Source organism: Halichoerus grypus, chromosome 14 (genome assembly GCF_964656455.1).
Source record: "Halichoerus grypus chromosome 14, mHalGry1.hap1.1, whole genome shotgun sequence".
Lineage (NCBI taxonomy): Eukaryota > Metazoa > Chordata > Mammalia > Carnivora > Phocidae > Halichoerus > Halichoerus grypus.
In genome coordinates this window covers 33,433,000-34,009,715 of record NC_135725.1, presented here as the reverse complement: position 1 = coordinate 34,009,715, position 576,716 = coordinate 33,433,000, and the positions used below count along the sequence as shown (strand labels likewise).

Below are 576,716 nucleotides of genomic sequence, written 5' to 3'. Positions count from 1 at the left end.
TGACAAAGGAGTTTGAAATTGATGTGGTGGGAGCCAGGAAGCCTCTGAAGGTCACTAAAGCTTTATTAGTTTCATTCTCACAAGAGCACTTTTTATCTGAAGAGCAAATGGGTGTTCTTCACCCCCAAGAAGAAAATAGAAACACAAAATAGTATAGGTCCAAAGAGAACCTTAGGCAAAAGGCCAGTTCCAGAGAAGGAATTGAAACAAGACCAAATCCTATGGTTGTTGAGTCAACTGTTACTTGCTTTACAAATTTGAGGAAATTGCCAGAAGCAAGTGGCCTTCTGGTCACTGTTCCTTTGTGCAGTAAGGCTTTCTGAGGTTTGTGTAAAATTATTTGTTCTCTGCATTTTGCCAAGAGGAATGGAGTATTTTTATTAGCTCCATTATCCAGAAAGCAGAATTCCTAATAGTATAGAGACCACAAATAAATGAAATCTTAATTAATATTTAGGGTTTATCTATACATTTTCTGAATATGCCTTATGGTGAGGCTTTTCTGAGTTAGGACTGGGACCATTCTGATGCTCCACCAAATACCTTATTCCAGTAGGATACATGTAAGTTATATCTAGGTAAAATGATTGAAACATAGTTCTCTTGTGGCCCATAATACTGGATGAACAACATTTTATCAGTGTTATGATGGCCAGTTTTAAAAGCTGCCAAATCAGGGAGGCCACCCCAGTTTAGACCAGCACACACCCAGATTAAGTTAATCTTAAAGAGAGGGATGTTATAACAGAGACTGACCAAGGGGATTTTACTGTTCTTTCATTCCCTAGAGAATGCAGGGCCAAGCCACAGGACAGTCCCTCCTCTGTTTCTGTCCGCCCATCTGAAGTTGTGGTCTTCATTTTATCCAGATGGGACTAGACTCCACCCTGCAAGCAGTTCACCTGACCTTTGGGAACAGCGAAAAGAGGAAGCCCCCAGTACCTACAGCTGAGCCTCTATAAACACCGCAGAGGAAGGTGTGCGTTCCCCTAGTCTCCTCAGAGAGAGGATTACGGGTTGGCGGGCCACCTCATCGGAACACCTTTCTTCCCCAAAGCAGGTTGAAGGATGACATCCTACCACCACTCTCTTAGCTCATTGTGTGCGTTCCCCTTGTCTCCTCAGAGCAAGGATTATGGGTTGGCGGGCCACCTCATCGGAACACCTTTCCTCCCCAAAGCAGGTTGAAGGATGACATCCTACCACCACTCTCTTAGCTCATTGTGTGCATTCCCCTCGTCTCCTCAGAGCGAGGATTACGGGTTGCCGGGCCACCTAATCGGAACGCCTTTCCTCCCCAAAGCAGGTTGAAGGATGACATCCTACCACCACTCTCTTAGCTCATTTGAGACATGAAAGAGCATGTTTTTACAGAAACATAAATAGAAACAGAAAAGCAAGCAGGCAAGCATAATTTGGGAACAAAAAATGATGTTTAACAAAGATTTTCAGACAATACACATTCTCTTCATTAAAAAAAAAAAAAGTATGGCTTTCTCTCTGGGAGAGAATTCTTGCTGTATATCACTTTAAAGTTGTACTCCATAGTCAGCCTCATAACCCCACAGGTTGCCATGAGAAACAAAAGACATTACATCTGTCATAGGGTCCCTGAATGTTTCCAAAGGCATCCCTTAAACTTGATACAATCACCTGTGTTTCCCAGATAAGTCATTTTCTCCCTTTCTTGGTGACTTAAATAATTATTTATCATGTGTTTTCTGATATATAGAACACTGTGGGTGAAACAAGAAAATTGAATGTGTAATTCCCCTCCTCAAATGCTCAAGTGGCACACAGGTGTGCAAGTGAGAACAGTGTAAATGAGTAAATGGTGGGAAAGACTGCCTGCACTGCAGAAAGGAGGGATTGGGAAGGCTGATGCCTATGCCCCCTTTCCATAGAGTCTGTGATCCTCAGCAAGAGAAGGGATTCGCTGCTCAGGGGTAGAGCAACAGAGCAGGAGCATCAGCAGAAGGAAAAGAAGTTCGTAACTTCCTTTGAACCAGGCATATCTCAGGCAATCTCATAAGCATCCAATGCAGCTGCAACTCTTACTCTCTCCATTTTACAGTCTAGGTCATTGAGGCTTGGAGGGGAATAGAACCCGTCTCCACACATATAAAGTGGAGAACCAGAATTCCAGCCTAGGACTCTAGCTCTGGATCTCACACCACTGATCTCAAGATATCAGAAAATAGACATGTCACAAGTATTTTCTAGCACAACACTGTCCAATAGAAATAATGTGAGCCACATAGTAACTTTAAGTGTTCTCATGGCTACTAAAAAGTAAAAAAAAAAAAAGTTAAAATAAAGTAATATATACATTGTATACACATGAAGTTAATTTTTATAATACTTTATTTCACCTAACATATCCAAATCATTTTCATTTCTCTGTGTAATCAACATTAAAGAAAAACTACTGGTGAGATACTTTATCCTTTTCTCCATACTTCGTCTTCTAAATCTGATATTTATTTAATCCTCACATCTCAATTTGGACTGGCCACATGCCCAGTGCTCAATAGCTACATGTGACAGGTTAACAGCACAATTCTGGTGCATAAGAGAGTTAAGATATTAAGAAAACTGATTTTAGGGAGATGATAATAATACAAAGATTAGATCCAGCTAGAACAGGAAGAATCACACAAATCTAAAGTATTTTTTTATACTTGTTTTCTTTCACCCTTGTAGTGATAAATGACAAATTCTACTGAGCATAGTTGTACACAATGGACAGACACCACCTACTATTAAGATTCACAGGCTTCAGGGGTCTAGTTACTCCGTTTTAACCTGATGTCCCCTAGCAACATTGAGCACCTAGAGCTAAGGGAGGGGCATGAGACAATCACAGTTAATTAGCTGATGGCCTAAGTACTTCCTGCCCTCCTTCCAATATGCCAGATTAAACATGTGAATGAAATTAAATGTGTCCCTTTCCACTCAGACTTACTCAAGGTCCACACCCAAGCTTAAAGCCCCCTTTCTTGCCAACAATTGCCTCCATTCCTTGGCTATGATCTTGAGCTACTTAAATGAAGATGAGAAGGAATGAAAGGAAAGCTTGCTGGTTAATTTCCATTTTTTATGTCATTACAACTAGCTGAATCCTTTAAAGCAAGAAATAAATCTCACATCCATGACCTGGCAGGTTCAGTCACTATCGCCCAGGAAACTTGGAGCTTGGGATAGACTTAAATATCTCTCCGAGCCTTAGGGATGCTAAGGTTTAGGAGCTTCACTTAAGTCATGTCACCTAAATAGTGCTGTCAGGGAAATACCTTCTTAAACTAGACAAGGGCTGAGTTAGGGTTTTCTGTTCTCAGTTCTCACCCAGAATAAAGCTATTCTGCATCCCATCAAACTCACCAGATCCTTCATTCACACCAAAATGTAAATAATTATACCTCAGTGCTCTGTTCTCAAATTTGACCAAGTAGCAAAGTCCCTGAAAATCAGGGTGTCCTTCCTGGAATATCCTGAAAAATTGCCATATAAAAATTAACATCAATCATACAATTCTATATTAAATCAGATACCATCTTAGATTCTAGTACATACAAACCAAAACATACTCTGAGTATAAAAAGAATTAAATGGAGAAAAATTTACAGTTGATAAAATCCCATCCTTTGAGCTAACAGTTTTACTAGAGTTGATGAAAATGGCCATATCCAGATGAATAGCAGAACGCTCGCAGAATGAGTTTTTTCTTGGAACCTTAACGTGAAAACTTATAGGTGACAGGGTCTGCCATTTTTTGCAGTCTTTGCCTTTTAACAGTATCCAAGACTTTATGTTTGGCAGTGACGTGACACCAAGTTAGCCACTAGAAGAGAATAGTTTCTTTGACTTGTGGTCTGTGGTAACTCCCAGAATCACAGCATCAGCGATAAGAGGTATGCCGATTAAAGCCAATGCCACAACTCCTAAGAAAAAATCCTCCACAGTTTGTCTCACCCAGTTTGTTCCACTGAATCCTGTCCAGCCCAGAATAGGGCAGAAATGGGAGGAGGATCAGCAGAAACAAGATCAATACAGCATTGTGGCTGAGATCTGAAAGGCCAGGTCCTATGTATGCAATCATCATTCCCAAGGCAACCTCCGCCCAGACTTCACACAGCCATTGCTTGTCTCTGCCCTATGCCGAGGTGGCAGAAGCCAGAATTGCAATGATTCAAAAGTGGTTGACAAACGCTAATTCTTTTCTTTTCCACATTTTATTATGGAAAAGATCAAACATATGCCAAATAGAATATTAGAGTCAACTACATATACCCATCACCCAGCTTCAACAATTGTCAATACATGGCCAAACTTGTCCACCTATACCCCTGCTCATTTGCCCCACACATACACTACATTATTGTGAAACAAATCCCAGACTTTATATTATTTCAAAGGTGAATATTTCATTATGTATCAATAAAAAATATATAGCTTTAAAAAATATAACCATAATACCATATTCACATTTGAAAAAGTTAGTAATTCCTCAATATCATCAAATATTCAGTTAGTGTTCAAATTTCTCCTATTGCCTCATATATTTTTTAGTATTTGGTTTGTTTAAATCACAATCCACAAAAATGTCCATATATTATATCTATTCCTATGCCCCAATATTTCCTGTAAACTGAAAGGCTTGATTATGTTTAGGTTCAATTTTTTTGGCAAGAACGCTTCATAGGTGGTGCTGTGTACTTCCTATTGCATCCCATCAGGAGGTACATAACGCCTGATGTTACTATTGATCAACGAGTCCAGGTGTTGCCAGCCTGATTCACTGATTATAAAGTTCGCTATCAGCTTTTCAATGACTGCTCTAGCAGGCATTGATGCTAATTGCTTAGATCAATTATCTCATTAAAGATTGAAATGTTGATATTTTAAATCTAATGTTCTCCATTTCAATCCAGTTAATAAAAACTGGAATTTTTCTATAAGGAAACACTTTCTCTCCACAAATATTTGGTTGCTCTGAGATGTAAGTCATACAGGAAAAACAAGTGATAGATTGAGTTCTTTGCTCTTATTTACCCATTTTTAGAATAATGGATTCATTCCCTACCATCTCACAAAGGTAACCAATTGTGTTTCTTATCATTATAAGTTATGTATATTAATATATCATATCTTACGTACTTCAATCTATTTGTAGTTATAATTTTTTATGATTCTCAAATTGTCCCATCTTTGGCCAGTGAAAGTCCTTCAAGTTGGCTCCTAAATATTTTAACACAATCCCCAAAGTCTTTAATGGTTTTCTTGCTCTCCAGTATGAAAAGATGTTTCAGGCTTACTTTATATATTTATTCTCCCAAACCTAGAATTCACTATTTCTGCACAAACCTGGCAGGGGGTGGGGGTTGTTGTTGTTTCTTTTAGAAAAGGCTATGTTTTTACCTCTCTCCACCTCCTGCTTCTCCTTATTCCACCAGAAAACCTGATGAAGGAAGAAGGAAGTGCTACAAGGACGAATTGGCAGCCATGTGGTGATGACAGGTAGGTAGGTCTGACACTGAAAGCACTTGTGTCCAGCAGAAGTCAATTCCATAGGAATCCACGCTCCAAGGCTGGGAGGCAGCTCTGGCAGCTATACTGCTACCACCCTAGAGACGACCCAAATCCTGAAGATAGCAGAGGAGAGTGAAGAGAATTACATCCTTGATGACATGGTTGAGTCAACCTGGAATCAACCAACCTGGAAGTCACCCTACTTCTGGACCTCCTGCTGGGTGCAATAAGAAATCTCCTTGGGGCACCTGGGTGGCTCAGTGGGTTGAGCATCTGCCTTCGGCTCAGGTCCTGGTCCCAGGGTCCTGGGATCGAGCCCCATGTTGGGCTTCCTGCTCAGCAGGAGCCTGCTTCTCCCTCTCCTCCCCGCTCATGCTCTCTTCTCACTCTTCTCGCTATCTCTGTCTCTCTCTCTCTCTCTCAAATAAATAAATAAAATCTTAAAAAAGAAAGAAAAAGAAATCTCCTTACTGTGTACTTCCATTTGGAACCATGCTTTCTGTTACTTGAGGCTGAGTCCCTAAAGGAAACACATCCTCTACTTTAGAAAATAATTGATTATTACACAAGTTACCCATTGTTCCCTCTTCCCCCATGCCTTTATATGGTTCACTTCCCTTGAGCACATTTGGGGAAGGGAGTTTGTGGGGGGCTCTTCCACCTACTTCCAAGTGAGTCTAACTTCAGCTTGGTTCTCTGCTCAGACTCACTCCCAGCTCTGGCCTGAGCATCTGAACTGTTTTACGGTTAGTCACTGCCTAGAAAATCTGGCCCATATCCTCATCCTTCACTCCTACAATGCACCAGTACTAGGTTGCTTAAGTAGCAAAACTTTATTGAAGGTTTAGGCTGAACAGAGAGCAGTATGACAAATGGAGAAACAACTTCACACTGACTGTCAGCAATCCCAGTTCCAAGAAATTCACTGGTCATTCCCTCCGCAGGGGAGTTTCTCACTGACTGCACTCCTTCAAGGATCCTAACCTCTCACCATGTTACCGAGCCACTCCCTTCTCTCTCTACCATTCCTACCTTCTTCTCTTCCAGATTCTTCAACCATCTCAATGCACCAACGGACAGCTCCAAACTTCCTGTTATTTTACTGTGCAGAGCACTTACCCTCTGTTTGTTTAAACTTCTTCAATTCCACCTTGCTTTCAGCAACAAATAGGCTCATAAAGGCATTTTCCTAAATAAAAGAATAATTCTGGCTCTGAAAGAGGAATTAATTTTACTTTCCTCTTGGGTCAATCCTCTCAAATTCAGCTAACTAGAAACAATCATTGATTTTCTTATTATTAACACTTAAAATGGGAATAATGACACCCATCTTATAGCACTGCTAGAAAGCTTTGTCAGTAAGTGAGCTTAGAACGATCATTTAATCTCCCTGTGCCTCATTTTTCTCACCTGTAAAATGAAGATAAATGATAATAACTACCTCATACTCACAGGGTTGTTGAGGCGATTAAATGAGTGAATATATATAAGGGGCTTTGAACAGCGCCTGGTGCATAGTAAGTACTCGAGACATGTTACAGCTTCTGCTGCTTGTGTTGGTATTTGAGCAGACATCTTTGATCTAAAAAGATTATTTGGACATGATTCCATGGGATAGAGAAGAGCCCCTACAAGACAGGGTTATTGTGAGGCCTGAATGATGTGTACAACCTGAAACAGCACCTGGGATGTAGGGACTAATAAAGTCAGGCTCTTATGCTGACAAGATCAGTAACAGCGTATGTAAAGTTCCTGCCGGAGGCAGGAGATCAATGACGTGAGATCTTACCATTTCACTCTCAGGGAGGTTATGAAAGACGTTGTAGATGGAGGACTGAGGCAGCTGGTGTTTCTTAAGAGGTCCCATGTTCACCCCAACAGAAGACATCATTTGTTATTGTCATTACTCTAGTTAGTGCTATTATCAGGAGTAGCAGGAATGTGGAGCCATGGCCGAGCAGCGGCCTAAGCCGGGTTCCATGTTCCTGTTCTGAGGGGAGGTGGAGATATGAGCCAGCCTCTGCCCACAGGTGCAAGCAAGAAGGAAAAGCCTCAGGTCTCACTGCTCACTCCCACCCCCTGCCTCCCACCTTGCACACCAGCAGGAACCAAGCCAGCCTCTGGGAGAGTTTGCTGGGGATCAGCTTTCATCCAAACAATTGCCACCCGCCACAGTGAGTGAGTCAGCAGAAGTTTACAGCATAAGACCCCTGGGCAGGACAGCTTCCCAGAGATACAGGGATAATAAGGAAACAGAGACCAATCCTTCCCTCAGCTCTTCCCCATGTCTTTTCTAGGCGCAAGTCACCCAGCAAGCTCCCCAGCTGCCCGAGGAGTTTAGAATGGACATGGAAGTGAGACAACTAGAAAATACTGCTGAGCCCTGACCCCAGTCACTAAACATTCCCAAAGACGTAGGTCAAGTTGCCCAAAGGTGTTAGAATCACTCAGGAGCAATGACTGAGCCACAGGGGCCCAGGGTCAGAGAAAGATGTTTTCTGTCCTTCCCTTGGAAGTGCTGAGAGAATGTTTATGGCAATTCCATGGAGATTTACAAATTCAAAGGTGCTAAGAACAAGTGGGTAACAGCATCAGGTGTGCTCTGGTGTGGGCCCTGAGCAGCAAGGTGGCTCAGCTAGGGGCCAACCATGGGGCCACCGGTCTCACTTGGTAAGGCAAAGACAAGCCAGGCTCCGGGCCACCACGCAGGTGTCGGGGCATCTGAGTAGCACCAGGCTGGTCCAATCCTGCCTCCAAATACCAGAAAATAAAACATCAGGAACTTGGGTCAACTAAACACTAAAAATTGGAGTAAACCTCTTGAGCTGTGTGCTCAGAAACTCAAAGGCCCCATTTCTTAGAAACAAAGACCCTATGGAGTTAGTTCACTTCAGGAGTTTCTCAGTCATTCTGCCAAAAACAGACACAGAGGCAGGGGAGGGAAGCCTGATGCAAGGATGCTGGCTACTCAGAGGACTGACCATTATGCTGTATTAGGAGCCTCTTATGAAAGAAACCAATTAAATGCTCCTGCACTAAAACGATTGCGTGGCTATTATCTGCCCACTCAGAGAAAGTGAGAACCACAAAGTCCAAAACAGCAAGCAGTAGGCTTAATTGTCTTCTGTAAGGAATGGCTTTTGTTTTGTTCAGTGCTCCATCAAAAACACTAAGTGTTAATGTACCCTATATAATCTATTTGGCTAGCTAACTAGTTTAATCCATCACACACCATGTGAAAGAGGAAAAGCAGGTTGGTAGTGACAAGTTAATAGTAGAGGCAGGAAATAAAATGAAGAAACACACTTTGATTGATGGTACTACTATAGATGGGCTCTGTCTGGTTTTACATAGTGGCCAATCAAAGCAAAATAGATCTAGTAATTTAAAACTTTAAATATGTCTCCTCAATTAAAAATTTAAAAGGCCAGTGGATGTATTGCATTCCGATTGAACAATAAAAATTCAATTACAGCCAAGTCTCAAATATCTACAAGTAGATCTGCCACAACAAATCTTAATTTCAGCTCCTCAGTGGCCTGATTATCTGCTCTGTCAGCCCAAAGCCCTTTGTTGCCAAAATCTCTTCTTTGATTCTATCTCAACTTTCTTAGACCATGTATAGGAGGATGAAAGGGGTGCCTTGGATTAGGAACATTTAAAACCAAACATTTAACTATGCCCTTTACCCACAGAGACTACAGGAGAGTGAGAGGCACCAATCTTAGAGGATCTAAAGGGATCTATTTAGCTGATGTCTCGCTACAGTCTGAAAATAATAGTGTCATCCATCCCCAAGGCTGTGAAGAAAAATCAGCAGTCTCCTGGGGGCAAGGTGGGAAACATACATGGCTTTCTGGAACTTCTTGTTCATATCAGTGGAGATTGTTAGATTCAATTGAACCTACTAACCAAATCTGGAGCCCTAGAACAAGAGTTCTCTTTAGTAGCTGTAGGGCACAAATGATCAGACCCTTATAAATAGATCTTCACATATTGGAAAATGTGTTGTCTAGAAATTTATTCTAGCAATACACTCTCTCTCTCTCTCTCTTTCTCTCTCTCTCTCACACACACACACACATACACAAATGGTGTATATACAAGATTAATCATTGCAACACATAGGAAGCAATCAAAAATATCCACAAAGAGAGGACTGGTTAAAGTATAGTGCATCCAGCAATGGGATTTTAGCAGCTATAAAAATAAGAAAAACAAATGGCAACTCTCTCTATATTAATAGGAAATGATCTCCAAATTATATTTCAAGTTTTTTTTTAAAAAAAGCAAGATGTCGGGGCGCCTGGGTGGCTCAGAGGGTTAAGCGTCTGCCTTCGGCTCAGGTCATGATCCCAGGGTCCTGGGATCGAGCCCCGCATCGGGCTCCCTGCTCCGCAGGAAGCCTGCTTCTCCCTCTCCCACTCCCCCTGCTTGCATTCCCTCTCTCGCTGTGTCTCTCTGTCAAATAAATAAATAAAATCTTTAAAAAAAAAAAAAGCAAGATGTAAAAGGGTACATATGATATAAAACCAGTTGTATAAAAAAGTGCAGCTCCACATACATACATATACACACACACTTGCTTATATATGCATAGAATATCTCTCAAGAACTATGTAAGAGCAGGGCCTCATAACCTTGGTTGTCTCTAAGGCAGAAAACTGAGTGGATGGGGACAGCACTGGAGGCATTTTTATTATATACTTTCAAAACTTTTGGATTTGAACAATTGAGCATATTACCTATTCAAAAAAAAATTAGATTCTGTTAATCTCTGCTACTAGCTCTCCCATCCTTTGTTTCCTATCAATTTAGTCACTCGAGGCTCTCTGTGTGTACATACACCATGATCCCCAGGTGGTTCTTCTATAATCTTCATGGTGAAGACATATCTTTAATTAGTCATTCCTGATATAGATAGACAAGACAGAAATGAAGATGGTATAACCTAGGTACTTCCCATAAAATAGTCATTCGCTTCTCCTAAGCATGACTCCAGACCTGATATTAGCTCTTTGGAGCTGCAAATTGGGATTTCCTTCTTGGATTCTCATAGCCCACCCCAGAGCTCCTGGGCTCACTCAGTCCCCAGAAGAATTGTCTTGACCAAACCCCAGGCCAGCAGAGAACTGAAGAGTTTGACAGTCCACTTCTGCTGTTGTCTCCAACAGCCTCGGGATGTTACAGACGAGAATGAGTCCACCCAGTTCTGTCAGTGCTTTGCATACTATGCTGATGCCTAGTGCTCTAGTCTACACTCATTTATTCCCTCTGTTCCCCAGATTAGGATGCCCTACCAGAGATCTCCTGAATCTGCCACATGCTGCATCAGCTCTGCTCACTATCTCATACTTCCCTTGTTGGGGTTCTTTTTGATCCCTTGGTGTCTTCTGCCAGTGGAACCAATTAGTTTCCTTAAGGTGAATCTCAGGAAGCAGGAGTTAAGTTCTCAGCCCCTCCTTCCTGAAGACTCTGGACTCATGCAAACTCTCCCCAGTAATCAGTTCTGCATACCTGGCAGTCCAAACGAGGTACAAAAGGTCCTTGTGCCCTCCTTGGGCAAGGAGTGTTTCCTCATCTTCAGTTTGCACAGCTATGAGGCCCCCAGCAAATGACTCTTACCTGAACAAAGAAAGTCAAATCCAAAATGTGATACACTGTCTCTACCCCTAGACATAGCAGAGGTTAGCACAAGCCTTACCTCTCACTCAGCCACCCCAGGCACCCCCACATAACCTTTGCTTAAACAGACATACCTTTAAAAAAACAACTGCAGTTTAGAACATCTATCTAATGATGTCACAGCCCATAATGAAAAACAAAATATTATCACAAAAGAACATTGACAGTATTGAGTCAGACCTTCCATTTCACAATTATAAGGAATATCAAGACTGTGCCAGTCTACTAGAATGATCTTCATATCAAAGTGATTTGAATTATTTAATAGTCAGGGTAATAGAGTGGAGACAGATCTGTGTTTGAAAACAATCTTTTCAATTCTTTAGCTGCAACCTCAAGCATCTTAAACATATGAGCTCCAGTTTTCTCATCTGTAAAATGGGGATTGTTCTCAGGAGTAAATAATTCAGAGCATGTGGAACTCACAGGCACTCACATTAGTTCCTTTCCCTTGAAAACCTACATCAGCAAGGCTAACGCAATAATTTATAAATTGGAATATACTGAAGGGATTTTATCCATTTGAAATATCTGTGCACTGTGTTAGGACTACAGGAGATTCAGGGAAATGAAAAAGGACTCTGTGGCAAATACTGCTGTCTGGCTGAGCTAAGGACTGCTCCCAACCACTTCTGCCTTCTCTGTTTGCCCAATAAAAGCTAGTAGAGTTAAATACCCACTTTCCCAGGCTTTGTTACAGTTGTGTGGCTGAGTCATGGCTCTGGCCAAGAAGTCAGTAAGTCGAAAGTCTACTAGCAGGTTTCTGAGAAACAAAAGAGATAGAAATAACTACCACTGTCTTCCTCTTCTTTCCTGTCCCTACGTTGACTCAGTGACTGGAGGGATAGCAACCTGTTTTCAACCATGAGGCAACATGAGGCCTCAAGCATTAGGAAAAGACCAGAGAGCTACAACAAAATTTGTTCTGATATCATTAAGCCACCAAGCCAAACCCAGCAGCTGCCTGCCTCTGGACTTCTTAGCCTATGAAGTCATTCAACTTCTATTCGTTTCAGTCCCTTAGTAAAGCTTTCTTCTACTGGTAGCTAAACACAATACTGAGTGTTATACATGTCGCCCTCAAGGAACCCATATTCTAGTGGTAGAAATAAGATATGTTTTCAAATTCCTAAAATACAAAGTGGGAGTTATGAGTATGATTTGACAGAACACAATAAATTATATAAAAATCATAACCACATTTATCCAAATATTTTAGGGACTGTTGGTAGAGCCATTGTATATTTAAGCAAAGTACTTTATTCCATAGTCAGCATTCTAAAACATAAATACATTACTGCATATAGCTGAGCTCTTCAGGAACTACAAATGAAAGGCACATTGCTTGGAAAATATTCAATTTTGCATATATTTATCTTTTCAGATATATGAAAACCATAAAGCAAAGGGATTTAGAAGCACTATGTAGTGAATCTAACAATGCTCAAGGTTATAAAAAAATCAAATTTTCAAACTTACTGCATAGCATGCATTTGGTTTGCAATTTTCCCAAGCATTTCATTGTGAAACACTGCATAGATATGACTAAGCTTCATTTTTGCCTAATACTGTGGATAGAGCAAATACACAAATTGAAGAGGCTGCAGATGCCTTCACTTATGGAATTTTTCTATTGCTCTTATGTTGGCTTAAGCGAAATGTTTCGAGTACACAGCATATTGTGCATATACTGTACCAGCAGAGAGCTAAGAGTATTTTAGTGAATCTGTTTTGCAGTATGTGTACTATTAACATAATGTCTGATATATAGGCACACCTTTTTCAATGGTTTACCGCAAAATTCTTAGAACAATGGAAAACATTAACACAAGTCTCATGTTTTAAGACATTTCAATTAAGTTTGCATCCAAAATTAGCATTGCATTACCATCAGACACCTCACTAGGTCCAGAGGTGACCGAGCTGGAGGGGCTGTGTATAATAATGAAAAGAACATTGAGTGATCTTCAAAAGACTGACTGAAATCTTCAAAAGTTATCTTCAAAAGAACTTGACTGAAGCTGTAAGTCTGGCTCAGGAAATTGCTGGCTGAGCAACTCTGGGGTGTCTCTAACCTCTCTGAACACCAGTTTTCTCATCGGTAAACAGTTGAGAGTAACATTCATCTCACAGGGTTATGATTAGAAAGATCAAATAAGAGAAAAACTGCTTTAAACTACCAAGTACTCTGCGGACTGAGAATATGTACTCTTCCAGTTCCACTACTGAACTGGGACAATCTTGAGATATGTGCTGTTTTTGTGTGCATCTATTTAGTCTAAAAATTATAGGAGCATTGTCTTTTCCAGGAAAATGTGAGCTCCTCCGTTAAAGGAAACCTCAAAAACACAGTAGGAGGTAGGAAGGCTGTACACTTTCATTCAACTAACATTTATCAAGTGCTGACAATTGTAGCACTAATTAGAGCCCAAGGATATAAAGGTAAATACAATACACTTTCCTGACCTCCAGAAGCCCAGGGTCTCATAGGGGCTAAAACCACACAAACATGTGATTAAAATACACTGTGAGGTATATTAATAATCAAAGGTGTTCAGATAGTTGGTGAAAGGGAATTTGAAAAGATACGTGCATCCCTACGTTTGTAGCAGCACTATTTACAACAGCCAAGATATGGAAGCAGCCCTAGTGCCCATTGATAGATGAATGCATAAAGGTGTGGGGTATGTATATATACACAATGGAATATTACTCAGCCATAAAAAAAGGAATGAAATCTTGCCATTTGCAACAACATGAATGGACCTAGAAGGTATAATGATAAGTAAAATAAATGAATAGAGAAAGACAAATAGCATATGATTTCACTCACATGTGTAATTTAAGAAACAAAACAAATGAACAAAGAAAAAAAAAGAGACAGATGAAAAATAGACAACAAACTAGTGGTTGCCAGAGGAGAGGTGGGTGGGGGGTGGGGGAAATAAATAAAGGGATTAAGAGTACACTTATCTTGGGCGGAGCAAGATGGCAGAGGAGTAGGAGACCTGGATTTCGTCTCCTCTCAGGAATTCAGCTGGATAGGGATCAAACCATTCTGAACACCTACAAACGCAACAAGAGATCGAAGAAAAGAATAGCAACAACTCTCTGAACAGAAAAGCGACCACTTTCTGGAAGGTAGGACGGGCAGAGAAGTGAATCCGAGGCGATATTCGGGAGGATAGGCGGCGGGGGAGGGGCCTCCGTCGGCCGCTTCTGGCAAGTGATAGAGCCGCGGAGCACAGAATCGGAACTTTTAGAACTCGGCTCCGCTGAAGGACGTCACTCTGGTGGCGAAGTGGGGGGTGGAACCCTCGCGGGACAGTGTGGTCTCAGGACCCTCGGGGTCACAGAAAGACCAGGGGTGCCTGAGTGCGGCAGAGCTCCCAGGTATCGGAGCAGGGAAGCCGGCTGCAGAGACGGAGCCCAGGCGCGGGCTCTCAGCTCGGGGTTGCTATAAACCGTGATCCGCGGCACAGTCGGGCCACTGCTCCTCCAGCAGGGACCCAACAAGCGGCAGATCCGGGGAGACTCACCTTCTTCCCCCGGGAGGAGAGGTGCGGGAGCGCACCGCGGGGATCTGCTGGGTTTGGAGACTCCACCCGGGGTCGGGTGCCAGATAGAAAGGCGCGGTCACAGGCCGGGTGAGCGCGGAGTGTGGCCGGAGACCGGGGAGACGGGAGTGACTGACTGCTTTTCTCTGGGGGCTCACTGAGGAGCAGGACCCCGAGTTCTCGGCTCCGCCGGGGCGGAGACTGGGAGGCCGCCATTTTCACTCTCCGCCTCCAAAGCTGTACGGAAAGCTTGCAGGGAACAAAAGCTCCGGAGAGCAAACCCGAGCAGATTACTTAGCCCGGACCGGCAAGGGCGGGGCAATTTTGCCTCCGGCAAAGACATTTGGGAACCACGGCAACAGGCCCCTCCCCAGAAGATCAGCGAGAACAGCCAGCCAAGACCAAGTTTACCGATCAATGAGAACGACAGAACTCCAGCGCTAGGGGAACACTGCACATAGAATTCATGGCTTTTTTACCATGATTCTTTAGTCTTTCAAAGTTAATTATTTTTTTTAACTGTCTTTTTTTCTTTTTTCCTTTTTTCTTTTTTTTTGAATTTTTCTTTTTCCCTTTTTCAACCAACATCTTATCAATCCCTTTTTTAAAAAAAAAACATTTTTATTTTTCATTTTTAAAGTCATATTCTATCCCTTCATAGTAGTTACCCGTATTTTTGGCATATATATATAAGTTGTTCTCTCTTTAAAATTTTGAGATAGTTTCTTCTAACAGATCAAAATATACTCTAAATCTCTAGTGTATGGTTTTTTTCTACTCCCCTGCCTGATCACATTCTCTCCCTTTTTTCTTTCTTTCTTTTTTTTTTTTAATCCTCTTCTTTCTTTTTTCAAAGAACTTATCAAATCCTTTTTTAAAATTTTTTATAATTTCCATCTTTACAGTCATATTCCATCCCTTCATCATATCAACCCTTATTTTTGTACATATATAAGTTTTTCTTTCTTTAAAATTTTGGGAGGGACTTTCTTTTAACAGACCAAAATACACCCAAAATCTAGTGTGTGGCACTGATCTACAATCCAACCTGATCATATTTGATCACATTCTGTTTTTGTTTTGTTTTGTTTTGTTCTGCTTTTGTTTGTTTTTATCTTTATCTTTTTCTTTTTTCTTTTTTTCTTTCCTTTTCTTTTTTCTCTCTTTCCCTTTCTTTTCCCACTGCTTCAGGTCTTTTCTGATTTGTTTAGAGTATATTTTCTGGGGATGTTGTTACCCTGCTAGCATTTTGTTCTCTCATTAATCTATTCTTCTCTGCACAAAATGACAAGACGGAAAAAATCACCTCAACAAAAAGAACAAGAGGTAGTACCGACTGCCAGGGACCTACTCAATACGGACATTAGTACGATGTCGGATCTAGAGTTCAGAATCATCACTTTAAAGATACTAGCTGGGCTTGAAAAAAACATGGAAGTTATTAGAGAAACCCTTTCTGGAGAAGTAAAAGAACTAAAATCGAACCAAGTAGAAATCAAAAAGGCTATCAATGAGGTGCAATCAAATATGGGGGCGCTAACTGCTAGGATAAATGAGGCAGAAGAAAGAATCAGTGAGATAGAAGACCAAATGATGGAAAATAAAGAAGCTGAGAAAAAGAGAGATAAACAACTACTGGATCACGAGGGCAGAATTCGAGAGATAAACAATACCATAAGACGAAACAACATTAGAATAATTGGGATCCCAGAAGAAGAAGAAAGAGAGAGAGGGGCAGAAGGTATAATGGAGCAAATTATAGCAGAGAACTTCCCTAATTTGGGGAAGGAAACAGGCATCAAAATCCAGGAGGCACAGAGAACCCCTCTCAAAATCAATAAAAATAGGTCAACACCCCGACATCTAATAGTAAAACTTACGAGTCTCAGAGACAAAGAGAAAATCCTGAAAGCAGCTCGGGAGAAGAGATATGTAACCTACAATGGTAGAAACATTAGATTGGCAACAGACTTATCCACAGAGACCTGGCAGGCCAGAAAGGACTGGCAGGACATATTCAGAGCACTAAATGGGAAAAATATGCAGCCAAGAATACTATATCCAGCTAGGCTGTCATTGAAAATTGAAGGAGAGATAAAAAGCTTCCAGGACAAACAAAAACTAAAGGAATTTGCAAACACGAAACCAGCCCTACAACAAATATTGAAAGGGGTCCTCTAAGCAAAGAGAGAGCCTAAAAGCAACATAGACCAGAAAGGAACACAAACAATATACAATAACAGTCACTTTACAGGCAATACAATGGCACTGAATTCCTATCTTTCAATAGTTACCCTGAATGTAAATGGGCTAAATGCCCCAATCAAAAGACACAGGCTATCAGATTGGATTAAAAAACAAGACCCATCGATATGCTGTCTGCAAGAGACTCATTTTAGACCCAAAGACACCCCCAGATTGAAAGTGAGGGGGTGGAAAACCATTTACCATGCTAATGGACACCAAAAGAAAGCTGGGGTGGCAATCCTTATATCAGACAAATTAGATTTTAAACCAAAGACAGTAATAAGAGATGAGGAAGGACACTATATCATACTTAAAGGGTCTATCCAACAAGAAGATCTAACAATTGTAAATATCTATGCCCCTAACATGGGAGCAGCCAATTATATAAGGCAATTAATAACAAAAGCAAAGAAACACATCGACAACAATACAATAATAGTGGGGGACTTTAACACCCCCCTCACTGAAATGGACAGATCGTCTAAGCAAAAGATCAACAAGGAAATAAAGACTTTAAATGACACACTGGACCAAATGGACTTCACAGACATATTCAGAACATTCCATCCCAAAGCAATGGAATACACATTCTTCTCTAGTGCCCATGGAACATTCTCCAGAATAGATCACATCCTAGGTCATAAATCAGGTCTCAACCGGTACCAGAAGATTGGGATCATCCCCTGCCTATTTTCAGACCACAATGCTTTGAAACTAGAACTCAATCACAAGAGGAAAGTCGGAAAGAACTCAAATACATGGAGGCTAAAGAGCATCCTACTGAAGAATGAATGGGTCAACCAGGAAATTAAAGAAGAATTTTAAAAATTCATGGAAACCAATGAAAATGAAAACACAACTATTCAAAATCTTTGGGATACACCAAAGGCAGTCCTAAGAGGAAAGTATATAGCAATACAAGCCTTTCTCAAGAAACAAGAAAGGTCTCAAGTACACAACCTAACACTACACCTAAAGGAGCTGGAGAAAGAACAGCAAATAAAGCCTAAACCCAGCAGGAGAAGAGAAATAATAAAGATCAGAGCAGAAATCAATGAAATAGAAACCAAAAGAACAGTAGAACAGATCAACGAAACTAGGAGCTGGTTCTTTCAAAGAATTAACAAGATTGATAAGCCCCTGGCCAGACTTCTCAAAAAGAAAAGAGAAATGACCCAAATCAACAAAATCATGAATGAAAGAGGAGAAATCACAACCAACACCAAAGAAATACAAACAATTAAAGAACATATTATGAGCAACTCTATGCCAGCAAATTAGATAACCTGGAAGTAATGGATGCATTCCTAGAGATGTATCAACTACCAAAACTGAACCAGGAAGAAATAGAAAACCTGAACAGACCTATAACCACTAAGGAAATAGAAGCAGTCATCAAAAATCTCCCAAAACACAAAAGCCCAGGGCCAGATGGCTTCCCAGGGGAATTCTACCAAACATTTCAAGAAGAATTAATACCTATCCTTCTGAAACTGTTCCAAAAAATAGAAATGGAAGGAAAACTTCCAAACTCATTTTATGAGGCCAGCATTACCTTGATCCCAAAACCAGACAAAGACCCCATCAAAAAGGAGAATTACAGACCAATATCCCTAATGAACATGGATGCAAAAATTCTCACCAAAATACTAGCCAATAGGATCCAACAGTACATTAAAAGGATTATTCACCACGACCAAGTCGGATTTATCCCTGGGCTGCAAGGTTGGTTCAACATCTGCAAATCAATCAACGTGATACAATACATTAACAAAAGAAAGAACAAGAATCATATGATCCTCTCAATAGATGCAGAAAAAGCATTTGACAAAGTACAGCATCCTTTCTTGATCAAAACTCTTCAGAGTATAGGGATAGAGGGTACATACCTCAATATCATAAAAGCCATCTATGAAAAACCTACAGCGAATATCATTCTCAATGGGGAAAAACTGAGAGCTTTCCCCCTAAGGTCAGGAACGCGGCAGGGATGTCCACTATCACCACTGCTATTCAACATAGTATTGGAAGTCCTAGCCACAGCAATCAGACAACAGAAAGAAATCAAAGGCATCCAAATTGGCAAAGAAGAAGTCAAACTCTCACTCTTTACAGATGATATGATACTTTATTTGGAAAATCCCAAAGACTCCACCCCAAAACTGCTAGAACTCATACAGGAATTCAGTCAAGTGGCAGGATATAAAATCAATGCACAGAAGTCAGTGGCATTCCTATACACCAACAACAAGTCAGAAGAAAGAGAAATTAAGGAGTCGATCCCATTTACAATTGCACCCAAAACCATAAGATACCTAGGAATAAATCTAACCAAAGAGGCAAAGGATCTGTACTCAGAAAACTATAAAATACTCATGAAAGAAATTGAGGAAGACACAAAGAAATGGAAAAACGTGCCATGCTCATGGATTGGAAGAACAAATATTGTGAAGATGTCAATCCTACCTAGAGCAATCTACACATTCAATGCAATCCCCATCAAAATACCATCCACTTTCTTCAAAGAAATGGAACAAATAATCCTAAAATTTGTATGGAACCAGAAAAGACCCCGCATAGCCAGAGGAATGTTGAAAAAGAAAAGCAAAGCTGGCGGCATCGCAATTCCGGACTTCCAGCTCTACTACAAAGCTGTCATCATCAAGACAGTATGGTACTGGCACAAAAACAGACACATAGATCAATGGAACAGAATAGAGAGCCCAGAAATGGACCCTCAACTATATGGTCAACTCATCTTTGACAAAGCAGGAAAGAATGTCCACTGGAAAAAAGACAGTCTCTTCAACAAATGGTGTTGGGAAAATTGGACAGCCACATGCAGAAGAATGAAACTGGACCATTTCCTTACACCACACACAAAAATAGACTCCAAACGGTTGAAAGACCTCAATGTGAGACAGGAGTCCATCAAAATCCTAAAGGAGAACACAGGCAGCAACCTCTTCGACCTCAGCCGCAGCAACTTCTTCCTAGAAACATCGCCAAAGGCAAGGGAAGCAAGGGCAAAAATGAACTATTGGGACTTCATCAAGATAAAAAGCTTTTGCAAAGCAAAGGAAACAGTCAACAAAACCAAAAGACAACTGACAGAATGGGAGAAGATATTTGCAAATGACATATCAGATAAAGGGCTAGTATCCAAAATCTATAAAGAACTCATCAAACTCAACACCAAAAGAACAAAGAATCCAATCAAGAAATGGGCAGAAGACATGACCAGACATTTTTCCAAAGAAGACATCCAAATGGCCAACAGACACATGAAAAAGTGCTCAATATCGCTCGGCATCAGGGAAATCCAAATCAAAACCTCAATGAGATACCACCTCACACCAGTCAGAATGGCTAAAATTAACAAGTCAGGAAATGACAGATGTTGGCGGGGATGCGGAGAAAGGGGAACCCTCCTACACTGTTGGTGGGAATGCAAGCTGGTGCAGCCACTCTGGAAAACAGTATGGAGGTTCCTCAAAAAGTTGAAAATAGAGCTACCATATGATCCAGCAATTGCACTACTGGGTATTTACCCCAAAGATACAAAAGTAGGGATCCGAAAGGCTATGTGCACCCCGATGTTTATAGCAGCAATGTCCACAATAGCCAAACTGTGGAAAGAGCCAAGATGTCCATCAACAGATGAATGGATAAAGAAGAGGTGGTATATATATACAATGGAATATTATGCAGCCATCAAAAGGAATAAGATCTTGCCATTTGCAACGACGTGGATGGAACTGGAGGGTATTATGCTGAGCGAAATAAGTCAAACAGAGAAAGACATGTATCATATGACCTCACTGATATGAGGAATTCCTAATCTCAGGAAACAAACTGAGGGTTATTGGAGTGGGGGGTGGGGTGGGAGGGATGGGGTGACTGGGTGATGGACACTGGGGAGGGTATGTGTTCTGGTAAGCGCTGTGAATTGTGCAAGACTGTTGAATCTCAGATCTGTACCTCTGAAACAAATAATGCAATATATGTTAAGAAAGAAAAAAAGAAGAAGAAGAATGTAGCAGGAGGGGAAGAATGAAGGGGGGGAAATCGGAGGGGGAGAAGAACCATGAGAGACGATGGACTCTGAAAAACAAACTGAGGGTTCTAGAGGGGAGGGGGGTGGGAGGATGGGTTAGCCTGGTGATGGGTATTGAGGAGGGCACGTTCTGCATGGCGCACTGGGTGTTATGCACAAACAATGAATCATGGAACACTATATCTAAAACTAATGATGTAATGTATGGGGATTAACATAACAATAAAAAAATTAAAGATAAAAAAAAGAGTACACTTATCTTGATGAGCACTGAGAAATCTGTAGAATTACTGAATCATTGTACTGTATACCTGAAACTAATATAACACTGTGTGTTAATTATACTTGAATAACATTTTTTTTAAATACTGAAAACTGTATTTCTGGCATATATTTTAAAAAATAGGTGAAAGGGGGCACTCTGAATCTCTTAGTTACAATCTGAGACCAGAGGGAACACCAGACAGGAGGGAAAATTACTAAGTAAAGACAGATTTCTTCTATGTCATAGTTTTCTTAGAACCTGCCCTTTAAGCAAGTCTCCTCCAGGAGGTAATTGCAAAAGCTTCTTTGGAGCTTCTCAGATGAGGGTGTGGTCTTGGTCAACTAAATCCCTAATGGCAATAAACTCTCATAAAAGAGACCATACATAATAAATTGCAATGAAATCCTTTACCCAGTTTTGGTTGGTGAATTCTTTGCTTTATGAAATACTTCTGTGATTCAGTGGTCCCTTGGACCTAAAGTCAGGATTGGGTAGCACCCTATTCTTCCCAATCCTGAGCTGGAATCTTTCTTCTCAACACAACTACATCCAGCGAACTGGAAAAAACTTCCAGGCACCATTGTTAAACGAGCAGCACAACAAGATTTTTGCAAAAAATCAAAGCAGATTCAATTTACTCAATAAACTTTTCCTGAGGGCCTACTAGACACCAGACATTAAGAACAGCTAGCTGGGACACAGTCCTTGCCTTCAAAGTCCTTACAATCTAGAAGTGACAGCCACATGATTAGATTCCTCCAAAAAAGCACTAAAGAGGCTATAAAACAAGTCTAGCAGAGGCATGAGGGATATAGAGTTAGGATTTCTTAGAAGTTCAGGAAAGGATTCAAGGAAGGGGTAAGTGTTGAAATACAAGTAGGTATTCACCAGATGGTCAAAGGGAGAGGATATTCTGGGTAGCAGTATACACAAAAGCACAAAAATGTGGGAAAATGCTGGGTGTGTTCCATGAACCACAGGAAGGGGATTCAAGTAAGAGCTGACATCAAGGAAAAGTCAGGCTAAGACAGTCTTCAGGTGCCATGCTAAGGATTTAGGACTCAGAAGGGATCTACTGAAGGATTTTAACCTAGTTTTAAGATTAGATGACTGTTGAGGAGGGTGGCAAGCCTGGGTCTGCAGCAAAAAGGATGCTGACTGCTAGTTTCAACAGGACAGGAGAGTTATTTCCAAGCTGTTCATTACTTCCATTGCATCTAACACCTACAACTCGGAGACCATATCTAAAAAGCAAAACTGAGATAGCCAACTGATTAGATCCCCAAGTGCTAAAGAGATGGCTTTTAAAGTGTTTCCATGCAAAGGTAAAGCATCTTCCTGGCAGTTCCCTAATCCTAGAATTTGTGATAACTGGTAAGAGTTCAGTGCAATCAATCAGAAGTCCAATGAAAACGTACTACTGCTGAGCACCTATGGAGAACGCAGTCATCTCATATCTCTGAAGAAACTGGAAATTGTGCCAAGTGATGTTTAAATTGTTAGCTTCTCTGTAAGATAAGAACAATTTGTAAAAAAAAAAAAAAAAGATCTTAAAAATGAAGCATTTGCTCCTTTCAAGGGGAATCTTTCACCAAAGCTCTCTAAAAGCAAAGGCCTTCCTAATCTCACACCAAAATTTCAGTGCAAGTATAGGCTGGGTGCAAGTTTAGACTAGAACTCAGTATGACAGTTTTTTCTGCTTGGTGGCTTATAGGAGCTCTACAGAAGTGGCTACTGTGGCACTGCACGGCTGGTCTGCTGCTTTGTGGTGTCTGGTGGCCCCTAGTGGAAGCTCATCTCCTTCACCCCCCGCCACCCAGCTCACCTCCAAAGAGAACAGCGGATCAGGTATAAGGACATTTTATTAGCAGTTGAACTAATAGGTGGGGCACTTCACTCTGCCCATAAATGAAACACTTGCAACACTCAAGGATATGGTATCTTACTAGACTTTGTATAGCACATAAGAATTACTTTGGCCACAAACTGAGATGAGCAAATGGATCTTTATTTTTTTGTTTCTGTCTCAAACTCCCCCTTCCTGTTTGTAACAGAAGCTTCATCTTAGACTGGGTAAACTCAGGCAAACCAGAGCTTCTTTCTATGGCTTCATCCAGATAGCTTTTATCTATGTCACCCTGAATGTTACGGAGCTCCTTTGATAAGGAGGACTTATCTCATCTGTAGTCACCATCACCTCTGCACCTCACTGGGATGATTGTACATCAGCCCCATTCCTGGTTGCCTGTGTCTATCTTCCCTAGCATTCCTGGAGATGTCACAGCTCCTTGTGTGGTCACCACATCTGAGTCCTCTTCTGGCCCACTGGTCTTCACTCAGATAGGTGAGAGGCCTTCTCTAAGGTAGCACTGGAGGGAGGGGCTTCCAGATATTCTCCCATGCCACCCTGTGGCTGTGGGAAAGGCAGTGGGCCGTTTCATGTTCTCTTTTCAGAGAGACACACCATATACTGAGCTGCATGGTGCAAGAGAACTGCAAGGCTTAACATTTCCCTGGGCTTTCCTAAGAAGCGAGACACAGATCCTCTCTGTCCTAGGACCCCCACTGAAGTGTAGTTGCCCCGGTCATTGCCCAAAACCCAACTACCCAACTCTCTACAACTCTGTACCTCATGCCCAGGACACTTCTCCAGCCTATATGGGTGGACGAAGCTGGCCCATCTCCCCAGCCTCTTGTTTCTGGCACACCCAAACTCTAATGCTTTCTCTCACCTCCACCTCTCATGGCTCTTATCTTTGTCATGAGTTTTAAAAAGCCAAGTACTGCTTCTTTGTTCTTTTTGAGGTTCTCATCTGCTGCAGTTCTGAAGCAAGGTTAGGCACTGAATGGAAGAGACCCAAGGTCACAAGAGCTAACTGAATGAGAAACGGCAGTTGATATGTTCAAATATTACATTTTCCAGCCACATTTGTCGCTGTCATGAAGATGGAGAAGTGGGATGTTTGGGCCTGCTCCCTGCCAGGAGAGGGCTCATCCCAGTCTTTCTGTCTCTCTGTCTTTCTGTCTCTCCCCCCAGCCTCCCAGAGGCCCAGGACTCTTCTGAGGAGATGCACATTCACCACTTATTCTTCCTGCCAAGCAGCTGAGGTATGAAGGTACCAACAACTGGCCTGATAATGCCTCTGCTGGAAGTTCAACTGAGTTAGTTCAGCTCTTGATCTTACAGTCAAAAAGTAAAATCTGTCTGGCTTCCTTCCTCTAGCCCAGACAAAAGCCAGCCACCATGTAGTCCACCCTAGAGCACTAGAATTTTGCAAGTAGGTTTAAGCTCCAGGAGTTACTTTGTACTGAGGACATCAGGAGGCCTCCATGCTGGAGCTGGCAATTACCTTGGCCTTAAGGGGTGGGAAGGAGGGGCAAATGGAATTCCAGGGAGAGGGATCAGCATGAAAAAAAGGTCAAGACTCTTGAGAAACAAACTGAGGGTTTTAGAGGGGAGGGGGGTAGGGGGATGGGTTAGCCTGGTGATGGGTATTAAAGAGGACACGTATTGAATGGAGTATTGGGTATTATACGCAAATAATGAATCATGGAACACTACTTCAAAAACTAATGATGTAATGTATGGTGATTAACATAACATAATAAAATAAAATTAAAAAAAAAAAGTCAAGAATTGGGAACACATGTGGAGGGACAAGGGAAAAGGGAAGTTTAAAAATGACCCCAGGTTTCCATTCCAGGGTTATCAGGCAGATGGTGAAGCTCTGAACAGAACCACGGCTTGTCATTTGGCATTTATTTTAGGCAGCCATGTGTTCTATTTTTCTTTATATATCTGGCCTTCTTGAAAACAAAGATCACCTTTGATTCATTCATTTATTCATGTGTCTTCCTTACAACCTTAAAGAAAATAACCAGTATACACTATAATACCAGAGAATGTGCCATGGAAGATAGCCCTCAAGCTGCTCTTTGGTTTTTCTTCATTAAAAAGAATGTTGCCAAAATCGTAGGTTGCTGTTTTTCTCAAACTCTATTTTAAGCTTTGCAGATTAGGGGAAATCTATGTTATTGCTTCCCTACATATTTTAAATTATAATTTGGGTGGGATTAGTATACCTTAAATCATGAATATTTAATGGTTTAACCTTCAAGATATTATTGCAACCCTTCAAAAATATTCTTTTTCAGGGTCCTTTGACTCATTTGCTATTTACCTTGTCAACAAGGGAGCTTCTCCTAACACGAAAAAAATGGGGCTTTACCTGTTGTAAATAGATTCTAATAAATTATTTGAGTTCACCTGGAAATATAGAAATGTCTAACTGCCAAAGCACATCCTGATTCCACTTTTTATAGTCAAAAGACATACAAGAGAGAAACCAATAAAAATGCCCTTTCATTTTGTCTGAAACACAACACTACCCTCAGTTTTTCTCATCATACCAGAAAATTCCTTCTGGCCAAGCTGACTGCAGTTCAGCTCAGCAGTGTGCACTGACCTGTGTTCCCTTCAGAAGTCCTCTTTTCCCATCTTTCCCCCATTACCCAAGAGGCTGGGCTTGTTTTTTGCAAGAACTATAGCCTTCAGTTTTATCCTCCAAATCAAAGACAAGAGTATCAAGAATTAGTGCATATTCCATGCAGAGTAGTTAACTGAGAATTTGGGTAAAGAGCCCAGTGATTTCTGGAGAGTTTTGAAATCCTAACTTATGGACAGCTAAAGAAACTATCTGGAAGCATGCACTTGACCTCTGCCACTTACTTGAGAGTATCTGAAAAATTCTTGGTATCATCAGGAGGGATAAAAAAATCATCTGTCTTTCCCACTAAAGATATTTGCCTGCATGGAAGTCTAAAATCCAATACTTAAACTTTTCTTCAAGGTGTCTTTGCCTTTGCTCATTCCCTCCCAATCTCCTTTCCTAAAACCCAGAGAGAAACACCACACAAGGCTCATGCTCTTAAAAAACAGATGAGCACAGTTACTCCAACAAAGTCTCCACGGTCTTTCAGTTAGACTAACCCATGCATCTCCACCTGACAGAGAACTTTTTTCTTTGTATATCTTGAAACCAGTACTGTTTGCTCCTACTCCAGAGTCCGTGAAGTCTGTGGCCCAACCCAAGACCAGGTAGGACTAGACAGATAGGAAGCAGCAGCTCCCAGGCCAACTTACGTTTCCTAGGGATTTTTATCACCTCTTCATTCAACTTAGAATCCCAGAGTTTAGGAACTATAAGAGATGTGAACACCTTTTAGCCCTATCCAGAGAGGCTCCAACCCTTCAAGGACTTCTCCCAGATCCACAAAGTTCAGACAGAAGAGGGATGTTGGGCAAATAGGCCAACTGCATTGAATTTCTTCTTACACAGCTCATTCAGTCCTTGGGTATTTTGACTGCTAGCTACCTCAATTCCAAATTTACTTCTCCCATTTCCTCTGCAGCCTACCATCTCCAGTCCCACATGCTATTTGTCTTGCCTTGTTGGCCCTCAGCTTCTCTGTTCCATTTCCTAGCTTCCACTCAGTATTTTCCTTCTGGACAAATCTTCTCAGCACTCCTAACCTGCCAGTTAGCCCACTTTGGTTTATCCTAAAACCTCCCTATCCTTGAACCAAGGGAGCCCATGAGTTTGGGTTCTCAAAAGTCTAACTCCTTTGTTGCATAAATGAAGAAATTGAGACCAAAGGTCACATTCATGCCAAGGAAGATATGAACCCTGGCTCCAAAATTGTGAGCTCATTCTTCTATATACATTTTAGAATAAATCAATAAAATTACCACTTTATCTTAGCTTGATCTCCACTACTAGTCTTTACCCTCATCTCTCCAACCTTCAAATTCTGGGCTCTTTTTTTTTTTTCCTAACCTTGTTAAGGATGTACCCTTCTTCTTTCTCCCATTGTATTGCTTGGAACTCAAATCTGATGGCTGGGATAGCCATCCTAGACCCTGTGGATGAGGGCCCCACCCTGGGCACACCAGAGTGATAATCTAGAAGGAGACTGGTCTCTGAAGACACCAAGGAATTACCAAATTGGACTTCACTCTTCCAGACTTCATTCATGTAAAAGAAAAATTTAAAGTACATATTTTCATTTCTTACACTAGATGCAACAAATGTAGGCGCTCCTGGGTGGCTCAGTCAGTTAAGCCTCTGACTCTTGATTTTAGCTCAGGTCATGATCTCATGGTCTTGGGATCGAGCCCTGTGTTAGGCTCCACGCTCAGTGGGGAGCCTGCTTGAGGATTCTCTCTCCCTCTCCTTCTGCCCCTCCCCCCACTTGTGCATGCTCTCTCTCTCTCAAATATAAATAAATCTTTTAAAAATAAATAAAAGGGGCACCCGGGTGGCTCAGTCGGTTAAGCATCTGCCTTCAGCTCAGATCATGATCCCAGGGTCCTGGGATCCAAGCCCTGCATCAGGCTCCCTGCTCAGTGGAGAGCCTGCTTCTCCCTCTCCCTCTGCTTGTCGCTCTGCTACTTGCGCGTGCTCTTTCTGTCAAATAAATACATAAAATCTTTTTATAAATAAATAAATAAATAAATAAATAAATAAATAAATAAATAAATAAAAGCAACAAATGTAGCCCCAGCTAAAACAGGGACCACATGCTAAGGAATGGAAGAGCAGAAAAAACAAAGGGGCCTAGGTCTCTGATGCTAACATTAAGCTTCCACGTACCTGCCCTGGTCTTACTTTACTTGGAGAAAAATAAAGCTTCAAAAACTATTTAGGGCTTCATGGAGGAGGTGGGATTTGAGCCTGAGTTTTCATAGGGGGAGATGCTTCTCTACTTGGGTGGCTTCTTGAGCAACTGGCAACTCTTTCTGTGGAGTTGGGGTTGCCATGATCAAGCCTGTGTAATGCAGAGGAATTCCCACTCCCACAGATGCCCAGATTGCCTGAGCTATTTTCCAACACCAGCTTCCTAAAAGAGACTGTGAAAATGCTCACAGCTCTCAAGTTCTAAGCCTGGGCTTGATGCAGTGGTTTCTCTAGATCCCCTTTGTGAGAAAGGACAGGGAAGGACCCAGGGGAAAAGCAGAAATCTCTGTGTCTAACTCAGTGATTTACTGTAACCAACCTGGAACCGTTAAAGCAAAACACAAACACATTTCAGGGCCATTCCCCCAGCTTCTCACCCAGCGCTGGGCCTTTTCAATGTTTACTGCGCAGCCATCTGTGAATATCTTTGTGAAACTAGTCAAAGCCTTTTATGAGACCCTAAACTTCTAGTTACACTAATTTCCCCCCCCACATGAATTAGGACTTGAGTAAACAAAAGGCAGACTTGAGAATGGAGAGCAATTGTGTGGTGTTAAATGGTGCATTTAACAAGGCCTGCCCACAGATTTTTCCGTTCCCATCCCTGGGTGTGCAGGCAATGCTGAAGCCCATATAATGGACTCTTTATGTGGTACTTGGTTAGAAAAACGTATTGACAAAGAATCACAGACAAATCATGGCCATGACCTTTAGTGCTCAAACAAGATTTTCCTTGGGAGTGATTTAATTGCCCATGCAGCTCGCTGGCTGCACACATGAGTGGCCTTTCCGCCTTTCCAAAGGCCACGGCCAGGCCAGTCTGGTTTGCCTTTCCTGTGAATGTTTGGCCAAGTGCTGCTCCTATAACAAGCCTCCGTTGTGCCATATAAGGATAAACAGCGCATGGCATCCAGCTGGACTCGGCCAGCTCGAAAGACTGCTTCCCAAGCACCTGCTGCCCAAGCCGGCCTTGGATCTGACAGTGCGCCTGGCCTCAGACTCATCGTGCAGATGACTGGTGCAGATGCCCATGCCAGGCCTGTGACTTGCAGCAACATGGCAGAACCTCGACTACCAGGTGTCAGAGTGGGGCCTGGGGCTGCAGGGTGAGGCAAAATATGCTTGTTTTGCCCTTCCCAATCCCTAAGTGCACTGCCTGCCTTCCCTTCCCCTGAGCTCCCTTTGGCCTCTTCATTGCCCTGAGCTCCAAGAAAACAGAAGCCAGACACAAAAGGCCAGCTATTGTGCGATTCCATTTACATGAGTTATCCACAATGGGCAAATCCACAGCGACCAAAAGCAGGTTATAAGTTGCCAGGACCTGGGTGAAAAGGAGAATAGGGAGGGACTGTTTAATGGGTACAGGGTTTCTGTCTGAAGTAATGAGAAAGTTCTGGAACTAGAATAGAAGTGATAGTTGCACATCATTGTGAAGGTACTAAATGCCACCAAATTTTGCAGTTTAAAATGGTTAGAATGAAGTTTTATGTTATGCATATTTTACTACAATTTTTAAAATATGACTGAAGGATTGTAATGGAGGAAGAAAAAAGATGGATTTCCTTACTCCTGAGGCCCCAGAAGACAAAACTGAGACCAACAAGACGGTTTTCCGGAGGCAGATTTCAGCTCATAGTGTAAGTAGAGGGGGAAAGTGCCATTTATAACAGGCCTACTGTGAGCCAGGCACCCCTGAGACCTCATTTCCTTGAAGCCCACACTCTGTGAGGGGGGTTATTGTCCTTACTCTATAGCTAAGGAAATAATGGCTCCAGGAACTATAACTATTTTCCCACGGACACAGATCTAATAAGAAGTAGAAGTAAGTTTTGAACCCAGGCTTTCCTACTCCATAATCCATACCCTTTATAATACACTTATGCCCTGCAACTTTTCTACCGAAGTACCCCTAATGTCCCTTAGGACAAGGGAAATCATGCATCAGGGTGAATGGGCAGATTCCAAAGGAGCTGCTGTGTGTAAGCCTCATGTTTTAGCTTACAAATTCCTGTAAATTTCACATGCCTACTCTATTATTTCATCTGAAGGTTTTTCTTAAATATTAAAATAAGTTTCTGTCCAAATTTACTAGTGAAAGTATCACTCTGGGAAGATGGTCTGTGTTTATCTTAGAGCCTCCCAACTGCCTTCACATACCTCAGGGGTCAGCTTATTCCAGTTTGAGAAGTTGGTACTAAACTGGCTGCTTTCCAAAAGGGAAAGGGGAAGGAGAAGGGAGAGGTAGGGAGGTGGGGAGGGAGAGTCCTTCATGCCTTCTCCTGATGACAATTGGATTTTGCTACCTTTAAGGATGTTGTAATTTCAGCTGCTTACAGATAAATGGAAAGCAAGTGGTCTTCTTATTTCTTCTCGAATCACTCCATTTGGGTAGCTACTTACCTGATTTGTACATGAAGTCAGTGTCCAGCTAAAAGGTGTTTCTGGTGGGAGACTCAATAAAGCATGACACTACGGTTGCAGGAGTTATGTGCAAGAGTGGACTTTGCCATCACCTGCTTCTCCTGGGAGAACCTGGTGACATTAACTTGAATGATTTTAAATAATGACTGAGACTGGATAGGGAAAGAAATTTCACAGGCTTCAATAAAGTGAAAAGAATACTAAACTGACAGCCAAGAAACTTCTGCCCGGCACTCTCCCTGACTCAGCTGATTAAATAGGACAAGGCAGTCTTCCTTTTTAAGCCTTACTTATCTATACTTATCTTCCTCTTCCCATCTAGAATGCAATTTATATGAGGCAAGTATATTTAGTCAGGAACATTGGTAACAAATGACAGAAATCAAACGCAGACTAACTTCAGTAAGAAATGACTATATTGGCTCTGTTATGAGGACAGCGAGATAGCCCAGAGGATAGAAGTAGCAATCTGGCATTGGAAAGGAATCTAGAGCTGCTGTCCGGGGACTTCTGAAGAAATCTCCCTCTTTCAGCTAAGGGGAGGAGGAACACTGTGTGGAGGAGGGTCAGCCACAGCAATGGAGACAACAGGGGACGCACAGTGCTTCGTGATGAGGTTGCAGGGCCGGCAACTTGACCAAAGCAATCCAGAGCAAGGGCAGTCAGAAGAAAGTAATGCCAGCTGATTTCAGGAGAAGAGGAAAAGGCAGGTCACCATTATATAAAAACGAAGATGGGCACATTGATGAGCAACATGAAAATGACAAAGAGGATAAAGACATGGGCCAGGAGGGTGATGATATGAATCGATCTCATAGCAGTCTCAGAAGGACCAACCCACAAATAGCATCAATGTTACCTGGATTTGCCAGTCACCATCTTTGGCCCCATTAGACCAAATAATACTAAAAGAGAGCTCATTAGTCAAAAAGAGTTGATAAATGACAAATTCAGGAAAACCTAACATGAATTATAGTTCCTAGTGATTTTTAAATTTCAATTCAATCTGTGATAAAAGTCTTTAGAATAACATCACTGCACAAGGTCTCGTCTATCAAAAAATAGAGTAACATGGACAAAGATAGGGCTTGGGGTGGGGAATTTAAGTTATCTGAATTATTCAGAGTAATCAAATCAATCATGCATGACACTGTAAGTTGCCTCCCTTCCTCCTTGTTGGTGAGTCCAGATTTTTCTTTTTTTTTGTCTCTGGTCTTTTAAAGGAAGATTTTATTTTTTTAATTTTTTTATTATGTTCAGTTAGCCAACATATAGTACATCATTAGTTTTTGATGTAGTGTTCAACAATTCATTAGTTGTGTATAACACCCAGTGGTGAGTCCAGATTTTGTTCAGACATTTATCTTTCCATGTGCTCATAGAAAGGAATGATCCACAATGGGTTTATAGGTTTAATACAATTATGGTAATTCTATTCCCCCTTGATATGTGATCCAACCCTGGTCTCTGGGGTGGGAAGAGGTTTGGAAACAGTTCTCCCTGCTAATAAAAAGATCATTAGGGGACAGTCCCTTCATTGTCTAGACACTGGTAGCTATATGAGATGCCTGGAACTGAGGCAGCCATCTGGTAAAAAAGAGAATAGTGACCTAAAAACCAAGTTTATAAGCCAAACATAACATGCTAAAATTCTACCTTTCCACCTGGATCCTGATATTTGTGAGGTGGAGAATCATTCTGGAACTGTTCTGTCTTGTTTGTTTGTTTGTTTGTTTGTTTATGAGAGGGAAAGAGGTGGGGGCAGGGGCAGAGGAAGAGGGAGAGAGAGAATCTTAAGCAGGCTCCTTGCCCAGCACAGAGCCCAACGTGGGGCTTGATCTCACAACCCTGAGATCATGACCTGAGCCAAAACCAAGAGTTGGACACTTAGCTGACTAAGCCATCCAGGTGTCCTTCTGTTTTAATAATAGTAAAGATACAGTCATATTCTTATTGGCTTTGTTATCATTACAATCATCTCAGTTAATACAAGAGCAAAACACTGAACTGGCTTCCTGACTTTTACTCTTTCCTCCCTATAATTATTCTCTGTATAGTAGCCAAACTAGTGCTTTTTAAATTCAAATATTTTAGATATTTTATTTATTTATTTATTCATTCATTCATTCATTCGAGAGAGAGAGAGAGAGAGCACAGTGGGGGAGGGGAGGGCAGAGAAAGAGGGAGAAGCAGGCTTCTCACTGAGCAGGGAGCCTGATACCAGGCTGGATCCCAGGATCCTGAGATCATGACCTGAGCTGAAGGCAGATGCTTAACCGATTGGGCCTCCCTGGCATCCCTAAATTCGAGTTTAATAATGCCATTCAGATGCTAAAATCTCCAAAGTGTTCCCTGAGCACCTAGAAAAAATCATCCCCAGGCCAAGGACTGTAAGTTTTACATAGTCTCCAATCTCATCTTACTGCACTTTCTCCTTCCTACTTCCCTTGTTTCTACCATCACTTTTATTTCTGCCTTTAACACCCTAAGCTTTTTTCTCATCAGGGGTTTTGTTCTGGCTGTTTCTTCTGCTGGGCTTCTTGCTCTCCAGATCTCCACATGGTTAGTTCTTTCTTGTCCTTCAGACATCAACTCAAGCATCACCCCTCGGTGAAGTCCTCCTTGAACACTCAGGCAAAATTAGCTATCTCCTCTACCTTGAGTCAGACTTTATCACATCACCTTCGACGTTACTTCTTCATAGTACTTATACTATTTGCAGTTATCATGATTATTTATTTGCTTACTAATCTGTTTTTATTCCCTCTCCCTAGTACATAAGAACCAAAAGAACAGGACTTTGTCTTATTCCCCATAATTTTGCCCACCCTTATAAAAGTGTCTCTAACATCATCAATTCTCAATAATAATTGTTGAATGAAAGGAAGGAAGGAAAGAAAGGATAAAGAAAAAGAAGGGAGGGAAGGACCTAGAGAGAGAAAGGAAGGAAGCAAGGAAGGTAGGTAGGTCTGTGGAGCCAGGCAGGCTATAAGTACCTTAGCTTCAGGGGCTGAAATTAGGGATTTAAAAGATCTCCAGGTTTAAAACACACTGACCTCTAATTTACTGTATCAGGATGAGTCCTTGTCTACACAACCAGAGTAACAGAAGAGCCTATGTGTGCATATATTGTTTCATGTTGGGAGAGGAGAGACAGTAGACCTCAGCTACCACTTTGCTTTGGAAGCATCTCTGGCTAACTAGTGGCCAATGTCTTTCCACCATTCCATAGTATGCTCTGCCGTCTATCAAAGTCCTTTCCCCCTCAGCCATCAGGAAAAGATGGCTGCTTCTAGCATAAAGGCAGCCTCTATTTCCTCTATTCAGATAGTCTTTCAACCACATGAGCAGCCATTGTGATCACAACACCAGTACACACGATGGATGAACCATAGTTAGACTGGCAGCATAATGGCACAGCAGAGGAAGGCCTGCTTTGGTGAGGAGAGCTCTCTCATCTTCCACATAAAGGGACAGTAATTTACAAGGAAAAAAATATGTTCTTGGCTCCAAATTACTCTTTGGTGGTGTATTTTTAAGGGATAATTATATTGGTGTGTTTCCTTTCCCCTAATAAGTTTGTTTACAAAAATACTGAGCATGCATTATACATCGACATAAATAATTCCCCCCTATCTTTGTCCTCCAAATTTTTCAGTTAATTAAACTAATTTGTCTGTTTTTGTGAGTTGGAAACTCTTACTGTCATCCTTTCCAATCACTACTTATTTAAATTTCATCCTTGGCCAGTTTCATGATAATGTTTATCTGCTCCAGAGGATTTGAAATGAGAATAACACACAGGAATCCCATTTAAATTCTTTCTAGAAGCTGAAAAAAGCCAAGAATCAACTGGCCAGTTAGATAACACAATTTCCCTTGTAGGATATTTGCTTAAGATAGCTGGGAGCTAATTTAATTCCAGAGTTGCTTATTTACAGTTTTCTGTGAGGGATTCCCTGCAGTTAAGAGTGAACTGGGTAGAGAGATTCTAAAGAAGCATTCTTTGAGACCATTCTCTAAGTACATTATTTCTAAAGAAAATAAAAAGCTGTACAATTTGCTGTCAACATTCCACTCTGGCCAGTTCCCAAATAGAAAGACATCTCAAGACCACTTAGATTTATGTTTGGCATTTCATTTTCATTTGGAAAGAAATGACTCCGTGATCTTGACTCCTTTGAAGTGTTAGCTTCAAAAGCTCAATCAGCACTGGAATGCCATGGAGAGAAGAGAATCATCCAGAAGACTTATGGAGAGGAAGACTAATGTTTTACATTGTTTTGCCTTTGTGTTGTGTTGTCAGTTCCCTAGCCATGCCTGCACAGCATAATCTAGCCCCTGCCTACCTCACCTTTTCAGCTTCCCTTGAGCCCCTCTTTTCCATAGCTCTCAACCACCCACCTTACCCAATTCCCTCAACCCCTCCTCACCCATCCCACCCCTATCCAGCTACACTGATGCCTTTCAGTTCCTTCACCAAGCTAATTCTAGCTCATGCTCAGGTCTCAAACCAAAGCCACCTCTCTGGGCCGCCTTCCCCAACACTCCCGTCTACTTCAGGTCACCTGCTGTACTCACCTGCAGAGCTCTCCAAGTCTCCTTCTTGCCACTTAGCACACTCATGACTGATTAGTTATCTATGAAACACTTTGCTTAAAGGAAGCATCCTTCCCCTTCTAGGTTGTAAGTTGCACAAATAGCAAAGACTGGTCGTTATTGTTCACTGCTATATCCAATTCTTAACACAGTGACTGGCACACAGAAAGTGTTAAATAAATACTTGTTGACTCAATAATAAGTTGAAAAATGTTGAATAATTCCCTTAAACTCAATGATCCCTTCCATATTAAAGATTATATGATTCTGTAATTCTGTGCAACACAGAAATACAACTGTAACAAGCCAATACTTGAATGAGGGATCAAGGAAATTGGCCTGGTAAGGAGATAAAGGTGAGTGGGAAGCAAACAATCAGCTTTAGCAGCTACTGTTCCCAGGCACTGGATTAGGTGTTTGGGAGTAGCTTATCTCAACCCATTATCACAGAAATCCTTCAGCTTTGCTCATCATTTTTCCCACTATGTAGATTAGAAAACTGAGGCCAAACAGATAGTAAAGGGTGAGGCTGCTTGAATCCAAAACTTGATTATTTGCTACATACTGTAAGTTAGATCTGAGCTTTTAGTTTAAGGGGAGGAGGAGTGGTGTAGAGACTGAAAAGGAAGTGACAGAGTGGGAAGACATCTGGTTTTTTCCCCAATCTCTATATTTTGCCTGTTCTCTCATTTTACACAGCTCCACACCCACTCCTCCCCATACACACACACATACATAAACACACACCTAACACTGCAGATCTCCCTCTGAGAAGGCTGTTTCCTGAATTCTTGGTGCTCACTTCCACAGTTGATTTGGACCAGAAACTTTGATCCTCTCTCTGCACTGTTACCCCTTCTCCACTTTTTTCTTGGGTCTCTTTTCAAGCTTTGCATGATTTAACACTCATTTCTGTGCCTTTTAAGTCATTATTCCCATTTCATGTTCTGAACAGAATTGCACTTTTAATAAATTATAACAATCAGCTCCAATTGAGTTTGAGGATAGGCCTCACTTTTTGTTCCCACAAAGCCATCTTTGTTCCCACCTCCTGGAAAAGAGATGGACACAGTGTTCTACCCCAGCCAAAAATAAATTCAAGCAAAAACAAGACATCACAGAAAAGCAGACAGCACTCAGTGTTGCTGGCACAAGCCCAGGCAGCCTGGATAGGGATGGGAATGAGGAGGTTAATGCTGTCCTGATGTAGGAGCTGGGGCCAGATGCAAGGTCTTCCTCTACTGTTCCTAGCCCCTCCTGCCTGTGGCTTTAAGGATCTCTTGCTAGAGGCAAGTCTGTGAGCTCCTTTCCCTTGAGTCCTAGAAGTCTTCAATTTTTTCTTCCTTCTTTGTTTATTGGGTTTGTGAAGCTATATCTACTCTCCTAAAATTCTACTCACAGGGCAAGGTAACTTTGCTAAGATTTCCAGGCCATATCTAGGACAGGACACGTGAACTTCCAACATAAACTCAGAAATGAAAGCAGCTGAAGTTGAGGTCCTGTTCTCCACAGAAGAACTTCACCCTTTTGGTCAGAACTACCATCTTCCAGTAAGTCACCAAAATGACCAACACAAAGGGAAAGAGGAGAGGCACCCACAGTGCATTCTCTAGGCCTTTTAGAAACCATGGCTTTGTTCCTTCTGCCACATACATGTGAACCTATAGGAAACGTGATACTGTATATATCAAGAGAATGGGCTCTGTTCAGAAAGAAACTTCCCAAAAATGTTACCACAGCAAAACTGGAAGAGTCTACAATGTTGCCCATCATGCTGCTGGCATTGTTGTAAACAAACAAGGGCAAGATTCTTGCCAAGAGAATTAGTGAATGTATTGAGCAAACTCAGCCCTCTAAGAGCCCAGATAGCTTCCTGCAGCATGTGAAGGAAAATGATCAGAAAAAGAAAGGAGCCAAAGAGAAAGGTGCTTAGGTTCAAGTGAAGCATGGACCTGCTTTACACTGAGAACTGATAGAGGCCTGAGCTGCTGGAACCCCTTCCTATGAATTCATGATGAGCATAAAAAAAAGACCCCTGGACCATGAAAAAATTTTTGAAAAAATTCCTAAACAAGTTCACTAAAATTATGACAAATACATTTGTATTAATATTTGAATAAATAGATTAATGCTCTTTAAGATAGACAATACATTTTCAGAAACTAAAAAGATAAATGCTGAGTTTCCACTTCTGGTAATGAATGGCTAAGGATTATCCGTCAGACCAACCACCCAGAAGTGTTAAAGTCACCAAAATCTGGCAGAAATTAGAGGGATGTTAACACTGGGACGAATGGACGGGCCCTGGGTAAGTTCTGTTTTTTATACAGTCTTTTACTAGAAGGCAGTCCCCAGTAAGTGTTGCAGGGTTGCAGGGTTCTTGTCTCACAGAGTCAAAGAATGAATCTCCCAAAAAAAGAGTGAAGAGAAGTGGAAGTTTACTAAGAGAAGGTGAAAACAGGAAAGAAAAAAGTTCTCTAGAGTGAGAGGGGTCCTGAATGGGTTGCCACTGTGGGCGCTTATGGTTGGTCTTATATAGAAATCTGACCAGGGAACTTGGTAAATTTCATGTCAATAACATGATGGATTTGTAAGTATTATGAGAATATCCTGTCTATATGTAGAATGAACAAAGTGTTCTTGTAAGTATCATGAGAATAAACAAGGTATTCCTTTCTCTCTAGTTAATATCCCTTGGATTTCTTCACATCTCACTTCTGTGAGCCTGGTTTTGTAGTCCCCTGTGTGAGCCTAGTCATGTCTCTACCTGTCTCTCCCTACCTAGCCTCACCTGTCCCTTGCTCATAAGCACCACTTGGGGTGCTGAATTTGGGGCTACTACAGCATCTGAAAAGTGAAGAGGCATCAAGTGGGAAGATATGAAGGCTAGAGAGGACTCAATGGCTGGATCATCTTAATGCTCCTTTCACTCACTGCTCTGGCTCCTGGGCTGGGAGGACTCAAAAGGACTCACTGGAACACCTTCACATGATCTCCTTATGATAAGGAAAAATCTGCATCCTAAGATGGCTGACCAAGCCAGCAAGGGAGTCCCCAGCCCTGCCCCAGGCCCCTTCCGGGTTCTTCTCTCTGCTCTGCTTCCTGCGCACACGGATCCGGGTTCCTCTCCTTGCCCCACTTTGTGCATGCACCAAGAGTGCCCAGTATGCGGAAGTAGAAGTGTATAAATTACCCCCTTTGTTTGTGCTTGGGGCTCAGACCTTTGGAGATCACTCTCCTCTGAGCCTGCCAGTGTTAAATAAACCTCCTATCCTCCAAGTGCCGCTTGGTTCTTCCGTCGGGCAATCCAGTCCAGGTTCCATAACATCTACATGGCTTGGCTTTCTCACAGCATTGAGGACTCAAGGCTATTGGCCTAATTACATGAAGATTTGGATTCCAAGCATAAAATTTACAGCTAAAAAACAGAAGCTGCATTCATTTTCATAACCTAACTCAAAAGTCACATGGCATCACTTTTGCTGCATTATATTGGTTACAAGTGAATCACAAACCCTCAAAATTCAAGGGGAGGGAAATTAGACTTCACACTTGATGGAGTGTGGTAAAGTTCTAGAAAAGAGAACCCTTATGACCATTTTGGGAAAATACAATCTGTCACAAAAATCAATGACCTAAGATTCCACCATAAGAAGTTGAAAAAGAAAAGCAAAATAAACCCAAAGGAAGTAGAAAGGAGAAAATAATAAAGATAAGAGCAATTGTAAATGAAATGGAAAAAAAAAAAAAAAAACAGAAAAACCAAAAAGCAAAACTTGATTGTTTGGAAAACAATTATAAAATTGATAAATCTCTAAATTGACCAATTAAGAGAAAAGGAGAGAAAATAGAAACTACTAGTTTCAAGAATGAAGGTGACCAAAGATACAAAAGTAGGGATCCGAAAGGGTACGTGCACCATGATGTTTATAGCAGAAATGTCCACAATAGCCAAACTGTGGAAAGAGCCAAGATGTCCATCAACAGATGAATGGATAAAGAAGATGTGGTATATATATATACAATGGAATATTATGCAGCCATCAAAAGGAATGAGATCTTGCCATTTGCAACGACGTGGATGGAACTGGAGGGTATTATGCTGAGCGAAATAAGTCAAACAGAGAAAGACATGTATCATATGACCTCACTGATATGAGCAATTCTTAATCTCAGGAAACAAACTGAGGGTTGCTGGAGTGGGGGGTGGGGTGGGAGGGATGGGGTGACTGGGTGATAGACACTGGGGAGGGTATGTGCTCTGGTAAACGCTGTGAATTGTGCAAGACTATTGAATCTCAGATCTGTACCTCTGAAACAAATAATGCAATATATGTTAAGGAAAAAAAAAGAAGATAGCAGGAGGGGAAGAATGAAGGGGGGGAAATTGGAGGGGTACACGAACTATGAGAGATGATGGACTCTGAAAAACAAACTGAGGGTTCTAGAGGGGAGGGGGGTGGGAGGATGGGTTAGCCTGATGATGGGTATTGAGGAGGGCACGTTCTGCATGGAGCACTGGGTGTGATGCACAAACAATGAATCATGGAACACTACATCTAAAACTAATGATGTAATGTATGGGGATTAACATAACAATAAAAAAATTTATGGCTCAAAAAAAAAAAAGAATGAAGGTGAAAGAGGGGATATCATTACTGATTCTACAGACATTAAAAGGACAAAAAGGGAATATTATGAACGAGTTAAAATATTTTCTACAACTTAGTTGAAAGTACAAATTCCTTGAGAAATACAACTTACTAAAATGATGCAAAATAAGAAATATGAATAGCCTCCTACATATCTATTAAAGAAATTAAATCTATTATCAAAAACTTTCCCACAAAAAAACCTCCAGGCCCAAATGATTTTACTGGTGAGTTCTATCAAAGATTCATAGAAGAACTAATATAAATGTTAACACAAAGTCTTTAAGAAAATAGCAAGTAGGGCGCCTGGGTGGCTCAGTCGTTAAGCGTCTGCCTTTGGCTCAGGTCATGATGCCAGGGCCCTAGGATCGAGTCCCGCATCGGGCTCCCTGCTCGGCAGGAAGCCTGCTTCTCCCTCTCCCACTCCCCTGCTTGTGTTCCTGCTCTCGCTATCTCTCTCTCTGTCAAATAAATAAATAAAATCTTTTAAAAAAAAGAAAAAAATAGTAATAGATTGCTTCCCAATGCATGTATGAGCTTTACATAACCTTGATATAAAGTTTGACAAAGAAATTCCAAAAAAAAATTACAAAATAATATCTCTCATAGACAAAGACAAAAAAATCTCCAATGAAATATTAATAAATACAGCAATATTTAAAAATGGTAATATATACCATGATTAATTGGAGTTTATCCCAGATATGTAAGATTGGTCTAACATTGGAAAATCAATGTAATTCATCATATTAACAGATTAAGGGAGAAATACTTCAACAGACACACAAAAAAAGCATTTGATAAAATTCAATGCCCATTATGCTAGAATCTCTCAGCAAATTAGGAACAGAAGGGAACTGCCTCAATCTAATAAAGGGCATCTAAGAAAAAAAACATCATTATCATTATTCTCAATGATAAAATATTGAATACTTTACCCATAAGATCGAGAAAAGGGCATTTTTATTACTTCTTTCAAGTATTGTACTGGAGGTCCTAGCTAGTGCAGTAGGCAAGAAAGCAGAAAGGCATAATGATCAGAAAGGAAGAAGTAAAACTGTCTCTAATCACAGATTACATCATTCTTCACTTAGAAAACTCTATGGAATCTACAAATCAACATCAGAACTACTAAGAGAATTTTTCAGGGTCAATATACAAAAATCAATTGTATTTTCATATATTGGTTGGTAGCAAACAAATGGAAAATAAACAGTTTTAAAATTCTATTTAAGTTAGCTTCAAAAGTCATAAAATACTATGGAATAAATGTATCAAAAGATGTGTAAGATATAAAAACTGCAAACTACTGCTGAAAGAAACTAAGGAGAAAGACATTAATTATGTGGAAACTTTTATAATATTTAAAAAAACATGTTAAAAATATATCATATTCATCGATTGGAAGACTACATTGTTATGGTGCCATTTCTTCCAAAATCCCAGTAAAAATTCCAGTCTTTTCTGTAAAAATTAACAAGCTGTTTCTAAATTATATAGGGAAATGCAAAGGACCTCGAATAGCCAAGACAATCTTGCAAAGAGGAACAACTTTAGAGTATTTACACTAACCAACTTCAAGATTTACTCCAAAGCTATAGTAATCAAGACAGTATAGAACTGGCATATGAATAGAAAAATAAATCAATGCCAGACACTTATAAAATCATTTGAGTTTCAACCAAAGAACCAAACAATCAATGGGGAAAGAAAGTTTTTTTAACAAATGGCCCTGGAACAATTGGATATCCATATGGGAGAAAAATATAGTAGCTTCAACCCTTTCTACACACCATCCATAAAATTTAATGTGAAATAGATGATAAATCTAAACACAGATCCTAAAACTATAAATTTTCTATAAGAAAACAGGAAAATATCTTCACAAATCATAGCTAGGCAAAGATTTCTTAAACAGGAGAGAAAGCAATTGCCATAAAGGAAAAATGATAAGTTAGACTTCATCTAAATTAAAAATGTCTGCTCATCAAAGTCAATGTTATGAAAATGGATAGGCAAGCCACAGACTGGGAAAAAAAAATCATTTCAGAGCATATGTCTAACAAAGGATTTACATTCAGAATATATGAAGTACACCTAGACTTTAATAGTAAAAAGACAACGCAATTTTTCAAAGTGGAGGAAGCATAAGAAATAAAGATTAAATTTAGTACAGGATCCTAGATAGAACCTGGAGCAGAAAAAAGGACAATAGTAGGGAAACTGGTCTATTTGAATCAATTCGATAGCTTAGTTAACAGTATTGTGCCATTCATTTCCTGGTTGTGATAATTACACAGTGATTTCATGTGATGTTAACAGCAGAAGAAGCAGCTAGATGAAACATATAGAGGAACTCTGTACTATTTTTGCAACTTTCCTGTGAGTCTAAAATTAGTTCAAAATAAAAAGTTTTTTTAAATGGGTAAATGATTTGAACAGACACTTCCCAAAAGAAGATACATGAGTGGCCAATAGCACATGAAAAAGTGCTCAAGTAATTACCAGTTTAAAAAAGGCAAATTAAAGCCACAATTCCAGTTCACAACCAAGAGAATAACTAAAATGAAAAAGACTGATAACACCCAGTGATGGCAAGGATGCAGAGCAGTTGCATACACAACACTCAACACGTGTTGGTGAGAACATAAAAATGTCCAACCACTTGTGGAAAGGTCTGAAGCTTTTATAAAACAAAACATATACTTATCCTATCACCCAGTAATTTTACTCCTACATATTTATCCCCCCAAATGAAAGCATATGGCCACAAAAAGATCTGCACTGGAATGTTCACATCAGTTTCATTTGCAATGGTTCCAGACTGGACACATTTCAGATGTTCATCAACCGGAGAATAGCTAAACAAAGTGTTATAGTCATATAAGGTAAGACTATTCATAAATGAAAAGGAACAGACCTACTAATACACTCAACAACATGGATGAATCTCAAAAACATTATGCTGAGTGAAAGAAGTCTTGTACAAGAGAATAAAAAATACATCAAAATATTTATATTAAGTTTTAAAGCAGGAAAAATTAACCTATAGAAAAAACAAAATCAGAACAGTGGTTGCCTCTGGGGGTTATGGCAATGGTCATTGACTAGGGAGTGGCATGAGAAATTTTCTGGGGGGTGATAATGTTCTATTTCTTGATGGGGATTTTGGGTTATAGAGCTGTATGCATTTGTGTTGGTTCACAAACTGGCCCCCGGACATGGAGGTCAGGGAGAGACCAAAGAAAGAGGCAAGCCACTCCAGATTGGTAGGTGGCAGGTGTAACAAGCAAGGAAACTTACTTATGAGTCTTGTCTTGGGCTGCCACAAGAGAAGTAGATCTCTTCACCCACTTGCTAGAATCTTAAAAATTTATGTACAGGCCTTAACTGGGTTCAGTCATGGTCACTGTACAGGTGACCTCAGCAACACCTGACTCTCTCATGGCTCCCACTGTGGAAAGAGTGGGTGGAGCGTACATTCCAAGGACAAGGGAAGGGGGTAAGGAGCCTCATCCAGCTGGCAGGTCAACCAGAGACCTCCTCCAACAATTTGTCAAAACTTACCAAACGATACACTTAAACTTTGTATACTTCACTGCATATAAATTTCACTTTAAAAAAAGAACCATAAACAAACTGAACTCTAGCTAATGATATTCCTGCTAAAGTTTAAGAATGAAGTATACTGATACATTTAATCTACTTTGAAATGCATTTTGAAATGAATTGATAGAGGGGTAGGTAAATAGATATATGACAAAACAAATACAAAAAAATGTTTGTTTTTAAATCTAGACTGTGGGCACATGAGTATCCAATGTATAATTCTTTCAATGTTTCTGAATATTTGAAATTTTTCACTTCTGGGGGGAAAAAAGATTAAGGCAGAATTTTTTTTTTGATCGTGAGTATTTTTTTTCATTTTTTAATTTAAATTCAATTAGCCAACATATAGTACATCATTAGTTTCAGAGGTAGTGTTCAGTAATTTATTGTTGCGTATAACACCCAGTGCTCATCACATCACAAATTTATTTTTTTAATATGAAATCATTTTGTAGTTCAGAGAGTGTAATGCAAGTTTGAAGTTAATGATAACTTCATTATATAATAACTATTTCTTTGCATGCTGTCTGTGTCAGTATCACTGCATTTATAGAGAGTAATAACTAACTTAAATTGAGGTTTCTCTACATACCTGCATTATTCTAAGCACATGGGATGGGTTACCTCATTTAATCTTCACAGCAACCAGCCCCACCACTAACCCATTTGGCAACATATTGCAAATTAGAAAACAGCATTCTTTCCTTGAGATACTTTACTGCTGTCTGCCAGAAAATTGTCATTATAACTCCACACATCTACAATGGCTCCAAGGTGAATGATGTCCCTGGGGTTGAGCAATGCACGGCAGCTTACACAGTAGTAACTGGTGGCCCTGACAAGAACCCTGTGAAGTACAGTTCCTATCCCTAGGGTTAATATTTAGCCAATGCCACAAATATAGCAGTACAGGTTGCTTAAAATATTGAAATATTTACTAGTGCTAAAAACTTAAAACTTGAGCCCAACCATGTGTCTGCAGCCACTCTGATCATGTGGGCCCATTACTTAGGACCCTCTTGATTCCCCATGTTCAGCAACTAAAGGATTAGCAGAGCAGAGGGCTCCAGATCCTTGCTCCAGAGCTCTGGCCAATGTCTACTGTGATTGGTCTAAGTGTTCAGTAACTGTAAAGATTATTAAAGTTTAACAGTATGCTTGATTATCTCCAGCTTACTGCTCAGGAAACTGGGACCCACAAAGATAAATTATGAGAGCTTTCAAAGCTAACAAGCTGTAGAAAAAAGATTTGAACTCAGTGGTCTCACCTCAGACTTGGGCTACCATCCCTCATGGCCTCCATCACAAAGCTTTCACTGAGAGGTCCCCCCCCAAACTGCCCTCCTTACCTACCTCGATCAGCCCTGGTGGCCAGTTCCATGGACTGTCCTAAAACACACTGGCTTTCGGGTGACTCTAACTAGAAGAAATGCCCGTGAGAGGTGCTAAGTGAACAGTCCCCCTCAAGAAGCCTTTGGGCAGAAATGCTGGTGCACAACAACTGTCATGAGTCTGGGTTCGTTGAGGCCACATGCAGAGCTCAGGCTGTCTCTCTGACCAAGGAGGGCTGGAATGCATGCTTGCCGATTCCAACTTAACCTGGAATGGACCTGCAGCAACTTCCAGATGCCTAGGGTACATGCTGCTGTTGACAGTGTTTTGAAAATCCTGTGACTTTGCCTCCCAAGAGCTCTGGGGTCCTCAAATAAAAAAGACCCCAATGGCCCTTAGCGATCTCTTTCCTGGGAGTGGGTGGGTCTAATGAATCCTATCCTAGCTTTTCCTCACATTAAGGCCAGACCTGATCTAACAGGAGAATACAGGTGTGATTGCTTCCCTCAGGGATTGCACATTGAGCTGCAAGTGATAATTAACACAGAAAGAATAACCAACATGGGGGTTTTTCTTATCCTTCCCAAAACAAGACTAGGTCAATTTTTTTTAGAATAATCTTTGTAGTGGCTACTATTTCTTTTTAACCCACATACCATACACCTTTCTTAGAGTAACTGGCCACAGAAATGGTCTTGGGATCATCAGAATGAACCAATCAAAATCCTTCCTTGGGATCTTTTCTTTCTCTGATTACAAAGCCATAGGGTATAAGTCCAAAGCTTATATAGGTCATATTCCAACTCTACCCAATGGCCCATTAGTGTGCTCTAGGAGTGAAGAAAGACAAGCTTGGCAGAGAGAGGCAAAGCCAGAAATAAAGAGAGGAAAACAGAGGGAGCCCTGAGAGCTTTCAACTTCCTTACTCCAAGTAACTCCAAGGGTCGGCTCCTGCCCTTCCCACAATTTGGCTATGAGAGTCTATACAACCCCTTTTGGCTTAAGTAAGTTGAGTTGGGTTTCTGTCACTTACACTCAAAAGAACTCTAATTGCATCACACTCCTATAGGCATTCAGAATCGATCTGTGAATGCTGGAGGGGTGGGAGGATTAATTCCTGGTAGCATTTAAAGCAGAATTGGGCCTTGAAAGATGATAGAATTTAGATAAGTAAATTGGGGCAAGAGCAATGTACATCAACTCGAGCAATGCCACCTTGATAGTAATACAAATAATTCAGCAGCTACCACAATGCCTCGTGAATAGAAAATTCAGGGGGGGAGGGATGCCCAGGTGGCTCAGTTGGTTAAGCATGTGCCTTCAGCTCAGGTCATGATCCCAAGATCCTGGGATCGATTCCCACATCGGGGTCCTTGCTCAGCAGGGATCCTGCATCTCCCTCTGCCTGCACCTCTCTCTCAACCTCTTTCTCTCTGACAAGTAAATAAATATAATCTTTTAAAAAAATAAAAATAAATAGAAATAAATAAAAAAGAAAATTCAGGGGGGAAATGCTTGTTAGAATAATTAATAAGTGAATGAATAAAGAAATGAGTGTGGCATTGGGGCAGGAGTACATGCCTACCCAATGGCCAAGAAGAAAGACACACACATACACACATCAGAAAGCTGATAGGTGGGCGCCTGGGTGGCTCGGTCCGTTAAATGTCTGCCTTCGGCTCAGGTCATGATCCCAGGGTCCTGGAATCGAGCCCCAGATCAGGCTCCCTGCTCAGCGGGGAGTCTGCTTCTCGTTCTTCCTCTTCCCGTGCCCCTCTTCCCCCATTCATGTTCTCTCTCTCTGTCTCAAATAAATAAAATCTTTTAAAAAAATAAAAAATAAAAATAAAATAAGAAAGCTGATAGGGCTATACAAACTATATGAAATAATCCATATAAAAGACAAAATAGGCCATTATTCTACTGGGGGGTGCAAATGTTAAAACTAACAATTTTTCTCAGCAACATAAAAAAAATAAAGCTGAGGCTTGCCATCTTACAGAGAAATCTAATACTCCTTTGCCTGCATAATCTGTACCTTCATCCTCCAACCATTTTCATTGTTATGCTTATGAATAAATGGATAACTTCATGTAAAAAGAAGAAGTAGTAGAAGGGTTCTGACCAGGTGGGGAACAGAACGAAAACTATATTTAATGAAGATCTATCTGCTCTGCCCAGTGGGTAGGTTGGTTAAGATGAGTAGATACCTGTAGAATGTTAGTCGGGGTGGGAGACGGGAGGGGTCCAAACCCATTAGCAATGCAGCCAGAAAGGAAAGGATGAAGGCAGGAGATACTTGAAAGAAATAGGGAAAAAAAAAACAAAAAACAAAAAACACCAATATTATTGATTGACTGGGTATGAAGGATAAAAGAGAAGAGAGTGGGAAAGATCTTGAGCCCGTATATATGGTATTTCCCATCAGAATGTCAGTATCTTGTCCAGTTGCATCCTCCAAATAAGAGAAATGGTAAATACCATTCTATTCTGATATTCTCCAGAAGTCAGGCACCCTGAACCGTGGTACTAAGACAACTGTCATTGTGAAGGGCTTTGTGTGGCTTTGTGTTCATGCAAGAGGAGAAGAGATGAGAATTACTGCTCGGAGCCCCACAGCCTGGCAGTAATTTATCATGTGTGCCCAGCTGACAGCTGGGTTGTTTGTCTTCCATATAAACCTTCTATCTCCCACACTGGACCAAACAGAGCTTCAGAGAAGTCCCTCCTCTGGGGCAAAATATGTTCATGCCCACTAACTGACAGAATTAAAAAAAAAAATGCCAAGTTGCCATAGGAAAAATACCTACCTTCTTTTGGACAATGTCCCCCCCCACCCCCCGCCCCGCCACCTTGACCAGTACTCCCTGTACCCATTCAGGTCTGGATTGTTGCCTGTGGCAAAAAGTGCTGGGAGTCCACCCAACATCCGTCTCCTCCCACCATGCTGCCCTTACTTAGTAACAGAATATGTGCGGTCTAACTAAAAGATTACATTTCCCAGACTCCCTTGGAGCTGGCTCCATGGTGGGTATGGCTTTTTTGCTCTTCCCCACTGTCCTACCCCCTGAAAGTCAGAGAAGAGGACTGGAGTTCCAACAACTTTCCTAGACCATGAGATGACACTGGAAATGGCAACCCCATGCTAACCCCATGCTAACAAGATAGGGCAGAAAGGTAGGGGGCCCAAGTCCCTGAAGACAGTCCCATTGCCATGACAACTTGGGGCTGCCTATCATTGGTGTCTATTATCAAACATTTAGGCTAATTGCATCTGCCCCTGTTGAAAGGACCACTTCATAGATTTGGAAACTGAGTCTCAGAGAGTTTTAAGAGATTTACCCAAAGTCTTATGTCCTATTGGTGACCTGAAACCAGTCCCTGGGTCTTCAATGCTTCTGCATCAGAAGGACTTAACAGAAAAGTCCTAGAGGTAGCTTTCAGCTGCAGAACACCATGCATCAGCTTTGGTTGTTTTTCTCTCTCATCATGCCCTGAGTTCCCTCTAGAGGAGTCTTACCACCACACATAGGTGCTTCCCAGCAAACATCAAATGTCTGTTCTACCCTATGAGAAAGGAACTTATAAACTGTACCACCAAGAGGTGAGAAGCCATAAACCAGTGTTATAACCATAAAGTTCTGTGGCTAAGCTTCAGAAATCAGGGCAGACCTTCTCCATCCACACCAGAAAAATGGGAAGGCTGAGCAGTCTCTTCAGAAGGAAAAAGAAGAGATGTCATCAATAGAGTTTGTAACTGTCCCATTGACTGGGCCCTGAGGGCCTTTCACTTGTTCTTAGAAAAAGCCACAGCAACAACAAATTGAGTACCACACACCCACTGATCCATCCAAAAACAAGGACTTCAGCCTATGGTCCAAAATCCCAGACACTAAAATCTTCAGCCTTACTAATGGAATACCTCCATCTTTAAACATTTATTGTGTTGTTTTGTACAAGGCATTCTCTCTACTTGTTTGTTGTGATTATAAAACAATTATCAAAACAGCTTACATTTGTGTTTATTTTCTATTCTGTCTTCTCCCTTGACCCCGTGTTTTCCTCTCCCCCAAATTCATTCATTTCAAAAAAAAATCTGTTGAAGACATATATGTTAAAAAGGAGTAGGAGAAGAAAGAGAAGGGGAAGGAGGAAGAGGAGAAAGGAGGAGGGGGAGAATAAGGAAGAGGAGGAGGAAGGGGGAAAGGAAAAGTCCTACTCCCATTTGTGCCACGGGTTGTAGAAGATCTGGGAATTGACCCTACTTGCAAGCTAACCAGTTAGGCTGCCACCGTTTCATGGATGCTAACAGAAGACACAAGATTTGTAGGTCAGAGAGAAAGGACTTTCTTACTCAGTGCAAGCAGCATGAGCCCCATGTTTGCATTGACTCCCCTTAACCCCCAAGCCACAAGTCCCATGAGGGAGATGCAGAATAGCCCAGATGGCTACTGTGCCCGCAGTGGGTTTGCATCTTAGCTAAGGAACCCCAATCTTAGAAAACCCCCAATCTTATAACGGGGCTGCTAGCAAACCTGCCCAACCCTTGCCCAGAAGGAGACATTTTTCTTATACCGAACAGGAAACAATGCTACCCTCTGCCCCAGAGGGGGATATTGTGTCTTCTAAGGCTGTTTGCTATACAAACATTCTTGAAAAGATAGTCCAGCACAAAAGCTGTCAGAAGACATGCAGAAACATGAAGGACCCATGAAGAATCCCAACACTCTTTTGCACACTCTCTCATGAAACCATATTACTTTGCTTCTTTTAATGCTACTTTCAGTTTGGAAGTAAACCTCACAGTGATTTTTTGATGAATATCTCTCTCCATAAAACCATAAGCTCGTGAAAGTTGTCGACACTTGCTACTTTTGTTCCACCTTGCTCAGCTCCTAGTAAGTGTCTGGCACACTGTAGGAACTCAACAAATCAATGAACAGCCTTGCTAGGGGCAGCTGGCAAAATGCAAAGTGCCCCGTTTGATGTTTGTCCGTGACATAAAGCTAGAGGGGCTTAAAGCATGGATATGAAATTTGCATCATTATCTGGCAATGTCTGCACAATCCTGCCTTTCTCCCTTGGTTTTTGGTGTTCTCTCCATCAACATAGCAAAGTACAGAACAATCTTTTTTGAGGGTTACTTAGGAAACTTATTCATCTTTAATTTGAGCAAACCATCATCTAATTAAACAATTTAGATTGAATATGCTAATGCAGAAGATCTTTTTTAAAAAAGAATAATTACAAAGGGACTTCAAGAGGATAATTACAAATGAGAAATGTTGAAACTGAATGAAATTTCTATTTTCTTTAATTACTGAAACCCCCTCCTAACAAGATCCTGAAACCATCTATATTTAAGTATTGTATGCCACAAGGGTCTCTCCAGGCATCAGGGAAAATATAATTAAGTTATTGGTGAGGCATTGCCCCCACTCCTTGTCCAGGCATGCAAATTGAGGATTTTCTGGGCTTCAAAATGTTACTCAAACTATTCCACAAGACCTAGTCCTCAATTAGGTTCCCTGGAGGGAATGGCTGGACCCTCTGACCAACTGCAGTCAGCAACACAATTGCTCTGCCTTTTTTTTTTTTTTTTTTTTTTTAAAGATTTTATTTATTTATTTGACAGAGAGAGACACAGCCAGAGAGGGAACACAAGCAGGGGGAGTGGGAGAGGGAGAAGCAGGCTTCCTGCCTAGCAGGGAGCCCGATGTGGGGCTCGATCCCAGGACCCTGGCATCATGACCTGAGCCGAAGGCAGCCGCTTAACCGACTGAGCCACCCAGGCGCCCCTGCTCTGCCTTTTTTTAATAAGCTGAAAAAATTCCCAGTCTTCCGACTGGGAGTAAAATTTCTAGAGCATTGCTTCTACCCAGTCCCTAGGGATTTCCTCAGAAAGGGCACTAGGGAAATGGTCTTTCCAGAAATCCTGACTCAGTCTTATGTATCAATTTTTCTCAAAGTACAATCTGGGGCTTCTAGGGCTTTCCTAATGGCTGCAAACACATATAAAAATACAAGTCATTTGTTTAGATACCAGAATGGTGTTCAATTCAAAAAACTTCCAATATTTACTTGCATCAGAGGACTTCCTAAAAATAATCCACTGAGGGGCGCCTGGGTGGCTCAGTCGGTTAAGCATCTGCCTTCAGCTCAGGTCAAGCCCCACATGGGGCTCCCAGCTAGGAGGGGAGTCTGCTTTTTCCTCTACCTCTATCTCTGCCACTCCCCTTGCTTGTGTTTTCTCTGTCAAATAAATAAATCTTAAAAAAAATAAAAAATAAAAAAAATAATCCACTGAGTGAGTTACTGAAGGTGACTGAGGTTTGGTATTCAGAAATTTAAATTAGCAGATCACTACAGTTTATAAAACACACTAAGTCAGCATTCTGAGAAGTGTGGCTGCCATGCAACACTTGGAAATATAACGAAGACTCTGCTGTTCAATCAGTGATGAGCATGCTGTACTGTTGCCGAGGGAACTAGGGAGACCCCAAGCCTGAAGCCTCAACCCAGCCCATCGCCAAGATGTTGTGGAAGGCTCTTGGTCTCATCACAAGAAAGAATTTAAGGGTAGTCACAACACACACAGCTTACAAGCGACACAAGCAGGAAAGATTGTGAACTCTCTAGACGTGAGAGCAGGTAAGCTTGAGAGAGTGCTTCACACCCTGGGGTTTGCATTTCTATCTTTTATTGACAGTTGTTAACTAGGGGGTAGAATATTCATCACTTGGAACAGGGGTTTCTTGGGAGCAGGGTTTTGAGCCTTTTCTTCCTTATTTGGTCAGCGGTTTCCTGTCATGGCACCCACCATCTTGGCCCTGTCAAATTTGATCCGACTTCTTGTGGAATGCTGCTGAGGACAGGCCTCTGACTTTCCAGACAGCTGGTCATGACTTCCTCTTTGCTGGCCCCCAGCTATCCGTTAGAACTTAACTAACTGCCTTCAACAGTATTAGGCACCATCAATATTGCTTTTAGTTGTAGCAGAGTGTGATGAAGAGGAGCAGTCAGCTTACCTGGATTTGAAATCTGGTCTCTCCTATACTAAGAGAGCATAGGAGGTGTGTGAGCTTGAGAACTGATTTAGCTTCTCTCTGTGTCTTCATTTCCTGTGTGGAAAGTGGGAATAATAATAATACCCACCTCATGGATTTTGGGTGAAGTAAAAGACATAAACCATGCAAAATGCTCAGCAGAGTCACTAGTGATAATACTTGATAAATGGAATTGTAAATACATGACTTTTTCCCTTACTATAAGATGTGGGGTGCCTGGGTGGCTCAGTCGTTAAGCGTCTGCCTTTGGCTCAGGTCATGATCCCAGGGTCCTGAGATCGAGCCCCGCATCTGGCTCCCTGCTCAGCAGGAAGCCTGCTTCTCCCTCTCCCACTCCCCCTTCTTGTGTTCCTGCTCTTGCTGGGTCTCTCTCTGTCAAATAAATAAATAAAAATCTTTAAAAAAAAAATTACCATAAGATGTGATGTTTTTCATGCTTTTGTTGTATAATTTCTGCATTGTTGCCATTTTCCTTTTAAATAATTGCTATGTTGTTACATCTTAGTCCTGCTCATTTGTTCTACCAGGTTCTCTTTCCACTGGGAAGAGAGAAAAGTGGCTCTGAAGGCCGCTGGTCCAAGGGTACCACCCCTGTCCCATCTGCCCCACACTGATGAGCAGCACCGAGATGCCTGTGGTCTCCTTCTGTGGGCCCCAGAGGCCAGCCCAGGAGAGGGAGCAAGCTGAGCACAAAGGTGACAGGCCGGCAGCGCATACTCACAGCACATCCCATACACTCTGTCCTTAGGACTTGGAACCAAGTGCCAGACAGATGTCAGCACTGGGAGGAACCAGAGGAAGGTCCTGATAAAGGCCAGAGGCATCAGTGTGACTTTGGCTTCAGAAAGATTCTGAAAAATCATTCCTTTTTATTTTTGTTCAGGAAGATTCACTGACACAGCTTTTATTTAATTCTACTGTCATTCAAATTACCAGCTTAAAACTTGGGTTCAGAAAGGAAAAAGTCCTTAGGTTTCCTTCCCTGTCTTGCTTCCTCATGAAGACCTGCACAAGATAAGCTGGAGGCACCGCAGCTTTTAAGTTCAGGAAGATCTGGTTTCAATACTAACTATGCTACTCTCTTGTTATGAGACCTAAGGCAAGTCACCTCACCTTACCAGGCCTCCATTTCCTCATCTGCAAAAAAGGAATAATAAAGCCTGAATCATAGGATTGCCATGAGGATTCAATGGACTCATGCATGTGAAAACAACTAGCCAACACCTTGCTGGCCCACTGGAAATGTTATTTTTATGCACACACAACATGCATGTACACAACACTCACACTCATTCACTATGTCCTGTCAGTTTCATCTGATCATGTGACTGAAACTGGTTCATTCAGAGCTGATCAAGCCCATGCTGGAATAGTGTCCCAGACTACCAGGATGCTGAAAGACAGGTGAAACCGTGGATGAGATCCTCCAGAACCACATTCTTCCCTCTTACACAGAGCCATGCTAAGGTGATGAGGCTGACTGTTCAGCCAGCATAGAGCTGACCCAGGCGATGAGCAGCAATTCCCAAGAGTCCCTGAGAGGCTGCACATTGTCCTAGTCTTGCCACCCCCACACCAGGCACTTCTCTTCCTTCAGAACTGCTTTCATACCATTGAGCTCATCCTTTGGAATACTCCCAGGGGTGATAAACTTTTATCCTTCTTGGATGGGTACGATTTTTAAAATTGTTTATGTTGAGATGATTGTTGATTCACATGCTGTCATAAGAAATAAGGCAGAGATATTCTGTCTACACTTTACCCAGTTTCCCCTCAATGGTAACATCTTACAAAATCATAGCACAATATCACCACCAGAGTACTGACTTTGATATATTCAAGATACAAAACATTTCCATCAGCACAAGGATGCCTCATGGGGCCCTTTTTTTTTTTTTAAGATTTTATTTATTTATTTGACAGAGAAAGACACAGTGAGAGGGGGAACACAAGCAGGGGGAGTGGGAGAGGGAGAAACAGGCTTCCCACCGAGCAGGGAGCCCAATGCAGGGCTCGATCCCAGGACCCTGGGATCATGACCTGAGCGGAAGGCAGAAGCCTAACGACTAAGCCACCCAGGTGTCCCCATGGGGCCCTTTTATAGCCAAACCCACCTCCCTACTACACCCACCCTCTCCTTAACCCCTGACAACCACTAATTGGTTATCCATTTGTATAATTTTGTCATTTCAAGAATATTATATATATGGAAGCCTGAGACCTAAGGCTTAGAAAGGTTACAATATGTAACCTTTAAGATTGGCTTTTTTCATTCTTCAAAATTCCCTGGAGATTTACCCAACTTGTTGCATGTATCAATACTTTACTCTTTTTACTGCTGAATAATATTCTATTAAAGGGTTGTACCACAGTGTCTTTAACCATTCAGCTATTGAAGGACATCTGGGTAATTTCTAGTTATTAGCTATTATGAGTAAAACTGCAACTAACATTCATGTATAGATTTTTGTGTGAACATAAGTTACAATTTCTCTGGGATAAATGCACAAAAGTGCAAATGCTAGGTTGTATGGTAATTATATGTTTAGTTGCATTAAAAACTGCCAAGTGGTTTTTCAGAATGGCTGTACCATTTTACAGTCCCATCAGCAATATATTAGTGATCGAGTTTCCATGAATCTCCACCAGTCGCTACATTTTATTTTAGCCATTATGATAGGTGTGCAGTGATATCTCACTGTGGTTTTAATTTGCATTTCCCTAATGGCTAATGATCTTGAGCATCTCTTCCCTCTCTCACTGCGTCTCTCTCTGGCTTACTGCCATCTGTATATCTTCTTCAGTGAAATGTCTGTTCATGTCTTTTGCTCATTTTCTAAATGGATTGCTTGGGGGTTTTATTGCATATAATTTTTTATTAAGTAATTTGAGCTAAGTGTTATGAATACCTTGAGTGGTGTCTCTGAGTAGTATCATTTTGTGCTGCACCAAACACACCAATACATACATACACACATACAAACTCACACACACAACCAAAAATGTATCCATAAATCAATGAGCCTCCTTTTCTTGTAAAGATCTCAAATGGGCTCAGAGAAGTCACCAGAACATACTGCTGAGGTTCTCAACATTTTACAATCATGGATCTCCCTATGAATCTGATCAATATAAAAGACCCTCTCTCCACAAAAACACACATACATGCAGAATTTTACCTCCAATTTTATGGGATTCCTGGGGCCATTGAAGCCAGCAATGAAATCCAGGTTAAGAAAATCTAATCTAAAGAACTCCACACTCACTTAGAAATTAGAGCTTCAGAGCAGGTGTAAAACTTCCAGCAGTGGACATCAGTTTCCTGTGAGTGGAAATTATGCAGTTGCTCGTTACTGAGATGCTCAGGCCTGCCTCCACATCTGACTCAGAAAGTCTGACGTGGAACCCGGAAGTCTGTATTTCCTCCAGCTTGCAGGCTAGGGCTGGGAAGCTCAGCTGGATTTGGCAAACTTCAGTATCCACCATCCTTCCCTAATAAACATTTTCCTTTTACTTAAAGGACTCAGGAAAGGAGATTATACAATCTCCAGAGTGTAATTCCCTTTTCAGTGAAAAAGGAATTTTCCCTTTAGACTCTGACCTAAATATGTTCAGGATGTCCCTCATCTCCTATTCTCAGGACAAATGCATCTTTAAAGTGCCACCAAGGACACTTTCAAGTCCTGAAGGCTGGTTTGGAGGCAGCTCTCTAGGCCTCACTCTCCTGAACCAAATCCCTGCAAGGTGCTTCCAACTTTCGCCATAATGTTCACTTTGCAAAGTGAGCAGTTGGGTGCTCTCTGCTATATCCTGTCCTGTAAAATCCCACCCACTGGTTAGAACACCATGCCGAGCAACTCTCAGGTTACCTGCAGATATCAGTGAAGTATGCTGACTCACCTCAGATAGATATCAATGAGGTGTACTGGTTTACCTGCACAGAGCTGTGGGGTGTATTGGCTTAGGATCCATAGTCACCAGTGAGTTCTAAAGGTCAAATCCCAGCTGGTCTCAAACCCCAGTTATGCCGTTAACTAGCTGGGCATCCTTAGGTATATATCTTAACCTCTCTGAGCTTATTTCCTTATCTAAATGAGAACAATAAAATACCACTAACCTCACACAGAAAGTTGAGAAGATTGGATGAGACAATATATACACAGTTCTTGGCATAAATGGGACACTGGATAAGCATTAGTTCCCCTTCTTTTCTGTGGACATTGACTTAATGGTATCTTTCCACCTGAAGTAAGATTGCCCTAAGCTCTGGGTGGGTTAACCTGCTGCTCTGCTTCTCTCCCCACAAGGAGACCCCTTGCTCGACATACTTCTTTTTACTTCTCTGGGACACCTTGCAGTACAAGGCTGGACTCTCTTCTCCCTTAGTGTTGAACTGCATACCTCCCTTGAACAGATCGAGGGGGACTTTTGGAAATTCGTCTTCTCAGCCTTCTGCTAATAAATTCTTCAGCAGGACAGAGAGCAGAGGTTGTAGGCTGTGAGTCAGGGGGCAAGTTGGTGCATTCACAACTTAATCATGCCACTCCTCCAAATTGGCAACATCGGCTGTCCCTTTGGCCCAAAGGGCATTATTTCCCCTGACAGCGACCAAAGTAGAATCTTGAAAGACGGGAACCAGACTATTCCAGAAAGCAGAGATTACTCACACATGTGGATCCCCCAGGCACCAAAGAAAGCTCCAGCCACAGCTCCCCCGCCCCTGCCCTGTTCACGTGTCATGCCCTGCTCCAGCAATATTATTCTCCTTGACTTAAATGCAGAATAAATATTTCCTCTCCTCTGCTCATGTGTATAGCTCTTTACTGGGTACAAGGACTCCACATTCAGCAGCATCCTTGACATCTCTCAGATGGCAAGCCCCTGAAGGTGGCTTGAGAGGTTAAAGCCTTGGACTCCAGTGCTAGACTACCTGAATCAAAACCCAGCTCTGCCTCTCTCTAATTAGGTAACTTTGGGCAAGTCACTTAACCTCCCTGTGCCTCAGTCTCCTCATCTATAAAGCAGAAATGACACCTACCTCATAGGGTTATTGTCAGGATTAAGTGGTTAATATGGCAAAGCACTTAGAACAACGCTCAGCATCTAACAAAACACTATATGCATAGTAGCTTTACTACTATTACAGTATTTATTACCAGGAACTTGACACCCACAGGAAGGGCTGATGATGACAAGAATAACAGGACCAGGCTCTTTGTGGCCCAATCACTGCTTCCTGTGCTGTTGCAGCTGCTGATTCTGATTCATCTTATTCCAGGCCAGGCACTCTGAAGACTCTGGGAAAACAATCTCCTCTCCCCCACGCACCCTTCAGTAAGCAGAGAGTTTAGGGGTGGCATCATTTCTGCAGAATCTGAAATGATTCAAAGACCCAAAGGCAGTGACATTTCTCTTCACTCACTTCCACTGAACTTTCTAGGTCCTGCTTTGGTGTTCTCCTAGGGGTGTGGGCATAGTTTATCACTGTCCATTAGCAGTTGCCCACTTAAAGCACTTCTATATTTGCTGCTACCCCCTCTCCATTTTGCAGCCTGCCAACATGGTAGTGAAGAAGACAAGCTCGAAAGCGAGATTGCAGAGGTTCAAACACGGATTGTGTTGCCTCTTCTCTGTGCCTCAGTCTCTGTCTCTGAAAAAAATGCATACACACAATGTTGCCTCCATCATAGGGTGGTTAGGAAAACTAAATGAAACATTCCATATGGACACTGAGGTAAAACTCAGTGCCTGGCACATAGTGGGTACTCAACAAACGTTGGCTCTGTTATTTCCTTTCTCCCATCCTCACTCAGTCCCAGCTACATTCATGCAGAATGGGAGCTCTTTGATTTTGATGCCAATATGAGGCAGGATCATCACTCCATACCCACTCCCCCAACATACACACACACACACACACACACACACACACACACACACACACACACGCGTGCCGCCTGGGACAGCCTTCAGAGGCTGGATGACTCCAAGCAGAGACGATGCTGAAGGGGGTGCTAAGGAAGCCCAGCACTCCTCTTTTTTCTGCTCATAAGTGACTGTTTGGAGCTGGCATTTCTGGGGTGGTGGAGGGGGAGCCAGGCCCTTGCTGAATGGGCTCTCATGATAGGGTCTATATCTCACATGCCCCTCACAGGGGTCCACAGTGCACTGCGACTTAGATCAGCTGTTGTTTTCCAATTTCTTCAGTTGCCCACCTGCTGTCTAAGCTAATTTAATAGCCTCCATAGCACTGGGGAGCCGGATGTTCAGATGTTCACAGGAGTGCAGAGGATGCTCTGAGACAACCCAAGTGAGGAAAGTTAGCACTGATACAGCCATACATCCAGGCTTTAAATAAAATAAGCACATAGCTTGCAAACCCTAGAGGTTCTTCCACTAACATCCGATTAGCAAACGTTTCCCTGTAGGGAGTATCTGCCTTTCCACGCCTTCCTCTGAAGTGATCCATAACATTAGTGAGGGAATTCAAGACGGTGCTTTCTGTGCCCTGGTGGCCAGAGTTCTGTGTTCCTGACTGGGAATTGGAGGGTGTGGGGAATGAGTGTGTGTGTGTGTGTGTGTGCACATGCCCCTATTAGGGAGAGGATTGGTGACAGGGAGTACTAATAAAAGAAGCATTAAAAAACAGTAACTCTCCTTTCTAAGCACTCATCATCCCCCAGCAGTACCCCTTTCAGCAGCCCATGAAGATATTTATCCAGGACCCTGTCTCCCTCTCTTTGGGGATATAGGACAGATGATGTGGAGGAACTTTAAAATGGCTGCTCTGGCCATGAAAAATCTGTCCTGCCAGCAACATAGATTCATTTTTACTCTAATTGTCTTCACTGGGCAAATATGCCTCAGGCTTAGGCTCTACTTTATATTTCTCTATGACTTTTCTAGAGTCCTTTAGGCTTGGTTTTTCTGTGTGGAATGGTGTGTGCCCGTAGGTCCCCTCCTCTTTATTCTGACTAGATGAACTTTAAACCTAGCTCTTCTACTCATTTCCCCCTACCCCGAATCCATGGACATTTCTCCCTCTTTGGGGGGCTCCCAGCTTGCCTTGCTTGTTTGACTCTCTTCTGCACATGCCTCATCCTGCCTGTAAGACTGAGTTCCCAGAAGGCAAAGGCTGTGTCCTCACTCTTGTCTCCCTCCCAGCATCAGCACAGACCAGGACACTAAGAAGATGTTCAGTGAATTCAGTGCAATGACCAGTTTCTGTTGCTCTTGTCCTGATGCTTTTATTTCCAGAAAAGTCACTGCTCCTCCATTCCAATATACCTCTCTGACCTACCCATCCACCCAGTCATCCCACTCAGAAACTAGGCTTCATCCTTGAGGTCTCCTGATAATTCAGAATAGTCTGGGTTGTGCCATGGTGACAAATCAAAATGGCCTAATCAGAATGATTTAGTTTTCATTTATACTACATGTCCATCATGGATCAGCAGAGGGTTGATATATATTTCATATATCACTTCTAATTATAGCCCAAGAGACAGAATTAGTCACAGGCCCCACCTAACTTCAAGGAGACTGGAGAATTGTACGAACAAGACAGAATTTTGAGTGACCACCATTCACTCAAAATGTCTGCCATCAGAAATCAGTTGCATTTCTATACACCAACAAGACAGAAGAAAGAGAAATTAAGGAGCCGAAACCATTTATAATTGCACCCAAAACCATATGATACCTAGGAATAAACCTAACCAAAGAGGCAAAGAATCTGTACTCAGAAAACTATAGAATACTCATGAAAGAAATTGAAGAAGACACAAAGAAATGGAAAAACGTTCCATGCTCATGGATTGGAAGAACAAATATTGTGAAAATGTCTATGCTACCTAGAGCAATCTACACATTGAATGCAACCCCTATCAAAATACCATCAACTTTTTTCACAGAAATCCTAAAATTTATATGGAACCAGAAAAGACCCCGAATAGCCAGAGGAATGTTGAAAAAGAAAACCAAAGCTGACAGCATCACAATTCCAGACTTCCAGCTCTATTACAAAGCTGTCATCATCAAGACAGTATGGTACTGGCACAAAAACAGACACATAGATCAATGGAACAGAATAGAGAGCCCAGAAATGGACCCTCAACTCTATGGTCAACTAATCTTCGACAAAGCAGGAAAGAATGTCCAATGGAAAAAAGTGTCTTCAACAGATGGTGCTGGGAAAACTGGACAACCACATGCAGAAGAATGAAACTGGACCATTTCCTTACACCACACACAAAAATAGACTCCAAATGGTTGAAAGACCTCAATGTGAGACAGGAATCCATCAAAATCCTTGAGGAGAACACAGGCAGCAACCTCTTCTACCTCAGCCGCAGCAACTTCTTCCTAGAAACATCGCTGAAGTCAAGGGAAGCAAGGGCAAAAATGAACTATTGGGACTTCATCAAGATAAAAGTCTTTTGCACAGCAAAGGAAACAGTCAACAAAACCAAAAGACAACCGACAGAATGGGAGAAGATATTCGCAAATGACACATCAGATAAAGGGCTAGTAACCAAAATCTATAAAGAACTTATAAAACTCAACACCCAATGAACAACTAATCCAATCAAGAAATGGGCAGAAGACGTGACCAGACATTTTTCCAAAGAAGACATCCAAATGGCCAACAGACACATGAAAAAGTGCTCAGCATCACTCAACATAAGGGAAATACAAATCAAAACCTCAATGAGGGGGCGCCTGGTGGCTCAGGCATTAAGCATCTGCCTTCAGCTCAGGTCATGATCCCAGGGTCCTGGGATCCAGCCCCACATCTGGCTTCATGCACCACGGGAAGCCTGCTTCTCCCTCTCCCACTTCCCCTGCTCGTGTTCCCTCCCTCGCTGTGTCTCTCTCTGTCAAATAAAATCTTTAAAAAAATAAAAAAAACCTCAATGAGATACCACCTCACACCAGTCAGAATGGCTAAAATTAACAAGTCAGGAAACAACAGATGTTGGCAAGGATGCAGAGAAAGGAGAACCCTCCTACACTGTTGGTGGGAATGCAAGCTGGTGCAGCCACTCTGGAAAACAGTATGGAGGTTCCTCAAAAAGTTGAAAATAGAGCTACCCTATGACTCAGCAATTGCACTACTGGGTATTTACCCCAAAGATACAAATGTAGTGATCCGAAGGGGTACAAGCACCCCAATGTTTATAGCCACAATGTCCACAATAGCCAAACTATGGGAAGAGCCAAGATGTCCATCAACAGATGAATGGATAAAGAAGATGTGGTGTATATATATATATATATGTAGCAGCAAGCAAAAAATGGAATCTTGCCATTTGCAACGACGTGAGTGGAACTAGAGGGTATTATGCTAAGCGAAATAAGTCAATCAGAGAAAGATAAGTATCATATGATCTCACTGATATGAGGATTTTGAGAAACAAGACAGAGGATCATAGGGGAAGAGAGGAAAAAATGAAACAAGACGAAACCAGAGAGGGAGACAAACCATAAGAGACTCTTAATCTCAGGAAACAAACTGAGGGTTACTGGAGTGGAGGGGGGTTTCTGGAGTGGAGGGTTTGGGGTGGCTGGGTGATGGACATTGTGGAGGGTATGTACTATGGTGAGCGCTGTGAATTATGTAAGACTGATGAATCATAGACATGTAACCCTGGAACAAATAATACATTATATGTTAATAAAAAAATTTTTTTAAAAATGTCTGCCATATTTCCCTCTGCCCCCAGCTCCCCACCTCTGACCAGTCTGTCATCTCAATGCCTATCCACTCCACCTTCCCCATTTCTAGAAAATATGTCCATTACTTCCAAAGACAGTGTTTATTTCAAGATATCATCGTTGCCTTCAGTGTTGACCCCAACCCTAAGCTCCTCTCCCACAGCAGACATAAGAGTCTTAAAACACAAATCTAAAAAGAGACAGACTCTTAACTATAGAGAACCTGATGGTTACCAGAGAGGAGGTGGGTGGGGGATGGGTGAAATAGGTGATGGGGATTAAGAGTACACTTATCTTGACGAGCACTAAGTAATGTATAGAATTGTTGAATCACAATATTGTACACCTGAAACTAATATAACACTGTATGTTAACTACACTGGAATTAAAGTTAAACACACACACACAAATCTAATGATGTCAACCTTCACTTAAAACATTTTAACAGAGCCGTTTACCTACACAATACCCCAGTTAGCACAACCCAAATGCCCATCCCACAACTGCTCTGCCTACCTGTGCAGGCTCATCTCCTCCCACTGCTCAAGGTCAAGAGCAGGCCGAAATCCAGTGCAACCCGTGTGCCAAGCCTTGCTCTCTGGTGATAGGCTGCATCTCCTTGGGGGAAAAGGTGCCCCTTTCTCCCTGTACATCTATTTCTAATTCAGACAGATGTACTGTATGCTGACCAAGCTGCATTTGCCCAGAAAGCAGCACATTGTTCTGTCCTACACAAAGGGACTGGCTAGCAACACAAACTACTAACAGTTCCCCAAATTCGGCACCCCATTTCTCACCTCTAAGCATTGACACAAACTACCACTCTGCCCTCAGTGATCACCCCACCCCACCCCACCCCATCCTGCTGGCCTCGTGTATTCTTAATCCTTGAGAACCCTTCTGACATGACTTCAGATAGTCCCAGTCAGAGGTAATCATTTCCTCCTGGTCTTAATTTGGGTTCCTCCAAAAGCAAGCCCTGAGACAAGGATTTGGTGCAGGTGGTTTATTTGGAGAACGATCCCAAGAAACATAGATAATGGTGAGAGTGAGATAGTAAAATGAGAAAAGCTAGTAACATAGGTTAATGTGTAAGTTACTACCATTGACGACTGTGGCTTATTCCCACAGGGGAACCTCTGAGGAGCCACGAAGAATATGCTTACCAAAGAACATGGAAGCTGGAGTATTTGTCTACTGACTCCTGTTCCTCATGGCTTAAGGGGTGTCTTTGAGAGCACCAAGTCTCTTGCATGTCTTGGCTCTCCTGAATGAGCTGAGCAAGCTCCATGTTACTGGAAAAAGCCATCAGGCAGAGATTCAGGCATCTGAGGTGGCTCTTGGCTCTGTCCTCAGGGCTCTCAGCCACACACTGAGGCATTCTTTTCCACCACAAATGGCTTGGGTTTACAGTTGAGTAGCTTTCTCAGCCTCCTTCCAGCTTCCTTCCTTCCTGCATCCAGTTTAAAGAAGTCTCTTTTCATTTTGAATTACCTCTGTTCATTTCATTTCAAGTTAATACAATTCTTTTTTTTTTTTTAAGATTTTTTATTTATTTATTTGACAGAGAGAGACACAGCGAGAGAGGGAACACAAGCAGGGGGAGCGGGAGAGGGAGAAGCAGGCTTCCCGCGGAGCAGTGAGCCCGATGCGGGGCTCGATCCCAGGACCCTGGGATCATGACCTGAGCCGAAGGCAGACGCTTAACGACTGAGCCACCCAGGCGCCCCTCAAGTTAATAGAATTCTTTTAAAAAATATATGTTTCTTGGGGCACCTGGCTGGCTCAGTCAGTAGAGCAAGCAACTCTTGATCTTAGGGTTATGAGTTCAAGCCCCACATTGGGTGTGGAGCCTACTTTAAAAATAAATAAATAAAATATTTAAAAAAAATATGTTTCCTATGGGATGCCTGGGTGGCTCAGTAGGTTAAATGTCTGCCTTTGGCTCAGGATCAAGTCCCACTTCAGGCTCCCTGCTCTCCGTAGGGAGTTTGCTCTCCCTCTGCCCCTCCTCCCACTGGTTCTCTCAATCTGTCTTTCTCAAATAATAAATAAATAAAATCTTTAAAAATATGTGTTTCTTATGTATCAAGTTATATTCCACTCTATTGGACAAATGCCACATCCAATTTCTTTCTCTGATAAGCCCTTTTCTACCTTGTGCCAAGCTGCTATAGGATAAAGCTCATAAAAATCTTAGAAGCTCTGTCTCCAGCCAAGAACACCTAAGAGTCATACCATTAACATCTATAAGACTATAGACACACCTTTAAGTACTTCTAAATTCTTAACACCAGGTTTTAGTAACACCCTTGACTTTATTGTTAACCTAAGACAATGTTTTACTGCCCTGAGTTTGTTCCTTTCCCTAAGACCATTTCTTACTTTGAGGTCCTTCTGCAGGCTTTTGGTTGGGTCCTCTATATTTCTTCTAAATTCTGCTGAAAAACTTAACAATTCCCTCTCTACCTTATCATACACTGCTAAAAGAAGCCAGTTGGCAAATTCAGTATTCTTCCTGGGTCTCCTTAACCAAATCTACCAGTTCATTAGGTATATTTTGTGTTTTCAAATTACTGCAGACAACAATGTTGCCAAACTTCTCACCACTACATACCATGTGTTGCCTTTTCTCTATCCCCCAATATCAACTTCCTGACTGTCCAGATTTTCTCCCTGAGACCCTTTGAGCCTCTGCCAGTCCTAAAATCAATGTCGCATGAATAATGTGGAATAAGGGCTCGATATTACAGATTAGACCTTATGCAACTGTGGGAGAAACTAGTGAAGTACAAGTCCAGAAGGGGATAGGAGAATCAGAGAAAATCGCTCACAGGGACTGCAAGAAGAAGCTGGTGGAGAAGCCTATGGAGGGCTGTTGGCTGTGTATCTGGGGGGCTGGAGTTGCTGTAGGTCAGCAGGACCAGCAGGCAGAAAAGCTGGACATGAAATGGGGAGAGACGGGAAAACTTGCAACCCATAAGGACAAACCTGAACCCATAAGACAAACTAAACCCACGTGTGTCTTTCATCACCTCTTCCTCAAAGACATGGTTCCCTCACCACAAAGATGCACATACATCTGGTTCAGGAGACTAAAAGACAAGATTCTGCAGGTGCCAGAAGATCTGCAGGCTCAGCTGCTGCCCCACGTCAGCAAGGCAAGCCGCAGATCAGGACCACATGCACGACCCCCAGAGCACACCTGCTGCTGTTCAATTCTGCCTTCCAAACCTCATGCAAATTTCTCTCATCCTCAGCCACAACCCGCAACCTGCAACCCGTAACCATGCCAGGAAGGAAACCTGAGAACCACAGATCCAGCTCACCTAAGTCAACAAAGTATAAAAGCACCACAGAGGCTTGAGCTCATGGGTCCTGTCTTAAAGAAAGCACTTAATAAATGTTAAATATTCATTCGTATTCTTACCACCTAGCCCAAAGCTCAGCACATAGCAGGCTGGTTTAAAAAACTTGGTTTAAATACCAAATTGATAGCTACTCCTTGTTCTCTAAAACATTTCCCTCAATACAAATTATGTCTTTCTTTCAGTAAACAGAGAAAAATCTTCTGCATCAACCTAATATTTGATTAACCTCCCTCTTCATGGGACAGTTTATTGCTTAAAACTAAAGCCATCTGCATAGTACTTACTCCCCAAAACACCAGCATTAAAATTCATTCAAACTTAGCAATAAAAAGAAAGATGATCTCATGGTGTTACCATTTTCAATGGGGCCTGAATGAGAGGGCAGGATCCATGCTTGAACACTTTCTCTTCATTAGCACTTCTGTTCCTGCACTCATCTCTGAGCCCCACCTCTCTGACCCTACTCAGACAAGGGGAACTGAGTGATGAGGTGATAATGAGGAGAAAATGTCCTACCCGGTTCTGGGACTGGCTAGTTCAAAGCAGGACCATATGGATGAGACTATACCTGGCTGTTTTAAGAGCTTTCTTCATTTGGGAAGCAGCATGATGAAAATTCATCATCATAATGAAGAAGAGGAGGCTGCAGCAGCAGTGAACATAGGTAAGAGTATAGATAACAATGTCCTAGCTTGGGCTCACCAGACAAACTCAGATTCTTGCTACAATAGGTTCTTTAGAGAATCCTAGCATTCTCTCTGCAGCTCAACAACAATGACTACATGACTGTATTAAAAAGGAAGGAAGGAAGGAAGAGGAAGGGAAGGAGGAAGGGAGGAAGGGGAGGAAGGGAAGGGGGGAGAGAGGGAAGGGAGGAAGGAAAGGAGGGAGGGAGGAAAGGAAGGGATGGGACAGAGGGAAGGAAAGGAGGGAGGGAGGGAAGGAAAGGAAGGGATGGGACAGAGGGAAGGAAAGGAGGGAGGGAGAGAGGAAAGGAAGGGATGGGACAGAGGGAAGGAAAGGAGGGAGGGAGGGAAGGAAGGGAAGGAGGGAAGGAAGGAAGAAGAAAGGAGGAAGGAAAGAAAGAAAATAGAAGGTAAAGGCTTTCCCCAGGACACAGCAGGTGAAAGATCTTTTCATACCCTAACCCATAAAGAGGCCCCAGGCTCATGTGATTTATTTAAACTCCATTCCAAACTGTGATGTTTTTAATGAGAAAGTTCATAATTGTTCTTTGGACAGCACTGATTCTCCAAGGCATGTAGAATGTCTATAATATGTAAGTGCTTCCCTAGATTCCCAGACCTAGGCTTGAGAGAAAAGCAACACACAAAAAAACACTTGTTCTTTCCAAGGTGGCTCCCCCTAACAATATAGGGGTTCTGATAGTGAAGAGGAGGGGAGAAGGAAATTTTGGTATGGAAATAGCAGTCTGCTGTAGCCCTGAGAAACACTTTCAGAAAGACTCCCTCATGTTTTTCAGATAGAAGAGGGCCCCCTCCACCTGTAGTGCCTCTGGCCAGTTTCTGATTCCATTCTCTATGCTCCCCCCCATATTTACTGCCCCTGCTTACTACTCTCCTTCTTTCTCTCTTCCCACTGACTTCTAGCCCCATCTGCCCCTCTGCCTCCAAGATGTTCCTATTTTATTTGGCCTTTCTGCAATCAAATGAGGCAAAAACATTATCATGACTTAATTTTTAGACAAAGAAACTAAGGCCCAGAAAAGATAGATGACTTGCCCAAGGTCATTCCTCTAACTTGCAGCAGAAGCAAGACTAGAGAAAAACCTGGCTGTTTTAAGAGCTTTCTTCATTTGGGAAGCAGACTCTTAGGATCTCTTTCTTCCAACTCTTCTGAAAGGACCCTTACCCACTAATGAGTCTGTATGTGAGGGTACATGTTAAAGGAAGGACAAACCTTTTCTCTGACCCACAATTTAGCATTGAACATGCCTTGAACATGATATTCTTCCAATATCATAAGTGCATGTGTCTCTACGTTATAAGTTACACTGCTGAAGAGTTGTGATCCCATGGATGGTCCACAAGAACACCCCAATCTTGAAGCTCTAGCGAAGTTCCCATATATCTCTAAAGGAATTATTTTTTTTTTCTGTTTTGACAGATAGTGTATTATGAGCAATTCATGAATTAATTTTTGCATTGACTGTGTTGGCATCTACCATATCCAAGATTCAGTGTCAGTGACACAAGAAGAAACAAAATGAATGGTAAGACATGGTCTGGTCCTTGAGTCTACAATGTATTTGGGAAGATGTCTGAATAGAAAAATTAATTCTTAGACAAGGCATGACAGACAGATGCTCTCAATGCAGAGAGGATTTCAGTTGATGAAGCAATATTTCTGCAGGGAGTCATTAGTAAAATGTTCATTGAAGAAATGTAATTTGAATAGGGTCCTGAATGATGGGTAAGATTCTGGTAGATAGAGATGTAAGACAGATCCCTGTAAGCAGAGAGAATAGCGTTAAGTAGTGGCCAGAGTTAAAAAAAAATCAAAGAGAAAAGCAAACACTGCAATTTGGTAGTGGTGTTAGAGTATTGGGAATACAGTGGGAAAGTAGAACCAGGAAGTGAAAAGCCTTCAATACCAGAGTCTGAGGTCTGGAATTTTTCCCACAGACAACAGTAAGTCATTAAGGGTTCCTGGATAGGGTGATGGAGCTATCAGAGCAGTGTAAAAGCCACTGTCAGAATCCAGGGCATGACACTTTCTGCCTCGCATGCTCAGAAACTCGGAACTCATCAGTGGATCAGAGTGAGCTAGAATCAGGAAAACCAGAACGCCATTTATTAACTCACAGTAAGAAAAAGAAATGTTTACCCAAGTAGGTCAAGATTTTCAGGTGCAAACAACAGAACCAACTCCAGCTAGTTGAAACAAAAAGGAAAATGGTTACAGATATTGTGAAATTTACAAAACTTCCAGGAACCCAGAGCCAGTGAATCAAGCTCAGAGACTCTAGAGCCAAGATAAGAACCCACATGGCACTGCTGAACCACCCAGAGGTAAGTCCCACTGGGGGTGTGGATGCACAGCACAGCTCGCCCAGTAGACACAGAGCAACCACAGGGCGTGCCAACCACAGGATTTTACTGCAAGTAGGTTTGCTGCTGCAGCTGCTGCTAAAAAGCCCAACCACTTCCTGCCCATCTATCTAGAAAAGTAGATTCTGAATGTGATCTTCCTTTTATGTGGTCCTTTCCCCGGTGGAACCTGATTAAATGTGGCTTGGAACACAAGGATGGCTTGGAATGCAAGTTTTCCTACCTCTACTGTTGGAAGGTGCAAATCTCAATGAGAAAACCACCAAAATGTAAGAGAGGGAGTTCAAAAGATGTAGGATGGCAATGATTATGACAAATATCCTCTGCACAGCATGATTGGGAAATAGGTTTATCTTGTGCCATCAGAAAGTCCTAGTTCAACATGAGGTTAGAGAAAAGGAAGTCCTATGTATGGCTTGAATTTTTCCATTGCTCTAATAACCTGTTAAATTCAATGCCACAATTCATTCATTCAATAATGCACATTCACTCATTTGGTTTGCCCCATACCACGTGTACTCCACTGAGCTCTAAGGAGGAACACTACTACCCTCCCTTTGTCAGCCTTCTTTAGGGACATTACCTTTTCTTCCTTTTTTCTTCCCTTCCTAGTCTGCCTCCCAGGCCATGTCTGTTCTTTTATTTTCCTTCTGCAACCCACAGAGCTAGTATAATCTTTCTGAACTTGGCCTGAAGAGAAGAAAGAGCATTTTTCCTATTAGCATATACATCTCCCGGGCAAAGAACTTGAAATCACCTTCCACATGCCAGAGTGACTCCAACTTTGACCACTCCTCTCCCAAAGCACCAGTAATAACCCCAACTCCCTGCAAAAGCTATAACTTTAATAAAATACAGGTCACACATCAGACACCAGTATTGCCAGAACATGCAAACACATACGTACTCTCTGTCACTGATAACTCATAAAAGAAAATGAAATTTCCAACAGTATCCTTCCCATGGGTTTCCCAAGGAATTCCCTGGGGAGAGGGGAAGGAGCAGGTTCTTAAGCACCCTCAACACTGCTGACACAATGTGCAATGTCATGGGTATAATCCTGATCCCTGGAGAATAACCGGGACATGCAGTCTTTGTGTCATTACTGAAACACAGTTGAAGGACAGGTGATGAGAGTGGTGAAGAAGATACATATTTGGGTGGCTCCTCGTCAGGTGGCAGCCATGGTGGGTCAAGAGGATCCAGTGCAGCGGGAGATTCACCAGGACTGGGCAAACCGGGAATACATAGAAGTCATCACCAGCAGCATCAAGAAAATTGCGGACTTTCTCAACTCGTTTGATATGTCTTGTCGTTCAACACTTGCAACACTAAACGAGAAATTGACAGCCTTCGGAGAATAGAGTACATTGAAGCACGGGTGACAAAAGGCGAGACCCTCACCTGGAACTACACCATGCTGCTGCTGGGAAGCTGCTTTACGGGATACAGGCCCACGTGGGAAAGGCCCCAGCAGCCTCAGCTCCTTCCTCTCTCCTTAAAGAGCAACAGGGCTTATTCTTGTTTTTCTTTTTCAAAAGCGTGGCCTTTGGGCTCTGCCGTGTACATTGGTTTGAGATGTGGCATGTGGGAAGACGTCCAGGGGAGCTCTTGGAACCAACATTAAGCATTTTATCTTTTTAAGTAACATTTTGTAGAACTGTTCGTCAGTGTATTTGAGGCGCTCTGAGCCAAACGCCTGGGACTCTTTGTCAAGGTCCTCCCCACCTCTCTTTCTCTCTCTCTCTCTCTGACTTTCCTTACAGCTCTCATTGCCTCTGCATTGATTCTATAAACAGTCTTTGTCTCCTTTCCACCTTTGGTGGGGGATGCGAGGCAGTCCTGGCTGAGACACTTACGCCCTGGCAAGGTGGCCACCAGAGAATGTTGTTCCTAACCCACCAGTTTCTTGTCCTTTTGGGGAGGTCAAGGCCAGGCCCCCACTTGGCTTGAAGGAACATTTTCAGAATTTTCTTTTTGTCACTTGGGGTGTCTTTGCCTCTCATATTTCCCTAATAAACTCCTCAACTTTAAAAAAAAAAAAAAGATACATATTTGAAGGCCTGCTTCTGTCTTTACTGACTATATGACATAAGACCTCTTCCCGCTCAGTCTCAGTCTCCTCCTCTGTAAAATGGGCACGAGATTCCTAGCTCACAGAGTTGTTGTGAGACATAAATAAAGAGATCTAAGCAGAGCACCTTGTATAGTAGCAAGCAAATGGTACCCAGTACTATCCTTGCTGTTGCTGGTGTTTTATCACCATCACCTTTATTATTAAACCAAAGGGTCCTATTAGCTCAGAGCTGAAAACAGAGAGTCCCTCATGCCCATCCTGTGGGTTCATCTCTAACAGATAGAAAAGCCACTTCCTTCTCATTTGGGTAACGGAAGCATTCAAATTCTATTGAACATAAGGACTAGCCTGCAAGTGGACAGGTGACAACTCACAGAGGGAAAAGATAAGCACTCTTAGGAGCCCTGTGTGCAAGCTTGACCCCTTCTCACCCTTCCTCACCCCGACTCATTGCCTCCCCCCTCTCTCCTTACCCAGAGACTTGCTTTCTCATTACATGCGGTCTGGGGGTGGAGGGGACTCTCCCTCCTTCTGCAGGAAACAGGGACTGTACTTATGCATTACCCGTGTAGAAAGTGAAACTGCATGGCTGGGAGAATCCCATCATCACTCCACCCCCTAATGAGAGAGATTGTTTGCAGGCAGATGAAATTAAATTGTAAGCTCTATTGACTTCAACAACAGGTGCCATTTGGGCAAACCCAAAAGGGGCCACTGAACTGTCAAAAAGATTTAACTCTTCCTGACACCACAGCATTGGGTAATAGCCTCCCACCAGTTCTGCTGCCAGAAACCACCACTGGAGATCCATTCCACTGTGTTCTTGCCTTGAAATCCTTTTAAAAATGTTAATCTTCAGGGAGAGGAAACAGACAACTCAATCATGCTAAGGTGCCTGTGAAGAACCTGGGTCCCGATCCTGGCTAAGTTCCTTGGCCAAGTCTCTTCATCTGGAAAATGGAGGAATGCTGAGAATTATAGCCATATCCTAGGCTTTGGGAAAGATTAGATGAGAAGTTATAGGGAAGATGCTTAGCACAGGACCTGGTACAATGTGAGTGTTGCACAATTCATTCATCACATAAGGAATTTCTTGAGCTTCCTCTCTGGCAAACACTCATGTGCTTAGAAAAATGCAGACCCATGAAACTCACCCTGACGATCCCACAGCAACAGGTCTGGGCTGGGCCGGGGATCGCACACCTTTAACAACCCTCCGGCTAGTTTGTAGAGGTGGTCACACATCAGACACCAGTATTGGTGACCTGACCATCATCCTCAGAATCCATCCCACCTCCACCACAAGGCCAATCCTAGGGTTTGGCTGATAGGGGTTCAACCCCCCACCCCCACAGGAAGGGCCTGAGGAGGACTGCTGAGTGGCTAAAGGAGTGAACTCTAAAGAAGTTCAGGAAAAGAAGTGATAACGCTTCTTGGAGCCAAACTGAGCCATTTGCAGTTTGCCTCCTCCAGCCTGAGGCCTTCCTTTGGAGGAGATGGGTGAGGAGAGATTGAGGGTTAACTTGGGTAAGGAACTGAGAGAACAAATAGCAGTCTATACAAAAGAAAGCCCTTTCAGAGAACCATTGTGCGAATCCCAGACACCAGCCACAGGCCCTGAAATTCCAGTTTAAAGCAATTCAGTTCCTGTTCCATTCAGCAGGCGATGAATTGCAGGCATTTGCACTTCTGTGGTACCTTTCACGCCAGAGCTTCAAAGCCCTTTTCAAACACAAATCTGTTCAGCCTCATAACCTCTCTGAAAGATTTGGCAAAGGGATAGCGGGGATCACTTCCCTCCCTACCTCAAGGGCAGCCTTTTGGGCGGTGGGAGACAGGAGGTAGGAGGCAAAGGCAGTTTAACAGTCACTTAACCAGGCATCTTGACAGCTCGAAGGAGAAGGAGCCATGTGGGATCAGACGTCTCTGGGACACAGTCTGAGGCATGGAATTACAGAATTACCTGGATATCCACCTCTTTCTCTTTGGCTTTAGCATCTTCTCTGTTTAGCCTAAACAGTGTCTGGTGATTTGGCAGACACTGAGCATGCCTACCCAATGTCATCCTCACTTCCTCCTTGTAACTGAACCTCAACTTTTTCTGGTGTGAGACAGCCCCAGGGGGTAGACCGCGTGATTCATTTAAGCCAAATTAGCAATCCTCTTCCCATTTTTCTCAACCTTCCTTGCAGTTATGAGAGACCATATCACTTAGGTTTGGCCAATGAAATGTTAATGGGAAATCTGCTGGGGTTGTATTTGTCAGAATTTGCTATGATACTGCAGTAACAAATTACCCCTATCTCAGTGACTTAACACAACAAAAGTTTATTTTTCTTTCACATTATAATTGCAATGCGGTCGGTGGGGACACTGCTCCACACTCACCAGGGAGCCCAGGCTGAGGAAGTCTTCCGCATGTTAGAATGGAATAGTCTAAATCTGGGGTCTCTAGAGTCCCCTTGAAAGAGACAGAAAAGGTTGGATTTAAGGATACTGGGTCTCAACTGCCTATGCTGGGAAATGACACACATCATTTTGTCTCATAGTCCATTGGCCACACAGAATCATGTCATGGTCATGTGATGTTAATCTAAGGCTTGAAAGTGCAGGATTACACATAGAATGGTAGGTGACACTGTGCTACAAAGGTGACCTCATGACAAAGATTATGTCTCCTGCTACCTCACATATCCTTGTATTCTATTCCCGGAGGAAGCCCACCTTACAGATGGTAATCTGGAATGTCTCTCATTTGAAGCTAAACGTGCCTAACCTGGCCGGATTCCTGTCAGCCCAGCACCTGTGCATCTACAGAGTACCCTACAGCTGTGCTGGTAATATTGGGAATCATAATAAAAATGGCACCATGGGGAACGGGCTAGTCATTTCTTTACTCAACAAGAAAGGGACATCATTTCCATGCCTTGCTAGGCACTGGAGGCTCAGAGTAAATAAAATGGGGTCTATTCTTCCTTGAAGGTCTCATGAGATTATGAAGAAATCAGGAAGGACTTTCAAAAATCAGCCTGCTGATGTTACACATTCTAAGCAAACACTGAAAATTAATTCCATTCACAGCACAACCTCAGACCAAAGACCTGCTCAATAAGAATTTGCGGGGGGTCGAGAGAGTTGGAATTAATGGCAACTTTAATGGCAACTTTCGAGGCTATTTCAAGGAATTTAAGTCTTTGACGAAAAGGGACAATCAAAGAGAAAAAACACTAGCATTTTGATCATCGTCAAATACCCAGTTATTTGGAATCATAAAACATGGAGAAAACCTGCTTTTTTTCTTTTAAAGATTTTATTTATTTATTTCACAGAGAGAGACACAGCGAGAGAGGGAACACAAGCAGGGGGAGTGGGAGAGGGAGAAGCAGGCTCCCCACTGAGCAGAGAGCCTGATGTGGGGCTTGATCCCAGGATCCTGGGATCATGACCTGAGCCGAAGTCAGACACTTAACGACTGAGCCACCCAGGCGCCCCAGAAAACCTGCCTTAAATAAACTTACCCAGTTCACCTCCCTCATGGAAGCACTTTAAAAGGCCCCGTGGTGCCCCTGCCAGCCATACCCTCTTTCAGCTCTTGCAGATGCCCTCCTAGTGGGCCCCGCCAATCATCTCAGTCACCACTGTGTCTTCCTTAATCTGAGCTGTAACTTGGTATATCAGGAGTGTGAAGAACAATTAACCACTTGAGTATTGCATAACTTCAGAATTCTCTTGAGATGAAATGTATGCAAATGATAGTGTCTATTATTGGTCTGATAACCATTCTTTAATTCCAACTTAAAAGAGATTTCCAGACATCGTGATACATTTGATCCAATGAAACATTCAAATAAATTTATATCACTTGAGTGGTAATTTATCTTCTCTGCCTGGAGCAGAAAGAGGTTTCAGTTCAGTAATAATGAATTTATGTCATTTCTCCCAAGTTGGTTTCTTTCAGTTGGAGCATAGCCATTCAAATCTGTGCAGTCTTTTTAGCATGGAGTTGCTCTGGGCATGAAGCTGTTCAAAAGATTCCGAGATGAAGGTTGCCACCTACCCCAATAACTTTTGTGTCCAGGTTAGAAGTCACAGTTCACAAGAAAGGAAGCCATTCCTTGATCAGTGATATGCTGCGAGAGAGAGGAATGAGAGAGAGGAGAAAGGAGATGGGAAACAAATAGGTGAGCTAGTGGGACAGGTGATGGGGGCACTAAAGAGCAAGAACAGTAAGTTGACAGGCCACATTGTGCTTTCGGAAGATGGAGCCCTCCCTGTTAAAGCCACCATCTAAGCGTTTTCCATTCCTCATCACATTCCCCTGGATATATCTGCTTTTCCCATATTTGCTTTCAACCACACTGCCTCCCAGAATCTGAGCCTCAGTCAAAACCAGTCCAGGAAAGGCTGGAGTCACATGGCACCTGGTGAGATAATGCCTGTTTTATTTGAATAAGGAGGAAACTGTGTTAATAAATGCCCGTGACATTTAATGATGTGGCTTTCATTTCGAACACATCATTGCTCGATATTGAATCCATCCATTTTGATAATAAACACCAGGGCCACGGAACTCTCGCTTTTCACCCGCAAATAAATAAATAATAGGAACTTGCTCTGTGTGCTGGGAATGAGGGAGGATTGCAACTCCCCTGCATGCGTTTGCATCTTATGAACTCTATTCAGCCGCATGGCCTCCCATTCGTCTCTCTGGAAATCCAATTTCCCTCTTGCAGCTTCGTCTGCCAGTTTTCTAATTTTCACATCAAACTGCATATTACTCATTGTCAGCCTGGTTGTTCTGGAAGAATCGTTAGAGTCTTAAACCCTTTACCAGTATTTTCAGTCCTGCCGCAGACGGTTGCCAGGCATCATGTTCTCCAAAAGAGCGCTAACCACCTGCAAAAAGCTCAAAATTTCAAACCTGTATTCTCTTGGCCCAGGCCAGGGACAGTGAGAATAATACTCTCTGAAAAATAAATCCAAATTCTTTAATACAGCAAAACGGCCCCTTCCAGTGTACCCAGCATGGTGTGATTCATTTTTCCATCCAGCACTTAGCACACAATAGACCTTAATAAATCATTGATTAAAAAAATGAATAACGACTAAATAAATGGTATGTTTTATACACACACACTTCTACAAGATTACATCGATATATGTTACATATATACCAAATCAAACTTTGCTGCATCTGGTACAAGTTAATTTTTCTTTAATCTATTTATGCTAACAAAAATCTTTCTCTTTATTTTAAAAGGATCACTAATTATACTTTAAATGGTAGCTTTAATTTATATAATTAATTTTGATTTGTCATGATCTAATTCTTAACAATTTACCCACTCAGATCCTCCCCAGATCTGTAGTTTCCAAAGCTGTGCATTTAGTTCTAAGGTTCTGTTCATCCCATTTCCTAATTCTCAGGCTGATGGAAGGGTCTAACACATTTCCTCTTTAGGAATGGGTCTAACACATTTCCATGGGGTCCATCATGGAAAGGAATATCTCAGGCTCACTGCAGTCAGAAATGAAGAGGTTCGGCTGCAAATCCATCTCCCTGGGGGTCATTTGGGCACTCTCACGGTCTCCAAATGTGTAGCATTGCTGCCATATTCACAGGACGGGCACCTGTAGGAAACTGCCTTTCTAGAAACCCCATTCCATGGACATTTCTCCTGTTCCTAGAAAATTCCTCCAGGCTCTCGTAGGTGGTTGCCAGGTATAAGCACTAAAGGACCAGAGAAAATGTTGTCTTTTCCTTACAGTTTTCCAGGAGATGAACTGGAGGAAGAAAGCAAAATTCTTCCTTAACAGAATCAAACCTCAAAAGCCTGAGGTTCAGAACAGGTAAATGCAATTCCTGACCCTGAATGCTATACTGGAGGAGGGGGGAAAAAAGCTACAAAGGAAATCCTGATATCCTGATACGAACTGGAGTTGAAAATTGGTTATGAAAAGAGAAAATCCTAATTCTTAGGAAGCCTGTACATGTGCATGAACTATTCTAATGCACAGAGCTTTGAGGTATATTGATTAAATAGATTATATTTAGTTGATTAAAATATTATACATAGTATTGTTGATTAAAAATTATATATAATAAATATGATGTATAAAATATAAATATATTGTATATAGAGAGTGAGTATAAGTAATAAAGCAAATGGTGTAAAATGTTAGCCGGTGAATCTGGTAAAGGGTGTACGATATTCTTTGTATTATTCCTGAAACTTTTCTGAAGGTTTGAAATTATTTCTAAGTTAAAAGTTTAAAGTAAATATTTTAATCCACGAGCATAGATGAAATCAGGCTGGACCCTTTAAATGTGACCAGGCGAGGGCCACGGGCTGAGGATGGCACAGGGGAAATAAATGTTCTGCCAGAGCAGGACACTGCAAACTTTGTAGGGGGCCAGATAGTAGATATTTTAGCCTTTATGGGCAGAACAGGCTCTGTCACAGCTTCCTAACCCTGCCATCATAGTAGCCAAGCATCCACAGACGATATGTAAATGAACTGATGTAACTGTGTTCCCATAACATTTTATATATAAAAACAGGCAGCAGGTTGGATTTGGCCCAGGGGCCATAGTTTGCTGACCCCTGAACCAAATAATTGGGTGTATGGGATCTGGCTTACTCCCATTCCATTGGGGTCCCCTGAAAGGAAGTGTCCCTGCCTAGCTCCCTGTGGCAGACTTCATCTCTAACCCCTGCCACTCTGGAGCACCCTACCACTATCTGTTCCCAGTGATTGACATCAGTAATCTGCACTCCCTTCTGGAGAAATCGCAGAGGGAAGTCCTCTTGTTCACAGGCTTCCGCAGGTCAGCCTAGAAAATGCAGATGACAATCTCTACATTCACGTGGGAGACAGAGAGGGCTGTCATTACAAATGCCAGTCCAGAAAGGAAGCGGGCAAAGTTGCTCCTCCATACACACACAGGAGAAGCCTGCTCCTCAGAAATCACAATCCAAAACTGTACCATGAATGTTTGCTTTATTTAAAGAAAAAAAGTAAGTTTCTCCTTGGGTCCATTGTCCTATCTGGAAATGACCACATAAGAAAGGTCCCACATCAAGAAATGGAGAATAAGAGAAACAGTGGAGACAACTAAGGTTGGGAAGAAGGTTAGGGAGAGAAGAATTCCGACTGAAGTTAAAATTCCTTTTGCTCCTACAAAGTAGTCACTAGATTATTACCCTTGCACCCTCGCATCCCCCTGCTGGTACCCTCGGTGCACAGTCATCTGGCTTCTGCCCTGTCTCATTACACTTCCTGCGCTGTGTTCTGGGTTCCCGTGGAGAAGACAATGCACCTGCCCCACGACAAGCTGTCAGAAGTCCCCAGAGAGGGACACAGAGTTGGAGCTCAGCCAAACCCTGTGGCTAACACAGAGACACCACCCGTCCCCAGTCCAGCTGTCTATCCTGTCCCAGAGCGCATCCTTAAGCTAATGGTGCCTGCCCAGGACCCCAGGACCTCTGGCTTCTTGAGAGGCAATTTTATTTGGAAGATAATGAATCCCCAGGCAACGCAAAGAAGAAAGCAAGCAAGCAAACAAACAAACAAAACGGTTGGAACATCTAGTGTGGCTGACTTTGGTGGGGGGGTTGCTGGGGCAGGTGAGAGCATCAAGGTGGAGGTTAGACACTTGGCAGTTTCCTCTGATCACATCCACTCACTCACTCTTAACCTTTGTCTTTCGGATTCCACCCCCAGTGGAATTGAAAAAGCACCTACTGTGGGCTTGGCAGACACAGAGGTGAATAAGACAGGTGCAGCCCTTCCCTGGGGAGCCTACCTCCAGTGTGGGATCCAAACAGTAAACAAGCAATGCATTAGACAGCGCTGTGGTTCCCAAACTGGGTGAGCACCAGAATCATCTGGGGGGCTTGTTACAGCACAAATTTCGGGGCCCAACCCCAGAGTGTCTGGTTCAGGAGGTGTGGGTGGGGCCTGAGAGTCTGCCTTTCTAACAAATGCCCAGGGTCTGCTAATGCTGCCTGAGGACCAGACTTTGAGAACCATTGCATTATAGAGTAATTAGTGTCAGCAGGTGAAAGTTAGGGTGTGATGGGAGCATGTATGGAGGCGTCCTGCCCAGGCTCAGTCAAGGAAAGCTTCGGTGGGCATAAGCCAGGTGATATGTGTTCCAGGCAGAGAGAAAAGCACATGCTAAGGAATAACTGGAGCATTGAGGGGAGGCTAACATCAGTTCCCTGTGGCTGTAATTCAGAGGTCATCACAGGCCATGGGGAAAACAATGTTGAGGAAACAGTATCTTCTTTGGATTTACCCAAATAGCTAGTGGAAGCACAATGTAAAACTAAGAAAAGTAAATGTTCATTTCTGTGTAAGGACAGAGGCTTCTTTGCAACTAAATAAATACATAAATACATAAATAAATAAAAAGAAAAGAAAAACTCTCAGACTTTGGGCATTTCGCCTGGTTCCTTCCTGAGATTCAAAATGTGGCACCAAATTGCTCTCCCTCTTAAAATGAGACAGACTAATGTCTCACTTCTAACAAATAGAAAGTAACGTTATGCCATTTTTGAGGTTAGATCATAAAAAGGATAGCTTCCTCCTAGGTTTCTCTTTCTCTTGAATCACTCACTCTGAAGGAAGTCAACTGCCATGCTGTGCAGACACCACACAGCCTGTAGAGAGGCCCCATCTGGGAGAAACTGAGGCCTCCCACATGCAACCATCTCCAACTTACTAACCATGTGAGTGGCCACCTTGGAAGTGATCCTCTAGCTCCAGTCGAACCTTCAGATGAGAGCTGCCCTGGCTGACAGCTTGACTGCAACCTCATGAGAGATTCAAGTCAGCACCACCAAGATACCCCCAAAACCCTGACCCATGCAACTGCAAGGATAGCTAATGTTTATTGCCTGTTTTAAGTCACTAAGTTTTGGAGTAACATGCCGCAATAGATAAACTAATAAAGATAACCCTTATAGTCATATCAAAAAATATCAAGAATCTAGCAATAAATCTAACAAATCATATCTAAGAACTCGATAAGGAAAATTAAAATCATTATTAAGAGATATTAAAGAATATGTAAATGAATGGAGAGAACTATACCACATTCATAAATATGAAGACTTAATACTGTCAAGATTTTGATTCTTCTCAAATTTATCTATAGACTTAATACAGTTCCAGTTAAGCCCAGCAACGTTTATCACGGAGCTTGATAAGCTGATTGTAATGTTTATATGGACGACTAAGACCCAAGAGTAATCAGAACCTTTCTGAAGAAACAAAGCAAAGAAAGAGCCTCATCCTAGCATATATCAAGACTGAATAGGTACCTGGCTTAAAGCCAGTATAATTTGAGTACATCTCAAGTCTTCTGTCAGGAATTCCATGCTCTGTCTACGGGATGTGAATCTGGAAGGACCTAGGCTTGGTGGCTTGTGGCAGCCACTTTATGACTCTAAGAACCTGATTGAGAAAGCCCTCAATAGAGGAAAATGTGAGCCCAAAGATGAGAAGAAAGAGAAGTCATTTAAAACGGCTCCTAAAGTAGTTCTACCTCTAGATTTTCAGTTATATAAATGAAAAATTCCCTTTTGGCTTAAGCAAGCTTGGATTGTCTTCCAGCCGTTGCAACAGGTAATATTCTGACAGATATTCTCACCCACTTGTCTACTTAACAAACAACCTGAAATTCTACCATTCCTTAGCATTTCTAATGCAGGGATCATCAAACAACTGTCAGATCTGGCCCCTCGTCTATTTTTGTAAATACAGGTGTATTGGAACACAGCCATGCTCATTCATTTACACACCGCAAGCTGCTGTGCACTAAAATGGCGGAGTCGAGCAGTTGCAATGGAGTTCATGCGGCCCACAAAGTCTCTGGTCTTCACTACCTGGTCCTTCTGAAGTCCTGCTCGATACAGTATGTCAGAATCATCCTGCCTGTTTAAATTTACTCTTCCCAGTCCCACATTCTGAAGAGCTAAAGGACTATAAAATGTGGGGGGAGAAATGTTTCCTGAGGGCGACTGTGGAAATATCCCTCATAATCTTTTTAAATGAGTGCCTGTTAGTGTGGACTTTTGTCCTTCCTTTCAGGCTGGACTTCTTTAGACAAAAGTCTCTGACCTGTGTCCCTGGATACCCACTCATCCTCCACTGCCTGCTCACCCCCCTCCCCCCCAAAACACACACACTATTCCTAATTAGGAGCAACTGCTCATTTCCCCAGAGTCTAATGACTGTGGGGCAGTGAAGGTCACTAACAGGGTTGAGAGAGCAATTTGTCAGCCTTACCGTCTATCGACCGCAAATCGCCCAGAGCGGTGGAGGAGGCTGCTCAGTACATTGTGTGACTCAGGGATGACCAGACAGAGCTTCAAGATCAAACAGCCCATTCTGATCATCTGAGGCAGAACCACTTCGAGGACGCCAGCCTCCTGGGTACGTGAGATACTGAGGTGCCCGCAGCAGTCCATCTGCCCAGTGTATAAATGATGGGTGCTGAGGAAAAGCCCACAGCTGAGGACTCTTCCTCCTAGGGCAGAGCCAGCCTTTCACCCCAGCCATCACTCCCTCCTCTACCTTTCAGCACAGGCTTTTAAATCTGACAATACCAGGGAATTTCATGTTCTCAAGATGGACTTTTATGCAGAGAAAAGGATATTCAGAAGTTACTTAAGCTTTATCAAAATAATATTAAGTTTATTCAGGTTAATTGAACCTAATCCTTCCTTAGACTCTTATGTTCCACTTACAAACTTTATTATTTTATATATAATTCCAGCAAATCTGACAATCACTTTTAGGGGCCTTTGGTTAAACCCGGTCCCATTTACAAACTTAATTAAGCATCATTTTAAAGAGTATTTATAAATTTAATGTATTTTATTTTGTTAAATTATTCTTTATTTTTGTTAAAGTAACACATGCATGTAACTCACATAGTACAAAAAGCCTTGCAACAAAAAAATGGTTCCCTTGCCCCCCTACCCCCAGACCCCCCCTGCTTTTCCAGAGATGGCTATTCTTGACCCCTTCAGCCATTTCTTTTGGAATATACACTTCTCCATATATCTAAATATATGCATATACTGCTAACTTTTGGTAGCTCAATTTGACCCACTTCTCCTGATCTACAATAACAGATGAGGATTTTGCTTTCTCATGTCACCTTCCCCTTTGCTTCTCTAGACCACTATTTCACTACAGTGATATCAAGATCTTTGTTTGAAGCAATTCTCAATGGTCACATTATTTGTCTATGTAAACATTATTCTAAGCTGAGCTTTGTAGGGCACTGATTGTTTTATTTCTTATTTCTTTGCTTTCCCTGAAGTTAGCAATTGCTTGCCTTTTTAAAAAATTTGCTTAGTTTTTTGTTTGAACATTTTGTTAATCTTACCCACAATTTCCACAAATCTCTCAATATGGTATTTCATAAATTTTATCATGTCAGGATCTAACACTGTCTTACTGCCTTTTGCCCCCTTGGAGACCTCCCACCCAGAGAATTTCATTCTCCTTCAACCTGGGCTGGTTTAGGTCTGCCACATACTACCACCCTTGACTTCTCTTTACTGTTATCCCAGGAATTCCCTTTATCTTCTCATGGGTAGGAAGTCTGTTTCCTGGATCTCAAGTCTTCCTCCTTCTTGGAGGAAACAGGATCTCATGTCTCTCTCTATCCCCTATTTCGTTGGGGCATATCCTCCAGTAGTTTAGCAGATTTAGAAAGAGGGTATGCTGACCAGTGATGTGCTGATGTCAATTTGTCTACTGCTTGTGTCTCACTGCTTCGGGCTCAGGGGGTATCCTCCCACCCAGCATCTCCCTTCACTGCCATCCTGATGATTCCCTCCACTGCGTCTTGTGCTAGACCACAGTTTTCTTATCCTTGTACAATTTGTATAATAGAACACTTCAGAATTATCTCTTCCTATTTAAATCCTAACCATTCTCAAATGTCCAACATTCTAACACAGAGCTGAGTGACCCACTTTCTTACCCTAAACGAAAATCAGAATGTAGGAACTCAGCATTTCCACTTGTTTTCTGATGGGGTGGACTAATTCCCTTATTCAATGATCACGCACATTCTCCACTAGCTTCCTGAGAATGTGTGCTTAGGAGCTAAATGTGTTGATATTTCTGTGTCTGAAAATATCTCCTTTCTTCCTTCACATTTAATTTTGGTTAATCTGGAGAGAAAATTCTAAGTTGAAAATTATTTTCCCTCCAAATTTTGAAGTGATTTTTAGTTGTCTTCCAGTTTCTATTATAGATGTTGCAAAGCTTCATTCCACTTCAGTTATTAATTCGTATTCATTCTTGAAACCCTATTTATTTATTCCTAGCAGCTATGAATCTCCGTAATTCTGATAATCTACAGTGTTGTGACTCCATGTAGATTATTTTCATTGATCATGCTGGGAACCTGATGAGTGCTTTTAATCCAGAAACTCCTATCCTACAGATCTGGGAAATTTTCTTAATCATTTCTTTGATGATTAATTCAGCTATTTTTTTCTTTCTGTTTCTTTCCCTCTAGAACTTCTGTTATTTGGATGCTGGTTGTCCTAAATTGTTCCCCTATTGTTTTTCTTTTATCCTTTTTTTTCACATCTCCATTATTTTGTTCATTATCACCTTCATTTCCTAACCCTTTTGATTTCTTTCATTAGTGCTATCATATTTTTCATTTCCAAGAGCTCTTTTTTTATTCCCTGAATGTTCCTTTTATCCCACTTTGATCTTTTTTCATGGATGCAGTATCTGTGGTTATTTCCGATTATTGTAACAATTATGTTTGTGTAAGTTTTTTATCCCTGTGTAGTCTCTGCTCCATCCCACTGGCTGGTTTGTTTGTCTTGGTCTCTGTTTTTCATATTAGAGCCATTTCTCAGATGTCTGGCAAACCTTATCTGTCTGCTCATGTCTAAAAGTGAGTAAGTAAAGAGCAGATTAGAAGTCCTGAGCATATGGGTGAGGACTTGTCAACTTTGAGCTTCACTTACATGGATCTGACTGGGCCACTGATGAGGAATCCCTGATGCCACCATCCCAAGGTCCTTCCTCTTGGGCTGGTCAGATTTCCCAGAGTATACTCTTCCAATGTCCTGCCTTAGGAAGAGGTTTAGCTCTCAGTGGTTCTTGGAGCTGAGTGGGAAAGGAAGGCTGGGGAGGAGGTGGGGAGGTACAGGGTGCTGTGAGGTCATGTGCATATATTCATATATTCTTTCTTCAGTACACTCACGCTGTCACCTATGGCTTGGTGTTCTCCAATCCAGAGTCCCTCTGTTTGATCCTTCTCAGAGAAGAAACTCTATGTTTATTGTGCCAGGGAGAGAAGCACTTACCTAGAGGCTTGTGATCTCTGACTACTTTCAACCAGTGCTTCTTTTTTGGCACCTACCCCCCACCTTCCTCCCCAGTTTCTGCTCTAAGTCTTTTGAGGGTTCTGTGCTTTAGATCAGGATATTCTTGGCTTTCTTCATTTCAGGCTTAAGATTCAGATTTTTAACTTCTGCTAAGTAAATTAACAGTCATCTGTCTGCCTTTCAGCTTCCAAAATTTATTGCCATTGTTCCTTGCCTTTTCTCCCATCCTTATGGGCTTCTGTTTAAAAAAAAACAAAAAACCAAAAAAACCCTTTGCTATAGTTTTATTAGGACTTCAGGAGAGAGGAAGTTATGTGCATGTTAGAACCACCATCATTACCATCCTGTAGCCTTTTTAAGTATCCAGTTGTCTGATTTAGCTTACAAAACTAAGTGCTTAACCCTTGTCAAGCTATCAAATGAAGTCTTAATTTTAAATGTTCCAATACTATTTATAAAGTAACTTCAACTTAAAATCATAAATTTAAATAAATTAACTGAAGTATACATATTAAATTAGAATTATCAGACATGCCTTTATTCTAATAGGCTAAATTATTTTTAAGTTTTGTAAATGATAAAATATTCACAGATCCCTTAATGCAAAAATATTAATAATGTATATTTAGTTTTCTTTAAAAATTCTACTCAATTATATATCTGAAGTTAAAAGACGCTAATTTTATAATCCCAAACAATTTTGGGATTATCTTCCCAAGTACTTTTGGAGTTGCCATCTTTTTTTGCTGTGATTTATTAACTACAGAAGAGGTTCCTCATGGGATGATGACTGCATTTTTGCCACAGCATTGATGGGACACATAGATTCCCATGTGTCTATGGCAGGGATCATTTCTCAATTCTTTCATCTCCTTAGGCAAAATTTGCCATGTCTACCAAGTTGCTATATTTTTTTTTATTTTGCATTTCTTTGGCTTTTAAAAGATTTAAATTGTTTTTATGTGTATCCTTGAACACCTTTGAACTGGAAGAAATCCTACAATCTTTTCATCTTCTCACAATTAGGGCTAAGCCTCTTCTAGGAAGTAAAATGACCTCCAATTACCCTCTTGATCCTCCATTGGTTGCAGCTTCCAGAGTTATTCTGTGAATATAATTAAAGGCAAAACTAGAGGAGCTAAGGCAAAAACCAAGATTCAATATAAAACAGTGTCTGAGGGGATGTGATCTCGGTCGCATCCTTTTACATGTAACCCCTGGGGGCTCTATTACCAAATGTAAAATGTGCTTGGAGGGGTGTGAATCCACTGGGCTTCCCCCTGGAGGACTGTGGGAACACAGGAAGGGAGAAAAATGTGCCTAATTGTCGGGCTGTGACTCAGTATAGATCAAATGCACTAGTGGAACCAAAAAGAGGGAAAACAGGAACTACCCCTGATGTCATCTTCATGTAAGCCTCACAGGAGCTCGATGGAAAATAGCTTTATGAAGTCAAAGGTGGTCAGAGACGAGCAAGGCTGTCAAGACTGATTTTGAACACTGAGAATGTGTTAGTAATGTCTGCTGGAAGATTGAGTGTCCCCCCGCCCCCCGGGGACACTGATATCTCCTTTTGTATGTATTGCAGAAAAAAAAGATCTGGCAAAACTAGCTTTAGTCTCTCTACTACAAGGGAGTTTATGGAGCTGGTCAAAGTTATGACTATGAAACTATCAAACCCACAAACAATTCCATGGAGGGCAACTGATTCTGAGTAACAGTGTGTCTACTTATATCCACTCCTCTTCTAATGACCCAGCAACTGCCTCAGCACCTATAATGTATGTCTTCTCCATGTTGTGCTTTTTGTTTTCTCATAATTTTGGTTTATCCCAATTTCAGCTGGTTAATGACCCCTCGATACATACTTTCAGTCTCAGATCTTCTCCATTTCAACTTCCTGAGGGCAAAGTCTCCTCCCCTTGCTCTTTCCTGTCAGAGCAGAATCTCTTGCACCACATAAAATCATGGGCCACTGTTTTTAGCCAAGGTTTTATCTGCCTTTGGGTCAGACCTCCACTCCTGGCCCAATCAGCTGCTGCTGGCATGGGAGTGTGGTGCTGGGTTAAAGCATGGTGCTAATGTGGGGTTGATTCTTTTAGAAAAATGATAGACACATGATGGATATTTCTGGTCACATGGCTTGGAGGCCAAGGAAGGAAAAAAGCCTGCCCTCTCTCCTTTTCATCAAGAAAAGCATTCATAAGACTGAAAGATAGGATCCCTAGGAGGGCCTGTAGGTGAACCAGAAACAAAAGGCTTTCTTTATCTGCTTTTACTTATGCCTAGGGAGAAACATTTAGGGTTCAAGGCTTGGAAATAGGTATCTTTTGGATTTGAAGACACTTGGCTAACTAGAGCTTTTGCCCAATGACCTTTGTCCTCCTTTTTGCTGCTCTCATGTTTAAGGGCTCTGGAAATCCTACAGGTATGAGGATGGGCCAGAGGTCAGGGAGAGGGAGCTTCCTGCTTAAGGCTTGTTCCAGTTTTAAAGGAGAGAAAAAGAGCAATACCTCCAGGTTTCATTCCAGATTAATTTCACTGAGCTTCCCATGGTGGGATGTAGCAGGATGCAGGCCAGAAGTGTTGTCAGAGTTAACAACTGAACCATTGGCTGAAACATTTTCTGGTGGGCTCTCTGGAAGTTCAGTAGGTGAGCCACGAAGTACATCATTGTGATGGACATGAACATGAGTTTTGACCAAGATAAATATCACCATAAATCTATGACTAGCAAGTCACCCTTTGCTGTTTGAGCTAAAGGATGGCATGCTGAGATTGGAATTTGTGCCCCTCCCTCCCCAGTCTCTGGGCCAAGGCAAAGGGGTTCTCCTGGTGCTGGCGCTTGGCCCAAGGTGGGCACACTGGGCTTCTGGCAGGCTCACTGCAGGTTTTCTTCCCTCCAGCAGACCCTAGTGCTCCCATGGATTGCTCCCAGTGCCTCATTGTTCTTTCACGTGGATTTCCTCTATTACCAGACCAATGAAGAATAAAGGAGAGGGTCCCTTCCTTCTCTTCCTGCCCACTTCCCAGCCCATTTTCCTACTATAATCCACAAGACACAGATAGGGGTATAGAAGCCTTAAAAGACTTAATATCCTATTAGTGCTGGGTCTTGATGTGAATGGCACTGACCTGGCTTCTCCTTTGTTAATTCACCACACTGCACTGTCTTGGGCATCAGTCCAGCCCAGTGATTCCCTTTCACTGGCCATCAGGGAAAGACAAGTGCAGTTGAACATAGACCAGTTTGTCCTTCAAGGCTTAGAGACTTTTATTTACATCTCAATGATCTCCCCCCAAGAAGAAGAATTAAAACAATAATAATTAAAAGGAGGAGAGAGAGTCCTATTTACTAAGGCAGGTGCTGTGCATATTTGATGTACATATTTTATTTATTTTATTTAATCCTCATAATAGCCCAATTAACTAGATAGTATCTCCATTTTAAAGAGACACAGAGATGGTAATAAGTTTGCCCAAGGTTACTCAAGAAGTAAAGGGTAGAGGCAGAATTCAACCTCAGGTTTATCTAAGTCCAAAATAACTACATCTTTGTGAAAATAATATATTCTTATTAAAATATCCATGTCCTAAGGAAAGAATAAAGAAGACAGTGAAAAAATCACATGTAATTTCATTGGTCAGACATAATCACTATCTCTTTATTTCTTTTTTCCTCCTATGCATCCACATAGACAGATATTAGATCATATATCAAATAATTTCTGAGCATCTACAAGGACCTGTTGTAGGTCCTGTTCTACATGCTGGGGTATGCCAAGTCCCCCTCTTGGAACAGCTTACATTCTATTTGGGGTATCGGAAAATAAATAAATAAATGAATAAATTTATGCTACAATGTGTGCTAGATGTATGCGACATACAGCTGTGCAGGTTGTGCACTGCAGACTTCCAGGGGAACCAATCACACTGCAGTTAATGTGAATGACCTTCACAGAAGCTGGGCACAACTCCTATACTATACACAATGGATAATAACAGGAGACAAAAAGCAACATAAAGGAGGAATATTGTTTTATTGAATGAGAGGTCAGAAAACACTTCTCTGATTAAGAAATATTTAAGAGTTACCTAAAGATAATGAGAGAGCAGGCTCAGCAGGAATCTGAGAGAAGAGACTTCTAGGCAGGGGATAGCAAATGCAAAAACTCCAAAGCAGGAATGTTCTGGGCATGATCAAAGGAACAGCGAAGAGGCTGCCATAGGTGGAGAGTAGTGATCAGGAGGAAAAGGGTGGGGGAAAAAATGTCAGAGAGGTGGTGTGGGCCAGATCCCAGAGCCTTGCGGCCATGGCTAGGACTTGGGGGTTTTATTCTGTATGGTGGAAGCCACAGAGACTTGTAAGCAGGGATGTCTTAAAGGGACAAGTCTGGCTGTTCTGTAGAGAAAACAGGCAGTGAGACCAGGTAGGACTAGAAAGACAGTGATATTGGTAGCAGAGACTAGGTGAGAGCTGCGTAGTGATGAGAAGGAGTCAGATTCAGGAAGTTTTAAGATGTTGCTGGCAGTTAGAGCAGATTTCAGAAAGTATCATCAAGATTTGCTGATACATTGCTGTGGAATGTGAGAGAAACATAGGAGTCAAGATGACGTGAACGGGTAGAGGGGGGCTTTCGGGGTTGTGGGCACAAAGGGGCATATGAAGTGGGGGAAGCCACAAGTTCCACTTGAAGAATTAAGTTTCCGATGCCTATTAAGCATGCAAGCAGCGACATGTTGAAACTGGAGATATCATTCTGGAATTTACAGTGTATACGGGTGTTTAAAACCATGCATCTGAATGAGACTCCCTACAGAGAGTACAGAAAAAACAAAGAGGCCTGGGAGCTGGACCCTGGGGCAAAGCAACGTTAAAAAGTAAGGAGAATTAGGGGAATCTGCAAAACCATCTAAGAAAGGATAGCCACAGAGGTAAGGGGAAAGCCAGGAGTGTCTCAAGTCCCGGAAGGCAAATAAGAAAAGTGTTATAAGCGGGCGCGATCAGCTGTAATAGGCTGCCAAAAGGCTAAATAGGACGAGGAGAGGAGACTGACCATTTGACTGACAAAGTAGAGCCAAATTTGGCATTGATGACCTCATGAGAGTAGTTTTGGTAGAACAAAAGGAGCAAAAATATGATCCGAGTGAATTTAAGAAAGAGTGAGTGGAAAGGAAGTAGAGGCAAATATAAATAACTGTTTCAAAAAATTTTGCAGTGAAAGGAAGCAGAGAGATGACAAGGTAATGGTTAGGAAATGGGGAAGTCAAGAAAGGTTGTATATTTTATTTTAGCTTTTGGATGAGTCATTGTATGGCAGGTTTTTGAGGTGATGGTCATAATCCAGAAGAGGGGAGGGGATGATAATGGAGGAAAGAGGATGTAACAACTGGACCTATGCCCTAGACGATGAATGAATAGAATTTTGTGCACAAGCAGAGTGATGGCTCTTTCCTAGGATAAGGGATATTTATAAATTGTAAAACCATACAGAAATTTGTAATAGGCTCATGCTGCACATGCTATCTTAAAATCTACTGATTAATTGGCTTTATTACAATGATATTACTTCACAAATAAACTTAGACCAATACCATGGACTTATTATATTTCAGAGCATGCCTCTTCCATAATTTATTTTATCAACCCCCTCTTCTTGGACATTTAGGTTGTTTCCAATTTTTTGCTGTTAGAAACGATGACAAACCTCTTAACCTCCGGTACCCTGCCTGCGTGCTGATCGCAGGTCATCCTGAGCTGGTTCTCAATGTGCGGTGTCCCTGCCTGGCACAATCCCGCCTCTGAGACTGGAGCTCCAGCACATGGATGGCAAGAATCCCTTGGTCCCTTACTAATCTTGCCACTTCCACCCCTCAGCTTCCACCAGCCAGAGGGATGTGCCTGTCATGCGGCAGGTAGGACACAGGAGAGTTGAAACAGACAGCTTCTGCCTCCTCTGGAACTCACAAGTGCTAAAAATTTGGAAAGTGCCATGAGGCCATAGCCTCTAGCCCCAGAAGTTTTGGAAATATTTTTAGGCCTAGTTATGTTAACTATTTTCCTTTAAGAAACTGAGTTTTAGAGATGGAAAAAGTGAAGGCAGAGAAAACCAAATAGCTTGCTCTGAATTTCTCAGCAAAGCAACAAGACAAGCTGGAAATTCCTCTCTGGCCCGTCTGACTCCAAGCCTCCCACCCTCCTCCCTTTCCACTGCACGTGTCTCACAACCTTCCACCCCCCGCCCCCATCACTAGCCCTTCTCAAGCTTCCCCAGGCAAAACAGCAAAGCAAGCCCCCTCCTAGGAACCAAGTCCACTCTGAGCTAAAGTCTCAGGGCTCCTTCAAGTCAAGGCCGGAGCCCTTCCAGCTTTATCTCCAATCTTTCCTTCATAAGCTCTTCCTAGCCCCCCAATATACCCTGCAATTTCCTGTCTCCTTTCCTTTCCTCATGTCCTTCTTGGTTCCATGTGCTTGGATTCTACACACTCCTTAAGGCCTGACTCATTTGTTACCTCCTGCAGGAAGCTTTGTCCAGTGTCATGGCCTTGCCCACCTCAGAACTCCTAGAGCACTATATCTCTTCTTGCCTTATGAGCCTTAACACTTAGTATCTTGTTTGGAGGTCATTTTTCATATATCTTATCTCTTCTCCCACCAGACTAGAAACTCCTAGAAGGAAGGGATCATATCTCAATCACCTAAGTAACTCTTATACACGTGGCCAAATACCTGACACAAAGTAAGCCCTTGTCATAGGTTTTCAAGATGGATGAATGGGTGAATGGGTAAATGAATTCCCTACCTATTTCTGGCTTGATAACTTTTTTGATGAATGTCTTTTGTTTTACTTAAACTGGTATGGTTATATAGAGCTATCCCTAAGTGCCTGGAAATTCTTCATTCAATGTCCCTCTTCGTTTCTGTTGCTCTTAGCAACCCTGTTCCTCCAGCCCACCTCCATCCTATCCCTTTAACGTTCTGACTCTAGGTTTCCCATAATTATCTCACTCAAACATTCCTAGCTGAGAAGTCAGGTAATAGGTACTTAAAATATAGTCTTTGCCAGGGGGATCTGAATTTTAATAGGACACTCCAAAGGCAGAAAGTATATAGGTTTCTAGTAATGAAATTTTAGACACCATGATGGAGGTGGGGAGAAAGCCTCTCTAATTGCCTGCTTCCTGGCTGGTAAGGGTGGCCCTGTGGCCAGGCTCCCTGTGAGGGAGTAAGAATTAGCATGAGGAGTCCACATCACTGCCTTCCACCCCTACCCCAACCCAGGAAATGAGAGCAGAACATCTCAGAGCTAATGTCTCTGCAGATAGACACCCTTGGCCATGCCACAGACCTCAGCTGGCATCACCTTAGAGCTGCAGAGGTCGAAGCCCCCAAAAGCAGTACCCTCGTGAGTTAAAGAACACTAGTATGGCCCAGCCCCTGTTCTAACTAGATATCTAGAAGCCAAGAGCAGAGTTAGGGGCCCTTTCCAGAGACCTACCAGATGGCACAGGCAGACACCCATCTGCCCTTCTGGGCCCTGTCCCCAGAAGTAGGACCTCAAATAAGTAGGACCTAGTTGAGTTTCCTGAGCTTGAGAGGGGGCAGGAAAAACAAGCTGGGAGATGTGAGTTGCTGCTACCCTTAGCAACTGAGCCCCACCTTACCTCCAGGGAAGAAGTACCCCTTGCCTGAGCCAGCCTGGTCTTCCCTAGCATCCCACTCTGGCAGTCAGGAATCTTCTGAGCACCTGCTCTGCACTGATCTTTGGGTTCAGTAAGGCTATAAAAGAAGGGCTTCTTCACTTCAAGAAGGGCATTAAGTGTTAATGAACAAAATGCATGGGGCTGGGTTCTAAACCTGATTCCATCATTACTAGCTATGTGACCTTGAACAAAATGCCCAACTTTTATCAGCCTTCACTTGCTATAAAATTATACTAAAATGGTACCTAGTTCATTGACTGCAGATCAGATACATAAGGCCCCCAGTACAGTGCCTGGATTCATAGTAGGAGTTCAAGTAATGTTAGCAGTTGTTAAGGAGATTACAGTCTGGCTCTCGGGACATGAAAAATTATACTTAGGCAACAGACACAGGGGAGAGAAGTAACATTCCTAATACCCATATACAACCACTACCACCCCACTTTTGGATCTATACCCCTCCCATTGTCCATGAGAGCTGACACCAGCCACTGATGCCTGCTGCTCTTCTGTCCTAGAATTCAAGACCCTCCAAAGCAAGTCCTGATCTTGCCTTCAGTCTTCATCTCTCAACTTTCTTCCAACAACACACACCCTGGCCACGCCTAACCACTCCCCCACAGTTATCTATCCTGTCCCCGAGTTCTTGGCTGTCAACGCTGCCAACCAGCTCCAACATCCTCCACATCAATCAAGCCCTAAATCCTAAAGACACCTCCTCCAGGAAGTCTCTCCAACTTCCTAACTAGAATACAACTTGTCTTCCTTTTAGCTTCTACGGCATATTTAAATTTAATGAATCCAGAAGCCTTCCTGTTTTGTCAAGTCTCCTTCTGAAGAATAAGCACATCAAAGGCCTAACAAATTTTCTACCAAGTTTAGAATACTCTGAGTATAATAATACACTGACAAGGGACACAGGACACAATTAAGCCTCCCCTGCTTAGTCATCAGACCCTGGGCCACATGCTTTATTCCCAACAGCAGACGCAAGCCTTCAGTGACTAGTTCCAAACTACCTAGGACTTTTCTTGTCCCTTCCCAGTCCTTGGGGAAGTAGAGATCTTTCTATCTAAACCTTGGATCAATTTCTTTGCTGGCAGCCCAGATACATCCTGGCTATCCTCACACCCACAGGATGCTCCTCTCACTTTCCTGTTTTACTTTTCTGGCTGTAAAACTGCTCCCAATATCTGCTTCATATGCTGTTCTCCATGTTTCTCAGATTTTTTAAACATATTCTTCTGTCTTTGATACTTAGTTGACCCCAGAGCCAGACATCCTTGGGCACCTCTCTGCATCCAGGCTACGTTAACCCCTGCAAAGCTCTCTGCCTTGGGCTTTTGTCAAAGGAAGCACAAGCACCTTATCTCTACGGCTCCAGTGGCACCATTATTGAGGGCCTTGTCCCTACATCATTAAATGTCTCCTATAATGTCTCCTGTAAGAGACCCACATGAGATATCTCTTTAGAATTTACTGCTAAGAAGGGCGCCTGGGTGGCTCAGTCGGTTAAGCGTCTGCCTTCGGCTCAGGTCATGATCCCAGGGTCCTGGGATCGAGCCCCACATCGGGCTCCCTGCTCGGTGGGAGGCCTGCTTCTCCCTCTCCCACTCCCCCTGCTGTGTTCCCTCTCTTGCTGTGTCTCTCTCTGTCAAATAAATAAATAAAATCTTAAAAAAAAAAAAAAAAAAAGAATTTACTGCTAAGAAAAGCTCTTCCATCTTCCCTGAGGAACTTTCCATAATTCTCTTTGATCATAAAGATTATGTAACAGTTCATGCCCCAGTTTTGGTTTTTAGCTACCAAGAGCTTGGCAGCAGATTTGAGGCCCTGCTAAAGGAACTTGGCTTTCTGTACAATTCCAGGGCTCCTTTCCTCTAGGGTTACCTCTTGATGTCTAGAATGGTTCAGCCTGTTCTGCTTGTGTTCTTTGATTATTTTTACTTGGAGCTTCCTTGGGTGCAGGCTCCATCTGTTCTCTCCATCGCTGGCAGGCCTTTAGCCATCCCAGTAGAATGGTGCCCCACACAAAGTTTTCCCATCCTCTCTAACTCCTTGCTCCTGGACCTTTTTTGTTCTTACGTTCTGCTCTCCTGGAAGGCAGTGTCAAAGTTCAGGGAGTTCTAGTATTTCAGATAGAAATAAAAAGAGAGAATTGAAAAGTTACTTTTCCTCCTTTTAAAAGAAAAATCAGTTTTATTTTTATCAAATGTATACCTGACCATAGTTTAGAGGCAATAGGTCTGTCTTGTTTAAAAATAAATAAAAATAAAACCAGCAATTCTCCACCTCACTATTCTTTCCCCAAAGGCAATTATTTTTACCTCTTTTAATGGATTCTTTTGGTATTCCTTTAGATAATCTGCTTATAGATTATTTATACCATTTATATTATAGTATTTCTTCGGTTTTCATTTCTAGGTATTGACTTGCCACTGAGGAAGATGAGGATATAAATCTCACTGGCCACCACCATTGCCACCAGCTCTCAGCAACCAACAATTTCTTGCCCCTCACTATTCCAAGTCCTATTGTGATTTTTAATTAGATCAATTTCAGTTATGTTACTATGAATATATAACTATGTAGCTGAGCCACGTAGTATACAATTACTTTTCCTTTCCAGCACCACTTTTTGTTTTTCCTGAATTTAATATTTGTATTGTTTTACATTTGCTTGCTTTTTATGCTCTTGACACTAACTCAACCCAAATCTGCCCTTCAGTTGTGTATCTCCCCTCAATACCTTCAAGCACATTGAGGATTCTATTGTTTTCATCTTCTTAAAGAAACCTCTCCCAGAGGCTTTCGACCTGCTCAAATTTAGACTGTCTTATCTCAAGATCTATGTAGCAGCAGTAGAAAGCCATAATAGCAAAGGGAAGACACTGTTATCTGAACCTGGTAAGAGCCATAGTGGAGGGGTCACCCAATGGACATCATGGTGCTATTGTATTTTAAAGATTTTATTTATTTATTTGTCAGAGAGAGAGCACAAAGGAGGGCGACAGGCAGAGGGAGAAGCAGGCTCCCCACTGAGCAAGGAGCCTGATGTGGGACTTGATCCCAAGACCCTGGGATCATGACCTGAACCAAAGGCAGATGCTTGACCGACTGAGCCACCTAGGCGTCCCGGGAATCGTGGTCTTAGGTAGAAGACAGCCTCTGACCAACTGAGGCCCAGCAGAGAGGAAGCATGGGAAATAAATATTACCACCTCAGTTTCTTCCTGTTGATCTCCTGCCAGCATCTCTAGTGGTCAAACCCACTTATAAATCCCCCAGGATGGGAGCCCAAGTAATTCAGTACAGTAATGTAGATCAGTCTCCTGGGGCACCAAGAATAGATGGAGAACAGAACTGAAGAAGCAAACTAAGAATAACTGGCAAGCCATGTCTTTCTGTTTCGGTTTACTCTGTTATTTTGGTAGACCCCATTCTCCAGTAACTTTATGAGAAAGGGCACATGAGAGATAAATTACTTAGGTGTTTATAAATCTTGAAAATATCCTTCTGTCTCAAGCTAAATGGATAGTTTGGCTGGATATAGAATTCAAAGTTGGAAATGATTTTGCCTCTTTACTCTCTTGTCCTCTAGATTTCATTGTTGTTGCCAAGAAGTTTCCTGCCAGTCTAAGAGTTGATTCTTTATATAAAATCTGGAAGCTTTGGGGCACCTGGGTGGCTCAGTCAGTTAAGCATCTGCCTCCAGCTCAGGTCATGATCCCAGGGTCCTGGGATCAAGCCCCATGTTGAGCTCCCTGCTCATCAGGAGTCTGCTTCTCTCTCTCCCTTTCCCCTCCCTGCCACTTCTGTGCCTGTGCTCTCTCTCTCAAATAAATAAATAAAATCTTAAAAAAAAAATCTGGAAGCTTACATGAGCTCTTAGTTTTTCTACCTATAATTCTGAAATTCCAAAATGATGACTTTTGTATAGCTCTTTTTTCATTACTAAATGCTGAACTCAGTTGATTCTTACTCTTTAAAACTTCTGTCTCTAAGTTTGGGGAAATCCCCCAAATTATTTCCATAGTGATTTCTTCACTGTTTTCTCTTTCTGGAACCCCAATTATTTGTATCTTTAACCTCCAGGACTTTATCTTTTTGTTTGCCTTTCCTTTCATCTTTTGTATTGCTTTGGTTTTTAGAGATTTACTTAACTCTATACCAATTTTCAAGTATTTGTAGGTTCTCTGAATGTTTCTTTTTGTAGTGTCTTGGTCTTGTTCTCCTGAGGCTATTAATGGTAGGTGGGTTTAAAGGGTTTTTTGGTTTGTTTTTAAGTTTCTCTAAGTAGAATCAATTTTCTCAAACTGAGTTTTCTTGTTTTGTCTATGACTTTCATATTATATCCTCTAGTGATCCTTCACACACATTCACAAGTGAGATAGAAGCTCAGTGCACCTGGGAAGGGATTGGCAACTCTGGACTTTTCTGTTGGGTAAATGTCTTGGCCATTTTGTCAGTTTTCCATTGTCAGAATCTTAAGATCTTTTCTCTTGGGCTAGATTCTACTCTCCTGTCTATAGACTATAAGCTTAGTTGCCAGCACATTGGGAACTAAGTAAGGGAAGAAAGCAGAGTCCCAGTCAGTCTGTGATCCTTCATTTAATCTTCTTGTTTCCAACATGGTTCTGCTCTCCATTGTGCCTGTTGTTCTCTAGCCCACAGTTCTCCGTCTTATACTTTGCAGAAGTCATACTTCCAGTCTTCTTTTGGGGCAGAAAAAAGGCAGTCCTCCTGATACAAAGGATTGGAAAGGGTCTCCTTAAATAATATTTGAACAATTTTCCTATTTCTGTTTTTCAGCCCTACCCTCATGCCGGTTTTTAGATGTATACAGAATCACTAATTCCTGAGCCTTGCAGGGACAGGAGGGTTCTGTATGTTTAAGTGGCATTATTCCATGGCTTTCTGCCACTACCAGCTTAGGACTCAACTTCCTCAAGTCTACCAAATCTTTTTCCATCTTATGGCTTTCTAGCTTTCATTTTTAAAAATACTGTCTTCTCATTTCTATGTCTTTGTATTTTTATATTATTAAAAATCATTTTACTGGGGCGCCTGGGTGGCTCAGTTGGTTAAGTGACTGCCTTCGGCTCAGGTCATGATCCTGGAGTCCCGGGATTGAGTCCCGCATCAGGCTCCCTGCTCGGCAGGGAGTCTGCTTCTCCCTCTGACCCTCCTCCCTCTCATGCTCTCTGTCTCTCATTCTCTCTCTCTCAAATAAATAAATAAAATCTTAAAAAAAAAATCATTTTACTATAACTTTACTAAGTTTAAGAATAGGGAAGAGAGTAAATGCATTTGCTCATTTCTCCCATCTTCATCTGGGAATCAAGCAACTGCTTCCCCAATCCAGCCCTCTACCCCCCACCCTGGCCCTCAACTTTATTGAAGTATAACTGACAATTAAAATTCTAAGATATTTAACATGTCCATCATGGTGATTTGATATACATATATATTGTGAGTGAATTCTTACCATCTACTTAATTAACACATCTATCACCTCACATATTTATCTTTTTATTTTTTATTGTTTTGGTGAGGACATTTAAGTTCTATTCTCTTAACAAATTTCAATGATTTAACACATTGTTATCTATGGTCACCACGTTTTATATTAGATCCTTAAACCTCATTCATCTTATAGCTAAAGTTTGTACCTTTTTACCAACTTTCCCTGTTTCCCTCACCCCCAAGCTACCACTTTCCTATTCTCTGTTTCTATGAGTTTGACTCTTTTTAAAAATTTATTCCACATATAAGTGATACCATGCAGTATTTGTCTTTCTCTACATGGTTTATTTCACTTAGGGTAATGCCTTCCAGTTTCACCTATGTTGTTGCAAATGGCAGACTTTCTTTCTCATGGCTGAATAATATTCTACTGTATGTACATAGCACAACTTCGTTATACATTCAACTACTGATGAAAATTTAGGTTGTTTCCATATCTTGGCTGCTAATTGCTTCTTGTTGATACAGCCAAATAAACACAGTGTAAAGAGTTTAAATAAACTTGTCTTACTTGTGCACTTTTTGTACATGGGGCAGAATGAGAGGAGTATCACATAGTGGTATTTGTTTCATAGGATTTATTACAAGTTCATCAAGAGAGCACAAATAGCATTACTCTATAGAGTTCTGTATCATATATTTGAATATTGTTTTCCAGTTCTCAAAGCATTTCCATGTATTTATCCTTTTTGGTCCCTGAAACAATTCTAAGAAGTAGACAAGGCAGGTGTTACTATTCCCATTTTACAAATGAGGAAACTGTAACTCACAGAGATTGAGTTACTTATCCAGGAAAGTCCAGCTTAGTGGTAGAGATGAGACTCAAACCCAGGCCTTAAAATGCCAAAGCTAATGCTTTTCTTTAGGTCTATATTTTCTCCAAGTGGTAATATTTCTGCTTTTATAACCAGAATGATGTGTGACCCAATAGGATTGCATCCATTTCCCACATAGTGCCCAGATTGGCCCATAATGGTCTACATCGGTACCATCTGTGGAGGATTAAAGAATCATAAGGTTTTTGGACCCTAACTCCAAGAGATTCTGATTTATAAGGTCTGGAGTGTGGCCCAAGAATCTGGGTTTTTTAAATAGCTCTCTAGATGACACTGGTGTGTAGCTTGATTGAAAACCACTGCCCTAAAGCGCCTGGAAGTGGTCTAGAGTGGTCCCCCAGTCTTGAAGGTGGGATAATCAAATGCCAGTTCTCAGAATGTAACAATTTAGCTGTCTAGACAGCCCCCATTCCAGCCTGCCACAGTCTAAGCTAATAGTTTCTTCCCTTCTGTTCCTCCCTGTGGCCCTTGGCAGAGCTCACTTCTGTCCTCATTACCTGGGATGCCCACTCACATCATGGAGACTCCCTTGCCAGTTCCCTCGGCTGCTCCATTTCAGCTCGTGGGACTTCAGGGACTCAACTTCCTGAAAAAATTAAATTGAAAAACTTCCTCCCTGATAACTTAAGACCTTGTGTGGAACTTAGCTCTCCTAGGAGCCAGAGGGAAAGAATAATAAGCAGCTGTACTCGTTATCTGATTGGCAGCCCCAGAAATGTTATTCCTGGCTCTCAGGTGGCCTTCTATCCGGAAAATATAAACTACAAATACCTTTAGGTCAAAAAGGGAGCATCTTGGCATCATAAGCAGGTATATGTATATGAATGCACAGTAGTACACAGTGGAGGAGGCCTCTTTTCTAGAACCTGAAGGTCCCTGAGCTAAAGGAAGGTCAAAGAATGGACAGAGAGAAAGAGAACTATATAGCAAGAGCCTCAGCCTTTTATTTACCACTGAGAGTAAAAGAAGACAGCCATTTGGCAGGCCAATGGGAGAGACCAGCACACATATTTCAGTATGAGAGATAAGAGCCCTTCTGGGAAAGATTTGCCCTAAGGAAGGAGTTGATACATGAATTTGTAAACAGTAACTCAGCCAGGGAGGATGGAGATGACTTTGAGTACCGTGTGAGGTTCGTCACCAGATCGGACAGGTATGACCCAGAGTATCTACAACTCCACAAGAGTTTCTTAAGGAGTTTCTTCTACATAAGTCATTTTGCTTGTAACACAAAACCTCAAACTCTTAGCCAAGCAAATGGCCTGGAGTGGAAACCTAATCCAAGAGTTAGGCTAAAAGGAGAATGTGAGGAAGACTGGTACAAGAGTTCTCAAATAGGGAAGGAGAAATTAAGCCAGTCTGATTCTTCAAGAAACTTATTTAATCAAGGCAACAAATATTTTTTGAGCACCAACTATGTGTAGATGTTTTATTGTTTGTTTGTTTTTTAAAGATTTTAAGTAATCTCTACACCCAATGTGTGGCTCGAACTTACAACCCCGAGATCAAGAGTCTCATGCTCCACTGACTCAGGCAGCCAGGCACCCTGACATTTTATATTTAAATTTTATTTAACAAATGCTTCTACTGAATGTATTCTGTGCCAGACACTAATATTTTATAAATATAAATTTACTTAATTCTCATAACAACCCTGTAAGTTAGCTGCTATTATCATCCCCATTTTGAAGGTTAAAAAAAAAAAAAAAACCCTCGGTGCAGAGAGAGCCTAACTAACTTGCCCCTGGGCTATACATTTATTGTGGTAGAGCCAGTCTTTTAAGTTCTGTGGATATGTCAATAAACAAGAGACCAAAATTCATGTCCTCATCAAATTTATTTCTACTGATGATTTTGGCCTGGACATTTGGAGAATCAGTGGTACTGGGAAGAGAAACTAAAAAAAATCAAATGGTGAATGCCAGCAGCAAAAGCTATGTGGCAGCAGAGGCCTTAGAAGGAAGTGTGAGGGAGGTGGTTGCAGATGATAGAAAAAAATTAAAGATCAGTGAACTCACAGTGAGGGCCCAACAGAATAAAGAGGTCCCAAGAACATTCCTGTTCCCAGCCATGTTCATATCCATGAGGCCCAGATTCTTCTGAAAGCCCCGTGGGGCCCAGCTCCAGGGCTGCATTTTGGATCCTCTTAACCCTGCAATAAAACCACCACAACTGAAGTAACCTGAGGGGATTTTTGTTCTTCACATTTGTAAGAGCTCCCAACATTCAGCCCCGTGGAGCCCTAACCCCTCACAAAAGCAAGGACTATAAGAAACACGACCAAAAAAGGCAGGGTACACAAGTCAGTTTCCTTGACAGGTTAAGCGAATGAAGTTGCACTATGAGACGAGCACAGACACAGGAGACACCAGGACAGGGTGACAACTCTTCCTGCTTCAGGGAAGTGTGGGGCTAGCAGAGTGAGGTCACTGGGTGTCCAGCTCAGCTTAGAATGGTGGTAGCTGTCCTAGCTCTACAATCCCCAACCTCAGGCAGCAGCAGGGCCCCAGTATAACCTCACTGCATCTCAGACATTACAACAGTGGCATCACCCACACTGGTTTCTGGGCATAATGTGGGGGTAGCTTCAGCATTATCAACAGGACACAGAAGAAAGGCCCTCTCCCTCAGCCTGGAGAGCAGTGACAGCTGAGAATGCTGACATTCTTGAAGTCATATTGGAGAACAAAGGAAAATGGCAGTTACCATGTGGAAACCAAGAGGATTTATTTATGAGCACGTCAAGATGCTCCTTGGGGACTCTCAGAAATAATTGGGAAGCACTTGATAGGAGACTGCAATATTGCAATAGCATCTTATACTTAAGACAAAAGTATGCTGTTTTTTAGATTTTCACTGAGAACCCATTTAAAAATTCAGGCTGATGAGACCAAAGGGAACAAGAATAATTCTTTTCTTTGATTTTCTGTCACCTCACCTTGGTCAGTGCTGTGCTGCACAGGGAAGGTGATGTTTACTAAGGCTGTGCCAAATCCCCTTGGTCCTCATTCTCACCTCTGCTGTGTCTCAGGAAGCCACATTCCAGAGCACTGAGTCAACGCTCACACTGGTAGGGAACATTCAGCAGGAAGCTTCAGCAATCCTGATGCAAGTTGGAAGTTTCTTGGCAAGGGCTGGCTCATTGGAATGCAGTCCATTAGGCAGGAAAGGCGGCAGTAGCTGTAGAATCGTAAGCTCTTCAGAGCTGGGAAGGTCCATAGGGATGGCCTGTCTCATTCCCTCACATCACAGATGGGGGAATTGAGAGCAGTGTTCTGTGCCTCTCTGCAGGAATTTCATGCGACCATGCCCTTCCCTCATATCAAGCTGTACCAACTCCTCCTGCTCCCCCAAGATGAGTGCCAATGCTCCCAAACACCTAAGCAAATTGGTTTTCTCATCTCCCCTCTTTCTTCCACTTGAGTAAGATAATACTTGGGAAAGCTTATTGTTGACCAGAAACACTAACCTAAGTTAGGTGGGCTACGTAGTTTTGTAGTTTTGCACATGAAGCAAGGACTCCCGAGGTTGTAAGAACGAAGATGAAGGTGCAGACAATGAGGATGGTGATGGTGGTGATGATAAAGAATAGTAACACTAATAACAGTTAGCAGCTCCCACTTTTAAAGCTGGGCAATATGTCGATTACTTGATATATATTCTCTCATTGAATGCTTAACATCACTGTCAAGAAATAGGTATTATTATGCCCAGTATTATGTACTGATGGAGAAACTGAGGTTCAAATGTCAAGAGACAAACACCAGGTCACAAAGTTATTGGTGGTAGAGGGGAGCTTTGTACCTAAATCTGCATGACTGTAAAGCCCATCCCTCCTCACCTCTTGTTAGATGTTGCTCAATATCCACTTTTTCATCTCAGAAAGGGAGGGAGGTCAAGTGTCTAAGGAGCTGGGCCACACTGGGCTGGGAGAGTGTTTCTAACTTAGTCCTTAGTTCTTTGTAACTGGTTCCCACTGGCCAAGTCCCTTTGCCTCCCCCTGCCCCCCGCCACCTCCTTGAAGGTCCCAGACATTTTGTTTGTCTGGGGGAAAAAAGCCTGGCAACTCAAAAGTCTTCTTAAATTATAAAAATTCTAGTCTCTTATTCAATGGAGGGAGAAAACCTAGAGGCAGAAAGAGGCCTAGAGAATCAGTCTTGAGGAAAATCAAGTCAACCACATTTCCCATCCTATTCATTTTCTAACCCATTGAAATGGGATTCTAATTGCATAAAACAACTAATTTTGTTCATTAAGGTTCAATTAAATTAATCTGAAATTCAGGATAATGGCACTGTTGAACAGCCATATTAAAGATGAAACATAATCTCTCTTGACTCCATTTCCTTTGACAAAATAAAGTTCAGCTACTAATGAGCTCGTGCTACAAGGTCTCTTTTATAAACGGCAACAAAGGGTGCAAATTTGTGAGCAGCAATTTTTATTATCATCAACAACCATTTCTTTTGTTATCAAAATATGCAGAAATTATTGTGGGGCCTTTTTTCTCATTCTGGCTTTGATGGGAGGAGGCATTAAATAAATAATCTTATCACACTGGAGTCACACAGTGAGAGCCTGCAGGGGGTGGTCTCAAAGCCTTGATTCAGGGCATTCTGTGGACTAAGCAGACATTTCAATTTTTGGCTTTTAAAGGCCTCAGACAATCCCTCCCCTAAAGTCCAAATCTCTGTTTCAGGGCAAACAAGAAGCATTTCTCCCTACCTAGGTAGCCTAGCCCATGCCTTTTTCTGACCTAAGGAAGAACCTGCGCTCTAGAGTCAGGGAAGCAATGGGCAGCCTGTCTAGGTAGTCTGAGTCAGCCTCTGAGAATGAGCCTTCCCACCCTCTGGTGATACCTGGCCCTTTCCATTGGCAGCCACCAGAATGGCTCCATGCCGCCATTTCCCTCCTCAGGGCCCTGCTGTGTTCACAGTTAGCCTCAGTTGGCAGAATGTACACCCCTGGTCAGCAGTTCTGAGACTTTTAAGCCTGGTAATATTAACTTACTATCTGAACCTAAGACAAATGCCATCAGTCCCCAGCCCAGTGATAGCATAATTCTGTGTGGCATTCAACCAAGCAAGTGGCTGGCATTCAACCAAGCTTAGTGAGGGTCTGTTATGTACAGGGGATCTCAAGGAATATGGAGATGAATAGGGCCCTATATAGCAGGGGGTGAATAGTGGGTGTAAAATAAGAGGTCCACATCTTTATCCAAAATCCATAGGACTAGATTTATTTTGTGTGAGTTCAGAGGTTTTAGTATTTCAGAAAGGCAATTTCATACCTAATATCCCATATTATCTAACACCCAACATGACTATCCTATAGTGGTATGTTTGAATATTCATATTAAGTGAGATAAAGAATATAAACAGCCTCCTATCAGTTCAGGTCAGGTCAAGTTTCCTACTAAATGACTTAGGAGTTATAAAAAATCTTCTAGGAGCAAAAGAATAGCCACCCAGGAGAGGAAAGGGCCCTGGGAGGGAAAGGGGTGACTAGATCATCCATAATATTCCTGCAAGGGGCCAAGTTGCAGTGAACTGAGAGAACTGACCTCTATGGAGGGCCTGGGGGCTGACTGTAGGGTATGAAAGTCCCATCAGTGAACGTGGGGCCAGGGATTCATCTTTCTCCAAAGAGCTGCTGCAAAGGGCTGTGCTCTAGTGTTCCCAATGGCCGTTGGAGCTGAGGGTCACACTCCCCCACAATCTCCTGGGCCCCACCTTCAAGGGCAGCTCTGTGGCCAGGGTGTGCCTTCCCCCTTTGTGGTCTGTCTTCCACTAAGAAGACCCACCATGACCACCACCACACTCACAAACCTGGCCAAACCAACCTGACAAGTCTTCATTTGGCCAAGTGTGTGTCCTCTTCTCAAATGGGTGAGTATATTAAATAATATGTCCAGGAGAACCCTTCATACTCAAAATACAGTCTCATGAAAATATTATTCTTAGGACTCTCAGTTTCAGAAATGTTCTTTAAAACACCATAATATATGAAGACAGAATGAATACCACTGAATTAAAACTAAGTAATTCTGGAATTAGGGAGTAGTGATGGCTGCACAACCTTGTGAATATACTAAAAACCACTGGATTGTACATTTTAAAAGGGTGAATTTTATGCTATCTGCACTATCAATTTAAAAAAAAAGCTAAATAGTCAAAAGAAAAAGTTGATTCAGTGAAATGACTTTCAGCTCCACTCCACTCTCATGACCATACCCTGAAACTTATCAACACCCAACTGTATAAATTATAAACGAATCCCTCTTCTTCTGCCCACAGCTTCTGATCTTGAAAACCTCTCCTCCTCTCATCCTCTGCCCTGCAATTTAGCAGTTCTCTTAGTTTCCCATTGATAAACTGCAACATACTTAGTGGCTTACAACAACACAATGTATTTTTTTTAACTTTCTGGAGGCCAGAAGTCTGACATCAGTTTCACTGGGCTAAAATCAAGGTATCAACAAGGCTGGTTCCTTACAGAGGCTTTAGGGGAGAATCTATTTCCCCTTTTCCATCTTCTAGTAGCCACCCACATTCCTTGGCTTCTTGGCTCCTGCCTCTGTCTTCAAAGCAGATCACTTCGCCCACTTCTTCCTTCAACATGTCTGCTTTTCAGTCTCTGAACCTCTTGCCTCCCCCTTGTATGGACCCTTCTAATTATATTGGGCACATCCAGTTAATTCAGGATAATCTCCCCATCTCAAAATATTTAATTTAAAAGCAACTATGAAGTCTCTTTTACCATGTAAGGTAACATATTCACAGGTTTTGGGGATTAGACTGTGGACATCTTTGGCAGGGGGGAGGGTATTAATCAGTGTTTTATAGCCATCCACTTCCTACATCCCTTTATTTTCTCCCAGTCAATTCCCTCTTGACATCAACTACCTTTCTTTTTCAACCCAGACTAATGGGGAGGAAGAAACTATTCTCTAGCATCTTTAATTCTCTCACACCCTTTTCCATACACCAAACCCACTAGAAAGCTCCTTCCCGAAACAATTCTATAATCTGCCTTTTCTGCTCTTATCATCAAGAATTCAGTCTCCGTGGATGAAATCTCCTTTTCTGTGTGTAAGACGACCAACCATTCCACCTCTGCTCTCAATCTCTTTTCCTTCTTTCAGGATTCCTCCATCAATTGTTCTCTTTAGATCTTCAATTTCTAGACCCCTGCTGTTAGTAATAAATTATTTTCTCTCATCTTAAAGAAAAAGTGAGGACTCTTCATTCTGGATAAGGGGGAGAAGACTTAGTTCTCCCTACTCCTCCTGGCTAAGTATAACTAAAAGTCATGGACATAATAGAACAACCATAAGAAGACTATGAAATGTTGAAAGAAGCAAGAAGACTACCTAGGGGCTTCAGGATCTAAGAACTACATAGGAATGTGTTCTCTGAGTTTTCTTCTTATGTCCCATATATCCTGGACTTGGAAATGGAGGAGTCTGAAAGCTGGAACCACCAACAGGCACAGGGGAAAAAAACCAAAACAAAACAAAAACACTTAAAACTTGCTCCCTATAGTCAAAGGACCCAGAAAGGAGCAGCACAGCAGGACAAAATCCTTTCTGACAATATTGTACCCCAATCAAACATAATGAATGGTCCCTGCCTGCATAATCTCAGGAGAGACCAAATGGAGAGTTTGGATTTCTGTCCCTCACATGGTGGCAGCAAGTGAGCTGGGGTGGTACTCCCCCACCCCAGCCTCAGTGTTGTGCTGGTGGAGACCAAGTGGGGAGTCTGGACTTCCACCTCTGTCCCCTAATTACCGAAGCCTGGAGGTTCTGGGTGGCATTTCTGTCCCTGTTAGCATGCTACCAGTGGGGACCGAGTGGGCTTTCCAATAGCAGGAGGCAGTGTTCCTCACTTTTTCAACCAGAGAATGGAAGGGTAACCTTAGAGAGCAGAGATCTAGAGAAAGGAATTCTATAAATATGCACAAGAATTTGCTGACCAACTCACACATGAAACTGATTTACATTAACTCACCAAAAAGTCTGAGAACTGAACTAAAGTGTGGAACAGTACCCTGGTTTGCAGAGTGGCCTCTCAGTAGCACACAAACAAAGCAGATCAGAAGAGCTCTGAAAACTAAATTGTCGTTGGAACCACAGCGCACAAAAGTAGGCCAGGACCTAAGCACTAAACCAAAACAGGGTGACTGCTGGCAAAAAGAAAAGATTTAAATATAATCCAAAGTCTTCTAACATAATATTCAAAATGTCCAGGTTATAATTGAATCATTTGTTGTGACAAGAACCAGGAGAATCACTTGAATGAGAAAAGACAATCAACACACAGTAATACCAAGATGAATCAGATGTTGGAATTATCTGACACAGATTTAAAGTAGCCATCAGTAAAAAACAATAAATAAAAAATAAAAAAATAAAGTAGCCATCAGAAAAATGCTTCCATGAATAATCATGAACTATTTTGAAACAAATGAAAAAATAGAAAATTTCAGTGAAGTAGAAAATATAAAAGAGAACCAAATGGGAATTATAGAGCTGAAAAATACAATAACCAAAATAAAAAATTCATTCAGTGAGCTCAATAATAGTTTGGAGATGACAGAGGGTAGAATCAGTAAATTTGAGGACAGATCATTAGAACTTACCCAAACTGAACAGAGAGAAAATAGACTTATCATCAGTGGGGGTGATGGGTGGCTCAGTCGGTTAAGCATCTGCCTTTGGCTCAAGTCATGATTCCGGGATCCTGGGATCGAGCCCGGTGGTGGGCTCCGCGCAGAGTCTGCTTCTCCCTCTCCCTCTGCCCCTCCCCCTGCTTGTGTTCTCTCTCTCTCTTGCTCTCTCTCTCTCAAACAAATAAAATCTTTAAAAAATTTTTCATCTCTTAAAAAAAAAAAGATCAGGGACCCATGTAAGAACAACAACAAAAGACCCAACATTTCTGTCACTGAAGTCCCAGATGGAGAGAAGAGTGTGGAATTTAAAAAAATATTCCAAGAAATAATGACTAAAAATTTCCCAAATTTGGTGAAAGGCCAAGAAGTTAAACAAATCCCAAATGAAGTAAACCCAAAGAAATCAAAGCCAAGACACATTATTGTCAAGCTTCTGAAAACTAATGACAAAGAAGAAAATCTTGAGAGAGAAAGGGGAGGGGGAGAGATTGAGGGAGGAAGGGAAATGGGAGAAAGAGGTGATGCCTGTCCAACAGGGAACACCAATTTGAATGTTAATGTCATCTGAAATCACTTGAAATGCTCTTACCAAGGTCACTATTGGCCTCCTAATAAACAATTACATGATCTTACTTGGACTCTGCTGCATTTTCTCTCTGTCAACCACGCCTCCTTTTTGGGAACACTGTCTTCCCTTGCTGTCTGGGACATCAGAGCGTCCTGGTTTTCCCTTTCAGTGCTCATTCCCAGGCTCCTCTTTTTCTACCCATCTGTTGAGCTCTCCCAGAGTTCTGACCTCTCTCTTCTCATTTGTTGTCCTCTTCACACAAGACATGCTCTCTCTCACAGTTTTGTCCACTGTTCACCTAGATTTAAGTTGGGTTTACTGAGGTGATATTTACATCTAGTAAAATCCACCTATTTCAGCATTCAGTTCTATGATTTTTGACAAACATACAGTCCTGCTACCACCACCATAATCAAGAAAAAGAATATTTCCTCCACCACCACCCAAAATTCCTTCATACCCCACTTTGTTGTCCATCCCTCCCCCACCTCCAGTCCTTGGCAAGCACCGATCTTTCTTCTGTCTCTATAGTTTTGCCTTTGCCAGAAGGTAGATTCCATGCATTTTTAAACATCTACCAATAAAAATGATGCCTTCCTCATTTATACCTCTAGTGCTGTCTTCTGGGCTTCAAAGTTGTCTATTCAACGTCTTTTGTTTGGGTCATGTTTAGAATCCTTTTTTGTTCATGCATCAAGAGGGTTAAGTGATTTACAAGTTACTTAGAGCCTTAGTTTCCCTCCATGAAAGCAGGTAATGTTACTTTGTTGATTTCTTGGGGGAGGTTAAACAAGGTAAATAAATGCCACTAAGGAGCCTACCAGGCTTGGTATTCACAATAGATACTCAAGACATCGTTAATATCATCTGCTCTTAATGAAGTTCAATTTCTTCAAGGGTCCTGCACCTACTGAGGATGGAGTGTGAGATTTCTGAGTTGTTAGTCCACTTGCTGGAGAGGTCAGGCCTCCTCAGAGGCCAGGAATCTTTCTCCCCACCAGTCAGTGCTATATGTCTCTAACAACATACTGGGCGAAAAAGCATGAGTAACATTTGCAATGACTGCAAATCTGAATTCTCAGAAAGAGATTGTAGTACAATTGAGTTTTGCAACCAACCAATTATAAATCATGTAATGAAAATGCCTCTAGTTAGCTTCAAGTTTATGAGGCTGATTAATATCTGAAATAAAGTTTCATTTCAGATCCCTTTTACTTAAAGGCAAAAAAAAAGAATGCACAATGTTATTTTGCAGCATATACTACTCCAATATGATTACTCACAAGACCTCCCAGTCATTAACAGTACCATACACATTTCAGCCTTGTTTCACATTGGATGGGTACAGGGAGAAGTGACAGACCCATTCACTCCTACATCTTTGTATTCTGAGTCTACATGTTTTCATACACTATTAGCCAGTAGCAATTTAAAATGTATTCCAAGAAGCCATGTGATATTTTAGTGGATGCTTCTTCTCAATTTCTCTCTAGATGAACTAAACAAAAGTACCTTAATAAAAGTAAACTGACAAGAATCACACTGTTCTCATTTCAAACACACATAAAGGAACTAAAATGTTGTGAAATATGCCAGGCAGTTTTTATTAATCCTCTAACCTCCAGAGAAAGGGCTTGCCATTAGATTTACATTAGAATTGTCACAGCTAGCAATTTTTTTAATATCAGAAGCTAGGCTTCAACTGATTTCATGCTACACATACACACTAAAAATGCAGTTAGTGTAACGCAAAGAAATTAAAATTACAATTGAAGTGTCATACAGTAAGTGAAAAAGCTTTAACGATCTGTCTGGTCATGGAGCTAATAATGACTTTACACAGAATGCAGTGAAACAAAGGTGTCTTTCTCAAGAGCCATAGTGCATCTGTGGCCAGCAGTATTTTGCTGAGGCCATATACAGCTGTACTTGGTTACAGGAATATTAGCTAAGTGAGCCTATAAAAAACAGCTGTATTTGAGATCACATAGGACTCTGCACATTTCCTCCCTGTGGCAGCCAATCAGAAATCTTGCTGACAGGCAAACTTGTACAGAACGAATGATCCTATTTAGATTAATTCTTCTTAATGCCTTACACAGGCCTACTTCCCTGGCATATCGTGGAGAAGGCAGGTCAGCTCCATTCAAAACCTGGAGATAGAAAAAACAAGCTTGATTACTTGATAAAATATATGACGATACTGGTAGGGAATGTGGAGTGCTCAATCCCTGTAAAAGTAAGACTGGTGGGCTCTTCCCCAGCTCAGAGTTCAGGCATGAGGCACTCTGGAAAAAGAGCCCTCAGTCCGCAGGCGGTCTGGAGAACTGAGATTTAACTGTGGTTCTGTTATTGCAGTTTCAGTTCTGTACTCTCTACCCAGTAACATGATACATCCTCACTCTTTGCCATGAAACTTTGAAATGCCCTTGAATCCTTGGCTCTGGGCTTTGGCCCATAGGATGTTAACCAACACCACAGAGCAGACTGCAATGTGCTTACTTGGCTGGGCTCACAAGCTCTTCGGCCTCTGCCATTGACATGAGAAGAACATACCTGAGCTAGCACACTGGGTCCAGTGGGATGATGGGAGACATGTGGAGCAGACATGTGAGCTAGCCCAAGGCAAGGTCAGCACAGCTGCCGAGCCAAGCCCAGCTCAGGCCAGCCAACCTGCAGGCCCATAAGCAAAACAAGTGCTTCCCATGGCTGGCCACTGAGATTTTGCAGTTGTCTGTAATGTAGCGTGATTGTGACCATAGTTAACTGAAGCAGTCACTAAGGACTCTGTGACGCTGGGCAATCTCTTCCCTGCCTGTCCTCCACAGCTCATCTATAAAGTGAGGGGAGGGACTGGAGGGTCCATACAGCCTTTTTTAAAGGTAACCGGGGACCAAGAAACCTGGGATGAAAAAAGCTCCAGACTCTAGGTGCTCAGAGTTCTTCAAGGCCTAGAAGGAGCTGAGGGAAACACTTCAGTTGGCCCTGTGGGCAGGCAGAGGAGCCTTTATGCCCAGGGACATGTCTGAAAGGTCTGGCAATGTGTCCAGTTATGTAAAAAGTCTGTGAACGAAGAAGGGCCTGACAAACTTTTTAGACAGCTCCTAAAGAAAACTTGTTTTTCTGTTGATTTAAACATAAACAAAAAAGCAAGTCAGAAGCAGAATTGGAGAAAAAGGAAATCTTTATTTTTAAACACTAGTACATTTTCAGGCTGTTTTAAAAAGGAAAAATCATATTAGTTGAAAACTATGCATCAAAGCATATTTATTTAAACTCTAATTTTACAAACACATAATGAAAGAAATATATTTTATAAATATCTACTCAGAATATTATGAAAAAAAAGTGTTTAAAAATAACAGCCCCAGATCTCCCTCTTTAAATATATAAAATTCCCATACAATTCATAAGAATTCTTTCTCAAGAGCCAAAAATTTCACAAAGGCCAACAACTCAGTTCTCATCAGACACAATCAAAAGTAATAGGGATATAAAAAAATGTAAAAGTTCTGTACAAGGGAAATTACAGATAGCACACGGGTAAATCTCATTACCATACAGGCCATTTGTGTTTTAAAAATGTTTTATAAAAACTGCCATTTAAAACAAATAAGTGAGAGTCCTTCCCTGACTGTGGAAATTATATAAATTATCACCCTCTTACCTGGGTATCGAGGCTCCCACTTGCTGGGGTTGGGGAGAGAAGTCTCCATGTGTTTCCTAAGGGCCTAATTAGGCCACAGGTGAGGACCCACCTCCTCTGTCAGTGCCTCTTTTTGGTGGGAGATTCACTATTATTTCCTTTCACTTAGACAAATTCTTTGGGATCACTGAAGACAATTGCTCACAAGTGAAAGCAAGACTAGGGGAGGACTTCAGATTGTTGTGTCCAATTAATAACACTTGTAATCTGTGGTCCAGGTGACCAAACTCTGAAAAGCCTAATTTTCCACTGTCAGAGACATACCCCGTCACCTACCCCAGTGAAACACATCGCACGGCCCCAAGGTTGTCCCTTCATCTTTCCTTTTCTGGCCCACGTTGCTCTGTTGCCTGTAGCAGCATTATGCAGGTTATTGTCTCTTCTGACATTTTTTCTGAAAAGAGCTCTTCAAAAAAGTGCGGTACACAGGATCATCCACATATTCATTCTTAAACCTGGAGCTCAGCACTCTTTGTCTCTTTTTCTCCCCTTGGATTATGTCTGCTCCATAAAATGTGTCTTCAAATCGCATATCAGAGGCTGTGGACTAGAAAGAGCCAGCGTCACGCTACAGAAAGCACAGCATTTGACCATAACAAGAATGGACAAAGATCTGATCTAGCCAGCTCGGGGTGGCGTGCAGAGGCCCGGCCACTAGCCCAGGATTTGGGGCCTCCCACCTGCTCCATCCAGGCTCCTGCTTCCATGTAGCCCCAACTTTCTTCAGGATCTCCCACCCCCAGCAGAAGCAGGATGAAAGTCTTCTCATTTAAATCTCCCTCACTCGCCATCTCCCCTCTGGCTCTTTTCCAACCAGGTTTTTGACAAATCTATCAACAGTCATCTCTAATTCACCCCACTCCTATTTACCTCTGGGCCTTCCCTGAAACTGTCCTTGCTTCAGTCCAGTTCCTATGACACTTTTTCATCCTAAATGTATTTGACTATTCTGTCACCTAAGTATTGCTGGAATTGCGCTCTTCTCTGACACTTTATAAGCCCTTCCTCCTGCCTCTCTTCTTCCTCTGGTTGCTCACTGTTGATGTCTCAGGGGCTCTCCTTTCTTAACTATCTGTTCAACTCTGATGCTCCTGGTGTTTTGCATTTCTCCTCTGCACATATGCTCCCTGAGCCCTCACACCCACACTCCTGGCTTCAACTCCTGCTTCTTCTCCAAGGATGCTCACGTCTCTCACTCCAGTTCAGACCTCCTTCTGTGCACAGCCCTGCATGTCCAACTGCTCAGCAGGCATCTCAGAGTACTGATCCCAGAGGCACTTCAAATAAACCTGCCCTAAATTGAACTCACAGTCTTCCCTCCCCATTACTAACCTTCCTATATTCCATACATGGCATAGTTATCCTATCCATGTAGCTACACTGTTTAGAAACCTAACAGTCACTATAAATGTCCCCCATCCCCAACACGTTCAGGTCCCCTTCTACATGTTCCTTGAAGCCCTCCATCCTTTCTTCTTTGTCCCTGCTGGCCCCATGGCACAGGCCTCACATTTCCTCCCCTAAACCACGGCAGCAAATGCCGCACCCCCAGGCTATTTTCTACAGTACCACTAGAAGAACGTGCTCTACAAACTAACCGATTATATGACATCCCTGATTATCGTCTCTTTCAATAGCTTTGCTGCCTTTGAAGATGGCATCCAAGCTCTCTAGACCCACATAACTTAGCAAAATCCTACCCCATGTGCTGGTCAGATAGAATTACTTGCAGTTCCTGGCCACACCTTACTGGCTCATGCTTTTCTGTCATTGGATGTACTTTCCCTTTGCATGGACACTGTTCAATTTTCTCTGCCACAGGCAAACCTGAGGGCCCTTCTTTTGGTTCCTATAAGACTTTATGTGTCAATGCAGTAGAATGAGGTCAGTGGCAGAGATGAGGGGCAGTTAACTTTCTCCCCACCAGGGATTCCTTGAACCCCTTGAGTGTGAGGATATTAGGGAGTACTGATTTTGACATGTTCTCCACACCCAGCAACTCAGTCACTGCTCAATTAAGTGTTAGCCAGGTGGAAGGAATGTGGGCCTTTTCTGTTATGCTCAGGTAAAGGCTACGTTAAGACACTACTTTTGCTTCTCAATTCCCTATTATTTTGTCTCCTAAAATGCATTTCTAACTGATTTTCACGAGGTAGATCACTCCAGAGGATGCCAATGCCCAGTGCATCTACTGTCACTGAGGCCACCTGCCCTGGTTGGAGACAGAGACAGAGTCCCAGCTTTGAGGACTTGAAACACATGGTCAGTCATGAAAAAGAGATAAACAATGGAACAGTTACAAAGAAGCTTGAAAACTAAAAAATGGACCCAGGTGCACAGCGGGCATGTTCCCCGCCAGTTCACGAGATGGTTATCCAGGGTAACAGGCTACCTGCATGGACCCCCACACACTACCTTGTTTCACTCGGGAAGAAAATAAAAGATTATGGGTTGGTTGGGCACCCTCTGCCATTAGGAGAAAACATTTTTGTTTCATTCATTCTTGGCAAAGTACTTCCTATGAGTAATCTTTCCCTTTTATAAGTGCTCAAGTTATCAAAGGAGAAAATAAAACATCTATGAAAGTGTTGCTACTGTGTGAGAACAGCAAAAGTCAGCCTCTCAGATACAGTAATAAAACCGATTTACCAGCAGCTCTACTTAATTATGCACCGTTGCCATGGTTATTCTGTGAGACAATAAAAGGTAATAGGGCCATTTCTGAGGTTAGTGGGAAAGAACCCCTGCAAAATCACCGAGGTGGACTGCTGACTCTTTTGAAAAATTTCTTCCCAAGTCAGCGTGTGTCTGGGCGAGCAGCAGTCATTAAAATATGAGGCCTCCTATTTAGCAGTGAGGCTGCTAACCCACCCCTCCTTTAAAAAAACAAAAGAGATTTCTCTAATCATAAAATATCTTCCATCAATGAGTTTTCCAATTAGATTTGTTTCACCAACTGGAAAAAAAAATAGCAGTCATAGATAGACCAACCAAGGGCCAGAGGGTTATATACAAACCTGAAGGAAAGGCTGGATTGCTATAACAGGAGCACATAAGTCTTCGATTCAATAAAAACAGAGGTAGCAAACTGGATTTAGTAACTATGAGCCTTTGTTCCTGAAGATATTTTCTATTAGGTTCAATTGTTTGACATAACAGGTTACACTCAGATAATATATGTGATTTACGTATTTTTTACTGACTCTTTTTAATTAAAAAATTTTCTCTGAGAATTAAAGAAAAAGGATGTTGGTGTGATTGTTCAGAGAAATGGATCTTAGGAAATTCAGGAGCTGGGTTCAAAAAAGTCTATGCAGGAAGGCAACCTGGTATTGAAGACAAATCTATTATGGAACAAAGAGATTGTGATCTGAGCAGAAAGTAAAAGGCGTTCTTTTAATATGATTAAGAAACAGTATTTGAAATTTACAAAACCCAGCTGGTGCTTAATCACATATGCATTAGAAAATCAAAGACCTGAGAGACTTAGAGAGGACTACCTACTCCATTCCCCATCCTTCAATCTCTAGGTGAATGAATGAATGAATGAATGAATAGAGGAGGGGGAGCAAGGGAGGGCAGGGAGAGGAGGGAGAATCTATGGAAGACAGGAGCACAGCATGAGAGGCAGCCATCTTTGGCATCTTGAAGAAGAAAGTTGTTCTTAAGAGATTTTTAAGATGTAGGGCATGGACAGATTTCTTAGATCTTTTTTTAGGAATTAACCAATGTCTTTACATGAGGAATATTTGATTTTCTCTTCCCTGCAGTTTATCTGCTTTCAGGTGTGTGGGTCCCCTATGTGTCACGTTTCTCCCGGATGAGCAGCAGAGCTGATACTATCACTGTGCTCTTGATATGCTCTGAAAGACCTTCCTCTCAAGGATGAAGCTCAGAAAGTCAGTTGATACCTGCTGCAGTTACCCTGTTCCCAGGACCCCACCTGACTGGAAAAGGAGCTAAATGTACAACTGAAGATTTAAGGAATCCAAGGATTTTCCAAATTAAGGTAACTCTATCACTGCAGAAAAGTATATCATAAGCATTCACTGAAAACTAAGGGTGTCATTTATTCTGAAAAAAAATTTCATTTTAGTTAAAAAAATCCCATTCAAATTTCCCTGTTCAGGATTTATTATTTTGCAGATGTAGTAGATGCAATTCTAAATGAGTAAAATTGACTTCATTTCAGGGTCCACTAAATATTTTATGATACAATAATGAAAACTAAGTTATTGTGAATTATATTTTTTAACAACTTCAGTTTTGATTATTTGTCCATGTTTATTTGTCTTTTTAATGGCATGTATAAAGCTTGAAACTAAAAACGTTTTCTTTTTTTAAAAAAACAGCTTTAGTATTCCCACACCTAGTTTTGGGGCTTTTTTAAATTCCTTTAGTTATAAAAGTGAGAGCTTGGTTTAATTATGAACTGACACAACCATTAATGAGTTTCTGGAGAGACGTTAATCAATATATGATAAAGCTACAGAAAACCAGACGTTCATTTATACCATGTCCCCTTTAATCTACTACTGAAAACTTCCTTTAATGTTGCTTCTGCTGACAAGATTATAAATGCCTGGATGGTACCTTTGTATGCTCCTAGTGCCTTGCATAGAGTACGTATTCAACAACTATTTTGGTATGCCAGTAAGTGTTAGATCATTTGACCTCATTAGAAAGGAAAACAAGGAACCTGCACTGGTTTCCTGTTTGGGGCCAAAGTTGAGGTTTGCCTAAGTAAGGGAAAAGTTGTACTGGCTTTCCTGAAAATCAACCCAAAGGCCTAAGTATGTTTCTTGCTGGGCTTGGGGAACAGAGAGAGATCCCTGAGGGGTACTGGCCAGCACTTACAAAACGAGCTTTCACTCTCTTGGGTAATTCTTCGTCTAAAGTATAGATATCCTCTCTCTTCATTGCTATCTGGGACCCATCTTCAAATTCAACCTAATGAGAAATAAGACATCATGATATATATATATGTATAATATATGCATACACACACACATATTCATACACAAAGAAGCATTCACCATTTTTTTTCAAGGTTCCAATTAACTACATAAAGAAAGGGAAAAAAGGACTCAACAGAACAAAAAAGAGAACCAGCCAACAACTAAGGAAGGAAGGAGAGCTCTTTCCCTTATCAAACTAAGAAAAACATATGTTTTCAAACAGGCCAAAATTCTTTTTTAATTTAATTTTATTGTTAATCACCATACATTACAATATTAGTTTTTGATGTAGTGTTCCATGATTCATTGTTTGCATATAACACCCAGTGCTCCATTCAATACATGCCCTCTTTAATACCCATCACCAGGCTGACCCATCCCCCCCACCCCCTCCCCTCTAGAACCCTCAGTTTGTTTCTCAGAGTCCACAGTCTCTCATGGTTCGTCTCCCCCTCCAATTCCCCCCCTTCATTTTTCCCTTCCTACTTTCTTTTTTTTTTAACATATAATGTATTATTTGTTTCAGAGGTACAGGTCTGTGATTCAACAGTCTTACACAATTCACAGCGCTCACCATAGCACATACCCTCCCCAATGCCCATCACCCAGCCACCCCATCCCTCCCACCCCCCACCCCCCACCACTCCAGCAACCCTCAGTTTGTTTCCTGAGATTAAGAATTCCTCATATCAGTGAGATCATATGATACTTGTCTTTCTCTGTTTGACTTATTTCACTTAGCATAATACCCTCCAGTTCCACCCACGTTGTTGCAAGTGACAAGATTTTGGGGTTTTTTGATGGCTGCATAATATTCCATTGTGTGTGTGTGTGTGTATATATATATATACACACACACCACATCTTCTTTATCCATTCATCTGTTGATGGACATCTTGGCTCTTTCCATAGTTTGGCTATTGTGGACATTGCAAACAGGCCAAAATTCTTGAAAATTGTCTTGGAATATGTGATATGAAAACTTTATCCTTACCCCCAAAGCAAAAACACAGAAACAAATCTGCTGCTCAAATGATTTCTCAGAACATGAGATTGTGGCCAATTTAGCATTAAGATTGGCTGGGCCTGTAGGTACCATTTGTTTCTTTCAGAGGCTCTGATACCGTATGAGGGAGAAATGATGATATATTTACTCTTGTATAATAATCTTCCTAGATAAAGTAATTTCTCAAGTTCTTAGAGAAATTTTACCTTTCAAAACTCATTTTGTCAAACTGAACCATTCAGCCAGGAAAATCCCAGGTTCTCAACCTCATAACATGTAAACCACAACAATGTGTGAAAACCTTCATCTGAAATGAAAATTTAAAACTTCTTCTTCAGGCTAATCAAATGGCAGCAAATAATTTCATAACCTGTTTTTTCAACATTCTAGATTTTGTCAGAGAAAAGTAAGTGACACTGGCTAACAGAAACCTAGACCATTTGGGGGAAATTCATCAAATGCCTGATTCAGAGTGATTGTTCTTGGTTTAGGTTTAACCACACGTGACCTCTACCAGGAGCAAACAACAAAAGGGATGCAATTAGGACAGAATGTCTAATATGTTCTAACCCTGAACCATTTATGATATTTTTCAAGTCTCCAAATTGTCTGTCTGAATTCTTTACATGTAAGCTCTAAGAATAGCCTTGCACTTTTGTTAAAAGGTAAGTGAAACCATGCAGCTACACTATGTTAATAAAAAGAACTGCTGGAGTTTAAAAAAAATATTACAATAAGGATAATATATATAATCAAATTTCTTACTCATGTACTGCTCACATTTGACTAAGCTGAAACGGTAGGGTGGAATTAGGTCTCGGTCACAGGAGAGCTCCCCCCGTTACTTCCCTGAAGGCTGAGATGAGGAGGCTTCTCTTCCTGGCTTTGTTTTAGCAGAATGGTTTCTTTAATATTTAATTAGGCCAAGGTGTCATCTCACTTATACAATTTGATAGCATAGCTAGAACTACTTGTGCCTACCTTTCTTCTGTTGTAGATAATTTGAAAATTCTAAAAAGAGAGAAAGGCAATTATAAAACTAAAAAGGAGTACGGTGAGATGACCAATCATTCCAGGACCAACGGGTCTCCCGGGATGCAGGACTTTTAGCACTAAAATCAAGGACAGTCCCAAGCAAGCTGGGATGGTTGTTCACCCTAGTTGGGACAGAGCTGAGAGTAAACTCTGGCTCTTCCCTTTACCAGCTGTGTGCTCTTCAACAAATTATTAAATTCATGTAACCCTTTTACCCTCATTCTCCTGGGAGGGTCAAAAAAGTGCATATACTTAGGATATTTAGCACTGTGCAATAGGAATTTTTTGGTTACGTCTATTTTTATAAACATCTTTGCTTATTCAATGATGAGACTGAATAATTAGACACAAAACACAAAATGATCTCAAAAGGGCACTTGGTTTAATGAAGAATTTTAAACTACTTGTACTTGAGAGACAACTTTAATATTAGCCTTAACTTTTTCATTGAGTCTATAAATATGCTTTTAGTTCTATATTGATAGGCCATCATAAATTCAACTGAAGTTAACACACTGATTACTAATTAGCCTGAATTTCAGCATGTCTTCATTATGATACTTTTCATGTAGCTAATAGCTTTGCTGCATATAAGATGCTTCACTTTTGCATTTATTGTTTAACTAAATACAATTGTTTTCTTTTGAAATGATGTAGTAATGCTTCTTTTCTAGGAGTCTCCAGTATTACCAATCTGTCTTATGATTTTTGCCTAATTCTGGACATTCTGATACAAAGAAGTTCCAGCAACTTAACACTATGACAAAGGGGAAAATAGCCTTTACACACACATGCACATACGTGTGTGCAAGTACACACATACACAACATGTATATAAATGTCCTCCCCTCCCTACTCACCTTGGGCTTTTCTAGACCTTAAAAAATGTTCAAGTTTCCCAAAGCTCTTTGACCTCCTTTAATTACCCTGTGCTCTAGTTCCTGGTGCAATGTCTTACAGTGCACTCTTCCACTGATGCCCCTGCCCCTTACCAGTCTTTGAACAATTTCTGTGCTGAAACTGGCAGTCTTATCACTCTCAAGCTGTTTTTAACTTAACAGGCCAGAACCTTATTTTTTCTTCTTTTACTTCAATCCTCCTGTTTTTACTCTACTGCTTAGCTTGAGAACACTGATTTCTGCCACCATGTTACTGAAAGCACTACAATGTACTGATTCTAATAAATGTGTTCCTTTTTAAAGCCTAAAGGAATATAAATGCACATCTGCCATCCATATTGTTTCCCTTGTTAGAGTTTACTCATTCTCATTTCTGATAGGGACAAAATATTTTCATTGTTTAATTGTATATGTACTCTTTAGTAATATGTAGCGTTCCCTCGTGAACAGAATATCCAACCGATTGTACTTTTCGTGAACTAAGCCCTTCTCTAAGCTTAGGTGGCCACAACTGTGTCAGTGCATAATTGATCGGGATTGAGGAGACACCCAATGGGGGTGTGTCTCTCAGGCAAAAGCCGCCCATTCAGGGGCTGCTGGCTGATGAAGAGCCATCATTGTCTTGGCTTACGGTGAGATAAAGGAGCCAATTAGTCTCTCCCCATATGATGTACACACAAGAAAGCAGCCTACCATCCAGTCGCTTATTTTTGTGGCCTAACTATATTCTTTACAATTAAACCATCCACCAAATGCTATTAGTTTCCCAGTGTTGAACTTGATAATAAAACTCCAATATGCGGGTCGTTTGACACCAAGTCTTTGCCTCCTTTATAAAATAAGAGGTGCTCCAAATTCATGTGGTTTATTGATCAGCAGTACAACGGATATACATCTGCCCTCTGGCTTCTCCTGTCCATCTCAGCAAGCATCTCACACAGGACAGCACTCACCTGGTACATGTGGGCAACATTTGATCCCAGATATTTTGCTCCATAGAGTTTGCCATCAGGCCACTTGACTTGCACGACTTCTCCCTCAGCAGGAGGGCCCAGTTTCACACAATCTCGGCTCTGTGGAAGAAATAGAGACAGGCTTTTCAAGGCAAGTGTCTAAGTGACTGCATTTGGAACTTAGCAAACGATCAACTCCTGGCAATTAAAAGGAGTTATTGTCTCTGTGTTTTATGGATTATGATCTTGCATGGGTGTTCAGGGGAAGAGATATGAGCCAAAGGAGTACTTAAAGATTCAGCCTCCATCATAAAACTGCAAAGGAGCCACCATAAGCCAAGCAGGAAAAGAAGAGCAGCATTTACATTTGCTACTTGACGAAGAATCGTTCAGAGGGTAACTAAAATATGCACGGAAACTCCTTTAGCTGAAGAAGAGACCAGCTCATGATTTACAACACCTGACATTTATACAGTATTTTGCAGTTAACCAAATGCTTTAACATACAACTCATTTGATCCTCAATAATCACTCCACGAAGTAGGCAGAGATTATTAATTATCCCCATTTTACTGACAAGGAAACTGAGCCTCCAAAGGGGCTCCTTTAAGTTGTCAGAATCTCTGGAGGAGTGAAGCTGAATGGGAGAATAGTAAGAGTTGGGACACACAGGTGGAAATGGGGCCAGAGAGGAACAGAGTGAGGTCCAAGCCGGCAAAACAGCAAGGGAAAAGGAAGGCAAGAAGCACCTGCAGCGTGGCAGCCGAGGCTCGGAGGGGAGTGTGCTGTTTAGCAGGCCTCCTCAGATCCTTGGACCTCCCTGGAGAGGCACGCTTCTGCCGGCCGCCTATTAAGTGACCACCCCTCTTCCTTCCACGGGCATCCATGGAGGCACCCATAGCCAGTCTTTCATTTCATGCCTTCTACTCAACAGTGCCTCCTCCTAAGAGCAAAGCCTGTAGTCCATCTTGAAAGGTGCTTTGTTTTTTGGTGGGGAAGGGAGGTAACAGGTCAAATAAAATGTTTTCACAGACATAGTTTGCAAACTCTTAAATTTGTATGTATTGGGTATGACAGAAAAATTTTAATACAAATGAATTAAATACTTGACCTCTTTGGTAAATTTTTTGCACATTTAGCAATTTGTGTTTTGCTAATACCTGTATTTTACTGATGAGGCCAATCTCACTGATCGAAATGCACACTTGACCAATCAAGCTATAAATGCAGACTGGGCATGGTTCTATGATTTAAATGAGAGGCACACACAGGAAATATTTTAGTTGTTTATGACCAGAAATCCACCATCTATTACTTTTCATTATTAATAGAAATTTTGCATTATAAAGGAGTGGCCATTTTATTGTTGGGTTTGGAGTATACATGAGAGGCTCAGCTATTCATTTTTCTCACTGCAGACTCCCTTCCATCTAAAGCTATGGGCAAAGAAAAACTTGTGTGCTCAGAGGCTCTACCAAATTGACAGTCTGCTCTTAGTTAAATAAAAAGTTTCTCCTTGGCCTCTGTAATATTTGACCTCTGGGCATGCAGAATTGAAAGGGTAGGCTGTAGAAATGTATTCCACATATGCCCCTGGGGTTATCATTTCACTTTGCATTTCCCTTCCAAAAATGTACCTGGTACCAAGAACACTGGAGGGTGCAGCTTCTCTATACATACTATTCAGTCTCCTAGGCTGGGAAGCTACATAGGCTCTGGGATAACTGAGCTGAAACCTGGAAGCTTTGGGAATAGGAGTAGGGAGCGGGGGAGGTGGCACAAGAGTGTGTGTCTTCCCGCTCCTAAAGTTTTCTTCCACGCGGAGGAGCTCCATTGGGGTAATGTTCCTGGCTTCTTTTCCACTCTCATTCATCCACTCTTCCAAGAGAATAAGCAATGACTTAATTTTGTTGTTGAGTTCTGAAGGAGACGGCATTTTCCAAACTATGCACCACAGGGCTTTGGGCCACCCCAGCAAACACAGGGGCTCGTGGGATATTTTCAGGGGAAACACAGTGACACTCGTCAGACACCAAGTCTTAAGCTGTTTAGACCTAAGTTACTTAATAGATGGAACTGTGTAAAAAAGATGTGCTGAGATACCCAGGGGATGGGAGCCAGTAAAGTTTGGTAACTGTGGCTTTACTCCCCATGTTCCCTTTCCCTTTGGAGCCACCCTGTGGACAGAGAACTCAAGTTCTGCTCTGCCCCTTCCCCAGAGAGGAGCTGGAGGTGTCCTGCACCCCTGTCACTAGGAGGCCTGCCTAATCCTCAGGTCCAGTTTCAGGTACCCTGTTTGCCCACAGATATAATTATACCACACACTACAACATCTGCTTTATTAGTAATGACGAAGATCTTTTCAGTCTCCAAATCCTGACTCCATTGTCTCTCTATATTGCTTTTCCTCAGGCAAGATAATTCTATTTATTGGGCCCTTCAATCCCAGCCGAAGGAATTCAAGGCCTTGGGGGAACACAGAGGATGCACTCCCTAATTTATTCACCCACCAAATACAACTGCTAAGTAGGAGACTTAGGTTCTTACTTTTAGAGATCTAATCTTTGACAGAGATTTTCTAACATTTAAAATAATTCTTCAAAACAAATCCTAACCTGAAATTTTAAGTACCATATCACCAAAGGTGTGGCAATGGCCATGGAAATGTGGCCTAAGCAAAGTATGAAGATACTTGAGCAATTTATCATAATAATATAGCTTTATTAATAAACTAAACATAAGCAACTTTACCAAGTGAGAAACAACTCTTTTTTTAAAAAAAAAAAGATGTTTGAAAACAAAATGTCTGAGATATGGTTTGATATCTGTCTCACTGTCTATTTGCCCTTTACTCACAAGTCTTAATTAGGCATTGAAAGTACCTGACTTCAGAGCAACTTACAGCTCAGCCTCTACCTAACTTTGCTCTGTATCAGTCACAAAAAAATCACTTCATACCCTTTCATGTCAAAATCCAGGAAGGACATTTCAGTTCGCTTTCTCAATCTGGCTTTCAGAATTCTTTTTTTCTTTATTCATAGTAGAAGAATAAAGAAAAATAACCAACTATATAACAACACAAAATTGTTCTGTGACTTTCCTTTCCTCATCCTCCACCAGGAGGCATCCCTCTTCGCCTTGATGGCTACCTTCTCATTCTCTGCCAGGCCAGTTAGCTGGAAGTGGTTTTATTCTGATTTGCATATAACTTCATTTAGTATTATTCACTATTTACACCCCAGCTACTTTCCAAATGGATTTAAGGCAGCTCATAGTAATACATAAAAAAATGTATTTCTGTAACATCTAGTTCCTCCACAGAGAGATGATTTCAACTCACCAGCTGTCTCAAGATTTTGAGTTTGCCAGAAACTTTCTATGACTACATGGAGTAAAAAGCATTCAAACAGGAATGGAAGTAGAAGCATGTGGGCTGAAGAAAGAAGCTGAAAGGTTTGATATTGAGGTTTTCCTGGTCCCTCCAAAGCAGGAGTCACAATGATTGTCACAATCATTAATCCAGTATCTATTTACTGACCATCTGGGTGAGACACTGGAGCTGTGAACAATGTCTAGCTCCCCAAGTTAGGGACAAAGGGCATCTTGCCCACACTTGGAGGCCTGTCACACTGAGCCCCGTATCTGCATGGCGTGACCACCTCAGGGTCCTTGAAGGGAAATCCATGTGGAGTGTGAGCTTTGGTTGCCATGATCACTTCAACCAGAAAAGAACTTCTATTTGATTTATGGATTGAATAAGTTTTACTCACCGAACAAGCTGAATAAGATTTCACGTTTAAAAAAAAAAAAAAGTTTCTCTTAAAAATAAAAAGTCGGAAAAATAGAATCATGAGGGGATTTAGTTTGTGAAAAGCCCCAGTGAATGGTCTGCCCCCTCTCTTAAAGGCCTTCAGCTGGCTCACATCTCCTGGGGCTGTACACAAGGAGCATAGCTCCTTAAAGTGTGGTCCCACCCACTGAGGCACACATTGAAAATGAAGATTCCAGCCTCCCTCCCCCCATAGCTCTATGTGACCCAGGTGACTTTTTTTTAAAGCATTCTAGTATTTGAGGTGTGTTAAAGGATGTAAAATGCTAAAGAGGTCTTTCCTAATGCAGTCCTTAGTGTGTTGCTGGAGCAAGTAAACACCTTTGCTGGAAAATTATATGCATTAAAACCTTGACTAATGCATTTTTCCCAGTTGCTGTCTAGACCCTCAGAAGCAGTTTGGCTTCCCCTGACATAAATAGCTGTTCACCATTTGCTGTACTTCCTCCAGGGATGTGTAAACTCCCCTGAAGCCTGCCAGAGCCCTGTCCACAGGGACACTGGTGTCTGGAGCTGCCGGTAAGCCTGGAGCTGGAGCACCAAATAGATGATGTTAAAGTTAAAGACAGAAATCATCATCACAGTCAAGAGCAGGCTCTGGCTATGATTAAAGGGCTCTGATGAAAGGACCGAGATGGGTCACCCACCCAGGCAAGAGCACAGTGTCCCATCACACTGCTGCCAAAGTCAGGGCTCACTCGCGCTTGCTCCACCAGCTACAGAGACAAGCCCAACCGCCAGTCTGATTATTTGAATTCTGCAGTCACTGCGGGCTTGGAACTCTTACTGGGGCCTCGGCAAGGACCTCTTCAAGAGGCTGTGCTTGAATGTTGCCTGTTTAGCCATGTTCCCGCTGACCCATCCCCACCTCTACTCCTACCAAGACGGAGCAGGCAACCCTGTCTCTCAGTGCAGCTGCTGCACAGAAAGACGTGGTACTCGAACTCCCAGCGGTTAATCGGCATATAGTTGGGAACTTCTGACGGCCCCCCGTGGGGAAAATGCTTACTGACCGGGAGCGAACTGCTACCAGCAACTGCTGACATTTTGAGGGCTAATCACCTGCTCGTTAATGGACTCCAGCAGGGATGAACAAGGCTGACTGACGGCCATGTACTAATTGTACTGCTACCTATCATTTGTTTGGCTGCCCGGCACCTGGACCCGCAGCTCCCCTTCGGAGTCTCAGCGGGCGGCAGACCTGGCGCCGTTACAGACCCCGGAACGTGCCAGACACTCCCTCCCCCAGCTTCCCTGGCAGCGGGACATGGATGGGGGCCTGGCCTGTTGGCTGCACCTGCTCAGAATGCAGACCCTGCGGTCAGAGGTGCAGAGAGGCAGCCGGGGGGAGAACACGCTCAGAGGGCGGCAGTGGCAGCCGGAACAGCAGCGCCCATCACCGAAGGCAGGGCCCGGGCCACGCTGACCACGCAAGGGGAAGCAACTGTGTCCTCCTGGACTGCCTTCCATGGGCCCGGTCCTGCCCATGTTCCAGCTGAGCAGCCCCCCTTGTTTTCATCAGTTCTCTGACCTCGTTCTTTCGCATTACTGAAGAGTCTGTGGGCTTCCCGATAACTTTCCACTACATTTCTTTAGTGCTTCAATAAGTTACCAATCACTTTTTGTTGCTTACAACCGACAACGCTAAATGATAAGCAACTGCTGGTTTGGGTGATGGCAGATCTCTCCTCTCACAAAGTAGAGATGACACCTTTCATTTAATGGTGGAATATAAAACTGGAGGGCTTCCCAGACCACCCAATCCTAGTTCAAAGTGTTTATGAGGAAAGCCGTCATTCAAAAAGGAAAAGAACATATTCACAATACCACCTTCCTAATCACAAGGCTTGGCCCTAGATCATTTGTGACTGCCCCCAAGTTTTCATTAAACATCACAATCTGAAGATGTACACTCTCTTTAGGGATATCCACAAGAATGCATCCCAGGCCAGAAAGGTAAGTACCAAGTATCTTGATCAATGGTAGGCTCTCAAGGGGACTCTTTTGAAGGGGATGAACCATATTTGGAAGGAGTAAATCCTGGACTATTTGTTAAATAGAAGTCATACTTAATAACACCCTTCATGTGGAGATAACAAAGATAGAAAACATTTTAATATTATTTAACTTAATAATTCTTTGCTCTGAGCATCTACCATAAATTCAGTAGGGGAAATTACAGAATTTTAAAAGACAGAAAAAACAAAAACAACCCATATTTCCATCACCTAGAAGTAAATGCTGTTACCACCCTGTCAGAATGGCTAAAATCAAAAACACAAGAAACAACAGGTGTTGGCAAGTATGTGGAGAAAAAGGAACCCTTGCACACTGTTGGTACAAACTGGTGCAGCCACTGTGGAAAATAGTCTGGAGGTTCCTCAAAAAGTTAAAAATAGAACTACCGTATGATCCAGTAATCGCATTACTGGGTATTTATCCAAAGAATATGTAAACACTAAATCGAAAGGATATATGTAGCCTGATGTTTATAGCAGCATTCTTTATAATAGCCAAATTATGGAAGTAGCCCAAGTGTCCACTGATTGATGAGTGGATAAAGAGGTAGAATATACATACAATGGAATATTATTCAGCTATAAAAAAGAATGAAATCTTGCCATTTGCAACAACATGGATGGAGCTAGAGAGCATAATGCTAAGAAAAAAAAAAAAAAGCCCAGAGAAAGACATTACCATATGATTTCATTCATATGTGGAATTTAAGAAATAAAACAAATAAAGGAAAAAAGATAAACCAAGAAACAGACTCTTAACTGTAGAGCACAAACTGATGGTTACCAGAGGGGAGGTGGGTGGGGGATGCGTGATATAAGTGAAGGGGATTAAGAATATACTTATCATGATAAGTACTTAGTAATGTATAGAATTGAATCACACTATATTGTACACCTGAAACTAATTTAACACCGTATATTAACTATACTGGAATGAAATTTTTTTTTAAAAGTAAATACTGTTACCATTTGGATTTATCTCTATGCTTCTATGTGTTTTTTAAAAAGACCCTCCTATACATACATAATTTTTTTTCATAGCTACAAACTTTATTTTCTTTCACATGGAGAACAACCAAGCTCTCCAAAGAGGCAGACAAGGCCGCCTTTTGTGAAGAGCTCAGTATTGCAGCTCATGCCATGTTCCTTCACTCATTCCACAGCATTTGGAGGGAAGAAGTCTTCCTTTTTGTTGTGGTAAAATAGACACAACATAAATTTTACTATTTTAGTCATTTTTAAGTTCACATTTTGGTGGCTTTCTGTACATTCACAATGTAGTACAACCATCCCCACCCTCCTCTCCAGAAATGTTTCATCATCCCAAACTTCTATATCCATTAAACACTAATTCCCCATTCCCCTCTACCCTCAGCCCCTGGCAACCTCCACTCTACTGTCTGTCTCTATGAACTTGACTATTTCTAAGTACCTCACTGTAAGTGAAATCATACAATATTTGTCCATTTATGTACATTTACAATTTTGTGCCTTGTCATTTAACCCCCAAAATTACATTATGAGTATCTTCTTAGTTATTAATTATCCTTTAAAAACTCCATTTTACTGGCTGAATACATGCAACATTATGGCTATTCCACAATTAATTTAACCCCTCTCCCATTGTAAGATATATACAGGTCATTCCAATTTTCTCCTATCATCTATAATGCTATTGTATATTTTTCTCCATGAATCTTTGTCCAAATTACTGACTATATTCTTAGAGTAGAGTTCTGGAACAGGAATAAGTTGGTAAAAAGGTATATAAACTATTTATAAAGTTAATTTCATTAAGCTTTGAAAAATTCAACATCAGACTCATTTCTCTAGTGCAATAAATCTTAACCACCACAGAAAATTCTGATTCAGTCAATCTAAGGTACAGTTCAAGCTAAATGAACTCCCAAACAATCTGATGCTTGGCCAGGTTGATGATCCCTGCTCGAGATTATCTCCAAAATACACTATACCTTCTATGTATAAAGAAAAAACTAATTCCAAGCTGCTTCCTTTGCGTGTAGTTTTCTACAGTGAGAGACATCTAACATACCTGAAAGAAAACTTGGAACACTCCTGCACTGAGGTATCTTATCTGTGTTCTGTCCTAGTTATAAAACACTGTCACTGCAGCCTGTGGGATAATGGATTCAAGCCAACCTACTTCCACACTGACACTCATCATTCTGGGAAAACTCCAATTCTGATGTCCAGCTTTCCTTTTTAATAGTTTTTTCTTTTGTAAGGGAAACACATACAAACACCCTTTCTCCATCCCCAGGATGCTCTGGTTGTCTCTGTTAAGCTGGAGCAATGCCTCATTATTCCCTCAAACAGCTAGACTCTTTCCCAGCAGGCACACTTTGCCGATGCCCTGACACTTAACCACACCTGTCTTCTGAAACATAGTGCCCTCTCCCCAGAGAGGAAAAAAAAAACAACAACAACACTGACACATACGTGGGGAATTCCTGAGGGCCAAGTTTAGCACACACTTTCCCTTTTGCCAAAAGCCAAGAGTGGATACCATGCCTGGTAAAAATATTGAGGTGCCAGAGACGGACGCTGTTTTATGTTTCTGAATGTTACCACAGCATTAAGCCTCAAACGATATATTTCTAAAAGAAGTCACCCTATTAGAAATAGGTGAGATTCTGGCAAGCAGAGGCTTTAAAAGGCACAGAAAATACAAAGTTAGGCATTTTGTTTTGTAAATTATCTTTTTAGTTCTTTTAAGTGATACAACATAAGGAAAGTCATTAACTAGAACCAGGGGTGACACTGGGGAGCTGACCTAACAGCAAGGGCATATGAGAGAGGGACACGGAGACAGTTAATGGTGGTGGCTCTGAAATGCGCACAAGGGGTTCTCAGCATTCTTGGGACTGGAGAGGATTAAGGGAACTGAAAGGCTCATTCACCACTACCCACCTTTGAGAGAGCCCCCCGCCCCAGCCTTTCCTCCCTCCCTCTGGCATATACTCTCCTCCTGAGCTCAGCACTGGGAAGACAGAGACAAGAGGAGTCCTTTTGAAGTCCTTTCTCTCAAGGAATTCAAGTCCAGTTTGGGACTCAAATATTTCCATGAATATCTACAATACGAGGTGCGATATATAATAATAGGTAAGTGGCTGGGCGGTGGGGACAGAGTCCATGACTCACCCTCCGATGACATCATCTGTATCAAGGACTTTCTCCTAGCAATTAACCAAAATTCCTCATGTCTTCCCCTCAAAGTTCAATCGCCCTCCACATAAACTGAATTAACTACAGAGCCCCGATTCAGGACTCTCCTGCACTCACTTGGCTAGGTAAATGTAAACACTTTGTAAGCTGTGGTGAGAGCAGCTATGTAGTCCTTAAAGACAGAGGTCAGAGGGAGAAGCAAGCTGGTAGCTCCAGCAGCGCTTTGTGGGGATCACTGCTGGATGCTTTGGCACTAGCAGCTGATTTTATTGGGGCACCCACAGTTGGTCACGCGATCCCATTGAATATGTTGAGTGGTGTGGTCAAGTCAGGAGGACAGAGCTGTAGCCCTGACCCCTTTCTCTACCTATCAAGATTGTTCTGGAATGATGTCACCAATGATTGCAGGGCCAATGCCCCATCACACCAGGAACCAAAACAGGAAATCTTTCATGTTCATCTTCTAAAAGCCCCAGATACACAAAATACTTGGAAAACGGAATTTGTATGTTTAAAGCTTTTTGGTACTTCTTCTTAGATCTTCTTTCAATAACCTCTCCTTTTATAAAGTTTTGGAGGATATATCATTTGTAAGTGTTACTGGGAATCTTATGCTTAGGGACCTCTAACCAATGGGCTAACTGAAAATTACTGGCCACCACCACGAACAGTAACAACCAGAAACACAGTCACATCACTACTTGACTGTTTATTATGTGTTGGACACCATACTAACTGCTTTATACATTACATTTCAATAATTTCAACAATAATCCTGGTATTTAGTATTATTTCCATTTTAGGGTTAAGGTAACTGGTGTCAACTCCCTTGTCTGTTACACATCAAGTTCTTGCCACCTTGGAGAAACAGCCAACACCATTTATAAGGACTTTCTCTGGACTGGCTGCATCTTCCTCCTGTTTTTCCTGCAGACACTAAGGCATAAAGCACCCCAGGACTGTAACTCTTCATACTCAAATAAGGGAGAAAAAATTACCATCTATAGATCAGATCTCTTCCCCTTTTTTATAGTTGTTGGCAAAGGCTAACATGCATGAGGGGAACAAAATATTTTATTATGTCAATAAAAATTTATGTCGCAAAACAGAAAGACAGTCTTGAGGTGAACTTCTCGGTCATGGTTTCTAAAAATAAATATCAGTTCCAAAAGCTGAAAAAAGATGAGGAAAGGAAAGATAGGGGTAAGCATTATGGGACGAGAAGGCTTTCCTGTGCTCACATGCCGTAATAGGGGCTTTGCAGTCAGAAGAGCAGCACCTCGTGGCGCCGGCCTCTGCAGATTCTCATTCTGCTCCACAGCTTGCGTTCTACTTGCCAGAGCAGGTGGCTCAGGGCCTGCTGCGTTGATGTGGCACAGAGCGCGCCTTCCAAGGCCTGGGGTCAAAGAAGTGACTGGACCCACGCTACTCTTGAGGCACTGGTTTCCTCATCAATCAAATGCATAGAATAACATGACCTTAAAGGACTGTTGGGAGAATTAGAGCTCAAATATATTTAAAAGGAGAGGAGAAGAGAACAGAAAAGCACAGCACGGTGACTGGCAGCTGGTGAGTTTGAAGTGAACTGTGACTGGATTTAATTCATATCAACAAGGAACATCTGGAGGATGATAGCAAGGGGACAGAAAACCTTCGGAGCAGATGATCCTTGAGATTTAAAATTGTGACGACAGGATGCACTGAGAAGCCAAGAACCTACTACAAAAGATGACCAGACAAGGTTATCCTAGCTGAAATCCAAAACAACCCAGGGTCAGTAAGCAGGTGTCATCTCCCATCTAGGTAAAGAAGCACAATTATGTGCCCCAGGTAACACGGCCAATAAGTGGACAAGTAGGGCAGTCATTCACTCAACACCTAATCTTCAAGCATTTCTTGTATTCTCAGAACACTGGGATTAGTATTGAGAAAAACAGATGTGACTATCTACTTCACACAACTCCTTAGTGGGAAATACAGACATTAAAATAAAAAATAAAAATAAAAAAGATAAGTGTAAGAACTCCTCTGTCATAGAATTACAGTGCAAAGTACTTTAACAGAATGATTATTAGCACACTACATGGTTATCATATTCCAGGGAGCTTCAAGATGCCTCAAGAGATGGGAGAACTAAAATGAAAATTTGACACAAGAATCTGAAAGGATCCAGATAGAGAAATCCAGGGAAAATGAGTCACAATATAAGGAGTTCTTAGAATGGTTCAGATTTTTTTTAAAAATAACTTTATTATAAAAATAAAACATGCTCATATGCAAACTATAAGAAGATGATAAAATTGAAAATCATAATCACCTATGATTACATTCTCCAGAGATAATCAGTAACATTTCAACGCATTTCCTTTGAGGATTTTTCCTTTGCACATTTGTATTTTTGTATCTAATTGGGATCATACTGTATATACTGATTTTTCTGTTTATTACATTGTGCCATTAAATATCCTTTGAAAACATGATTTTCAATAGCTGCATAAATAATTCACTTAATCTTCCTCCTAGCTGCATTGGTAAGTGTTCAATGGCTAGATGAAAAGAACAAGGAGTTGTCATGCTTGCATGGTCAGATTGGGTTTAAGGCACAGTGTTCTCACATCTGAGAGCAACATTTTGAGTGGGACACTGTCCAAAAAATTTCATCCTGAGGGGGTGTCCTGGAGGAAGAGCACTCTGAAAACCACTTTCTCATTAGATCATTCATTCCTTCCCACAACAAATACATATTAAGTGGTGAGGCAGGAGGACAATTTTCTTTGGATTTGGGAAGACTCAGGAGGAACCTGATAGCTCTCCACAAACATGTGAAGAGCTGTGAGTAGAGAATGGGCTTATTCAGTTTTGTTCTAGAGGTCAAGAACAAGACTGGTTCTTGGGGTGATTCAAAGGCAGCATTCAGGCTCCACGCAAAGAAGCCAGTGCTTCCTACTAATTACAGCAACAAATTGGTAGTGAGCTCCCTGTCACTTGTAGTGTTCAACAATGAACTTGAGGATCCCTCACCATGGCTATGGTAAAGGAGACTTCCTGCAGAGGGTGGGAATTTGAGGGAGTCACAGAGGAAAGTCAGGGGGAAGGAATGGGTAGTTTAAAGACTATGGTGGGAGGGGACTTACCCCTTAGCCTATCTTCTTTATGTAGCAGCCCTGAACTGCGCCAGTGGTTATCAGAGCTTTTAGATAAGAGACCCCCCTGGCTAAGATTCTCTCATTGAGTGCCCTGTCCAATCCTCACTGAATTTACAGTGGATTAGGATTATGGTTCCTAAATTTCTCAAACTCTTGTCAAGTGCCGGTCCTCCCTCACCAAAGTATTGGGAATGGAGTATGCAAAGAATGGGAAGAAGAACCAGGCACAGATGGACAGTTATTTTCTCCCTTAATCTAACTGCAGTCACCAGGTGGCTATGCTCCTTCAGCTCTTTATAACATCGGCCTCTTCCATGGCCAAAGAAAGTGAGCATCTTTCTGGATCAACACCCCAAGGAAACCTATTCATACAGCCAACCTCGTTCTCTGAGGGGCACACAGAGAACCTAATCAACTGGTTAACTCGGCAGTGGGTGAAGCAAAAAGCCTAGAAACAATGAAAGAGACAGGTGTGTGGAAAGCCTACTGCTGTGGAAAAGGCTTTTACAAAGCTTTTGTGGTAAAATGTACAACTGCAAAAAGACATCATGGTGTGTAAAAATATGACAAGGATTAATTACTCCTGGGCTGAGACCTAAGAATAGCTTGGTCCTCTAGTCTCTAAATGATATTGCAGCTTACAAAGGTCATGCCACGTTGCAGTGTGCGGCTATGTGCACAAATCAACAGCCACTTTCCAGCTCTCGGACTCACCCAAGCTGGCCCAGCATGTACTCCTTCACACTGACCAGCCAGGTGGTCATCAAGGCCTGGAATCGGGAACGGGGAATGTGTGTGTGCAAAGAGTGGACATCTAGGCCAGGGGCACATTTTGATACTTCTAGTCAGAAATGAGTCAGGACAACCCATTGCTTTCTCCCCTGCCAGAGTCAGAAGAGGCCTAAGAGATCCCCTGAGGACAATGTCCCCATTTTAAAGAGAAGGACGGAACAATGAAATGACTTGCATAGAGTTGCAATTCACCAAGAGATGGCTATCATTTAATTTAATTTTGCATTTTACAGCCTAGCAGTGCAAGATTTTGAGCAAATGAGTAACATCTGGAGAGGACGCCACATACAGGTTTAAATAGGAGAAATAGGAAGGGGTGAAGACAAATGAAAGGATTTGTGAGAATAGGATTTGTCAAAAAAAAAATGTCAGCCCATATTATATTAAATTCAGAAGCAGACAAGTCCTGAAGCATATGCATGTACAAATGAAGTAATCCAGAATATCCTCAAAGTTGCAAATGTGCCTGAGCATAGCAATAAAATGTGAGCAACCCCATTCTATAAATACTTCCCATGTAAGCCCCTTCTTCTATGTTAGTTTCACATGTCCTTCTTTTCAGATTTAATGCAAATGCATAAACTTAAACAATCATGTTCATAACAGACTGTCTTATGAAGAACAGGACATGTGTAATTACTACCAACCTATTTCTGCAGAGACTAGTCTGTCACAAATGGTAGACAGATAAATAAGATGGTTGAGGAGAGGATAATGAATCAATCTGTTTACTCAACACTCTTATCCTTAAAGGGAAGTCAGAAATTTCAGAAACTCCCCAAATGATTCTTGTGTTGTCAAAAAGACTGTCAAATCAAAATAATCTTAATGTGAAATTAGGGAGAATTTTGCTGTTTTTACATTCCCAGACAAGAATGAAAATGATATATAGATAACACACTATTGTCAGATTTATCCAAACAAGAGCTTTTAATCCAAAGACTTAAAAATACATTAGAGAAGGGCAGTGAATTTAGCTTTACTGATCACACTGAAGCCTGGAATGCTTGGTTCAGCATTACATTGAGGATTCTGTTGTGCCCTTTTTCTGATAGTTAACAAACCTTTGAAATGGGAACCTCTTTGTTCTTTTCATGCTGGTTATTGATCTTTATTTGAAGCTTGATTCTTGCTAACATCTGACTTGCTTAATGAAGACTGAGTAGTCAGTCAATTAATATTTTAATTATGATAGGTCTTTTTAAAATCTCCCCCCAAAAAACACATGAAGTTTTGTTAGCACCCTCCTTACTTTCCCTGAAACATATACCCACAGTTTTGATTTGATGTAGGTTTGCAAGTACTGGCAACTGTGAACCAAAAACATACTGAAGGAAGGAGGATTACAGGGTATATGGGCATCTAAAGAGGGGGTCAGTGGATGTGATGCTGGCACCAGAACAGCTGAGCCTGGCTTTTATAGGTTAAACTAAGAGGGGGTAGGTGTGGGTAAAACCCCAGAAATGATACTGTGAGAGAGTAAATATGGAAGCAGAGGTAGAGAAAAGGGGATGGCTTTCCAGGAAATGGTTTTAACATCCATCACTTACAACCAATTAGCAATAATATTAATAGTACACGAGATGCCAATTCCTGGCTTTAGCAAGTCAATATTATACCTAGTACACTCAAACAAACAAAAATCTGCATGCACATACACAGTCATAAAGCTTGTATATGCATTTTAAAACTCCTGGAAGAATATACAAAGCAGGAAGTGGGGCTGTACCCAGATGTGGGGTGCTGCAGGGACTTGTACTTTTCTTTTCATATTCTTCTGTATTTCTTGAACTTTAGCCAGCCATGGGTACATTATACAAAACACTGTGCATATGTGATTGTTAAATATTAAAAATTAGCTAATTCTTATTATTGCCAACCAAACACATTTTGTCTACTAATGTAAATCACTGATCCTTTCCCTTTAAAACAAGGTAAATGAATCTCCAAAACGAGGGATGTTCAAGATTCTGGAAGGCCATGCAGTCCATCTTCTTCAGAAAATGAGAGCTCTTCCCAGGGCACACAGCAGATACATCATCCTTATACTGGTTCATAATGCGGGAGCCCTGGGGAAAAGAGGCACAGCCACTGAAGGCAAAGGGACCTAAAAGCTCCAGAGTGGGTGAGGGAGCACCCAGGCTACATGCACACAAAACAGGGGCTGGAGGAAGCAGAATCAGGTAAATGAGTGCTAAAGACAGCTATGGATTAAGAGAAGTTAGGATGAGCTGTACAGTGAGGCCAAAGTCTATGTATATGCAGTTATGCTCAATTTAAATGTTTGTGTGTCAAGATGGAAGCCCCATAAAGGGTAAATACGGCTCATCAATTTTGGTGGCCATATTGTCATGTTGAAGAATTACTTGGGCAAACATTCACTGTTTTATCAAATGGGTGAGAGAGAGGTAATTGTGTGTGTGTGTGTGTGTGTGTGTGTGTGTGTGTTACAATATGTTCATTCAGAGATGAAAATGGAAGTGCCCGACCATGCCATTTCTAAAATATGGAACGTCTGTTCTCACACTGTGGCATGGGGCCTTTTCACTCAGCATCCCTTCAACTCTGGAGCAAACAAAAACAAAAACAAAAACAAAAACAAAAACAAAAAACCGAAACCTAGGCTTTGCAAACCAGGGGTCTTGTGATGGCCCTAAATGCAGTAACTGTTCAAGATGGGAAAAGCAAGGAAGAAGGAAACAAACTCCAATATGGCCAAGTCTGAACTCATAATCTTGGCCCTAAAACTTGGGCTTCTTCTAACATTCCTTCATTGACAGATGTGACCTTCCATTTGGCTAAGCAAGCCAGAACCCTGGGGATCACCTTTGACTCCTTCTTCTTCCTCAGCCCCAGTATCAGGTTACCTTTGAGTCCTTTTCCGATTCTTCCACTGCTCCTCACTTTGTCCAAGCTACATCATTTCTCCCATGATCCACTGAAATGCTCTCCTAACTGGCCTCCCAGCATCTACTATGGCCCACTCTCCAATTCATCTTCTCCACTCGAGCCAAAGAAAATACTTCATAACAAATTTCTTCATGTTGAATTCTGCTCAAGGGTGAGCTTCTCCCCGCTCTTTAAGAATAAAGACCCAACCGTATAACATACTGTTCAAAACCTAACCTAGTCTGGCCCTTTCTTCCTTCTCTGGGCTCATCACTTACCTCTTTCAGCAACCTGAGCAGGCCATCCTCCTTCCTGCAACAGCTCTTTTGCATGCTTTGTTTGGGATACTCTACCTCTGTCCTTTGTCTACTTAATGATCGCTCATCTATATAAGGCATTTTTGGTTACACGTCCATGGCTTATCTCAATTTTAAGTACATTTTTATTAGTGTGACTATTGTATATTACTCTTTCCCTCTAGATGGTAAAATTGATAGGAGCAAAAACCATTTCAATTTTATTTCTTACCATCATCATGTTTCCTGGGCCTAGCACAATGCCTGGCCCGTAACAGGAGCTGACTATAAACACATTTTTATGGTAAGGCTACCACTTACTGAAGAGTAAGATATCCCTTGACTAGGGAATCCATAATGTACCATATGCAGGTATTCAGATGCAGCTAATCAAAGGCCTGGCCCTGCAGGAATAATTTCTCCTCTACAAGAAGAAGAGCCTCCTGGGGGAGCATCAGCCTTCCACATCCATATAAGCCCCTCACGCCTGGAAAAGAAAAAGGACTTGAGCACCAACACAACTGTTTCCCCATCCTCATTAAACTTCTCCTGGCAGGAACCCACTTGTAGACAGTGGTTATTTGCCCTTTCAGCTTCATACAAAGACAAAAGCAAAGCATAACACGAAACAAAATTCTATAGAAGCATAACTAATGACATGGGATAGAGTTTCAGTATAAATTTTAAAAAGGGGGGGTTACTAGTATTGAAATAAATTTTAAAATTAAATGAAATATTAAATTTCATACACAAATCATTTAAAAATTCCTTGCCCAGGAAGGGAATAAAGTACCTAGTAAGAAGAGGAAGCCAAGTTATAAAGCCTACTAAAGCCTACTATTAGCACCCTTGTATAAGGCTTGTTGCATGATGAGATAATCTCCACAGGGTATGTCTTATCTCATTACAGAATCTCACTTACTGTCAATGGTGCTCACGTTTATGTTCTCTCAACTGCTCTCTTACAGTCCCTATTTCAACAGGGCTGCAGATATTGGCTGAGGAAAATGCCACCACCACAGCCTGACTTGTTTTGTGCTAGTCACTACCTTTATGGTATAAATCAAGTAAACTGCTTTAGAAGATTAAATCTTACCTTTTACTCCCCACCAAAAAGAGGGTATCACAGACAAAGGACTCATTAGGTCAGATTATTCTTAATTAAAGGCTAAAAACAGTAAATATAAGCATGTTTTAAAAACAGTAGCCTATAAATATATCATTATAACTATCCTACTGGAAATATGCATAATTACAACCCTCCTCCCCTTTAACTGAGTTGTTAGCCATCAATTTGCAGAAGGTATCTTTTTCAGGCACCAATCACATCAGCATTAATTACTTTTGGAAAACCCTGCTTGCATCTGAAAAACCATGTATAAAACATTATTCAACACATTATGCTATTATAACATTTTGAAGAAGCGAAACATTCTTTATGTTTAATGGTACCGAATAAAACATCTAAACCACAGAAGACTTGCAAACATAATATTCTCTATCTTACAGAAGCCAAGAAATCAGATGGTGCAAGGCAGCTGATCTGCAGAAACACATGCAACCAACAAGTATTATAGCAGGTCACCGCTTCTAAGATTTCCACTCGCTTCTCAGTGGAGAACATTCTCTGAGGGAAAGATTAGAAACTGAAGGAAAAACACACTCTATTCTCTCTCCTTACATCATTCTTCCTCTCCCTCAAAATATCATTTGCTTAGTAAAATAGAAGGCAAGAATTATTACTCGTTCTCTATCACCCATGAAATTTGGCTAACCTCTTTCAACTAAGGTATGAAAAGGAAATAATAAAATGGGGCAGTGTCAGTTCATTAATAAATAGATAGTATTGACTTCTGGATAAGTATTGACTTATTATCAAACAATAATCTAAGTTTACTCTATTACCAAAATGATTTAAATCCCATGGTCAAATAGGAACATAAACTCTGGTGATTTATGAGCTCAATATCTTCTGGGATGTGACACCAGTTTATGTGCTAAATCCCAGTGTGTTAGCACCTGGGGTTGGCTAAAGGTGAAAGATGTAAAGGGGCTTGTACACAGGAATCTCCCTATTGACTGTTTGCCTCAGGAAGCTCTCACTGTTCGCTATATATTTCAGAAACTGCAGAACGTTGTGCTTGCAAACTGGGCTACAGGAAGGGTCAGTTCCAGAAAATTTAAGGCATCTATGAAACATACATGATCATACCACACTCAGGGTCAGTATCAAGGTTTGAGGTCAAAATGAAGTTTGAGCAAGAAAAGATTTTAAATAAGTTTGAAACCTCGCATCATAAACAGCTAGTGTGCCATTTTTATTTAAAGGGGAACAGAGGGTCAATAATGAACAGTGACATTCTGATACTATGATGGGAAGCAACAGTGACAACTGGCCACATATTTATTAAAAGAAATGAAGAATTTTCATTATGTTTATATTTTCTATTAAATGGAAGTTGATTCAGCCCTACTCTAAGATTTAGAAATGATGTCACTAATATTCACAGTTTGGAGCTGAATATTCATGGGGGAGCCTGTTAAGACCACTAGAGACATTTCCCAATAGCCCTGCTCTCTGGTAGACATAGGTAACAGCAGCTACGTTCACACCATGGGTCTCTCAGCCCTCTTTTCACAGCACCTACAATTTCCTACATCTGAACCAGTGGTTTCAAATTTTTTTCAGGGCTAGAGAATTCCTTCTTCAAAGAAATCATATATGGAAGCTCAAAAACTACAGGCTTGGGTTTTTGCAGGGACTACTGCTGGAGCACAGCCCTGCTCTAGGGACTGAATATTCTTTACCTGGAAAGGATATGAAAGTTACAATATAAAAGTTGATTCAAATTTAAAAACAATTCTTAACACTGACTATGGATTTTTAAATAACATACTAATTGTCTAAGGTATGACTTAGAATAATAAATTAACACATAAAAATTAACTCAAAATGGATCATAGCTCTAAATGTAAAAGCTAAAATTATAAAATTTCTAGAAGAGAACCTAAGAGAAAATCTTTGTGACCTTAAGTTAGCCAAAGATGTCTTAGGACATGACACCAAAGCACAATCCATAAAGAACAAATTGATGTTAGATTGGGTTTTATCAAAATTTAAAACTTTTGAGGGGGAAGAACAAGATAGCAGAGAAGTCGGAGACCTGGATTTCGTCTGGTCCCAGGAATTCAGCTGGATAGGGATCAAACCATTCTGAACACCTACAAACTCAACAGGAGATTGAAGAAAAGAACAGCAACAACTCTCTGAACAGAAAATCAACCACTTTCTGGAAGGTAGGACGTGCGGAGAAGTGAATCCGGGGCGATATTTGAGAGAATAGACGGCGGGGGAGGGGGCCTCCGTCAGCCACTTCTGACATGTGATAGAGCTGTGGAGCACAAAATCTGAACTTTTAGAAGTCGGTTCCGCTGAGGGACATCGCTCCAGTGGCTAAGCGGGGGGTGGAACCCTCACGGGACAGTGTGGTCTCAGGACCCTAGGGGTCACAGAAAGACCGGGGGTGCCTGAGTGTGGCAGAGCTCCCAGGTATCGGAGCCAGGAAGCTGGCTGCAGAGACGGAGCCGAGGAGCGGGCTCTCAGTTCGGGGCTGCCATAAACCGTGATCCGGGTCACAGTCAGGCCACTGCTCCTCCAGCAGGGACCCAACAAGTGGCAGATCCGGGGAGTCTCCCCTTCCTCCCCCGGGAGGAGGGGCGCGGGAGCGCACCGCAGGGATCTGCTGGGTTTCGAGACTCCACATGGGGTCGTGTGCCAGAGATAGAAACGCTCGGTCACAGGCCAGGTGAGCTTGGAGTACGGCCAGAGACCAGGGAGACGGGAGTGACTGACTGCTTTTCTTGGGGGCTCACTGAGGAGTGGGGCCCCGAGTTCTCGCTTCCTCTGGGGCAGGGATTAGGAGGCCACCATTTTCACTCTCATCCTCCAAAGCTGTATGGAAAGCTTGCAGGGAACAAAAGCTCCCGAGAGCAAACCTGAGCAGGTTACTTAGCCTGGACCTGGCAAGGGCGGGGCAATTCCGCCTCCGGCAAAGATGTTTGGGAACCACGGCAACAGGCCCCTCCCCCAGAAGATCAGCGAGAACAGCCAGCCAAGATCAAGTTTACCGATCAATGAGAATGGCAGAACTCCAGTGCTAGGGGAATACTACACATAGAATTCATGGCTTTTTTCCCATGATTCTTTAATCTTTCAAAGTTAAATTTTTTTTAACTGTCTTTTCTTTTTTTGAATTTTTCTTTTTCCCTTTTCAACCAACATCTTATCAATCCCTTTTTTAAAAAATCTTTTTTATTTTTCATTTTAGAGTCATATTCTATCCCTTCATAGTAGTTACCTTTTTTTTTGGTATATATATATAAGTTGTTCTCTCTTTAAAATTTTGGCATACAGTTTCTTCTAACAGATCAAAATATACCCTAAATCTCTAGTGTATGGCTTTGTTCTAGTCTCCTGCCTGATCACATTCTCTAACTTTTTTTTTCTTAAATCCTCTTCTTTCTTTTTTCAATCAATTTCTTATCTTATCAATTCCTTTTATAAAATATTTTATAATTTTCATCTTTACAGTCATATTCCATCCCTTCATCGTATTAACCCTTATTTTTGTACACATGTAAGTTTTTCTTTCTTTAAAATTTTGGGAGGCACTTTCTTCTAACAGACCAAAATACGCCCAAAATAAGTGTGTGGCATTGATCTATGCACCAGCCTGATCATATTTGATCATATTCTGTTTTTTTGTTTTGTTTTGTTTTTGTTTGTTTGTTTTTATCTTTTTTTTTCTTTTTTCTTTCTTTCCCTTTCTTTTCCCCCAGTTTCAGGTCTTTTCTGATTTGCTTAGTGTATATTTTCTGGGGACGTTGTTACCCTGTTAGCATTTTGTTCTCTCATTCACCTATTCTCCTCTGGACAAAATGACAAGATGGAAAAAATCACCACAAAAAAAAGAACAAGAGGCAGTACCGACTGTCAGGGACCTAATCAATACGGACATTAGTACGATCTTGGAACTAGAGTTCAGAATGATGATTTTAAAGATACTAGCTAGGCTTGAAAAAAGCATAGAAGTTATTAGAGAAACCCTTTCTGGAGAAATAAAAGAACTAAAATCTAGCCAAGTCGAAATCAAAAAGGCTATTAATGAGGCGCAATCAAAAATGGGGGCTCTAACTGCTAGGATAAATGAGGCAGAAGAGAGAATTAGTGATATAGAAGACCAAATGATGGAAAATAAAGAAGTGAGAAAAAGAGAGATAAACAACTACTGGATCACGAGGGCAGAATTTGAGAGATAAGTGATACCATAAGACGAAACAACATTAGAATAATTGGGATCCCAGAAGAAGAAGAAAGAGAGAGAGGGGCAGAAGGTATACTGGAGCAAATTATAACGGAGAACTTCCCTAATTTGGGGAAGGAAACAGGCATCAAAATCCAGGAGGCACAGAGAACCCCTCTCAAAATCAATAAAAATAGGTCAACACCCCGACATCTAATAGTAAAACTTACGAGTCTCAGAGACAAAGAGAAAAATCCTGAAAACAGCTCAGGAGAAGAGATATGTAACCTACAATGGTAGAAACATTAGATTGGCAACAGACCTATCCACAGAGACATGGCAGGCCAGAAAGGACTGGCATGATATAGTCAGAACACTAAATGAGAAAAATAGGCAGCCAAGAATACTATATCCAGCTAGGCTGTCATTGAAAATAGAAGGAGAGATAAAAAGCTTCCAGGACAAACAAAAACTAAAGGAATTTGCAAACACGAAACCAGCCCTACAAGAAATATTGAAAGGGGTCCTCTAAGCAAGGAGAGAGCCTTAAAAGTAACATGGACCAGAAAGGAACACAGACAATATACAGTAACAGTCACCTTACAGACAATACAACAGCACTAAGTTCCTATCTTTCAATAGTTACCCTGAATGTAAATGGGCTAAATGCCCCAATCAAAAGACACAGGCTATCAGATTGGATAAAAAAACAAGACCCATCGATATGCTGTCTGCAAGAGACTCATTTTAGACCCAAAGAAACCCCCAGATTGAAAGTGAGGGGGTGGAAAACCATTTACCATGCTAATGGACACCAAAAGAAAGCTGGGGTGGCAGTCCTTACATCAGACAAATTAGTTTTTAAACCAAAGACTATAATAAGAGATGAGGAAGGACACTATATCATACTTCAAGGGTCTATCCAACAAGAAGATCTAACAATTGTAAATATCTATGCCCCTAACATGGGAGCAGCCAATTATATAAGCCAATTAATAATAAAAGCAAAGAAACACATCGACAACAATACAATAATAGTGGGGGACTTTAACACCCCCCTCACTGAAATGGACAGATCATCTAAGCAAAAGATCAACAAGGAAATAAAGACTTTAAATGACACACTGGACCAAATGGACTTCACAGATATATTCAGAACATTCCATCCCAAAGCAACAGAATACACATACTTCTCTAGTGCCCATGGAACATTCTCCAGAATAGATCACATCCAAGGTCACAAACCAGGTCTCAACCGGTACCAAAAGTTTGGGATAATTCCCTGCATATTTTCAGACCACAATGCTTTCAAACTAGAACTCAAACACAAGACGAAAGTCGGAAAGAACTCAAATACATAGAGGCTAAAGAGTATTCCTACTAAAGAATGAATGGGCCAATCAGGAAATTAAAGAAGAATTTAAAAAATTCATGGAAACAAATGAAAATCAAAACACAACTGTCAAAATCTTTGGGATGCAGCAAAGGCAGTCCTAAGAGGAAAGTATATAGCAATACAAGCCCTTCTCAAGAAACAAGAAAGGTCTCAAATACACAACCTACCCCTATACCTAAAGGAGCTGGAGAAAGAACAGCAAATAAAGCCTAAACCCAGCAGGAGAAGAGAAATAATAAAGATCAGAGCAGAAATCAATGAAATAGAAACCAAAAGAACAGTAGAACAGATCAACGAAACTAGGAGCTGGTTCTTTGAAAGAATTAACAAGATTGATAAACCCCTGGCCAGACTTATCAAAAAGAAAAGATAAATGACTCAAATCAACAAAATCATGAATGAAAGAGGAGAGATCACAACCAACACCAAAGAAATACAAACAATTATAAGAACATATTATGAGCAACTCTATGCCAGCAAATTAGATAACCTGGAAGAAATGGATGCATTCCTAGAGATGTATCAACTACCAAAACTGAAGCAGGAAGAAATAGAAAACCTGAACAGACCTATAACCACTAAGGAAATTGAAGCAGTCATCCAAAATCTCCCAACAAACAAAAGCCCAGGGCCAGATGGCTTCCCAGGGGATTTCTACCAAACATTTAAAGAAGAATTAATACCTACTCCTCTGAAACTGTTCCAAAAAATAGAAATGGAAGGAAAACTTCCAAACTCGTTTTATGAGGCTACCATTACCTTGATCCCCAAACCAGACAAAGACCCCATCAAAAAGGAGAATTACAGACCAATATCCTTGATGAACATGGATGCAAAAATTCTCACCAAAATACTAGCCAATAGGATCCAACAGTACATTAAAAGGATTATTCACCACGACCAAGTGGGATTTATCCCTGGGCTGCAAGGTTGGTTCAGCATCCTCAAATCAATCAATGTGATACACTACATTAATAAAAGAAAGAACAAGAACCATATGATCCTCTCAATAGATGCAGAAAAAGCATTTGACAAAGTACAGCATCCTTTCTTGATCAAAACTCTTCAGAGTATAGGGATAGAGGGTACATACCTCAATATCATAAAAGCCATCTATGAAAAACCCACAGCGAATATCATTCTCAATGGGGAAAAACTGAGAGCTTTCCCCCAAGGTCAGGAAAATGGCAGGGATGTCCACTCTCACCACTGCTATTCAACATAGTATTAGAAGTCCTAGCCACAGCAATCAGACAACAAAAAGAAATAGAAGGCATCCAAATCGGCAAAGAAGTCAAACTCTCACTTTTTGCAGATGATATGATATTTTATGTGGAAAACCCAAAAGACTCCGCCCCAAAACTGCTAGAACTCATACAGTAATTCAGTAAAGTGGCAGGACATAAAATCAATGCACAGAAATCAGTGGCATTCCTATACACCAACAACAAGACAGAAGAAAGAGAAATTAAGGAGTCGATCCCATTTACAATTGCACTCAAAACCATAAGATACCTAGGAATAAATCTAACCAAAGAGGCAAAGGATCTGTACTCAGAAAACTATAAAATACTCATGAAAGAAATTGAGGAAGACACAAAGAAATGGGAAAATGTTCCATGCTCATGGATTGGAAGAATAAATATTATGAAGCACTGGGTGTTATACGCAAACAATGAATCATGGAACACTACATCAAAAACTAATGATGTAATGTATAGTGATTAACATCTAATAATAATAATAAAAAAATAAAAACTTTTGCTCTGCAGACACTATTAAGAAAGTAAAGATAAGACACAAACTGGGAGAAAATATTTGTAAATTGTATCTGACAAAAGATTTATATACAGAATATTAAAAAAGGCCTTACAAGCAATAAAAAATAAGTAAAATATTTGAATAGGTCTTTCAACAAAGATGATGTCTGAATGCCTAATAAGCACTTAAAAAATTGCTCAAAGTCATTAGTCATCAAGGAAATACAAACTAAAATCACACTGAGATCCTACTACATACCTGCTAGAATAGTTATTATCCAAAATACTGACAATACCAGGCTTTGGTGAGGATGTAGAGAAACTGTAACTTCACATATTGTTAGTGGGAATATAAAATGGTACAGCCACTTTGGAAAATAGTTTGGCAGGTTCTTATAAAGCTGAACATACACTTACCATATAACTCAATAATCTTACTCCTAAATATTTATCACAGAGAAATGAAAACACAAATCTACCTAAAGACTTGAAAGCAAATGTTCATAGCAGCATTATTCATAATAGCTCCAAACTCAAAATAATCCAATGTCCATCAACCAGCAAATGGATAAACAAAATAAATTATACTCATACAATGAAATATTATTTAGACTAGGAGAAAAAAATGTAAAATATCTAACACAGGGCTTGTGTCTAAAATACACAAAGACCTCTTATAAGTCAGTAACCCAGCTCATCTCTCTCTTCCCCTTGGAACTTCCTCTGGCCCATCATGATTGCTTCCATCTCTGAACTTAACAACAACCTTCATTGGGTATTTTTCTTATAAAATCTTTCAGATCAGCTCCTGGTTGGAGGTGAGGGGATATAAGGGGCATCAGTGATGAACAAATTAACACAAATGGGCTAGGATGGGATGGGGCATGAATTCCCAAAGCTGAAGTGGCCTTACTGATAAGAGGTGTCTCTTCATCAACCTGGTCTCTGCCACTGTAATGTCTGCATGGCCACCTGACCTGAAAATTGAGGAGCTTCCCAGAATCCCATAGAATAGAATGTTTCTGGGAATAACTTTTTTTCTCAGTATTTCCTACCCACTTGGGTATTTTATTTTGCCTTCAGAATACCCAGGATCACTTCTACACCTATGTTTATATATCTTTGAATCCCCCATGGTGCCTACCACAGTGCTGAACAAATAGGACTCCCGGGTGGCTCAGTCGGTTAAGCGCCTGCCTTCAGTTCAGGTCATGATCCCGGGGTCCTGGGATCGAGTCCTGCATTGGGCTCCCTGCTCAGTGGGGAGTCTACTTCTTTCTCTGCCTGCCGCTCCCCCTGCTTGTGCTCTCTCTCTCTCTCTGACAAATAATTTTTTTTTTTTTTTTAAGAATGAATGATATAATTGGATATTCCCAATTATAGGGTAGATTTGGTTCATGGTACCTGACACTCTTGGGCTTAAGCTTTACGCTGAGAAGAGATGGTGAAGTCCTGGAAATTAATAACATTGCCCTCAAGTTCAAGGTAGTTATTTTGATTTTGTTAGACTGAAGATGAGATGTTATATACCTTGAGCCCCCTTGGAAAGAAAAGGATGGGAAGGAAATACCAGGAACCTGTCTCCTGGGAATCAGTTCCCAAACCAATCACCTTGAGATAATTACCAAAAGAGAAATAAGAGAAATACTGTCAAGTGAGGAAAGTATGTATTTGAAGAAAAATGTAACTGACATTGTGCCTTCAGGGCAACTAGTTAATCTCCTACATGAGATATCAGGGTGATGACACACTTTTTTCTTCAGAGGATCACCAGTGCTAAATGGAAACTGTCAATATGACGGCTGCAGAATTGTAGTCAGTGAGATACATACAATTTATAAAAGAGAAAGGGAGTCCAACTCAAACAAGGGCTTCAACATTCCATTCATATGCCCAGGCTTTCATGCAAAAAGCCACTTAAGAATTACACATAAGTGAATAAAATCCCAGGGTCTGGTAATAGCTACCCCCACTAACCTGAGACTGTTCACGAAACTTAGGAGTGTTTAGTGCCTCAGTGGAGGGCACACCGTTTAGAGAGCTGATCGACAGATGAAAGCCGACCTCAGTTAGGAGCCCCTGCCAGCAACTGTGGGTTTAGCCTTCAAAGGTACAAGCACACTCTATTCCCCTGAATGGCCTTGAAGTTCTTTGATTATTTTTTCTAAATAAACTCTTAGCCAATATAGTAATATTCCCCCTCAGTTGGGTAGATTCTATTTACCTACCTATCAACTAAATTGTGTTCAAATACAATTTCTCCATTACAAATCATGTTTATAAAGGTGCAGTAGTGTATTTTATAAACATTGAACTGGTTTATGTGTTGTTTTTTGAAGATGTTTGAAATACTCAGAAGAATATGAACTACTAAGCTAATGCCTGATTAATTAGTTATGGACATTAAGTGCTTACAAAAACTACAATATTTGTAAGAATCATATATATTGAATCTATAATCATATTAAGATGTTCAAGGAAATTTGGTTACTTAAATTTAAAATGGTTAGGATTTGACCTGTCAAATTTATGCATTATATAAATACTACAAGGGAACAAATGAGTTTGCACTTATTTTTATGCAAAAATTATTAAGTTTAGAAATACATTTGTCAGTTGAATTTGAAGCCTTTGAAAAGTAAACTTTAAATCAAATAGATTAAAATCCAAGTAATAACAGATAATCTTTTACATGTATAAAAGGTTCCCCGAAGGAGTAAAAGTTAATGGGAATTTGGCAAAGCTTTCACCTCACAGACTCTCAGCTCCACAGTCCAGAAAGAGAACAAAGGGCACCTCTCCTGAGCAGTTAAATGTCATGTGGGCCATACCTGCAGGAATCCTAAACCAACAAAAGTTCTCAGAACTTTCTCTGTCAAATTTCCATAGATTCTAGAAGAACCAAGACTGTCAAAGGAAGAGGGAGGTAAGGGGCATCAATCTGGAGCAAACATAACCTAGATGGTCTGGGATGGGGACCTGACTTGAAAATCCAGAGAACCTCAAAATCTAGGAGCCAATAAGAACTTGAAAATGCTTCCCAGGATCCCATAGCATAGAATGTTTCTGGGAACAACTAAGAAGTTTATCAAACTACCTCAAATATTTTCTTTTGCCTCTGAAACATTCAGAGTCACCCGTACACTTACTTTTGCCAAGTGGAGCCTTGTAGAATGCTGACTACTGAGCAGCTCCCACACTATGTCCATCAAGGGAGGTACAAGGTGCCCTACCACAGCTACATTAAGTCACAGAGAGCAGACTTCCTAGAAAGGTGCCCAAAAGCATGGAGGCAATAAGCAATGGAATGCAAAGGGCCAACCTGCATTCTGGACCTAACTGTGTCACCACATAGCTTGGGAAGCTTGAACAAAGCTTTTTCAAAGCTTTTTTTGTGACCTGACAAGTATCACATCTGTGAAATGAGCATGAACTTACTTTGGAACAGGGTTTGTTATAAAAAGCCACTGAAATAACACTTTAAACACCCAGAAAAATACAAGCATAAATGTAGAGAATTAGGTTCCTTATTATAAAGTCTGAAGATGCTAGGACTGCTTTACACCAATGGAAATGGTAAGCTGACTCTGAAATATTACACGTACGGGCATCCATTTAACTAACAAGTAGGAATAGAATTCTATTCCTACTAACATACTTTCTAACCAAATTTCATCAAGACCAGAAAAGGACAGCATAAACTAGATGGGGAGGGTGAAGAGAAAAAAAGGTTCTACAGACTGAAGTTAATATCCTAAAAAATTTGATTTTTGTATCAACTCCATGTCAGGTATTTAGCTCACTCAGTCCTTTCAATAATCCTAGCAGGTAGAAATTATTATTCCCTTTTTAGTGGGGGGGAACAAAACTGAGGTTTGAAAGTTGAAGCAATCTGTCTATTAGTGAGGAAAAAAAATTAGCTCTGAGAACTTCAGTTTGTATGGCACCTCCCAAAAAACTAAAGGCCATGGCAATCCATCCCTAGAATCTTGAAGAGTAGAGTTCTTGTGCTTATTTCACATTTCAACAGAGGCTGAAAAATGTAGCAAGTCTTCATGGAAATTTCAGTGATGAACTCTTGCTGTCAAATTTCTAAATGGTCCTGTTTCTCTTCTCACACCCAGTGGTGAATGTTAAGCGCTCGTCCTAGAGTTATCCAGATCTCGCCACACCATCCACCTCCCTTGAAATGAGCTCTAAGTTCAGATGAAAGGAAGCAGCCATCACTCTCATGTCAACATGGGCATGCTAGAAGATCCCAGGTTTTAGCAGCAGCTAAAAGGAGGACCTGGAATCACTGTGCTCATTGCATTCTCTCAGATGGGCAACTTTCATTCCCATCAAACTAAGAGGAGACAAAAAAATTCATCAGGAAGTGTGTCGCAATTTCACAGACTGACAGATGGAGGCATGTAGCAATACATCTTTTATTACTTCCCTTGACAGCTACAGATTGCATACTGAGTTTAACTGGGCTGATACACACATTCTGCAGGTGTATTGTTGAGAGAAAAAAATTTGAGACATTTTCTAGTTATCAGAGAAATAATGTACCTAGGTATGGAAAGAAATTTCCTGGTAGTCCAAAGAACGTTTCTCCCTACTGTTCCAAATACTCTCTTGTTACGTAATCCTAACACAGGTATTTTGATGCCTGGTAAATTTATTTTCAAATATGGATAGGCCAGCCTGCATTAGAGGTTTCTCTTCTGTTGTGTTTATAAAATGATCTATAACCAATGATTCTACAACTAAGAGACTGCAACTTTCTTTACTAAAGCCTCACGCTGCATAAGGTACTATATTTATGTCATACATAAATATATAGTTTGGGATGATTAAACTTGATTTTCTCAATTTGATTTTCAAAGTTAAAAAACTGAAATTGTGCTGTACCCTTACAGCTGTTCTAGGGAGCAAATACCCACAGCTTAGAGAAGCTAGTTCTTCACTAGCCAGTAACACTGATGTCATACTGCATTTGATGAAAGCGCCTGCCCAGAAGCATTCACACCTGATAAGCATATTGTGTGGACTAGAGTTACAGAAAAACAGAAGAAAAAAATCATTTTTTACCCCAGTGTCAGATGCCACAGTTATATCAGCTAATGAAAACAAAATTTCTCTGAGGAATGTGGAATGTATTTAGTATTTCCACCAAATAATGGTTCTGCTACCATCTGCAAGATGTGGAGACAGCAACGAACCTGATTACATTTTTTCTTATCTCCTGATGAAACTCCCCATTAGAGCACTAGGCAGGATCCCCATCTCCCAGAGGACAGTTCTGGTGTAGATGGATATCAAAAGTGGAAGTGGGATGATTGCAGCAACTAATGGCCTGAAAAATGGTGCTGTGGGCGTATTTACATTATATCATATACAGGAATAAGTATAATTTATATGTGAATAGATTTATAATATACTTAATTATACACTATATTATATCTTAAAACATAACATCAAGTTCCCCATCTCTAACTGGTCTAGTTGACATACTACACTACAAAGGCATTTACATGCTGCTTTCATCAATTTCAGTGAGAAACACAGAACCCAAACAATCCTTGATAATCCTTTAAATTTTAAAAGTTTGCCTTATAAAATCCACAACTTGGCCATTTGGAAAGCTAGATGATGACCAGGACAAAGTATATGGCTAATGGAGTGGATCTACAGAGTGCTACAAACCAACCAAAACAAAGTGGCTGCTTCACGAAAAAGGAAACTACAATCTGCCACAGAATCAGAGCTTCTCATGTGACAAGGTAAAGAAAAGAGTTTTTGGTCAAACATTATTCTGGGTGAGTCTCTAAAGGTGTTTTTGGATCAGTTTAATATTTGGATTGATAGACTGAGTAAAGCAGACTACCCTCCCTAGTTTGGGTGGGCTTCTTCCAATCAGTTAAGGGCTGAATAGAACAAAAGACTGACCCTGCCCCCTCAAATAAGGGGAATTCCTCCTGTCTGACTGGTTTGGAGCTGGAACTTGGCTTTTCCTGCCTTCACAACTGAAATGAAACATCCACTCTTCATGGATCTCAAGCCGGCAGGCTCCCAGACTAAAACTACACCATCAACTCTCCTGGTTCTTAGGCCTTTGGACTTGGACTCGAAACTAAACCATCGGCCCTCTGGGTCTCAAGCTTGCCAACTGCAGATGTTGGGACCTCTCAGCTTCCATAATCCTATAAGCCAATTCTTTATAAAAAATGTCACATATCACTCATATGTGGAATTTAAGAAACAAAAACACAGGGGAAGGGAAGGAAAAATAAAATAAGATAAAAACAGAGAGGGAGGCAAACCATAAGAGACTTTTAACCATAGGGAACAAACTGAGGGTTGCTGGAGGGGAGGTGGGTGGGGGATGGGGTAACTGGGTGATGGACATTAAGGAGGGCACATGATGTGATGAGCTCTAGGTGTTATATGCAGCTGGTAAATCACTAAATTCTACCCCTGAAACTAATAATACACTATATATTAACTAAATTGAATTTAAATAAAAAAAATTTTAAATGCCATATATACACACACACAATCTTAATATATATGGATTTTTAAGATGTATATATAGATACTTTTAACATACCTATTATATTAAATACAAACACACAAACCCTGTTGGCTCTGTTCCTCTGTAGAACCCTGATTTAATACAACATTGTAATGGAAAAAACTCTTCCCTATAGAGCCACCAAAGTAGTAAAGATAGGGATATCTCATTCCTTGCCAAGATAACAAAGATGAATAAGCCGCAGCAGCCATCAGATGGTGATACTATTAGAAAGTATGTGATATTAGGGACATCTGAGTGGCTCAGTCGTTTAAGTGTCTGCCTTCAGCTCAGGTCATGATTTCAGGGTCCTGGGATCGAGCCCCGCATCACATGGGGCTCTCTGCTCAGCAGGGAGCCTGCTTCTCCCTCTCCCTCTGCCTGCCTCTCTGCCTACTTGTGATCTCTCTCTCTCTCTGTCAAAGAAATAAAATCTTTAATAAATAAATAATAAAAGAAAGTATGTGATATTTGAAAATAAAACATGACTGAAATATTCCTACTTCTATAAGAGGCCTGGAATAAGGAACCAAAAATGCAAGCGATTGGAGGGGGAACGGTGGAGTATTAAGGGAGAAAAGATCGGACAAAAAGAGAGAAGACGTGCTCACAGATTATTACAATTTATTTTTCCCTGCAGAAATTATCATTCACACCAATTCAGGCACATGCATGTGCTGCCCCTCCCTCCAAGGCTACAGCTGTGACCACACACATACAGCCTCCTGCTAAACCTCAAATCCTTACCAAATATGCCACGTAATAGCTAATCAAGCTGTAAAGAATTTTGCTTCTTCGTTCTTCCGGACTTAAAAGCCAAGGTGCTCCTGAACAATCCTATGAATTTTAGGGCCTGTGTTCTCACAACACCCACACATACTTAAAATCATCTTTGTATGGGGTTCACAGAGAGAGGAAACAGAAGGTGTCAAAGGAGAGATTTTAGAATTTCAAAAAACTTCCAGGATCACAGACATTCTTTTCCAATATACAAGCTAAAGACATTTTAGGAAAGCTTAAACCCAGTTGGGTATGCAGAGACTTGTGAAGCGAAAGGGAATTTAGGATTCATTAAAACACTATCATGGATAAAGACCTAACTATTTGCTCAGAAGTCTTCCATCCCACCCCACAACGCCTAGTAAAGACTCCTTGACTCCCAGCTCAGTGGTCACAGTGTGCACAAAAGAAGGCTAATTCTGAAGTGAGCATGTACCTGGGCAGGGCTAAAAGCCAAGGCCTTGGTCTCTTGCATCCTTCCGTGCCTTTCTTGCCCTTGCACATTCCTTCTCCTCCTTTCTTCCCAGAACAGAGGCTCTGGAGCCAGACTCTGGGTCTGAATACTTGTTCTGACACTGATTAACTATGTGTGACCTTGAGGAAGTTATTTACCTCTTGATGCCTCAGTTTCCTCAGCAGCAAAATGTAAAATACAGTAGTGACTAGCAATGTGGGGTTGTGAGGATGAAATCAGTTCAAGCACAACAGGTTCTTGGTGCAGTACTGGCCCACAGGACATGTCCGTGTCAGCCCTGACTAATCTTGTGGCGTCCATTCTTGGACCCACCAGGTGGTAAGTTGATTTTGGTTCATTTATAGCATTTCTCACATGGTATAAAAAGCACCCATTTACCAGCCCACCTCCCCCTAGACGGAGCAGGAATCACATGTTCTCATGATCTTTCCCAGCACCTAGTGGTGGTACACAGCAGATACTCAATAACTGTGGACTGAGTGCTTCAACACACTAATTCTAACAAGGACAGCGTGTCACCTAGGCTGCTGATTATGAATGGCAATGGCAATGCAGTAAAGTGAAGCTCCAGGTAGAATTCTGCAATGAAACACAATTCACCCCTTGGCTGTATAATCAAGTCCTGGGATTTTTTATTTGTCTAAATTCATTTGCTTTAAAAATCTTTCAAATAAGGTCACTTTGTTTACATACTTGTCCCTCTTAATGGCACAGAGAAGTAAGCATAACAAAGCCGACTGAATCAATGTTACTTTTGCCCCAGGAGAACAAAATTCTAGAAATATTTATGAGCAATCTCCTACAGTTACATTTAATTATCAATTGCACATAACACATAATTATTAAAGTCATTAAGAAATGTCCTTCCAAGTATAAACAAGAGCAAAGCATCAACAGACCCAGGATAAAGCAGAGGTTACAACTACATTTTTGATGCCTGGCTCCCCCCAAATGACATTTCCCTTAACTACAAAAGGGATAAAAAGACCACTGGACTAACCCTGGTCTCAGGCATGTGATTTGGTCTCAGTCTCAAAAAACCTTTTGTGGAAAGTCCTCTTTTTGTGAAACATCCTATTAAAAAGCAAGCCCGTGAGACATATTCACTAGTTCCTCTAAGTAAGTCCCAAGGTGTTAACTGAGAGGACAGAGGAAGAAGTAGACAGACAGACATGCATATGCACACACCTACTCCTCCTATATAGACCAGACCAGTTAAGAAGATCAGTAAAAGTCACAGGCTTTTTCCTATGTGACTTTGGTTATTCCCATATGAAACATGCACAGATGTTTCTGTTGGATCACAGATGTCACTGTAGGGTCAGATTAATAAAAGCCATATTTTCCAGTTAAGCATAAGGAAAAAGAGGTAATAAAGGAATTCAAATATGCTCATGCTCTGTAACAGAAAAGAATAGGTGAATTTGCATTTTATGTTTCCTGGCCACATACACTTCTCATTTAATTAAAAGAATTTGGGAAGATGAGTCTTAAGTTCACATGACCACAATTTACTATGAAGAACACTAAGAACCTCCTAGAAAACAATACTACTTTGCAGTGCCAAAAAAGCACACCCGAATCAAACATTAAGTGAAATGAGTTACTCCAAAAGCCAAAAGGAGGATTGCTGAAAGGTTCAGCTGGTTTAGTTCTACAAAAATAAACTGGGGAGCAGGCACCCCAGGAATTCACTCACCACTATATCCTCAGGGAATGTGTCTCTGCTGAAGGAGCCATCGTCAAACACGACCTCATAGAAGGTCTGCGATGTCACAGCAATCACCCTGCAGCTGTAATAGCGGGTGTTCCGATGCTTCGTGATGACCGTCTGCCCCACAGAGATACCCTTCTCGCCAGCCTTGGACTTCTAGAAGAAGGGGCACAGAGAAAGGAGAGAAAAGGAACAGGAGAAAGATAAAAGGTAGGGACAGAAAATAAAATATATATTTATTTAGAAAAAAAAATTCACGTGGTCATGATACATATTTTTAATTTTTAAACTTTTTATTGGGGAATAATTTCAAACCTAAAGGTTACAAGTATATGAGTAGTACAAAGATACCTATATACTCTTGACCCCTTTACCCAGATTCACCTATTGTTATCTATCAATATTTTTAACATTTTACCATTTCTCTTTTTTTGCACATTCTGTCTCTATTTTATATACATGTATATTTATATATAAAAAAATTGTGTGCGTATATATATAAACAGTCCACCCAGAACCATTTAAGAATAAGCTACATACATCATGGGCTTTTACTCCTAAATACGTCAGTTGTGTATTTTCTAAAAATAAGGATTTCCCTTTATATAACCACAGTACAGTTACTAACTTTAGTAAATCTAACATGGATACGATACTTTTATCAATGATGTATGTTCTAATTTTGTCAGCTGAGCCAATAATGATCTTCATGGTTTCTCCAACTCCCCTCACATGGTCTCAAGGGCAAGCTCCAGTCGAGTCAGGTACTGCACTTTGCTGCCGCTTCTCTTTAGCCCCTTCTAACCTGGATCATTTCCACAGCCATTCTTTGTCTTCTGTGATCATGAGTGATACTTCTAAAGAATACAATTCTCCCTCTCCCTCCTTTTTTAACAGAGCATTTGCCTGATGTTTCCTCATGATTAGGGTCAAGTTATACATTCCTGGCCAGAACACCACACAGATAATGTCTGTCATATTCTTCTCAGGATATCACATCTGGAGGCACATGATGTCTGTCTACCTCTCAATGGTGATGTTAATTTTGATCCTAAACAAACTGTAGTCCAAACTCTCATTATAATCACTATTTTTTCCCTTACAACTAATAAGCAATATGTGGGAGAAACTTTAATACCATGCAAATATCCTGTTCCTGTACATATCTGCTTAGGTTTAGTATCTATTGATGAGTCGGGCCTGATCCAATCTTTACTGTGATGGTGGTGATATGCCGATTTCTGCAGCTCTGGCACTCCCTCCATATTTACTAGCTGGCACTTGGCACCTGTTAAGCAGGAGTCTTCTACTCTCCCCACATCCTGGTCTTATGTAGGAGAGGAGAAGACAAGGTAGAAGCCTGCAGAAATGGCCTGGGGCCCACAGGTCAGGCTATGCAGGGAGTAGGGAAGGGAGGAGGGCAGTTCCTTTGCCATCCTAAGGAGTCAGGACATTATCCTGTGGGCCTAAAGAAGGCACCGAGAGATTTAAGTATAGAAGAAAAATGATCCAGGTTTATATGGCTATAGGTGAAGGTGAGTGGGGAGCTTATTACAATGGGCCAGGTGGAAGATGAGGGCCTGGAGTAAGGAACTAAGGACAAATGCTCATGATTTGGATGGAGGGGTGACTCCCTCCCAACAAGCATGTTCCTACAGTCTCCTAGTTGTAGACTGAGCTCTGCCATCTAGTTTCTCACATGCCTAACAAAATAAAATCATTCCCCAGTGATTGCTGGGTTGGTTGGGGAATTTTTTTTGCCTTTAGGTGTAGTTAGGTATATAAACATCTTGACAAAAGACAAAAGTAAAAAGACTATAGTGATTTAAGTGCACTATGCTTAAAGTAGAAATCATTTGTTTTGTTTTGTTTTTAAGGTTTTTTTGTTTTGTTTTGTTTTTTAGTAATCTCTACACCCAACATGGGGCTTGAACTCATGACCCCAAGATCAAGAGTGGTGTACTCTTCCAACTAAGCCATCCAGGCACCCGTGAAGTAGAAATCATTAATAGCTAGACCACAGTATGTTATATGTGCTGAAATAATTACCTAGTTTCCTGTTTCATTTCTCCATCCAACCCCTTTAAATATATCTAACCTTTCCAAGTAAGAGAAAACTCAAATGTAATAATGAATATGAGTAAAAGCACAGTCTGTGGTGATACAACTCCCGAACTGGGCCCACGACTGTTCCTTAAGACTGTACTGTTTACAGCTAACTGTAGGAGGCAAACTTTACAACCTGTGTGACCATATACAGTGGCCCTGAGTGGCCATGGCAGCACTTTCTGCAGATGTTGTCCCTCTCTGTCAAACTGACTTAAAAACACTCATGGTCAGGATTGCAAGTGTTGCATTTTACTATGGTATTAGTTCCTTTGTGCATAGTTTATTAAAATTGGAATTAACCCTGTAAGGAAACAATGGTTTGGATTTGAATTCTAAGCTCTGCTACTTACTAGCTGTGTGATCTTGTGATCTTGAACCTTTATCAGCCTCAGTTTGTTCATCTGTAGAAGGGATAATACTTACATTAAAGGTTTGCTATAAAAACAGGATAAAGTACATCAACTACCTAGACTCATGGGCAACTGGTTCTGAGCAACTGTTAACTGGTTTCATTTTGTAAGGGGAGAGCATACCTAGGACCCCAGCCCCAGATTAATAAGCCATTCTTCCCTGCTGCCCCGCAGTAATGGGCACATATGGCTGCAGCACCCTGATTTCACACGACAAGGCTGAATTCAGCCCCAGACCACCACCATCTTGTTCTTTACCTCATCCACTTCTGATTCTAATTCATGTCAAAAGTGGGCACAAAGCTATGGTCCTTAGGAGGAAAGGCATAAGGAGGCCTCCTCCCCTACCCCTAATGCTCCCAAAGCCTTCGTCTGCAACTCCCTTAAAGCCCTGCCCAAATGACACTTTGATTGACTATTCCTCCTACAACAGGGCAAAATCCATGCATCAGCGCCAGACTACATGTCTTTTTTTTTCACAGTACCCACCACACCATGTACAACACTATTGTTGCTGGATGAACAACAAATGAATGAATGAAAGAAAGAATAAATAATTTTTAAAGATGAATGAACAAACTGTGAGGATGGGTACAGACACATTTTCAAAATGGGAGAGGACTGATTCTAATCATTCATGGTCCAGAAAAGGGAAAAGAAAAACAAAGGGGAGTTGTAGGAAGATGTTCCTCTTTCTTGGGGTAGGAAGGCATGTATGTGGGTAGGGGGAGGGAATAAAGAAGTTTTATGGTGAAATTCACAGGGTCTGGAAAGTGGAAGTGGTCAGTCAGGGGAAGAGAAACACGATACAGATTTGAAAGAGAAAAGGCTGACTCTAGACTACAACCACCTTTTTCCTACTTAGGACCTGAAATTTATGCAAACTAGCTGGTTGGAAAGATGGTCAACACACAAATTACTTTCATCTAAATAAAAATTTCCATGAGCTTCAGGCATGACCATTTCATAGGAAGTACTAAGGAAAACAGATTTTTTCCATAATGCTATTTTGATAGGATTTCTGATTTATTTTTGCAGGGAAAAATTATTGACAAGCATACCCCACAACTGATTATACATTCTCAAAAATATTTCCTGTCAGAAAAGTCTAAGAATCTATTGATGTTAACATTGTCATTTCTGATCAAAGAAGACAGACATTATGCAAGAGGTTTCATCAGATTATAGAAATGGCTATGGTATTTTGAAGATTAGTACACAGGCTAAGGCTGTGAAAGTTAAATTTCCTTCAACATGCACTAAGCAGAAATGAACAGTGGTTTAAGGGGAAAAAAAAGCACAACTTCTTTTAAGGAAAGCTAGAGCCAGTTTGAAATGCTGGGGATGGGGAAAAAATGTTAAGTAGGAAAATGTTACAGACATTTCACAAAAGCATCAGAGAGTTCTTGGGGCACAATTATACATGGAGAGTTACCAACACACATCCATATACCTGAGTTAATTAAATTCTCCCAATAACGCTGTGACATGGTTGTTATTTTCATTAAATAGATGAAGTAGCTGAGGTACACAGTCAAGGACCTTTTCCAAGATCTCAGAGATGGTGAGAAGCTAACATGGGGCCCAGAGGCAGGCACTTTCCTATCTCGAGTGCGTTGCTATCATCAACCAGGAAAATAAATGTTGACAGAAATCAGAGGAGAAATAAAACCTACCAGGAAATGGACCTAATGGAATTCAAGCACTTGCCTAAAGAAGTTACATTTTCTTTTTCTTTCTTTTCTGATTTATTGAGTACCTCCTCTGTTCTACATACCCGTTGAGATATTTCTCAGGTAAGAAATCATTTAATCTCCTCAGTATACTCAGAGTTCAATTAGCAACTTGGATTTGGAGCCTATCTGGAGATGAAAAATGTAGAATGTATAATTGTACATACAGTGCATTTTTCCATATGTACACATGACACACACACACACACTGTGGTAAATTGCAAAAATACCCATAAATCTTCACTTCTTTCTGTTTTCACATCCTTCTCAGTGAGACCTTGCAGCTCCTTCTATCAAGGGCTGGACCCGATTTGCTCACCCCTCAAATCTGGGTTCACCTTGTGGCTTGGACTACCTCGGCCAAAAGAATACAACAGAAGTATGCCAATCCAAGGCCTTGCAGCCTTCTGCAGTTTCTTTCTAGGGGCCCTAGACTCTGTCATGTAAACAAACTCAATTATCCTACTGGCAGACGAGAGATCACATGGACCAGACATGGACCCAGCTAGGAAAAGGTAAGCAGTTCTGCAGCTGACCACAGATGAATGAGGCAATCAGCCTGGAATAGAAGAATCACCCAGCTAAGCCCAGCCTAAATCTGTGACCTACAGAATCACCAGCTAAAGAACTGTCATTGTTCTAAGCCACTACAGTTTGTGATAGTTTGTCACACACACAAGTAAGAAAAAAGAATACTAAGAAAAAATATACTAAACTGCTAGCATATATAAATCTAGGTAATGGAATTTTGTTTATTTGCTTCTTCATGTACTTCTCTGTACTTTCTATTATGTATTTAGTTAATTATTATTGAAAACACTAAATGTAATAAAATACAAGAGCCCTTGCAAGTTTCTAAATTCTTTTAATAACAGGTCTACTTAACTGATATGCTCAAAAAAAGCTGAAGCCAAATTATTTAGTAAAGAAAGACAACATTCATCATTTATCTTTCAGTTAAATATATAAGATAAAAGAAGGACCTAAAATGTACACTTTGTAAAGTGGAAGGATACACAAATTTAGTTAAAAAAATTTCATCTGACTTAACTTATATTTATTATATTTAGGCCAAATGTGATATAACAAAAAGGCACCTTTATTTTGTTCTTAATAATCACTACTGATTCCTAAGACATGTTGTTTCAGTAAAATGAACATATTTTGTTCTCAGGTTTGGGGTTCTATTTTAAAAAACAAGAACAACAACAAAATAAAAACAAAAACATAAGCCACCCATAAGGGGCAGCACAAATAATAGGATCCAATTGTTTAAATGTAGAAGTTTTCTCCCCACTATGTTGCTTCCGGGTGTGGGCTTAGAAAGGAAACAGGCCCTTATTACACAGCTCTCTAACTTTCCCAAGACTCTACTGATGTTGAAATAAATGGCCACACTTGGAAGAAAAAAAAAATAGCTAACCATCAATGATCACAATCTGAATAAGGAGAAAAAGATGTTCCTAATACCTGGATTGGCTATCAAAGGCACGCCAATATCCAATAGGCTAACTCCAAAAAATTTAAAGCCAGTGTTGACGAAACAGGATGAAAGAAATCACCATTACCTGACGAGTATACTACGGCCATAAATTCTGAGCCAAAGAGCCAAGAACCAGCTAGCAAGTGATGCAAAGAGGAAAAGCAATGCAAGGATGGACACAGAGAGAAAAAAGTGGCACTTAATAAGCAATTACTGAGTGCTCATTACAAGTAAGGTACCTTGCAAGGTGCTGAAGATTAAAATAAAAGAATGAGAGAGTCCCTTCTCTCAAATACCTCATAGGCTGGTAAAAAAGAGAGACATAGCTGATCAAAATGCAAAGTATTAAGAACACCCAGATGAGGGCCGGAAGGGACCTTTCCCAGGCTTCACTACAGGGAACTTGTGAATCAGGTCGGAGGGAGCCAGGAAGCACTCTTGTACACACGTCAGGGAGGCGGTTTGAGAGTGGAGTGTTTGATGCCATGAACCCCTACCCTTGGCTACTTTGTGAGCCTGTGGGCACCTACTCAGAACGGTATTTTTAAATGCATAAAACAAAACAACAAAAGATTACAAAAGAAACTAATTGAAATAATACTGAAAAACAAATTTGTGGTGTAATATCTTTGCTTCTTTAATAATGTATTAAATACTAATATCTAGTGGCAGGTCTAATAACTATTAATCTCCTAATTTCAAGTTGTGAAGAACATAAGCAATATTTTGAGATCTCTGTTACAATGGTCATGTGAGTTCTATTGTGGACAGAGTCACAGAAACTGCTAAGGCCGACACTGCCTCCAAACTGACAGAATTGCTAAATTCCAGCTAGAGTTAGTGGAAAACAATTGTAAATCTTTCCTCATCCTCTAACAGACAAATTTTTCTTGATACTAACGTATAAAAAAGATTTTATCACCTGGAATATTTAAAGGCACAGCAGTCAACCTTCTAACAACTTATAAAAAATTACAACAATATTCTTTATATAATGGTGCTTGTATATACTGAAGATAAAAGGACAGAGCGAAATGAAACTCAATGAAGTCATCCCTGTGAAAGGTGAAGTTATGGAGGCATTATGGGTAATTCTGGGGTGACCTAAAATGACACAAGAACCTAACTTAAGTACTGATGTTAGAATGTGCACTGCATTCTCCAATATCATTTCTCCCCATTGGGTTTTTGAGAGCAGAGACCAGTTAGTTCACTAACTCTGAAGCAAAGGCTCAGGGAGGAGTCCTGTGTGGCAGAAGGAAGGAAGATTCCTATACTTTGGCAACACGGATCTTCTCTGATCAGACCCAGCAAAGGCTCAGCTGCATTTACGCCTTGAAGAAGGGTCACCCACCATCTGATGAGATGAATCATGGGCAGAAATGTCATCCTGGGAAAATCCCCGACTGGGTTCTCCATCTATATAATAATGTTTAAAAAGGGTGTAAATCTGAATATAACAGTGTATGCAGAGCCAGCAAGGCTGGGAAGTTGAAGAAATGAAGTAACTTATCCAATGAACAGGCCAAAAAGGACATTCCCATTTCTCTCCAGTAACCCCTTCACCTTCTCTTCTTAATTATTTCTCCCTAATTCCTATGATTTAATAACCCATGAGATATTATTATTGTATTTTTTCAAGATACCATTTTATAAAAATCCCTAGGGGATCTGAGTAAATAAATTAATACACACTATTCTTCTTTTACCAACTCATGCAGTAGAAGTCACTCATATAAATTTGCCTTGTAATAATGAAAGCTTTCTTTCTAAAATTACTAGAGCTAGGTAAAAATCTTCTACCCAGAAAAACCTAAATCCCTCGGGCTTCATGAAGAAGTAATTGCTGTAATGGCAGAAATGCACATGCAAACTCATAAAAATGTCACAAGTATTTAATTTTCTACATGTCTGTTTGTTCACGTGTACTTTTATTTCTTGTGGGTTTTTAAGTACAAACATATAATACAGTGGGAAATGGTGGTAAGCAGTTTCCCAGCAGATTTAAGGTCTTATTCACTTTAATGTCTGTAGAAGATACTGAGCAAAAACTAATTCTTTTCCATCTGAGTCATTAGCTCACCTCAGAGGTCTTGTTTGGTAGGTAAGTGATGAGGACTGGGACAGGAGAAGCATCTTTAGATGCTCACTCTGTTAATGTAGGAAACTCTCAACAGGTCGGCACCACCTGCTTTCTATTCTGAACAATAAACAACTTCAGAAACAGCAGAGAGGAAAGTTCACACCGGTTAGACTGGTGGAGGTGGAGGAGTGTGGAAGCCTCCCACTGCTAAGACAGAACTTGCCACGAGCTCCTCCTAAGTCACGTCCAACCTCGTTAGTTGCTAGTGAACATGGGAGTCCCTGGATGCCTGCCCCCAGAAGCTCTACCTTGGGCTTCTACATTTCAGGGGCTCTTCAGCCTTCTTGGGTAGCAATAGTAAAATCTGGAGAGAAGTACAGGTTCAACAAAATCTTAATCATTCACAGCAGGCTGTGTGTGTGTGTGTGTGTGTGTGTGTGTGTGTAGAAATTAACAAGCTGATTCTAAAATTTACATGAAAATGCAAAGAGACTAAAATACTCAAAGTAATCTTGGGAAAAAAAATGTTGGAGGAATTATAACTTGGGGGGAGGAGAAGGAAAAGCATTGGCTCAATTATAAGGTAATACAACTTTCAAAAATTACCTTAGATGGGGCATTTTCAAAAGAGAGTAGCAAGCAAGTATCACCGAATTGTATTCTTCCCAAAAGGACTTTTGAATCTCAATTACAGTTGGGGAAAGGATTAAAAATAGCTAAAATAGATGCAAAAAAAAAATGTTCTTATCAAGGAAATCCAAAGTAAATCAGACTAATTAAATGGTATTATAGTTTTTCTGTGCCACCAAAAAGGAAACCCAGGTAAATAATGATACCATGTAAGCTAACCCAAGCCATAGTCTCAAGTTGGAAAAGTGACTACCAAGACAGCAGTCTAAATGAAATGTCACATATACTCTGACTCTGACGACCTGGAAGCTCTATATCTTTTCATGATTGGTGAACCTCTCTGAAGTGCCATTTCATCATCTGTAAAATGTATACAATCATAATACCAGGGAGGTGGTGACTGTGAGGACCAAACGAAATAATGTAGTTATGTCTGAAAGTATTCAGTAAACTATAAAAGACACTACAAATATTAGCCATTATATTACTTTTATTCACCTTATCTTATACACTGCTCCCAACAAAGGAGGGTTGTCCCCTTGAACAGAAGAGAAAATTACGGTGGAATAGGCAATTGTGGTTCTATAAAGATACAGTAGTTACACGAGCATGAGCGAGGTGGGGGGAGGGAAGAAAGGAGAGAGAAGGGAGAGAGAAGGAAAGGGAGAAAGGTAGGGAGGAGGGAAGTGAGAGAAAGACACAGAGAGTGACAGAGTGCGAGAGAGAGAGAGAGAGAGAGAGATCTAAAGTAAAGCTTCCTAGCTTTCTTTTGAAATTTCAGGAGAAATAGCCATAGGAACAGTGGAAGAAAAGCCAGCCAAAACCTTCCTACTGCCCATCACAACAGCAGAAGTGCAGAGTCCACCTAGCTACCTCACCAATGTTAATCAAAGAGGATAAACCCACAAAATCTTTCTATTATTAATCAAGAAAATTAATATCTATTTTTCTCTCTATCTAGTGTTAATTAAATGCATCTATGTGCCCAACACCGCTTGAAAAAGAGATGTGTGGGGTTCCTGTGGAGGCAGGAAGGGACAGGGAAAAAACTGAGAGGTTCTGTAGCAGTAACCTTTCCTTTTCAGTTTCATGACTGTAGCCCCCATGTTCTCTCAAAATCACCTAAAGTTAGTCTCTGTGGTCCCCACAGCCTTGGCAAAAGCTACTTCTAGTAAGGGCACCAGTCTTTATTCCAAACACATGATAGAGATATATAATAACAGATTTGAAGGTACAATTAGAAAATATTGAATATAAGGGTTTGGAAATTTTGTATTTTCTTCTAATTCCTGAGAAATGTATGAGGAAAAGGGGGGGCAAACTTAACCAAAAGGCTTATCTAGTACTCAAGGAGAGACAAACAAGATGGAAAGTAACTGATTATGATATGTAATGCCCACAAAAAAGAGCATTTCACTTCTTCTTGCCTCCTGCCCCAATCAAAGGCTTCTGAATGCCAGATCATCTCAGTAATGGCTCAAAGAAAAATTAAAAGAATGCTTTATTTAAAAATGTAGAAACAGTAATTTCTTACATTTCTTCAGATACTGCCCTCTATAATTTCAAAGACCCACTACACATGGTGTGGGATAAGCAGAGAGAATCCATGGTATCTCACAAAGAAAACAAGCCAATTTCAGATAAAGAATGGTCTAGAGAGGTGCATGGGTGGCACAGTGAGTTGAGCGTCTGACTCTTGGTTTCAGCTCAGGTCGTGATCTCGGGGTCATGAGATCAAGCCCCACTTCGGGCTCTGTGCTCAGTGTGGAGTCTGCTTGGGACTCTTCCCCACCCCCCCGCCCTCGTGCTTGCTCACGCACGCTCTCCCTCTCTCTCTCTCAAATAAGTAAGTAAATCCTTTAAAAAAAAAAAAAAAGTCAAGAAACCACCTAATTTTGCCTGGAAAGAAAAGAAGTGCTGATTTGCAGGTGTGAAATTGTCAGACCCCAAGATGGCTACCAACATCCTGTGGAAAAGAAGGACAAAGAAGCTGGATGTTCCCAGGCTGACTGGCTTCCTGCCAAGAGACCTCACAAGGGCTTTTTAGTTAATCCAGAGTTTTATACGTCATGTTTGTTGAAAGTGGACATGTATATAACGATTTTTAGATAGAAATGTTGGAACTTATTTAATTGCCATTTCTCTTGTTAATAGTCTTAAAAAGCTACACTTTCATTACATTTTGTCAGTATCTATGGATTTCATTATGACTATGGCATCTAATTACTGTTTTCTACATGAAGGAATTGCGAAATGCTGCCTCTTATGCTTTACAAGATGGTGGAATGTCAAATACCCTTTCCTGTTGTCTGTCTGTTGACACATTCCATTTGTATTTCTCCACCATATCCATGGTGTTTCACTCCAATACCAGTGTTAAAATATGGGATTAGTGTCACTAATTTTCTTAACAAGCTATCAGGCAATAATGCATCCCTCAATTATTTTCTTTTTAAAAAAGACTATAAGTTGCTCAAAAGCTTAAAATTTTCTGGGTACTGAGATACATCAATTCTGTGAGAAAGTGAGCAAGCATTTTACATGGAAACACACCTTACCTATACTAAAAAATGAAACCAGGTAAGTGGTCCTTGGAGAGAAAGACTTGATTTCCTCAGTATGTGTGGTCCTTGAAGTTGGCAAGTATCAACTGTGCCATGTCAACATTCCTTCATGCAGTACAAGCCTACATCTGCTGACTGGCTCCCAGGTTCCGTGCATGTGGTGTGATGGGGGTAACAGAGCCAAGGAGGAAACACAACATTGACAAGTTTCTCTTGGGGATTCTGAGGAGTCTGCTTTTGTGATAATAACCAAACACCTGCACCAAGATGCAGATCTTTCTTGTTGTTGTTTTTTTTTTATATAAAATCAGGATTCATTTGCAGTTTTACCAGGCCAGAATAAAAAGTTCATCAATACATTCTTTTCTGTGAACCATGCATTATTATACATTTTGAGAGAGACGAATATAACCAAGGCTGTCAGATAAGAGATCTCCTAATAATCAAGGCTCTACAGAGGGTAACTACTAACACTCATGTTAAAAACACGTAAGGTCTCAGCCCCCGACATGGCTTCAAAGTTATTTCAGGGGCTCCTCAGGCCCTCAGGAGTAAGTATTGCCTATTTACAAAATAAATAATGTGTCCCACAAAATATATGCTCTAACATTTTTCCAGCGCATTTGGATGTTTCCAGGAAATATATCTGAGATAGTATTCTTTTACCCAACCAGATTAAAGGATCAGAAATAAAGTCTGGAGAAAGGCTACCCTAAGGGAAGAGATAGTTTTCTGAACCCCCTGGGACCTGACTCTGCTTTCTACCCCCAGATGAGGATGTGGCTTTGCTGACCCTGTATCTGATTCAAGGGCTGATTGCTTGCAAGAATTTCCTTAAATGGAAACGCCCAGACTCTCAAAAGTAAATTTTTCTAGAATGGAGATGTAAACCCTTAATACAGAGGAACTGTATAGTCACAAAATATGACTTTTATTCAGATCCAGCAGCAGCCAACTCCATGCAGACACTGCCACAACTCTGTAGCCCCCCTAGGGAACAAAGTGTAGGAGAAGCATCACCCCCAAGCATTTAGCCTCTGCTCTGCCTGCGTGGTCTCCCCATTCTGATCAGTTTCTGTATCTTTGGCTGATTAAAACTGGAATCGGCAATGGAGGCATCTGTTCTCTCTTCCCACAGATTCAAAACCCCTTGAAGCACTTCAATTAGTATCAGAAATAGATCTAAAACCCCTGCAGATGATGCCTGAACTGGGACTGGTGCATAGACCCTTCTGACGTGGCCAGGCTTGGAAAAAGATCTGGAAAAGGGGGAAGGACAGAAGAGTAAGCTGAAGAAGGCTCAATTTGAGGCAGAAGAGCCTCTGGCCCAAAGTCTGTGGAGGTCACTCTGGGGAGCTTCTGGGGAGAGTGTCAGTGGAACCTCTCCTCTATGCCCTACAGCCAGGGCCAGTGACTAAATAGTAGGGCTGTCCTACCTTCTGCTGTGGGTCCACTCAAGCCCTTTTTCTCCTGACAAAAAGCATGGGGGAGAGCAGCTCTATGCTCGCTGATCCCCACCCTTCCTGTGGAAATGGCTATAGAAGTAGGAGGAAACTAAATGTGGGGTATTAGAGAGCAGAAAAGTTTGAAATAGGATACACTTCATTTTCTTTATAAAATTTAAAAAAATTATGTCTTCACTGGTTTTACCTGATAAAGTGAACGAGAGGAAGATTCATTCCAAATGTAAATATTCTAAAACGTCTGTGCTAAATATTTCTCCTCCCAGGCAAACCTGGTGTTAACTTTCTATCACCTGGGATACATGGACTGAGATCTCAACTAAACATTTCTATCGATGAAAAGGTAAGGGATAAGGGATTTCTTTTATTTACTGTATGTTTGATTGAGGAAGACTGATCAGACTCAGGCCTGAATCACTGTAGTATTTTTTTTTTCATCCTTGTTAAGAATTTTTTACTCCAGACCTTTTCTTGGGTTAGAAATCTGTTTTTCAGTATCAGTGCAAAGTCAGCAGGGCATTTGGAAAATAACTTATGTAGAATAAAAAAAAAAAAAACATACAAACACCAGATAATTGTGCACAAGTCTGAGAAGAGTATGTTGGTCACAGCAAATGTAACTGAACAGAGTGGGAGTTAGCAATATCTAAATTGTTGTAAGAAAAACAACATCCACCAAAACAATTCTACTGTCAATGAAACACAAAGGAACCCAGATCTGGGAGACAGGAAGAGACCAGTCAGATCACTGTTAGATGAGTGTTAGCTAAATTCTGGTTCCCTTCCTTAAAAGATTGGGAGAGAAACTAAAAGTGGACAGAGTTGAGCCACAGAATTGAGCTCCAGACTAAAGGAAAATAAAAAGGAAAAAGAAAGGATGGATTCAATCCATTGCTGAGTTTGATTTGTCAGCCCTGTTGGAGCCAAGGCAACCTCACTGGCATTAGAAGGCTACACTTAGAGCAGGCAAAACTCATAGTTGTAACCTCCTCTGTGAATTCTACCTGACTGCCTTTAATAGAGTTCGTAGTTTCCTTCTTTGGGCTCCCAGGACATTTTATCCTTATCTTTATTTAGCCTATCTTATTATGGTAATAGAGCACAGTAGCTAAGAGCCTGGGCACTGAATCAGGTTGCCCGGTTTCGACCATTCTTTCCCTTACTACCTATGTAATATATATCAAATTGTAACTTAAATAATCTTTGCCTCAGTTTCCTCATCTGTAAGAGGGGTTAGTAATAGTCCCTATCATAAATGGTACTTTGAAGATTAAATGACATAATACTTGTAAAGCCTTTAAAACACAACTCATGTTATATGTTGAATCAATGTTTATCATCATTTCTTCAAAAAAGTACATCTGCTTACAACAGGTGTGTGAATGAGGGCATGTCAGGAAGAATGTTTAAAGTTGGGCTAAGAAGTTAAAAAAAAATTATGTTTTTATTTCCAGGACACTCCATGGCCCCCTGTATATTGAATTGAAAAGTTTCAAAGCAATCTAACTGAAGTTCTCCATAACTAACCTTTGTGCCTAGATTACTTTTTATCTTTTATTTTATCTTTCTTCAAAGATTTTATTTATTTATTTGACAGAGAGACACACAGCTAGAGAGGGAACACAAGCAGGGGGAGCGGGAGAGGGAGAAGCCTGCTTCCCACGGAGCAGGGAGCCCGATGCGGGGCTCGATCTCAGGACCCTGGGATCATGACCTGAGCCGAAGGCAGACGCTTAACGACTGAGCCACCCAGGCGCCCCTAGATTATTTTTTATGAGCTGGCTAAACAAGTGCTAAGATAAGAAAGGAGAGGTGGGGAGTATGCATGGCCAATCTGTTATCAAACAGTTTATCTCCAATTCCAAAAGTCTTTAAAAATTGGCTTTATTTTCCTTGGTTTCAGTTCATTTAAAAATCTTGGAATGGGGTCACAGCTTTCTACCCTAATCCCATCCTTTCTTCAAAAAAGTTTAAAACGTTTTCAAGCCTGGGGAACTATCCTGAAATGATAACGAAAGGAAGCTGAGAATCAGAAGTTCACCCTCCGGAGAGTAACAGGCTGCAATTAGGAGCTCTGGCATTGGACAAGAGGGTGGTGAGAAGCTGGTGGGCCCTACCACACAGCCCATGAGAAATCAAAAGAATTTTAGACAAAATATCAAAATTTTATGTTTTTCTGAAAATCCTAAAAATGACGGTATCAATGGTGTTATAATACTTAGTGCCCTGTATTTTCATTGCTTTACTGTTCCTTAAAGGAAGATAAGGATTGTTTTATTTCTTTTTAGAAAAGAGGTGCTTAGGTGATGCTTGAAAGTGGGATTTTCTAGACCTACAAACGTGGAAGCCAATTCCATGACACTGATCCAGTGGTTCAAACAAAAAAAAAAAAGAAAACAAAGACTCCTAAAATTTTTATCAGCAACATAATATAAACACGTGTGGTATAACAACCTATGCTGTGACATCAAAAGACATCAAAAGACAAGTTAATGGTAACAGGAAAAAGTGTATTAATAAGCCCTCAAATTAGAACAATATAAAAATAAACTTATTAAAGACAGAAAAAAATTGGACATATCAACATAAACTCTTGATCATTTGAAAAAGAATTGTTTTCCTGCTCTATCACTAATGTGGCCCCCCTGCCAAAGTAGCTGGTGTTGCATGAAAAAAAAAAAAAAACACCCTTCATTTCAAATTTGATTTCTAATAGAGCACCTTTAAAAAAGAACCTGGGCTCCTTGATGCGTTGCTGATTCCATGTTTGAAACAAGGAAATCAAGATGATTTTGCCATTTCTTATTTAAATAAAGCAACAACAGTTTCAAAGATGTCTGGAAGTGGTTTTAAATTAGGAAAATAAAGTCACCTTGAAGAGGCTCCGGGACGCCTGGGGTGGTTCAGTCAGTTAGGCGTCTGCCTTCGGCTCAGGTCAGGATCCCAGGATCCTGGGATCGGGTCCCACGTTGGGCTCCCTGCTCGGGGGGAGCCTGCTTCTTCCTCTGCTTCTCTCTCTGCCCCTCCCCCTGCTCGTGCTTGCTCTCTCTCTCTCTCTCAAATAAATAAATAAAATCTTAAAAAAAAAAAAAAAGAAGAGGCTCCAAATGGTCAAAGTGTGACAGAAGCATCAAGAAGAAAATTACAGTCAATTGGTACCCATTGAATCTATAAGAGGCTATAAACCAAAATGATGCTCAAAAGGGTCAAATAATATAAAGCACAGTCAAGCAAAGTCCTACCTACTGATGTGAATTAAATAAATGCTGCCTGATTACAAAAACATAATCCTATGACCACCCATCAAGGGCCTGAGGGGCACCATATGGTAAAATGCAACATATGGTGAAATGTAATTCTGGTCTTCAAACCAAAATGCCTATTGGAACTAACTGGATTAAAAGCCAGAAAGCACTGGGTGTTATACGCAAACAATGAATCATGGAACACTACATCAAAAACGAATGATGTAATGTATGGTGATTAACATAACATCAAAAAAAAGAAAGCCATAAACCAGAGTCAGGGGTAGACTCCAGGAAAACAGGTTTCTAGAACTGTAGAACACTGAAGGGAGATATTCCTCAGGTACCCATCTGGGAACTGAGCCTACCTTCTTCCTCTCGTAGAATATGTGGTCTTCTTGACCTTGATTCTGGCATAAAAATAGGACCCCTTCATGTCTATAAACACTTTATTAAGTGAAAGGCACGGACAATCAGTTTTCCTGAGTACAAACCCCTGTGGTACAGCCATCTATCTGTGGTTTCAGATCCGGCAGTGCCTTACACGGAGGCAACTGCATATGCTCGTTAGGGAGAGAGCCCAAGGGTTTTGTTAGGCTAGGCTGCATGCACTTCCACTCTCTCTCGTCAAACCATTTCTGCTAGATTTCTATATCCTTGGCTAATTAATTGGAAATTTACAGTGGGAGTGTGTGTTGGGTCTCCCCCGATCAATCCACAATCAACCTGAAACACTGCAGATTCATCATAATGAATTCATATAAAAGTGTTACCAACTTCTGGAAGGTTTTTTTGTCATTATGTGTTTTCTCAAAAACTGATACTGGAAGTATACTATACAATATTCTCCTGTGATTAAGAACTATTCTAGGGTTTAAGTTTAGGAGCTTTGATCATCTACTGTTCCAAATGTTGGTGAGGTGAGAATTATTTTTACATACCAAGGAAAGATTTCATTAAGTTAGTTTTGACAGGTATTTTCACCCTGGTACCATCAAAAGTTAGCTATATAGGAATAGATTAACCAGAAGAGCCACCTTGCTCTGAGCCCTTCACCAGATCCTGTGCAATGTGGGTCCCTGTCCTGAGCCACGCATAGTGATGGCACAAGAGGAATTGTACTGAAGCTTGCCTGGGGAGCTGGCCTGAAGACATAGGCTGAGAAAAAAAAGTAAGTGCTGAACAAGGTCTCAAGTTCTATTACAAGGATGAGTGCCAGAATAAGACATGGAGGATGGCTAGGAAGGTAGAATAACAAAAGACAAGAGGACCTCTGAGAGTAGGAGGTGCTAATATGGGAGCCAACATAATGGAACTACCTTCCATTATCCACATCAATAACACTGCCTTGGAATAAGGGGCACATGTGAAATAGCTGACACACCCTTGACATAAAGATGCTCAATAAATACTATTCTTTTTCTTTTCCACTAATCCCATTCATCAGCATTAGAGAACTATTGTAACAAATTTATACCAAGCAGCTTCAATGGGTGGCCAAGTGCTAGTTGAAGAGAGAAAATATTAATTAAACCTAGTTAAAAAAAACTAACTAAAATAATGACCTAGTTTAAAAATTTAGTTAAAATAACATTGAATAAAATAATACACAAAATAGTAGGAAAAAATTTGTCCACTAAGGTGTTTTCTCTATAAAAGTTCTTCTTTGAATAGGTGTCTATCTCCATGTTAGTAGCCACAGCCCAGAAAACTATGAAAGAGATAAATTTCTCCAATGTCATATTTTTCGAGAGGAGAGGGCATTGAGATAAAAATGATGTACCTCAAATAAGATACTTTTATTAAAAAGCGCTTTGTTCATTGCAATGAACTAATGTATAAAGTGCAAGTGATTCTAGTGTTCTGACACTGTGTATATGGAATATTCTAATCTAATACGAAGGTTCACTGAAGTAATTTGCCCCCGAAAAAAGATCTGTGCATGCCATCTTCTCTCCTCCACTGCCCTCCATTATTCAGGTGTCTCTTCCATTGGACACCCTCTAGTTTACTCAGGTGTGAGGAGACAGACCCTGTGGTAGCTGTACTTTGCAGGAAGTATATAATTTATGAGTAGCTCATTATTTGCTTTGGAGAAGGAATATGTTTTCAAGGCTCATACTTTCAAAACCATTTTACTATTTATTGTGTTCTTTAGTTTTTCTTTTTCCTTAAAAACATCTATGCAACATCCACATAAGTGGTTAGGAATACATCCAATGGAACCTTCTGAAACAGAGCCAGGAAATAGGTCACACTGAATCGTGGCAAAGGGTGGGTGGTCAAGTATCACAACACTACAACATAAACACACGTGCACACATACACATGCACACACAAATGAAATCTTACATTTGAAAGATAGCAGGTGCCAGCAAAAAGTATGCTTGACAAAAACACTGAAAAATACATATAAAAATTTAGATTAAAATAACAGGGATTAGCTGTGCACTTTCTGTAACATATTTCTATCTTCTAAGACTTTGGAAGCCAAGTATTTTTTTCAAATACCACCTTAAAAAAAAAAAAAAAGAAGATCTATTTATTTGGGTGGGGGGAAGACAGCACGTGGCAGGGAGAGGCAGAGAGAGAGAATCCCAAGCTGACTCCATGCTGAATGTGGAGCCCGTCACTGGGCTCAATCTCACGACCTGAGCCGAAACCAAGAGTCAGATGCTTAACCGACTGTGTCATCCAAGCACCCCTTAAATACCACCTTTTCAATTAAAAGGGTGCTTACTGTCTAATGGAAGAATGCATTATAATAAATCAGATGAGATTTTTACACTATTATCAGAATGAGTTTATGCTCAAAGCCCATTGAAAAAGCTAGTTAGAATATTTTTGGCATTAAAGGAAGAGTAGAAGTTGCCTTAAAATGGTCCTTTTGGTGCAAAAAACCAAATTATTGGGAGAAATGAAAAAAAAAAAAGAAACAAAAACCCTAACGTGAGTAAAAATGTAGATCCTATTGAAGCAACTTCATTTCACCAGAACTATGCAGGCATCCTCTATTCTGTAAAATGACTGGTTAGGCTGCCAAGTTTGCCTGAATTTTATTTTATAGTTTTCACTGCTATGATTCAGCAATTGCCCACTACCTCCAAATAATCAGGTATGGTGAAAATATAGCCAAACTATAGTTCCAGCTCTTGAGAGTATAACCCCTGGTATATACAGTTTACACAAAGAGAAATACTAGAATTAATTTGAATTTTTTTATGCTTGAAAAGTAAAGCATATTTAATGCAATAGGGGCAATTCACAATGCTCTTAACCAAAGTTATCAGATTTTATGAATTCCTTCCGGGTAGTTGTCAAACATTTTGGGGAAGAAGCCATACTTGAAGTCCAACTTAAGAATAATGGATAAGTAACAGCTATCAGGAATATATTTTGGAAATCCAGTATTTACAGTGCTTCCCACCAGAGAACTTTGCCAAGGCAATTTACAAACACTAAAATTTTACCTTCATAAGGAAAAACTACCATTTAATATAAATTATACGATGTTTCCCCATGTTTGACAAAGTGTACCAAACTTAAAGTGGATCCATAGAGGACAGTGAGTAGATGTTCTTTTCAGTCATCATTTATGAAACAATTAGTAACATAAACCTGACTGAACCACACGTCATAGTTAGAAGGAATGACATCCTGATTAAACATATGGATCTTGGTTTAATAGTAACTTTAATATAATCATTTAGTAACCACAGAGCTTTGGAATATTAAAATAAGAATGTGTGATCCCAAGCAAAGCTTCAAATGAACACCTCTAGCTCCATTCAAGGCTTGGAGTTTGGAATTCAACAAATAATAGAGAATGGGCTGAAAAAGCATTTACATTCCAGCACCTGTTGCTCATTAACTGAATCCACCTGGGCAAGGAATTGAACCTTTTTGTACTTGGGTTTCTTATCCTTGAAGCAGGGATACTACTACTCATGAGGCCCAGTTCACACAGAATTGTAGCACCAAAGCCAGCAGCAGCAGCAGTAGCGGTAAACGAGAGAGTAATAATACAACTTCTGTTTTCTGAGGGCTCATCCTGTGCCATGGGCTGAAAACAAGACAGTGAGACAGGCAAGCCTTTGTTTGTAGACAGGGAAGCTGAGGCTCCGAGATAAGAACTCGCACAAGGTTGCACATGTGTTGCTGGCAAAGTCCAAGTGTGAACACAAACTACTCTGACTTGGGAGGTCATGATCTGGTTCACATCTCAAAATGCGTTCCCACGTGTCATCTAATGAGGTAATGCTATTGACCGCACGTTGTAAATGGCAAAGCACCACCGTAATGCAATGTGTTATTACTGTAGTTTTTTAAAAAGTTGCTAAAATGTATTTTCTGCTGAATATATAATACCATTCTTAGCAAAAGCCCATCAGTTCAAGAAACTAAGGAAAAAGCATGAATGAATATGCAACTTGTCACCTAAAACATGGAAAGTAAAACAGATGTGACAGTTGGTGATGTCATCTCATACATTTGTGCATTCACACACAACCGAACAAAGTCCCAACCCACAAACATCAAGTATCTCTCAAGACACCAAGAGAAGTTGCTGGAATCATTAAAAAGCCAGGAGATTTGTTGTGTATGGGTCATGGTTCCCCAAGCCCTTACTGACAACCTGGCAGGCTGCTCACAGGAGGTTATTAGAGACATAGGACAAGTATGTTAGGCTGCAAATAGTCTGTGGCCAAGCCTCCCAGGGATAACAAAGGGCAGCAAGTTAGCAAAGCTGCCCCTTGTTGGCAGCCCAAAACAATTACAGTGAACTGGAAAAGTAACAAAGGCATATCAACCATCTCCACACTGTCCTAATTTTTCTGAGCATTTAAAACAAATGAAAGATTCCATTTGCCAACAACAGGTAAACTAATTTATGGTTAAATTCACATGTTATTTACTTGCAAACACTCTTTGCCCAGAAAAAGGTTCAGTCCTGAGTAAAATAGAAAAGGCAGAAAAAGTGACCCCTATACTTCTCTTCTACATTTCTGCTTTTCTGAAATTGTCCTCACTCCTCCTAGAGCCTCCATGATGCACCTAGCTTATCCCACCTCAGGTGGCAAGGCCCCAGATATTTGTGACCACCCGCCCCCTTCCCTTTACTGTGTTACTGCTCTTTGTTTCTTCTAGAAGAGATGAAATAAAACCTGAAGGCCAAGATGTACAGGTATGTGGATCAGGACACTAATGAGTCCTGGGCAAATACTAGTAAATAATAATGTACAATCCCTGCCCTTAAGGAACTCACAGCCTGGACATGTCAACAATGAGTAACATTACAGAGTGGAGCATGCTAGCCCTAGGAAGTGTACAGGAGGGAATTCGTATGCAGTCTTGGCATCAGGGAAGGAAGGGAAGGCCTTACCACGTTTGGGTTGACCTTATGTCGAAAGCATGTGATGTTCACCACGTACGGCCAATCATCAGGCTCCATCAGCACCCCAGCAGCATGAGCACACGTGACATGGAAGGAGGCTGGGCAGCGGCCATAGGAACACTGGATACAGGCTCCAGAGACCTTCTTAACCCGGTATCTGCAGAAGATGCATTTCTGGAGGGTTAAAACAAAGACGAACATCAATTCCAACTGTAACTCAGCCGATTTCCACACTTCATAGAACAATAGCTATTAGAGAGGCAGAAAACTGATTACATCAACAAGTCTTGACCCTGCAGGGGCCCTAGTGGTGAGAGCAACTGTGACAATGTAAGTTGTGTATTTTTAATGAAACACACTGCTATAGTCACATACTACCAAACATATATTGAAATACTTCCTGTGGTTAGGAAAGCCAAACCCTTTTGCATATGCTTCTCCAGGCACAGTGAGGAAAGCCCCCAAGGGTGCTCCTGTAAATCACCCATGAATGCTTAAGTTACTTCTCTTTTACCTCCTGCATGGCAGGACTTTTGGTACATCAAGAGATAGAATATGGGTTTGGAAGATAGGTACCTACTCTCCTAAATTAGATGAGATCTTCAGAAATAACCCCAAACAGCACAGAGATGGTCTTAGTTTTCTATTTATAAGGAACTGTAAAGTGTTAACGGTCCAATGTGGAAACTAGGGGCTCAAGTGTTTAATAATACAAATCTGAACCCTTCATGACTGATAAAAAATATGCTTCCCAAAGTGAGAAAATTGAAAATCACCCCAAAGGGCATAATTTTGTTGAGTATCTATAGCTGACTATGCCTGGTGAAGAGAGGATGAAAATAAAAACAGCAATAATGATTACCACAATCTAAAAATTAAATTTCATACAATTAGCCCTAGACATTTTCAATATATTTTTGCTTCACTAAATGTACAATTAGTGAATACTTGAAGGTTAGAAAAAAATGGTCGTAGAACAACATAAGGTAGGTTCAGAAAGCAGAAGAAAGAGAATGATAAAAAGCTTGACTTTTCGTTCCTAAGGATGAAAAAGGTCTGCAATCTGATCAAATACTGGTGCAGCTGCTCCTCTTTTATAGGTACATTTTCCTTCCTGGAACAGAAAAGGTACTTAAACTCAATGCCTTTTGGGGATCATAATATTTTATCACAGACCTGTAAGAATCAATGTGCACTTAACTTCTAACTCTTCCTCGCCCTTACATCAGATCAGCAACTTTAGTCTTATAGATTCTGTACCTTAATCTTGCCCTGATCTCTCCCTGCCCATCTATACCAACTGCCACTGCCTCTGCCCATGGTACCCAGCATAGTAATATCCTCCTAACTGGTCTTTTATTTTATTCCATTTCGATTCATCTTCCCCAGGCCTGCCAGAGTGATCTCTTTACAACATAAATCCAATGTCAGTCTCCTGCTTAAATGACCTTCAGTGGGTTCTCCTTATCTCCAAAACATTCCAGAAAAAAAGGAAAAGGGGTAGCATGAGATAGAAGAGGCTTATAATAGACCCTTATAGTCCATCTGAGCAATCTTATTTCTCACTAGTCCCCATAAGGGCCCCACACTCCAGGCATTTATCTGCTCTCCCTATATATCTGGATTCAATGTACAATTAAGTATTTTTAAGTGGGAGTTAAGGATGTGGCTTAGTTGATTAAGAAACTACACACGTACTGACACACAGAACCACAGAACTGAAATAAGACCCATTATAATCTGAATAAAAGTATTACTTTCTTGGTATCTTGGCAATTTTTAAAAAGACTTTATCTATTTATTTATTTGAGAGAGAGAGAGAGAGAGAGAGCACAAGCAGGGGGAGGGGCAGAGGGAGAAGCAGACTCCCTGCTGAGTAGGGAAGCCTGATGAGGGGGAGGGGGGGACCCCCAGACCCTGGGATCATGACCTGAGCTGAAGGCAGCCGCTTAACTGAGCCACCCAGGTGCTCTCAACAATTCTTGTTATCAGTTTCAATACATTCTTGGTAATTCCTGGCATTCTAATATTTTTTGCCAATTCCAATTTTTTGAAATGTGATGGTAGATATAATAGCAAAAACTCATATCAGGAGCCCCAGGCATAATCAGACAATCTTTTAAGAGCCTAATCATACTACCTGGAAGTCAGCATTTGACTAAGTTCAGATATTGACAGATATGAAAGGAAAAATGGTTTCCCATTTCCCTAATTAATTCTAAGAGTAGGAAAGAGTATTATGACTTAAGCTAGTTAATGAATTGGTAACTCCAACCTCTTCCACCATTAACTGCCTCATTAAACAGAGGCCCTCCAGAAAAGGCAAAAGAAACAGAGATTATACACTTAAGCCAGTGAGGATTCAATCCTTGGAATCTAGTAAGGGAAGGGCTCTCCTTTTCAAGGAAGACGAGAGGTGGTCATTTCTAAGGATATAACCAGTATCCTTACAAAGTCAACCTAACTGCAGACTACTATAATTTGATGCTTTGGAAGATGTTTATTCATAGAGTTGGGAAGTTTGACTTTTAAGTCAAATCTCCTCAGGTTTTTGAGGAGATAGAGAAATACATAAAACCGAGTAGGTGAGCCATTCTGTATCTTATAGTACAGTCTGTGTTGTATTTCCAAACCCCATTTTCACTTGCTTGCTACTAAACCAGTTGATCTGTAACCTGGATGAAACATCTGTGGCAATCTGACACCTACACATGTCTGGGCTACAGAACTTAATTCAGCAGGGCAAAGAAAAGGACAAACAGACAGTTCTTAAGAATGTTACAATGGAATAAGCACTATGAAAGAAATAGAGACAAGGTGCTATGTGGAACCCGAATGAGTGGTGCAATGAGTTATGCTTGGAGGCAAGACAGGGAAGAAGGCCTTCAGGAAACACATGGCTGATTGGATCAAGATGGTGGACTCAGCCTGTGCTACAACTTTCCCAGCTCTAACCCCTAAGTAAAGATAAAGGGAAAAGAGTGAAAATATAATAGTACTGGCTACCAAGAAAAGGTACAACTAATCCCAGGGAGCAGATCCCCAGCAAACGGTTATTAGTAGGTATCTCTGAGGGGATAGTTTTGGCAAGGCCAATGCCAAGAGTGGAAGCAAATACCTAAAAGACAAGCTACCCACTGCTGGACCAGCCCATGGCCCATCCTGCCCCAAACATCATCAGCAGGTGAAGTAATCCTATCTGATCTGAATCAGAGTCCTATGATCTGCCTCATCATTCACCAGCAAGCCAAGTGGATTCTCATTTGGGCTGAGGAAAGAAAAAGTGCACCCATGATGCACAACTAAAATACAATCAGGTACTTTAAAAATCACAAACATTTGAGGGAAAACAAAAATAAATGAGAGGTGCTATGATTACTCAATAGAAGAATATCTGACCTAAGGAGTCAGGTAAGTGGAAGCACAAGATGAGTTAAAAAGAGATACAGTATATATTATGACAGAAATTCCAAAATATATCCCATCAATTAGGAAAAAAGTAACAACTACATAGCTAAGAAATTCAAAATATCAGTCAAAAAGAATCAAGATGTGCTGAATATTAGATTGTATCCTATTGAAGATCAAATTAGCAACTGGAAGATGGAACCTAGAGATTGTACAAAACCTAGAAGAAAATTAAAAAAAAAAAAGAAAACAGAACATAAATGCTAAGCAATATGGAAAAGAGATCCAGATGTTCTATTATCTTTCTAAAAGGCATCTTACAGGAATTAAAAAAAGAGAAAAGTACAGAAATTTTCCAGATCTATAAAAAAGCCCAACAAGTAGGATTAATTTTAAAAAACAAATCACCTACACACATCTTAGATCTCAAAATAAAAAGAAAAATCCCCAAATCTTCCAGAGAACAAAAGAGAAAAATCAGATTACCATCAGATCTCTAATTTGCAACAGTGAATGCTAACAGACAATGAAACAATGTCTTCAGTTTCCGGAGGAAAATTAAATTTGGTCTATATTCAGCCTAATTATCATTCAAATGTGAGGGCGAACATAAAGACTTTTTCTTTTCTTTTTCATATACAAAGATGAGAAGTATGTGTGAAGCAAAGAGCAACCAAAATGCTAAATATGTAGATAAGTCTAAATGAATATTGACTTTATAAACAATAATAGTAATGTCTTCTGGGTTTCAAATATAGAGAATATGAACAGATAACAACTGAAGCATATAAGGAAGAAGTGGTAAAAGACATTTAAAATGTTCTAATGTTCTTGAATTGTCTGGGAAAGGGGTAAAAGTACCAATTAACTAATAGTGTGAAAAACAAAACAGAATAAGGAAAAATAATGAATTCAAACAAAGACACAAAAGGAAGGAAATAGAAGCAGAACAAACAGGAGCAAAGGGAAAGAACATTGTAAGTTGGCAGAACTAAACCCAAATATGCCAGTATGTTATGTGTAAACAGACCAGGGATAGCAAACTTTTTCTTAAAGTGCCAGATAATAAATATTTTAGGCTAGTATGGTATAGAGTCCCAGTTGCAACCACTCAACTCTGCCACTGTAGCACAAAAGCAGCCATAGATAATCTGCAAATGATGACTGTCATTGTGTTCCAATAAAACTTTATTTGTAACAGCAAGCACATACCTTAGTTCACTGACCCTTGCTATAGGCCTTGGGCACATATTTGAAGTTAGTATAATAGAATTAGTATTTAAGAATGATCACTCTAACTCTCAATGATAAAGAACAAACAGGGTTGATGGAGGGAGGTGGGTGGAGATGGGCTAAATAGATGATGGGTATTAAGAAGGGCACTTGTTATGATGAGCACTGGGTGTTGTATGCAAGTGACGAATCACCGAATTCTACTCCAGAAATCAATATTGCACTGTATGTTAACTACCTAAAATTTAAATTAAAAAAAAAAAAGAAAGAATGATCACTCTATCAGCAAGATGGATCGAGGTGGGAAAACAAACTATTAGGAAGCCACAGAAATATTGAGGCACAGGATGATGAGGACTTGGATTAGGGAAATAGCTATTGGGAAGAAGGTAAATTTTGAGTTTTTTATTCTTGTTGCCCTTTATTGATAGAGATTTTATGCCTTCCTCTAAACAGAGCTGCTCCCTTAAGATCAGGGTTGGACAGTCTGTCTTCTGTAGGAAAGAACCTCTCTAGCAGTGGCCTTAGTGTGAAAATGGGTAGGGGGTAGGGGCAACACCAATTCTAGAGGGACAGGGATAGTAGGGAGTGTGTGAACAGCAAGATTATCAGGCATTTAAAAGCAGAAAAAGTTCAGAAAGATAGGGTCATCCTTCCTGCAATTCACAGAGGTGCCAGTGTGCCCCTGGGAAAAGGATGAGGAGCCAACTGGTGGATGATGGTTAATGAAGGCTTTGAGAAGTTAAATAAGGCAGCCTAGAGGACCATCATTTTGGATGCTTTAGAACGAAGTCCGGGCGGGGCTGCCATTCAGGGAGGCCAACGCAGCACTGCAGGAAAACACTAGCACAGATGACACTGGAGAGACTTTAAAGTGTCCTTTACCTTTATGGTTCCCTAGGAAGGATGCCTGGGATGTAACAGCTACTCAGTTAATGTTTGCTCAATTAAACTGAATCCGAGCAAGTAGGTCAGGGTGGATATGGATCAGGGATATGAGAGTAGATATGGGCCTGCTCATATGTTTCCTCAACAGTAAAAAAAAAAAAAAAAAAGCCTTCATTATAGAACTATGCCACAGGGATATTAGAGCAGGTCAGAGTCACAGGGAGTCCTGCTTAAAACACAGATTGCTGGGGCGCCTGGGTGGCTCAGTCGGTTAAGCGGCTGCCTTTGGCTCAGGTCATGATCCCAGGGTCCTGGGATCAAGCCCCGCATCGGGCTCCCTGCTCAGCAGGAAGCCTGCTTCTCCCTCTCCCACTCCCCCTGCTTGTGTTCCCTCTCTCGCTGTGTCTCTCTCTGTCAAATAAATAAATAAAATCTTTAGAAGAAAAAAAAATTTATAAAAAAACAGATTGCTGGCCCCACCCCCAGAGTTTCAGTGTGCCGGGCTAGGGCCACTCAATTTGCATTTCTAACAAGTTCCCAATGGTGCTGATGCTGTTGATCCAGGGATCACACTTTGAGAACCAAGGGCTGAGGGTTAAAGAGTTAAAGGATGTCAATTATTCTGAGAGCCTGTAGGATAACGCAATTCAGGAAGTACAATGATTTTTCATCTATTCTTCTGTGTCAAGGGCTGAGAGAATCCTCGGGCGGGTATGATTTATAGAGTACTGTACTTTCTTGGGGGACTGGATTTCCATACTTATTCCAATGGCATAGGCCATTAAGGCTCCTAATGGATTGAGGAATTAATGAAGTATCTGGCAATGAGGCTTTGTGTATCATTAGATTCCTTGAGCACACTGCTTGGCAAAGGGCATCAAGAAATGATGAGCTGTGAAGGAGTTGGAAGTTCAAAGCACATCCCATCCCCCCTTTTTTTCTTTTAATATTATTTGTAGTATGATTTTACTGTTGTTTCAACAATGTTATGATTCTTTTTCCTTCCATAAATAGGCAGGTAATTCCAAAACAGGCACAATGCTTTTTAATCAGTGTTTCCCTATCAGACAAGTAACAAGCTAATGATAATGATATATTAGCTAATTCCCTTTTTCTTTTGCTCTCTCAAGACACTTTTCCCAAGCACTAAACAGCAAACTAACATTCCCAATTGAAAGAGGGAATAATGTTAGACTCAATGGATAACCCTATTGTTGAGGCTGAAACTTGCATTTTACTCCAAGACCTTGAACACAGGTTTTAAAGGAGAACTTTCCCACTCTCTTTCAATTCTACCTGTAAAATTTATGCTCTGTTCATCAGTATTAAGCCAATCACTTGGGTGCTAATACCGGCCAGCACCGGAGGAATACTGAGACGACGCGGTCTGAGTTGTCCAGCAGAGAGCTCCCAGTCCAGGGGAGGAGACAGACGTGTAAACACCTTAGCCAGAAGGAAGAGCAGGATGCAACCGCTGTCGTGTGAGAGCAAGATTCAGAAGGAGCAGAGAGAGGAGTAGAACGATACCAAGAGAAATCAGTTTACCCAGACAGCTCAAGAGCAGTTGGGGAAGGAGGGGAGAAGGAACATGGGAAACCGAGACCCGCCGTGGACAGACACTACAGGATTGGGCTGCTTTTGTGAGAGGCAGCAATTAATATGCAGACTCACACCACACAGAATTGTCTGATCTCAGCCATCTAGCATATTACATTATTTCATAGCAGACACTATGAAATGGTACAGTAAAACTCAATTCTGAATACTCATGCATCAGCTCATAATGTAAGTCCTGTGTTTCCTCCTTATGGAAAGTTATTTCTACACTTCAAGTTCAGAGCATTAAAATATATGGCCTATGGTGTCAAGCATGTTGAATTAAATTCTTATTTATGATATGTATCAGAAGCCATTTATCTCATTGCTTGTTGTTTGGTGAGATTCACCCCACAAAAAAATGAGAAGCTAAGAAAAAGTCAAGTAGCAGGATAAAGAGGAAAGGGCACAGGAATGAGCTCAGCCAGGCCAAGAGACAGAGCTAGAAAAATGCGCAGAGGTGGTAGGGACCAGGTCAAAGGCTACACTTATTCAAAACAAGGCTAGGCAGTCATTGTTGGCCCTGAGTAATGTTAAATAAGAAGCACAAAAGAATTCTAGAACTGGAAAAGCCACTGCAGTTCAGACACAGACTGACAAATTAACAAATGACTCTTAAAAAGTACCATGTCAACAGCCCAGTCACACTTTTTATTTTCGATCAGAAGATACACCACAGGGAAGCTCATCAAATAGGAATCCTTCTGGAAGCACCTTTTAATCCCAGCACCAGAACACTGACTACATATAGCAGGTGCTCAATAAATATTTAGTGACTAAATGAATGATTGTTTCCTTATTATATATCATGTGCTAATTCATTATTTCAGCCATTCAATATCTATGAAATATCTTTCATATAAAAGGCATTTTGCAAAATGTGAAAGGAGATATAAAAATGAAACAAATACCATCTGTGTATCCAACCAGATTATCCAACCAACTGGGTGGCTCAGTTGGTTAAGCCACTGCCTTCGGCTCAGGTCATGATCCTGGAGTCCCGGGATCGAGTCCCGCATCGGGCTCCCTGCTCAGCAGGGAGTCTGCTTCTCCCTCTGACCCTCCCCCTTCTCATGCTCTCTCTCTCTATCTCATTCTCTCTCTCAAATAAATAAACAAAATCTTTAAAAAAAAAAAAAAGAATAGCTGTAACAAAAGCTTTGCAGTGGTCGTCACAATAATCAAGATGAAGTGCTACTGGATTTAGGAGAGAGGGCTGGAGAACCAAGGTGAGACCAACATGTGTGCCTCAGCTGGTTACCTTCCTCCAACCCAGCACCTTCCACCATTCTTCTACTGAGAAGTCTCGAAGAGGGGCAAGAGAGGATGAATTTCGTGACAGCCACTCAAGGGACACCCCATACAGGACAAGAAAGCAGGTATGATTCTGCTTGGATGGCTCAGGTCATGTAGCAGCAGAGCTTAGGCAGGGACCTGTGCACCCCTCTGAACTGAGGGCACAAGTCACTGAGTCCAGGCACCACTGGGTCAGTTCCATCAGGCTGGCTCTAGGGAACTTGTAATAAAGTAAAAATGGGGTTTCTCCCCAGTCAGAAGTTTCCTGTAATTTATTTCTTGGAGTTTACAGACAACATGCAATGCTTTTGCACCAGGTCAGACACTGCCTTAGAGAGTGTTGGGGACACGCTGCACACTGGCTGAGCCTGCAAGGGCAGGGATATAGGGTCTGCCCCATGGGTCAGAGGAGCTGCCAGCGGGGTTCAGAGAACTAGGGAAGCCAGCAAGAGCAGGCGGATGCTGTGCTCACTCGCCTTGGAAGGAGCAGCAGGTCTCAGCCAGTGCACACGCAGCAGCATGAGGAAAGAGGAAGGACATTCTACAATAGATGTAACAAAGCTCAGAGGTGGAAAAACATGAGGCAGATTTGAGTGCAGAAGTGTGAGCAAAACTAAGGAATGACAGGCTAGAAAGTCTCAGAAGTCTTGGATGGTACCTGACATGAATCTCACCTTCACTTGCCAAGATGAGAGACTGTTGAAGGCTTAGTAGTGGTGACTAATTTTTAGATGGAAAAACAGAACTGCTATTTTATTACAATTTTCTGAGTGACTTAGGTTTAAACCTCAGGCAACCAAGCAACTCTCCAGACGAGCCGATCCAGAAAATCAGAATAACCCTGAACGCTTATTGTTCAGGCATGGCTCTTTGCTTGTCCATCTTCTGCTCCTCCAGGGTTGGACAAATTCTACTCATCTTGTTATCGAAGGTTCCTGGCACAGTGTACAAACACAGTGTCTGGGAGTACCCTGACCAAGCGCCACGCTTCTCTGACTTGCCTACATGTGTTTCGTCATAGTTGGAAGCATGGACTGGGAAGTCAGACAGACCCGGCTTTGAATGCTAGCTTGGCACAGGTACAACACAAGGGGAAGCCACAGAAGGTGGGGGGGCCTGAACATAAAAAAGTGAAGAGAAGGTCTCCTGGGGGAAACAGGCTAGCCTCTGAATGCTTCCTGCCTTCCTTTTCCACCCTCCCTCAACAGAAAACAGAGCTTCCCCTCTGCACTTACTACCTGGGCTGTGCAGAAAACCCAGACATAAAAGCAGCATTTGCAAATAAATTAAAGGCAACATCACAATCTCATGTTGAAAGAGGCACTTCACTGATAGTATATAGCAGCATTTGCTGAATCACAAAATAGGCAATGTTACCTATGCCGAGAAAAATCAATCACTTATCATTTCTACTTCTCTAACAGCCTGTTTGGGTTCCATCCTTCATTTCAAGTTTATTTCAAATTTAAAGGGCGAAAGGGGCATACAATTACAGCATACAGAGAGCTTTAGAACAAATCTTATTCTGAGTACTTATTAAGTGTCACTAAACATCTTTCAGTGGATAGGTGGGAAAAGCAAGCCTCCTAAATCACAAACTAAACATTCTCTAAGTACTCCTGTATTTGCATTTTTATTTCTTTTTATGTTAATATTAAAGACCACCTGTTTCCTAGAGGAAATTACATTATTTGAGATTATTGTTTACAAGAGATCAAACAGGAATTCTTAGTCTCCCTGAATAAAGCATTTACTTGAACTCAAAATTACTGAATTATTTACTTACAATTTTTTAAAAGACCCTCTGCCCTTTTGGTACAAGTAGGCCCTGCTGAAGTCACTGATATGTGCTCTCTACCCTATTAAAAAAACCCCAGATTTGTAAAGTTACTTATAACTTAGCTGGATTTCTAAACTGTATTGTTTTTACATCTCTCTGAATTAATGTTCGAAATGACAGTATTTTAACCATTTAATCCTCAGAACTGAATTTAAAAAGAAACACAATTGTCCTATTTCACATGATTTCGGAAGGCTGGCTTACAAAGCTTTCCACTGCCCCAAGGACAGCCCTCCCCCACCCCAAGAAACTTTATTTATTATGAATATCAGATATGATTTGGAACTGGCATTATCAAATCAACGACTATAAAACATTTTCTATTTATTTCTGGCCTCAAGGCTGAAGGCCTAAAGCTATTTGACCAAAAAATAAATAAAACAAAGACAGAGACTAATTATCCTTAGCAGTATTTGTTTTGAGACAATGCAGATATCCAACCCCATCAAAGGCTGCAGTGTTGTTTTGTTCAATGTTTTTTAGAGAGGTGTGTATGGTTTCTTAAATCTCTGTTTTCTGTGTATTTATTGAAATTGCATTCATTGGTGAGGTCTGCGATGGAACAATAAAATCATCTCCCATTCGCTAATCTGCAATGAGGGAACTGGGTCCCACAAATCAGGTTCTAAGTACCTATTTCTTATCCAACTTCCCACATGTGGTTTTTAACAGTTTAAATGAACATTTATATACACTCCTACTGCATATACTTACCTTGGTGAATGGTACTTATTCGAGTGGTCGGGAAAAAGACACATATAGAAGCCTCATCATTTTTCTTTGAAGGCTACACAAGGTGCTGTACTGGGACATGCTTCCTTTCCGAGCACCAGAAGCTGTCCCAAGGCTCCCGCATACCTCTGACCCTTATTAGAGACTGTCACCCATGAAGTGTTCTGTCTGTGGCCTGCTCCAACCTCTTTGCCTCTTGTCTTTCAATTACACCGGTCTCAGACCACAGTGAGAAAATTTATGTTAAGTTAAAATACCCTGGCAACATGTCTCCAAACAACCTGAGGAAGCAGTGATGAAAAGCTATGAAGTCAATGAATGCACGGCAGACGTGTCTCAGGTGACCTTTCAGAGGAAGAACCTCGGCAGAGGTGTCTCAGGTGACCTTTCAGAGGAAGAACCTCTCCAGCAGAGACAACTGTGGTCCTGAAAAGAGCTGATTTAAGGTGTGAACACAGACTGTCCAGTCCAGAGCCCATCCTGTCTTCTGCAGCCCCCTAACCCACTGCTTTGCTCTGTTCAGGCTTCTATGATAGTTGCTTCAGGAGAAAAATCACCTAACAGTGACTCAGGATTGTCTTCTAGAATAGACAAATTTAGGATTTCCAATCTCCAGTGGCCCTTAGGGTCACTTAGAAATTCTTTCTATCTTTCCCAATTTGGGAAGTGGACAAAAGGCAGCAAAACAGGCTCTCATCAAGGGTTGGGACTGAATCCAAACCTGACCCCAATGTAGCCTTGCATTGGCGTTACCAATCAGGGATATGGCTTCTGGATTATTTAGGTAGACTTCCTTTGAGGGACAGTGAATGATCTATTTGTGGGTAATTTCTCCAAACTTAGTTGCTACATTGGTCAAGTAATGACCACAATAGCAACTATTCCTCTTGAAAGTGTTCTCAGGGTTAAAGGAAATAACATATATAAAAAGTTTTGCACAGTACCTGAGACATAATAAGAACTAAGCAATGCTGCCTCATCTGTTCCAAAACCTTACCTCTCTCCGACCCCAGCCCAACTCCTCACATTCTAAAGACAACTGAGCCTCTTCCTTCACCCAGACAATAGGGACCATCAGGCATGACATTCCTCAACTCTCCTGCCCTCCACTCCACCTTCAGATCCACAATTCCAAAATATTTACGCTCAGAAATTAAGTTAACTATGACTTTGTCACATTTTGTTATGTAATACATTGGTAGTAAAGCACATGTTACCATATCATGAGTTAATTTTAAAGCTATTTTAGTAAGTGTACTTCAACATTGTCTCCTATATAATCTGGGGTATTTTATTTTAAATACTTAAAAACATTTTTCTGAAAAGAGATCTATAAGCTCTACCAAAAACTGCCAAAGGAGTCCATGGAACAAAAGAGTTAAGAACTCCTGACACAGAACAATTAAAAATGTCTACAATCACTAGGAACACAGTGATTACAACCATGCATACAAATGAACAGAATTTCAATGAATAAGCAAAAATGAGGAATATCATGTTTAGGTTAGTGGAATCCTGGGTTTTTCTTTTTTTTAAGATTGCTGTTTTATTGTTTTTACAATAATAACACAAAAAGGATAGGATATGAACCATAATACCTTTCGAGCTATTTTTTCCTCTCCTATCATTTCAGAATCGGAACTAGCTGACTTGCTCCCACAATGAACCAAAGACACCTCGTACTATCCTCAGTTTCCCTGTCTTTGCAACTAGCCATGAACAGGTCATTAAAAAAAGGTGTAGCTGCAATGGAGGAGTAAGTCAATTCCAAAAATGCAGAATTTCTTCATGAAAATGACAATACCTTATCTACATTGTGTACAATATTTTTCTTTTGTGAAAAATTGGCTGACCAACTTCAAACAGATGTTAGACCAGCCCAACAATGAACTCTTCAGCCAAAGGCTGAGAACATTAGCTTCTGTAAAAGTTCATTTTGATTAAAAGTAAATATTTTTCAGGGACGCCTGAGTGGCTCAGTCGGTTGAACGGCTGCCTTCAGCTCAGGTCATGATCCCAGGGTCCTGGGATCAAGCCCTGCATCAGGCTTCCCACTCAGCGGGAAGCCTGCTTCTCCCTCTCCCACTCCCCCTGCTTGTGTTCCCTCTCTTGCTGTGTCTCTGTGAAATAAATAAAATCTTTAAAAAAAAAAAAAAAGTAAAAATTTTTCAGATGCTAGGCCACATCTTAGTTATCCTTGGCATGGCTCTTATAATGAGTGTTTCATTCTCCCTCCATTTCTTAATGGATTTCTCAATATTTAAAAATTCCATTTCTGTGAGATCCTTTTAAACAGAACAATGAATTACCCACACAAATGCGTGAAAGAATGTATTCATACTCTAAAAGACATTCACTGCTTATATTATGGTTCATTGGCAATCGTAGAACTAAAGCGTGGTCTTCTATCACTCACATTACTTTTTTAAAAGATGAAGATAATCCAATTCACCCTGGAATGCACACACTTCCATTTCTCTTGTGTGTACACCTATATAGAAAGAGAGAGCCCCTTTGCTGCTCCGTGCAACAGGAGTCCATCAAGCTTCAAGGTAGTAAAATATAAACTGCTTTTGTCTCAATGTAAGTACATATATGTTTTAGTGCTACAATTCTGAGGCCAAAGTGGTACTTTTCAATGGTAAGTTACAAAGGAAAAACATTTTTCTTTGGAATCCTTTTCACGGGCCCTGATCAAATTAATGCAAAATAAGGAAACAGAAGAGTGCAAGCCCTCCATTTTTTTGCAATAAAGTAAGCTTTGGGGCTCATAATGCTTGCTGGTATTTGAGCAATTTCGAACCTCTTAACCCCTACCTGCCAGAGTAGAGGCACTGGTGGGGGCTAGAGTTCGAGTTCCAGCTTTCCCATTAAGGAGTGTTCCTGAGTGAGCTCCCCTGTACCTCTAAGCCGCAGTTTCTACAGCTACACTTAGCAGGATCACTGTGGGGATTAATGGGATAATGGGTACAAGTGCTCTCTAAACATAAAAGGTTACAAACATGGCCACTGTTACTATTTTCTTTAAAAGATGGGGGGGCGGGGGAGAAACAGAATGTGATAATACATTAGTTCCTTTCAGGTTGCCAAAGCAAAAGGCACAAGCGCTTGGGTATATGACACAAATGGGGCAGAAAATCAAATCACACTGTTTATCAGGGGAGTGTACCATCAAGGGACAAAAAGACTGTGATTTTTAAACAAATCTTCACAAAGAATATAGCAGCATTTGCTGAGCCTGTGGCTGGAGCCCTACGGCAGGACAAGCATCAACAACTCTTCTCAAACTAATCTGTAGTCAGGCCCCTTGTTGGGCCTGGCCTCACTCAGTGCCATGTTTTATTTTTTTCTGCCAACATCTTCCCAGCTGTGAGCTGATATGTTCATTCTTCAGTCCTAGCTTCCCATTTCAATGGCAGGTGTGATGACCACATCTTAACTCTTTATCACCAGTGTATGTTTTTCAGATTTATTTTTATGAACCGGGAGGAGGGGAGAGGCACTCCTTACCAGATTCAGGGTTTGTATCCAGGACTTTAAAGTATTCTCATTTTTTTCTGCTATAGCCGTGTTTAGTAAACTATTTTTTTAAGCAGGGTTACTAAAATCATGTATCTATTTATGTATGTATCTATCATTCATCAAAATATAGGCAGCTAGATATCTGGGCTCATAGACCCTTGTTCAAGTATAGGGAGCATGTATTCCTCCTTTCTTCTAGAAGGGAAAAACTCTTTCTTTAAATGATTTTACGTTTTTCAGTTAAACAAAACAAAACATCTATATTCGTAGGGTAGAAAAATTATTCTATTCTATTCTTAGACTTGTGTGAAGTTTGGCAAAGTGTCACACAGGGTTTTCCTATTTCTCTCAGGTGGATTCAGGTTTATATCAGGTTAAAGCCATTCCCAGGAAAGTGACAGACTGAAAGTTTCTATTGAAAACCATATTTTTCCCAGGGAAGAAAGAGTCACCTGTTCAGGTCCACTTGAAATATTCATGAACTCAGCAGAGGATCAGACTAACACAGAGCCCCCAAGCAGTGGAAGTTTTGGGGTTCCCCCAAGTTTTAGGCTTTATGATAGTCTTTTCACAACTTGGTCCACCTGCTCATAAAACGCTTCTATGCCCTACCAGGATTATATTTTATCTTGCAAACTTTTACCTCATGAACAAGAACAGGCTATACAATTAATTCTTCCCCTTTGCAGGTAAAGTGTAGTTATCAGCAGCCCTACATGAGAAATCATGACAGTGGGTTGTGGTATATGCCTATTTTTTTAAAGTGACAGTTGGGTACATTGGATATATATCACAGGAAACATAAATTCTTACAACATGAGTCAAATCTGTCCGCGGAAAAGGGATACACGACATACCTCAAAGGCAAGTAAAAATGGTCCTATTTTGACTGGTCCACTATACTGCACCTTCTTTAGAAAGGCTGAACAGCATTGTAAAAAAAAATCTAGCCCATTCCAAAGCCATTCCTTTATTTGATCATACCAGACTAATGCAAAGGAAGCTTAACCCTTCTGAAAACATTTTAAACCTGATCAAATTAAAAGCAGCACCAGAGGGATTATTTTTTTTTTTTTAAGCAAGAACCCACAAGTAATTTTCTTGACTAGAGGAAAAAATGCAAAGAAATCCTTTATCACAAAATAGCTTCTTGACTCTTTCCACCAATAAACCTTCCATCCATCCAAGAATGCTTATCCTCCCTGCTGATAACAAGCTGTGGAGATAAATATTTTATTTTTTTCAATAAAACCGCAAATGATGTTTTCAAATAAAATAAAAATAAAACTACTACATGCCACTGTCAAAAATGGTCCTAGAAGAGGTAAATGTCATTTTAAAGGCTGTGTGTTAAAATATTTAGGAGAAAGAATGTACTTGTCAAAGTTCCCACAGAAAGCTCAGAAGAGGTTACAAGTGCATCTATCAAGTTTTCATCTATCTTAAGGCTGACCTACTGGGAATCCACAGAAAGCCTGGCCTTGTGTTATGAGGGAGCTGGGGGTTCAGAGTTCTGGACAGCAACAGGGTCACAGTCAAGTACAAAGATGGGGCTTGAGATAGATTCTGCCAAGAGTCTCAGGGAAGGCACCAGCACTGGGTGGCAGGCATCGGCATTCTGCTTTAAGCCACAGTTCAAACCACAGAACTGAACCCATCTGATGGACCATCAACCTTCCTTGGAAGAATTCTGACCTCTCATGTCAAATCTAGCCAAGTACCTATCAAACATTTAAAAAAGAAAAGCCAAGCCAGCAAAATACAGGAAGGATTTTTTTAAAATCTAATTTAAATAGCTTCCATACCCTACCCTTTGGGAATTATATTCAGTAACTTTTTTTTAACAAGGAAAATTTGGTTTTAAGGAGCTTATGGGAACATTTAACTTGGACTGGAAAGGTTATTTGCTCAGTGTTAGGCTAAAAGCCAAAATCCACTTTTAGCCAGAGATGATTTTAATATTATACCTCACAAGAGTATTGTCATGTGAGCAGGCGGCTGCGATAAGCAGTGTAGTAAAGTTATGACTTCCCCCAAAGACTCATTAAAATGTATTATTAAGTAGAAAAAAAGTTCAGAAAATCCAAAAGGAACCGTCTGTACTATCTCAGAAACAGTAAAAATGGCCTCCAACTTATCACTTCTTTGCTCTGCCTCCTCTATAAATACCAATAAGAAAATATTGTGAAGAACTTGATCCCCATGCAAAAGAGGATGAAAATGCCTTACAGTTGTGGGCCACTGTGATGTTCTGTATAAAATTTTTCCTTTAAATGTGCTATGAAGGAATATATGACAAACATGAGTGATTGTAAAAAATAATAAATCTGTGAAAATTCCATATTTTTTAAATTTTCCAACCCATAAAATATGTAAAATTAGAAACATTATCTTGAAGACAAATAGTAACTTTTTCTAATTTTAATTGTTATAACTCTAAATTTTAATAACTTTAATATTTTTCTTCTTCCTTTCTGTTTTGGTTTTTAACTCATCAAAATTTCTCCCTTCATTGTTTCTTGAAAATTTTCTCCCACCTCTTCAATTAAAAAAAAAAAAAAGAAATGTAATGACTTCATTTAAGTCAAGCAAACGCACTTTAGAAAGCTCGACCAAATATCGACTTTCTTACCGGATCCTGCAAGAATGCAGAAAGCACACTTGCAAAGGCGGTCCAAGCTGCTATGGAAACGACATTCTTTTTTCATAATAACAATACTCCCGGCTGAGGACTGCGGCATGCAAGCTCCCAATCCAAGCCCATTGACAGCTTGTGGAGTGGACAGATGAGGCGTGGAAAATATTTTAAATTAGTTCATTTATCTTGTTGAGACACAGGAAACAGCAACAAATTTCTCACATAAGAGAAAGAACAGAGAAAGACAATGTACCCCTAGCAACATGTAGCAATTTAGTCCATTAAGTCAAACCCTTCAGACTATTTCATACTGCCTAATAATAGCCACATCTCATATCCTGAGGAAATTTTTTATGATCAAAAGATCCAGAAGCATGGCTAGAAATCACTGACCGTGTATGATTATCTGATGGACTCAAATTTGGAAGTCAAATAATTTTCAAATCAATGTTATTTGACTGATCCCAGGTAGATCTCGGACCAACATTAATCCTGACTAATAAGTCTAAAAAACTGCAATAAAGAACTGAAAGCTCTTGAAGGGGAGCTCAAAAATGCCATTTAGGATGAGCTACGTAAAGATCATTTATGGATAGGATGTGAACCTCCCCTAAAGTGAATGGACAAAACAGCCTTTATTGACCACCCTACCATAATCCTTTGTATAACAAAAATATGCATATTAATTGAAGTTTCAGTAATTTTCCTCTGACAAGTCTCTAAGTTAAGAAAAAACCTTCTGAATTGAATAATAATTTCACTTTTAAAAAAAGGTGTAACTAAAAGCTATGTATATATTATAATATTGGCAAATTATTTAAAAAAGTAAATTTTTTTGGAAATGTATCTCTTAACCAGATAAACAAATGAAGATTTTTTTAAATTAGCTTATGTAAATATGAGTATATTTCACACACTGCTAGAGTGAGACAAGTTTCAAGTGTCATTTTAATTGTATTTTTCTTTTTTAAAAAAAGCATTCACATCAACAAGTAGCATGGCAGGAGTTTTGTTGCAGCAATATTCCTCAATTCCTTTGAACTCTTTCTAAGTCAGATGCCCAAATGCACACCAGCCACTATCCGGCACTATCTAGTAGCTGACATCCTTTGGGTACTCCTTCAGTTTTGTCCAAAGTAAAGAAAAGGAACCATCTGAGCAGCAAATAAATACATGTTACCCTGTCATTACATTCATTACCTTTGCAACTCTACTTACTAAGACCAGTGTTTTGCACCCTTCCTCTGCTTAGCATGCCAGAGGTCTTCCAACTCAGGGCAGGAGTGGGATCCCACCATGAGATTAGAAATGGGGGCGAGTCAAGTGGGAGATTGACTGAAGGGCAGGAGGCCAGGAGACCCTGTAGACTGCAGGCCTGCTCTTAGGCAGATGAACTTTAGGGGAAAGTATGAATTATCCTTGTACCTATCCTTATGAAGGTACTCGGGGTATGTGCACCAGGTCGAAAGTACCTGTGATCCTGCAGTCCATAATCCCAGGGATCTTCTGGTGGCACCTACAGTTACCCAAGGCGAAAAGCACTCTGACAGCAGCTCAGACAGGAGGCAGGGCTGAACAGGGTGGTGCCCAGCAGAGTGCTGACTTCGCAAGGACAGTGTGGCAGGTGGGGTGGGGGGCACTAGAACTGAGAGGACGGTGGGCGTCTCTCTCAGAGCAGCCTATTCCAGAGTGGACTCTCCCAACTCCATGGTCTTCCCTAGCCTCACGTTTCCATAAAGATTCTATTGAGAAACACAGCACAAAATGTGGATAATTATTCCCCTCTGTGACAGAAGGCATATTTCTCAAAAGAGTAATACTATCCTGGTGCCACTGTTGCAGCAATCAAGATACATAGGAGGACACACAACCAAAATCCTGTGTGTCCTAACTCAGAAATTCACAATTAGGGCTAGTGGAGTTTCAAAATACAGAAATACCTACTAATTTTTTAAAACTTTCCTGCTTGCTCTGGAATTCAAATGTACTACAGATGAATAAATTTTTAAAATGAAAAATAATAAAAGATAGAGAAAAATAAAAAAAAAAGGTCTTCCACTGTATGCTCCATTCACTTCAGGAGGGGTTAATGTATAAACTCAGTGGGGAGCACCGTTTTCTAGAAACGCTAAAATTATCTCACCATGCAGTCTGAGAAGAAAAATACAACAAGAGAAAAAAGTTTTTAAAAACCCACACTCCTATGAGCAGAGGAGGGACATGGGACCATAACCCTAACTCCCGCCTTTCTGCGTCTAGCAGGAGCTTTCACTATGATGCCACCCTCAAGCAAGATTAAATGTCATTCGGGGACCCAGAGCTACTCAAGGGTCAGCCATCATGACTCTGTATTTTACAGCATAAAAGTCGGGTTAAGCATCAGACCAGAAAGAATCTATTCTTCTCTTCCCTTTGGTTGTTCCTCTTAGTTCTCTCTAAACAATTAGAGTTTGTTAGAAACAACTTTTGGCACAGCCTCACTGGCTTTTTGAAACAAGGAAAGGAAAAGGCAAGAAAAATCCTAGAATATTAATTTTGGAACTGAAAGGATCATTTACCTTAGAAATGAGGAAACTGAGGCCTGAAGAAGGTACGTCTTTGCCCAGTGTCACACAACCATGGCCAGGATGCCCTCGAAGGCCCTGGTGCTCTCCTCTGCCACATGCTCCAGGGCCTCACTGGCTTCTTTCAGTTCACTGATGTGCCTAGTTGCTTTCCCCTTCAGGGCTCTTGAATATTCCACTCCCTTTACCTGCATAACTCCTTCCATCTCTACCTTCATCATGGCTACACCTACCCATCTTCCAGCTCTTAAATGTCATTCCTCAGGTCCATCTGTTCCTGACCCTCCAAATTAGCTTAGTCTCCCAGATACATACTCTTGCAGTACCACTCTCTTCATAATTAATCATTTTTTAACATATCTCTGTACCTAGACCTATGAGCTCCAAGAACATTGGAACCAATATGTCTTCATTCATGTTTATAAGCCCTTAAGTATAACCCCTTATAAGTAACTGCTTGGGACCTGGAACATGGTAAGCACTCATTAAAAATTTTACTACATGTCACATACTGCTTTGAAGATGTTATATAAACTATTCACTTAATCCTCCAAACTCCATGAGATAGGCAACAAAAATATTTCCATTTTACAGATGAAGAAACTGAGGCACAGAGCATTTCAGAAACTTCACCAAGATCACACAGCTCATAAGTGGAATGGCTATTTAAAATACACACAATGTGCACTGGGTAATATTTATGGTGGCAGCTTCATGAATGGCCAAGGAGACCTGAATTAGGACATAATCAATGCTTGGAACAACTATTAAAGAACAAGTCCATTGTGCTCTACTATAGGACACTATGGGAGCATTTTTCAAAAGCAGATAATAACAGACTTTATATTATCATCTTTTATGCTCCAGTAGCAACAATCTCCGAAACCTCAGTGGCTAACAACACAACATATTTTTTTTTTTGCTCATGTTGAATGTTGGTTGTGACTCTGCTTTGGGCCTTCTTTAATCTGGGACCAAGGCTGAGGGAGCAACCTCTATCAGAACCATGCCATTCTCACAGATGGTGGCATCATGCAGGGGCTCCTAAAGCTTCAGTTTCGTAGCACACAGGTCATTACCACTGACATTAAATTAAAAGCTCTACGCTCATTATTTTCTTTCCCTATGTTCCCCAGTACATTAGAAGCAACCAACTAACTCCATTAAACCTATTTTCACTAAAATGCTTATGGCACTAAATACTTGGGTCACTTAGAGCCTTGTCTTCCCTAGACACTTGATTACAGGGACCTAAAGGTGATGATCTGAGTAACTTTTTGCCATGGCTATACCATGGGCTGCCAGTTGAATCCTTCCTATAATTCTCTAAGGTTTTTTAGTCCTGTCTCTACAAAATGCTTTTACTCATTCAACCATCTCCCAATCAAAACACCCCTTAATGACCTAGAGTCAAATTTCCATAGAGGTACAGTGGAAAGACCTCTCCTATCTTTCGTTTGAGAGAAGGGATGATAAGGAAGGAATATAATCTAACAATTTTACTGTTTAAACAATACCACTTTGTCTCACAAGTAACTTAACTTCCATTTGCCTTAGGCACTTTGCACGTGATAATTCGTGATTCGTTATGTCTATGGATGTTAGATACGATTATCTCATTTTACAGGTAGCAAATAATAATAGACACCTAGAGATTAAGTACCTTGCCTTAAGTTTCACAGCCAGCAGCAGAACTAGGACAAGAAGATCCCTCCTGGTATTCTACCCTTTGCACAGAAATGCTAATCTAGATTTTCTAATGATCTTGAGCTAAAGTTAAGACACAGCCAGAGCAAATACCACCAACCCCTTTCCCCTGACATACACAAAGGCATATATCCACACATACTAAATATATATATTTTATATGTGTGCATGTGTGTTATATAAATACACACATACGAACACATACACAAAACACTGACTCAGAATGGGGGAAAATATTCTTGAACTGTTGAGTTCTTCCAGGCTGGTGAACTGACAGAACTCCACTTATTTGATAAATAATTAATCTGTGCTCACTTCTTCAGGAAAATACACAATAGGGAACCGCAGGTCTCATCCCTGCTTGAGACTGAACCCTAACAATGGCAAGGAACATAAATATTAAATAAGGAAAATGCCTGTAATGTTTGGTGCTATATTTTATCACTTCTCCTAAATCTGACAATTTCCTTTTATTGCATGCAACTTGATCATTCTGTTGAACAATAGACATAAGCCCCTATTGTCAGCTCTCTGTTTTGCTACTGCAAATGCTTGACAAAATTGCCTGTTTCATTTTTTATTCCCTATAGATCATCCTGCCCTCAAGGAAGTGGCTCTGAAGCAGTGTTAGATCCAGAGCGGAGTGTGACAACCCAGTAGTGTCGAGATGAAGTGTCAAGTCAGCAGACAATGCTGGTTCCAGGACCAAAGCAGACTCTCACAGGAAAAGGACGGCCTGCAATCCTCTGGAGGCATGCTTGGACTCACAGGCAGGAAGCAGTCAAAGCTCTGCCTCTGCAAATGGATACAAGAGAAGCACTATCCTTTCCATCATCAACCTCAGAGAGGACCCAAACTGCAAGGCTCTGAAAGATCTAGTGAGCGTTTATAGAGTCACTCTAAATGGGATGCCCTTGCCCCTGGTGTCTTACTTTGATCACAGTATCAGTGACAATGCCTGACTGGGTCTCCTCCTAACTCCTCCTGAATCTTACCTGCTAGGGATCCTGAAGTGAAACACAGGTGAGCACACACTATTCCTAATGAAGTATTGGTCTGAGTCCCTCTGTGCCGTTCTAGTGGGTGAGGCTGGAGGGAAATCTAACTGACCCATTCATTCATCATTTAAACCTTTTCTGGGTATGGACTCAGGCCCCATCTAAGTCTCTATCGATGCAAAGATGAACAGGTTATAGTCTCTGCCATGGAGGAAGGACAGAATTTCCAGAGAAGGAAGTCTCTGGAGTATTTCTTTGATGACTCCATTCTCAGAGCCACCATGATGCCATTCACAGGGAGAAGGGCCAAGCCAAGTGAAAGGCACCTCATGTCTAAACATCATCTACCTAAATACCTTCCTAAAGAGTCCCTTTAGCCAGTAATTAGCTCTTTAGTTCCTACCCTTATCCAATCTCTAAAGGAGTACAAGAAATTTGGAATATTCATCTTGTCCCTTGAGTTTCTGAAGTAACACAAGCCATTCCTTATTAGCACCTGCTCTACCTTCTACTGATTGCCCCTTTGAACTCATCTCCAGAGCTTTAGACACTTGTTTTGCAGACACCAGAAACTTAAAGGATTTCTTCCATCAATATGAAGAGGTCTGTCTTCATATTTCCTCACGCAAAGCAGTTATTCTACTTCCCAGATTTCCCCACCACCCATGCAGGCTCTGGGCCCATGGGGTGTGTTCAATGTTTTTCAACAGAAATGTCAGGTGTGATTCTGGCATTTATGGTTGCCGACATCTTCAAAGTGGATGAATGCCAGGGACATACTCCTGGAGATACTTTCAGTCACTGGGGCAGTATCACCTGTGAGAGCTGATGATTTCCTCTATCTTTTACATATCTGCAGGGAGGACACATGCTTAGGTTTCCCTCTGTTGTTCCTTGCTTGCAGTGAGTTTGGTGTGTTGTATGGGGCACAAGTAGGAATGTTTCCCTTAAGTTATTTAAAACCCTATAGGCATCAGGTTTGCCAAACCATAAATTTAGGAAATTGCATTGTGTTAGACTAAGTCCTTCCCTTAGCACTTTAGTCACCAAGTTATTCTTCAATTTCTTCCGTACAAACATGTGGCCCAGGTCCCGAGGTTCATCCCGTATCTATGTGTCTCTTCAGCACATAAAAGAGATTCAGGAAAGGAGAAGGAACAATAAAATTTCAGGTTTACTGGCAGCACTAAGTGAAGTAATCCCACTACACATACCCTTTTCTTACAGGAAGATCACTTACTCAACCTTTCCATTCACCTGCCTGATGAGATCTACAAATATTTTAAGAAGGTAATTTGGAAGACTTATAACAGCAGAAGATGTTCAAGCTATAGCATTAGTGTCTGTCGTTTGCTTTAGGTTTGCCCTGGACATTTAGCTCATTTACACAAGTGAATAACTAACTGCCTACTTATTAATCAAGTCAACAAAGACTCATTTAAGCTACTTGTTAACAGTCCTCTTTATACAGCAGTAGTCTTCGAATGTTTTGCTTACAATTCCCCAAAAAACCTTTGGAAAGCTACACCTCTCCTTGCATATGTTAAAGTTAAGCCTTATACATTTTATTTTTTTATTTGAGGATTAAAAAAAATTAAAGGATATTATTTTCCAGCATAGAATTCTAAGTTATAATTACATATGTGCTTTAAATATATTTTTGTCAAACTTTTGAGACTGCAGATTAAACCCAATTTATGTTAAGTATCTGATATATATGTATATACATATATAACCCAATAGACAAAGGCAATCCTCATTACCAAACCAATCTGCCAAAATGGTTTTATTTTCTCTCAGAATAATCTGAATTCATTTTTAAAATAAAATAAATATATTAATATGTATTCCCTTATCAAGCATCTCATTTCTGAATTCTAAGAGATAATCAAGAGTATATAGGGTAAAATATAGGCCTCAACTATATAATAGCTTAAACCTAATAGAAAATCATTTCTGGCGCACATAACAGTATTGGGCTGGCAAATAATTCAGTGGGGCAGCATTCCTCCACTGTCATTCAGAGACAAAAGTGCTGCCATCTCAACATTTGGGTTCTGGGGTCTTAGTCTGGGCCAACTCCATTCCAGAAAACAGTAAGGAGGAGAACATGTGGGGGTATTTAGAAGCCAAACCTGGGAGTGATATCCATCACTTTTGCTCCCGTATCTTTGGCTGAGCTCCTACCTGCAAGGGAGGCTGGATGATGTGGACTCAGTGTGGACCAAGGAAGAGAAGACCGTGGGTTTTAATGGGCAGCTAGTAGATACAGTCACAACTTTCTCAATAAATTAAGGCCTGGGTGAAATAATGCGCTGTTCACTTCAGTATTTATTACCTAATCTTTGTTTTGCTCTCTTAAGACTTGTACTCAGGATATGTCCCTTTGTTTATCTCCTTGAAAGTAATGCAATTATTCTATAAAGCAAAAACAGTAGGGGGAAAAGAGAATCAGTAGCCCCTTCCAACATTCATTCTTATACAGATCAATATACGAAGAGAGTGCATACAAGTATTTAATTCTCTCAGAACTATCACTGCATTGGACCTCTAAGACAGTCTTCATATAACCCTATGGCACGTGGACTCCAGTTTCAGTCCTTAATGTATAAAGTATTAGAAAACATACAGGATCACAGAATTCTTTTTTTTTTTTAAAGATTGATATTTATTTATTTATTTATTTATTTATTTATTTATTTGACAGAGAGAGAAAAAGAGGAAGGAGCGAGAGAGCGAGAGCGCAAGCAGGCCTGGGATCATGACCCGAGTCGAAGGCAGATGCTTAACTGACTCAACCACCCAGGCATCCCCAGGATCACAGAATTCTAAAGTGCCAAGTACCAGTGCACTTTACAGAGGTGAAAAATGAGCTAAGGGGAAGATGTCCAAAGTCACTCTCATAGAGGTTAATGCACATAGTGGGGCGATTCTTTACTCTAGCAAATTCAATTTTGCTTTTGGTGTAAGTGGGTATTTCCAGCTTTTTATCACATGTTGTGTAGAAAGGAACTCACACAGCAGGCCTGGGACTGCTATTCATTGAAAATCCTGCTTAGAAGGTTGGCCCCTGGCAGTTGTCTGACAACTTGAATTTCAGGCGAGCTCTGCCCATTCCCTCATAAGAATGACTCACTGTGCCTGTACTGTTTGTACAAACAGTATGGTTAATGCCTGCTTCCCTTCTGGGAGTCTGAAGTTTTGGCACATGCTAGGCAGAGGGTGTCTATGTATGTGATCAGTCCCCAGTAAAAACTGTGGGCCCCGATTCTCTAACAAGTTTCTCTGGTTGGCAGCGTTTCACAGGTATTATCACAAGTGGTTCCAGGGCCGTAAGGAATGGCGGAGAGGACTCTGGAAGCTTGCCCTGGTTCCTCCAGACCTTCTCCCCAGTACCTTTCCGCTTGGCTGACTTTGCTTTGTGTCTTTTCACTGGACTCACAGCTGTGAGCACAACTATGTGCTGGGTCTTGTGACAGCAAGTCCCAGGGAATCATTCAACTTAGGGGGTAGTTTGGGGACTCCTAACACACATGTAAATTATGTTTGACAAACAAGAATAGGCTAATTTCTAGATATTAAGAACACAGTAAGTAAAGACAGAAATTTCACTTCATTTTGAATTCAAGTTATTTTTTGGGATATGGAACCTCCAGAAAACGCTGAAGGTAATTTATATTCAATTTAATTAAGCTACATACTTTTTAAATGACAGATGATAATGAAAATCATAAAAAATACTGATCTTGGTCTTAGCTAGCAAATAAAACAAGGATTCCCTGAAAATTACTACCAAAGACATCAAAAGGGAATCTTCCATGTTGAAAGGAACGATTAATAAGAAGATGGAATTGTGCACATTACTAAGAAAAAAAATGTGTCCAGAATTGAAAGGAAAAAAAAAAAGACTCAGAGTGTGTTGAAAACAAAGGGAAGAAACCAGTAGACACTCTCTCAACTACAGTTTGTCCCATATCCCTCCTACTGAGGTCATTAGACAAAAAATCATATAAAAGGCCAAGGTATTTAAATAACATTTTCTCCAATTTTATACTTTACATTTTTCCTCTGATTTTATAAGTAATACAAAGTTTCTTATAGAAAAACTGCAAATTACATGAAAGTATATCTAAAATTATTTTTTAAAAAATCACCCAACATACAGGGCACCTGGGTGGCTCAGCTGGTTAAGTGTCTGCCTTTGACTTAGGTCATGATCCCGGGGTCCTGGGATTGAGCCCCGCATCAGGCTCACCGCTCAGAGGGGAGTCTGCTTCTCCCTCTCCCTCTGCCTCTCCCTCTGCCCCACTCCTGTTATCTCTCTCTCTCTCTCTCTTTCTTGCATGCACGTGGGCAAAAAAATAAAATCTTTAAAAAAAAAATCACCCAATATAACCTGCCACCCAGAGGCAACCACAATATGGCATTTAGTCTTTTCACTGTTCATTTAAGAAAAAAAAAACCAACTAGGAACATTCTGCACATCTAATGTCTCTTAAACTTTTTTTCTCATCAAAATGCAGTTTATACACAAAAATAAACTCAAAATTGAAGAAGGATCTAAATATGAGACCTGAAACCATAAAAGTCCTAAAAGAGAACACAGGTAGTAACCTCTTTGACAACGGCCATAGCAACTTTTTTCTAGATATGTTTCCTCAGGCAAGGGAAACAAAAGCAAAACTAAATTATTGGGACTACATCAAAATAAAAACATTTTGCACATCAAAGGAAACCATCAACAAAACTAAGAGGCAACCTACAGAATGGGAGAAGATTTTTGCAGATGATATATCTGATAAGGGGTTAATATCCAAAATATGTAAAGAACATATACAACTCAACACCAAAAAAACCAAACAATCCAATTAAAAAATTAGCAGAGGACCTGAATAGACATTTTTCCAAAAAAGACATACAGATGGCCAACAAACACATGAGAAGATGCTCAAAATCACTAATCACCAGGGAAATGCAAATCAAAACCACAAAGAGATATCAATTCACTCTGTCAGAATGGCTAAAATCAAAAAGACAAGAAATAACAAGTGTTGGCAAGGATGTGGAGAAAAAGGAACTCTCATGCACTGTTGGTGGTAATGTAAATTGGCAAAGCCACTGTGGAAAACAGTATGGAATTTCCTCAAAAAACCAAACACAGAAATACCATATGGCCCAAAATTCCACTAGTAGGTATTTACCCAAAGAAAATGAACACACTAATTTGAAAAGATATATGCACCCATATGTTTACTGTAGCATTATTTACCTGTGTCCACCAGTAGATGAATGGATAAAGAAGATGTGGTACATACATGCAATGGAATATTACTCAGCCATAAAAAAGAATGAGATTTGCCATTTGCAATAACATGGATAGACTTAGAGAGTATTATGCTAAGTGAAATAAATCAGTCAGAGAAAGACAAACACTGTATGATTTCATGCACATGTGGAATCTAAAAAACAAAAGAAATGAATAAACAAACAAAAAGCAGAATCAGACCTATATATACAGAGAACAAACTGATGTTTTACTCAAGTGGGGGCAAAATGGGTGAACAGGAGTGGGAGATACAGGCTACCAGTTATGGAATGAGTAAGTGACAGCAATAAAAGGCGCAGCACAGGGGATACAGTCAGTGCTGCTGTGACAACACTGTGTGGTTACAGACGGTGCTACACCTGGGGCGAGCACAGCAGAATGTGTAGAGATGTGGAGTCAGTATACCGTACATCCGAAACTAATACAACATTGTGTGTCAACTATACTCAAATAAACAAAACAAAAACATATATCTGCCAGACAGAACTTTGATGAATGAGTGATGGTTTCACCAAAACTCAAAATATGTTCAGTTGCTTTGATGTGCTACAGGAAGGCAGGATTCAGGCTAAGATACAAAGTGCACTCCCCAGGAAACAAGCCTCTGGGCATGTGATACGCTGCAGTATTAACAGCTCTACTTCTGAGATTCCTATTAAAATGCGTGACCCCAGGACGTACCAAAATCATTAACTCCATGTACCTTGGAAAGATTTTGATTCCAATCATTATTTTTGGGGCTGTAATAGCATATATGTTGGACTCAATTACCAAAGGAAAGAGAGATTCTGGGATAGGAAAGTACACAAGTCAAAAGAAGTAGCTTTATCCACACAGTCGGTCAACAAACAAAACTTAAATAACTGAGCACAAAGTCCTAAGATTCCAGGGAGAAATGACAGGTGACATACTATCTTAGAAAAAAATCCACGGATTGACTCAAGCAGAGCTCAGGCCGCTGTGTGCCCATCCTAGAGATGATGCTGGCTACACCCATCGAGGATGAGAAACAGCATCGTAACAAGATGGGCCACATGCCAATGCAACTTTCCACTTCCTACTGAACTGCCATTTCCACAGTGAGCTTCAGTATTATTTTTGTTTTCCAGTGTCTAGATTCCTAATCTACCCTAAAAAATTCAATGTATCATAAATTTCAAAAGCCCACATGCTTTTGAATATGCTACACATTAGTGAATATTAGTGCACTTAGCAAGAGCTTTAGAACAATACAGATGAATTTAATCCCAGTTCAACCACTTCTTACATGTATATCATAAAAGAATTGTCATATATCTCAATTTCCTTAAAATCATCTGTTTCTAGTAAAAATGGGTTGGAATAAAGCCTAGCATAAGGTCTGAAAGCAAAAACTCTGGCGGGGGGGGGGGCGGAATTTGTTGTTGTTTTTACTGTTATTTCATTACAGTAGGATGCCTACAACAGGGCCTGGCTGGTAAAGGAAGAACAGAAATAATGAATGGATACAGAAATGTCAAGGACCACAGGGTGATGTGTGTGATGGCACTGGGCAAAGTACCAAGGGCAGGGTACACATGTGCTATCAGTTTTTTCCCCCGCAAGCTATGCTGCTACCGTTTCTTTCCATGAGAGGGGGAACAAGTGAGGATTGACTTGTTTTAAGAATGCTAACCAGACAAATCATAGCACCCAAGATCTAATTTAACCCCTAAATAAAAATCTTTAAAAATAACTAAAGTCGGGACTCCTGGGTGGCTCAGTCGTTAAGCGTCTGCCTTCGGCTCAGGTCATGGTCCCAGGGTCCTGGGATCGAGCCCCGCATCGGGCTCCCTGCTCAGCGGGAAGCCTGCTTCTCCCTCTCCCACTCCCCCTGCTTGTGTTCCCTCTCTCGCTGTGTGTCTCTCTCTCAAATAAATAAATAAAATCTTTAAAAAATATATAAATAAATAAATAAATAAATAAAGTGTCCAAGAGAAGGGGTCTCTCTTTTCTCCACCAGCTAGCTTGTCATTCCTGATGAGTAAGATCAAACTGATGATACGGGTTTGTTAATTCAAAAAAAAAAAAAAAAGGCATTTAAAACTCAGCATAAACAGAATTACAACTAATTTATTACATGCAAAGAGGTAGTAAGCTTTGGGATCTGTTTTGGGGGGCCCTGGCAAAATACCCAAATGCAGAATTGTTTCACTGATAATCTCCTCACTGCCTATCATGTCACCATCACAACTGGGGTGCTTTCTTCTGGGGTCCATTTGGGGAGAAATTATTTCATATCCCTTCTTTTGCTTGAAAAGAGGGTATTCTGTTCATTGCCTCACAAATGCAAAGAAAGAAGACCTTCATTTTCAAGGGTGGAAATCATCTATTCACTATATACAGTAGAAGATATTGTCAGATGTCCCAAGACCTCCATAAACCCCCAAATTCATGAAAACCCATAGAACACATACTTTTCCATGTAAAACATGTATTCTGATGGACAGAAGCAACAAGGTTATGTCCACATGTCAAAGCTGGGGTCACTGGTTAATGCCTTATACAGTAGCCACAAAAGACCCAGCAAAACTACTAACTACAAGGATCTGGCCTTTTAGGGTTACTCACAAATAATAAAAATTGCAGAGGGTGGATAGATGAAATGTTTGTAGTCAATTTAGTGCTTTAAAAGTATCTGCATTTTCTTTCAACATAAAGGAAGTAATGTATTTTAGGCTTCACAAGCATAAAAACAAAGTGGTCAAATCTTAATTGTACATAACTTTCTATAACCAAAGTTTTCATTCTGGTTGAATTCCAAGAACAGCTTATATAAAAATTGCTTACATATGTAAAAGATTCAGATGTTAGGAAATAAACCCAATAATGACATCCCTCTCTTCTTTATAAAGTGAGCTCCAGTACAATCTTTTCATTTGAGGGCAAGATTAGTTTGCAGTTTTTCAGATAGCAAATCCCTGTCTGTAGAACTGTCTTTTTAAAAGCTGTCAATGTTAAAATGCTGTTTCTGGTTAACAAAACCCATGTGCCCACATCACTGTGAGTTAGAGTTCTGAGACACCTGCCACTAGTGGAGTTTATTTAGATGATAGATTTACGTGTGCTATGCACCTCTCTGAGGCTTTTAGCTGTCTCTGACATACCAACTGTTTGTCAAAGCTTTCCAACAGATCTGACACCAGGCAAAAGTGAACTGGAGTTTGACGGGCCCTGCAAGGCTAATGGCACTATGTAAGAATATTTTTAAACTTAATTTAAGAATACTTTCCCAATTCTTTTGCAACCTATTTCTCCCAAGGACTTAAATAACATAGACATCATTTTATAGTACTGCACATTTAATGTCCTCTGAAATGGAAAACAAAACAAAATAAAACAAAAACCAGGTCATATACCTGAACTGAGATGATCATTTTCATGAAAAATACTGGAAACAATTAAGTTCAGCACATCAGTGCTTGTTTTAAGCCTTTGAAAAGATCAAGGAGCTACCTATCTCAGTGGTAAATATAGCCTAGTAGCACAAAGGATGGGGGACTTGGGTCAGGAGGTCAGGTTAAGCACAGCTCTTCGATTTCTACCTATATAACATAACCACTTTAAACCTCTGATTTCTCACCTATTAAATAAGAGTCGACACCATCAAATTCATGATGGCCTAGTTACTGAAACTTATTCACTGCCAGCCAACGTGCCAACATAACAAATACTTCATTTACTCCTCAATGAGATAATGATTATGTTGAAGAAGCAGTGGAAACTAAGATTAATACCTTTCTTATGAATGATTTTGGCAGTAGGATTTTAGCTATGGAAATAACTATCTGAGATGAGAACTTTCTGAATGGAGGGAGATCAATGTGAAAAGCCTTCTGAGCAGAAGGTTCCAGCCACAAAGTCCAGTGTTGTCAAGGAGAGTAAACACTGAGTTGGGGCGGGACGTGAGCAGTCATGGACTTTACTTCTTACTTCCCAAAACCTTTCCCTTTCTGCTGTCCTCTCCATTCTTTCATTTCCTCTCCTATTTTTCTTTGCCACATTTTCCTTCTCCTTATGCTACTGAGTTGTTGTTAGTTTTGTTAGTCATTTCTGTTGTCAATCTAGTAATATATATTTTTAAAGATTTTATTTTTTTTTAAAGATTTTATTTATTTATTCATGAGAGACAGAGAGAGAGAGGCAGAGGGAGAAGCAGGCTCCCAAGGAGCAGGGAGCCCAATGCAGGACTCGATCCCAGGACTCTGGGATCACGACCTGAGCCAAAGGCAGACGCTTAACCATCTGAGCCACCCAGGCGCCCAAAGATTTTATTTTTTTAAGTAATGTCTACACCCTACATGGTTAATGCCTTACGGTTTGAACTTACAACTTACAACCCCAAGATCAAGAGTTGCATGCTCTTCCAACTGAGCCAGCCAGGCTCTATCTTCAGTATCTTCAATCTAGTAATATTAAAAATAAAGTTTTACACATAATTTTTATTCTTGGCTGTGGCTTCACCGGACAGTAGGTAGGGACAGTGGGAATCTAATTTATCCATTCATGCACATCATTAATTAGATGACAAGGCAGGCTACCTTAAAAAAGTCATAGTTACTCCCGCCATTTACTCATGCTCATTGAATTTCTTCATTTTGACATTCAGAACGCTGGACAGAAATCACAATGGTGTCAACACCCACCATGGGCCTTGCAAAGTTTTACACACAATTTTTAAATTACAATGTAATTAACTGTAGTAAAATTTACCCTTCATGTGTACACTTCTGTAAATTTCTAGGCAACAATTCAGTCATGCAACACCCACCACAATTAAGGTATGCAGCAGTTCTACCAGTATAAAAAATTCCCTTGGGTCCTTCCGTAGTCAATCACTCCACCCCTGTACAGTCTTTGCACTAATCTGTTTTTTTGTCCTTATAGTTGTGTGGGTGGTGGGGGGTTGTTTTGTTTTGCTTTGGATTTTTTTTTTTTTTTTTTGCCAGAATGTAATATAAATGGAATTATACAGTATGGAGCCTTTGAGTCAGGTTTCTTTCACTTAGCATGCTGCATTTAAGATTCATCCACGTTGATAGTATCAGTAGTTTGTTTCTTTTTAGTGCTGAGTGGTATTACATTGTATGGATATATCATGGTTTGTTAATTCATTCACCAGTTGAAAACCTTTGGGCTGTTTCCAGATTTTGATGATTATGAATAAAGCCACTATAAATGTGTGAATATAAAATTTCATTTCCTTTTTTTTTTAGATTTATTTATTTTTGAGAGAGCAAGTGCGTGAGCACAAGAAGGGGGGAGGGGCAGAGGGAGAGGGAGAGGGAGAGAGAGTCCCAAGCAGACTGTGCTGAGCGCAGATCCCAATGCAGGGCTTGATCCCACAATCCTGAGATCATGACCTGAGCCAAAACCTAGAGTCAGCCACCCATGTGCCCGAAAATTTCATTTCTTTTAGGTAAATTCCTAAAAGTGGGATTGCTGGGCAGCATGGTAAATTGCATGTTTAGCTGAATTTGCCAGACTTTTTTCCAGCATCGCTGTACCATTTTGCATTCACACCAGCAATGTAAAACTGTGCTAGTTGCTACACATTGCCATCACCCCTTGGTATTGTGAGTTATATTGATTTTAACTATTTCACAGAGAGGTAGTGGCATCGCATTGTGGTTTTACTTGCTTTACCTAATGGATAAGGACATTAAGCATCTTGTCATGTTCTTAGGTGCTATCCATTATTTGTCCTCTGGTGAAGTATAAGATCAAATTTTTGTACAATTTTTATAGGGTTTTATGTCAAGTGTCAAGAGTTATTTTTACTTTCACATATGCTATAAGCCACAATACACTGCTAATATTTTTGTTTGATCTTCCTTTTAACCATTTCCAGAGAACTACATTTCCTTGTAATAAAGTTATAGCTATAAACATGATAAACCTAAACAGGACTATATACACATATCAATTTCCTGGTTTTGATACTGTATTATAATTACATAAGATGTAAGCAAAGAAGGACAGTGCAAGAAGGGCACAGAAGAATATACCATCTTTACAACTTCCTGTGAATCTGTAATTATTTAAAAATAAAAAGTTTCTTTTAAAAAGTTAAACATGTGCAAATTTTACTGGTACTTAATCATTTTTAATGTTTTATGTATGAGAAAATGTGTTCCAATTCTCACGAGGACCAGTCAGCACTACCTTTAGAGTAATTCAGGTAATTGAATTCTATTTAAAAAAAAAAAAAACCTTCAAAAATGCAGTCTGAAAAATTTCAAAATGGGTGAGATAAGCAAAGGCATGTGAAATGTTAGGAATACTGGTAGGTTCAAAGACCACAGGAAAGGAAAAACACAACTACCTTTAAGATTGGCATTTTTATAAAACAACTACATTTTTTTTTTAAGATTTTATTTATTTATTTGACAGAGAGAGACAGCGAGAGAGGGAACACAAGCAGGGGGAGTGGGAGAGGGAGAAGCAGGCTTCCCGCTGAGCAGGGAGCCCGATGCGGGGCTCGATCCCAGGACGCTGGGATCATGACCTGAGCCGAAGGCAGACGCTTAACGACTGAGCCACCCAGGTGCCCCAAAACAACTACATTTTTATAAAACAGGTTTACATGCATATGTTTGACTATCATATATATGCTGGAGAACAGTCTGGCAAATTAAGTTAAACATGCAATTCACCATCCTGCCCAGCAATCCTATTCCTAGGAATTTACCTAAAAGAAATGAAATTTCGGGGCACTTGGGTGATGCGGTCAGTTGGGCGGCCGACTCTAGGTTTCAGCTCAGGTCATGATCTCAGGGTCATGGGATCAAGCCCTGCATAGGGCTCTGCACTCAATGTGGAGTCTACTTGGGACTCTCTCTCTATATGACTATCATATATATAGTATGCTATTGAAATACACTCTTAATTATAACACAGGATGGTAAAATGCTGCATCCTTCCAGGCTGTTTTCTCCATAGAAAAAAGCCAAGAATCATTACTTCAATATCGGAAACATGATCAGTTCTGTGGAGTGCCACGGAGCTGAAGATGACCTTCATTTGTGTATTTTATACACTTAGGTTTTTTTTTTTTAATCTTCGATGAGAAACATACATTACTTTTATAACTAAAACAAGAAGTCCTTAAAGTAAGGACCAAGAGCCATACATGATCTATATATTAAAATTCTAACATTAAATAAAAAAATCAAAGTTAAATGGTACAGTTTAGCCTTAACGGCTATGGAGATGCCCTGCACCTTGTGTGTCTCAGGCTGATAACCTGAACTCTGAGCTGTCATTTTCTTGAAACATCTCTGAGAGAAACAGAATGTGATTAAGGATGAACACATCATGCTTGCTTGTTTGCTTTCCCCAGTGCAGGTGGGCCGTCGCCCTCTGCATGCACAGCAAGCTGAGGTTAAAAGGCTGTCATGCCTTATCTATGCAGAATGTACCCTGCCGTGGTGTCGTGTGCTGTAGCTACGGGGCAGGGACCCCCAAATCAGCGTGTGGCGAAGAGCAGAGATGCAGCAATGCTGTCACAGACAGGAAAAGAAGACTCAATAGTTCTAAGGCTATCACTAAGATAAATGGAATTTTGAAATTAAATGATGATTGCCCCCATCAAATTGAGAAGCCTGAAAATGCACATATATTAACTGCTGGGCCTGCCAGGTAAAGGAGTGATTTTCATGTTGTTGGCTTCTTCGTTTTCACCTTATAAAAAAGGATTCTTAGAGAAACAGTACTTATGAGTTAGAAGTATTAAAAAATTTTTTGTGTGTCTAAAAACATTTGGGTCATTAATCCCCCTCTTAGTTCTAAGCTGACCTGCCAACTAAAATTATTATTTGAAAAATATTTATGAATTGCTTTGAGAAACATAAGAAAGGGGTAATACCAAAGGATAGTTCTCTCTGAACGGCCTCTTCCTAGAGAAATTTTAAAGCAAATTTCTACAGCAGTACTGAGTTCATGCCTTTTACTGTGCAATATAAAAGAACAACAAAATCCCTCAATTCTTTAAAAAACAACAACTCCAAGACATGGTGGTATTTGAAACAGTACATATTATAAATACTTTTTCATTATTATGAATGTTTTATTATTCATATTGCATTGTATTGTGAGCTATGACTAATTTCAAATTTTGTTAATAAACCACTATTTTAAAATTATGTTTTTAAAGATGTTTATTATTTCTAAAGTGATCTCAAACTAATTTCATATCTGAAAGATGTATATTTTTAATATTTTTATCTATTTGTTAGAAATTATCTACACGAGATAAACACCCTGACATTAGAAAACAGAAGAGCCTATTTCAATCTCTTTGAAAGAAATGCCTTAGATGAATGCTCTACTCTAGCCCTTCCCTTCTGCCTTTCAAAATGACCCAAAGAACAAACCACATCCTTGGAAGTTCTACATCTAAATCCTTCCAGAATGTAAACCCCAAAAGAGTAATGACTCTATCCATCTTATGCACCCTGTCATGGAGCACCAAATGTTATGTATGATCAGTTCCATACATATTTATTGACTAAAAGATTGATAAATGAATGAAAAAAAAACTCTTTATTCCACAATTTTCCTCAAAACCTTGAAAATGACAGGCTGGAATTCCCAAATTATTAATAAAAGACAATTTTATTATATTTCAAGATATGCTTTGTAGTAGAAATTATTCTAAGTAGATTCTCATAACAGTAAAGAAATCTGTTATTCTTCCATTGCCCCCAAATCAAGAGCTGTCAAATATAAAGCTGTGACATCATTAAAACTAAGAAAAGATAACTGAATAGATCTGTGGGTCATGATTTGTTTTTTTTTTTTGGTTTTTTTAACTATAGCAGCTGACATTACATTTCACGCCATTTAGAGTTTTAGAATTAAATATAGGTCAACAATCACTAAACACATCAACAAGTGACACTCATTGAAATAAATCATACCAAATGACCAGCATATTATAAGCTAGTGTGACACTACCCCTGCTTTCATAAATAAAAAATGAGAATTAAACTTTCATAGTAAAATATTTCAGCAGTCTAGATTGCAAATTTTGACATAGTCAATTTATCACTGTAAAAATCAGACGAGGCTCACTTGGCTCTGGTCAGAAAGCTCATTAGTCTATTAAAATTATACATTTGCCAGAGTGTCACGATTCTTCTTACCGAAAAATATCTGCTATTTAGTGAAAAGATTTCACAATATTTTTTTGCTTTGTCTATAGAGAAAATGTGTTTTAAAACCGATGAATTTTTAAATCAATTAGGAGCAACAGATGGCTCTAGGAAAATAATGTTTAAGTGTTAATTAACCTTAAGCACTATTCCTATAAGGAAAAGTGGTCAATTTATTTGACTACTTTTTTCATTTATCTAAAGTAAAATATTTTGTTCTTAAAGAAAGATGGAAGGGCACCTGGGTGGCTCAGTCGTTAAGCGTCTGCCTTTGGCTCAGGTCATGGTCCCAGGGTCCTGGGATCGAGTCCCACATAGGGCTCTCTGCTCCGCGGGAAGCCTGCTTCTCCCTCTCCCACTCCCCCTGCTTGTGTTCCTTCTTTCACTGTGTCTCTCTCTGTCAAATAAATAAAATCTTAAAAAAAAATAAAAATAAAGAAAGATGGAATGTATTTTATATTCTGAATGAAAAAATTCACGATTTAAAATTTTATTCTAAAGGCAGTTTTATCTCAAAAATATTAGTGAAAAGATTATTTTAAACTAAAATTAAACTGAAATTATAACAAAAAGCAAACCTGAAATGAATACCTTTTCATGTGTTTGAGCAACCCCATATGATTTTTACGGCAAATCCTTTTTCATATTGTGGCCACACGTCTTGGCAACAACATCCCCGAGCAGACTGTTTCTACTGGTTGCAGGACACATTTATCTTTCATGAGAACACTACACTCTTTCTTGTTCATCTTTTTGCAAATCAGACTATTTCATTTCTATAGGTTTTGTTTTCATTTTCAATGTATTTCTTCTCTTTGCTCTAAGACAGAACATAAATGAAACTTCTGGGGCTGACACCATCTTGCTTGACTATTACACTTCAAACAAGAGTTTGGAGTGCCAGATACATATTATTACAAACCAAATGCGCATCCAGACAAAGCACAGTTGTTCACTACCCCTGAATTACTGACCAGTAATAGTTACTGTCACATGTCTCTAGCCCTAACAATCTAAGAGCAAGCTGTTAAATAGCTATATACCCATAAGAAGTAGGATTCTGGCACATCTCTCTCCTGAGCCACACCAGATGAACCACAAGGACCTCAGATTAAGTATGTGCAATATGTACTTTCCCCTAAACTCTGTGCTCCTTCCAGTGATGATAAGCCCTATGCATAGCATGACCACTACCCAAGCTACTTAGCCAGAACCCCAGCTTCCTCCACACCTAGCTTACCCTACCTCTGATCAGTTTACTTCTCTCCATCCCCAGTCATGCCAAAATCATCTATCACATGATTACTGAAACTCCAGGCCTGCTCTCTTGAATACATTCTCCACACCAGAAGCAAAACACCCTTCTGAAATATGACTATGATCATACTATTTCACTTCATAACGCACATTAAAGGCTCTCTGGTGTGTTCAGAATAAAGTACAAAATCCTCTAGAATAGCACTGTCCACTAGAAATATAATATAAGCCACATATGCAATTTTTAATATTTTAGGAGCAACATTAAAAAACAGATGAGAGAGGAAAGAATGGGAAATTATTGTTCAATGAGTAAGCTTAGTTTAGAAAGATGAAAAAGTTCTAAAGATACAGGGGTGTGAGATGTAAATACATTTAATGCCACAGAATTATACACCTAAAAATGATTTAAATGAAAAGTTTATGTTACATATATTTTATAATAAAAAAGAATCGGGGTGCCTGGGTGGCTCAGATGGTTAAGCATCTGCCTTCAGCTCAGATCATGATCTCCAGGTCCTGGGATCGAGCCCACGTCAGGCTCCCTGCTAAGTGGAGAGTCTGCTTCTCTCTCTGCCTCTACCTCTCCCCCCTTACTCGTGCTTGCTTGCTATCTCTCTCTCTCTCTCTCTCTCAAGTGAATAAATAAAATCTGGAGGGAAGAAAGAAGGAAGGAAGGAAAGGGAGGAACGAAGGAAGGAAAGAGAGAAGGAAGGAAAAGGAGGAAGGAAGGAAGGAGAGAAGGGAGGAAGGAAGGAAGGGAGGAAGGAAGAATCAGGTGAAATTAATTTTAAGAATATATCTTATTTAACTCAAGAAATCCAAAACATTATCATTTTGACATGTAACCAATATAAAAATTAATGAGATATTTCACATTCTTTTTTTCATACTAAGTCTTTGAAATCTGCTGTGTATTTGCACTTATAGCACATCTCAATTATGATACTAAATTTTCAAGGGTGTTTGAAATGTGCACCTACCAAAACTATAGTTGTGTTTCATGTGTTTATGCTGCCTCCAGTTTTTAAATTCAGCTTATTTAAAATTAAATAAAATTTAAAATAAAAGGGGAGAGTGAAAATATAGTTCCTGCCAACATTAGCCCTTAGCCCACCTGCTTCAAGCTACATAAGAGGAGTGGAAATTAATTGGGAGGTGTCTAAGTCAGGGTTCACTTAGAGAAGCAGAACCGCTGTGAGCGCTGTGCAACAGAGGCATATTTCGGGGCTAGATACACAGCCCTTGCATGCTGTTGCTCAATATCTGTGGTTGGGCCTAAAATTCTGGAGGATCAGCTGGACTGGCTGGCGTGTGGATGTGAATGAGAACAAGAAAAGCTCCAAAATTGTTTAAATTCAGTTCTTCAATAACACTAACCACATTCCACGCACTCAACAGCCACAAGTGGCCAGTGGCTACACGCTGGACCACACAGTTCTAGCTCATCTGAGGCTTCTTCTCCTCAAGACTCATCCTTCCCTCTTCATACTTCATGCTCCAGCCCTACCAAAATTTCATTTCCTAGACTTCACAATTTCCTGCCACTTCCAGGTTACTAAGCATACTGACCCCTCCTCCAGCTAGCTCTTCTCATCTTTCAGGTCTCAGATTAAGCATTATTAGGCATTGCTTCTTCTAGGAAGCTTTTCTCCACCTCTATATTACCAACCCTAATACCTCAAATCTAGTAAGGTCCTTCACTGCATTCCAAATTTTTACTACAATAGATCCTTACATACTGCTTTGCAATTGCTTGCCTGATGTTCAGTAACTTCCATTACTCTGTAATATCTATAAAAACAGAAATGAAATAAAATCTATCACCTAACCACATAGCAAATCCTAAATAAATATTTATTGAACAAATGAATGAATAAACATATGAGAGAGCACTAGGAACCTACTCCCTCTGGAGTAGAAATATTTATCTGCTCTGTTCCTGATTGGTCAAAAGGCAGCTCATGGAGATTTATGAATCATTAGCCATAAGCAATGACCTACTTTGAAGGCAAATGTATTCCAGGCCCTTCACTTTCTTACTTCATCCTCACAACCACCCCAGTTTATAGATGAGGTGAAGAGAGATTAATCTGCATGGCAAGCTTGCCTAAGTGGAGGACACTGGACTCAAACAGTCTTAATCTCAATGTAACAGAGACTTAGAATTGCATGATCCAAACAGTAATGCAGATGAATGCTAAGACCCTTTCATATTTAAATCAATAAGTCGAAACTGTGGCTGGCTAAGACTGTGCTGATACCTGTATGTATGAGCTCATATTAGAAAAGGGCATCACCAAATTCAGAAAACATGCCTAAAATATACCACAGTCATAAATTAAATAACTTATTTTTGTGGATTTTTAAGAATGCCCTTTTGAGGGAAAAAACAACCTAATTAATACTAAAATACTAGAACAACAAATAATAATGAATCCACTATTTTACAATAATGACTATACCTTTCAAAAACTATAACCTCTCTTCTGTCATTCACTGCTGACCAAGCAAAACCCTATAGATTGTTTAGAGCCATCTAGCAGCTGCCTCAGTTTGGCATGTGTTTGTCGGAATTGGCCCAGTCAATGTTGGAGTGAAGGGGGTGATCCCATCTCTGGAACCCCAACCCCAGCTCACTAATTCAATTAAAAGATCTGTCAGTAATCACTACTCACACAGACAAGATCAGAAAAAAATGAACCATTCAGCAACGCAAGCTAAAAAGTAAGATTACTCTCTTACAATATTCTTGAATCATGAATTATATGAAGTCCTACTTATCTAATAATGTTTTAAAAATTAGTCCCCAAGAAAAATGAGTTCAAAACTAAAAATTTAAAGATTCCAATCAATTTCCTTTTGCCTCAGAGTTTTCTTTCAGCAGATAAAGAAAATCCATAGTAACAAGATAACATTTCATGCATTTACACATATTCTCCTATAGATGTCTACAGCCTTCAGAAAGTATATTATTTGTAGTCATGCCTATCTGACATTTTCCATTTTACTCAAAAGATTTTATGGTTTGGTATTACAGCAATATACAAATTTGACAGCTTGCAATAGGATCTAGTCCCTGTAGCAAATCATTCTGACAGTTAAGTACTATACAGCTACTAATATACATTTTTTTTTACACTAAACTTATTTAAAAATCTTACAAAGTTGATGACACAATATATGTTGAAATTCTGAAGAACGGTCTTAATGATATAAATTTCATACTGAATTTTATAAATAATTGGACCCTACACACTACACAATTATTTCATTTGTAGTATAACTTATTCCTCCTTCGGTAGTTCACTTTATTAAGAGCAAATTTTTCCTCAACAGCATTTAAATAATAAAGTCACTCATCATGGTCAATGTTTAGTATTTTCTTATAATTCCTCTTTGTCTTTAAAAATAACTGAACATGTGAATAAAACAGTACATGTGTTAATGTGGAACATAATGACGTTTTTTGATTGCCTTTACAACGCTACTTTTTTCTTTTAAAGTGATATAATATAATCAATTATGTCTTCGTATTTCCCAAAATGCATTAACAGAGGCTCTGTCAAACACACCCGTGAGTCCTCTAGAAGGAAGCGAAGCTGATCTCTAACATTGCTGTAACATTAACCAAACAGGGCTGAGGGCGATCTTACCTGTGAGGAAGACCCCATCTCTATCTCTCCGTAATTCTATTTTTAGTATTCAATACATCTGATAACATGAGCCAGTAAGCAAGAGAGTAAGTGCCTTATCCTAAGAAATAGGAAGCCTGGATGTATTTGTTCCCCTTGATTCAACTTTTCAGCTGGAATACCACAGTGAAACCGCTCTATTTTCAGAATTGATGTACCTTTCAAAACTATAATCTCTGGCTTTCAAGTTCACTATTATTTGCCTTCAGGTACAAATTTTAAAGTGTATAGAGGCTTCTAAGCAGAATAGTTGGTCTCAGCCAGATACTGAAAGGCTTGTAGCTCAGTCATCATTGCAGTGTAAATTCTTTTTCAAAATAATGTTCTTCACTCAGAGAACACTTGTGCCTGTGCTTGGTTCACTCATCAAATACACATTGGAGGTCATTAAAGGCCTGGGGGCAACTTCAGCTATTCTAAAATGCATTTCTCCCTCTATTTGGTTGCAAAAATAGGATTTCAAATGTAAAAATCTTAGGAATGTCCACACACATAGAAACCAAAGGCACGGTGCTATGCTACTGTAAGGATGAATGTGTGGTCAACAAACAACCAAGGTTTTTATGCAATGACAGCAATCAAGATAAACATCATTTGCTTTGATACATGCAATTTAATATTTAAATATTCTTAGAACATTTCTATTTGAGAACTTTCGCTCCAAATAGGAAGAAAATTTTAAACTAATGGCTGCATCGAAGGTCTGCTATGATTTCCCAAGATTTCTTAGAATCCAAACCTGCCTTGCTGTTTTATTTATATCAATTCCACAGATATTTAATTAATTTAACCTTCAAGAAGTGATCGATATATGTAATAGACATTCATGGTAAGTATGTAACAAATACCAGAACTTCATGCTGTTTTACTCCTTTTGTTAGGTTCTTAAAATGTTCTTCCCTTAAATTTTATAATCGAATTTGAAGATTTTTTGGTGATCTGCTTCCAAAAGATAACACTGATACTGAAGATTATTTCAGCAGATAATACTGCTGTCTTCTGTGTGATTCTACTATAAAAAGAATATATTGTTTGTCCTCTCTAAATTTCTGTTCTTAACTCTTCTTCCCGGTAATTTTTACCTATATTTTTTCCATCGTGAAAAGTTAAAAAAAAGACATTCTAACTTCATATGTGTTTTATCTCTATTTCCTTTTCTTGTATTCTCATCTTTGCCCAATTTTGCTCCTCTTCCAAAGATTTAATTATGACCATGGCTAACCAATTATATTAGTAGAGAAAACAATTGGAACAAATGGAAGGAATTGAGATAAGGAAATGACTGAGTAAATTCTAAAATCTGTATGACGTGGAGTCAGTTGTTTTCTTTTTTGTCTTCAGGCATACCCATCGATGGCCTGTGACTTCAAACAAACCCCTAGCCTGGCTATCCCTGAGCACACCGATCAAGTAGGGGTAGGAATGTCTTCAGCATCCTCCTCATCCTTTGTCCTACCAGGCAACAATGCTCTGATGTTCACTGGAGAGTGGAGAAGGTATTTAAAATTATCAACCACATAAAATGAAATACATTGTCTTCAAAAGAAGTCTAGTGTCATCATTGCTGTTCATTTAATTATCTAATGAGCAGAGACCACACCTGTGATGTTACCAAACAAGGTAGCTGGATGAGATAAAGGTTCTTCATAAAAACACACACCATTTTAGTATCAACATAATCCACTGATGAGCATTGAAAAAGTTGTTTTCCATTTGCTGCCTCTTTTTTAAAAAATGGTCATTATAAATAAGAGGGAAAATCTACTAAAGTAAACAAATCTTCTTATATCCTCTGCAAAAAAAAAAAAAAAATCTTCCTACACAAATAATTGTACAGAGAGGTATTTCAAAAGCTGCAAGTTGAACCAATGAATAAATAAAAGACTAACAATAGTATTACCAAAACATTCAAATACTTCTGCATAAATTCCAGTATTCCATGTTCTAGAAAGACTAATAATAATGATCATTTTTTTTTTAAATATACTTCAGAAGACATTTTAAACTTATGTTTGCCATCAGCTGTTCTTTAAGCCTCTTGCAGTTACTGGGTGTTAACTAGTGTTGCTTCTTACTTATACAGAAAAACACTAACTTGCCCCAAGGGAAAGCTGTTCTTTTCATATGGCTAAATGAAAACTGAACTAAAAAACTGCCCTCTGGAATTCAGCACTTTGAATGCACAGCCAGTAGCATTTTCCCTTTCCTGGTGCCATCTCTCCATCTCTCCGTCTCTCTCTCTCTCTCTCTCTCTCTCTCTCTCTCTCACACACACACACACACACACACACACACACACACACACACACACACCTCTACAAATGTGGGCAGGACTCCGATTAGGCACTTGTTAGGGAGGTGGTACAGCAGCACCACCTAGTGGGCACTGGGGAGAGGCTCAGAGTCCCCCTTGCTGCTGTTCCAGGGTCAGTGCTTGCTTTGGAGCAGCTTACAGAGATTTGTGCATAAGCTTACCACCACAACTTTTAAAGAGGAAACCATATAAAGGCAGAAGCCATTGGTATTGTGTGATCCAACCCTCCAGCCACAATAATTTTAAGTCAGAAGCAGAAATAATAAATAGCAATTTGCTGCCTTTTATTCCATAAATATTTACTCAAAATTACCACGTGTGCACACACACATACACATCACTTGATTACTATTCAAAGTTGTTCAATTTTTGTAAGAATAAGTAGTGTTAAAATAATCAGATTATGTAATAATTATACAGTAGTAAATATACATATATGTTGCCAAATTTCATTACTTGGTTGACAAATTCAATTTGCCAAAAAAAATTCTCTAGGATTGTTTTTAAAAACAATTAAGAATTTCTATTCTCTCAGTCTCCAACTTACTTCTTTCAACCAAGATAGTCTGTCTGAAAATGACAGAAGTTAAAATTTCCTCTTTATGTGTATGTCTTCCCTATAGACCAGTGGGTAGGTTCTCAAATGGGAATGATACTGCCTCCCAAAAGTATCTAGCATTGTCTGTTTGGTCTGGGATGCTCCAATCTACAATGCACAGGACAGTCACCCGAACAAAAAATTGTCTAAAAGGTCAATAGAGCCAAAGTTGAGAAAGCCCATCTAGACTGTAAGATGCTAAAAGACAGGAACAAATGTCTTATTTGAAAATGTACACCAAGTACCTGGCAAGGTAAGGTTAATAATGGTTTGGTGAAATAAACTGATACTAACTTCTAACGGCCATGTACCAACAGATTACTTAAACTTTAAAAGATTGCTAATGTCAGGAAAGCATACCCTCTGCACATATAGGGCAGGGCATCCCATTCCCTGGAAGGGTATATCCCATGCCACACACAAGTGATCATGTGTAAGTTTTGTTATTCAAAGCCAGCCCATCTGAGTCTGATCACTAAGTGAGAAAGACTGGTGCACAGATGCTATGCAATGGGAGACTCACCACAGTGATGGTGCTTGCTTGACAATTCTTGATAAAAAAGTCATCTAGACTTTTGGTTGTTGCCCACTTTCAAACTGTAACAGAATTTTTTAGTGATTTTTTTCCCCAAAATGTAGTTTCTCCTTGTATTTCCCCACTTAACCACTGTGAGCATTTTGATAAGTACCACTTGATAAATACCAAGAAACTCTCTATGCATATAAAACTATCAAAAACAGAAAAAAATCTGATCTATAGCCTGCTAATTTCACCCAAATAAGTCAATAAACAGCTCTACACTGCCATTAGAAGTAGACTTTAGATGATCTTAAATTCAGTCAAAACATACGCTTTTCAAGTTATCAATTGTTTCAGGATGTAAAACATTCTGTAAAGAGTATGTGATATACACAATCAAGGTGAGGCATAGCAATGAGAAGAAAACAGTAAGCTTGGCCACTTTAGACGTCAAATTTCTAAATATAACTTTCTGAATGGCATGGAAATGATCCCATGTTGTCCTTCCCTGCTGTTCCCTTATAACCCCTTTGGGACTGGTGTGAGTAACAATAAATCAGCATTCATGTACTAGATTAGCCAGGATATAGTTCCTTAAAGGAAAGTGTCAAGAGCATTAAACTGGTTAACAGAAGTCATCTTCCAGGATAGAGAACCAAAGATGATTGTTAAACGCAGTGTTGGAATCTTTGCAAATACATACTACTTGTAAATTGGAGAAAAATTAAAATGTAAGACATTTGTTAATATTTGTCATGCTAACCATTAAATTCTTCAACATGTGATGAACTCAACATTTTTAAAATACCCTACCTCATAGTCCTAATTCTGGCAAATGTTTTTTGTTTCTCATTGGAATGTGTGTGGTTTTTTTTTAACTGGTGACCAAGATACAAGATTTCAAACTTTCCTATGGAAGTCCTGGAGCTGAAGAACTTTTTACACTCTTCTGAATCACTGTGAGCTTTGAAGGGCCATTTAAATGACCCATTTCATTCACAAAACTTCGCATCCTGAGCATCCTGGTGCTACCACCCACACCTGCCAATGACAATCATCAGGTCCATAAAGGACCACATATTTTCTAGCAATATGAAATTCTTGATGCAGCTATAACGGAAAAAAACAGTGCATACTTTCCCTTCTCTGAGAATGAAAGACTAGATTCTAAGTGCCTGTGACAGAGGTCTAGAGACAATATGCCCAGCTCCCTGATGGGGAAGAGACTGGTAACAAGTTAATAGTTGGGTAGGAAGTTATAGCTACAGTGCTCAAAATATTCTATAGTGGAAAGACCTCAAGTTAAAAATAAGAAGTACTGAAGAAATTCTAGGGAATTAAGTCCACATGTAAGACATACTACAGTATTTTAAAATCATGCAATGTAATGTTAGAGAAAATTATCATTAAATATGAAATTTAAGGGCCTAAAGTAATGCTTTCTTGGCTCACACTTTAACAGAACTCCAGTGTTGAGGAATGAAAGGCTATCCTTGGAATGAAAAATATTCTTAACAAGGAGAACGAGTAGGAAGATTTTTATGAAAGTTTCTAAACCAGTCAGAAGATAATCAGCCAAAGAGTTTGGCAAATTAAATGACTTGTATCTATTCATAAATGAAAAAAATCCCTTGGTAATAATAAAAATTTTTCTATTTCTCTACAAATCTCTTAGTGAAGAGATAATGAAATCAGGTTAGGTGAATTTGCTAAGTGAAGACCAACCAAAGAGAGGCAAGAGAGAAAAACTAAACAATCTAAATAGAGATAGATAGTTCAGGTATATTACTAACAAACCACACCAGACAGCCTAAGGTTTGAAAATTCACACTAACCCAGAAAAAGTAGTATCCCTTTGCCTAATTTCAAGCGGAACTGAGGAAGGTTATATCATACTTACAATAAAATAGGAAGAGAATATGTACAAATAAGTAAATTTAGGCTAAAGGAAAAAAAGGGTAGAATAATGAAATGAAGCTAAGAGAAAAATTATCTTGAGAATGTGACATTAAAAGAAATATTCAGAACTTGAAATTAATGCTGATTTAGGAGGTAAAAAAGAAGCTTTGCCACTCACCAATTTTAACCTCTGTAAAGGTATTCTGCCTACATCTATCTGTGTCCTTTCTGGGACATTAGTGAATCGAACTTCTGGGACCGCAACAGCACACATGACATGGGCCCACCTACAGGAAAGGAGACACGAAACATGAAAAAAAAGTTCCCTAAACTTAAACACTGTATACTTCAGCTAGGCGGTAGCAATTCTCACAGAGAGTAAATACACAGACAAGAAAGAAAGCCAAAAGCCTAAATCCATCACAGACTCTGAATTTCAAACCTCTTGGGTGATACCTGGATAGATTCAGTACCACCCCTGCCCACCACTGCAACATGAAGAATGGGGTGAAGACCAAAGACTCGATCCTATCAATATATGGTATTTTTCTACACTGGCTCTGCAAAATACCGAAATGTAGGTTTGCTATTTCATTTGGTACTGAAATATAACAGGTGTTTAATATACTTAAGCTAATTAACATGTGGCAAAAGATTAGTTCAATTAATAAAAGGTATGAATTGGGTATAGCATATAATCTTTTTACATAATACAAGTGTCATGAAAACTAGAACAAATAGTAAAGTCTTCTAAAAGAATTAACACTGATTCAGTCTTTAATTAAATTGTTTCTCATTGCAATCCTACTATAACCAAAAGAACCCAGAGATAAGGAGGAATAAAATTTAGCTGGCTCTCTCATTTCCTACTTAATGCCGAGTATCTCCTTTCGAATTCTGAATTACCCCAGAAAAATGACATCCCCCGTTAACACTATTTAGTTTCTCATAAATGTCACGCCCCAAGTAAATATTAAGACTCTTAAGGCTTAAAGACATCTTGAAGGAATTATCATATCCATCAACCTATTTTTAAGTCAAAGAGTACGTTACTCAAACAACATAAGACTCCATCCTGCCTTTAAAGACCACAGGAAGAGAGGACAAGTGTCAACCCCATCAGGGCATTCTTTCAAATCTAATAAATACTATAATCCTATAGTAAACACTATTCCTTTCTGTCCTAACCCAAGGGTAGGAAGAGAAGTTCTTACCACTTCTGTCTGTTCAGGAACCACCTAAAGCAATTCACAGTCTGCATGACCTATGTGATATCCTAGACCTAGCAACACTTTTTCGTGTAAGTGCCAATCACATTAACTAAGACTGTGAAAGAGGAAGACCCAAAGTTAAGCAAAAATAAGTCTACTAGACTAAGCTTTATCAACACAGGAATGATAAATGCCTTCGCTCTTCCTTGTAAGCAATTTGAAACATGTGCACATGCACATAGTTATGTTAATTCGATCATTACATTATATACCAGGGGTCCCAACTCCAGTGCCCACAGGGCCAGGCAGGAGGTAAGCAAAAACACTGGTAAATCATGGTAACCTGGGGGTCATCTGTCCCATTTAGGCTAGGTCCTCATCCCAACATGTTATTGCTATACAGAGATGCACAATTATTTTTCAAGGACAGATAAAAATCTGGATTTTTGCATAAAATCTCTCAACTTTTAAAATTTGCATCAAATTTATAAAATGGTACGTCAGTCAACTAAAACATATTTTGGGGCTGGATTTGGCCCTTAAATGCCAACTTACCACCTCTGCTTCTATCATTTCTACATTTTCCTATTTCCAAAGGGATCTTTAATATGCTTTGGCCTCATTTTAAATACTAAAATTGGGTCATGAAAATAAAATTCATGCAAAAATATATTTCAACAACGTATTAAAAACCAGATTATGTTCTTTTTTTAATGTTCTTTCTTTTATGTTCACTTCTCTCTTTCAAGATTCTCTTCATATTCTCCAACTGTCCCCTTTAAATCTGAAAATCAATGTTTTTCTCCCTATGTTTCTATTTTAGTACATATACTCTCTTGTTAATTTGCTGGTTTTAAAAGTAAATTGTTTTGTTTTAATGTTATGACTATGATTGATTTTATTTATCTGAAGGTAACAGATTTCACTGTTTTCAGGCACATTGTTTTTATTAGACTAACAGGATTCATCACATTAAACACTAGGATTCCAATGGCACCTAGATGATATGGGCTGCCTTCACTTTAAAACTGCCATTAGTAAAAGAGGGGTTATTCTTCATGGGTGTCATCAAAGACATGGACAGAAGCAAGGCTTAGACCACCTTCAACCAGGAGAGGTGAACGTGCTGTCAGTAATAGTCTCTGAAGACATGCCCAGAATCCCAACCTCAGATCTGGAAAACAAAAGCTTTGGAACAATGTGTCCAATAATGAGAGGTAACACAGCAAACTATCCACCCAGAGGTTCAACACTCTAGAGAGCAGAAGGAAACAATGAAATTGAACACAATTAACACATTACTTACTTATTGTTCTTTGTTTCCTTAAGAGCACCCCCTCTCAAATTGCAGAGACAGCACTCCTAGGAGAAAAAAAAAATACCACACAATTATCAGACTCATTTAACAGACATCATTACTATTTATCTAAATATTCTCATAAATTCTAATATTGTATTTTAAAATTAAAACCATCAAGAACTTCATGAAGGCCTATCTCTGAGCAGTTCAAAAAAGGAAAGGAAAAAGAGTGGGGGAAAGTGAGAGTACACACAAAAATGTTCCTGAGATACTGAGGGAATTATCATTACCCTGGTATCATGTTCACTTGTCATCTCTAGGGGAAAGTTGTGACACAGAGCACTTGGTAGCCTGGAGAGTATTTACTAGAATTCTAGAACAGAGAATACATATATGATTAGTTCTCTTGTGCTCTGGGAATCCATTCATGTATACAGGATAGCTACAAAATAGAGTATTGGCAGGCTTCATTCTGCAATAAGGATTAGCAGGAAGCTCTTTTTGAAAGATACTCTTCATAAAAATATCATTTGGGTCTTTCTGTGGATGGGCAAATGGTGTTGGAAAAACTGTACTGATAAACCCAGGCTATCCACACCCAGAAAAAAAGCACCATGAAATGTTTTCCTTTCTTCTCCCCACATAAGTTTATATTTTGGGCACTTTTATATGTCTTAGATTGGCACAGACTGTTTCACTCCAAGATGACTGACTCCCTTTACCACAAATACAGACTTTATTACTTCTCACTACATCCTATGAAAAGTCCATGAGAAAACAGGACCAGAGAGCAATGCAATGCCTTTTGCTGACCTAGAATTTTTAAATTAAATATCTAAGTAATTTTTATTTTCAACCTCAAGCACTAATAGATGTCCTCCCAATTTCTTGTATTAATAAATTTTTTAAAATAACTGTAGGTTATTTTGGGGTTTTTCCCTCTCCAAGCCATATATATAAAATTTATCTGTTCTCCAAGGTGATCTTCTTTAACTACAGTTTTGCTTCACTTTACAGAGAATCCCTTTAACTTATCTACTATTAATAATGGGGTGTCAAATTCTATAGCTTTAATTTTTCTGAGGACAGCAATACCAAAAACAACTGAGGAGAATCAATATACCTGCGTAACTCCTAACAGGCAGCAAAAAAAGCAAACAACCAGAAATGTTCAATGGTTTTATGTGTTTGGAAACACTCTGCACATCTATTTGGAATTTCCTGGGTTATTATTAAAGGTTAGAGTAGCAAAAGCTGTCCTGTGTATGTATATACATCTGAATCCATTATAAACCCAGATCAAGGAGATAACTCAATGGATTTTCTCTATAACACAGCCAGATTCTAGAGGCCCTTGACATAATAGTTTTGATGAAGCACACAATGAAAGTAAAAGTTCAGTCCAAATATTAAAAATGAGAAATTCAGTAATTCAAGTTATTCAATAACATCCAAATTATTCAAGAACAATTTCATAAAACATTACCGATTTTAAGTATTTTCCCAGTAATTTAGCACACTTTCTACAGAGGGAGAGAGAAAATGAAAATAAAACACGAGGTAAAATATTTTCATTGACTATAAAAAGATGTCAGTATTGAAGTGAGAATGCAGTAGAGAACTGTGGATGGTGAGGAGCTCAGACACTAAGAGCATTAGATGCCTGATTAATGAAACTAGTAGTGAGAAAAAGCCTAAAGGGACAAGCTAGCAGAGTTAAATACAGCAAAGCAGCATGGAAGCTGCCTGAAAGCACCTGAGGAGCATCATTAAAAGATACACATGCTGCAGAGCACCACCACAATGTGAGGAAACAGTACTCTCAAATAGAACATGTAGACTCAAGATTTTAAGTGAGGTTGAGAAGACTCCACTTGCCACAATGTGAAACTGGTTTTTTTGGGGATTACCAGTGACCTCCATGTCACAAAATCTAATGGCTCATTCCAAGTCCCTGGCTCACCTGACCTGTAAGTGGCATTCAACATTGTTGATCATGCCTGACAGTTTCTACCTGAGGCTTCTATGTGACCCGACGTGTCCCTCACTGCCCTTCTTGACCTCTTTTTGATCCTCTGCTTCCTCTAACAGGTGTCTCTTTCACACTCCTTAAACATGGTAGCTTTTGTAAGAGGCATTCGCTTCTCTATCCACAACTGCTTGCTGGGCATCTGATCCACTTCCCTGACTCTCAAAAGGCCAGTGAGTGACTCCAACATTAATTTCCTGGTATGTCTGATTGACACTCAACAGGCCCCTCAAACACACATGCACAGATGAAATCACGTCTCCTCAAGCCTGTAGTCCCCCACTGTTTGCTATCAGTGGGATCAACCATCCTGTCTAGCTCAAGCTGGAAGACATCATCTCCCTCTCATACTAGATCCAATCAAAGGAGTCCTGTCAATCCCATGTCCAAATCTGCCCTCTTCTCTCCATCAACCATCCTGTCTAGCTCATACTGGAAGACGTCATCTCCCTCTCATACTAGATCACATCTGTCACATCAGTTGATAACCCCAGCATCCCTCAGCAGACCTAAACTATGGCAACAGCCACCCCAGGTCAACCGAGAACCCACACGGATGGGTTTTAATGCTTCTCAGTACTTAATGTGGTCCCAAAAGGCCAGGGTCATCAGCCCTGGACCTTGTCCAGACTCACACTGTACTACTCTCCACACATAGACTCCCAGTGCCCCAGACACCTCAGACACACCCTACACCATTCTTTATTTATTACACTGAACACATCCTTGACGTCTCAGCCTGAATGTTGATTCCTCAGAGAAGGCTCTCCTAACCCCCTGGGCCAGTTACTTCTCACTCATTACTCTTTTTAACTATTTGTTGAATTCTTTCTGCTGTCCTGAATAAACTGTAAGCTTGATGAGTGCTATGGAAATATTTGTCAGGTTACTCTTTCTCTATTATGATAGAGAATATATCCTCCAGATGAATCTGTTACATAATGAGAAAGGGCAAAATAGGGCAGAGTGAAAATCTTGAAAACTACCAAAGGATTAAAAAATTGCAAAGATCATTTTCATACGGGGACACTAAGGAAAGGAAGTTGCAGGCTCTGGTAACTTAACATGGAGCTAAGAAACAGTGATTTGACATGGAGCTATTTTTGCCATGATTTACTTGAAAAATCATACTCTTAGGAAAAAAACAAAAATATTCATGGCCAAGTAGTTACTTATATGATTTATATGATATATATGATATCAGGGTTTCTATTCAATTCACTCAATTTTGAAGAACTAAGTAGGAAAGAAAAAAGTCATGTCCAGTTATGTCACTGTTTTGAGTCACCATCCCTCACATGATGCAAACTAGTTGATCTGTCACAAGCACAAACATATCAACTTGTCAATTCATTCATTTGTAAATGAACTTGCACTAAATGCCTATGTTTATAACCCAATAAAAGGCAATATCATATAGGACACTTTTAAACATTTCTTTCCTTTCTTAAATAGTACCTTATTGTCAGGCAACAAAATTGATAATTCTAGAATTTAAAAGGTTAATCCTTACCTGAAAAGTAGCCCAAGTTTTCTTAAGAATCCATAAAATGCCTGATACATGTAAAGGTTGATATCTACCAAATACACTAATTGTACTAATATTGCTCATCTTCCAATTCAGTGAAAGAATTGAATGAGAATATAGGGAGAGATAAAGTCCCCTCAGGACACTGATTTATTAAGTTGGTTATCAAGAATAAATATTAGATATATTAGAAGGCACTTCTAAATATATTAGAAGAATAAAAGCTATATTAAAGGCCTATTTCATTCTAAATACCCTGCCAGAAACCTCATATACTTTACGTCCCTTCCTTAACATGAACTTATTAGGTAATTTATATCCTACTTCATTTATGAGGAAACTAAGATTTAAGAGATCAGGTAACTTGTATAAAATCATCCAATCCAGGAGCCATCAAGCTTCATCTGTAAATGGCCAGATATTTACTAATTTAGGCTTTGCACTACACAGTTGTTTCAACTAAACTCTGACATTGTAGGACAACATGTAAACAAATGGGTGTAGCTGTATTCCAATAACAATGTTATTTACAAAAACAGGCGGTGAGCAAGATTTGGCCCACAGGCTATAGTTTTTCAACCCCTAGCCTATCAGCAAAAGGTGTAACTGAGGTTCAAGTTCAGGTCTGCCTGAGCACAAATCCATACTCCTCTTCTCCAGCATCCTCTTAAGTACAAACAAAGCAAGGCACAAGATTTCAAAGTAGAATGCCCAGATAAACAGGAAACTGTGCCTGCCCTGGGAACTCACACTTTAGGAGGGGAGAAGACCTGTGTATACTTAACCATACTATGAAGAAGATAGTGATAAAGAGTATAACCAAGTCTCCATTTCCTCACTTCTATAAATGACTAAGAATTCATTTTTTAACTAATCCCCTCAAAAGAACCCATATCATAAAAAAATTGTGTTACAAGCAGCATGTATTATATAACAATTTATATTCCCAGTTGTTTAATTCACCTAGCTAAAAAAACTCACTGGTATGAGATCATTAAATTGATCTCCACTTCTTCCTTCAAAGAATGATACCATTTTAGGCAAAAAGTAACATTTCACTTAGTCTGTGCAGTCTAACCTCAGGCTACATGAATCCAATTTAACTGACAGGAGCAACAGTAACACTAGAGAAACAGATTTTATCCTGATAGTTAATAAAGTACAGATGGTCAGGGTTCAAAATCATGGTTCTGCCATTTACTAGCATGACCTTGCCTCAGATATCTTACCTGTAAAAGGGGGATACTACTACTTCCCTAAATGAGTTAATAAATGTAAAGCATTCCATAAACACAATATAAGAAGAACAGTGGTTGGATATGTGAAAAGTTAATTGTGGTTCTAGACAACTTATGCATAACATTGCCAGTGAATGATCTGGGTGTAGTGGTTTAGCAGAGAACAAAATAGAGATCTGTCAATAATTCTCCTGAGGTGTAGAAAGCACGATGCAGACCTGCACAGAAAAGAAAACTCTCCAGGAACCCCAAATCCAGGCAGCTAGACTCTAGAGCAAGGAGAGCTCTTCTATAGTTCTAAAAGCCACCAACTTAGCTGTGAAAAGCAGACAGATGCTAGTTTCCACAGTGCTCGGAGAACAGACACTGAAGAGACAATCCCGATCCTATCCTCAAAACATCTGAAACTAGAGTGGACTGAGTCAAACTAAAGCTGCAACAAAGCTCAGACCTAGCTCAACTACAAATCAGACTGACCTCACTCCTACTCTAGAAACCTGACAAACAAAGGGCCATGCCCTTTCTGAAAATAAGATTAACTTCATTTGCTAGAAGACAAAATATCCAGCAGACAATAAAAAAAAAAAAAAAAAGCACAAGGTACACCAGAAAACAAGAAAATATGATTTATGATTAAGAAAGTTAAGAATCAATAAAATCAGACACAAAAATGAACAAGAACTGGGATGATCAGATGGAGAGTTTAAAATTGCTATGTTCAAAATGCTAAAGGAGCTAATGAAAAAGATAACATGTGAAGAGATAGCAATATTTTAACAAAGTCATGGAAATTATTTAAAAAACAAATGTAAATGGTAGAAACGAAAAAATGTGACATCAATAATGTTGAATTCAATATATTTCAAAGCGGACTGGAATTGTGAGGGTAAAACTTCAATGACTTTAAAGACATGAATAGGAAATAGAAAGAATGAAAGAAGTTTTAAGAATGAAGAGAGATCTAAGGGAAAATAACCTGTTCAATTTCTGTATAATTGGAGTCTGAGAAGGAGAGGAAAGAGAGAGTGGATGAGAACAAACATTGGAAGAGAAAATGGCAGAAAACTTTCCAAAAGCAGTGAAAAAAAAATGTCAACCCAGAGTGCCTGGGTGGCTCAGTCAGTTAAGCACCCAACTCTTGATTTCAGCTTAGGTCATGCTCTCAGGGTTGTGAGATCAAGCCCCGCATCAGGCTCTGCACTAAGCGTGGAACCTGCTTAAGATTCTCTCTCTTCTTCTGCCCCTCCCCACTCTCTTAAAAAAAAAAAAAAAAAAGGCAACCCACAGATCCAAGATGCCCAGCAAACCCCAACAGATAAATACAAAGGAAACACACCTAAATACATAGTAGTCAAAATTGTGAAAACCAAATATAAAGAACACACTTAAAAGCAGAGAAAAAAAACACATTCAGTAAACAACTGTATGAATTACATCTGATATCTAACCAGAAAAAGTGGCAATGGAACAGTATCTACCAAAATACTGAAAGAAAAAAGCTGGCAACCTGGAATTCATTTCCAAGGAAAATATCCTTTGAAAATGAAGATAAAATAAAAACAATTTCATAGAGACAAAAAATCTAAAAGAATAAAGGCAAATGATACCAGCCTGAACCATGGACTGGCAAAAAGGAATGAAGAACACCAAAAAGAGTAAATACATGGGTAAATAAAAAATAAATTTTTTGTATCTTCAAAACACATGCATACAAAGAGAGAATGAGAGCAAGAGAAAAAGAGAAGGAGACTATAAGTTTCCTAAAAAGCCTTGACTGTTTCAAACAAAAATATCAATACTGTAGGGTGTAATGTATGTAATGGTAAATGTAAGATAAGACCATAAAGGGAAAGAGGTTTAATGAAATCACACTGTTGTAAGGTTCTTACATTGTTCATAAAGTAGGATGATATTGCTGGAAGGTGGGTCCACCACCTACCACAAAGGCCTCAAGAAATTCCCAAATATTAAGTTCTAAGGAATATAAACTCACAATCAAAACTCAAAATCATGCGAGAAAATATGATTCTATGAGCAGAAGAAACATAATGTAAAACTAGATACACAATATCTTAGGCACAAGACATAAAATAAGCCCATTAATATGTTTTAAAATTAAATGTGGGAATTAGAAATATAAGAGACTATAAACAAATGACAAATCAGCTTTTTAAGAAAAACAATATAAAAATTCTACAACCAAAAAAAATAATGGAAATTGAAAACTTAAAGAATATATTAAATAGATCACTTTTTTTATGTTATGTTAATCACCATACATTACATCATTAGTTTTTGATGTAATGTTCCATGATTTATTGTTTGCATATAACACCCAGTGCTCCATTCAATACGTGCCCTCTTTAATACCCATCACCAGGCTAACCCATCCCCCCACCCCCCTCCCCTCTAGAACCCTCAATTTGTTTCTCAGAGTCCATAGTCTCTCATGGTTCGTCTCCCCCTCCGATTTCCCCCCCTTCATTTTCGCCTTCCTACTACCTTCTTTCTTTTTTTTTTTTAACATATAATGTATTATTTGTTTCAGAGGTACAAGTCTGTGATTCAACAGTCTTACACAATTCACAGCACTCACCATAGCACATACCCTCCCCAATGTCTATCACCCAGCCACCCCATCCCTCCCACCCCACACCACTCCAGCAACCCTCAGTTTCTTTCCTGAGATTAAGAATTCCGCATATCAGTGAGGTCATGTGATACATGTCTTTCTCTAATTGACTTATTTCGCTCAGCATAACACCCTCCAGTTCCATCCACATCGTTGCAAATGGCAAGATTTCATTCCTTTTGATGGCTGCATAATATTCCATTGTATATATATACCACATCTTCTTTATCCATTTATCTCTTGATGGACATCTTGGCTCTTTCCATAGTTTGGCTATTGTGGACATTGCTGCTATAAACATCAGGGTGCACATACCCCTTCGGATCCCTACCTTTGTATCTTTGGGGTAAATACCCAGGAGTGCAATTGCTGGGTCATATGGTAGTTCTATTTTCAACTTTTTGAGGAACCTCCATACTGTTTTCCAGAGTGGCTGCACCAGCTTGCATTCCCATCCAACAGGGTAGGAGGGTTCCCCTTTCTCTGCATCCCCCCAACATCTGTCATTTCTTGTCTTGTTAATTTTAGCCATTCTGACTGGTGTGAGGTGGTATCTCATTGAGGTTTTGATTTGGATTTCCCTGATGCCGAGCGATGTTGAGCACTTTTTCATGAGTCTGCTAGCCGTTTCATTGTCTTCTTTGGAAAAATGTCTGTTCATGTCTTCTGCCCATTTCTTGGTTGAATCATTTGTTCTTTGGGTGTTGAGTTTAAGAAGTTCTTTATAGATTTTGGATACTAGCCCTTTATCTGATATGTCATTTGCAAATATCTTCTCCCATTCTGTCGGTTGTCTTTTGGTTTTGTTGACTGTTTCTTTTGCAGTGCAAAACTTTTTATCTTGATCAAGTCCCAAGAGTTCATTTTTGCCCTTGCTTCCCTTGCCTTTGGCAATGTTTCTAGGAAGAAGTTGCTGCGGCTGAGGTCGAAGAGGTTGCTGCCTGTGTTCTCCTCAAGGATTTTGATGGACTCCTGTCTCAGATTGAGGTCTTTCAACCATTTGGAGTCTATTTTTGTGTGTGGTGTAAGGAAATGGTCCAGTTTCATTCTGCTGCATGTGGCTGTCCAATTTTCCCAACACCATTTGTTGAAGAGACTGTCTTTTTTTCCATTGGACATTCTTTCCTGCTTTGTCAAAGATTAGTTAACCATAGAGTTGAGGGTCCATTTCTGGGCTCTCTATTCTGTTCCATTGATTATGTGTCTGTTTTTGTGCCACTACCATACTGTCTTGATGATGACAGCTTTGTCATAGAGCTGGAAGTCCGGAATTGCAATGCCACCAGCTTTGCTTTTCTTTTTCAACATTCCTCTGGCTATTCAGGTCATTCCATACAAATTTTAGGATTATTTGTTCCATTTCTTTGAAAAAAGTGGATGGTATTTTGATGGGGATTGCATTAAATGTGTAGATTGCTCTAGTTAGCATTGACATCTCACAATATTTGTTCTTCCAATCCATGAGCATGGAACGTTTTTCCATTTCTTTGTGTCTTTCTCAATTTCTTTCATGAGTATTTTATAGTTTTCTGAGTACAGATTCTTTGCCTCTTTGATTAGATTTATTCCTAGGTATCTTATGGTTTTGGGTGCAATTGTAAATGGGATCGACTCCTTAATTTCTCTTTCTTCTGTCTTGTTGTTGGTGTATAGGAATGCCACTGATTTCTGTGCATTGATTTTATATCCTGCCACTTTACTGAATTCCTGTATGAGTTCTAGCAGTTTTGGGGTGGAGTCTTTGGGTTTTCCACATAAAGTATCATATCATCTGCAAAGAGTGAGAGTTTGACTTCTTTGCTGATTTGGATGCCTTTTATTTCTTTTTGTTGTCTGATTGCTCTGGCTAAATAGATCACTCTTAATTGAAGAGAGAATTAGAAAAAAAAGGAAGAGGGGTGCCTGGGTGGCTTAGTTGGTTAAGCGTCTGCCTTTGGCTCAGGTCATGATCCCAGGGTCCTGGAATCAAGCCCCACATGGGGCTCCTTCCTCAGCAGGGAACCTGTGTCTCTCTCTCTCTCTCCCTTCCCCTCCCCCTGGCTTGTGCTCTCTCGCTCTCTCTCCTACTCTCTCTCTCAAATAAATAAAATCTTTAAAGAAAAAAAAAACAAAGAGCTAAATAACCAAAAACTAATACCACAAACTATTCAATAATGTATTCAATGGAACACTGAAATGTGTGTGTGTCTGACAGAGCCAGAGAGAGAGTATATGTGTCTCTGAATCATAAAAATAAATTCCAATTGATTTACAGATCTAAACTCAAAAACAAAACAGAACTATAAAAGTATTAAAATAAATTGTAGGCAAATATATTGATGGATTTAGGATAAATATGAATTCTTAATATAACATTTAAAAGATAAAAGGCATATTGGAAGGACTAATAAATTTTTATTATATCAACATTTTAACATTCTGAAGGATAAAATACTATATAAATTAACATAAGATGATAAGACAAGAAAATATTTCCAATATAAAACAAAGACTGCTATCCAGAAAGTATTTTTTTAAAACCCACACTTCTGAAAAATAGGCAGCAGATTAATTCAAAAACTCTTCATAGCCAATAATCACACGAAAGATACCCAACTTCAAGAATAAAGGGTGAAAGGGCGCCTGGGTGGCTCAGTCGTTAAGCGTCTGCCTTCGGCTCAGGTCATGATCCCAGGATCCTGGGATCGAGTCCCACATCAGGCTTCCTGCTCTGCGGGAAGCCTGCTTCTCCCTCTCCCACTGCCCCTGCTTGTGTTCCTGCCCTCGCTCTCTCTCTCTGTGTTAAATAAATAAAATCTTTAAAAAAAAAAAAAAAAAGAATAAAGGGTGAAAAATGAAATAATGAGATGTAACTTTCAGATTATTAAATCAAAAAACATACGGTCTTGGGGTATATGAGATGTTATGGTAGCTCTGGAGAGGAATCTGGCATTATCAATCAAAATTTTAAATGCACATGAAGTATGACTCAGCAATTGAATTTCTTAAAATATATCTTAGATAATTTATATCTGTGCAGAAGGAAGAATGTACAATCATCTCATTTCTGTTTATAACAGAGAAAACAGTTACCTCTGGAAGGAACAGGAATTCTCTGTTGCTTAGATTTTATTTGTAATGTCTGGATTTTTTAATAAGAATAGAGTCAAGATTGAAATTTAAAATAGCAATGTAAAAGATCTAGTAAATCCATAAATACTGAGTTACGAAGAATTATACATTGTATTACTAAGTGAAAACACTACAGCCTGTTAAACTGTGATACCATTTGGGTCCCCCAGGAACAGTGAGCCATTACATTCGTGTATGTAGAGAAAAGATCTGCAAGGACAACAGACTAAATAGTATCAGTAGTTTTCTGTAAAAGAGAGTTGAGAACTTAAGAGTGTTCAGAATGGGAGAGTGTCTTAACCATGTTTAGTATTCTCATATTAAAAAAAGAAAACCCACAGACAGACAAGGAATTAAACCTTTTTTATTAAATATGTGTAACTTAAAATTAATGTAACTGTGGAGGTTTAGCCTATTTTCTTAAATGAAAATTTTAAATGAGCACTATGATTTCTTCTAAAGTCTTTCAGTGTATCAAAACTCCTTTCTAGGGGCGCCTGGGTGGCTCAGTCGTTAAGCGTCTGCCTTCGGCTCAGGTCATGATCCCAGGGTTCTGGGATCGAGTCCCACATCGGGCTCCCTGCTCCTTGGGAGCCTGCTTCTCCCTCTGCCTCTGTCTCTCATGAATAAATAAATAAAATCTTTAAAAAAAAAAAAAAAAAAAAAAAAAAAAAAAAAACTCCTTTCTAATCTAACCTCTAGAGACACCCAAAGACAACAAAATAAATAAATAAAATTCAACAGTCAGGGCTCATTGCCAGCCTTGTTTTATCTCATGTTTAATGAGTATGCCTTTTCCAAGAACAATAACACCCAGTGTAAAATGAACAATAACACCCAGTGTAAAATGACTCACTATTATAAAGATTTAGATATATTGCTAGTGAACCAATGTCTCCTAAAACAAAACAAACAAACAAATACTAAAATGCCTGTCACAACATGATTATTCTATAAGACAGCTCTTACTCCTGTCTCCTAAGTACAGCTTTAAAGGAGCCCTTCTGTTGTACTTACTGCCCTCATCCCCACCCAGGGCAGCTAAAAGCTGAATGAAAAAGTATAAATTAGATCATATATTGAATACTGTACCTTTCCTGCTTAGGTCCCTTTCCCTCATCTAATACCATTCACAAACTCCCCTTCTAGCATTACCAAGTATTTTTAAAATCTGGTTTCATAAAAAATCACCACTGCAATGAACAGCAAGTATACCAATTTACAACATGGAATGATTTCTTTATGGCTCAGTTATTAAACCATGAAAAAGAGTGTTTATAATCAAAGTGCTGACACAACATTAACAACAATGGTGAGAAGGACATTGTTATAATACAGCTATTGCAGTTGTTCATTATTTGTGGTGGAGGGAAATCATGTTCCAATGGCTCTTCTATAAAACATCAGTTAAAGAAATGCCAATACCAGCATTCTCAAGCTGCCTCATAAGAAGCTCTCATTTTAGCTGACATAGCCAAAGTGCCACTAAAGCCAATTTTCAGTGCTATAGAAAAATTATGAAATTGAAGTACCTCCCCACACCCTTATTTATCTGACATGTTCATAACAGAAATGCAAAACCATAAAATAGGGCTGTCTGAGCTGGGAAAACAAAGAGTAATTAATCACATTAACAGAAAGCTAGCTTACAAAGTGCTGATCAACAAAACATGGAAGAACCATTTCTGGAGAGGTGGCTCATTTATCAGGGCTGAGGAGAGAACAGGATCTCAGGTAAGGACAGGGCTGGCATGAATTCTGAGTGATTAGGAAACTGAATGACAGGTTTCCTGCAGTCATCTTTTGAATGGAAATTCCACAGGCTCCAGCGAATTTCGTACTAGCAAGTGAATTCTCCAATTTAAATGCCCACATTGATTTTGTACTGTAAGTGAAAACACACATTCACTCAACAAATATCAGTTAATCATCATGTTCCAGGCACTGGGCAACTGCAGTGAATGACAAAGATCCAGGCCTCAATGAAGTTACCTTCTGCTGGGACAGCAGAAAAACTAAACCAGTAGATTATTTAGATGGTAGAAGATGTGAAGTGCTATGGGAGTGGACCATGGAATAATCTAGGGAAAGTGATGCCAGCAGATTCTGGCCTTTTCTAATAGGAAAGGTGATCAGAAATTTAAGAGAAGGAATAACTGATAAGGCTTCATAGGCCATGAAAAAAGGCAACAACTTTATTCTGACTGAGACAGCAAGGCACTGTAAGGTTTGAGCACAGCAAGAACATAATCTGACCTACATTTTAACTGGATCATTCCAATGGCTGCATTGACAGCGGATGATAAAGGTTCAAGAGCATAAGTAAAAAATGCTAAGCAAAATAAGTCAGCTGGAGAAAGATAAATACCATATGATTTCACTCATATGTGGAATTTAAGAAACAAAACAAATGAACAACCGAATAAAAAAGAGAGAAGCCAAAAAACAGACTCTTAACTCTAGAGAACAAACTGATGGTTACCAGAGGGGAGGTGGGTGGGGGGATGGGTGAATAAGTGATGGGGATTAAGGAGTGCACTTGTCCCGATGAGCACTAATGTACAGAATTGTTGAATCACTATATTGTACGCCTGAAACTAATAGAACACTGTATGTTAATTATACTGGAATTGAAATAAAAAAGTTAAAAAAAAACAACATAGAAACAAAAAGAGATGGTAGGCTACTGCCAGAATCCAGGAAAGAGGTAATGAGTAGATTAGTCTGGGTAATATGAGCAGAGGCAATTAAGAAGTGGCCAGAATTCATTTTAAAAGTAGCCAAGATAGAATTCACTGTTAAATGTGGGTATGAGAAGAAGAAAAGCATCAAATCTAACCCTACAGTTTTTGGCTTCAGCAGTTAGAGGGCCTAGAAGCAGGAGACCTGTAGGACAAGATCTGGAATTCAGTCTGGGACAGGGTGAACTTGAGCTATCTATTAGGCATGTGAAAGGAGACACTGCTCATGAAATTGGCCATAGTGCTCCGCTGAGCTAGACACTGATACATACAGGCCATCAATGACTAGTTGCTGTTTAAAAGCATCAAAGCTATGACATGGATGAGATTACCAAATGAGCCAGTGGAGAGAAGAAGCCCAGGTTTGAGTTCTGGAGAGTGAAAAGAAGTGGCCAGTAAAGAAAGAGGAAAAGCAGGAGTGTGTAGGGTCCCAGGAGCCAAGAGAAGACGGTGCTTCAAACAGGAGACAGTGGTCAACTGACAGAGGAACAGAAATTTCTACAAAAACATGTGACTAGAATAAGTTTAAGAGAGAAGTGGGGGAGAAGAACTGGAGAGAAGAACAAATACATGAATGAATAAAGACAAGTCTTTTAAGGAGTGTTACTATACATAGAGGCATGGAGAAATAGGGTGGAGCTGGTGAGGAAGAAGGATCAAGAGAGGTGTTTTTTTGTTTTGGTTTGGTTTGGTTTGGTTTTTTGGTTTATTTGAAAATGGAAGAAATAGCAGCTTATTTGGATGATAATGAGAATCACCTAGAGAGGGGAAACCTGCCGGTATGGGAAAGAAAGGGATGAATTATTGGAACTATGATCCTGTGTGTAATAAGAGAGGGGGTGGCCATAGGTAGGAGCAGAGATATTGTGGATATCATGCAGGTGGAAACTTGCAGATGTCCACTGATGGCTTCCTGTTGCTTGGTGAAATATGAAGTTCACAAAGTGAGAGTAAGGATGGGGTAGAAGAAGGGAAGCTTCAGGTGACAGGTATGAAACAGTCAACCTGGACAATGAAAGAGGGAATCCGTGATGGGAATGCAGAATGAATTACAGACATCACCAAGGACACATCAATAGTTACAAGTTGAAAGCAAGAGCAATCTGATGGTGTTTCTCCACAGCCATATTCAGCTACAGGGCTGCAGGTGCAGAGCAGATAGATAATAGGATTTACCAGGGTTGAGTTGTACTTAGGGAGAATAACAAAGTTAGCAAGTGGAAGGAGAGCTGAAAGTGTGCAAGGAAACATAGTAGCTAAAAACGGAAGTAAGGGCAAGAGGAGAGGGAGAGACTGAAAAACTGGAGCATTACTGGGAGTCACAGTGGGGTAAAGGATTGCTGGATTCCAGGAACTAGAGAGTGTGAGCTAGTAAGACAGAAGAAAGCAGTCCGAGAAAGATGCCTCAGACTGGGCGAGGACACGGGAAATGCAACATACCTAGTGGAATGCCAGTTAAGAGTGAAAACAAATGAATGACCCTTTCAACAATGCTTTCTACTGAATACTGTATTAGTTCTTTATTGTTCCTTATTATTGCAATGACAAATAACCTCAAACTTAATCACTTAAAATAATACAAATTAATACAGTTCAGTAGGTCAGAAGTCCAAAATGGGTCTCACTGGGCTAAAATCAAGGTGTCAGCAGGGTCATTCATTTCTGGAGGTACTCAGGGAGAAAGTATTTCTTTGTCCTCTCTAGCATTAAGGGGTGGCCCACATGCCCTGGCTCATGGCCCTCCTCCATCTGCAAAGCCTACAACAGCAGGTCAAGAGCTTCTCATTTCACCTCATTCTGACCTTCTCTTCTGCCACCCTTTTCCACAGTTAAGGACCCCTGTGTCTGAATTGGGTAAACCCAGATATCGTAAGATCAACTGATTAGCAACCTTAATTCCATCTACTACCATAATTCTGTTTTTTTATGCAACATGACAAACACACTCATAGGTTCCAGGGATTAGAACATGGACATCTTGGGGCGGGGGGTGTATACTTACTACATTGTAACTATTTAAATGTCATCATACATCCATTTGTATGAATGGAATGTAACAGAAGAATATAAAGTCATACATATTCAAATTCGATTTTTCAAATTTCAAATTCGATTTTTCCCTGGATTTAACTTCCTAATAGCATTGCTTACACCAATATAAAAATTAAATTTGCAGAGCACCTATCTGATAGCAGGGTAGCAAGCCAAGCACACGATCAGTGGCAAGAAGCACCTCTGTAATTTAAGACTGGTCAGAGGCCATCTACATGAAACTTAATGCATAATCCTATTTCCAGGAACCTGAGCAAAGTACTTCAAGTTGAACATACATCTTACTTTGTTAAAACTGTACAACATTTGGCTTTCAAATAAAAACCCAGCTGGTTTATTCTTTCTTCCCAGCATGACCTTCTATAACAAATAGCAAAGTACTTGATTTCTTCATCCTGCCACTGGACTAATTTTTGCTATTCATGAGAAATGCCTGCACTGCACTTTTTTCGCCCTCCACTCTTCCTAGGGATGCCTTTCCTCATTGCTAAGGAGATGTGCCTCGTAGCCCAGTGACCTCCAGGCATGCACATCCTGGTGTGTAGTACAGTATGTTATGCTCCCTATAATGTCAGTCATTATTCTTCCTGACTTTACTTGTGCTCTCTGGTTGAAGCACTTAAGATTAATGAGGCATTTGTTCTCAATCAAGAAGCTATTTATGAATATAGTTCCACTTACAATAAGCTGTGTAGACTTCTCTTTCTTTCTCTCCATTACCAAGTGGAGGGAGGGAGGAGAATGATGTTTATTGAAAGGAGGAAGAAAGTACAGAAAAAAATGATTTGTGACTTTTTAGCCTGTAAGCAGTTCCCTAACAGGAAGGCCTCCACATCATAGCTATGTTGTCAGGATAACTGATATTCTCAAATGTGCTGTTCTGTTTGGTTAAAGTAAAATAATTATTACCACCCTGGCCTTTGTGAGCCAAGGTTTAAGTCTGCAGCCGTTTAGAATAATCTGCCTCTTCAGGAGGCAAGAGGTAATTGTGAAGCCAAATGTATTCCCTCAAATGGGAGAGTGTGGTCCTAGATAGTGGCTTACAGGGACACCTCAATGGAGAGGAGTAATTACATAAGCAACCACTTGACTACAAACAGCCACCACCCACTTGTGAATGCCCTGCCTTTAACAAGAATAGAGCCTTTCTGTTTCTACTAGTTTTACTGTATATGAGGATCAAAGTCAGCCTTTCAGGCTAACAGCCTCCCATCACCTGGTCTTAACAGTATCTCATGGAATTAAAAAAAAAAAAAAATACAGCATAAAACACATCACAGGGAGCAGCCGCGCCACCATGACCTCTCAAGGCCATAAGCCAATCTGATCTAAAAATCAATGGCTCTGATCTACAAAGCCACTTCAGAGCTCTTCGTAAAAGAAAAATGTCAATGCTGTTGTCAGCTGGGAAATTGGATTCAGGAGATTATCCAGTTCTGGGAAAGGTCCTGTGGGCAGAACCCAGAGTACATATGAAAGGGTAAAGTAACTGCTCTACTCAACCACCCAGTAAGGCTAATTAACCTACATTAAGTAGATAACACATTCTAGTGTAATTACACTAGAAGTTAGTGCTGGATTAACTCTCAATGGAAACAAACAAAAATCATTCAAAAACCTTGTTCAAAAACTGGTCAGTTGCTTAGCCTTCTTCCCACTCTAAAAACAAGAAACTGAGGTAAATGGGCCTGGAAATCTGAAGGCCTGAGCACTGCCACGAATGAAGGCTGTCTTACCATACTGTGGGGCAATCCAGGGGGTAAAAGACTTACTCTCTCAAACCCTGGTTCATCATCTGTAAAAGGAGATTTCTGACAGAGATGAAGAACTCTTTAGTCCTTACATTTTATGGAAGCTGTATGCTGCTTAGTTTATATTTAAATCAATAGTTATTCTGAATTTGTAGGTCAAAGGTTGAAAAATAAAACCTTACTTTTCTACAATAAAAGACTTTCAAAGAGCATAATGATTGGCAATTTCTAATATCTATTATCAGTACCATTATTTTTATCTGGGGAGTTAAAGAGGGAGAATAAGGGTTGTGTTATGTGGTAAAGGTAACATACACCTTAAACTTACAAATTTTCTTTAATAATCTCCAGCCTAAGAGAACTTCTATTAAAGAGAGAGGGAAAGCACTACCTTGAGATTCAACAGAGATAAGTTAGGGTTGCTTCGTAACAGATGCACCTCCATCTATAGGACCCCACTCTCAACGCAAAGTGGGAACCAAAGACTACCTAATAAACCACCTTCGTCCACCCACCAATCATCAGGCAGAGTAAACAGAAAGTTACACAGGTTGGCACTTCATTGTTCCCAAAGATCTGACAAGCTACCACTTCCAAGAGGTCAATCCTTTTTACCTGAGACCTAAAAGTTGACAGACTAAGGTATACTCCAAAGACCAGGAGTTCAAACAAATGCATTCCAACAAATGACTTAGATTCTTCCGTCTACAAGCTTTAGCAACACCATTGGAGTGAGTTTTGTAAAGACCACTACCTCAGGAATTTCTAGAATTTAACTTTGTGACTATGATTTATGCAGAAAAAAGACTTCATTTTCTTTCAGAAGTCAAATAAAATAGCTACGTTCAGCCGTGGAGGGCATGAATGGCAACCCCTACCCAATCTATAGATATCACTTGCCTATGGTCAAGCAGTAAAAAAATAAACACCAAAATGTTTATTTTTAATCATTGCAATTGTATATTCCATTCTTTATAAGAGGAACAGAAAGGCAAATCCCAAAAGATCATCAAGGTATAACTTGCTCATATCTATGTGTTACTCCATTAAAAAAAAAAAATAAGAAAAATAAAAGGCATAGTGAATAAATGTGAAAACATATTTCATGTTTGCATTTTGATTTCCTGAAACCATTTTGAGGAAAAAAATGTTGTATTACAGAGATGCTATGTTACACATATGCAATATAATTTCATTATTCTACATAGTACAATAAATGCTATTCAATAGATAATAAATGTGTGCAATTACCTAGTTTGTGCATTTCATTATACAGAATGAAAACTCCAACCCATAAAGTGTTTTTTAAATTTTTCATTACAAAATCTGCTTTTTCATACAATGGCAATATTCACCCAAGAATATAATATGTAGCTACTTTTTTTAATACTGTATTACTTTCAAATAAAAATATTGAAACAAATTCTCCTAAATTAAGTGTAACAGGATATACTGAAATAAAAAAGAATTTAGAGGCTAATACATATTGTCATGCATTCCCAAACAGCAAGTAGATAGAGTTATAGTAAGGCCTTGAAGTCACTGGCCTGTTAAAAATTTCCTTTAGCTCATAAAGACTACACTGATCTGGTCAATAATTACCAGTGCCACTTCTATTCCTATACTTCCTAACACCTCTAACTAGGTTAAGAAGTGCATAATAAATTTAGTATGCTAGAAGGGCCCCAATTCTTAAGGAAAGCTAATTAAAGCAAAATGGAAATACAAAGCAACACAGAATCAAGGGATTTGAGGGTCAGAAGAGACCTTAGATATAATCTCTAATAGAACCTTCTCATTACATTGCTTTTAAATCTTTCTTTAATTTAGATTTTTTGTTTAGATTATATGTATGTGAGCTACTGTGTTTACCTTACCCTCCCAAGAATTATTTAAGGTAATAAAAAAGCCCCCTAGTAAGACATAGCACAAATGATACACGCTTTATTTGAAATTTTTCATACTGACAATGGAAAACTACAGCACAGGTTTAACGCTGCCAAGGACAGGAGACCGGAAACTTATGATTTGTCAAAGTCATAAATCTGAGTGTGATGTGACTTTCCATGATAAGTTACCAATCCTTACATGCAGTTTTCACCACCACTTATGGCACTAAAACAAAACTTCACAGCCCCTATCCCCTGAAAGGTCCCTGAAGAAATATCCAAATTACCTAGACAGAAAAAAAATCACCAGACAGCTACATTATCCTTAAATTTTAAGAAGAGAAAATCTCATCCATATTCCTTTTTAACCTCTTCAACCTGCTTATATTTATTTACCCTTTGGAATTTTATATTATAAATTCTTCAAAAGATAATATAGAAAATCCTATTTTTACTCTACATAATATTAAACACATGGATTACTTTTTAGAATAGTAGTAAGTATTTAGTTTACTGGCCCATTCCAGACATCTAACTAACATCTTTCTTCATAATCAGAAGTGTATCCCTAAAGGAGTATTCAGGTATTTCACAGAAATACCCATACTGGAAATTTTTTTTTAAGTGCAGGGATAAAAAAGAAAATGGTGGGAAAAAATCTCAAAGAAATCAATACAAATTCTGCATTTTTACAGTGAGAATACTAGCATTTTTAATTAGTAGTAACTTGCAGCCATTAAACAGTGGAAATCACAGATTAGAGAAAACTTTAGCAATTTAGATCAAAAGTGATTAGACTCACATTAAAAATTAAAATAATAAGAAACACATGCTACAATCAGAGTACTGACAGTATACCCCTAAAAAGAGAACTTGGTAATGTTTGGCATGTGCTCTCAAGTCATACTGTAACAGAGTAAAAACTGCTTCAAATCAATTTTATAAATAGTCCCCAAAAGGTCAAAAACAAACAGCTGAAAATAAAATAATCCAATACAGTTGGGTTATAAGCCATAAGCTGAAACATAGCTTTCAGGTAGTTGTATCTATTTACCTGAGTGGTACTGAAATAGGAAAATAGGCACAAAGCAATAACATTTAGTTAGAATGATGGGATGTACAACCTGAATCTCAGGATAGACAGGTATTTGGGGGGTTCTTTATTTCATTTCATTTGAATTTGGATATAGAGCCAGGATCCTAGAATCTAAATTAGGGTACAATCCAAAATTTGTAACTAATCTCTTCCCCCAACACATTCAGGTGAAGCTGGCAGCAAGGCATCTTCTTCCTTGTTTTAACTGACGCAAATGGATAAAGTAAAGACAGTAGCAAAATGAAACACAGTGAGCACTGAAGCAAGACTCTGGAAACAGTGAGAGCACTGAAGGCCACAAATAAAGGTCTGGCCCATATCTCTGCGATCACAACCTTCTTACTTTATGTTTCACCCGTTCAGAAATGATCCAACACTGCACCAGGCATTAGGGGTGCTACAGAGGTCAATGAGACAAAGTTCTGGCCTCCGGTTACTTAAAAACTATCACAACAGTTGGGGCCAGAGTGATGTCCCTCGTTAGAAATGGTAAATAAAAAGACAGCTGACCACTGAGCATTGATTCCAGCCTTGCATACATCCTCAGTTACCTCGCCCAGGTTGACAGTAAGAAAACCAACTACCTTCTAACGTTAGATGAAATAATCCCTACAATGCCTTTGCTTCCAGAATTTAAATTATTGACGCCTGGGGCGTCTGGGTGGCTCAGTCGTTAAGCATCTGCCTTCGGCTCAGGTCATGGTCCCAGGGTCCTGGGATCGAGCCCGGCATCGGGCTCCCTCTCTGAGGGAAGCCTACTTCTCCCTCTCTCACTCCCCCTGCCTGTGTTCCTTCTCTCGCTGTCTCTCTCTGTCAAATAAATAGGTTAAAATATTTAAAAATAAACAAAAATAAATTATTGATGCTTACCTCCATGATACAGTTACTATTACAGTCTCCTCCCCGCCAGCCTTACTGAAATATAACTGACATATAACACTGTAAGTTTAAAATGTATAACATAAAATGTATAACATGATGATTTGATTTATGTATATGTATTTAGAAATGATTACCGAAATAAGATTAGGTAACACATCCATCACCTCACATAGTTTCTTTTACTTATTTATTTTTTCTGGTGAAAACTTTAAAGAACTTAGCAACTGTTCTTTTTTTTAAGATTTTTATTTATTTATTTGACAGAAATAGAGAGAGAGAGAGCACAAGCAGGGGGAGCGGCAGGCAGAGAAGCAGGCTCCCCGCCGAGGAAGGAGCCCAACGCAGGGCTCGATCCCAGGACCCTGGGATCATGACCTGAGCCGAAGGCAGCCGCTTAACCGACTGAGCCACCCAGGCGCCCCAATCTTAGCAACTTTCAAGTACAGTACTATACAATAGAGTATTTCTAACTACAGTTGTTACTATGCTGTATATTAGATTCCCAAATGTATTCATTTTAAAACTGGAAGTCTGTACCCTTAACCACCTTTATCTATTTCTCCCATGCCCCCCCACCCACGGTCACCAATTAACTTTCTGTTCCTATGAGTTCAGCGTGTTCTTTTAAGATTCCACATTTAAAGAGAGTATACAGTATTTGTCTTTCTCTGTCTGACTTATTTCACTCAGCATAGTGCTCTCAAGGCCATTTATGTTGTTGCAAATGTCAGGATTTCCTTTTTATAGCTGAATATGAAATTTCAGTGTGTATCTCTATATATACCCCTCATTTTCTTTACCCATTCATCCAACAATGAGAACTCTTTAAAATGAATCTTTAAAAAACAGAACAACCACATTCAAGTCTCACATATACCTTATAAAGATAAATATAAGGTATTTCAGTCTACCCTCTTCTTACTCTCCAGGTGTGCAAAGTACTCATCATAAAAGGAAACAGAATTAGCTAGAACAATCACATCTGTTGTATAAATATATATACCAAGCAAAATATGTTATTGGAATGTTTTTCATTCATGATGAATAGTAAGTCTTACATTTACAAAGTACATTTAAAAAGAAAATCCCAGGAAATAATTAGGAATTAGAGTTAGTGACGTACAAACCAGCAATCAAATGTCATCTGACCTCCCTTGCACTGTTAGATTTCCATTAGCTCCTTTGGAACCTCCATTAAAAGGAGTCCCAAGGCTTTTCTGGAACCTAAAACTGACAATGTGAGATTGATTCCTAAAGATGTCAAGTCTAAGGATACTTTTAAAATGCAATCATTCCAGCCACAAAATCCAAAGAATCATACTTGTCTACTAAAAATTAATATTGTAACACTCACAACCACACTAAATAAGGGATTTAAAGCCAAAATACTGATATTATCACTTACTCCTCTGCAATGCTTAAACTGCAATTCACTGATTTCTCAGGAGAAAAAAATAGGAATCAAGCTTCATAGACAAAGTTCACGCAAATGGATAAATTGAAAAAACAACTGGTGCACTGTGAATTCAGATCATTTCCACTTAGAAATAAGATATTATGTGGATCTAAAAAAATCATTGTAAAATTGTATTCGAGAGTTTCCATTTCTATTGCATGGTATCAATAATAAAACACAAAAGACATTGTATTTTCTAAGGGTGTGAGGGATTAAGATTAACAGGAGCTTTAAATTAGTTCTAAAGAGTCGTTAATCTAGTATTTCCTTCTTAAGACATGCTAAAGGAAAACAGCATAAACTATCACAAACAGCCTCAGAATCAGGGTGGGTAACGTAGGCCTGGCCCTAGCTCTGCCATGCAAAGGACAATGGTACCTTGGGAAACAGGACTGTTCAGGGTGTGAGCAAAGGAGTCAAGCAGTAACTGTGGATGGAACAGAGAATTCTTCACACCTTGGTGAACTGGATTAGAATATCTCTAATCTCTAAACCTATACTTCAGGGTGAATGAGAGGATCACAGGCCAGACTGATTCTACAAAGCTTTAATTTGGCTCATATAATAAATATAAGACCTGCATGGCAAACAAGAACTGAATATACTTATTACAGCAGGACTTCCTGGCTGATTTTAAGATACTCTGTATTTACATAATTTTTGTTAATATAATGATCACATCAAAGGAAATACAAAAATGTTTTCTGGGCCCACTAATGAAAGACTTCTTAAATTGGAGATATTACCTCTAACACAAAACAGATCAGATTATTTGGGCTATAAAGAATGTCCATACTTTCCCTCATTTTTCCCTCACTACCTAAAGTGAATGCCAGCAATAAAATCATTCAGAAAGACATTCTCAGACATCTTTAATTTATAGTCACCATACGTCTCTTTCAACACTGAGAGCTAAACATACATATCATGCCATAAATTTTTATCATGCAAGGCATTTTCCTTATATTGTCCTTCAGGATTTTAATCTGGTTGCAAAGAAATTTAACTCATTAGAGATCATTGAGAAATAAAGCAAATGCTACTATTACAATTGAAATCATCTGCTCTGAGATTAAGAGTGAGGGATACAATGTTAAGATCTAACAGGTCCTAATTTTCAAAAATGTTCTGATGCTTCTTGAAAGAGAATTTTTAAGAAGTAACAAGGTAGCACATAATTAAATGGAAAAATAGGTGACATGATGGGTTAGTGGAACAGTACTTAATGCTTGGATGTAAGCTGAAGTTTCAACAGGGTTCATCAGGAAAAACAATTTAGATGAGGAGGAATCTTTGTACCCTAAGTGGAGTATCATTTGTTGTTGAAAGATTCTGTCTCAAGTTCACAGACTGAGACAGAGCAGTCTGTCTCACCTGGCAAAGAGCAGACTCCAAAGTTTGTTGAAGTGTGAATGTATGAATGAATAAGTGGGGAAAGACTCATACCAGTGGAAAAGTTATGTATGAGCATGGTTTCGTCAGGGGTCAGGGAGGATCCTCATCTTGAGTGTTACTTAGAATATTTATTTTCAAGAACTATAAAATAGACTTGGGCAGGAAAATGAAGGAATATTTTAGACTTGTTTTGATAAATTGGCATTCTCTGTAGGCTCCTGAGTAGAACAGTAACACCTAGAAATTTATTTAATATTTCTATGATGAATAGAGCCACCAGACAGGATGATTTGAAAAGAGAAGACTAGAAATATAGTAAGTGTAGAAGTGCACACAAAAGCATGTGTACAACCTTACCTTATTGCTAGATTTAAATGTGTTCACAGTGGAGAAAGTGAGAAGAGGGGTTAAAAGATATTAAAATAGGCCACTTACTGCTGTCCATGCATTTCTTTTGCAGCGGGCACATAGCCATCCATCACATATCTCGTGAGAAGGGATACCATAGCAACCTATAAAATAATAGTATGGATTCATGAATTAGGTCTTTTGCATTTTGGTATTATACATCTTAGCACTGAATAACTAAAATCAGAACAACTGCCCACCAGTTGTCACTGCTTAGAACAAAACATAAGCAAGGCTGTCTCAAAGATACTTTTGGCTCTCATGCCTTATGGCTAAAAGGATATCAGCCCCAGGAAACATGAGAGTATGGGTCTTAATCATTACTAATGCTCACAATAGTTATCAGATAATTCTTGAATGGGCAATAATTAAATTTCTAATTTGTTGGGTCTAGTTCTTTACTCATACAAAACATATTTCAAAGTTAGTTGCAATTCATGAAGGAAAATTTGGGGAAGCTTTAAAATAATACAATAAATAAACTTTGACATATTTTGTAAATTAATATAATTTAAAATTACATTTCAGAAATTGTTTAATTAGCTTTAATTTCAATGATAGGGACAGAGGATGCACAATTCATGGTTAGTGATGAAGGGGTATCTTCAGTTCTATTTGTCTATTCAATACATGCCTGACTCAAAATAACTGTGTAAGGAGATAGCTGATGATGCAAATATAAGCAGCAATTATACAGTACCAACAAACATGTGTTACTCTGACTGCCTTTCAAAGGGCTTTGAAAGATTTAAAGAAGTAATTTTTAATATCAAATTTCTATTACATTTAAATGAAAGAGAAAATAACAGAGATGTAATTACCAAAGAAAAGCCTATCATAGTTAACTAAGACTATAAAATGTTTAGTTCAAGCATATGTTTATGAAACACTATGGCCAAATTGTATAGCTTGTACATTCAGGAATCAAAATTAAATCCTAGTTTTTTTGTGAAATGATGCATTGGTTGTTAGATACTTTAAATAATGTAGGGTGAATGTGTATATATATATATGTGCGTGTGTGGTACAGATTGATATAAGTACAACAAGAAGGTTGCTATATTTCAAACACATTATGTTCAAATCTCTTGGGAAGCTGACAGTATCTAATCAATCAATAAATGATAGACAGCGAGGCTATTTCAACCCTAACGTAAGTCTAGTGTTTCTCTGGGGTAAATACAGAAGGTAATGCCTATATTATAACTATTCATGCTACACTGACAGAGACCATACATAAGTATGTTAACATGACATATGATTTGGTAAGATCTGGAATATTAAAATGCCTTAAAATAGACTTGCAATAAAAATTAGATCCCTTTTCACATTTTAGAGGACTTACATGGCAGGCAAATAAAAAAAATGTATTTGCCATTTATCCCATGATGTGAAAATACCAAATTGTGACAGGTATGGACCCTAACCATCTCAGTCCTGTGGGGAAAACAACTGTAATGACTGTTCTCCCCTGGAAGGCAACAGAGATCTCCTTACCCTCACAAAGAATAAAAATTAAACTCTATAATTAAATTTAACAATAATTCCCCAAATCACCAAAGAAATATTCATGTCTCTTTAAAAAGTACAAAGAAAAATAATCATGAATCAACATCAGAGGTTAAAATTAAGTTTTTACAAACTATCTCTTAAGTAAAATTCAAATATGTGAAAGGAGCCCCACAATGACCCCACATCTGGACAACAAACAGAACAAAACTGTTCTCCACTGATACTGCAGAAAACTATAGAAAAAGGGATTATTATACTTACTCATACTTTTATCAGAAGAAATGTGAGAAAAAATAATCTAACCATTAAGAATGCCAATAGTTCAATGCAATAGATTTGGTAGGGGACAAAACGGTGAGAAACAAAGATTATGTGAAGCACTGAAAAGTCAGTGATTGATGAATGAGAGATTCATTTACTTGCATGAACCCGTACGCAGCACTTTGCACAGGAAATCAGAAGACTTGTTCCATCCTCTTCCAGAAAGGCATTAGGCGGAGAATATTCTATATTTTCTTCACTATAAATAAAACACATCTCTGGAATGAGGGGCTTAGTCTTTCCTCCCGGAGTAACCACTTCGTCTAATTTTGTCTCCCATCTAGAATCATTTTCTTCATTGCTGCTATCTGGCTGAAAAACATAATATTCCCACATGAGTGAAAAACATGCAAAAAAGTTCATTTGTTCTGGTCACTCAAATCCACTAATAGCTGTTCCATGCACTAACTTCCAGCTTCTGTTCTTCCTGTTGTTTTCCTTGATACAACTATTAGCTTTTTATCAATGTTCCTCTTCAGGCTCCCATCCAGAAGCTAAGCTGTAGAAACAGGAGGACATTCTGTGCATCTGCTTGTATGAAAAAGTGATAACCTGCTAAAACTATATTCTTACATAAACAGTTCAGGGAAAGCATCAATTTTTCTGAGGAATTTTTATTTCTTTCTTTATTTTCACTAGTTTAGCAGACCTGGTTTCATATACTGAAGAATTTTACCTGGTTACACTTGAAGGAATGTTTTCAAAGACCTCAGTTTTAATCTGTGCAACAGTTTTTAGAGAATTTTTGAAGGTTCTGCCTCACCACAAAGTTTTTAAAACATCAAGACAGAATGACCTGGCAAATGTCACTAAATAAGAAAATATAGTGTGCAAAACAACACTGTCATCTCTCACCAAAATATATGAAAAACATTTAGCGCTTAACTGAAATTCTAATTAATGAACTATCTTATCTCCAGAGATCTTATATTAATAAGTTTCCCTATATCTTATAATTTTAGTGAGAATTTTTTTAATTATTGGGGAAATACAAAGGCAGATTATGATATAGAAATAAGAGTCAATAAAAAGTTAACTTTTTCCAAGAAAACAGACATTCAATGACTAAATGGAAAATAGTTTGTCACTCACAAGGGCCACATCAAAGACAAGTGAGTTAAGTTTACTTTCTATATTTTCAAAGATCTGAAAATGTGGCAAATCACACAATTTCATGCCCTGAAATGTCTGAACAAAAAAGTGTTTATATGAACTCTAAAAAAGAAGCAATCTTAAAATACTTCTGATTCCATTATTGATAATATAACTCAGAACACAGTGCTCACATCAATACACTTTATTATATATTGTATCTTAAAATAGGTCACGAAATTCCACCCTTACTAGATTCCTGAGGATCACTTTGTCTGGGTTAGTGTTAGAGAATGTGGCCCTCAGTGAGCTAAAATGCCATCAGTATGACATATGGAATAACACTGAAAACGGTACTATGCGCAGCTAGTTGATGAGGGTGAATAAACAATCCAGCTTGTATTGAGTCCTGCTGTATTTTATGGATGTTCCACGTGGGAAGATAGAGACATTTTAAATGTGGGCCCAGAGCTGACATATTATTGAGAGTGATATTTTCAAACACAAAACAGAGACTAAGTCTAAGTTCTCTCTTTGCAAAACTTATACAACATATTGTTAAGCTTTCAGTTCTGTGTTTCTTGATTAAAAAGACTGGAACTGCCCCTTGACTGAAATGAACAATGACAAATAAACCAATCATTTATTTTAAAATGATAAAGCACTACCAGAGAAATGTCTTTCAAGTAGCACTCAGAAATTCTGTTTGCTCTTTTACAATGGCCATGTAAGTATTGATGTCTCCCTTTCCATGTGCATACTTACCTTACAATGATTCATCTGTGTTTTTACAGTCATACAGAAAGTGAAGCAGTGAAACGAAACCTTGACAGTGACCCCTCCACCCTTATTACCTTGTAGTAGGGCATGAGGAGAGCACAGATGGCACAGTGTGGCTCCATTTTGGCCATGGCTGCATTATACTCCTGTTCAGCCACAAAGTTTGGGGACTTCGTCTGCCAAAGGTGGACCAAAGGCTTCGCCCAAGACTCTGTTTCTTCCACTTCCTCCTCAATTGACGGAACCTCAGGCAATTCTTGCAAAACAAGGCATGAAAACACAGTGAGCATGGGACCCAGGGAAAAACAATCCTGTTATGAAAGAAGCAAACATTCCAAAGTATCATTGATATTAATGTCAGACAGGAAACCTATTTTATCCTTCAAATACATTCTGAGAAACAGAACAAAAAGAATGTCCTTTTCATCCTCCTCATCTTCAAGGGATAGGTCAGATCTGATGGCCAGACAATGAGCCCCCTTTTGATACCCTCCCCATCCCTGCCAATAATAACTAAACTGCTCCCTCCTTCAATTTCACTACTTCTGTGAAATTACCTTCCAGCTAGCATAGGAATTCACTGGCCCAGTAACTGCCTTACCAATATTTTTAGTTTCCTCACCTAACATTGTATATGGCTTAATAAAAATGTATTAAATGAACTTCATTTAATTAACTTTTGGGTTCAAGAATTCATGACAAATAACATTTACAGAGCACGTATCACGTGCCAAGCAATACACTGCCATTACATGAATATGAAAAACAATTCCTATTCAAATCTTATTTGCTCAATATAATACTCCCAGAGGGTCAAATCTCTTAAACATGTATAACTGTTAACATGAAAGAGGCAGAGATCTACTCCACAAAAATACCACTTTACAAAATTTTATAGAAGGCCAGAAAAATACAGAAAGATATAACAGGTTAAGAGAAAAAATTCCTAATGCCTATAACAGAGGACAGTATATGAGAACAAGTGACAGCAATCACAGCTACCTCTAGTACTTAACATCTACAGCTGTGACACATTCTAAAACTCCTCACCACTAGCTGTCATAATCTAACAAATAGATACTGTGGAGCAATGTCCTCAAGTCCCAAGGCACAGGTGCTTCTGTGAACCAGTGTGCTCCAGCCCCTTGCCTTGTTGACTTACCTGTTTTACAAAAGTCAAAATAAATTTGCTGAGATGAAAAAATAAGAAGAGCTAAATGAGGCTGAAAAGAACTCAAAAGACATCAAATGCCAACTGAGATGAAAGGGAATGTTCCTGCTTCCATGTTGGTGGTGGTGGTGGTGGTATTATTATTATTATCATTACTATTATTAACAATGGAAAATGCTTAGTACTTAGCCAGGCAGTGTCTGAAAACAAAAGGTAAGAACCTTAGCCTATGTTTGCAGTGAAGTAATCTGCCACTAAACATACACTACTTCCATCTCAGTCTCCCTACAATACAGAATAGAAGACTTCCTATGAAGACTTAGATTTGACAAATTAAAGATGGGAGTAGAAAATTTGACCAGGAATTTGAAATACCATTAAGTCCTTAACTCATAGGCTAATATCTCCCACATACATACTAAAAATGGGATCTAAACAAAAAGAAGTATTTTGGGTTTGAATAGCTATTGCCTCTTCCTGATATTTATCATATCACTTGCTTTATTATAAAAGGTTGAAACACACAAGATAGATGACGCTCCTATCCCTTTGATTGGTCATAAGTTAATGTGAGGAGTTCTCAAAATATTTTTAGGGATAGAGGAAATACTATTTAATTCCTAAAAGCCTAACAACAAAAAAGAAGTAAAGGAGGGCAATTCCTAACAAGAGAGCCAGAGAGCAGGAGGGTGTGGGCAAGCCGTGGCAAGACTTGACCTAGGATAGCCTGATTCAAATTGAGCTTTTCTCAAACTTTCTCAACAGACCTGGGAGAGAATCCTGCTCTACAGATGTCCTTCCCCAAAGATGAGGCTGTACTCTGGCCCAATAAATATTCACCTGGTTTGGATAATCTATGGGCCAGAATACATAGTGAACACCGTAACTATGTAATCCCATCAATTAAAAGTATCATGGCGGGGCGCCTGGAGGGCTCAGTTGGTTGAGCGACTGCCTTCGGCTCAGGTCATAATCCCGGAGTCCTGCGATCGAGTCCCACATCGGGCTCCCGGCTCAGTGCTTCTCCCTCTGACCCTCTCCCCTCTCATGCTGTTTCTCTCTCTCTCTCTCAAATAAATAAATAAATAAAATCTTAAAAAAAAAAAAAAAAAGCATGGCAGCAACACTATGCAGCACCAAGTACAGGGAACTGTTAGTCCAGAGACCTACCTTTAAATTCAAACCCTTTGATTCAGAAGGCCTATGGCTTTGGGTAAAACTCATACTCACATAATGAGAATTCCTTTCTCACCTATTTCAGAGTTTTTTTTTTCTCTTTTTAATATTAAAATGAAATAGTAAATGTAAAACTTCTTTTTAAAATCTAAAGTGCTGGAGTTCTTTGTAAAGTCCAAAGTGACATATAACTGTATATATTATTGTGTAAAATCCATCCAATCATCTTATTTTCATTTGATCTGTTTATCAATTAAATGCTGTAATACTTTATGAGAAGGAAGAGAGTGCATTTAATCACAAGTACATGGTGATTATTCACATTTTAATTTAGCTTTAAAAATCAAAAACCTTGGCACATTCTTGAAAGTAAATATTCTTTCTTCTTGAAATTTCTTCATTGCACCCTCCATCTCCAAGAACTCTTGCTTACCAAATTGACCCATGGCATGTTCAAGGATAGACTCATCTGGCTATTGTTTTTTCTAGATTTATAACATTCATTTAACTATAAATCTCAATTCCATAGGGAACCAAGAATGTTGGGGGGAGGAGGGAGTCCCTCTGGGATTATCTAAAAACTTTCATCATCTCATTATTTCAAATGAAAACTCTCCCTTTCAGCATCTATTCCTGTTCCTGGTTCCATTTTAGTAAACCTTCATCTACTTACTTTAAAAAAAAAAATACTTCCACTTCCAATATACAGAAGAGGAAAAATGCTTTTTCCATTGCAGCTTTTAAATGGTCTGACATTTGGCATCACTATGCCTAGGAATTTCCTCTCTTCCTCCCTTCAACTACAGTTGACTAATGAACCTTTAATGCGTCACTGTACTTTCATTAGAACATAATTATCTCACAACATGATGTATTTTAAAACATGCCATGCAATAAAAATAGATTCTTACATTTTTTAAACATCAAATTAGTTCAGGGTGCCTGGGTGGCTCAGTTAAGTGTCCAACTCTTGCTTTCAGCTCAGGTCATTATCTCAGGGTTGTGAGATCCAGCCCGCATCAGGCTCCATGTTGGACATGGAGCCTCCTTAAGATTCTCTCTGCCCCTCCCCAACCCTTCTCTCCCCTTCTCTAAATAAATAAATATCAAATTAATTCTCACAACATCCTCATAAAAGAAAAGGGCCAGGGTAGATACTATCAAACATAAAAAGACATGAACACTGTAGGTATTTAATGAATACCAATATTTTTATTACTAAAATTGTATCTTTTTTCTACCAGCATACCAACAATCAGAAGATTGTGCACAGTTCTGAGTCTCATCCTGAATGCCAGTTTGCTGTGGATTCAGGAGAGAGTGAGGCAAATGAAAAATCCCTTGGTGTAAGCACATCAAAGTTTGGGAAATCTGTGAAAACATTACCAGCAGTTACTGTATTCCTAACAAGAATAAAAGAAGGGCTAATAGTGTACCAGCAGATCAAAGTAAGGTCTGTGGACTCCCAGAGACATGCAGCACAATTTCACAAAGTCTGTATAGTCAAAAATACTTTCATAATAACATGAAGACATTATTTGCCTATGTCACCCTGGCAACAATTTTATTAAATTTGTGATAAACATGGGATATATGCATAAAGTACTTCTGCTGCACAAAAGTTCAATAGTTGTCTTGGGGAAAAGTGCATGTGCAATTAGTTGAACTGCAAGTTGAATAAGATGTCTCTTTCATGGAACACCATTTTTACTTCAAAGAATGATTAACACACAAACTAGAGTAAGTCAGATTTGGGTCTGGTAGGAATTTTCATGAAAGTAAACAGAATAAGTCTGTCAGTTTAATAAAAAAAAACTATTCAGAGTATTTGTTGACAGTGGTAAATTCAAGTTTATCAGTCAAAATTAGAATTCTGGATAATATGTATCCACTATTGTAACCTTGACAACTTCCCAATACTTAAAGCTGTTTCTGATGGGACTGATGGTGATAATATCCAATATAATTTTTAAATATTATATAAAGAGACCTACACAACTCAGATATGTTTACCAATGCATTATGTTCCAAAATCATGCATGTGTAAAAGAATCACTCAAAGTGAAGACAAACCAGTGAATCCTTAGCTTAATAGAGTACAAAGAGTTCGTTGACATGATTTCAGATTCCACATTGCAACTAATCTTTAAAAAACTAACACATGCCAACTTTTGGTGTAGTGTCAAAGAAGAATATCCATAATTATCTGAAAAGGCTATTAAAATATTATACCCCTTCCAAGCACATATCTGTGTGAAGCTGGACTTTCTTCATATACTTCAACCAGAACATAATGCAGCAGATTGAATACAGAAACAGATGTAAGAATCCAATTATTTTCATTAAATCTAATATTAAACACCTTTGCAAAAAAAATTGTGAAACAATGCCACCCCTCTTTTTGTTTTTTATGATTTGGGGATATTTTTATTTTTTATGAAAACAAATATAACTATGAATTTATTATTGCTACCTTTAAATGAATTAATACGTTTAAAATTTTTCCTGTTTTAACTTCAAGCAAATAAATATTGAAAAGGTGAACCCATGAGAAGGGAAGGGAAAAAGGAAGGGAAAGGTCATGATAAGATTAAATGAAATCTCTTTGGGGTCCTCAAAACATTTAAGGGCATGGGGGTCCTGAGAGCAAAAAGGTTGAGAATCATTAACATAAACATGACTATATAATATTCATCAAAAATATTAGTATCACAGAGTTACTGTTGAACAAATACAGCCCTAATAAAAGTAGCGCAGACTCTGTTCTCACAGCTAGGCAAGAATTTCATAAGCTATTTTCCTTAATCAATTTGTGATCCTTAAACAAAAGGAAAACAAGTCCATACTGGAAGAAGGCATACTTTCCTCTCAGTTCCTTCATTAAGATCTACAAGGTTTGTTATAGTAGAAAACAAATTATATGCCATCAGAACTTCATTTTCTTTTTTCCTGGTGAGTCTCTTACTTCATGAAGGCAATCTAAACTCACAAAAACATTCCCGTTACTCTGTAGTGAGTAAAATAAAGTTAAAAACACACAGTAGTTCCTTAAATTTACATAAGCTCTTGTACAGAATTCACAGAAGCAGGTTATAACACAGCTCTAGACACCATGTTCTCAGGAACTTTGTCCTGAGTAAGGAAATGTAAGCAATGGCTTAGGTGGCCTCCTATGAAGGATGGCCAGCTCCCAAACAACCACTACTATGATGGGGGGATGGGGAAAATACATACTACCTTGGATAAACATACTGAAGTCACCTGTTGAAAATGTTACTGCCATAACAGAAGCACCTTGAACAGCTGCTCTGAAATTTTTCAGTTGCCACAACACTAAAAAAATAAGGTGTATTACCTTATAAAATAACTTGCCTATAGGCAAAATACCAGCTCCTAGATCAAGCACACAATACACAAAGATAGTTATTTTTAACAGTATTAAAAATATTCTCTCTGGTAGGAGTTGCAATAACTTATACCGGACAAAATACACTTTAAAATAAAGACTGTAACAAGAGACAAAGAAGAACATTATACCATAATAAAGGGGACAATCCAACAAGAAGATAAAACAGTTGTAAAAATTTATGTACCCAACATGGGAGCACCCAAATACATAAAACAGTTAATAACAAACACAAAGGAAATGATAATAAACAATAATAGTAGGGGACTTTAACACCCCATTTACAACAATGGACAGATCATCTAAACAGAAAATCAACAAGGAAACAATGGCTTTGGATGACACACTGGACCAGATGGATTTAACAGACATATTCAGAACATTCCATCCTAAAACAGCAGAATACACATTCTTTTCAAGTGCACATGGAACATTCTCCAGAATAGATCACATTTTAGGCTACAAAACAAATCTCAACAAATTCAAAAAGACTAAAGTCATACCACATATCTTTTCTGATCACAGTGCTATAAAAACAGAAATCAACCACAATAGGGCGCCTGGGTGGCTCAGTTGGTTAAGCAGCTGCCTTCAGCTCAGGTCATGATCCCAGGGTCCTGGGATCGAGCCCCGCATTGATCCCTGCTCAGCAGAGAGCCTGCTTCTTCCTCTCCCTCTGCCTGCCTCTCTGCCTACTTGTTCTCTCTCTCTATCTCTCTGTCAAATAAATAAATAAAATCTAAAAAAAAAAAAAAAGAAAAGAAAAGAAATCAACCACAATAAAAAATCTGGAAAGACCACAAATATATAGAGGTTAAGTTAACCAGGTAATAAAAGGAGAAATAAAACAGTACATGGAAACAAATTAAAATGAAAACATAAACATTTGTGATGCAGCAAAAGCAGTTCTAGGGGGGATGTTTATAGCAATACAGGCCTACCTCAAAAAGCAAAAAAAAAATCTCAAATAAACTACCTAACCTTACACCCAAAGGACCTAGAAAAAGAGTAACAAACAAAACCTAAAACCAGCAGCAGGAAAGATATAATAAAGATTAGAGTGGAAATAAATGATATAGAAACTAAAAATACAGTAGAACAGATCAATGAAACCAGGAGCTGGTTCGTTAAAAAAAAATCAATAAAATTGATAAACCTCTAGCCAGACTTATCAAGAAAAAAAGAGAGAGGAGCCAAATAAAGAAAATCACAAATGAGAGGGGAAAAATAACAATCAACACACAGAAATACAATTAGAAGAGAATATTATGAAAAACTATATGCCAACAAATTGGACAACCCAGAAGAAATGGATAAATTCCTAAAAACATATAAACTACCAACACTGGAACAGGAAGAAATAGAAAATTTGAACAGACCGATTACCAGCAAACAAACTGAATCAGGAGTCCAAAAAACTCCCAACAACAAAAGTCTAGGACCAGTGGCTTCACAGCAAAACTCTACCAAACGTTTATTTTTTTTAAAGATTTTTATTTATTTATTTGACAGAGAGACAGAGAGAGAGGGAACACAAGCAGGGGGAGTGGGAGAGGGAGAAGCAGGCTTCCCGTGGAGCAGGGAGCCTGATGTGGGGCTCGATCCCAGGACCCTGGTATCATGACCTGAGCCGAAGGCAGATGCTTAATGACTGAGCCACCCAGGTGCCCATCTACCAAACATTTAAAGAACAGTTAAGATGGGTAAGGAGGGCACGTGTGGTGATGAGCACTGAGTGCTATGCACAACTAATGAATTGTTGAACACTACATCAAAAACTAATGATGTACTATATGTTGGCTAACTAAACATAATAAAAAAAATAAAGAACAGTTAATATCTATTCTTCTCAAAGTATTCCAAAAATAGAAGAGGAAGGAAAACTTCCAAATTCAATCTATGAGGCCAGCATTACCCTGATACCCAAACCAGATAAAGACACCAGAAAAAAAGAGAACTATAGGCCAATATCTCTGATGAATATGGACGCAAAAGTCTCCAACAAAACACTAGCAAACAAGATCCAACAATACATTTAAAAAACCATTCACCATGATCCAGTGGGATTTATTCCTGGGTTGCAAGGGTGGTTCAATATTCACAAATCAACCAACGTGATACACCACATCAATAAAAGAAAGAATAAGAACCATATGATCATTTCAACAGACACGGGGAAAAGCATTTGACAAAGTACAACATCCATTCATGATAAAAACCCTCAACAAAGTAGGCTTAGAGGGAACATACCTCAACCTTATAAAGGCCATCTATAAAAAACCCACAACTAACATCACTCTCAATGGGGAAAAATGGAAAGCCTTTTCCCTAAGGTCAGGAACAAGACAAGGATGTCCAGTCTCACCACTTTTATTCAACATAGTACTGGAAGTTCTAGCCATAGCAATCAGATAACAAAAGAAATAAGTAAATAAAAGGCATCCAAATTGGCAAGGAAGACGTCCAACTTTCACTATTGGCTGATGATATGATATTCTATATAGAAAGCCCAAAAGACTTCACCAAAAAACTTTTAGAACTGATAAATAAATTCTGTAGCGTCAGAGGATACAAAATCAACGTACAGAAATCTGTTGCACTTCTATACACCAATAATGAAGCAGCAGAAAGAAAAATTAAGAAAACAATGCCATTTACAATTACACCAAAAATAATTAGATACCTAGGAATAAACCTAACCAAAAAGGTGAAAAACCTGTACTCTGAAAACTATAAAACATTGAGGAAAGAAATTGAAGATGACACAAAGAAATGGAAGGATATCTCATGCTTATGGATTGGAAGAACAAATACTGTTAAATTTCTATACTACCCAAAGCAATATACACCCTTAATGCAATCCCTATCAAAATACTAATAGCATTTTTCACAGACCTAGAACAAACAATCCTAAAATGTGTATGAAACCACAAAAGACCTCAGATGGCCAATCTTGAAAAAGACAATGGAAGAAAGGAGGAAAGAAAGAAAAGAAAGAAAGAAAGAAAGAGAAAGAAAGAAAGAAGAAAGAAAGAAAAAGAAAGAAAAGAAAAGAAAAAAGAAAAAAGGAAAAGAAAAGCAAAGCTGGAGGCATCACAATTCTAAATTTCACGTTATATTACAAAGTTGTAGTAATCAAAACAGTATGGTGCTGGCACAAAAAAATAGATACAGAGATCAACAAAACAGAATAAAACCCAGAAATAAACCCACCATTATATAGTCAATTAATGTTGGACAAAGCGGGAAAGAATATCCAATGGGAAAAAGACAGTCTCTTCAACAAATGGTGCTGGGAGAACTGGACAGCAACATGAAAAAGAATGAAACTGGACCACTTTCTCACACCATACACAAAAATAAATTGAAAATGGATTAAATTCTTAAATGTGAAATCTGAAATCATAAAATCCTAGACTAGAGCACAGGTAGTAATTTCTCTGACATCAGCCATAGCAACCTATTTCTAGATAGGTCCCCTAAGGAAAGGGAAACAAAAGCAAAAATTAACTATTGGTACAACGCCAATAGTTTTCCTGCACAGCAGAGGAAATAATCAACAAAACTAAAAGGTAACCTATAGAATGGGAAAAGATATCTGCAAATGACATATCTGATAAAGGATTAGTACCCAAAATATATAAAGAACATATAAAACTCAACAAAAAACACAAATATGCCAGCTTAAAAAAAAAAAAAAATGGGCAGAAGACATGAACAGACATTTCTCTAAAGAAGACATCCAGATGGCCAACAGACACATGAAAGGATGTTCATAATCACTACCATCAGGGAAATGCAATCAAAACTACAATGAGATATCTCACACTTGTCAGAATGGCTAAAATCAAAAACACAAGAAACAGCAAGGATGTGGAGAAAAAGGAACCCTCATGTACTATTGGTGAGAATGCAAATTGATCCAGCCACTCTGGAAAACAATAAAGGGCCTCCTCAAAAAGTTAAAAATAGAACTACCCTATGATCCAGCAATCACACTACTAGGTATTTACCCAAAGGATACAAAAATACTGATTCGAAGGGACACATGCATCCCGATGTTTATAGCAGCATTATCAACAACAGCCATATAATGGGAAGAGCACAAATGTCCATCATCTGATGAATGGTTATGTGGTATATATACACAATGGACTATTACTCCGCCATTAAAAAGAATGAAATCTTGCCATTTGCAAAAACGTGGATGGAGCTAGAGTGTATTATGCTAAGCAAAATGAGTCAGAGAAAGGCAAATACCATATGATTTCACTCATATGTGGAATTTAAGAAACAAAGAAGCAAAAGGAAAAAAAAAAGAGCAGGAGAGGCAAACCAAGCAACAGACTCTTAACTATAGAGAAGAAGGAGGATGGGTGAAATGAGTGATAGGGATAAAGGAGTGCGCTTGTTATAATGAGCACCCGGTGATGTATGGAATTGTTGAATTACTATACTGTACACCTGAAACTAATATAACAACGGTATGTTAACTGGAATTAAAATTAAAACTTACAAAATTAAAAATTAGGGGCACCTGGCTGGCTCAGTCAGTAGACATGAGAATCTTGATCTTGGGGTCATGAGTTCGAGCCCCATGTTGGGTATAGGGATTACTTAAGGTATTTTTTAAAAATTAAAAATCAAAAAATGAAAAAAAAATGTTTCTGACTTATACCTAAGAAACCAAACTTTGCCTCTACTTCTGAATATTTCTGGCAGAAATAAAAGCTCTTGGAGAAAGGTAGTAGAAATAGATATGCACACAGAACCCAAGAACAGTGGTCAAGAAGAATTAAGAGGTAAACCAACAATATTTGACTTACATATGTGACAGCACTAAGAGGCAACCACACTTTTGCAACTTAGATAAAATCACAATAAGCGGCCCCTCATAGGCAGCCTGCTTACAACTCACCTCATCCTTCATCAATGTAGCTTAAATACATCTCCAAAATAATCCTCCGTGTTTGCTATTCAAATCATACTTGCTGTGATATTGTGATATAAAAAGAAACATATTTGGTCTTTGATCCAGTTCCTGGCAGAGAGCTTCTAAAACCCTAGGAATTTCCTGAATGATATGGGTGAGAAGAGCATCATTGGGTGAAATATTTGGTCGCAGCCCCTAGGTTCCCGATACAAGAGCTTCTAATCTTAGAAGCTTCTGGAATCTTAGAATTGATAAAAGTATCTTTTGCATGCTAATAAGATGACTGACTGGTAGCTGGGGGCCCCTAGATAGCTCCAGGATGAGGGCAGGTTACCAAAAAGCCCAAGGCATGATTAGAGGGTTGGCACTTCAGCCCCACCTCTGACTTCAATGGAGTGGAGAGGGGCTGAAGATTGAGTTAAACTGCCAATTGATGATGATTTATTCAACCATGTGGATAATCGAGCCCTCATAAGAGCTGTACATGCAAAATGGACTAAGTTCCGAAATAAAAGAACTGAAACCATAAAAATCCTAAGAAGAGAGCACAGGCAGTAATTTCTCTGACATTGGCCACAGCAACATTTTTCTAGATAGGTGAGGCAAGGGAAACAAAAGCAAAAATAAAGTGTTGGAACCACATCAAAATAAAAAGCTTCTCCACAGCAAAAGAAACAAACAACAAAACTAAGAGACAACTTATGGAATGAAAGAAGTTATTTGCAAATGACACATCCAATAAAGAGTTAGTATCCAAATGGAACTGGAGGGTGTTATGCTGAGCGAAATAAGTCAATCAGAGAAAGACATGTATCATATGACCTCACTGATATAAGGAATTCTTAATCTCAGGAAACAAACTGAGGGTTGCTGGAGTGGGGGGTGGGGTGGGAGGGATGGGGTGGCTGGGTGATAGACATTGCGGAGGGTATGTGCTATGGTGAGCGCTGTGAATTGTGCAAGACTGTTGAATCACAGATCTGTACCTCTGAAACAAATAATGCAATATATGTTAAGAAGAAAAAAAAAAGAAGAAGATAGCAGGAGGGGAAGGATGAAGGGGGAGAAATCGGAGGGGGAGATGAACCATGAGAGATGATGGACTCTGAAAAACAAACTGAGGGTTCTAGAGGGGAGAGGGGTGGGAGGCTGGGTTAGCCTGGTGATGGGTATTAAAGAGGGCACGTTCTGCACGGAGCACTGGGTCTTATGCACAAACAATGAATCATGGAACACTACATCAAAAACTAATGATGTAATGTATGGTGATTAACATAACAATAAAAAAATTTTAAAAAAACATAAAAAAAAGAGTTAGTATCCAAAATATATAAAGAACTTATAAAACTCTAAAAAAAGAACTTATAAAACTCAAAACCCATTACACAAATAATCCAATTAAAAATTGGGCAGAACACACAGACAGACATTTCTCCAAGGAAGACATCCAGATGGCCAAGAGACACAAGAAAAGATTATCAACATTATCCTCATCAGGGAAATACAAATAAAAAGTACAATGAGCTGTCACCTCACACCTGCCAGAATGGCTAAAATCAAAAACACAAGAGGGGGAAAAGATGGCAGAGGAGTAGGGGACCCTATTCCAACTGGTCCCCAGAATTGAGCTGGATATCTACCAGACCACTCTGAATATCCACAACATCAGCCTCAGATGTAAGAAGACAGATCTGTATCTCTACAAACAGAATATTGCAGGCGGTTGGTTCCAAGGTACAAAGCGGGGAGCCGTGATTCCCCGGGCAGATATTGGAGGATAAACAGCAGTGGGAGGGAGCCTGGCCATGGGGATCCTACACCGCCAGTGATTGACAGCCTCCTGTGCTAGGGACTGGGCACAGACTCGCACACTGGTAGCGGTGGGGAAAGGACTTTAGGGCAGCCCCCCTGACAGAAACCCAGAGCGGTGGGGCCAGGTGTGCGAACTGGGGGCAGCTGGCGGTTTCTCTTCTGCTCTGACTCTCGGAAGAGACACAGAAAGCCGCTAGGGAACGCCGCCAGAGAACAAAAGCCCCAAAAAACCAGTTTCCACTGAGCCCATCACCCTCCACAGGGGGCAGGGCAACTCTGCCCAAACAGGGTTGCCTGAGTAACAGTGCGGCAGGCCTCTCCCCGAGAAGACAGGCTGGGAGAACAAGAGACCTAAGGTCCCTATAAAACAGGTGCATCTTGCTTGGGTTGTAGTCAATAATTTGGACTCTATACATTCCCTCAACCACCCCTCAACAGAATGACTAGGAGAAGGTACTCCCAAAATAGGAAAGACTCAGAGATTATGACTTATGCCAAAGATCTACAGATGGATGCAGATATAACCAAGATGTCGGAGATGGAATTCAGGCTAGCAACTGTGAAGACAATAGCTAGAATGAAGAAATCGATTAATGGCAACATAGAGTCTCTAAGGGCAGAAATGAAAGCTGAATTAGCAGAACTTAAAAATGCTATCAATGAGATCCAATCTAATCTAGATAATCTAACAGCTAGGGTAAGTGAGGCAGAAGAACGAATTAGTGACCTGGAAGACAATTTAATAGATAAAAAGGGAAAAGAGGAGGCGAGGGGAAAACAACTCAGAATCCATGAAAATAGAATCAGAGAAAAAAGTGACACCATGAAACGTTCCAATGTCGGAATTATTGGAATCCCGGAGGGGGTGGAGAGAGAGAGAGTGGACTACAAGATATATTTGAGCAAATCGTAGGCTGAGAACTTCCCTAATCTGGGGAATGAAACAAATATTTGTGTCCTAGAGGCAGAGAGGACCCCTCCCAAGATCAAGGAAAACAGGCCAATGCCCTGGCATGTAATAGTAAAACTCGCAAATCTTAGAACCAAGGAAACCATCTTAAGGGCAGTTAGCGGGAAGAGATTCCTTATGTACAGAGGGAGGAAAATCAGAATAACGTCAGACCTATCCACAGAGACCTAGAAAGCCAGAAAGGGCTGGCAAGACATATTCAGGGTACTAAACGAGAAGAACATGCAGCCAAGAATACTTTATCCGGCAAGGCTGTCATTTAGAATGGATGGAGAGATACAGAGCTTCCAAGACCAGCAGAAACTGAAAGAATATGTGAGCACTAAGCCGGCCCTGCAAGAAATATTAAGGGGGGTTCTATAAAAGGAGAAAGACCCCAAGAGTGATATACAACAGAAATTTACAGGGACAATCTATAAAAAGAAGGTCTTCACAGGCAACATGATGACAATAAGTTCATATCTTTTAATAATCACTCTCAACCTGAACGGCCTAAATGCTCCCATAAAACAGCACTGGGTTGCAGATTGGATAAAAAGACAGGACCCATCCATATGCTGTCTACAAGAGACTCATTTTGAACCTAAAGATATATCCAGACTGAAAGTGAAGGGATGGAGATCTATCTTCCATGCCAGCAGACCTCAAAAGAAAGCTGGGGTAGCAATTCTTATATCAGACAAATTAGATTTTAAACTAAAGACTGTAGTTAGAGACACAGAAGAACACTATATCATTCTTAAAGGATATATCCAACAAGAAGATCTAACAATTGTAAATATCTACGCCCCCAACATGAGAGCAGCCATCTACATAAGCCAACTGTTAGCCAAAATAAAGAGTCATATTGATAACAATACGTTAATTGTAGGAGACCTCAATACTCCACTCTCAGCAATAGACAGATCAGCTAAGCAGAAAAATCAACAAAGAAACAAGAGCTTTGAATGACACACTGGACCAGATGGACTTACAGAACATTCCACCCTAAAACAACAGAATACTCATTCTTCTCGAACCCACATGGAAGTTTCTCCAGAATAGATCACATACTGGGTCACAAATCAGGTCTCAACCAATAACAAAAGATTGAGATTATTCCCTGCATCTTCTCAGACTATAATGCTTTAAAACTGGAACTCAATCACAAGAAAAAATTTGGAAGAAATTCAAACAATTGGAAGCTAAAGACCACTCTACTCAAAAATGTTTGGGTGAACCAGGAAATCAAAGAAAAACTTAAACAGTTCATGGAAACCAATGAGAACAAAAACACATCAGTCCAAAACCTATGGGATACTGCAAAGGTGGTCGTAAGGGGGAAATACATAGGCATCCAAGCCTCACTCAAAAAAATAGAAAAATCCCCAATTCACCAACTAAGTTAACACCTTAAATAACTAGAGAAAAGGCAACAAATGATGCCTAAGCCACACATTAGAAGAGAAATAATTAAGATTAGAGCAGAGATCAATGAATTAGAAACCAGAAACACAGTAGATCAGATCAACGAAACTAGAAGCTGGTTCTTTGAAAGAATTAATAAGATCGATAAGCCACTGGCCAGACTTATCCAAAAGAAAAGAGAAAGGACCCAAATTAATAAAATGATGAATGAAAGGAGAAAGATCACGACTAACACCGAGGAAATAGAAAGAATTATTAGAAATTATTATCAACAACTATATGCCAATAAACTGAGCAATCTGGATGAAATGGAGGCCTTTCTGGAAACCTATAAGCTGCCAAGACTAAAACAGGAAGAAACTGACAACCTGAATAGGCCAATAACCAGAACGAGGTTGAAGCAGTGATCAAAAACCTCCCAAAAAACAAGAGTCCAGGGCCTGATGGATTCCCTGGGGAATTCTCCCAAACATTCAAAGAAGAAATAATACCTATTGTCCTGAAGCTGTTTCAAAAAATAGAAACAAGGAAAGCTTCCAGACTCATTCTATTACCATAATTCTCAAACCAGGCAAAGACCCCATCAAAAAGGAGACTTTCAGACCGATATCCCTGATGAATATGGATTCCAAAATACTCAACAAAATCCTAGCTAATAGGATCCAACAATACATTAAAAGGATCATCCAACCACAACCAAGTTGGATTTATCCCTGGGATGCAAGGGTGGTTCAACATTCGCAAATCAATCAATGTGATAGAACACATTAATAAGAGGAGGGAGAAGAACCATATGGTCCTCTCAATTGATGCAGAAAAAGCATTTGACAAAATACAGCATTCTTTCCTGAGTAAAACTCTTCAGAGTATAGGGATAGAGGGAACATTCCTCAAGTTCATAAAATCCACCTATGAAAAACCCACAGCGAATATCATCCTCATGGGAAAAAGCTGAGAGCCTTTCCATTAAGATCAGGAACACGTCAAGGATGCCCACTCTCATCATTATTGTTCAACATAGTACTAGAAGTCCTAGCAACAGCAATCAGACAACAAAAAGAAATAAAAGGTATTCAAATTGGCAAAGAAGAAGTCAAACTCTCTCTCTTCACAGATGACATGATACTTTCTGTGGAAAACCCAAAGGACCCCACCCCCAAATTACTAGAACTCATATAGCAATTCAGTAATGTGGCAGGATTCAAAATCAATGCACAGAAATCAGTTGCTTTCTTATACACTAACAATGCAACTCTAGAAAGAGAAATTAGGGAAAGAATTCCATTTACAATAGCACCAAAAACCGTAAGATGCCTCGGAATAAACCTAATCAAAGAGGTAAAGAATCTATACTCTAGGAACTACAGAACACTCATGAAAGAAATTGAAGAATCCACAAAAAGATGGAAAAATATTCCATGCTCATGGATCAGAAGAATAAACATTGTTAAAATGTCTATGCTACCCACAGCAATCTATACCTTCAATGCCATCCCGATCAAAGTTCCGATGACATTTTTCAAAGTGCTGGAACAAACAATCATAAAATTTGTATGGAATCAGAAAAGACCCCAAATCTCCAAGGAAATGTTGAAAAAGAAAACCAAAGTTGGGGCCATCATGTTGCCCGATTTCAAGCTATATTACAAAGCAGTGATCACCAAGACAGCATGGTACTGGCAAAAAAACAGACATATAGACCAATGGAACAGAATAGAGAGCCCAGATATGGACCCTCAACTCTATGGTCAAATAATCTTCGACAAAGCAGGAAAAAATATGCAATGGAAAAAAGACAGTCTCTTCAATAAGTGGTGCTGGGAAAATTGGACAGCCACATGCAGAAGAATGAAACTCAACCATTCTCTAACCCCATACACAAAGATAAACTCAAAATGGATGAAAGACCTCAATGTGAGACAGGAATCCATCAAAATCCTAGAGGAGAACATAGGCAATAACCTTTTGACATCGGCCACAGCAACTTCTTTCAAGATACATCTCCAAAAGCTAGTGAAACAAAAGCAAAAATGAACTTCTGGGACTTCATCAAAACAAAAAGCTTCTGCACAGCAAAGGAAACAGTCAACAAAACAAAGAAGCAATCCACAGAATGGGAGAAGATATTTGCAAATGACACTACAGACAAAGCACTGATTTCCAAGATCTATAAAGAACTTCTCACAACCTCAACACCCCAAAAACAAATAATCAAGTCAAAAAATGGGCAGAAGACATGAACAGACATTTCTCCAAAGAAGACATACAAATGGCTAACAGACACATGAAAAAATGTTCATCATCATTAGCCATCAGGGAAATTCAAATCAAAACCACATTGAGATACCACCTTACACCAGTCAGAATGGCAAAAATGGACAGGGCAAGAAACAACAAATGTTGGGGAGGTTGTGGAGAAAGGGGAACCGTCTTACACTATTGATGGGAATGCAAGTTGGTACAGCCACTTTGGAAAACAGTGTGGACGTGCCTCAAAAAATTAAAAATAGAGCTACCCTATGACCCAGCAATTGCATTACTGGGTATTTACCCCAAAGACACAGATGTAGTGAAAAGAAGGGCCATATGCACCCCAATGTTCATAGCAGCAATGCCCGCAATAGCCAAACTGTGGAAAGAGCCGAGATGCCCTTCAACAGATGAATGGATAAAGAAGATGTGGTCCATATATACAATGGAATATTACTCAGCCATCAGAAAGGATGAATACCCAACTTTTACATCAACATGGATGGGACTGGAGGAGATTATGCTAAGTGAAATAAGTCAAACAGAGAAAGTCAATTATCATATGGTTTCACTTATTTGTGGAACATAAGGAATAGCATGGAGGACATTAGAAGGAAGGGAAAAATGAAGGGGGGGAAATCGGAGGGAGAGATGAACCATGAGAGACTATGGACTCTGAGAAACAAACTGAGGGTTCTGGAGGGGAAGGGGGTAGGGGGATGGGTTAGCCTGGTGATGGGTACTAAGGAGGGCACGTTTTGCATGGAGCACTGGGTGTTATATGCAAACAATGAATCATGGATCTCCACATCAAAAACTAATGATGTAATGTATAGTGACTAACATAACATAATAAAATAAAATAAATGTAAAGTGTTTTCCTGAGTTCTGTGAACCATTCCAGCAAATGATCAAACCTGAGAAGGGAGTTTTAGGATCCCCCAGACTTTATAGCACATTGATCAGGAGTAAAGACTTGCAATCGGTGTCTAAAGTGGAGGCATCCTGTGTCATTGAGCTCTTAATTTGTGGGGACTGTGCTAACTCTGGAGAAATGAACAAAATTGTCAGAAATGAACAAAATTGTAGGACACCCAATGGTGTCTAAGGAGTTAAGGAAAAGGTTGCATTGGGAAAAATAACCCACACATCTGCTGTCAGAAGTATTCACACTTAGAGCACTGGCCCTCTCCTCAGGACCATAAACTATGTTGTTTTTCAAAGATCGAATCCAGTCACAAAGGGATAACTAGAATTGAGTCTTGTCAGTATGTAACTATAAAGTCTGAGGGCCAGTAGCACATGTGATGCTGACCCAATGACTCCACAGCAGTCAGAAAGGGATTGCATGGAAGAGACTCAATCCTACTGAGTATTATAAAGTCAGGAGCTCAGGAAATCCTAAATACTCTCTGGTTCTGATAAAAAAAAAAAAAGTCAGGCTTCCCGCAACTCACTTGAGAATCTTAAGATATTCATAGACTCTTTTTAACATTTCTACTTACACTCATTTTGGTATGCTCCATTATTCAGAGAGCAGCTTTTCTTTCAAATTAATAAAACTTTCCAAGGTGTAGTAGGGGCCACTGAGAAGTGATCTTAGGGATTGTTACAGATATACACTTTCAATTTTAATGATTAAGTATTTATTTTTGGTTACTTTCTATATAAAATAATTTACATTGCTTTTCATACAAACATTGCTTTTCATAACTAAAAAACAGGTTTATATAAGTAAAGAATGAAACAAAATATAATATTTAAAAATATTAGTTCAAGTGAACATAAGATTAAGTCTATGGCAAATATTATACAGCTAAACAATGTAATAAATTAGGTAAGAAATGTAACAGACCCCTAACTTTGTGGTCTAGACCAATGGTTATGCAACTGTTCTGAAGGAAACATGGATACAAGAATGGAGCTTCAATCCAACTCGATTAGAGTAACTTAAAATAATGTTTCATTCATGCAATCTGTGTGGTCTTAAACTTTGGTTGTAATTCTAAACCTGTTTGTTCATTTGCAAAATGAGCATAAGATTTTCTAAATTACAAGGTTTTCCAACAGGTTATATGAGATACCAGCCACAATGCTGCTACCCATTACTATGTAGGACCTAGGGATTCAACAGATGATGATGGTTCCTTCCCCTCTAGGTCTCCAGCATTAACCTGTGAGGTCTGTAGCATAATCTTGGCAAACATCATCCAGAAAATTTTCATCCAGAAAATTACCTAAAATATATGCCCTAAATATTAAACTTTTAACATGACAAGACAAATTGGAACAAGAATAGCTAACCTACATAGGTACCCAATTACCTCTTATTATATAAACATTTCTATCAAAAGATCCATATTTTCAGAGAAAAAAAAGCCTTTATTCTCCCATTCATTCAAAAACATCATTAAATATTATTTATGATAATAAAAAAGATTAATGTCCTTTAAAAAAGTACCCCCCAAAAGTGCTCATTTAGAAATATATAAATAAATTATGGCATGACCATATTATGCCATCATTAGAAAGGATGTTTTGTGGGATTTTTTTGTTTTTAAGTAGGCTCCATGCCTAGAGTGGGGCCCAACACAGGGCTTGAACTCACAGCCCTGAGATCAAGATCTGAGCTGAGATCAAGAGTCAGACTCTTAACCAAATGAGCTACCCAGGCACCTCTAGAAAGGATGAAGAGCATTACTGAAATATAGTAAATATGAATACATATATAACATAATATTAAGTGAATATGAATACTGCATTAATAAATTTAAAATACAGATACAAAACTATATGATGTCAATTCTATAAAATATATTTAAAAGTGTGGAATAAAGGAAAGGGGATTTGTAAGTTTCTGTAGTTACAAAAATATGCAATCTTTAAAGTTAAAAAAAACCCTGCAGTCAAAATAATGTTAGGTGGCTCCTATGAATTGGGGAAAACTGTTTAAAAGCAGATGTATGTCAGATTTATTTCACTCCTCAGTACAGTCTTTTCAAACAAATTTTGCTTACTAAGTGCAAGTAGATTTCTTAACAGAAAAACATTTGGGCCGTTGTTGAAGGGCTGTTGCCAGGACTTACTGATGGAACGCAACAGATGGGAAAGCCAACTACTCTACTACAGTATGATTTTCCCTTTACAATCAGCACAAGCAGTTTGCTGGTGGGGCTATGTTCCAGTGATGTGTTTTGGCTGGTTGAGCATTACTCTCTGCTATGAAGAGCACAGCAGCATCTGTTATCTTTCAGGTACTTGAGCAAAATCTCTGTCCTGGGACGCATTATATATGGTTTCAAATGTCCTGGAAGAAACTGTGGGGGAGGAGGAAGAGGGGAGAGGAGCAAGGGCATAAATGAACTACTCAGACAAACAAATTCAAACTTGGGAACTATTGTTCCTATACAGACTACTTAATAATCTGCATACAAACTGAATTTTAATGTTTTATGAATTGCTGAGTTTCAAAGGTTTGTAAAGGTGTGTTCAAAAGTACAAAAAAGAAAAAATTATAGGACATTAAGGTATGGTTTTACTGGGAAGTACTGACATTGAGGAAAAATTAAATTATGTATCCCCTAAAATGCTAATGTAATAATGGATAACAGAGAATTCTGTTTTAGTTCTAAAGCACTTTTTTTTTTTTTAAGATTTATTTATTTATTTATTTGAGAGAGAGAGAGAGAGAGAGAGAGCGAACAGGGGGAAGGGCAGGGGGAGAGGGAGAGAAATTCAAGCAGACTCCTCGCTGAGCACAGAGCCTGACACATGGCTTGATCCGAAGACCCTGAGATCATGACCTGAGCTGAAACCAAGAGTCAGATGCTTAACTACATGAGCCACACGGGCACCCCAGTTCTAAAGCACTTCTTAAACTAAATGGATAGACATAGTCTTATTCTTTATACATAACAATAACAGAGATGTCAAAAACATTTCAAAAGGATGCATTCCAACTCGTTCAATATACTGTTTTAAACAACAGAAATAGGGCATCTGGGTGGAGCAGTCAGTTGAGCATTTGATTCTTGGTTTCAGCTCAGGTCATGGTCTCAGGGTCATGGGATCATGTGCCCTGTGCTTGGTGTGCAGTCTGCTTGAGATGCTCTCTCTGCATCTCCCTCTGCCTCTCCCCACCCTGGATTCTTTCAAATAAATAAATCTTAAAAAAAAAAAAAAAAGAAAGAAAGAAACATCCCAAAGTACACTCCTTCAAAATTCCTATTACACAAAAATGTCCTGATACTTATAGTACCTCTGGGGAGGTGGGCTTCATGGAGAACTGTGGCATTACCAATGTTACTTAAACTCATTAAAGAATGTTAGCTCATATGTACACATGTCACATATGTACACATTCTTACACATGTCACATATGTACACATTCTTACAATACACATGGCCAGCAACAGGGACTACTCAACAGAGATGGCCGGTTCTTAGACATTTATATGTGTTCACTTCAGCTTCTTTTATCAGGACTGGGGCTGTTTTTGGGGGTTCCTAATGTGATAAAGTAAAAAGAGTACAAACTTGGAAACTAGATTTAAAGCTTGTTATCTACCAACTACCAGCCTTGTGGCCCTGGACAAGTGAAATAAAGTCTCTGAGCTCAGTTTCCTCAACAGGAATAATGACGATAATACCATCTACCTTCCAGAATAGTAAATAACAATTACTAATAATGTATACAATAGGAAGAAAGCAGCATGGTCAATTCTCACACTGTGGTAGGGATGGGGAGAAGAAAATTCCTAAAGGAAAGCTGGCCTATCTTTGGAAAACTAGCTGACAACATGGTAGCAAAAGGAGCATATTCTGAACATCAAATCAAAGACAGGTGAAAGAGTGAGCATATGAAACTCACAGTGTGCTAGGCAATAGGACAGATGCTGAAAATTAGAAGTAAAAATAAACAGTCCTTTGCCTTCAAAGAGTTCAAAAGTTCCCAGGAGAGAAACCTCCAGTTTCCTAAACATTTCATTAACAGCATCTATAACACAAAGTCAAAAACTGGCTGAACAAGATCTCTAAGCAAAGGACCACTAGCATGTTACAATTTACATGCCAAAAAAAGCTCCCCTTAGCTAACAGTCAGCCCTGGTCATCTATGTAAAGGAAGCAGGATCCTGAGACATTTTGCCCCAAGCCCTGACAGGGGAGTTGCTTGGCATTTTAAACAGAACAGCTGCAAAGGAGACAGACAAGAACTTTATATGGAACAGCCATGATGCCAACGACTAGGGGAACAAGGGCACTGACTATGTGAGAGAAGGCACAGAAGTAAGAAGAGGACGTGCTGGCAAATGTTTATTCTGCCTTTCCACATCCAAAGCCATCCGGTAGTCCTGTCAGCTATACTTCCTGCTGCTCGTCAAACATGCCACACTCAGTCCCTCTGGGGGGCCTTTGCACTCGCTGTTCTCTCCCAAGAACATTCTTACCCCAGATCCTTGGCAAACTGACTTACAAACATTATACAGTATATTTCCTCAAGAAAAGACATTAACAACTATAGAAATATTTGAGTAATATTCAAACATGTTCACATATTATAGCAAACCTTTTCTCCTTAAGTTTCAATTCCTTTTTATTAGCAGTGCAAAAATCGCTGCATGGTTCAATCTTGAAAATGTTTCCCCAAAACAAAACATAAGCAATAAAACAATGGAATATTGGTATAGAATTTAGAGATCCCTTTGATACATATTAAAAAAGTAGTCACCTCATCATTTTCCTAAAACTGGGAAACTAAGATGCAGAGAAAAGGAAAAAAACAAAAAAACCCACAACTCTATACAGAATTGAAACGATAATCATTATTATCATTCCTAATCCTATCAGATTCCTAATCACTCACTCTCTGGGAGCCTTACACATGTCACTTAAGCAACCACCCCCCAAACCGCAACAGGGAAAAGTCCCCTCCTAAAATCCAGGACAGTAGTCCCCAAATATCAACCTGCAGAACACTGCCAGCTCAGGACTAAGTTTTCAATAGTCAGGTACAAAACAAAGAAAATGAAGGCCATCAAGTAATCATAAAATTAAATTTTAAAATCTATGTAAACTTCGCACACTTATTCTTGATCTTCATAGTTAGTTTCACAACCAAACAAAAGGTGGAAATAAAAATGCAGAAAATATGGTACAAAATATGGGATAATTCAATGGCCTATGGAGTTAAGACATCTTTATCTCCAGGAAAAGGGGTTGTGTACAAGTGTAAGGAAATATAGAGTAATACATTAAGTTGTATGAAATTACAGTTTCTGTAAAGAAAAAATCAAATATTAGCAATTTTATACATTTCAACCTAATACACTAATTTATTTTTCTAAAGAATGGAATGAACCACATAATTATAGTACCAAAGCTATCTCTCAGATGTTTCTACCAGACTTTAAGAGTAACAATACAACGGGGCGGAGCAAGATGGCAGAGGAGTAGGGGACCGGGATTTCGTCTCCTCTCAGGAATTCAGCTGGATAGGGATCAAACCATTCTGAACACCTACAAACTCAACAGGAGATCGAAGAAAAGAATAGCAACAACTCTCTGAACAGAAAAGCAACCACTTTCTGGAAGGTAGGACGTGCGGAGAAGTGAATCCGAGGCGATATTCGGGAGGATAGACGGCGGGGGAGGGGCCTCCGTCAGCCGCTTCTGGCAAGTGATAGAGCCACGGAGCACAAAATCGGAACTTTTAGAAGTCGGCTCCGTTGAGGGACGTCACTCTGGTGGCGAAGTGGGGGGTGGAACCCTTGTGGCACAGTGTGGTCTCAGGACCCTCGGGGTCACAGAAAGACTGCGGGTGCCTGAGTGCGGCAGAGCTCCCAGGTATCGGAGCAGGGAAGCTGGCTGCAGAGACGGAGCCCAGGCGCGGGCTCTCAGCTCGGGGTTGCTATAAACCGTGATCCGCGGCACAGTCGGGCCACTGCTCCTCCAGCAGGGACCCAACAAGCGGCAGATCCGGGCAGACTCACCTTCTTCCCCCGGGAGGAGAGGTGCGGGAGCGCACCGCGGGGATCTGCTGGGTTTGGAGACTCCACCCGGGGTCGGGTGCCAGATAGAAAGGCGCGGTCACAGGCCGGGTGAGCGTGGAGTGTGGCCGGAGACCGGGGAGACGGGAGTGACTGACTGCTTTTCTCTGGGGGCTGGCTGAGGAGCGGGACCCCGAGTTCTCGGCTCCGCCGGGGCGGGGACTGGGAGGCCGCCATTTTCACTCTCCGCCTCCAAAGCTGTACGGAAAGATTGCAGGGAACAAAAGCTCCGGAGAGCAAACCCGAGCAGATTACTTAGCCCGGACCGGCAAGGGCGGGGCAATTCTGCCTCCAGCAAAGACATTTGGGAACCACAGCAACAGGCCCTTCCCCCAGAAGATCAGCGAGAACAGCCAGCCAAGACCAGGTTTACCGATCAATGAGAACAGCAGAACTCCAGCGCTAGGGGAATACTGCACATAGAATCCATGGCTTTTTTACCATGATTCTTTAGTCTTTCAAAGTTAATTATTTTTTTTAACTGTCTTTTTTTCTTTTTTCTTTTTTTCTTTTTTTTTGAATTTTTCTTTTTCCCTTTTTCAACCAACATCTTATCAATCCCTTTTTAAAAAAAAAAAACATTTTTATTTTTCATTTTTAAAGTCATATTCTATCCCTTCATAGTAGTTACCCATATTTTTGGCATATATATATATAAGTTGTTCTCTCTTTAAAATCTTGAGATAGTTTCTTCTAACAGATCAAAATATACTCTAAATCTCTAGTGTATGGTTTTTTTCTACTCCCCTGCCTGATCACATTCTCTCCCTTTTTTCTTTCTTTTTTTTTCTTTTTTAATCCTCTTCTTTCTTTTTTCAAACAACTTATCAAATCCTTTTATAAAATTTTTTATAATTTCCATCTTTACATTCATATTCCATCCCTTCATCATATCAACCCTTATTTTTGTACATATATAAGTTTTTCTTTCTTTAAAATTTTGGGAGGGACTTTCTTTTAACAGACCAAAATACACCCAAAATCTAGTGTGTGGCACTGATCTATAAACCAGCCTGATCATATTTGATCACATTCTGTTTTTGTTTTGTTTTGTTTTGTTCTGCTTTTGTTTGTTTTTATCTTTATCTTTATCTTTTTCTTTTTTCTTTTTTTCTTTCTTTTTCTATTTCTCTCTTTCCCTTTCTTTTCCCACTGCTTCAGGACTTTTCTGATTTGTTTAGAGTATATTTTCTGGGGACGTGGTTACCCTGCTAGCATTTTGTTCTCTCATTAATCTATTCTCCTCTGCACAAAATGACAAGACGGAAAAAATCACCTCAACAAAAAGAACAAGAGGTAGTATCGACTGCCAGGGACCTACTCAATACGGACATTAGTACGATGTTGGATCTAGAGTTCAGAATCATCACTTTAAAGATACTAGCTGGGCTTGAAAAAAGCATGGAAGTTATTAGAGAAACCCTTTCTGGAGAAGTAAAAGAACTAAAATCTAACCAAGTAGAAATCAAAAAGGCTATCAATGAGGTGCAATCAAATATGGGGGCGCTAACTGCTAGGATAAATGAGGCAGAAGAAAGAATCAGTGAGATAGAAGACCAAATGATGGAAAATAAAGAAGCTGAGAAAAAGAGAGAGAAACAACTACTGGATCACGAGGGCAGAATTCGAGAGATAAACGATACCATAAGACGAAACAACATTAGAATAATTGGGATCCCAGAAGAAGAAGAAAGAGAGAGAGGGGCAGAGGGTATAATGGAGCAAATTATAGCAGAGAACTTCCCTAATTTGGGGAAGGAAACAGGCATCAAAATCCAGGAAGCACAGAGAACCCTTCTCAAAATCAATAAAAATAGGTCAACACCCTGACATCTAATAGTAAAACTTACGAGTCTCAGAGACAAAGAGAAAATCCTGAAAGCAGCTCGGGAGAAGAGATATGTAACCTACAATGGTAGAAACATTAGATTGGCAACAGACTTATCCACAGAGACCTGGCAGGCCAGAAAGGACTGGCAGGACATATTCAGAGCACTAAATGAGAAAAATATGCAGCCAAGAATACTATATCCAGCTAGGCTGTCATTGAAAATTGAAGGAGAGATCAAAAGCTTCCAGGACAAACAAAAACTAAAGGAATTTGCAAACACGAAACCAGCCCTACAACAAATATTGAAAGGGGTCCTCAAAGCAAAGAGAGAGCCTAAAAGCAACATAGACCAGAAAGGAACACAAACAATATACAGTAACAGTCACTTTACAGGCAATACAATGGCACTAAATTCCTATCTTTCAATAGTTACCCTGAATGTAAATGGGCAAAATGCCCCAATCAAAAGACACAGGCTATCAGATTGGATTAAAAAACAAGACCCATCGATATGCTGTCTGCAAGAGACTCATTTTAGACCCAAAGACACCCCCAGATTGAAAGTGAGGGGGTGGAAAACCATTTACCACGCGAATGGACACCAAAAGAAAGCTGGGGTGGCAATCCTTATATCAGACAAGTTAGATTTTAAACCAAAGAGTTTAATAAGAGATGAGGAAGGACACTATATCATACTTAAAGGGTCTATCCAACAAGAAGATCTAACAATTGTAAATATCTATGCCCCTAACATGGGAGCAGCCAATTATATAAGGCAATTAATAACAAAAGCAAAGAAACACATTGACAACAATACAATAATAGTGGGGGACTTTAACACCCCCCTCACTGAAATGGACAGATCGTCTAAGCAAAAGATCAACAAGGAAATAAAGACTTTAAATGACACACTGGGCCAAATGGACTTCACAGACATATTCAGAACATTCCATCCCAAAGCAATGGAATACACATTCTTCTCTAGTGCCCATGGAACATTCTCCAGAATAGATCACATCCTAGGTCATAAATCAGGTCTCAACTGGTACCAGAAGATTGGGATCATCCCCTGCATATTTTCAGACCACAACACTTTGAAACTAGAACTCAATCACAAGAGGAAAGTTGGAAAGAACTCAAATACATGGAGGCTAAAGAGCATCTTACTGAAGAATGAATGGGTCAACCAGGAAATTAAAGAAGAATTTAAAAAATTCATGGAAACCAATGAAAATGAAAACACAACTATTCAAAATCTTTGGGATACACCAAAGGCAGTCCTAAGAGGAAAGTATATAGCAATACAAGCCTTTCTCAAGAAACAAGAAAGGTCTCAAGTACACAACCTAACCCTACACCTAAAGGAGCTGGAGAAAGAACAGCAAATAATGCTTAAACCCAGCAGGAGAAGAGAAATAATAAAGATCAGAGCAGAAATCAATGAAATAGAAACCAAAAGAACAGTAGAACAGATCAACGAAACTAGGAGCTGGTTCTTTGAAAGAATTAACAAGATTGATAAGCCCCTGGCCAGACTTATCAAAAAGAAAAGAGAAATGACCCAAATCAACAAAATCATGAATGAAAGAGGAGAGATCACAACCAACACCAAAGAAATACAAACAATTATAAGAACATATTATGAGCAACTCTATGCCAGCAAATTAGATAACCTGGAAGTAATGGATGCATTCCTAGAGATGTATCAACTACCAAAACTGAACCAGGAAGAAATAGAAAACCTGAACAGACCTATAACCACTAAGGAAATTGAAGCAGTCATCAAAAGTCTCCCAAAACACAAAAGCCCAGAGCCAGATGGCTTCCCAGGGGAATTCTACCAAACATTTCAAGAAGAACTAATACCTATCCTTGAAACTGTTCCAAAAAATAGAAATGGAAGGAAAACTTCCAAACTCATTTTATGAGGCCAGCATTACCTTGATCCCAAAACCAGACAAAGACCCCATCAAAAAGGAGAATTACAGACCAATATCCCTGATGAACATGGATGCAAAAATTCTCACCAAAATACTAGCCAGTAGGATCCAACAGTACATTAAAAGGATTATTCACCACGACCAAGTCGGATTTATCCCTGGGCTGCAAGGTTGATTCAACATCCGCAAATCAATCAACGTGATACAATACATTAACAAAAGAAAGAACAAGAATCATATGATCCTCTCAATAGACGCAGAAAAAGCATTTGACAAAGTACAGCATCCTTTCTTGATCAAAACTCTTCAGAGTATAGGCATAGAGGGTACATACCTCAATATCATAAGAGCCATCTATGAAAAACCTACAGCAAATATCATTCTCAATGGGGAAAAACTGAGAGCTTTCCCCCTAAGGTCAGGAACGCGGCAGGGATGTCCACTATCACCACTGCTATTCAACATAGTATTGGAAGTCCTAGCCACAGCAATCAGACAACAAAAAGAAATCAAAGGCATCCAAATCGGCAAAGAAGAAGTCAAACTCTCACTCTTTGCAGATGATATGATACTTTATGTGGAAAACCCAAAAGACTCCACCCCAAAACTGCTAGAACTCATACAGGAATTCAGTAAAGTGGCAGGATATAAAATCAATGCACAGAAGTCAGTGGCATTCCTATACACCAACAACAAGTCAGAAGAAAGAGAAATTAAGGAGTCAATCCCATTTACAATTGCACCCAAAACCATAAGATACCTAGGAATAAATCTAACCAAAGAGGCAAAGGATCTGTACTCAGAAAACTATAAAATACTCATGAAAGAAATTGAGGAAGACACAAAGAAATGGAAAAACGTTCCATGCTCATGGATTGGAAGAACAAATATTGTGAAGATGTCAATCCCACCTAGAGCAATCTACACATTCAATGCAATCCCCATCAAAATACCATCCGCTTTCTTCAAAGAAATGGAACAAATAATCCTAAAATTTGTATGGAACCAGAAAAGACCCCGCATAGCCAGAGGAATGTTGAAAAAGAAAAGCAAAGCTGGCGGCATCGCAATTCCAGACTTCCAGCTCTACTACAAAGCTGTCATCATCAAGACAGTATGGTACTGGCACAAAAACAGACACATCGATCAATGGAACAGAATAGAGAGCCCAGAAATGGACCCTCAACTCCATGGTCAACTCATCTTTGACAAAGCAGGAAAGAATGTCCAATGGAAAAAAGACAGTCTCTTCAACAAATGGTGTTGGGAAAATTGGACAGCCACATGCAGAAGAATGAAACTGGACCATTTCCTTACACCACACACAAAAATAGACTCCAAATGGTTGAAAGACCTCAATGTGAGACAGGACTCCATCAAAATCCTAAAGGAGAACACAGGCAGCAACCTCTTCGACCTCAGCCGCAACAACTTCTTCCTAGAAACATCGCCAAAGGCAAGGGAAGCAAGGGCAAAAATGAACTATTGGGACTTCATCAAGATAAAAAGCTTTTGCAAAGCAAAGGAAACAGTCAACAAAACCAAAAGACAACTGACAGAATGGGAGAAGATATTTGCAAATGACATATCAGATAAAGGGCTAGTATCCAAAATCTATAAAGAACTCATCAAACTCAACACCCAAAGAACAAAGAATCCAATCAAGAAATGGGCAGAAGACATGAACAGACATTTTTCCAAAGAAGACATCCAAACGGCCAACAGACACATGAAAAAGTGTTCAATATCGCTCGGCATCAGGGAAATCCAAATCAAAACCTCAATGAGATACCACCTCACACCAGTCACAATGGCTAAAATTAACAAGTCAGGAAATGACAGATGTTGGCGGGGATGCGGAGAAAGGGGAACCCTCCTACACTGTTGGTGGGAATGCAAGCTGGTGCAGCCACTCTGGAAAACAGTATGGAGGTTCCTCAAAAAGTTGAAAATAGAGCTACCATATGATCCAGCAATTGCACTCCTGGGTATTTATCCAAAGATACAAAAGTAGGGACCTGAAAGGGTACGTGCACCCCGATGTTTATAGCAGCAATGTCCACAATAGCCAAACTGTGGAAAGAGCCAAGATGTCCATCAACAGATGAATGGATAAAGAAGATGTGGTATATATATATATACAATGGAATATTATGCAGCCATCAAAAGGAATGAGATCTTGCCATTTGCAACGACGTGGATGGAACTGGAGGGTATTATGCTGAGCGAAATAAGTCAAACAGAGAAAGACATGTATCATATGACCTCACTGATATGAGGAATTCTTAATCTCAGGAAACAAACTGAGGGTTGCTGGAGTGGAGGGTGGGGTGGGAGGGATGGGGTGACTGGGTAATGGACACTGGGGAGGGTATGTGTTCTGGTAAGCGCTGTGAATTGTGCAAGACTGTTGAATCTCAGATCTGTACCTCTGAAACAAATAATGCAATATATGTTAAGAAAGAAAAAAAGAAGAAGAAGAACATAGCAGGAGGGGAAGAATGAAGGGGGGGAAATCGGAGGGGGAGAAGAACCATGAGAGACGATGGACTCTGAAAAACAAACTGAGGGTTCTAGAGGGGAGGGGGGTGGGAGGATGGGTTAGCCTGGTGATGGGTATTGAGGAGGGCACGTTCTGCATGGAGCACTGGGTGTTATGCACAAACAATGAATCATGGAACACTATATCTAAAACTAATGATGTAATGTATGGGGATTAACATAACAATAAAAAAATTTAAAAAAAAAAGAGTAACAATACACACATGAGTTCAAAAGAATCAAAGTCTTGACTATCATTTTACAAACCCAATGCTTTTAGCACACTCAGATGCTTGATCGTGAGACTTCATGCCAACCATTGTTTGAAAAAAAAAGATTATTTCCAGTACATATACATATGTATTATAAAAATATAGGCTTTATTAAGCGTTTTCTCTGAAAAAAAAGTTCCAAGACTATTCTAAAAAGTACAGAAAGCAACCATGTAAGTTAAAAGCTAGCATTTTCCCCTCTAATTCAATCAAACCCTTATGAAGCCACTAGCATAATAAAAGCAAGGTGTTTTTGATTTTTATTCCCCATATTGCAGTAAAAGTCGATGCCATTGGGGCTTCCGATGGAATTTACTGACAGAGAAATCAAGCTAAACTGAGAATGCCCGACAATTATTACACAGCTGAGTGCTAGATAGAATATCCATTAAATCTGAATGCCAACATTTAATGTTTTATGTCCACATAATGCATGAAAACACTGGCTGTGATCTATCAACAAACATTCCAAGCCAATCTACTTAGTAATCTGCTGAAGTTGCTGTTTTATTGCTTAAACAGACAAAAATACAACTGTGCTTATTATGAAAGTGTAATATTACCTCAAGCTAATAAGAATTGATGGAACAAAGAGATCATTATGTAAAAATTAATAAAATTTGGAGCATGACATGCAACAGTCATAAAACAGCATTGTTTTTTTAAATCGCAGGGAACTTTTTACAGAGGGGAAACACTGTTGATGAGGGATGTTCCTATACTTCACTATTTTGCTTTTCAATGAAAGGCTAACATGGGTCGAGGGACTACATAGTATCCTCTCCTATTATATTTTCATAGGATTCAAGTTTGAATGAAACTTTAGGGTTTGAAAGAAACTTTAGGACTATTAATGAGATGAGGAAACATGATAAGCCTTAGAGAGATTACATGACTGTTCTCCCAAGGCCACATAGCCATTAACAGCCAACGAAAGACTAGAACAAGGTTTCTGGTTGCCACCATAAACAGTCATGTACTCATTACCATCTGGCAAAACAAACAGGTGCTTTCAATATTTAAAATAAAATTGTTATCTAATTTAATACTTAAATAATATTTGTAAAGTTTGAATCAATAAAAGACATCACTATTATATTTGGTCAGCATATCCACTTAATCCTTAAAAGAAATAAAATGAAGGCTGGCACATCTATACCAATTCTGTTAGAAAGGAGGGAGTTACAGCATGCCAGGGACTGAAGGGCATAATTCTCCCCTAAAACAACTATCTACCAAAGGTAAAGTGAAACAGCCAATTCTAAATAATGTCCTTTTGTTAGAGGGACAATTGCAAAGTGCCCAGGAACCAGCTTGTACACTAGTAGGACTTACAGTGACTGAATGACCCAGGCTAAATTTCAGAAAATACCACAGGAAATATCAGGCAATCCCAGAAGAAAACAAAATCTCCAATAAAGTGAAATCAGTGGGTAGTTCTAGTCATGGGAAAATGTGCTTCCGACCGATTCAGCATGCAATTTGCATTATAAACATGAGCATTTTAACGAAAGGAGTGTGAAACAGAGAAAATCATTTGTGAAAGTAATCAAATTTTGTCAGAGTTGCGTTCCTGAGATTTTCCTTACTTAACTGTACTTAAATGTATACATTTTATTCTTTAAAATAACTGAAAACCTAGGTTAAATGGGTTAAATGGTCAAACACCAAGAATAATCTCTAATTAAAGCCATAATTTCCATCTCTTCCATCTCTGTATTTAAATATTTAATCCATTACTAAATGAATTATAATATTAATAGAGACAGACTGTCTAAAAAATAAATTGCTGTAACACTGCCTGAAATACACTTCTAATCTAACCCTCAAGGCATGCAGACATTACAGAGATAGGGATCAGGGTCTAAGCTGTCTTTAATTTCAAAGAGATGCTTAGCAGCTCATTACCGTACTGCACTTGCTGAATTGATGATTTATAAAGAGTTATCCAGACAGTTCAGATTAGAGAAAATTAGAGCCATAGCAGGGCTTTAATCTGAATCTTGTCAATTTTCAAACTTGTGGGTGGGGTCACCTTTGCAGTTGGGTAAACATGGTACAGATGGGTATCTGTGTCTTTCAATCTTTCTGTATAATTATTCTAGAAATCATAAAATTATAGTTGAAGAATTAGAAATAAAAATTTGGTCCACTGGGGATGAGCTCAACATATCACCATGTGTCATTTCAGGGTAATTTAAAATGCCAAAAATCTATTCCTGAGTCTGTAAGTTAGAAATCCCGATCATTTCTGGCCAATTCTTATATTTCACCCAAGAAGAAACTAAGGCCAATCTTAGTCAAAAAACTGATGGGGGGGGGGCGCCTGGGTGGCTCAGTGGATTAAGCATCTGACTCTTGATTTCAGCTCAGGTCATGATCTCAGGGTCCTGGGATCGAGCCCTATGTTGGGCTCCCTGCTCAATGGGGAGTTTGCTTGTCCCTCTCCTTCTCCTTCTGCCTCTCTCCCCGCTCATGCTCTAACTGCTTCTCTCTCAAATCAGGCAATCTGATTTTTAAGTAAAATCTTAAAAAAAAAAAAAAACCTGATAAGGGACAACTAGGCTAGGACTTTAGTCAGACTCTATTTTCCAGTAATAAACCAGATTCCACTTCAGAGTGGGTTCAAAAGATTTTAATTGCTTCTGCTAGATGCCCTAGAAACAACAGTCAGACCCACTTTTATTTTAAACTTCTGACTTGAGATACATCTGATGGCTCCTATGGTTAAGAATTGTTAGGGTGACTTTCTCTTATTAACCTACCCCCTTTCCCCATTCAAGCCCAGACCCAGGTGGCAAGCCCTCTTGTCCTCTGCCTATGCCTATGGTCAGTTTTGGTTGTTTTTCCCTAGTACACCCTTAAAAAAGGGTATAGGCTTTTAAGAGTCCAGCTTTGTATCTGCCTTCGGCTCAGGTCATGGTCCCAGGGTCCTGGGATCGAGCCCCACATCAGGCTTCCTGCTCAGCGGGAAGCCTGCTTCTCCCTCTCCCACTCCCCCTGCCTGTGTTCCCTCTCTTGCCGTGTCTCTCTTTGTCAAATAAATAAATAAAATCTTAAAAAAAAAAAAATTAAAAAAAAAAGAGTCCAGCTTTGTGTGTCTGAGGGATCCTATGGGGTCTTAACTCCAATTTCCAAGCTTCCACTCTAGTCCCAGCATACTTACCTCAAACAGCCACAACATTAGCTCTCCCCTACCAATCTGATGTCATTTCTCTCTGAATCCCCTCTGGACTTTTCTCATTTCTTGAGAGCTCAGCTATCACCTTCCACCTGCTCCTCATAATCATATCACAACAACAACAAACATTCGTTACATGCCAGTGTTCTGAATGCTTTACACACAGTCTTTTAACCCTCAAAACAACTCCATGTGGCAGATGCTGCTACAGTCCCTACTTTGTAAACACAGCTGTCAAAGCATGGAAGGTCTCCTAGCTAACAGAGAACTGGAGCCAGGTCACCATGACTGTAGTCAGGGAGAAGTACTTTATGTGGTTCTGCCCTGCCATGCGTGTATAAAGGTTGATTGATTTATTTTATCAATTATTTCTAGTTCCTTTGTAATTGGAGGATTATTTGGTAATCTAATCCATCAGACCTTGACACTCCATGTCTCTTTAAAATACATTTTTGCCCAAATTAAAAAAAAAACGTATTTGACTATGAAAAATTACCAATATACAAAACAAAATTAAGATCACCTGATAACAATCTTGTATATTTTCTTATAAACTTTCAACTTACTTTTCAAAGTCTCCAGCAAAACTCCACTTGACAGCATTTTATGTCAACTCCAACCGCCACCCACACCGGTGGGGATCACTGTGTAGAGTATTACTGCATCAGCCACTACATATTCATGATGCCTCCTGTGTATTCATGGGGCTGTCCTTAGTGCACACTTGCTTGAGAAACAGTAAACTTATCAATTCACCAAGGGAGTTAGGTGCACAGTAAGTACAAAAGCAGTAAACATCTTGAAAGTCCATAGTGGGAAAAGCTGGAAAATTTACATTGAAAACAAATGTAAATTTAAAAGAAATTCATGCATATATGCAGGATGATAGCTACAGAGAACAAAGAATGAACCGTGAGGGGTCAGGCAGGGGGTCTGACAAAATTCATGTTCAGAATATCCAGTATAGGAAGAGGTCTGGAGTCTGTGTCAGCACGATAGAGTGCTGCTGATGAAAACCCTAGTCAGCAAAAGCATGAGGAGTTAAACATATTTTTGAATCTGAAGGACCTCAAACTGGGAAGAAAGGCAACAAATACAAATACACACTGCAGTGCTAGCCAAGCAACTATCCCACTGGGATATCATTACTCTGGGGGCCTCAGGTCTCCAAGGCATTGGCCATGTCTGCAACGTGGCGGCTTCATTTTAACTTTGAGCATGTCCTAGGATTTGCACAGTGGTAGAGAAGATTCTAAGACAGTCGGAATACAAAACTGGGTTAGCTGATATATATATTTCTCCAGCTAATTAAAACTGCATGTTTTCCTATACATATACACATACAGAGAACATTTCCTGAACAAGAACTTACATTTTCCTTTAACATGAAAGCATATATCATATTAAAGTATTTGACTAATGGCTGATTTCAAAGTTACTGATCACCAGGGCTTTCCTGCTTTTGGAACCACGGGTGATTTAAGCCACAGTGGTTAACCTTGGACTAGGCAGGGAAGGCAAGATGAAAGGAGTGAGAGTAGGGAGACAGACAAATAATGAAGCACAATATAAAGTGACAAGTGGCATTCTAAAGCTAAGTAAGTATGCATATAACAGGACAGCAAAAGTAGGAAAGGAGAAGTGATGAGCAGAGAATGATTCAAGAAGGAAAATGGTAGCAAAAGTAAAGCAGTAATTGGGGGAAGTGCATGGAAGTAAAAAGCAGTAGATTATATTGAGAAGGAAAAAATAAGTTGTTTGAATGGATGAAAAGGAGGAGGATTCATGGAGGGTAGTTGAGGGGAATGAAACTGGAGAGCGAAGCTGGTACTGGATCATGATGGCCTTAAAGTCACTTATCCTATATCAAAGCTGGAATATTAAGGGAAATATGTGAGAACCTCTGAGCCCCCATCTTCACCAACCAAGGAAAAAGAAATGCTGTGGCAGATTTCTGAGCTTGTCAACCCTAGTGGGTCTATCCCCTCACTCTCAGTATGTTCTGAGGCCAGGCAAGAGTGTTGTTCTTGGAGCCTGCCTGGTCCACCCCTGCTGCACACACACTCTCCTGAACAAGCACTCAACCACAAAGCACTGAAATTGGAGAACAGGAATACGCTATTATGTTGACATATCACAAGAGGAGGATAGGTATATGTATAAGGAATGCTTCAAAAATAAAATGACCCACCCAACTCTTTCAAGTTTATGTTGTAATTCAACATTTGTATAATTACTTTAATAAACAGAAAAAATATAGAATATTAATCCATGTTTCAGGTCACCTTGTAAGCTGCCTAACTTAAGGAAAAATGTAACTGAAAAACATTTCAATTAAAAGAAAACCAGAGGCAGTATTTTTTCAGTATACATTTTCAGTATACATTTCAGTATACAATTCAGTATACATTTAAGATTTTTTTCACTAAAAACAAAAACAAAAAGTATACATTTTCAGTATATATTTTCAGTATACATTTCAGTATACAATTCAGTATACATTTAAGATTTTTTTCACTAAAAACAAAAACAAAAACAAAGAAGAATTAGATACTAGTTTTTAAGTAAAGACACTATATTCTAACACCATTCTTTTCTTATGTATCCCCTCTCTGCTCTACCACCAACAACCAGTGTTTTGCTGGTAAGCATGGAAAATCTTCCAGGAAAAGAACAAGCTAAGAGTCAGGAAATTCTTGCAGATTCTGTAATTACTGGATCTGCCACTAACCAGAATGGTCTCTATAGTTTCACATCATTTGAATATCAAAGAGCCCACTTCACTGTCCTTTGAGAAGAGCAACTTAGCGGTGACCCTTAATTCCTAGCTGCACATAAATTCCCAGAGGTTCTGGATCAATATTTTTTTCCCTTTGTTGTTTTTCTGTTAGGGAGTCAAATTCCAGCTTCAGTAGAGAAATGCTCATTTACCAGCAGAAGACTAAAGTGTTGTTTAGAGACAAGTTCTCAGATGCTCTAACCTAGTTATGCTCCTGACTGACATACACCTACGTGTATATAAGGAATGCAAAAGGAGCCCAGTAGTTAGGGTAGAAAAATTTCCAAAAGAAGCTGGATTTGGAGTTGTGTGCCCCCAATGAGCACTAATCCCACTGTTCATCATTTTCTAATAATGGTGATGTTCATTCACTTCCAACTGTACCACACACAGAGGTAAAAGGCAGAGGTAACATTCAAGGGCCCCATGATATAAATACAGTTGACCCTTGAATAACTTGGGGGTTAGGGTGGCCAAACCCCCCATGCAGTTGAAAATCCACATATAACTTTGAACTCCACCAGAACTTAACTACTAATAGCCTACTGTTGACCAGAAGCCTTACCAATAACATAGTCGATCAACACATGTTTTGTATATTATATGTATTATATACTGTATTTGTACTATAAAGTAAGCTAGAGAAAAGAAAATTTATTTTTTTAATATATTTTTAAGGACTTTATTTGTCAGAGAGAGAGAGAGAGCACAAGCAGGGGGAGGGGCAGGCAGAGGGAGAAGCAGGCTTCCCACAGAGCAAGGAGTGGGACTCATCCCAGGACCCTGGGATCATGACCTCAACTGAAGGCAGACACTTAACCGACTGAGCCACCCAAGCGTCCCCAAAAGAAAATTTTATTAAGAAAATCATAGGGAAGAGAAAATACATTTACAGTACTGTACTGTATTTATCGAAAAAAATTCACTTATAAGTAGACCCACACAATTCAAGCCTGTTCAAGGGTCAAATATAATATACTCCAGGATGCAGAATATTCCCCATTGTTAGTATGGAAACTTGTAAAAATATTTAGTCATCACTAAAATTCTCTGATTTTTTAATTTTCAATTCTCAAAAATCCTCAGAGGACCCTTTTACTATGTCCTTAACATATTAAAATACAGAGCGTATGACTGCAAAAGCTATAGTCACCCCAATGTTTCAGCGAGACATTTAATCTTAAATGCTTGAGATGACTTTGTTAAACCAATTCACTTAAAAATTTTCTAAGCCATACTGACTGAAATCAGAACTACTCTCCATGGAGAAACTCCAGGCCAATTTATGATGGCCCACATCAAAATAAACCACCTGGGAAAATAAGGACACAGGAGAGAGTAGTTTTCCTTATGTGTTAGTATAATCCATTCCCTTCCAAAAAGCTACACTAAACATAGGTGATGATGGAGAAGGGTAATTAAAATTCAAAAGTAATGTACAGTAAGCAGTAATTACCTTATATGGAATTTTCCTTATTTTGACACTAAGGGGAAAATGGTTTGTGCTGGGTACGATAAAGTAGGAGAAAGAAGAAACGAACATGATGATATTGGAAATAAACATGAATATGTTTCACTACTTGCATTACTAGAGACAGAATTCCACCTTTGGCTGGTGTTCTAGAAATTGCTACCATCATTATCTGATCCCTACACTGATGATCTTTTTTCCTAACTAACCATGGGGTATAAAAGAAGACCGTGAGTAAAAAAGAAAAAAATCTGCTACGGATGTCTACTCTGATGACTGTATTCAAACCAAACAAGAAGCCTGAACCTAAGGTTCACATTACTCCATTGACAGCATCTTCACAGGCACACGACCTTAACAATTCACACCAGTAAAGGACAATACTTTGAAGAACGGTTTTTTATAGAAAACCTATTTAAACTGAACTTTTTAGAGAAGGAAAAAATAAGGCCCCCCTGATGCTATGAGACACTCGCAAGGAAGAAATAGCTAGTCAGTGGTCTGATTTTTGACTGAAGGCAACAAAAAGACATTTTTGGAAAAAGAGAGGTAAAAAGGGTAGGTAACACATAAGATAAATTTTACATCCAGGAATAGTAACTGGTTGTAAATGAAACTACTTCACATCAAGCCACGTCAGTAAAATCTAGTAAAGGAGAAAAGATGTTTCACCACATACCAGGCATAACAGGATAGGGAGGTACTACACATAGTTTCTTACTCAAGATGGTGTTAATAATTTTAAAGACTCAAGTTAAAAATAAAGACAATGCAAAGAAACCTACAGCATGGTAACTCCATGATTTGGCACCTTTAGAGAAGTGATTCTCAACTTCCTCTAGAGTATCTTAAGGTGAATGTCAGAAAAGACCAATTTTATCCCATCATATAAAATGGGAAACCTTTGTCTAGGAACATAGCTAGCTTATATGAAGCAAGGATTTACCCTTAAGATCCAAATTCCTTTTGCCTGTAAACTATTTATTACTTATGATCTCCTTATGGTATGTATGTCTTTGCAACTTGGTCAAATTTCCGCTCTACCAAGCAATTTTTAGACAAGTTTGTTATAACAAACAGAATGAATGCTGAATATCATCAGAATAAACACTGCAAAACATCACAAGCTCACCTTCATCACTTGTTGCCTGCTGCTTCACCAGAGTCAGTGGGGATCTTGCTGGAGGCTTACTCAGTGGATGGCGCCAACTTTTAGCAGTTTTGGTTTCTCCCTCTATTCTCTGGTCACAGAACAAAAGTGGAGAAGAAACACAGTTAAAGACTTGTTTTGAATGAAAAACCATGGTTCACAATGATTTATGACAATTAATTATAAAGAATTCTTATTTACCTCCTGGGGAATTAGTCCTTAAAAAAAAAAAAAAAAAAAGTCTTAAACCTGTAAGTCAAAAGGAATAGGAATCCATTCTATTAGTTATTTTACCAAGAGATCAATTAACTATCCTTCCAGTTTATATTAAAACACTATCTCTGGTGCAGGGTAGGCTTATCAAACTTGCAATTAACTCAGCAGTTAGCAAGTTTTCAAAAGCCCTTTCAAACTAATCTAAATTTAGGATTATATATTCATAACAATATAGAACTGTGGCACTTGGTCACCTCTATGCTGGCCACATGTGAAAATCTGGCAGGTTATTTTGCTTTCTATCCTAATCCAGAAAGTAATAAAGCCAAAGTGAGCCTGTATGCTTCCTTCCATTCAGAAACGAATCACCACTTCTCTGAAGATCAAATAAGAAATTTAAAGATTTTTTTTAATAGAGTACATTACTGTCATCTTGAAACCACTTAAATTTTATATAAAATTTTTTGTCTTGGTCTCTCCAAACTATATTTTCCTTCCAAAGGTATATGAAAAGGCCATATGCCCCTTGACATCTTTGGATAGAACCTACTTACAAGCTTTCTTGCCCATGCACTCAAAACAACAACAACAACAACAACAAAAACCAGGATGTGAGGGGGGGAGATGCTCAGAGAAAGAGTTTGAAACTAATGGGTTTGCATCAACAATTGACTAGGAAAGAAAGGAGTCTCAGAAATGTCCCTGTAAGCTGAAGAAGCAGTGGCTGGAAGTACAGAAACTATACTGGCTTCTGACACCAAAACAGTATTATGAGAAAATGTGTGACAACATTCTAATCAAAGCTGGGAGTAAGGAAAGGATGTCAAAATAATACAGAATGAGGGCACCTGGGTGACTCAATCAGTTAAGTGTCTGGTTCTTGATTTCAGCTCAGGTCATGATCTCAGGGTCATTAGATCGAGCCCCGGATCAGGCTCCATACTGGGCATGGAGCCTGCTTAAGATTCTCTCTCTCCCTCTCCTTCTGCCCCTCCCCCTCAAAAAAAAAAAAAAAAAAGGTAATACAGGGTGAGATATATCTGTGGTTTATACCAGCTAAAAATTAATATGAAATATTTATCAAGTCCTCACTATGTGCCACATTGTTGTAAGAACTGAGCTACAGCAGGAAAAACTACACCAGGTCTCAGCTTTCAAGGAATGTGCATTATAGAGGAGGAAGGCACAAACGATAAACAAGTAAAAAGTATATGTTTAGCATTAAGAAATATGCAATAGGGGGCACCTGGGTGGCACAGTCGGTTGCGCCTCCAACTCTTGGTTTCGGCTCAGGTCGTGATCTCAGGGTCATGAGATCGAGCCCCACATCGGGCTCCACACTCAGCGTGGAGTTGGCTTCAAATTCTCTTTCCCTCTCCCTCTGCCCCTCCCACTCATGCTCACTCTCTCTCTCTCTCTCAAGAAAATAGTTTTTTTTGTTTTGTTTTTTTTACGAAATGTGCAATAAAGGAAAAAAGGGCAGAACAAAGGAATGGAAAGAGATGGGAAGGAGCTATTTTACATGGGGCCATCAGAGAAGGCCTTTCTGACAAGGAGACATTTGAGTGGAGTCTTGAGTGCACTGAGGGAGCTCTTTGGGCTCAGAGGAGTATTTAGGGCAGCAGGAACAGCATGTAAGATGTAAACATTTTCAGTGTATTCTAGGAAGAGCATGGAGCCCAGTTATAGATAGAGACAGACAGACACTGTTCAAAAAATAACTTATTTCTTGGGAAGACTGACTAAAGCTGACTGCTGCAAGCATATACACAGCATTACACTTAATACTAAGAAACACAGTCAAAACCATATAAGAACGAAATGGGTCTGTATTGCTTAGAAGGGCTGCCTGACACCATGGTGTGAGAAAAGAATATCACACAGCTGATTCTGAGAAGGGGCAAACCAAGTCACTCAGGCCTCAAGCGCAGTGTTTGCTTTCGTATGCAGGCAGTCTTTGTTCAGTAAAATGATAAGGATAAAGGTTAAAGGCACTGAGGGTAGAATCAGCTCCATTAAAAACAAGGAAATAGAAAAGTTACTTTCAGTTCCACTCTAGTTTAAAGAATATGAGTAAATGTAATTTAAACCGGCATTTGACTCATTCACCATTCCACAAAGAATCACAGTATCTGCTCAGCTGCGCTTAATCCCCATGTAAAATTAAGTTGTAAATTTTGCTTATTATTATGTGAATACTATTTTCAAATTTCCTTTAGCAACCATTTCAAATAAATTAGACCATATTTTTCTATTTCTCGTATGTTTTTGACAAATATTTAATAGTTCAGTAGGTATACAATCATGCATAAAATGGTAAAAGTTATTGGGTCAAATTAGCAAATTATCTATATTTCATTTGGTATTTTTTTTAAAGATTTTATTTATTTATTTGCCAGAGAGAGAGAGAGAACACAAGCAGCGGGGAGTGGGAGAGGGAGAAGCAGGCTCCCCGCCGAGTAGGGAGCCTGATTGCGAACTCGATCCCGGGACCCTGGGACCATGACCTGAGCCGAAGGCAGACACTTAACTGACTGAGCCACCCAGGTGTCCCTTTATTTGATATTTTAAAACTACTATGAACTGACTATTCCAAGCTGATTTCCTTATCTAATCTCCTTTGTTATTTAAAGATGTGAAAATGCCTGTGGTGAGTTGAACTGAGCAAGAGCAATCAAGAAGTGGGTCTGTTCAGTGGCCAGCTCAATTTATCAGCTCCAAAATTGGCACTCTCCTTACTTGTGTCCTTGAGTTCCGTCATCAAGTTGTATAGGTCAACACAGGGTAATGAATCCTGACAATCACTACACACAATCGGAGTTTGTCTGGTCCATTCACAATCTTAGGATTAAAGCAACAGTGTATACTAAAAGCATATAATATAAATGCACAAGAACATATAAGAAACAGGGAGGCCCTATGCAAAGAGTTAGAATGGGGTACCTAGCAATCAAGAGAGGTCTTGAGTTTTCTGAAAGGCAAAAGGCCTATTTCTGTCAGTGAGTGGGGCCAGAAAGGTCAACCTGGTCCTAGAATCAGAGCCCAGGTAGAGACAAGGGAAAGCACGACCAGGTGAGTTAAAATAGAGGCTGTGGGAAGCCTGGGACCGAGAGGTTTAAATGATGGCAGGAGGAGGTCAGAGCTCTGCAGGTGAATCATTTCCAGTATGGTTAATATTACAGGTAATAGAACCAATAGAATCAATGTCAGTATCATTGTGATATCCTACTACAGTTTTCCAAGAAGGTACTATTGGGGGAAAATGGGGATACAAGATCTTTCTATATTATTTCTTACAACTGCATATGAATCTATAATTATCTCAAAGTTCAATTTTAGAAAAAGTTAAAGAAAAAGAAAATTAAGCTACAGCATGTAGCCAAAAATTCCATGCTCTCTAAATTATCACCATGGGAACCAGAGGTCACAAAAGGTTTACCTTCCAGTCATTGAAGGAAATATGATTAAGACCTGTTAATGTGAAATGTTATTTCTACCTTAAAGTAAGATTTTGATGCACAGCATGCTGTTTCCAGAAAATACTCTCACCACACAATAAACATAGTAAAAACAGACAATGCCACATACACCAGGGACTTTGAGGCCATTTCTCATTCCACTGGAGACCGCTGGGACTTCCCCAGGTTCGAGGCCACTCCTGCGGCTCTCCACATCACTCTCTTCTCCCTCTGTGAACACACTGTTACTCTCTGCCACTGAGGAACATGACTCAGGTGACTTTGGCCATGGAAGCTTCGGTGGGTCTGACTCCTTGGATGTCACATGGCCACTAGATATGGAATCATCAGCTTCACTGGGATTTGAAGGTAGAATTACACCATAGGCTTGGTCATCCTTAGTTTTTATTTCCTCTGTTATAGATGTGCTTAAGCAACTATTTCCTGAGGAGTGAAACAAAAGACTGTTAGTAAATCTTACATTACATTATTACTCAATAATAATTCTCAACTAAATCTATCTTTCGGGGTGCCTGGGTGGCTCAGTCGGTTAAGCGTCTGCCTTCGGCTCAGGTCATGATCCCAGAGTCCTGGGATGGAGCCCCATGTCGGGCTCTCTGCTCTGTGGGGAGCCTGCTTCTCCCTCTGCCTTTGCCTCTCCCCCTGCTAGTGCTCTGTGTGTGTGTGTGTGTGTGTGTGTGTCCAATAAATAAATAAAATCTTAAAATTTTTTTTTCTATCTTTCAACTTCTCCTCTATACTCCCATAGACATGAGTGGGAATGGTCACCACAGCACCATGGAGCCTTCACAGTTATTAAGGTGAGATCTTGGAGTTTGGCAAAAGAATATATTTACTGACAAAATTACAGATTAAAAAGAGGTTACACTTTGACCAATGTCAAAAGCCAATGCAATAATAATTATCCAAAGAAATAGCAATTTGAAATCTTTCTAACAATAGGAATTATATTCCAATACATGATGCTAAGAGCTGCTACTAATGAAACATTCCAGCTCAGAGAATGTAGGGAAAGAACACATGGAAGGCTGTATAAATCCAAATAAAAAGTATGTCCTCCACTAAACCTGTATCACACACAGACGGAAAATAAAGGGAAAGAGACATCACGAGCACATCTCTTCCATTGCCATCTCCATTCACCCTTCTTCCTCCCTTACAAACATTCAAAGGCATCATTTCACCTATCATATACTACCTTTGATGCTGAGCCCAGCCAAGTTTTGTACCTAAGTGTTCTGCCAGGTCTCAAACACTGTAAGTCAAAATACAAGGAACCATGTAGCAACAGAACTAATAAAACTGGGTGCCCTTGGCCTAAACCACCCAGTAATCCATCAAGTGGTTAATTAAATCCAGTGTGATTAAAGACTATGGTGAGGGACTATTGAAAAAATCCAGGGGTGCCTGGGTGGCTCAGTCAGTTAAGCGTCTACCTTCAGCTCAGGTCGTGATCCTGAGGTCCTGGGATCAAGCCCCACGTCGGCTACCTGCTCAGCAGGGAGACTGCTTCTCCCTCTCCCTCTGCCCCCACCCCCGCCCATGCTCTCTCTCACTCTCTCAAATAAGTAAATAAAATATTTTTTTAAAAATCCATATGTATGGCATAACTGTGTTCTCTGCATTGCTTGCTATTCCTTTCTCTACCTTCTCCACCTTGAAATTTTCTATCCATTCATCACAAATTAATTCAGATATCACCTACTCCAGGAAACCTTGCCAGGCCAGCCTCTGGTCTGTTTGGAATCTTTCCTTGTTATATCAGCAATACCCTAGGACATCTCTATTGTGGTACTTACCACATTGGATTGTAACTGTATGTTTGTCTAGCTCTCCAATAAAGTATTAAGTCACTAAAAGAAAGTCTATTATTTAAACTCTATTTAAACACAGATATTTCAAGAGCAAAAAGTAATGAAAATGGAGACACAGGAGAGAATCAAATTAGGACTATGATAAGGACTTTTTCTTTTACTCTAAGTGGAATAAGAGTAAGAAGGTAGGTACAAGACCTCACCTACATCTTTTAAAAGGATCACTCTGACTGCCACATGGAGAAGCAACTAACATGGGTGACTAGGGTGGACACTGAAAAAACAGAAAAGAAGCAATTTCTGCAACAGTCCAGTCAAAAGATAACAGTACCTTGAATAAGGAGGAAGCAGGGGTAGATGGCCAGATTTGGGGGGGTCCCACAGTTGAAAGACAGACTGGATGAGCAGTATGAGAAATTACCAATAAGCTCAATTAGTAAAAGGACAAAAACTCCAACAAATATTTAAGAGGTAAAACATTACAGCAGTTTCAGAGACATATACTATAAAAGGGAAGAAAGCAAACTAGTTGAGACTTACAGGTGATGACTTTAGTACAGAGAAACAGCCAGGGGACTATACATAGCATTTCACAAAACTGAATGATTTTTATTATTCTTTTTTAAAACCTTAATCTTTATTCTCTTCTTAAAATTAAGGTGAAAGCTAAGAATCTGCAAAGAATTATCTATAATTGGTTTTTACTGTTCCATGTAAATTTAGGAGAAGCTTTCCAAAAATGCATTGTATATTTTAAATTGAGTTGCACCCCCCCAAAAAAATTTTTGTTTTAGAATCTTTTTTTTTTATTAAACCAAATAGGCACCTGGCTCTCTCCTAATTCCATCAAACATAGCAGTGATGCTCCAGACTTCTACAACACTCACTTGGCCTCCTCACTGTTACTTCATAGCTTTAGATGCCTTACTGGTTAAGCTATGTGGAAAGGTAAGATACCTGTCCTAGAACACAGATTTAAGGCATCAGATCATCAGCCACCTCAAAACTTACATGTGAAACATCATCAGTCAGTTTCTCACCTGGGAGTTGGATATTATCTGATGAATTCTGATCCAGCTGCTTCCTGCTAGGAGAAGCCTCTTCTTCTGAAGGTGCTTCTGTGTTCCCCATTTTCACTGCTTTTTCTGGTTTTTCATTGACCTTGAGATCTTCTGGGTCTCGGTCAGCGGTGAGGCCCTCTGCACCATCAACTGCAGGTGACACTTCTTCGTCGCCCTCATTCTTAAGCCTCTTAGAGTGAGAACCAGTGCACTGGAAACTATTAACAAGAGAAGCTGTGGTCAGAGCAGAATGTTTGCAGTGGACAGGATGAAACACATACCAATACAAATGTTATTTTCACTTACTGAAAAAAGTGAAAAAACTGATAGCTTTCTAATCATTATGCAAAAATAATCTTCACAATTAATAGATTAAATTTGAAGTTGAAATCAGCAGTTTTAATAATAATTTACTAAAAATTAAAATTAAAACAATTGTAAATAATACATTATTAAACATTATTGGGGAAAATGTCATTGCTAAAATTTTATAACAATATTAAAAGGAGTCTGAAAATAAAAATAAAGTGAAAAATGATGACATGGGGGATAATAAAGTCATAAATATATTTTAGGTAATAAAGAAAGGAAAAGGAAAAGAGGAGATCTCTATAAGCTGTTGTTAAAATCTGAGTAGATTATTTACATTCTAAGGTGAACTAGTGGCCATACACTTCCCTGAGTTTCGTTTAATTCTAAGTATGCATGAAAATCATTAAAATTAAATGCCAAATCATTATTAGCTAAAGGAATTAAAGAGGAGACAGTCTCTATGTATTTAACACCTTATACCTATTCTTGTTTTCAGAGTGGACACCATTTTAATTTTCTTCTTCTCAGTATTTTCCAGAAAGTCACTTGATGGCTTTGTCATAGATGCCTTTTGTATAAGACACAACATTTCCAACACTATCATTTAAGAAGAATTACAACTCAAATCTAAGCAACGTGTATTTCCATGTCCACACACACACACACACACACACACACCACTATGCATTACAGGAAGTCAGGGAGGGCAGGGTTCTGAGATGAGGGTGGTAGCCAAGGATAACCTATGTAAATTAGCTTTGGCTGCTACTGGCAGTTCTGGTATCATCATCACCATTACCACTTTTACCGAAAACCCGTGCATTGGACATGTGGGAAATCTTCACATTATAAATAGCATAGCATATGTAAAATAAGATGGCTGATTTTTCTTTGAGATTTCAATGAATCATTCACTTCATTACATTTCCTGGATAGGGTATTACAAATGCCATGATCAAGCCACAAGGGTGAGTGAGCATAATCAACGAGGTCCTTAACATGAGGCTTTCTAACTGGGTGATCAAAGTCCATTGATTATTTTAACCTACTAAAAGGCATTTCAAATCTGTTCAATGTCATAGATCTATGTTCTCTGCCAACCCAAAAGGGCCACTATAGTTAGTAACTAGGAGACCAGATCATACACCTAATTAAAATATTGTGTTTTCTGTCCATTAAAGAACAATTCTCAAGATGTTTTATTGGTATTTCTTTTGAACTCAGATTGACTACTGCCTCCTCCCACAGGTAGCCTTTTTGGCACTGACTCTCTAAATCAGTATTTTCCAAACTTTTTTCAATAAAACCAACCCATTATAAGTTTTTCATTTTAGATAGTGACATGACACACTCATACACACGTTCACACATCACGAATTAATACTTACCACAGAAAAGAACTATAATACTTTTTATGCTAGTTTGCTTCCTAATTTAAAAATGTTGTTCCTAGTCTACTGAATTGATTTGAAAACTAACCGTTTGAAAATCACTGCTGTAAATTATAAGGTAAATTAAGAACACCTGAGTTTTAGTTCTGCTATTAATTCCGTGCCTCAGGTATATCTCTTATAAAATGCAGAAGTCTGACTCCATGTTCTTAAATTTCCTCCACTCACTACCATTCTAAAATAGCAGAAAATAAATGTCAGAGTAAGAAAATAAGCATCAGAAGTGTGGGCAAAGTTTAAAATTACACTGTTATTTAATGGCAAAAAACAAAAACAAAACAAAAAAAACAACTAGAAATGAGCTATTGATCCAAACACAGGGGATTAAATACATGCAGGCATTCAGTATTATGTTGTACCAAATCATTTAATTACATGAAAAACACAAAACTGGTCATCAAAGGGTTAACAGAGCATGACCCCAATTTTGGAAAAGTATATTATATAATATAATAAACACATATGTAAAGGATATCTACCAAATGTTAACACTGGTTATCTCTGGATTGTGACGTTATGAGTGATTTGGGATTCCTTCACTATTCTTTTCCTTATTTTACAAATATTCTCCAATGTCAAATATTACTTTTACAATCTGAAAGAAAAACAATGAGTAATATTGGAGAATAAAAGTGTAATATAAACCTAGAAAATATAAGAACCTAAAAAGTTTGCCAAAGACCTAAGCAATATAACACATGCTCCATTCAATGGGTTTTAAGATAGCAAGATGCACACAGATGACCTAAAAACTTTTGAAATGGTCCTGGCCACAAAAATGGCATTTGGAATAAAGTTCACATGGACAACCATATTAAACAAATACCACATGCTCTGCTTTACATCTTGTAAAATAATAAAACCAAGTGTATAAAATGTAGCAAAATACAGGTATCCTGATGAGTAAAGTATCTCAAATGTTTGACAAATGAAGAAAACAACTAAAGTCAGAAAGAAAATCAGTAGCAAAATGAAAAAGTTCAACATCAAGTTATTGGAGTTGATAAACATGGAGATGAACAGAGGGCACTAATACAACCTTAATGTACATTAGTGTAAGGAGTCCAGGAGGTTCCAGGACTGCTCTTTTGCCATGCATAGCATGTCAGGAATATTCTCAAGCACATTATACACCCCTTCCTATATTTAATTTATTATACTTCTTAAGAATTATAAATACTTTGCCTCAAACTTTCAGTAAGATATTAAGTAAATTTATGATGAATAAACAGGAGGAAGCAAATGAATAGTTTTTGAGAACATCATGTTCAATGACCCATTTTTATTGAGTAGGTACAACAAGCGGGATGGGGGTGAAGAAATCATTACCTCCTGGATGCTTTTCTTACTTTCCTCCTTCTCTGCAGCCATGCTTTTACTTCAGGTGTGGATTCTGGAGTAGGCTTTGTGTGATCAATGGTGTATATATCCTTTCCTTGTTTCCAAAGCTGATATCTGTCGGGCTGAAATTTCCTCACAAAGATATCCATTGAGATTTTCACCATGTCTTTCCGGCAGGTGCACTGAAACACAACAGGGTTGGAGTGCTTTAAACATCGTATGGGCTACATAAAGTCACACTAAGTCATACTTTGAATGTACCATACATGAATACTCACTACATACTTGAGGATAATGTTTTACATTTTCAAATATGCAGTGAGTGATAAATTCAATTTTTCTGAACGGAGGTGATGACCTATACATTCACATTTACAAATAATAAAATGCAGTGTATGGCTCATCGAGAACTTGTATCAAAAACAACTAAAAGGAATGCACACTTTTGAAAGCATGCCTGCAACAGAAGGATTACCCTCTCATCATGAGTATTATCAATGCGCTGAATGCTGGAAGGCCTATAAACCTGAAAACCTAGGTTGTAATGAATAAAAATAACCAATGTATGCTTGTTTAGAAAAATTCAACCAAGGGGCGCCTGGGTGGCTCAGTTGTTAAGCGTCTGCCTTCGGCTCAGGTCATGATCCCAGGGTCCTGGGATCGAGCGCAGCATCAGGCTCCCTGCTCCGTGGGAAGCCTGCTTCTCCCTCTCCCACTCCCCGCTTGTGTTCCCTTTCTCGCTGTGTCTCTCTCTGTCAAATAAATAAATAAAATCTTTAAAAAAAAAAAAAAGAAAACTTCAACCAATAGATTGAGATAAATTTTCTTCAAGATGTATTTTAATCACATGTATGTTTATTAATAAATATATGCTAACAAATTAACCAACAATTAGAGCAAATGACTGACTTCTATGTCCTATCCATAAGACACCTACCATCATCACTTTAAACATATAACTAAGAAGAAGGAATAGTGGGGCGCCTGGGTGGCTCAGTTGGTTAAGCGACTGCCTTCGGCTCAGGTCATGATCCTGGAGTCCCAGGATCGAGTCCCACATCAGGCTCCCTGCTCAGCAGGGAGTCTGCTTCTCCCTCTGACCCTCCTCCCTCTCATGCTCTCTGTCTCTCATTGTCTCTCTCGCAAATAAATAAAATCTTAAAAAAAAAAAAAAAAAGAAGGAATAGTGTTAAGCGGAGAAATTCAAAGAAGTTTATTTTAAATCTACTAGGACTTTGATTATCATGAATACATAGTCAGCAGTTCCATCTTATAAAACAAGTTTCCTATAAAGACATCAACAGGTTAAATTGTGTCTAGGTCAACATTCCACGTAACAGGGCAGATATCATTCAAAACAATCCCAAACACACCTGACGACAGACTGGTTGACTCAACACTTGAAACAATAAGTCTCTCAATATTTTGGTGATAAAATTATCATCTCCATCCAAATTAATTTCAAAGCCTTAATAATCTCCAAACTGTACTATATATCCCTAGAGTTCAAATCTTGACAGGTATAATGCTTTTTGAAAGTTCTTACACTCAACATGCCTAAAATAACTTCAACTGCAAACATTCTGTTATCAATGATACCATGATTCTTCCATTCTTCTACATTCATAGTCAACATTTCCCAATCCCTACCCTTCTCATCTACTCCTCAAACTCCTGTCATCATCTACAATTAGTTCTTCTATTAAAATGTCTCCTGCATTAAGACCTTATACCAGCATCCTTCCATCTTTACTTTCAGACACTGAACCCTAGCATAACAAAGCAAACTCATTTCTCTGAGTGCTGTCACTCCTAGCACCAATTCATCTTTATAGCTCTCATTTTAATCCCCCTCAAATATCTTATAACCTTTCATTTCTGAGTTCAATAAGCTGTAATCTATGCTGCTCTGCTTTTAGAATAAAATCTAGACTCCTGAGTCATTAATGGGATCCAAGATTTGATTCTGCCAGTGAGATTTCCAAGTTTCTCTCCCATTACAAGTCAACATGAATACTCCTCTTCAACCCAAGGAGCATAATCACCAAAGCCCAAATGCACCAGATGCTTCCTTAACTCAGTACTTCTGCTCCTACCACAATGTACTCCCTCTCACTGCTCTGCTATTACAAAAAAAATTCATACTAAACACTGTAAATTGTACCAACTATTCCTCTGAATGCAGTACTGTTTATCTACAGCTCTGCTTTCTATTATTAGTTAAGTATAGAGAGAGTTCTACAACATTTTGCTATACTTATCTTGGCCTATAAATATGGAAAATGGAAATGTGAGAAATTTTAGTGTATTTTGGTTTAAGATGCAATCTTTCCCCTAAAGGAAGAAACAGAAGTTCAGATTCATCAGCAAAAACTTTATTTCCTTAAAGTGTTACTAATATTTGCTTCATGAAGAAAAATAAGGGAGTGAACAATATATATATAATTAGTTTCTTTGGCAAGGGAGAATTTTTTTTAAATTTTTTAACTGTTATGTTAATCACCATACATTACATCATTAGTTTTAGATGTAGTGTTCCATGATTCATTGTTTGTGCATAACACCCAGTGCTCCATGCAGAACGTGCCCTCTTTAATACCCATCACCAGGCTAACCCATCCTCCCAACCCCCCTCCCCTCTAGAACCCTCAGTTTGTTTTTCAGAGTCCATCGTCTCTCATGGTTCGTCTCCCCCTCCGATTTCCCCCCCTTCATTCTTCCCGGCAAGGGAGAATTTTGTCCTACACATCTTACCTTCCCATTCCCCTCTCCCAGATCCTAGATTTTGTGAACATGCAGCAAGATCTACCACTCAGTTGGCTGCTTGACTCACTACAAAGGATTAAGGGCTATCGCCAAATTAAAATATTCAGAAATAAAGAGTCAAAAATACCCAAAATAATGCAAGGAATAATATCAGAGTCAAAAATAGTAAAATTCAGCAGCACAGAGAAATCTATTCTTTATTTATTTTTTATTTATTTATTTAGAGAAATCTATTCTTGTTAGTACTAACAAATAGTAACACTCATCTAAACCCCTCTGGAAATTAAATGAGGTCATTTAAGAGAATGCATTACATAACTTTATTAGTAGGAAAGAATGACATTAACAGTCCCATTAAGAAATAAAGAAACTTGCACACTACGTATTAATAGAAAGTGCAATAATAACTAATAGATAATAATTTTCAAGCAAACTATTTGTGATATCAAGTCAAAATACTAATAAGAATGGCTATTCTTTCTGCTCCTTTTAAAAACATATGCATACTGGTTAAAAATGCTAAGTCCAAATTTAAAGAGAATTGTCAATGCATTGAATTCTACCATATTTCACTACCCTAAGACTTATTACATAGAATCATGATTATTTGTTCCTATCCCACAGGAAGTCAAATTCATGCTATTATTGATACTTAAAACCATCAATCTAATTTAAAGATGAAAATGCTTTAAAAATCAGCAATTTCTAAGATAGAAAATACTTCGTTGTCTCAATTGTAGAATTGATATTTTCACTAACCACAATAAATGATTGATAAAATAAGAAGTTAAGAGGGGGTGGAGCAAGATGGCGGAGGAGTAGGAGACCTGGATTTTGTCTCCTCTCAGGAATTCAGCTGGATAGGGATCAAACCATTCTGAACACCTACAAACTCAACAGGAGATCGAAAAAAAGAATAGCAAAAACTCTCTGAACAGAAAAGCGACCACTTTCTGGAAGGTAGGACGTGCGGAGAAGTGAATCCGAGGTGATACTCGGGAGGATAGACGGCAGGGGAGGGGGCCTCTGTCCGCCGCTTCTGGCAAGTGATAGAGCTGTGGAGCACAAAATCGCAACTTTTAGAAGTCAGCTCCGCTGAGGGATGAGGCTCCAGTGGTTAAGCGGGGGGCGGGGGGGGGGAACCCTCGTGAGACAGTGTGGTCTCAGGACCCTCAGGGTCACAGAAAGACCGGGGGTGCCTCAGTGCAGCAGAGCTCCCAGGTATCAGAGCGGGGAAGCCGGCTGCAGAGACGGAGCACAGGAGTGGGCTCTCAGCTCAGAGTTGCCATAAACCATGATCCGCGGCACAGTCGGGCCACTGCTCTTCCAGCTGGGACCCAACAAGCAGCAGATCCAGGGAGACTCCCCTTCCTCCCCAGGGAAGAGTGGTGTGGGAGTGCACCACAGGGATCTGCTGGGTTTGGAGACTCCACACCGAGTGGGGTGCCAGAGATAGAAACGCTCGGTCACAGGGCGGGTGAGCACGGAGTGCAGCAGGAGACCGGGGAGATGGGAGTGACTGACTGCTTTTCTCTGGGGGCACACTGAGGAGCGGGTCCCCGAGTTCTCGGCTCCTCCGGGGCGGAGATTGGGAGGCCGCCATTTTCACTCTCGTCCTCCAAAGCTATACGGAAAGCTTGCAGGGAACAAAAGCTCCCGAGAGCAAACCCGAGCAGATTACTTAGCCCAGACCCAGCAAGGGCAGGGCAATTCCACCTCGGCAAAGACATTTGGGAACCACAGCAACAGGCCCCTCCCCCAGAAGATCAGCCAACCAAGACCAAGTTTACCAATCAATGAGAATGGCAGAACTCCAGCACTAGGAGAATACTGCACATAGAATTCATGGCTTTTTTACCATGATTCTTGAGTCTTTCAAAGTTAATTTTTTTAACTGTCTTTTTTTTTTTTGAATTTTTCTTTTTCCCTTTTTCAACCAACATCTTATCCCTTTTTAAAAAATATTTTTTATTTTTCATTTTTAGAGTCATATTCTATCCCTTCATAGTAGTTAACCTTAGTTTTGGCATATATATATAATATATATTGTTCTCTCTTTAAAATTTTGAGATATACTTTCTTCTAACAGATCAAAATATACCCTAAATCTTTAGTGTATGGCTTTGTTCTAGTCTCCTGCCTGATCACATTCTCTCCCCCTTTTTTTAAAATCCTCTTCTTTCTTTTTTCAACCAAATTCTTATCTTATCAATTCCTTTTATAAAATCTTTTACACTTTTCATCCTAACAGTCATATTCCATCTCTTCATCATATTTACCCTTATTTCTGTACATATATAAGTTTTTCTTTCTTTAAAATTTTGGGAGGCACTTTCTTCTATCAGACCAAAATACGCCCAAAAGCTAGTGTGTGGCACTGATCTATGCACCAGCCTGATCATATTTGATCATATTCTGTTTTTTTGTTTTGTTTTCTTTTTGTTTGTTTTTATCTTTTTCTATTTCTTTTTTTTTTCTTTTTCTTTTTTCTTTCTTTCCCTTTATTTTCCCCCGGTTTCAGGTCTTTTCTGATTTGTTTAGTGTATATTTTCTGGGGACGTTGTTACCCTGTTAGCATTTTGTTCTCTCATTCATCTATGCTCCCCTGGACAAAAGGACAAGACGGAAAAAATCACCTCAACAAAAAGAACAGGGGGCAGTACCGACTGCCAGGGACCGAATCAGTACGGACATTAGTAAGATGTTGGAACTAGAGTTCAGAATGATGATTTTAAAGATACTAGCTGGGCTTGAAAAAAGCATGGAAGTTATTAGAGAAACCCTTTCTGGAGAAATAAAAGAACTAAAATCTAGCCAAGTCGAAATCAAAAAGGCTATTAATGAGGTGCAATAAAAAATGGAGGCTCTAACTGCTAGGATAAATGAGGCAGAACAGAGAATTAGCCATATAGAAGACCAAATGATGGAAAATATAGAAGCTGAGAAAAAGGAGGAAAACAACTACTGGATCACGAGGGCAGAATTTGAGGGATAACTGATACCATAAGACGAAACAACATTAGAATAACTGATATCCCAGAAGAAGAAGGAAGAGAGACAGGAGCAGAAGTTATATTGGAGGAAATTACAGCACAGAACTTCCCTAATTTGGGGAAGGAAACAGGCATCAAAATCCAGGAGGCACAGAGAACCCCTCTCAAATCAATAAAAATAGGTAAGCACCCCAACATCTAATAGTAAAACTTATGGGTCTCAGAGACAAAGAGAAAATCCTGAAAGCAGTTCGGGACAAGAGATCTGTACCTACAATGGTAGAAACATTAGATTGGCAACAGACCTATCCACAGAGACCTGGAAGGCCAGAAAAGACTGGCATGATATATTCAGAGCACTAAATGAGAAAAATAGGCAGCCAAGAATACTATATCCAGCTAGGCTGTCATTGAAAATAGAAGGAGAGATAAAAAGCTTCCAGGACAAACAAAAACTAAAGGAATTTGCAAACATGAAACCAGCGCTACAAGAAATATTGAAAGGGGTCCTCTAAGCAAAGAGAGAGCCTAAAAGCAACATAGACCAGAAAGGAACACAGACAATATACAGTAACAGTCACCTTACAGGCAATAGGACGGCACTAAATTCCTATCTTTCAATAGTTACCCTGAATGTAAGTGGGCTAAATGCCCCAATCAAAAGACACAGGCTATCAGATTGGATTAAAAAACAAGACCCATCGATATGCTGTCTGCAAGAGACTCATTTTAGACCCAAAGACACCCCCAGATTGAAAGTGAGGGGGTGGAAAACCATTTACCATGCTAATGGACACCAAAAGAAAGCTGGGGTGGCAATCCTTATATCAGACAAATTAGATTTTAAACCAAAGACTGTAATAAGAGATGAGGAAGGACACTATATCATACTTAAAGGGTCTATCCAACAAGAAGATCTAACAATTGTAAATATCTATGCCCCTAACATGGGAGCAGCCAATTATATAAGGCAATTAATAACAAAAGCAAAGAAACACATTGACAACAATACAATAATAGTGGGGGACTTTAACACCCCCTTCACTGAAATGGACAGATCGTCTAAGCAAAAGATCAACAAGGAAATAAAGACTTTAAATGACACACTGGGCCAAATGGACTTCACAGACATATTCAGAACATTCCATCCCAAAGCAACGGAATACACATTCTTCTCTAGTGCCCATGGAACATTCTCCAGAAGAGATCACATCCTAGGTCACAAATCATGTCTCAACTGGTACCAAAAGATTGGGATCATCCCCTGCCTATTTTCAGACCACAATGCTTTGAAACTAGAACTCAATTACAAGATGAAAGTTGGAAAGAACTCAAATACATGGAGGCTAAAGATCATCCTACTAAAGAATGAATGGATCAACCAGGAAATTAAAGAAGAATTTAAAAAATTCATGGAAACAAATGAAAATGAAAACACAACTGTTCAAAATCTTTGGGATACACCAAAGGCAGTCCTAAGAGGAAAGTATATAGCAATACAAGCCTTTCTCAAGAAACAAGAAAAGTGTCAAATACACAACCTAACCCTACACCTAAAGGAGCTGGAGAAAGAACAGCAAATAAAGCCTAAACCCAGCAGGAGAAGAGAAATAATAAAGATCAGAGTAGAAATCAATGAAATACAAACCATAAGAATAGTAGAACAGATCAACAAAACTAGGAGCTGGTTCTTCAAAAGAATTAGTAAGATTGATAAACCCCTGGCCAGACTTATCAAAAAGAAAAGATCAACAAATCAACAAAATCATGAAAGAAAGAGGAGAGATCACAACCAACACCAAAGAAGTACAGACAATTATAAGAACATATTATGAGCAACTCTATGCCAGCATTTAGAGAATCTGGAAGAAATGGATGCATTCCTAGAGATGTATCAACTACCAAAACTGAAGCAGGAAGAAATAGAAAACCTGAACAGACCTATAACCACTAAGGAAATTGAAGCAGTCATCAAAAATCTCCCAACAAACGAAAGCCCAGGGCCAGATGGCTTCCCAGGGGAATTCTACCAAACATTTAAAGAAGAATTAATACCTACTCTTCTGAAACTGTTCCAAAAAATAGAAATGGAAGGAAAACTTCCAATCTCGTTTTATGAGGCCACCATTACCTTGATCCCCAAACCAGACAAAGACCCCATCAAAAAGGAGAATTACAGACCAATATCCTTGATGAACATGGATGCAAAAATTCTCACCAAAATACTAGCCAATAGGATCCAACAGTACATTAAAAGGATTATTCACCACGACCAAGTCGGATTTATCCCTGGGCTGCAAGGTTGGTTCAACATCCGCAAATCAATCAATGTGATACAATACATTAATAAAAGAAAGAACAAGAACCATATGATCCTCTCAATAGATGCAGAAAAAGCATTTGACAAAGTACAGCATCCTTTCTTGATCAAAACCCTTCAGAGTATAGGGATAGAGGGAACACACCTCAATATCATAAAAGCCATCTATGAAAAACCCACAGCGATTATCATTCTCAATGGCGAAAAACTGAGAGCTTTCCCCCTAAGATCAGGATTGCAGCAGGGATGTCCACTATCACCACTGCTATTCAACATAGTATTAGAAATCCTAGCTACAGCAATCAGACAACAAAAAGAAATCAAAGGCATCCAAATCGGCAAAGAAGAAGTCAAACTCACTTTTTGCAGACGATATCATACTTTATGTGGAAAACCCAAAAGACTCCACCCCAAAACTGCTAGAACTCATACAGGAATTCAGTAAAGTGGCAGGATATAAAATCAATGCACAGAAATCAGTGGCACTCCTATACACCAACAACAAGACAGAAGAAAGAGAAATTAAGGAGACAATCCCATTTACAACTGCACCCAAAACCATAAGATACCTAGGAATAAATCTAATCAAAGAGGCAAAGGATCTGTACTCAGAAAACTATAAAATACTCATGAAAGAAACCGAGGAAGACACTAAGAAAAACGTTCCATGCTCATGGATTGGAAGAACAAATATTGTGAAGATGTCAATGCTACCTAGAGCAATCTACACATTCAATGCAATCCCTATCAAAATACCATCCACTTTTTTCAGAGAAATGGAACAAATAATCCTAAAATTTGTATGGAACCAGAAAAGACCCTGAATAGCCAGAAGAATGTTGAAAAAGAAAAGCAAAGCTGGTGGCATCACAATTCCACACTCCAAGCTCTATTACAAAGTTGTAATCAAGACAGTATGGTACTGGCACAAAAACAGACACATAGATCAATGGAACAGAATAGAGAGCCCAGAAATTGATCCTCAACTCTATGGTCAACTAATCTTCAACAAAGCAGGAAAGAATGTCTAATGGAAAAAAAGACAATCTCTTCAACAAATGGTGTTGGGAAAATTGGACAGCCACATGCAGAAGAATGAAATTGGACCATTTCCTTACACCACACACAAAAACAGACTCAAAATGGATGAAAGACCTAAATGTGAGACAGGAATCCATCAAAATCCTTGAGGAGAACACAGGCATCAATCCTTTCGACCTCAGCCACAGCAACTTCTTCCTAGAAACACTGCCAAAGGCATGGGAAGCAAGGGCAAAAATGAACTCTTGGGACTTCATCAAGATAAAAAGCTTTTGCACAGCAAGGCAACTGTCAACAAAACCAAAAGACAACTGACAGAATGGGAGAAGATATTTGCAAATGACATATCAGAAAAAGGGCTAGTATCCAAAATCTATAAAGAACTTCTTAAACTCAACACCCAAAGAACAAATGATCCAATAAGAAATGGGCAGAAGACATGAACAGACATTTTTCCAAAGAAGACATCCAAATGGCCAACAGACATATGAAAAAGTGCTCAACATCGCTCGGCATCAGGGAAATCCAAATCAAAACCTCAATGAGATATCACCTCACACCAGTCAGAATGGCTAAAATTAACAAGTCAGGAAACGACAGCTGTTGGAGGGGTTGTGGAGAAAAGGGAACCCTACTACACTGTTGGTAGGAACGCAAGCTGGTGCAGCCACTCTGGAAAACAGTATGGAGGTTCCTCAAAAAGTTGAAAATAGAGCTACCATACGATACAGCAATTGCACTAATGGGTATTTACCACAAAGATACAAATGTAGGGATCCGAAGGGGTACATGCACCCCGATGTTTATAGCAGCAATGTCCACAATAGCCAAACTGTGGAAAGAGCTCAGATGTCCATCGACAGATGAATGGATAAAGAAGAGGTGGTATATATATACAATGGAATATTATGCAGCCATCAAAAAGAATGAAATCTTGCCATTTGCAACGACGTGGATGGAACTGGAGGGTATTATGCTGAGTGAAATAAGTCAAGCAGAAAAAGACATGTATCATATGACCTCACTGATATGAGGAATTCTTAATCTCAGGAAACAAACAGGGTTCCTGGAGTGGTGGGGGGTGGAAGGGATGGGGTGGCTTGGTGATAGACATTGGGGAGGGTATGCGCTATGGTGAGCGCTGTGAATTGTGCAAGGTTGTTGAATCACAGACCTGTTCCTCGGAAACAATAATACATTATATGTTAAAAAAAAGAAGAAGAAGAAGAAGAAGACACATGAGGGGAAGAATGAAGAGGGGGAAGTCAGAGGGGGAGACGAACCATGAGAGACTATGGACTCTGAAAAACAAACTGAGGGTTCTAGAGGGGAGGGGGGTGGGAGGATCGGTTAGCCTGGTGATGGGTATTAAAGAGGGCACGTTCTGCATGGAGCACTGGGTGTTATGCACAAACAATGAATCATGGAATACTACATCAAAAACTAATGATGTAATGTATGGTAATTAACATAACATAATAAAAAAATAAAATAAAAAAAACTAATGATGTAATATATGGTGATTAACATAACATAATAACAAAAAATAAAAAAGAAAGAAAATTACTTATGTGATACATTTTCACATCCTAGTAATAAATGTAATTTAAGCATCCTAGTCATAAGTGTAATACTTTTACACTTATTCGAAAGAACATATTGACACTGAGGTAAGAGAAATATACGAATGTAGATACTCTTCGTGTTAGTGAGAAATTCTTTGAGAAGTTCTCGCACTAAAAATCTGAAAATAACTAGCAAGATTTTGTTTTTATTTTCTGAATGACACATTACTTGCAATATGGTTCAAAACTACTAATGATAACAATGTGTTGTGATTCCTTGTTGAGAACTCCTATGTAATCTTCAGGAAGTTATTATTATTATTATTATTGAAGTATGGTTAACACACAATGTTACAGTAGTTTCAGGTGTACAACATAGTTGAGGAAGTTGTGATCCTTGACTTTTTCCTAAACTGAAAATTAGTGAACCTGAAGATCTCCTTCAGTTGTAAGATAATTTATTGCTACATATAGGATGAGGAGTTATGGTTAATTGCAAAACATGTAAAAGGCTTATGCATTTTAGTTGAGTTATATGGATACACAATAAAAATATTTAAAAATAAAAAAAAGGAAGTTAATATTTAAAACACCCACAACTGAGGTATTGCCTTTAACATATTTCCTTTGTGACACACAGGATGGCTAATTAATTATGAGAATATCTGATGTGCAAATGTCTAATAAGGAAGGCTTTGAAGGTATGAAAAAATGTGTGAAACGATTCTGCTTGTCAGTCTATTTATTAACAATTAAATGATAATTAGGAAGGAACTAAGAAAAGAATGCCTTAACATAAGACAAGTCTAGCAGCAACTTGATGTAGCTGTTATGGTTATTATGAGGGTGTTACAGGTTGAATTCTGACCCCCTAAAAAGGTATGGTGACATGCTCACCCCAGGTATATCAGAATGTGATCCTATATGGAAATAGGGTTAATGCAGAAGTAATGACTTAAGGTCATACTGGAGTAGGTAGGCCTTTAATCCAAAAGGACTGGTATCCATATCAGAAAAGAAGAGACACAGACACACAGGGGAGAAGGGCATATGAAGATGGAGGCACAGATTGGAGTAATATGCCTACAAGGCAAAGACCACCAAGGATTAACTACACCACCAGGAAGAGGTGGGGAAGGATCTCAGAGGGAGGACAGACTTGTTGACACCTTGATTTTGGAATTCCAGCATCCGTAACTGGGAGACAATACATTTCTGTTGTTTTAAGCCATTCAGTTTGCAGTGCTTTGTTACAGCAGTTCTCAGAAATGAATACAGCCTTAGAAAACTAATAACAAATTTTTGGTACTGTCCAGTGCATTACTGCTATAACAAATACATAAAAATTGTGGAAGTGGCTAAGGAGAAGAGTAAAGAAACTTTCTGTCATCATAAACAATACATATATATTCATGAACAGAATGTCACTAGACATATGAACCTTGCTTTTGGCAAGGTCTTGGATGGAAATGAGGAACATGGTATTGGACACTGGAAGAAAGGGTGATTCCTGTATGAAGTGGCAGAATTGTGTTCTTCTGTTGGGTCACAGGTCAAACTTGTAAGCGATGAGTTTGAGTATGTAGTTGAGTATATTTCCAAGGAAAGAATGGAAGGTACAGCCTATTTTCTTTGCTGTTTATCATAAAATAGGGGAGGGAAGAAATAAACTGATGAAGGAACTGCTAAGCAAAAAGGAAAATCTCAGCCTATCCACATAAGTGTGCTCTGGAGATTGGGCCAATGGTTTGGTGGACAAACATCTCCTAAGGAGATTTAGCATGTGAATCATGAATTAACTCAATCTCAGGAGAAGCCAGGACTAGAGATGTAGTTATCCTGGAAAGAAATATGGAGGAACTTCCTGTATGATGGCCTGGATAGCCATGATTGCACAGAAAGCCAACACAGTTTTTGAGATTTTTATACCGGCAAAAGTGCTGCTAGCTTGGAATGAAAGGGATATAGAGACAGAATAAAATAAAGGAAGAATGACTCCAAGGGCAAAGTTACAGTAAAGAGGACTAAGCCAATAGGATTTCCTCAGGCTGTCAGAGCAGCCTTAACAAACTAATATATTGGGGGTATAGAAAGATGCTGTCATACATGTTATGTAAGATACATTAATTGAGGGATTAAATCAACTAGAAAACACATTCATGCTAAATTTTTCTAAACAACAAAAACCCAACCAAAACTGCTATTTATTCAATGGTATAAAAGATAATATACAAATTATTCCTTTAAATATATTAAATTATTCCTTTAAAATTCTATTTGGGATTATGTCTTGGAAGATGAGAAAAAGGAAAAAATGCTATCAATTTGTTGAGGAACTACAGGACCATACTATGATGCAGCATAGTATGGTACTTAGAAATCTGAATTCAAACCCCACCTTCACTACTGAGTAGCTGTGTAATCTTAATCAAGTTATTGAACCTCTCCTTCCCTCAGTTTCCTGATCTGAAAAACTCGGCATAATAATGTTAACTACCCCAGGGGGCTGATACAAAGATCAAACTTTTCGTACTTGTAAAACTCTTACTTAGGCTGCTATAAATGTTACATCAGTGTCTATTTTTTTTTAAATAGGATAAATCTTACACAAATAGCTTTATACTGGTCTGACCACAAGAAAACAGGGGTTTCTAGGATTATTAAATTTTGCCTTACTGAGAAAGTTGAATCAACTGAGGAAATAAGAACCAGGCTACGAAGTCTAACAAATGGTCATAAGTGTCAAGGAGAAGTGCACAGTGGTTTCGAAGAATCAAGAGCAGACACGGACTTCTAGTTAACTGAGAGATAATGTAAGAAGACTGGGTCACTGTCATGGGTGAGACCAGTGCAGTACACACCCAGCTCCTGGCTTGGTCATTTGCTGCAGTCACACTAAACTATTTGGCTTTCCACCTTCAAGAAATCACTGCAACTGAAGTCCCAGTAGAAGTCAGGCATTTAATTTGCAACGATGTGGATGGAACTGGAGGGTGTTATGCTGAGCGAAATAAGTCAATCAGAGAAAGACTTGTATCATATGACCTCACTGATATGAGGAATTCTTAATCTCAGGAAACAAACTGAGGGTTGCTGGAGTTGGGGGGGTGGGAGGGATGGGGTGACTGGGTGATAGACATTGGGGAGGGTATGTGCTATGGTGAGCACTGTGAATTGTGTAAGACTGTTGAATCACAGATCTGTACCTCTGAAACAAATAATGCAATATATGTTAAGAAAGAAAAAAAGAAGAATGTAGCAGGAGGGGAAGAATGAAGGGGGGGAAATCGGAGGGGGAGAAGAACCATGAGAGACTATGGACTCTGAAAAACAAACTGAGGGTTCTAGAGGGGAGGGGGGTGGGAGGATGGGTTAGCCTGGTGATGGGTATTGAGGAGGGCACGTTCTGCATGGAGCACTGGGTGTTATGCACAAACAATGAATCATGGAACACTATATCTAGAACTAATGATGTAATGTATGGTGATTAACATAACAATAAAAAATTTTAAAAAAAAAAGAAGTCAGGCATTTATGAGAGGAAATTCCATGACATAATGTATCCTGCCAGGTGCCAAAGGTAGGGTACCATAAGGTAGAATAAGATGGAGGTGGAGGTTGAATTCATTAATTCTCCACTGTAACTACAACAAAAGGGAGAGCTTCTTTTCAATATAAGAGCTTGGTATTAGGTGGATCCTAATACCTTAAGGACAGGAATGTAGTTTTAAGAGACATGAGATAATATCCACTTGAATCTCAGGATTAAAGGGTAACTTCTGTAAAATAAAGGATATGTTCTCTTATTTCTCACATACAATATTCCATTGAATGTCAACTACAAAATATCACAGAACAGTGAGAATAATGTTTAAAATTTAAAGAGAATTACTCTCTTTCTTAGAAATTATTAATTTCTCAACAATTGTGAAAAGGGCTCAATACATCAGATTTACTGAATTAGGATGATCAAAAAGTGGGGAGGAGCCAATGATGGCAACTCTTGTTTTGAAGATTTATAAGTGACCAAATGAAGTACATATTGTCATTTTCTGTTGACACAGGAATTCTTAGTGTGTCTTTAAACCTAAGAACACTATCCTTTGTAATAAGAATACTAAGATGTAAGATACTGTCCTTTGTCATAATCATTACAAATTGTATTTAACAATAAAAATGACTCACTCCTTTTTCCTCTTCCAGGGATGGCATCTTCAGAATGCTCGAGCGTTTGACATACTGTCATAGGCTGTCCTACAATACAGCCTCTAACAAAACTAGGCTGTCCCAGACCCCTGGTAATAGAATTGTTTACCTTTATACCAAGAAGGTTTGGAAAGCACCAAAATCCTCATGTGGCATGTGCCCAGGTCGACTTTGAGGAGTTAGTACTGGGAGATCTAAAGTTTTTACAAAGTTTTACAAAGTTGTCTAAAACAAAAAAATGTGTCAGCATGGCCTATGGGGTTCCATGTGTGCTAAGTGTGTCCATGACAGGATCAAGCATGTTTTCCTTATTGAAGAGAAGAAAATCATTGTGAAGTGTTAAAGACACAAGGAGAGTCAGAAAGCAAAAATGAAGCTTCTTAAAAATTGAAGCATCTAAAAAAATGAAGTTTTTTGAGTAATAAAAAATTAAAAGGCCCCCCAAATGACTCATTTTAAAAACAGAGGCAAACATATTAATTCCTATTTACTTCAGGAATTCAAATCAATAATTGGAAATGGTAGTTTTTAACATCCTATGTTTATATCAAAATCTAGCCCCCCCAAAATTATTATTATTGAAAGTTATCAGTTAATTATTTCTAAGGCACAACCAAATTGCCAGATGAGATAAGAAATCTAGCAACCCCCATTTCCTACCCAACAGATAGCAAAAATGTCTTACATCTCCAAATATATAAGCTATGAAAATACGGGAATGTACATAAAATGTAAAAATGCCAAATGTTCCATGGAATCACTGTCATTGGCTTTGAGAACCCAAAAGTCTGTACGTTACAAGCTGTCCTTTGAAAGAGTATTTCATAAATAAAGAACAAAGGGAAGAGAGATATTTTCCATTTCATTGTTTTCTAACAGCCATGTTTTTTAGCTATGACAGTAAAAATTAAGTAGAATGTGTTATTAACATAATTAGACAAAATTATTCATTATTTCTACATAAAGTAACAAGGACATTGCTAAGTATGAGGCATAGCAACCTCTTATTTAACCAAAAATGTGACTGATGGTGATAACTAATTAAGACCCAAGTCAGTAACTAGACCTGAAATGTAATTTTATTATAAATTATCAAACTACTTTTTATAGTAACAGATAATTCAGTGCTCAGTAAGTTCAGATACTTCACTGAAAAAAATGTTTAGAAAATTCTAGGGGTAGAGCAGCAAGAGAAATCTTAACTACAGAGTGTGGGTATTAAATTGACAAGGCTGTAATGAGTCCTTCTTAACTGTGGTTTGTGACCAGCTGATCTACAATCTACCGGGGTTGCTTCTCTTTCATTCCTTCCCATTCTTAGAACATTTTATCCATTTTCAACTTAGTTATGACCAAACACTAAACACTCTTCTTTCTCTACACATGTAAATAATAACCTGCTGGAAAATTTGATAGCATTAAAATAAACTATGCTACTAGTAATCCACCAGTACACTTGACTTTCCATCTTCATCTCACATCTACCTAAACATCCACCCACTCAATATAAATGGAAAAAGTTTCCACTGCATCATATCAAACTTACAGAAAAAAAAAGGTCCAGCTTTTTGGGAAACTCAACACAGTTAATTCATTAAATCTGTAGAATTCCAAGATTCCCAAGATATTCTCTGCTACATTTACACCTAGTTATGTCTCATTCTATGAATGAGAAAAATATTTTGCAAAATACACGCAGATTTACAGGTTAAGATTTCTCATCAATATTTTCTGGCATTATGTTCCAATGCAGAAGCCACATATTTTTTATGAAATTTAACCAATTATTTTAACAGAAATGTGGCCTCAACTAAAGAGTTATTAAGGAACACTAAACAAAGACAATCTTAAAAAACAGATGCATTATGCAGGGCTTAGGGAAGCCAGCATTTACTGACAGGATATCATTCTACTATTTGTAAAAGTATCGAAACTAAGAAGATACAACAAAAATTGCTCAAGGAGCTTTTGTTCTTTACCTGTTCACCAGACACAAATAATGCACAGAAGTATCTAATGTGATATAAACATCGGGGAGCATGCATCCCTTTGAATTAGTATTTTTATATTCTTTCAGTAAATACCAAGTAGTGCAATTGCTGGGTCCTAGGGTAATTCTATTTTTAACTTTTTGAGGAACTTCCATACTGTTTTCCACAGTGGCTGCACCAGTCTGCTTTCCCACAAACAATGCAAAAGGGTTCCCCTTTTTCCATATCCTCGCCAACACCTGTTTTATCTTATATTGTCCATTTCAGACATTCTGACAAGCGTGAGGTGATATCTAATTATAGTTTTTTTATTTAAATTCAATTAATTAACATACAGTGTATTATTAGTTTCAGAGGTAGAATTCAGTGATTCATCAGTCTTATATAATACCCAATGCTCATTACATCATGTGCCCTGCTTAATGTCCATCACCCAGTTACCACATCCCCACCAACCCCCCTCCCCTACCTCAACCCTCAGTTTGTTTCCTATGATTAAGGGTCTCTTATGGTTTGTCTCCCTCTCTGATTTTGTCTTGTGTTATTTTTTCCTCCCTTCCCCTACGGTCCTCTATTTTATTTCTTATATTCCACATTATCAGTGAGATCATATGATAATTGTCTTTCTCTGATATTTTCACTTAGCATAATACCCTCTAGTTCCAACCACCTCATTGCAAATGGCAAGATTTCATTTTTTGATGGCTGAGTAGTATTCCATTGAATATATATACCACATCTTCTTTATCCATTCATCTCTTGATGGACATCTGGGCTCTTTCTATAGCTTGGCTATTGTGGACATTGCTGCTACAAATATTGGAGTGCAGATGTCCATTCAGATCACTACATTTGTTTCTTTGGGGTAAATACCTAGTAGTGCAATTGATGGGTCATAGGGTAGCTCTATTTTCAACTTTTTGAGGAAACTCCATACTGTTTTCCAGAGTGGCCACAACAATTTGCATTCTCACCAACACTGTAGGAGGGTTCCCCTTTCTCCGCATCCTCGCCAACATCTGTCATTTACTGACTTGTTAATTTTAGCCATTCTGACTGGTGTGAGGTGGTATCTCATTGTGGTTTTGATTTATTATTTCCCTGATGCTGAGTAATGTTGAGCATTTTTTGATGTGTCTGACGGCCATTTGTATGTCTTCTTTGGAGAAATATCTATTCATGTCTTCTGCCCATTTCTTTATTGGATTATTTGTTCTTTGGATGTTGAGTTTAACAAGTTCTTTATAGATTTTTGGATACTAGCACTTTATCTGATAAGACATTTGCAAATATCTTCTCACATTCTGTCAGTTGTCTTTTGGTTTTGTTGACCGTTTGCTTGCTGTACAAAAGCTTTTTATCTTGATGAAGTCCCAATAGTTCATTTTTGCCATTGGAGACGTGTCTAGCAAGAAGTTGCTGCGACTGAGATCACAGAGGTTGTTTGCCATCTTTTCTCTACGATTTTGATGGATTCCTGCCTCACATTTAGGCCTTTCATCCATTTTGAGTCTATTTTTGTGTATGGTGTAAGGAAATGGTCCAGTTTCATTTTTCTACATGTGGCTGTCCAATTTTCCAAACACCATTTGTTGAAGAGACTGTCTTTTTTTCCATTGGATATTCTTTCCTGCTTTGTTGAAGATTAGTTGACCATAGAGTTGAGGGTCCATTTCTGGGCTCTCTATCTGTTCCATTGATCTATGTGTCTGTTTTTGTACCAGTACCATACCAAAGCTGAAGATTACAGCTTTGTAATATAGCCTGAAGTTTGGAATTGTGATGCCACCAGCTTTGCTTTTCTTTTTCAACATTCCTTTGGCTATTCGGGGTCTTTTCTGGTTCCATGCACATTTTAGGATTATTTGTTCCAGCTCTGTGAAAAAAACTTGACGGTATTTTGATAGGAATTGCATTGAATATATAGATTGCTCTGGGAAGCACAGATACTTTGTGTTTTGTTTTTTTTTACAGTATTTGTTCTTTCAATCCATGAGCATGGAACGTTTTTCCATTTCTTTGTGACTTCCTTAATTTCTTTCATGAGTGTTCTATAGTTTTCTGAGTACAGATCCTTTGCCTCTTTGCTTAGATTTATCCCTAGGTATCATGATTTGGGGTTCAACTGTAAATGGGAACAAGTCCTTAATTTTTCTTTCTTCTGTCTCATTGTCAGTGTATAGAAATGCAACTGATTTCTGTGCATTGATTTTATATCCTGCCACTTTGCTGAATTCCTGTATGAGTTCTGCCAACTTTGGGGTGGAGTCTTTTGGGTTTTCCACACAGAGTGTCCTGTCATCTGTGAAGAGTGAGAGTTTGGACTTCCTCTTCACCGATCTGGATGCCTTTTATTTCTTTTTGTTGTCTGACTGCTGAGGCTAGGACTTCTAGTACTATGTTGAACAACAGTGGTGAGAGTGGACATCCCTTTTGTGTTCCTGACCTTAGGAGAAAAGCTCTCAGTTTTTCCCCATTGAGAATGGTATTTGTTGTGGGCTTTTATGATATTGAGGTATGTTCTCTCTATCCCTACACTATGAAGAGTTCTAATCAAGAAAGGATGCTGTACTTTGTCAAATGCTTTTTCTGCATCTATTGAGAGGATCATATGGTTCCTGTCCTTTCTTTTATTAACATAGTATATCACATTGATCTGCAAATGTTGAACCACCCTTGAAGCCCAGGAATAAATCCCCTTGGTCGTGGTGAATAATCCTTTTAATGTAATGTTGGATCCTACTGACTAGTTATCTTCGTGAGAATTTTTGCATCCATGTTCGTCAGGGATATTGGTGTGTAATTCTCCTCTTTGGTGGGGTCTATTGTCTGGTTTTGGGATCAAAGTAATGCTGGCCCCACAGAAAGAGTTTGGAAGTTTTCCTTCCATTTCTGTTTTTTTGAAACAGCTTCAGAAGAACAGGTATTAATTATTCTTTAAATGTTTGGTAGAATTCCCCTGGGAAGCCATCTGGCCCCAGGCTCTTTTTTGTTGGGAGATTTTTGATTACTGCTTCAATTTCCTTGCTGGTTATGGGTCTTTCAGGTTTTCTATTTCTTCCTGTTTCAGTTTTGGTAGTTTATACCTCTCTGGGAATGCATCTATTTCTTCCAGATTACCTAATTTGTATTATTATCAATGTATTTCCTTAATTTTGTTATTAATTGGTTTATATAATTGGCTGCTCCCATGTTAGGGGCATAAATATTTACAATTGTTAGATCTTCTTGTTGGATAGACCCTTTAATTATGATACAGTGTCCTTTCTCATCTCTTATTACAGTCTTTGGTTTAAAATCTAATTTGTCTGATATAAGGATTGCCACCCCAGCTTTCTTTTGGGGTCCATTAGCATGGTAAATGATTTTCCACCCCCTCACTTTAAATCTGGAGGTGACTTTGGGTCTAAAATGAGTCTCTTGCAGACAGTATACCAATGGGTCCTGCTTTTTTATTCAATCTGATAGCCTGTGTTTTTTTATTAGAGCATTTAGCCCAATTACATTCAGAGTAACTACTGAAAGATAGGAATTTAGTGCCATTGTATTGCCTGTAAGGTGACTGTTACTGTATATTGTCTCTGTTCCTTTCTGGTCTATATTACTTTTGGGCTCTCTCTTTGCTTAGAGGATCCCTTTCAATATTTCTTGTAGGGCTTGTTTGGTGATCACAAATTCTTTTAGTTTCTGTTTGTCCTGGGAGCTTTTCATCACTCCTATTTTTAATGACAGCCTTGCTGGATAAAGTATTCTTGGCTGCATATTCTTCTCATTTAGCACCCTGAATATATCATACCAGTCCTTTCTGGCCTACCAGATCTGTGGATAGGTCTGCTGCCAGTCTAATGTTTCTACCCTTGTAATTTAAGGACCTCTTGTCCCAAGCTGCTTTCAGGACTTTTCTGAGATTTTCAAGCTTCACTATTATATGTCAAGGTGTTGACCTATTTTTACTGATTTTGAGGGGTGTTCTCTGTGCCTCCTGGACTTGAATGCCTGTTTCTTTCCCCAGATTAGATAAGTTCTCAGCTATAATTTGCTCCAATATATCTTCTGCCCCTCTCTCTCTTTCCTCTTCTTCTGGGATCCCAATTATTCTAATATTGTTCCACTTTATGGTATCACTTATCTCTCAAATTCTCCCCTCGTGATCCAGTAGTTGTTTACCTCTCTTTTTCTCAGCTTCTTTATTCTCCACCATTTAGTGTTCTATATCACTAATTCTCTCTTCTGCCTCATTTATCCTAGCAGTTAGAGCCTCCATTTTTTATTGCATCTCATTAATACCCTTTTTTATTTCGACTTGATTAGATTTTAAATCTAAATTACAGAAACAGCCCAAGTGCCCAACAGCTGCTGAATGGACAAAAGTTATTTTATTTCTCCAGAAAGGGATTCTCTAGTGTCTTCTATGCTTTTATGCTTTTTTCAAGCCCAGCGAGTATCTTTATAATCATTATTCTGAACTCAAGTTCTGACATCTTACTTATATCCATACTGATTAGGTCCCTCGCAGTCAGTACTGCCTCTTGTTCTCTTTTTTGAGGTGAGTTTTTCCATCTTGTCATTCTTGCAGAAAGTGGTCACTTTTCTATTTGTAGAATTGCAGCAATTCTTTTCTTAGATCTCCAGTTGAGTTCGCAGGTGCTCAGAATGATTTGATAGCTATCTAGCTCAATTCTTGAGACCAGACAAAACTAAGATCTCCTACTCCTCTGCCATCTTGGACTCTCTTCTCATTATAGTTTTGATTTTCATTTCCCTTATGATCAGTGATGTTGAGCATCTTTTCATGTGTCTGTTGGCCATCTGTATGTCTTCTTTGGAAAAATGTCTAGTCATGTCTTCTGCCCATTTTTAATTGGATTATTCATTTTTGGTGTGTTGAGTTTTATAAACTCTTTCTATATTTTGGATACTAACCCTTTACTGGATATGTCATTTGCAAATAACTTCTCCCATTCTGCAGGCTGCCTTTTAGTTTTGTTGATTATTTCCTTTGCTGTGAAGAAGCTTTTTATTATGATGAAGTCCTCATAATTTATCTTTGTTTTTGTTTCCCTTGCCTCAGGAGACATATCTAGAAAGATGATATGGCTGATGTCAGAGAAATTACTGCCTATGCTCTCTTCTAAGATTTTTATGGGTTCAGGTCTCACATTTAGGTCTTTAATCCATTTAGAGTTTATAGGAGCAGTATCTATAATAGCTAAATTACAGAAACAGCCCAAGTGCCCAACAGCTGCTGAATGGACAAAAGTGGTATATATATATATATATATATATATATATATATATATATACACAATGGAATATCACTCAGCCATAAAAAAAGAATGAAATCATGCCATTTGCAAAGACATGGATAGAGCTAGAGAGTACCATGCTAAGTGAAATAAGTCAGTCAGAGAAAGACAAATACCATATTATTTCACTCATATGTGGAATTTAAGAAACAAAAGAAACAAAGGAAAAAATAAAAGAGACACAGAGAGGCAAACCAAGAAATAGACCCTTAATCATAGAGAACAACCTGATGATTACCATAGGGGAGGTGGGGGGAATGGGTGAAATAGGTGATGGGGATTAAGAAGCACCAGGTGATGTATGGATGTGTTGAGTCACTATATTGTACACCTGAAACTAATACTACACTGTATGTTAACTGGCATTTAAATAAAAACTTTTTAAATAAGTATTTAATGTGCTGATTAACTGTAAAAATATAAAGGGATCTATTCATATTGAAATTCCTCACCAAAAAATTCCAAAAGATGAGTAGGATATTTATTCATTCTTTTATCATAAAAACTTTCATTACCAGTTATAAATCTGAACAAAAATTCAGCCTCTTTGTGGAGTATTACAAAGAGACCAGCATTTCTTCATAGGCTCAAAACTAAGTGTACATTAGAAAAAGGGAAATTTAGAATCAATGTAATGAATGTAAATGGATCTAATATACATTATGCTGAGCTAAAGAAATCAGACATTAAAAACTCCATACTGTTTATTCTACCAGAGTAATGAATATGACTATGTTTAATATGATTAATAAGCAGTAGCCACATTGTTTTATATGCCTGCTGAACCTTGCACTGACTACAGCTCTTCTGGGCTTATTAGTTGGGTAAAACCAAGTTGGCTTCTTCATATAAAAATGCTTTCCCACCTCTCTCACAGGAATTTAAAAAACAAAAATTATGTAAATATGCTTGACCAACTAAGCTCTTTCCATGTGATTATAATTGTGGTCTCCCTGACTCTTTTACCCCTGCAAAAAAAAAAGAAAAACTGAAGTAAATTCAAAATGCTGTGATAAAGCAAAGAAAATTTTTTAAAGATTTTATTTATTTGAGAGAGAGAGCATGAGTGGTGGGGGAGGGCAGAGAGAGAGGGAGAAGCAGACTCCCCATTGAGCAGGGAGCCTGACATAGGGCTCAATCCCAGGACCCGGAGATCATGATCTGAGCAGAAGCCAGACACTTAACCAACTGAGCCACCCAGGTGCCCCAAGCAAAGAAATTTTTTAAGTTTTAGTCTATACTCAAATACTTATATTTTACAGAATTGATTTTCCAAGATGTTAGAACCGTAAGATTCTTCAAAGAGCTTAACCAAAAGCTAAAAAAAATTTGCAAGAAACTGATCTAATAGTAGAACAGAAAAATGCTCTGTTCCTGCAAGCTCTTATCTATGGCATACACTATACACCCATCACGTATACGCAAATGGACCCTTCACCCACTGGTCACATATAATATCAATTATAACACTGATTTATTTCATCTATGTCCTTATTCAATTATTACTCATTTGTACATGTACCCTCTTGCCCAAGTAATTTTGGGAGAAAATTATTATGATTACCTGAACAATTTATAAGAATTATTTTAATACTGGAAACAGAGTTTTAAAATATTTAGATCTAATCAAGATGAAAATTATTTTTGAATATTACTTTTATTTCCTGGGTTACATTTTATATAGTAGTATCAGCCAAAGACAAATAATAGTCTTTCACCAGAGTACATGAAAAGTAAACTATATAATTACATTTACACTGACTGAGCAGAGGGAAAAAAGAAACACAATTCTAAGATCAATATTAATCAAAAAAGTCAGTACATAAAGAGTACAACGGTCATTATATTCCCCCCAGACTGGTCTGCAGAACTCACAGAACCATGATTTTGTCAAGGTGCACAATATACTTGAAGGATCCGGGGGGTCCCAGAATAAACACCTATAGAAAATTTCCAAATGTTTTGTTCTCACAGATGTAAAGAAGAGAGTAGCTTTAAAAGTTCCCTAAAGAGCAAAAAGATATTTCAGTCACAGTAAAAAAAAAAAAAAATGGTACCAGAACCAAATTTCTTATTCTAATTTTAATGAACCATTATGTGAATTATTTCAGATACTTTTGCCTCCCTTCCATTCTATTTTAATTAATTAATTCATTTATTTATTTGATGTAGTGTTCCATGATTCATTGTTTGCATATAACACCCAGTGCTATTTTAAACATGAAAATATACACTGTATTTATTGTCTTACTGAGAAATGCATTCTAGGTACCTAGAGGACCAAATATTAAAAATACTTAAAAATATTTTTTTCAATAAATTACCTGTTTTTTAACATATGAGGAAATAGAGGCTCAGAGAATTTAATTAATTTGGCCAAAGTCACACATCTAACAAGTAATACAGCCTTTGCCTGATTCAAATCTAGAACAATTTCCATACTCTTAACTCACTCTATTGAGAAAATTCCAAAAGCAAATCATTTTGAATACATCTTAAATAGGTTTCAATTTAAACGTAGGACATATTTTTCCATCTCAAACTGCTTTTTCTATGACCCAAAACCAAACTGAAATTGTAGTTGAGAACAAATGTCTGGGTCTCATTATTTTTGCTTTTTATGCATGATATCATGCTGTGTTGACAGAGTTTATCCAGTCTAGCTAACAATTTTCCAAAATACATTTCCTCCACTCCCTCTACTTTTAATAGGTTCAGATTAATTTCTTCTGAATATTTTCAGGCTTCACCATGCCAAGATATGTCTCCCTTATAAAGTAAGGCAATTATAAAGCAATTTAAGGTATGGGACTAGAAACTTTATCTTTCTGACCCATGGGAACACTGTTCAAACAGACAAAGAAAAACTATGCAAAAGAAGGGGAATGGATTCAAATAGTTTGCTCCACGGGTCTCCAAAAGATTCTGTAGAAATTATTTTTAGAACTTCTGCTTCTCAACACTTACCTGAGTATCTGATAGAAAGGCTGTGGAAGTTCAGAGTTACAGATATTAAACAATCCACTCCTGCTGTGCCATGTAAAACACAGCATGAAATTGAACTCTTTAGCATTATGGGATAGATGAAGTTATTTTGTTCTGAATTCATGCATTGCATTTCACATTTTTTATGGATGATAAATTTGGGCAAGATCAGATAAGAATAGGGCTGGCTCTGTAGACTCTTAGGGATCTAAATGTTTTATGAATATAAATATTTGCTCATAAGAGTCTATAAAATCACATATCAGAGCCACGAGAAATGGCATGGAAATATACAACATATAATCCTTCTCTTATAACACTTAGATATTTTGACTTCCACTTTTGAGTCTTTCAGGTATTTCTTTCTACATGACTAACTAGACATAATTCGAAGATAATCCTACACCTAGAATGAGCCTTAAAAAGTAAATCATCTTCTCCAATCATCATAATTCATAGATAAGAATCTAGGCAACAAAATGCCAAGTGACTTGCTGGATGTCACAAGGATAGTGAATTTAAAAAGGTTCAAATGATGTAAGATTCATCCTATCTACCAGCCTCCCTGGGATTTTCGATTTCCCATTCACTGAGCAACCACTGAGTATATAGGAACATGCTGAGTAATGCAAGGGGCTGAACACGGAACTAGCCATTTTCCAGGGCTCACAAGATAATGCTGGCCATGTTGAAAACCAACCACTGCACTGATACCGAAGATGCTCACCTCATCTCCACTTCTGCAGAACTGGAAATGAAGACAGCATCCCCTAATCTTCTTCCATATTTTTTGCACACTTCAAACACTAATATCAATGTAGGAAAATATTAATGAAGAAATACTGTTTTTTATAAAGGGGACGAGAGAGGAGTAAAGGAGGAAAAAAATTAATGAAATGGCCGTACATGCATAATACAGTCCCCACAATAGAAGCTCTGGATAGTATATATGCAGGGTACTCTTGCTTGGTAAAAGTAAAAATAACCTGCTGACAGCTTTCATATAAATTCTAGATTACCATATTTTTAAATCCTATGTCATACTGAATTTTGAATGCGAGTGTCAGGAAAAATAAAACCTTTATTTAATTAACAACCATGTTATAAACGCTATCCCACACTCAAAGCACTCTGATCACAAGTCTCTTGCCACCTAAAAAATCCCTGGTACTATTTCCAAAACAGGAAACAACTTGATGAAAGCTAACTAGACCAAAAAGTAATGCTTTTCGGAAGAAGTGTAATTTATTTCAGGCTTCCTAATGTTAACAATATGGTCAAAAATTTACCACCAAATATTAAAAAGAAAACAAATAATTTTGTTGGGAATAAGATTTTTTAAATTTTAAAATTCACTGACAACACATTTTTTTTCAGTGACACTTCCTTAGAAAACCACATAGTAACACTATAAGTAAATAATTCAGCATTTCAGATTCATTTTATCTGGCAATTCCTGTGTATCCACTCAAGTGTGAGAATATGTCTGGCACAGCTATTATCTTTTCTCTGTTATTAATTTTGTGAAATTATTTAAAGCAGAAAAAAACAGTAAATATATTCAACATGAACTAGAAGAAAAACAAAGAGAGGATAGACAAACACACAATGGATTTTAAGTGTTTCTTCAATTTCTCGCTGGCCAAATTTAGAACACCATCAACAGAAAAATATATGGAGAAAGATTTCTTATAAGAAGACATTCATTATTATTCTATGGAATTGAAATGGGAAAAACAGGATATAAATCAGATTATGGCTAACAGGGATCCAACAAGCAGAACTAACCTCCATGACTGTCACTGTTAGTTGCCTGACTTCAGACTCATGAATAGAAAAATAAAAGCTGCATTAAACCAATCTGTGACATGTTACAAATAAATCATGCCAACAATCTGGCAACACATAACAAAACTTTTAAATAGGTAATTATTTTTAAAATATGAATAATCTGTGACCAGTAATATAACAACTGGGAATTCATCATAAGGAAATAATGATTAATTAATGTACCAGCTTATATTTAAGAATGTTCACCTTAGCAGTGTTTATCAAAAATCTAAAAAATGGAAAAAAAACACTTCCTCAAACAACAGAATATTCCTTAAAAGAAATATTTCTATAACTTATGGGAAGATATTTAATGACATGGAAAAGCATTACCATTAGGTGGAGAAAAGAGGTTTTATATACATATGATCATATATTAATATACATATATGACATATATATAAAAATATATATATGCTTACCTGTAATAAACATACATATGTGAGAAACTAATATATTTCCTTATCTGATTGGGGGAGCAGGATGAGGACAGACACAGTGAGTACAACTAGAAGTGGTCACAGCAGGAGGAGGTTGCTGGACTAAAGCCCAACACTTGGAGTAGAAATATCCATAAATAGATGGATCCCTTTCTTGTTTTGTTTTGTTTTGTTTTTCTTTTTAGATGGATCCCTCTCTTAAGTGGCATAAAGTTTCTTCCTCACTCTTGATCTCTCTATATTTCTCTTAAAGCAAAGGGTTTCATTTCCTAGCACCTTGGTCTTTTCCTTCAGATCACTCACAACAATTTACAATCATGTGCTTGTATGATTATTTAGTTAACATCTGTTTCCCACAGTAGAACCTACGTTCTGTGAGGGTCAGCTTCAGATCTGTTTTAGCACTGTGTATCACCACCAACACATGCTCCATGAATATTAGTTGAATGATTGCCAAAACACTAGAATATTGACAGTAACACAAGAAACAAGACAAAAATTAGAATTAAAATCTAGTGTTGACCTCACTATATTTGAATTATTTAATGATTGGCCTCATTTCTATTTACATAATTTACTTAAAAATTGAACTACCTCATCAGTATGCAGAACCTGTGATTAGAAGACCTCAAAGTATTTCATTAGTAAATATGGGGACTCTGCCTTAATTAATGAGAAACATGTCATAAATGTTTAAAAGCACTTTTTTTTTGTCCAGGAAATGACATGTAGCTACAAACTGCAAGTCAGATTTCTAACTCCATGTCCATTGTCTAAGAAATTGATTAATTCAAATAAAATGTAAAATTGTCATTGCGGTAATGAACCATCAACAAGCTGTGGACAAGAGAATTCTTTCACTACCCCAGGGGCAATGGGTCCACTGATAAAATCTAGAAAGTGTTTTGGTGGAATGTGCTTTACTTTTACTCTGCAGAAACTCATTAATCAGTCTAAATATAAGAGTGGGATACATAAGAAATGCAATTTTAATGATGTACATTTCCTCATATTCACATGTACTCTTAATATATATAAATCCAAACTGGACTGAGTCCAAAAAGTAATCATAAATACAGCCTATATCAGCCTCATGTTCTGCCAAGCCTTGAAAGACCACATTAAAACAACTCCATTCAACTGCATTTCTGGTGCCAAAAAAAGCCCCACATTTGTACAGTTTATACAATAATCATACTAAAGATTATTAACCTATATGTGTAATAAGAAATTCACTTATTTCCTTAGATGTGCCTGCCTATAACCATCCATCAACTGTCAACAAATAAAAAAACAGGAACATTTTGTCTTCACTAGTGAATAAATACAAACTGTAGTAACTACCTATTAAATCAAACTGCAAAAATCTTTCCTCACAGATTCAGAGTGATCGAATTAAAGGGGAGAGGGAAGTACAGCAGCAGGAATGGCAGGGTTACTGCAGGAGTTCACCAGTTGGATTCTGGTTCACTTTGCATCCCAAGAGCTATTGCTGACGTATGCTGGGAGGGCCGGGTACGGGTCAAGGAGAACTTTTTATCGCATTGAACAATTATCACACACCAGGTCTGCTCACCCTTTGTCTGTTTACTTTGTCCAAGAAAATAGGAAATAAGTTGAAAATGGCTTCCCACTATTCTAATTCCGTTTGGGAAATTCATTTTGCTGCAAAATTACCACACCTGATCCATATAACCCCTGGCCCAAGACTGTAAAAGGCAATCCTTCCTTTCACAGAGCTGAAAATCACGAAGCCTATCCCACCAAAGGCTTTTATTTCCCCTCTATGTGAAATGTATATTGAAAAGAAAACCAACATAAAGCCCAGTTCTTTAATCAAATATTAAATTACATCCATTTTCAATTCAATTTAATACTGTGCTGCTGCAATTATATCCACAATAACAAGCTATGGCTGCATTCATTCTACAAACATTTTGAGCCTAACAGAAGCAAAGAGGTACGACTACAATGATTGAACGTCATAAAGGACCAGCTACATGAAAAAAGGAAAAAATCTGAAAAAAAGTTTTCAACTTTCACCATTGGTTAAGTTTTGAGGAACTTAAAGGGTGGTTTTTTATTTTTTTATTTTTTCTAAAAAAATTACTATAACTGGTATGGCAGAATTAAATCATTAAGTTTTATTCCATTTGTCATTCCTAACACTTTTCTTCCTTAGGATATTCTGACTAAAAAAGAACACACCTTGATTCTCCCCCAAGGTTAGGCCATGTTTTTTAGGTGATGCTATACTGGCCAATCAAGCTTTCCATCCTAATGGCAATACTGATTGGTTTAGGGATGGGCACATGACCCAAACTAAGTCAACGGGATTAATCACAGGACCTGAACCACCTTATTAGCCTAGAAAAGCCAACAGCCTTCTTTCCCGCACCATGGGGAACACTGCCTGAGAAGGAAACCCAGTGTGATAGAAGAACCAGAGATAAGACAGTATGATTAGAAGGACTAATATAGATAGATAGATAGATAGATAGATGATAAATATCTAATAGATATCTGAAGATATACATCAAGGAGGTAGACCATTTTTTTTCTGCACCAAAATAAGAGTTGAAAGGACAAAACTTTTGAGAATGTTTACCCATTAAGAGCATCTTAGCACAGAATATGCACACTTTATACTAAGAGGAAATGTTAAAATCATCTATAAGCATAAAAAGGATTTTTAAATTCAGTTCTCCAGACTGTTACTGGAAATATATCTATAGTTGAAAACAAAGCATAAACATTTGCATTTGACTTACAAAAACAGGATTTTATATTCAGAATGCGATGGAATGGGTTATCACGTAATATAGACTTATACTGTGATCCAAACACAGATATAAAAGTTGAATTAATAAGACAATTAGTAACAGAAGATTATACATAAGAATTTTCCAAAATAGAAGACCATTTCAATTTCCATTTCTACATATGTTCAAAACAATTAAGGTCAATTAACATGTTTAGAATATTAGACTTAAAGGTAAACAGATGCATTAACTCAATGTTTTTTTTTTATTATTATGTTATGTTAACCACCATACATTACATCATTAGTTTTCGATATAGTATTCCATGATTCATTGTTTGCATATAACACCCAGTGCTCCATGCAGTACGTGCCCTCTTAATACCCATCACCAGGCTAATCCATCCCCCCACCCCTCTCCGCTCTAGAACCCTCGGTTTGTTTCTCAGAGTCCATATTCTCTCATGGTTCGACTCCCCCTCCGAATTCTCCCCCTTCATTTTTCCCTTCCTACTATCTTTTTTTTTTTTTAACATACAATGTATTATTTGTTTCAGAGGTCCAGGTCTGTGATTCAACAGTCTTACACAATTCACAGCACTCAGCATAGCACATACCCTCCCCAGTGTCTATCACCCAGCCACTCCATCCCTCCCAACCCCCACCACTCAAGCAACCCTCAGTTTGTTTCCTGAGATTAAGAATTCCTCATTATCAGTGAGGTCATATGATACATGTCTTTCTCTGACTGACTTATTTCACTTAGCATAATACCCTCCAGTTCCATCCACATCATTGCAAATGGCAAGATTTCATTCCTTTTGATGGCTGCATAATATTCCATTGTGTATATATATATATATATATATATATATATATATATATATATACCACTTCTTCTTTATCCATTCATCTGTCGATGAACATCTGCGCTCTTCCATAGTTAGGTTACTGTGGACATTCCTGCTATAAACATCGGGGTGCACGTACCCCTTCGGATCCCTTCATTTGTATCTTTGGGGTAAATACACAGTAGTGCAATTGCTGGGTCATATGGTAGCTCTATTTTCAACTTTTTGAGGAACCTCCATACTGTTTTCCAGAGTGGCTGCACCAGCTTGCATTCCCACCAACAGAGTAGGAGGGGCCTTTACTCCACATCCCTGCCAACATCTCTCATTTCCAGACTTCTTAATTTTAGCCATTTCTGATTGGTGTGAGCTGGTATCTCAAGGAGGTTTTGATTTGGATTTCCCTGAGCGACGTTGAGCACTATATCATGTCTGTTGGACATTTGGATGTCTTCTTTGGAAAAATGTCTGTTCATGTTTTCTGCCCATTTCTTGATTGGATCATTTGTTCTTTGGGTGTTGAGTTTGATAAATTCTTTATAGATTTTGGATACTAGCCCTTTATCTGATATGTCATTTGCAAATATCTTCTCCAATTCTGTCAGTTGTCTTTTGGTTTTGTTGACTATAACCTTCGCTCTGCAAAAGCTTTTTATCTTGATGAGGTCCCAAGAGTTCATTTTTGCCTTTGCTTCCCTTGCCTTTGGCGATGTTTCTAGGAAGAAGTTGCTGCGGCTGAGGTCGAGGAGGTGGCTGCCTGTACTCTCCTTTAGGATGTTGATGGACTCCTGTCTCACATGGAGGTCTTTCAACCATTTGGAGTCTATTTTTGTGTGTGGTGTAAGGAAATGGTCCAGTTTCATTCTGCTGCATGTGGCTGTCCAATTTTCCCAACACCATTTGTTGAAGAGACTGTCTTTTTGCCATTGGACATTCTTTCCTGCTTTGTCGAAGATTAGTTGACCATAGAGTTGAGGGTCCATTTCTGGGCTCTCTATTCTGTTCCATTGAACTATGCATCTCTTTTTGTGCCAGTACCATACTGTCTTGATGATGACAGCTTTGTATTAGAGCATGAAGTCCGAAGTTGTGATACCACCAGCTATGCTCTTCTTTTGCAACATTCCTCTGGCTATTCAGGGTCTTTTCTGGTTCCATACAAATTTTAGGATTATTTGTTCCATTTCTTTGAAAAAAGTGGATGGTATTTTGATAGGGTACACTGAATGTGTACATTGCTCTAGGTAGCATTGACATCTTCACAATATTTGTTCTTCCAATCCATGAGCATGGCACGTTTTTCCATTTCTTTGTGTCTTCCTCAATTTCTTTCATGAGTATTTTATAGTTTTCTGAGTACAGATCCTTTGCCTCTTTGGTTAGATTTATTCCTAGGTATCTTATGGTTTTGGGTGCAGTTGTAAATGGGATCGTCTCCTTAATTTATCTTTCTTCTGTCTTGTTGTTGGTGTATAGGAATGCCACTGATTTCTGTGCATTGATTTTATATCCTGCCACTTTACTGAATTCCTGTATGAGTTCTAGCAGTTTTGGGGTGGAGCCTTTTGGGTTTTCCACATAAAGTATCATATCATCTGCAAAGAGTGACAGTTTGACTTCTTCTTTGCCGATTTGGATGCCTTTGATTTCTTTTTGTTGTCTGATTGCTATGGTTAGGATTTCTCATACTATGTTGAATAGCAGTGGTGAGAGTGGACATCCCTGCCGTGTTCCTGACCTTAGGGGGAAAGCTCTCAGTTTTTCCCCATTGAGAATGATAATCGCTGTGGGTTTTTATGATATTGAGGTATGTACCCTCTATCCCTATACTCTGAAGAGTTTTGATCAAGAAAGAATGATCTACTTTGTCAAATGCTTTTTCTGCATCTATTGAGAGGATCATATGGTTCTTGTTCTTTCTTTTACTAATGTAGTGTATCACACTGATTGATTTGTGGATGTTGAACCAACCCTGCAGCCCAGGGCTAAATCCCACTTGGTCGTGGTGAATAATCCTTTTAATGTACTGTTGGATCCTATTGGCTAGTATTTTGGTGAGAATTTTTGCATCCATGTTCATCAAGGATATTGGTCTGTAATTCTCCTTTTTGATGGGGTCTTTGTCTGGTTTTGGGATCAAGGTAATGGCGGCCTCATAAAACGAGATTGGAAGTTTTCCTTCCATTTCTATTTTTTGGAACAGTTTCAGAAGAGTAGGTATTAATTCTTCTTTAATTGTTTGGTAGAATTCCCCTGGGAAGCCATCTGGCCCTGGGCTTTCGTTTGTTGGGAGATTTTTGATGACTGCTTCAATTTCCTTAGTGGTTATAGGTCTGTTCAGGTTTTCTATTTCTTCCTGCTTCAGTTTTGGTAGTTGATACATCTCTAGGAATGCATCCATTTCTTCCAGATTCTCTAAATGCTGGCATAGAGTTGCTCATAATATGTTCTTATAATTGTTGGTACTTCTTTGGTGTTGGTTGTGATCTCTCCTCTTTCATTCAGGATTTTGTTGATTTTGGGTCATTTCTCTTTTCTTTTTGATAAGTCTGGCTAGGGGTTTATCAATCTTGTTGATTCTTTCAAAGAACCAGCTCCTAGTTTCATTGATCTGTTCTACTGCTCTTTTGGTTTCTATTTCATTGATTTCTGCTCTGATCTTTATTATTTCTCTTCTCCTGCTGGGTTTAGGCTTTATTTGCTGTTCTTTCATCCAGCTCCTTTAGGTGTAGGGTTAGGTTGTGTACTTGAGACCTTTCTTGTTTCTTGAGAAAGGCTTGTATTGCTATATACTTGCCTCTTAGGACTGCCTTTGCTGCATCCCAAAGATTTTGAACAGTTGTGTTTTCATTTTCATTGGTTTCCATGAATTTTTTTAATTCTTCTTTAATTTCCTGGTTGATCCATTCATTCCTTAGTAGGATGCTCTTTAGCCTCCATGTATTTGAGTTCTTTCAAACTTTCCTCTTGTGATTGAGTTCTAGTTTCAAAGCATTGGGGTCTGAAAATAGGCAGGGAATGATCCCAATCTTTTGGTACCAGCTAAGACCTAATTTGTGACCTAGGATGTGATCTATTCTGGAGAATGTCCCATGGGCACTAGAGAAGAATGTGTATTCTGTTGCTTTGGGATGGAGTGTTCTGAATATATCTGTGAAGTCCATTTTGTCCAGTGTGTCATTTAAACTCTTTTTTTTTAACTTTTTCTTTTTTTTAATATTTTATATATTTCACGGAGAGAGACACAGCCAGAGAGGGAGCACAAGGAGGGAGAGAGAGAGAGGGAGAAGTAGGCTTCACGCTGAGCAGGGAGCCCAATGCGGGGCTCGATCCCAGAACTCTGGGATCATGACCTGAGCTGAAGGCAGACGCTTAATGACTGAGCCACCCAGGTGCCGCTAAAATCTTTATTTCCTTGTTGGTCTTTTGCTTAGATGATCTGTCCATTTCAGTGAGGGGGGGTGTTAAAGTCCCCCACTATTATTGTATTGTTGTTAATGTGTTTCTTTGCTTTTGTTATTAATTGCCTTATATAATTGGCTGCTCCCATGTTAGGGGCATAGATATTTACAGTTGTTAGATCTTCTTGTTGGATAGACCCTTTAAGTAGGATATAATGTCCTTCCTCATCTCTTATTACAGTCTTTGGTTTAAAATCTAATTTGTCTGATATAAGGATTGCAACCCCAGCTTTCTTTTAGTGTCCATTAGCATGGTAAATGGTTTTCCACCCCCTCACTTTCAATCTGGGGGTGTCTTTGGGTCTAAAATGAGTCTCTTGCAGACAGCATATTGATGGGTCTTGTTTTTTTATCCAATCTGATAGCCTGTGTCTTTTGATTGGTGCATTCAGCCCACTTACATTCAGGGTAACTATTGAAAGATATGAATTTAGTGCCATTGTATTGCCTGTAAGGTGACTGTTACTGTATCTTGTCTGTGTTCCTTTCTGGTCTATGTTACTTTTAGGCTCTCTCTTTGCTTAGAGGACCCCTTTCAAGATTTCTTGTAGGGCTGGTTTCATGTTTGCAAATTCCTTTAGTTTTTGTTTGTCCTGGAAGATTTTTATCTCTCTTTCTATTTTCAATGACAGCCTAGATGGATATACTATTCTTGGCTGCCTGTTTTTCTCATTTAGTGCTCTGAATATATCATGCCAGTCCTTTCTGGCCTGCTAGGTCTCTGTGGATAGGTCTGTTGCCAATCTAATGTTTCTACCATTGTAGGTTACAGATCTCTTGTCTCGAGCTGCTTTCAGGATTTTCTCTTTGTCTCTGAGACTCATAAGTTTTACTATTAGATGTCGGGGTGCTGACCTATTTTTATTGATTTTGAGAGGAGTTCTCTGTCCCTCCTGGATTTTGATGCCTGTTTCCTTCCCCAAATTAGGGAAGTTCTCTGCTGTAATTTCCTCCAATATACCTTCTGCCCCTCTCTCTCTTTCTTCTTCTTCTGGGATCCCAATTATTCTAATATTGTTTCATATGTGGTATCACTTATCTCTCGAATTCTGCCCTCGTGATCCAGTAGTTGTTTCTCTCTCTTTTTCTCAGCTTCTTTATTTTCCATCATTTGGTCTTCTATATCACTAATTCTCTCTTATGCCTCATTTATCCTAGCAGTTAGGACCTCCATTTTTTATTGCACCTCATTAATAGCCTTTTTGATTTTGACTTGGTTAGATTTTAATTCTTTTATTTCTCCAGAAAGGGTTTCTCTAATATCTTCCATGTTTTTGTCAAGGTCAGCTAGTATCTTTAAAATCATCATTCTGAACTCTAGTTCTGACATGTTACTAATGTCCGTATTGATTAGGTCCCTGGCAGTCGGTACTGCCTCTTGTTCTTTTTTTTTCAGGTGATTTTTTCCCGTCTTGTTATTTTGTCCAGAGGAGCATAGATGAATGAGGGAACAAAATGCTAACAGGGTAACAATGACCCCAGAAAAATATACACTAAACAAATCAGAAGAGACCTGAAACCGAGGGAAAAGAAAGGGAAAGAAAGAAAAAAAGAAAAAGAAAAAAAGATAAAAACAAACAAACAAAAAACAGAATATGATCAAATATGATCAGGCTGGTGCACATATCAGTGCCACACACTAGATTTTGGGTGTATTTTGGTCTTGTAGAAGAAAGTGCCTCCCAAAATTTTAAAGAAAGAAAAACATATATGTACAAAAATAAGGGTAAATACGATGAAGGGATGGAATATGACTGTAAAGATGAAAATTATAAAAGATTTTATAAAAGGAATTGATAAGAAGTTGGTTGAAAAAAGAAAGAAGATTTAAAAAGAAAAAAAAAAGGAGAGAATGTGATCAGGCAGGAGACTAGAACAAAACCATACACTAGAGATTTAGAGTATATTTTGGTCTGTTAGAAGAAACTGTATCTCAAAATTTTAAAGAGAAAACAACTAATATATATATGCCAAAAATACGGGTAACTACTACAAAGGGATAGAATATGACTCTAAAAATGAAAAATAAAAACGTTTTTTAAAAATGGGATTGATAAGATGTTGGTTGAAAAAGGGAAAAGGAAAAATTCAAAAAAAAAAAAAAAGAATAAAGTTTAAAAAAAATTAACTTTGAAAGACTAAAGAATCATGGGGAAAAAGTGATGAATTCTATGTGCTCGATTCCCCTAGTGCTGGAATTCTGCAGTTCTCATTGATCGGTAAACTCGGTCTTGGCTGGCGGTTCTTGCTGATCTTCTGGGGTAGGGGCCTGTTGCCGTGGTTCTCAGATGTCTTTGCTGGAGGCGGAACTGCCCCGCCCTTTCCCAGTCCGGGCTAAGTAACCTGCTCGGGTTTGCTCTCAGGATCTTTTGTTCCCTGCAAGCTTTCCATACAGCTTTGGAGGACGAGAGTGAAAATGGCAGCCTCCCAATTTCTGCCCCGGAGGAGCTGAGAACTTGCGGCCCCACTCCTCAGTGCGCCCTCAGAGAAAAGCAGTCAATCACTCCCATCTCCCGGGTCTCCGGCCCGCACTCCGTGATCACCCGGCCTGTGACCCAGTGTATCTATCTGTGGCGCATGACCCCGTTTGGAGTTTCCAAACCCAGTAGATCCCTGCAGTGCACTCCCGGGGGAGAAAGGGGAGTCTCCCCGGATCTGCCGCTTGTTGGGTCCCTGCTGGAAGAGCAGTGGCCTAACTGTGCCGCGGATCACAGTTTATGGCAACCCTGAGCTGAGAGCCCACTCCTTGGCTCCATCTCTGCAGCCAGGTTCCCCGCTCCGATACCTGGGAGCTCTGCCACACTCAGGCACCCCTGGTCTTTCTGTGACCCCGAGGGTCCTGAGACCACACTGATGCAGCGAGGGTTCCACCCCCCACTTAACCACTGGAGCGACGTCCCTCAACAGAGCCGACTTCTAAAATATCCGATTTTGTGCTCCACTGCTCTAGCACTTGTCTGTAGCGGCCAAAGGAGGCCTCCTCCCCCGCCGTCTATCTTCCCAAATATCGACTCGGATTCACTTCTCTGCACGTCCTACCTTCCAGAAAGTGGTGGCTTTTCTGTTCAGAGAGTTGCTGCTATTCTTTTCTTCGATCTCCTATTGAGTTCGGACATGTTCAGAATGGTTTGATCCCTATCTAGCTGAATTCCTGGGACCAGACGAAATTTAGGTCTCTTACTCCTCCACCATCTTGCTCCTCCTCCTAACTCCATGTTTTTAATCCGAAACTTGATTTTCATATGGCTGTTAAAACCACTTAGGGTTTTAAATGCCAGTCACAACACACAAAAAAGCATTGAGTAAGAAAAGTATATAAATGTATACATTCATTTCAGTCTCTATATCATCAAGAAAGAAACATCAAAATAGCAATTAACTATTGACTAAGCCAATACAAGTTACATATTCCAACATCCCAGAACCAATATAAAAATTTTAAACACCCGCCTTTTCACGAAGATGGTGCGGAAGGCTAAAAAGGAAGCCCCTGCCCCTCCCAAAGCCGAAGCCAAAGCAAAGGCTTTGAAGGCCAAGAAAGTGGTGCTGAAAGGCGTTCATAGTCACAAAAAAAAGATCTGCATGTCAACTACATTCCGACGACCCAAGACACTGCGTCTGCAATGGCAGCCCAAATATCCTCGAAAGAGCACCCCCAGGAGAAACAAGGTTGATCACTATGCCAGCATCAAGCTCCCCCTGACTACTGAGTCAGCCATGAAGAAAATAGAAGACAACAACACACTTGTGTTCATTGTGGATGTCATGGCCAATAAGCACCAGATCAAACAGGCTGTGAAGAAGCTCTACAACACTGATGTGGCAAAGGTCTACACCTTGATCAGGCCTGATGGAGAGAAGAAGGCATATGTTCGACTGGCTCCTGACTATGATGCTTTGGACGTTGCCAACAAAATTGGAATCATCTAAACTGAGTCCAGCTGGCTAAATCTAAATATAAATTTTTTCACCAAAAAAAAAAAAAAAATTTAAACACCCAATATAAAATACATTGCTTTAAAAGCCTAATCGAAAATACCACCTCACTTTAATATTCAGCTCTAAATACTAATTTTAAATAAAATGTCAGAAATATGGCAACTTATAACCACAGAGATATAAAATCACTAAGTGCCTGAAAATGAATAACATGTATCAAAAGATAATATTAAGTTATTGGCATTGAACTACAAAGGTTATTAGAATCCTAATTTTAATAAAGAACCCTGACTTTATTTTGGATTATTTCCAGCAGTTCAAAGTAAATGTGTTATTTTTTTTTTTTAATATTCAACTATTCCTTTCATTTTTTTTTTTATGAAACAGTTTAACTTAATTATTTGGTAGCAGCAACATCCAAGAATCTTGTCAATCATAGGCCAGAAGTTCTTCCTCTGAGAAGGCCTAAATGAGCAGAACATGAAATTGCTAGAGTGGAGGCAGCATGAAGAACTTTCTCACCAAGACTGATTAAATATAGCAATGGTACCTATGGTTTCCTTTGCCTATTGGCAAGTTATTCATGGTATTTTTTTCATTTATGTTTTTGACTAAAAAGAGCACCTTGATTCTCTGCTGAGGATAGGCCATGATTTTTAGGTGACACTAGAATGGTCAATCAAAGATTGCATCCAATGGCAACAGTGATTGATTCAGGAATGGACACATGACCCATAAACTCATTCTACAACACTAGCATTACCTTGATTCCTAAAACCAGACAAAAACACCACTAAAAACGGAGAATTACAGGCCAAAATCCTTGATGAACATGGATGCAAAAATTCTCAACAAGGCACTAGCAAATCAAATCCAACAGTACATTAAAAGAATTATTCACTACAATCAAGTGGGATTTATTCCTGGGCTGCAGGGGTGACTCAATATTCACAAATCAATCAACATGATATGCCACATTAATGAAAGAAGGGATAAGAACCATATGATCCTCTCAATAGATGCAGAAAAAGCATTTGACAAAATACACCATCCATTCTCAATTAAAATCTTCAACAAAATAGGTATAGATGGAACATATCTCAACATCATAACAGCCAAATATGAAAGACCCAGAGCTAAAATCGTCCTCAATGGGGAAAAACTGAGAGCTTTCCTCTATGGTCAGAAACAAGACAGGGATGTCCACTCTCACCATTACCATTTAACATAGTAGTGGAAGTCTTAGTCTCAGCAATCAGACAACAAAAAGAAATAAAAGGCATCCAAATTGGCAAGGAAGAAGTCAAACTTTTGCTATTTGCAGACAACAAAATACTCTATGTAGAAAACCCAAAAGACTCCACCAAAAAATTCCTAGAACTAATACATGATTCAGCAAAGTTGCAAGATATAAAAATCAACGTACATTCAGAGATAGACATGTATCATATGATCTCACTGATATGAGGAATTCTTAATCTCAAGAAACAAACTGAGGGTTGCTGGAGTGGTGGGGGGTGGGAGGGATGGGGTGGCTGGGTGATAGACACTGGGGAGGGTATGTGCTATGCTGAGTGCTGTGAATTGTGTAAGACTGTTGAATCACAGACCTGGACCTCTGAAACAAATAATACATGACATGTAAAAAAAAAAAAAAAAAGAAGAAGAAAAAGAAGAAGATAGCAGGAAGGGAAGAATGAAGGGGGGGAAATTGGAGGGGAAGACGAACCATGAGAGACTATGGACTCTGAGAAACAAACTGAGGGTTCTAAAGGGGAGGGGGGTGGGGGGATGGGTTAGCCTGGTGATGGGTATTAATGAGGGCACGTACTGCATGGAGCACTGGGTGTTATGCACAAACAATGAATCATGGAACACTACATCAAAAACTAACAATGTAATGTATGGTGATTAACATAACAATAATAATTTTAAAAAGCTAATGATGTAATGCATGGTGATTAACATAATAAAAAAAAATCAACGTACAGAAATCTGTTGCATTTCTATACACCAACAATGAAGCAGCAGAAAAAGAAATCAAGCAATTGATCCCATTTACAATTGCACCAAAACCAATTAAGATACCTAGGATAAACCTAACCAAAGAGGTAAAAGATCTGTACTCTGAAAACTACAGAACACTTAATGAAAGAAATTGAAGAGGACACAAAGAAATGGGAAAATATTCTGTGCTCATGGATTAGAACAACAAGCATTGTTAAAATATCTATACTACCTAAAGCAGTCTGTACATTTAATGGAATCCCTATCAAAATACCAACAGGATTTTTCACAGGGCTAGAATGACCAATCCTAAAATCTGTATGGAGCCACAAAAGATCCCAAATAGCCAAAGCAATTCTGAAAAAGAAAAGCAAAGCTGGAGGCATCACAATTCTGGACCTCAAGCTCTATTCCAAAGCTGTAGTCATCGAGACAGTATGGTACTGGCACAAAAACGGACACAAAAATCAATGGAACAGAATAGAGAACCCAGAAATGGATCCTCAACTCTTTGGTCAACTAATCTTTGACAAAGCAGGAAAGAATGTCCAATGGAAAAAAGACAGTGTCTTCAATAAATGGTGTTGGGAAAACTGGACAGCCACATGCAAAAGAATGAAACTGGACCACTTTCTTACACCATACACAAAAATAAATTCCAAATGGATGAAAGACCTAAATGTGAGACAGGAAACCATCAAAATCCTAGAGGAGAACACAGAAAGTAACCTCTTTGACCTCAGCCTTAGCACTTCTTACTAGACACGTCTCCAAAGGCAAGGGAAACAAAAGCAAAAATGAACTACTGGGATCTCATCAGGATAAAAAGCTTTTGCACAGCAAAGGTCACAATCCAAAAAACTAAAAGGCAGCCTATGGAATGGGAGAAGATATTTGCAAATGACATATCTGATAAAGGGTTGGCATCCAAAATCTATAAAGAACTTACCAAACTTAACACCCAAAAACCAAAAAATCCAGTTAAGAAATGGGCAGAAAACATGAATAGACATTTTTCCAAAGAAGACAATGAAATGGCTAGCAGACTCATGAAAAAGTGCTCAACATCACTCATCATCAGGGAAATACAAATCAAAACCACAATGAGATAACACCTCACACCTGTTAGAATGGCTAAAATTAACAATACATGAAAAAACAGGTGTTGGCGAGGATGTAGAGAAAGGGGCACCCTCTTACACTATTGGTGGAAATGCAAAATGGTGCAGTCACTCTGGAAAACAGTATGGAGGTTCCTCAAAAAGTAAAAATGGAGCTACCCTATGATCCAGCAATTGCATTACTAGTGCACTACTATCCTTTACCCAAAGGATACAAAAATACGGATTCAAAAGCATACATGTATCCTGATGTTTATACCAGCATTATCAACAATAGCCAAACTATGTAAAGAGCCCAAATGTCCACTTTCCATTGACTGATGGATGGATAAAGAAGATGTGGTGGTGTACACACACACACACACACACACACACACACACACACACACACACAATATGGAGTATTACTCAGTCATTAAAAAGAATGAATTCTTGTCATTTGTAATGACATGGATGGAACTAGAGGGTATTATGCTAAACAAAATAAGTCAGTCAGAGAAAGACAAATACCATATGATTTCATTCACATGTGGAATTTAGGAAACAAAACAGATGAATATATGGGAAGGGAAAAAAAAGAGAGAGGGAAACAAACCATAAGAAACTCGTAACAATAGAGAACAAACTGAGGATTAATAGAGGGAAGTAGGTGGGAAATGGACTAGATGGATGATGGGTATTAAGGAGGGCACTTGTTATGATGAGTACTGGTATTATATATAAGTGATGAATCACTAAATTCTACTCCTGAAACCAATATTATACTATATGTTAGCTAATTAGAATTTAAATAAAAATTTGGAGAAAAAAGATATTCTCCTATATTTTCTTTGAGAAGCTCTATATTTTGGGGTGCCTGGGTGGCTCAGTTGTTAAGAGTCTGCCTTCAGCTCAGGTCATGATCCCGGGGTCCTGGCATCGAGCCCTGCATCGGTGGGAAGCCTGCTTCTCCCTCTCTGGCTCCCCCTGCTTGTGTTCCCTCTCTCTCTGTGTCTCTCTCTGTCAAATAAATAAATAAAATCTTTAAAAATAAAATAAAATAAAATAAAAGCTCTATATTTTAATTTTCTCTTTCATGTCTAGGATCCATCTTAGTTAGTTGTTCTAAATGGTGGGGTTCAAGGTTCATTTGTTCCCAAATACTGAAGACTCTTCTCCCCAGGGGACTGATTTGGGGCTACTGAGAAAAATTAAATGCCATATAAGGGTGAGTCTATTTAGGGTTCTTTCCTCTTTTCTATCAAAGCAGATCTAGATCTACATTGAGAACTAGAGCTACATGTAGACATACTCTTCATAAACAATCATATCCTCTATAAATACAAACAGTTTTATTCCTTTCTTTATGCCCATTATTTCTTTTTCTTGACTTATTACAGTGGTTATAATCTTCATAAAATGATGAGTAGAAATGATGAAAGTGAAAATTCTTACTTTAATGTAAATCTTTGGGAGGAAATGCGTAATATCTCACCATTTAGTAGGATATATTTATTGTAGGTTTCTTACACTTACTTTACTGACAAAGTTCCCTCTGAGAGTTTTTATCTGAAATGGCTGTTGCTTTTTCTGCATTTATTAAAATGATCATATGGTTTTTATCCTTTATTCTGTTAACATGGTGAATTGAACTGATTGATTTTTCAAATGTGAAACCAAACTTACTGTGATAGTTAATTTTATGTGTCAACTTCACCATGGACTGCCCAGACATTTGGTCAAACGTTATTCTGGGTGTGTCTGTTGAGGATATTTCTGGATGAGAATAACATTTGAATCAGTAGACTAAATAAAGCAGACTGCCATCTGTAAGTTGGACATGCCCTATCCAATCAGTTGAAGGCCTGAATAGAACAAAAAGGCTGACCCTCTCAGGAGTAAGAAAGGACTCCTCCTTCTAACTGTTAAGGTGGAACATCAGTTTTTTCCTGACTCTGGACTAGAACTGAAACATCAACTACTGTTGGGTCCACAACTTGCTGACTACACGTCTTAGGACTTCCCAGCCTCTATAATTGATGAGCCAATTCCTTATAATAAATCTCTCATATATACATCCTTTTGGTTCTGGAGGAAACTGACTAATACACTTGAATTCTGGAGATAAAAGCCACTTAGTCTATCAATTATCCTTGCTTTACCACAGTTCAGCTGTTAACATGTACCTGTATTAAAGAACATGAGGGGCGCCTGGGTGGCTCAGTCAGTTAAGAGTCTGCCTTCAGCTCAGGTCATGATCCCGGGGGTCCTGGGATCGAGCCCCGCGTCAGGCTTTCTACTCAGCAGGGAGCCTGCTTCTCCCTCTCCCTCTGCCCCCTGCTGGTGCTCTCTCTCAATCTCAAATAAATAAATAAAATCTTTAAAAAAAATAAAGAATATGAAATGGATGTGTGATTTTAGATATTTCCCTACAAGTTGCCTTAATTTAAGCTCACAGATTCCTATGCTTGCACAGTGAAAACCACCCTTCTATTTTACTTCCTACTAGTAAGTATTCTCTCATTAAAATGATATAACTTCCAAAGTGTAGTAATGGAGAAAGGAGCCATATAAAGAAATCTCTTAGAAATTCCATTTTTTAACATTTGGCATTAAGAAACAGAGATCAAAAGATACAAAATGTGGATAAATATAAAAAGATTATCTAGGAGAGTAATTCAGGCAGAATTTAAATTAAATAAGCCAGTCTTCAATGATGTGAAGAAAATATGAACTACACCATTTCTTGAGTCATAAGCAAAAACCAAACAAGATTCCCTTTGTCAATAAAATATCAACAGAGTTATATTCCTAGTGTTCAAAAATCTAAATCATTAGCTCCAACAGTTTGCAATGAAGCTTCTTTTTAATCATTTCCCAAACATTCAAATACTCCTCTGGACTGAGAAAGAGCTGACCTAGGAATAGTTGAAAAAGTGATGGTAAGAAAAAGTAAGATTAAATAAAGGAATAGGAATATCTCAGGGAAAGGAGGATGATGGAAGTACAATCAACTAGAAGAATGTATAGACAGCTGCTTAGGGAGGTAAGGAAGACTGAGAGATGAAAAAAGGGATGCTGCTCTGGAAGAATGTGTGGGAGGACAGACAACAGGGCACATTACAGGGAAAAGAGCAGATCTCATAAGTTTAAAAGCAATGAAATCACTATCAATTCAGAAGTTGTTATTTTTCTCCACTGTTATTCCTATAAGACATCAGGTAACTTCCCATGTATCATTATCTTTCCTGGAATCATCCTCATCCTCTTGTTATACCAAGCATCTTAATCTAGCTAACATCCTTCATATTTCACTTTAAATGAATAGAGACTAGGTCAGCTCCCCCTACTATAAACAATCTGATTTCATGAATATGTAGCACAAATAAAGGTTGCAATTAAGGACTTAGTTGTGTGATTATTTTATAAATGCCAGTCTCTCTTATCTGGGAGAGGACAAAGATTGTGCTTATCCTGCTCATCACTACAACTCTCAACCAAAGTGGTCAATAAATACTTTTTGAATGAATTAATAAATTGAATGACAAAATATGGCATCCTTTGATATATTTCAACAATAAATTATTAACACTAAAGAAAGCATCTGTTTGCACTTCTTTATTTCCTTCTTTCACTGTCACTTCCAAGGTGCACTTACTAAATGCTGGGCATTGTTCTAAGCACATTACATTTAAATTCAACTTTAAGAGGCTGGAATAATTATCATCCCCACATAAAAAAAAAAAAATGAGAAAACCAATGTACAGAAAGGTTAAGTAGCTTGGCCAAGGTCCCTCGTGGAGCAAACCCAGAAACCCTGGTTCTATAATTCATTACTAATTAATTATCAAAATAATGTCCAAAAAAACCTACTGAGAATAAGTATCCTATAAAATATTTAAAGGTCTAGGATTTCACATTTTAGTTATGCAATTCTCACATATGTATAGTGAATTAAAAAATCTCAGTAACTGATTCTTTTTTTAACCAGTCTTTTATTTTATTTTATTATGTTATGTTAGTCACCATACAATACATCATTAGTTTTTGATGTACTGATCCACGATTCATTGTTTTCATATAACACACAGTACTCCATGCAGTACATGCCCTCCTTAATACTCATCACCAGGCTAACCCATGCCCCAGCCCCCTCCCCTTTAAAACCCTCAGTTTGTTTCTAATAGTCCATAGTCTCTCATGGTTTATCTCTCCCTCCGATTTCCCCCCTTCATTTTTCCCTTCCTTCTCCTAATGTCCTCCATGCTAATCCTTATGTTTCACAAATAAGTGAAACCATATGATAATTGACTTTCTCTGCTTCACTTATTTCACTTAGCATAATCTCCTCTAGTTCCATCCATGTTGATGTAAAAGTTGGGTATTCATCCTTTCTGATGGCTGAGTAATAGTCCATTGTATATATGGACCACATCTTCTTTATCCATTCATCTGTTGAAGGGCATCTCGGCTCTTCCCACAGTTTGGCTATTGCAGACATTGCTACTATGAACATTGGGGTGCATATGGCCCTTCTTTCTCTACATCTGTGTCATTGGGGTAAATACCCAGGAGTGCAATTGCTGGGTCATAGGGTAGCTCTATTTTTAATTTTTTGAGGCACCTCCACACTGTTTTCCAAAGTGGCTGTACCAACTTGCATTCCCACCAACAGTGTAAGAGGGTTCCCCTTTCTCCACAACCTCTCCAACATTTGCTGTTTCTTTCCCTGTCCATTTTTGCCATTCTAACTGGTGTAAGGTGGTATCTCAATGTGGTTTTGATTTGAATTTCCCTGACGGCTAATGATGATGAACATTTTTTTCATGTGCCTCTTAGCCATTTGTATGTCTTCTTTGGAGAAATGTCTGTTCATGTCTTCTGCCCATTTTTTGACTTGATTATTTGTTTTTGGGGTGTTGAGGTTGAGAAGTTCTTTATAGATCTTGGAAATCAGTGCTTTGTCTGTAGTGTCATTTGCAAATATCTTCTCCCATTCTGTGGGTTGCCTCTTTGTTTTGTTGACTGTTTCCTTTGCTGTGCAGAAGCTTTTTATCTTGATGAAGTCCCAAAAGTTCATTTTTGCTTTTGTTTCACTAGCCTTTGGAGATGTATCTTGAAAGAAGTTGCTGTGGCCGATGTTGAAGAGGTTACTGCCTATGTTCTCCTCTAGGATTTTGATGGATTCCTGTCTCACATTGAGGTCTTTCATTCATTTTGAGTTTATCTTTGTGTATGGGGTTAGAGAATGGTCAAGTTTCATTCCTCTGTATATAGCTGTCCACTTTTCCCAGCACCATTTATTGAAGAGACTGTCTTTTTTCCATTGCATATTTTTTCCTGCTTTGTCGAAGATTATTTGACCATAGAGTTGAGGGTCCACATCTGGGCTCCCTATTCTGTTCCATTGGTCTATATGTCTGTTTTTGTGCCAGTACCATGCTGTCTTGGTGATCACTGCTTTGTAATATAGCTTGAAATCAGGCAACGTGATGCCCCCAGCTTTGTTTTTCTTTTTCAACATTTCCTTGGCAATCTGGGGTCTTTTCTGATTCCATACAAATTTTATGATTGTTTGTTCCAGCACTTTGAACAATGTCATTGGAACTTTGATCGGGATGTTGAAGGTATAGATTGCTCTGGGTAGCACAGACATTTTAACAATGTTTATTCTTCTGATCCATGAGCATGGAATGTTTTTCCATCTTCTAGTGTCTTCTTCAATTTCTTTCATGAGTGTTCTGTAGTTCCTACAGTATAAATCCTTTACCTCTTTGATTAGGTTTATTCCGAGGCATCTTATGGCTTTTGGTGCTATTGTAAATGGAATCGTTTCTCTAATTTCTCTTTCTACAGTTGCATTGCTAGTGTAGAAGAAAGCAACTGATTTCTGTGCATTGATTTTGAATCCTGCCACATTACTGAATTGCTATATGAGTTCTAGTAATTTGGGGGTGGAGTCTTTTGGATTTCCCACATAAAGTATCATGTCATCTGCGAAAAGAGAGAGTTTGACTTCTTCTTTGCCAATTTGAATACCTTTTATTTCTTTTTGTTGCCTGATTGCTGTTGCTAGGACTTCTAGTACTATGTTGAACAATAGTGGTGAGAGTGGGCATCCTTGACGTGTTCCTGATCTTAAGGGAAAGGCTCTCAGCTTTTTCCCATGAGGATGATATTCATTGTGGGTTTTTCACAGATGGATTTTATAAGCTTGAGGAATGTTCCCTCTATCCCTATACTCTGAAGAGTTTTAATTAGGAAAGGATGTTGTATTTTGTCAAATGCTTTTTCTGCATCAATTGAGAGGACCATATGGTTCTTTTCTCTCCTCTTATTAATGTGTTCTATCACATTGATTGATTTGCAAATGTTGAACCACCCTTGCATCCCGGGGATAAATCCCACTTCGTTGTGGTGGGTGATCCTTTTAATGTATTGTTGGGTCCTATTAGCTAGGATTTTATTGAGGACTTTCGAATCCATATTCATCAGGGATATCGGTCTGAAAGTCTCCTTTTTGATGGGGTCTTTGCCTGGTTTGGGGATTAAGGTAATGTTGGCCTCATGGAATGAGTCTGGAAGCTTTCCTTCTGTTTCTATTTTTTGAAACAGCTTCAGGAGAATAGGTATTATTTCTTCTTTGAATGTTTGGTTCAATTCCCCAGGGAATCCATCAGACCCTGGACTCTTGTTTTTTGGGAGGTTTTTGATTACTGCTTCAATCTCATTCCTGGTTATGGGCCTATTCAGGTTGTCAGTTTCTTCCTGTTTCAGTCTTGGAAGTTTATAGGTTTCCCGGAAGGCATCCTTTTCTTCCAGGTTGCTTAATTTATTGGCATATAGTTGTTGATAATTTCCGATAATTGTTTCTATTTCCTTGGTGTTAGTCGTGATCTCTCCCCTTTCATTCATCATTTTATTAATTTGGGTCCTTTCTCTTTTCTTTTGGATAAGTCTGACCAGTGGTTTTTCGATCTTATTAATTCTTTCAAAGAACCAGCTTCTAGTTTCGTTGATCTGATCTACTGTGCTTCTGGTTTCTAATTCATTGATCTCTGCTCTAATCTTAATTATTTCTCTTCCAATACGTGGCGTAGGCATCGTTTGTTGCTTTTTCTCTAGTTCTTTAAGGTGTAAAGTTAGTTGGTGAATCGGAATTTTTCTATGTTTTTGAGTGAGGCTTGGATGCCTATGTATTTCCCCCTTAGGACCACCTTTGCAGTATCCCATAGGTTTTGAACCGATGTGTTTTCATTCTCATTGGTTTCCATGAACTGTTTAAGTTTTTCTTTGATTTCCTGGTTGACCCAAGCATTCTTGAGTAGAGTGGTCTTTAGCTTCCAAGTGTTTGAATTTCTTCCAAATTTTTTCTTGTGATTGAGTGCCAGTTTTAAAGCATTATGGTCTGAGAAGATGCAGGGAATAATCTCAATCTTTTGTTATTGGTTGAGACCTGATTTGTGACCCAGTATGTGGTCTATTCTGGAGAAACTTCCGTGTGCGTTCGAGAAAAATGAGTATTCTGCTGTTTTAGGGTGGGATGTTCTGTATATACCTATGAGGCCCATCTGGTCCAGTGTGTCATTCAAAGCTCTTGTTTCTTTGTTGATTTTCTGCTTAGATGATCTGTCTATTGCTGAGAGTGGAGTATTGAGGTCTCCTACAATTAACGTATTGTTATCAATATGACTATTTTGGTTAACAGTTGGCTTATGTAGATGGCTGCTCCCATGTTGGGGGCATAGATATTTACAATTGTTAGATCTTCTTGTTGGATATATCCTTTAAGAATGATATAGTGTCCTTCTGTGTCTCTAACTACAGTCTTTGGTTTAAAATCTAATTTGTCTGATATAAGAATTGCTACCCCAGCTTTCTTTTGCAGTCCACTGGCATGGAAGATGGATCTCCATCCCTTCACTTTTAGTCTGGATGTATCTTTAGGTTCAAAATGAGTCTCTTGTAGACAGCATATGGATGGGTCCTGTCTTTTTATCCAATCTGCAACCATGTGCCATTTTACGGGAGCATTTAGGCCATTCATGTTGAGATTGATTACTGAAAGGTATGAATTTATGGTCATCATGTTGCCTGTGAACACCTTGTTTCTATAGATTGTCTCTGTAAATTTCTGTTGTAGATCACTCTTGGGGTCTTTCTCCTTTTATAGAACCCCCCTTAATATTTCTTGCAGGGCCGGCTTAGTGCTCACATATTCTTTCAGTTTCTGCTGGTCTTGGAAGCTCTGCATCTCTCCATCCATTCTAAATGACAGCCTTGCCGGATAAAGTATTCTTGGCTGCATGTTCTTCTTGTTTAGTACCCTGAATATGTCTTGCCAGCCCTTTCTGGCTTTCTAGGTCTCTGTGGATAGGTCTGACGTTATTCTGATTTTCCTCCCTCTGTACATAAGGAATCTCTTCCCGCTAACTGCCCTTAAGATGGTTTCCTTGGTTCTAAGATTTGCGAGTTTTACTATTACATGCCAGGGCATTGGCCTGTTTTCCTTGATCTTGGGAGGGGTCCTCTCTGCCTCTAGGACACAAATGTTTGTTTCATTCCCCAGATTAGGGAAGTTCTCAGCCTACAATTTGCTCAAATATATCTTGTAGTCCACTCTCTCTCTACACCCCCTCTGGGATTCCAATAATTCTGACATTGGAACATTTCATGGTGTCACTTTTTTCTCTGATTCTATTTTCATGGATTCTGAGTTGTTTTTCCCTTGCCTCCTCTTTTCCCTTTTTATCTATTAAATTGTCTTCCAGGTCACTAATTCGTTCTTCTGCCTCATTTACCCTAGCTGTTAGATTATCTAGATTAGATTGGATCTCATTGATAGCATTTTTAAGTTCTGCTAATTCAGCTTTCATTTCTGCCCTTAGAGACTCTATGTTGCCATTAATCGATTTCTCCATTCTAGCTATTGTCTTCACAGTTGCTAGCCTGAATTCCATCTCCGACATCTTGGTTATATCTGCATCCATCTGTAGATCTTTGGCATAAGTCATAATCTCTGAGTCTTTCCTATTTTGGGAGTACCTTCTCCTAGTCATTCTGTTGAGGGGTGGTTGAGGGAATGTATAGAGTCCAAATTATTGACCACAACCCAAGCAAGATGCACCTGTTTTATAGGGACCTTAGGGTTGCTGGCCTCTTGTTCTCCCAGCCTGTCTTCTGGGTTAGGGGCCTGGCTGCACTCTTACTCAGGCAACCCTGCTTGGGCAGAGTTGCCCTGCCCCCCTATTGGGAGGGGGGGGGATGGGCTCAGTGGAAACCAGTTTTTTGGGGCTTTTGTTCTCTGGTAGCTTTCCCTAGCGGCTTTCTGTGTCTCTTCCGAGAGTCAGAGCAAAAGAGATCATTTCCAATGCTCTGCCTCAGAGCAGAGAGATTGCAGTCCATTCTTCAGTGAGCTCTCCAGGCCACACTATCTCCATTTCTGTCTGTGCTGCTATAAACTGCAGCATCCTGGGTTGTGCGACCCTCAGCAGCACTCCCAGTCCTCACCTCCAGGTTGGGGCACAGGGGCATGTCTCTGCCCTTTGTGCTTCTAAAACCGCCAGCCGCCCCCAGTTCCCCCTCGTGGCCCCACCGTTCCAGGTTTCAGTCTGGGGGTCTGCCCTAAAGTCCGTTCCCCATCACTACCAGTCTGCGAGTCTGTGCCCTGTCCCCAGCACAGGAAACTTTTGTGCTCCTGTGTTATTTCACCTTCCCGGTGCCAGTGCAGCTGGCATGGCAGCTCCTCCCCCTTCCATTTATCTTCCAATATCTGCCTGCGGAATCAAGGCTCCCCGCTTCATATTTCAAAACCAACCACCCGCGATATTCTGTTTGTAGAGATCCAGATCTATCTTATTACATCTCAGGCTGATTTCGTGGGTGTTCAGAGTGGTCTGGTAGATATCCAACTCAATTCTGGGGACCAGTTGGAATTGGTCCCCTACTACTCCACCATCTTCCAGACCTATCAGTAACTGATTCTTGATGCTGAGCTCTTCTTTTTTAGTAACTGAAAATACTACATGAGATTTTAAGTAAATTAAAGTTTTCATACTACCTATTGCTTTTACATATTGCAATCCTGATGCCCAGAGCTTTTGCTGGAAATGAACAAATCTATGTCAAGACTAAGGTAGTCAGTAAAGCAGATGTCTTTTTTTTTTTCCCTTATAGAACAAAGAAATAAGCATCCTATTTACTGAATTTATCATGATGACTACAAAAGATTTACTATGCAATGCTAAAAACATTTATAGCACTTTTTTCCTTTAATAAAATCCAACTGATTAAAATGACCACTGTGCATACTTTGTTTAGAAAAGAAACCATAAAGTATCACCTTCATATGACCTAATTATGTGATTACCACATTAAGTTGAAAATCTCAATTACCCTTAACTTATCTGAGTATCAGTGGACCGGTGCCAAAGTTCAGTTTGTATTCTGAACACTAGGAAACTGGAAAACTTATCTACATTTGGTCTTCAGATGCATTAGATATAACTTTTTCTTACCCTACTGCGAACTAGATAAAACACTGCCACAGGAAGTGGAACTTGTGCTATTCTGTAAAGATTTCTAATTCAGGATGTTGATCTAGGTTCACTCAAGTTTTCACTGGGTACAAGACACTTAGATATATGCCTAATAATCTTCCATTCTTTTCTAGCTTTCTTCCGTCAATTTATTTCATTTTTTTCCATACTATACACATAGCGCCACCTGTGCTCATCCTGTATCCCACCATGACTCCATGATCCCCCACCACTGACCTAAATAAATAATAGAGTGAATGCTAGCAAAAATAACCCAACCAATAGCTGATTTCTAAATGAACTTGAGAATGCCCACCATCATTTCATGGTCTTTGATTAATGCATACACTGTTCAGGAGCACACAGAAACTGCATTGACAACATTCTTCAAACATTATGGGCTAGTAAGGGGAAAAGCTTAAAATGATGGCATTTTCAGGGCACCAAAGTGACTCAGTCAGTTGAGCATCTGACTCTTGATTTGGGCTCAGGTCATGATCTCAGGGTCGTGAGATCGAGCCCCATGTCGGGTTCCATGTTCAGTGGGGAGTCTACTTGAGATTCTCTCTCCCCCACCTCTAAAATAAATAAATAATATTTTTTTTTTTAAATGATGGCAATTTCTACATAGGAGAAGCAATAACATGGAAAAGTAACTGTGGCGATAAGCAGATGACAGAAAAGTAACATTAAATACCATTACAGATTAGTTGGTTTTTATTTTTGTTTGTCTTTGACAGGGGCACAGACCTTTACTTTGCACATTACACCCACAAGTTTGAATTGTGATAATAAAGATTACTTCTATAAATAATTCTGAACTTAAGTCACTAGTTCAAAATAAAAGAAGAAAAAACTGTTTATGAATTACCAAGTAATTATGCTATATTCTTTCTGCTGAGAAATAGTTAAAAATGTGACTTTCTATAATACAGAAATTTTATAAACTTTTTTTTGACAGTTTGTACAATCAATTCCATCTCTGATAGAAAGTAGAAGGATAACTTTCAGTAGCTGATGTGCTAAACTTGTGAGCAAACCATCTGATTCTTCTCTCTATGCTGATACAGGATCTTCAATTCCTCAGCTTCTCTTCAGTACTGCACATATGTAGCAACATGATGACAGGACTGTACTATGTAATTACCACTAGGTAATATAAAACCATCCTTTGTTATTTTGTGGCTATTCAGCACAAGCAATATTTAACTTTTAAAAAGAAAAAGAAAAAAAAGAATTTTACATACTGCCTTTAATAAACCAAAAATGTTTCAAATGTTTGAAAAGTAGTAATTCTGATAGAACATAAACAAACTTGCTGAGTGGGGTAAGAGACACTGTAATGTAGTTCAGTGTCAGCCTAAGAGAAAGACAGTGAATTTGAGAGTGCTCTGAAAGCCACCTCTCCCCATTTTCTTGCACAGCACCCTGTGTGACTCATGCTTAGTCCATCCTACCGTGTGTATTTAGTACTTACTTCTCTCTATGCTTACCTGTCTCCCACACCAGTAGCGCCCACAAGCACAATGGTTCTCAACTGCAGGCTATCTGCCCCCCAAGGGATACCTGAGAATGCCTGGAGACATTTCTGGTTGTCCAGTAGGCAGAGGCCAAGAAGCTGCTAAAGATGTCGAGAGTGCTGAGGTCAAGAAATCTTGCACTAGTTTAGACTGCCAGAGGACAGGGACTGTCTACTACTTGCAGCACTCTGCTCACCCCTACCCCCAGGCACACAGCGGGCACTCAAATATGGGACAAATGGTTGCATGTGTACATGAAAATTCATGTCAGTGTGAATTTTTAAACCATCGTTCTCTATGTGACACTCTTTAAAGAGTTTCCTTTTCTTCCTCCTCCTGCCTCAGAGATGTTGTGGACTGAGACAGTGCACATATCTGTGATTAATGTCAAAACTGCAGTTCTACCCTGAAGCAAAGGGGTGAGGGGGAAGGCACACTGGCCAAGATTCCAGTTCCTCCATGCGACATAGGAAAGTTCTTAACCTGACAAGGACCTCTAGCGACTTGAAGCAGATGACCTCTCAGACTTCTGATTGGAAGGATTACTTTAATCATTTTTACATCTAAGAACATTCACCTCATGTAACAATTTTCCACAGGGGCTACCCAGCTTTTATTACGGCAGTCAAGGCCCTGCAGTATTTTACACCTCGGGCACAGCTGCTGTCAAGTCTGAAGTAACCATAATCTTTAGGTCAAGCTTTTATTTCACCATAAAAGGCTTTAAATATGAACATGCCTGGTGATAAATTAGGTTGACAGGCATTTCCTTTTACTCTGATTCAAAGGAAGACATATATATCTATCATGTTGTTTGGTGTAAACAACTTACGAGTGTTGTCATAATTCATATAGCCTAACTAGACTACAATTTCACAGAATTAACATACCATGGCTATAAATTACAAGTCACTTACACTTCTTGGAGTTGTCTTATGAACTCTAATAGGAACTCATAAATTGAAACAAATCTACAGAATGATAGTAGCTGTGCACGTCTTCAGTAAATGTGACCAGTGTAAAAACCCATGAAATGGCTTTTCCAGTTGTTCAGTGTAAATATGTGGCTGTGTTATCCAGTGGCACTATGCTACAATAACTACAAACAAGACAGAGTCAGAATGCTTAAAGTTCATTAGGCCGGTAAAAATTCAGAAATAACAATATAGGGCATATTCTCTAGGAGCCCATGACAGACATCATCGTCTAAAATGCAGAAGAAAATGACAACAATGCAATGAGACAGACCAACACTCTAAAGAGAGAAGGGGCAACTGACACCCTCTCCTCCATCTGTGGACGCATGAGGAGAAGGGGCCCAAGACTGGAGGGTGGGACTCTGCAGGCATTTTCAAAAACTATAAAGCCAGGAAGAAAGCTTGGGGGCTCTCCAGCTCTCTTCTCACCTGTTTCTTTTAGAGAAAGTATCTGGGGGTAGAGCTCTCTCAGGTCAAGTCATTCGGTCTTTGGGTTCCTGGATAGCTCTGAAAAGGGATGAAAAAGCATGGGAATGACTATGAATGATTTATTTTAGGTGTTAGGCTTTGAAAGGGAGGCATAAAAAGGATCTTATGATTTCCCTCTAGGACTCTACAATACCTTCTACAAAACCCTATTTTTTCCTCTCTAGTGATGCTATCATATGAAAGAAACCATAAACTTTATAACTGAACTATTCAAGAGATGAAATGATACCTTACTCAGAGCTATATTATTATTTGTCCTTAGCTACTGTCACAATAATTAAGTGATTTCCACTAAAAACACTCTTTTGGTAGTCTTCTGTAATTGTGTTATTGTTGTTAATTGTTTGGCAAAGTGTGGAGTTGACAGGAAAAGGACAGAACTATGAATCAGTCTGGAAAACACCTAGTTGGAAAAAACTCTTCTTTGCCCTGCAATGAAAAGAGAATCTACCAGCAATTAAAAAAGTAAAAGGCAGCTTTGCTATAGCAAAGCCCCAAATGTTGCTTACAAAACAAATGGACTAGCTGAACACAACTAATGCTTGCCTATCCACAATCATTCCTTCCCTTGGACAAGTAATATACTTGAAGGTCACACCATCTGACAGTCCAACATCTCTGTGGCCCTCAAACATGGATTCTGTAGGTTTCTAGTGATTATACTTTTACTACTACAACCATAAACATATGTACTCCTACTGTGTGCATTTTACTGTAGAGGAATGTGAGGTTCAGAAGGGCTAGGTGGTTTATATAAGGTTGTCTAGTCAGTAAGGAGCAGAGCCAGTGTGTAGACCGAGCTCTCTGACTCCAAAACTGAGCACATACCACCCTGTCATCACGCCACCTCACCTGACATAGCTCCATTGTAACATGGACACCCTGGTTCCATTTCCCACAGAGTAAAACTGTGCCTCTATTAGAGAGTATCTATCACACCCCACATCAAGTTTGTGAGAACGAATACCCATTCACAGAGGCATGCATGACAGAGATCATCTGCATCACAAGACATTTCTGGGAAAGAACCATGGTTCTATGCACAGAAGAAAAAAATGGCCTTCTGAGAAGCAGTAGTCTCTGTGTTACAGCTCTTACCATGGTGGTGGGATCATGACCCGCAAATACTCTTTGATGACATGGCTGCCACCACCGCTGCTGCTGCCATTACTGCAGAGAAAAAAATTTTCCCCTAATTTCATTATGCTTTTGACAAGCTCTAAATTGGCCAAAATACAGCCCTTTTTTGCCTGGAAGGAATGAGGTCCCAAAAGAAAGGCTGCAATGAAGAATGGACAGGCAAATGCCAAAAATCTCCATGAAAATTAGGACGTAGATTTCAGTCTTGCAACTACTTATTTTGTAAAGAAAATGAATGGTAGATTTAGTTTGAAATATTTATAATAAAATATATTAAAGGATTTGTGATTGAAATAAATATCGAAAGTGATGACTGGTGGTATTTTGCAGAGCATTATCTTTCTAAGCAGTTGTGTGCCAGAGAGAATTTGCACATGCATTTTCAGGGCATTACAAATAACAGAGCCTATACCAAAGTCACTCTTTTCTAAGTCTAGATGCTGCCACCTGAAAAATATCACAAACAAGAGGTCATGCTTCATGCGAATCTATGAAGTGAATCAGGAAAGCCGGCAGGTCCCTTGCCTGTCTTAACCAAGTATGAAAGTGCAACACGTGCTCACCATGAGGAAGAGCACAACTCAAACCAGCCTATCCCTTCAGATACCATCTCAAAACTACAGCCACGCCTGAGGATGCCGGGGAAGGTGTGGTCCTACAGACATGGCCTCAGGGCACTACAGAGTCCCCGATGAGGTCTGTGGCCGAAGAGAGGAACACCACTTCATGTGCTCTGGTAAAGGGAAGAAACATCTCTGCAACCAACAGGCAGGCCAGCAGGTTCTCCACCTAAAGCTACGTAGACATTTGAAAATGCCAGACATTTGAAAATGCTCCTGAGCCTAGTCAGATCTCACAGACCAAGTGGCCAGCAATCTTTTTCTGAAAAACTCCAGATAGTAAATATTCCAGGCTCTGTGAACCATAGGATCTTTGTCCCAACTACTCAAGTCTGTCATTGTAGTATAAAAGCAGCCATAGATAACACATAAACAAATATGCACAGCTGTATCCTAATACAACTTTATCTACAAAAATGGCAGGAGACATAGCTTGCCAACCCCTAACTTAGAAAAACAGGTGAGGTGGCATTTGACTCTTTGACTAGGCAGTCAACACAAAATTAAAAGACAGGAGTTATCAGCACCCATATCACCATTTTTGAAATAACTAAGAGGCTCTGGAAATAAGGCACAGTCAGAAGTGCTACAGCTCTGGTATATCTCCAACCCAAGCTAAAGGCAACTGGCTGTAATGTGCCACATTATTCACATTATAAAGACGGAGAATAATTTTGTGTTAGACAAAAATGTCACCATATCCCATCTGAGGTTAATGACTTGCTATGGAAATTAAAGTTAATACATCAAATTATGAGACAGTTTGACAGAAAGAGAGTATTTTTCCCCACAATTCAGTTAATCGATTTGGTACTGCTGGTAAGGTAAATGTGGAAACAAGCCAAAAGATTATAACTATTTCACAAAACAAAAAAAGAGGAAGCTGAAAATTTTTCAAGTGCTAAATTTTAAAAACCGTTGTGCCATTAATTAGAAGCTCGTCACACTCTCCTTTCCAGGAGACTTACTTGATAAGACTGCAGCACAAATTCCATGCAAATCTGCCAGCAAAAGAATGGGAGAGCTGAATGATTAAGTGAATCCAGATCAGAGACATTCCGCTCAGCTCTTAGAAGCGCCTTTACACTCAGCTCTGTGGAACCTGAGTCATGGTTCACTGCCCTCCATGTAAAAGAAAGGGCAAAACAAGGGCAAGCAACAAAACGGTGGACAGTTTTGCCTCCATTCAGAGGTGAAAAATAAAAATGTTCCAACATACACAACTGTGCATTGAGCCTTTCATCTTTCTGTGCTTCATCCCACCTAAATAACTGAATGATTATTTGTCTCATATCACTGACCAAAAAATTATCCTTTTAAAATTCTGTGTCCATTCCTCCCACCCCATAGAAGAATTTCTGCTAAAACACAGGGAGGCATCCAGACATAAGCTCTACACTAGAAATCCAGAGGATTCCACTATCCAGTTACCAGCACTGTCCTTTTAAGCCTGCATGCACTCACTCTGTTTCTGAAGGGGAGGCCCAGTGATCCAGCACTGACCTTCCAAAGTATATGATTGTTCACACTAGCAAACTAAGCATTCCCAGTCTTTGACAAAAACTCCCTAATGCCTTCTGAGTAACTAGAGATGAAAGCAAAATAGTTAGGGCCAGACGCCAGCCTTCAATTCTCAAGCTGCCATATTCTGTCCCTAGCCAACTTAACCCAAAATTGAACTGAACAAGAATTTTCTGATTTTTCCCAGGTTCTAAAACCCATGAAATAGGAAGAAGGCATAACAATTCTGACCACTTAGAGATTCTGAATGAACTGACAACAGTTACTGGCTTTGATTCTCCTTCTTTTGGGCTTAGGTATTCTTTAAAAATTACTTAGAATGGTAATAGACATTCTTAACCTTGTAGAAATTGCTGTTTACAATCTGATAAAAAGCTATGGACACAAACTCCAGAAAAGTGCACATATAAACACATGTGAGAATCTTCCATATAATTTTATAGGGCTCACAGATCACTAAGTCCTCTCCTTGGACCCCAAGTTAAGTACCCCTGAAAGGAAAGGATAAAAGATCATATCCTGTGTATTTTGTCTATCTTACTTGGCAAGTAAGTGTAGCTACCAGAATAGTTCATTATCACATAAAATCTTTAATTTTATTCAATATATGTGCAGGAATTCTACAGAGCTTTAAGAAAGCACTGAGATAAATAAAAGCACAGCCCCACTTTTCTAGGAACATAAAATAAAAAAAAATGTAGTCCAAAGGCTTTTACATGACCAACTACCAAAAAGAAATTGAAATGAAGCCCCAGGAAAAAGCCATACTGCATGGGGAAGGGTGCTTCTGCTACGTAAAGTAGACATTGAAAGATACATTGGTTCATAACCAATAGAAAATAAAGGGATTGAAGGTAGGGAGAGAACAATTCCTTTAGAAGGGGTGCTGCCTGGTCAGCTCAATATGAAAATAGAATAAGGTACAGCGCTTGGGTAAGAAAAGAGCACGGAAGGCCTCTGTGGGAAATACTGCCTGCAGACTACCCAACAGCTATGCCTGAAAGTATATGGTGCCCATAGTAGAAGCAAGGTGAGATGGTGGTATTTACTATCACCCAGAACTAATTCGATAACAGCACTTAAAAACTCTCAGGTCTCTCAAAGCTCACTAATCGTATCTGAGGATCAGTAAGCAAAGGTCAGCATGAATTGGCAAAATGTTTGTATAACATCATACAATGAGACTTTTATTAGAAACAAAATGTTGCTCTCTTAAATACATATTGTTTTCAAAATGAGCTATGAAAATCAATTTTATGTTTCTTACTCTAATAAAAGAAAGCTTGATAGTCTAGGTAGCTTAGGACTGTCTCCAGAGCAATTTGAAAAAACAAAGGGATTGATTAGATTATTACTTTGGAAGGATTGAGTGCTTCTCGAAAATGAATGCAAACAGCCAAGTTAATTCAAACTATGGGTCAAAGCAGAATAAATCATGTTTAAGTCTCTCAATTTTATCTTCAAAAAGTAAAGGCAGGGAGTCTTTACTCCATCATGGTTCAAAATGGCTGAGTAAGCTAAAGTGATTAAATAAACAGACTATTATATGCCATCAGTTCAATCAAGTGAGAACACTCTGGCTGTCAACTCTGAGTGAAAGGAAGATGTTTGATGCTTTTCATAATAAATATCCATTCATAAAATGTGCTGAAATGAACAAAAAAGATCTATTGCCAAGATCTTTCACAGAGAAAAGTTGGCAAGAAATTTTCTAACATCTAAAATAGAAAAGTATCAATTAATCATGAAAATGGCTCCAATAATGTGCTATATTTTGTTACATATTATCATATTCATCCTGATGCTTTAAACCATTTATAAAAAGACATCACATAAAAATGCAAGTACTAGGCATCTCAGGACGCAAAAATTTTAAAAAATATGTGTTTGGTCCCCACCCCAACTGCAAAATTAAAACATGCTCATTGGAGTAATGTCAAAAAGTAACAAAGGATACCATGAGGAAAATAATAACCACCTAGGAAGAACCACAACCTTTAATGTACTTTTTGTCTTTTTTTTTAAGATTTTATTTATTTATTTGACAGAGAGAGACACAGAGAGAGAGAGGGAACACAAGCAGGGGAGTGGGGGAGGAAGAAGTAGGCTTCCCGCTGAGCAGGGAGCCTGATGTGGGGCTCGATCCCAGGACCCTGGGATCATGACCTGAGCCAAAGGCAGACGCTTAACGACTGAGCCACCCAGGCGCTCCTTTAATGTACTTTTTGTACACTCATCTAAGTGCACTTCTGTCACGGGAACCGTACTTCACATGAGGTCTGTCTTAGAACACACTGAACAAGGTCCCGTGGCACTAAGTATTCACCTAACAACACTGTTGAATGGCTCCACAGTATTTTTCTATGTAACTGCACCAGGATTTATGTCACTAATCCTCTACTGCTAGACACTGTCAGCTGTCAGGCTGTTTTGTTTTGCTGTTTTAAATAATGCTACGTTGAACATCTTTACAAATAAAATCTTGCATGTATCTGTACATTTCTTCATATCTATTTCCTTAGCTCAAATTCTTAGAAATAAAATGCCAGATCATAGAGTATGCACATATTTAAAGTTTTACAGACATTTTCTCAAATTTCCTTTCATAATATTAGACCAATTTACAATGTCACTAGCAATACATGTCTTAAGCCAACTCAAGTTCATCTTTATAAATAGTTATATTTCTTAAAATATGAACTAAGTAATAGAATAAAATCATATTATCCTACTCCTAAGAGGATAAAGAGGAAGAAACAACTAAATATGCTTAAAATGACAAAATATGTCAATTTTCATAAATTGTGTAATAACACAAAAACTATTTAAATAATATTCCTGGTTACTGCTTTTATGACTTTACTCCCAATTTGCATACAAAGTACATGCAAAGTAGTAAATTCCAGGGCGCCTGGGTGGCTCAGTTGGTTAAGCATCTGCCTTTGGCTCAGGTCATGATCTCAGGTTCCTGGGATTGAGCCCTGCATCTGCTTCCTCCTAAGCGGGGAGTTGGCTCGTCCCTCTCCTTCTGCCCCTCGCCCTGCTCATGCTGTCTCTTTCTTGCTGACTCTCTCAAAATAAATAAAATCTTTAAAAATAAAAAAAGTACTAAACTAAATCACACAAATGTTTTCATTTTATTTGTAAATGAATTTGAATGTCTCTACACTGCATGCTTATTTTATTCTTAAATGTATAAAATATGTGAATGATAGTCAAATTCTTAATGTAGTGTTTTTTCAATGTTATTTCTAAATTGTATACTTATATGTCACTGTCCCATTATAATGACCTATAGCACTCAACTAAAATGGTCAATTCTGGTTATAAGAGATACTCAACAGCCTCCACCATAAATATGCATTGTTGACCCCACCCAGTTCCCAAGACATTCTTCAACTTCTTAGAAAGCCAACTCCCAGCAACAAATGAGATGTAACAAGCGGTGCCCATATTTCATGAGATGTATCAAATCCCCCCATGAGCAGCAACTGAAGATAATTAGATCATGGCTAGAGAAATTGATATTGGGCTTCTGAGTCCAAAAGAAAAGGTTCATTATGGTTTTGTTTTTTTTTTTAAGATTTTTATTTATTTTTTTGACAGGGAGAGACACAGCGAGAGAGGGAATACAAGCAAGGGGAGTGGGAGAGGGAGAAGCAGGCTTCCCGCTGAGCAGGGAGCCCGATGCGGAGCTCGATCCCAGGAACCTGGGATCATGACCTGAGCCGAAGGCGGACGCTTAACGACTGAGCCACCCAGGCGCCCCATTATGGGGTTTTAATTTACAGCTCAAAGGCATATATATATGTGGCCTTGGAATTGTCATAAGTGAACTATCAAGAAATATGAATCCTGTAGGCTAGAAAAAGCCCAAAATACCGAGGACCTGATGGAAAATGGCACATTAAATGAAATATAATATTTGGAGAGAATAAAAAGATAAAAAGCTTCTGCTGTCCCTTCAACCCATTAATCCAGAAGTTGAATATAGGATCTTACAATCTAAAAGGAAGAAGAGCACTTTATCACATTCTAATCCCTTTTCATTAAAACAAACAAAAAAGAGTGAGGAAAGAGAAAAAGGGAAAAGTCATATATATCGTCATCTTTGTTATTACCATTTGCCTTTCTACAAGGTCTACTTGTGTACATGTACCTGTGTGTGTACATCCATACATATTTTGACCCAGAGCATAATTCTACTGTTTACATTATCAAATAATGTATTATAAGAAATTACTATTACTGCTGCATCTCTTCCAAGGAGTTAGCTAAAGCTAATGAATGCCATCAAATAATGGCTACAGAATTCAGACAGTTATGCAAAGTTACTTATATTAAAAAGAAATAAATTTCTGGTAAGTCACAAAACAGTTAACTTTCTTTAATGCAGCTAATTGGTAACTCTTAAGATTACAAATTCAAAAGACTGATACTACAATTAATATCAGGTAAACTTATTTCCATTCAGAGGTAACCATAAAAATGGGGATTTATTTTATAAAGCTAAATCCAAACTCAACTGAATAAGAGATGCTACAGCACCTCTCCTAGAATAAACAGGAAACCAAATTACATTTGGAAACATAAGAATCAGTAAATTTATAATGAATAAGTAACAAATATAGGATGGAAAGACCAATAAAAACAATGAAAACCCACACACAAATGCAAATGATTATAAAAGTGTACTGCAGTGGTTGTCAGTCCTGACACATATATAACTTCTTAACAAGTTTGTAAAAAATACCAATGAACAGTTCACATACCCAGAGATTCAGACTTACCCGTTCTGGGATGGGGTCCCAATACCAATTAAAAATTCTCCAGGTGACCCCCATATTAGAAGACGATAAATAGGTTAGAGATAAACTGGTTAAAAAATTATTTTAAAACTCAATTTCAAGTAAACAATTTGAAACAAGAAGACATGCAAAAAATTAAGTTTGCAAGGCGCCTGTGTGGCTCAGTTGGTTAAGCGCCTGACCCTTGGTTTTGGCTCAGGTTGTGATTTCAGGGTCCTGAGACAGAGCCTGTGTTGGACTCCCAAGAGTCTGCTTAAGACTCTCTCTCTCTCTCTCTCTCGGTAAGTGATACCATAAAGCGAAACAACATTAGAATAATTGGGATCCCAGAAGAAGAAGAAAGAGAGAGGGGCAGAAGGTATTTTGGAGCAAATTATAGCAGAGAACTTCCCTAATTTGGGGAAGAAAACAGGCATCAAAATCCGGGAGGCACAGAGAACCCCCCCTCAAAATCAATAAAAATAGGTCAACACCCCGACATCTAATAGTAAGACTTACAAGTCTCAGATACAAAGAGAAAATCCTGAAAGCAGCTCAGGATAAGAGGTCTGTAACCTACAATGGTAGAGACATTAGATTGGCAACAGACCTATCCACAGAGACCTGGCAGGCCAGAAAGGACAGGCATGATATATTCAGAGCACTAAATGAGAAAAATATGCAGCCAAGAATACTTTATCCATCTAGGCTGTCATTAAAAATAGAAGGAGTGGTAAAAAGCTTCTAGGACAAACAGAAACTAAAAGAATTTGTGATCACCAAACCAGCCCTATGAAATACTGCTTAAAACAAACAAACAAACAAAAAAAGACTCCCTCTCTCCCCCTCTGTCCCTCCCCCACTGCATGCTTGCACTCTCTCAATTAAATAAATCTTCAAAAAAAATTAAGTTTGCTCTCTGCCTCACACCATACAATGAAATCAATTCTAGAAAAGAAATTATAAAATTAATAAATGATAATCTAAATGACTGTTACTACAATATTCTAAAGTAAGGAAAGGCTTTTTGAGCGTAACACCAAATGTTGAACATACGGGTTACAAAAGAAAACTGGCAGATATGACTATCCCTAATTAAATACAAAGCTCATATAACATACCAAGAAAACACTAATGAGAAAATAGAATGTAAAGGACAAACAGGAGGAATTTTTTAAAACATAAAATGATGAATAAAGATGAAAATGTTCAATCTCTTATAGAACTCAAAGAAATGCAAATGGAAGCAATTTCCATTTTTCCTCAATAAAATTAGAAAAAAAAAATAGTGTTCATATCCAGAGCTATGTAAGGGTACAGAGAACTAGGCAGGGAAATATAGTTGTAGAAATTATAAACTGACATTCTTGAGAGAAAATTGGCCCAAGACAGTGAATATAAACATCTTCCAGAGATTGTCCTGGGAAAGACCTAGAAATGAATTCACATGGTTATATGTTTGTTAATTTACAATAGTATAAGATTCTCATTTGATTCTGTTAAAGGAATGATCCCCTCCATTTAATTTTCCTTCCCCTTACTTTACATTATGTCAGGTAGCATTAGAGTAGCTGCTAGAAAACTGGGATCTGGCCAAGAAGCAGCCAATTTGGGATGCATTTAATTTGAGATGAGAGGTAAAATTTTATATAGAAGTAATGAAAAGGCTTTAGGATTACCTGGTAATCCAATTAATGAGAAAGAATGAAAAAGACAGGTTTTCTGATTAGACATGAAATACTAACATCAACAACAACAAAAAAGTAAAACTCATAATGTACTACTTCAGTGACATACTGGTTAATGAGTGCCACCAATTCAAAAAATATATATTCATATGTATTCACAAACACACTCACATAAACACCTTGAAAAGCCTGGAAATATTATAGCTTGCATATGAAAGAAAAATGAAAGAGGTTTATCGCAAATCTGGACATCAATCCTAAAAACATGCATGTCATTATAAATAATGAGTTGTGACAATTAAAAGAAATGTGGGGGTTTTTTTTAAGATTTATTCATTTATTTTAGAGAGAAAGAGTGCACATGGAGGAGAGGGGCAAAGGGAAAGAGAATCTCAAGCAGAATCCACGCCGAGCGGGAAGCCCGTTGCGGGGCTCGATCTCACCCTGAGATCATACCCTGAGCCAAAGCCAAGAGTCAGACGCTTAACCAACTGAGCCAACCAGGAACCCCTAAAAGAAATGTTTTAAAACTAAATAACAGAAAAAAAATTTAAACAATGCTGGAGAAAAAATGAATCATCTTTCTATACTCCCTAGAAAATGTTACAAAATTACTGTGATATGAAGTGGAAATCAATGATAGGCAGCCAAAAAAAAGTAGGAAATGTTATAGAGGGGTGACATGTACATTTCTATATAATTAATAAAATTATATAATTATATAATTAATATAATATAATATAAAAAATAAAATCAAAATATACTATTAAATATTAACAGATCCTACTTTGCATAATCTATTGTTTTAAATTTAAATGTATCTTAGATTAAAACTCAAGCTCTATTTAATAAAATATTATTAGATTTAAGCCATATTGAAAATCTGAAAAGATAATTAAACATATGTATATCCTTTCCAAGAAGTATTCAAAACCATCTAATTTCAGATTAATTCTCAGATTATAAATTTAATAAGCACATCATTAATCTTGGTAAGTAAATCCTACTTAAAAGGTGATGACTTTTGTTAAAATTAAGTTAGCTAATTTAATCTTACACCATTTTCTTTTTAATCATGAGTTCAAGAAACAAACACATAAGCAAATGAATATCAATACAAAATACACCAATGGTGCTTTTAGATACTTTGCAATCCCAAAATCACTTTGAGCTTATGCTGCCCAAAATAATATTTATATATACATTTTCACAGCCAGAGTGTCAGGTAAAAATAATTTAATTATTTAAAAGGAAGGTTGGACTGATTCTAACTAATAAAAGAGAAATTATATTGATCTTTTATTGTTCACCTAAATGAGCTGACTAAAAAAGAGCGTGTGTGTGGGGTAGACTGAGAATGAGAGACCAGAAAAGGCTACTCAGGGATCAGGATGGAGCAAGACAAAATAAAACATCATTGCACAACTGTGCTAAAACACAAAAATAAGAACACTATACAAACTACAATAACCTAATATAATATTCCCAGTTCCAGCTAACATGAGTACAATGCTACTTCTTTACCAATTACAGCTTTAGCCCACTCTGTTCCTCTTGCCCGATAAATTATTAAGATAACAGATCATACAATTGCCCCCATTTTCTCCCAATATCTAATCCAAACCAAAACCACTCTTCCATTGAACTCCCCCAAATTACTGAAACAACCCCAAATCCAATAGTAAGTCTCTACTAAGTACACATAATTCCCCATGGTGTGCTGTTGCCTCTGTTGCAAAGAGGCAACAGATTCTACTTCATTTGACTATAAGCTTGTTCCTATGGTCTGGTTTAGAGGGCATCTACAGAAAATATACTGAAGTCAATTTTCTTATCCAAAAGTAACCCATATGTTTTAGAAACATTTAGAAAAATGAACAGAATTTTCACAATAAGTGCCAAAATACTTTGGTAACTTTCATGTATTTTATTATACACTAATATAGGTGAAAAAGTAAAAAAGACGAGCCAACTCTAAAGAATCACCAAAAGACACAGTGCATATCTCTTAAACCATGATTTGAAACTATTAAAGATGTTGTCGTTCCATCACTGATGTGCATGAAATACTGCAAATGAAAATCAATTTGTTGCTGGAGTGGGGGTGGGAGTGGGAGGGATGGGGTGGCTGGGTGATAGACATTGGGGAGGGTATGTGCTATGGTGAGTGCTGTGAATTGTGTAAGACTGTTGAATCACAGATCTGTACCTCTGAAACTAATAATACATTATATGTTAAAAAAAAATAAGAAGATAGCAGAAAGGGAAAAATGAAGGGGGGAAAATCGGAGGGGGAGTTGAACCATGAGAGACTATGGACTCTGAGAAACAAACTGAGGGTTCTGGAGGGGAGGGGGGTGGGGGGATGGGTTAGCCTGGTGATGGGTATTAAAGAGGGCACGTACTGAATGGAGCACTGGGTGTTATACACAAACAATGAATCATGGAACACTACATCAAAAACTAATGATGTAATGTATGGTGATTAACATAACATAATAAAATAAAATTTAAAAAAAAGAAAATCAATTTGCAGAAGGAAGTTTAACACACTCGCTTCCAAGTACTTAAAGGCTTTAACTATCACTGCAATATTAACCACTTCCTGGCACTGCCCAGGCCTTCTGAATTTGGTATAAATTCAAATGTAAAGATGTAAATTCAGAATACAGAGCCAATTCAACAGCACCCTCTGCTTGCAGGTAATTTAATTTCATTTTAGAGAATGTCTTAAACATCATCATTCAACAAAATCAATCTTTAAAACTGTGCCATTGTATCTGATAAATATATAAATTTAAGCTAACCTGAAAGAATACATTATAACATCTTACATCTAAGCCAGGAATGACTGAAAATTAGCAAGGATCCAGGTAAAAATCAAGTTTAGACAAGTACAACACAGCCAAGTACAGGTAAGTGGATCTCAAACTTTAGCAAATAAGAGAAACACCTGGGGGAGTTTGTTAAAAAGCACAGGTTTCTCTCAAGTATTCTCAATTCTGGTTCAATGAGTCCTGAAACGAGGCCCAGAAATCTGAACTTTTTTTTTTTTTTAAGATTTTATTTATTTATTTGACAGAGAGAGACACAGCGAGAGAGGGAACACAAGCAGGGGGAGTGGGAGAGGGAGAAGCAGGCCTCCCACCGAGCAGGGAGCCCGATGTGGGGCTCGATCCCAGGACCCTGAGATCACGACCTGAGCCGAAGGCAGACGCTTAACAGCTGAGCCACCCAGGCGCCCCCAGAAATCTGAACTTTTAACAAGCATTTCAGTTGGTTCTAGTACAGAAAGCCGTATTTTCACACACTGCACTGAAATACCCTTTAGTAGAAGACCAAAGTGTTTCTACTGGGGCAGGTAATTACTTGTGTAACTCTTTAGTGGTGTCCTATTTTGTCAAAGAAAGAACAAAATTTTAAAAATAATTTTTTCAAATAATGATGACTAAAATGTTTACAAATTTCTAAAGAAAATTTACTTCTCTTAATATTTATGCTCTAAAAATGTCTATAACTTTTCTTCTGATTAAAGGAAATCATGTTGGATTGTTTCAAACTTGGACGATAGAGATAAGCACAAAAGATTAAAAATCTCCTGGGGTGCCTGGATGGCTCAGTTAATCGGTTAAGCATCTGCTCAGGTCAAGATCTCAGGATCCTGGGATCAAGCCCTATGTAGGGCTTCCTGCTCAGTGGGGAGCCTGCTTCTCCCTCTCCCTCTGCCCCTCCCCCCCAGAGAGCTTGCATGCGCACTCTCTCTCTCTCTCAAATAAATATTTTTTTAAAAAAAGGATTAAAAAACTCCTGAAATTCTATCACAGAGGTAACTACTTCTTAGTATTTTAGAACATTCTTTTTTTTTTTTTCCTATGCTTCTATGTTCCTCATCTTGAACTTTATTTCACTATATAGAATAACAGGACAAAACTCTCAAAAGAAAGACAGATTGTCACTAGATATAGGCCTTCATTTACAAAAGTATATAATCATATTAGTAAAAAAATCCACAGACCTAAAACAAGGAAAAAGTAGCAGTTAGTTCACAAGTCCTAAAGAAAGAAATACCATAACTGAGGGAAAGCACAATGAGGCACAGTTTATGCTAAGCCCATGCCTTCTTGGGAGAAGTGATACTCAACGAAGTTCAGGACACATGAAATATAAACGGATACTGTCTTATGTAAAAGAAGTAGCCATAAGATTCTGTACCTAACACCTAGATTACAAAAGTTTTAGTGGCTACTAGCTGTGAGGATAATTACAGAAGAAAAAAAAAAACTCTAAGGACTAAAAAATGAGAAAAATGAATACAGCAAACAGACACAATAAGAAAGGGAAAAGTAAACCAAATGTAGATATATTTTTGATAAATTATAAGAAACCAGTTTCATCTTTAAGAATTAGTTTACTTTTCCCTGAAACTTTTAGGTAATTATATTTTCCCTGAAACACAATATGGCCAAACCTATCCTAAAGGAGATGAAAGCACATACAGTCAGAATAACTACTCTGCAAATTAATATCCACAGTCCCTTCAAAAAGGACTCCTTGTCACCTGGACTCAAGTCTGTAAAGGAACAGGGGTCATGCACGTGCAGAGCAGCATGGTGCCACAGTGCCAAGCTCACTCCAACACAGATAAGGAGGGCTCAGGAAGGAGGTCAGTGTGCAAACCAGGAAGGCAAATCCATCAGCAGCATCCAAGCAAAAAGAACAAGCTCCTATGTATACACACTAATATTTAACTTCATTATAATGAGTTCTCCTTACAGAAATTCTAAGGAAAGATAATTAGAATTTTCATCACTTCTTAATTTCCTTGGAACTTAGAAAGCTTTATTATGCACACAGATATCTTATGCATACAGGTGTTCAGTAGAGGCTTGCTTCTTATTTATTTATTTTATATTTTAATTTCAGCAGAATTAATATACAGTGTTAAATTAGTTTCAGGTGTACAATACAGTGATTCAACAATTCTAAATACTCAGTGCTCATCGTGGTAAGTGTACTCTTAATCCCCCCACCCACCTCCCCTCTGGCGGCTATCATTTTGTTCTCTATATTTAAGAGTCTGTTTCTTGGTTTGTCTCATTTTATCCATTTATTTCTTAAATTCCATATATAAATGAAATCCTGTTGTCTTTCTCTGACTTATTTCACTTAGCACTATACTCTCTAGATTCATCCATGTTGTTGCAAATGGCAAGATTTCATTCTTTTGATGGCTAATATTCCATTATATATGTATATGCATATGTATATACCACTTCTTTATCCATTCATTGATTAATGGACACCTGCTCTGCTTCCATAATTTTAGCTACTGAAAATAATGCTGCTATAAACACAGGAACACAACTTTTTGAATTAGTATTTTCATATTCTTTGGTAAATACCTAGTAGTGGAATTACTGGATCATATGGTAGCTCTATTTTTAATTTTTTGAGAAATCTCCATACTGTTTTCCTAGAGTGGCTGTACCAGTTTTCACTCCTACCAACAGTGCATGAGGGTTCCTTTTTCTCCATGTCCTTGCCAACATTTGTAGTTCCCTGTGTAGGCTTTTTTAGTTTAAACCTAACTGATTACTCTCACATGCCCAAAACATAGAAAATCAATTTTCAAAGAATCAGATTACAATAGCAGTAAAACAAACAAAAACAAAAACAAACAAACAAAACATATTTAACTATCTAGTTGACTGAAGGAGCACCAAAGTTGGAAGGGAGCATATTCAAATAGCCACAGAACCAGGCAGGTAACATGAATAAATTCAGTATGCCAGGGCACCCACAAAATAACTGCGCAGGCACAGGGAGCAGTAGGGCCCAAAGTACCTCTGTGTCTGACTAGAGAGGGGCAAGCTGAGAACTGAGGAACTGGACAGAGCTTGCATGGTCTGAAGGAGACAGCCTCTTTTTAACCTCCCAGCAAATACTGCCCCAGGGGGAATGTCAGGGCAGGGTTTTCAAATCATCCTGGTTTTCAAGTGAACATGTTACTCCAGAGTTTTATGTGAAATCTCCTGATATTTAAACGTTGACAATTTATGTAATTCAAACATTTCTAAAGCCTTGTGAACCTCTATTGTGCATGTACACATTTAGTCACGGCCTATAGACTGTTAGGTACTGATTGCTGGGCCACTGGTGAGTCTGCTGTGGTTCCAAGCTGAGCATGACCATGGCAGGGAGTAGACAGCCATCTCTGGCTGCCACAAGGATCAATATGAGGTGACACATCTGATAATAAGTTACTCCATTTCTCTCTCATGCTTCTCTTAGCTACAAACATGTTCTGCCTTCCTGCTAACACCCAGTGGTAAAACAAAATTAGATTATTGTCCCATGAAACATATGTAGCTTTTTTTTAAGTTTCTGTGTTCCATGAATATGTTCCATTAATCTCATAATGAATTTGTTTTACATAATTTAAGCTATTGTACATTTGTTTCTAAAAACAAATGCTTTTGAAAATAATCTTTTAAATATAATATTAAGTCATAGGAAGCAGAGAAAACTATTCTGGAAGACAGCAGGAAGGACAATCTTACAGAAAGAAGCAGAGGAAAAATTACCACAAAACAAAACAAAACAAAAATCAATTTCAAATAGCAGAAATTGCAAACAGAATAAAGAAAATGCATCCAGTATCTTATGCTGGACCCATGCTGCACCAGAACAGTAAAATTTTACACATCTTAATTTTGAAATAAAAAGATAAAGGATCCTGCCTTTAGGGATCTGTCCACAGAACAGGAAATTATATCCAACTCATATTTTAGGATAAAATTCATAGAAATACAGTAACTTCATTCTTCATCAGTCTCATCTAAAATAGGAACGCATTTTCTTAGCTGTCTATGACACCATTCATCAGGGAAAGAAGAATAAAATCTATATTCATATCTTCATTAAATTAGTTCCTTTCATCAAGTCCTATAAATTACTGATCACTGTTCAGCAGTGAAGGGAAAAGCACTTTCATCCTCACTACATCAAATTAATTAATTAATTATACTACAATTAAACTAACTCAACATAAAAAACTTTTATTACGGGATTAAAATTTTAAATCATGTACTGAACAGCAAATATATATAAGGCAATAGTCTAAATTCTATGAGGAAATAACGTGCCATCTGAGGAGAGAAACCTACTGCTAATGGGCATGTACAGGAATGGTTTCAGAGCTGAAGACCATTTGGATACTGAGCCCTGATGTGCTTGTGGACAGAGTATGAAGCCCCACTGGTGAAGACCAAGGAAAGGTGGGGAAGGACAATGAGGATACATGACTCAATTTGGAAAGGAACAGAGATTTCCTCTCAGGCATGAGGGTATCAGTCTGAATAGGATAAATATTTTGAGGTTTCAAAATCAAGTAAAAGTTGAAGTATTATATAAAGCTCACGCAATGAAGAGAGCCAGAGAGAAACTAAAATGATAAAGTAATTAATTTCTAGGTAAGAAAAGTACAGTTATACATTTAGTGATGTATGGATATTTATGTGCCTAGAAAAAATGCGTATTTCGTTTAAACAAGATGCTGGTGAAATATATAACAGAAATGAAAACTTAAGTATTTAAATGTTGGCTATACTTTTCCATTATTTCAATGTAATTATGAAATTTTAAAGGTGAAATGACTTAAAGAATATTTCTGCCTTGTGGATGATTTTTTAAGGTCTCTCACATTCAAGTATTTATTTGCATTAGTATTAATCCTCTAGCATTTGGGTCCTATTTTTGTAGGGGTGGAACTGAAAATTGTCAGGATTCCCACAAAGACTTTTAAAAGTTGTACTCATATTTTTCTCCATAGTGACAATGATGGGTAGTAACTGCTCACATTTTGAATCTCAAATGATACTCAGATTGAGAACTGTTATCTCTAGGTTTAGAGCACATGTGACACGAACAAGAAGTGTGGTTTCTAACCACAGGATCAAACCTAAATCTCGGGCGCCTGGGTGGCTCAGTCGTTAAGCGTCTGCCTTCAGCTCAGGTCATGATCCCAGGGTCCTCAGATCGAGCCCCACGTCGGGCTCCCTGCTCCGCGGGAAGCCTGCTTCTCCCTCTCCCACTCCCCCTGCTTGTGTTCCCTCTCTCGCTGTCTTCTCTCTCTCTGTCAAATAAATAAATAAAATCTCTAAAAGAAAAAAAAAAACCTAAATCTCTTCCTCAGAGTTAGTGTATGTGTGCGTGTGTGTGTGTGTGTGTGTGTGTGTGAGAGAGAGAGAGAAAGAGAGATAGAGAGCGAGCAGGGGATGATGGGAGTCACTTGTTGACTATCACATAATAATATTCAAATATATCTTTACAAATATAATTAGCTTTTTTTTTTTTTTTAAAGACTTTATTTTCATAAGAGACAGAGAGAGAGAGAGAGGCAGAGGGAGAAGCAGGCTCCCTGCTGAGCAGGGAGCCCGATGCGGGACTTGATCCCAGGACCCTGGGATCATGACCTGAGCCGAAGGCAGACGCTTAACCATCTGAGCCACCCAGGCGCCCCTATAATTAGCTTTTAAAACATCAAGGAACACTCATCTATTAGACACACACTGATGCCTATGCACCAACTTTAAAATATCTATTCTATTTCTAGGAAACTATACTCAGTGTAATGAGGTATAAATTTAACATCAACACCCTCTAAAGAATGTTTGTAATAAAATTATAACATCACTGAATTTGATATAAGAATGAAAGAAACTAATGGCAGAACTGAAAAATATAACACAATTTTACTTAGAGTAATAGGTTTATGTATTCCAATTAAATGAAACATGAGTAAGTTAACTTCAATGAAATTACTACTATTTTATTACTGGTATATCTAGAAAATAAAAGCTTACATAAGAAAGACAATTTTAACCATCTTTCTTCTTTCCTCAGACTCTCCTTCTCAAAATTTATAAAAGCACAAGTTGTGTGGGGTGCCTGGGTGGCTCAGTCGGTTAAGCATCCAACTCTTGATTTCAGCTCAGGTCATGATCTCAGGGTCATGGGATCAAGCCCCTCATCAGGCTCCACACTCAGCATGGAGTCTGCTTGAGATTCTCTCCCTCTGCCCCTCCACCCCACTGCTGTGCACGTTCTCTGCCTCTCAAATAAATAAATCTTAAAAAAAAAAAAAGGCACAAGATTTATAGAAGTAAAACCATTCCAAATATATGATAGAAGACTGACAAATAAACTCCTAAGCCACACACAGCTCTTCAAAAGGCTCTGCAGTGCTATGATGATTTGGAGTTTTCTGGTTTCCCAAGGGGAAGCTATAAAAATCAGGGAGACTGAAGACAGTGCCAGCTGAAAAACCAAACACATGGCTTAGCCAACTAAAAAACCAGCAGAGTTTTGGAAGATTGTTCTCATTTAAAGTATCTTCCAAAAACAGCTTTGTATGGTTGCTTTTCTCTTTCTTCGACATTACTAAGCTATCAAAGCCTTTAGATAGAAGGAGCAAAAAAAAATATTAACTTCCTTTACGAGAACAAAAGACTTACTGTTTCATTTTGTTCTCCTGAAAAACTCTTAGACCTGAGTTTTACTCACTTAGAAAAAATCATAACCTTTCTTTTCCAGCTGCAGTATTCTCTGGATGATCATAAGCAACTCTGAAAATGGGTGCTATGGCACGGAAGAAATAAAATAAATATATTTATTAAATATATACCAAATATATAAATATGATATATATTCAATGTATGTGATATATCAATATACAGTTGACCCTTGAACAGTGGGTTTGAATTAGACACATCCACTTATATGTGGATTTTTTTCAGTAAAAACAGTGTGGTACGATAAATGTATTTTCTCTTCCTTATGATTTTCTTAATATTTTCTTTTCTCTAATTTACTTTATTATAAGAATACAGTATGTAACACATACAAAGTAAGTGTTAACTGATTTCATGTTTTCGGTAATGCTTCAACATTAGGCTATTAGTAGTCAAGTTTTTGCAGAGTCAAAAGTTGTATATGGATTTTCAACTGCTCAGGGGATCAGCACCTCTAACCCATGTTGCTCAAGGGTCAACTGTATATTAAATTATATATACATACACACATATATCATTCAAGCAAACACGGAAACCTCTGGCTAGAGGTTTGGTGGAGGAGATCACAAACACAAGGTATGCAATTAGAATAAATTACTCTGTTCTATTTTATGTAGATGGGATATGTTAGCAATTTGTAAAAGTGTTGAAAGAAATAGACTAACATAAATTTGAAACATTTATTCTGCAGCAGAGAAGGAAAAAAGAGGAAGGGGCTGTTCCCAAGACTTAGGAGACAATGCACTATCCTGTGGGGAGAAGTCTCAGCGTGCGACAGGTAAGAACTGCTTGCTCTGCTATAAGAAAGAACAATATCCAATGATACACAGTACTACAGCAAAGATTGTTTTTAGTCACAATAATAAGCCTACTATGTTACAAATAAGAAGACTAAGTATTTGGCATTATCCCCAAAGCAAAACCTGACTGCACTAAGTAACCCTGCAAGGTAAATACCCTCCTCAGGGGTATATTGCTATGTACAATATAAAGAATTTCTTAGGCACCATTCAACTATTTACCTTTCCACCAACCAAGGGCCATTTGTTTTTAAAAGCCCATTTGCATTTTTTGTTTTCAGAGTTTCAAACTTTAAAACTCAACTAAAAAAAGGGGGGGGTGGAATATGAAAAACTACATACAGATTGCCAGTTGTAACTTCCTTAGAAAACTACACATCCTGATCCCATCCTTTTTGCTGTGTTTAGGGAGTACTTCCTCCTCACCTCCCACAAAAATCTCAGGGTCTTGTACTCCTCCTCCATGACAGCACCTAAATTTCAACTGCCATACTGAGATTCAAAAAAAAAAAAAAAAAAAAAAACCACACACATACAAACACCAAAAAAAACTGATCTTCAATTGCTAATGTATAATTTCTAAGTCAAACAAATACATCTTAACATTTAATACATTTAGAAACACAAAATCAGGGTCACAGTCTTCCACTTAAATTCTTTTTCTGATCAATGTTAAACCATAAAAGCACATGAAGTTTACAGTGTGAGCTACAAAGATTATCTCCCTAAAAGGTATTTTGAAGGCTAGCAAGAGCCTTTTGATAAGAAGAAATTACAGATATTACTGCTTTTGCAGGAATAACTTTAACTGATGATGATGATGATGATAATGATTCTTTTTTAAAACTTGTAATGTTTCTTCTTAAAGCCTAGAAAGCTTTTAGCTTCTTTTTTAAAAACCCCCAAAGCTAGGTAGTTAAGAGACCATTAAGTCTAGTAAACACAATGGACATCAATGAACTTTTCATTCTACTCTTTCCTATTGACTATAATAATAAATTAGTTACAGTATTCTGCTTTTTCTATTTCTCCAATAAAAGTAGCTATGGTCGGGGCACCTGGGTGGCTCTGTGGGTTAAGCATCTGCCCTCGGCCCAGGCCATGATTCCAGGGTCCTGGGATATAGGGAGCCTGCTTCTCCCTCTCCCTCTGCCTGCCGCTCCCCTGGCTTGTGCATGCGCTTACTTGCTCGCTCTCTGTCAAATAAATAAAATCTTAAAAAAAAGAAAAAAATAGTAGCTATGATCTACAGTATCTATCTGAAGTAGATATAGTCTACATAGCAAAATGGCCAAATAATTTTAAGTAACTGTGGAGATCTGGGTCTAGAATCTATACCTGAAATCAGGTCAATAATAACAGGCATTTGATCAAAATTTCCTCATTCCTATGTGCTGTGCACTGTGCTAAAATCCTTACATAGGTACCTCCCACGATAACTCTGTAAAACAGGTTATTATTACCTCAGATAAGGAAACTAAAGCACAGAGCAGATAAGTACCTGAATAAGGGCACACAGTGATTAGGTGACAGAAGTGGGAGTTACTCCAAAGCATTTGCTGATAACCACTACACTCTGTACCTTCCAAAATACTGTTCCCCCACAGAGATTTTCTACAAACTGGCTCCCAGAGAACAGACCCTCCCATTCTCTAAATAGTCAGGACAAGGGTCATTCTCATTCATCAGAAGGCTTGATGCTCAACCTAAACCAGTCAACTATAGCACCAGGAGCAACATAAGAAAATGCAACAGAATGGGCTGAATAATTTCAGCTGGGAAACCTTCAGTTTATCTTAAGATGGTATTATCTCAACATCTCAAAAGAGATGATGACATCATTGAAATAAAAAGTGAAAATATTAAATATCTAGTGGTAATGTCTTTTTCTCAAGCCCTGTTATCTACAGATAAAGTATCCATGCATTGATTTGCTTAGCAAATCAAAATCAAGTGAAGTATTACTTCACATGTATACACACACCTGCATTTTTTATAGCTTATACAGTCTTAAAAATAGATACAAAGTTACATAATTGGGGGGAATCTTTCTAACTTAAGTAAAAGCACCAATTTAGTGAGTAATGGAGTTTTAAAAGAAAACACACAAACATATATCTGGATAGCCTGAAATCACAAGGTATCTTTTTCTTATGTTGCTGGTTTATGGGTTTATTTCCTTTCTCTCTAGGATTTGAATAAATTCCATGTGTTGGAGCTACCTTCTGGCTCTAATCTGGTTTTCATTTCAAAGCCAAAATAAATTAAGCAAATTTATCTTTTAAAATCCAAGTAAAATATGTGAAATCTTAAACATAAGTATACTTGTCTGCTGATGTAATTCAATGGGTTTTATTAAACAAGAAGCTGAGATTTTAAAATTATTACTATTTACTATTTGTTCATCCACTTTTCATAATATTGTCAAAAAATTGAAGCTTTGTATGTGGAATATACATTCCTTATTGGCAGAAATCAAGACTTTTCTGTCAAGTAATTACCTGCAAAAAGTTATGCTGTTCAGTGACAAAAGAAGTAACACAAACTAGAGTGAACATTAATGCAATATATTTAATGGCCCTTTTATAATCTCTTTTGTTTTATACCATACTTTCAAAAAAAAATAAAGTCCTGGATTATTTTCAGAATAAAAAAACATAGTTATAAGAAATTGGACAAGTAGGAATACAGGCATACTTCAATATTTAAAATATTATTTTTAAAAATCCTGAATATTAACAATTAGCCTCAACTTGGTCATAAAATATTAAATTTTAGAAAAGTATCAAGTCATATTCAATTATAGTTCTCTATAAAAATTATAGGAGAATATATACCAGTATTCAAATTTAATTTTTGAAAAAATTATCCAACTCTGATTTTAACAATGAGTTTTACAATAGGGAAGATCTGGAAAAATTATAATTCAAAGGACCATTCATTCTAAAAACAAACATGCAAAAATCCTTGCCATCACTTCAATCTTTACCTTACTGCCAAGCTTTTGTGTTCTTGACTAAAATGTTTATTTCTTTTGAGATTTATACATTGCCTTACATGTATATTAAAACTATACATAAGTAAATATTAAACAAATTACCATCAAGTTCAATTATACTAGAAGGGAATTTATTTCCCCCTTTAAAGTTTATCATTAATATAGCATTCTTTTTAAAATTTTTGCATCAAACTTTAGCCTAAAAGTTATTGGCAGAACCAGGTTCCCAGAGGAAGAACACTGTTTATCAGAATCACTTTTTTCCATAAGGAAAGCCGACCCTGAATATGTTCCAAGGTATTCCTTTCTTAAATCTGTTTCATTTCAACCATTGATAGCTATGCTCCTCCCCCAGCAGTGCATGCAGCAGATAACTAAGACCTGCTTCAAATAGGTAATGCTGGTATTTATCTTTTCCTTAGGCACCACCTGCAGAATTAAAGAAACCAAGGGATTTAGAACCTGCTGGCATAATTACCTGTCAGAATCTACTAAAGGCTTTTCTAAAGTTAACATCCTAATGCCTACTGTTCCCATAGGAGAATTCCAGAATGTGTTTTAGAAAAGCTGATTCAATTTATGCTGATAGTCTATCCTATGCCTTTTAAATATAGTATTAGTAGATGAGATACATATTTTTTATGGAATTAAAATACTTCGATATTTTACTACTGAAGATGTATGTAAATGAACTCATTACACATCCTGTACAATAAAAAAAAAAAAACTAAGAATAAGATAAACTGTCTTTTTCTTAAATTAGCTCTTCAGCTAAGAGGGAAACTTAATAGAAGTCTGGATGAAGGATGGTTACAAAGTGTGGTGGTAGAGTTAATACCATCACTGCACAATTGACATTTGGGGGCCAGATAATACTTTGATGTAGGGCACTGTCCTGTGCCTCATATGATGCTTAGCAGCACCCATGGCCTCTTTTCACTAGATGCCAGTGACACTTCCCATTTCGTGACATTCAAAAATGTCCCTAGACATTGTTAAATGCCCTCTAGAGACAAAAATCATTCCACGATTCAGAACAAATGACTTAGTGGAAAGGGCCACAAACAGGTCACAGTTTGGATCTGCTCCTTTGGGTGTGCATCAACCAGGGGGAGACATTTCACCTGTTTGCCTCAGTTTCCTCCTACCTCAAATAAGTGATATTAAGGATTAAATGAGAGGTCTGAACAGTGACTACAGCAACTGATAGGACTGTCTCCATTGTATACATTGTAGCATCTCTCTCTACTTTAGACTCTCTGTGCCACTTTTTCTAAGTATTTATCATAACTTCAGTAAACATACAGTGTTCAATTAGTTTCAGGTGTACAATATACTGATTCAACAATTCCCTACATCACCTAGTGCTCATCATAAGTGCACTCCTTAATCCCCATCAGCTATTTCACCCATCCTCCCACCCACCTCCCCTCTGGTAATCATCACTTTGTTCTCCAGAGTTAACAGTCTGTTTCTTGGTTTGTCGGTCTCTCTTTTTTTTTCACTTCACGCATTTGTTTTGTTTCTTAAAATCTACATGTGAGTGAAATCATATGGTATTTGTCTTTCTCTGGCATATTTCACTGAGCATAATACACTAATAGCTCCACCATGTTGTTGAAATATGGCAAGATTTCATTCTTTTTTACGGCAGAGCAATATTCCAGTGTGTGTGTGTGTGTGTGTGTGTGTGTGTGTGTGTGTGTCACCCCTTCTTTATCCATTTATCAATCAATGGACACCTAGGCTGCTTCCATAATTTGGCTATTGTAAATAATCCTACCATAAAAATATGGATGCATGTATCACTTTGAATTCATATTTTTGTATTCTTTTGGTAAATACCAAGTAAGCACAATTGCTAGATCATAGGGTAGTTCTATTTTTAACATTTTAACATGCTCTTTTCCACAGTGGCTGCACCAGTTTGCATTCCCACCAACAGTTTAAGAGGGTTCCCCTTTCTCTGCATCCTTGCCAACATCTGTCATTTCCTGACTTGTTAATTTTAGCCATTCTGACTGGTGTAAGGTGGTATCTCATTGTAGTTTTGATTTGCATTTTCCTGATGGTAAGTGACGATAAGCATCTTTTCATGTGTCTATATGTCTTCTTTGGAGAAATGTCTGTTCATTGTCTTCTGCCCATTTTTAATTGGATTAGTTGTTTTCTGGGTGCTGAGTTTTAGAAGTTCTTTATATATTTTGGATACTAACCCTTTATCGGATATGTCACTTGCAAATATCTTCTCCCATTCTGTAGGTTGCCTTCTAGTTTTGTTGACTGTTTGCTCACTGTACAAAAACTTTTTATTTTGATGTAGTCCCATAGTTTATTTGTACTTTCGTTTCCCTTGCCTCAGGAGACATATCTAGAAAAAAGTTGTTGCAGATGATGTCGAAGAAGTTACTGCCTGTGTTCTCTTCTAGGATTTTTATGGGTTCAATTCTCACATGTAGGTATCTAATCCATTTTGTATTTATTTTTGTGTATGATATAAGAAAGTAGTCCAGTTTCATTCTTTTGTATGTTGCCGTCCAGTTTTCCCAATACCACTTCTCTTTGGTTTTTATTTATTTATTTTTATTTTTAAAGATTTTATTTATCTTTTTGAGAGAGAGAGAGCACAAGTGGGGGGGGGGAACAGCAGAGGGAGAGGAGAAAGCAGGCTCTCCACTGAGCAGGGAACCTGATGCAGGGCTCAATCCCAGGGCCCTGGGATCATGACCTGAGCTGAAGGCAGATGCCCAACTGACTGAGCCACCCAGGCACACCCCCAGTACCACTTGCTGAAGAGACTTTTTCCCATTGGATATTCTTTCCTGCTTTGTCAAACATTAATTGACCATATAATTGTGCATTTATTTCTGGGTTTTCTATTCTGTTCTATTGATCTCTGTGTCTATTTTTGTGCCAGAACCATACTGTTTTGATCACTACAGCTTTTTAATATAACTTGAAATCCAGAATTGTGATGCCTCCAGCTTTGCTTTGCTTTGCTTTTTCAAGACTGCTTTGGCTATTTGGGGTCTTTTGTGGTTCCATACACATTTTAGAATTGTTTGTTCTAGTTCTGTGAAAAATGCTGTTGGTATTTTGATAGGGATTGCGCTAAATGTTTGGATTGCTCTGGGTAGTACAGACATTTTAACAATATTTGTTCTTCCAATCCACAAGCATAGAGTATCATTCCATTTCTTTATGTCATCTTCAATTTCTTTTCATAAGTGTTTATTATAGTTTTCAGAGTACAGATCTTTTACCTCTCTGGTTAGATTTATTCCTAGGTATCTTATTATTTTTGGTGCAATTCTAAATGGGATTGTCTTACTAATTTCTTTCTGCTACTTCATTATTACTGTATAGAAATGTAACAGATTTTCTGTATATTGACTGTGTCCTGAGACCTTACTGAATTAATCTATCAGTTCTAGTACTTTTTGGTGGCGTTTACAGGGTTTTTGATATATAGTATCATGTCATCTGCCAATAGGGGAAGTTTTACTTCTTCCTTGCCAATCTAGATGCCTTTTATTTCTTTTTGTTGTCTGATTGCTGTGGCTAGGACTTCCAGTACTATGTTGAATAAAAGCGGTGAGACTGGACATCCTTGTCTTGTTCCTGACCTTAGGGAAAAGGCTCTCCATTTTTCCCCATTGAGAATGATGTTAGCTGTGGGTTTTTCATAAATGGCCTTTATTATGTTGAGGTATGTTCCTTCTAAACCTACTTTGTTGAGGGTTTTATCATGAATGGATGTAGTACTTTGTCAAATGCTTTTTCTGTGTCTATTGAAATGATCAGATGGTTCCTATCCTTTGTTTTATTGATGTGATGTATCATGTTGATTGATTTGTGAATATTGAACCACCTTGCAACCTAGGAATAAATCCCACTAGATTGTGATGAATGATTTTTTAAATGTATTATTAAATCTTGTTTACTACTATTTTGTTGAGGTTTGCATATCTGTTCATCAGAGATATTGGACTATAGTTCTCATTTTTTCTGGTGTCTTTATCCGGTTTGGATATCAGGGTAATGCTAGCCTCAAGTTTTCCTTCCTCTTCTATTTTTTGAAATAGTTTGAGTAGAATAGGTACTAACTCTTTTTTAAATGTTTGGTAGAATTCGCCTGCGAAGCCATCCGGCCCTGACTTTTGTTTGTTGGGAGTTTTTGGATTACTGATTGAAATTTCTTTGCTGGTTATTGGTCTGTTCAAATTTTTTATTTCTTCCTGTTTCGGTTTTGGTAGTTTATATGTTTTAGGAATTTATACATTTCTTCTCGGTTGTCTAATTTGCTGGCATATAGTTTTTCATAATATTCTCTTATAATTATTTGTATTTCTGTGGTGTTGGTTGTTTTTTCTCCTCTCTCATTTGTGATTTTATTTATTTGGGTCCTTTCTCTTTGTTTCTTGATAAGTCTGACTGGAGGTTTATCGTTTTACTGAGTTTTTTCAGTGAACCAGCTCGTGCTTTCGTTGATCTGTTCTACTGTATTTTTGGTTTCCATATCATTAATTTCCACTATAATCTTTATTATTTTCTACCTTCTGCTGGTTTTAGGTTCGTTTAGGACTTTTCTAAGTCCTTTAGGTATAAGGATAGGTTGTTTATCTGACATTTTTCTTGCTTCTTGAGGAAGGCCTGTATTGCTATAAAAGTCCCTCTAAGAACTGCTTCTGCTACATCCCAGAGGTTTTGGACCATTGTGTTTCATTTTCATCTGTTTCCATATACTTTTCAATTTCTTCTTTTATTTCTTGGTTGACCCATTCACTGTTTAGTAGCATGTTATTTAACCTCCATATATTTGTGGTCTTCCCAGATTTTTTCTTGTGATTGACTTCTAATTTCATAGCATTGCGGGCAAAGAAGATGCATAGTAGGACTTCAATTTTTTTGAATTTTTGAGGCTTGTTTTGCGGCCTAATATGTGATCTACTCTGGAGAATGTTCCACATGCACTTGAAAAGAATATGTATTCTGCTGTTTTAAGATGGAATGCTCTGAATATATCTGTTAAGTCCATCTGATCCAGTGTGTCATTCAAAGCCATTGTTTCCTTGTTGAGTTTCTGTTTAGATGATCAGTCCATTGATGTAAGTTGGCTGTTAAACTCCCCTACTATTGTATTATTATCAATTAGTTCCTTTGTGTTTGTTATTACCTGTTTTATGTATTTGGGTGCTCCCATGTTGGGTGCATAAATATTTACAATTGTTATATCTTCTTGTTGGATTGTCCCCTTTATTATGATATACTGTCCTTGTCTCTTGTTACAGTCTGTTTTAAAGTCTAGTTTGTACGATATAAATATTGCTACCCCAGGTTTCTTTTGACATCACTTGCATGACAGATGTTTCTCCACCCCTTCACTTTCCTTTTTTTTTTTTTAAAGATTTATTTATTTCTTTTAGAGAGAGAGAAAACATAAGTGTGGCAGGGGAGCAGAGCGAGAGAGAGTCCTAAGCAGATTCCATGATGAATGTGGAGCCTGACGTGAGGCTCAAGATCACAACCTGAGCCAAAACCAAGAGACGCTTAACCACCTGCACCACCCAGGTGCCCCTCCAACCCCCTTACTTTCAATCTGCAGGTGTCTTTAGGTCTAAAATGAGTGTCTTATAGGCAGCATATACATGGGTCTTCCTTTTTTTTTTTTTTATCTAATCTGTCACACTATGTCTTTTGATTGGAGCCTTTAGTCAATTTACATTCAAAGTAATTACTGACAGATATGTATTTATTGTCATTTTATTATTTATTTTGTGGTTGTTTCTGACAATATTCTCTGATCCTTTCTTGTCTTTCTTTCTTTCATGGTTTGCTGATTTCCTTTAGTGATATATATATGGATTTCTTTCTCTTTATTCTTTACATATTAGTGGTTTTTTATATATGGTTACCATTAAGTTTGTATAATAACCTCTTCTGCATATAGCAGTCTATATTAAGTTGATGGTCATTTAAGTTTGAACCCATTGACCCAGGAGTGTCTCCAATGTGTGCTGCGTGTGCTCTGCTGTTTTGTCCTGGTCGCTTTATCCTTCAGGGCTCTTTGCCTGTTGTGGGCAGTGTTTGGTCCCTGGCCTAAATGTGGCATGTTTTAACTAGGTGTGCTCTGGTCTGCTTGTGAAATGAGACCTGTTGCCACCACCATTGGAACTGAGGCTCCACAAACTCCCAGGTCGTGAGATAGGATTTTGGTGGGGATTTGGGCTGCTCTTCTGGGGGAAGGGATCTGCTGCACTGGGACTGAGGCAAGGTGTCTGGGAAGGGTGATTTCATCAAAGCCGGGGGTGTGGGGTGGGGGGGAGCTGGGAAGTTGCGGGGGGGGGGGGTTGGTGCTTGGTGTAAGCAAGTTAGATAGCAAGTGTCAGTGCTAGGCTGGTTCCTGTAGTTGGCCCTGTGTTTATGCTGAGGGGTGGGGAAGGGAAATGGCACTTGCTCGTTCCTTTGCTCCTAGAGGGGTCTCTCTGTGAACACTGCCTCTCTGGGATACGCTCTGAGATGAGCAAATAACCTCCCCACTGTGTGACCCATGAGCTTTTCAGATTACTATTTCCACACTGTATGTCCATGGGTTGTTTGCTTGCCTTCTTTCCAAGAGCAGCCCCAGTGCCCGCCAGGCTCTTCCCAAGCCAAGCCCAGTGACCTTTAGAACTCCAGGCTTTTAGCCCCACTGGTTGCCAGAACTCACAAAATTCAGCCCCTCTCACTTTCCAATCCAATTACTAAGGGGATTCATTTTCCCCATGCACTCCCCTGTGTGCTAGTCTGTCTCTCACCCTTCTCTGGAACTGTGGCTCCCTCCCCACCCTGGTGGCCACAATCTATTTCTCTTCCAAATCGCATCTTCACACTTCTTACCTTCTTAATGTGGCCCCTCCTCTACTGTTAGTTGTGGAGTTTTTTTCTGCTGGCTTCAAGTCAATTTCTGGGGTATTTAGGATGATTTGATAGTTATCTAGTTGTATTTGTAGAATGAGGTGAACAATCCTCCCACTCTGCTGCCATCAACCCCTTCTCTCCCCAAATGTACACTTTTTCAACAAACTTTTTCCTGAGGGCCCTAAACTAAGGGATTAAAAAAGTGGGGGATGGCACATTCCTAGGCTTATGGATTACTCAGTGATTTCTTCTAAAAGTCCAGTATTGGAGGCCATAATAATATGATGCCAAATCGTATTTCCCAAAGTCTATGCATCAGAGAACCAGGATGGTCTACTTGGTCACTGGACATATCACATACTTTCCCCTCTCTGTACTCTGGCTGCAGCTTTTGTCTGATGGACAAAAACCCTACCACTTGAGTACCTACATACCTGTTAGAATACAGCATCCTTCATGAGGTATTTTCCTAGTGGCATCCAACCCATCCCTCTTACCAAAGCCCCAAACACCATGGCGGAATCTCTCTCATATTACTTGTACTCTTCTTCAGGACATGAGTGATTTAATGATGGCTACACACATGGGAACTCATTTCCCTACTAAACCTCCAGTACCTTTTCTGTCCTCATGCATCTCTGTCTAGCCTGCAGTGTTAAGCCAGGGCCCTGGTCACATTATTACCTAAGATTTCTTTGTAATTGGCAGTAACTTTAGAGAGTTAATTGTCCAATTTCTTATAAGCTGATATAATTCTTATATATATCTCCACAGTAAACATTTTTCCCAGATAAGTCTTCCATTAAGATATGAGCAGTGCTTACTGACATCCACAGCCCCAGGAAGGCTAATATTCAAGAACAGTATTCACTGATATGGAGGAAATTATTATTAAGCATGAATGTTTACTTGAGGGCCATTTATTGGGTGCATAAAAGTATCTTTATTAACTAATGAAGAGTATTTCTTAATAAAACACTAATTACGGTGACCTTTTTTAACTTTAAATCTTACAATTCTATTTGTTGTGTATCACTAACTGTTAACCAATATTTTTCTCAAGAAAATTATTTTGTTCAATATATACTGCTTTGAGCATCTATAAACCTACTATAGCGAGGTGATGGTAGTTTCACCCTGGAGGTGGCAATAAGGAGGGTGGAGGGTGTCCTACATGGAAAAACAAGGTAAGTATCCAACAATGCCTGCTGCACTCATCACAGGGGATCAAGGTCCAAAGTGTGTGTAGGGGGGATGGCGGGGGAGAGGGACGACAAAGGAGGGGAGACAAAGTAATCCAAACACCTGCAGAGTCAGGAAACTATAATTGCCAGTGTTACCCTGAAGGATTCTGGCGTAAGACAGTAGTCACAGGCAAAGGACAAGACTGCAGTAGTGTATCTCAATATGTATTCAGAGGACTGCAGGCATCAGAATACTCTGAGATGCTTGGTACAAAGTGCAGCTGCAAAGGAGTGGAAGCCTGCTTCTACATTTTTTACGGGAACTCCAGGTTTCTTCTGTACATGAAAGTGAAAGAACTACTAGATTAGGTTTATCATCTTTTTACAACAAAGGAATACTAATTGATTAAGACATATAAGTAATTACACTGTGCAGATCCCTTTAAAATATATTTTTAAATAAATGCCACTAACTCAAATAGCTGCTTTATTTTCTAGGCATTCTGTGTATTAGGTGCTCAACAAAAAAAATGAAAGGATCTATATAAAAAGATTATAGAGAAATTTACAGAAACAACTCATGTAGACAATTATGTAAATATTGACAGAATGGGGCAGAAGTTATTTTGAGGATGTGAAAATTCAACACACATATCCCAAAAACCCTACCTCTGGCTGCCCTGGAGTATTTCCCATCAGTGGCTGTATCTGACCTGTAGGAGATCCCAAGTACTGCTGACTCTGAATAATTTTACTTCTGTGAGGAGTCTTGGGAGACAGAGACATTTTAGCACAGCACCAAGGAAAATCTCTTTCTCCTCTGACAAACTGAAACCAATTAAGTCAAAAGCATCACATTGATCCAATTATACCAGGAAGAGTTAAAATGAGACTAATATCCTAAAGACCCTCAGGACTCATTAAGAGTGAGTAACACTCTTCAGGGGCCAGTAAAATTAATGACATTTCAGAAATGAGACTCTTATGAGCCATAAAAGAAAGAAGTGGCAGAGGGTTGTAGAAATCAAGTCTATTTTAATCCTTAAAAACTAAAGAAAACATTTGAAAGAAAATCTCTACAATTTCTTTAAAATAGTAAAGATGGACTTCTTACATATTTTTTGGCACCCACAAAATCTCCTTCCTTCTTACGTATCTCAAAAGTGGGTTGCAAATCTGACTAAGGTACCAGCTGGTTAACTTCAAAGCAGGTAACTCATGGGCTTCAGTTTCTTTCTCCATAAAATGGAACTGCTAAGAAGAGTCAACTCAATAGAAGGGATAAAGTTCCTGGACCAGTGACTGGGGCAGAGTAGACGAAGTAGCCACTTAACTAAAGGAACAGCCTCTACACCTTAATTTCTATCTTATTCTATAGCTTACGTACACTGTCTCCTTACTGAACTGTTGAAAGGGGTGGGAGGGGGAGTCAAACAGGATAACACGTACACTGCTTTGTGAAAAGTAAAGCATTACACTCAAATGTTAGCTGTTATTAACTTGGAAATGGAAGAATAAACACAATTAAAAGAGATCTGACACCCAGGATAGGTAAGTAAATAGTAAAAGGGCATTTAGTTTCTTTAAATGAGTTCAAGTCTCTTTCATTCCTTCAATATTTATTGAACAAAAGGCAAGGGCCAAGCATTTGTCTTCAATGACCTACAAGGGATATTAGACATAAGCAAACACAAGAAAGAAAAGTCTAAGCACTGTAATTAAGGTAAAGAAAACTAGGGATTTCACAGTAGAGAGAGATTACTTCAAGCTTAGGGTAAATCTTCACAAAAACGAAGCAGTTGAAACAGCCCCGAAGTATGTAGAGTTTGGATAAAGAACATATTTCAGGTAACAGCACAAGGCAAAGCAGGGAGATGAAGAAGCACAGGTGGGGGAGATGAAGAAGCACAGGTAATTCATTTCTGCTAAAGCACAGAATATAGGTAGTGCTGGTCCAACAGCCTGGAAAATGGGCTACAGACAAGCTGTAGAGGGCCCTGCATGTATATCTCAGGAAACAGAGACTTAAAGAATCCTGGGAGCTGGGCTTCCTTGCTCAAAATCCTTTCACAAAGGAATTTCAGAGTTTTGTATTCTCAGAGTAATCTGACATATTTTAAGAGGGAGGCTAGAGCCAAGGGTAACCATCAACCTCCAAGGTGGTTAAAAGGTGAATGTTTGAAAAAGAAATGGGTAGGCAACAATGCAACAAGCAAAGTGACTATCACGGGGGATAATGAAAGAAGCACCAACAACACAGCAAAAGATCTCAGCTTTTATCTGCTACAAAAATATAGTATCCTTAATGGAAAAACAGAACATAGGTGAGTGAGGTATGAATGATATTCCAGGATACTTAAGTAATGCTCAAGATGATCACAGAAGTACTGACTACAATCTTTGGGAAACTATAGGGAACTAGGACACCCGAGTCCACATTGTGAGAGGAGTGATACAAAGTGTAGCCAATCAGCCAGCACCTACTATCTCAGCTTTTTCTGGGCACAGGAAACACAGCACAAACAAGACTAATAAAAGTGCCTGCTCACTCACAAGGGGCTTACCTTCTAGTATAGGTAAGACAAATAACTAAATTGATAAAGACCTTAAAGACAAAGAAGAGGGCCAAGGGCAGACCTCTGTGACCTTCTAATATTTAGAGGCCTGATAAAGGAGGCTGAGAAATAGCCAGAGAGTTGGAAGAAAACCAGGTGAGTGTAGTGTTATGAGGAGAAAAGAAGGTCATGTTTCAAGGATGGAGAGGTTAGATAAAATGAGGATGGGGAACTAACTAATGGCTTTGGCCCAAAGAAGACCTTGATGGAAGCTGTGCTGACAGCCCGGTGTGAGTGTGCTAAAGCAGCAACGTGAGGTGAGGAAATAGAGACAGTAAGTAGAGCAACTCTTTCCAAGAGTGTGAGGGTGTGGGAGCCAAGGTGAGGTAGTTTTTCAAGATGGGGAGAGTGGCCCCATGCTACCGAAAAGTCAAATAAGATGAGAACAAAGACTAATACTGATTTTGGGTAAGGTATAGGCCAATAACTCAAGCAGTTTCAGTGGAGTAGTCAGACAAAATAACAATGAGAATGCCTTGAGAGGGTCAGGAAGCCTCCATAGAAAGGATGGATGGCCACCGCAAAGGGAAGCTTCTTGCTTTGGGGGTAAGTCTGATACATCTCATATTCTAATTAATGAATTTGTCATGAGTTCCTCTATCACCATCACCTGAGAGTCTAGGTAAAAATGATCAGGGGTGTTCTTAAGTATAAAGCCTAAAGAGTTTATTTTCTTCTAGTGGTAATGGTAAAAATTCTGCACTGACCTTACTGAAAAACTAGCCACCCAATATATTTCCCATAAGTCATATAAGTAATAATTAAGGAAAATGAACACCCATATATTTAATTGCATGTACCAATAATACTGGCATGCTTATGAATACAAAATTGAGCAACAATTAAGAGGCAAAAATACAACTGAGAATGACCAGATCATCTAAAAAGGGTTTACAATGCTAAACTACAAATTCTAAAACCCTATAATATAGTCTCTCAGATAAGTCATAACATTAGGAGCATCGTCTAATAATTTGCAAACTACTGAACATACCCCAATTATTTTACAATTCTAAACATCCTTTTCCCTAGTCTGTATCTGTGATAAACAATGTTTGAAGGCATTTGATTTGTTTTTCCCAGCATGTGTTCTTAGCACCAGGCCTTATTCACCCTAGATTGCAGAGTGAGACATAAAGGAGGGTTGAAGTTAATACTGAAAAGATCCTGTGGCTTCTCATTGAGAGGTAGATAATCAGTTTCATATGTAACTGCTGCTATGAACAACTCATGAAATAATTCTGATTATGCAAAAATTGACTATGGCTACAAAATCTTACCAAAGCAAAAAATGAAAGCAAACGCTCAGAGAATAAGATTCTACCTTTCACCTAATATTTCCCTCTCCTTCATTTTTATTTTGATCTCTTTTGCTTTTTCTCTCTACATCTCCTTCTCTAATTTCTCTACATGGAAAATTTCCATTTTCTCTCTACATTTCCTTCTCTAATACCATCTCATACTTGTTTACATTTATGAACCCCTTATATTTGTTCATTCAATTCTCATACCAACACATTTTTGGGTTTTTTTTTTTAAGATTTTATTTCTTTTAAGCTTTTATTTATTTGTTTGACAGAGAGAGAGAGCGAGCAGAAGCAGGGGAAGTGGCAGGCAGAGGGAGAGGGAGAAGCAGGCTCCCTGCAGAACAGGGGAAGCCCAATGTGGGACTCGATCCCAGGACCCTGGGATCATGACCTGAGCCGAAGACAGTCACTTGACCAACTGAGCCACCCAGGCGCCCTCATACCAACACATTTTATGGACATTCTCATATAAGCGATGAGAAAATTGAAGCTGAAAGACATGAGTGGACCTGTCTATCAAGTTCTGAGAAGGCCAGTTTTATTTTGCCACTACCACCACAGATGCCTCTCCCAGTTGAAGCCTACAGCTTTGAGACATATATTCTTATAAGACCCAATGCCTAATACCACTTGCCACCACACTGGCTAATTTGCTCACAAAGAGGAGAAACTTGGTTTATCAACAAACCACCATCAAAGAAAAGGACTTTATTTTTACTATCACCAGCTGGTCACAAGGTCATTTTTAAGAGCAAAATGAAGACGTGCTACCCATACGGTTGTCTCGAACCACGAGATTTTATCGTTCACGATGGCTATTCTCAGAAACTGCTCGCTGTAATCCAGAGAAGGGGAATTCAGGGTCTATTAAGGATCCATCTGCAAAATTCCACTTCAGTGACTGGTAATCCCAGTACCCCAGGCTGACCACAGCTCAACATAAAAAACAGTGCCTTTCCACATCCCAATGCCTTTTATAAAATATAAACTTGACATTTCTCAAGAAGTGGTACTACATCATTTCAGCTACCATAAAATCAAAAACAAAAATAAAACCTGACTTTGAACTTGAACTGCAACTGAAGAAATCTTGAATCTCAAATGAGATCTGAATCTCAATAAAAAACAAATAATTCACATGTTAATTGGGGGAAGGAGGAAAAAAGGAACTACAATGATCTACTGTAAAAATTTCTTTAAAAACACGTTTTAGAGTAGGAGACCTGGATTTCATCTCCTCTCAGGAATTCAGCTGGACAGGGATCAAACCATTCTGAACACCTACGAACTCAACAGGAGACCGAAGAAAAGAATAGCAACAACTCTCTGAACAGAAAAGCGACCACTTTCTGGAAGGTAGGACGTGTGGAGAAGTGAATCCGAGGCCATATTTGGGAGGATAGACGGCGGGGGAGGGGCCTCCGTCAGCCGCTTCTGGCAAGTGATAGAGCCCCGGAGCACAAAATCGGAACTTTTAGAAGTCTGCTTCACTGAGGGACGTTGCTCCAGTGGCTAAGCGGGGGGTGGAACCCTCGTGGGACAGTGTGGTCTCAGGAACCTCGGGGTCACAGAAAGACCAGGGGTGCCTGAGTGCGGCAGAGCTCCCAGGTATCGGAGCGGGGAAGCCGGATGCAGAGACGGAGCCCAGGCGCGGGCTCTCAGCTCGGGGTTGCCATAAACCGTGATCCGCGCCACAGTCGGGCCACTGCTCCTCCAGCAGGGACCCAACAAGCGGCAGATCCGGGGAGACTCGCCTTCCTCCCCGGGGAGGAGAGGTGCGGGAGCGCACCGCAGGGATCGGCTGAGTTTGGAGACTCCACACGGGGTCGGGTGCCAGAGATAGAAACGCGTGGTCACAGGCCGGGTGAGCACGGAGTGTGGCCGGAGACCGGGGAGACGGGAGTGACTGACGGCTTTTCTCTGGGGGCTCACTGAGGAGCGGGGCCCCAAGTTCTCAGCTCCTCCGAGGCGGAGATTGGGAGGCCGCCATTTTCACTCTCTGCCTCCAAAGCTGTACGGAAAGCTTGCAGGGAACAAAAGCTCCCGAGAGCAAACCCGAGCAGATTACTTAGCCTGGACCGGGCAAGGGCGGGGCAATTCTGCCTCCGGCAAAGACATTTGGGAACCACGGCAACGGGCCCCTCCCCCAGAAGATCAGCAAGAACAGCCAGCCAAGACCAAGTTTACCGATCAATGAGAACGGCAGAACTCCAGCGCTAGGGGAATACTGCACATAGAATTCATGGCTTTTTTACCATGATTCTTTAGTCTTTCAAAGTTAATTTTTTTTAACTTCTTTTTTTTTGAATTTTTCTTTTTCCCTTTTTCAACCAACATCTTATCAATCCCTTTTTTTTTTTTTTAAAGATTTTATTTATTTGAGAGAGAGAATGAGATAGAGAGAGAGAGCATGAGAAGGGGGAGGATCAGAGGGAGAAGCAGACTCCCTGCTGAGCAGGGAGCCCGATGCGGGACTCGATCCGGGGACTCCAGGATCATGACCTGAGCCGAAGGCAGTGTCTTAACCAACTGAGCCACCCAGGCGCCCTATCAATCCCTTTATTAAAAAACATTTTTATTTTTCATTTCTAGAGTCATATTCTATCCCTTCATAGTAGTTACCCATGTTTTTGGCATATATATATAAGTTGTTCTCTCTTTAAAATTTTGAGATAGTTTCTTCTAACAGATCAAAATATACCCTAAATCTCTAGTGTATGGTTTTTTTCTACTCCCATGCCTGATCAGATTCTCTCACTTTTTTTTTCTTTTTTTTTAAATCCTCTTCTTTCTTTTTTCAAACAACTTATCAATTCCTTTTATAAAATTTTTTATAATTTCCATCTTTACACTCATATTCCATCCCTTCATCATATCAACCCTTAATTTTGTACATACATAAGTTTTTCTTTCTTTAAAATTTTGGGAGGCACTTTCTTTTAACAGACCAAAATACACGCAAAATCTAGTGTGGGGCACTGATCTATATACCAGCCTGATCATATTTGATCACATTCTGTTTTTTGTTTTGTTTTGTTCTGTTTTTCTTTGTTTTTATCTTTCTCTTTTACTTTTTCTTTTTTTTTTTTTTTCTTTTTTCTCTCTTTCCCTTTCTTTTCCCACTGCTTCAGGTCTTTTCTGATTTGTTTAGAGTATATTTTCTGGGGACGTTGTTACCCTGCTAGCATTTTGTTCTCTCATTAATCTATTCTCCTCTGCACAAAATGACAAGACGGAAAAAATCACCTCAACAAAAAGAACAAGAGGTAGTACCGACTGCCAGGGACCTACTCAATACGGACATTAGTACGATGTTGGATCTAGAGTTCAGAATCATCACTTTAAAGATACTAGCTGGGCTTGAAAAAAGCATGGAAGTTATTAGAGAAACCCTTTCTGGAGAAGTAAAAGAACTAAAATCTAACCAAGTAGAAATCAAAAAGGCTATTAATGAGGTGCAATCAAATATGGGAGTGCTAACTGCTAGGATAAATAAGGCAGAAGAAAGAATCAGTGAGATAGAAGACCAAATGCTGGAAAATAAAGAAGCTGAGAAAAAGAGAGATAAACAACTACTGGATCACGAGGGCAGAATTCGAGAGATAAGCGATACCATAAGACGAAACAACATTAGAACAATTGGGATCCCAGAAAAAGAAGAAAGAGAGAGAGGGGCAGAAGGTATAATGGAGCAAATTATAGCAGAGAACTTCCCTAATTTGGGGAAGGAAACAGGCATCAAAATCCAGGAAGCACAGAGAACCCTTCTCAAAATCAATAAAAATAGGTCAACACCCCAACATCTAATAGTAAAACTTACGAGTCTCAGAGATAAAGAGAAAATCCTGAAAGCAGCTCAGGAGAAGAGATATGTAACCTACAATGGTAGAAACATTAGATTGGCAACAGACCTATCCACAGAGACCTGGCAGGCCAGAAAGGACCGGCAGGATATATTCAGAGCACTAAATGAGAAAAACAGGCAGCCAAGAATACTATATCCAGCTAGGCTGTCACTGAAAATTGAAGGAGAGATAAAAAGCTTCCAGGACAAACAAAAACTAAAGGAATTTGCAAACACAAAACCAGCCCTAACAGAAATATTGAAAGGGGTCCTCTAAGCAAAGAGAGAGCCTAAAAGCAACATAGACCAGAAAGGAACACAGACAATATACAGTAACAGTCACCTACAGGCAATACAATGGCACTAAATTCCTATCTTTCAATAGTTACCCTGAATGTAAATGGGCTAAATGCCCCAATCAAAAGACACAGGCTATCAGATTGGATTAAAAAACAAGACCCATCGATATGCTGTCTGCAAGAGACTCATTTGAGAACCAAAGACACCCCCAGATTGAAAGGGAGGGGGTGGAAAACCATTTACCATGCTAATGGACACCAAAAGAAAGCTGGGGTGGCAATCCTTATATCAGACAAATTAGATTTGAAACCAAAGACTGTAATAAGAGATGAGGAAAGACACTATATCCTACTTAAAGGGTCTATCCAACAAGAAGATCTAACAATTGTAAATATCTATGCCCCTAACATGGGAGCAGCCAATTATATAAGGCAATTAATAACAAAAGCAAAGAAACACATCAACAACAATACAATAATAGTGGGGGACTTTAACACCCCCCTCACTGAAATGGACAGATCGTCTAAGCAAAAGATCAACAAGGAAATAAAGACTTTAAATGACACACTGGACCAAATGGACTTCACAGACATATTCAGAACATTCCAACCCAAAGCAACGGAATACACATTCTTCTCTAGTGCCCATGGAACATTCTCCAGAATAGATCACATCCTACGTCATAAATCAGGTCTCAACCGGTACCAAAAGATTGGGATCATTCCCTGCCTATTTTCACACCACAATGCTTTGAAACTAGAACTCAATCACAAGAGGAAAGTTGGAAAGAACTCAAATACATGGAGGCTAAAGAGCATCCTACTGAAGAATGAATGGGTCAACCAGGAAATTAAAGAAGAATTAAAAAAATTCATGGAAACCAATGAAAATGAAAACACAACTCTTCAAAATCTTTGGGATGCAGCAAAGGCAGTCCTAAGAGGAAAGTATATAGCAATACAAGCCTTTCTCAAGAAACAAGAAAGGTCTCAAGTACACAACCTAACCCTACACCTAAAGGAGCTGGAGAAAGAACAGCAAATAAAGCCTAAACCCAGCAGGAAAAGAGAAATAATAAAGATCAGAGCAGAAATCAATGAAATAGAAACTAAAAGAACAGTAGAACAGATCAACGAAACTAGGAGCTGGTTCTTTGAAAGAATTAACAAGATTGATAAACCCCTGGCCAGACTTATCAAAAAGAAAAGAGAAATGACCCAAATCAACAAAATCATGAATGAAAGAGGAGAGATCACAACCAACACCAAAGAAATACAAACAATTATAAGAACATATTATGAGCAACTCTATGCCAGCAAATTAGATAACCTGGAAGAAATGGATGCATTCCTAGAGATGTATCAACTACCAAAACTGAAGCAGGAAGAAACAGAAAACCTGAAAAGACCTATAACCACTAAGGAAATTGAAGCAGTCATCAAAAATCTCCCAAAACACAAAAGCCCAGGGCCAGATGGCTTCCCAGGGGAATTCTACCAAACATTTCAAGAAGAATTAATACCTATTCTTCCGAAACTGTTCCAAAAAATAGAAATGGAAGGAAAACTTCCAAACTCATTTTATGAGGCCACCATTACCTTGATCCCAAAACCAGACAAAGACCCCATCAAAAAGGAGAATTACAGACCAATATCCCTGATGAACATGGATGCAAAAATTCTCACCAAAATACTAGCCAATAGGATCCAACAGTACATTAAAAGGATTATTCACCATGACCAAGTGGGATTTATCCCTGGGCTGCAAGGTCGGTTCAACATCCGCAAATCAATCAACGTGATACAATACATTACCAAAAGAAAGAACAAGAATCATATGGTCCTCTCAATAGATGCAGAAAAAGCATTTGACAAAGTACAGCATCCTTTCTTGATCAAAACTCTTCAGAGTATAGGCATAGAGGGTACATACCTCAATATCATAAGAGCCATCTATGAAAAACCGACAGCGAATATCATTCTCAATGGGGAAAAACTGAGAGCTTTCCCCCTAAGGTCAGGAACACGGCAGGGATGTCCACTATATCCACTGTTATTCAACATAGTATTAGAAGTCCTAGCCACAGCAATCAGACAACAAAAAGAAATCAAAGGCATCCAAATCAGCAAAGAAGAAGTCAAACTCTCACTCTTTGCAGACGATATCATACTTTATGTGGAAAACCCAAAAGACTCCACCCCAAAACTGCTAGAACTCATACAGGAATTCAGTAAAGTGGCAGGATATAAAATCAATGCACAGAAGTCAGTGGCATTCCTATACACCAACAACAAGACAGAAGAAAGATAAATTAAGGAGTCGATCCCATTTACAATTGCACCCAAAACCATAAGATACCTAGGAATAAATCTAATCAAAGAGGCAAAGAATCTGTACTCAGAAAACTATAAAATACTCATGAAAGAAACTGAGGAAGACACAAAGAAATGGAAAAACGTTCTATGCTCATGGATTGGAAGAACAAATATTGTGAAGATGTCAATGCTACCTAGAGCAATCTACACATTCAATGCAATCCCCATCAAAATACCATCCACTTTTTTCAAAGAAATGGAACAAATAATCCTAAAATTTGTATGGAACCAGAAAAGACCCTGAATAGCCAGAAGAATGTTGAAAAAGAAAAGCAAAGCTGGTGGCATCACAATTCCGGACTTCCAGCTCTATTACAAAGCTGTCATCATCAAGACAGTATGGTACTGGCACAAAAACAGACACATAGATCAATGGAACAGAATAGAGAGCCCAGAAATGGACCCTCAATTCTATGGTCAACTAATCTTTGACAAAGCAGGAAAGAATGTCCAATGGAAAAAAGACAGTCTCTTCAACAAATGGTGTTGGGAAAATTGGACAGCCACATGCAGAAGAATGAAACTGGACCATTTCCTTACACCACACACAAAAATAGACTCCAAATGGTTGAAAGACCTCAATGTGAGACAGGACTCCATCAAAATCCTAAAGGAGAACACAGGCAGCAACCTCTTCGACCTCAGCCGCAGCAACTTCTTCCTAGAAACATCGCCAAAGGCAAGGGAAGCAAGGGCAAAAATGAACTATTGGGACTTCATCAAGATAAAAAGCTTTTGCAAAGCAAAGGAAACAGTCAACAAAACCAAAAGACAACCAACAGAATGGGAGAAGATATTTGCAAATGACATATCAGATAAAGGGCTAGTATCCAAAATCTATAAGGAACTCATCAAACTCAACACCCAAAGAACAAAGAATCCAATCAAGAAATGGGCAGAAGACATGAACAGACATTTTTCCAAAGAAGACATCCAAACGGCCAACAGACACATGAAGAAGTGCTCAATATCGCTCGGCATCAGGGAAATCCAAATCAAAACCTCAATGAGATACCACCTCACACCAGTCAGAATGGCTAAAATTAACAAGTCAGGAAATGACAGATGTTGGCGGGGATGCGGAGAAAGGGGAACCCTCCTACACTCTTGGTGGGAATGCAAGCTCGTGCAGCCACTCTGGAAAACAGTATGGAGGTTCCTCAAAAAGTTGAAAATAGAGCTACCATATGACCCAGCAATTGCACTACTGGGTATTTACCCCAAAGATACAGAAGTAGGGATCCGAAAGGGTACGTGCACCCCGATGTTTATAGCAGCAATGTCCACAATAGCCAAACTGTGGAAAGAGCCAAGATGTCCATCGACAGATGACTGGATAGAGAAGATGTGGTATATATATACAATGGAATATTATGCAGCCATCAAAAGGAATGAGATCTTGCCATTTGCAATGACTTGGATGGAACTGGAGGGTATTATGCTGAGCGAAATAAGTCAAACAGAGAAAGACATGTATCATATGACCTCACTGATATGAGGAATTCTTAATCTCAGGAAACAAACTGCGGGTTGCTGGAGTGGGGGGTGGGGTGGGAGGGATGGGGTGACTGGGTGATAGACACTGGGGAGGGTATGTGCTCTGGTAAGCGCTGTGAATTGTGCAAGACTGTTGAATCTCAGATCTGTACCTCTGAAACAAATAATGTAATATATGTTAAGAAAAAAAAAAAAAGAAGGTAGCAGGAGGGGAAGACTGAAGGGGGGGAAATCGGAGGGGTAGACGAACCATGAGAGACGATGGACTCTGAAAAGCAAACTGAGGGTTCCAGAGGGGAGGGGGGTGGGAGGATGGGTTAGCCTGGTGATGGGTATTGAGGAGGGCACGTTCTGCATGGAGCACTGGGTGTTATGCACAAACAATGAATCATGGAACACTACATCTAAAACTAATGATGTAATGTATGGGGATTAACATAACAATAAAAACATTTAAAAAAAAAAAACACGTTTTATAACAGCAATTTTCCAAACAGTGAAGGAGCCCATGATAAACCATCATTCCACTATCTCAGGTCAAGAGAGTTCTGGAATCAAGCTTATCCTAGGCAAAAGAAAGCAACTAAGCCCAAATTATTAAAGTTTGTATCTCTTTCATTTGATCCACATATTTTTCTATGGTAACCACATCCTACAGTATCATTCATATCATAACCATTAGAAGCCCTTCCACGGCTATCATGTGAGATGTGCCACCAACAGCGACAGCCCTGCAATGTTGACATATGATCATAACAAGTCCCAGGGAAGCACAACTCAGGCATCCCAGGAAGAGTTTTAAGAAGAAAGAATGAATGGTCTGTGATCGAGAACCCATACTGTGCAAGCTTCAAAATGGAATACTGAACCCTCAAGTAAAGACTTAGAAAGTTAAATAGTAAACAGAATACAGGTTTCCTTTAATGTTCATTGTCATATGCCTGGCTCGTTTCAGAACTTCAAAAGTAGGACACCTAAGACTCACTAACACAAAACATCAACATTCAAGCTTTGGTACCAAAATATGTTTTTATAGAGAAAGAACTAATGCCAGACAAATTAGTATGAGCTGAAGGCCTTACTCTGATCAACAAAATTCTCTACCACCCATAATTTTTAATTAAAAAAAATAGATACAGTACACAACCTATCTTGTGTCTATATTAATGGCAAAGCAGAATCCAGAGAGCAAAAGAAAGAATCATTTTTAGGAAAAATATTTTCAGTTTTTATGTTTAATAAAAATGCCTCTCACAAAATCCACAAGAGTTTTCTGAGTCAATATAGTATGAGTTGGCCTCAGCAGAAAACAGGTGAAATGTTAAACATTGGAATAATTTGAGAAGGACTGAATTAAGGGACAGAACAGGTATAGGCAGGGCATAGAAAAACAGAAGAGACAGAGTAGGACCCGGGGCCAGATAACAGCAGAGTTTTCACTAAAGCTAGGTCTGAAATGCCTTGAGAAGGGAGCAGTTACCAGAATCTGTAGGGGAGTACCTGTGAGAATGGTCTAAAGCAGCTGCTGTCACTGGGCCCTCCTTCTCCTCCCATCCCCAGCCCAGCCCTTCCTGCCTGCTCCTTGGTGCAGAAAATTGGGCTTAATGTTCAAGAAGCAGAGAGGTAGTAGAGGAGTTGAAGAGGTGAGGAGTACCTGTGTCTGGAAACGACATATGTTGGCTGAAGAGCAATCATGTAGCATTTGTGTACCTGGTAAGATCTTTAAATATTAACGTAAGTGAAATGGGAAGTCATGGAAAGGGATTTTAAGCAGAGAAGTGTACGATCTGAACAAAGGTTTTAAAGGTGTCCCCCTGGCCTCTAAATTAAGAATTGACAGGAACAGGGAGACTTTGAGAGTCACTGGGATAATTCAGGTGTGTGATAATAGTGGTTGGACCAGAGTAGTAGAGGCTAGAGTGGTGAGAAGTGGTCACTTTCATGTAGATTTGAAAGGTGGAGAATCCCGGAGATAATGGATGTGTAATTAAAGAGAAAGAGAGACATCAATAAAGACTCCAGAGTTTTGGATCTGAGCAACTAAAGGAACAGAGTTGTAATTAAATAAGATGTAGAAACCGGTAAGAGGAGTTACTGGATTTAAGTCTGTGAAGCCTATTAGACATCCAAATGGAGTAATCAGGCTGGATCACTTGGCACGAGTTTGTGGGTTCAGAGGAAAAGTCCAGGATAGAGACATAAATTTAGTAGTCAGCAGAAATCAGCATATGGATATTTAAAATTGCAAGACTGAATTCAATCATAAGGGAGCAAGTATAGACAGAAGAGAGAAACCCAAGGACTGAGCCCTACAGTTCTCCAATGTTATGATGTTTGAGAGATAGAGGAAACCAACAAAAGAGACTGAGAAGGAAAAACTGGGTAACATGGAAGGAAATCAGGAATGTGCAGTGTCCTCAGAAACCAAGGGAAGAAGATGCTTCAAGGAGAATGAAATGTACTTGTACCAAATGCTGCTAATAGGTCAGGTGAGATGAGAATTAAAGAATAATATAATTTAGCAACACTGGGTTACCAGTGAGTTTGACAAAAGCAGTTCTGGGAGCATGGAGAGGGTCAAAGAGTGTGGCAGTTAAAAAGAAACTGGAAAATGAAGGGGGGGGGTGGTGTGGATCAGAGAGGGAGATGAACCATGAGAGACTGTGGACTCTGAGAATCAAACTGAGGGTTTTAGAGGGGAGGAGGGTGGGGGGATGGGTGAGCCCGGTGATGGGTATTAAGGAGGGCACGTATTTCACAGAGCACTGGGTGTTATATGCGAACAATGAATCATGGAACACTACATCAAAAACTAATGATGTACTGTATGGTGACTAACATAACATAATAAAAAAATAAATAAATAAAAATAAGTCTTTTTAAAAAAAGAGAGAGAAACTGGAAAAAAAATGAAATTGGAAAGCAAATATAGGTAATTCCTTTAAAGAGTACTGTTAAAAAGGGAAGCAAAGAAAAGGGGTAATAAGTCTGATGAGACGAGGGATTATGAGAATCTTTCAGATAGGAGAAATAACAGCTTGTAGAATGATGAGAATGATCCAGTAAGGAAAGAAAAACTGACAATGCAGGAAGAAGCCTGAGGAACTGGTGAAGCAATGTTCTTGAAGGTGCAAGGGGGGCTGGGATCAAGTGCACAAGTGGCCTCAAGTAGAAGCAAAAACAATTTATCCAGAGTAACAGAACAGGAGATTGAGTATATGAGCCCTGGTGCTGGTGGGAATCTGTGGAAGTTCTCTTACTTTCTCACTGAAATGAGAGCAAGGCATTTAACAGAGAATGAGGATGGAGACAAGAAGGGGAACTAGAGGATGTGGCTGGACTGCTGGGCATCATAAAATGCCCACCTGAGGTCTTGGATCTGGGAAGAGCAGTTGGGATGGTTGTGTGCTTGTCCCCAACCATAGTCGGCTGTACAGGGACAAGCATGGAGAGCAGGGAGATAGGTGAGCAGAACCAGTTGGGGGTGTGACAAGTAAGAGAAGGGCTATGGTGTGAAGAGAAAGATGACAATGATAGGATATAATCTGCTGGAGAGGAAGTGAGAGCATGAGGGAGATGAGCAACCATGAAAAGTAGAATCAGTGGATTTTAGTTCCTGCTAGGGTTCAAGGGTGCGCTGGAATTAAGGTAGTAGAAGGAATGAGCGGAAGAGACAGGGGTGGATGTCACAGGATAAGATGCCTGAAACTGGAATTAGGAAGACAGTGCACATATTAGACCACAAGAATGACTGACCAAGGTAGGGTGGGGACAAGATCACTGGAAGAGAGGAAATCAAGGCAGGAGCTGCCCAGCAATGATTTCAGGCTTTTCTGAACACCTTTCCCATGAAGTAGAGGGTGACTCCACTTCATGCCTAAATTCTCACATCTCCAAGTCACTTCAGCCAATGAAAATAACTCATATTACTGTAAGTGATTTAACCCTCTTGCATGAAATAAACGAACAAAAAGCTTAATGACCTAACTAATCTCTAATGGGTGAAATATGAATACTCCAATTATATCATATCCCAAAAATCAGAGAGACAGATAAATGGAACTGGGATGTTTCCACTGTAATCCGCAATCATATGGCCACCCACGAAGCACAGGAAAACATGCAGCTTTACAGTCATTTGGCCAAAAAGGAAAATATTCAAAGGTGATCAAAATTTCTTAAAAATACAGACTTCTTTATTTTTAATTAAAGAATAGTTGGCAAACAATATTACACTAGTTTCAGATATACAACATAGTGATTTGACAATCTATATATTATGCTATGCTAGCCACAAATTTAACTACCATCTGTCACCATACAATGCCATGACACTACCATTGACTATATTCCCTATGCTGTTCCTTTCATCCCCGTGACTTACTCATTTCATACCTGGAAGCCTGTATTGCCCATTCCTCTTCACCCATTTTGCCCATCTCCCTACCCCCTTCCTGTCTGGCAACCACCAGTCTGTTCTCTGAATTTATGGGTCTGTTTCTAAATGCAGTCTTATTTTAGAAGACACAGTCTTCTTAACAGGCATGTAATATTCAATGCTTAAAATAAAACAAAACATCCTGCTAAAACCTCTTCATGGGCCAGATCTGTTTTCTTTTTTATTCAGATCTGGTGTTATTCATACTTTATTCCCATATATAAATTACCTGGCATGTGACTGGAACTTAACATGTATCTGCTGAATAAATGTCAAAAACTTTATTTGGTCAAAAGAACTAGCCAAAAAAGAAAAATGCTCTTATTAAAATTGTAAACATACCTATTGTTGTATTTTCACCATTGTGTTTCATAAAGGGTTCATATTGAAACTTTTCTCAAAAATGGCCAATGGCATCCCCAAAGAATAAAAAGGTCCAAATTTCTCTGTGTAACATTCAAGGTATTTCATAGCCTGACTATACCCACCATTCTAGAAGTACTTCATCTCAAACCACAGAGAGACAACTGTCAAAAACATCCTGCCATGACTTCACTCAAGCTGCTGATTCCCTCTTTCATTTTTTTTTTTAAAGATTTTATTTATTTATTTATTTATTTGACAGAGAGAGACACAGTGAGAGAGGGAACACAAGCAGGGCGAGTGGGAGACGAAGAAGCAGGCTTCCCGCCTAGCAGGGAGCCCGCCACGGGGCCGACCCCAGGACCCTGGGATCATGACCTGAGCCGAAGGCAGACGCTTAACAACTGAGCCACTCAGGCACCCCTTTGCTGATTCCCGCTTTCAGACACATACTTCTGAACCACCAATACTTGAAAAATCCCATCCAATCTCCACCAGCTCAAATATTAGCTCTCTCACAAAACATTTCAGATCCCTGCCATGTTGGAATTAAACCCTCCCCGTCCAGTATTCCGTATTACCTTGTGACTTTGTTACAGCATTAATCAGTGATAAACAGCCCAGCCTGTTGCATATTCAAATTAAAAACTGTCTCTGTGGCCTCTCACAGCCAGCATAGATCCTGTCACTACCATAGGCTGATAATGTTAGCTCTATTAACCAAAAGCTTACAATAGAATCTGAACACATTTAGCTGGCCCTTCCCTTGTTCTTCAAGAGCTATACCTTAAATGCAACGTATACCCACCAAGATTAAAGCTAAAATAAGGCCCAAGGAAAATATGTAAGTTGCTGTACCATTCAAGGAAAGAAAAACAAAATCAAAAGTTCTCTTTATTCTTGAGACAAATGGATTTCTTCCCACACACTGTTGTTTTCTTAAGAGTTAAAAACAATCTGGGGTGCCTGGGAGGCTCAGTCAGTTAGGCGTCCAACTCTGTTTCAGCTCAGGTCATGATCTCATGGGTCATGGGATCCAGCCCCTCTTGGGGCTCTGCACTCAGCGGGGAGTCTGCTTAAAGGTTCTCTCCCTATGCCCCTCCCCCCACTCACATGCTCGCTCACACGTGCTCTCTCTAAAATAAGTAAATCTGTAAAAGAGTTAAAAACAATCAAGTCTTGGCAATGAAAGAGCATTAAAAATGTCAAGTAAAATGAGGACAATGACTTCTTAATGACTAGACTATAATAATCATTTTCTATCGCTTTTGAATTGAAAGAGAATTTAACCCCCAACCTCAAAGTGGCAAGCATCTCCAATTCTTCATCATGGCAGTAGCTAAAAGAATACACTGAATATGATTGCTTCAAAGGAAGGTCCATTTCTTTTGTTTCCTATCCCTTTTACCATGCACTCCCCTAACCCCCTCATGAAGATGTGAAGACCCTAATACATGTTCATAGGCGGATGAGAGAACACCTATTTTGCAAAATCTAAACAGCAGGAGCAGATAATGTGCTTCTTGCCAAAAGAGAAAATAAGAGATGATGCATTCTAGCAAATCAATAAGATGATGTATCTTAAAAGCTATAAAGAAAGCTTATAACTTTCCTAAACTACAAGGCACCTCATAAAAAAAATTCTACCATTCTAGATGCTTTCAGAATGTTATTTTTGAATACAGTTTAATTAACTCCAGAATTTCATATTTGTGGCCCATTCTCATACAATCCTTACAACACAGAAAAATAAGTAGCAAAATCAAAAAGACATACAAAGAAATCTGAGTAATTCTTATTTTTTTTAATGTTAAAGGGCAGTCATAAATTAGTCCAATACCTCTGCATTCCTCATTACAAACACTAATTTTACCAAAAGTATGTAGCATACCATAAGGGTATTATTACGCGGGCCAGGGAATAACATACTCTTTTCTCACTTTCTTAGACAAACCTATTTAGAATAGGAAAATAAGAAGTGTCAGTGTCATAAACAAAGATCACAACAGGGCTCTCAACTGCAAATAAAGACAATGTAACAAAATTCAAACAGAATAGGAGAAAGTGTGGTTGAAAGAGTTCTTAGCATTCTGACCTTTAATTTATTACCTGTACACAAGTATCATGCTATCTTTTTTCTCTACACTTAACAAGTAATATGTTTCAATTAAAACTGCACAAAATTGACATCGGCTGGCCTCAAGGGATGTCAAATACAGCTGTTTGTTTTTAATAGTAACCTTATGAATTTTCATCTGGGAATTTTCAATTCTGCTTATATATGTTATCATAAAAGTTGCCCAATTTTTCCCAAGTGTTAGCTTCACTGATAAGAAGGAAGGAAAGGGAGGCACCTGGGTGGCTCAGTCGGTTAAGCGTCTGCCCCCAGCTCAGGTCATGATCCCAGAGTCCTGGGATCGAGCCCGCATCGGGCTCCCTGCTTAGCGGGGAGCCTGCTTCTCCCTCTGCCTCTGCTGCTCCTGCTGCTTGTGCTCTCTCTCTCTGTCAAATAAATAAAATCTTAAAAAAAAAAAAAAAAGAAGAAGAAGAAGGGGGGTGCCTGGGTGGCTCAGATGGTTAAGCGTCTGCCTTCGGCTCAGGTCATGATCCCAGGGTCCTGGGATCGAGCCCCGCATCGGGCTCCCTGCTCTGCAGGGAAGCCTGCTTCTCCCTCTCCCTCTGCTCTTCCCCTGCTCATTCTCTCTCTCTCTGTATCTCTGTGTCTCAAATGAATAAATAAAATCTTAAAAAAAAAAAAAAGAAGATAGGAAAGGAAGAAAAGAAGAAAGGAAGACAGGCAGACAGGCAAGCAGACAGGTTGTAGCACCCCCAAAGAAGCCTCTGCCTAGCCATGAGGGAAGGTGAAGTCCACTGACCCACACCTTCAAGAGGAGGTGCCAAATAACAGCTAAAGAGCTGCCTCTCACCAATCCCACTGGAAAGCACTTTGAATACAAGATGTATTCATTCCCAGCAGGCACAAAGCATGGACTGAAAAAGAATATACTTCATAAAAATCCATTTTGTAAACTTGAGCCTAAGATAGTGCATTAGATTCCATAAATGTTGCATTACATTACAAAAAAAAATGTGTGTGTTTCACCATATGCTTTAAGAATACTACCTAAACAGTTGGGGTTTTTTCAAAGTTTTAAACCAATTTGCTTGCATTTAAATTTTAATACTAGGGAAACATTTTCATGCAAGAATTTTTATTTTTCAATTCATATCTCTGGGCAGCTAACTCTAAAAGACTACAATCAAACTGTATTACCTACTAAGAAATCTGAACATTTACTTTTCCTAGTATGAGTGCTGGTCTTTTGTTTATTTGAAAACAGAGAAGTGGGGCGCCTGGATGGCTTGGTCAGTTGAGCATCTGACTCTTGACTTTGGCTTAGGTCACGATCTCAGGGTCATGAGATTAAGCCCCGTGACAGGCTCTGAGCTCAGCACAGGGTCCACTTGAGATTCTCTCTCTCCTTCTCCCTCTGCTTACCAGCGTGCTTGAAAGAAAGAAAGGAAGGGAAGGGAAGGGAAGGGAAGGGAAGGGAAGGGAAGGGAAGGGAAAAGAAAAGAGGACGGAAGGAAGGAAGAGGAATCTTAAATAAAAAGAGAGAGAAGTGAAACTGTCGGTAACTGAACTAAGGTTCTATCTCAAACATTTCAATCTTCACATTCCATTTCTTTTCAGAGGAAGGACTGAAATAGCCAGTATTGTGTTTGCTTTTATTGTTTCATTTTATTGTTTTGTTAAATTTCTCAATATACTGAAAATATCCACTGGTTTGCAACAAATAGAAAAGCTATCATATGAAAAAACGCCAAGAACAGAACTTCATAATTCTTAAAACATCAACAGTAGAAATATTGGTAAGAAAATGTATTCTTTCCTTCTTATTTCTGTATCAAAATTAGTACAAAAAGAAAGGTAAAAATCCTACTGCAACTCACAGGGAATACACAACGTGCCTCTGAGGGCAACTAGCAGCTCAGAAGGTACTACCACACGTTATCCTGGTTAGAATCAAGTTAATGGGGAAAAGAAACACCTCCTCCCGTAAGCAGAAATGTCTTTGGATTACTGCAAAACAAAAATTAGTTAGCACACAAAGCTGTGAATATACATTCAGTCTCTCATTATACACCACTGATAAGGTTATGCCCAAGCATAATACCCTTCAGATAGAAAAGGGACCAATCTTACATACAGATTTTCTGCACCTTCAACCTACTCCATTCACATACATTAAAGTGCATTTCTATTTTGATCTGTTGTGCTTCGCCAAAGTATCTGTGTTCCTTCTGCAGTGAATAATGATGTGGGAAACAAAGGCAGAAGAAAAATTATTAAATTTCCTTACTACCTAGAGCCCACTGACAAGTCCTTAAAACAGAGTGACATTCTTCTAGGACTCAAACAGCAACCTTAGCCCGACCCCCAGGATCCTCTAAGTCTACTTTAACATATAAAAATTCCTTTAGAAATTTCCTTTATCTCTAAACCCCCCAAAATACGTGTTGGCAATCATCCCTCAGGCATATGGCTCACCGATATACATCTGAAGGGTCTCGGTACTAAGGTTTTATTAGACGGTAATAAATGACCTTTTCCCAACAACAGCTAGCCCCCTCAAGGTCCTGGAAACATTGCTTCCAAAATTCCTTAGAGATTTATGCTCTCCCTAACCCCCTCCCAACTTGAAAGTATATAATGGGCCACTCCTCATGACCCCGGTGCAGCTCTTTCTGCCCACAAGTTCTGTCCCCGTACTTTAATAAAACCACCTTTTTGCACCAAAGACATCTCGAGAATTCTTTCTTGGCCATTGGCTTCAAACCCTAATGTCTTTCCTACATCAAATTCCAGGACGGTGTGGGCTCCTGTAACTCTGCCTCAGAGAACAGCAGCTTACAGGGCACTGCGAGGAACGCAAGCACTACCTGTTCTTATGTAACCTGCAGAATAACCCCGGAAGACAAATAGGAGGCCTGCTAACCTGCACATGAGGGGTCAAGAATGCTGCCTGCCATAGCTGAGCCCTGCAGTACACAGTATTCATCAAACCGGGAAGGGGCAACAGAATTCCCAGAAAAGGGCTATAAAGAAGTGAGGGATGGCAGGAGGAGGAATAAGGCTGATAGGTCACAGGAAAGCACTGTGCAGGGCCCTCCCTGCTCTGTCTGCACCTTGAGAAAACCTATTCCCACAGGTCACCTTTCACCTGCCCATTCTGTCCCAACTTCCTGGGGAAAACCTTGAAAAAAGAAAGATCGGCTGGCAAGGAATTTCAGAACCAGGTTCCCACTTTATTCATTCACAGACTTTTAACCTAGGAACCTGACCCAGCCAGAGCCCCAGACAAAAGCTGGGGAGAGGCACTGAAGAAGAGTCAGATCACCTAAGAGCTCAGAGCTGGGGAGGGGGTTGGATTGGGTTGAGGTTTCCTCTCTCCAGGGGTAGTGTCCAGGAGGTGCACCTGCCCTTAGCCCTAGGTCATGTAGATTCATAAATACACCTTTCAAATATCTAAAAAAAAAAGCTCCACAACAACAAAAAATTTAATTAAGATTCCAGATATAATAAATTATTTTAGAGATCCAGGAGATTTGTCAAATCCCTGCTTTTGCTTGAAATATGAACATTTGTATACAATTGCTAACATTATTAAACATACCTGATTTATCTAGCACAGGTAGGAAGTAAAATGTACCATGAGGAGGGTAGGCATGAATTTCAACTATTTGACACTATTATTTCTAACATTCCCTAATATACTTGTTTACTTTTTAATCAGGATATACAATACATCAAAATCATTAACTTAACAGCTCACAGTCATCACTATAAATATTAGATAGTTATATGCACTCAGGGATTATTGATATTTACACTCCTCCTTGAAGCTGAAAACAAGTAATTTACCCAAAGCCTCAAATCTAGCCAATTATGTATACCCTGATCTATCAAGTTCTTCATCTTGGATATTTTCCTAAGCTACTGCTCTTGTGTTTTTGCCTCCATTTTAAAAGCACTTCACCAGTAGATCTACACTTAATTTTAAGTAAATTCAGTACTTTGAAATCTATAACTACATGAAAAATACAATGAGACACTTCTTTTTAAAAATAAACTTTTAATTTTTAATTGCACATGTAATACTCAGTTGCTGTAGAAATATAATAATAAAATTGCAATCCCCTCAAAGATGATGATGCTAAAATTTAATGAATACTCTTCTATAATTTATAATACATGCATACTTTCTTTTTTTTTTTTAAGTAGCCTCCATGCCCAGCACAGAGCCCAACGTGGGGCTTGAACTCATGACCCTGAGATCAAGACCCACGCTAAGATCAAGAGCCAGACACTTAAGCAACTGAGCCACCCAGGCACCAAAGCATATGTACTTTCACATATAAAAAGGAAGATATCTTATTTTGTAATCTGCTTTTAATCCTTGGCAGTATATTATAAGCGCCTGTCTATCAATAATTACACACCCACGTCATTTTTCACACTGATCAGCACATCATGGATGGATGTACCATAAATTATTCAACCATCACTCAGTGTTGGACATTTACTTACTACCATTTTTTCAGTTTCATAATCAACACTATAAGGACTATCCAAATAAGTACATCCTGGTGCAACTTTCTCTTTTTCCACAGGACATATTCCCAGATGTGGAGTACAGGGTCACAGGACACACTTATTTCCAAGGCTGACGGCCTGGGCATCTTGTAAGTTGTATTAATTTGCATAGGCATTAACAACACTGGATGTTTTCATTTGTCTCCTTTGCCAGTGAGAGGTGAAAAACAACACTCACCTTTTTGCATTTCTAGGACTACTAATACAATTAGATTAAGGTTATGTGATTATTAGCTACTATATTTTTCTTTGATGAATTGCTTTTTACCCAGTTTTTTGTTTTCTTTTTGTTTCTCTTTTTGTTTTTTTTGAGAGATAGAGGGAGAGAGAACACGCACGCAGGTGTGCTAGGGCGCACAGGAGGGGCAGAGAGAGAATCCCAAGCAGGCTCCACCTCTCCCCCACCCTCCCCGCGGGGCCCCACATGGGGCGTGATCCCACAACCCCTGATCAAGACCCAAGTGGGAGCCCCAACTGACTGGGCCATGCTGGCACCCCCAATTTTTCTACTTTAAATGTGGACTGACCCTCAACTGCACCTCATACTTCTCCTCTATGAGATGGGGGTAGTAATACTACCTCTCTTACACAACAGTTGTAAAAATTGGATGAATATGTGTAAGTAAAGTTTTATACCTGACACAAAGTAAAGGCTTACTGAGTTTTAGCTATGATAATTATTAATAAATTAAGATTGAGAGGTTCTTGGGGGTGCCTCGGTGGCACAGTTGGTTGAGCATCTGACTTTTGGTTTGGCCCAGGTCCTGACCTCAGGGTCGTGGGATCAAGCCCCAGCCCCACCTCCAGCTCGTGCTAAGGGTGGAGTCAGCTTGGGTTCCTCTCTTCCTCTTCTTCTGCCCCTCCCCCTCGTGCTCTCTCTCTCTCACTCTCTCTAAAATAAATGAATCTTTTTTAAAAATTGAGCAGTTCTTATCAGGGAAATCCAAATCAAAACCTCAATGAGATACCACCTCACACCAGTCACAATGGCTAAAATTAACAAGTCAGGAAATGACAGATGTTGGCGGGGATGCGGAGAAAGGGGAACCCTCCTACACTCTTGGTGGGAATGCAAGCTGGTGCAGCCACTCTGGAAAACAGTATGGAGGTTCCTCAAAAAGTTGAAAATAGAGCTACCCTATGATCCAGCAATTGCACTACTGGGTATTTACCCCAAAGATACAAAAGTAGAGACCCGAAAGGCTACGTGCACCCCGATGTTTATAGCAGCAATGTCCACAATAGCCAAACTGTGGAAAGAGCCAAGATGTCCATCAACAGATGAATGGATAAAGAAGATGTGGTATATATATACAATGGAATATTATTGCAGCCATCAAAAGGAATGAGATCTTGCCATTTGCAACGACGTGGATGGAACTGGAGGGTATTATGCTGAGCGAAATAAGTCAAACAGAGAAAGACATGTATCATATGACCTCACTGATATGAGGAATTCTTAATCTCAGGAAACAAACTGAGGGTTGCTGGAGTGGGGGGTGGGGTGGGAGGGATGGGGTGACTGGGTGATGGACACTGGGGAGGGTATGTGCTCTGGTAAGCGCTGTGAATTGTGCAAGACTGTTGAATCTCAGATCTGTACCTCTGAAACAAATAATGCAATATATGTTAAGAAAGAAAAAAAGAAGAAGAAGAATGTAGCAGGAGGGGAAGAATGAAGGGGGGGAAATCGGAGGGGGAGAAGAACCATGAGAGACGATGGACTCTGAAAAACAAACTGAGGGTTCTAGAGGGGAGGGAGGTGGGAGGATGGGTTAGCCTGGTGATGGGTATTGAGGAGGGCACGTTCTGCATGGAGCACTGGGTGTTATGCACAAACAATGAATCATGGAACACTATATCTAAAACTAATGATGTAATGTATGGGGATTAACATAACAATAAAAAAATTAAAAAAAAAATTGAGCAGTTCTTTTCTTTTTTAAAGATTTTGTTTGTTTATTTATTTATTTATTTATTTATTTATTTTAGAGAGAGAGCACGTGACACGTTGGGGGAGCAGTGAGGAGCAGAGGGGAAGGCAGACAGATACGAAAGGGGAGGGAAAGTCTCAAAATAGACTCCGTGCTCAGCGCAGAGCCCCATGAGGGGCCGATCCCACCGCCCTGAGATCAGGACCTGAGCCAAACCAAGAGTCTAATAACACTTAACTGACTGAGCCACCCAGGCACCCACAGAGGTTCTTTTATATATTCGAGTGGCATTGCTTCTCAAACCTAACCACTAAAGTATACACCTAATGGCAAAGAAACACTGATAGCCCCATAGCATCTAAAAGTAACCACCAACCAGCATCTCAGACGTGACAAATTTCCTTAAAATATCCAGTTTTATTTTAAATATCCTTTAAATTTTACATTCTGCCCCCAAATTATATCAATATTTGACTAAATATGTTTTCAATTAATTTGCTATTAAGTAACATTTAGGAATTAATTACAACTACAGCTTAAGTAGTTTAAGTAGTACAACTACAGCTTAATATTAACCCCATCTCTCACGTAATGCAAGTGGTATATATACAGTAGTTGTTTATTTAGTTTGCAATTTTTCAAAATGCCATTCAAATCTGTCTTTTCCTTCATGGTATCCACCAATGGATCCCGCTTGGAAAGTCCTCCTCAAGCCAAGGATCAAATAAATATTCTCCTACATTTTCTTTCAATATGTTTAACATGAAATATTTCAGCCATATAAAATTTTGTTTTGACATGACAGAAATCTCAATTTATTTCCTCCTACCTGCCATCCATCTTCACCCTCTTTTGCTCTGTCAAACACACCCTAAAACAATGAAGCTTTTAAAATGTAAGCACATATTTAGCTACTTGCTTCATTAAATGATTTACTGCTATATTAAAAATACAAATGAAAGCATACTTTTGAGTTTTAATTCTTTTAAGATTTTATTTTTAAGTAATCTCTACATCTGACATGGAGCTCAAACTTAAAACCCCAAGAGCAAGAGTAGCATGCTTTACCGACTGAGCCAGCCAGGCACCCCTGAGTTTTAATTTTTTTATTTTTTTCTGAAATGATTTTTATTTTATTTCAAAGGCTTTCTTTTCTATTCCAATTTACATTGCTATTTCATCTTATATAATTTTCCAAGTTCTTTTACCTCATTTTATTTACATGTTTATATTTTTTAATTAAAATTGTATATATTTAAGGTATTTTATTTTTTATATAAAAATTGAAGAGCACTCTATAATTTGGGGTACAGCATTTAATAGAAGAAATCTTTGAAACAGCTGACAGTGGCAAAGATCCATTTCCATCTTTGGTGATTTTTCACAGCCATTACTGAATAACTTGAGTTTGTAAAATAAAATTTCTATCCCCGATACACATCAGTGCCAGTGCATGTGCTAGATCAGAGAGTTACCACATGGCCAGATTAAGGAGCTGCAGGAGTAAAGAACTTGCTGGAACTCTCAAGGCTTTCTGGGCTACAGTAGAGAGAGCAAGTGCTGATCTTCGCAGCGCTCGGTCCCCTCTTCCTGCATCTGCATATGTATATCTGCTCTCTTAGCCACAGCCACAGAATTAAGGACAGCCCCTTCCACAAATGCAAAGCTCGGGTCAGTGAAAGAGCAAACTCTTTTCCTTTGCATGTACATACCCAGCAAATTAAAGAATTATATTTTTTACTTTCAAGTATGTTCAAGTAGCTTTTTGCGTTTTCGAAATGTTTCATATTCTTGCTTTATTTTACAAAGGAGGTCAATTTAAAAAAACAAAAAGAACAAAACAAGGGATATTTTAGAACAGTTGTCTCAGCATTTGAACTTTTCTCCCAGTAGTACAGTTTCTGTGTCTCTTGTATGACTGACTCAATAAAAATTTATTCCAGAACTACAGTCCTTTAGTATGCTCTGGACACAGCCCAAATGAAAACCAAAGAATAAATATCTTGACCTATTTAAAGTCCCTCTGAACCAAGATGCTAAGAATGCATTCCCCCACTGGGTACCCCCACAGTTCTATTCTGAAGGACAGTTAGTACCATGGCTGGCATGTACGTCAGTGGTAGCTGCCCAATAATGATAGGCTATCAGATCTGCCCCAGAAGTGTCATCATGAAACAAAGAGTCTTGGCTTACAACTAGTACCTGGGGCACACCAGGGAAGCCAAATGCAGGAATGCACTGACGTACTGCCGCAGCACAATTTCACATGATGGGGACCTCAAATTGATTTTAAAAGTTTAATAAATGTCAACACTTCTTGAGAGAGAGAAGAAACATTTATTACATGACATGTAGGAGTCACTATTTCAGTAACTTACCATAATTACCTCATTTAGTCCTTACAACTAACCTATAATGTAGTATTATTATACCAACTTAAAGAAATCTTGCCTAAAAGGATACCACCTATAAATGACCAACCCAACTCAAGCTCAAGCAGTCTAAATTAAATGTCTTCTCTTCACAAGTTAATGCCACTTAATGTCCCCAACTAAGCTCTTTACTGTCACCTTCCAAAAGCTTAGCAAAGAGCAAGCTCAGCAGGTCTGAGTTGTCTCAAGAGAATATCTGTCCCTAAATGTTTGGTAGAAGCTCCCATTTCTAAAAAGACTACTTCCTCACCCAGGAGGCTCATGGATGTGTTCTGCCCCCTTTTCCTTGTAAATAAGAGGAGCATGACGTGACGGGGTCTAGGTTGGGTCCTTCCACTGAAGCCCTTTCCCAGCTACGCCCCATTCAAGTCCACCTCACTGTGGAAGACGTGAGACTTGGAGGGTCTTGCACACACTGCTACTTGTCAGCTTGTAAGTTTCCCCCAGTGAATTTTATTTCATTTTTGTGCTGTGTGAGTGAACACACACTGCTCCTCTGCACAGCAGCTGCACTATACAACATGCAGGGGCCAAATCCACGAACATCTTGCAACCGACGTGGGCGCATTATAAATTCATTTCACAAAGAAAAGCACTTCGATTTGATGATATTTTAGGCTAAATGCACATACTTCCTACACATAAAATGAACATTTCTTTTAAGAAACAACTAATCTAGAAGAATTATAAATAATAGCACAAATATCCCTTACTACACTAAGTTACATTCATTTTTATCACCTTCTATTCCACATGAAACATATCAATTACAAATTTATAACAATGAATATCTCTAGCATCTCCATATGTCAAATTAGGTCAAATGCTATTAGGGAAACCCACTCTTGTCAAGACTTTGCAGGAAAAAAATTTGTGAAGAGACACTGCCCTCTGCTGGTTAATGATACACACTGTCCATGAATCTTTGAGAACAAAAGTAATGAAATACATTAATATTTAAGCACCACGGCCCATGATACAATTTACAGAGTCTAATAGTGAGTTTTGATTATATGGGAATGATAAACACACACATTGTACATGTCTTAGCAAGAGCCAATATACAATTTCAGGCTCTTTTACTACAACAAATACAGAACATTACATTCAATCTGCAAATAGTTTCAAAGCAAATTTCCATTTTCATTCTTTCAGCAATTTTTTAAATAATTTATATCAATGCTGTTGATTTAGAATCAATGATTAATATTACCTTAGAGATCAATTAGTAACTGCAGGATAAAGTTTTAAAGGCCTTAAAAGTACTATGAGCATGTACAGACACGTATTTATCACCCTCCCCTACAGTGAAATTTTAGTTACAAACTAAATATCCTGAAGTAGATAAATTTCAGAACATCTCTACCATGTGCCTATAAGACACATCTAGACATTAGTTTAGACCTCTCTACATAAACACTATTGAAAACAATAAAGATAATTTTATTAGATTTTAGAAATAGCACAGAACAGGGGCGCCTGGGTGGCTCAGTCATTAAGCGTCTGCCTTCGGCTCAGGTCATGATCCCAGGGTCCTGGGATCGAGCCCCACATCGGGCTCTCTGCTCAGCGGGGAGCCTGCTTCTCCCTCTCCCACTCCCCCTGCTTGTGTTCCCTCTCTTGCTGTGTTTCTCTCTGTCAAATAAATAAATAAAATCTTAAAAAAAAAAAAAAAAGAAATAGCACAGAACAATACATAAAAACAGCCTTATAAAAAAAGAATTCCAACAATAGAAGTGCATAAAAGGTGAGCGTCCCTGCATTATACACCTCAAATTCATTCCAGTGGCTATAGGCCATCATAATTAACCATTTGTATCCTTCCATTTGTTTTTCTATTTACATCTTTTTAAGATAGTTTTTTAAAAAAGATTGCATCACACTATACAAGATACTTACCACCTTGATTTTTACTTTACAATATATTTTGAAGATCTTTGTCACATCAGTACATATAATTTAACCCACTATTTTTAACAGCTATACAACAGAGATGTTCTAAAAATCTAGTCCATCCTCTACTGTAGTAACAATATTTTCACACTAGTGAAATAAGGGGAGTGCTATAAGTATCCTTGTTTAACCGGCTGCAAGAATGGTTTCTAGGATTCCTGACCTTTATCATAAATCTCATACTGTCTCCATGAAATAAAATACACATATCATATAAACAAATACTATGCAGTGTAGTTTTTATGTTTGCCAAACTAACATTTAGAAGCAACTTGATATTGGGGCGCCTGGGTGGCTCAGTCATTAAGCGTCTGCCTTCGGCTCAGGTCATGATCCCAGGGTCCTGGGATCAAGCCCCGCATCGGGCTCCCTGCTCAGCGGGAAGCCTGCTTCTCCCTCTCCCGCTCCCCCTGCTTGTGTTCCCTCTCTCGCTGTGTCTCTCTCTGTCAAATAAATAAATAAAATCTTTAAAAAAAAAAAAAAAAAGAAGCAACCTGATATTAAAACTCACGTGAGTCTACAACTCTACACAATAACTATATAAAAATAGGTAATTTTTCAGTGACTCAAAGAGAAATCATTAAAAACCAAAAGCTAAACCTATACAGAGGGGAAAATGCACACCATATATTTGTGGAAAATATTATGTATTCATATGCTTTTGACTATTTAAAAATATTCACCCTCCGTTAAAGAACCATCAAAAGCTCACAAAAATAGTGAGCATGTAGCCACTTACAACCATACAGTACTCCATTGATCTTTCCTCTTTATATGACTCTTACTTTATACCACAGTTAAAATCCCCAACTCAAAATACAAATAACTATAAATAGCACATTTCCTTGAAGTTCAACCTTCCTCATTTGTGTTCAGTAATCCATACAACTCTATGATTAGTTCTGCTGTGGGCTTAAACCATAAGTACACATGGCATAAAATAGGCTAGCTTTTTCCTCCCTTCACTTAGCTATAAATTTACTCTGAAGGTTTATTAATGAACAGCACAATCACAAACACCGTAGCTGTCATCAGGTTCCTTCCTGTTAAATTTACTGAAGCACATATTCTACTGTCTGCACCTCTCCACACACATGCTTTGTAAAACTACAGATCTGCAGACTGAAATGATTTTTAATAAGTTTTCCCCGCTTGCAAACTGCCAGTCCCAAAAGTCTATCATACTCTGTTAAATGCATAGCTCAGTGCATGAATGAATATTTAACCTATGGTTGTGCCTTGACTTTCTGTTGAATGCCCATTTCCCTCTGTGTCCTATTTCTATTTCCCCAAAACTGTAGTTTCCTCACCCTTTGGTTTCCCCGCTTTCTACTCAAGTCAAAACCATTGTGTTTGGCATGGGTTTGGTTTCACAGTTATTACATCTGGGAATAAATAGCAGGCAGAGAAACATTTTCTCTGTCTTTGCTTCAAAGACAAACCCACTGAAGCAGAAGGCTCAGAACTCCTAATTTACCCACTGAGGACCACTCTGTCCATAGACCCTACTGAGTAATTGAGACAACAGGCAGCTGGGAGCTGGACATATGATCTTCACTGAAAAAAATTCCTTCCATAGTATGCCTGTTTGGCTTTATCCTGTGGAGTTTCCATAAATAAGAAGGACCGTGTATTTATTTTGAAGCTGAATAATTATAAAGTCTCAGAAAATACATCTAATTCAATCTGCTATAGTGTCAATCAGTTCCAGAAGGTAAATGGATAAAATAAAGGGAGCCATAGTGGAGGGAGAGGCTCTCTTAAAATGAAATAAACACAAACAATATTATATAAGTTTAATAAAATTAAACTCTTCATGTGTCTATTAAAAATCTAGGTTTATAAACTTCCCAATCTCAGAATGTTTCTTTGAAACACAGTGAATTGCACAGTCCAAATTTTCTTTATAAGTAACCACATCAGTTACTCAGTAGAGAACAGACTTCAGATTCTCCACTGCACAATTCAGATTGGATACTTTTAGTAATATGGATCTGCACTTCCAGTTCCTTTTCTTCATTTTTGCATATGCTATCTGACTAGCAAGATCCCCAATATGAACAAAAAGTAAAGTATAACAGGAACTGAACAAGAATCTGTGCTCAGCACCAACGTTTTTCAGTCCCGCGCTGAGTGTCTGCATAAATCAGAGACTGATTTAGCTTTTCCACAGATGCCATTCATCTCAACAGCACCAGCAAATACATCTGCACAGTAATTGGGCAAAAATGTACCATGAACTGATCATAAAGAATCTATACTACAGAAATGCCTTCTAAGATGCATTCCACTGACATTTACACTGTAATACAAACCTATGCACAAATCTAAGAAAAGCAGTTTATCTTGTAAGATATCTTGGTCATGCTTACTCAAACTAAACATTTTAGGGCTTAGGATTCAGCATTAATTATGAAGGTCATGGGTGTAAGCAGCACCAAAACTCAGGAAAACCTCTCCAACGTTCTTTCTAATCAAATGGGAAATACTAAAGCATGAAATACATTTTCTAAAACTTATGACCATATGTCTAAATGAATGTCATTTTAGAGACATAATCTAGACATTTCAGAACTTTCAACATTCAACATCAAGTAACTTACCAGAGACATTTAGGGGGAAAATATGTAACAGAGAAGAGTTTCACACAGGAGCTACGGGGGTTTGGAATACTGCTTTCTTAGAAATCTTTTCCCTCATCTATTCCTTCAATCCCCTGCCAAGACAGCCTCCAGTGTGTGTCCTCACTGGCAGATTAATGCTGCATTTGTTCTTCTTCAGCTCAACTCTAGCATACCCCAAAAATAGAAAAGTTTGTATTAGACGCTTTAAATATAGATGGTATATGCTCTTTGGTTGTTTGATTTTAAGAATGACATAAAATTAAGGGGTATTTTAAGCACCATCTGCTCTCTTGCAACAATGGGCAATAATTTCCTAATTGTCTTACTTCATGTGCATGTTTTAAATCTAGAGTATCCTTTATGATTATTGCAGTTGCTATTTTATTTTATGTAGCCCTTTAAAAAAAATTTTTTTAATTTATTTATGTGACAGAGAGAGAACACAAGCAGGGGGAGCAGCAGAGGGAGAAGGAGAAGCAGGCTCTCTGCTGAGCAGGGAGCCCGATGGGGGGCTCCATCCCAAGACCCTGGGATCACGACCTGAGCCGAAGATGCTTAATTGAATGAGCCACCCAGGCTCCCCATTATGTAGCCCTTCTTGCCTATGTGTGTATTTAGAAACCAGGCCAGGTTTTATCCCCACCCTGTGATTCCTATTTCAATTTCCCATTATCACAGAACTGTTGACAAAAGTCATTTAGTTACTTTTTCCTATCATGTATTCCAAATTCACTGGGATAATCCCTTATGAGGCCAAAGAAATGCAATTCTAAAGAAACTTATTAAAATTTACATGACCAATCCAATCCTTCAAATATGAGAACACAGTTAAAAATGCTGTTATTTGATAAAACAAAAACAATGATGGCATTAACTATCTTCCAGTGTGAACTGTGATGGAATAAACGGAGATGGCGGGTGCCAGCAGGTCCCATCAACAAAGACAGGACTGGAAACGTGCAAGTGTACCAGGTCCACCTAGCCATCTGCTCTGCATGGAGGGAATGAAATAGAGCAATGAACTAAGGCATTCATTTTCAAAGTCCTGATTTGTTAACAAGATCTGTGCAATGAACTCTCATGCACTACTGTAGTTCTATGATGCCCTTCAGGAAAAAAATCTACCACAAACCACCTGTCATACTCTATGGGGACAAGCTAGAAGATTTTCCTAATAAATGTCTATACTCTAAAAATGTTTTACTTGTATAATGAAAGACACATTAAAAGGAAAGACATTAGAAAACAATATTTACAATATTAATCAACTTTGTGTGGATTTTTAAGAAGATATAGAGTTATATTCTTGAAGGGATATGCAAGTTATTCACAGGCTTTACTTTAGAGAAGGGATTGGAAAGGGTGTTGTTAAATATTTTTCTGAACTCAATTGTTTTTTAATATATGGACATATATTAATTTTTTCTTTTATTTTTTTTTAAGATTTTATTTATATGACAGAGAGAGACACAGCGAGAGAGGGAACACAAGCAGGGGGTAGTGGGAGAGGGAGAAGCAGACTTCCCACTGAGCAGGGAGCCCGATGCGGGGCTCGATCCCAGGATCCTGGGATCATGACCTGAGCCGAAGGCAGATGCCCAACAACTGAGCCACCCAGGCACCCCAATTTTTTCTTTTATTTTTATACATTTTAACAATGAGTATTTGGGTAATAATATTAAGAGCTACAATGATTTCCTTTCAAATAATTTTCTGTAAAATTAAAAGGATTCTAGTACATGGACACACCATAATATACTCAATGATTCCCATTTATCACTGGACATTTTAGTTATAATTCAATTTTTGCTGTCAAAATTGTACTACAACACTTTCATCAATGAACTTTTGCCTGCATTTGTGATTATTTCCTAGAAGTGGAAGAATGGGTCAAGGGCATGGAGATGTCAAGGGCTATTGATACATACTACCTACCTGCTTTTTAGGATGCTTATACCAATTACACTGCCACCTAACAGAAATGCAGAGTGCCCACTCTAGCAACTACATTCTCATGAGCAATGGAAATTTTCATTTTATCTTTACTAATGAGAAAAAGAAATCCTTCACTATTACTTTGAATAATACTGAGGTTTGAACAATTTTTCACTTTATTTACCTGCAAAGTAACAGGTTTTCATGCTATTCTAATAATCATCAGAACAGTCCAATTTTAAAAAAATTAATACTTACAGGATGACCCAGAATATACATTCCCCAAAACTGGAAATACTCTACCAAGGATCACTGGAATTATTACTAGGCCTTCTAAAAATATCTGTTATGAAAATTTAGAAAGTTGCTGGAAACTACCTAACTTCTGAATCTTAACTCAAATAAAAACCTGGAGTATATGAAAGCCATGTGTGGGCGATGAGAGTCAAACTTAGCAGGAATCTCTAATATCCATGATGGTTTTCTTTCCAGGGATTTACAACACATGGTTTTTTCAGATTCAACACAGGGCCCAAGAGCTACAGTATGCTTTTGAAGACATAAGCAACAGCCCCTCCATATACCTCCCCTTAGCACTCTGGCCCACAGAACCCCAAGCACTGCTGGGTGATGTCACTTCTTTTCATACTGCCCTTGTGTTGGCAGAAAGTAAGAGTGAATGAATGTGAGGAATCAGTAGAAATATATAAAGCAATCCATCTGCTCATCCTGCTGTTAGCACTTATCCTGCAAATCCTATCCCAACAGCCACAGTTTCTCAGCGCCTCAGGCCTGAACTCTGCCAGCCTTCTCCAAATTAGTATCAGGGAGTTCCCTGACTTAGAAATGACCCATGATGGATCACTTTTTAAAGATGTTTTCAGTGAGACAGGCATGGTGCTAGATGACTGCACCAGCTACCCTGCAATCCTCACCACAGGCTGATAAGGGGAGGGTTAAAGCCCTCCTTACAAGTAGGAAAAATGCGGCTCACAGAGGCAGGTTACATAGTAGCCCAACACAGAACCAGAATTCTAACACAGGTCTGTGTGATTGGGTTGGTTTTGTTTACCTGCACTCAAATTTGCCATCAAAACTCCTTTTAAGGAAGGAAGTGCCACAGAGATGGAGCAATGAACACTTGTATCTCTGACAAAGTTATGAAAAATAAAACATTTGGCCTGCTTTCTCTAGACTTTGATTTTAAACAGAACCGTTTCAGCTCTCCAATCTGGCATCCAAAGCATGGACTTTAAGCTAGGCCCAGTCCCCTTATGATTGCAGGTTGCAGACTTCAGTGCTTCCTTGTGCCTGCCTAGAGAGATGAGCCTCCCAACACTCATGTAGGCGAGCTGGCATTTTCCTCCGTCTCCACCAACCCAACCCTCCTTTCTGTTGGGCCAGGAACTGGCCCACTGAACTGACCCATCATCACTGGAAAAGGAAACAGATTTCTCTTAGACCAGTCACACCCACCTCTGAGACAAGGTCAATTCCCCAAACTGGAATTCTGGAAGAAAGATGCACACATTATCTACCTAGTACTCGGCACAACTTTTCAAGGCTCCTTACATATTTAATTGTATTTACTTCTCATGACAACTATAAAGAGGCTGTAATCTCCATTTTACATATGAGAAAAGGGAGATTTGGACAGGTTAGTTAAGTACTCACTCCAATCACACAGCAAGTAAAAGGAAAAGTGTGAATTTCAATCAGTCCAACTAACCCTTGAACTTGTACCCCTTACCACTGCACAACAATGCTTCCCTTCTACATGAGGAAAAGGAAACTCTGCACAATTATATACAGAACCTGAGAGAGATTCAAGACAAAGTATATTACTCCCCAGAGGGTCTACCACATCCATACCCTGTGTCACTCCCTTGAGTGGGACTCAGCAATCCTATGTGAGCATAGAGCCTCAATAACTGCTTGAGCTTTATTTCTAATTAAGCGTATTGAAAGGAGATGCAAGTTACAATTAATTTTATAAAACTAACTTTGATGTTACACATGGTACTTAACACGTTAAATTTTTTTCCTTAAAACGTTTTTCTAGCCTTCTCCTAAAAGGTTACAAAATAATAGCAATAATAATGAAATATATGTACGTATGCAACCCTCATCCCCTGTCCCCCAAAATAGTGATATGTATGATTACACAATGGACAATTCCCCAATGTTAAGATTTCGTTTCTTCATTTTTTTTTTAATTCTTCGTATTCTTAAATGACATTATAACTCTAAGTTGAAATTTCCCTTACTTAACCATTTATCCATTGCTCACACTTTATCCATTGCTCACACTCAAATATAATAAAAATCGTAATATTAAACAATAATAAGAGATACATAAAACCATCATAAAAACTGTACTCAAGAAGCAACAAGGCATACAAGTATTGATACTGTCCTCACTTAAAGATAGCACATGGAAAAATGCAAACTGATCAATACAAATAAAAGACAAAAAATAATGCCTGAAAGAATTAGCTGTAAGCACTAAATTTTGTAGATAGTGCCACAAAGAATTAATTAGTGCTCCAAGCTATCATGTTGGAAATCATCCCTCCATACAATCCAGAATGTCCAGAAGACACTCTTGTTTTGCCTTCCTCGTTTTAGAAAGAGGCAAAAACTATTAGCGGCCATAGCCTGTAGGGGGTAAAATTATAGTAAATTAAAAATAACAGGCATGGCTAAAACGAGGGAGAGAACTAGGTACTAGGCTTCTGTATTATATGAGACTTTTTCAGGGTCTGCCTACCTGGGGACATCTTTCCTCTTTGAATTGGCTAACACTCTGATTCTTCTAATTACAAAGGTGTAGAACTATTAAAACAGTAATAGAGAGTAATCGTGGGTTTCATCACCCATTCTTTATTCCCTTTGATATTTAAATATCAAAACCTTGTTCAGCAACATACCTTCATTACTTTCAGCTTCCCACCTGAGTATGGTCCCTGGCGCTGGCAGTGAGTGCTCTCAGGGATACAGCCCTTGTGGGGAATTTCCAGGCTACAGTTATGACCAGCAGTTCTAAAAAGAGGCGTGTTCTATCACCTCGCTCAGAGCACAGGGAGGATAGATTATGGATCCACAAATTGAAGTTTAATTATAGCCACTGACCTCAGTGAAATCCCATTAAAACTTTCTTTTGATTCAAAAAGGTCCTATCAAATGATCAAGTAAGCAAGACTCCTATACCAAAGCTTCAAATCAGGCATCTGCACGTTACGCTTGTTGCATCAGCAGAGAAGGGTATCTCAAAGGAAAAGGAACAATGACTTTGGTTGGTATGCCTTATTTAAGAAGTCCTAATTCATGGGGACCCTGAGTGGCTCAGTTGGTTAAGTGTCCAACTTTGGCTCAGGTCATGATCTAAGGGTCCTGGGATTGAGTCATGTGTCCTTGCTCAGTGGGGAGTCTGCTTGTCTCTCTCCCTTTCCTTATGCCCCTCCCCCAACTTGTGCATGCACGCGTGCGCACGCACACACACACACTTTCTCTCTCTCTCAAATAAATAAAATCTAGAAGAAAGAAGAAAGAAGAAAGAAGGAAGAGGAGGAGGAGGAGGGGAAGAAGAGGGGAAGAGGAAGAGGAAGAGGAAGAAGAAGAAGAAGAAGAAGGAAGAAGAGGAGGAAGAAGAAGGAGGAGGAGGAGGAAGAGGAAGAAGAAGAAGAAGAGGAGGAGGAAGAGGAAGAGGAAGAAGAAGAGGAGGAGGAAGAAGAGGAAGAGGAAGAAAGAAGGAAGAAGGAAGAAAAGAAGAGGAAGAGAAGAAGAAGAAGAGGAAGAAGAAGAGGAGGAGGAGGAAGAGGAGGAGGAAGAAGAGGAGGAGGAAGGAAGAAGGAAGAAGAAGAAAAGAAGAAGAAAAGGAGGAGGGGGAGGAGGAGGAGGAGGAAGAAAGAAGGAAGAAGAAGGAAGGAAGAAGAAGGAAGAAGGAAGAAGGAAAAAGAAAGAAGAAAGAAGAAGAAGAAGAAGAAGAAGAAGAAGAAAGGGAGGAGGAGGAGGAGGAGGAGGAGGAGGAGGAGGAGGAGGAGGAGGAGGAGGAGGAGGAGGAGGAGGAGGAGGAGGAGGAGGAGGAGGAGGAGGAGGAGGAGGAGGAGGAGGAGGAGGAGGAGGAGGAGGAGGAGGAGGAGGAGGAGGAGGAGGAGGAGGAGGAGGAGGAGGAGGAGGAGGAGGAGGAGGAGGAGGAGGAGGAGGAGGAGGAGGAGGAGGAGGAGGAGGAGGAGGAGGAGGAGGAGGAGGAGGAGGAGGAGGAGGAGGAGGAGGAGGAGGAGGAGGAGGAGGAGGAGGAGGAGGAGGAGGAGGAGGAGGAGGAGGAGGAGGAGGAGGAGGAGGAGGAGGAGGAGGAGGAGGAGGAGGAGGAGGAGGAGGAGGAGGAGGAGGAGGAGGAGGAGGAGGAGGAGAAGAAGAAGAAGAAGAAGAAGAAGAAGAAGGTCGCCCTAATTCACACTTAGCTCATCCACCAGGAAAGAAAAATCAGTATGTAGCTGAGCCAAGGGTTCAGACCTCACTTGGAAGAATTTTTCCCAAGTACTCCTCTAACTAACTTTTTCTTTAAGTTACCACATTTTATCAAAAGACTACACAGATCCTTTGAGAAAGCCGCTATGTAAGAGAAAACAATCAGCAACAAATCATAAAGTTATCAAGTAAATTAAACCACCAGCAAGAGGATCAATCACTTGCAAGCAGCAGTGCCTATATTCAAATCCATCCCCACAGCCACAAATAGTGTTCCTTTCACCCCTCATCATTTATTCCTTGGTCATACTGAAGTATTGACACTGGCTGCCTCCTAGCTCATGTGTGATCATATGTCTAACCACAGCTTTTGAACCAAGTTAGGAACAGAACCACTATTTATTTTAACACGATAGTCTCAGCAAGGCAGAGTGATACTCCCAAAGAAAATCAGCCTATCAGTGGTAGAGGGAGAACTGACTGTACTCAAATGGTCCATGTTTTTGTTTTCTTGCATTGTCCCCAAACTTCGCAAACCATTTCCTTTTCTGCCATGACATCTTAGGCTTTACTATCTGAGTTGATATGATGAGTTAAGTAGTGAAAATAGGTTTCAGATACAGACTGGAAAGCTACAAGTTCTCAAGAGGAAAATTTTTAAATGTGATAAATTTATACATGAAATTTGTAATTATTTTGTTCTGTGTAACAGAGCAGTCAGTGAATGTTAGCTGAAATGTAAAAAAGAGAACACTGTTTACATAAGAAGAAAACAATAAAATATAGGCAAGATTCCTATGTTTGAATCCTGGTTCTGATGTTTTTAACTAGATGGCCTTTGGCAAGAAGTTATTTAATCATTCAACAAACTATTTCTTGTGCATCTATTATTTGCTGGGTAGAAAACACAAAATGATACTAATATTTTTGATACTAATGATTTTTTAAATCCCTACTCTTACAGATCTCTCATTCTACTGCAAGGGAGACAAACAAATTAGGGTATTATCCACAGTGTGCCAGACAGTAGTAAGAATAAAAATAAGCTTAAAGGAGATACAGGATTATGGGAGGAGGGAGTAGGATAAAGTTGTTTCCATATTTTTTTTTTAAATTTTGTTATTGTTATGTTAATCCCCATACATTACATCATTAGTTTTAGATATAGTGTTCCATGATTCATTGTTTGTGCATAACACCCAGTGCTCCATGCAGAACGTGCCCTCCTCAATACCCATCACCAGGCTAACCCATCCTCCCAACCCCCTCCCCTCTAGAACCCTCAGTTTGTTTTTCAGAGTCCATTGTCTCTCATAGTTCTTCTCCCCCTCCGATTTCCCCCCCTTCATTCTTCCCCTCCTGCTACATTCTTCTTCTTCTTTTTTTCTTTCTTAACATATATTGCATTATTTGTTTCAGAGGTACAGATCTGAGATTCAACAGTCTTGCACAATTCACAGCGCTTACCAGAGCACATACCCTCCCCAGTGTCCATCACCCAGTCACCCCATCCCTCCCACCCCACCCCCCACTCCAGCAACCCTCAGTTTGTTTCCTGAGATTAAGAATTCCTCATATCAGTGAGGTCATATGATACATGTCTTTCTCTGTTTGACTTATTTCGCTCAGCATAATACCCTCCAGTTCCATCCACGTCGTTGCAAATGGCAAGATCTGATTCCTTTTGATGGCTGCATAATATTCCATTGTATATATATACCACATCTTCTTTATCCATTCATCTGTTGATGGACATCTTGGCTCTTTCCACAGTTTGGCTATTGTGGACACTGCTGCTATAAACATCGGGGTGCACGTAGCCTTTCGGGTCCCTACTTTTGTATCTTTGGGGTAAATACCCAGTAGTGCAATTGCTGGATCATAGGGTAGCTCTATTTTCAACTTTTTGAGGAACCTCCATACTGTTTTCCAGAGTGGCTGCACCAGCTTGCATTCCCACCAACAGTGTAGGAGGGTTCCCCTTTCTCCGCATCCCCGCCAACATCTGTCATTTCCTGACTTGTTAATTTTAGCCATTCTGACTGGTGTGAGGTGGTATCTCATTGAGGTTTTGATTTGGATTTCCCTGATGCCGAGCGATATTGAACACTTTTTCATGTGTCTGTTGGCCATTTGGATGTCTTCTTTGGAAAAATGTCTGGTCATGTCTTCTGCCCATTTCTTGATTGGATTCTTTGTTCTTTGGGTGTTGAGTTTGATGAGTTCTTTATAGATTTTGGATACTAGCCCTTTATCTGATATGTCATTTGCAAATATCTTCTCCCATTCTGTCAGTTGTCTTTTGGTTTTGTTGACTGTTTCCTTTGCTTTGCAAAAGCTTTTTATCTTGATGAAGTCCCAATAGTTCATTTTTGCCCTTGCTTCCCTTGCCTTTGGCGATGTTTCTAGGAAGAAGTTGCTGCGGCTGAGGTCGAAGAGGTTGCTGCCTGTGTTCTCCTTTAGGATTTTGATGGACTCCTGTCTCACATTGAGGTCTTTCAACCGTTTGGAGTCTATTTTTGTGTGTGGTGTAAGGAAATGGTCCAGTTTCATTCTTCTGCATGTGGCTGTCCAATTTTCCCAACACCATTTGTTGAAGAGACTGTCTTTTTTCCATTGGACATTCTTTCCTGCTTTGTCAAAGATTAGTTGACCATACAGTTGAGGGTCCATTTCTGGGCTCTCTATTCTGTTCCATTGATCTATGTGTCTGTTTTTGTGCCAGTACCATACTGTCTTGATGATGACAGCTTTGTAGTAGAGCTGGAAGTCTGGAATTGTGATGCCGCCAGCTTTGCTTTTCTTTTTCAACATTCCTCTGGCTATGCGGGGTCTTTTCTGGTTCCATACAAATTTTAGGATTATTTGTTCCATTTCTTTGAAGTAAGTGGATGGTATTTTGATGGGGATTGCATTGAATGTGTAGATTGCTCTAGGTAGGATTGACATCTTCACAATATTTGTTCTTCCAATCCATGAGCATGGAACGTTTTTCCATTTCTTTGTGTCTTCCTCAATTTCTTTCATGAGTATTTTATAGTTTTCTGAGTACAGATCCTTTGCCTCTTTAGTTAGATTTATTCCTAGGTATCTTATGGTTTTGGGTGCAATTGTAAATGGGATCGACTCCTTAATTTCTCTTTCTTCTGACTTGTTGTTGGTGTATAGGAATGCCACTGACTTCTGTGCATTGATTTTATATCCTGCCACTTGACTGAATTCCTGTATGAGTTCTAGCAGTTTTGGGGTGGAGTCTTTGGGTTTTCCACATAAAGTATCATATCATCTGCAAAGAGTGAGAGTTTGACTTCTTCTTTGCTGATTTGGATGCCTTTGATTTCTTTTTGTTGTCTGATTGCTGTGGCTAGGACTTCCAATACTATGTTGAATAGCAGTGGTGATAGTGGACATCCCTGCCGCGTTCCTGACCTTAGGGGGAAAGCTCTCAGTTTTTCCCCATTGAGAATGATATTCGCTGTAGGTTTTTCATAGATGGCTTTTATGATATTGAGGTATGTACCCTCTATCCCTATACTCTGAAGAGTTTTGATCAAGAAAGGATGCTGTACTTTGTCAAATGCTTTTTCTGCATCTATGGAGAGGATCATATGATTCTTGTTCTTTCTTTTGTTAATGTATTGTATCACGTTGATTGATTTGCGGATGTTGAACCAACCTTGCAGCCCAGGGATAAATCCGACTTGGTCGTGGTGAATAATCCTTTTAATGTACTGTTGGATCCTATTGGCTAGTATTTTGGTGAGAATTTTTGCATCCATGTTCATCAGGGATATTGGTCTGTAATTCTCCTTTTTGATGGGGTCTTTGTCTGGTTTTGGGATCAAGGTAATGCTGGCCTCATAAAATGAGTTTGGAAGTTTTCCTTCCATTTCTATTTTTTGGAACAGTTTCAGAAGGATAGGTATTAATTCTTCTTTAAATGTTTGGTAGAATTCCCCTGGGAAGCCATCTGGCCCTGGGCTTTTGTGTTTTGGGAGATTTTTGATGACTGCTTCTATTTCCTTAGTGGTTATAGGTCTGTTCAGGTTTTCTATTTCTTCCTGGTTCAGTTTTGGTAGTTGATACATCTCTACGAATGCATCCATTTCTTCCAGGTTATCTAATTTGCTGGCATAGAGTTGCTCATAATATGTTCTTATAATTGTTTGTATTTCTTTGGTGTTGGTTGTGATTTCTCCTCTTTCATTCATGATTTTGTTGATTTGGGTCATTTCTCTTTTCTTTTTGAGAAGTCTGGCCAGGGGCTTATCAATCTTGTTAATTCTTTCAAAGAACCAGCTCCTAGTTTCGTTGATCTGTTCTACTGTCCTTTTGGTTTCTATTTCATTGATTTCTGCTCTGATCTTTATTATTTCTCTTCTCCTGCTGGGTTTAGGCTTTATTTGCTGTTCTTTCTCCAGCTCCTTTAGGTGTAGGGTTAGGTTGTGTACTTGAGACCTTTCTTGTTTCTTGAAAAGGCTTGTATTGCTATATACTTTCCTCTTAGGACTGTCTTTGCTGTATCCCAAAGATTTTGAATAGTTGTGTTTTCATTTTCATTGCTTTCCATGAATTTTTTTAATTCTTCTTTAATTTCCTGGTTGACCCATTCATTCTTCAGTAGGATGCTCTTTAGCCTCCATGTATTTGAGTTCTTTCCAACTTTCCTCTTGTGATTGAGTTCTAGTTTCAAAGCATTGTGGTCTGAAAATAGGCAGGGGATGATCCCAATCTTCTGGTACCGGTTGAGACCTGATTTATGACCTAGGATGTGATCTATTCTGGAGAATGTTCCATGGGCACTAGAGAAGAATGTGTATTCCATTGCTTTGGGATGGAATGTTCTGAATATGTCTGTGAAGTCCATTTGGTCCAGTGTGTCATTTAAAGTCTTTATTTCCTTGTTGATCTTTTGCTTAGACGATCTGTCCATTTCAGTGAGGGGGGTGTTAAAGTCCCCCACTATTATTGTATTGTTGTTGATCTGTTTCTTTGCTTTTGTTATTAATTGCCTTATATAATTGGCTGCTCCCATGTTAGGGACATAGATATTTACAATTGTTAGATCTTCTTGTTGGATAGACCCTTTAAGTATGATATAGTGTCCTTCCTCATCTCTTATTACAGTCTTTGGTTTAAAATCTAATTTGTCTGATATAAGGATTGCCACCCCAGCTTTCTTTTGGTGTCCATTAGCATGGTAAATGGTTTTCCACCCCCTCCCTTTCAATCTGGGGGTGTCTTTGGGTCTAAAATGAGTCTCTTGCAGACAGCATATCGATGGGTCTTGTTTTTTAATCCAATCTGATAGCCTGTGTCTTTTGATTGGGGCATTTTGCCCATTTACATTCAGGGTAACTATTGAAAGATAGGAATTCAGTGCCATTGTATTGCCTGTAAAGTGACTGTTACTGTATATTGTTTGTGCTCCTTTCTGGTCTATGTTGCTTTTAGGCTCTCTCTTTGCTTAGAGGACCCCTTTCAATATTTGTTGTAGGGCTGGTTTCGTGTTTGCAAATTCCTTTAGTTTTTGTTTGTCCTGGAAGCTTTTGATCTCTCCTTCAATTTTCAATGACAGCCTAGCTGGATATAGTATTCTTGGCTGCATATTTTTCTCATTTAGTGCTCTAAATATGTCCTGCCAGTCCTTTCTGGCCTGCCAGGTCTCTGTGGATAAGTCTGTTGCCAATCTAATGTTTCTACCATTGTAGGTTACATATCTCTTCTCCCGAGCTGCTTTCAAGATTTTCTCTTTGTCTCTGAGACTCGTAAGTTTTACTATTAGATGTCGGGGTGTTGACCTATTTTTATTGATTTTGAGAGGGGTTCTCTGTGCTTCCTGGATTTTGATGCCTGTTTCCTTCCCCAAATTAGGGAAGTTCTCTGCTATAATTTGCCCCATTATACCTTCTGCCCCTCTCTCTCTTTCTTCTTCTTCTGGGATCCCAATTATTCTAATGTTGTTTCGTCTTATGGTATCGCTTATCTCTCGAATTCTGCCCTCGTGATCCAGTAGTTGTTTATCTCTCTTTTTCTCAGCTTCTTTATTTTCCATCATTTGGTCTTCTATCTCACTGATTCTTTCTTCTGCCTCATTTATCCTAGCAGTTAGCGCCCCCATATTTGATTGCACCTCATTGATAGCCTTTTTGATTTCTACTTGGTTAGATTTTAGTTCTTTTACTTCTCCAGAAAGGGTTTCTCTAATAACTTCCATGTTTTTTTCAAGCCCAGCTAGTATCTTTAAAGTGATGATTCTGAACTCTAGATCTGACATCGTACTAATGTCCGTATTGAGTAGGTCCCTGGCAGTCGGTACTACCTCTTGTTCTTTTTGTTGAGGTGATTTTTTCCGTCTTGTCATTTTGTGCAGAGGAGAATAGATTAATGAGAGAACAAAATGCTAGCAGGGTAACAACGTCCCCAGAAAATATACTCTAAACAAATCAGAAAAGACCTGAAGCAGTGGGAAAAGAAAGGGAAAGAGAGAAAAAAGAAAAGGAAAGAAAAAAAGAAAAAAGAAAAAGATAAAGATAAAAACAAACAAAAGCAGAACAAAACAAAACAAAACAAAAACAGAATGTGATCAAATATGATCAGGCTGGATTATAGATCAGTGCCACACACTAGATTTTGGGTGTATTTTGGTCTGTTAAAAGAAAGTCCCTCCCAAAATTTTAAAGAAAGAAAAACTTATATATGTACAAAAATAAGGGTTGATATGATGAAGGGATGGAATATGACTGTAAAGATGGAAATTATAAAAAATTTTAAAAAAGGATTTGATAAGTTGTTTGAAAAAAGAAAGAAGAGGATTAAAAAAAAAAAAGAAAGAAAGAAAAAAGGGAGAGAATGTGATCAGGCAGGGGAGTAGAAAAAAACCATACACTAGAGATTTAGAGTATATTTTGATCTGTTAGAAGAAACTATCTCAAGATTTTAAAGAGAGAACAACTTATATATATATGCCAAAAATACGGGTAACTACTATGAAGGGATAGAATATGACTTTAAAAATGAAAAATAAAAATGTTTTTTTTTTTAAAAAGGGATTGATAAGATGTTGGTTGAAAAAGGGAAAAAGAAAAATTCAAAAAAAAAGAAAAAAGGAAAAAAGAAAAAAAGACAGTTAAAAAAAATAATTAACTTTGAAAGACTAAAGAATCATGGTAAAAAAGCCATGAATTCTATGTGCAGTATTCCCCTAGCGCTGGAGTTCTGCCGTTCTCATTGATCGGTAAACTTGGTCTTGGCTGGCTGTTCTCGCTGATCTTCTGGGGGAGGGGCCTGTTGCCGTGGTTCCCAAATGTCTTTGCCGGAGGCAAAATTGCCCCGCCCTTGCCGGTCCGGGCTAAGTAATCTGCTCGGGTTTGCTCTCCGGAGCTTTTGTTCCCTGCAAGCTTTCCGTACAGCTTTGGAGGCGGAGAGTGAAAATGGCGGCCTCCCAGTCTCCGCCCCGGCGGAGCCGAGAACTCGGGGTCCCGCTCCTCAGCGAGCCCCCAGAGAAAAGCAGTCAGTCACTCCCGTCTCCCCGGTCTCCAGCCACACTCCGCGCTCACCCGGCCTGTGACCGCGCCTTTCTATCTGGCACCCGACCCCGGGTGGAGTCTCCAAACCCAGCAGATCCCCGCGGTGCGCTCCCGCACCTCTCCTCCCGGGGGAAGAAGGTGAGTCTCCCCGGATCTGCCGCTTGTTGGGTCCCTGCTGGAGGAGCAGTGGCCCGACTGTGCCGCGGATCACGGTTTATAGCAACCCCGAGCTGAGAGCCCGCGCCTGGGCTCCGTCTCTGCAGCCGGCTTCCCTGCTCCGATACCTGGGAGCTCTGCCGCACTCAGGCACCCCCGGTCTTTCTGTGACCCTGAGGGTCCTGAGACCACACTGTCCCGCGAGGGTTCCACCCCCCACTTCGCCACAACATCCTACTAGATGAACCACTATTTGTTTTGTCAATGGTAGCTGCTGGGTGGGGATACAGGGATGCAGGAAACCCTGCATGGGAAAGAATGAAAGCGGAGCAGACTTCTAAAAGTTCCGATTTTGTGCTCCGCGGCTCTATCACTTGCCAGAAGCGGCCGATGGAGGCCCCTCCCCCGCCGTCTATCCTCCCGAATAACGCCTCGGATTCACTTCTCCGCACGTCCTACCTTCCAGAAAGTGGTCGCTTTTCTGTTCAGAGAGTTGTTGCTATTCTTTTCTTCGATCTCCTGTTGAGTTTGTAGGTGTTCAGAATGGTTTGATCCCTATCCAGCTGAATTCCTGAGAGGAGACGAAATCCAGGTCTCCTACTCCTCCGCCATCTTGCTCCACCCACCTGTTTCCATATTATTTTAAATAGGAAGACTATTTATCTCTTTGATAATTTATATTCAGCTTTGATAACCCAAATATACTATTGTATAATTATATTATTATAAGAGATTAAGAGTTTTCTTTATTTTATACTATTTTTCCATAATGAAAAAAAAAAACAGGAGAAAAACTAAGAGGGAATATTAAAAAAGCAAAAAAGGATTCCCAAAACAGTTACAAATCCAGTACACTAGACAAAAAGCTCTTATAGTTAACCTTAGAAACAGCTATATACAGTACCCTTACCTTTAACACTCATCCTCCTCTATGAGATCTTTTCCAATATACTCTCTTCTTTCCTCTAAAAATACTGAAGGGCATACTCACAGGACATTCATGAAACACCCAATTCTACATGTGCCCAAAATATCTATTAATTCTCACAGAAAAAGGGCTATTAATAATATACTTGAAAATTATTACACATCTCCAATTTACAAATGGATTCTACATTGATGGTTTAAAACCTAAAATGCCTTTTTTTTTTAAGATTTTATTTATTTATTTGAGAGAGAGAGAGACACAGTGAGAGAGGGAACACAAGCAGGTGGAGTGGGAGAGGGAGAAGCAGGCTTCCCGCTGAGCAGGGAGCCCAATGTGGGGCTCGATCCCAGGACCCCGGGATTATGACCCAAGCCGAAGGCAAACACTTAATGACTGAGCCACCCAGGCGCCCCCTAAAATGCCTTTTAGTAGAAAAAAAGTATTATATGATGCTGGAGGACCTCAATCCAAACAACAAAGGTCTATTTAATTCACTAAAGACCTGTGGTTTTCAACCCAAAGCATCTACCAGATTCAGCTAGGGGGATTTTTAAAATTCAAATACTTTTATCCCCTTACCAGAGATCATTATCCTTGGTCTGGGTGGGACCAGGGGTCTGTACTTTTAAAGCCCCACAGGGTTGAGAACAACTGCTAGAGACTCTTAGCTCCAAGAGACAGAGATCACATCTGTCTTATTTACTTCTTTAACCACAGCACAGGGCCCAGCACAAGCAGGGTCTAAACATGCCAGTGACTTGCCATTTACTTTCCCAGCCTTCTTTACAGTTATGGATGGCCATGGAATATAAAAGGAAGTTTTCAGGTGGACTTCAAGGAAAGATTTTCCTCCCAAACAGAGGAAGGTGGGTGAGCCACCTTCGTACTGTCTCCTTCCTTCCTGTCCTTGGAGAGAACATGCCTAGAGTAAGCACTAGTGAATACCCTCCCACTAAGGCCGGTAGGACAGAAGGACAGGAAGAGCAGGGGACCTCATGACACTGCTACTGAGCAGTTACACCAAGCCTGGGTGTAACCGAATCTCTGAATCCCTCAAGTGAGATAACAACATCCTACTAGATGAACCACTATTTGTTTTGTCAGTGGTAGCTGCTGGGTGGGGATACAGGGATGCAGGAAACCCTGCATGGGAAAGAATGAAAGCTATGAGGAACCAGGCTATCTGACTACTATAAACTCTGGGGGTACGGTACCCGAAGCCCAGCTGATTCTCCCATCATCCCCTTCCTCCTTCAAGGGGCTAGCCAGCCTACTTCCCTCAAATATCCCCAGGTATGCTTACCACTCCTCTCGTTTCTGGGTCACCACTGGCTAGAACACACATCCCAACTTTCCCTCTTCTCCAAACACCTATCTGGGACAGAGCCTTTTGTAGAATTTTTTACTATGTATTTACTATTATAAACACTGAATAAATATGGAAAAAGTAAAAGAGATGGTTAAAAAAAAATCCCAAAGTTTAAAAAGTCCTGCAATAGAATTTGGTCCTTGATAATCGTAAGAACAGGTATGTATGCCCTCGATTTTGTTCTAACTCCCCAGTTAGGGTGCAAACTCCCCCTTACAACTTATACAATAGACAGGATCATTCTGAATCCTCAAGAATCTTGAAAGTGATCCCACCAATCACGTAGTAGACTGGTACCTATTTAATCCACCATATCCAGGGAGATGAGTCCAGAAGGAAATAGCACACTGCGGGGGTCAACCTTCTGCCTCTGATCCCAGCTGCACCATCCTCACTTTATACATCATTCCTCTTCTCCTCCTCCCACATTTGAGAAAGGCGGTGGTAGAGTGCAGAAGACATCAGATTATCTCTGAACTGGCACCATAACAGAAATGGCATGAAGTAACATGGATAAAGTGCCCTGGACAAGATCTCAGCAATCATTACTATCGAACTATATGAAAGTAGAATAACTTAAAAACAAATTATTTTTTTCTCAGTAGAATATGTAAGTTATTCAAAAAAGCCAATTTACTTTTTCCTTTTTTTTCAAAGATTTTATTTATTTATTTGAGAGAGAGAGAGAGAGAGCGAGCATACAAGCCGGGGCGGAGAGGCAGAGGCAGAGGGAGAAGCAGACTCCCCGCTGAGCAGGAAGCCTGATGAGGGGACTTGATCCCAGGACTCTGAGATCATGACCTGAGCTGAAGGCAGATGCTTAACCAACTGAGCCACCCAGGCGCCCGCCAACTTACTTTTTCTTAAGGTATGACTTAAACTAAAGCCTCAAAAACAGACATTACCTTGATTTCAGTTTAGCAACTAAACATCAGTATCATAAACCATGTAACTCAAATCCCAAAATCCAGCAAATTTAAGTTAGCAATAAATAAAATCAGTCTCCCTAGCTCTGAGGACTTCAGTTCCAGATCTCTCTCCTGCAGACACAATATTTACTAATCAACTGGCTTTCTACTACACTACCTGAAGTCTCAGATTTTCTAAATCCCATAATTCTATACTTTATCAGAATAAGATGAGGACATAATATGAATATTTTCTTTCTTAATACCTCTTTCAGGTATATAAATACTAACTCCCCAGTTAGAGTAGAAGCTCCAAAAGACATGACTTCATATGATTCTGTTTCTCCACATGGTATTTTGTACTCTATGTTGTACCACCAGCGCCCAGGAAATAGAAATAAAGTAGAGGTAAAAAGAGAAAATGAGAATATAAAATCTCTGTGCTCCCAAAGTTCATATTATATATGCCACATCAGACACTCAAAATTAGAATGCAGGAACTGTTAGTCTACATTTCCTTTCTTCCACATGCTCTAAGAATGAAGAAATTCTGTGATCTAAAACATATTAAAATATAACATAGGGACTCACCATTAAAATGATCCCTGATTGTTTTAAAAAAGACTGCCCAAGATTAAAGATTTTATTGGAAGGGTGCTACCCGATTTAAGAATAACGAAATCTAACTCTAGAAAAGGATTAAAATACAAAATGGAATGAAGCTATACCACAGCTCTTGTAGGCAAGACAATTTAATAACTGAAATCCACTCCAGATTAAAGGGAAATCAATTTCAAAATTCTATCTTTTTAAACTTGTTCAAACATTTAAGGATTCAAATGTCAGAATGCTTTAAAATTATATTGTGAAGTAATGCTCCTGAAGTTCATGAGAGAACATTCCTGGCTCTGCAGTGTAATTTTTCAACTTTCTGGCATATCATGTTAATAGATTATCACCTAAAATAAAATTAATACAAAATAAGAGGTACCATTTTGGAGCCACCAACTATTACCTTTCCTTCCAAGAAGATAACATTATTTATCGTGCCATAGATAAGTCTCTCACACTGCACACATGGTCATAAATACACTACTTCTGATGGTGTAGGCTAGATATGACTGTCCCCAAGACAATGGTTCTTTTTTACTCAAGAAAATCAGTACAGTAAATAACTTTTCTTCCCTTTGAAACAATCACAGTGCTTGAGGCTGCCACGACACAAAAACAAAATATCTTCACAAATGTCTCCAAACAGTCAAGCTGAAAATCTAAGCCAAAGTTTCATTTAACAGCCTGTCAGTTTTTTGATGTGAAGCTAATGAATGCAGTGGCAAACAAATCCATCAAACCTAACATCAAAACAACTGCACTTCATCCTACCAAACGGAAAAATGAAATACAACCTGCAGGCCAGCTCTTCGATCCAACCTAGCCAGGAAGCAGACCTGTGAGTGCCACCACAGCTCCTGCACAGAAGTAATCATGGACTCCATTGCACCACAGAAGGAGAGAATGCTCCAGAAATGGAAAACATTCATCTCAAATATGCACCAATATCTTATTTCAATTGCTAAAGTGCTACATAGTTTTAAATCTCTATCAGAAAAAAATATAGCATTTCATTCTAGATTACTCTGATGTTCAATGCTATAAAGATGCCTAAAATAAATAACTAGATAGTATGTTCTATTCATACTACAGTTTTGAAAATGGAGGTTTATTAAAAGCCCCTCTGCTCTTTATAAAAGCTCCTTGAAGACAAAGAAAACATGTCTTTCTTCTTTGTACAAACATGCAGCACAATTCCTGTTGCAAAGGAGAAACTCACTGAGCACTCTCTGAAGCTGAACTCTGCCTAACTCAGTAGGCAAATGGGCACGTAGCTACCTAGAACATTCCTCTCAATTTTTCTTCAGTGAAAACCTTACCTTTGATCAATGAAATGGGGCGAAATTACATAACCCCCTTCTTAGGCAGGTGAGTTCTCTTAAAGGCAAGACCCTTCTGTTCTAGAGTATCGTACAGGATTTTTCTGAATAAAAATCACCAATATCTCCAACATTACCAGTGACCCTGGGGTTATCTTTCAAAACCTAATGTTTTGCTGTTTTTTTTTTTTTCAATTAAAAAATAGGCTTTTGTAAAGCTCTTTTCTAAGTCATCAAATTAGAAATACTGGTTTGTAATATATGAAATGTAACCAGTAGAGACCCTACATGCTGTACCACATTAATTCTGTCCCACAAAGAGACTGTATTGGAAGCTTTTATATACTCATATCAACCCCATGTGACAGGTAAAGGAGATCTCATTCCCCCTGGGGTTCAATTATGAAAAAGCACGCCATTATTTTTTAAATTATGTGCCCCCCTAAAAAGCATACCTCATCATCACTTGTGAATAATAACTATTTCTTTTTTTTTAACTAAAGGCTTAAAATATATTTTTCAAGTACATATGTATTTGTAGGTGCTCTAATCCCAAATAACCATAAAAACATAAAGGCATAAAACTTTGGGTACTTGAAGGAGAGATATTTATAGATAGATAGGACTTACAGGACCCCTCAGATGCTACTATATGTGAATATAAAACTATCCCTGAGTACAATAACTATTTCTTAATAGCTGTCATTTAGAATAAACTGGATAAAGCAAAGAATTAAGAAGGCAAAAATTTGTTAGTTTAAGAATTAACTTAGGCGTCTTCAAAGCTAAAAGTCTTTTTTTTAAAGATTTTATTTATTTATTTGTGAGAGAAAGAGAGAGACAGAGGGAGAGAGAACACAGGCAGGGGGAATAGCAGGCAGAGGGAGAAGCAGGCTCCCTACTGAGCAGGGAGCCCGATGCAGGACTCGATCCCAGGACCCTGAGATCATGACCTGAGCCAAAGGCAGACGCTTAACTGACTGAGCCACCCAGGTATCCCAAAGCTAAAAGTCAAATGCAGTTCCTAATTAATCCATTATACATTTATCCCCAGCAAAACACAAAAAATAACTGCCCAATTCACAAATTTTCCCAAGATTAAAAACTACACACACATGCATGCACACATGCACACACATACACATGATACAGTATTCATATGGCTGTGTAAGGAAATAGCCTTGGAGAGCAATAAAAATGTATCAAATAAATGACAAAGACACCAAAATATGCACAAAAATGCCATCAGCGCGCCCTACAATATAAGAGAACTTATTTACTGAGAGCCAAGAAAATATTAAAATTGAGGGATATAATTTAAGAAAGCATAAGTATGTTTTACTGAAACATTCAAAACTGTATCCATTACAAATTTAGTTTCCAGTTCTTGAACAGAATAACTAAAATTAGTTACATCTACTCAAAGAAGATTCTTAATATTTCACCATGTCAATTATTAATTGGAACTCTCTGTGGTAGAACGCTGCCCCAACGTTCCCACCCCCAACAACAAAGATACCCATGTCCTAATTCCTACAATTTGTGAATGTCATCTTATATGATTGCTTGCTCTGAAATGTAGGAGACCACATGGAAGGACCTGAGAGATGCCTCTAGGAGCAAAGACCTGGCTGACAGGCAACAAGAAAATGGGAACTCAGTCCTACAACTGCAAGGAACTGAATTCAGCCAACAACCTGACTGAGCAAGGAAATGGATTCTTCACCAGTGTCTCCAGTAAGAAAAGCAGCCCTGCAAACATCTTGATTTTTGCTTGGTGAGACTAATATCAAACTTACCACGAGATGGTAAGTGGGTATTGTTTGAAACCACTACTTTTATAGTAATTTGCTACAACAGCAACAGAAAACAAATACATCACCAAAAGTAAGGGAAGGGTGGAGACAACACCTAAAAACATCTCAAATGCATGCAATTAAGACAATTTTTAACTAACTAGCCAAAACTGCGTCATAGTCATTGAACAATTTTGTACCTAGCAAAATACCAGAACAAAGACAGTCATATTCCTTAACTAAACTGAATGATATAAATCAATACAGCATGAGTGGATACCCACATACCTAAGGTTTAATCTATGGAGTGGAGAGGTATTTCTAATTTATACAGGAAGAAACAAACAAAATAAATAAATGACTTTCCTAATGATATATGGCTAGCTAGAAGAAAAGCTGGACCTTCAATCCCTGCCTCCTCCACCACTGTGTGCTACTTCTTAACAGTCCCCCAATCCTAGGCTCTGTCAGCTATGATTTCAGAGACGAAACCACTACCCAACCTCCCTTCCTTGGTCATACCCCAGTCCCATTCTACATGCACAAAGAAATGTGGAAACCCACTAAGAACATTTTAGTTTTGGGGAGAAGCTATTCTCCCCATGGTACCAATACAATGAACTACATCTGAAACCCACAGTAAACAAGCATCAACTAATTTTTCTGGTAACTGAACAGCTGTGATAGCTGACTTATTATGTCAATGATTAAAGAGGCAAACCATAGAATAACACACCTTGCTGTAACTATGGGTCTATGCCTCTATTTCAATGCAGATACAAGCATTACCTTTCTGTGAAAGCACTGCAAGGCGCTGGCCCATACACTGAGTTTTCTATTTTTTTATTAGGTTTATTATAATATGAAGGATGCGTAATGGGAAGAAGTAGTTCAGTTCTGTTCCTTTCTAAATTACCCCTCATAAATAGAAATTAGTCAGAACAGAAAAAGTCTTATAGCAGGAGCGTTCCTTTTTTCACAAGTTCACACAAATGCTTCCTAGGCTGTCAAACGGCTATACTTCTATTTTAATATATTATGTAATTTTCTAAATACACATCTAAATTAAACCTAGTGTTCTCTTCCCTGAATATATTTCTATCCAAGTTCACCCAATGGTTCTACATGCAAGTTTTATCAATGTAGAATGAATAATACTCACTTATACCATGCAGTGGCCAAGATACAGCCACATAAGTTGTATATGTCATTTTCTATTAAATCTGTGTCAATTTTACATACTCTGTAAAATACATAGTTTCATTTAGAAGCTGCCCTCTGCCAGCCTGTACTTCTGCCTCCAAAGCCATAGGAAAGAAAGCAACCTAATGGAAGCTACCACCTCTTTGAAGATGTCCTCTATTTAACACCACAGGGGGAGATTAATTAAATTTAATAGAAGCTGTGGCTTGTGAATGAAAATACACAGTCTGTGTAACAAATTAAATATACTGAGCAGGAGATACAAAATTTCATACCAAATTTAACATAAAAATACATTTCTTATTAAAGTATGTTCTACATTACTTTCAAGAAATTCATTTTTGCACTAAAGACAGTTTTAATCATTTCTTCTTACCATCCTCCCTCAACCTCTTACTACAGTTTTAACAGACACTTTCATCTGTAAGTAGTTGTTTTCTAAGCTATGGACTAAACTCAATCTGGAGAGAGCAAAGTCTACCTAACATGGAGCCACAGGGAGCCACTAGAAAATCTCACAAAAAACAATTGGTGGCTTTAAGAAAGAAAGCAAACTTCAGTTGCATAAAATTACCTCTGCTCCACATTAATCTCAAAACAGAAAACTGTGGCTACAAGTGATAATATAGGCCATGTAAAATAAATACATCTAGTCTGAAATAAATTACCATGGTGAGAAGCACACAATATCAATGAGGGGGAAATAAGTGTTGCATGTGATCTTAGGTTTCCTCCTACAATACCCAGAATACACATTTAATTTATGCTTTATTTTTGAGGCATAACTTACCAATTTAGCAACTTTCCCATAGTCAATCCATCTGACTGTAGCAAAATTTGTAGATTCTGCACAGTTGAAACCATGATTAAAACCAGCATGGTAGCCATATGGAAAAGTGATCATAAATTCTCCAGCCTCCTGAGTGATCTATAGGGTAGAAAACATAATATTTTCCAATTATAAGACTTTCCAAATTACAAATATAATTAAAATATATTTCCTATAAAAAAAGAAAAAAAAAGCCATGATATTAGAGCTATCTAATATAAAAGAAGTAGCCCCAGATCTTTACCCAATTCATTAACAGTTTTTCAGGAAACATTAAAGACTTTTCTAAACAGGGTGTGACCTTCTGGCAATGTCCACAATCAAAGATATTATATTTTATTTGAAGATGTCTTTAAGTTATCCAAGTAAATTTGTTCATGTTAGCAATCAAGCTGCATATTTTAATACTTTAAAAATTCATTTTACTGGAGTTACATAACAGGACCTATTTTGACTGATGTTTTTTCAAAGTTAGAGCTATAAAAATTCCAATAATCCATGCTCAACAGGCTTTACTATGAATTCTGTTGCTAAAGAATTGGTGGTATTGGGGCGCCTGGGTGGCTCAGACGGTTAAGCTTCTGCCTTCAGCTCAGGTCATGATCCCAGCGTCCTGGGATCGAGCCCCGCATCGGGCTCCCTGCTCAGCTGGAAGCCTGCTTCTCCCTCTCCTACTCCCCCTCCTTGTGTTCCCTCTCTCTATGTCAAATAAATTTAAAAAAAAAATCTTAAAAAAAAAAAAGAATTGGTGGTATTCACCAAATTATTCTTTCATAATACTCAGAAAACATTCAATTAACTATATACCATTTAATAGTAAAATTTCTATCAAAGAATTATTCAAATATGTATGTATGAGTGCATCTTTAAATATAATTAAAGTAACTTGGGTCAACCAGTCAGAGCTTAAAAGCAAACATGAAAAATATATTTATTCCATTCCTATTTTTTAAGTTAAAGACATTTGACTTTTTACGATCACCAAAACACACAAAATACACCATGAGCTATAGAAAAATAGTAAAGCAAAATTTTTCTGCACTTTTTAAAAAATTTACCTATGCAATGATGGATTATCAAATTTATTACCTATGGTTCATTTTGTCACCATGGTTCAATTCAGTCCTAAAATGTTGAGAAATGAATCTGTGAGTATATATGTGTATGTAGACATACAGGAGACATACTGTATAAATACAGATGCATACAAGGCAATTCAGTTGCCATTTTAGGTATACTAAAATGTTGTGTGTGGAAGTATTTTCTTTTTTTCTAAATTTTATTTTATTATGTTATGTTAGTCACCATACAATACATCATTAGTTTTTGATGTGGTGATCCACGATCCATTGTTTTCGTATAACACCCAGTGCTCCATGCAGTACGTGCCCTCCTTAATACCCATCACCAGGCTAACCAATCCCGCCTCCCCCCTCCCCTCTAAAACCCTGTTTGTTTCTCAGAGTCTATAGTCTCTCGTGGTTCATCTCTCCCTCCAATTCCCCCCTTCATTTTTCCCTTCCTTCTCCTAATGTCCTCCAGGCTATTCCTTATTTTCCACAAATAAGTGAAACCATATGATAATTGACTTTCTCTGCTTGACTTATTTCACTTAGCATAATCTCCTCCAGTCCCATCCATGTTGATGTAAAAGTTGGGTATTCATCCTTTCTGATGGTCGAGTAATATTCCATTGTATATATGGACCACATCTTCTTTATCCATTCATCTGTTGAAGGGCATCTCGGCTCTTTCCACAGTTTGGCTATTGTGGACATTGCTGCTATGAACATTGGGGTGCATATGGCCCTTCTTTTCACTACATCTGTGTCGTTGGGGTAAATACCCAGTAGTGCAATTGCTGGGTCATAGGGTAGCTCTATTTTTAATTTTTTGAGCCACCTCCACACTGTTTTCCAAAGTGGCTGTACCAACTTGCATTCCCACCAACAGTGTAAGAGGGTTCCCCTTTCTCCATAACCTCTCCAACATTTGTTGTTTCTTGCTTTGTCAATTTTTGCCATTCTAACTGGTGTAAGGTGGTATCTCAATGTGGTTTTGATTTGAATTTCCCTGATTGCTAATGATGATGAACATTTTTTCATGTGTCTGTTAGCCATTTGTAGGTCTTCTTTGGAGAAGTGTCTGTTCATGTCTTCTGCCCATTTTTTGACTTGATTATTTGTTTTTTGGGCGTTGAGTTTGAGAAGTTCTTTATAGATCTTGGATACCAGCCCTTTATCTGTAGTGTCATTAGCAAATATCTTCTCCCATTCTGTGGGTTGCCTCTTTGTTTTGTTAACTGTTTCCTTTGCTGTGCAGAAGCTTTTTATCTTGATGAAGTCCCAAAAGTTCATTTTTGCTTTTGTTTCACTAGCCTTTGGAGATGTATCTTGAAAGAAGTTGGTGTGGCCGATGTCAAAGAGGTTACTGCCTATGTTCTCCTCTAAGATTTTGATCGATTCCTGTCTCACATTGAGGTCTTTCATCCATTTTGAGTTTATCTTTGTGTATGGGGTTAGAGAATGGTCAAGTTTCATTCCTCTGTATATAGCTGTCCACTTTTCCCAGCACCATTTATTGAAGAGACTGTCTTTTTTCCATTGCATATTTTTTCCTGCTTTGTCAAAGATTATTTGACCATAGAGTTGAGGGTCCATATCTGGGCTCTCTATTCTGTTCCATTGGTCTATATGTCTGTTTTTGTGCCAGTACCATGCTGTCTTGGTGATCACAGCTTTGTAATATAGCTTGAAACCGGGCAACGTGATGCCCCCAGCTTTGTTTTTCTTTTTCAACATTTCTTTGGTGATTTGGGGTCTTTTCTGATTCTACACAAATTTTAGGATTGTTTGTTCCAGCACTTTGAACAATGTCATTGGAACTTTGTTCGGGATGGCATTGAAGGTATAGATTGCTGTGGGTAGCATAGACATTTTAACAATGTTTATTCTTCCAATCCATGAGCATGGAATGTTTTTCCATCTTTTTGTGTCTTCTTCAATTTCTTTCATGAGTGTTTTGTAGTTCCTAGAGTATAGATCCTTTAACTCTTTGGTCAGCTTTATTCCGAGGTATCTTATGGTTTTTGGTGCTATTGTAAATGGAATCGTTTCTCTAATTTCTCTTTCTACAGTTGCATTGTTAGTGTATAAGAAAGCAACTGATTTCTGTGCATTGATTTTGTATCCTGCCACATTACTGAATTGCTGTATGAGTTCTATCTTTCAATAATCACTCTCAATGTGAACGGCATAAATGCTCCCATAAAACGGCACATGGTTGCAAATTGGATAAAAAGACAGGACCCATAAATATGCTGTCTACAAGAGACTCATTCTGAACCTAAAGATACATCCAGACTGAAAGCGAAGGGATGGAGATCCATCTTCCATGCCAGCAGACCTCAAAAGAAAGCTGGGGTAGCAATTCTTATAATCAGACAAATTAGATTTTAAGCTAAAGACTGTAGTTAGAGACACAGAAGGACAGTATATCATTCTTAAAGGGTCTATCCAACAAGAAGATCTAACAATTGTAAATATCTACACCACCAACATGGGAGCAGCCATCTACACAACCCAACTGTTAACCAAAATAAGAGTCATATTGATAACAATACGTTAATTGTAGGAGACCTCAATACTCCACTCTCAACAATGGACAGATCACCTAAGCAGAAAATCAACAAAAAAACAAGAGCTTTGAATGACACACTGGACCAGATGGATCTCATAGATATATACAGAACATTCCATCCTAAAACAACAGAATACTCATTCTTCTCAAGCGCACATGGAACTTTCTCCACAATAGACTACATACTGGGTCACAAATCAGGTCTCAACCAATAACAAAAGATTGAGATTATTCCCTGCATATTCTCAGACCATAATGCTTTAAAACTGGAACTCAATCACAAGAAAAAATTTGGAAGAAATTCAAACACTTGGAAGCTAAAGACCACTCTGCTCAAGAATGTTTGGGTCAACCAGGAAATCAAAGAAGAACTTAAACAGTTCATGGAAACCAATATGAACGAAAACACATCAGTCCAAAACCTATGGGATACTGCAAAGGCGATGTAAGGGGGAAATACATAGCCATCCAAGCCTCACTCAGAAAAATAGAAAAATCCCCAATTCACCAACTAACTTTACACCTTAAAGAACTAGAGAAAAAGCAACAAATGTGGAAGTATTTTCTTTCACAATAAATCTGAAATCTGTCTCATCGCCCTCTCCCCCATGACAGCCCAGCAGATGTTCTACAACAATGAGCAGCAACTCCGCTGCCACCTGGCAGGTAAAGAACCACTCATCAGTGTTCACCATGGTTCCAGTTCCATCATTCTGAGCCACATGAGAACACAGCCTGGTTCTCTCCTCTCCTGGTCTCACTGAATTTCATTAATTGTAATTGTGCTTAGAAACTAGGCACTTCCCTGTACTATGTGATAAAACAAAACTCACTCTGGTCAACTGTTTTTAACCCTACACAGAGATGGGTGAAGAAGGTAGGGCTGCTGCCACTGGGATAAGGAAACTACCTTCACTGCTCCATTGAATCCCACCCACAACCCTTTTCTACACTACCTAGAAAATCCTGCTTTTTAAAATTAACAAGTCAGGAAATGACAGATGTTGGTGGGGTTGTGGAGAAAGGGGAACACTCCTACACTGTTGGTGGGAATGCTAGCTGGTGCAGCCACTCTGGAAAACAGTATGGAGGTTCTTCAAAAAGTTGAAAATAGAGCTACCATACGATCCAGCAATTGCACTACTGGGTATTTACCCCAAAGATACAAATGTAGGGATCCAAAGGGGTACGTGCACCCGATGTTTATAGCAGCAACGTCCACAATAGCCAAACTGTGGAAAGAGCCAAGATGTCCATCAACAGATGAATGGATAAAGAAGATGTGGTATATATATACAATGGAATATTATGCAGCCATCAAAAGGAATGAAATCTTGCCATTTGCAATGACCTGGACGGAACTGGAGGGTATTATGCTGAGCGAAATAAGTCAATCAGAGAAAGACATGTATCATATGACCTCACTGATACGAGGAATTCTTAATCTCAGGAAACAAACTGAGGGTTGCTGGAGTGGTGGGGGGTGGGAGGGATGGGGTGGCTGGGTGATAGACATTGGGGAGGGTATGTGCTATGGTGAGCGCTGTGAATTGTGCAAGACTGTTGAATCACAGATCTGCTCCTCGGAAACAAATAATACATTATATGTCAAAAAAAAAAGAAGAAGAAGATAGCACGAGGGGAAGAATGAAGGGGGGGAATCAGAGGGGGAGACGAACCATGAGAGACTGTGGACTCTGAAAAACAAACTGAGGGTTCTAGAGGGGTTGGGGGTGGGAGGATGGGTTAGCCTGGTGATGGGTATTAAAGAGGGCACATTCTGCATGGAGCACTGGGTGTTATAAGCAAACAATGAATCATGGAACACTACATCAAAAACTAATGATGTAATGTATGGTGATTAACATAACATAATAAAAAAAATAAAAAGAAAATCCTGCTTTTGCCATGTTGAAAAGAGTACCTGTTCCCATTGAAAGGGACTCTAAATTTTATGCTTCTGTATAATTTCCAGAAACAGTCAGTCCCAGTTAGCCAAAATATTTTTTGGTTGATCTTACTGCCTCTGCGTAATACGTAGATAAGAAAGCACAGTGACAGAAAAGAATTCCATATCATAAAAGAAGTTGGAAAGGAAATATACATAATCTAAAAGCAGACATTATCAGTTTATTAAACATATATATATATGATTATGTGCAGATACACTGAAAGAAAGAAAATGTTACTCCAACTGTGAAATGATTGCCTAAAAAGAGGGTCAAACTAAGGAGAAAGAATGTGTTCTATATAACATATACTATGCAAAGCCCTCTTATAGATCATCTCTTTTCATCTTCATAATAGCCCTATTAAGTAGGTACTATTATTATCATCGTTCTCCAGCTAAAGTAACTGAAGCTCAGAAAAATTATATAATTTCCCCAAGTGACAGAATCAAGAATGAACTTGGGAAGTTTAATTCAGAAGCCTACACTACTCTGTCCCATGTTACATTATCATCATCACAGAACAAGTTCCTTGAGGAGCACAGAGTCATCACACATTCTTCATCAACATGGAAGGGGAAGTGGCAGTATTTCATATAAAAAAACTGCAATTGCCAATCAGATGGTGAGGCAGTGGTGTCTTCAGAAGCCACGAAATGTACCATCCTCAAGAGACTAAAGGAGAGCCTGGTGCATTGGGTTTTACCAAGTAGTATTGAAAAGCCACAGCCCAGAAAGGGGTGCAGGGCACCTGCCTCCTTTTCCCCAAAGCTTGGAAAGGAACTACAAGCTCCAAAGGCCTCCAATCCTGGGGAAATGAACCAATCCCACAGTCTGCTATTTCACATGATCCCCTCTCCAAAGACCAGCCTGATCAATATCTATCACCAGCCCTAAAATCATAAAGGATTTTCTGTCCTTGGGAGACTCTAGTCCACTCATTCTCCTCTCCCTTCTAAAATTCCAACTTAAGGGGCGCCTAGGTGGCTCAGTCGGTTAAGTGTCTGCCTTCGGCTCAGGTCATGATCCCGGGGTCCTGGGATCCAGCCCCGCATCTGGCTCCCTGCTCAGCGGGAAGCCTGCTTCTCCCTCTCCCATTCACCCTGGTTGTGTTCCTATTCTCTCTATCCTGTCAAATAAATAAAATCTTAAAAAAAAAAAACTAAAAATCTTAATAAAAAAATAAAATAAAATTCCAACTTAAAGAAAAGTGTCTAATTAAGCTAATGCCAACCACCTAAAAGAAACACTCACTGATGATGTGTTTGAGACTGAAAAGCCCAGTGCCTAGAGGTATCTGCAAGTAAGGCAGAGCCCCACAGTGGCAGTGGCAGTGGCCCATGGAGGGGACACAGCCCCTGCCCTCTGTATCTGTGAGAGTGCTGTAGTCCATCACCAACTTATCTCCACACACATGCACATCCCTCACAGTATACATCTCGAAGGCACACTTTGTGTCATGGCTAAGACTATGTGAGTAAAACAGTGGTGAGAGCATCCCTGCACACAAGAAAATGTGTCTCATCTCATGCATGAATACAGCATAGACAGTTTGTGAGTGAGCAGGGACCACCTCAAGTTGGAGAATGACTCTTGGTCCTTGAAAAACTTCTACTTTGAACAAAGCTGGGGGTGGGGGGTGGGATGCACTTTAAGGGTCCGAGATTAAGAAGAGGTAAAGATTTAGTCACAAGTGAAAAACTTCTCAGGTGAAAAACAGCAAATATTACGGGAAGAAAAGTCAAATTAAAAATGAAGGAAAAAAAGATGAAGAAGAGAGTACAGCTATTTATTAATGTTTCTACAAGTAGCTAATTACTAAATCCTCCTCTGAGAGGGAGACTTTATTTATCTGGTCAAAAGCTTTTTGTCATTTTAGCTTCTTCACATAAAAGTCCTCATGCTCCATAATAATTCTGACCCAGTAACTACCCATGGGCACAAAGAAAGAGGAACCTAGTATGTAGTGAGTCTTACAGAACTTAATCTTCAGAAATATTCCAAAGAAGCAATATCTGATTATTAAATCATCTGGCAATTTTATCCATAATGAACTCTCAATTGTATTATGTCTGAATATGTTTAGAAGAAACATACTGGTATCATAAAAATTGACTCCAACCAAACTAATAATAATTGTTCTGAGTTCTTTTTTTTTTAAGATTTATATTTATTTAAGAGAAAGAGAGAGAGCACGCAAAAGTGGAGGGAGGGGCAGAGAGACATGCAGACTCCCCGCTGAGTGCAGAGCCTACCAAGGGGCTCGATCCCAGGACTCTGAGATCATGACCTGAGCCATAGTCAGATGCTTAACCGACTGAGCCACCCAGATGCCCCTGTTCTGAATTCCTTTTAAAAAAATAGATCACATATATATAAATTATATTGTTCATATAAAAGACTTTAATGTAGAAGTGCTACATCTTACTTTGTTGAATGTCCTGCATTTTACTTTCACTGTTGTTATAAGTGAACTATAACCAGCATGAAATTATAGTAAATGTATCCATAAATAAAATTTCAAATGAGTATTGAGATAAATAATTGTTACGTTATAAAACAAGAATCTGAATTTTTCTCCCCACATCCTAAAAACCCTATTAGAAGTCAAGGATATATTAGTTTGTGTTAAATTTGTCTTACATAAAAATACTACACACACAAAATGAATGTTAAAGAATAACACTAATATACCTTGTCAAAGGGAATGCCATACTTCTTCAATACTGAGGGAGAGATCAGTGTCATCTTATGGCGAAGAAATGCATCACACCCTTGAGAACTGCTTGGGAAAAAACCTAAATGGAAACAACAAATATAAGTAGTAATTTGCCAATTATGATAAAATTTCAGATAGATTTTTTAAAGCTTATGTTCTAGTATTCTCACAGAATGACAGTTTTATGCAAATATAAACCAACTCCATCATCAAAAAAACCCTGGTACTAAAAATTAGAGTCAGAATTCTTAAAAGCTAAGGGATACATATTTATATCACTAACGGCTGACCTTCATTACAAAAAGAGCTACCAAGAATTGTTTTTATAACATATAAAATTACTAAGCCTTACAAATTTCAACTTACAAATTTTAATTCAATCTGCCTAATATCTGATAAATGGACAAAACAATAAAGATGGTTAGGAAAGGTAAATACACATTTTAATAGAGAAATCTCTCATTTTAAAAAGACTCCTAGAAGCAATCATTCCAGATGCACTTGTCCCAATGCCTGGCAAAGAGAAGAAACAGCAGTTTCCCACCTTTCTGTGTTTCTTTCTGATCAATTTAATACAGTTAATTGCTACTATAGATAATGCTGCTATAAACACAGGGGTGTATTTATCCCTTCGAATTAGTATTTTTGTATTCTTTGGGTAAATTTCACTCATACATGGAATTTAAGAAACAAAACAAGCAAGCAAAGGGGGAAAAAAAGAGAGAGAGAGGGGCAAACCAAGAAATGACTCTTAACCTACCTACAGAAAGCAAACTAATGGTTAGCAGAGGAGAGGTGGGTGAGGGGGATGGGTGAAATGGGTGATGGGGATTAAGGAGGGCATTTGTTGTGATGAGAAGTGTTGGATCACTATACTGTACACTTGAAACTTATATTACACTGTATGTTAACTAACTGGAATTTAAATAAAAACTTAAAAAAAAAAAAAAAAGGTTAGCTGCTACCAGTTTCCTGAACCAAATTCCTGGACAGCTCTGGTCAAATGCTTGGAAACCTACCCCACCAGTCTGTGTGAGAGCAGTGTTTTGAGGAGTCCTTTAAGTGAGGAAGCTTAACACGCAGCAACCCTTTCACTCAACAGTATATCATGGACCAAAATATAGTCGTTTTCTCCACCACTGACTTCATTCCTGCACTTTGTCTGAGGCAGACTCATTCATTCAGCTATGCAAGCTACAGGAAAATGAACATGCATAATGCCCTGCTCTTCACCTTACTCACTCAGAGACAAACATCACCATGCCAAATGGAGTGGGAAAGCAAGAAGGGAAAGAGACACCTGGAAAAGACAGAGGAGAATCCTAGAGAGAGAACCCAGAAGGAAAACAGAACTCACCAGGAAAACAAGGTGAAGAACAGATGCTGTTTAACTCCTCCACTGCCAAAATGAAGAGAAAGCCACTGGAAATGTTACTTATCTAACTCTGTAGCTCACTACATGCAAACAGCTCAAGCATGTGACCAATTTGACAAAAGGACTACTAGTACTCATTAACTAACCATGAACCATTTTAACCTCATAGAAGTGCTTCACAGAATATTTTTAAAGTAAATCAAAACCACAATGAGATACCACCTTACACCAGTTAGAATGGCTAAAATTAACAAGACAGGGAACAACAAATGTTGGTGAGGATGTGGAGAAAGGGGAACCCTCTTACACTTTTGGTGGGAATGCAAGCTGGTATAGCACTCTGGAAAACAGTATGTCAGTTCCTCAGGACGTTAAAAGTAGAGCTACCCTATGACCCAGCAATTGCACGACTGGGTATTTACCCCAAAGATACAGATGTAGTGAAAAAAAGGGGCACATGCACCCCAATGTTGATAGCAGCAATGTCCACAACAGCCAAACTGTGGAAGGAGCCGAGATGCTCTTCAACAGATGAATGGATAAAGAAGATGTGATTCATATATACAATGGAATATTATTCAGTCATCAGAAAGGATGAATACCTACCATTTACACCGACATGGATGGAACTGGAGGGTATTATGCTAAGTGAAATAAGTCAATCAGAGAGACAGCTATTATATGGTTTCACTCATATGTGGAACACAAGGAATAGCGCAGCGGATCATAGGGGAAACTGAATGGGAAGAAATCAGAGAGGGAGACAAACTGTGAGAGACTCCTGACTCCGGAAAACAAACTGAGGGTTGCGGAAAGGGAGGTGGGTGGGGGGATGGGGTAACTGGGTGATGGGCATTAAGGAGGGCATGTGATGTGATGAGCACTGGGTATATTATATGCAAGTAATGAATCATTGAACACTACATCAAAAACTAATGATTAATATTTGTTGGCTAATTGAATTTAAATTTAAAAAAGAAAAAGAAAAAAAATAAAGTAAGTAAGACTTTATTGATGCCACCATGGAGTATGTGATCATCAGAAGGAAACAGATCAATCAGCCAGGAAAGAGCCATTAGGGTATAAGGAACCACCTGCAAAAAGTAGTATATTCTGCTTAAGCATCTGCATCTGAATTTTTTAAATAGCTGGAAATTTTAAAAGTACATGCCAAAGGAAACAACAGAAATACTATCATTCCAAGGGCACCTGGGTGGCTCAGTTGGTTAAGCATCTGACTCTTGATTTCGCTCAGGTCATGATCTCAGGATTGTGAGAGTGGGCTCCATGCTGGACATGGAGCCTGCTTAAGATTCTCTCTCTCCCTCTCCCTCTGCCCCTCCCGCCCCCCACCATGCCTCCACACTCGCATGCACTCTCTCCCTCTCTAAAAAAGAAAAAAAGGGCACCTGGGTGGCTCAGTTGGTGAAGCAACTGCCTTCAGCTCAGGTCATGATCCTGGAGTCCCAGGATCGAGTCCCACATCGGGCTCCCCGCTCACTGGGGAGTCTGCTTCTCCCTCTGACCCTCTCCCCTCTCATGCTCTCTCTCATTCTCTCTCTCTCAAATAAATAAATAAAATCTTGAAAAAAAAAAAGAAAAAAGGAAAAAAAAAAGAGAGAGAGAGAAATACTATCATTCCCTACAGTACCAATAGGAATAAAAGGAATCATTTTGCCCTATATGGTCATTTGATGCAGCCCTCTGTGTATGGTTAATATTTATTATACATAAATAGAAAATAAAACATTATACCAAATAAGCAACCCTATGAAAAAAATGCAGATTTTAGTGAATGGAGAGAAAATACCACACTAATACAATGGCCAAGTCTTATACCACAGAGAGTAAAGCACAGCAGGGTGGTCCCCAAACACAAAACCCATGGACATATTTTAATATTACAATTCAAGTGGATTTATCAAACTTTTCAAATCTGTAACTTTGTGCATCCTAAATGAATTGAGTTTTAAATTAAAGTCAATGAAGAAAGAGGAGTCTATTCAATTTTCTTTTGATATGGATTTTAATCAGGACCTGAACAATACGGTGACTGGTCGTAAGTTAATTTAAACTGGAAAACCACTGAAGGAAGGCAATTTGCAGTGTATTAAAAACTTTGGTTTAGAATTTATATTTACAACAGGCTATCAGAATTATATTTTACTTGCTGGAAAACACCTCATAAACAGCACAAATTACATTCAAAGCATGTGTCTCAAAATGAATTTTACCTCAAAATATCCACAAGAACACATGGTTCATATTCACCCTCACTCCAAGTCTATGAAAAGTATTTTATTCAACATATAAGCAACTTAATATAACCAGAGTACTATTAGATACAAAATGATAGTATTTTTAAAAACTCAGAACTATGCTGGCTGAAGAAATGTTAGTATCTTTTATAATAAGTAAAAAAAACAACTTTGGAGTCACTTGTGTAAAAAAACAACAAAAGTAACTCTGATAGAAAAGATAATATTTAAGTAAAAATTCAACTTAAGACAATTAGAGTTTTTTAAGAGTCATCAAGAAAAGAAAAAACGTGTTAAAATTTTTGCAAGTAAGTTCTTTAAAATATGCCTTTCAGAATCATTTTTTCTACTCTAATATTTGCTTTCTTGATGTTCTCTTTTTAAAGTTTTGAATAATTTATTTAGAAGAAACACTATAACATTCCATAAAAGTACTATAACAGTCCATAAAATTTTCCAGTTTACCAGTCACACAGTGCAATAGTCCACTCTTTCACAATCTTGGAAATCAAGAAGTTCCAATAAAGAAAAAGTTCTACACTGACTCTTCAATCATCTAGTAGGGGAAATGGCAGCTAGCATCCTACTGCCACACCTCACACCCCATGGTCACCAGCTAATATGCCATATGCAGAACACACAGAATAAACCTGACTCATCATTCTGCAGCATCTACTTTTGTCATGTTAGGTCACTTGGGTTATTCTTACATAAAAACAAACATATTAAGGGAACAAGATACAAAATCTGCTTGAGTGCTGTGGGGTTATGGGGTTTCAGTATCTCTCTTTTTTAAAAGATTTTATTTATTTGAGAGAGAGAGCGTGCAAGCACAAGCGGGAGGGGGGTGCAGAGGGAGAGGGAGAAGCAGACTCCCCACAGGCAGGGAGCCCCATGCAGAGCTTGATCCCAGGACCCTGACATCATGACCTGAACCAAAGGCAGACACTTAACCAACTGAGCCACCCAGGTGCCCCCCGTCTCTTCTTCTATAGGGATACTTTGGTAGGAGCAGACTACAAGGTGCAAACTATGCTATGGGATTCTGTATAAATCTTACTTAATCTCCCTCTTACTGGTGCTTAACACACACACTTACTTGAGCACCAACTTTCTTCTCTCCTTTACCACTCTTGACAAACACACACCTTTTCACTGGTATTAAATAGCAGAGCTAAGTTTTAGACCAAAGACCTAATTGTCTGAAATATTTAAAGCCACCCTCACCTTGTCCACATGGCCAGCAAAACAAGAGAGAATAGTTGTTAAGAACTTGCTGAGCCTTGCTGAGACATGGATTCCAAAGACAAATCCAACACTCATGTTAGCTCTGACTAGTCATATATGATCTCTCAGCTCCTCAGTTTCCTCATCTGTACAGTTATTATCTTCCTCACTGGAGTCTCTTTTTCCAGCTTTATTGAGACATAATTGGCATGTAACATAAGTTTAAGGTACACAGAGTAAGAATTTGATTCATGTAAATATTATGAAATAATTACCATAATAAGTTTAGTTAACATCCATCACCTCAAACAGTTACAATTTTTTGTGTGTATAAGAACTTTTAAAATCTACTCTCTTGGCAACCTTCACATATACAATGCAGTATTAACTATAGCCACCATACTGTATAGTACATCCCCAGAACTTAACCTTCTTATAAGTTTGTGCCTTTTGACCGCCATTGCCCATTTCCTTTCCGCCTTTGCCCACCACCTCTGGCAACCACTAATTTGTTCTCTCTATCTGTATGTTCAGTTTTTTTAGATTCCACATGGGAGATCATACAATATTTGTCTTTGTCGGACTTACTTCACTTAGTATAATGTACTCAAGATTCATCCATGTTGTTACAAATGGCAGAATTTCCTTCTTATGGCTGAATAATATTCTATTGTCTTCATATATAACACATTTGCTTAATCCATTCAAATGTCAATGGACACTTTAGTTGTTTCTGTGTCTTGCCTACTGTGAATAACGCTGTAATGAACATGAGAGTGCAGATATCTCTTCTAAACAATGATTTAATTTCCCTTTGATATATATCCAGAGGAGGAACTGTCAGATCATACAGTACTTATATATTTAATTTTCTGAAGAAACTCCATACTCTTTTTTTATATCTTTTTTTTGTTATGTTAATCACCATACATTACATCATTAGTTTTAGATGTAGTGTTCCATGATTCATTGTTTGTGCATAACACCCAGTGCTCCATGCAGAATGTGCCCTCCTCAATACCCATCACCAGGCTAACCCATCCTCCCACCCCCCTCCCCTCTAGAACCCTCAGTTTGTTTTTCAGAGTCCATCGTCTCTCACTCCATACTCTTTTCCATAGTGGCTGTCCTCACTGGATCATTATGGGAATCCAACAAGATAATGCTCAAAAAACTTAGCCATAGTCAAAAGGTGGAAGCAACCTAAATGTCCATCAACTGATAAAATGTGATAAATCCACCCAATGAAATATTAGTCAGCCATAAAAAAGAATGAAATACTGATACATACTATAAAATGGAAAAGATGATACGTAAAAGAAGCCAGCCGGGGCACCTGGGTGGCTCAGTCAGTTAAGCGGCTGCCTTCAGCTCAGGTCATGGTCCCAGGGTCCTGGGATCGAGCCCCGCATCAGGCTCCCTGCTCGGCAGGAACCCTGCTTCTCCCTCTCCCACCCCCCTGCTTGTGTTCCCTCTCTTGCTGTGTCTCTCTCTGTCAGATAAATAAATAAAATATTTAAAAAATAAAAAAATAAAAAAATAAAAGAAGCCAGACACAAAAGGTCACATATTGCATGATTTTATGTATACTGAAATATCCTGGATAGGTAAATACCTAGACAGAAAGCACACTAGTGGTTGTCAGGGATAAGGGAGAAGTGGGAGAGTAAAGAGAGGGACTGATTAATAGATACAAGGTTTCCATTTAGGGTGATGAAATTCTCTTGGAACTTGATGGAGGTGATGATTGCACAATAAGACCATACTAAATGCCACTGAATTGTACACTTCAAAATGGTTTAATAGTTTATGTTATATGACTTTTACCTCAATTAAAAAAAAAAAAAACTTGTTGGTACACTTGACAAAAAGTAAATTTCAGTAAAAGTAACCATTCTTTTTATCCGTTTTATTCATTTCCACCAAATTGACTCCAGTCCTCATGTTAATTCAATGAATCTTCCTTTTCCACTCTCTCTGCAGCCTGCTAGCTGAGAAGGGGGAATCACAATCCCAAGAGACCTAAAGAAATAACTGGGGTGCTGTCATCAAAGGTCAATGGTTACTAAGCCTTAAAAACTGCCTCATCCCCTTAGGTCTTCTTACCTAAACCTAACGGTTTTAGTCACAAGTAACAAATTTCCCCCTCAAAAAGGAGTTCCAACAGTCAAGGTAGAACTCTTAGAACAACTTGAGTTAAACTATATAGGTTTATTTTTAGCCTCATAGTCACCTGTTGATTCTTCTATCTGGTTCTCTCTTTTGTTTTAAAATTAAATATCAAAACTCAAGCCTGGATTCCAAATGACCACTCACAATTGGGCTCCAATGTAAAAACCCTGTAAAACTAGAAAGACCAGACTGAGAAGATAGGTAATCACTTCTTTTACTCTCCAAGCAATGGATACTGGTAAGGACACCACTTTACAACTTATTCCCTCCAGGGACGCCTGGGTGGCTCAGTCAGTTAAGCGTCTGCCTTTGGCTCAGGTCATGCTCCCAGGGTCCTGGGATCGAGTCCTACATCTGGCTCCTTGCTCAGCAGGGAGTCTGCTTCTCCTTCTGCCTGCTGTTCCCCCTGCTTGTGTGCTCTCTCTCTCTCTCTAACAAATAAATAAAATCTTTTTAAAAAAAAAAAAACAACTTATTCCGTCCATACCACCTCCTCCCCACAAGTAACACATTAGGATTTCTGTGACAGAGAAATCAATGAACTCCCAATGATACGGTATCTGATTTGGAGGTAGGACACTGAAAGAATAGTTTGGAAAAACAATCTATGTTTCTACTAAACTGTTAAATAGTAAGAATACATAATCTGTTTTAAATAAATATTCCAAATTAGAACAAACTGCAATCCTGCATAGGATCCAAGGAGCAAAATAATTTAATTATATATTTCCAGAAGAATCCAAGAGAAAGGAAGAACAATAATAAAAACTTATAATAAACTGCTTACATAACTTGATTTTTATTTATTTATTTTTGGTCATGATGAGAACTATGTAATTTTTTATTACAGAGAATGTCAAACATAAAGTAGAAGAGTATAATGACCCTCCATGTACATACACATCACCCACCTCCAACAATCATCAGCTCACGGTCAATCTTGTTTCTTCTATATTCCCACTCATTTTCTCCATTCTGTACTATTTTGTGGCAGGGCCCACACATTATATAATTTCATCTAGAAATATAACTTGATTTTTAGAGTCTGTACCTCATTTATACTATCTACAAAGAAAGGACACTGCTAGCTGCCAATTCTTTAACAAACTAAAGACAGTATTTTTGTTTGTTTTTTAAGATATTATACAGTGGTAAGCAAGAACGATGGTCTTTGGAACCATTATTCCAATCCAAACAATATGAAAGAGGGTGAAAAGCTAGCATAATAAAAAGCATGTACTCCAGAGATCCCAAAGGAACCCCAAAGCCCTGAAAGTACCCCTTACCCTTGCTAAGACTACAAAGTACTGCTAGGAGTTGTGCAGCATGGGAAGTGCAGAAACCCATAAGCACTCTCAAGAACCAGGTGCATCCACTGAATATAGGTGCATGTCCTGTATCCAGTGGAAAAGTGATCATATGTGAGAAGCATTATTCTAAGTGAAAGGAGACACAAAAGTCTACATACTGTAAAATTCTATTTTTATGATACTCTAGGGACAGAATTCAGATTTAGTGGTTGCCAACAGCTGTGGGGAGGGATTAACTGAGAAATGGCACAAGAAAACCTTTTCAAGGAATTGGAAATGTTCTATATTTTGATGATGATGGTAGTTCTATCACTGTACATATGTCAAAACTTACTGAACTGAATATTTAAAGGGGGTGGCTTTTACTGTAAGTATATTAAACTTCAATTAATCTGGCCTTCCAAAATAATCATTAAATGTTTTTGAATTGTTTTAGAGAGAGCACAAGCAGAGGGAGAGAGAGGGAGAAGCAGGTTCCCTGCTGAGCAAGGAGCCCGATGTGGGACTTGATCCCAGGACGCTGGGATCATGACCTGGGCCGAAGGCAGCCGCTTAACCAACTGAGCCACCCAGGCGTCCCTTTGAATTGTTTTAGAAATAGAGGAGATATACTCTTAAAAATATGTGTTCTTTCCTTCAGATAAAAATTTCTCCAAACTGTCAGTTGGTTTACATTTTCTAATATATTAGCTGTTACTAAGGAATTCCTTTTATTTTTTTTTAAGTAGGCTCCATGCCCAGTGTGGAGCCCCACCCAGGGCTTGAACTCATAACCCTAAGATCAAGACCTAAGCTGAGACCAAGAGTCAGACACTTAACTGACTGAGCCACTTAGGTGCCCCACTAAGGAATTCCGTTTAAATCCTAATCTCACATGACAAACACAAACACATGCTGTTGCTATTAAATCACCAAAGTTTCAGCCTTGGAAAAAGGTTACAAATCAAAGTTTAGTAATTTTTTCAATGGATCTGTGAAAACTACTTTGGAGAAGCTTAAATTAGTTATTAGTCACTTAGGGAAGAAGGGAAGAAAGGAGGAAAGATGAAGAAATCAGACATGTAGAATATATGTTCACATTAGCAATAGATTTTAAGACAATTTCATTTAAATATAATTGAAATTTACCCAAGAATGTTTTGATACAGCTTTTACAATGTTTTTTGCGATATTCATATAACTGATAGGCTTGAAAATATATAGCAACCATTCAAACAAATGGTAAGAAAAGAACAAGAAAAAGGATGTGGAAGGATTGCTTCTGTGGGAAATGCTTTTAGATAGATATATTGAATTTACACATGAAATTTCTTAAGAAACTTAATGAAAAGAACCAATGAGCTACAGTATGTGGGGAGAAACCTGGTTATTTTTATCCACATCCCTACTTAAGACATCAACTTTAGAGGTTTAAGTTATAGCTGACCCTCTGTACATCCTACCATTCATGGTGCAATTAGTTTCTCAGGAAGGGGTAGAAAATTATCACAAGCTTCACTCAGCTCTAAGTTCCCATAATCTATCAAAACAGGCTTCACTCTGCTCTAAGTGTCCCATGATCCATCAACATCAGTACTAGGAGAGACAGAGCTCCATGGAGCACTCCAGAGGAGCACCAGAAATTCACACTGAGGGGCACCTGGGTGGCTCAGATGGTTAAGCATCTGCCTTGGGCTCAGGTCATGATCTCAGGGTCCTGGGATCGAGCCCCACATCGGGCTCCCTGCTTGGCGGGAAGCCTGCTTCTCCCTCTCCCTCTGCTGTTCCCCCTGCTTGTGCTCTCTCGCTCTCTCTGTCAAATAAATAAATAAAATCTTTAAAAAAAAAGAAAGAAAGAAAGAAAGAAAGAAAGAAAGAAGAAAGAAAGAAAGAAAGGAAGGAAGGAAGGAAGGAAGGAAGGAAGAAATTCACACTGATTGTGGTCTTTTTTTTTTAAAACATGTTACAGATTTGTTTTTTATTTATTTGTTTGTTTATTTACTTATTTTTTATGTTATGTTAGTGTGTAATGGTCAAGTTTTTTTCCATTTCAAGATGGCTGGCAGAACATTTAGAGTTAAAATTTCCACCTAATTTAACAAGTATATGGGTCATTACATATGGTTTTTCATTGCATTCCTAAGACCACTTTGTTTCAGATCCCACTTCTCTCCCCTTGATATGACACATGGACCACACAGGCATAGATCAAGTACTCCCTAGGCCAAATACTTTGGGCTCAAACAGGTCATAGTCAAGGTATCCAGCATTTTCCTGGCTGAGCTTCCACCCAAAAAATCAAAGTACTCTTAATTTCCCTCCATAGTAATTCCTCCCTGCCAGCCAATATTCCCTTCCTGAATTCTTCCTTCCCATTCTCTGCTGTCACTTCTCAGAATTGTCTTTCACACATTAGAATTACATTAGCTTGGTATATGCTATGTATTATTGACCAATGTCTAAAATCCTAGAAGACAACCAGACATAAAATATTCAGATATATTTAAACACAGCGATATCTGACATCAAATTATGAGAAAAGTAAGCTTAGGGACTGTTGAACCATTCTTAATACAACTCAGCTGATAGAAAGACCCTGACACACCACACATTGTTCTCCACACCTAAGGCATGAGTTAGGCATAAAGGCAGAGAATATATTACTGAACTTCTTCATTTTTTATGGCTTAGGGGACCCCTTAAAATTGATTATTTATAATCAGGGGTATTTTTATTTATTAGCCTTTCACAACCAGGCATTTTAATATAGTATTTTCAGACGATCAGCTAAATGAATGCTTAAGGGAATAAGGTATTTATCATTTGGAGAGGAGACAGCAGATAAAAGTGTATTTTCCTAATTCCAAGACAGAGGTATGAGAAGAGGTCAATTTAGAATCTGTTCATAAAATTAAAATGACTTGTTATTTATTGCTGCTCTTCTAGTCTCTTGACAGCAGGTTCACAATCTCAATTAGGTCAAACCCTCTGAAGGGATCTGAAGATGGCTTCCCAGAAACACACATATATGACCAATTTTGAGTATAATTTCAGAAAGTCCACAGACTGCCTGCATCCCACCCACAGATACTTACTTGTCCACCTCCTGGAACAGGGATCCCTGCAAATAAGGCTAAGGCTCTCGTTCCACAGGCTTAAACTCAAGACTACTAATCATTAAAACACACACACCCCAAAACTATTTTTAAAAAAACTAAATTAATCCTTCATAATAATGACTCTTCTGTTCCTTCTTCCTGAATGTTGTTTTAAAATAAGTCACAACTAAAATACCTGCTAAGTATAAGAATTTACTTCCCTTACTGCCATCTGAAACAAGATTCCTACTGATCATTCACACTTCCAAACTCAGCTGCACAAAGCCCTAACTCATATATTCTTTCCCAGTAACCAAAATTTTGACCACAGTAAATCATCTTCAATTATTTTAATATTGGCTAGCATTTTATCCACAATAAAAGACTATTGGAATACAGTCCTTTGCAAAAAATTTCAGTCATTCCCAATTTACTTTAATCCATACTTTGCTTAACTCAATAGAACAGCAAAGATATTGTCTTATTTCTAAAATAGATAAGATTTAGACATTCTAAAAAGTGAAAATGTTCAAAACTGTCATTCGTGATTTAATATTATACCTCTATTCTCCCTTATACTTTCCATTCAATTGTATCAAACCAAAAATTAGAAAGAATGTAATGGCATTATAGGCAAACATAACAAGTATAAAAATTGGAACAATTCACTTGAGGTTTTTTTTTTATTACACTTAGGTCTACACAATATTGAAAAAAAAACCTATATAAAGGAAAAAGCAGCTGAAGGGCAAAATCAAACTCTGGCTTTATTAGATGCAGACTTAATGTCTTTGAGATAAAATATTTGTAGGTGCCACAGTCAATCAAGATTTCAATAGAAACCAAAGATGAAAGCATTCATGCATAAAAGGCAAGTGTGATAATTATGATGTGCAGACAAGATAATGGAAACTATCCTAGGCTGCTTTTCATTTTCTGTATCAAGTGCTGCCTTGACCTAGACATCCAAAAATGTTCCATCACATTTACTGCATTATTTTATCATTTTAATTATTTAGCAGAATTTAATTAATTTGCTTGGCATCTGCTCAGTCAGGATGGGAATCCTCTACTGTCTCATAGGGTCTTTTCCCTGTGTCATTTCTCAAAATAATCCTGCAAAACAGTTTTGAATAAACGTGCAATTGATTCAAAGTTCTTGTACATCCTTCAAGTTTATTATCCTCTTATTGATTAAACAAATGGCACCCATTTTCCTAGAATGTCATTTTCTGACAGTTTATGTCAAAGCTTTTGCAGACAATTTATAGCAGAAACTTTAGTGTGTGACTCTATACTGTAAAGTTTACATTGGCTCCAGGTCTCTGGTGGTGAGGCAAATAGAAAATGGTGGAATATTTATTATAGAGAAGAATATAGTTCAGCATACAGATTTAGCACAAAGTTCACTGCCTGTGTATTTAAGGATTATGGTAATCATTTTCTCAGCTGCGCTCTAATCTATTCTTCAGAACCAGGGTTCATCCACCTTAATATTCATGAAAATAGTCCCTAACAAAGTTCAGGATTACAATTACATTGCTATTATTACTACAATGTATTACATTATAAAAACACTAAGGCTTTATAGTTATTAGCCTGCCAAAATTATAATAATGCTCCTGACAAATGTGATACTGTAACTGTTCCTTCTAATACTCTTCTATAATTTGGGGGCAAGTAACTTTTAGATATCATTAACAATTTCTGTTCAGAACTGTCAAGTCAATGAAAGGGGTTTTTCAGTGTCCCCATTTCATTATTAAATGAAAGCATATGTAAGACAGGAACAAAAATCTTTTCCTACTAGAAGACAAACCTAACACACCAATAAAACAGATCAGCACCTGACTAAAAGGACAATGGTCACTGAGGATTTGATCCTGGATAAAAGCAGAATGTCTTACACTAGTTGACACTCAAATTCGACTCCACCTTCCCCTAGAAATAAGTAGGGCCAGACTACTTCTTCCTTGGTAAGGGTGGCTAGCAAAACAGATGAAGTTGGCAGGGGGTAAATCAGATTCTCCCCCCTTGTATAAACAGATATGGCAAGGTTTTCTTCTATGTCTTAAAGACAGAAAAGAGGGACGCCTGGGAGGCTCAGTTGGTTAAGCGTCTGCCTTCAGCTCAGGTCACTGATCCCAGGGTCCTGGGATTAAGCCCCACGTCGCATTGGGCTTCCTGCTCAGTGGGAAGCCTGCTTCTCCCTCTCCCTCTGCCGGTCCCCCTGCTTGTGCTCACTCTCTCTCTCTCAAATAAATAAATAAAATCTTTAGGAAAAAAAAAAAAGAAAAGAAAAGAGGAAGGCATTTTCTGCAGATACAAGTGGGTACAGAATGAAACCATTAATTGAGTTCTTCATTCGGGCCCTTATGAAGATAGACAAAGCCACAAAAAATAAAAATTCAAGTTCCAGTAAGGTATGTTTAAATTTGCAGTCTAAAAAGGCATACACTCTCATGCTTATCTGGTTATCTGGGGACAGTCACCTCAATACTTCCATAATAGCAATCCCAAGCCCAGGGGGCCAAACCAGGAGTCAGAAGGAGATTTAATACAACCCTTTGGTGAAATGATATGACAACATAAAAGTATTCATAAAATACCTGCACCCTGAGATGCAGCCTCAGTACTCTTTGGAATTTATCTCAAGAGTGTAACTTAAGAGAAAGAAAAATATTATTAGCACAATAATGTTAAATAAAAGTTATGTATATATATATGTAAGTTATATAAAAGAAAAAGTTGGAAATAATCAAAACAGGTTAAGTGCAATCACTTGATGAAATACTAAGCAGCCAACTAAAATAATCATGAAGATTATAAAATGGAAAAATAATTCACACGGTAATATGAAAAAAAATTAATTGTTCAATTAGAAAAACATTCAAAAATCATTAACTTGAAAAGAGTAAAAGTAACAGTGACATTCCATACTGTAAAAATACCTCAAAAATAAAGAATCTATCCAGATGAGAAACACAGAAAGCAAGTTTACCTTGAGCTAGTCTTTCAAGTCGTTTTCCATGTTCCGGGGGTATTGCATACCTAAAATATTAAACATAAATAAAAATTTTAGGTTTATAACTGCTCAGCTAGTATCCTAAGATAATATCATGTTAAAAAAAAAAATGCCAATTCCACTTAAATGAAATCAACAGAGATTAGAAAACCAATCGCAGAATCATATCCCTTGGACACTAGACAGAAGAAAAATAAACTGTAAACAACCTATTTCAGTGCCCAAGCTCTCCATCCCAACCACATTTTACAGATTAGGGAACAAAGGCTCAAGGCCAGTAAACTACTTGGACATGGGAGGCAGCTAGCCACAGCAGGGAGACTAGAATCTCTTTTCCAACACTCACAGCACCCCAGAAATCCAGGGCTATTGTTGGTTGTATGTCTTATGTTTTGTTGTTAGTTAGTTTGGCCTTTGTTTTTAAGAAAACCTAGGTAGTTGTGCTTTTTTTTAACCTTTTAAAATGTTTTTATTGACAAGCAGGATAGAACACAAAATTCTTATAGCAATATTCGTATTTCCACCAAACCTTTCTAAGAACATTATACTTTTCAAATAGATTTTATATTTTTTAAGATTTATTTATTTATTTTAGAGAGAGAGAAAGAGCATAAGCAGAGGGAGGGGCAGAGGGAGGGGCAGAGGGAGAGGGAGAAAATCCTCAAGCAGACTCCCCACTGAGCACAGAGCCTGGCACAGGGCTAGATCCCAGGACCCTGAGATCATGACCTAAGCTGAAATCAAGAGTCAGAAGCTTAACTGACTGAGCCACCCAGGTGGCCCTCAAATAGATTTTAAATAAAAAATTACCAGTGATAAGAGGGCAGGGTTTATTGATTTTATGATTTTATGACTTTTAAAATATTGATTATAGAAAAAAAATTTTCACCTTTGAACAGAAATACTCATTTCTAGTTCCTGGTATTTTACAAAGTGAAAAATTTGAACTTATCTACTGTGAACTTACTAACAAATTTTAAAATAGTAACTTCACGGGGCACCTGAGTAGCTCTGCATGGAGCCCACTTAAGATTCTTTCTCTCCCTCTCCCTCTGCCCCACCCCTCCTGCTCACTCACTCTTTCTCTAAAAAAAAACAAAAAAACAAAAAAACAAAAACAAAAACCCTCCCAATTTATTACATAAATAATAAATATTATAGGCAGTTTAATGAGGAAATTTAAGGATATTAAAAATAAAATGATCATTTCATGTTTTAAGTAAAAATGATGTTATTGTTAAAACCTACATTTGCTATGTTTACTAGCTCAGTATATATTAAGTACAAGTTCCTTTTTACTAAAATAATTTTTCTCATTTTACTTAATACCACACTTGGTTGCATTTAATGCCACTGATAACATATGCAAAATTTAATTGGATCCAATATAACTAGGCAATTTTCTAAAAGAAAATTCAACCATATATCCTGTTCCTTAAGGCACTGTTAATGAAATTATTCCAACTGAATTGGGAAGATAAAATTTTAGCATAACTAAATGACAATCATCCAATTTATTTATACACTGGCCACTTCTTACCAGTTTTTAATCCTAGTTTATATCACCAAATACACCCAGAAAAGGAGAAAAAAAACTTATATATGCCCCAGACAAGAGGGTCATGTCCCCCTTAACACACATCCACACACATGTGCATGCACACACACACATGCTTGCACACATGTCATGGATATATGCTTGCCCACAAATGGCTGGACACAAATGGAGATATACATCCAGATCCACTTTTCTGAAAATTGGCATCAAAGTTAAAGCTCATTAATCTGAGGTTCAATCATCTATTCAAAGAAAATATAAACATATATATAAATGTAAATATAAACATAAGTATAAACATACATATAAGGATAAAGAATACCTTTGACATAGTCTTTCAGTTAGTCCACACAACAACTCTATGACAAAATCACACAGCCAACACTTACAGTAAAGTCATCTTCTAAAAGGATACTTATGAAACTTCTCTAGAGGCTAATCATCAGAAAGATTTTCTCCATACATTACACAAATAACAAAAATTCTTTAAATTGGATACATGACCATAAGGCACTAAGTGTGTCCCCTTGATGCAACTCACCCTTTAAGCCACTAAGGTGTACAATGACCATTACAGGTGTGCTCCCCACTCTCTTCCAAACTACCCTCCAAGGTGTGCTAAAGTCATCTCTACAAATACAGCTGACCATGACAAAGCCCTGGACCTTCAAAGGCTGACTATAACCTGAAGGACAGAAGCCAAACTGCTCTGAAGGGCACACAGGCCTGCTGCAATCTTGGCAATTTTTCTGATGTCCCAATCAAACCTGCTCTTTGGCTTTAACAAATCATTTGAAGTTCTTTCCAGGGCCCTTGCTATTTCACACCTCCACTATTTTCCATCCCCTATTTCTTGGCTTTGCATGCCCTCGATTTTGTCAACAAAAACACACATTCCTTTTTCCAAGCTCAGCCTGAGTCACCCCCAGGGAGAGCTTCCCCCCCCCCTCTTTTGCTGTCTCACTCACATGGGATACAGGCCTCCACCATGGCACTCAGAATTTAATTTTTTTTACCTTTTTGCCTCCCTGCTCTCCTCTCAAGCTCTTTAGTGGCAAGGGCTAGTGTCTTTCCCCTAGAACAAAGCACCAGCTAAGCAGATGATCAGTGTTTACTGACTTTTGTCACTCTCAAGTGATGAATCATGTTCCTGATCCTCCAGAATAAAAGGTGTGGAGGGGAGGAAGGATATGGGAAAAAGAAAAATACTCCCACATTTTTCACTCCCATTCATCCTGGAATCCATTGCAACCTGAATCCTATTTTTATCATTCTTGATATAACTGCTTGGACAAAGGTTGCCCCATTTTTTAGTCCTTACCTATTTGGCCCTCTCTGAAATTTTTGACCAGATCCTTGAAATACTCACTTCCCTTGGGTTTCATGATTCAACTCATTTCCAGTGATTTTCTACCTTGTGCTCTTGCCAAACCTCACAATGACATTCTCCAGGCCTCCTGTGGAGTGCTTTCACATTTCTCCCTGAGGGAACCACCTTCACTCAAGGCTTCAAAATCTTCCTTGTGGTGCTGAACTACATCTCCATTCCAAGCATCTCTCTTGAGCTCTGAAACTCTACGACAAACCAGCTATTCAACAAATCCATTTGGCAGCCATCAAACACAATTTGTCCAAAGCTTAATCTTCCAACATCTTCCTGGCAGACCTGCTTCTCCTCCAGTTCTTCATCCAACCAACTGTCCAGAAATGTGGGAGTTGTCTGTGGTTGTACTCCCACTATTTAACCAACCCCCAAGTTTTATGTCTTCTACCGTGTACCTGTTCAAGAGAGGTCTCATGAATCTCATGCCTTTATTTCTCTATCCCCACTGCCACCACTTGATCCAAGCCACTATTCTCTATCACACACAGTACTGCTGCATCTCTTCAATAGTCACCCTGCCTCCAGCCTTGCCCTCTCTAGTCCATGTAGCCCAATCAGATTGTGTCACTTTTCTTCCCTGTTTAAAATCTATGTAACAAGAGGAACTTGTGACTAAATAGAGGCAGGCTGGAGGGCCCATATGCATAGGGGCTTACTACAGATGATGAGTGACCTCAGTGAGAGAAGTCCTAGTTCCATGGCCCTGAAAAGCTCCTAGATGTTTCCATGAAAGTATCCCATCACTTCAGAAGTCTCAAATACACAAGATCAAATTCATGACTTCCCCCTTTAAAATGGTTCTCTCTCCCAGCATTCCTATTTCAGTTCATAACTCCATTTTCCCTTAGCCTTCCAAACTAGAACTGTCAATCAACTCTTCCTTATTTCTCAATCTCTCTGCCCCCATTGCTAGTCACAAGTTCTATCCACTCTACACACAAAACCTTATATCCATCTCCTGGTAGCATCACATTAATTTCAACCTTGTTTTGCCCCCAACTAGACTACTACCATAACTGAACCCTGCCTACATCTCTCTGGGCAGCTAGAGTGTTCAAAACACTATCATACCATAAGAACCTTAATTCCTTACTGCCTAGCTTTCAAAGACACCCCCCCACACACACACACACACACACACAATCTAGCCCTAGCCTTAAATATCAAGTCTGCTTTCAGTAGGCTAGACTATGAATTATTCTGTCACTCACATGGGCTTTGACCTCACTCCTCACTTCAAACAGCCCCCTCCATTCCACTTCAAATCCCAGCCCTCCAAGCCCAAATTCCACCTCCTCCTTGAAGCTTTCACTGACCATTATAAATCTCAGCAATCTCACCCTTTTTTCTTTCTCCCAGTGCCATTCTGTTATATTTTTCACGTAGTATTTATCATCTACTACTTTCCAAATCTACCTGCTGTTCAGTGTGCATAAATCAATTCAACGGATAGCCACTGAGTTCTATGAGGGAGAGAATGCCTACCACAAGCCAGAAATTTTCACATGAATTATCCTTTTTAACATACCTTGTATAGTGAGTACCCAGTTCATAGCCAGGCACTCTACTATGTACCACAATTGCTTGGTTATGCAGCTAATACTTAATTCTTTGAGGATATGAATGTGTCTTGCCCTTCTTTGTATTCTTTGAAATCCACCAAATAAGATGCCTACCACTGTATATTCTCAAGTACATACTGGTTTGTTGAAATTATTAATTGTTCATTTAACCTTTAAGACAGTGTTTTTGTTTCAGATATAATGAATACTGCCAAAAATTCTGCTAATATTAAGAAACTATGAATCACTAATGAACTATGAATACACTAATTAGATATTTACAGGGTAATGTTTTATTTAAAACCAGAGTCTTTTATGAATTAAAAAAAAATAAAAAAGATCTAATATGAAGACCAAGGAAAACATAACAATCCCTCTAAGCACATCTTTGGGTGGTTTACTCAAAGAAGAGACCTAAAGTGAGGTTATCCTGATGGGTGTAATACAAACACTATCTTGAATGAATAATACCAGGCTGACCTTTCTATCAGTTGGCAAAGCTGTATTTTTCAAAATGTAGTAGATCCATTTCTCTGATTCAGGTTTTCTTGATGAAGTGGTCCACTGTATTTCTCTTTTCAAGATATGCTCAGTCCATAAGTCCATTAGAAGCTCATTTATCAGCACTTCTCCTACTCTTCAGATCACTCCCTGAAAGTCTCCCTAACTTGGTGGGAGGAGGGGGGAACCCTGGGGCTGTCACTAATGTGCTTGGAAATAATGTTCTCAGCTTCCCCCACCCCCTCCACCCATACCTCTGTCACCGGGCTGTCTGACATAAGTAGCTTCCTGAGTCCCTCTATCAGTCTCACTAACGGGCCTGCTGGCACCTCCTGCTGGCCCCTCCTGCTGGCCCAGCTTCAATCTACCCTGTAACATCCAGGGCAGTCTTACCAAGCCCAGAGCACACAGGGCAGAACCTCTTCCAGGTCCACGCCATGCTCAAGCAGATCAGTCCTAAAAAAGGGGCTGCTCTTTACTCCCTTCCTTTAACTGAGACTGTGTGTGAAATAGCCCCTTCCTCCTCTTGTGTTTACATTTCTTCTTGCTGTTTGCTCTTACAGTCATCTCCCAAAAAGAATCAAGCTCACATCCCCAATGACAGTTTTCTGACAGACAACGAGTCTAAATTGACCCTCCCCACTTTTACCTGACTTGTTCTCTATAGTTACTAAGGGGTTGAAAGCTCAATGAAAAGATTAACTGACCAATAAATACTATAACAGTTCATCATTGCCACCATTAATTGAGCACTTACAACATACCAGACCTTGAGCTAAGATCCTGTAATCCAAATTCTACTACTACCACCTCCATTCTACTGATGAGGAAACCAAGGCTTAGAAGGATTAATTTACTTGAGCAAGAAGGATAATAAAGGTGGCACCCAACCCCAGACCAATATAACTCCAAAGCCCAAGATGTGCTTCTCAGCCCCATATTCCATTCCTGTTTCCTCACCAATCACCACAAAGATGCCAGCCGGAAGGAAGTGAAAGGGGCTAATAAGCACCCCTCTCCCCAAGGCCATATACAATTATCACTGCAATCACTGGGGGGAAATCCAACTTTTGGAGGAAAAAGTCTCTTGCCTGCTGCTAACAGAACAAAGCTCTAATACCCACAGAATATACTCCCAGCTACCCTTCCTACCTTTATCCACTTCTAAAACTCACAACTGGAAAAACTGAAATTACAGTGTGCACCAAGCAAAAGACAATAGCATTTTTTTAAAAATGCAGATATAAAAAATAAGGCCATTAAACCACTACCAAAGTTTCCCATTGGTTCTTGTTACAAAAAACTTCATGAATCAAAAAGTAACTCAAATATACAAAAATAAACAAAACTCATTATTTCTGAAGTGGTTAATTTACAATATACTTTTTAACAAGGCATTTTCCTAGTTGTGTCAAAAAGAAGGCTGAACAACTGTGGATTTTATATGTGTGATTATGTTACATTTTCACATTACTGATAATATTAACAAGTTTTAATATTGGGCATTTATTATAGTTTAAGCATTCATATTTTAAATTACAAAGTCTCATTAGTTAACTGTGGAAAATACAAGATCGCTTACTTCATTTTCAGTTCTTAAAAACAGATGGATGTGAGAAACAGAAAGACTGTAAGGGATGCTGTGGTAGGTGCCAGGCTCCCCCTTCCTGATGAGGCCCTCACTGCATTCTCCAAAGGAAGGCTTCTCACCCTACCTCACACCCACCCAAAATCATGTTCCCTCCCTGAAGATCATGGCAGTGGTGGCCCATATACAATGAATGATACATATATGAATATAAGAGCCTGATCCTCTTGCCTCAACTTGGAGCAATTCTGGAGGCACTTGACAGCTGCAGCTGCCTGTGGGATCTGCCCATGGCTCTAATGCAGTTTAATTTCCCCCAACTGCCCAGCCCTGCCTTCCATCCCCCTCACAGGTGTTGTCCAAGACACCCTGGCACACAAATCTGAGTTTCAGAGTGGGCTTCCTGAGCTACAATGAATATGTCTGTAAGGAGGTGTCACTTAAAGCTAGGCATCTAAAAGCATGGCCTAGAGAACAAGGTATTTGAGCTGAGGCCTTATTAGACTAGACAAAAAGCCCCTGAGCAAAGGAATTCAGGCAGAGCTTAGCCCCACCCTTATGCCATCTTATAGCTTATTTCCTAAAGAACAATTAAATGAAAAAGAGAAACTCTACCAGCCACATCTGCAGACAGTCATAAGTCAGGAAACTGTAGCAAAAAAAAAAAGTCCTAACAAGAAAGTTCCAGTGAATAAGTGAGCATTAAAAATATAAGCAGCTCTGGGGCACCTGGGTGGCTCAGTTGGTTAAGCAGCTGCCTTCGGCTCAGGTCATGATCCCAGGGTCCTGCGATCAAGTCCTACATCAGGCTCCTTGCTCAGCGGAGAGCCTGCTTCTCCCTCTCTTTCTGCCTGCCTCTCTGCCTACTTGTGCTCTCTCTCTGTCTGTCAAATAAATAAATAATATCTTTTAAAATATATATATATATATAAGCAGCTCTTTTTCATCTGGGATTCAAAATACAGTTCAGTATCCATATACATATAAATTAATGTCCTGAGCAATCATAAAAATCAAGTTACTTTTTGTCTGAAGTCATTATAAAACTTAGTAAAAACAATAACTGCACAAAACTTGATTTTCAAGAAAGAATATATTTCGTGTTACTTAATCCACTGAATATTTTCTAAGTTCTAAGGGTGTCTTACACACTACTAATGGGTCTTTTCCCCTGAAAGGAAAAAGATACTATGAATTATTAGTTGATATCAACTACAGGCAACATAAAAGAAATCTTTACTCCTTAATACTGATCTCTCCAAAATACTCAAATGATAACACAGTAAGCAGTAAAGTGATTTTTCTAGGACTAGAGGATCAAATGACTGATTTTCAAACTGTTTTCCATGCCTGCTCCTGCACCCCCCCCCCCCATCTTGGGCCCAGTGTTTCTTGATGAAAGTGCTTCAGGAAAGGAGTTACTGAGGAACAGTGTCCCACCAAACACATTTTAGCCAGGTCAGCTCCTCCTTTATTTTCAGTTTTATATACTGACCTTCTAAAGAAAATTTTCATTTACAGAAAGTCTGGAAACTTCTGTGCTTTCTTGAAGTGATTAGCATGGTTCCTGGCACATGTAAAAGGACTTCACTAAGGGGCACCTGGGTGACTCAGTCAGTTAAGCGTCTGACTCTTGATTTCAGCTCAGGTCATGATCTCAGGGTCCTGGGATTGAGCCCCACATCAGGCCCCACATTCAGGGGGAGTCTGCCTGAGATTTTCTCTCCTTCTGCCCCTCCCCACAGCATGCATGTGCTTGCTCTCTCTTTCTCTCTCTCTCTCTCAAATAAATAAATAAATCTTAAAAACAAAAAAAGGACTTCACTAAATGGAATAGAGTCACCAGAAACAAACAAAACATACTTCACCACCCTAGTCAAGCCCTATTCCTTGAAAAGTAAGCTTACAAAGAATGAATACATTTGAGATCTTAGAAGTAAGACATAAATCTATTTGCAAGCCCACCTGTAGATGTGCAATCACACACACACATACACAAAGCCATATTCCTATATGCTCAAATCAAAGAATAATTTTTGCAAAAAAATATTAATACGTATTTTCTATAAAGTGCTATCTAAACAGTAAGATTAAAAGTCTGAAAAGGAGGGAAGGAATTGGGGAAAAAGATAAGCTAGGCAAAGTAACTGGTAAATTATGACATTTGCCATGGTAATTTGCTAAACTAACAGCACTAATGTTTGTTTTCCATGAACTACAAAGTAAATAAATTTGCATTAACCTTCTGATTTTTCCCTAAGAGTTATGGATTTGATTCAGCAATTTCTTTTCATTTGAAGAGAGTTCTCTGGTTCTTAAGTGATGGTGGTGGCTTTAGTGAAAGAATAGCAACAAATAAGAGGCATCCTGGAGGAATTTACAAGCTCCTGCTATGCTTTCCAGGGGTATCAAGAGTACTAAATATAAGTTTAGAGTTCCTGTATGAGAACCCATGCTTACCAGTCAGTTAGTAAAAAGGCATTACATCACATCACTTCAGGGAAAAGAGTGAGATTTGCTTTGAAAATCGCAAACACTAGACCTCACTGATGCTTCTTTTAGGGAACTCTGCTGAGCAGGGGTCTATGAGACTCAGTGGACTGCAAGCATGGGGATGGGTGCCAGTGCAGTGGTGTTTATTCCCAAGTCAGGCTCAGGTCTAAGTAAACTATGATCCACTCTATCAATAAAAATTTTTGTTCCTGCTTATCACTGTACTCTATTCTTCCTACAAATGTAACCAATAGCTGACTAGAAAATGAATACCATACTTTTTAACTATCTTTCCAATTTCTTAAACCTTTTGTAGTAATATCTTAAAAACTATACATACATATGCCTAAAAATAATCAGAATAACTTATGCAGTTAATTTCACTAATACTTGGTTAAAGTATTTATACAAATCTATTTTTCCTATTTAGAGGGTAATTTTCTCTAGGAATAGTATTTAAACCAGAAACAAACTACTTAATTCCAAGAGTATTTTTTCTATATAAACCATCAAAAGGATACAGCTTTCATCATTATCTAATTAGTCTTAATATCTGCAATTAGAATATATTAATGAGTCTAAACTTACTACATAGACAAGTAGGAGTTGGTACCATGGGTTGTTAATTCAATATATCATTAAATATTATCAAGCTATCTAATTCCTAAAGCAATATTCTAACCTCAATAAGAAATTCCTCAGTAAGACTGTTTATTTAACAAATATTGAGTACCTACTGTGTGCTGCAATCATGCCAGATACTGTGCCAGGCATGGGAGATGTGCTAGTGAACTAGACTAACAGGGTCCCCAGCTCTAGGAGCTCACACTTTGATGAAGATATATATTAAACATGCATGGGTCAATTTGACTCCAACTTGTTTGTTCTTTTAAAGAGACTTGAATTCTAAAAGTCAACAATAATTGAATACTTACTTATTAGTAAACAGCTTCTCCTCTACCCAGGAAGAAAGGAAGAGGAAAAAGAGCAAGGGGTGAGATGGAGGGGAGTGAATGGAGAGAGGGAAACTTGCAGAGAAAGGCTGAGACAAATACCCAATAGGAGCATCTGATCTCTGGATTGAGCCATGCTTCTAGCTTATCCCAACCATATACACTAGCAGATGTCCTTTTGCTTAAACTGGGTTTCTGTCATTTAGAACGAAGAATCCTTATTAATACAAGATCTATGAGGTCTTATATATAAGACATGCAATATATATTTGTTAACTGAAATATATGAAATATTATTGATTGAGCACTTACGATGTATCAGGAGCTGTGGCACATGCTTTGTACACTGTATTTTATTTCATCCACACAAGTACCTTAGAACCATCTGAGTGTTTTAGGAGAGGAAATTGAGGCATGGAGGTTATATAATAATTGCCCAGGTCACATGCTCAGTAAAAATAATGCCAGAACTCAAAACACAAGACTCAGGTACAAAAAACCCATGCTCTTAAATACCACACAACACTGAACAAATGATCTAATGAGAAAGCATCAAACTAAGTTTAAACTATCTATCCTGAATAATCTGACACTTCTTAATGCTACATGGTACTTTTACAAAATCTCACAGTTGAATAAAATTTAACCAAGTCCAAAATACTACAGCCCATTCTTAATTTTTCCAAAAACATCCAGGAGAAACTTCTTGCCTGATTTTAGACCTTTTCATAGCTTAAGACATGTCCTCTCAAATCTTACCTTTCTCCTTCTCTAGAGAGTAAATCTGAAGTCTCTTATTCACTGTGTCTGGACACAGTCTCAGGAAGAAGGATTCGAGGCACCATCCAAATTCTATATCCCTCAGCAATTAACCACTATCACATATGACACTTGAAAGGGAGAATTATATTTTATTTATCCTTGAAATCCCTACTCTATTATATACAGATACATCATACCAAGTTCAAGCTTAGTCATTACTATGACCAAAAAATGATGTATTTTCATAAGGTTATTAAAATAATAGTAATTGAAAATATTTGTATAGTACTTTACAGTTTACAAAGCACTTTTATACAAAGTATATCCCTGGACCCTCCTAGCAATCCTATAAGGAGACAGAGAATAAATCACACCTCCATTCAGCAGTTAAAGAAACTCATGATGAAAGAAGTACAATTATTTGCCCTAAGTCATACAGCTGGTAAGTGACAGACTAAGATTTTAAAACAGGTCTTCTGGCTCCAAAGTCAATGTTCATTCCAAGAAAATAAATACTTTACCACTGACTGCTAAAGCAGTTTTCTATGTGCTTATTTAAAGCATTCTTTCTCCTCTAAACCTTTATGCCAGAAACGTTTAAATAAATCATTACCTCCTCTAAAGTCTCTTCAGTACAACCCTGTGTTCATGAACACTTACTCAGCAAAATCTGCCACCCTTAGCGCCCAGGAAAGTGTGTCTCAAGTCTTCTACCTGGAGCTGTGCATCTGCAGCTACTCAGAAATCCCAGAAAAATGAGTGTTCTTAATGAGTGTTCTTTTGTCTTTAGACAAAAATCTTTATATAATGTTCTATATATTTCCTTGTCTGCCCTTAAACAGATTGTTCTAAAACAACACTCTCCTGATTCAAACAAGAATTATGTACAGAGCCTCAGTCCTCTAGCCAGGCCCTGTGTTAAGTGCTGATGATTCAAAGGCAAAGAGACACAGACCCCAACTTCAAGGAAGACACAGGAAAGGGTGAGGAGGTAGCCAGAAGCACCTGAAAGGTGCAAAACAGGTGTCTAAGGTAGGGGGAGCACATGCTCCAGAAAGCCTTCGGGCAAAAAATAAGGGATACACAGGCAGAGAACAGCAGAGAGCACCATAGACATGGAATTAAGGAGGAAATCCTAGGCAGTTTTGCAATAATCATATCCAAAACTTGATGCCTAAGGGTAGAATTGAAGAAGAAGAAGTCGAAATTCAACACCAGCCTATAAGGCTAGAAGAAAAAGACACATTGCTAGGGTCAGAGATGTCAAGCACAGGTGAGGGCACCCCTGGAGAAAAGTAAAGGCAACTATCCCACATACAACTCAACAAGGAGAAGACAGCAGAAAAGGAAACCAGGGCACGTACGTGCATGCACACAGAGAACCTTATGTCACCTCTTCATCTTCTCATTTTCTAGATAGAGCAAGCCCTGAGTTGGGCTCCTTGCTCAGCGTGGAGTCGGCTGGGGATTATCTCCCTCTTCCTCTTCCTCCCCCTCTCCTCCCCTCCCCCCAACCACCTCTCTAAATAAATAAATCTTTCTAAACAAACAAACAAAGGAGTACATTTATTTGTCCAAAGCCACAAACGTTAGTAGCAGAATAAGGACTAGAGCCCAGATTGCTGGTTCCTTGAATCTAAGCTCTGCCAACAGACACTGCCTACCTTCTGGTATTTACATAAATTTGTATTGCTTCTTGGACCTTTCAAAGCTCACTTAAAATATACTATGATGAGTACTAAAATGAATTTTAATGATAATAGAATTTACCTCAAAATTATTTATGCTGAACTAATATAATCTTTCATAAATCTACTGGGAAATATCCTTAGAGTCATTTATATCATTCTTTTCCTATAGTAGTATACCTTAGAAAGTAGAATGTAGATTAGTGGTCATAACTCACTGCTGGGTTTTATTATTTTATCATTCTAAATAATGGTCAAGGTTAAAGATAATAGTGATATTATAAATCTACCATTAATGCATATAATGAAGTCTGTATGTCTATAATAACTAATGGAGTAATTAACTACAGAAAATATAGATGCTAGCAGAAAAATTCTTTGAAAATGGGCATAATTATTCTCACTCATGAACAGCAGTACTCTCTCACAAAGACACAAGACTCAGAATCAGTCTTCTCCCTGACCAGAATACTCTCCCCTAAGTGATCTTTAGGAGATAACATAATTCTGTTATGGAAGTACGGGGGGGGGGGGGGAGGATCATCTTTCTTGATAAGAAAGCAGAGATAATCATCTAAACTCCTCTAATAGGGGGGATCGTGGGGGGGGGGATAAAATAAATTCCTCTAATACTATAATCTCAAATTATTGTCCTGGGCATTCTCATTAGCTGACTTCTAAAACAAATCCAGAAAAGTTTTGTTACTAACTTTTCAGATTTCTTAAGAAAAATATAGTATATAGTTGCCTATTATACACTAGATTTTACCAACATGTTGAATTTACCCATTTCATTTAATTTTGTTCACACTGAAAGTGAATGTCAGAAAGAGCATGGAGGTAATTATGCAGCTGAGAAACTGCCCAGGTGCCTATAGATTGCTTAAAATATTTCTCTAAGTCTCTCAAAGTTAAGTCCCAAAAGTACTAAGGAATGACATTCTTTCCAACAGATGTTACAGTGGTGCTGAAGAAGTATGACAAACAGAGACCCACAGGGCCTAAAGCATGTGCTCAAAACTGGCCCTCAGTAAACACTTACGTAATGAATAGTCCCATCATACCATTCTGTCACAAAAGCCTTTCTGGGTCCTAGACTACCTACTAAAAATGTTTAATTTTTATTTATTCCATTTAGAGAGCAGAATACTAAGAATTTATCAAATGAAATGTGCAAGTAAAACACCTTTAAAATAAGTTGAACAGCTTCCCCCTAACTTTTTTAGATCACAAAACTCCATAAAAAATCAGAACTACCTGGATTTTTCTTATATGCCGTAAGAACTTTGCTCTTCCACCTAAACCTTGCCTTCCAACTAAATGTCATTTTTGATCATTAGGAACTTTTGCTATATCTGAATTTTTTGGAGAAAATTTACAATTTCACATCTCAACACATGATAAAACTTCAAGGGCAAGCAATAATGGCAAAATGGAGGTGGAGATTATCCCCAAATTACTGCATCTCAACACCTAATCAGCAGGGGAACTTAGAAAGAGGCCACTATCTTTAACTTGGAGGCAAGAAGGCTACAGGGCTGACACAAGCACCTGAAGAGCATCCTATCATGTTCACATCCATCTGAAACATCATCTTTCCTGGATTGGTCAAGGTCATGCTTCATATGCTTCTGTCTGTTTTCCTGCATGTACGTGTATTATAGAAAATAGAATTGATACTTAAATTTCCCTAAGACTAAAACCCACAAAAACAAATTCAAAACATGAAACTGGCTAACCACAAAGGATCCCAGGGTGACTGACAAACTAACAACTACATATGTGTACTAACAAGTACATAAGAATGTACTACATGATGTATTTTACAAAGCAGCACATTGTTAAGTCATTGCTCAGAAAGATGAGGAAAGAGGCTCACAAACACAGGAAATTGCAAGTTAAGAACACATATTAACAATAACATTCTTTTCCCCATGCCCATCACCCAGAGAGCAGTAACAGGCCTCCTGATTCATCCCTCCTCTCCTACTCTTGTCATTTATTTAGAAGAGGCTGGACCAGAAGATCATTATTATTACCTAATACTCAACATCAATGAAGTCAACTTTCACTCTTAACTATTTCCAGCACACCTTCCAACAAATGCTTCGAAAAGTAAAAATGCCTAACAAATTCCTCAAGACTACAATACCTATCAATCCATGCCCCACAAAATGGTCTGCAAGCCACATTAGATATACCAGTCACCACTAACTTTATGGTTTTCAGCAAAACCATGCGCAGAACGGAAGACAATCAATTATTATACTCAAAAACTTTCAATTCATATAAATCTGAATTCACCAGATAAGGGAAGAAAATCCTCTTCAGTAGGTTCATATTGCCCAAATTTCAGAACTCCTAAGCAAATGAATATTAAACATGTAACTTGCCAAGACTTGGGCTCTCCAAAGTGGAGATAATTAATGCTGTAGAGGTCCATATCCTCGGTGTGCCATGCGAATGTGGTTTTCCACATGCCAAAATAGAGATAAGGGGTATTTACACCCTCTATAGAAATACCGCACTCTTCCTCAACCACATCCAAGACTGTATTTAGGCGAGCTATGTTCCATTCATCCACACCCTGGAACCAGGAGAGAGAGAAAGAAAAATCAAACATTAATAAACTAATAAAAATAACATTTACTAATCAAACTGTCATGTGCCAAAATTATCACACTGTGTATTTTAATTCACTGAGAAATGAAAAATAAAGCAATCATCATTCAGGTGATATATCAATTATTAATTATCCAAGATTACTACTGGCATAATGTAGTTCTGTATGAACATTAGTATGAAAGTATAGCAAAAAACTTCCTGATTCCAAATGGAAGTGTAAGTTAAAGCCCCACCCCTCAGTGGTTGTTAGCAAAAAATCATTGATTCAAAGAATATGATTTGAAGTGTGCTTTCCATTTTTGGCACACACACCTTCTATTTGAGGGGGGAGGTAGTTTTTTGCTTTTTAGTTTATTTATTTGTACATTAGTTTAGAAGTCATGTTCAAGGTTGGACATTATCTCAAGATACCAATGGCAAAATATATCTTCTGTGCTCCCACTCTCATCCCTATCCATTTCAATTTTAGCATGTGATACACCATTTCCTAAAAATCCCACCTCTAATTATGGGGAAAACTCTTAACACTCTTCTAAACCACAGATCATTGTGCTTTTACTAAATATTCCTTCAACTAAATATTAATGTCTTATGTTGATGAGAAGTTTTAAACACAGAATAATTGATAAAAATATTTATCCAAACTTCAATAAAATTGCTGGGAAAATCTAGTTTTATAGCAATAATGATGATGATAGAGAGAAAAGGAGGGAGTCACTGATATTAGAGCTATGGTGATAGGAAAAGATTCTGGTTTTATTAGAACTACCAATTATTCAATTATAACTCACAACTGCTTAAGATCTTTACAAACTGTGTATTTTTCCTACATGCCTTTCTCAAAATGAAACATAAACTTTAGAGATCGGGCCCATTCTATGCAATCATGAGGAAACTGCAATGCCTTTAAATCCATTTCAATCTCCTCGTGATGCTATTAAAGAAGGCCATTAAACGTGTTCCTCTATACCGATAAGGCCTTCTCCAATGACTATGCCTATGACCACACAGACAACCACATCTAGCATTTCCCTTATACACTAAAAACTTCCAGGGTTGTTCTGTTTTCATTTTGGTCTCTAGACAATTCTCTAATCAGTGTACAAATCTCACTTCCTCAAGCTTTGGGTTAGGAAAATTATTGATGCAGCAGTTACTGAAGCTCTGCCTCAGGTAACATAATTAAAAGTCCCAGAGGAAATAATTTAATTCCCAAACTCCCCCGAGCAGCCACTCTATCTATAACTTAAACCCCACAGTGGGAAGTTTGCAATTTGGAAATTGGTCAAAGTATCTTTTTAGAGAAGATCCTAGGTTCCAACTTATGAGACCTCATAAAAAATTAAATCAAATCCTATAAAATGTTTTATCTCACTCTACTTATAGTGATGCAGTCTCTTAACTCTAGTCCAATCAGACCTCGGTCCAATCACTCTAATAATAGAGTTCTATTTGAAAGTCATTACTGACGTGATGAATCTAAAGTAATAAATGAGCACCATATTATAGGAATCATTTTAAACTGAATGAGCTTGAGAATTTAAGAACAAACTATCCCCCTGAAATTCCTACATTTGGAGAATTCTTATCTTTATTCCTGACTGACATTACCTTTCAGAAATAACTGAGGCTGAATCCCTTGACATCTCTTGACCTGCAGCTCTAAGAGGAAGAAGGTAGAGAAGAAAGAGTACTGAGAGAAGACCCAGATTATAGCCCCAGCTCTGCCATTGACCAGGGCAAAAATCACTGAGACTTTCTGAGCTTCCAGTCTTTCTTCATGAAAACATGAGAGCTACAGCATCTTCCTAGAGTTGCTTCAGAGTACTGAATAGACTAACAGATACAAAATCTTTGGAAAATAATGCCTACTATTTCTCAGAATCTATGAAATAAACATCTCCACTATTCTCTAATAAATCTTACTGGAAAGCCTCCCCAAACAACGAGGTAAGTGATAATAAAGTCCTGTGAAATTCACTACTGGTTCTTTCCATTAGTGGGCAAGTAACATACTTACAGTACTTTCTTCTGGGCAGAGCCACAGCCGCCATGATGCTGAAACTTAGTTTCTTTTACTCAAATAAAAAGTCGTATATTTCAACTAAAGAGGTTATATTAAGAGTAACTGGCATAACAGAGACTAAAAATAAATCTTACTGTTTCAAAATTCCTTCTCCAATTTGTGTTCTCTACTATTGACTGAACTCCCTAACTGCTACCAAGGACAGGCTCTGCTCAAACACTGAAGAGTCCAGGTCGCCCTCACAGATTTAGACAAGGAGTACACCTAGTCTGTCATTTAGACAGTGTTATACCGTACCCTACATACCATTACACTACACATACATTCATATTATACCTATTCAAAACAATCCTGTAAAATAGGTAACATTATACACAAATGAGCAAATGGAAAAACTAATACTCCTAGCTAGTAGTAGGTGGCAAAGATAAACCTAAATCTGATTCCTGAACCTAAACTCAATGCTTCCAGTTCTGATCATCTTAAAATAAAATGTATCATCCTCTTCTCTCAGCCTCCTCAACAAAGATACAAGGAGCTAAAATTTAAGACAGGCAAACCCATAAAGTTCCCACATTCTTCCCACCCACAGGTACAACCATCCTACACAAACACTGGCAAAGTTTAAAATGCAAGCCTGCTTTACTTTTGTGGGGGTGGTAACAGAACTCATTTAGTGTAAAAGCAGACTCCAAAAAGACCCTAGCTACAAACAAGCCCCACATGACAGGTCAGAATTTGTCAAACTATTCAAAGCTTACAGCCATTGAATATTAGCAGAAAGTCTGCACACCAGTCCAAGTTCATAGACAAATGCCTCTTCCCAGATTCCATCCCCTCAAATAAAGCTCTCCCACACATCTTTCAGCAGATGCTTGAGCAATATTTATAATTCACCTGACTTTCACTGGGCAAACATTACCTGCCAGGTCCCACTCCCTTCACTCCAATCACCTATTTGGCATTCTGGGCCTGTCCTGCTCCATTTGTCTATTTACCTTGTATCTGTCAGGTTTTCTGAAATAATTCACAATTGGCCCATGATTTGTGCACATATGCATAACTGAGAAGTTTTGAAGGATTCTTCCTTTCAATTTCTGTATCTTCCACCTATCAGGAATCAGATGGCAGTTTGAAAGAACTCTTAAATCTTCATTACCATAACCAGAGCCAGGAGCTGCTTGAAGACCAGGCTTTGGATTTCACGGAGGGAGTAACATCAGAACAGGAACAATGCATTTATACAACTCCACAGAGAGACAGTACCAAGTTTGAGTTCCTGGCCCTTGCACTCTGGGCCTGTGTCCCTGAAATAGGCCATAGCCAGCAATAAGCACCCTCTCCTCAGTACTGTGCACATCTGTGACTCACCCTACAGTGACTGCACTCAGTCACTGGAAGATTGAAGGATGACATAGCAATAACATGTCATGTTAGAAACCTCACCAATAATGAGCCATTCCCACCTAACACAGAGAAATAATGCAAAACTCATAGTAAACCAATTTTTCCCAAAATATTTCCAGTGGGGCATTAGTCCTACCAGAGGCTATGGTCAAACTTTGGCTTCTTTTTCTCCTCCTCTTAGAGTCACAGAGCTGATAGGTACTCCAAAGGATGTGAGAGGCCCTTTATAAGAAAGTCTGTTTAACTCTGCTTAACTCCAAATTTACCAAATATTACTTAACCATGGAATCTTGTTTATATAATATATTAACATTCCATAAAATCATGCTGTGTGGGACAGCACATTCGGGGAAGGATTATAGTAAACTTCTCCTTAAATGCCTCAGCCTAAATAACTCAGTAGAAAGAGAGAAAATAATTTGAGCCACAGCTGTGATGGCATTTCAGAACCCAGGGTATGTGGTGGGGTGGGGTGGAATATGGTCACATCTACTGTCATAATACATATATGTAATTTGTGCCATCTAAAAACACATAGAGAGGGCCACCTGGGTGGCTCAGTCATTAAACGTCTGCCTTCGGCTCAGGTCATGATTGCAGGGCCCTGGGATAGAGCCCCACATCGGATTCTCTGCTTGGCGGGAAGCCTGCTTCTCCCTCTACCACTCCCCCTGCTTGTGTTCCTCTCTCGCTGTGTCTCTCTCTGTCAAATAAATAAATAAAATCTTTTAAAAAATTAAATTAAATTAAAATAAAAACACATAGTGTAAATTTAATGCAATTAAAATCTTCCCAAAAAGGTATTTCTAAACGAAGATAGACTAAGAGATTAAAACTAGGAAGAAAAGATAGAAGACATAATCAAACTTTTAAAACTACCAAATATACTGATGACCAGTGAATGGGCTTAAAAAAAAAAAAAAGTACATAGAAATGAAGGCACAGGGCACCTGGGTGGCTCAGTCGGTTAAGCATCTGCCTTCAGCTCAGTTCATAATCTCAGGGTCCTGAGATCAAGCCCTGCAACCAGCTCTCTGCTGAACAAGGAGTCTGCTTCTCCTTCTCCCTCTGTCCACCCCCGCCCCCCCCACCCTCACTTGTGGTGTCTCTCTTCCTCTCTCAAATAAATAAAATCTTTTCTTTTAATTTTTATTTATTTTTGAGAGAGAAAGAGGGAGCACAAATGGAGGGAAGGGCAGAGGGAGAAGCAGGCTCCCCGCTGATCAGGGAGCCCAATGCAGGACAACCTGAGCCAAAGGCAGATGCTTAACTGACTGAGCCACCCAGGCACCCCTGAAACAAATAAAATCTTTGAGAAAAAAATGAAGGCACATCCACCAAAGCCTACATAAAGGTTATTCTAAGACAAAAAACAAATTAGTAAACTTATGAAAATCAAGGTTAATACACACACTCTTTTTCTGCCCTCACCCAGCAAATAGCAAAATGGAATGAAGAATTTCTTTCTCAAAGAATGACACAATCTCAGAAAAGCAACATGCTGTACAGGAATCAAAAGCTCTCTGATCAAATACTGGCTCCAGCACTTACCAGAGTTCCAGGATCAATGGTCATTTGTGGCAAAGCAGTGACCAGAGTTCAAGTCTGCCAACTGGGCCCTGACAAGACTGTGACCACTTTGAAACAGCTATAGTAAAGGTCCAGTCTCTAACTGGAACTACTTTCAAAAATTATATCCTTGCCAGCAGAAGTGGGGTCCTAAGGCTTCCCAAGAAAACTTAAATCCAGACCTGCCTACCTCATAGGACAACTGTAAAGATAAGATTACAAAACACATAGGAAAATATTTTTCAAAATTTCCTTTCTAACTAAATTTTTCTTTCAAAAACATGGGACGAGGTTTCAGGACCACTTGTTTGAGTGGTATTCCCTGGGGTTCAGGGCCCACCTCACCGCAAAGAGAATTGTCAGCAGCATGTTCCAAAGAGCACAGCAGAAAGTGAAGAGCTGGGCGACAAAGCAGGAGTTACAAATCCATGTACCCAAAGAGCCCAGCCGTAACATCAGTGAGTGAAGCAGCCAAGTGTAAGTCAAAGGGGGAGTCGGGGAGACCATCCGGAGACCCTACTCCCCTCCCAAATGGGGAGACCCTATCCATCTGGAGACATCTACTATCCTGTCTAACAAGGACAGCCATTACTCAGCTCCTGTCTATTGCTATCACTAGAAATACTGCCAGATCTTCTAATCTTTTAAGGGAAGCCCCAAATCCAAATTTTAATGTGATATTAACTAACTTTTAAAACCATGTGGATCAAATAAAATACATCTGTGGCCACTTCTGCAAAAAGGTAGCAGACATTAAAGAGTTCACATTTAAAAGTGATGAAAAATAAATATTAAGTGCTCAAGAGAATATATGTCAGGATTAGGATCCTTTTGGAGGTGACAGAAATGTTCTAAGACTGGAATCAAAGTGATGGTTACACAAAAATTATTGAATTATACACTTAAAATAGGCAAATTTTGTGGTATATAAATTATACCCCACCAAAAGTGCTCAACATCGCTCGGCATCAGGGAAATCCAAATCAAAACCTCAATGAGATACCACCTCACACCAGTCAGAATAGCTAAAATTAACAAGTCAGGAAACGACAGATGTTGGCGGGGATGCGGAGAAAGGGGAACCCTCCTACACTGTTGCTGGGAATGCAAGCTGCTGCAGCCACTCTGGAAAACAGTATGGAGGTTCCTCAAAAAGTTGAAAATAGAGCTACCATACAACCCAGCAACTGCACTACTGGGTATTTACCCCAAAGATACAAATGTAAGGATCCGAAGGGGTACATGCACCCTGATGTTTATAGCAGCAATGTCCACAATAGCCAAACTATGGAAAGAGCCCAGATGTCCATCAACAGTTAAATGGATAAGGAAGATGTGGTATATATATACAATGGAATATTATGCAGCCATCAAAAGGAATGAAATCTTGCCATTTGCAACAACATGGATGGGACTGGAGGGTATTATGCTGAGCGAATTAAGTCAATCAGAGAAAGACATGTATCACATGACCTCACTGATATGAGGAATTCTTAATCTCAGGAAACAAACTGAGGGTTGCTGGAGTGGTGGGGGGTGGGAGGCATGGGGTGGCTGGGTGATAGACATTGGGGAGGGTATGTGCTATGGTGAGTGCTGTGAATTGTGTAAGACTGTTGAATCATAGACCTGTACCTCTGAAACAAATAATACCTTATATGTTAAAAAAAAGAAGATAGTAGGAAGGGTAAAATGAAGGGGGGGTAATCAGAGGGGGAGACGAACCATGAGAGACTATGGACTCTGAGAAACAAACTGAGGGTTCTAGACGGGAGGGGGTGGGGGGATGGGTTAGCCTGGTGATGGGTATTAAAGAGGGCACGTTCTGCATGGAGCACTGGGTGTTATACGCAAACAATGAATCATGGAACACTACATCAAAAACTAATGATGTAATGTATGGTGATTAACATAACATAATAAAATTAAAAACAAAAATTATACCCCACCAAAGCTGTCTTAAAAAAATGATTATACACTGCTGCAGGAACATAAATTGGTATAAATTCTTTGAAAAACAAGTCAACGGTATGTGATAAAGTTGAATACTCTATGAGCAGGCACTTCCATTCCTAGGTAACTGCTTTAGGGAAACCTTTGTACATGTGCACCAGGAACCATGCACAGGAATATGTTCATAGCAGCAATATTTATTTATATTTTTTATTTTAATTACAGTATGGTAAACAGTGTTATATTAGTTTCAGGTGTACAATACAGTAATTCAATAATTCCATACGTTGCTCAGTGTTCATCAAGGTAAGTGTATTCTTAGTCCCCTTCCACTATTTCACTCAGAAATATTTATTACTAAAAAAAGAAACAGAAAGAAAATGTCCCTTGGCAAGATAATAAAAAATAAAACATATATTCACCAAATGGAATATTATATAGTACTGAAAATGATTGGACACCAGTTCACACAGTAATATGAATAAACCTGGGAAGCCTATTGTTGGGTGAAAAAAAATCAAAGTCTCAAAAGGCTGTATAAAGTGATATTATGTATTATTAAGGTCAAAATAGGCCAAACTAAATACATTATTTAAAAATATATGCATCTCTGAGAAAACTGTTTTTAAAAGGCAAAAAATCAAACACAAAATTCAGGCCACCCCTGGGTGGTGGGGTAGGGTAGCAAGGAAGGGCTGTAGAAAGAGTAGTCCATGGGAAATATGTTAACATTCTAGCTGCTGAACTGCATAATGGGTTTGAGATATTCAGTGTATCACCGTGCTTTAAAACTTAAATACATTGCACATACATAATCAGATATTACATTCCAAAAATACGATAAAGAAAAAAATCACGATAAAGTAGGTATCTCCTGATTCACACTCCATAGCACCAGTTCTGTCTGGGCAGTGACAAGATGGTGGTCTATATCTTAAAAACAAAAGGGGTATTTTTTAAAGCAGTAACCCCTAAACAAACACCCTTCATGGTTCTGACAGTCTTTGACAGATGATTAGAGTATAGATTAGTATAAATTGCTGGGCTGGACTTTTATACATAAAGGACAACTGCAGAACAGAACGGAATTCCTCCCAATCCTCTTGGAATCACTGCTATCTCCTTACAGACTCAGGATCTTTGTCTTGTTTTGCTGTAATATTGCCACCAACAGCAGCTAATATTTATTCATTATATACTGTGGAGCAGGCCATGAGATGTTTCATTTGTCATGTCATTTTTATCCTATGAGGCAGATACTAAAAGCATCTATTATCAGTGCCATTTTATAGATGAGGAAAACTGCAGCAAAGAGAAATCAGATAACTTGCCCAACACCTTACAGCTCATAATCACGGAGCTGCATTCAAGAGCACGCTGGCTCAACTAGTCTGAAGCCGCATGGCCAAACAATGACCCAGAAAGTCAACTCTAAACTGCCTAGCTTTATATAATCAAGGAGCAAAAAACGTCCCTGTATCCCCAATAACTGGAAAGGAAAGTTAGTAATTTGGTGATTATGCTTTTTCCTTTTTATTCTTTTAAAGGCCTACCTATCAAGAAGATGATTTACAAATACTGGCTTAGGCCAAGAGCAGACTAATAGATTCACTTAAAGATCTGCATTCTATTTAAAAAATCACAGAAATAATAAACAGAGTTCTCAAATTTATTTTACACATCTATGCATGGCCATTGCAGAAAATCCTAAAGGGAACCTGAACCATATGAGGCCCTGTCCTCCTTTAAAGAGGATCAAATATCTCTACATTTAATAAAACAGTAAAATCCCATACTCAGACCCTGACAAGTTATTTTTCATATGGTAAATTAAAAACAATAATATTTACTAATGTATTCATACTTTCTAGATTAAGCAAGCCCTTATCTTATTCAACTTTTTAAGGTGTATTATTTCAAATACTTTGCATTTTAGGTGTAGTATTTCAAAATCTTTGCATCTTATAATAAACTTTTATGACAGAAAATGCCTAAGTACTTAGTATCTATTTTCACCTTCTTTACTACTTACTACTTATTCCAGCAGAATCCCAATTTAGATAAAGAATTTATGTCTCTCCCAGTTCTTCTATAGAATTCTATTTTTTCTTCTGCGTATTCCAATTGTTTGTTTTTTCCACCTTGCTTCATTTCTCTCTCGCTGTAATTTCTCACTTTGCTTTAACATACTCTCGTAACACTTGGCAGATGGCTGGAACTCAAGTTTCCCTTTAATTATTCATAAAATAAAAACAATCTAAGGTATTTCCAATGATCTCATCTTTCATTTTTCACAGTGTAAAATTCTACACACAGGCTCAACAGTAGTCTGTCAGTGAAAATGGGAGAACAATAATTTTCCTGAATATTAAACTATATTTTCTTTTTTTTTTTTTAAGATTTTATTTATTTGACAGAGAGTGACACAGTGAGAGAGGGAACACAAGCAGAGGGAGTGGGAGAGGGAGAAGCAGGCCTCCTGCTGAGCAGGGAGCCTGAGGCGGGGCTCGATCCCGGGACCCTGGGATCATGACCTGAGCCGAAGGCAGATGCTTAATGACTGAGCCACCCAGGCGCCCCTAAACTACATTTTCTCACTGTAGAACATTTGGAGACAAAACTTATAAATCTGCAAATAAAAGAAAACCATTATATAATCTTAGTTATATCTTTCTCTAAAAAGAAATATTTTAAATTAGAACATAATTAGAATCAGACTCCTGATTTTAGTGGCTCTAATTCTGTTCCAGTGACCCCAGAAGCCCACTGACATGTAGTGACTCACTTTGAGGAACCCATTCTAGGAGGCTGGTATGTGGGATCAGCTCCTCAACCTACCCATTTCAGTCAGACTAGCTGCTCTCTGTCCATGGTCAAGTGAATGATTTATCATGGGAATTCTACACACTACTGGAAACCCAATGTGGGCATTTCAAGATCTGGGGGATAGATTTTTTTTTAATTTTTATTTAAATTCAATTTAGTTAACATATCGTATATTGTTAGTTTCAGGCGTAGAATTTACTGATTCCTCAGTTGCATATAACACCCAGTGCTCATTACATCAAGTGCCCTCCTTAATGCCTATCACCCAATTACCCCATCCTCCCCACCCATCTCCCCTCCAGCAACCCTCAGTTTGTTTCCTATGTTTCCTATAGTTATGAGTCTCTTATGGTTTGCCTCCATTTTCATCTTATTTTTCCCTCCCTTCCGCTATGTTCACCTGTTTTGTTTCTTTCTTTTTTTTTTTAACTTCATTTTAAGACCCCCGATTCACCAAGGAAATGTTGAAAAAGAAAAACAAAGCTGGGGGCATCACATTGCCTGATTTCAAGCTATATTACAAAGCAGTGACCATCTGTTTTGTTTCTTAAATTCCACATATGAGTGAAATCGTATGGTATGTGTCTTTGTCTGACTTATTTTACTTAGCATAATACCCTCTACTTCCATCCATGTCATTGCAAATGGCAAGATTTCATTCATTTTGATAGCTGAGTAATATTCCATTGTGTGTGTGTGTGTGTGTGTGTGTGTGTGTGTGTGTGTGTGTACCACTGTTTCTTTATCCATTCATCTGTCAATGGCATCTAGGCTCTTTCCATAGTTTTGCTATTGTGGACACTGCTGCTATAAATATTAGGATGCATGTGTCCCCTTTGAATCACTATGTTTGTATCCTTTGGATAAATACTTAGAACTGCAATTGCTGGGTCATGGGGTAGTTCTATTTTGAGGAACTTCTACACTGTTTTTGAGAGTGCCTGTACTAGTGTGCATTCCCACCAACAGTGTAAGAGGGTTCCCGCTTCTTCACATCCTCACCAACATGTGTTGTTTCCTGAGTTGTTCATTTTAGCCATTCTGACTGGTGTGAGGTGGTATCTCATTGTGGTTTAGATTTGTATTTCCCTGATGCCAAGTGATGGTGAACATTTTTTCATGTATCTGTTAGCCATTTGTAGGTCTTTGGAGAAATGTCTGTTCATGTCTTCTGCCCATTTCTTGACTGGATTTTTTTGGTTTTTGAATGTTGAGTTTGGTAAGTTATTTATAGTTTGTGGATACTAGCCCTTTATCTGATATATCATTTGCGAATATCTTCTCCCATTCAGTAGGTTGCCTTTTAGTTTTGTAATTGCTTCCTTTGCTGTGCAAAAATCTTTTTATCCTGATGAAGTCCCAATAATTCATTTTTGCTTTTGTTTCTCTTGCCTCTGGAGACAAGAAGCAAGAAGTTGCTGCAGCCAAGGTCAAAGAGGTTGCTGCCTGTGTTCTTCTCTAAGATTTTGATGGATTTCTGTCTCACATTTAGGTCTTTCATCCATTTTGAGTTTACTTTTGTGTATGGTATAAGAAAGTGGTCCAGTTTCATTCTTCTGCATGTGGCTGTCCAATTTTCCCAATGCCATTTGTTGAGGAAATTGTCTTTTTGGATATTTGTCCATTGGATATTCTTTCCTGCTTTGTCGAAGATCAGTTGACCACAGAGTTGAGAGTCCATTTCTGGGTTCTCTATTCTGTTCCACTGAACTATCTGTCAGTTTTTGTGCCAGTATCATATTGTCTTGAAGATTACAGTTTTGTAATACAGCTTGAAGGCTGGAATTGTGATGCCTCCAGCTTTTATTTTCTTTTTCTTTTTTTTAAGATTTTATTTATTTGACACAGAGAGAGAGAGCACACATGCACGAGCATACAAGTGGGCAGAGGGAAAGGGAGAAATAGAGTCCCCATGGAGCAGGGAGCCTGACGTGGGCCTTGATCCCAGGACCCTCGGATCATGACCTGAGCCGAAGGCAGACACTTAACCGACTGAGCCACCCAGGCACCCCTGATTTTCTTTTTCAACATTATTTTGGTTATTTGGGGTCTTTTCTGGTTCCATACACATTTTAGGTTTGTTCTAGCTCTGTGAAAAATGTTGATGGTATTTTGATAGGGATTGCATTGAATGTGTAGATTGCTTTGGGTAGCACAGACATTTTGACAATATTTGTTCTTCCAATCCATGAGCATAGAATGTTTTTCCATTTCTTTGTGTTTTCCTCAATTTCTTTCATAAGTGTTCTATAATTTGCAGAATACAGATCTTTTACCTCTTTGGTTAGGTTAATTTCTAGATATCTAATGGTTTTTGGTGCAATTGTAAATGGGATTGACTCCTTCATTTCTCTTTCTGCTGCTTCATTGCTGATATATAGAAATTCAACTGGCTTCTGTGCATTGATTTTATATCCTGCAACTTTGCTGAATTCCTGTATCAGTTCCAGCAATTTTTGGATGGAGTCTTTTGGGTTTTCTAGATAGAGTATCATGTCGTCTGCAAAGAGAAAGTTTGACTTCTTTTTCACCAATCTGAATGCCTTTTATTTCTTTTTGTTGTCTGATTGCTGTGGCTAGGACTTTCAGTACTATACTGAATAACAGTAGTGTGAGTGGACATCCCTGTCATATTCCCGACCTTAGGGGAAAAGCTCTCAGGTTTTCCCCATTGAGGATGGTATTCACTGTGGGTCTTTTGTATGCGGCTTTTATGATGTGGAGGTATGTTCCCTCCATCCCTACATGGTGGAGGGTTTTTATCAAGAAAGACTGCTGTATTTTGTCAAATGCTTTATCTGCATCTATTGAGAGGATCATATGGTTCTTGTCCTTTCTTTTATTAATGTGGTATATCACACTGACTGATTTGTGGATGTTGAGCCACCCCTGCAGCCAGGAATAAATCTGACTTGGTCATGGTGAATAATCCTTTTAATGTACTGTTGGATCCTATTAGCTAGTATCTTGGTCAGAATTTCTGAATCCATGTTCATCAGGGATATTGGTCTGTAATTCTCCTTTTTAGTGAGGTCTTTGTCTGGTTTTGGGATCAAGGTAATGCTGGCCTCATAGAATGAGTTTGGAAGTTTTCCTTCCATTTCTATTTTTTGGAACAATTTCAGAAGAATAGGCATTAATTCTTCTTTAAATATTTGGTAGAATTTCCCTAGGAAACCATCTGGCCCTGGACTCTTGTTTGTTGGGATATTTTTGATTACTGATTCAATTTCCTTGCTGGCTATGGGTCTGTTCAGCTTTTCAATTTCTTCCTGTTTCAGTTTTGGTAGTTTATATGTCTCTAGGAATTTATCCATTTCTTCCAGATTGCCTAAATTGTTGGCATATAATTGCTCATAATATTCTCTTATAATTGTTTGCATTTCTTCGGTGTTGGTTGTGATCGCTCCTCTTTCATTCATGATTTTATTTATTTGGGTCCTTTCTCTTTTCTTTTCCTTTTTTTTTAAAGATTTTTACTCATTAGGACCCTGGGATCATGACCTGAGCCGAAGGCAGATGCTAAACGACTGAGCCACCCAGGCGCCCTTTTCTCTTTTCTTTTTGATAAGAACCAGCTCCTAACTTTGTTGATCTGTTCTACTAGGTTTTTTTATTTCTATATCATTGATTTCTGCTCTAATCTTTATTTAATTTCTCTTCTCCTGTGGGCTTTAGGCTTTATTTGCTGTTCTTTTTCCAGCTCCTTTAGATGTAAGGTTAGGTTGTGTATTTGAGACTTTACTTGCTTCTTGAAAAGGCCTATGTTGCCATATACTTCCCTCTTGGGACCAGCTTTGCTGCATCTATCTTGGGGATATATCTATACACAGTTACCTTGGTTTATTCACTCACCACTAAATTATAAACCTTTTCCTAACCTCTATTCTATTGTATGTATTACTTCATGTCTACAACAGTTTGTATCATTATTTTCCTTTGTAACACATACATTGTTTTACATTCTTTGCTATAATTTTAAAAAACACTGGAAAATAATTTTGATAAACATTGACCCATATTTCTGATCATTTCTAAAACAGATTCTAGAAGCCGAAGGTGTGGATCAATAGTTCCTTTTTCACAGTAGAATTACGTGAATCTTTCTATTCTATTTATAAAATTCCTCTTTAAAAAAAAAATACCTGCTTCCATGTCTTTAAAAGCCATAATAAAGATGAAATCTAGATTATATTCATCTTCATTTTTTAAAAAATGGGAAAGAGTGGGGCCAAGGTGGGAATGGAGCTTCAAATGGACATGCCTTATCAAAGTACTATTATAAACCTGCAGGCAAGGCCAGGGCTGCAATGGCAACAGGAGCTTGCTTCTGAAGATACTAAACATCCAGTGAAGACCCTGGAAGATATTAACCCAAGAGAGGAAGAGGTCCAGAGTACACAACTCAGTTCAAAGTTCTTCCTGGTGACAGTGTAGAATAGTAGAAAGAGAACAGGAAAAGGGGCCTCCCAGCTCCGCCACTAAGTAGGTGTCATCTTGGATAAATCCTATTTCAATCTGAGGTTCTTCATCTAAAAATGTGTTGGCTATATCAGATGATTTCCAAGACTCCTTCCAGGTGAAATCATCAATGATTCTATGATCACCAGTCAAATTCAGCAATAAAACTCTGGTTTTTCACCTTTGGCCTTCATGTTCTTGCCCCCTCAGTAATTCCTATTGCTGCTTCCCTAATACTTTCCCAACAGATATCTGCCCTTCTGGGCCTACTGATCATCTAGTACCCACAGAACACTTAGTATCCTCACCCCTCACCATGGCTCATATGTCTGATGGCCACTATACCTTTAATTCTCACCATATGTCAGTCCCCAGGAAGCTTAACCTCTTTATACTCTTAAGGTGCATAGTATTCATGCCAGCCATGGAGGACCTAGTTTGCACTATATGTGTTATTTATCCCTTGGGCAAACCTTTCATGACTCTCCAGCTAACTAGTAGGCACCTTGCACTGGCAAAGACTTGCTATCCTGACATTTCTCATACTTCCACAAACCACTCAGCAGCATGGGACTCTACATATATTTCTGATTTATTAATTTAGCACTGTATTGAACATGTAAGTATACTTTAATTGTGAAGTTTAACCGTTGATACATAAAGAGAAGACTTAAAGAAAAATGACTAATTCTATCCAAATCCTATCCAGCCCAAAATCATTTCCAACATAAGATCAGATGGTTTTTCCCATGAACATGCTGAGGTCAGTAACTGCTTATCTCAAGTGGCAGCCTAGCCTGTTTTGGGCAATTGTGTTCTTCAGAAAGTTCTTCCAGAGACAAAATTGATGTTCCCACAGTGATCCCCCTAACCCTCTCACATGCAATACACTTGAGGGCAGTGGCCGTGTACTCTGAGGTCACCCTACATCTGAGCTTTACATGTCTTCCACTGTCAGTTCCTGTATAATCCTGGCATGCTGCTCTAGCAATAGCCCTCTAAAAACACAGCTTCCAGAACTGATGGAACATTCTAGATGAAATATGACTAGTGAATTCGAAGTACCATCACCTCCCCTGTCTGGATGGCATAATATGGGATCATTCACTGAAGATCAGCCATAATATGCTGGCAGATAAGGAGTTTTGATTAACTGAAAATCTGAAAGTCAAAATCCTATAAGCCAATATCTCTTTCTTTGCGCCAAAACATGTCTGGAATGATGACATTTTACCTTGGATGTGAAAATTACACACACAGTGTTCTGGCTTCAAATTATTTCTTATTTCAAGAGAAATGATATACTGACATGATACAAATACAAAATGGAAAGGAACTTTGTTAGTGACTCAGTTTCAACTGTTTAACTTCATTTGGAAACCCTCAGCCTTAGATAAATTTGTTGTCCAAGTGCACCATCTGGTGGGTAAAGGTATTTAAGCTTCCCCATTGTGAGAAGAAAAAAATATATCATTTATAAGGCTAAAGATGCAGCTAAAACTAAAATCTTAGTATGAAAAGATTCCCATGCTTTAGCCAAAAGCTTTCTTATAGAGAGGCTCTTGATAAAATTATAATACCAAAGAAATCTGGAATTCGTAAAACTGCACTATCAAAGAATCCAGTTCACCTTCTTCAAGAAACGTTGCTCATCATGAAACAAACATTTTTAATCTGGGAGGAACCTCAGAGAGCAGTTAATTCAATCACTTCCCTTTACAGATGAAGACTCCAAGGCAAAGACAGGGCTTTCTTGAAAGTCACAGCTAGGGATGGATGGCAGGCATTGATTATGTAAGTAAATAGAGCAAATATTCTGTACTGTTTAATAATGGCCTTCTATTTCAAGAGGCTGTGTCATCTTGGATAAATCCTATTTCAATCTGAGGTTCAGGAAAGGCAGGAAATAAGGCAGCCAGTGTCTGCAGCAAAGGGCCACTCTCTTGGGTTGACAATAATCTGGCCACCCCACTATGGACTGTGGCCTACCCAACAATGATCTCTGCAAGACCAGGAGTTGTCATACCCTCCCTGCCTCCACAGCCTGCCTGCATCCCTCTTCACCTTAGATTTATGTTCCCCCCCTCCCCTGAGAAAACCATCCTACCAATAAAAATAAGACAGATAAAATAAATGTTAAATCACCCTGCTGAAGAACATCTATCAACATGGGAAAGCGTTCACAATGCGTTAAAATGGGAGAGAAAAAAAAAAACAAGTATGTTCACTATGATACCATATCTGTAAAAAACAAACAAGCAAACAAAAAAACAAAAAAAACACAGTTCTCAGGCATTAAGTAGAGAACAAACATCGGAAAGAAATACACTAAATGTTTTTGACAGCTAGTGTCTTTGAAAGCCAGGATTTATTAGTGATTTCAATTTTTTTCTCTTATACAATGCTTTCCAAATTTTTTATCCTTAACATTTATATCAACAAAAAGGTACTTTTACCTTAAACATTTATGTATTTATACTCACAGACACGAAAGAAAACTGGCAAAAAAATATTGGAAATAGGACCCCAAATACACATCCATCTACCCAGTACATAAATAGCAGGGAAAAAAAATTCTCCAGCTCTCAAGGAGAAATATACAGTATAAGACACTGTATTTTTGTCTTAAGGCTTACCACAGTTTTTCAAAATGTTTTTAATTTTCTATCAATTGTATATTAATACCTGGATGACTAGCAAATTAACACTGAGGGATAATCTCAGAAATATAATTTCTTTAAAATATTTTATATATTTTGAGACTTAAGGACTTGAATTCACATCCTAAGTCCATTTTCTGCTTGTAAAATTTTGCCTGAGTTATATGACAGAATATGTGGCATGATGTTCCCCAAAGAACTCCATGGCTTCCATGATGAGAACCACTGTCTCCTAATGTGATTCGGTCTTTGAAGTGTATATCAGGAACGCAGTTACCTGAAGGTCAGTAACAAGAATGGAACACTGTTATTTTATCTTAAGATCCCTGCATCATCTATGTAAACTGAGATGAGAAAAGGAATCTTTTGCTAAATATCTTAAGGTAACAGTTTTCAAGTGTTGTCTGGGGACCACTGGCAAACACCCAGATCCCATTCAGGTCTGTGGCATCAAAACTGTCTTCATAATTATACCAACACATTATTTGCTTTTCACTCTCATTCTCATTTCATGACAGTAGAGTCGAGTTTTCCAGAGGCTACATGACATCACCACAGACTAAATGCAGAAGCAAGTATATGAATTCAGAGGTCTTCTATTAAGCTAGACATTAGAGATTTGGAAAATGTAAAATAATGACACCCCTTTCACCAAGTGTTTTGTGTTGGAAAGTACAGTCATTTTTTAATAAAAATATGTATGTTATTATATAATGGATTATTCTTAATTAAATACTTTTAAATATTCTCAGTTTCAGTTTTAATTTCTAATAAAGTAAACAAGGATAGATATAACCTACAAAAGAAAAGCTCTTTGAGGTCCACAATAAATTATTAGAAGTATAAAGGGGACCTGAGACCAAAAAGTTTCACTGCCTCAGGGTATTAGTGTTCAGAAAAACACACACTGGGGAAGATAACTCTAACTTGTCCCTCTTCCTCTTCAGAGCACTTTCCAAGCCTCTTGCTGTGACTAGTTCATCTTATAGACCATTATCTGATCACAGTTCCTAAAACATGATTCTGATCCTATCACTTCCCTACTAAAATAATCTCAAACAGTTCAAGATGTACAGAGCAATAACCAAAAACATACAAGAAACTCCATGATTTGTCCTCAGACTACTTTTTAAAAGTCATACACTCATCAATTCTACAATTATTTCAGTGCCTTCTCTGCAGCAGGCACTATGACAGGAGCTGGGACTGAAAAGTCTGTGAGAAATAACACCTGCCATCACTGGACTAAGAGTCTACTGAGGAAGAAATAGTCACATAAATACAGGTATCCTTAATTTTCTATACTCATTTTCTAAATTTGCTAAATTATATATTTTTTACCCAAAATTCACTATCCACATCAAAAACTCTCTATAATGACTCTGAATGTCCACCAACAGAATCATTTTGGTTGTACACAAATCTAGGTAAGGGAGTGTGGATAACAGTTCAGTTTTATCTCAAATGTTCTCCCTAAAGGATTATGCCAATCATGCCTTGTGCCCATATTAAATGTACTGAGCATCAATGCTATCATCATCCCATCATTATTAATGAAAATATTTTCTGAGAAAGTAGAAATGACCAACAAAAAAATAAGTGAGCATAAGAAACTTAGAGAAGCCCACACATCAGAAAGAGTTGGAAGTGATGGGGCATACTGAGGGAAGGAAGCACATAAGGCATGACCTCCACGTGTCCCTATCTACTAAACACAGCAGTGTTGGAAAGCCTAACTGTAGTTACTCAAGCCATAACAATATTTGAGAAACTAGAGAAATTCCATGTACAGTGGACTTAGCGCCACTCGCAGCATAGGAGACCACTGAGTACCAGGCTGGTACAGGGGCGGGTGGTAGACACCTTCAAAGATGTGGAAGCATCTGCAAGTGGGGGAGGAACATGATTTAGTGAAGGAACCGAATCTCAAAGCAAGTCTGAGAGATTTATGAACAGTGATAGATGGCATAAGCTGTAGGTCATGGGTGAGGCAGTTTCCCCTCACAGTAAGATGTGCTATCTTCCTTCAGTGAACTGCAGAAAACTGCCACTAAAAATGATGATACACAAAGGAAATTGTCAATCTTAATGCAATACCATCTCATAGGTTTATTTCAAAAAAAGAAGTACCAGGACGTAAGGCATCCAAAGAAGGCCAACTTGCTCTTAAGTGAGAACTATGATGGTGTGGATAAGCTAAAGTCCTCGCTGGTACACTACTCTGACAACATCAGCTCAAAGGGGCCACTGCAGACTATACTGCCTGTGATGTTATGAGACATTCGAACCAGACAGCCTGGGCGATGGAGGAGGTGGGTGAGGCTTAGGGGCAGACCTGTCTGTCACCATTCAACAAAGGGAAAACTTTGCAAAGAGGACTCTCTTGAAGACAGACAATATTCTTGGGGATCCTTCTAGTGTTACAAATTAGGAAGACAATAGCCAGCTTAAACAAAGCATATGGAACTTCATTTTAAACCTCGATTCAATGAACCATTATCATCATTAAGACATTATACTATATGACAGGTGTTGCTAGAAATGCAGCCCTAAATAGCACACAGAACACAAGACTGACTGTCTCACTCTAAAATAATGTTGATGGGCGCCTGGGTGGCTCAGTCGTTAAGCGTCTGCCTTCGGCTCAGGTCATGATCCCAGGGTCCTGGGATCGAGTCCCACATCAGGCTCCCTGCCCGGAAGGAAGCCTGTTTCTCCCTCTCCCACTCCCCCTGCTTGTGTTCCTGCTCTCTCTGTCTCTGTCAAATAAATAAATAAAATCTTTAAAAAAAATAAAAAAATAAAAATAAAAATAAAAATAAAATAATGTTGATGCCTGTGCTTTACTCTCATACACAGAACAAAGAGATGCACGCTGTCTTCAAAGGTCTGTGGAAATACACTCGGCTACTGGCTATCTCAGAAATGTCCTAGCTTCTGTCTTTCCTACAGATACCTGTTGACTTTCATGTCCCTTAGCCAAGTTGGAGCATCCCACACAGTTACAGGACATTTTCTCCCTGTTCCTCTTCAATCTTTATATCTCTTCTTTTTTGTGTGTTTGTTTCCTGAAGAAACTCTCATGCTTCTTTTAACAGAAAGCTAACTTTGTAAATGTACAGTTCGCAAAGGCTAGTTAAAACTTTCTTTATAATGGATGAGCCCAGGGTGCCTGGGTGGCTCAGTTGGTTAAGTGTCTACCTTCAACTCAGGTCATGATCTCAGAGTCCTGGGATCAAGTCCCACTTCAAGTTCCTTGCTCAGCGGGGAGTCTGCTTCTCCCTCTCCCTCTACCCCTCCACTCATGCTCTCTCTCTCACAAATAAATAAATAAAATCTTTAAATTAATTAATTAAATGCTTAAATATATATACATATATATATATAATGGACGAGCCCTTAGTGAAGCCTAACAACAAAAATTCAGATCTTAGGACTCTTAAGCTTATGTTACCGTTACCAAGGAGTTATCTAGGGCCACCCAAGAACACACGTTGCTCTATGTCTAAGTTCAGGAACATCTTAAATTACAGAAAATTCCTGACATAATTAAACACCTCAATTTCATTGTCTCAAGGTATCAGTGTAGTCAATATATATGAATCTCATTCTCCTGAGAACATTCAGAATTTTATTTATATCCCATTTATCTCAAAAAGGTTTTAAGCATCCTTCCCCGAGTACATAATTATGCCTCTATATTAGGGATTGGCAAACTTTTTCTGCAAAGGGCCAGACAGTAAATATTTTAGCTTTTGTGGGCCATACAATCTCTGTCACAACTACTTAATTCTGCCACTGCAGTGAAAAAAAAAAGCCATAATATAAATGAATGAACTAGGCTATGCTCCAATAAAACTTTATAAAGACAAACAACAGACAGAATCCGACTGCCTAGCTCTGCTCTGCATCATACACCCAAAGGCTGGGTTGTGTCACCATATGCCTTTGATAGTCTTGGTATCTCAATTGAAAAAACAGTAACTTGTTTAAATCATGTGACTGTTACTACTGCCACAGGCTACTGCCCATGGTACAGACTGATACTCTTTCGTATATCCTAAGGAAATCAAGCTCTGAAAGAAGCGGCAGAATGAAAGAGGCGCCAAGACTCATGCCCTAGATCTCCAAGCCCTTCTCCCTTTACTATTAGGGCTGACTGTCCTCAACTAGTCCTTCATGAACACCCTCACCCCTAATTCCTGTGTTTTATCCAAGCCTGATCATCACTAAAATGGCGCCCCCCGTGCCACTGAAAAGATTTGCCTGGTGCTGCAAGACAAACATCTGAGCAGGAGGGGCCACTATAGCACCACAGGTCTGAGCCCATATCCACAGCCCTGTCTGCAGCCTGGGGCAGATCCCTTCCCCTTAGATCCCATTATTCCAGGCCAGCCTCACCCTCCTCAAGCCGGTGTTGAGAAAAAAGCCTCAGAATTCAGTAAAAATACAGAGACTATTACGTGTGGTCTTACCCTCAAATCTGTCTAGCTCCTGCCCCATCCTCCTTTCTGCCTCCTTTACCTGACTTGAACTTACTCATCTAGGTCCAGTTCAAATGTTCTCTCTCCTCCAGCAAGTGTTCCTTCAGTGCCAAGTCTGCTCTAAGTGTCTCTCCTACCGGCTCCCTAGAACCCTACACTTGCCTTTATGGCCAAGCTCATTACACTTTACTGCCCCTCTAAGCCTATGAATTACTTGAGAAGGAGGATCCTTATTCATCTCTGCATCCTGCACAAATTGTTCCGCTTACCTCCCCACACCCTCTCCAAGAACTCCCAGCCTCATAAAAAAGCTATGGTTTTTCGATCATTCTACTAAAAAGGAAATGGCCATAACTAGAAAGTAGGGGGGAAAGTGAACTACAATTTGATGACTATAATTCCTTCCAAAATAATGCCATAAACCATACCAAACCAGTTCTCAATACAATTTAAATATTGAGCCAGGGGCACCTGGGTGGCTCAGTCGTTAGGCGTCTGCCTTTGGCTCAGGTCATGATCCCAGGATCCTGGTATCGAGCCCCACATCAGGCTCCCTGCTCAGCGGGAAGCCTGCTTCTCCCTCTCCCACTCCCCCTGCTTGTGTTCCCTCTCTCGCTGTGTCTCTCTCTGTCAAATAAATAAATAAAATCTTGAAAAAAATAAAAATAAATAAAAAATAAATATTGAGCCAAACAGTTAAACAATTCAAGGACACAACAGTAAAGAGCAAAACAATACATGCACATTCACTGTGATGATTTCAAACGTTACTGACAGTCGTGGGTTATTAGTACACTCACTCTTCATCACTCTCTTTAATGCACTCTCTCTCTTGTTACTCTCCATCTACCTCAAGGGGGCAAAAACAAGTTGTTTTTCAATTGTTTGAATTAAGGTGTCATGAGTGTGATTGGTTTGTTTACCAGTAGCAGTTTACAACATCTCTCTTGTTTCTCTTTATGCTACAAAAGCTTTGAAAATGTCAGCTCAACTCTGGAGCTACGAAATGTTCCTGCAGAGCCACACAAATTCCATAAAATACTATGCCTTGTAGGTCCTACCAAAATGACAGATTCCTGACTTCAGAACGTGGAAATGATGATGCTTTAAAACTGCATGTTTACAAACCAGTGTATTTTGTTCATTTGGATTTTAATAACTAAAGTTACTCAAATCTGAATTCTAAAGTCAATGTTCCCTTAAAGCAATGCCAATGTGTAACCAGTTTTCAAATACAAGCAATACATTTATAAGCACAGCAAACCAAAGTCCATCAGCCTCTTCTGTGCCATCAACAATTATTGTATTTTACTATCAAATAGGGAAAGCTAGTTCAGGGCATCTTTATGTTAATTGTTCTGGAAACTGTCCCAAATATGCTGCTTCTAACTCTAAATTATATATGCAAAAAGGAACAAAGAGGTCAACGATCCCAAAGGGTGGTTAGAAAAAAATACCTTAAACTGAGTTTTATTTTATTTTAGAGCACTGAGACACGCAACCTCTCAGCCCAGAATCTAGATGATTCCTCAGCTCAATCTTCCTCTTGGAAGCCTAAAAACTTGCCAGTATACCACGCAGAAGAAACCAGAGAGACGGCACAAAATAAACCATTAGTTCAGGGGAAATTTGTGGTTGACAACAACCTAGTTTCACACATTTCTACACCTATGAGATTAACTATACACAACTGCTTGCTTAAAACTGGTATGGAAGATAAGAGCACCTGGCAGCCCCTCAACTAGCCTAGGAACTTTGGAAATATCTCCTTAGGTCCCATGTATAAAATGCCAACAGTATTTACTCTGCCTTACCCATTCCAATGGAAATCCCACAGAAGTGGTTTAAGACAAGGTGCCATGTTCTGTAAGGAAGCCTAACTGTTAATGGCACTCATTTTCCCAAATATAAGTAACCATAACATGTTAAACTTAAAAACAGATTTGTTATTGGGGCACCTGGGTGGCGTAGTCAGTTGAGCGTCTGACTCTTAGTTTGCACTCAGGTAATGATCTCAGGGTCCTGAGATCAAACCCTGCATTGGGCTCTATGCTCAGCTTGGAACTCTCTCTCTCTCTCCCTCTGTCTCTCTCTCTCAAATAAATAAATATTTAAAAAAATAGATTTGTTATCACTAAAGAATAAATCAATAAGAATACACTAGAATTGAAATACCAAAAAAATACAGCAATAATCTAGGGCACCTGGGTGGCTCAGTCAGTTAAGCATCTGCCTTCAGCTCAGGTCATGATCTCAGGATTCTGGGATCGAGCCTCGAGTCTGAGTAGGGAGCCTGCTTCTCCCTCTCCCTCTGCCCCTCCCCCCACTGCTCGTGCACGCTCTCTCTCTCTCTCTCTCTCAATAAATAAAATCTTTAAATATATATATATAGCAACAATCGAATACAAGACATAATTTGGCAATCCAAACATGGTGGGAACTAGAATACACTAAAGAATCCTCTAAAGAGCAATATTAGAAAATGTTTCTCAAGCCAAAAACTGTTAAAATCTCCTTGGTTCTTTGGGGAAACATATACTAACATGCAAACACATGCATACACACACATACGCACTCACATAAAATGAAAAGCCAAAGGAAATCTTAAAGAGGTTGTTTCTGTTTGGTAAGCTTATGAGTAATTTTTATTTTCTTCTTCATATTTTTCTATATTTTTTCAATTTTCTACATGAGTATATACTACCTTAATAAATAATAAATTCTCAACGTAGAATTTACTTATATTAATGAAAACCCAGAAGGAGAATGGGGAATGTTTTCTCTTTTTTTAACTTTAATATTTCAAACATATACATATTTAAAATGTCATGTATCTATCATCTAGCTTCAATTACCAATATTTTGCCAACCTTCTTTCAACTATATCCAATCATCTTATTTTCTAAAGTATTTTAAAAGCAAATCCCAACCCCATGTCACTTAACCTGCATATATTTAAATGTGTATCTTTAATTAATAAATATATATGTGTGTGTATATATATATGTGTGTGTGTATGTATATATATATACACACATACATATATAGTCACCATGCCATCATTACATCTAATAGAACAATAATTCCACAGTATCATCTAATATCTAGTCCATATTCAAAAATAAGAATGGTCCTTTGGGCACCTGGGTGGCTCAGTCGATTAAGTGTCTGCCTTCAGCTCAGGTCATGATCCCGGGGTCTTGGGATGGAGTCCTGCGTGGGGCTCCCTGCTCAGTCAGGAGTCTGCTTCTCCCTCTGCCTCTCCCCCCTGCTCATGTGCGCATTCTCTCTCTCTCTCTTTCTCTCTCTCCCCCTCCCTCTCTCGCAAAAATAAATAAATAAAATCTTTAAGGAAAAAAAAGAAAAAATGGTCCTTTCAATTTAGAAACCCATCTAGGGGCACCTGGGTGGCACAGTCGGTTAAGCATCCGACTCTTTTCAGCTCAGGTTGTGATCTCAGGGTCATGAGGTGGAGCCCCCTTGTCAGGCGCCATGCTCAGCACAGAGTCTGCTTAAGTTTCTCTCTCCCTCTCCCTATGCCCCTCCCCCCTCTTCTCTCTCTAAAATAAATAAATCTTTTTTTAAAAAGGGGGGGGCACCTGGGTGGCTCAGTCGGTTAAGCGTCTGCCTTCGGCTCAGGTCATGATCCCAGGGTCCTGGGATCAAGCCCCGCATCAGGTTCCCTGCTCGGCAGGAGGCCTGCTTCTCCCTCTCCCACTCCCCCTGCTGTGTTCCCTCTCTCGCTGTCTCTCTCTCTGTCAAATAAATAAATAAAATCTTTAAAAAAAAAAAAGAAATCCATCTAGAAAATTTTAAATTGTGCCATTACCTCATGCCCAGAATGCATAAAGAACTATAAATCAGTAAGAAAAGCAAGACACAAAAGAAAAATATTCAAAAGGCTTAAAAAGGCACCTCAATAAAAGGGAAAATCCGAACAGCCAATGAACATAAGGAAAAAAATCATAACGCAACTTAAAACCACAAGTTACTACTACACACACCCAACAAAATGGCTAAATGTAAAAGAATGACAATACCAAGTATTAGGTAGGATGTGGAGCACTAGGAACTCAAAAACACTACTATAAGAAGGTACAAACTGGAAAACAGTTTTCTTCTAAAGCTAACCATACACATACCCTATAACCACTACTAGGCGTACATCCAATATAAACACATGCTTCCATACCCAGGGAAACGTGCTGAACATTCATGAAAGTTTTGCACATAAAAGCCAAAACTAGAAGCAATCAACATGACCATTAGCAGCAGAACAATAAATGCACTGTGGAACATTTATACAATAGAATAACATACTGTAAAGAAAATGAATGAACAATAGCTACAGTGCAGAAAAAGCTTATAAATGTTTATAATGCATGAAAGAAGCCAGACATAAAAGAATACACACTGAATGATTCTTCTAGTTATATAAAATTCAGAAACAGGGTATAATTAACTACATCTTTAAAGAAAAGAAGTATATGACTGCCATAAAGTCAGAAGAGTGACTATCTTTGGAGAAAAAAGGGAAGACCATGATCAGTGAAGAAGGTGTGCAGGGGAACTCTAGGGTGCTTGAGGTCAGTGATGGTACACAGGTGTTCACCTTGCAATAATTTATGAAGCTTTAAGTTATGTTTTATGCACTTTCTTAGCTTTCAAAACATAGAAAGTTTAAAAATACTATAATAATAGATTCAGGCAAATATTATCAATGGATGTAAATTCACTAGATGAAAGGCTGCTGGAATACAGGCTATTCATCTAGTCTCTAAGCATCACCCTATAAATCTCTTACTAATTATAAAGAGAAATCCTTGACCAGATCCTTCAGATGAGGGAAAAAATTTATATATATATTATTGGCAAAATTAGTATCCCATGAATATGATCTATATATTAAATGATATACTAATGTTAAATTGCCTTGGTATTTTTGTTTTTGTTTTGTTTTTGTTTTTTTGTTTTTTAAGATTTTATTTATTTATTTGACAGAGACACAGTGAGAGAAGGAACACAAGCAGGGAGAGTGGGAGAGGGAGAAACAGGCTTCCTGCTGAGCAGGGAGCCCGATGTGGGACTCGATCCCAGGACCCTGGGATCATGACCTGAGCCAAAGGCAGACGCTTAACGACTGAGCCACCCAGGCGCCCTAATTACCTTGTTATTAAAACACACGTAATAATTAAAGGAGAACTGTCATAATGTCTGCAACTTACTTTCAAATGTTATAGCAGATAGAAACACAGAGAAAGAGATAAAGAGAGACAATGGCGGAGCAATGGAAAAACAAAGGAAATGAGGCAAATATTAACAACTGGAGAATCTAGGTGGAGTATCCAAGTGTTCACTGCACTACTTCAACCTTTCAGTATGTAAGACATTTCCCAAAATAAAACAAGGAGAGAGGGAATAAAAGGTTTCAAAAAGGAAGAACAGCAATAGCAACAAAAGACAGAGTTTACATGTATTAGGAGGAGACAAAAAGGACTGGATTATTTCCAGTATATTATAGTCTCACGAAAAATAACTGGAAAGACTGTAATAATATGTACTTTTTAAAAAAGAGAAAAATCGGTGCGCCTGGGTGGCTCAGTTGGTTGAGTCTGGGACTCTTGATTTTGGCTCAGGTCATGATCTCAGGTCCTGAGATCTAGCCCCCACACCCCATAGGCTCCACACTCAGCAGGGAGTCCACTTGGGATTGATTCTCTCTCCCCCTCTCCCTCTGCCCCTCTCCCCCACGCATGCATGTGCACACTCTCTCTCTAAAATAAATAAATCTTTTTTAAAAAATAAATAAATAAATAAGAAAATCTTTCACAATTTGTGGAAAACAGGAGACTAAGTCTGTTCAAATATAACTTTTTTAAATGACTAGGGGAAAACTACTAGAAGAACGCATATTAAAATACTGTTTTTTGCCTTAAGGTGGTAGTATTATGGATAATATTTCCTGTTTCCCAAATATCTTTATAATGTGTTTTGCTTAAAAAAAATTTTAGTGTAATTTAAATATTAGCCAGATAACCACATAATATATTACTGTCGAACAATTTCAGGTATCTGTACCATTTGCTGGTTTCAATCTGAAAAATACCAACAACAGAAATCCTACTGATAACATCTTGATTTCCCCTTATCCTATGAGGAATTATGGATCACACAAAGCATAACAAAGGACTACTTCTCAAGTGCCTAAAACGGTAACAAAAATAGGAAATCTGCCCTTTACAAAACCCATTACAGTATAAATATACCTCATCATATATGCTCCCATTAATGTCTGCACCATAGATAGGTGCCACAAAAGTTAAGTTCTTCCAGTACTTGCGCTCCAAATCTTCATAATCCAAGTATCTTGGAGTACAGTATCTGCAAAAGGTAAATGAAAAGAGTACAAACCAATACGACGATATAAGATTTTCCCCACCCATATCACTTAAATCACTTTCTAAACAAAATTTTATCAAAATGAAAACGATGCAGCAACTCATGTTGTCAAATCTAACAAGCAAATATACAAATGTATTTACCATGGATCTCTGGGTATTCTAAATATTCCTAAATAACTCTAAATAATAACTTCATATATTTTACTAATAAGGAAAATACTCTCATGAAAGTATCAAATATAGAAGAAGAGTTAAAAACTCATTATTTTATCTTTCAAATTATTTTCTAAAATCTTTAACCAATTATTCTATACTAGTAAATTTTATAGACTTAACATGCAAAAGATAAGACATCTACAGAAAAATTGACAAAAAATAATTTCACTAAAAGTTGAGGAAAGCAAAACCAAAATAAGATACTTTGCAACCATTAGATTGGCAAATGCTTAATATATTAATGGTAGGTTCTTAGAATGAGACCTCTCTCACACAGCTGGAGTGAAAGTATAAAGTAGTACAAACTTTCCAGAGTATAATTTTTTACACATATCAAAACCTTTAAAAAATGTGTATCTTCAACCCTAAAATCCAACTCTGGAAATTCATTCTAACAATGCAGAGGCATATACAACGATACATGACCTGGGTTGTTTGCTCCAGTATTAACTGAAAACTCAAACTAATGTCGTCCAACAACAAGGGCTAAGTTAAAAAAAATACAGAATACAAAATAAGGTAATCTTTCTATGTATTGATATTAATATTTTTCCACAATGAACTAAGTAGGTTATAGAATGGTGAATATACTATGATAATATTTATGTAAAAAATATCTATAACTGTATTCAAAAGGCCAAAAAGAAATATATACTATATTATTAATATTAATGGTTATCTTTCACATTGGAATTACAGAAAAGCAGACTTCTCTGTATTATTTGGATTGTGAACAAATAATTTTATATTAATACACACACACAAAAAAAACAATATTTCTACATGAAAAAAGAAATCAACAAAACAAGAAAGTAATGAAACAGGTTTTTTAGCAGTAAAAAGAGCAGCAGTAGCAATCCCCATAAAGCCTACTGACATTTTATTATAGATTTAATAACTGTAGAACAATCAAAATCAATACCCACTATACTGGGACCCCAAACTAGTTACCCAAGCATTAAGCAAGAAAACCAAACAAATTAACAACTGTATTTGAAATATAGAATAGTTTGCTGATTTACCCAAAACATTAGAATCTCAACAGTGCTGTGAATTGTGTAAGACTGTTGAATCACAGACCTGTACCTCTGAAACAAATAATACCTTATACGTTAAAAAAAAAAAAGAAGAAGAAGAAGAAGATAGCAGGAAGGGAAGAATGAAGGGGGGGGGGAATTGGAGGGGGAGACGAACCATGAGAGACTATGGACTCTGAGAAACAAACTGAGGGTTCTAGAGGTCCCAGAACCTCTGAGGGTATGGGTTAGCCTGGTGATGGGTATTAAAGAGGGCACGTTCTGCATGGAGCATTGGGTGTTATATGCAAACAATGAATCATGGAACACTACATCAAAAACTAATGATGTAATGTATGGTGATTAACATAACATAATAAAAAAATAATAAAAATAAATAAATAAAAAGAGTTAAAAAACAAACAAAAAAAGACTCTCAACAGGACAGCCAAAAATAAAAAGGATGGGCATGAAAGCATCATTAACTCCACTGTATTCCACCACTTCGATTAGTAGGTTCCAATAGTAATAAGAATTCTAGGCAAGCTAACCAGAGATCATACTCAAGTGACAAAGGTAACAGACATACTGTTTATTATGCCTTACAGAGAAATTTGTTGTATTTTTTTTTTTTAAGATTTTATTTATTTGCGAGAGAGACAATGAGAGACAGAGAGCATGAGAGGGAGGAGGGTCAGAGGGAGAAGCAGACTCCCTGCTGAGCAGGGAGCCCGATGTGGGACTCGATCCCGGGACTCCAGGATCATGACCTGAGCCGAAGGCAGTCGCTTAACCAACTGAGCCACCCAGGCGCCCTGTTGTATTTTTGAATACTAAAGTCCTAACCTGTGTTTCACTGTAAGAGACCCAAAGAATCTATCACTATATACTACTCAATCATGATCAATTTTAACTACCTATAACTCTAAAAAAGAAACATATGGTTCAGTATTGGCTACTGAGGTTAAATTCTAAGATCTGTGAATACAGTATTTGTTGACTGAATGAATAATGATTCTAAACTTGAAAAAAAAAAAAAAAAAGTGACCAGTTCACTCAGTTGGTGCCCAATTCTAATGAAACCTGGCTACAGATTCCATCCCTAATAGATTGTCAGTCACAGCTGTCCCAGGGCGCCTGGGTAGCTCAGTCGTTAAGCATCTGCCTTCGGCTCAGGTCATGATCCCAGGGTCCTGGGATCGAGCCCCGCATCCGGCTCCCTGCTCAGCGGGAGGCCTGCTTCTCCCTCTCCCACTCCCCCTGATTGTGTTCTCTCTCTCGCTGTGTCTTTCTCTGTCAAATAAATAAAATCTTTTTTTTTTTAATATTTTATTTATTTATTTGAGAGAGAGAGAGCATGAGGGGGGGAGGGTCAGAGGGAGAAGCAGACTCCCCGCTGAGCAGGGAGCCCGATGCGGGACTTGATCCTGGGACTCCAGGATCATGACCTGAGCTGAAAGCAGTTGCTTAACCAACTGAGCCACCCAGGTGCCCCCAAATAAATAAAATCTTAAAAAAAAAAAAATCACAGCTGTCCCACAAATCCAGTATCAATTTTCTCAAAAGCAATCCAACCATTCCTTTTTCCCAGAACCTTTTATTCACTGTATTACAATTGTTAAGAGATGAGTCTCCAGGACCAGCCTGCCTAGAGCTTTGAATCCAGGCTTTGCCATGTATAAGCTATGTAATCCTGGGCAAGAGACTGAATTTCTCTGGACCTCAGTTATTCCTCTATAAAACAGGGATAATAACAGTTGAATTACTGTGAGGACTCCATTACATAATTATGTAAAGCACATAGCTCCATGCCTAGAATAAAGTATAGATCAGTAATGTAAGTGATACAAGAGAGTATTTAAAGTTTTATAGTAGAACTATGTTGGAGGTCTCTAGATTTTCTTTGAACTAAGTTGTGTTATTAACCAAATGAGCATGTTATCCTGTCTACTGTTTACACCAAGCACATTATGCACTGTGCACCTATGCAAGGGCATATACTGAATGAAGGAAAACAGATGAGCAAAAAAAACAGGAGAATGCCTCCTGCCTCCCATGAAAATTAACTCCATCTCAGGACCATCCTATAACCATTATGAACACTATTCGACCCAACTACAGCTGTAAGTGAACAAGTAAGAGCCTTGGATTGAGGCTTAGAAACCCAGTTCACGGACATTTGAAATAAATTTCCCACACGGAATTGGCAGAGGAAATATAAAAAGAATTTTCAAAGGTATTTTTTTTCCTAGGAATCTTCATTTTATTTTTTTCTCTCCAAATTTCTATTTAAATTCTAGTTAGTCTACATATAGAGTAATATTGGGTTCAGAAGTAGAATTCAGTGATTCATCACTTACATACAGCACCCAGTGCTCATCATAACAAATGCCCTCCTTAATACCCATCACCCATCTAGCCCATCCCCCACCCACCTCCCTCCATCAACCCTCAGTTTGTTCTCTATCATAAAGAGTCTCTTATGGTTTGCTTCCCTCTTTTTTTTCTCCTTCCCATATGTTCATCAGTTTTGTTTCCTAAATTCCACATAAGAGTGAAATCATATGGTATTTGTCTTTCTCTGACCAACTTATTTCACTTAGCATAATACACTCTAGCTCTATCCACATCATTGTGAATGACAAGACTTTTTTGATGGCTGAGTAATATTCCATCATATGTATGTATATGTATGTATGCTGTCGAAAAATAAAATCTTAAAAAAAAGTACAAAAATTTATAAAGAAAAAAAAAAAGTTGGGTAAATGTGCTTCCACAATCTTGTTTCAATAGCATTACACTAATAAGTGGCTAAAAGAGTTCTTAAAGTGTTTGAATGCAAACCAGTCCAGTCTATGATAAAAGTTTCACATTCTCAATAAATGAGATCTAAAACAATGAGGCTTTACTAATGCCTATCAAAAATTCAAAACAAGGGACTCACATGAAATATAAAACTTTTGGGGTGAGTCCAAGATGGCAGAGGAGTAGGAGACCTAAATTTCGTCTGTCTGAGGAATTCAGCTAGATAGCTATCAAACCATTCTGAACACCTATGAACTCAACTAGAGATCAAAGAAAAGAATAACAGCAATTCTACGAACAGAAAAGCGACCACTTTCTGCAAGGTAGGACGTGCGGAGAAGAAAATCTGAGGCGATATATGGGAAGATAGACAGCAGGGGGGAGGGAGCCTCCCTCAGCCAGCTACTGGCAAGTGATAGAGCAGCGGAGCACAAAACTGGAACTTGTAGAAGTCCACTCCAGTGATGGAGGTCACTCTGGTGGCTAACCAGGGGGTGGAACCCTTCCTGGGACACTGGTCTCAGGACCCTCAGGGTCACAGGAAAACTGGGGGTGCCTGAGTGCGACAGAGCTCCCAGGTATCAGAGCAGGGAAGCCGGCTGCAAAGAGAGAGCCAAGGAGTGGGCTCTCAGCTCGGGGTTGTCATAAACTGTGATCTTCGGCATAGTTGGGTCCCTGGGTCCCGACAAGCAGCAAAACCAGGGAGACTCCTCTTCTTCCCCTGGGAGGAGTGGCACAGGAGCATGCTGCAGGAATCTGCTGGGTTTGGAGACTCCAAATGGGGCCCTGTGCCAAAAATATAAATGCTCAGACACAGGCTGGGTGAGCAGAGTGCGGACAGAGACCACGGAGACAGGAATGACTGACTGCTTTTCTCTGAGCACTCACTGAGAAGTAGGGCCTCAAGCTCTCTGCCCCGCTAGCGCCAGAAACTGGGAGGCTGCCATTTTCAAGCTGCCATTTTCATTCTCATACTCTAAAGCTGTGCAGAAAGCCTCAGGGAACAAAAGCTACAGAGAGCAAACCAAAGCAGATTCCTTAGCCTGGCCCATGGCAAGGACAGTGCAATTCCACCTGGGGCAAAGACATTCGAGAATCAATGCAACAGGCCCCTCCCCCAGAAGATCAGCAAGAATATCAAGCCAAGACCAAGTTTACGGATCAATGAGAACTGCAAAACTCCAGCGCTAGGAAAACACAGCACGTAGAATTCATGGCTTTTTCTCCATGATTCTTTAGTCTTTCAACTGCAATTTTTTTAATTTTCTTTATTTTTTTTTTAATTTTTCTCCTTTCTTCTTTAACCAACTTCATATCAAATCTGTTTTTAAAATCCTTTTTAATTTTCATTATTATACTCATATTCTATCCCTTCATTGTATTTAACCTTATTTTTGTGCGTGTGTGTGTGTGTGTGTATGTATACATATATATAAAAGTTTTTCTTTCTTTAAAATTATGGGATGCAGTTTCTTCTAAAGAACCAAAATATGCCCTAAATCTAGTGTATGGCTCTATTCTATTCACCCGCCTAATCACATTCTCTCTTTTTTCTTCTTCTTTCTTTTTTCAAACAACTTCTTATCAATTCCTTTTTCAAAATCTTTTTTTTTAATTTCCATTTTTACAGTTGTATGCCACCTCTTCCTTGTATTTAACCTTATTTTTGTATATATATAACTTTTTCTTTCTTTAAAACTTTGGGATGCAACAACTGTTCAAAATCTTTGGGATGCAGCAAAGGCAGTCCTAAGAGGGAAGTATATAGCAATACAAGCCTTTCTCAAGAAACAAGAAAGATCTCAAATACACAACCTAACCCTACACCTAAAGGAGCTGGACAAAGAACAGCAAATAAAGCCTACACCCAGCAGAAGAAGAGAAATAATAAAGATAAGAGCAGAAATCAATGAAATAGAATCCAAAAGAACAGTAGAACAGATCAACAGAACTAGGAGCTGGTTCTTTGAAAGAATTAATAAGATTGATAAGCCAGAGTTACCAAAAAGAAAAGATAAAGGACCCAAATAAATAAAATCATGAATGAAAGAGGAGAGATCACAACCAACACCAAAGAAATACAAACAATTATAAGAACATACTATAAGCAACTATATGCCAGCAAATTAGACAATCTGGAAGAAATGGATGTATTCCTAGAGACTTATAAACTACCAAAACTGAACTAGGAAGAAATAGAAAGCATGAACAGGCCCATAACCAGCAAGGAAATTGAAGCAGTAATCAAAAATCTCCCAACAAACAAGAGCCCAGGGCCAGATGGCTTCCCAGGAGAATTCTACCAAACATTTAAAGAAGAATTAATACCTATTCTTCTGAAACTGTTCCAAAAAATAGAAATGGAAGGAAAACTTCCAAACTCATTCTATGAGGACAGCATTACTTTGATCCCAAAACCAGACAAAGACCCCATCAAAAAGGAGAACTACAGACCAATATCCCTGATGAACATGAATGTAAAAATTCCCACCAAAATACTAGCCAATAGGATCTAACAGTACATTAAAAGGATTATTCATCACGACCAAGTGGGATTTATTCCTGGGCTGCAAGGTTGTTTCAACACCCGCAAATCAATCAACATGATACAATACATTAATAAAAGAAAGGACAAGAACCATATGATCCTCTCAATAGATGCAGAAAAAGCATTTGACAAAGTACAGCATCCTTTCTTGATCAAAACTCTTCACAGTGTAGGGACAGAGGGTACATACCTCAATATCATAAAAGCCATCTATGAAAAACCCACAGCGAATATCATTCTCAATGGGGAGAAACTGAGAGCTTTCCCCCTAAGGTCAGGAACACGGCAGGGATGTCCACTATCACCACTGCTGTTCAACATAGTATTAGAAGCCCTAGCCACAGCAATCAGACAACAGAAAGAAATAAAAGGCATCCGAATCAGCAAAGAAGAAGTGCAATCTTCACTCTTTGCAGATGATATGATACTTCATGTGGAAAACCCAAAAGACTCCACCCCAAAACTGCTAGAACTCATACAGGAATTCAGTCAAGTGGCAAGATATAAAATCAATGCACAGAAATCAGTGGCATTTCTATACACCACCAAGACAGAAGAAAGAGAAATCAAGGAGTCGATCCCATTTACAATTGCACCCAAAACCATAAGAACCTAGGAATAAATCTAACCAAAGAGGCAAAGAATCTGTCCTCAGAAAACTATAGAATACTCCTGAAAGAAAATGAGGAAGACACAAAGAAATGGAAAAACATTCCATGCTCATGGATTGGAAGAACAAATATTGTGAAAATGTCTATGATACCTAGGGCAATCTACACATTTAATGCAATCCCTATCAAAATACCATCAACTTTTTTCACAGAAATGGAACAAATAATCCTAAAATTTATATGGAACCAGACAAAACCCCAAATAGCCAGAGGAATATTGAAAAAAAAAAAGCAAAGCTGGTGGCATCACAATTCCAGACTTCACAAAGTTGTTTTTTTTTTTTTTTACAAAGCTGTCATCATCAAGACAGTATGGTACTGGCACAAAACAGACACACAGATCAATGGAACAGAATAGAGAACTCAGAAATGGACCCTCAACTCTATGGTCAACTAATCTTTGACAAAGCAGGAAAGAATGTCCAATGGAAAAAAGACAGTCTTCAACAAATGGTGCTGGGAAAATAGGACAGCCACATGCAGCAGAATGAAACTGGACCATTTCCTTACACCACACAAAAAAATAGACTCAAAATGGATGAAAGACCTCAGTGTGAGACGGGAATCCATCAAAATCCTAGAGAAAGGGGAACCCTCCTACACTGTTGGTGGGAATGCAAGCTGGTGCAGCCACTCTGGAAAACAGTATGGAGGTTCCTCAAAAAGTGAAAATAGAGCTACCATATGATCCAGCAATTGCACTACTGGGTATTTACCCCAAAGATACAAATGTAGGGATCCAAAAGGGTACGTGCACCCCGATGTTTATAGCAGCAATGTCCACAATAGCCAAACTGTGGAAAGAGCCAAGATGCCCATCGACAGATGAATGGATAAAGAAGATGTGATATATATATACAATGGAATATTATGCAGCCATCAAAAGGAATGAGATCTTGCCATTTGCAATGACGTGGATGGAACTGGAGGGTATTATGCTGAGCTAAATAAGTCAAACAGAGAAAGACATGTATCATATGACCTCACTGATATGAGGAATTCTTAATCTCAGGAAACAAACTGAGGGTTGCTGGAGTGGGGGGTGGGGTGGGAGGGATGGGGTGACTGGGTGATAGACACTGGGGATGGTATGTGCTCTGGTAAGCGCTGTGAATTGTGCAAGACTGTTGAATCTCAGATCTGTACCTCTGAAACAAATAATGCAATATATGTTAAGAAAAAAAAAAAAAGAAGAAGAAGATAGCAGGAGGGGAAGAATGAAGGGGGGGAAATCAGAGGGGTAGATGAACTATGAGAGATGATGGACTCTGAAAAACAAACTGAGGGTTCTAGAGGGGAGGGGGGTGGGAGGATGGGTTAGCCTGGTGATGGGTATTGAGGAGGGCACGTTCTGCATGGAGCACTGGGTGTTATGCACAAACAATGAATCATGGAACACTACATCTAAAACTAACGATGTAATGTATGGGGATTAACATAACAAAAAAATCCTAGAGGAGAACACAGGCGGTAACCTCTTCGACCTCAGCCACAGCAACTTCTTCCTAGACACATCGCCAAAGGCAAGGGAAGCAAGGGCAAAAGTGAACTATTGGGACTTCATCAAGATAAAAAGCTTTTGCACAGCAAAAGAAACAGTCAACAAAACCAAAAGACAACCGGAGAGAATGGGAGAAGATATTTGCAAATGACATATCAGATAAAGGGCTAGTATCCAAAATCTATAAAGAACTTATCAAACTTAACACCCAAGGAACAAATGATCCAATCAAGAAATGGGCAGAAGACATGAACAGACATTTCTTCAAAGAAGACATCCAAATGGCCAACAGACACATGAAGAAGTGCTCAACATCGCTCGGCATCAGGGAAATACAAATCAAAACCACAATGGGTTACCACCTCACACCAGTCAGAATGGCTAAAATTAACAAGTCAGGAAATGACAGGCGTTGGTGGGGATGCGGAGAAAGGGGAACCCTCCTACACTGTTGGTGGGTATGCAAGCTGGTGCAGCCACTCTGGAAAATAGGATGGAGGTTCCTCAAAAAGTTGAAAATAGAGCTACCCTATGACCCAGCAATTGCACTACTGGGTATTTACCCCAAAGATACAAATGCAGTGATCCGAAGGGGCACGTGCACTCCAATGTCTATAGCAGCAGTGTCCACAATAGCCAAACTATGGAAAGAGCCCAGATGTCCATCAACAGTTAAATGGATAAGGAAGATGTGGTATATATATACAGTGGAATATTACACAGCCATCATGAAATCCTGCCATTTACAATGATGTGGTTGGAACTAGAGGATAAGCGAAATAAGTCAATCGGAGAAAGACAATTATCATATGATCTCACTGATAGATATGTGGAATTTGAGAAACAAGGCACAGGATCATAGGGAAAGGCAGGGGAAAATGAAACAAGACAAAAGCAGAGAGGGAGACAAACCATAAGAGACTCTCAGGAAACAAACTGAGGGTTGCTGGAGTGGAGGGTGGGTGGAAGGGATGAGGTGGCTTGGTGATGGACATTGGGGAGGGTATGTGTTGTGGGGAGCACTGTGTATTGTGTAAGACTGATGAATCACAGACCTGTACCCCTGAAACAAATAATACATTATATGTCAATAATAATAAAAAAAAGAAGAGCCTTTTCTGCACTACCCAGGGAAGGGTCCATATGGCGTTTTGCGTTCCTTTCGTAACTTAAAAGGAAACTAATGTCTGGAGCCCTTGATGTCCTGCAAATGAAGGAGGAGGATGTCCTCAGATTCCTTGCAGCAGGAACCCACTTAGGTGGCACTAACCTTGACTTCCAAATGGAACAGTACATCTACAAAAAGAAAAGTGATGGTATCTACATCATAAATCTGAAGAGAAAGTGGGAGAAGCTTCTGCTGGCAGCTTGTGCCATTGTTGCCATTGAAAACCCAGCTGATGTCACTGTCACATCGTCCAGGAATAGTGGCCAGCGAGCTGTGCTGAAATTTGCTACTGCTCCTGGAGCTACTCCTATTGCCAGCGGCTTCACTCCTGGAATCTTCACTAACCGGAGCCAGGCAGCCTTCTGGGAGCCGAGACTTCTGGCGGTTACTGATCCCAGGGCTGATCACCAGCCTCTTACAGAGGCGTCTTATGTTAACCTGCCTACCATTGCTCTGTGTAACACAGACTCTCCTCTGCACTATGTGGACATTGCCATCTCTTGCAACAACAACGGAGCTCACTCAGTGGGTCTGATGTGGTGGGTGCTGGCCAGGGAAGTTCTGCACATGTGTGGCACCATTTCCTGTGAACACCCATGGGAGGTCAGGCTGATCTCTACTTCTACAGAGATCCTGAAGAGATTGAAAAGGAAGAGCAGGCCGCTGCTGAAAAGGCTGTGACCCAGGAGGAATTTCAGAATGAATGGATGGCTCCCGCTCCTGAGTTCACTGCTACTCAACCTGAAGTCGCAGACTGGTCTGAAGGCGAGCAGGGGCCCTCTGTGCCTATTCAGCAGTCCTCTACTGAAGACTGGAGCACCCAGCCGACCACTGAAGACTGGTCTGCATCTCCCACTGCTCAGGCCACTGAATGGGTAGAACAACCACTGAGTGGTGTTAAGCTGCTCTTCCACAAAGGCAAACAAAATGGAAATAAGTTTGCCAGAAAATAAACAGTTTGTAAAAGTTAAAAAAAAAAAAGAAGAAGAAATATAAAACTTTCAATTCCTTTGGAATAGACACAGTGCTCCATAGCTGGAACTTTACATACACAATTAAGATTCTTCAAGCACCATCAAGTACTGACTATGTCAAATATAAATTTAAAATTTTAAAAAGATATCAACTAAATTCATCCAAAGAGCTCAATTTCACATGCACCTACCCAGAGAATTTAGATGGTGAAGTTTTTTGATCAGCTGATTGGTTGGCTGATTTGGCGTTTTAATTTTTTTTCAAATTAATGTTTTGGTGTTGGGCCTTAACTACCATATCAGAAACTTTTTTTAAAAAGGTAATTTAAAGGGGTGCCTGGGTGGCTCAGTCAATTAAGCATCTGACTCTTGGTTTTGGCCCAGGTCATGAACTTGGGGTCCTGGAATCAAGCCCCATGTCGGGCTCTGCATTCAGTGGGGAGTCTGCTTCTCTCCCCCTCTCTCTCCCTCTCCCTCTGCCCCTGCCCCGACTCATGCACTTCCACTCGCTCTCTCTCTCTAAAATAAGTAAATAAATCTTTAAAAAGAAAGGTAATTTATAATAATAACTGTGATAGTTTCTAAATATATACACAAATTCTTTAATACTCCTCCCTTCAAGAAGTAGAGCTTAATTCTCATCCCCCTGACTATGGGCTGCACTTTGCAACTGGCTTGTAACAAATGGAATATGGCAGAAGTCAAGAAACAGATCATGAAGAGATACCATGGCTTCCATCTTGGTTACTCTCTTGGATCACTTGCTCTGGAAAAAGCCAGCTGCCACAACATGAGAAGCAGTCCATGTGGCAAGGAACTCAGGACTCTAGCCAACAGCCATGTAAGGGGAACAATCTTAGAAAAGGATCTTCCAGTCACAGTCAAGCCTTCAGATGATAACGGCCCCACCTGACATCCTGACTGCAAGATGAGAGGCCCTAAGCCACAGCCACCCAGCTAAGCCACTCCCAAATTCCTAACCTACAGAAACTGAGATATTAAATGCTTGTTGATTTAAGCTATAAGGTTTGGGGTAATTTGTTACACAGCAATAGGTATAATTACAATAATGCTAATACAATAATGGTGGCCCTTCAAGTCGTTCAGGGTTTCCTGTTCAAATTACTCATCTTCTAAATATATAATGTATCATTTGAGACCTAAACATCGTCAGGGGTATGGTGTGCTTTGCAGCACTGGTGGCTGGCACAACTGATGGTGTGGAGGGCAAAGGAAAAAGCTCACCACCCTGACAGGTCCTTTCCTAAGCCCCTAGGGGCAGCAGGGGACTTGGGGACCAGTGAACACACCCAAGGTGCGAGAAGAGCCTCTGCTGCCTGCCCTGCCTCACCCTGCCCCATGCAAGGCACAGCTGCCCAGCCCCAGCTGCATCAAATGGAGGAGGCAGAGGAGGGTGGCATCATGGGCCTGGGCTGTACCCTCCATGCCCAGGGGATGAAGACGCTACTGCCACGGACAGCCTGTGCCAGCCACAGCCCCTAAGTCAGGCTCCCTTAGTTGCCAGATCCCGTGTCACAGCCTTTGGATCCTGGCTGGGCCAGGATCGGGATAGAGAGTTACCTGCGATGTCCCCTGCTACCCTCCCACGACAAACCAGGAACACCTGGTGAGGCCTCCGCGGGGAGTGGGACCCCCAGGGCCACAGCCACTTCCACCACAGCCAGCGCCCTGTGGTAGGGCTTCGGTGGGCAGGATGGTGCTGAGCTGCAGCTGCTGCAGAGTGAAGATGTTGCAGCACTAGTCACCAAGGGGTGCTAGGAGCTGATGTCCCAGGGTGCCAGGCCTGAGGTTCCCAAATGGAAATGAACAGAGGATGATGGGGATGCCTCTGCACCCAAGCAAGTGGCCCTTGGGGCAGGCAGGAGAACCAGGAGGCAGAGGCCAAAGGGGAGGGCAGCATGGGCTGCAGCAGTGGCAATGGTGAGGCTAGAGTGTGGCTGAAGGAGGAGGTGCCACCTGCTGCACCCAAGTGCCTGGCCCCAGACCGTACTGTGCTCTGCATGCAATACTATGGCATCTGTGTCAGGGACAGCTTCCTGAGGACGGCACTGGGTAGCCACGTGCTGGCCAGGGTAGAGGCCCTGAAGCAGAGTGGGCACAGGCATGACAGACAGCTAGTGAGCCAGCAGGCTATCCCACCACACAGCATCTACAGGGCCAGACGGCCTCAGTAGAAGGCCATGAGGCCAGCTGCTGAAGCACTGGGCTCCTCATGGTCCATGTGGATGCTGTAATCTGCCACTGCACTGGGTGCTGGGTGGCTATGTCAACAACGGGCGCACCAAGGCCATGGCGGTGTCTTACTCAGGCAACAGGCTGGGGCACATAAGGCATATGGACAATCTCCACAGCAATGGGCACTGCATCACCTCTATCTATTACCTGAATCAGAACTGGGACATCAAGGTGCATGGCGGCCTGCTGCAGATCTCCCCTGAGGGCTGGCCTGTGGTAACCAACATCGAGCCACTCTTTGATGGGCTGCTTATTTTCTGGACTGATCAGCAGAACCCCCAAGAGCTGGAACCAGCCTATACCACCAGGCATGCCATCACTATCTGGTATTTTGATGCCAAGGAATGGAGAGCAGCCAAAGACAAGTTATCAGCTACCATCCAGAAAGAAAAGTGCCCAAGTACCTGTGTTACAGCCAACTACACCCACGTAGTGGCCAGCCCCAGAGCTGCAAGGACAGACAGCCTGCCCTGACTTCAGGAGAGCCTTTGGCCCCATGCTGCTGGCCAACAACCAGTCTCAGTGCCTGCTCCTTTTCTGCCACTGCTGCTGCTCCCCACTTTGCCTCTGCCCTGACCAGTGTGGAGGGCTCCGTCTGACATCGAGGACCACGGAGGAGGAGACACCTCTCCTGCCCTGTGATGGGAGCTGGGGCTGTGCCTTGGGCAGGCGCCAGGGTTGGGAGCTACCATCACTGGAGCTGGGGGCCTGTGGTTTACCCTGTCTGGTCTTGTTCCTCTCAGGTGTGGAGAGCTGGAAAAAGCCATTGCCACCTCCTGCCAGGATGCAGGCTTGGGGGTTGCGATGTCTTGGTCTCTTGCTGGTAAAGGTTTGTTGGTAGGGAGTATCCCCAAGCCCTTCACTCCTCCAGCCTGAAATGTGAAGTGACTCCCCAACTGCTACGGCCATGGCACCTTTTGGACTATGCTGCCACTGTGTGGGCAGGATAAAAGGTGCTGGGAGGAGCATGGGCGTGAAGAGTCCTATCAGCCAAGAAAAAAATAAAAGTCTACCTCAGAGCTAAAAAAAAAAAAGACTTAAACACTGTCACACAAAGAAAATTTGCCTAACAAATATGAATCATGTGTAAAATCAAAAACACTCATGGCAACTAAAAGACAGAAAAAAACATTTATAGATATGAACAAGATGATAAAATGAGAAATAATTTCCTTAGCAGTAAACTAAATGTCAGCAAGCAACCACCTGAAGAACAGAAAACAGAAACAGTTAAATGAAAACTGAAAGAAGATGTGCAGGAGACTCCTACTTTTCATCACAAAGCTCCTCTGTCTACTTGATTTCTCACCATGTTCATGTATATCTTCAAAAAGAGTAAAAATAGCAAACTGCATGCACTCACTTGCCACTGTTAGCCAGCTGCCTGAACGCCTTCACTGTCATGGCTTTTTTCTGGATGTTGTATTGCGTGAACAGTCCCGACTGCCCTGTGACCATCTGCTGAATCGGTGCTGGAATAAGCAAATTATCAATGTCATCATAGCACTGTCTTGGCTTCCATTCCCGAGGAGGAATCACCTAAAAATACAATAATAAAATAAAATATTATCCAGAAAATATTCCAGGTAGTCATTTAGCTTTGATATTCCAACAGAATACAAGTGAAGAATTTCTCAGCATTTCTTTAACAAATGTGTAAAAGAACTGTGAAGATTCAGATTAAGGGAAATGCTTGTATTCTTCTAAATATTCACCTTATTGATACGATTTTTTTTAAACAACAAAATTTATTGAGCATTATATCAAACAGTACTTTTATACCAAATACTGTACTTTTATACCAAATACTGTACTTTTATTAACTTATTTTTAGTTGATACTACTCACTTCTCAATTTTAAAAGTAAAATTGAGACACATAGAAGCAAAATAACTAGAAGTTCAAATAATGCTTATATTAATATGATAAAAAATAAGCAAATATTTGTTTAGTCAGTATGATTTTCTTTAAATACCTCTCACACAATATGGCAAATAGAGGAGTGGTGTGCTAGTAAATGTTTAACAATCAGTTTTCTGGGAAGGTGGAGAAAACCTTGATTTGTAGCTCTTGCCTATTTCCATGATGTAACTATACCCACCACAGCTAATTTGAGCTTACCAACATGGTATCACTGAACATGAAGTTGAAAAGAGATATGCATTATCAATGTTTATGTTCCTGTATGAGGTTGTTCAGCACACTACTCTTTTCCAACAGTATTTAAACACTTAATTACTAACAGTGAAATGATCAATAAACAATAAGACCAAAAACATATGCATATGATTAAAAATTAGAAGGGACAAAGTTATTAATTAAGTCATGATTTATAGCTGGAATTTATTCACCTTTAGAAACTTTTAATTTTTTAAGATAAACTTTAAAAAATTAATTGCAAAATATAGATAGCACACATTAATAAATGCATAATTACAAATATGTAACTGTGAATTATTATAAAGCAAACATCAGAGTACCTCCAAGTGCCCTCTAAACACATGTCTCTCTTGCCCAAAAGGTAACCACTATCACAGCATTTATGGTATGCATTTCCTTGCTGGGGTTTATGGTTTTATGCCTGGATATGCATCCCTAGCACTGGTTTTTGAAATGTATGGAAATATAATTACCCATATATACATACCTTCTTTGAGGCTTATCTTTTGTGTTTCACTCAATATTTTTTTGAGATTCAAATATGATGGTCTATATAGCTGAAGTTCACTGATGTTCATTCCTACTCAGTACTCCATACAAATATTTATTCATAAATGGGGGACCATTTAGTGCTCACTTGTTTTTTTTCTGATTTTTGGCTTTTGCAAATAACACTGCTATTAATGCCATTGTGTGCATTTTCTGCTGCATCCAAGCACACAGTTCTCTAAAATAAACACATATCTACAGACACTCCTAACAGTGAAATTATTGGGACATTAGATATGTATAGATCAAATTTAACAGTTATTACTAAATGTTTGTCAAAGTGGTTGTACCATTTCACACTCCCACCAGCAATGTATGCAGAGTTCCTGCTGCTCCCCATCTTCATCGTCACTTTGTATTGTCGATCATTTAAATTTTAGTCTTTCTTATAGGTTGTGTAATGGTAGTCAAGTGTAGATTTTATTTGCATTTTCTTAATTTCTAAAGAAACTTTGTCACATATGCACTGACTCTATGAATACCCCCTTTTATAAAGTGTTTATTCAAGTCTCTTACCCATTCTACTATTGCACTGTTGGTCTTTTTCTTTTTCTTTTTTTTTAAGATTTTATTTATTTTATTTGAGAGAGAGAGTGATTGAGAGAACAAGTGTGAGGAGGGGCAAAGGGAGAAGCAGACTCCCTGAGGAGTAGGGAGGACGCAGGACTCAATCCCAGGACCCTGGGATCATGACCTGAGCCAAAGGCAGACGCTTAACCGACTAAGCCACCCAGGCACCCTGTTGGTCTTTTTCTTACTAATGTATAGGGATTCTTTATATAGTCTGGTTATTCTTGAATGTGTGTATATATATTTGTAAATATCTATATGTATATGTGTGCATGTATCAAATACCTTCTCTTACCCTGTAACTTGCCCTCCAACCTTCTTAAGGGTATCTTTTGATAAACATAAATCCTTAACCTTAACCCATAATCCAATTTGTTCATTTTTGCCTTTATGGGACTGCTTTGATCTTTGGTTTAAAAAATATATATATTTTCCTACCCTGGGGCATAAAGGCATTCTATTTTACATTCTAAGAGTTTTAAGGTTCTGTCTTTCATATTCACATCTACAGTGTACCTGCAACTAGCTTTTATGAAAGGTCTAGGTTAAGCTTCATCAGATGAGAAAACTCAGGGTCAGGAGAATGAGTGATTTCTCCAATGCACATAGCTGGTAAATGACAGAACTGACTCCAAAAAAAAAAAAAAATCAAAAGTGAGCTGTCAAGTCTAAAGTTAACTTAATTTTCATCAGCGATATGGAGATATTTCACATTTTATTTCCTCCAAGGTATGTTTAAAATGAGAATAGACACAATCATATTATACGCTATTGAAAACACATACTCAATACTTTAAAAGAATATGGACAATCATAACAAATGCATATGGATAAACACACAAAATTGTCTTCATAACATATTGAAAGGGGAAAGGGCTGTAAATACTAACTTGTTCTTCATCAGAAATAAGTGCAAGGTATTCAAAAAAATAAAACATGGATTGATTCAGGCTCTTGTTTAGAAACAAATATATCTACAATCAAAATCAATATTATATTTCAAGTTTAATATTTTCCTGTCTTGTGAAAAAAAAGTTTTATAGCAATTCTCTTTTCTAAATTTAGAGAAGTAATGAATACAATAAATTTACAAAAATTAAACATTATCTTTACAAATATTTCTTATATGTGTTCATTTACTTTTGATAAAGTGTTCAGACAGAGGGCACCTGGGTGGCTCAGTCATTAAGCGTCTGCCTTCGGCTGAGGTCATGATCCCAGGGTCTTGAGATCAAGCCCCACATTGGGCTCCCTGCTCCATGGGAAGCCTGCTTCTCCCTCTCCCACTCCCCCTGCTTGTGTTCCCTCTCTCGCTGTCTCTCTCTCTGTCAAATAAATAAATAAAATCTTTAAAAAAAACAAAAAAGTGTTCAGACAGAACTTCAAAAAATTTGTAAGTTCAGGTCTATAACAAAAATCTTATTTTTGGACTGTAATTTTAAATTTCAATGCATGAGATTGTCTTACACAGGAAATGGGAGGAAATGGAAGCACAAGATATTCAGGACTTTAAAAGATTCCAAAGTTAAACTTCTACATTCAATGAATCTAACTGAAGGAAACCCATTCCTCTTAAAGTTTACCTTCTTGAGATTATTATATCAAAATAAAAACATACATTTTATTTTATATCACCATTTCCCCAATCCCAGCCTGCACCCTATACTCAAAAGAAAATTTCTGACTGAAATCTGTATTTGCACTACTTATCTTGAAATAAGTCGCTATTATCACCATCTACCTACTGAGGAAGAAGGAGGAAGAGGAAGAGCAGTGCATCTTAAAAATCTTTCTTCACAGCTTGAGGACATAGATCACTGTCTATACTTTCCAAGCTATTCACAAAACTATGTAATGTGCATAACCTATGGTCCAGGATAGTCTATGTCCAGATTACTGTTGTGGAATAATTTCACCCACTTCATATGTAATAAAGTTTCATCATAATCTTTCTCCACAAAAACAATGTAAGTTTTACATTTAAAGAGACTGTCATTCTTCACTTTCCCAACTTGACAACCACCTTTTAGACAGAAAAGTCCAGGTGCCAAATCTCTCACTATGTAAATAAAAGTTAAATCTAAAGTATAAATCTAAAATAAAAGAAAAACCAAGACTGACTGTAATCTAAGGCCAAAATCACTACTACTGGAACTACTCAACCATTTTCTCCAAATCATAAATTAAGACCAATTCGTTAAATGGTGCATTAACAAAGAATCTGATGGGTAGCTCTATCCCCAGGGCTTGCCCTCAAAGCAAACTAGCAGCATTAATACAGTTTTGATTTTTACAACTTGATTTGGTGCAATTTTACACATTTGCTCCTGCTGCAAATTCCAGGAAAAAAAGGAAAGTAGGTGAAACTGACTTTATGTGACTTGGTGTAAAAGATAACAAAAATGGCCCCCAAAACCCACAAAAAACAAAAAAACAGTTCATTGTATTCCTAGTAGAAGCAAAAGAAAATTATCACAAGACGGAATAAATGAGTATCTCCAACTTTGTCAATAAATCTCACTCAAAAATAAAAAAGTCTAGACTCAGGTGTGTTTTGTTCAACACTCAGAAAACTAATTGTGCTTCTCATTAACTCCACTCTGTTACAGAATGCCAACAGCCGCACAGGTGTACCCTTGGGAGGGTGTGTGCTGCTTCCCCTTCTCATGTTACTAAATGTGCTTCCCTACCACAGGACACTCCCTAATCTCAGAGGAACACAGTAAAATCTATGTTTGCAAGGAACAAAAGGGAGAAGAGCAAGACAAAGGGCTGCATTCAAAGCCCAGAGAAAGGGACAACCAGTCACCCCCAACTTTCCTCCACTCAAATAAAGCCCAAATCCTTACTAACCCACTGCTAGTTTATGATCAAAATTGTATGTGTCAAGTAATTCTGAAATGATATTTTCTTCAACTCAAGAATGATTTTTCTCGAAGGGGGCAGTAGGGAGGATGGTTTTTTTCCAGGTCAAAGATAATCTGAAGTGTTGAGGTTCCAAAAGTGGGTTCTTTAAGAACTAACTCAATAAATAGGTTAAACTAAGAATTCCTCATCTGAGAAATTCATTATAAACCTCTTTACTTTTGTTTCCTTTTCTTTACCTCTTTGTTTCCTCTTTATCTTCCTTTTCTGTCTCTCACCCACTCCTAATAAACTTTCACTCAACTTAATATCCCCCAAATTTTAAACCTTTTCTAGGAGGGACTTGAACCATACACAACAAAATGACAGACCTCAGGGGATGGATACCAGCACAGTCGATTTGGGTTACAAGCAGGAGCATCCAGATGCAGGAGGACTTGAATACCAACCAACCCCGGCAGTTCTGAAAGTTCTCTCCTCTGATGTCTGCTCTTAATGCTACTGGACCTCCCCTTGGAGATGGGAATTCCGAGAAGAACCCATGACCCAGCCACAGTGGAGCAGGCTCTGGCAGGGCTCAGGAATTTCTGAGGAGATGCTGACAAATCTACAGAAACCCAGATTACAAGCTTAACATTTAGAATAATAAAATGAAGTAAGTGCAGTAAAACATATTCTTCTGAGGGAACTCTTTCCCTCCCTCACCCCCTAGCCTCTTACGAGGTAAATTTTTAATTGAAATATATTTCCAGGGACCCTGGATAGCTCAGTTGGTTAAGCGGCCAACTCTTGATTTCAGCTCAGGTCATGATCTCAGGGACATGGGATGGAGCCCCACGTCAGACTCTGCACTCAGCATGGAGTCTGCTTGTTCCTCTCCCTCTGCTCCTCCCCCCACTCACACGCTCTCTCTCTCTCTACCTCTAAAATAAATAAATAAAATCTTTTAAAAAACATTTAAGAAAAAAGAAATATATTTCCATTATACAAGGAACCCATCTCAGGTTGTGATCAAAGGATGAATTATATAGATCATCTCTCTTTCAAAGTTCTAACTTTGGATCTATGGGTGCAAACCTGCAGTGCAATATTCAGCACCTTACTGTGACCCTCAGCATATCACAACTATCCCTGACAGGACTCCCTGTTTCCACTCTGTCTCCCCACGATATTCATTCTTCATGTAGGAGCCATTGTGACACTTTCAAAATAATGTCACTGGGGTGCCTGGGTGCCTCAGTCGGTTAAGCAACTGACTCTTGATTTCAGCTCAGGTCATGATCTCAGGGTCCTGGGATCGAGCCCAGCCTGTGGCTCCTTGCTCAGCAGGGAGTCTGCTTGAGGATTCTCTCTCCCCCTCAGTCCCACCCCTGACTCATGCCCACGCATGCACTCTCTCAAATAAATAGCTTTAAAAAAATAATAATAATAATAATAATGTCACAAAAATAACAAACACACAAATAGCCACCATGTCCTTCTCTCCTCTGCTTTAAGCCCATCAATGCTACACTTAAAATAAAACCCAAATCCTTACTAAGGCCAGGCAAGCCCAGTATGATCTGGCCCCTTCCAGGGCTCTTACCTTACTTACCAACCTCTTCCTCTGCTCACTGAGCCCCAACTCCACCTTCCTGTTCCTCTGACACATGAAACTCAGGTCAGCCTCCAGGCCTCTGGACTTGCTATTCTTTCTGTCCCCACATCTTGAAAAAGTTGGTTTCTTTATATCCTTTGGGTCGCTGCTTAAATGTCCTTATCTCACCACCTTAAGAAGCTACCACTAGAATATAAACTCAACAGGGGCAGAAATGTGCTCTTTACTATCCCATCTCCTCTATACAAACCCCCAGCACCTGGCAGTACCTGGTATGCAGTGGGCACTCTCCACATTTGATAAGCAAGTAACTGAAAAGAAAACAAAATAGGCAAATCTACAGAGAAAGAAAATAGATTAGTGGTCACCTACAGTTGAGGGGATAGCAGGGACAGAGAATGACTGCCAATGAGTACCAGTGAACTGTACACTTCAAGTGGCCAAATTGTATGGTATGTGAATTACATCTCGATAAATCTGTTATATCTGTAAAAGGGGAAAGAGAGAAAGAAACAATAGAGGAAGAGAGGAGGGAAAGAGGGAGGGACAGGAGGGAAGTAGTTAAGCTTCCAGTTAATAACTGTCCTCTATGAGAAAGTGATGAAAGCTATGAATACTCTCACCTCTCTCTGAAGCCCACACATCCAATGGATCTCTTTGGTTTCTAGAAGCCACACGTGTTTTGTTTAAAAAAAAAAAAAAAAAAAGCCCTAGAACACAACCTAGCATAAACAGTTAAAAGAAAAATAAGACAATTATTCTTTGAACAAATCAAATGCTCTGCATGGATTAACGAAAACAAATTTTGTAAATATCTTCCTCTGGAATAAACCATTTCCCATATCATGAAGACTAAGAGCATAAATGAAAGGCCAAGTGATTGTTTTTGGTTTAAAGGATGTAAAGATAATCACCTTTGCAAGACCTGCTCGATGGGCTCCTTTAGATTCCATGTATGCGAGGTACTTATTGAACTCCCGGAACTCCTCCATGGAGGGTCTGAAGGTCATGATCTTACAGCTGGGGTTCAAAGGACTCTCCACCTCGGCCACCTCCATGATGGCTGGGGCAGTCTCTGCAGAGGAGATGATGCAGTCATCAGCACTGAATTATTGTGTGCTTAAGGTTGGTGGTCATTTCTCCCAAATAGCATGTAAGCACCCCACTCCCAGCGGAAACTCTTCTCTTTGAGTTACTTACCATTCCCTCTACCACCCCATTAGGGAGACTTCCTCATCTCTCCCTAGACTCCTGGAAAAAGAACCTGCCTCTAGTCATTTCTCCTCCCAAGTTCCTATTCCTGGCATTCAATCACTGACCTGATTGTATTGCTCACCTCCTCAAAATCCTTCCTAGTAAGAATGAATTTTCTAACTTTGCAAGTTTACAAAAGGTATTGTTCCTATGTACCAGTTCTGAAACAGACTCTCTCATGCACACACCTGTATAAAGGCCTAACCTAGGATGAGTAGTGAATGGACAATGCTCAACATCCCCAGCACAGACTTTTTAAGTGTCATAATATGCCTTCCTATAATAATTTACAAACTACACATTCAGCAAAACTACCAAGCACCAGGCTAAAGTATTGGAGACAGAAAAAAGGGTAAGATTTACCTTCACCATCCAAACTCACTATCTAGAGGCGGAACAGACTTCAATACAAAACTGTACACAGGCAGGGGTAACTAACTCAACCTAAATTACTCAGAAATATTTCAGAGTTAAGACTTATTAGAAGGGGTAGGAGTTTGCCAGATAAGAGAAAGAGCATTCCAAGCAGTGAAAATATCTGGAAGTATTGTAAAGATAGAGAGAGTTTAGTTTGCCTGTAGCTTAGAAAGGAAAGATTACAGGATATTGAAGTAGGAAAGTAGGCAGTAGGCTGTGCTACAAAAATATGAACTTAATCTTGCTGACAATAACCAGGATGATTCCCTCAATATGTACTGAACACCTACTACACACAGAATGCAAGGATGAGTAAGAAGCACTGGCCTGCCTGCTCCAGAAAGGAGTCCTACCCCAACCCACTTACAGAAGCAATAATAGTGCCTGGCATCTGACAACCCAAACAACAAATACTCTCAGAACAAAGCTCTCCTTTTTAAAAAAATAAATAAATTTAATTTGCCTGACAAAAAGAAAAATTGGGAAGAGATGGAGAAGATGAAAACATGCTATGGGATAAGAGGTTAAAACATCAGGACTACCAATAAAGATGTGATCATCATTCATTAAAGGTTTAAATAAGCATCTATCTCACAAGTACATGTGAGGAGAATCAAATTAACCCTGCCATCCACTAGGAACTTAAATATAAAGGAGAAATTAATCTGCATGAATATAGATATGTTAATACATGACAGAAAATATTCCATATTCTTTCTTTTATTTAAATTCAAGTAGCTGACATATATTACATCATTAGTTTCAGATGTAATGTTCAGTGATTCATCAGTTGCATATCATACCCAGTGGGGTAACTGGGTGATGGACATTAAGGAGGGCACAGGATGTGATAAGCACTGGGTGTTATTCTATATTCTCTCTGCCTCAGGGAGGAGGCATGCAAAAGAAAAAACCTTCCAGGCCACCTCCCCACCCACTTCCCCTCACACATATACAGATGCGCAGGCCCAAATCCTGGGCTGCAGGATGAAAGTGTAACCTCTATACAAGACACGCATAATCCTTTAGAAGCACCTAGATCAAACCTTTACATAACTATCATGGTCTTGTCTATCACCACAGCCTGCATTATACTTTAAGCTCCAACAACACTCTGTGCTTCTCTAAACAAGTAGAGCCCTCTGTGCCTCTGCCTAAGTCATTCCCTCCCATCAGGGCAGCCTTTACCTGTCTCTTCACTTGGCAAACTCCTGGCCACTGTTAAGATTCTCAATCCTTCTCAAGTAGGCCTAGGTGAACCAGCCTGTGTGTTTTGACTTCCCTCTCTGCATTCCTCATAGTAGTTGCCTATCCCAGTGGTTGGCACTTCTGACCATACACTGAACTCTAAACTCCTCAAGGGAGGGGCACCTGGGTGGCTCAGCCAGTTAAGCGTCTGCCTTCGGCTCAGGTCATGGTTCCGGGGTTCTGGGATCAAGCCCCACATCAGGAGCCTGCTTCTCCCTCTCCGTCTGCCTCTCTCTCTCTCTCTCAAATAAATAAGTAAAATCTTTAAAAATAAAAAAATAAATAAACTCACAGGAAAAGCAGGCTGTCTCTTTAGGACCTAACCTCCAGTCTGGGATCCAGCCTGGTTCATAACATCTGCTATAATAACTATTTGCTAACTGAATGAAGAAATAAATGCCAAAATGTTAAAGTATTTACACAAAATGATACCAAATGCAGGAAAAGGAATGCACTGATCTCACACACAGAAAAGTTACTTAGAAAACAGTCTCACTTGCTTGACAGGTAAAGAATAATAGAATACAAAAATCTGAGCAGTGAGAAAGGGGAAGAAGCTCCCAGATTACCTCTGTAGAAACATCTGGTGCCTGGAAGGCAGCCTTACTTTTCCCCTGCCCGAAGAACAAGGGTGGCATGCATAGCTCTCCAGCAGAGGAAAAAGACACTAGAAAAGAAACTCAAAATCCAGCCAGTCACTTGATGAACAGTTACTGAATGCCTAATTGCTGAGTAAGCATTCAGGAGGGAATGAAGAGAAACCCTAACAGGAGTGGAGTGAAGCAAACAATAAATAAGTCATAAGCACTCTGAAGAAGAAACCAAGGATTAGCTATTTTATACAGGGTAGGTGAGGGAAGACATTTCAGACTCCTGAAGGAGGGAATAAATCATGCAGATAACTGGAAGAAAAGCATTTTGGACTAAGGCAACAGCAAGGGGCCTCTTGGGCTCTTCAAGGAATAGCAAGGATGTGAGTGTGACTGGAAGTCATAAAGCAAGAGAGAGTGGAGAGAGGGGAGACAGGGAGAAAATGAGTTTTGGGGAAGTAATCTGGGGCTCTTCCCCTTCTTGTACATTCCCATTCTTGATACTCTAACATGTGTTTCCATTCAAGAAGATGACAGTGTTTTCTAAGGTAACTCTTCTGGAGGATTTTAAGCAGAGCAGTGAGCAGGCTCATCATTCTGGCTGTTGTATCAAACAAAGACAAGGTTGGAAGCACAGAAGCAATTTATACCAATCCAGGCAAAATAAAATGGTGACTTGGACCAGAGGTGGGCAGTGAGAAGTGGTCAGATTACAGATATATTCAGAACAAAATTTCCTGATACAAGTGAGAAAAACAGACAAGTCAAGATTTTTGGTCTAAAATACAGAACAATGGCTCTGACAAGAAACTGAAGCAATGAGATTGTAAGATATGCAGCAAATTAGTAGCATTCAGAATTAAATATCTGCCCTTGACCTAGTTTGCTAACTTGCCTGTGAAATATACTTTGTCTCCTCCTGGTGTCACTATTTGCTGATAACACAAACCTAGTTCTACCTACAAATCAGGTACATATACTAAAGACCTAGTTAACTTATGTTTCAGACACTTTTCAATCTATAAAGTTAATATATGATTATCATAAATTTGAAATATGCTAAAATTTCTAAAAATTTAATGTTAATCCCACCACCCAAATCTTTGCCAATATGATAGGCAAAAAAAGTCTGGTGTTAAATTTCACTTTTTTATTATTTTTGGACATTAATAACCATTTTCATTTCATTTTTGGGTTGCTTCCTTATGTTCTTTACCCTTAAAAGGAAGTTTATAAGTTTACTGTTCCTTGAGTTTCTCCTAATCCCCATTTATGACTATTAAACCTAATCATGCTGCTACAATCAAATTCCCAGTCACCCTTCTTTCTCTTTCACCTTTATTTCTCTCAAGCAGAAAAGTAGGTTTAAAATGCTCTTGCAATGTTTCCCACTCAGAGAAAGACTATTATACTTTGGGGAAAATATACCTATGATTTTCAGCTGAAGGTGATGCAATAATCATTTTTTTTAATGCTACACCTCTTAGAGACTGAGTCCCCAAAGTGAGTGACAATAGCTGTGATGACAACTTTGTTGTTTGGCTTCTACAGAGCTAGCCTTCAATGTTTTTTTAGACCACCTAAACCAAATAGCCATATTTATAGTAACCACCCTAAGAATTTTTTCTTAATGAATGAAAGATCTTTTTCAGGAAGGGAAGAAAAGTGTAACACTAATTCATATTTCTATAACTCTCCCAAGCTTTTTTTCTGAAAAGTTTTACTTTATCATGAAGGAAAAACATCTGCTCTTATTTTAATCATGTATCTTTATTTGGCAATAAAAAAGAAACTGAAGCTGATGCTTTGCTGCTAAATGTAAATCTATATCCTATATAGCTTTCCTGTGTACACTTGTACTTCCAAATTGTGTTCTCTTATTTAAGCAATTTCTGTGGAAAATGTAAAAACAGATGATTCTCATCTTCGGAGTACTAGGTTCTTAGACAATGCCTGCCAAAGAACTGGCCTGCACTGCTAACTGCCTCTGAAGAGACACTTAAGGATCGACTACAAAGTGCAACCCTGGTAGATAAAGCACTCACCATTTAAGCAGATAATGTATTAAGCTAAAAAGAAAATGAACCAAGGCATGATTACTAGCTATGCCAGTGTTAGAAGAGAATACTTCCCCATGGTTCCTCATGTGGACCCGCTAGAACCTGGAGGCCATCCTTCCTTCCCAGTCCTCATTCACTCCTCCTTCCCTACGGTGAGATTTTAGAAGAAACTGAGCAGTCAAGGCCTGGTCAGAACAGGTATGACTACCTTGCTCTACTTCAGTTCCCAAGTGCCAAGTCCACCAGAGGGAGGGCTTGGACATTGCCTGAGGTAGCTGGAAGGCTGGCATTTCCATTCCAACACTGCAACTCACCCAGTTCGGTCTCACAGTGAGCCAAGTAAGCTTCTACTTACACAGTGCTCAGTCAGGCATTGTTATGAGTTGAACTGTGTCCCCCAAAAAGATGTGTTAAAACCTAACCCTCAATACCAGTGAATGTGACCTTATTTGGAAGCACGGGTTTTGCAGATGTAAGCAAGTTAAGATGAGATCATGTTCAACACCTAGTCCAATATGACTGGTGTCCTTATAAAAGGAGAAGAGTCAGAAAAAGAGGGAAGAATACCATGTGAAGATGGAGGCAGACGGAAGACACACCAAGGAATGCCAGAACATACAGAAAGCTAAAACAAAGGCACAGATGTTCCCCAGACTTCAGAGAAAGCATGGCCATGCTGACACTTTGATTTGGCCTTCTACCCTCTAGAACTGTGAGAGAATAAATTTCTCTCGTTTTAAGCCATCCAAGTTTGTGGTAATTCATTATGGCAGCCCTAACAAACTAATGCAAGCATCAGGGATCAGACTGATGGGACCATGGTAGACTGCCACATTCTCCAACCCCAGCTTCACCAATACTAAAGCCTATAATACTCTGACCTTCCATCTGACTCCCTCATCTTTCTCAGATTTTTCTATTCTGAAATAGAAAAGGATGACAGCAAAGAAAAGCCCTCAGCCTATTAATCATTTTTTGCCTGAGCCAGGCCTCAATCCTGTCCCAGAGACCCAGGCAGCTCTTCTTTAGTCATCTTGGTCCCATTCAAATCAACAGTCCACCTTGCTCCCCCAGCCTACAGAGACCAGAAGTAAAAATGGGAAGGTGGACTCAGGGAGACAGTTCTGGGATGGAAGAGCCAAGGCAACAAATGAATCTGTGCAAAAGTTTCTTTTATCGCACAGATAATATTATAGGTCCCAGGAGAAGGTTCCTAAAGAGAGGTGATCCAAGGAAACATGTAAATTCTCTCCAACAATCTATACCAACCAAATCACAATCCTGATCACACCACTCTTACACCCTTAGTGGACGGGAACAAGCAGAAGTCATCCTCCTGGGCAAACTGAGCAAGGCTTCTCCTCTTGTTCACCAAAGATCTGGCAAGATTAACAGATACTGGAGCACTCAGGCTGTCATCTCCTCAGACTTAAGTATGCAGAAGAGTGTTTTGGAACCATTAAAATTGCCAAGTATTCACTCTTGGCCCCACCCGGCATGACATTCCTTTCCTGGGTCAGACTACAGCCAGGTCTAGACTTCAGTGGGTCAGGAGAAGCAATTTTCCTTACATGAAATGCTCACAGTGTAATTAATTCTAGTTGCAAACTCCATACTTCTTCCCAGTACTAAATCTTACAGCATATAACATCTAATTTATACGTCCACTTCAGTTTTGCATCAATATTTCAAATGCACTGACTCAGGTATTAATTATATATATATATATATCATTTCTTGGTTTTCCTTCCTCTATCTCTTACACTTCCATAAGTGTCCATCAAAGGAGTCTGGTTGAATCAATGTGTTATTTCCAACAACACAGTATAGGCAACATAAAAAGAATGAGAAAGATCTCTAAGTACAGACCTGCAGTGATTTCCAAATTACACTGTTAAATTAAAAAAGGAAAGTGCAGAACAGAGTTTACAATATTCTACTTTTTGTATAGGAAGCAAGATCAAACCCATAAAAATGGTTACCTAAAGGGAAAAGAAGAGACAGGTAAGGAAGCAAAACTTTTGTGAGTGTAGCCCTATTGGTAGTTTTAACTCTGAAATCATATAAATGATTTACAAAATTAAAAAGAAAAAAAAGCCAGGCCTAAAAACTGAAAAACAAACTAGATGTATAGTAAGTCAGTGGCATAAGCAAACAAGGAAAAGAACTGCTTAAATAACTATGAATCATAGTATTTAGGCTATAGATTCTAACAGGATATACCCTGGGATATAGAACAATTTTTAAAATATATATAAATTGCATTTATTTGTCAAATTGTTAGTAGTAATACTGCTGTTAGGTCTTTTTTAACTATTATAAGAATACTATAAGATACAGCAAATAAGTAATAATGCTAATGTCATTAGGGATCAAGATTTTCATTATAAAGAGATATGAATATAAAATCCGTTGATTACATAAAAACTTAATCTTTCACTAGAATTTGAAACAGCAATATGAACTCAAGATATTTTTCTCTTAAAATGTTTATCTCCTAGTACTGTCCACTTAAAAAGGCATGGAAACAATGACAAGACAGTAGCAAAAATTACACATTGCACAAAAATTATGGTCTCTAAATCCCATATCTCAATAAAAAGAACCAGGGATCTTTGAAGAAAAGGCTGGTTCCAGGTCTGGGACAAGAAATGTGTAAGATGTGACTAGAACACGTTGTTCCAGAAAGAAAGCAAGCTATCAAAGACTACTGAGGATACATATCACTTCATTTTTTTTTTTAAGATTTTGTTTATTTATTTGACAAAGAAAGCGAGCACAAGCAGGGGGAATGGCAGAGTGAGAGGGAGAAGCAGACTCCCCACTGAGCAGGGAGCCCAGTGTGGGGCTGGATCCCAGGACTCTGGGATCATGACCTGAGCCGAAGGCAGACGCTCAACCAACTAAGCCACCCGGGGGCACCCCGAGGATACATAACACTTCAAAACTAACATCACTACTAAGAAAATTAGGTATCATGTGCCTCCTGATAAGATGTACTGAGAAAGATACATCACTTATATGGCTATTCTACCAAAAGTAAATAACCTAAATCTAATCACAAGGAAATATCAGGAAAGGCCAAATTAAGTGATATTCTTATAAATAAGAGGTTGATACTCTTCAAAAATGTGAAGGTCATGAAAGGCAAAAGATAAAAAGTAGTTCCAGATTTTTAAAAGACTAATGAAATATGTGATCCTTGGATCCTGGACCAAAAAACAAAAATTTTTTTTCTCTTTTCTTATGCTACAAAGAATATCATTGGGATAAATGGTGAATTTGAATAAGATCTGCAGATCAGATAATAGTGCTGTGTCAAAATTAATTTTCTGATCTTTATAACTATACTGTGGTTAGAGAATGTTCTTGTTTTTAGAAACATATAATGATGTGTTTACAGTTAGAGGAGCATTACAGCTACAAGTTACTTTCAAATGGTTCAGAAAACATTATGCAAACACACACACACACAGAATAAGTAAATAATAAGCATAGAGCAACTATAACATTTAGGAAATCTGTATGAAGGGTATGGGGAATATCTTGTTCTCTTTTTGGCAAACTTTCTGTAAGTCTGAATTTATTTCCAAATAAAAAGTTAAGAAAACAACAACAACTAATGAGAGTCATGTCAAAAGGACATGGGAACTTTGGAGAGAACAGTCACAGTGGCCCCAGGCAGGGTATCAGAGCCTGAGTGGATGAAGAGAACATCCTGCAAGCACAGCAGCAGCAACGATAGGAGACTGGATACATACTGGCCAAGAATGGGAGCCAAGTTCTCCCTGTTGGAGAAAGGAATTTACAAATATGGACGGGGAGGAAACTAGAGTTGACCTGCGGTAATAGATTGGAATTTGGGAGCACTGGTATAAATTTGTAGTGTGTATGTATGTATGTATGTATGTGGGTAGATATGTGAAAGTGTACACGTACATGTCCATGTATATGTACAGATACCTCCTTAGCTCTGCCCACTGAGAAGCCTTGGGAGCTACAATACCACAGCAGCAATGAGCTCTCAAATCTTGGTTTCTAAATACCACCGTCCATTGAAAGGAACCAGGGCTTCTTGGACTAATTCCAGGACAAGGGAAGAAAAAGTACAAGGTAAGCCAAGAACATCTTGCTGTGTGCCAGAAAGTAAGGAAACACTCAAAAAACAAAGGGGGACATATCTAAAGGACATAAAAGCCAACTTGAAAGGGCTTCCATTGGCTAAATCTGGGGGAAATTGAGCATCAAAATAAATGATAGTAATGAACTATAATCAATTAAATAAAGTAAGAAACTATGAGTACATAGTGAAGTAAATACAATAAAAAAGTATTAAATCTGTAAGTATACAATATTGCTTTTAAAAAAAGCATCAATCACCACTGGAATATATCAACACATTACTCTAAAAATTTATAAATAAAGAGAAGGAAACAAGCCCTTATCTTGCTTTTTCTGGAACAAAAGGTATTTTAGGGTAAGTAAAGAATTGATAGCAGAAAGTTCTTCCTTACAGAAAAATTCCAACTAATAAATGTAGTAAAAATAACAGAATTATATGATCACCATTTTTTTTACAATCCCTAATAAATAATCTAGGGAAACTTCATCAAAAATGCTGAAATCATGAGGTGGCAAGTTAACAGGAAGCTTTATAATGGAGGAGTCAGGCTCATTATCACTGGAATAGGCAGTCATGACTTGAAGCAATGGAAAATACACAGCATCACCTATTAATTGTTTTTACCTAAAAAAAGTAAATCTGAATCTAAACCAAGCCATTAAACCATTAAGTCTAACCACCAGTTGTCAGGAAATAAGGTGCCAGAGGAACAAAGTAAATACCACCACAGGAAAGCAATGTGCCAAATTCTGAATGTGAGACAGTCTTCATTCCAAACGCCAATAGGAAAGAAGGAGGGTGAGGTAGGGGTTGGGAACAAGGGACTGTTACAGAATAAAAAGGACATCATACATATGAATAAAAACTATACGCATCAACAACTGGTCACCAGAAATTTTCACAGAAAAGCAATAGGATAATGTAACAAAGCAGAAAAAAATAAGATTAAAAGAGCAACAACAAAACGGGTGCCTTGCTGGCTCAGTCAGTAGAACATACACCTCTTGATCTTGGGGTCCTGAGTTCAAGCCCCATGTTGGGTGTAGAGCTTAATTAAATTTAAAAAAGAATATTATAAAAGAGCAACACAACAACTAGAATAAAGAGTCTTCAATATGTTTTATATGTACGTATACACAGATCTATATTCTGTTATAAACCTGAGAATGTCCTCATTTAAAGATTTTATTTAGGGTGCCTGGGTGGCTCAGGCAATTAAGTGTCTGCCTTCAGCTCAGGTCATGATCCCAAGGTTCTGGGATCGAGTCCCATGTTGGGCTCCCTGCTCTGCGGGGAATCTGCTTCTCCCTCTGCCCCTCCCCCGACTCGTTCTCTCAATCTCTCTGTCTCTCTCAGATAAACAAATAAAATCTTTAAAAAATAAATAAATAAATAAATATTTTATTTATTCATTAAAGAGACCATGGGTACACAAGTGTGAGCAGGGGGAGGAGCAGAAGGGGAGGGAGAAGGAGAGGGAGAGAATCTCAAGTAGACTCCCAGTACAGGGCTCCATCTCAGGACCCTGAGATCATGACCTGAGCAGAAACCAAGAGTCAACTCAGCTTAATCAACTGAGCCACCCAGGTGCCGGAGAATGTCCTCATTTAAAAGGCATAAACTAGAACATTGAACCTTTTAGATTCAATACTCAGACTTTTTCTAACTACCTGCCTTATTTTCAACTTGCAAAGTTCGATGGCAGAATGTCAGAGTTCCTTTAACAACAGTCAAATTCCACTAAATAGGCAACTATTAGAAAATGTGAGGTGAAGGTTGGGAGGAGACAGACTCTATATCCAGTCATATCATGTGCAATACAATAACCACCTAATTGTTAGAAATCCTACTATCCTTTCCCTTGGGATAAAGTTTCCATTCATCTCTACCAATACAATGACCACAGCCCTATTGATAGTCCATGCCCAAATCCTTAGGCTGAAGCACTAAACAAAAGATCGCTACAGCCTATGATAGTTACTTGGCTTTCCAGCACTTAAACTAAATTTACATCACAATGGTAATCTCAACCAAACAGAATGACATTTTATTTAAAAACTACTATTGGGGCACCTGGGTGGCTCTGTTGGTTAAGCGTCTGACTCTTGATTTCGGCTCAGGTCAGGAACTCAGGGCCATGAGATAGAGCCCTGAGTTAGGCTCCGAGCTCAGCAGGGAGTCTGCTGGGGATTTTCTCTCTCTCCCTCTGCCCCTCCTCCCACTCAACCTCTCTCTCTCTCCCTCTCTCTAAAATAAATAAATCTTTAAAAACAATTACTATTACAATGGGAGTTGAAGTAAATCACCTTGTATATTTCTCTCAAATTGTGACTATCTCACTTAAGAGGCAGCCAGGTAGAGGCAAGATCATACCTTAGGGTCAGATGGAACTGGGTTGTTTTTTTCAGTAGGCACCACGCCCAACGTGGGGCTTGAACTCATGACCCTCAGATTGAGAGTCGCATGCCCTACAGACTGAGCCAGCCAGGTGCCCCCAGAACTGGATTCTAATCCCTCCTATCTGTCTCCCCCACATAATGACTACATGACCTCTGGAAAGTTACTTAAACTAGACCTCTGTTTCCCCATCAGTATAATGAGATACCACTCCTCCCCCTACAGCACTGTGACAGGGAATCAGTAAGCAGCTAAATGTAAGAGTCTAGCACATTGCCAGGCTATATAGTTAGCACACAGATGTTGGCTTTAAAAAAAAAAAAAGAAAACCATTCAAATTAAATCCCTTCTATTACCTTCTTCCCCACTGCTTATACATATGCTCAAATCTCTCCCATGTAATTTTTTTTAAAGATTTTATGTATTTATTTGAGAGAGAGAGAGAGAGCACAAGAATGTGTGCGTGCAGGGGTGGGGGTAGGAGTCAGAGGGAGAGAGAATCTGATTACTGCAAGATTACGACCTGAGCTGAAACCAAGATTCGGCTGCCAGACCCACTAAGCCACCCAGGTGCCCCTCCCATGTAATTTTCAAAGGTTCTCTGTACACATTCTCCCCCCCACCAGAAAGACTCCAGCTATAGCCCTCTCTCTCCAACCCCTCATAGCAAACCCCAACAAAGAATAGCCTACACTCATTTTGTCCACTTCATCTATTCAATCATCAGTCCCACTGCAATCTGACATCTCCATCCACCAGTGCATTGAAATCACTCTGGGAAAGTTTGCCAGTGACTTTCTTTCTTTTTTTTTTTTTTTAAAGATTTTATTTATTTATTTGACAGAGAGAGACACAGTGAGAGAGGGAACACAAGCAGGGGGAGTGGGAGAGGGAGAAGCAGGCTTCCCGCCGAGCAGAGAGCCCGATGCGGGGCTCGATCCCAGGACCTGGATCACTTAACGACTGAGCCACCCAGGGGCCCCTGCCAGTGACTTTCTAACTGCTATATGCTATATATGTTATATATTGTCTTTATGTTGTCTTTATATTATCTATATATAGCTATATTCTATATATGCTATATATTGTCTTTAATCCTCTTATCAGTCTCTTTGCAGCATTTAAAACTGCATAAGCGGGGCGCCTGGGTGGCTCAGTCGTTAAGCATCTGCCTTCAGCTCAGGTCATGATCCCAGAGTCCTGGGATCGAGCCCCGCATCGGGCTTCCTGCTCAGCGGGAAGCCTGCTTCTCCCTCTCCCACTCCCCCGCTTGTGTTCCCTCTCTCGCTGTCTCTCTCTGTCAAATAAATAAATAAAATCTTTAAATAAATAAATAAATAAATAAATAAAACTGCATAAGCCCTCCCCTAGTACAGCTTCTGCATATGGGGGGGGCAAGGGGGATGATGACACACATCCACCATCCTCCACTCACTCTATTATGGTTAACTCCTCCCTCCACCCTGAACTCCTTTCTGTGCCTCGCCAGAGCCAAACCATTTACTACTGGTATACTACAAGATTATTTCTGTGGTTGTCTTTCCTTTCCACCAGACACAGACACCATGGGAAATTTCATCCAACTATCCTTACCAATGCATCAGAAATATAAAACAAGGACCTCTCTCCCCTGAATCCAAGTCCAGTAAATCCAAGTGCCTACTAGGCAGAGCCATTTGGAGATGATCCTCAAATTCAACAGAGACAAAACTGAATCCAAAAGTTAATAGGGATAAAAAGGAATCTTTCCTCCAAAATCTGCTTCTCTACCCAGCAGTCCCAATCCTGGTTCATTCAATCCATCCACGGTCCTGCTTGCTTTCTTCTGGCCAGCACTGACCAGCACCAATCCTCAAAGAGCTTACAAGTGCAAGAGGGAAAAAGTATACAGATGGTTCTAATACCACAGGCCAGGTACTGCAAAAAAGGGAAGCACAGAACACCACCACAGCCGCTAGAACAAGAAGAGCAGAATCCAACCCTTTAACAGTGCAAAGGGGAGAGGGGAAAGCAGAAAAGGAGAGCATCCCCTACACAAGCCCTGCCCTCCACTGTAAGGCCCGCATCAGAATCCCAGGAGCCATCCTCAGCCCTGCCTCTCCACATCCGTATGAGTACCAATTATTTTCTATTTGACTTGAACATCTTTTATAATCATGCTCTGGTCTCTATTCCCAAAGTTACTATCCTAAATCAAGCTTTGGTCCTTTCTTTCCTAACTACTCCAATAGTGTTTGCTGATTTACTCACCTTTAATTCAACTCCTTCAATTCTCTTCTATACATCCACAAAAACACAGAACTTTCTCTTTTTTTTAAGATTTTTTATTTATTTATTTGAGATGGAGAGAAAGAGCGAGCATACAAGGCAGGGGAGGGGCAGAGGGAGAGGGGAGAAGCAGACTCCCTGCTGAACAGGAAGCCTGACATGGGACTCGATCCCAGAACCCAGAGATCATGACCTGAGCCGAAGGCAGATACTTAACCGACTGAGCCACCCAGGGGTCCCCAGAACAAACTCTCTTGACACAAAACTGATCATGCCATCCTTATTTCATTTTTAAAAGATTTTTTATTTATTTATTTGGGAGAGAGAGCAAGCATGAGCAGGGGGGAGGAGCAGAGAGAGAGGGAGAAGCAGACTCCCCACCAAGCAGGGAGCTGGATGGGGGGCTCAATCCCAGGATCCCCGAGAAAATGACCTGAGCCGAAGGCAGACACTTTACCAACTAAGCCACCCAGGCACCCCATGCCATCCTTATTTTAAATCCCTTAGTAGCTCAGTACCATTTCAGAACGGAAGCTACCTCCATGATCTAGCTCCTGCCTTTTCCCCCAGCCTCAAAGATCCCTTTGGCCTGCCTGAAAGCTTTGCTTCATTCTAACCAAAGTTCCCAATGGTGCCAAGCTACTTCCCTCCTTCAGTGTACTGTATATGTGTCACATGTATGACATTACTGAGCTCACATCTTGTGAGCTACATATCTACAAAGTACATTAACATGCACCCTCTTATTTAAACCTAATAGCTCAAAAATAAATAAATAAATAAACCTAATAGCTCCAATGAAAATGACCATGAATGTCTTTATTTCACCAATGATGAAGATTAAAATGCTTATACAGGGTCCCACAGCAAGAGCTAAGGATGAGATTTGAACCTAATCTGAGACTCTAACACTCATCCTGGTTTATTCAATCCATCCACGGTCCTGCTTGCACAGTAGTGTAACTACTGCACTATTTCTTTTGCCTTTCCTCAGTCAGTTCTAGCAAAACCCATCTTTCCAAGTTTATCTCACATGCAGACTGCATTATGAAGACTTTCCTGGCAACACTCCCTACCAACTAACAGTGTCATTTTTTAATGCTCTCCTCGCCCTCACTCCATATATACAGTCATCCCTCATTATTCCTGGATTCAGCATTAGCAAATTCACCTATATTCTAAAAATTATTTTTAACCCCCAAACCAATAATTGTGGCATGTGTATGGTCATTCACAGACATGCACGGTGTTGAAATATTTGAATCACCCAACAGGCACATCCCTTCAGCAGAGGTCAAACAAGGCAAAAATATACTTTTGCAGTCTATTTAGTGCCAGTGGTCTGGCATCTTTGTGCTCTTATTGGTGATTTCGCTGCTTAAAACAGCCCCCAAGTTCCTAAGTGCAAGAAAGCTATGATGTGCCCTATCACAAACATACTCTGTGACATAACTTTAGGCATCAGTTATAGTGCTGCTGGCATGAGTTCAATGTTAATGAATCAACAATTATATATTAAATAAGGTGTCTTTAAAACAGAAATACACATAAAACAAGGTGATATATAGATCAGTTGGAAAAATGTGTGATCAAAGCCTCATAGGAATCTAACCCTCTATTTCCCTCGGAGCAATGGTTCAGTATTCACTAATTCAGTATTCTCAGTGACTTTATGGAACATAACTACCACAAATAATGAGAATCAATTATATCTTAGCCCTTATAATGAGACCATTCACAAAAAGCCCCCACCCCTCAGCCCATGGAAACCATCTTCCTCCCCTCCCCTCAAGAATTTCTCCCACTGACAGCAATGAGTCCAGGCAGTCAATCCTTCATACTGCAATTGACCTGTACTAGCTCAGTCACTCCCCCAGGAACTCAAAACTGGAGAAATGATGAAGCCATGAAGGGCTGGAGCAGCCACTGTCTTCCTTTTGCAAAAACAGAGAATGACTGAAGGAAGGACATTAGCAGATAGAAGTACCATACAGAGAATACACAACCTGAGAGACAGATGATTTGAAGGGGAAAAGGGAAGGAAAAAAAAAAAAAAATCAAGCCTCAGTCATCCCAAGCATAGTGCAAGTCACAGAGTAAACGCTTGAAGAGTCTGTATCTTCAAGAGACGGGATAGTCTGAAGAACTGAAATCTACATTGCAACAGGCATTCCAGATATGATTTAAATTCTTCCAGTGAAGAATGAAGAGACGTGAGGGCGCCTGGGTGGCTCAGTCGTTAAGCGTCTGCCTTCGGCTCAGGTCATGATCCCAGGGTCCTGGGATCGAATCCCACATCGGGCTCCCTGCTCAGCGGGAGGCCTGCTTCTCCCTCTCCCACTCCCCCTGCTTGTGTTCCTGTTCTCGCTGTCTCTCTCTGTCAAATAAATAAATAAAATCTTTAAAAAAAAAAAAAAAAAGAATGAAGAGACTTGAATTCAGAACTAGGCAGAGTGTGGAAAGAATTGGAGACCACAAGGCATTTTTCTTGCTGGAACAGAGCTAGCACAGGTAATTTAGCTCTTAAGAACAGTCCCAGCACTATTCCTGATCTCTGTATGACAACTAAGATGGCATGTTCATGGAACAAACAAATGCAGCAGCAACTTCCTGCTCCCCAGATTTCAGCCACGGTGCTATGATCCCAGACTCTGATTCTTCAGTTTCCTATTCGTAGCAGAAATGGCAGTTCCCTTGGCAGCACCTCCAGCAGTGGTGTTCTGGGAGACATCCCATGGGATGAGTCCCTGGGGACCCAGCCAAGAGCCTGATCTCCAACCTTCAACAGCTCCAGTATCAAATCCTTTTCTGCTTAAGTTAACCAGGGCAGTGGCCATTAACTGTAATTGAATCATGGCTGATAAAATTATCAAATATAAACTGATAACAATGATGAATGGAAAAGAAACCTGGTATACAAATACCAGATGTAAATCAAATGAAGGTTTTATTCATACCTGTTTCCCTTTTGAGTAATCCTTTCTAACAACCATTTCCTTGGTGTATCTTAATGAAATTAACTTGAATGACTCAAATTCATTTTGTAATATTGAGTAGAAATTACTAATTGAGCCATTAAACAAACAGGCCAGCCACCCAGGGCTACTTACTCTACTGGCCTACTATAGTACAAGCTCCCAATAACCTATTTAACAGATTTACCAGATAAGGGATGCATACTATATATTATCTCTGAAAAACACCACTGCTACAAAAAACACAACACAGTGGAAACTAGTAGACTATGTTTATTATGTCTAAGTACCAGTTGAACTGCAAGCTTAGCAATCAAGTGTTTATTTGCAATCCAGTTTATGCCAGTTTTGCCAATTATCTGACATAATTAAATAGATGAAGTGTGAATACAACAATGTTTTAATGTGAATACAACAAAGATTTAAGTTGAATCTTTTGGAATGATCCAGTAAAGATGAAATGATTTTTTTTTTTTTAAAGGGAAGTGGGGGAAAAGGGAAGAGGGATGTCAAATGAAGTGTGGGAACTGCAACATAAAAGATTAGGGGGTAGAGGGATTTGTAAAATCTAGGATTCCAGCTCATATTACTTCAAGTGTTTAACTCTCACTCTACTTTAAAAAAACAGAAACTGAAAGTGGTAGATGCTGTATTGTAGGTGTGGTTTATGCCAAAGAGGAAATGTAGGACTCCAACCTTTACTCAAAAAAAAAAAAAAAAAAAGGCTCTGCCCTACAACAAAAGATAGGCAAACGATTGTATAAGTTTTAAGTAGAAATAAAATAATAGATGTATATATCTTTTTTTACGATTTACATCTTTAACAAAAATAAAAACTACTTAATACCTTGGGAAAGACCCATTCTGTGTCTTATAATACTGAAAAGACAAAAATTGTCAAAGTCTCTCCACGTGGCTAAACATAGCTGTTTCCCTTCTTTCTTCCATACTGCCAAGCCTGCTTTAGGAGAAAGTTAAATCAATGAAGGAGTATAATCTGAGTTAAAGAAAAACACAAAGCTTTCTGGGTTTATTCTTGTATTTGTTGATATTGTTATCCTTTCTAACTTTTCTTTAGAAATAACTTCAGGGATCCCTGGGTGGCTCTGTCGGTTAAGCATCCAACTCTTGGTTTCCGCTCAGGTCATGATCTCTGTGTGATGGGATCAAGCCCAGAGTCAGGCTCCGCCCTCAGGATGGAGTCCGCTTAAGATTCTCTCTCACCCTCTCCTTCTGCACCCTGCCCCCACCGGGCTCTCTCTATCAAATAAATAAATAAAATCTTAAAAAAAAAAAAAAAAAAAAAAGAACTTCAAACTTACATAAATTATTACTGGAATAGAAAAAAATAAAAAGCCTATATACACTTTACCCAGATTCATCTATTAATCTTTTACCCTATTTGCTGCCTTATCAATTTGTGTTCTCTCTCTCCATATGTATATCACCCACAATTTGTTTTTCTGAACCACCTGGGAGTAATATTGTGGACCCTTACCCCTAAAAACTTTAATGTACACTTCCTAAGAATAGGGGTCTTCTCTTGCATAGAGACAGTGAAGTTTTCGACTCCAATAAGTTTAAAAGATACAATACTAGCATCCAATTTCTGTATTCCAATTTTGTCAAGCGACCGAATAATATACATGATACCCTTCTTTTCCCTCTAGTAGGGAATTCAGTCTAGAATTAGAAAATGCATGGAAAAAAAAAGAAAATACGTGTAGCTGTCATGTCTCTTTAGTATTCTTTCACGTGGGGTATTTCCAGAGCCTTTGTCTTTAATTTTTTAAGAATTCAGTCATTTTGTTTTAACATTTAAGTAGAACATGTATTTGTTTTAAATAGAACATTAAATAGAACATGTATTTGTTTTAAATAGAACATTAAATAGAACATGTATTTGTTTTAAGTAGAACACTTTCCATTTTGGTATAGTATTTTTTAAGCTAAGAGTTTTTCCTTTTGTTGCTGGCATATAAAAATACCATTAATTTTTAAATTAATCTCATATCCAGCTACCTACTTATAATCTCATTTCCAATAATTTGTCTACAGATTAATGATTCTATCTAGACTATCATGTGAAAATTATCTGAGAATAGTGCTTTTTTGTTGTGTCCTTTACAATATTTATTCTTTTTATTTCTCTTTCTCATCTTACTGACCTGTCTCGGACATCCTAGTGCTACAGAAAACTAGTGACAGTGGAATGTCTTAATATACAGGGAATGTTTCTAGCCTTTATCTTCAGAATATTTACTATGTATAGGTACCCTTTAACAGGTTAGAAAAGTTCTACTCAATTCCTTTTTCTAAGAGGCTTTTTGTTGTTTTTTGCTTTTTGCTTTTTTTTAAAGATTTTATTTATTTATTTGTCAGAGAGAGAGCACACAAGCAGGGGGAGTGGCAGGCAGAGGGAGAAGCAGGCTCTCCGCTGAGCAAGGAGCCCGACGCGGGGCTCGATCCCAGCACCCTGGGATCATGACCTGAGCCGAAGGCAGACGCTCAACCGACTGAGCCACCCAGGCGTCCCTGTTTTTTGCTTTTAAATTACAAATAAATGTTAAATTTTATCAAATGCTTTTTCTGTATCTGTTACAATGGGTTTTCTCCTTTTATCTATTATTGCAATTAAATATGATTCTAATGCTGAATTAACCTGTATTACTAGAATGCACCCAACCTGATGATGTATTATAAGAATGGCACACTGAAATTATCTGTGCTAATATTATATTTAAGGTTTCATATCTTGTCTTCACAAGTGAGGTTAGCTTATAATTTTCCTTACTCCTTATTCACACTGTCCTTGTCTAATGTTAGTATTAAGACTTACTGGCCTGAAAAAAATGAGCCAGGCAGTGTTCCTGAAAGAGAGAAACTTTGTAAGGGTTAGAGCTAAGTATTATTTGAATACTTTGTAGAACTAGCCTACAAAACCATCTGAACCTGGCATTTTGTGTATGTGTGTGGTAAGACATATAACTACAGAATCAATTCTCTTAAATGGTATACTTCTACTACTTCTTTTTGTGTGTCTTTTAATGTGTGTTTTTTTTTATTGAAGTAGAGCCAACATCCAATATTATATTTGCCTCAGGTGTACAAAATATTAATTGAACAATAACATATATATTATGAAATGCTTACCACAACAAGTGTAGTTACCATCTGTCACAATATTTCTACTGCTTCTAGGGTCTGTTTTAAAATTTATCCTTTTCTGGGGGCGCCTGAGTGGCTCAGTCAGTTAAGCGTCTGCCTTCGGCTCAGGTCATGATCCCAGGATCCTGGGATCGAGCCCTGCTCCACAGGAAGCCTGCTTCTCCCTCTCCCACTCCCTCTCTCACTGTGTTCCCTCTCTCACTGTGTCTCTCTCTGTCAAATAAATAAAATCTTTTTTAATAAATAAATAAAGAAAGAAAGAAAATTTATCCTTTTCTGGAAAACTGTCCATTCAAAAGCATTTGCCTATTTTTCATGTCTCATCTGTAATTCAGTACTCTTTGCAGTCCTCATGTTATTCTTGTCCATTGTTTTTTTTTTTCCCCCAACATAAGGATCTACAGCTCCTATCACTCTCAAAAATATATCACACATGACCCAAAAAAACCAATGGACTAGATCACAGCCACAGAAGTCAGCTGAACTGTGCCTCCCCCAATACCTAGAGGTGTGACCTCACCTAGCACTACAGCATTGTTAATGTTAAGTCTTAGTAACCCTCAAACTTAGGAAACTGAACAAATTCAGTGTTCCTAAACACTGGTGAACAGTGATTCCACCAGTCCTCTGAAAACAGGAATGAAAGTGCTCTGATTTTTCATAAAGGTCCAGCTTTTATTCTTAGAGAATCCTTTCTACTTTGTTGACGTTTTTGGACAGTAATAGTAGACAGTAAGTTTTCTTGGATACTTTTTATTTTAGAAAATTAAAAGTTGACCGAAAAAAAAGGAAAGAAAGGCCTATGTCAGTCCAACTGACTTTTTCAAATCCAGAAGTCTGGGAACCACTAAACTACATGATCTCTAAGTCCTTTATTGCCCCAATGTATTATGTGAGAGAGAGGAAGGAACAAAGTGTAGAGGGATGGAGGAAGGCACTAATTATTAACAAAAATCAAGTAACTTAAGTTCAAGTCCTTACTTAATCAATACCTTTCCGATTTCCAAGCTTTTAACTCTACAATACCCCCAACTTCTACTTAAATAGATAAATCTTCCAAATGTAACATTCTTACTGAACCATTCTCTCAGTAAAAATGGCTTCCAATTGCGAATCACCATAACTTCAAAGCTTGACATGTAAGATAACTAGTCCCATCATTTTCCTCCAAAGCATGGAGAGTTTCAGATCTTACTACCTATCCCTCCTAAATCATTCATTCCTTTAAGTGACAGTCTGTTTCTATAGCTAAATACAAAGATTAATCAAAGAATTTGCCTGATAAAATTACTTAACTTCAAGGACCCGGAGGCAATAAGAAGGAGGAAAAAACAACTTTCTTATCTTAAGATAAAATAAGAGAGCCATCTCAAAATGCAAAACACAGGCATGGGCTACTGGAAGAGCTACACCCGCTACAGAAAAGATAACAGAAGAGACCACAAAGTCATCCTAATTCTGCCCATGAATCCCTAAAGAGGTGTCCAAGCCAAAGCAGAAGGAAGAATCTCTGCATTACTTAATAGCAGTGGCAGCAAACAGTTAGCACTTAATACATCAATCAAAAAGATAACAAACTTGGGGCACCTGTGTGGCTCAGCCAGTTAAGTGTCTGACTTGATTTCAGCTCAGGTCATGATCTCAGGTTCATGAGATGGAGACCCACTTTCTGGCTCTACACTCAGCAAGGAGTCTGCTTCTTTCTCTCCCTCTCCCTCTGCCCCTCCCCCTGCTCGTGTGTACGCGCTCGCACACTCTGTCGCGTGCTCTCTCTCTAAAATAAATTTTTAAAAAAGATAACAAACTTACTCAAGGTCATATAGTTTTGAAAAGATAATTATAGGTATAAATGAGATTTTGCTATAGTGAATAAATAGGAAGGGAGAAAGGGAGGCTTGGGTGCTTGAAATATGCTTCCATCTAACTCTGGGTACAAAATCCAAAAGTAAAAAGAACTCCTCCCAGGATAACTGCCTCATTTGACCAAATCAGAAGGAAAATGACAACAATAATAAAGACTGGACAACCGACCAGGAATTCCTTCCCCTTTGTCAGAAACTGAAAATCCAGAAGGCTCAGGAATCCTAGCAAAGTTGGCAATACAAGGCAGTATGTACTTCAGAGTCAAATTCTAGGTACAAACATAAATGCTCTAGGAGTTCCTAAGAAAAAGAAAAGACCACAGATGGGCACTGTGGGAAAGGGCAGAGTGAAGAGGTGAGCGTGAGATGGGCCTTGAAAATAAATGGCATTTGGGTCAAAAAAAGGTGAGCTACCCTTCTACAGGGGATAGGTAGCACACAATAACAACACTAACATTAACAAAAACTCATTTAGTCCTGCCAAGAGGCCTAACAAGATAAGTATTATTAATCCTATTCTGTAAGTGAGGAATTGGAAGCTCAGAACAGTTTTCTCAAACTTTCTAGTCTCGGGACTCCTTTATACTTTTAAATTTTCCCAAGGGGCCCCTGGGTGGCTTAGTGGATTAAGCGTCCAACTCTTTGATCTCAGATCAGGTCTTGATCTCAGGGTGAGTTTAAGCCCCAAGTTAAAAAAAAAAAAAAAAAAAGAAAATTACTGAGGGACCCAATAGTAAGAGCTTTTATGTGGGATATATATTTACCAAAACAGGGGAATTTTTTAAATTATAAATTAAAAGATAAATTTAAAATCCCCATATGTATGAAACTTTTAAGATAATTTTAAATTGTTCATTGGTCAAAGGCCACAGTGGTTCCCAACCAGGGGTGATTTTTGTCCCCTGGAGGGAACCAGCAATGTTTGCAGTTATTTTTATTTGTCACAACTGGAGGAGTGCTAGTGGCATCTAGTGGGTATAGACCAGGGACACTGCTTAACATACAATGCATAAGAAGGCACCCACAACAAAGAATTATTCAGCCCTAACTGTCAAGTGTGCAGAGGTTTAAAAACCCTGCTTTGGGGCCTAAAGAAACTATAGCATATGTTCAATAATAGACACTGTATGATAATGTTCACAGTAGCATTTTTGTAACAGCTAAAAATTGAAAGCAACTAAAATGTCCATTTACAGGAGAATCAATAAATAAGAGTATATTCAACCAATTCACAGCAGTGAAAATGAAACAAATGAACAAACCAAAGCTACTCCCAACAATAAACATATTAACCTCAGAAAGTTAAGCCTTGGACTATTCAAAGCACATGTCTATTTTTACAAATCTAAAAAAATTTAATCCCTTCTTCAATAATAAATGCATACAGGGCGCCTGGGTGGCTCAGATGGTTAAGCATCTGCCTTCGGCTCAGGTCATGATCCCAGAGTCCTGGGATCAAGTCCCGCATCGGGCTCTCTGCTCTTTGGGAGCCTGCTTCTCCCTCTGCCTCTCTCTCTCTCTCTCTCTGTCTCTCATGAATAAATAAATAAAATCTTTAAAAAATAATAATAATAATAATAAATGCATACAAAATAAATCCATCTTTTTAAAGCAAGGGAATACCGGGGTGCCTGGCTGGCTCAGTTGGTAAAACATACGACTCTTAATCCTCAGGTTGTGAGTTTGAGCCCCACACTGGGCATAGAGTTTAAAAAAATAATAAAATATTTTTATGTGAGATCGAGCCCTGCATCAGGCTCTGCACTCAGCAGAGAATCTGCTTGGGATCCTCTTCCTCTCCCTTTGCCTCTCCCCCCATATGCAGGGATTCTTTTAAATCTTAAAAAAAAAAAAAAAAAATAGATAAAGCAAGGGAATACTGATCACAAAAATCAGGACAAGATTGCTAAAGGAAAGCAGATGGGATACAAGAAAATCACATAATTATATCTGGGTGAACTCATAGGACTGTACCATGACTTTTGCATAACTCAAGCATTAAATAAAACCTTTTTTAAATTGATGAAACAACCAATACAAGTGGTACATTTCTGAAAATACCTAGGAAATTGAAATACACTTTGAATTAAACTAAAAAAATTTTTTAACCTCTATGCTAAAACCATTCTTTAATATAAACAATCTTTCTCTAATACCAATCACTTCCAGCTTTTCATTTTGGCAATTCCATATTTTTGTACAATAAATGTACCAAATAGGACCTGCAAGGCCAGTGAAGACTCAACACAGGGCTTTAAGCTGTTTTCTACCTATATTTTGTGACATTATTTTATTTGAAAGTCTGTGATTGGGTTATGTACTTGAATTCAAGTACTTAAAGTGGCAATAAATTGCTTGGGTCTTCTCTCCTTAGTCTTACTCTGTTATACAACCAACAACACAACTACAAATATCTTTAAATTTACAGATTAAATGAACAATCAAGTGTGGCTCCTTTGGTAAAATAACTGACTTTTAAATAATCATTAATTATAACATCCACAATAATTTTAGCATTAAAAGGTAATTTGTGTAAAAAAATCATTTGTACACTAGGATAAAAGTCTTTTCTAGCTATATGAACTATGCATCCTACCAATACCCTTTGATCTGGGAGGAAATTTTGACATAAATGCATCATTAATAGCAGAAGAAAAGAAAGTTTCAAACAGCAGTAATTCTAAATAATAAATCTTTTTACCTAGGAAGTAGCTTGTAGTGTTTCAAGAAAAGCAATTTCTCACATTGCAATACAGGAAAATGTCATATCAGATCTTATTATTCAATTTGTCAAAGGTACAGAGAATATAATCAAAAAAAAGAAAAAATAAATAAATGCAGACACAGTGCTAAATCCTTTTGAAGTAAAAAATAAATTCTAAAGTAATATGGATACTACATGGAAGCGTAAATTACCTGATAGACACTGATCACAAGGCAGAGAAAGCATTATCTTGGCATTAAGTTTATTTTTTAAGAATGGAAAATACTAATTAAAAATAACATTTTCTTTACTCCTGGACTCTCTTTCTAAATCTACTATTTTAAATTTAAAGCCAAACATAATCTCTAACGTGCATATCAATAAAACATCTAAGCATGGAACAAAAAAATGCTTTAAAAGTTATGAAAAGGGGCACCTGGGTGACTCAGTCGGTTACGCCTCTGCCTTTGGCTAAGGTCATGATCAGGGTCCTGGGACTGTGCCCCGCCTTCCACTGGGCTCCCTGCTAAGCAGGGAGTCTGCTTCTCCCTCCCTGTGCTCTTGTGCTCTTGCTCTCCCTCCCTCCCTCTCAAATAAATTCTTTTTTTAAAAAGTTATGAAAAATGTAAAAATTATTTTTAAAACATGCAAACTTGTATCTGATTGAGATTCATGACCTATGAAAAGGGCTAAGAAGAGAAACTCTGGAATTTTCTAAAATTTGAGTTAAGAGAAAAAAAAACTTCATTCTCTGTTAATGCCAACTTTAGGAAAATCACAAAACTACACCAAAATATGGGTCCAGACAAGAGCAAAAAATTATGCAATCAATGCCAACTAACATTTCTGCATGAATAGAAAAAAAAAGGTTGTTCTCCTATAACTGTGAATTTAGAAACCTCATTTGCTTTCTAAATCCCTATTATTATGCAGGGGGATTGATTAGGACACACAAAACAGCCAAATAAAGCAATTTCAAGTTTCCAAAACTTGCACTGCACATAATTTTGAGTTCCAACTAAGAAGTTTGCCAGACTTGGATTGTCTCCTCCGTCAGAAGACCTGAAGGAGGAAACGGTCCCCAGCACAGTCAAGGCACGACGTACCCGAATCTCCAGGTTCCGATACCCAGACTCCAGCCACCTGTTGCAGCATCATGACAACCACAGGCCTGTCTCACCCACTGCGCACCCCAGCACCCTGTAGCAGGCTTGTTGGCCAGCCCCTCACCTGACTTCCGGACTGCACCACCTGTGCGATCCCTGGATCAGATCAGCTCAGTGCCTGTGATGGAACCCATATCACTACCACCAGCTCTACAGTAAAGCCCATTTCACATTTACAACTGAGATTACCTAAACTATCTATCAGAAGAACTCATGAGAAGCCAGGTAAATCATTTATTATTAGTTTCAAACATAAAATGTCTAAAATTTGAAATATTTTGAAAACATTTAAATTTAATTTTATATGCAAACTTTGAAGTTATTTCTAAAGATTCATAATCACACAAGCCATACATGATATCAGCTATACTGAGGGGGGGAGCAAAAAGGGTTGGAAAACATCAGACACAATAATCTGACAGTCCTTGCTTATTCCGTTATTAATGAATGCAAGGAACACTATTTTAAGGAACCATGATAATTTGCACATTTTTTGGTAACTACCTGTCCAAAAAACCAAGCTTGCAGGAAAAGGATTTACATATTCTCACTTTTGCCATCAGACAGCCAGTTTCCTCTTTTTGGTAAACCACTGTTAAACAGTTTCTTTTAGGGCTTTCCAGAGATATTCTATATAGGATATTCTATAAAGCTTATATATGTATATGTGTACATTTTTTATGTAAATCGTATCTATACTTGTTGTTCTGAATATTTTTTCATTTAACACTGTAACTTGAATGTGATTTTTAAAATATGAGTACATGTAGAGCTCCCTTTTTTTAAAATGATCCCATAGTATTACATTGTATGCATCTACCATAATTTATTTAACCAGTGCAATATTAAAAGTCATTTAGGTTGATTCTGTTTCTATATAGTGATCTACTTATGTACCATTACCTCAATGTTTTAATTGTTTGTAGCTTTATAACATGTTTTTAGAACTTTTCAGGCTATTCTTGTTTATTTTCCCTCATTATATTTAACTTTAGAATCAATATGTCAAGTTCCAAGAACCTATTGATAGTTTTATTAGGAATGTCTTTAGTTTATGGACTAACATAGAGATTTACTATATTCTTATCCTGTATGCAATATTGGCATAGTGCCACAGGTATTTGTAAATCATTTATTCTTTTAATCTTAATACCAATACAGGGTTTCTTTAACATGCAAACCGCATCTTAACACATCAAAGTATTTTCAATGTCTCCTTAGATGAGTTTAACTTTCTTTAAAATCTCAAATATTTAACCAAACTATAATAATCACAAATATAATCATGATACAAGCATAAAGGAAAATTATAATCTGTTACCCAATGCTCCTCCTTAATTTAAAATATGGTTTTAATAAATACAAGAACCCTCATTAATGTTCATGAAAATAAACTCATCACATTTTGTTTGTTTGATTCATAATTTTTCTTTGCTGTTGACAGCCTCGTCTTTTGCAGAGTAATATGGGCCAACTGTACAAACTCCTTCAACAGTATTATACTAAAGACTATCCTCATTGACAACTCTCTGAACACTAAAGTCTTATTAAAATGAAACTTCTTTTTAAAAATTGCATTTGTTTGGTTCTTTACTGTGCTGTAACATACTTCATTTTCATTCTTAAACGTTTTCTGTGCTATTAGCCAGCTGTGATTATTCCCATTTGAGAGACGATGAAACTAAGGCTCAGAAATGGAAATCACTCCCCTGAAGTCAAACAGCAAGTAGGTGCAGTGAACTGACTGCACATTTAGTATCACCAAAACCCAGACCCCAAATATAACTGACCTCTTTGCGAGGTTCTTCAGCTACCACAATAAAGCAAACCAAAAGCCCACTAAATCAAGAATAAACTTGCAGTACCAAGCCCAGATGGTTTCACAGAATTATGCTCAATTTTTAAGAAACATAATCCAATGTTATTTAAGCTATTCCTGAGCACAAGGAAAAAAAGAAAAAAAAAAAAAAAAAGCTTTAAAATCCTTTAAGAAGCAAGCCTAAATGGGTAACAAAACTTGAGAAATGGCCCAAGAAAACTGCAGAACAATTTTACTTAAGAGTATTGATGAAAATTCTTTTAAAAAATGAGGAAGCAGGCAACCCTCTCAGGTCCCCTCCCTCTTCAGGTGCTTTGTACTATCGCTCACTATCACTCAATAAACTTTGCTTTGCTGCTCACCACAAAAAAAAAAAGAGGAAGCAAAATCCAAAAGCACATTAAAATAAATGACTAAAAAATCATTCCAGAGTATAAGAATGCTCCAATATTAGTACATTTGTTATATAATTTTTGTGTGCATGCATGTGTTATGTATGGATAAATATACATAAATGTATATCTGAACACACACATATTCTCCAGCTCGGTTCACTGAGAGGGCACGGGAGCAACACCCCAATATCAATAACCACCTAGATCTTGGCTTCTAAATATTTGGGGTAGGAAAAGTTCAAGATGAGCCTGCATATCTCATTGTGCCCAAAAGGGAGGGAATGTTCAAAGAATGATGGGACATGTCAAAAACACAAAGAACCCAGCATAAAGGATTCCCATGGGCCACACCTATGACAATTTAAGCATCAATATAAATAACAGTATTAACAGAAATACAGAATATGTATTTTTTACCCATTTATATCTTCTCTTTTTTCAAGATGTATTTATTTATATGAGAGAGAGTGCACACACATGGGGGGGAGGTGCAGAGGGAAACAATCTCAAGCAGACTCCCCACTAAGCGAGCACAGAGCCCAATGCAGGGCTTAATCTCATGATCCTGAGATCATGACCTAAGACGAAATCAAGCATCAGACACTTAACTGACTGAGCCACCCAGGCGCCCCCCCCCCATTTATATCTTCTGAATTGTGTACCTTGTTGTATACTTTGCATTGCCTATTTAAAATAGTATTTATTTAATATACATTTATACTATAATGATTTTAATAAGTTAAATTATCAAAAAGGAATGAATTTACCTATCTCAGGTCCAAATTTCTCCTACTAATGCAATCTGCCCTGAATGTTGAGAGTTCTCAGTAAAGTGTCCAAATTTCAGGCGATAGTTCCTTTTGAAAGTTAAATAAAAACAAAATGGGTGAGATAAGCAGCCTGAAAAAAAAAAAAAAACTGTACCATCAGTCTTCCCCTCAAAGGGACACCTGTGTCCTTTCTAAGTATCTGATGCAGTTCCAAAACAGAACAGAAGCAACAAAGCTAATGGTGAATCAGAGACAAATATCCTTAGGACTGGAATTTTAACAACTGTCTGGTGAAAAACTAGTTAGAAGATGGAGATAACACAGAGCCAAAGTGGAGAATTTGACTTCTTCTTTAACCTCATTCAAAAGGAGAAAATGTACCTACAGGAAGAATATTCTGATGAGAAAGGTGAATACTCTGGAGGGTCAGAGAAGCCCTGCAGGTAAAAAATAGTTAAGATTACTCCTCAACACTACCCATGTCCCTCTGCTGGGATGTGCCTGTCACTAAATGATGTGCTTTCCCGAGAAGCAAGACTTCTTAGAAAGAGTCCTGAAGAATGGACAAGCATGCTTTGTATCCAGGTCCTAGTTCTTCTTGAGCCTAATTAGGGAGTGACACTGAGAACATTAGTCCTTTAACGCCTGACATACTCTAGATCAACTGGGAAAGTTCAGATTTCTGAACCTCCCATGCTAAAAATGAGAAGAGAACTATGAAATCTTCTAAAAGTGCTATCACTCACACACACAAACACACACAGATACAGACACACGCACACCAAAAGGTCCCATCTGTCCAACCAATTGTCCATACTTCAACATCTCTCTCTTCTTAAGTTTCCAATTCCTTCTCTAGAAAATAGTAAATCAATGTTTAGTATAACTATTTTGTATAGCTAACAAATACATTTTCAAATGCATAATCTAAGGTTTGAATGCTAAAAGACTGAACAATTTCAAACATAGATTTGGAAAAATTTACTGATGTGTGATGATTACACATTTAAACTATTACTATACGTTTCCTTCAATTTTGTTTGTTAAGTCCCACTATAACTAAACAAATTTAACAGAAAGAAGACATCCCTGCATAATCCCTAATTCATCCAAAATCCTTTCTATCCCTTTAATTCATGCCACACAGCAGGATTAATAAGGGATACTAGGATTTTCCAAATTATCATGCTATGGGCAACCATCAGTGAAACACACATTCATTATCAACATGCATAAGTAGGGCATGAAGAGATAGACCTCTATTTCAGAAAAAAAAAAAAGATGAAAAACAAGGTAAGCTTTAATCATGTAGACAGGAAAGGGAAAAAAAACAGACTAGGAGAACAAACATGGATCACTGTGCAGTGCAAGACTACATATTGTGAAGGCGAAATGTACATCCCACTTTGACAGGGGTCCCCAAAACACAGCCACTAGAAACCTAGGCTCTATCCACCATTTAATAAAGGTATTACTTTTCCTATTTGCAAATACCTAAATTAATGTTTAGGAAATTTGTTTTTCAACTGAGTCTCTCTGATTATAAACGCAACAATGCTCATTCTAAAAAATTTTTAAGAAGGAAAATCAAAATTACCAGTAATCTCACTACCAAATTAGCATTCCAGTGTATTTTTTCTAACATATGTACATTTATAAACACGTTTAAACACAACTGGGCTCATGTGATGTATACAATTTTGTATAATGCTTTCTTTCCTTAAACATAGGTTTGGAATAATTCTTTTTATATATATATATACATAGGAAAGAGGGGAAGCCCCTCTTTTTTTTTTTTTTTTTTTTAAAGATTTTATTTATTTATCTGAGAGAGAGAGAATGAGAGACAGAGAGCATGAGAGGGAGGAGGGTCAGAGGGAGAAGCAGACTCCCTGCCGAGCAGGGAGCCCGATACGGGACTCGATCCTGGGACTCCAGGATCATGACCTGAGCCAAAGGCAGTCGCTTAACCAACTGAGCCACCCAGGCGCCCGAGGTTTGGAATAATTCTAACATTTTAAAATATTCATCCAAGTTACAAATATCACATCACAGTGTGCAGTTAAATAGCCCTTGTACTAGATACTTAGGTTATTTCTAATATTTTGTTAGCAAAATAGATAAGAGATCAATATTTCATTGATGGAGACCAAAGAGCACCAAGCCTTCCTCGCAGAGGTTCTGGTAAAGTGAATAAATGAGAACTGTCACAGCTCTAGTGATCAGCTCTGATGATCTACTGAACATGACATGACATCCTTACCAAGCCAGGCTCCTTAATTCATACCTTCACAAACACTCCTTTGCCTTGATCCCTTTGTTTCATTTTTGCAATTTTGTTTGGTTTGTTAACAAATTGAGAAAATAAAAGTGATTAGAGGCCAGCCTTAAAATTCAGTGACTTACCACACACCTGCAATGAGCTTAGCCAAATAGGGTAGAAGAGTACTGGCTATTAGTGGCCCAGAGAAACCTAGAGGATAAGACCTAAAAGACCTAAGGTCGAGTCTGATTTAGATTTTTCTCAACCTGACCTTAAGCAACTCTCCTTTGAGACCAGGCCAGAATTTCTAAGCAGAACTAGCTTTCAGCAATAGTCATTTATTTTAATAGGAAAGGCAGAGGATAACTATATGCACTTGGACTTCCAATCAGACAAGAATTAGAAAATAGCAATTGTGTTTCAAAAAGGGGGAAGGAGCTAATGTAAATTAAGCATTTTCCTCCTATAGCCTTAGAGCTGTGTTGTTCAGAGTGCAGCCTGCAATCCTACCCAATTTGGTGGAGTACATCAATATTTTTATAATATGTGATATGGAACAAAATAGAAAATAGCGGAGTACAGCACCATGTACAAAGGTGGCAAAGTATTGTTTTGTGGAAATTTTCAGTTTTGTGTATGTGTGTTGGGTCAGGTTGGGTAAAATTACTTCCCACTGTGTGCCCCAGCTTTAATTTCCTTAATTTTTTCATATATACAGAAGTCATTAATTTGTACAACAAATGTTTATTGAGTAACTATACTATAGTGTTGATGAGACAACAGTATCCTAGTATGACAGAAGTGAATAAAAATACTTGGGTCCCTGCCCTTGTAAAATTCTTACAGTTTAGAAACAATCAAATAATCACATAAATATAGAGCAACAGTGTAACTAAACATTCACGCTCAAAATAATCCTTTTTAATGAAATTTCGCTGATCTATTGTGTTCACTGCTCTATGCTTAAGTGTCATGGAAGGAAACAATTAGGGAATTAAGATAGATTATCACTAGGAAAGCTGATTTAGATTGGCGGAGAGGTGGGCGTGACAGGTCAGGATTCTCTGAGGAAGTACATTCAAGCAGAGACTGGAATGATGTACCAAAAAGAAAGTGGGAAGAAAGTCTGGCAGAAAACAGCACTTTCGGCAAGGGCCTGTACAGTTTGAAAAAAAGAAAAGCCAATGGGCAGATAGGAAAACTAAAACCATCTAGATAAGGTTTGGCGGTTGCTTCGGATAGGAAGAGATAATGCAGGAATTTTAAGTCTCCTAAGAGCAATGAGAATGATCCAATTTGCATTTTAAAAGATCGTGGTGGAGCAGAAATAGGAAGGAGGCTGGAGTGGCTAGTGAGATGATTGCCAAGTAGAGACTAGAGGACTGATCCAATACATATTTTGGAAGCAGAAATGATAGGGTTTGGCGATAGTTTGGGTGTGATGAGGGCTGAGAAACCATGAGATACCTGGGATAACTCACAGGTTTGCCCAAGTGAACACTGAAATGGGATGAGATGCATGAGAAACCTGGAGAAGCAGTGCTGAGAGGAAAGATCCCAGTTCACCTAGTTACAGTTAACAAGTAGAGATGTCAAATTAATAACTAGAATGGGATGGAGATATAAAAAAAGAAGTCAGCATCAAAAGGGTTTTGATGACACATGATTCTGCTCTGTAAGTATTTACCCTCAATAATAAATAACACAAACGCAAAAAAATCTAAAATAAATTTGAAAGATTCTGTGGAGCAACAGCTCATAAATACCATAGTAGCTGAAGCCACTGTGTATCTGAAAACGTAGAGCAACAGTGTAACTAAACATTCATACTCAAAATAATCCTCTTGCAGGAAATGATAGAGAATCACTTGTCTATTGTGTTCACTTGCTGTATGCTCCACATCTAACATAGCACATGACACATAGTGGGTGTTAAAATATCTACTGAAGATATATACCCACTACTAGGCAGAATAACCACCCAGCAAAAAAGGGACAAATAACAAGCAATTGTGCAAGGAAAAACTCTGTACTATGAAACACACAAATGTACTAGAGCAAGGACATTTCTCAGGGAAAAAGGAAAATGAGCTATTTACGCTATCATAACCTAATAGTATCAGAGCTAGATTCTGTTCCTAAGAATCAGCTTAATTTCAATACCAGAAATTCCATCCCTAGACAACCAATGCTCACCATTCCCTATTATCCCTAGATATGAGAAAGAATTAAAATGTAATAAAAGTTTGATATTTGAAGCTATAGTAAAATCTCATCTAGGTTATTAAAACAAACAAAAGAGATTAGAAGGAATTTTATTAAAATAAAAATGGCAATTACTGATGATTTTTCTTTATTCCCTTGTTCACAAAAGTCATACCAATACATAGGAGAAAATTCAGAAAATGTCCACAGACACAAACAAGAGTCCATCACCCAGAAGTAATTAACCACTTTCAACATTTTGCACATAACTTTTTCTGTGCATACATGGGGGTAGAGAGTAAACAGTGATCCACAACTAATTGTATAATTGTTTTAGACTATGAAGATTACAGAATGCTGCTATGGCCAGTGTACAGTATTGAGGGAAGACTAACTTGAAGTAATAACTGAGCTAAGTAAGCTATCTGAAGGATGAGATGGAATTAACCAAAGAAGTGCAGGTCAGGGTAGCAGTCAAGGCAGAAGGAACAAGAATGTGAGCAAGGCATCAGCCCCACCTAGCCAGGAAATCGGGGAGAAAGTTTTGGTGGAAGGAGGAGATTGGCTGGGCAAAGCCTTACTGAGAGAGCTGAGAGGACTTGATCCGCAGGGAAAGAAGGATGGGATTGTTCCAACTGCTTATGTGGGGAAAGGATTAGGCCCTGCAAGTGCAGACTTCTGTGATCAGCATCTTCTCCCAAAGGGCATGGAGGGTGGGGAAACAAGAATCTTTGGGGGTGTGCAATACAATATTTTAAAGACAATAATACAATATTTTAAATTTATATTTTAGGTTCCACAAAACCTTCTAGATTGGTAGCAAGTGAAGAAAAACAGTGACTTTAACTCTTGCACAACTCCCAAGAAATTCATATTAGAAATGGAGGTGGGGGGGTGCCTGAGTGGCTCAGTCATTAAGCATCTGCCTTTGGCTCAGGTCATGATCCCAGCATCCTGGGATCGAGCCCGGCATCGGGCTCCCTGCTCCGCGGGAGGCCTGCTTCTCCCTCTCCCACTCCCCCTGCTTGTGTTCCTTCTCTTGCTGTGTCTCTCTCTGTCAAATAAATAAATAAAATCTTTAAAAAAAGAAAAAGAAAGAAATGGAGGTAGGCAGAGGAGCACTGAATATTCATAATAACAAAAAATAATATAAATTTTAAAAGACTGAAAGACGTGCATTAGACACTGAGTTTAATGATAGTATGGAATATACCTGTTTTATCACCATATCTCCAATAAATATATAACAAATTAGTACCAAGGAAATAATCATTTGCTTTATGAAGAAAAACTGGGCTAATATAAAGGGATGATCTTAAAGACATCCAGACAAGAAAAACACATCACTATCCACAGGACAAAGCCCCACACAAAGACTTCTGGCCTCTAGAGAAATGGACTTGGTGGTGGAGCAGAATAGGTCCCTCAAAGGCCTAGAGAGAATAGGTCCCTCAACACTAACTATCCCTCCTTCACCCATCTATTCACTCAAGAAAAAAGGTTTAACCCAGCAATTCCACTACTAGGCATATATCCAAGAGTAAAGAAAACACACATACACACTAAAACTAATTCGTGAATGTTCCTAGCACATTATTCAAAATAGCCACAAAGTATAAACAACCCAAATGCCCATCAACTGATGACTAAACAAAAAGTGATATATCCATACAATGGAAGACAAGTCAGCCATAAAAAGGAATAAAGTACTGATAGATGCTACACGATGGATGAACCTGGGAAACATCATGCTAAGTGAAAGAATCCAGTCACAAAAACCCACAAATTATATGGTTATACTTATTTTTTAAAAAGATTTTATTTATTTATTCATGAGAGACAGAGAGAGAGGCAGAGGGAGAAGCAGGCTCCCCAGGGAGCAGGGAGCCCGATGCGGGATTCCATCCCAGGACCCTGGGACCATGACCCGAGCAGAAGGCAGACGCTTAACCATCTGAGCCACCCAGGCACCCTATATGGTTCTTCTTATATGAAATGTCTACAACAGGCAAATCTATTGAGACACAAAGCAGATTAGTCATTGCTTGGGGCTAAAGGGGGTGGGAGCGGGAGGGACAGTAACTGCTAATGGGAACAGGGTTTCTTTGGAGATGATTAAAATGTTCTAACATTGATTCTGATGATAGTTGCACAATTCTATGCACATACTAAAACCACTGGATTTTACACCTTAAATAGGCGGATTATATGGTATGTGAGTTATATCTTAATAAAGCTGTTATTTAAAAAGAGAGAGGATATTTTAGCACCCCCAGGCATTATGGTAAATTGCTAGAGATACAGCAAAGGAAAAAAAAAAAAAAAGAACCTGTTCTCAAAGCCCTAACATTCTAAGGGGGGGGGGGGGGGGAGAGCCAGTCAAGATACAATGACAAAACAATGAAAAAAAGAAAGAAAAGAAATCACAGACTACCCAAGGTTAGTTAGGCACCTAACTTAGTCCTGGGTGATTCAGAAGGTGTCAAGTAGAGAACTCAAAATACCAAATTTTCACCCTTTATTTGAAATTTAAATCTAAATAACTTTTTAAAAATTATGTACCTGTTCAGCTTCTTAAAATCTTCATTCTTATAGAAAGTTAATAATGGATTTTTTAAAAGCATTTGTGCACCTACAAGGTTTAAAACCTGTATTTTTAACTTTAGACAAGCAACCGATTTAAATGTTAATAAAACAAAACAAGTCTCCGATTTAAATTGTACTGTACTACCAAGTTCGTGGAGTGTTGTAAAGACTGTGTGCAAACTTTTCATAACGCCTTAAATTGGGAGAAAGAGGGCCTAAAAAACCGAACAGCCGTGTAATACATTCCAAAACAAAGCATGGGGGGTTTGGAAGAGACCAGCAAGGCGGAATTTGAGTAATGATCGCAAAGGAGAACCAAGTGTTTCAAAGCAAAAATGGACCTTTAAGAATTAAAGCCACTAATTTTCAACCACAACACTTCGAAATTATATTAGTAACTGTTACCATAGAAACGGTGAATCCGAATTTCCCAAGATTAAAAATAAAAATTACAGCAAATTCAAGTGGGTGAAATAGGTCAAAACTTGGTCCGAACCAAGGTGGAACTGAGTCTACCAGAAAGAAACCTTCACCGAGATAAGGGTGAACCAACGCCAACTTCTACATTTCCAAAGCAGGTTTGATAAACCGCCTTGAAGGGTAATTTACCAAGTGCTAAAAAAAAAAAAAAAAAAAGTTTGCCCTCTCTTTTCCTGGAGCAGAAACCTTACAACACCCCTCCTGGGCTTCGCCCACAACCAAAGCCAGCCCGTGCAGACCTGCACCGGGCAGTTTAGGGGAAGACTGGCTCAGAGTTCACCCGGAAAGCATCTGAATCCAGCCCTGCTGGTTTCATTGGCTAAGCCTGGAGGAAAAACCCAAGCTCGAACCCGGAGCCCCAGCCTGCCTGCCTCCCTCCTCCACATCCCCACCCTACGCCACGTCCTGTGCGTGCCTGGCATTCCACGCGAAGCGATCCAACTCATTTATTAAGCTCCCACTGTCTACACCGCATCGTGGCTTCAGGCACTGCAGGAAGAAATGGCCCCTTGCCGGAAAAACCAAAAGGACAGCACGGGGGCTGCGGACGAACCCGGGAGAGAGGCTGCCTGCCTGCGGCGAGGTGTGCTGGAGAGGAGTCCCCGCCTTCACTCCCCCGGGTCGTGACAGTTCCAGAGAAGAGATGGCACCGAGGGCGCAGCAGGCCGTGCCTCCCTGGAGTCCGCCACAGACCAGGCTGGAAGAGGAATGGAAAGGAGTCGGCATCCCTGGACCACCCGCGCGCTCCTCTGCCCCAAAGAGCGCGACCCAGACTTCGGCCCCCGGGAGAACGGCGAGCGCGGGGACCGAACCCCCGAGAGGGCCGGAGCGGACTGTCACTGGTTCCCTCTTCCCTCCGCTGCGACTATGGCCGGCCGCTCTCTCCCTAGCATGACAGCGGCGGCGGTCGGGCACCAAGCGTCTCCCGCCCCGCGTCTCCGCTGCCCCGGCCGCCGGCACCCCCAGCGGCTCGGAGCAGAGGGGGACAGTGCCGAGAAGACCGCCCGGGCCCCTCCCCCACCATCCCTATCGCCCGGACTCCGGAAAAGCGGTTACCTGGCGCGCGGGTGGGCACCGGGATACCACCCAGAGGAGAAAGATGAGGAGGAAGAGGGTGGCCTCCGGCCCACGGAGATTTGGGAAATTTGGAAGATTTGTTCCGCACTGGGTGACAGCTGTTCGCTGCGCACGCGCACCGGCCCCCAGACGCCTGATCACTCCGCCGCTCCTCACCCTCCCGTCGAGGGGATGGGAGGCAGCGGCGAAGGCGCGCGCACAGCGCCTGCCGGCTCTCCCTGCGCGGGGGCGCGCGCGTTGTCACGTGACCACTGGGGCCCGGCACTTAGTGGGTCACGTGAACTTCCAAACAGTTTAAAGATGCCCGGCACCTTCTTGCTCTGGGATTAGTTTTCCGTGCTGTTCTTAATCTAGGTTTGCTGTCGTGCATTTTGTTCTCTGGGTAGGGGCATGTCCACTCTTTCCCAGAGGGGAAGACACTTAAGGAGAAGGAAGGAACAGGTGCACAGAACCTTGCCCGGAAGTGCCTACCGGGTTCCCGCAGGGCTGGACCTGATAGAGTCCACGCGCCACACGTCGTCCTGGGCCCCGACGCGGGCCTATGGCGGCCTCCGGCGCGCGGACGTCAGAGTGGCGTTGCCATGGGTGGGGCTTCGGAATGCCCAGCGGAGCCTGGCTAGTATGTCCCGGCTCGCTGCTGGGCAGCAGGGTCAGCGTCTTACTGGCCGGGGCTCCTGCGCCTCCCAGCAACAATGGGAGATCCCGAGTGGGCCAAGGGGTCCACCTGCCAGCCTTTTACGAGTAACTCTCAAGCAAAAGACCGTGTTCTTTGACTAGAAGAGCGAAACTGTCCCATATTCCAAGCACCTAGGTGGAGCACGGCCCATCCAGGTGTGCGCTGGAGCTGAGGAGAACCGAGGGTGGCCCCAATAGGAATCGAGGCTCGGTAGCTCTCAAAAACTAGGGACTGACAGCAGTTTTGGCCGGAATTGTAGTAACAGGAAGTGCAAGTGTCTCCGGACCCCTGAGAACGTACTTAAATTAGCTTGCTACTACTTGTTACTTCTGTGCTGTAACTCCGCCTTCCAAGGTGTCAGAAGGAACCACAGAGACCTTAAACCTTTGTACTGCCAAAGACAGATGGCTAACACCAGATGTTTTGCAAAGCTCAACAATTTTTTTTAACTTCCTGCAGAGTACCCAGCTGGGTCCCTTGTAGCGTCTCCCCTAACGTCCTCTTAGCTAAGACTACTCAGATCATTACACTCCTGAGCACACTTGAACTGTCTAATATGCTGAGCTTCCTATTACAATCCACTGATTTCTGCTTTTTTAAAATATCTCAACAGGTCCACTTACCACACCCTTGAAGTCTTTTCTCTCTGGGAAGAGCATATCGAGGTCAGATGAAATGTGGTTAAGTAAGGCTAATGGGATTATTGGTCCACCACATTTCTTTAGTTATTAAATTAGAAACAAGGTTTATGCTCTATTACCCATATACACGTCTGAACTTGCCTAATATATATACTCAAATGAGAATTTTCCAAATGTGTATACTATTAGGATCCCAACCCTCCTTACAAGTCAGTTGGATATGCTAAAACAATAAATACATAACCCAACATTTATTTAGAGCTTACTGTGAGCTTGACACTGTTTTTAAGTGCCTCACAAATATTAGCTAAATTTATCCTTATAATAATTCAATGGCTAGGTATTATTATTATCTCCTTATTTTAGATATTAAAACTGAAGTATACAGGTTAAGAAATTTGTTAAACAGCTACTAAAATCCAGGGTACTTAGGAAGCCATATGCTGTATTAGACTGGCAACCTGGTACACCAGGATAAAAAGTCTGGAAATCTGAATTCCAGTCACTTTACAGTTACACAAATAATGTTTGTTAAGAGCAGTAAATCAAATTTCAGAGCTTTTTTAAACTGAAAAATTAGGGTAACATACCAGCCTTGCTGACTTCAAGCGTGTTGAACGTCAAAGAAGATAATGTAAAATGTCAAAACACTTAAAAAGCTGGAAAGCAACTGTGAATTTATTAGCGACTTTACAGTTTTGGAAATTGGAAATTGAACTGGAAATCAAATGTATTCATGGCAGTGTTGAGTCCCTAAAGTATCAAATACCTGTATATTGTGAATTACAATGATAATTAACAATTTAGCCATATAGTAGATTAATTTATTTAGGTCCGGTTAAAAACTCCAATTACAATAAGATGGAGTTGTATAGTGGATACAAAGATTTCCCTTGAAGCTTATATGTTATGTGAACTACTATTTAGATCACTTCAGAGACAAGAGTTGTAGATTTCTTTATGTATAATGCAGCAAATTGATACACTACTAAATAATATCTAATTTTGAATATACTGAAGTCCATTTCACTTTTGCAAATAGAAGGAATTAAATAATAGTAATGCTCATTAATATTTGTATTTATCCTATCATATATGTATGTTATTTATACAGGTATAATACAAACTGCAACCAATAATTAGATGTTTAGATGCTGTTTTAAAGAGTCATGGTGAACATGAAAGTAAGTAACTAATAAAATTAGAAATCTTGGTGCCTGTTCTTCTCTATGTCCTGTGCTGTGAGTTTAGGCCAATTTATCTCTTACCTGGATTATTATAGTATAATAAATGATTATAATATAATGGATTAATATTACATAATTCTCCTAATGATATCCCTACCCCCAGTGCTTCTTCACTCACCCCTTTCCCCTCCAACTCATCTTATGTAGTGCAAGCCAAAATTATCCTCCGGATGTAAAAACTGAATCATGATTCTATCCAATTGAAACACTTCATTAATTCCCCATTATTATCAAAGCTTTTCAGACTTGGCTGAGAAGAGTATGGTGGCCAAGGGTATACAAATAGACTTTGAGGTGACTCAAGCCTCTTATGTAAGCACAATATTCAATCAGTTTGGATACCATTATATTTGTGTTTTAATATCAGAAAAATAACTAAAATTACTTAGCAGTTAAATTATTTAATTTTCCTATCAAAATATTTGAATAAAATTAAAGAGGAGACATGTCTAGTTCTCCCTGGGCCATTGCCCTAAATTTGCATGTGTGTGTGTTTGGGAGGGTGGGTGTCAGGGGAACAGGTGAGGTACTTTATGGTTTTCACATCAAGGAAAACATTGGAAATGATTTATGATACCTGAATCGTAACACCATTTAAAAACTATTCATTTTAACAAATAAAAGTAAAACTATAAACATAAGCTTAAGTTGCAAACTCTGAGTGTAGTTGTTAGCTTCAATCAATCCTCATTATTATTATTATTATTTGTACTATGTTTTATGGATAGTGATACAGCTATGAACTGGACAGATGTGGCCTTGCCTTCACTGAGCACACAGTCAAGCCAAAATGAGAACCAACAATCCACAACCAAAACATGGCTAAAAATAAAAAGACAGAAACAAACATTTGGTGATGATGTGGAGAAACAGAAACACCAATGGAAATACAGAAATCATATGCATCCAAGACATGTAGAAGAAAATTCGTAGCAGCATTAATTGTGAAATCCCAAACTGAAAACCACCCAAATAGCCATCAACAGAATGAAGATATAAATGCTTGTATATTTATACAATGGAAACTAAACAACAATGAAAATAAATGAACTACTGCTATCTAAAATAGAATGGCTAGGGTACCTGGGTGGCTCAGTTGGTTAAGTAGCTGCCTTCAGCTCGGGTCATGATCCCAAGGTCCTGGGATCCTGGGATCGAGCCCCACATCAGGCTCCCTGCTCACTGGGGAGTCTGCTTTTCCCTCTACCCTCTACCCCCTGCTCATGTGCTCTCTCTCGCTCTCTCTCTCTGTGTCTCTCTCTCTCAGATAAATAAGTAAAATCTTTAAAAAAAATTAATAATGAAATAAAATGGCTAAGTCTCACAAACACAGTGTTAAGTGAAAGAAGCTAGACACAAAAGAATACATGATGTATGATTCATTTACATAACATTTAAAAATAGATAAAACTATTCTATGGTGTTAAAAGTCAAAGTAATGGCTATATTTGAGGAGGAGAAAGGGGGCAGAGCAACTGGGAAGGAAGAGGTGGGGAACCTCTGGGATGCTGGTTATGCTCTATCTTTTTACCTTGATGACAATAATTGTAATAATTCATCAAGCTGTATACTTAGGATGTATGCACTTTTGTATGTATGACATTTAAAAGACTTTTCAAACATTAGTATGTTAATTTTTGTATATTTTTTATATCAACTTTCTTACTCACCTTTTGACAAATGGACCACGCAGGTTGATTTAACTTGATAAACTAAAAGGTAAAACTTATGGACCTTCCCCTTCCTTTTCCATAACAATTTTTGTAGTATTGGAAGAGGAAAACTTGAAGACAAAAACAAATGGATGGGAAACTGAGCTCCTTTTTCCTTTTGGTCCTGTTGACCCTTAAGATTTTAAGTAACTGGAAAAAAAAAAGAATTTCAGTAACTGAAAGGGTTTTTTTCTCTTTTTAACTCTTTGTTTCTTTTAGGTGGATATTTTCCCTTTTTTATCAGGGTTGTCAATAACTCAGAAAGAAATGTAACACTCTATTACAATAATTTTGTTAGCATAAGTAATTTTTTTAGCTTTTCCAGCCATGTTACAAACATACTATTATTTCAAATCCTTTTCAGCTGCAGGCAAAGACTATATTAAAAATTTAAAAATATAAAGGGGATGATTTTGTAAATATTTTCTTCACCTTAGTTTGTTGAAATCATTTCAGATAGTAAAGAAGGCAGCAGGTCCATTTATGACAGCATATGGTAATGCCATCTGTGTGTTAACCAATTGTGTTAGTCTGTAGACCAGAGGGTTTACTGGGGAGATGTGTTGGCTTACATTGAAGCCCCAGGACAAAATTATCTGGAGTAATAAGTATCTTATCACACATTTAACCATTAAACACCATATAATTTCCAGTGTATTGAACCAATGGATTCCAGTGTATTAAACCAATCTATAGAGAAGATCTATTAATTACCTCATTCAACTTTTATTGAAATGTGCTAGGAAATAGTATTCTTTTATGAATTATAGAAAGGAAATGGTTTATTTGGTGGAGAAATTATTGTGACTTCATCCCAATCAGAATCAAAACAAATTCTAATGGTTTGTTAATGCATGCATATACTTCGTTTCATTTTTTCAAAGGTTAATTCTTATTTCTCATAAAAAATTGTTTTGGGGTCTTCAGCAAGTTAATCTTAAATGAAAGACAGGCTGCTTTTGTTTATATGCTTATATGTCTTTTAAGTACTTACTACCACTTTGGAAAACTGGCATTACCTGCTCAAATTGAACATATGCATACCCTGTGACCTAGTAATTTCTCTCCCAGGTATATACCTAAAAGAAATGCATGTATATATGCATCAAAACACATATTAAGAGCAGCATTATTTGTAATTACCAAAAACATATTACTAAAGATAAAAGGTGGAAGTCAATGTTTATAGCTGTAATAATCATAGAACAAGTCCATTATTTCAGGTAGAGGCCACATATGTTTATCTCAGGCCTGCAGTGGAGGCCTTCCATGAATAAGGATAGAAGTAAAGTTTTATGCTCATGAAGTGGAGGAAAGGTGGTTCAAACTGACCAGGAGGAGATAGAAGTCCTGCTGGTGGTAGTTTGTGATGGGCATACCTGAGAAGGGTTGGGATTTGTACCAGAGTCAACCAAGCTAACCATCGTGGTGGATGGGGAGGAGTTTTTTTGGATACTGATTAATACCACATCAGGGTTCCAGTCTAAGCACATCTCTTCCAATAACGGTCATAGAGTATCTGTACTTTCACAAGATATCCTCATCACCAAGGGGTACTCCACCCCTCTACTCTTAAGCAATGAGCTTAAAAGATCCCTTCACAGAGGGAGACATGAGCTATTGTATTGCTATTTTTTATAAAGTCTCTCATTACAATAGGAAACAAAGCACTTGACATCTTAGAAATGAAATTAATGGATTAGTTGGAAAGAGACCACAAAATGTCTTCTTGGAATTGCTTTGACAATCCTTGATTTTCAGAGTATTACCAATTTCTTTTTATTGTTCCTTTATTAATTTCTGTCTGGCTTGCTTCATCTCCAGCAATAGCTCTTCATATCACAAACAAGGATCCATTATCATGGATATTCTTGTGCAGAATAAAATGTTGCCGTATATTTTCATATTCTACAGTTCACCTCTATTTTATTGATTTTACTGATTTTAATATTTCCCTTTCTCTGTACCTGACTACTCCTAATCCTTCTTTTCTGCTTACATTCTTCCTGTAAGGTATTCTGTCTGATGAATGAGTTCATGTCTCAGCTTTGTGATACATTTTCTAAGGGTCTTGCACTGACCAACTAACAAGTATCCTGTTCCATCCTCCTTAAGTTCTCTTTCAATCATGCATAATTGACATCTATCACTCAGCTAAAGTTGTAAATAGTTTCTCTCCTTGAACTAATGTTAATGTAGCTTGGGCCTTTGTCATATCCATTCCCTGTTGTGATAAAATGCAAAATATGACCACAAATTCCTCCCATGATCCTATGCAATGTGACTTTACTCTTCCTCCCATCAAGAGGTTGTCTACTTCCCAGAATCTGGGCTGATCTTGTGACCTGCTTTGGTCAACAGATTGTGGCAGGAATGATGTTATGTGACTTCCAAAGCCAAGTCTTAAGAGACACTGCAGCTTCCGCTTTCATCTTATGATGCTGCCCTGACACTATCATATAAGGATGCCAGTTTAGCTTACTAGAGAATAGGGGGCCACATTAAAAGAACTGAGGCTCCCAATGGACAGCCAGCAGCAAATGCCAGACATGTAAGTGAGGCCACCTTGGCCTTCCAGCCCAGCCACCTTCCAGCTGAATGCAGGCAACATCAGCAGATAAACTGTCAGCCAACCCAGAGAATCATGAAAAAAGTAATAAATCACCGATGCTTTAAACCATTAAGTTTTGGGGTTATTATGCAGCAACAGATAACTGATAGAACTGTCTCCTCTTTCGCTTTCTCACTTTGGTGATTCCCCGGCTCTCCATCATCTAATTCAGAAAATACAATTTTGGGGCACCTGGGTGGCTCAGTTGGTTAGGCATCTGACTCTTGGTTTCAGCTCAGGTCATGATCTCAGGGTCATGAGATTGAGCCCCAAGTCGGGCTCCGAGCTCAGCTCACAGTCTGCTTGAGTTTCTCTCCCTCTTCTGCCCTTCCCCGTGTTCATGCCCTCATTCTCTCTCTAATAAATAAATAAATAACATTTTTAAAGAAAATACAATTTCATTCCTATTACTTTCTTCTCAGTTTCAGAATTGATCTGCACAAGACAATTATTCAAAACTTTAGCATTGTAACTTTTATAATCAAGAGATTATTTCCTCTGTTTTAGAGACTTCTGATATATTTTCAGGTTTTCCAGAGCTTGATGCTTTGCTCATTCCAACTTCCTCTTCCTGTAGCATTACAGGGCCCGCACTTTCTCTTCAGTAGTTAATAGCTTCATTAAGAGCTATCTTATTTCTAAGAGGTTTACTGAATTCTTTTTTCTTTAATATTTATGAACGTTTTATTTTAAAAGATTTTATTTATTTATTTGACAGAGAGAGAGCACAAGCAGGGGAAGTGGCAGGCAGAGGGAGAAGCAGGGTCCCGGCTGAGCAGGGAGCCCGATGTGGGGCTCGATCCCAGGACCCCGGGATCATGACCTGAGCTGAAGGCAGACGCTTAACCAACTGAGCCACCCAGGTGCCCCAGTTTACCTAATTCATACTCATTATTTTTCTATGAACTTAAAAAGCTTTTCTACAGATTCCTTTACATTTTCTTCTTGGTTTACACCATAACAAGCTTTTTTCTCCCACTGGCTTTATATTATTTTTTCAATGTTTCCTGATTTTAGCCAGCCCTTCATCAGAATGCATAGATGCATTCCTATTTTGTTGGCTGTTCTCTTCAAGTGAATTCTTGATTTATGATATTCTGACACCTTTTCAGGAATTTGGTTTTTTCCTTTCAATTGAGTTTATTCTTTTCAGCAACTGATGTTACTTGGTATGTTCTGCTCTTTTTTTTTTTTTTTTTTGAATGAACAGACCCAAGGGCAAATGTTATAGCGAGAAGTGATGAAGACAACATCCCAGAGCACTACTTGTAAATTCCACAGGTCACTGTCTAGATTGCTCCAGCAGTGCAGACCCTGCTCTGGGTTCCACAGGGCTCTTGACTAAATTGTTGAAGAAGCGAAGGCCCTGTTTCTAAACTATAATTTTTTGGAGCAGTGGTTCTTTTTTTTTTTTTTTAAAGGTTTTATTTATTTATTTGAGAGAGAGAGAATGAGAGAGAGCACATGAGAGGGGGGAGGGTCAGAGGGAGAAGCAGACTCCCTGCCGAGCAGGGAGCCCGATGCGGGACTTGATCCAGGGACTCCAGGATCATGACCTGAGCCGAAGGCAGTCGCTTAACCAACTGAGCCACCCAGGGGCCCTGGAGCAGTGGTTCTTAAAGTTGAGAGCAAAGGCTCTCAGGAGTCAGCAAGAACTTGGAGAGGATTTCATGTTAATGAATCTCTTAGCTACTAGGTCCACCCCCACAAGTCAAATGAACAAAGATTAGCCATAGATTATATATAGAATGCAGAAAATCTTGTATTTTCTCTTGGTCTAGGTTCCTGTTAGTAAAAAGAACAAACAAACAACAAAATAAAATAACCATAAGACTAAAGATGCAAACTCTAGGTAATCCTTTTCACCGATTCACTCAGTAAATGGATATACATTGAATAGTCAAGATGCCCATGATAACTGTATATGAGGTAGATATGGCTTTGCCTGCACAAAGTACTGCAGTGATGCCATTGAAAAGGCAGGAGCCCCCACCACTGACAAAACCATTTCTGTCGACCTAATTACATTAGCTATACTTTACATAAGAGGATTAATTATCTAGCAGCTGTATTGTTTAGTCCTCTTGATCCCTTGTTATTTTCATATTGGGTAATCCTTTATCAGAACCATTTTTTTTCTATAAGAATGTCTCTTGATGAAAGCTATATCCATGTTTGATGCTATTTCAGCTTCATTTGTTTTTTTTAGACCTGGATGTAGTATCCTATGGAAGGATATCACACAAGCTTAAAATGAGAGACATTCTGTAAGACTCCTAGGCTGTATGCTGCAAAAATGCTAACATCATAAAAGACTAAGAAAGACTGGAAAAGTGTTCCAAATCAGGGGCACCTGGGCGGCTCAGTGGGTTAAGCATCTGGGATCAAGCCCCAAGTCAGGCTCCCTGCTCAGGGGGGCAGGGAAGAGCCTGCTTCTCCCTCTCCCTCTGTCCCTCCCCCGCTTGTGCATTCTCTCTCTCTCTCTCTTTCTGTATCTCTTTCTCTATCTCTCTCTCTCGTGCTCTCTGTCAAATAAATAAAATTTAAAAAAAAAGAAGTGTTCCAAATCAAAGGAAGATTAAAAGATATGACAACTAAATGCATTATGTGGTCCTAGACTGATAGATAAATAA

General features: G+C 39.2%; 1 protein-coding gene and 4 pseudogenes across 15 annotated transcripts; 4 read left to right on the top strand and 1 right to left on the bottom strand.

The window, feature by feature from the left end:
• Positions 1-69,082: 69,082 nt before the first annotated feature.
• Positions 69,083-69,962, top strand: LOC118521955 (putative protein BRICK1 pseudogene; annotated as a pseudogene).
• A 38,302-nt stretch (positions 69,963-108,264) lies between these two features.
• KDM4C (lysine demethylase 4C) lies at positions 108,265-567,453 on the bottom strand. 15 transcript variants are annotated; one of them, XR_013443953.1, is made up of 25 exons: positions 567,176-567,315; positions 566,673-566,816; positions 530,284-530,444; positions 522,992-523,167; positions 508,339-508,453; positions 480,455-480,648; positions 465,549-465,598; positions 451,104-451,207; positions 442,783-442,920; positions 301,120-301,313; positions 298,007-298,245; positions 295,262-295,575; positions 291,440-291,548; positions 252,196-252,377; positions 250,348-250,561; positions 248,444-248,520; positions 224,215-224,270; positions 221,876-221,984; positions 174,482-174,667; positions 155,838-155,888; positions 153,364-153,534; positions 119,236-119,355; positions 115,242-115,334; positions 110,661-110,931; positions 108,265-108,831 (listed from the first exon to the last, which is right to left on the bottom strand). XR_013443953.1 is itself a non-coding variant. In XM_078062209.1 (24 exons), exons 3-24 carry the CDS (start codon positions 530,425-530,427, stop codon positions 110,755-110,757), a joined length of 3,213 nt encoding a protein of 1,070 aa, XP_077918335.1. In that variant the 5' UTR covers positions 530,428-530,444; positions 566,673-566,816; positions 567,176-567,315; the 3' UTR covers positions 109,845-110,754. The 15 variants fall into 15 exon arrangements, 11 of the variants coding, with proteins under 11 accessions (XP_077918335.1, XP_077918336.1, XP_077918339.1 ...); XM_078062209.1 differs by lacking the exon at positions 108,265-108,831 and having other exon boundaries at positions 109,845-110,931; XM_078062210.1 differs by lacking the exon at positions 108,265-108,831 and having other exon boundaries at positions 109,845-110,931; positions 153,364-153,531.
• LOC118521957 (large ribosomal subunit protein uL23 pseudogene) lies at positions 339,110-339,629 on the top strand (annotated as a pseudogene).
• LOC118518807 (small ribosomal subunit protein uS2 pseudogene) lies at positions 518,414-519,299 on the top strand (annotated as a pseudogene).
• On the top strand, positions 520,025-522,061 carry LOC118518809 (prolyl hydroxylase EGLN2 pseudogene; annotated as a pseudogene).
• Positions 567,454-576,716: the final 9,263 nt, after the last annotated feature.

Coding starts and splice junctions, on each gene's coding strand:
- KDM4C (XM_078062213.1), bottom strand. CDS start 530,427: ATGGAGGTGGCCGAGGTGGAGAGTCCTTTGAACCCCAGCTGTAAGATC. Junction 252,378..291,439: donor GCAGGCAACAAGTGATGAAG/GTGAGCTTGTGA, acceptor TTGTTTTGCAAG/AATTGCCTGAGGTTCCGTCA. Junction 115,335..119,235: donor ATGTTGCCCACATGTACCAG/GTGAGTGCTGTC, acceptor ATTTCTCATTAG/GTTGAATTTGAAGATGGGTC.